This window comes from Hetaerina americana, unplaced genomic scaffold (genome assembly GCF_022747635.1).
Source record: "Hetaerina americana unplaced genomic scaffold, ioHetAmer1.1.p SCAF_12, whole genome shotgun sequence".
NCBI lineage: Eukaryota > Metazoa > Arthropoda > Insecta > Odonata > Calopterygidae > Hetaerina > Hetaerina americana.
The window spans coordinates 7,487,438-8,064,153 of record NW_027286292.1 but is presented as its reverse complement, the minus strand read 5'-3'; the positions used below and the strand labels follow the sequence as shown (position 1 = coordinate 8,064,153).

The 576,716-nt window shown below is 41.7% G+C and overlaps 1 protein-coding gene across 1 annotated transcript; it reads left to right on the top strand.

The window, feature by feature from the left end:
- The first annotated feature begins 177,935 nt into the window (after positions 1-177,935).
- On the top strand, positions 177,936-541,736 carry LOC139685671 (microtubule-associated serine/threonine-protein kinase 3-like). Its single transcript, XM_071582641.1, has 24 exons — positions 177,936-178,454; positions 255,780-255,859; positions 506,038-506,280; positions 507,339-507,441; positions 507,796-507,859; positions 509,313-509,391; positions 511,621-511,784; positions 520,590-520,619; positions 520,931-521,006; positions 521,103-521,333; positions 521,449-521,680; positions 527,237-527,346; positions 527,437-527,667; positions 527,889-528,061; positions 528,156-528,226; positions 528,628-528,733; positions 529,054-529,175; positions 529,263-529,490; positions 529,942-530,476; positions 530,852-531,027; positions 533,638-533,852; positions 534,402-534,743; positions 537,565-537,630; positions 539,898-541,736. The coding sequence occupies exons 1-24, from the start codon at positions 178,229-178,231 to the stop codon at positions 541,485-541,487; spliced, it is 5,493 nt and encodes a 1,830-aa protein (XP_071438742.1). The 5' UTR covers positions 177,936-178,228; the 3' UTR covers positions 541,488-541,736.
- The last annotated feature ends 34,980 nt before the right edge of the window (positions 541,737-576,716 follow it).

Genomic DNA, 576,716 nt, shown 5'->3' with positions numbered 1-576,716 from the left:
AAATCCGACGGCCCTTCCCTATCCACGCCGTTCGATTGCCGATTAGTTACGGCCGTTTATGTGAAGGGGTGTTCGTTGAGTGCGGCTAAAAATGGGATCCGCGGAATTGAGCTCTTTGAAGGATCAGCGTTGTTCTATGAAATTCTGTCTGGAACTCTGCAAATCCTTCACGAGAACTTTTGAATTGTTTACCAAGGCTTATGGTGAGAAATATACTATGAAACGTACTGCGCTTTATGAGGGCTGTTCAAAAAGGGGCGGCAATCAGTGGAAGACGACAAGCGTTCCGGAAGAACATCAACGTCGACCGACCCACATCGAGAAAGTGAACGATCTCATTCATGCAAATCGCCGTTTGACTGCAGGGGAACTTACAGAAGAATGCGGCTTCTCCATTGGTTTGTGATATGAAATTCTTGCACTTCCACAAAAATCCACCACCGTGGCGGCAATATAACGTCCTCGTCTGCCAATCCAGAGGTCGCCTGTTCGACTCCCGCCTAGGTGGATTTTCCTCGACCTAGGACTTGAGTGTATGCAATTGTCAAATTTTTATACCAATTTCAATGCCCGATGTAAAATTCGAGGTGCCGTTTTCGGACAAATGCAAAATAAATAAAATTATAAGTGAAAAATTGAGGATTCATCGAGTCGCCGCCAAATCCTGCCGTGCCTCGCCTGATGACAGCAGACCAGAAACATCATCGAATTCAAATCTGTCAGGAACTGTGTTTGATCGAGTCGAAGAGGAGGAGACCCTCTTATCCAGGATCAATACAGGTGATGAGTCATGGGTTAATGAATATGGCATCGAAACAAAAGTGCAATCTTCACAACGTATGGGTGAAAAACCCTTCCACCCCAAAAAAGCTGGACAAGTCGGCTCGCATGTCACGGCGATGTTGACTGTTTTTTTAATGCAAATGGGAATGTGGTTCACGAATGTCTACCTAAAAGCCAGACAGTCAACAAGAAGTTATGTTTTTTTGTAAGAGAAACTCTTTAAGAGTTTCTTAACCTGGGGTTTATTGAACGCCTAAGAGAGATAATTAGGCGAAAACGGCCCGAACTTCGTAGGAGCGGCCAATGATTTTTATCACCACGACAACGCGCCCACTCATTCGTCTCTCAGAACTCGTGAGATTTTAGTCAAAAACGAGACCGCCGTATTTCCCCACTCACCCTTCTCACCAGACCTGGCGCCATGTGACTTTTCCTGTCCCCCAAACTAAAAACCCCGTTCAAAGGAAAAAGCTTTGCCACCATTTCAGAGATGGAGAAAAATTCGACGTAAGAGCTTATGAGCATACCGAAAGAAGCGTACAGAACTGTTTCAAAAAGCGGTAACACCGTGGGATATGTGTATACGTTGAGGTTGAGGTTGCTTTGAAGGGAAATCTGACCAATAATTTGTTGGTGAAGTATTTTTTTTTGGAATAAAAAAATCGAGGATATTTCTGCACACAACTATTACGTTAACGCGTTACTTAAAGAGCTGTGCTAGTTCGTGTACTACTTTTAATAAGTTGTTACGACCCCTTTAGAGGAAATATCTTCATCACCTCGGGGTGTAATTACATTATTTCTATAATTCTTAGTTTCCTCGAAGAGTGAGAAATTTTGTTCACTCTGGCAATAGGAGAGTAACGATAGTAGAATCGAATATATCTGACGTATACCGATATTATGACTACGATTACGTCCAAGACTGCATAGTCAAAGAGAAACGTTCAGGACTACCAGCAAATACCAGGAGCATTGGAAAACCCAGCCAAAAATGGACACTTAGATATTTAAATAAATGTAATATAAAAACATATGTCCTTTATTGTTTATGTCAGCGTATTCATTGTGTCTCTAATATGCACACTGTGTACGTATGCAGGTGTATGCAGCAGTTTCCATGCTTAACATAAGGTTAAGAATTTCTTGAGGTAGTTGCGAGGTACTTTCTCCAAGCCGCAAGCAATAACCCAGGTTTTCTAAAAAGAGTCATAACTGGAGATGAGCCACAGATCTACGACTTTGACCCTGAATCAAAAGCCTTGGTCTCCCCAACGCTAGGTTGACGAAATGAAGAAGAATACGACGAGGCAGTTAATGACCATTCAGTAAAAAGGTTCCGGCGATATTTGAAAAGTGAAAGACGCTGGGATTAGTGTGCGAGGTCACAAGGGGAGTACTTCGAAGGGGGCTGAGGCCTCTAGAGTTCTGTCCTCCTTTGTCTTGAGAAAGGTGGTGTAGACCACCGAAAATTCGATACCGAGGAGTCTCTCTTTTTTGTGTGTTTCTGTGTTTTTGTCTTTGTCTACTATTGTTAATTCCATATACATAATTATTCACGCCCGTGAGACTTTCACAAAAGTGTGTATACAGGGTTCGTCCGGAAAATAAGTGTACTGATTTTTTCCCGCCGCTCCAGGCGCGCCCAGCACCGCTCTGACGGGCTGCGATTGGAGGGGGGTATGTTGGCAAGCGACGCTGAAAAAGGCAGTCGGCTCTGAGCTGTGGTGTAGTGAGGAGCTCTGTTAACGCGAACCTCCACGCTCGACCCACGTCACGGAACGCGATGCCGAAGCAGCGTTATTCCATCAAATTTGCGGTAAAGCTTGGGAAATCGTCTACCGAAACTGTCGGTATGATTAACCAGGCTTACGGGGAGTCAGCCATGTCCAGAAACATGATCTTTCGGTGGCACAAGATGTTCGTGGAGGGCAGAGAAGAGGTCGACGACGAACCACGGCCTGGACGCCCATCAACGACACTCACCGACGAAAATGTGCGAAAAGTTCGCGATGTACTGAACTCTGATCGTCGTCTTAGTGTTCGGATGATAGCAGAGCAGTGTAATGTGCCAAAAACAATAGTGCACGAGATTATTAGGGAGCAATTACAGATGCGAAAAATTTGTGCAAAGTTGGTGCCGAAAGTGCTCAGTGATGATCAAAGACTCAATCGTTTGGAAATCGCGACACAACTTGCGGATCACTGCAAAAATGATCCACATGTTTTACCGGACTTCTTTCTGTTCCCGAAGATAAAGAGGAGTTTGAAAGGAACGCGATACGGGACTTTGGACGCCGTCAAAGAGGCCGTGACGACGTGTCTTCGAGAGGTTCCCGATGATGCCTTCACGGGAGCGTTCCAGGAATGGGAACGCCGCTGGAACAAGTGTATCGACTCACAAGGGTCCTATTTTGAGGAATATTAGCTTAAGATATGTAAAAGTGTAATAAATTTTTTTTCCTGAGCTCAGTACACTTATTTTCCGGACGAACCCTGTATATGTATATATTATTTTGTAAATATATTATAAATATATATATATAATTATATATATATATATATATATATATATATATATATATATATATATATATAATATAATATATATATATATATTATTATATATATGTATGTATATGTGTGTGTGTGTATAGAGAATCGAGTATATGCTGAATCGGAAAAAGTTAATAGCAATGTCTTTTGCTAGGTTTCGTAGTTTCATATGAAACGGAAAGACTACCTGTACTCATATGTTTTAAGCGTCCTTTTTGCTTAACTTTTTTATGACAAACATCTGTTCGATCATAGTAAATGTTTTGCTTACAGCATGTACTAATTTATTTTATTCTCTATATGTAGAAGTGTTTTCATGCCAAAGTATTTGAAAGATGCAATTGGCGGTGGTGATACTCCTTTAAAAGTTCCCTTAATAGATAACCTATTCAAAATGATAACATGTGTGCCTTTAAACTAAATATAATTAGTTTTAGAATGCCGGGTGGAAGTGAGGGAGTGAATAGCGTTTGGAGTTTGACGGCATGCTAAGTAAACAGAGGGAAGAAAATCTTTTGCGCTAATAGTTGATTTGTTGATGCGTCCGCAAGCACTAAATCCCCGCCCGGCAAGCCAACTGGCAGACTGTCAGCGGCAATTTCATCGGGCTTGGGAGCCACATTTCGAAGTTGGCTTTAGAGCTAGACCATTCAAAATTATTTTCTTCTCTTTGATTTAGGCCCTCGCAGGGTCCAGCATGCGTTTACTACGTCCCGTAAATTCCCCGAGTAGAAAGGATACACCGTAAATTCCTATCAACATGGACCCCAAAATATCCATTCCTTAGGGGAGACGCCCGCCAAGAGTTTAATGAGGGGCCGAGTGAACCATTACTCGAAAGATATCCCCGCGACCATTTGGAGAAGGGGATATATGTCGAATAAAAGGCCATCCCTTCACAGTCATCGATTGATTTTTTGAAACATATATTGAAAGTATTTAGTAGCAGTTTTCAGGGTATATTTGCAGTACCCTTTGCTCGGCGGTCCTATGTCAGCCGTTAGCGATTAGTTCCAAATATCCACAATACCGCGTGATTCGGTAAATTGAGACCAAAAGGATGAAAGTTTGGGAGAGGTAAGGCAAAATTAGGGCGATCGGCTCAGGCTCTCAAAATCGATTGTTTTCCTCGGTATGAGAGGCAATACACACCTCGCCATATTCGTTCGTGTGATAACAGTTCCGCGAGTAGAGGCGAGAACGTCAGCTGGGGAATGCCATTTAATAGCCCGGTCTTCTATGTGTTACCAGAAAGGTTGTGGCAAGCGTTGTTACTGTAACTTGTGATTGGTGAAAGGGATCTCTAGTTTCACGACAGGTTATTTGCCTTCACTGCTCCCTTAGAAATTTATACTCCCCTCCGGCGTACCATTGAGTGGTATCATTTATACTTCAGGCCATCATCCAATGACTCTGATTTTTCCTAATCCTATTTCACTCATCGCCTTGATTCTGTACATGACATAAACCGGAGCGGGAATCGTGGTCGTCCCACAGAAATGTTATGAAACAATTGCGGTGTCGAGGGCGCTCTGAACTGCCGAAGCAAACCAACGGTTACGGGTCGCATCGGCGCGAGGCAATCGGGGAAATGTCGTAACGTAGAAAAATAGACTTCGGATCCCGGTGAGGAAAAGGGCGAGTTTACAACGACGCCCGCCACCGCTCGCGGAAAAAAAGGATCGGTTAAGGAAGCAGGCGAAAGAGAGGAGTGGGACCGTCGAATCTAGCGCGGCCCCGCGAGGCATCACCTTGGGAGAACGGGATGGCGGGGGGATGAGGGGAGGGGCACGGCGGCGAAGGTGCGGAGAGTAAAGTGAACGAGGATCAGCCAGGAGCGGTGGCAGGGTGAAGGGGACGGCGGTGATGAGTTGCCTTAATGGATGCCCTGACGAGGGGAGACATACGCACTGCCCGGAGAGAGAAAGAGATTCACCGGAACACCGGAGTGATGGAAGCGAGCACACGAGTGCCCCATGCCTTTATGGGAACGCCATCGAATTTTATTGCAGCCTAGAAAGCGTAAAAGTAAAAAGGTTGGGAGGTGTGGCTTGGAGTAATGCGGGGTCGGTGGCTTAAAAGGGATCCTGTGATGAGCAAGACGAGGCCGCACGGGGAGAGGATGACGGATGGGAGGGCATCAGCAGCGGCGGGGAACACGGTGAAGATCCCAATGACCGATGACGAGATCCTGAATAATGTATTCCCTAACCACTCCCCACAGGCCTAAGTAGGAAAGAATTTCAGGGGGAGGGGTCACAATCCACTCATCGATATGCTCCAAGGACCATCCACGTTCACCCCAGCAAACTCTTTCCCTCCGTAACATCCTAACTGCGAATCGTAATGTGGAGTCTTGACTGTGACGGTAATGAGAGAAACTGAGGATATTGTCCGGGAGAAATTTTCTGTACAATCCCTGGACCCCCCCACGCTTGGGTTTTCGTGTGGAGTGGTGTTTCGAATCGAATGTATGTGCTATACAATTCTTCTGGATCATTTTTGGAAACATATTCGCTTGTCGTGTTTGTCCGGTGGACGTAATCGTCAATCCCCCCCTGTCTATCGTGTTTTAGAGCCCCGCGTAGTAACAAGGCTGCTTCGTAGCCGGTTGGTGGCTCTTATCAGGCAGCGACTCCTTCACGCGAAGTCCACCCCGCTTCCCTTTATCCCCTCGGTGGTGACCCATCCCTCTTTCTCTCCTCTCTGCGCAAAAAGGGCGCCACACTGGCACTTCAGTTGTGCCGTGAGCTTTCATTGAACTCTTCATTTCGTTAAATCTTTCACCCATCCTCGTTCTGCCCGAAATTTCAAAATTATGTCTGATATCGAACGTTTTCTCGCCCTCTGAATAGAGTGAGAGCTTGAGAGTATGATGTGGTATGAATTGATGGCCTATCTCTTCGAGGGAACTAATAAGAGTCTCGTCAGTTCAAAGAGACTTGACCAAGTCTGCCGAGTCTCTACAGGGCCTCAAGTTTTTTAACTTTACGTACGATCGCTTGCTCCTGTTTTGAGTATTTTGTGCAAATTTCATTAGAACAAGCTTTTTTTTAAAATCGGAATTTACTCTTTTGTAACTTACGTTCGAGCGTTTAATTGATTTGTAGAAAACTTTCTTCGGCAACTAATTACGGCAATTTACGTTCGAAAATGGATTTCTTTCGAATTAATTTCAACTCATGTTTTATAAATAGATGGCTCAGAACGATAAATATGAATATTAAATGGCTAGATTTTTTATCATACATGATGTTTACTCTAAGCAGTGTGATAATTAGCTGTGAAATATAAATGTAAGGGTGTATGTGAATTTGATAGCCTAATAGTTATCATGGTGTTTGCCAATTATTAAATGCTTCTTGTATTTTATAAATGTACATACAAATGAGTTATTATTCTTGTCGTATCGTTTTGCCTGAGATAGGTTTTGAAGAGTTACCCGTTCAAGAAATTTTAAATTTAAAAAAATAGTATATCACATCATTTCTTCAGCCCACAATTTAAAAATATACCGTGGTAGAATTGAGGTTGTTCAATTAAGCTTTTCGATTTATGGTATAATTATTTATGGGAAACTACCTTATTCCTGCGTTATGTAAAAATACCTGGCTAATTCCCCAAAGAAACCTTAAAGAGTGATAACATGCTTACTCATCTTTCAGCGTGCTTATTTAAAATATTCTAATATAAATACAGGATTACTACGTAATTAATAAATGTCAATCTAGGTAAAGAAAAGATATTTTTAGATTTTAGGAGCATAACGATTCTTTTCCATGTCTGTATTCGTCCTTAATAAGAATAGCGTCGTCAAAGGTCAACTTTTGTGAGATAACATAATAGTTTTAACGGACTCCTGTCTGTTTTTGATAATATATTGCCAAACGAATTAATCAAAATTAACCCCTTGGTAAAATACTAAGTGATACCAAAAAATTCCCTGATAAAAATTTTTATTCATCCCGACACTGAAGGCTGGGATATGTGGGTAAGTTTGGATGGTAAATAGCAAAACGTAGCATGGAACATAAAAAAGCATACTAATATCCATTAGTTTTGTCTTTTAGTAGTCATCGTAGAGGAGTCATGCCATTGCGCACGCGCACAACTCCAAAAATCGGTAAATTTGCAGTCGGCTGCAGCTGTAGAAATTGGTTGCGGTTGAAGAGCATGTGCTCGATCGAGTGTGAACAGATCTCTAACGTCTGAACGTATACCGATTTACTGAAATCTAGACCCCATGATAGAAAGAGCGAGGAATTGAAAAACAGAATTGGAAGGAGTCGCAGATTTTTACGCTATCGTATATCAGTCGCAGAATAAATGAAAAAGGTAGACTCCATACCTGTTACTCGTGTATATCTGTCATTTCGTTCTTGTTTGTGTGACAGATAGCATACCATTGAATGTTTTATTCACTCATCGAACGCGATGCTAAGCGAGCAAGCTCTACGTTTGGCATCTACGTATCTGATGAGCCCATGCGCCGGGAGTCCCACCGACCTCTCTCTGTAAAACAATGGCGCCTGAGATTTGACAAAGTTACTTTTTTGTGGCTTGATTTGTTTCTCTTCCATTATGACATACAATCTATTGAAGCTAAAAACTGTAAAAGTTATAAGTGTAAACAAATCCCTTGATTCGATTTCACTTGTTCGTCTGGCGGAGTGGGAAGCAGGAGTTCAAGCAGCCATTCACTGTATAGATAGACCACACGGTTTGGGCATTCGCTGTTTCCTAGGCGAGGAGTGATTTCTGTCCTGGTTATTGGAGACGAGTTCGTAATATTATGACCGGAGAAATGGGAAAGAAACCACTTATTTGTCGTTGAACTAGGTAAGTTAGGCTGGTTATTTGCCGGGAACGTGGAAGGCTAGAGTAATAGTTCTAGGAACGACTCGGTCGGTTTGACGTTTCCCGCTCTTAAGATTGTTGATCCCCACGCCTTTCATTTTAAACCTCATTGCGTAGAAAATCTGCTAGTGGAGAGATGTCAGCCACATTCAAACAAGCGCAAAGATTAATATCGTTTCTTACCTTCGCTGGAATATTGCACAGTCAACAAGTCTTATGAACAGCAAGACAGAGGAAGTTATTGCGCCTGGCATCGAATTTGAGATGATCATTGGAGTCGTTGAGCATTGACCTCTTACTGTGCGACAAGAGTGACAATGAGGATAACTTCTGAGCCCATTAGTGAACGAAATACGAACTTTGACCATCTGGCGGGCCTTGAATTCCTCGGGCACAATTCTTTTCTGGAGGAATCATTGATATCAATGCTAAGTGTTGTGCGTAACCTCCACCCAGGAGTGACCCCTAAAAGAAAGACGGAAACAAAGGCCAAATGTAAGCTCATTCAAATAATTGAGAAGAAACTGTTCGAGTCGTTCGCAAGCAATGGCCTCTTTGATAGTTTTGAATAAATATCAGATGGTTTTTTTCCTCATTTGGTGGTTTCTTTTCATGTTTTCCCTTTCAGCTTTTTTCAAATCATTTTGCAAAAACTTGAAAAACGTTTTTGCTTGGATGCGCACAGTGCTTTCTTGTGATAGCTAAGAATTTGATTCGGTGGTGGAAGCATAAAATATTCAGGCCTTGAAGTCCTTAATTATTTCCATTCTTCCGTCAACGGTAACACTAGAGATCGATTTCACATATTCAGGTATTCTGATACCCATTTGCACTTAGTATGACTTTCTTTTTCATCTCGTGTCTCTTTCATAAAATTGCCAAGTGTCCTCACAGCGTACCAGAAATTACCATACTGCAAAGCAAATGTAATCGCTGAATTATTTAATTGTCATGCGTTTATTTTATGAAAATTATTACCAATTTATCAATAACTATTTGCAAATTAGTCCTTCGTATTTAAATTTATAGATATAAATGTAATACGTAAATTTCAATATACCTACACCCGGATTTTTGAAACCTCAATTCCAACTATGAAAGACCCTTTCCGTAAAATAAAGATGGATGGATAGCCGTGAAATGTTGCCGCCATGTGCACCGAAGTAGATGGAAAGCTTGTTAAGAGGGGTCTCTTAATTTTGTACCTCTTTTGATTCATTGTAAATTCACCGAAGGTCTCTCTCCGCGAATGGTGTTTATTTAAGAGGTCCATTTAAGAGGTAAGTGACGAAGGAAGATGACTCAAGGAGACGTGAGCCTAATATTTCCAGAGAAAACTCGACCGATATCCGCAGAATTCCCGGGCATTTAACATTATACATACATTTGTTATTGAGAGCAACAGATGGCAAATTAAAATACAGGCGTACTCATCCATTGTCGACCCAAGTGGCTTGCCCTAGGGCAAAGTGGCTATCTACCAGTGGCATTCTTTCATGGATGGTTGGACTAAACAGAACATATAGGATGCACAGGAGAGGGCTTGAGCTAAATTGAACCATTCTCGTAATAGCATGAGAGGGCCCTTAGAGCCTTGCGGAGTGCATATCGCTGGCACAACTTGTGGGTGCGTAACCGTTGAGTGTTGCATTCTTGGCGTCAGCTGGCATGCTGGATAGCGACCTACATACCCAGTGGAGCGGTGGTCCCAGTGAATAAAAGGTTTTTGGAGTGATATCGCACTAACCGAGGGCAGGCCACACTCGGTGACGAGTCGGCAGTTAACGTTTGACGGCATCATTAGTCTAAGAGTGTACTGCGGTAAAAAAATGTCAATGTTACTCTCTTAAGCGCTCTCACTTGGATTGAATCTGGGCAAACAGGTGCTCATATTAAAAGATTGGGATTTGTTACAAAATGAAATGTTAACAATTTTGTAAGTTAAAAACATATCTCCATGGTGAAATGAATGGCTTTTAAGATCGTTCTTCCTTTTAGGGCTGAATTTAAGCCTTGGCGTTAATGTAATGCAATACCCCTACTAAAATAACAGAGACGATAACTCTGCAATTTGTCACTTTATAAAGATCTATTTTCGACTACTTTCGATGTACTCCAACATTTAAAAGTTTCTTTTTTACGATTTGCTCAACAATTCACCAGTACTTTCTTGTGTCAATGGCACCATTTTCGAAAGGCAGCGGACTTATTTAATTGGGAATTGAGATATATTAATTTGGAATATTTCGTGGAGACATTTAAAACTGATAAACTTCTTCAAAAGTTAATTTTCTGTGTCATTCATGGGATTACCGTTTATTTAACGAAGTGCTCCCATTTGTGGCACTCTCATAAATGCCCTGTTGCTCTCTTCAACGATTAAATCTAAGAATATTTTTAGAAAATCATGTTAATTTAATCTTTTGTTTTTCCACTTCATAAATTAAGGCTAGCAGACGCGTGATCTATGGCTAAAACAAATCTTCCGGTCGTCTGCCTTGGTGTTGGTGGTATTATATGGTTGTATAGTTCGTCGTTTTCCGCGTTCAAATTTCCGAAGCCGAGGAAAGGCGAACCGCCTCTGCCGCAGCGTGTTGCGGCTTGAAAGGGATTCACTGTCGGTTTGCCGAGAGAGGACGGGCGACCGGGTATGTTCGCCTTTTGTCTCCCTCTCTTCTGTATCTCGTTCACGCGCAATCCGAACCGCGTCCCTAAAGCAAAAAAAAAGCGAACACATCGCCTCTCAAAACTCAACTCTGCCTCCGCCGCCACGCGTTGCTCTCCACGCTGCGGTGATTCTGTGGACAATAACTCGGTCGCATGCGTGTTTCCGTCGCGGCTCAGGGATTGATATTTCCTCCCGATTCCTACATCCCTCCCCTCAAAGTCCCCCATTTGGCGGCTTCCTTTTGTGGCGCCGGCGGGCGGGCGCCTCGTCTGGGCGGGACGGGGGACTGAGGGTGGGTGTGGGGTTCCCCATCCCATGACCGGGGAGTGGGTATCGAAGTAGAAACGAACGAGTAGGTGTAGATATCTCTCTCGTAGAGATATATCTCTCTCTCTCTTCCTCTCTCGTAGAGAGAGATATCTACACCTACACCGTACACCTGATCGTATATCTCTCTCTCTCTCTCTTCCTCTCTCTCTCTCTCTTCCTCTCTCTCTCTCTTCCTCTCTCTCTCTCTCTCTCTTCCTCTCTCTCTCTCTCTCTTCCTCTCTCTCTCTCTCTTCCTCTCTCTCTCTCTCTTCCTCTCTCTCTCTTCCTCTCTCTCTCTCTCTCTTCCTCTCTCTCTCTCTCTCTTCCTCTCTCTCTCTCTCTCTTCCTCTCTCTCTCTCTCTCTTCCTCTCTCTCTCTCTCTCTCTTCCTCTCTCTCTCTCTCTCTTCCTCTCTCTCTCTCTCTCTTCCTCTCTCTCTCTCTCTCTTCCTCTCTCTCTCTCTCTCTTCCTCTCTCTCTCTCTCTTCCTCTCTCTCTCTCTCTTCCTCTCTCTCTCTCTATCTCTCTATCTCTCTCCTAAGGGTTCGTCCCAGTTGTTTCGGGCTGAGGGACCCCTGCGCCTTTCGGTGGGATGGCTCGGTTTTTGAGGCCTGGAAAATTTCTCCACTGCTCAATTGGCTAGAGTAGGGAGGGATATTTTGCGCAAGAAGTTATGCATTTACGAGTATGATCATGTCTTCGATCTCATTATTAATTATATTGCCATATTTATATAAAATAAAAAACGCAGTTAGCGCTGCTCACTTAGGTATTCATACATTCTGCATCCATTTCAGCGCGCAGTCGATTAATGTTCAAACATATGCGTTGACAGTGCTAACCATAGAAGTATAACTATTATAATATACAATTCCCTTAGAACACGATTGAATTTTTAAATAACATTATTATGCCTTCCGTTATTCATTCAACACATGCTTACCAGTGACGCCTATTGGATTTCCGCTGCTTTTGATGAAATCAATTGTTTCTCGACGCTAATGCGGTGCGTTTATTAAATAGAGCTGCCCCATTTTTTTAGTAGTTCCTACGCAAAATTTATTCCGTCGGCATATGTTAGTGAACGATAGCTTTCCTGGATGGAGAGATAATGAGCAGCTGTTTTTTGACAGAATATTAATCATGAAAATCGATGTCATTCTAGTATTTCAAAGATGTTAAATCGCTGTGTGCTTCTCTTTTAATTACCTAAAATGGACTTCGCGAGTTTTCGGAGAAAGAAATGGTTATGTTTTAATGTTCAACCCATTCAATCCAGTCATCAATCCATTCAAGGTGTGTGTAGAAAAATATCGCAAAGCATTTCGCGCCATTAGTTCCATCATTATGGTGAAACTGAAATGGTCAATGTACTCGTATTATGCCATTTAAAAATTTTCACGCAAAAACTTTACTGAACAGCTTCCCAAAATATTTGTTCTATGCATCGTTATCTTGATATGAACTAGGTCATCGGTTTACCATTACATCCGAACTGTACTTAATCTGATTTAAATAAGGTCAAAGCAGTATGCATTACTGGAAGCATTACATTGGAAGCAGTCCCAGTTTTTTTCCATGATTCTATAATTTTAGACAAGTGTGTAATTCATTTTGCGTTGTGCACCGCCAACTAATATTCGCAGAAACCGAGCACTTCTTTGAGCCCACTCCCGCAAATATACTGTTCAAGGGTCTCCTTATAGGATTCCGTTTACGATTCCATCAGGATGCACGACTAAAATTGGATGGACCAATAGATGGTGGGTGCGTTAATGGCGATGCGCCTGTTATGAGACACATCCTAAACCCAGAACAATAAATTCATTTCGAGGCGGAATAATTAAGTCCTAAAAAATGAAAATAACATTTACGGAGAAATTAATCAATGATTTTAGACTAATCGACGCGATGATTTCGCTTTCCAATGAATACGTTACCGCAACTTCATCGCGACTGATTTCCTTGCGATTAGATCGATCGATATTATGCTTGCTGGTCTTGATGGAGGTGATATGTAGCGAAAATTTGGCCACGGAATATTAGATTCGTAGTGTGTTAAGAGACAGCCGGATGTAAAATGCCAAATTATCTCCCTCCCCATCGCGCGTTTGAGATACAACCCTTTCCTGGGTGTTCTGAAAATTGATTCAAATTATTCTGGGCGTTTGCATTGATCGCTTATTTGATGGTCTACCGATACCAGTCATGAATTTTTATGGCAGGCATTCCTCAACGCTCCGAATGAAAATGTAAATTTGAAATACCACTTTTTGTGGCCTGTACAGCGTCGAGTTTTATACCAAATAAATATTTCAGCATTAATCATTTTGAACTTCGATTCGTATTGAAAGGTAATGTAATTCGTGAACTATCGAATAACCTACGAATATTTTGCCAAATTGGATTTCGAGATTTCTTTATCTAGGATAAGTGTTTTCCCTGAAAACAGATGTGCCATACGCGCACAGTGAAGTATGTGATGAAGTATTGCAAGCAAGCAAAATTTGGTTGTGTAAATAAACAAATTTATAAACTCGTGCGTCAGAAGGTCACCACTTATGAGATCGTTATAAATGACGTATTTTCAATGGCTTTGTTTGGAGCAAGAGGTGCTTACGATTCCTATAATTTAAGAAATATTTATGATCAACTGGCAATTTTTATTGAGGCTTGTTTGTGAATATTTTCCTTTTGAGAAAAACTGCAAAAATACACCCAATAATTTTTTATTTTATGGCCTACCTGTGGTGTTGCATAAAAATTGAAGCAATACAGGAATACCTGTGTGTGTGGTAAAACTTCATTTTATACCCAGAACCATCGCGAAAACCATGTGATCATTGACCTTTCCAACTATATATATATTTCCAAATATTTTAATGTACTGAAAACACTTGATTATTTGCTAACAAATTGTTATAGGTGTTAGCGTAGTATTGTAAATCATTAAAGTATAAAATTAACTGTTTCTTTATCATTTCGCCACAATATCATAAATGCATATTCTATGCGGATTCGGTCGTTAATATTTCTTAATTTGAGTGGAATATTTATGATTCTCTGAAATTTGATATTTTATGTGAGAAGTAGTTCAAAATGCTTCAAATTCTGTATTTTGGTCTTCGATTAAATATTCCATTCCTTTGTAATGTCCTCGCGATATGGAGGTAAGTTATATTATGTTGATAGCATGCGTAATCTATCCGGTAGCGTTGTTCCTTCATGAATAACTCTAATTGCATTAGGATTACATGATTGTAACATTGACAATGGGTAATGTGGAAGAAAGGTGGAGAATTATTTACCTACACGTGTGTTTTAATATGCTTTTAGTGTCACGCTATCTTCGAAAAGTCCTTATCAAAGCAACCGTCGAGGAAAGAGTAGTCCCGCAGTAGGACCGCGACCATTGGCGCACAGCAGGTCCAGTGCGGAGGGAGAGGGCGGATGGGGATGGACCGCGATGGTCGACCGCAAATGTAACTTGAGGAAATCCATTATCCATTCCCCCACGACGTATTCGTAGTTACGTGTGTCCCAATCCACTTCTCTGTCAATCGCAGGGAAGGCCGCACTTATGTTATGTAACGTTATGAATATCCTTCCCATCCGGAGACCTTCCGTTACTTATTTGGGATCCGGCATCGCGTGTATGGGGATTCTCTGCGAATCACAAGACTCGCTCCGCGCTTCGAGGACTTCTGTGTCTTGTAGATAGACCGCAGCTCGTGGACGAAATTCCCGCCCGTGCCCGTAGTGATTTTGTCTGCATCAAACGTGGCGTCGTTTGAGTCGAATGCAACTTGCACCATCACCTCGGGGAATATGCGCCTGGCTTCAGTTACGTTGTCTCAACAGATATATGAGTGGTTTTTATCCGTAATGAGATTTTATTCAGACATGTGGGGCTTCTATTCGCTCCGGGAAACAGATCGTTTCCTTATTCATCAATTCCAGGGAAATTGGTAAGTTAAATTCACCGCCTCAGGGTCTTTTGACATACTTTGTACCCGGCTTTTGTAGGCTGTCCCGTGAATCTGTGGCCGCAAGTCACAAATTTCTGCTGCGAATGACCATCGAAAAGTTAATAGATAAATCATGCATTTGAGATTATCGAAGCTTTTTTCTCTTCACGGGGAAAGCAAGAGAGAATACTATATATTCGTAAAGCTGTTATCTCTTTAAGAGGTCTTGAGCGCATTTTTGTGTCACAAGATCATGAGAAGAATTATCAGGTTCAAATTAGATATATTTAAGGTCTGATCTTTCCGTGGTAGTTTCAATGTTAACCTACTTCTTTCATCCATAGCACAATTGAGCATATACATTTTATATATTACTATATATAAGTATGCGTTTATATATATATATATATATATATATATATATATATATATATATATGTACACATTTATGTATATGTATATATTATATGTGGGTCGCGGTAGTCCAGTGGGTAGAGCGTTGGACTGCTGATCGGAGGATCCCGGGTTCGATTCCAGGGCAAGGCACTCTGGGCACCTGCAGCTCCACCCAAGCTAAAGTGATATTTCGGGTACCAGGTCTTCCTGGGAAACCATAACCGGCACAGGGAATGGAACTGGCCCCCCTACCCTGATGTGTGAATTTCACACGCCGTATAGGGCTTAGTACTGGGTGAACTCTACCATCACCTACTAAACCGACCTTCGGGTTGATTACCGTGTTTATGGTTTTTTTATATATTATATATATTATATATATATATATATATATATATATATATATATATATATTATATATATATATATACATATATATGGTAAAGATGAAATACACTGAAAGGCAAAACAAATGAGGAAGTGATAGGATCGGTGGGAGAGAGTGGACACAAGAGAAATCCAAAGGAGACAGTAGGAAATGTGACTTCAGAGCGCTCCGAAATCGTATGGCATTGTCCAAAATATATGCAGAATCCCGCGCTCACAGACGACAGCGTGGCGAAGAAACGGTCAACGTGTATAAAAAGGCCAAAAATAGGAATGAAATCCAGTTACAGCTGCACGGATAACTTGGTCCGGGGAAGGGCATAGCTCCTTGTAATAAATATGTACAGGTATTAGTCTGAAAACAATTTTGTTTTTTTCTTTGTATGTTTGGGGACACATTACGTCAGGGCTGTACGGAGCAGGGACTTTTAACTTTTTGCATAAATAGGGCAAAAATCTAGGAAGTAAATTAGGCTAGGTCCGATTTGGATTTAATTTATGGAAATCGATGTAAAAAAAAAACAATTTTTCGAAAAAAAATTCTTTTCGCACAGAGATAGCGACTCATGTTTCACTCGTATGATTTTCGTCGCTTCACCAAGGAGAGTCAATCAAAATAACGCTTTCTTTATCTAGCTATTATACCTTTTACAAGATTATATTATGGTTTATGCGTGTAGTTGAACAGACGCGTCGTTCTTAATAAATAGCCGCAATCAAATTCTGTAGTTTCTAGAGTATTATTTTATAGTGCATCATTTTTTTCGGTGAACTGTCGAAGCAAAATCTCGATGGTCTCGAATTATTATCTTTAAAAGATAATTTTTTTTGCGCATCAGTTCCTTTTTTTAATCTAGTTTTCACTCTGCCTGCAAAGTCTATCTTTCTGTCTACCAGTTACCCACAAGCCGCCGCTGGGGTATGTGGCAGGAGATGATTACAAATCATGAAAGAAGCATCGAGAGTTGAGTCTTTTTAACTTTTAGTCACAATATAGTTTTTAAATAATTCAAGTTATTTATAGCATATTTACTAATGGCTAATGCGCTACAGAGTCTAAGTCAGAGCTTAGAGATCTACAGGTCATGAGGATGCACATGCACTTTCACCATGTAAACGTTTTAGTCCTTTCGGAGGGGTGTGCCACTTAAATTGTTTATTATATTTCATTCATCTACTCCTCGGTAAAATTTGATTAATTATTGACTACCTCAAGATATCTACTAGCGAAAAAGGCCTTACAGGTAAGATTTAAACCGGATTAATTAAAATAAAAAGGGGATTCATAAAAAAGATTGAATATTAGTATTAGGTGAATGATTCTACGAAATTCTGAAGCATTAATGCACAATTATGCTATTGCTGTAAAACATTTCTTAGATGAAGTTTTTCTTTCCATTTTTGTAGTTTAACGACTATCGAGATTCTGTTCTTATATTCCTTTGTTTTTTATTAGTATATTTACATCATTAGTCCATAGAGTTCAAATTTTTATTGTTGGTGGCAACGAGTCCACACCCTGGAGAGAAAATGGCTCGATAAAGTTTTCAGTGTTTTTAAGACTCGCAGGCAATGATTACTTTTGAAATAATTTCCAAATTCCGGGTGCTCTCACTACTCAGAGATACGCTCGATGCCGGCGAGCGCTCCAGACTTGTGCATCGTGCATGCGTGGATTAGCAAACATTATTATTAGCATTTTTGCGGGCGAAAGGAGAAATGCCACGTTACAACCATATTGCAACCACCACCGTCCTTCACCGCAACCAACCCTGGCTATGAAGACCTAGTTTCTGAATTAAACGATTAAGTTCCTCTAGAGGAATTTTTCTAAATTCTTGAAAAAATGTCACGGACGAACTGAAAGCGTCACAATATTGCCGTAAATGCTGGATTGGGAGACACTATAAACACTAAGATACCAAAGAAACTGCGGGAGATGCCGCAACAGTAACTTTTAACGGAGTCATCCGCTAATGTGCATTTTAATGCAACAATTTCAGAGCGTAAAAATCATTCGCCTTGACTGGGACTCGAACCCAGATCCCTCAATATCCGGTCGAGTGCTTTAGCCACTTAAGCTACCGAGGCGTCCTCTTAAAAATTTCAGAGTTTAAGAGGACGCCTCGGTAGCTTAAGTGGCTAAAGCACTCGACCGGATATTGAGGGATCTGGGTTCGAGTCCCAGTCAAGGCGAATGATTTTTACGCTCTGAAATTGTTGCATTACTAAGATACCACTTTGGGCACACAAATGGAAACATGCAAGTCGGGAAAGTTGAACACTGAGCTGGACATCTTGGCATGATTTATTTTTCGCATTTCAAAGTCAGTCGAGAACATGAGGAGCCGTTGAAGCAAACTGACAAACAAATCATTTTAGGAAATCCTCTCCCTCTCGCACAATTTGTGACCGAAATGGAATGGACCAGCAGGTACGACATTTTGTACCATAACGGAAATAAAGTAACAACGAATAGATGTATCGTTAATGAGTAAATGCACTTAGTGTCTGCTGGCCTTGAGCCCCATGCCACAACCACCCGGGGTGGCTGCAAGGGTACCAAAAAATATAAGTGTAATGACGCGGGCCGCCGCGATAGGCGTTGCCTCTCTGAAGTTGCGGGGCTCGAAAGGAGAACGCCGACGCACAGTGAGATGGGAGACACGAGCGACGCCGCTTCCTTTCCTCACAGGTGGATATAGGGTGATGCCGCCCCCCCCCTCCAACTTCCCTCGCTCTCCATTCCCCCCCCCGAACCCCCGCCCAACGCCTACCCCACCCTCGGGGGTCGGGCACACTGCACCGACTGGAGGATCCCGGACGTGAAAGTGGACTAGGGAGTCGCGCTCAGCTGAGCTCCCCGCCGTCGCCGCCAGGCATGTGACACAAAGATGGCCTTAATACGTGACGCGTGACGGGGACGGCGTGATGCGACTGCATTGGGCGTTGGGTCAATTCCACGACACCCCCCCGTCCATTCGGATGAGCCCGACATCGCCAAGCTAGATTCTCTCGTGTGTGCTGGGGGGAGGCAGGGCAGAGGAAGGAAGGACGCAGCGGCAGACTTCGATGGCATGCGCGACCCTCTTCGGTCGCTCCTTATAAGGAAGGAATGTAAGTGTCTATAGGACGTTGGCGCATCTTTCTTCTGATTTCCCTCCACCGGGTGAGGGGATACGTGGTAGGAATATCAAGGGAGCACTAGTGGAACAGCAATCATTATAATTATGTATTCGAATCCGATTGCCCATTATTCGTCTACATCAACATAACACTTCGCATGCCGTCGCAAGGGCGTGTGGCAGTGGGTGGTAGATCACCAGCCATTGTACATATAATCCCTCTAATTCCTCATGCACCTGGAACCCCGCGGTTTACCGAAAAACGCGTGGAAAGGGGGCCACCGAAACACCAATCATGCAACATGCCTACATATATTACGAGTATTACATGGTTAGCAGCTATTCCTGCACAAGAAAGTACATTAAAATGGGGCGGGCGCACATGCAATTCAGTCACTTATTACGTGTTAGTATTCTACAGATTTCGGACGGACAATTCACGAATCAAATAGACTTAATATACATTCGCCTACACCCCACCTAGCGCAAGGGTGCACGGTGGGGGGCGTTAGGACGCCAGACTTGGGGTGCGTTTTGTGGGAAGTTGATCGCGTATACACTTATTTTCCACAGCGGGTACCTATTGTTTTCTTAGGTGCTCCCCCTTTTATTTTTGTCTCGAATAGTGCGCTGGAAGAACCAAGACTTGAGTTCATCAGTTCGACAGTCTAACCCACTGATTTTGTGACAATTGTCGGGATTCGCAATATGAGGGACAATTGGTGCTAGGAATGGGGAGAGGTAGTGAGAAAAAAAGGAGAGAAAAGAGGCGCGTCAAAACGAATTACGAAGGAGGCGGTGGTCGTTGACTTAATATACGAGTCTCGTAATTACCAGTTCAGTATACCTAAATTCTCCATCACTGTGAAGACCAATAAATATAACAAAGTAAAGCAGCGCTCAATGATAAGTAATCTCTGTGCATTTTACAGGAAAGTATTTAATATCCATGCGTAGTTCATGTATTCAGTGATGGTGAATTTTCAACAAGTTGAGCCTGAGACTATTAAATTCAAATATAAGTCTAATAAATATGTACCTCATGTAAACCTGCATTGATTGATTGATGGTCACTGTTTCCACCTTCTCAAAGGAAAAATAATATTAAATAAGACTTTTCCATTTTTCCAATCTAAGTATTACAGTCACGTGCTCTGATAAGTTGTGACAAAAGAAACTTGTAATCGCCACAATGGTTGGAAACATATCAACAGCACCATAGTGATCAATATATCGTTTTTAGTTCAGGGAAAGATAGTGTTGTCGAAGCCCGTGAAATTCGTAAATTGAGGGCAAGGGTGAGGGGTACGAAGAGGACGATCTATATATATATATATATATATATATATATATATATATATATATATATATATACCCGGCCTGCATGAGTAACTTTATACCTGAGGATGGCACCGATGCGTTGAAACTAGTCGTACCCAATAAAATATTTATGGGAAAGATACATTGTTTTTTTAATTAAGTGATAATGGATTTTGACAAAGTTTAGCCTGAAAACATCGAACATTTCATGGAATAATAAAATCTTAATCACAAAGTTTCTTATGCGGCCCGCAAGCATGGAAAGTATATGTTATGTGACTCGCTGAATGGATAAAGGTTGTGGATTGTGGATCTTCATTTATTCCTATTTGAAGCTGGCTGGCTGCACTCCATCTGCATGTGCACTAGTTGGTGGCTTCAGTTTGTGTGAGTATATGAATGCCAAATTTTAGGAGTTTGTGACTGTTTAAAGTCCGTCCGCCAAGCCCTGAGATCGGTTTTACCCTTTCGTCGCCCCACATTTTCCACTCATTATTCCGATCGTATTGTAGGTGACAATTCCGGTTTTGAGAGTAAAAGCCACTATAACACCTGCGAGTCCTGATCCGAGGAAGTCATTCAAGTTGAATGGGGTGTACGAGGATTGGTTCAAGGATGTTGACGCGAAAAAACAGGCCTTCAGTGCCGTGTCTATGTATTTCACATTATTTTACTGAATCCAATCGGGCAAGAATGTTTTCAGTGTCTAATGTGGTTAAACAATGGGCGGAAGTGTCGTTAACCGTGTAATTTTTCATCACGACTTCATTCTTGAACGTAATAGACATATCATCAGAGAAAATATCGATAGATATTCTGTGCAAAAATTGATTAGAAGGAGTTCCGGTGAAAAGAAATCTCTGGATGATGGATGAATTTAATTTTTTTACTCGAAATTTTTATCATGCTTGACCAGGTACATCCTTGAGTACGTAACTCCATATTGTATCGCACACTTTTAAAAAAGGAATATAATATAGATAAATTTAGCAAAAAATATTGAGATAGAATATTTATTCTGAATATCCGCGTGTTATTATTCTTTCCTGCTTGGAATTATTAGTTGTCCGATGTCTCCCACATTTTCAGCAATTGATATTAATTGATTTGCTTTGAATTCATATTAGCCCAATCCCGGTACACTTAGTTAATTCAGTAAGCATGTTTAAATGAATTGAACTTTCCATGATGAAATAGTTACCAAAATCAAGAATTACTTAATTATAGGTGAAATATAGAATGTAATGTACATGTGATGGGTGATATTGTGTGGTAGAGGCGTCCAGTCGATGCATACGCTTCATTATGCATGCTTTACGATATTTATTTAGTTCGTGATATAAATGTTAAAATGTGCACGACTCCGTGTGAGCATGAATACAGGGATATTTACCTATGCCTATTATGCACGAACCTGACTGAACTGGAAGAATTCCGGCTAATCTATTGGTAAATGCTCCACCAGCGCTAGAAAAAGCGACGATGCATGCGTATGATCATATTTGGTCGCATTATATTCCACAGCATTTAGCCTCCATATTTTAACTGGTAGTCGGTATTCATTTTCAAAAATACGCTTCATGTAGGTTTAAAATTATCGGAATGTTACTGATGATATTTCATTTTATTTACTCCCAATATTTTTTTTGTTAAGTAAGCCCAATGTTTTATATGCATTAATATACGAGTCCTCTTCAGTCCGGGGATCGAGATGGTGCGGGGGCTAACGTACTGGCTTCCCACCATGAGGGCGCGGGTTCAAATCCCGGCGGTGTTGAATATTTTTCAGAGGTATCTCGATCCCTACTTGAGGTGCTTTGTGGAGGGCACTTTGAGGGAGTACGCCGTCCGTCGGATGGGACGTTAAACTGCGGACCCCTTGGCGCCTTTCGTAAAGAGTAGGCTAATGCCGACGCCGGGTTTCTCTCCACCCTTCATCCTTTCCTATCCATCCCCTATGGCGCAAATGACCTTAGCTGTCGGTCGCCTCCCCTCAAAACTACTACTACTCTTCAGTCCGTTTGAATTTGGGAAAAGGGTAACTTATCGAAGCGAAGAGAGGTCAGTGGGTGGATAACAAGTTGCGAAGGTTTTTCTGCCCAAGGCTCGATCGTAATCGGGTTAGAGGATCTCGAACATCGAGGCATCTCGAGTTTTCCGTTTGATATTTTATTCATAGCCTGCCATGTGACCATCGGCTAGGGCAGTCGTCGTAAACTCTCTCGGGCAAGGGTAAAGCCTGTGCGCTGTTGTTGAAAGGGCAGTTACATCAGGCGCTTTCCACGTATTTTCAAATATTTTGATGCTCTCTCTCATGTCTCGAGTACTCTTGGCCGAATGACGAAGTTTTTAGAGCAAAATTTAGTCCTAACATCTCTCGAGCTCACTGTAATTGGAAAGCCACGAAAATCCTCACCATCACTTCCAAGTGATATCTCGCCGAATATGAGAATTCATTTAGCAGGAATTCTTACAGCTAACCATCTAAATGATACTATTCTGGTTTTATAAACCTGCCCAGCACGTTTTTTCTTTCACTCCAGATGTGCTTTATCATTTCCTAAAGTCTGTAGGCAGTCACCTGTGAGCCCAAATTAGGGAAATCTGACCTTAGTCATGTTGGCATTGAATGGGTGGCAGACACTCCGATATCTCAGAGCGATGGAAAATTATCACAGTCATCTGCCAGCTATTGAATGACAATGATGCAAATGCTTTTACCTATCTCCAATACGTGGCGCGACGGTGACAGTCCACAGATTTTTGGATATTATAGAGCATTCCATGAGGGAACTATAACCTCCGCTAACTGCTGCGGCAATGGCCAGGCGCGCGACTTCCAAGATGATTTGTGCCATTTAGGATCGATAATCCCGGTTCAAGATAGGTAATCGTATGGAGGAGGAGGGACGGAAAGAAGGAAATATTGCTACGGAAGCCACGCCAGGTGCCTCGTAGCAGCTGTTGGCATAACCTTATAAAGAGCGTGTTGGATATCTCATCTACATCCACATAATACCCCGCCAGTCGCCGCTAGGGCGTGTGGCGGGGGGTGTTAGGTCACCACCCGTAAAAGAGAACAAAACCATTAGCAAAATCAACCTATTCATGCAAACCTAAACCCATGGTGGCGTATAAATCCATGCAAAAACCTTTTTAATCTACACGCATGCAAATATATTATCAACTAACATATACATGCATCTTAGAATGTAGTAAATGTATCCAATTTTGTTTAAGTCTTCCTATATTAAATGTCAGGGCAGCTATATCCCTTGTATCACTATTTCCTTTGACAATTGGATATATTAAGCTAAAGAAAGTAATCAATATGGCTAGACGGAAGTTTTGCGCTAACTCACTTCGAGGCGTATTAAATAACCTCTCGGTCTATGAATTATTGGCAGATGCTGCATTTGTCAAGGAAAGAACCGGGTTAATACACAGTTACACACCTGCACAATGTACCCCTAAGGCTATTATTGGATGTAATATTTCATCGATGCTTTCTCAGAGGTATGTTGTTAGATCTTCCGTTTAGGAATAAGTTGCTTTTCATAGGGGTCGAATTAGGTACTGTTGGAATCCACCGACGGGTTCAAATCCCGGCGGTGTTGAATATTTTTCAGAGGTATCTCGATCCCTACTTGAGGTGCTTTGTGGAGGGCACTTTGAGTGAGTACGCCGTCCGTCAGATGGGACGTTAAGCTGCGGACCCCTTGGCGCCTTACGTAAAGAGTAGGCTAATGCCGACGCCGGGTTTCTCTCCACCCTTCATCCTTTCATGTCCATCCCTAATGGCCCAAATGACCTCAGCTGTCGGTCGCCTACCCTAAATACTACTACTACTGGAATCCACCGAACTCGACCGCGGCGAAGTGTACGACTGAGGTCGGAAAAAACATTTCTCTGAATGGACGAATGTACAAGAATGAGCTCAGCTATTCATTAGGCCTCTTCATCCCCACGATTTTCAGCCCTGGGATGGCAACGACGAAAAATACCCACGGAGTGACAGGATGGCCTACCGGGGCTATCCCTTCGGAAGACCCGCCGCCGGTGGGGGAGTCAACGAGGTGTCGCCCATTTTCAGCCTCACTTCCATTCCGTGCTTGACTAGGATGTGAACACACAGTTATCGGGGGATGGGTTGTGAATGGCCTAGGGAATGGGTCCGATGATTGGTTTCCGTCGCCATGGTGGTAGGAGGGCCAATGAGGCTAATATGTGTAACTCGTGTCGGACGCCTTCGCGCTCCCTCTTTTGTCGAGAGAGCAGAGGCGGGAGGGACTAAAGATTCCCTGCTAGGTCTTCTCCCATTCAACCTGTGTTTCGAAGACTTCCTGGCAACGCCGCACACTTAATACGCATGTATGCCGATGTCACAGTCGTTGCAGCCCCTTTCTTCACTCACTCGAGACGAAAAAAGTTTGGAAAAATTAAACATATTCACTTCGAGCGGGCATGAAAAATGCCTGCTCACGTTTCTCAACAATTCCGCAAGCGGAATCCCGAAAAGTAATTCTCCTCAGTTTGTATCTACTATCGTCGACTAAAATTAAATTATGGTGAGCAATTAAGTAATAACATCGTTAATTACTAATGGCCTGAAATTTCTTTGGATACTGAACTTCCATGTTCTCTCCCATGCCAAACCGAGAGTGAGGCTCTTGAATGAGCGTGTATTATTTATTTTTCCCCCCGCGGTTGCACCGTGTTTTCGAAGAATAAGACAATAAGGAAGATTTTATGAACGTTGTATTTAGCCATCAGAAGTATCCTACATGTGAAACGCCTTATCTGAACGGCATACGCTTTAAAATCATATTCCATATAAATATATCTGAAAAATCACAAAATTCATTAGAATAAAATCCTCTCCCATTATGATCCGGGCAACAATTTAAAAAAATGCCCTTACTGTAAATATTTAGAATATGAGCCTACCTAAAACAATGAGGCCTTATTTAGGTCCCAAAGAGAGTACTTCGAAGGGGACTAAGGCGCCATTGTTCTAGGTAGGATATTTATCTCACATTATTTCTAGCCTGGAAACTTTCTAGGCAGACTTCGTTCCCTGCGTATGAATTATTCCTGTGTTACCATACTTTATTCTTCGTCAGCAAGTATAGTATAAGCCACGTCATGTATATTTTATTTAAATCTATTAACTTTTTCGTGCATCTATAAATATATGTATATATATATATATATATATATATATATATATATATGTATATACATATGTGTGTGTGTAAATATGTGTTTTTGTGTGTATAAATGTGTATGTATATGTATATATATATATATGCATATATATATATATTTATATGTATAATTCACGATATATATGTATATATTTTAACCACAGATTAGGGCAAAATGAAGCACAAAGAGTTAAACAATAAATTGAGGCGGGCAACAAATAAAGCAAAAGAAGCATGGTGGAAGACGCAGTCTGAGGGTATGGAATGTTTAAAGAGGAAGGGTGAAATTGGTGCGCAGTACGGAAAAGTGAAATCTTTATCGGGAAGTAAGATAGGGAAATCTATGCTAAAAGGGAAAGGGAAATCTATTCTAACAGTTAGAGATAAGGCGGGTAAGGTAATAGTTGACACAGGAAAGATCCAAGAGAGATGGAAGGAGTATATAGAAGAACTGTATAGTAAAGAATTTAGACCATCAAAGTTAGACATAGATAAGGAACATGACGTACAGGAAGATATCTTAGGTCCAGGAATACTCGACAATGAGATAGAAAGGGCATTAAGGGAGATGAATCTAAATAAGGCCGTGGGGGTGGATAACATTCCCGCGGAACTATTGAAATGTTTAGGAAAATGTGGGAGAAAGAGGCTATATGGGCTCATTCGTAGAATCTATGAGGAAGGAATCTGGCCGGAAGACTTTGTGAGATCAGTTTTAGTTCCTATTCCGAAAAAGGCAAAGGCTACATCATGTGAGGACTACAGGACAATAAGTCTGATATGCCACGCAGCTTGTTGTTCTCGCAAGTTGTTCTCGGGATCATAAAGAATAGGATAGAAAGTAGGGCAAATGATTACCTAGGGGATGATCAGTTTGGGTTTCGGAAGGGGAGAGGTACTCGTGATGCCATTGCAGTAATGAGATTATTAATCGAGATGAATATAGAATACAACCAGTTAGTATTTGTCTGTTTCGTAGATTTTGAAAAAGCGTTTGATAGAGTGAATTGGGAAACACTAATGAGTCTATGGAAGAAAATAGGAATAGATTGGAGGGGAAGGATGCTAATTCACAATCTCTACATGTCTCAGACTGCTCAGGTGCGAGTTGTGAACGGGGAGTCCGGATGGGCAGTGTTAGGAAGAGGTGTAAGGCAGGGTTGCCCATTATCAATGTAGCTGTTCAACCTGTATGCAGAGGAAATGATCAAAGAGGCATGGGAAGAACTGGAGGTAGGAATGAAAGTGGGCGGGGAATTCGTAAAATCAGGAAAGTTTGTTGATGACCAAGCTTTAGTTTGTCAGTCAGCCAAGGGGTTGCAAACATTGCTTAGTCAATTGGAAATTCATTGCGACAGGTATGGGATGAAAATCAATATTAATAAAACAAAGGTTATGCAATTTTCTAGAAAGAAAAAGGCTAAACCACACATTAAAATAGGAGGGCAAACATTAGAGCAAGTGGAACAGTTCATGTATCTCGGTAGTGTTTTGAACCAACACGGTCAAAGTGGTAGGGACGTAAGGAGAAGAATTGCGCTAGACAAAGAGGCTTTCACAAGGAGGGGGGAGTTGATCACAGAGACGTTGAGTAAGAATATTAAGAAAAAGACTCGTAAAAAGTTTGATATGGAGCGTAGCTATTTACGGCGCGGAAACGTGGTCATTGAAGCAGGCGGATGGACGTAGATTGGAGGCTTTTGAAATGTGGATGTGGAGGAGAAGGGAGAAGGTGAAATGGACAGAGAAGAAAAAAAATGAGGAAGTTCTTGGTATGGTGGGCGAAGAGAGGGGTTTGTTGGGAAAAATCCTATGGAGGCAGGAATAATGGATGAAGGGCGTATTGATCGGTAGTGGGATGTTGAAGACTGTAATTGAGGGGAGATAGTAGGCAAACAAGGAAAGGAACAGGATAGAGATTTTGGACGGGATGAAGTGAGGAAGAAAGTACTCAGAGATGAAGAGGGACTTGATGTAGAGTAGGATGCTGGATTTTTTATTTTGTTAGTAGTCACAAAATATTTATTTAGTAGCTGTGTCCATCCAAAAACCTACCTTAACCGGTAGATTACCTAATAAATAAAAATATATGTATATATATTAAATTATTTTTTACTTATTTTTTCATTACATCAAACGAAAAATATTTGCGAAAAATAATTGAACAAATTTATGCACCTGGTTTTAAAAATGTAATCAATCGGAAGAGTGCCAACAAATATTTTTATATAGTAAGTGCTAGTTTCAGGCTTAGAATTAAAATGTTTACAGCAAACCATGTTGCTCTTATATAAAACTCACAATGGTGAAGATATATTTACTATAGTTGAATTTAAGCTTCCTATGTTTCTTAAACATCAAAAGAACATGGTAAGTTTCACCCAAGTACCATATTTCTCCACTCAAACACCTGTATTTACACATATAAGAACAAATGCGCCTTCTTTTATAGGTATCAGTGCACGTTCACACGTTAATGCCCACTGGAGCTATGCACAATTATGTCCGCTCTACATACTTAATGCCATGTACTGACTGTATTTGACGCTGATAAGTGCACCCTGCACTCCCTGTCCCGGGAGTGGTGATCGGGATCGACGATGATGAGAAAACTAAGAAGCGCTCCAGTTTTATTTCCAATCCAGCAGAGGCAATGCCGATTACGAAGTCCTCCTTCAGTCCTGTTTTTCCCTTCTCATCCCGTCCCCCACCTCGCCCAGAGCACTCACGATCGGCGGAGTTCGAACGGCCAAACGTCGTCGGAGTTGGGCGGGTAAGGGCTCGGCGGATTGCGCCGCGAATCATTGATCAGCTACCACGCAAGGAGGGCAGAGGCCGACGTGCACGAATATCTAATGGAGCCAGTCGTTGAATCCCGATCGCCCAGGGATTGATTAGGAAGCCGTTTATTTTCCCTCGATCCGAGATTTTGAATGTCCCGGATGATTTTGAAACTCATTATGCGGGTTTACCCGATATCAATATGGTGGGCACTCTCTAGCACAGATTTTGTTCATTATGTTTTCAATCGTCATCATATTTATCAACATATTTATTTGGTGCGAAAATTCGTGCAACTCTGTTCCAATTGGTCTATCTTTTCATTCCCTACATTTTCCATGGCATATTTTCACTTTCTCGTTCTTTAATTCATCCCCTTTGCGTTGCCTACTGAATAAATAATGAGAACGGATATGTAAATAAGGTAAAAGTCACCAATTCTAATATTAATGGGACAAGAAATAATTCTCTTAATGTATACCAATAATAAACAACCATATACTAGGTTAAAGAGAATAATTGATTTCCGAAAATAAATACTTAGTTATTCCACATATCTTTATTAAACACGACCCGGGTTTCGACTTTCAAAGTCACCATCAGATCAGATTTACTTTGTAAGTCGAAACCCGGGTCATGTTTAATTAATATATGTGGAATAATTAAGTATTTATTTTCGGAAATGAATCGCTTCCACAAAGTGACGCCTGAAACCGTTCTATAGAGTAATTGATAACGGACTTCCAAGTAAAAGTTTTAGTCCCACTATTCTTTCAGTCGCCGTTGCTAAACTAAGATACTTGGGCTGTCCAGAAAGTAACCTCCGTTGTGCTATAAAAAATACATTGGTGTAGATACAGAAAATTTATCATTTTCATCCAAAACTACATATCCCTACTCTTTTTATCCATAGTCGCCAGACAGATTTATATATTCGCCATATCTCTGAACTAGTTTTCAACTTCCTTCAGCATAAAATTCTACCGCCTGAGATCGCAGCCAACCGATGACGGCATCTTGAAGTTCCTCGTCGAGACGACCACGAAACATGTAGCAGCCTAACTTTTCAGTCGTGCTTCTACGCAACAGTGTCATAGAAATCTGTGAACAACTTTCTAAAGATTTCAGATATCGTAAAACACCGGTTTTCTCGAACCTTTCGTCAAATTTCTGATTAAGTTCATTGTTCACCAAAGACGGGCGGACTATTCCGTCATCATCTTAGACATTTGTGCTCACTCTCAAACGAACGAGAACACTGACGCACAACTCTTGGCACTCACCATGTTTGGTTCGCACAGGGCACAAATTTCCCAATGAATGTCGGCAGCATTGAAGTTTTACGCCAGTGCAAACCTTATCACTAAACGGTTATTAGATGTGGCGGGATTTCCAATTGTATTGTTCATTTTGACTCGCTACTGTAAACAAACGACATTCGGCACGGACTTCCGAACACTGCATATCGAGTAGTACTGCCCTGATGTGCATGTCAATACAGCAAACATTCGGCTCCCCTCATTACTTCGCTAGCTACTTGCATACGGAGGTTACTTTCTGGGCACCCCTTAGAGATATTATTTCAGGTTACTAATATGGGTTTAATAAGATGTTTATTCATCAAAATAGGTGCCGTATCAATTTATTATCTGCTTGAGTGTAACAAGGGGATAACCAGCATTAGCTGTATTTCACTTGTTCCATTCAGTCAATGTTTTGCTATGTTACAACTAGGCCTGAATTAATAAGCAGATCTCAACTAAGGTATAGTTTATGAGGGTGTGTACAATCAACTACTTTCTTCAACTTGTAAATTTCCTCCATAGGCTTGCCTCTCCAAATACGCTTTGAGATACATCAGTTACTATTCTAGCAATCAATTTTATTTTCACCATACTCCTGCCATTCACCATACTCCTGCCATACTCCTATTTCCATTGCATATAGTTTTATTCCTTCGAATACTCCCATAATCCATGGTTAGCAGCCTTAGGAAAGAAAACTCTGCGTATTAGTTTTAATGAACCCACTTCATTTGAGCCATTGCGTAATTATTCACCCGAAAAAAATCCTCCTGACGTTAAGGACCGTCTGCGTACACCGTGTCTGCGTCCGTCTACTGTTTTACACTGTTGGTCGTAAATACCCAGTGATGAGAGAACTATATTAATGCTTCAAAAAATCAGTTGTAATTCCACGGTGATTTTCTTCTCGTGATTTGTACCATCTGAGAGATAATCAACAAATTGAGAATTCAGTTAAAATAAGAAAAAAAGATATTTCTCTACATTTTCTGCCGCCTCTTCAACTTAAGTCCCACCCTCGTTACTATTGTGATGATTGGCATAGGCAAATAATAGAAAATGCATAAATCATGTAGGGAATGCCCTAAGGGGAGCTTTAATTTGTTACTTTAAAATCGTTGGGCGAGAATCTGTTCCATTGTTGAAATGAATAGTGGGAACGTTTTTATTGCACCCACGATTTAAATTTTAGTCAATGCAATTTTCGTTACAATTACATCATGGGGATTAATAATGAAATCACACCACAAATATCGTAGATCCGTTTAGGAGAAGACGTGTGTTGATTAAATTATTCTTTCAATATTAATCATTCTCGGCTTAGTACACCGCTTGTTAAACCGAATGTGTTATCATTGATCCCTTCGTTCATGACTATAAAGTAAATTAAATTGCATAAAAAATGTTAATTTGTGGTAGCGCTCGGGTATTCTATTCTAATTCCGCTTATAGCAAAAGGTTCACAATGGTTTATGTTGAATTGTGCCACAGTCATGGTTACTACTTATCATTGCCTCTTGTCTCAATGGAATTGGATCATTATCGGGAATTGATTTTGAAATTTGTTTGACTTTCATGCAAGTCAAATTCGGTAGTCTATGAAACCAAATGCGGTATGAAACGGTGAGCCTCTGGCTTCACTTAGTGAAATTCCTTCATGATAATGGCAAGCAAACACTGCAATACGTAAAAAAGTATGTTTTCTGCATGCTCATTGTTTTTATGCTGCGCATCGTCATCAGGTTACATAATGGTGATGGTCAACATGGAAAAAATGTTCATTTAAAATAAATAAATTTTGTAGATAAATAGTTTTTTTCTATTTGTATCACAAGTTAGGCAAAATTAGTCAATTATGAAATAAGGACATTACTTAGAGCACTGTGGTTACACCGTGCTATACCAAACATTTATTATTTCCGTTTGCCTTTAACGCATTTTTTTAAATATTATCCGTCAATTGATTCCTAGTTATAAACTTATTTATTGATATGTTTCTTAAAATATATGCATGCTCCGATTTCCACAGTTAAGTAAAATGTTGGCTGAGTCAACTGTTTTGAGTGTATGCGTTATGTAGAAACAAAACCGATATATTCGACTAGGATATGTCATTGAATCAATTTATGGGTGATCAATTCATCTATTCTCTCGAATTCGAGCATTTCTAATGCCGATGTTTGATCGACGGTTACAAATTGAGTGACTTCTCCCACCTTAAACTGAAGGCCTCCAGTGCCCGAATGGATGAAAATGGGGTCGCCGTACCAGAAGGATGGTACCACGGATCAATCATTAGGTAGCCTCCCCTCCTCCCTTGGAAACAAAGAGTTTGCTGGAAAGAGCTGTCCTTTATTATTATGTATGTATTTATGAATTATTTATGTATGTATTAAGCCGAGTTCGTCGGCTGGAAAATTTAAGAATAATGCAGACTCTTCTTTCCTCATGACTTATTTCGAAGAGATTCGCCTGGAGAGATTTTCAGATATAAAGAGGCATGGACCGATGGTAATGAATGCTGGGATCATCGTCCAACGAGTGACGAGAGGGAGTGGGCTGGCTTTCCTTATTTTGACTCAATTTGTCGTCAATTTTAGAATCAGGTAATGGAGTGTATTCTTCTTAGGGACATGGGGGTACTTCAGATGTTCTTTTCTATAAATAGACATGATGGAGATGTCAGAAGTCATTGTTTAAAATAATAAAGGGGTCTAAATGAAACAAAATTTAAATAGCTTAAATGATATTTCAAAATTCGACATGTACATCAAAGAATGAGATTTTTTCGCTCATTGTAATCGCCCCTTGAAAGAATTTGCGAATAAACATTCGAAATGAGTAAGAACATTAAAACAATGTGTTACTCAGAGGATTTGGAACTTCATCCAGGGTTTAACTGTTTTTAATACGAAATGTTAATTAATCATCATAGATATTCCATTTAAAAAAGAGATTACATATTGCTTGTGTTTTTATAATGATTGAGGGGAACAAAAATTGCATGTCTATACAATCCATTTTCAAAACATTTCTTTTATATTACCGCACCTGTAGTGCTCTAAATAGGTTAAATACTCAAGTAGTGCTGACACTCTCGTGAATCCCTTTGCTCGTGAAGTATTTTGCTTGAAAAATCTTTTCATGGTGAAATAAAGAGTTCATATTTTGATAAATTATGTCTTTGAATCGCAATAATATCTACTGAAATATATTTACCACCTTTATCAAAATATTTTCAATTATTGTATTTGCTACCTAATGTGAAATTAATGTTTAACAGTATTTATTAAATGTAAGAAATTTGGAGATCCAGGGACTAAATTTTGCTCAATTGTATGCAACATTTAGCTTTTTAGTTATGCCCCATTTAACACAAAATTAAATCTGTAACATCCTAATTTTCGATAAGTCCTGTTTTAGTTTCATATTTGTATACTTTCTACCCCCATTCATTTCATCTATATTGCCTAATCTTTTCATCCTTCCATCAACTACCAAATATTCTTCCCGCAAACAGTTTTCAACATACCACCCATATCACCTGAATTTTCCTCAACCATCCCCTCCCTTATCCCATCTTGCTTATGACTTATTTGCTTACCTTTTTCTCCGTATTTTCTTTACGTCTACTCACCCATATCTCAACATTCTTCAATCCACGTCGCTCCTTTGGTATAAGCTCTCCGATCTTGATAACTATGCTTTGTATCAAAGTTTCCACAAATCTTGGCTTTATATCTTGTTATCATATTAAGTAAAATCTCTTATAATCCTCCTCTTGGTACAATCCTCCTTTACCTGACCAAATTCGTCTTTGACTGTCCCTAATTTTGGACGCGTATCAATCTATTGTCTGAAAGAATACCTAAACGCCATTGCCGACCCCGGTGGCGGCGGGGTTACGCCCCCCCCGCCAATCCAGAGTCCCACCTAGGTGGGTTTTCCTCTACCTAGGGCATGGATATTTGTGATTGTCCTAATTATAATGTACAAGGGTTTCATAAGGTTTGGGTGGAATAAGGGACTAAGAAGTCCCAATCTCGCCCCAATAAAGTCGTAAAATAAATAAATTAGTGAAATGATCCACCTGTTTCACTATAAGCATTCAAACTTCAAATGCTATTAAATCAAACTTATCCAGATGTAAAATGAATTCTCATTAGCATAACTCACTGAGGGCTGATTGCTTGAGTTGAAAAGGGGGTGGATACTTTAAACTTGCGAGTGGTGGCCAACTGGGGCGGGAAGTTCTCCAGTGGCTCAAAGGCCATTAAGACCTGAGCCCAGGTTCGTCATGGCGGTGGTGGTCAGCAACTGATTGATGAAAGCAGTATGGGTAATTCAAGGGGTTTTAAGCTCCACGAAGCCGCGTAGAGTGATGAATGAAATAACGACGAAGATAAGGGAGGGGTTAGGTGGGGGAGGGGGGAGCAAAGTGGGTCAGAGATCAAAAGGAGGTCGTTGTCATAATCAGACGAGCGAGTGGATTAACTCGGCGGCGTGCGATGGCCAACCTCGGGGGTGTCGGCGGCCGGAGCGGTGGAGAGATTTCGTGTGGTGGGCTTAAAGCGACAGGGATCGTCCTTGAGCGTGGACACCGCCGCCATTGAAGAAGCGAAAGAGAAATAACCTTTAATTGAGCATGAACCACTAACAGCATATTTGTAATCCTTGTGAAGTTTCATCTCTTGGTTACTATTTATGGTAACGCCTGTTGGCCGTGGGAGGCAGCTCATCGGCCATTTTTTTAGTATGTTTCACGAAATTAACCGGAGTCCTTACATTATTTACTTCTGCGACTATTACGGCCGTATTCCTACCTATATTTGTGAGCAACAAGTTTTGTGTCGATTACCTTTTGACTATCGGAGCATTCACATAGGGTAACCGATTTTAATTCCGAAGCAGCCGGATTATCTTTATTCAACGAAATCACTGTAATTTTGCGTCGAACGAGGTCTCGGCGGATAGCTCAGCATCCTCGGCTTTTGCGTGACTCTCATGTTTTTCTTACACTGGTTGTGCAAAAATCGCGGGGAATATAATTTAGATAGATTATTCGTTAAGATGAAGTTGATTTCTGCAACAATCCAATTCTCATTTTGGTAAATAGAATCTTTTGAGTAAACATTTTTAAATACTTCACCCGAATGTGCCGTAGATTTTAACCGTGGGGATCAAGATGGTGCGGTGGCTATCGTACTGACTTCCTACCCAGAGGGTCCAGGTTTAAATCTTGGCGATGTTTAATATTTTTCAGTGATATCTCGATCCCTGCTCGAGGTGCTTGGTGGAGGGCACTTTGAGTGAGTACGCCGTCCGTCAGATGGGACGTTAAGCTGCGGACCCCTTGGCGCCTTACGTAAAGAGTAGGCTAATACCGACGCCGGGTTTCTCTCCACCCTTCATCCTTTCATGTCCATCCCTAATGGCCCAAATGACCTCAGCTGTCGGTCGCCTCCCCTAAATACTACTACAATTTTAATCGTCGTTGATAGCAACCGGAGACGAAGGACCCCGGGCTCATACTTTTCCCGAATACGTGCGCCCTTTAGCCAAAACTGAACATCGGTGCTTAATGAGTGATCCAATACTACAAAAAGTAATTTCAACAGTCTCTCTTTCACTCTCCGTGAATCACTGCATGCATACAATAATAAATTTTATAATCAGGTAATTCGAAGTCACAACCCAAAGAGACTTAGCTTCTTCTTTGACATTAAACTTCTCTTTTTCAATAATATCAAAAGCATTTCTTATAAAGCTATGTTAATGTTGAGCTTAATTTATCGATACGGTGAAATATTTTACTTTCCAGCTCTCCGAACTTTTTCTTCGCCTGTTTCTCCTGTCCTCGAGTACTGTTTCCAAAGTTGGGCACCTGCTCCTCCACTTCTCCCAAACTACTCGGGTGCCCGGTGAATTTATTTCTCTCTATTATTTGCCACCGTCATTTACACTTCCGTAACTCGGCTCTCTGGGTGACATATCTTTTCTTGGCAATTCGTCTCTTACTGGTCGTCGTGCCATGAATGACATAAATGTTTTCATAAAAATCGTTAATGGTCAGTATACAGACCTGTAGGTCGTCTGAATTTCTTTCCCCCTTTCCCTGTTCGAGCGCCCTTGCGTACGTTACGGTCTAAGGACCTCTTTCATTGTGTCACCCCTCGTCTGTCAATCACAAACGCTCATTAATCTTTAGATATCCCTCAACTTCTAATGCAATGATAAAACGCCTTCCTGACTTCGACCCGTTCCAAACTCCTCTTGCCGTCCATTCCTGTCCTGCTCTTTCTCCATCCTAATTTTTTTCGGACCTCCTCCTTCTACTACGTATTCTGCCCCTTCATGTATGTGAGCCAAACTTTTTATGTGGTGCTGTTATTTGTTATCCGTTAAGTTTGTATTGTTATCATTGGTTTTTCATTGTTATTTTTTCTATGTTATTTGCATGATTCTGTTTTTGGACCAAGTAAATAAATGAATAAATATTAATTGCAGATTTTCTGAGACGTAAACAATATATTTCTTCCAAAGAAACTGCGGGAGATGCCGCAACAGTAACTTTTAACGGAGTCATCCGCTAATGTGCATTTCAATGCAACAATTTCAACAATGCAACAATTGTTGCATTGAAATGCACATTAGCGGATGACTCCGTCAAAAGTTACTGTTGCGGCATCTCCCGCAGTTTCTTTGGAATTTGTCAAGGTATAAACACCATAAGTGTTTAAAAGTTGGCTTTAACCTCGTGGACTGTGGCGCGTCGCGCACGAATACAAATGCCTGTGACATTGTATGTACGGCATTTCGTCAAAACATCTAGTTCCTTTAAAAGCCCCAAATTTTCAGAGTTTAAGAGGACGCCTAGGTAGCTTAAGTGGCTAAAGCACTCGACCGGATATTGAGGGATCTGGGTTCGGATCAGTCAAGGCGAATGATTTTTTTTAAACTCTGAAATTTTTGCATTGGAATATATTTCTTGGCGAATGATCCATATTTTGACACTGAAATGAGAAATACATGATTGATTATTGGTGTTAAATAATGAATTATGAGACGTACGTGAAATCTGTTTAACATTTACCGTGGGGATCGAGATGGTGCGGGGGCTAACGTACTGGCTTCCCACCCTGAGGGCGCGGGTTCAAATCCCGGCGGTGTTGAATATTTTTCAGAGGTATCTCGATCCCTACTTGAGGTGCTTTGTGGAGGGCACTTTGAGGGAGTACGCCGTCCGTCGGATGGGACGTTAAACTGCGGACCCCTTGGCGCCTTTCGTAAAGAGTAGGCTAATGCCGACGCCGGGTTTCTCTCCACCCTTCATCCTTTCCTGTCCATCCCCTATGGCGCAAATGACCTTAGCTGTCGGTCGCCTCCCCTCAAAACTACTACCCAACATTTACCGTGTTTGTTAGGAAAAACTAATGTTCTCAGAAGATATAGAGGTTAATAGTAGTTTAATACTCTCTGAGGTCTTGGCTTTAATTCTGCAGAATGAAAGGTTAAAAATTAAAACATACCTATGGTAGACTAAGAAATTAAGATATATCACAGCTTTTTGGACTTTAGTAGATATATAAAAAGTTTTCAGTCCAGGAATATTAATACTTATGGTACAATAATACATATACATCGGATGCATAACGCCGTAGGCACTCCTGTGCATCAGAGCACAGGTAATGCGTTATTCAAATTAAAAGCGACCTCAGAAGTTAGCCACTAAACTTCAAGTGACGTGCCGTGGAACAATGAATGCATACTCATTCAGCGGAGGATGTTGCTCGTCTCAGGTAACTTCTGCGTCGTGAGCATCAAAGATTAAATCCATCTGATAGCCTTCCCCAAACGAGGGATAGTATTCACAAATGACGGATTTGAAATGTTTCCATAAAAATAACCAAAGTTCTTATCCTTCTCCTGGGGGGCTGACGCATAATGCTTTAGCGCTACGCCTTTGCAGCCTGACGAAATAATGCACTCGGCGCAGAAATGGGCTTAACGGAGTTGCTTTATGACACCCTCGCTCAGTCTCGTAAATTGTACCAAGCCGTCAAGCGAAACGAGCATGTGGAATTTCGTGAATAGTTAATTATGAAATATTAGGAGAAGCCAACGGCTAAAGTCCTTAGTAAGATGCTTTCCGATGTGGCGGAGACACGGACTAAAATGCATGAGCGTGTACATATACACCTTCTCTCCATTAAGAATCCATCCGAGAAATTCACAAGTCCCCATTTCTCCCCTGTGGTTAATTTGTCTCGGTAACGATTTAGTGAAATATTCATTGGAAGTCAAGGAAGGTATGCGAGCGTTCGAAGACCACAAAGAAGTGCAACTTACGTGTTTAATATTCACCCGGAAATGATTCCTTGCTGCATCTTTTAAAGCTTTTATTGCTTCCGATTGAGTCGAGGCAACGTGGGAACGCGGTATGTGAGGTTTAAATTTTCACGGTAGTTTTGACCGAGCGTGTACGATGCAGCCCTCGAACAATATTCACGGCTCGTGAAAGGGTCGAGGAAAGGCTTTCGCCGTGTGGTGCCCATCCCACTGCATGTTATTTTAAAATTTTACGCCGAGGATATGAAATCGACGTAGCGACTGTTTCTACTATCAATACTTGCCACAAACATGTTCGTGCCCACGAGAGGAGGGGTAAACGTCTTAGTGTTAAGAGTAGGGCATTATCCTGAAAATTTTCAAATATTACAAATTATGCCCTGAAAACTTTAAGAAGAATCGGGATCGTACATCATTCTCTCACGGATGGAAAATATTTAAGCATTTATTTGCACGAAAAGTAGTCAAAAGCATTCTTTCTCCACTATTTACGTATCTGATAATACAAATATGCCTTGCTGTACCATTAAAGAGTTTCACTTGCATGGCTAAAGACTTCGGTTTATAGTCGATAGCCCAAGGACCCTGGACACATACCCAACACTCGGGTATCCCATATAAAAGCCCTAGCCATAAGAATTACCGGGAAGCACTTTTACCAGAACTTTCCGAGGGACTATGGGAGCAGCGAAAGAAGCTTATCCGCGCTTTCCTGGAATTGTGGGTTTCACTAAACGTTGGCGTTAGGATGATGCGATCCCATACAATCACTTATTTGATAAGTGATTGTATGGGATCCAGCAAATATTGTAGCAATCTTTCAGTTGAACTATGTTGTAATGTATCAGATTTTGGGTGATCGTAGTAAGGGCGAGGTCTTTTACATCGAGCCCGCGACACATCCAATGGGGGGTACCCAGCGCCCACTGCTGGCTAAGTTATGCCCAAACACTGGCCAGGTTTCTTCACAAACCCGGTGCAAATCAATGCCGCACCCCCCCCCCCAACGAGCATTATCAATTTATTGTGAACATGGATTAATATTATATCATAACATACACAAGCACGCTTATTTTCTCAGTCAAGTACCGCACAAGGTTTGTACTCAAAAATGGTTTTCTCAACCTCGCTATAGTAGACGTCACGCATTATTCATTGTTTTCGCTGTCACCACGATACGTATATGATATCCTTTGTTGTAAAGCTTCAAGTAGAGCACAAATTATTTGATTTTCAACTTTCCTTCTCACCTCTATATTGGTTGCTGAATCAGGTAGGGATTCTAGGATGCTGAGGGATAAACACTGGTCGAATGAAAGGTTGTGGGAATTGGCGTGTGAAGGGATAGGAAAAGAAGAGAGTGAGGCAGAATTGCAGGAGTACCGGTGATTATTCATTCGGATGGATAAGGGGGTAATGCGTTCGCCTATGTAAAAGGAAGTGCAATATTTGCATGATAAAAGATAAATAATATTTTTTGAGAGGCAATTAGCGTGGGAACGAGGTGAGGGGGCAATGAGGGGATGTAGGGAGAGGGGAGTAGGTATAATAAGAGGACATGTTTTACATCGGGGGCGGTTGCAAGTTGGGGAAATATTGGGAAATTTGTCACGGGGGGGCGCCAAAGGGTTGGTGGATCTCAGAAGGTTTTTAAGATTGGCGGGTCGTCTGTATGCGATAGATGGGCATTGGGGTAGTAAGGATGAGGTCGCGTCATTGTCATACCCCCACCCTTAACCGCCATATTTAATTTCCCTCCCAGGATTCCCCCCACACCTCCCCTCCCCGCCCATACCTTTTCCCCTCTCCACAGCAACAGCATATTTTCAGTCTCTCTTGAAGAAGGCCTCTGAGAGGGCCGAAAGCTCGAACAATTTACCGTGTGAGTGTCCTTTTAAATGTTGCTATTCTATTCTATTTGTGTTATATTGTGTCAACCCATTATTGTGCCGCTCGTGTGAGTTTTTTCCGTACAATCGTTATATATATATATATATATATATATATATATATATATATATATATATATATATATATATATATATATATCCCTCCCCGGACTACAACCATGACGTGGCGGAAGGGCTTGTGCGTTCCAATGACCCCTAAGAGCTGTGCTGGCGGGAGTAATAATAATTCCTCCTGGTAGGGTCACCCATGCCAGATAGGTCTAAGGTTAGGAGCCAGACGAAAGGTAGTCCACGCAGCATCTGTTCCTCAGTGAGGATGCTTCAATGGCGTCTGACCCCAGTGGGGCGGCCAGTAAGTGATGGTGTCACGTTAAAAACACTATTGAGGAAGGCAACGGGAAACAACCTCAATTATCATTCCCAAGATTTAAATGATGGACAATACCGAGATTTTGAGTCCTGGCAACTACGGGGCTCTGCCCAATCGGCCGGGTGTCGTGCCCGGAAGCGGGGGAAGCACGGCTTCCGCGGTCGTCATCCCACGAAACCCTTGCAAGGGAAAACCGGCAGCAGCAGGACAGAATACGCAGGAGAAGAAGACCAAATTAGTTAGAATACGAACGTGGAATGTTAGGACAATGATGAGGACAGGGAAACTGGAGAATGTTAAGCGAGAGATGGAAAGGGGAAATATAGATATTTTAGGTTTATGTGAGGTGAGATGGAAGGATAACGGGTATTACTGGAGTGATAATTATAGAATAATATACAGTGGTGGGGTCGAGAGCCAACGAGGGTTTGCCATAGTATTAAATGAAGAGGTAGGAAGAAGCGCAGTCAACATAGAGCAGGTAACGGATAGATTATTACTAATAGAGATAAAAGCAGAACCGACGAACTTGGATATTATTTAGGTATACATGCCACCGAGCAACCATAAGGAAGAAGAGGTCGATAGGATATACGATCAGTTAGAGGACAAAATCGCGTGTGTTCCGGCAGGGAAATATTTTATAGTGATGGGGGATTGGAATGCGACGGTAGGCGAAGAAAGATATGGTGATGAGGTGGGCGACTACGGTTTAAGCACGAGGAATGACCGCGGGGAGAAAGCAGTTGAGTTCTGCAGGAGACAGGGGCTAGTCATCACCAATACTTGGTTTAGACACCACAAAAGACGCAGGTATACATGTAAAATGCCAGGTGACTCAGAAAGGTATCAGCTAGATTATATGCTGGTTAGACACAGGCTTAGGAACAGCGTGATAAATTCGCACAGCTTCCCGGGAGCGGATGCGGACTCTGACCACAATTTAGTTGTCATGAAATGTAGCGTCCGTGTAAAAAGGATAAGGCGGGGGCGGCGGGTTAGAAAATGGAATGTAGAAGCATTAAATGGATTAAAAAGAAAGAAGTATCAACAGGTGGTAGAAGAAATCATTGACGATGGTAAGGAGCTAAGTACTATCGAAGAAAAATGGGAAAGTATCAAGAAAGGGTTATCTAAAGCCGCAAAAGGCACTATTGGAACCGTTAACGCGGAAAGGACTAAGAAACCATGGATCACGGATGAGATGATTATAAAGATGGATGAGAGGAGAAAACTGAAGAATGTAAAAACAGAGTTAGGCAAAATGGAGTACAGAGAGTTAAAGAATAAATTGAGGCGGGCAAGAAATAAAGCAAAAGAAGCATGGTGGAAGACGCAGTGCAAGGATATGGAAAGTTTGCAGACGGCTAACAAAGTTAAATCTTTATCGGGAAGTAAGAAAGGTAGATCTATGCTAACAGTTAGAGAAAAGGCGGGTAAGATAATAGTTGACCAAGGAAAGATCCTAGAGAGATGGAAGGAATATATAGAAGAACTGTATAGTAAAGAACTTAGACCAATGAAGTTAGACATAGATAAGGAACATGACGTAGAGGAATATAGCCTAGGTCCAAGCATACTAGACGATGAGATAGAAAGGGCATTAAGGGAAATGAATCTAAATAAGGCCGTGGGGGTGGATAACATTCCCGCGGAACTATTGAAATGCTTAGGAAAATGTGGAAGGAAGAGGCTATATACTACCTTGATCAAAAAGTTCCCGGAATAACCACCGTGTGGCGCTCCCATCGTTCCGATTTGAGTTCTGTTTTTTTTGTTAAATTGGTACATCTGTTGTTGATATTCCCTTTAAATCTTAGTGTCATAACTTGACATTTGCAAAAGTTACGTAGCCAAGAGTACATCTATCTCTGTGTGTGTTGGCGATTTTTTACAATTTCAGAAATGGATTTAAATTTGCAACAACGAACTTGTATTAAATTTTGCGTAAAAAACGGATTTAGTGGCGCACGGACGTTGGAAATGTTGGAAAAGTGTTTCGGCAACGATTCTCTAAAAAAAACGGTCGTTTACCAGTGGCACGAGCGGTTCAGAAGTGGTCGTGAGTCAATCGAAGATGATGAACGCAGTGGCAGACCATCGACATACATCGACCATAGTAGGCTCATTCGTAGTATCTTTGAGGAAGGAATCTGGTCGGAAGACTTGAGATTAGTTTTAGTTCCTATTCCGAAAAAGGTAAAGGCTACATCATGTGAGGACCACAGGACAATAAGTTTGATATCCCTCGCAGCTTAAGTTGTTCTTAGTATCATCAATAAAAGGATAGAGAGTAGGGCAAATGATTACTTAGGGGATGATCAGTTTGGGTTTAGGAAGGGGAGAGGTACTCGTGATGCCATTGCAGTAATGAGATTATTAATCAAGAGGGATATAGAATACAACCAGTTAGTATTTGCCTGTTTCGTAGATTTCGAAAAAGCGTTCGATAGAGTTAATTGGGAAACACTAATGAGTATATTGCAGAAAATAGGAATAGGTTGGAGGGAAAGGAGGCTAATCCGCAACCTGTACATGTCTCCGACTGCTCGGGTGCGAGTGGGGAACGGGGAGTCCGGATGGGCAGTGTTAGGAAGGGGTGTGAGGCAGGGTTGCCCATTATCACCGTTGCTGTTCAACCTGTATGCAGAGGAAATATTAAAGAGGCATGGGAAGAGCTGGAGGTAGGAATGGAAGTGGGCGGGGAATTCGTTAAATCAGTTGGGTTTGCTAATGACCAAGCTTTAGTTTATCAGTAAGCCAAGGGAATGCAAGCATTGCTGAGTGAATTGGAAATTCAGTGTGACGGATATGGGATGAGAATCAATATTAAGAAAACAAAGGTTATGCGATTTTTTAGAAAGAAAAAGGCTAAGCTAAACATTAAAATAGGAGGGCAAAACCTAGAGCAGGTAGAACAGTTAGCGTATCTCGGTAGTGTTTTGTTCCAACACGGTCAAAGTAGTAGGGACGTAAGGAGAAGAATTGCGCTAGGCAAAGAGACTTTCACAAGGAGGAGGGAGTTGATGATAGGGACGTTGAGTAAGGATGTTAAGAAAAGACTCGTAAAAACTTTTATATGGAGCGTAACTATGTACGGAGCGGAAACGTGGTCTTTGAAGCAGGAGGATAGACGTAGACTGGAGGCTTTTGAAATGTGGATGTGGAGAAGAATGGAGAAGGTGAAATGGGCAGAGAAGAAAGCAAATGAGGAAATACTTGGTATGTTGGGCGAGGAGAGGGGTAAGTTGGGAGAAATCCGGCGGAGGCTGAACAAATGGATGAAGTGGTCATTGATCGGCAGTGGGATGTTGAAGACTGTGATAGATGGGAGAATGCTAGGCAAACGTGGAAGGGTTAGGAACAGGATAGGGATGTTGGACGGGTCGAAGGGAGGAAGGAAGTACTGAGAGACGAAGAGGGGCTTGATGTACAGTAGGTTGCTGGATTGTGTTCCGTTAGGAGTCTCGAAATATTCATTTGGTAGTTGTGTCCATCCAAAATCTACCTTTCGCTGATGAAAAAGCGAAATAACTGTAACTGAATATCTATTTTTGTTATTTACTCCAATCATGAAGTCTTATATCGCGCCATACTTATCCCTCTAGTATTTATATGCATATCTGTAATTCTGATGGCTATTATAATTCTTGGAGAATGTTTTCGAGGTACAATTTCACTTTTCAAGTTACACAACAAGTACAAGTTCACTTCGAAGTCCAGGCTAAGTTTGCTCAAATCATTAGGTACTTGAACCACATACTTAGTATTAGTCAAATCTTCGTTAATCTCAAATAATTGCCTGCTGTGTTATTCCGACAAACATGGCTATTGTTTTCCTCCCCTATCACAGTCTTCAACATTCCATCACCAATCAATATCCTCCGATTAACGCTTGGAATACTCCATCTTTCTTCACCTACCATGCCTATGCCATTTATTATCGTATATCCACATCCAGTCCAGGTCTCCTATCTGTGTCAAGACATTTGTTATCTTCCCCGTCCATATTTGCCATTTTTTTCCACACTCCCATCTCAAAAGTCTGAAGAATAATGAACTACGATAAATTTTCAATTTTTCACCAGTCTTTTCTTTAAGTTTTCTGTCAGCAGCTCCCGCCACTATGTAAAAGCTTTTCACCTTAGGGGTATTTACTACTCCTACTACTCCTTCCCCCTCCCATCCCCCGATTTGCTGCCCAAATAGGTGTACTCCACCACCCGTTCTGGTTTATAGTGCCCTAAATTCAATTCTTTCATGGCCTATTTCATGAAAACATAATTACCCTCGTTTTAATCACTAACAATCATCCAAAAATTATCTCGCTGATTCTGTTAGTAATGATTGCAATGCTTTTGATAACTAACATAGTCCTGATTATCCGCATGTTTAACTGATGAGCTCGCCATTTACTTTCGTAAACCGACAGTACGAGTCTTACGATTGATATTAAACTTTCCGAAATTGGGTCCTAAAGTAAATATCGAGCTAGTTGATGCCTCTTAAACAATCTCCCTCATCCCTTTCCCTCTCCAAATGATGCTTGCTATCTATGCCAATCACTTTGATGGATGGCGGGCTGTTTATGTAAATGTAGATGTAGTTGTAGGCAAAGATAAAGTTTTCAAACTCCGCGGCGTCTAACACAACAGTTGTACTTAGATTTAGCTGTACCAAAAAGGCTACGGCTAATTTGACCCGTAAATATGTATTGACTCTTATATTTATTCCATTGCGCTTATTATATTAGTGATAGTATTCGTGGATTTTCAGGTGCGTTTTAATGAAAAGTTTACTCTTAAAATTATTAGAAATTCATTCCACTAATAATTTCTGCTTATTTTTCTAATTTTCGTTAGAATTAATGAGCAGTTTATGGTTACATTTCTGTGATCATGAGGAAAATGTGGGAAATTAAAATAAATACAATAATGAGAATTCACTTCGAGTTATTACGGCCAGCGACCAATTTTTATTGCCTATGAAAATAATTAATAAAGGTGTAGTTTTATTCAATTGTATAAAAAGAAAAATAATTTGACGTGTTTAACACTACTTTCTTTCTTGGGCCAAGAGTGGTGTTTGTATGTCGCTAGCGAAGACCAATTTTGTTTCAATTCATTGAAATTTGATCCAGATGTAGTTCAAATGCAAGTTCTAGAAATGGTTAACCCAGGCGTCACATCCCTATTCGGCTGAAGTCCAAAATGGATACATCTTCAGCAATTTTCGTCTCTGCTGGCGCAATCAGTATTACTGGATGAAAGTGGAATCGAGCCACTGATAACCCCATGAACGTCCGTCCAATCGCTCAAAATGAGCGTTGTAGTGATGTCCAGCGTCCTGGGTACCACGGAGCCAAGGGTTTTCCTCCCACACCCGGAGAGCAAATTAGCACACTGGTCGAAGGGCACCTTCCGGCAAAACCCAGGCTGAACTGTGCGATTCTCCCCGAGTCGGGGTATTAGTTCCTGGGGCAAATGGGGAGAGTGTGGGGGGAGGTAATACGTTTCAAATGGCACAAGTGAGTCATTGTGGGTCATCTTCTGTGCCTCAGGGTCGAGTTCTTGGTGAGCACCATCCTCCCACGGCGACATATTTAAAAACATAGGCTGCGCTTCGTTCGAAATAAGCACCTGAAACCACACTCCTTTTAAACAGTGGCAGATAGAAATTCTCACCGATTTCAACCCCGCCTCCTATCCCCATGGGTCACACTTGGCTCTCGGATGCCATTCAATTCTAGTTCCGCCCCAAGCTTCGAGTGCGAAGCTTCCCTGTTTCATTACGTCGGCGTGATGACGGACCAGGGTATTATTTCTGGATTTGACTCTCGGGGGAAATTTTTTTCCTCCCTCGCTCAGCGAAAGTGAATCGGCTTAGGCGAGAGGGAGGAAGCCAGTCTATAGATAGAAGGGTTAATTTGTCGTTCCACAGAACGCCCGGCAGGGAGCAAATGGGAGCGTTTCGCATCGCCAACGGCCGCACATTATTAGCATGACTTCATGTCATATGTTCACCCCCCTCTTCTCCCAGTTGTTTTCCTTTGGCCTGGGAGGTATTTCTGCTGCATTGGTGATATTCCCGGGAGGGAGGCCCTCAAACAGATTTCTCACATTCTGGCGTCGGGGCTATAAGTGGAAAAGGTCACACGGCGCCGACGTTTCCGACGTCACGAATGCTGGCGAGCAGGCATCAGAACAAGTTTTCATGAGGAATGGCTATGTTCATATGAGACTCCCAACTCAAACGCAAAAGGGCTCGAAAATGAAAAAAAAAATTTGGCGCCAGCCATAGTTACGCTGACGGAGGCGCGCTTCAAAAACAAGCGATGGAATTCAACGTGCTTGTGAATTGAGGATTGAGTGGTCACCTCATTTCTTTGGTGGATGAGGATAATGTATGTGAATGCTAGGCTTCCCCCGGGCAATAGGCCATTTAAAATGAACGCTGACCAACCCGTGTCATCACGTCTCATTCCGCGAATTTGTAAGCGCGGGCGTTTAAAGACACTTGCCCTTGGGTTTGGCGTTTTAAGGCCCCGATTAATGGCATTAGCTCTCCTTACAATTTTCTCCATGCGAGCAATGGCATTTCACCCTGGCTTATTCACATTGGCAGGTTTCGTACGCTGACCCTGTAAAGTCGGTTTGAAAACAGACCTAAAGGATTGGGCAACAGTGATGAAGCCAGGATATGTCACGTTCTCGTTTATTCTCCTAAATGGTGGCGAAATTTTTTTTTCAGAACAGGCATGTATACTTCGTAGTATACGAAAAAATGTAGGCATAGGTATACATATATGCACACATTTCCTGGTATTTTGCACGGAGATAATCAGGTGTCACAACTACCAACGACACTTGGCAGCGTAAACATTTTTCAGGAGACTCTGGATCGTGCCGTAACAGCCTCCACGGTTGTGACATTAGTCTCTAGTCTTTGAATTTATAGGCTCATACCGCCCTTTGCTCTGACCGAGTTGGCTCCTCTCCCCTGTTTGTGGAACTCGTAGGTTACGGTAGCACGCCCTTAAGCATGGCAATAAATTAATAAATAATTCTTAAAAAAGGAAGTAATATTTTCTTTGTAATATATGGTATTTCCTTTTAGTGTTCCTCACTTGCCCGAGATTAAGTGCTTTAAAGTCATTCATGTACCAGATTAACTTCTTCTAGAAGCTTTTTTGGATCACTTTCTTCAATCTTTATTCATATTGCTCTTTCTTTATTACTCTGATCTGAACGCCGATTATTTCCATATCTCTGTTTCTGTGATTTTTCGTGCAATTCACTGGGATAGCATGAAACGTCAGGCCGTCTGTTTTTTAGTTGCTATGTGACATTTTAATCACTTTTCTCTCTTCCTATTTAACTCTTATGTTCATTCAATAGTTTCAGGAGAGGTGCAGTGGAAGTTTGTTATTGTTAGAAAATGGTTTGTACTTTTCCACAAGTTTATTAGTAAAGCACTACGCGTATCGGTGCACAGTACCGTCATCAGGTACAAAATATGTCAAATAGGGAATAAATCGCATTTATACATGTTTGAAGGAGGGGCGAGGAATGGAAAGAGTAATAGGAGTAAGGTAGGCGGGGACATAGAAGGGAGAGATGGAAAAACCTAAAGGCAACGGAGAAACCAAAGGAAAATAAAGAAGCGAGGGGGACTAAATAAATGGAGCGGTAAAAAGAGGAGGGGGAATAGATGAACAAAAGTGTCATTTCATCTACATCTACGCAAGATAAGCCCGTGTGGTCATTATAGAGAGGACGGTGTTATGTAGCTGGTACCCTGGCAATAGGGAGAAGGGAAGCACACAGAGCGGGTTGGGCGAGAAGGGGGTATACGATAGAAGGGATAGATAGATAGTGGTCTTTATTTGGGCGAAATTGAGACCAAATGGTCCCTGAAGGGATCCATGAAGGGACGGAGTCAAGTTGAGGTATGAGGTATAAGTGATTCTAAGGACATTATCGGGGAAAGGTTGTTCAACATGTGTAGTGAACAGATAGGAAAAAACGAGTAAGTGAAATTCTTTGTGTGAAAGAAGAGTGGATTTTAAGAGAAATCTGAAAGAGACAAGAAAAATAGATGCAGAGCATTTTGATTGTTGATGGGATTCCAAGAAACTGCGGGAGATGCCGTGACTGTAACTTTCAACTTAGTCATCCGCTAAATGTGCATTGCAATGCAACAATTTCAGAGTATAAAAATCATTCACCTTGACCGGTATATCCCGGTCAAGGCGAATGATTGCTACATTCTGAAATTGTTGCGGTGTGGTGATGGGATGTCGAAGACACTGATAGAGATATTTTCTATTCCTTCCGGGGACAATAATGTCTTTTATGTGCGTCTTCTTAATTCCTCGATAGCAAGTGAGAAGGAGTTCATTGTTTTACGGTCATATATTTGTTGTAGACCTTCCTAAAGAATCTACTTGGGCTATTGGCTTATTTTATGCTGTCAGTAAATATTTCGCCATTTTTGCTTTTAGAGAATGTGCAGTTAGACTCTTCTCCTCTGCATGTATATCCCTGATGTACGACTAAAATTAATTTGGATTATTCTCCATGTATTCAATATACTTGCATTACAGTTTGAATTTACAGCTGGGTTCAATCAATGGTGAAATTAAGTGATTTAAATGACCTTGGCAAGAAAAAATGAGCTCAACGGCCTCTCAGTTACAATAGGAGGGGGGGAAGAAACTCCAATGGCCGTAATAATTAGTCGCAACTCTCGTCAGACCAATTGTTGAGTTGGTTTAACGGGAAACACGTCAGGGACCGAACACAACCTCTCGACCAGAATACCCTCTGTGGTGGTTTACGGGAAATTAATCCGCGTCAGTGACCACACACACACACACTATCTTAACTGGAATCCTTCACGAGGCTGTGAGACCCCGTTAAAGAATTTCAGGTGGAAATGGAATCCTTCAGGAGGCTGTAGAGAAGAACCCGTTAAAGATTCCAGCGAATCGTTTGCGCTCTATGCCTGTGTTCAGATTCTCCCAGAAGTTGAGCCTTTTTGAGCGTGTGAGTGTGTGTTTCTTGAGTGCATGTGTGTGTGATTGGTCTGTGCCAGTCACAAAGTGTGTGCTTGAGAGAATATCCTGGAATCTTTAACGGGGAGGTGCGGAATTCATTGGGGTAGTAGGTGAAGCTGTTCATTGTCTTGTTCACGTGTATCGGGATGGGACTAGGCGGCATTGCGATATATCGACACTTCCCTTTCCTTACACGAAGACATGGCAAAACGATAAAATTAAACGGGAAGGAGAAAGCAGTTGTGCAATTTTCGAAGAATAAATTTTGAACAGAATCGTTGTCATTTAAAATGGTTTAACGCTCAGTCACTGGCCGTAGGGTCCAGCGTTCGAATCCGGAGCGTTTCCATTAGTTAATCAAATGTGAAATCCAAGCGGGTGATCTTCAGGCTCCGTGAAACATGGTAGTGAAGCAAATGTTGGTGCAGGAAATGAAACATCCCCCTCGCCCTAAATGGGTAAATTTTACTATCCTCACGATAAACTATTGAACATGTATAATTTTTGTTCAAATTTGCCGAAATGTTTCAATGGATTTCCGATGTGCTCTCTTTTATCAGTTATCCTCCGGTTTATGGTAGGTTTTCGAAGGGCACAGGCACAACGACCTACTGAACTCATAATTCCCACCTAAAGTTAGACAAAATATCTTTAAAGTCAATTACGAGTATACCTATGACAGTAACTAGCTCCGCATAGTTTCTGTCTTCCTTATTTCCATTCGAAATTCCTATAGATGAAAATCCCGACATATATTGAGTAGTTTTGTTCGTTGTTACCAGGAAGACTAACTTTACCCAAAGTGCCGTTGTATTTTCAAAATTTACGACGGTTAAACGAGGTTGAAAAATGTTTTCATGGATGCCGAAGTTCAATTTCTAATTTCTACGTACCATAAATTATCAGGGGTGTGCTATTTGGCTTAAATTAGGCACTCGGCAAAATGTGGGTCTCACGTATCCTAGGTAGTAATTTGTAATTTAGTATAATGATAGGTAAGGTAGTAAACATATTTTTGACTCCCCCGAAAATTAATGTCAAAAGTTTGTCAGTATATCGGAAAGGAAATAGAAATTATGAAGAAGATGGCGAGCAGTTTTTTTAAAATTAATATGGTGAAGTCTAAGTCCTCGAGTTCTTGCGTCGCACGATGCTCGGGTGCTGTCTCTGGCCTGCCTCAACGTGACGCGGTCCCACACTCGCCCGAAATGGACAATTGGAAAGTGCGGACGACTGGCGGGGCGGCGGTCGCGCCCGCCACATTCGTTTTGGAGGACACGCTCGCCCTCTGACCAAATTTGTTTCCCTGTGTCCGATTCGCCCCCGAATTTTGTTTCCCACCAGGCCTCCCGTCAGTCGGTCACCGCAGTCCCCATGGGTGAATTACGACTGCAGGGTCCGTTCCCAGTGACTGGGCACTGTGAGCGAGGGGCGGTGGAGAGGGATTGATTAAGAATCCGTGAAACCCGCTTTCGGCGGGAGGCTCGGGTAGTCCGACCCTTGTGACATCCAGTCCGACGAAAGGCGCCCTCCATCCAAAAGCCCCCCCCCCCACGAGAGTTAAGGATTCGGCCGGCAAACGAAAAATATAGCCAGCCCCGAGCGACCCCACCCCTTAGATTAGCCGGAACCATCTCCAGTTTTTCGTTTATTTTATTTTCTCAGCCGAGGTTCTTTCCGCACCAACAAGGATTAATCCCACCGCACTCGCTATGAATAAATACGCTCTTGCAGAACCAATCGATGAGACGGAATCTCGGAGTGAATCAGACGGGATTCACTATTTCAGTGGAAGTAATCGATCTGCCGCAGCAAGAGCTATGGGGCACTAATTGGATTACGTCTACCAATTTTTCCTCCGCTCTGCATGCAATTACTCCTGTCATTCGAGCCTCCGCTCTGTCTGGCTTTAGGAGTAAGTGAAATTTGCCAGAGAGAAAAATTACTTCTCCAACATCACATCACATTACATTGTCAGCCTCACGGCATCATGGTTTTTAATTTATCTGTACATTAGATTGTGTCGGCTCTCCAAGCCTTCCTGTTCAATGACAATCACTTCAATTTTTCATTGCAACTGTCGTTGACGTCTGCCATTGTCTGTTTATCGTAATTTTTCTTTGTTTTTCCGCTAATATTCTTTCCCTTTCATTTTTCTCTCAGTCTTGAGCAAATTTTCTTTCCCCGGAATGTGTCCAAATAATTTCTTAATGAGCCCTTTGCCAGTACCTCTTAATGCATATGCCAGTACCTTTGGTAGTTGTTTCTTCTGATTGAAAGATATGGTATTAATATGAGTACTTTATCCCGCTCGTTTCTTCTATTACCGGTGATCGTGCTACTCAAATTGCAGAACTCTTTCACGTATTCCAGTTGGTTGAATGGCAAAAATTTTATTTTTCCATTCTTTGCAATACAAAGAAATACTACAGTTAAGCACGAAACAGTACCCTACTCGTACGTGGGAAAAGTATATTTGAGCCAACGCCGTACTATTCTTTAATTGGAAATTCTCATCACGAGTCCTACGAGATCTATAGGAACATTTATCCAAAACTTTATTGGCCACTACTTTACTCTTGATGTTGATTATCGACGAGGGATTTTGATCTGGTGTATGTATTTCGGTCATACCAATTGGAAGCATCCCGCTGTGGAAACTTATTAAAAAAATTAATATGTAGTTTACCCTTTGACTTTTCTAAAACCGTTAATCTTTCGTTCAAATTGGTGGAGATGCAGTTACCTCAAGAAAATTTGAACGTCCCTGGCGACCGTTCATTGAATCTAATGTGATGTAATTCTGGTGAGAGAGATTAGCCCACGCCGGAACCTGTCGCAAGTGTACGTGGCGACATAAAGAAGCCTTGAATCCTGACCAGCATAAGCATAGGATCCACCCTTAGGCAGAGAACTTATTTTGTAAGCTTAGCGTGTCTAAGCTTCTGTGCTATTTTTGGCGTTGTCTTGAAAAGTGTCCCGGTTTTCTTCTGTCCCTTCCATGTCACAGCAAAGCCTAACTTCAGCATTTTGGCATTTCACTTGCAGACGCGAAAGTGTCGGAATTGAATTGGTTCAAAATTTGGGCGAAGTGGGTGCTCCAGAAGTAAAGTGCCTTAGCAATTGGTTTTTCGCAGTGTCGGTCCGTCAGTGTCTCTGGCAAAACACCGAGTGTTTACCAAACATAGGGATTCATCGCCGTCATCTTTGAAAGCAACTGTCGGTAGTCTTTCGTTATCGATGCGTGCGATCTCGCCCAGACATTTCTTTGATCATTAATGGCCGCTGAAATCCTTTGCCCCCTTTGTGAGAAAATGTGCTCCGGGAAGTAAATTGCAACTTTATTATTACCATTTAATGTTTTAATCGTACGATCCGGGTTTTAATACAGTAACATCTTCAGTTACGTTTTCAAATTATTCCTTAAAAATGTACCCGAGGATGATGCAATATACAGCTATTAAAACTCGGGTAAAATACTATTAAAGCACTGGTACCGAACCTCCTAATGCCCTCAAATTAAGAATACGGTTGCAAAAGAATTGAAGTTATTCGCCTCTTGGAGTGTGCTCCTTTCACTCTGTTCCGGAGAATTATGCTTTTTTTATTGTATTTTATTTCTGATTGTTTTTATATCACTAGGGCAGAAGTGCGGTAAACGATCTTGGGTTTGATATCATTGGGAATAATTGAGAAAATGGTTGTAATGACAGCCTTTCTTATGCATATTGGCATAAAAATATTTATTTCGTTATTTTCCAACCCTCCACCAGCCAGCCAATCCACCGTCAGTATTTGATATGCATGACTCTCAACCCCTTGTTGAAACTCCTAAAATTGAAATTTGAGTACCAGTTTAGTAAAAAATACGTTTGCGTGATCAAAATCCTCTGGAAACCCTTAGGGAAAGGAGAACAAAAACCCCTTGCCGGGAGCATCCTCGCCTGTTTGGTGGAGAGTGCTAACCGATCGCACTCAAAAGAGAAAAACTCATTTAGTGTCCTTGAAGTGTTCGTAGTCCATTCAAGTTAAAACAGGAAACAATCCAAATATTGTTTTTTTGAAGGGAGCGCTAAGCCTCCTTACTTCCTCTTTAAATGCCGGCCGGTGGTGCTTGCCGGCCCCGGTGGCGGCGGGGTAACGTCCTCGTCTGCCATTCCAAGGGTCGCGGGTTCGATTCCCGCCTGGGTGAGTTTTTCTCCACCTAGGGCTTGGGTGTTTGTAAATGTGAAATTGTTATCGTTGTTAATAGTTCGATGTAAAGGCCAAAATGTGCTGTTTTCGGACTTATACTGAATAAATAAAATAAAATAAAAATGTTCACTAAACCTTCGCATATCCTCAGTATGGAGCACTGCTACGATATCGTTTTCCTCCGTCGCTACCCTTTGCCCGCTGATCTTTTGCCGTCGAACCGTCTGAAATTTGATTGCGTGCGTTATTCTACGCATATTGAGCCATCTTCCTAAGGTCTCTTCTTTCTCTTCCAGCTAATTTACGTAATGAGAATGCACCATGTTTTTTAAATGGTGTTAATTTTGTCCCCATCGCCAAGCTATGATTGCCAAGCTAAGCGTCAAAGCTTTCAAGGTTATATTTCAAAACACGTATCGCAAGACACATTTGCCGCGGCGGATGCAAATAGCGTCGTAATTTACTGCCATACCTTTTCCTAATATAGCATCATACTCTGTATGAGATGGAATTATTTACTCGGCTATATACGGAAGTGTTAGCAATAGTCGTAAAACAGCGGTCCAAAACTCGCTCCCTTGAGTGCGATGTGCGCTCGGTTCCTTCGGAGACGTGGTCTCGTTCCAAAGATAGAACCGTCGGCCTTATTTATCACCAAGATAACATTCTATTTTCAAGAAGGCTACGAAAAAGTGCGAAGAAGAAAGAAATGTCCCTGGTTCATCGAAATATTGGCTCGTTTTTTCGGTAACCCTGTTCGGATTCTGGAAGAGGTGTTCTCCGATACCCTTATATTTTTATACCCTATTCTGCTTTTGGTTTCTCCTCTTTGTAGTGAAGCGGAAGTCATTTCATCTTTATGAAAATATTTTGGCCTTGAGCAACAAAAGAAATATCGTCTCCTCTAAATGAGCTGAGCTCTATTTTCAGGACGTGAAATCTGCATATTTGCATCAATATTTTATCGTTCCACATTAACCTCCTGACGCAGGTGCGAATTATTTTCTCTTGAGAACACAGGTACATCTACGTGTATTTTTGTAATTTTTCATGCGATGCTGTGAAGTTAGGCACAGTGAACGCATGGAATGCAAAAGAATATTTTGCGTCATTTTGTCAGTGCATAATTTAAAGCCTTTGTTGCGACGAGTAGATAATGTATTCGAACACACACAAACCTCATACAAACTGCCGAAATCGTGCGTCAGAAACTTCCGCTTAGTATTTCCTCTCGATCCAGCCTCCCGGCGATAGTGTCAAAGGTCATGTCTCCATCTCCCATCTCCAAAACCTGTCGGCTACTAAACAAAGCATATCTTAGCGACACTTAAGGAATCAGCCTGGAAGGAATGAATCACTTATTCCCTGGATGATACTAGTTAATGCATTAGAACTCATCGAAGCAATAATTAATAAAATCTCACCTAGAGTGTGAACGGAAATTATGAACCTTTTCGGACGGATTGCATATTCAATTTGGTAAGAACTTATCGACTTTCCAATCAGCGGCCGCTTCGTTCATAGGAAAAACTAGAACCGACGACTATTGTTTATTAACTTTAAAAGCGTCATGAACCTAAAATATTCCGTCCGTTCCGAGTTTTCGACACTGCGACATGGTCACCGTCGTCTAAAAAACCGAAATCAAATCCATAGTTCCCGAATGAACTTGATCCATTCAGATAATTTTTATTGTATTTATGGAGAAAATGTTATCTGGACGGACCTTTTTATCCATTTTCTAATAGAATTTTTTATACTATCGAATATGTTGAAATTGTTGTTTTTAATCTCTGCAGACTCTTAATTTCCAGTCCCGTAGATGCAAAAGCGTATTATTGTATTAACTACTAGAATCAGCGAATTTATTTTCCGATTTTTTTCAATTTTGATTCGCGTATATTTTTCATGGCGTATCATTTCTCCTAGCTGTATTTGGAGAGTAAGTGAAACAAATGAAATGGTCATTATAGCAAGCAGTACTCTTCCGATCTAGTTAGATTATTCATGGACCTTGGCACTATAGCTGCTGTACTCCTAAGACCTAACTGACATGGCTTACATGAATTGTTCCCAGTAAGGATGAGTAGTAGTGTGGCTAGTGAGCTTAAGTTTTTGAAATATTGGAATGTTTTAACTTTATGTTATGCGTATCAGTTCGATTAAATGTAGCATAAAAATGTCATGCTATCAGTTATTATACCCTATTTCTTCTGGTTGTTTCTGCTTTCTGACATGTTTATGTAGAACTAATAATAACCGATTCTATTTAAATTGACAACAAGTTTATAGCTAATAACCATTTAAACATTATGAATAACAAGGGAAAGTATTAGAAAAAAAGCACAAAAATGTTCGGAATCTACTCGAATTCGAGATATATACTGTGAAAACAAGTTTGACATTTTTCACTTTACGATCCCTGCTTTGTTTCCAACTCATAATGTGAGATGAAAGGAAAGGCTTAAGCTTAAGGAAAAGTTTGCATGCTTGCCGAAGTATTATTTAACCCGTCAAACTGTATCTAAGTGCCTGACACAGTGTAGGTCAGGTATGTTTCCTGGTTGTTGATATGATGCTAGTTCCAAATCCCTTGACTACGCTACCGTCCCCCTCCGAGCGGAATCCATCCCCATTTCCTTCATTATAAACGCAATTCGGCGCGTGTTAGAAGATTGGCGCGAAACGCTCAGTAAGGTATTTTTACGCTCTATTTTCCAGCGATTCGAAATATTCGAATGCAGGGAACGGGGCAGCCGGGGGCTAATGTGATGTAGTAGTAGTCTTGGTTCCGTGGCTCGAAATGAGGTCACAAGACTGGGCGGACGCAGTCGTCGTCACTGATTCTTGCCGTACCCGCTCCTGCTCAAGCAGCCGTTTGGCTGCTTTTCCTCGCTGTTAACTGCCGGGCTTCAATTTCATCGCTTGTTCGCGCTTCTCGCCCGTCAGACGTATAAAGCCCGCGCGGGGCGAAGGATTCGGATGCCGCCGCGGGAAGGGCTTCCTTTCTTCTCGTTCTCGACCGGCCGGCGTTGTCCTCTGGATCCGCACGAGGTCATTTAGGGCATTCCGTTCGAATAGCTCGGGTTCCAGGGTCGTTCGGTTCATCAGCGAACTTTTATGATGCCCTTCGCAGTTATTAAGTGCTCGGGATAGCTTTAGCATGGGTATTATGCCGTTTTGCCGCTATGAGAGCGCTGAACCTCCCGGGAGGATTTCATTATTCTCTCCCCGTGAGACGTGTGAGTGGAAAAAAGAATTGACATACTTCTTGCTCCTACGGTTTCTGCCCATCACCGGGAGCAAATGCCATGGAAAACAGCAGTTTGAGACATCTCGATAAAAGTTCTGCTGAAATCTAGGATTCGCGTCCTCAGTTTTATTGAAAAAATATACCCGTGGAAGGGGCAGAAATATTTACAAAAAACCGTACTCTTAAAAGCTCCGGTGAGAAGAGTATTCTCATTATATGGCACACCACTGGCTCTCTTTTGTAATGGAAGCGGCATGGTCCTTATGAGAGAAATGTAGTCCAACAGCCATGCTGTTTTCTTTGGCGTGCATATCTTTGATCTGTGAAACAGATTGCCTACTTATATAGTTGATGGAACGCTGCTCCCTACCTCAAATATGGTCTTAAAATTTTATCACATCTTTATGTTTTCAATATATTTGTCCAATCTTGTTTGAAGTAAGTAATGAAATGGCCTTATCTTGCCAAAGGAATTGCTTTGGAATCGCAGTTATATATATGCCCTATGCCAATCACCATTCACTCTGGTCCCCAAAAAATCACACAGGTTTATTCAAATTATATCATCTTTCTGGGAGACTGCAGTATGCATAGGGAAAGGAACTCTGTATATACGAGTTTCACAATCCGGAGGGATAAGCACGAAGGGACCTCTACAGTCAAACATGAAATGAATTTTCGGGATAATCGGATTAGCGATTAATTTCCTTGGTTGAGCACCAGTAAAAATGTTTTGCTCTTTCGCTGAAATATTGTAGTAACTTGAAATTTTGGTATGTAGCGTGATGGACGAGGTCGTCATGTAAGGGAGAATGTTGGGTTCGCGGAGTGAATAAAGTAAGAGAGAAGGCTTTTGAGACAGCTTGAACAGAGGAAAATGTTACAAAGAAATCAGGAAGGAAATAATGTAGGATACATAAAAAGAAAGTTCTCGTTACAAGCAACAAGTAAGAGTTTTCACTAGCGGTCCAAACATGTCTAATAGTATAGGTAAAATATATTGAATGAACATGAGTCAGAAGCACGGTGTGGCCATGAGTCAACAATTGCTAAATACAATCGACAAGCTAAAATACAAGTATGAGATTGAATGACTTATTATTTCCCAAGGGTTATTTTTAAAAGTCCGTTCAAAGGAGTAATTTTCCACCATGAAGCACGCATCGACCATCCGTGATATTTTTCTTTCATCAAAACTCTAAGTGAATCGGTCGGTGTGTACACCCATACCTTTGTCATTCATAGCATTTTGTCGACGGTGTAGCAGTTCCCAGTTACATCCTTGTTAGACATATACAGGGTTCGTCCGGAAAATAAGTGTACTGATTTTTTCCCGCCGCTCCAGGCGCGCCCAGCACCGCTCTGACGGGCTGCGATTGGAGGGGGGTATGTTGGCAAGAGACGCTGAAAAAGGCAGTCGGCTCTGAGCTGTGGTGTAGTGAGGAGCTCTGTTAACGCGAACCTCCACGCTCGACCCACGTCACGGAACGGGATGCCGAAGTTTTTGGAGCAGCGTTATTCCATCAAATTTGCGGTAAAGCTTGGGAAATCGTCTACCGAAACTGTCGGTATGATTAACCAGGCTTACGGGGAGTCAGCCATGTCCAGAAACATGATCTTTCGGTGGCATAAGATGTTCGTGGAGGGCAGAGAAGAGGTCGACGACGAGTCTTCGAGAGGTTCCCGATGATGCCTTCGCGGGAGCGTTCCAGGAATGGGAACGCCGCTGGAACAAGTGTATCGACTCACAAGGGTCCTATTTTTAGGAATATTAGCTTAAGATATGTAAAAGTGTAATAAATTTTTTTTCCTGAGCTCAGTACACTTATTTTCCGGACGAACCCTGTACCTCTATCGCGAATGAGACTAAAATATTGTATTCAAGTCTGATAGGTTTTATGAGCGACCAACTGTTACCCTTGAAAGAGTACGTTTAGTGTGTTGATGCTCTACACTGTAGATGATCTACTAATTATGTAGATAGAAATGAGCTGATACTGACATGTTAAATTGTTGCATAAAATATTTCTGCACTGCAGCTAACACTGCTCAGTTTATCCCTCGTGTATAAGCAAAGGGAATTTTGGAGAAGTAAGTTGTTCAATTTATTAAAATACATTCCTCGGTAGAGAAAATAAAATAACTCATCATCGAATAGGACATTAATTTTTATTCTCCCCAGATATGTATCACCTGTAGCCCCATAATCGCAATATGCATCACCTTTCCCCGAAGGAATTAGTCGTCGGCAAAGTGCCGCTGTTTCCAAATGTGGGCCTCGTCAAATTTTTAGTCTGTAGTGGGGAAAAGCTTTCAATAATCAACAAAGCTGAAATCTAAAGTTAATTTCGTTTCATTAACTCCTCGGGAAACAATAATCAAACCTAACATAAAGCAAGGTAAAGATGAGAAAACCATTCAGCTCTCTTTAAATTGTGATTTTACGAGTTAATTTCTCAAGATTAAAATTTTTAAATGGTGGTATATTTAAGAATGTTTAAGCTCGAGCAGAACGTGCCTAATCTGTCAACTCTCTTCGTCTACAACTTATTCATCATGAAAACCCTGTTCTAGTATTGAGTTGTTTGTTGGAAAAATAGGACAGAACGCTTACACACACCACAAAATTTGTCTTGTGATTATATACAGAGTTTTTGACTTCTCTTCCCTGATAGCGTCAACTGCTTCTCCTCTAAGCTCAGTGGCCCTATATTACGAGCTGCCCCGTGTGGTATCAGATATCTACTAACATAGCATAGTCAAGATTTCCAAATTCATATTTGTACAAATCATCGAAAATATAATTTTCACCTCTGAAAAATAAAAATACGGAAAAGCCGAACCATTTCATGAAACAAGATCTGTGGCAATCCTACAAGAAAATATATTCGCGTGAATTTCATTTTATTAACGACCAATAAGTCTTTATTCCTATAGCGTTGTTCTGTAGAAGCCGCTGTAGTGTCTCTTAAATTTCCGCACTTTGTTCGGAGCTGTGTTGCGAATTTCATTGTTTTTTTTTTAATATTGACACTCAAAGGAAAATACTAAAACTCGATCCAGAGGCACTTGGGAAAGCGAATGATTTTCTAAGGCTTATTAGGTAGGCAGTGCGAATCCTTCATGGGAGATTATTACCGACATCATTTTAAACTTGAAAGACCATTGAGTAATCATGTAAATTCAAAGCACTCGTTTGGAGAGACTTTTCTTATTGGTACGGGGCCGTGCTTAAATTACGTATGTCCATGGGGTTCTATTCCCGGGGACGCCTTTGGGTGCTTTAAGCATGCCGTGTGATTTCTCTGGGTGATAGATATTCCTGGGAAATCAGAGGAAGGAATTGGCCCTCCCTACCCTGGCGAGTGAATTTCATACGTAGTTGGATTTCGTACTAGAACCTCATCTGTCAAACCAGCCATTGGGGGTATAACTGTTCTTGTATAATGGGGGCAGTTGGTTTGTGCCATTTCATTACGTTTCTACTACAGGAGGGATTCAGGGGGAATTTCATTTAAGCTTCATTACTGCATTGCTTTACTTGTTGTTACCGCTATTTATGATGAAAGCATTTAAGTATCCGCGTTCATCCAAAGAAAAAATTGTTAAAATGCTCATTTGAATGAACAGCCTGTTATCTTTATTTGAGCATTTATATGCTTTGAATTAGGATTATTTTTTTCGAATATTATAAAGGCATTATCAATGTAATTTCCCAACAAGTTCTTCGTGCATTAAGTTATTGTTTAGCTGTTTTATAATGAAAAAATCATTAGAATAAATACACCGTACCAAAATGTGTGCCAAGAATTGATTTTTTTAAATGCTACCCTGAGTTTCAGAACTGAGTGAGTGGTAGAAAATTTTCGAAAAGGTGAAAAAGAAATATTATTTTGCGTTACACTTTATTGATTTAATGTGATTCATTAGTCTTAGTTTTTGTCGCAACGGTGCCGTGAGATCTGATTAGCTGAATTTTAAAACTCTTGCACGTGTTTAGGAATGAGAGGTGGGGGTGCGACATGATTGAACGAACGGAGAAAGGATGAAAATCCTGTAAATTGCTGCAATTGGTTAAAGTGATAGGATCACGTGCTCATGTTAAGTTTATCAATGGAATCCGCTACCATCCGTGGGCTTGTCTACATGTATGAATGGTTATATAATTTTCTGGTTTGCTCCCTGCGGCCAACGAGTTGGCTCATTTCATTCTACTAACTCAATTCGATTGCCTTTTAGCCATGAAAGCCATGGAAATCCACTGGAGTAGGTTTTTATTCGAATTGTGGTATCTAGGAACTTAAGTTTTTTAAATGAGTTTACCTTTTGATTCTCTCCCGTTTTCATTTGTACTGAATCAGTCCATTGATTGGAGCACTAATTTCCTGTTTTAAACCCCACCTTCGCGGACCTCGCGAGGATTAGCAGAGGAGGCAAAACAATGTTTTCACTTGGATAGGGGAAGGTAATCCATCGGAACCATTTAAATTGGTGTTTTTCAAATCCGCTAAGTAATATATGCTCCCATTTTTGTAATCGTGGTAGTCTGAACATTTAATGGTGCTTGCAATTGGAAACCATGCTATGCTTACAGGAATTCACTCTTGCGTGCCGAACAGAAATTGAACCTCCATTGAAATATAAAGAATGCATCATATTCCGAAGAATATTTTTAAGGCACGGTTCGTTGGTATCAGAGTTTAAGGCAAGAGTGGTAATACTTTTCTTATACATATTTCTTGTGTAGTCTGTGGTATCAGATAGAGATACTTCTGCCTTATGAAGAGCAATGTGTGTTACATTGTACCCTGTCTTTATCAAACTCACTTAGGTTTAGACACTTCTAAGTCACTTTCATGCTTTTCCCCGAGACAATGAATTGAAAACTTTGAAACACGGATTGGCATGTTTCTTGCCGAGTAATGATTATAGAAAATATTTACTCTGCACCGAGTTTCATCGATGCTTCCGTGAGGATGGGTTCCGAAAGCCTGCAATCGTCCAATTTGTTTGGCTTTTTATTTACGAGGCTAGAAATTCATTTTTCATGATCGCACTTTCGTATAAAAAGAAATTGAAAAAACTCATCGGAAGCTGTACGCATACTCGGAGAGCTTTTCCAGCGTTAAATGACTCGGGATGCAAGCAACTTGAATGGGAAATGATTTCAGCTTGAGTCACTGGTACGTACTGATGGAGGAAATAATGAAGAACTGAATACATATTTTTTTCCGGAACACACTTCTCTATTTTTACATTCGCCGCCCTATCGACTGGCACAATTTGCGCCTCAGTCGCGGAATCACGTTCTATATTTTTTCATATGGGTTTTCATTTGAAGTGTTTCAAGTGATGGCTGTTTCCCTTTCCCCTAATGGTTCCTAACTCTTATCTCCAATCCTCACTGTTACGCATTTTATATTGCCAAAATGGTTTTCAGCTTATCGATCTCCTCCCTTGAATCTGATGGGAAGTAGCACAATACCAAAGTTCCCTAGCATTTCAATCAACTTCATGTGCAGCGGGTTTTTAATCAAACCCAGTTTCCTTACAAATACGTAAAATGTATGGAATGGGTTTAAGTTCAGGCAACAGAGTACGAGAGCTGTGAGGTAAAATATCACCGGCCATATCCTAAACCAGAACATTTTATCGCACATTCCACACCCAGAGATTTAAGTTATCACCCAACCCCGGTCCCGAATCACCGGAAAACCTGAGAGGCTGGACCGCACTCTCAGTCGTGAACAGGTTTGTATTAAAAAATATAACGAGCGGTTTACACATGGCAGACGCGATGAAGCGATGTGCTCTCCCGCGACTATTGAATTTCGATGTACCTGTAAAACGTCAACCATATCGCTCGGCCAACCGTAATCAGCACTCAGCGTTCTGATTTGTCAGTACAGATTATGGGGGCGATCCAGACGGCGGAGATTCCCCTACAATTTTAAATATCGATTCAGGGGGGGAGGGGGAGAATTAGTAGACGAACCAATTCGTCGTTTCCGCATTTCTTATTTTTTAACTGGGGCAGCATCATCCGGAGAATCAACACGTTTGCAAGCCCCAGCAGCTCAAAGCACCTCGATGCGTGCGACGCTGCTTCCATGCCGGTGAATACTTCGCTCTTCACCATTTGTCTCGTATCCAGCGAGGAAGGGGGGAGGGATATAATCCGCAGAGTTCTACGGGGTTAATCTCCCGCCATTCCTGGCGGCGGCGTGCGGCTGCACCTAGAGCATTGATTAAAATGCCCCACGACCGCCTCCGGCCGATGGAGCGCTCACTCCACACGGCCTTTGAACCGCAGTCATCGTTCTCATCCGCCCTCCTCCGACCCGGCAATCCCATTGGCAGTCCGCCGTCGCGCACCCCGCCCCTCCCCCATCGAATTCTCATCCACTCGAACCCTCGTGTGAAGTTTCGTTCACCCACGATTCGTTCGCCGATCGTAACTCTTTGATGGGTTTGCAGAGTTCACCCCGGACCGTGTGCTTAATCTCATCGGGGGAAAAAATATTATCGTCGCTTCGGTCATCCTGGACGCGACCGAATCCAAGATATATCCTCCTCATTTGACCGGGTAAGGGTTGATTTTCTAATCGTGTCCCACCCCGAGCCTTAGCGCGTGTGAAGCTCGCGCATTCATTGGAAAGGGGAGAGTGCGAGTGTGGTGGGCAGTTTCCTTCCCCTGCGCTAACGTTCCGGCACTCATTGAACAGAGTAACGTACGTGTATGTCGGTTTGGGTCCGATATATGGTATCGCCCTGGATTCGAACCCAGTGCCATATCATTTCAGTTGCCGGATGAGCTACTTACCTCGTAGGCTACTTGATTTGCGTATGTGTGCATACTCGTACACAAGGATGACGAAGAATAGCACCAATGCGGAGATATGAACGCAGGTCGGATAGCTTTCGGACACATATCTTATATGAGATGTGCATGTATGTATATGCATGCAAGGATTTTATGAAAAGTGTCGGTAACAATTTTTTCTTGTCATGTGAGTGAAGTTCTGAATTCAGATCGTAAGTTAAGTGTGCGCATGAACTCGGATATTAATGGCATTGATAAGGTGACAGTGCACACCATTATCACAGAAAATTTCGCGATGCGACGTATCTGCTCAAAGCTCATTCCGAAGGTCCTAAAGGAAGACCAAAAGCATAGTCGAGGGTCTGCTTGCGAAGACCTTCTGCAACGATATCGCGACGATTACCCAACCCCCACACAGTCCATACTTGGCACCAGCAGATGATTTCCAAAACCCAAAGCTGAAATCCTCCCCGAAGGACATCACCATGGTCAAAGCAGTTTGCACGTGTACCCTTAAGGACCTTCCTGAATACACCTACCAGGGAGGCTTCGAGTTGAGGGAAAGCCACTGGCAAAAGTGTGTCGACGCTCAAGGGATGTAGTTTGTAGAATTTTGAGGCTTTGTAGCAGCATCTGCAATGTATCTATTTTCCGAAACTTTTCCCGATACTTTTTTTACAAAACATGTATGGCGCATGTATTATTATTGGTATTCTACCGGTTAGAGCAGGTTTTGATTGGACAAAGCCTAAGCAATTGTATCAAATAACAAAAAGCGCAACGTAGAATCGGGCACTATAGTAAACCTCTCTTAAATTCCGCATACTTTTTTCCTCCTTTCATTCCACCCATTCCGTCTATCATATTACTTCCCCTTCCATGTTCTCCCCTCTCTGACCGACTTCAACATCCCCAATTGCCAACCATATGGTCCTGAGTCCTATTTTCCTGCATTTTTGACCACTCACAATAATATAATCTCTCCTCCCCCACCATGCCTAGCACTTCCTCGTTTGCTTTCCTTTCGGTCCTTATCATCTGTTCCATCCTTCTTCACAACCACATTTTAAAATCCTCCTATCTATACCTATCATTCTGCTTTAATTCCTATGCATTCGTGCCGTGCATAACTACGCCCAAAATCAAAATTATAGCGAGCATTTTTTTAACATCCTTACCCAAAACCTGCGTCGTCAATTTCCTCTTCCTTGTGAATACTTCTTTGCCTAATGCAATTTTTCACCTCAATTCCCCAACTTTTTGACCGTATTTGTCCGAAATACTTCCGAGAAACGTAAACTGTTCTAACTACTCTGGATTTTACCCTCCCATTTCCGCAAATCGTTTGTTTTATATATATTTTTTCTGGTACCACACCTATAGCACTGACCTTTCTATGTACTCAGCGGAGCTGACAACCCTTTGGCTGGCTTACTCACTAAAGCTTGATCATCCGCAAATCTGATTTTTATGAATGCCCCACCGATTTTTATTCCTGCCTTCAGTTATTCCCTTGTCTCTTTTTACCATTTTCTCTACATGTACGTTGAACAGCACAAGTTTATGTATAATTAACAAGTGTATATAAAATTTATGTATATACATGTACACACACATGCACACAAGGCAGGGATGTCCATTATTACCCTTGCTGTTTAACGCGTATATGGAGGGAATGGTGAAAGAGGCATAGAGGCATGGGAAGAATTGGATGTAGGAATGAAAATTGGTGGAGATTTGATAAAACCAGTTAGGTTTGCGAATGATCAAACTTTATTTTGACAGTAGTGTTAGCAAATGCTGTTTAGCGCATTGGAAAATCAGTGCGATTTGTATGAGATGAGAATGAATTTTAACAAAACGATGTTTATGCAGTTGTTGAGAAAAAATAAGGCTGGGGTATATATTATAAATGAGTCCATGGACCAGAGCAGGCGGAAAAGTTTAATTATGTTAGAAATGTTCTAGACAAAAATGGTCAAATTAATTGGGGCATATGGGGAAGAATTGTGATAGGCTAAGTATCTTTCACAAGGAAGTGAGAATAGATGACACCAGTATTGCAAAAGGATGTAAGGAAAAGACTCGTCAAAACCTTGGAAGGGAACATTGTTTGCTATAGCGTAGTAACATGGTAGAGGGACTTGCTGTAGTGCTCAAATTTGGTTGGCTAAGGGTAGGAAGGTATTATCGTGCAATTGTTTATTTACTATTGGGTGAACTCTACCATAACCTATCCAACCGCCTTTCCGGTTGAGTACTATGGTAATGGTATATGGTATATATATATATATATATATATATATACACATGTGTGTATATATATATATACACACATGTATATACATATATACATATACATACATGTATATACATATATACATATACATACATATAAACATATATATGTGTATATGTGTGTATATATATATATATATATATATATATATATATATATATATATATATATGTACATAAATATATACCATAACCACAGTAATCAACCGGAATATTATATATAATTATACATATATAATGTTCGTGTGTGTGTTTTGTATGTGTTATATTAAGTATTGTGGGACCATGTGTTGACGAGGCATATCTTTAAATACCTACCTACCTACATCCTCAGAGACATTAACTTGAATGGTATGGGCACTTAACACCCCTTTTATGGGATGGTGAATTATAAAGAAGTGTATGGCACTGCATGTAGACTTTAGAACGAAATTACGGCTTACAGGTGTTCTTCACGGATAAAAGTTAAGGCTTAAGGCATGGTTATATCTCATTCGACGCTCATGGTCCGATCTCACATGCATGTGTGGCTGAAAGTGATTAAGCTTCACATGTCGCTTCACACCACCCAATTAAAGAAAGAATGATTTCGATCTGTCATTGAATTGTATTTTTATTGATTCTGAAGCCATTTCTAAACCCGTTTTAGTTGATTTAGAACTTTTGATTTCTTTTAAGAATGTGGCTAGCTTTCCCTACAATCTACCCTTAACCTACTCTTCGTTATGGTCGTAAGCATTTTTATTGATAACGAACTACCCAGATAACTAAAGTCTCTACATTTTGTGCCTCTCCGTAGGAGTTCTGGCAACAGTCCAAATTAAAATCTCCACTTGCTATATTTTCCTTTAAATAAGGTATCACTAAACGTCATGCTGAATCTTACCGACACACGTAGTCCCGGCATCGACATAAATACCCCGCGATCCACCAAAAAGGTGTGTGGCATGGGGTGTATAATCAAAAAGTGGTAAAGGTAAGTGATAATGGAGGATATGGGAGAGGAAAGGGAAAAATATTTAGTAAAAATGTATCAAATAACATGAAAATTTGTATATATGCTGGAGGAAGACTTAATTCAAAACTAGAGTTAATTCATCTAATAAATTAATCATTTGTTGTACGAAAAAAGGGAATAGAATGAATCACAATCATTTATTCTCAGGCTTCCAACGCAACAAGAATTGTAAAGTCCCAGCGTCGTTTCAAGCTTCTATATTGATGTTTGTGTGTAACGTCCACGGTTTAAAATGTTTTCCGCCCGCATCTTGTGAATAATTGATTGGATATTACTTAAAGGCAGAAACGATTTTCGTCGTTTATGTTTTCTTAAGGCCTAAGGAACGTTTTATTACTTCTGTACAATGAATTTCAGGAGATTAAAATTATCTTTCCATGACTTCGAGGTCGAAGGAGATTAAATATGATATAATGTGAAGTGTATTTGCTGTCAAACGATGATACTCACATTTGAGGATACGTATTTTTATCTTTTCGAAACCTTTTTCGGCACGTTTAATTGAGAATTGGGCGAGAAAACGTAAATATACACTGTTTAAGGCGAAAATGATCTTCGGCTTTATTTATGTACCCCTTTAGAGAGATTGGTCAGCTTAAATATTCCATAAAATAGATTAAGACCCACTTAAAGGTTTTAAGATACACTTAAAATGTAAGTGGAACAGGTATATGTTGCCTTTAGAGGTGAGTTTTCATTTTTAATGTCGGGAGATGATTATTTTTGGCCCAGGCGTCGGTATTATTATTTTTTTAACCAATCATTTTAACATTTATGGGAGGTGATTTAGTGATGAGAGATCAGTTTACTACCTGACAGGTGGTATGAATGTGGATATTGCCATTAGTTCTTTTTTCTTTACAATGTCAACTTCTTTGAAAAGGTGAAGAAATATGACGGCGAAACCAAAGGTGTTTAAAAACCGATAATTCGTTCTATATGAATATCAATTTATCCATATTTGGTCTTACCCTCGTGCCCATGACGTCTCACTCAGTATCATAAGACACTGCGGTTGGTTGATAAACACCTACCTCTGATTCATGTTCAAGTTTTGCAGTGAGAGGCGTTGGCCTGGTTATGCAATCGTAAACGAGCCCGTCATGCTTCCGAGTTTGGACGCCGGCAGGTAAAAGTCATTTTTTTTTATTTTCGGTATTTATTCATGCTCGCGGTGGCGCATTTTGCTATAATCGCTCCGACGGCTGGGGTCAACTCGACCGCACTAATGACGCCGGATCGACAACGTAATGATCGTGCTGCGAACGGTTTTCTGATTCTCCGTCCGTCCTACGTCCTTCGGAGTGCACGGCAGATAGGTATATTCCGTTCGCCAGGCCTTGCCTAGCGACACATTGACTCTATATAACTTCCATCTCGACACTCCCCCATAACCTTTTGTGCCATCACGTTGCAATTTGCAACATGTCACGGGCTAAATGAAGTCCTCAAACTGAATTGATTTGGCGACGTGTGCGGATTTTCATTTGAATTGGACCAAACTGCGACTGACATTATAAATACCAAAACAAATGAGCGGATGAAGCTTACTAAATGGATGTGACAGGAGAAACAGCTTGGCTTGACACGTTTAATAAAGTAAGACCCAGGCGGATGGTTGTTGACGTTTGCCAGTTTGAACTTGAAATATGACCGACGCGGCTCAAACTTGTGAAATATACAGGACGGCTCATCTTAATGGAGTTGGAGTGGATTTATGGAAAAAATCTATTGGTGACGTTTGCTTAAAAACTATGATAAACTATGTGCTTCCAGGAGCAAGGAAAAAATAAGAGTTAATTTATATGATATCCTAAATTAAGCCATACGTAACGCTTCATGATTAAAGGAAGCAATACAAAATGGGTCAGTAAGCCCTTTATGCGTTCATTAAAATTTATTGCACATTCTTCGCGTATGCTTCAGGAAATCCCTTAATTGGTTTATTAGAATTTATGATGATCCTTTGTTGGAAAATAACAGTTACGGTGTATAACTGCTCATTTTGAATTCCTGATTTGGCCTGTTAACTCAAATCAATTAATATGAATTTTGATTAATTTACTTTTATAATTTAATTGCACCCGATATTTTAATTAAATCTTGAATATTAATGTCCGATACAACTTTCCCAAGATATTATTTATCTACAACGTTATTAATCATTCGCTAATGGTCTTGTTCTCATGTTTTCAAGATATGCAATACTTCTATGCGTGTTTTTTTCATTAGTTTTATTGAAGGCGATGGACAAATTTTAATGGTTTAGCCTAAATGATTTGCTTAGGAAAAACTACATATGGTTTCATAGTTTCCGTAGTACCATCTGACGGACGGCGCGCTCACTCAAATAGCTCTCCACAAAGCACTCAATTCAGGATCGGGATACCACTGAAAAATGTCATCTGCAGAATTCGAAGCCGGGCCATGGTGCGGTGTGAGTACGTTAGCTACCGCGCCATCCCGATCCCCCATAGTTCTCGTTCACGTTTCAGTACCCCCTTCCCGATTTGGTTTATTAAGAAACAATTACGTACATTCCTGAACTTGACCGTTCCGTGCGTTTCCTTCTAGCCAACATTTTAGCAATCATCGCATTCCTTATTTAATTTCACATAGAATGATGTATCCAGTTGTAAAAATTATCCATTCAATACCTTTCTAAATTATATTAAATGACAAACAATGTTACTTAATATTGTTGAATATTAATTGGCTGTAAACATATAGGGTCCGATAACTTAGACATTTACGAAATTACTTGGATTCACAAACTTAAGAGTAACCTTAATTTTAATTCGTATATATGAATAGGTAATTTAGTGCATTAATTTTCCATTCTTACTCTGTTGTTAAATCAATTATAATTTCTCAAGGGGGTTTTAAGCAGCGATGTTATCATAGTTTACCTAAACTCTTTTTCTTTGGAAATCTTAAGAAGTTTTTTAGGGAAGTCCTGAAATCGTTAGGTAGAATCTGGTGGATACATGTGGTCACCAAGTCACTAATTTGCCTATGCAGCGTTTGCAATTCTATGATTCCCTCCGTACATCTCAATCACTCCTATTCATTTCCTTCTCCGTTTTTCATTAAAGCATCAAAATGATCTTAGAGGTCGTTCGAAGCGAGACGCTATTTTCTTATCACTCATATATTTACAAGATTCTTGCACCGAAACCTGTGGCAAAGTAACAAAAATGTTGATAAATATTAATTTTAGCTTCAAATTAATGAAAATATTTCATGAAATGAAGCACGATTCCGTTGATAAATTCCGGAGGTTTGCGTTTACTTGGGGGAAAAATGAGGACGCCATGAGCGCATGAAGTAGCGCGCGTAAATAGCTCGGCAGGTGAACGGGATTTAACAAATTCTTGGGGCGCAGCGAGGGAATGTGGCGAATTTCATGAGTGTAATATCCATTTCACGAGCTAAGAATATCTATAATTTATGTATTGTGCAAGCCATTCATCCCCGGTGCGGCGTGAATTCTCGCGGGGGCAGTGATGCCCTACTTACGGGAAAAAGTTTACGTGGAGGTAATTTTTTTTATCTTAGTTATTTTGGTACTTCCTTATACAGGGTTCGTCCGGAAAATAAGTGTACTGAGCTCAGAAAAAAAAATTTATTACACTTTTACATATCTTAAGCTAATATTCCTCAAAATAGGACCCTTGTGAGTCGATACACTTGTTCCAGCGGCGTTCCCATTCCTGGAACGCTCCCGCGAAGGCATCATCGGGAACCTCTCGAAGACTCGTCGTCGACCTCTTCTCTGCCCTCCACGAACATCTTGTGCCACCGAAAGATCATGTTTCTGGACATGGCTGACTCCCCGTAAGCCTGGTTAATCATACCGACAGTTTCGGTAGACGATTTCCCAAGCTTTACCGCAAATTTGATGGAATAACGCTGCTCCCAAAACTTCGGCATCGCGTTCCGTGACGTGGGTCGAGCGTGGAGGTTCGCGTTAACAGAGCTCCTCACTACACCACAGCTCAGAGCCGACTGCCTTTTTCAGCGTCGCTTGCCAACATACCCCCGTCCAATTGCAGCCCGTCAGAGCGGTGCTGGGCGCGCCTGGAGCGGCGGGAAAAAATCAGTACACTTATTTTCCGGACGAACCCTGTATTTAGTTTTACTCCGCTTCTGCATTCCAGCATTCCCTAGATATGACCTTGGCCATCGGGCACCGGAATCCAGAGAGGCCGCTAATAATGGAGGTTACGTTGGGTGGAATGGGACCCATGCTAGCGGAGCCGAAAAGACGTCTCGAGGCTTATTTTTTCGTCCCCACACCTGGTCTAGTATCCCAGCTTTCTCCCCCTTCGCAGTATTCTCCTAAAATGAGGGGATTATGTAGGTGCAGTCGAATCCAAGCTTAACGTTTTAAGAATTTGTCTCCGTTCACGTCTTTCAGGACCTCCGTCCTCGGGGCAGATAGAGCATTTTCGCTACTTTCGTTCCGGCAACATGTCAATGTGCACCTCAAAGCCGGCGTCTACTTCATTAACCTGGCATATTTTGCGCGTTTTCGGGTGTCATTTTCTAATTACCGTTCCGTTTGGAGAAAATTTGGCGGATTAATTGGTGTCGAACCATTGAGTTCGTTCGTGGATGTCTTCAAGAGCGATGGAAATCCCGAAAATTTTAATTAATATTGAAAAGGCATTCTCCGCATTCTCCCCGAGCTTTAGGAGGTGCATGTACTCTTTAAGGTATTCGATTTCATTATCGGAGTGTCATTCCGCTGATGAATTCTAAGAAGATAAACCATGAATTATCGCTTGGTCATGCATGTGAATAAGCTTTCCAGATAAAGTCTCCAAAAAATTGCTCATTTCGCTAGCAACTGCAAAATTTCAGCGTTGCGTGTATCATTGATTTGAGCTTAAAATGGCACAGTTTCAAGCATAACATCATCATATTCATGATGAAAGAAGACACTTAGCTTTTCAACATATATTTTTTTTATTATGGCCTGGGTTTCGTTGCAGCATAACATCTTGAGGTGTAAGATCTACCTGAAGACGTACGCTATTACGGAACCTAGGTCGAGATAAAAAATATTCTATGCGGAAAAGCAAAGTGTCTTCTTCCAACATTGAGCTTACAAGTAATGATGTACTATGATCACTCGGAAAAAAGAGCTACAATCTCGGTTTTCGGATTAAGGGTTAGGTATTATGACGTAGGTAATATTTAATTGCGAGGAAAGTAGCTCCTATAGTATTTATTTCATCTTCAATGATGAATGACTGAAAGTAACTACTCAAAAAGGAAATAATGATACCAGTAAGTTCATTGTAAAATAGGATATAGCTAAATCCTGCGGTAGGTGGAGAACGATATTCTGAAGCTGATTTTTCATGACGAGAACTGTTGATAATAAATCAATAACACCTCAGGCGTACTATATAGACCTCCAGTTTAATAATTTATCACATTTATTTGATGGACGCAAGTGTTTAATTGCAGTTTCCACGAAGATCACTCTTAAAGTTCTCCAAAGACTTTTTTACTCCTCCGAGTTTCATAGAAATACATTATGAGAGCTGTTAATGCCCAACTTTAATGGAGTTGTTACTCCCTACGCCTTTAATGGATCTACCGCCCTGGGCATAATATTTTGTAATACCCTGAGTTCAAAATGATGCTCAGAGGGGGGCGCCAAAGCTTTACCATTGGCCATTAATGAGGTATGAAAGCCATCCGTTTCTTTGGAACGCTCCTGAGGAAATATTTGAACCATCACAATTTTTTCGTTAATCTCGCGCAATTTCTGGTGTTTTTTTATTTTGCATTGACCTTTGAATATTTCAAAGACCCCCATCTTTGTATGCTACTTTTTTAAGCCATTTAGAAGTCGCACATGCCTGCCTTCTGGCCACCATTATCCATGAAGAAAAAATATCCTTTTAACGGAATTACTTCAACTCCTGTGTCATGTAAGCAAACAGGACAGTTATGTCGGGAGCCCTGAGTACCAAAAGATACGCGTGCACAAACTTCATTAAATTCCATGAGAAAATTGCCGTAAAACAACGGAAAGCATATTTTTGCCGTCCTGGGCACTCTAAAAAACACAGGGGCGCTGGGTAGTCCGTAATCATAAGGAAGAACTATATTAAGCTAGGTCACGGGAGTGTAAAATATTTGCACATGATGTGCCAATATTTTTGAGTTAGCCATAGGTAGGTGGAACGAATCTCTAATAAGCAGTCAGTGGTGCCCTTGAGGTAAATTGAATATATTTTCATGTTTTTGCTTCCGTGTGATCAGAACTGAGAAAAATACTTCATTGTGGTGGTTTCATAGTATACACTTGTGCAGCGACACGTGTATACTATGAAAAAGTAAAACATTACTAGACGACTATTCGACAATCACTGTTGTCGAATAGTCGTTAAGTAATGTTTGACGTACAGATTCGGTGGGATGGTCATTCTTCTTTTCCTTAAGTGAATATGAGAATTTATGTATGATTTTTTTATATTTACGATACAGTGGCGTCAATACATTATTAATTAGAATAAAATTAGGATTTTTTTTCGATTCACCCTTTACTATTCTCTCTTTCCTGTATTACTCCCCTCATCCTCTCTCTTTTTCCATTTATCGCTTGCAGTCGTGTATTATTAATCACGTTAGTCTATTCAATTCTTAACCGTTACAATTTCTCTTTCCGACCCAACCTAGGAAATCGCCGATGTGTCACGGTGACAAACACCGTTTACAAGCATCAGTTAATCTCGTTCTCGCATACTACACCCATTCGAAGGACGTCACTGATGTGTATCAAACACACTCATATAAATGCTCAATAATGATTACGAATGAATTAGAATCTGTATTGGAGTATTAACCGTCCTCGTATCCATTAAGGCGAATTTGATTTCTTCGGCAAAATTGTCCAAATCGAACAAGAGTGCTGGCAACGCCTCTCCTTGCATGGAACTTCATAGTCACAGCCAAGACAAAGTATAAACTCTGCTTTTACAACTATTTTTCTATTTACACAATCCTTATAGTTAAGAATAGATACTTCGTGACTTTATGTGGTGGACGTAAATGTTCCACTCTTATATACTTGGAAAGGGTTGGGAGAAAATCCGCTTGATTTTTTATACATTGATGCGACAATAGTAAGCTTGACGGGTATGGTGGAGGAATTAGATTGGGAGCGTCTTGATTCACGAAGAGAGTAGGCAAGATTAATATTTATCCCCGAATTTCATTCGCAGATTCGACCATCGGTATATACGTAATATGAGAAATTATCGCCGTCACCAACAGTTTCAAGTACTCTTTCTTCCCTTGATCTCTTCGTGATCCACATTCATACAAATATTGAGCTCAACGACTTGGTTATATTTACTCAAAGGCTGAACTTGAATGATTTAGTCAAACACTTTATTGCATGATTTATGCAGGCATGTACATATATGTAGATAAATACGAGTGTCTCTGTACTTGTATTCAAGTTCTGGATGTACGCATCAAGTAATATTTGTGTATTAACGGGTTCCCCTCTACATGTGTTTCGCAAGATCTGCTCTTCCGTGCCGGCTGTGGCTTAGTATTTTCCTACTATCAAGGAATCTCATAATTTTACTGGCAATAATGTGTTCTAATATTTTACAAGAGATCGATGTTAAGGAAATTGGTCGGTAATTGGTTGGTTTATCCCTATCGCCGCCTTTATAGATGGGAGTTATATGTGCTAGTTCCCTTAATTCCCCCGTGCGACGATTTGCGGAATATCGTTATAATTTAATGTACACATCTCGAAAAACACGAGTCTTTAAAGTACGGTTCACTCCAATTCCTTTAATAATTTATCTTTGATTCGTGTTCACCATTATTGATGTGGCAATTGGGTAGGGATAGAAACTTTTTCCGACTGCTGTGAAGATAAATGACAATATCCAATCCATCACTTAGGTTCCGTGGCAGAGAAGGCAGCCGGAGCTTGTACCACCGCCGTGGGCCAAGTCCGCTGATTCACACGTGCATGTGCATATGATCCCCGAAGCGGTGCGCGTCGTGGCCATGTATAATTAAGGCCTTGCGCTTCTCGATCTCATGCATCGTCCACTCTAATTTAAATCCCCGCGTGAATCCACAGCCGTACAGAATGCCCCTTGCAAGGGTCGAGCGATCCACGAGGACTGCCTAAAAAAAGTTGCGTGCTCAACACGGTGGTTTTCATTAGATCATGATTTCAGGTGTTTCTGCTGCCTGTCGAGTATATTATTTTTGTGTTTCACGACAGTCTCTGTCCGTTTTTAACCACAACTGTAATGAACTCAAAGTTTGGCTCTAGTAGATTGACGGATAGATATTCCTCTTTATTTTTGGGCGAAGATTGAGACCATAGTGTCTCACCTACCACCTAACCCCTAAGGAGACCAGACCTAATTTTAGTCTAAACCCAAAGGCGTGTGAAATTTTCACATTCGAGTAAGGGGCGCAATTCCCTTTCCTGTGCCGATTTTGGTTTCCCCAGGAAGATCTGGTAACAGAAAAATCAAAAACCTTGGTTGGAGTTGGGGGGTGCCCAGAGGCATCAACAGGAATCGAGCCCGGTACCTATGGTCAGTCGCCCAGCAAAATACTCACTGGACTACTACGTCTCTGGATGGGTAGATTTAGCGCACCAAATAAGGCACTTTTATTCCACTTCAATATTGGCGCAGGAATGGGAACTTGCGTTAAAAAAGTACGATATTGTATACGTGCCGGACTACGGATAAACAATTTTTCGTCAAATCATTCGGAAAAGCCAGATTAAAAATGCAGGGAGAGGAATTAATTTTCATAATAAGATGTCAGAATGAGCACACCACGAGTATTACGGAATGCGCAGAGAAATGTTTAATTTTTTCATTGCATAAAAATACCGAATTATGGACCTGATTTACCAGCAGATAGCATCAGAAAATTGTTTTAGAGTCGGGAATGGGAGACGATCAAGTTGAAAAGATGAATGGTTTTATAACATACTTGGCGAACTAGAAGTCGTGCGAATACGAGTGACAGGTTTTTCACCGAGGGATTTATAAAAGCCAACAAATACATTTATCGATAAGCATAGTCATAATGGGAATTTGTAAATGGGGTTCGTCTTGCGGTACGCACCGAAATGTGGAGGTATTTTCCGTACATGATTCACTATAAAAGTTGCGCGAAACAGGAGGTATAAACCATTTGAAATCGGCAATATACTTCGCCACTCTAAACAAATAACCAAATATCATGATTAAATCACAATCTTTCCTTAATATCTGGTTTTCTAAGGCCTTCGTACACAGTTTTGTTGGCCTTCAGGTTTATGCGTGTGGAAGCAGAAACTAGAGGATAGCGGGCGGAGAGATTAAGAACCATTTGTTCCCAGTCGCTCACTCTGCAAACGTTAGGATATAAAATTCTTTATTTTGACATGATATTTTGCTTATTGACAACACGGAAACCGTCTCTCCAAACCCAGTTCCCTGACTCTAACACTATTAAGAGAGGAGGAGAGGCTCGGGGGGTGATCGCCCCGCCAGAATTCGCCCTCGTAACCACCCAAAATGAGCCCGGGATAAGCCTCAGCGTCGTGCGGACATATTTCATATGCGAACCCTTGTTTAACACCAAGCTTTGTGTTAAATCAATCTCTCAATTTTCCATTTGTTCCTCCACTTGAAAAAGAGTTTCACAGAGGGCTTTTCTAGTCCGGTCTCATTCATTGCATGTACCCTTAAAACTCACTACAACTTTTCACCCCTTAATCTTTCGTACGCCTTCGCGATTGCATCTCGAAATAGTGTTTGTCTACTTTGCCGTCTTGAGGGATGATATTGCATTATTGACCGTATGACGGCATGATAAGTTACCTGTGAAATTTAAGGCAAACTAACTCTACTAGGAGAGTCTCGAAACAAAACGCTTAGTTTGAATTTTTATCCCAAGCAATTCTACCGTCCCGTTATAACAAATACATATTCAAATACATATTCAAATACATAGCAAAAACCGAACTTTTTTAGACTTTTATGACCGATACCGACTCTTTTGACACATCCCCTAAAGTATCGGACTTGATCATAGAAATGATAACCCTAAAAATTTGAGCAGAAGCTTAATTGAATTATATTTGCAATTGCCTTCTTCCCTAGGTGGACCACAGCGTCGCCGGAGTGCTTTCCGTCCAGTCAACCACGCGGAGGGCGTTGGAACCGGAATTCGAGACCCAAGCTTCGGCGGTCTCCACTCAGCGGAAGTCGAGCGGCGGGGCCCACGGCCCAGGTCCGTCGTTTACGGCTCCCACCGCCGGAGTCCCTACGGGCGCCGCCGCCGCCCTCTTGGCCTTCGGACCTTCCGAGTCCGGCCTCGGCCCCACGCTTTGCCTCAAGACGGTCCGGTGTTTTGGTCGCCAGTGTTCGGACGAAGTGTCATCCCGGCGCCGCAGGGACAGCTTCCTGTCGGTGGCTGCCGCGGGATCGCACCCCGGTGAGTGCTCTCACCACGTGGCGCACCATCATCCGAGAAAACTGTCCCGAGGTAATGGATTCATCTTTTCCTTCCCCGGAAGTCATTGTGTCAGTAATAGAGGAACGAAACGCTTGAAGGCTGATTGTGGTATGCGTCGGATTTCCCCGGCAGCGTCCTGCACCCGTTTAGTGTCTCAGTTAAATTTTCATATGTCATCTTTTGATATTGTTGCATGGTCTCACACTGGATGTTTGCAGTTCACCAGATATTGGCTGCAGTTTCGTCGGGGTGTTTCGCATTTGAGGAAGTTTTGTTGGAACGATGCCTAAAATGCGATATTGCGAGTATGACAGAACTGATGTTTGCACGGCGGAAATTTTAGGCAAGCTATAACGCAATACGGCCAAAAATACTTCAGGTCAAGTTTCAAAATAGTTCAAGTTTAATTGAATAGGATTTAAAAGTTACTAATAGAATGTGGAGCAAGAGAAATGATTTAGCGTGAGAAGTGCTGCGTACATTCAAATGAAATATCACTGTGAATAACGTAGTGTTTTCTTTGTGTGAGGACACTAAATCATTCTGGGAATAACTACATAGAAATGAAAAAAAAATTACCTACGTATAAAACTTGATAAAAGGGGAGCGGTAAAAATATTACAGACCACCCAATGCCGGCCAGCCTTTGAAACCTATTACTTTAATGTAAGAAAGGAGTCTCTCAGGTTGAGTGTATTGAATGGAACTATTATAACCTGAATAAGCACTATAGCATCTAATAATACGATATTCTCGTATTTGCCCCTCATTGCCTTCGGAAGGAGGAGTAAATCAGCTACAAGGGTAGCAATTCAGCAATACGGACGTAATTTAACCTGTCGATCATTATATTTTACATTAGTGACCCAGGTTTGAATCACTCTGGAACGTAGAATTATATCGCGATTAGAAAAATCTTTGATAGAAGGAGTTTTTAGCGTCTTCGCCCATGAAATACAAACGATTCTATTGTACCAGATTGACAGGAAACTTTTAAAGAGTTGGTGCTGATTACGCAAAGATGAAGATAGATAATATTGAGTGAGTTTCATGGAGAATGAGCCTATCTGATATAATTTTGCACGTTAGTAGCTAAAATTATCCCTTGGTTTATTTATTTATTACTAATTCTAAAACTGCCCTTTTTCGCCTCTAAAAGGACTTTTTAACAATGATATAACATTAAAGACAATTACAAACACCTAAGACTTAGATGGAAGAACATCTACCTCTGCTGAAATCTGACCCGCGACATGAGATTAGGGACGTTACCCCGGCGCCACTCGGGCCGCCATTACAATTTCCTCTCCCGGCCGAGTAGCTAGAGAATGTGAATTAAGACATGATTCTTTCCCACGTTAAAATACTGCTATCACATGGACATCTAGCATAAAAAATTCCCAGTTTCGATGAGCTTTCCTTCACTTTTGGTTGCAAGTATGCCTTTTGTATGCATGCATTCCATACCTTGTTTCGAAAAATGATATTATCGAATAGAACCAAATGGCATGTGAAATGAATTAACAGCAATTAATTAAGGCAAAATTCGTTCATTCGGTTCCATGAATTCATTCTAGGATATGCAAGTGAGAATTTTCCCCCTCTGGCACGTTTATGAAATATTGCCCAGCCAGAAGTCACGTAGGCCGAGAGATTGTCCCTGTTAAATCAAGGTCAATTCAAAACGCAACTCTCACGGCCAATCAGAATGGAGCATTATTCTCAACCCATGAGTATTATAGCGTGGTCACAGAAATTAAGGCGCCTGGAATGTAGTTTTGTGGTCGGTTATTTTTGCTCTCGAGTGAACTGCCATTGCAAGTGGCGGTGCCTCAAAAACCAAGAGGAGTGGAAAATGAAGCATATTCTATTCCTTGTGCCAGAAGTCTTGGGGAGCGGCATTTCCTTTCTCCTCGACAAGTCCTTAGCTGAAGAATGCAATCGAGGTGGGAGTAATTTTATGATGCGTCATTATTAATACGGCCGCGTAAGGACTCGGCAAAAATTTACCTCGGAGCGGTGAGAAATTTTGTGTCACCGAATAGCATCAGCATGCCGAGGCGAGCAAAGAAATGCAAGACCTTGAGACGTACAAGAAAGTACTCCGTCAAATTCAGGCGTAATTATGAATAAATGAATCGTTCTTCAATGAATATAGCGGTATATTTCTTTCAGCAAGCTAACTTCTCCAGGTTTAAGAGGATTTGTTGACTTATTTTTTTTATTTGGTCAGTCTCAGTTTTTGGTTGGCATCATAGGCAATTGTAATAAAGAGTGAATAATTGAATTTCTCTCTTCAAGTGTACTTCCACGTGATTCCACGTATAGAATAATTATTACTCACCAGTGATTGACTTAAAAAATTATTTTCATACCTATTCGGCTACGTAAGTTAACACGTTGGTGGAGCGCTGATAGTTTACTGGAAACACTATATTCGTACACCACAATTGACCAATGCATCATTTCTCATTTTCTGGTGCTGATATGGCGGCAACGTTTGGATTCTTAGGAAACCAGTGGCGATTTGCAGGCTAATCCAATATTTCCATAATCGGACGTATTATAGTATAATGCAGGGTTTTGATATATGGGTGTGGATAAGAATGGAAAAAATAAATTAAGAATAAAAGGAAAACAGGCGAGGGAAGTTCAATGGATAGTATGGGACGATATACATGTACACGTAGACGACTATTGGGAGAAATTTCAAGAACAAGTCAGGACAAGTGAATGTAGGAGATACTGAAAGGCAAGAGAATGATAAAATCCTTAAAAGAGGAACGAATCCTGGGCAAGCGTGGTAGAGGGAGGAAAAGCACTTAGTGTGAAATTAAGAGGCGTAGAAATTTATGCTGGTCTAAAGAGCATGTTTATATAATTTTCACGTGCAGCGTGTGTATGGGGTTCAAGGATATTTCTGTCGGGTCAGTCCGGGCTTATTAGATTATTGTGATCATGAGTCCCTGGATCCATCATCCCACTCAAACCAGGTAGATTTGTGCTGATAGTAATATAGGCTAAAATAAATATCTAAGGGGTTAAGTTTATTTTATTTTCGAATAAAGGTGTGAATTTTAGAATTTAAGAAAAAGGTGACGTAGAGCCTATTTCTGTGGGTAAAAAGTACTTCACCTGAAGACGAAATAGTCGTTAGGTATATACTAAGGTAGAATAATTGCCACAGAATCGGTTGGCATTTACCGCTCTTATTGGAATTGTTTCTATGTGATTCCTTTGGAGTAGGCTCATGCAGAGCCCGGGCTTCATCTCCACCCGAGTTCCAGTACGATGACAGAGATTGGTCAAAGGGCTGCTGGGAGATAGTGTATCGCCTATCGCACAGGGACCAAGGCATGATTCTCCCTAACTCTAGAGGCACATTTCACTTATCCGACGTTTGTCTTTATTATTTTTTTAAGTATTACGCTCGTTAATCTTCCGTTGCTATCAAAAGCTGTGACCTGACGTGAACACCGAGGAAAGCATTCAAAAGTGCCGACATCGGAGAGATCGAGACAAGGCATAGGGAAAAAGGTGTGATTTACGATATTTCCGAGACGAGAGTTCGTGGATTGATGGAGCGAGTAAAGTTAGCGAAGAAAATCTGAATGAAGGAGTTTTTATTATGGCGCAAAAGGAAATGTGTCCGCATATTAAAAATGAAAAATGGTAGATTAAACAGATAAAAACCTGGATTCGCGCGTAGGAGGATGTATTCGGATGGATAGTTTACATTTGAAGGAGATCTGATGAAATGTATTTCACTCAGTTGGCTGAAGGCGTTCGGGAGTACAGGTGGGAGCACTCGAAGTGAAAGAATGCTACGATATACAGGTACCTGTGGATTGAATGCAACTCGTCATCTAATTCTAAATTATACGTATGTTCATGCCTCTTGAACTTTTCACGCCCTACCTATATTCTGAAATCATGCTATGCCTGATATTAAAATGCATTGCGAAAAAAATCAAATTTCGGGTCCATTTGACTCTAGATAAAGTTACATCGATTTGAATATTATTATTATTAATAACCATATGATGATACGCGCGTATGAATTTCTTTGATAAATTATGTGCTGCTACTTATAAACAAATACTCCAAACACAGGAACATAAAAAGCGTGGCGTTCAAAGAAGCTTGTTATGGAATTCGTTGGATGCACCACCCCCATTTTCAGATGAAAGAATAGAAAATGAAGGAAAGAGTAAAGAAAGGGTGGTGTGGGGCAGGAGTGGGGGAGAGGAATTGTGGGTAGTATGAAGGGGAAGGAATGTATGGGCACAAGAGTGCGCTAAGAGAGAGGGAATGTTGGAGGGGTAATTGGGTCGAGCAAATCGGTCGTGAATGAAGGCGCGGTGTGGGAATGTCTTTTTATTGATAGTTTTATACTGTTCAAGATTGGTTCAAGATGGGCACAGATAATAAAACGATGCATTTTCCCCCCTAACATATTACAGCCTACAATAAACCATTCTTCAATTCCGCCTACTTCCTTCATCCATTCATCCCGTCCTATTTACATATTCTATCCTTCCTATCTTGCCTAACAGTATCCCCCCTATCACAATCCTTAACATTCCATTCCCCGTTCAAAAATGCTCTGCAACCACCTTTCCTGTTTCCTTTGGCTTTCCCCCTCTCCTCCACCCACTCTGCCCAACACTTCCTCGTATATTTTCAGTTCTGTCCATTTCACCTTTTCCATCCATATCCACGCCCACATTTCAAAATCTTTTAATATAAGCCTTTCGTCACGCTTTAAATTTTTCCTCACTGTGCAAAACCATGGTCATTTTCAAGTTTTAGCGAGGCTTTACTTTTTATCCTTACTCAACCGTTCCTATCATCAGCTCCCTCCCATTTTGTGAAAGCTTCTTTGCCAAACGCGATTCTTCTTCTTATGTCCCTGTCACTATGACCATTTCATCAACATTTACATCAATGCCCTGCGAGCCACCAAAAAGGTGTGTGGCAGGGAGTGCAGCACCAGGAAAAAAGGGTAAGGGATGAAGGGGTTAGGGTTTTTCAAATGGATGGGGGAAGGTGGTGGGAACCTGCAAAAAAATATATACTTGTACATACAAGGGTGGTCTGAAAGGTTTCCGACCTTGTAGGTTACTACTTATTCTGTCGAACTGACTCCGGGGGGATTTCGATTACAAGCATTCTGGTCTCTTATTGCTCTGGGAAAAAATGACATTTTAAACCTGTCAGTCTTGCAGTCTATCTTTCTAATCTTATATTCGTAATCCCTTCGCCCGTAATACGTTGGGGTTCGTATTATGTTCTGGATGTCTTCGGAATAGGACCCATCTTCAAATATTTTGCATAATTTTAATCTATTTTGTAAACGCCGCTGTATAAGGGCGGTCCAGTACGCTTACGAAATAGTTAAACAGTTCCACCTGCTCTAGTTTAGGAAAATCTTCTGTAACATCTAACTTACCTTTGTTCCATCACGAAAATTGGGAAAAATTTGTTTTGCTTATATCAATGATCAACTTGTGTCCTTGGCACTGACATTCCAATGGGCTCAGCAACTATCACAACCCCTTGCCTAGCTGGCAAACTGAAGTTTGATCATCCGCAAATCTAACTGATTTGTTGAACTGTCCAACGGCTTTCATTCCTATCTCCAGCTCTTTCCTAGACGTAATAAGTTTTTCCTGCATACTTACGTTGAAAATCACTGGTGATAATCGACACCTCTCTCATAGAATTTTTCATTACCCGACCATTCAGACTCTCTATTGTCCACTCGCACCTGAGCAGTCTGAGATACAGGGTTCGTCCGGAAAATAAGTGTACTGACTCCTGGGCTGGGCGCGCCGATCCAGGCGCGCCCAGCACCGCTCTGACGGGCTGCGATTGGAGGGGGGTATGTTGGCAAGCGACGCTGAAAAAGGCAGTCGGCTCTGAGCTGTGGTGTAGTGAGGAGCTCTGTTAACGCGAACCTCCACGCTCGACCCACGTCACGGAACGCGATGCCGAAGTTTTTGGAGCAGCGTTATTCCATCAATTTTGCGGTAAAGCTTGGGAAATCGTCTACCGAAACTGTCGGTATGATTAACCAGGCTTACGGGGAGTCAGCCATGTCCAGAAACATGATCTTTCGGTGGCACAAGATGTTCGTGGAGGGCAGAGAAGAGGTCGACGACGAGTCTTCGAGAGGTTCCCGATGATGCCTTCGCGGGAGCGTTCCAGGAATGGTAACGCCGCTGGAACAAGTGTATCGACTCACAAGGGTCCTATTTTGAGGAATATTAGCTTAAGATATGTAAAAGTGTAATAAATTTTTTTCCTGAGCTCAGTACACTTATTTTCCGGACGAACCCTGTATGTGCAGGTTGCGGGTAAGCCTCCTATCCCTCCAATCTACTCATATTGTCTAAAATATGTTCATTAATTCTACCCAATTCACTCTGTGAAACTCCATTTCGAATTCTTTGAAACAGGCATATACCTTGGTCGTTCGATAATTCCCCAGAAAATTCAAGGGATGGTGCTCGGAGTATCGGACAAGATTAGCTTTTTGTAAGTCTCATCTCTCATTACGTCGACTACCGTTAATTTTTCAGCTATATTCATTGCGTAGTTTTATTTTCATAGTCTATTGGAGTAACAAGCTTCTGTTCGTCTGAAAAAAAGAAAAATTGTGTTTTGATCAGTGATTATACACTTCTAAATATTTAAAACCCCGAGAGAGATCAAATCTGATTTGGATGAAGTTCACGGCTCATCTGTTCATGGGTTTGCGACAGTTTATAATATGATAAATCAGTTTTAATTTATCGAGGTCGAACTTCCACAAATTTTGAGCATTGTTCGGGACGACCAGTGGCCGTGACTTTCTCCAAAATGATTGATAAAATCCACGATATGGTTTTGACTAGTTGAGGAATAAAAGTTCGCGAAATAGTTTATGCCACAGGCATATCATATTCTATTTTGCACGAAGTATTGGATGTGACAAAATGTCAGTAAGATGAGTGCTGCGTTTGCTCTCGGTGGCGAATAAATGCAATCGTGTGGTCGAATTTGAGGCTGGTTTGGCGCTTTTCCGTCGCAACTCCGACGTGTTTCTTCGTCGATGCGGTGCCAGCGTTAGTTCCTACCAGTGCTTTCGCCTTTCTTTACAGCGCATTTATGTCACCATTTCTTTGTAAACTTTCCATATCGTCACACTGCGTATTCGACTACGCTTATTTTCGCTCTTATTTTTACCGCCTCAGTAATTTTTACTAAACTAGTTATACTTCCTTCCTCCTAACTCTGCGTGTACTAACATTCATTTCCTTCTCTCGTCCATTTTTCGAATCATCTCGTCTGTAATACATGGTTTGCTTGCCCTTTTTCTATTTACTGTTTACTGCCTTTCGTTTGGCTACTAGCCTTCGATATGTCTGACATAAGGGTTGGTACCAGGATCAATTATCACTGCTCCCACGAGCACAGCTGTAGGAGTCATCAGAATGCTCAATTGCTTCCAACAATTCACGTTTGTAGTCCACTTGGAAGGTCCGCGTGTGCGAGCGCAGGTGCTTCAGTGCGTGGGTGCGTGCAAGTCCGTCCGCACGTGTGTGTGTGGTGTGGGGCGAGTGGGTGTAGGATGGAAATTTAATATTCATCTTTACTTTTGCTACTTTTTACTGTGGATTTCATCGCTACCAACATGCTTTGGTAATGATGTATTTAAGAATTACTGGATATGACAAGTCATAATTAATTTCATGAATGCGATTAGTACATTTTCATCCGTTAATATGATCCGTTTCATCTGTGTATGATTTCTTTATAACATTTTTGAAACTCAGGATTAGTATCTCTTTAGACACGAATTTCCGGTATGTGCACCCAACGAATGTAGCCAAATATTTCATATACTCCGAAATTGTCATGCTTGAAAATGAACTCACCAAGAATGCTTAAGGTAATTTTGTATCCTATGAAGGTAATATAAAGAAAGCGTTGAAAAATCTAAGTTGCTGAAAGAACAAGACAATATTTAGATTTGGATTCAAATTCTACTCTTCAGTGTCGTTTTTCTATCGCAATGGCCATCTGGTGCTTACGGATTTTGGGCTTAATAGACGTTCCTCAGTATTTTGACAAAAAGAATTTCATTCCTCAATACTTTTCAGCCACGGGGAGAACATGTATGGTACATATCACTATTTTTTCATTAAGAGTCGCATAAGCAATTTTTAGCAGACACTGTGACCTTTCGACGGACCCGTATTTATTATTCTGTGATATCTGGCGAGGTGATTTATGGCATTATTAATCCTCCGAGTCACGGCGAAGATAACAAATCGATTACAAAATGCGCGTGCCCTGGGCTTTTTGGATGCATTCCAGCAAAATGGATACAATTCAACTGTGCTCGAAACTTTTTTTGCAATGAAGTGATGTGCCATGTTGAGCCCTGCGAGTTCCGTTCTCCTCAATGCTCCGTGCCTTCATCATTTAAAACAATGCCAGAAAGATTCTACGTAGGTATTGATAATTTGTAACATTATTCGTTCGTTTGCGAAATTGCTCCCAGCTACCTGAGCATAGAAGCAGTACAGAATGGTCTGGCTGAGAACAAAATTTACAATATTGTATGATATTGTTCCTGCGCAAAGTGCAAATACTTGTAGAAGGAATATTTCGCGAGTCATTTTGACTTTGGTAACCTGCGATACCTGTCGGCGGTGGCTTTATAAGCTGATGGTTAGTCCACGGTTAGTTGCGACCAATCACGGGAGTAATTTTTTTGACAGCGTCGGGCACGCAGTTTTCTGAGAGTAATGCCGACTTAACTGTTGAAAAAAATTACTTATTCTCTTCTCCACAGTCTACCATTCTCTTTTACCAAAAAAATTTCACGATGCGCCGGGCAATGTACAGGGTGGCACCCAAAAGTGGTAGGACTGATTTTTTTACAAGAATTTTATTGACGATATACTTACATCGACTTAATAATCTTCAAAGTATGCTCCTTGAGCTGCTACACACTTAGTACAACGTTGCTCCCATTCCCCGTACGCCCGCTGGAAATTTTCTTTGGGGATGCCGTTGATGACCCTCGTCGAAGCCTCTTGAACGGCCTTTATCGAGTCAAAACGTCGTCCCTTGAGCTGTCTTTCCATCAGGGGGAAGAAGAAAAAGTCCGGTGGTGCCAGATCTGGAGAATAAGGCGGGTGCGGCAACGTGGCAACGCCGTATTTGGCCAGGAGCTGTCTGACGACGAGCGCGCCATGGCACGATTTTCGGCACCATCTTGGCGCACATCTTGCGCATGGCCAAATCCTATGAAATAATGCGTTGGACGTTGGATGCAGACAGACCCAACTGGTCTGCAATTTCTTCACTGGTTAAGCGTCGGTCTGTGTTCAGCAGTGTCCTCACTCTGTCCACATTCGTGTCGGTTCTTGCCGTCGACGGCCGTCCGGAGCGATGGTCGTCTTCAACGAGCTCCCTACCTTCTTTAAACAACTTGTGCCACTCAAATGGAACGGCTTAAGGCAGTGTCCCCATAAGCCTGCTTGATCATATCGAGGGTCTCAGTTGCCGTCTTTCCGAGTTTCGCACAAAACTTCACGGAATAACGTTGCTCTAAATTCAGATTCATTTTGTTTTTCGACGCGGACAAAAAACTTGCTTCACTAAAAACGGTGTCCTCACTCAACGACAGCCCGCAGGCGACTGAGGTTGGTGTTGGTCTGTTACTAAGAGCCCCCTCCACCTTACCCTGCCAGGCAGACCCCGCTCCACCGCTCCGTTCGCGCCAGAGAAAATCAGTCCTACCACTTTTGGGTGCGACCCTGAGGTACGAGAATTTTTGCGGAACTTGGGTGGGCTCTAGTAGAACCATTTTGGTGCTGAATTTTCTGGAACATTGTTTGCAGGCGGCTAATATCGAGTTGGATGTTCGTGATAAATCAGGACGCCTTTTTATTCACGTTGTCCTCTCACGTAATTCTCGCGTTAGTGTGTCCCATGGAATTTTGGTCGGAAATCGTTGACCTCGGTGCGATTGATTCATGAGGCATCAGCGATACGGCTGGCTCGATGAGTAGTGCACTCTCTCTTCAATACGGAGGTTAAGGGTTCGAACTTGTTTGCGGAATGAATGTCGACATTGTATTCTCTCATCCAAGTCTGCGATGCGGTTCCCAATTTCCTTGTGTCATAAATGTTCAAGTAAATTCCCCCCAGTGACAGCTTAAAAAGTCGAAATATATAATAATCATAATTGATCACATTAATATAAAATTAATAATATCCACGAAAGCATTTGCGCAAAATTTCGTAATAATTTAGCATTCTAAATTTAAAAATCTTTCATATGTTTCTAATCGATCATATTGGTGCAATTCCTATTATATTCGTGCTCGAGTCAGTGCCTGTGCAGATGAATTCATTTTATTTATTTTCACGGTTCTGCTCAATTCCTCATATCTTGTCAGAATTTGCTTTTTCTGGTTCAACTGCCCTTGATATGTAAAACATTTGATTTTAAGTTAAAATAAATTGCAGAATGCATCCACTTCTTTTACAATACGATGCAATGGAAGTTTTACGATGGAATATTTTGAATTATTAACTTTGAAAATTCCTTTATTCAGGACTTATTCAGAACTTATTTCTAATTATTGAATGGGTTTAAACCTGGAAAAGCAATTAATCCACCTTCATATATATATATATATATATATATATATATATATATATATATATATATATATATATATATATATAGTATGAGTATTATTTTTCAAAGGCTGGCGGTGAAATGCCAAGCACTTGAAATATTGAAGCTTTTCTTAGATTCCAGGAAATAAAATAGAATCCTGTTGAACAACATGAATAATGTTTTGATTTGAATCGCTGATGATGCTTGTTCGTTCACGAACTAGAATTTAAGAGAGATTTTTATATTGAAAAGGAAAATCTACACAAACATGAGCTATCAGTATGGAAATTATGTTGGAATCTGGAATAATTAATGTGCCTAGCTACCATCGCATTCCGTTTATCTTGCAAGTGTTTACATTTGCAGAACATCGATGTCTGTGTAGAAACTTCCAGCATCCGAGTACGCTATCAGCAATTAGCGGTGTGAAACACGGAAAACTGTGGGGTGCGTTTTGATCTTTTTGTGGGAATACTCCGGACGGCTTCGTCTCCGTAGCGATTGATTGATTTTGATGAACGGTATTGTTAGACGAACTCGCATTTCGCAGGCTGTGAGCTCTGCTGAGGAATCTTAGCCATGCTCTCACGTGTAACGGAACTTCATTGAAGTGAACAGTTGGTCTGCTCAGGTTGATTAAGCGGGGAGAAAGAGTATGATGATATTTGCCCAAAATATTCGAGTTTTAATTAGTAAAATAAAGGTATGACACTAAACGGAAGGCCCGGGTTCAAATCTTCGGGCACCAGATATTTCTGTAAAAAAGCAAGTGGCCCAGGGAAAGCAGTTGCCCCCTTATCCTGCTTTGTGAATTTCACATGGCGTATAGGAATCCGTATTAGGTCGCATAGGGCGCTGTATTAGGTGGACTCCTCTTCAACCTTCGGACTGGATAGCGAAAGAAAGAGAGCACTAGTATATTCCATAAATACTTGATTCCTCACCACCTAGGCTTCAACATGTATTCATCTGAAGATAGGGACATATTTATTGAGATTACCAGTGTTCTCTTTCTTCCAAAGTCAAACGGGGAAATTTTCTATAAAGCTAAGAATATCAATGAACGTTTGATAAAAAATCTTCGGTTTCATTACTGTGGTATTCAAACTAATATTCACAGTGCCCGTTGAATTGGTGCGAGTGTTCCTTGTCAATTCCTCTTGATCCGCCTTGAGACAAATATTTAGCATGAGAGCGGGTAAGATTCGAAGGGAGCGTATAAAGGGGGAGATAAACACTGTGCAATTGGCATTAGCCTACTCCCTGCGAGATTCACCCAAAGACGCTCCAACGAGCGGAAATCTTACTCCAATTTAAGAGTTCTTCACGTGGCACCCAAGTAGGGACCTCTGAAAAATTGTTCGAGTGCTGGGATACAAACCCGGGCACTAGGGGTTGTGATGCTAGTATACGGGTACACCCGAACCTCTACATTTTGGCCCAAGGCGGTTCCCGAGCAGGCAGCCACGCGACGGAACACGAGGTCGTCGGCGCTCGCCGGGCGTCTCCTCGGCGACAATGGATTTCTCCAGTCCGCCCCACCCCCGTACACCCCACTCCCTCCACCCGGCCCGGTGCCAACCGGGTGTGGGACCTGTAGGGTGCGGAGCGAGGCGACGACTTTTGCGCAATCGCAGCAAAGGGAGAAGAGGGGAAAAAAAGAACCATTCCCTTCGTCGTGAAAGCCGTGTTCCACTTAATCGAGGAGTTGAATGAGCCGATGGCCCGAGGAGAAATATATTTGGAAAACAATCGGAAGCATGGAATCCGCTCCGCGTCTCGGAGAAAAAAAATATCTAGGTAATTAGGTCCACGCTTTGGTCCTTGGCCAGCCTCCCTCCACCTCCGCCCCGTGCTTGCCCGTTCGGATCGTTATTGTTTACTTATTCCCGCTTTTTTCCCCTCCCTCTCTCACCCGCTTACACGAACTCTTAATCGATCGGAATGGAACTCACTGTAGACTCCGGAGAATTCCGTGACAAGGCTCATCGTCATCGCTTGGCGATAATAAAAACGGATGTGACGCGAGGTGTGCTCTCGTACCATGTATGCATCCATCCATCCGTACGCTTGCCCTGAGCTTCCTTCGGCCGACGGGAAATCACCTGTACATCCCGGTCCGCGATGCCCCGCGGGTCCACTGCTCTTCATTGTAAGTTTCATGGATATACCGAACTTCCGCTCCTTTGCGTCATATACGCGGAAACTCTTAATATCCAAATGAAACTCATGGCGCATTGCAATGACCGCTGTAGTATATTATTTTCAACTAGAAGCGCTATAGGAGTAGTGATTCTAGTTGATTTTTGTTGTCAATTCTAGTTGAATTGAAGTTGGATCTTCTAATTGCTCCATCATAAATGTTTAATCGATGTGGAAGGGCAGAAACGAAAGCATTATTTATATCTCCCGTGGACCGAACCGTGAGCCTGTTTCCGACAGTTGTCCCGCGCAGAGCTTTCAAGAAATCCTCCTCCTCGGCGACCTCCAACGGTGTGTTTTTCCATTTCAAAATTTAGCTTTCATCCATTTAGTTTTTAAGGTGAATGTGAAAGCCTGACTGTGTGCAGAAAATTGACCCCGCCCCGTAGTGCATTAAACGTTACCCTCATTCATAGATACACTGTTCGCGAAACCATGCCGTCATCTCCTGATTAAGATCCGTTTTCTTGTGATGGCATTCCTTCGACCAAATCGACGAGAGAGAAGTTGAACACGTTCTTTGTTTATAGGGGTTTTAAAATTTGATATGGAGCGTGGCTTTGTACGGTTCGGAACAAGGTAGTTCAAAAAAGATGACAGGCGTTAATCGAGATGACTTTTGAGATGCGGGGTTTGGTGATGGATGGAAAAGGTAAAATGGACGGAAATGAAAACGAAAGAAGTGTTTGTATGTATGCAGGGGAGGGGGGTAGACGTTTTATGAGAGAAATCCGAAGGTGGCAGGAAATGTGGATGAAGAGCGTTACAATTGTGGATAGAATGTTGAAGACTTTGATAGCGAAGAGAACGTTAAGCAGACCAGGGTGAGTGAGGAAAAGAATAAGCATATTGCATACTATGAAAGGAGGTAGAAAGTTTACAGAAATGAACAGTTTAATGCAGTGTGGGATATCAGGGTATGTCTTGTCAGGCGAGGCCAAGAAATGTTTAGGTGAGCAGTTTGGGTCTTTCCAAAACCTAGCTAAACGGTAGGCTACAAATAATAATTCAGGGGTTAGTTCACACGATTAAGAATATACCGAGATGGATTTTATGTCACTGGCATTTCAATTCAGTAATGTGGTCACTAGAATAAAAAAACTGCACGTTTATGTCCTCCATGCCCTATAATAATGAAATTCTTAAGTAAACTTGTCGTATTTGACTAACAAATGAATCGTCTCTGACAAGAAATCGCATATGCTATTCGGTTTGATGGGTTTACTGGGAAAGTAATCATATCTTTGGGCTTCCTCAACAATAGTTTATGTCATCCTTTAGATCAATTGACTTAAAACAATTGATCTTTTCACTTAAGAAAATATTTTTGCCTGTTGACCCACACTGTTGCATTATCATTTTCATCATCTACATATGCATAATACCCTCCAAGCCACCGGAAACGTGTGTGGCAGGGGGTGTATCCACACCAGGCATTCACAGCACAAGAACAGACAAATTTACCCAACTACAGGAAAAAATTTCTACATGCACCACTTATCGAACGTTACAGGAATATACAAGAACATGGCACTAGCCCCATTTCTAGGAAAATCATTCAAAAAGGATGATTGTTTTGCTGTTAAATATAGCCTCGACAAATTTAAATATATACGCATATATGTTTATACATACACATGTACACACACAGATTCATATATGCATATTCATACCCTGAAATTTGTACGCCCATACATACAAACATCTACCTGCATACCTACATAAATATATATACCTTCTGATGATTCTGTTTAATCACTACTTAGTGTGAGTAGCAGCTGTTCCTGTCCCTAATTATTTTTGGAAAAAACGACACCTTAAGCACATCCGTTCCACGGCCCATCTCTCCGAACTTGGAAAAATGATCATGTCTTCTATGTAATTTGGGATTTTATAAATGCCCCCTGCCACACACCTTTTTGGTGGCTCGCAGGGTATTGATGTAGATGTAGAAATGTGCTGAACGTCCTCAGGAAAAGAAGTGGTCAACAATTTGCTTAAGAGATTCAGTTCAAAAAGAATTAATCTTCGTTTTTCGAGGGGATCAAAATCTTTCCACAATTTCTTCACACTGCTGTATGTGTCATAAACTCATTCGACAAATCTCACTGCTCTACGCCGCTCGCTATCTAACTCTTTTGTTAAACCTTAATGCTTCATGAGGATCCCAGATACTGGCTGCTTTCATGCGTGCACTTACCGCGCTCTTGAATTACTATGCGTAAGACTCTCGTTGTATTCCATCATCCACGCCTGCCTGGTATTCTTCTTTCACTGGCAGCCGTCAGCATCCCTGGAGTAGTGAATTTCCCTTCCATTTGCTTATATTCGTCCGAAACTCCCATTCATATATGAAATCGTCTCTTAATTCTTCCAGTCTTTGCAGCTTTTTTCACTTTATTCTTAAAGTTCACTTTCTTGAAACCTCCAATCCATGCATATCCTCTATCCTCAAAATCTGATTGAACCTTAAGAATCTGTCTCACAAGTTGTAGGACCTCATGAACCCGTTCTTGAAACAGCGCTACGCCATCAAATTTTGTTTGAAGCTGGGCAAAGAAACTCATGGCATGCTCAAGGCAGCTTATGGGGATAACACCATGGGTAGGCCGGATCTTTTTGAGTGGCACAAGTTGTTTCGGGTGAGTAGAGAATACGCCGAACGTTCAGGACGCCCTTCGACATCAAAGTGACGAAAATCTTGCAAGAGTTTAAGCTTTGTTGAACTAGGATCGCAGAATAAGTGTTGGCATGGTTTCAGATGAACTTGGCATCCCTAAAAGTGAAATGAATCGACTTTTGCCCCAAACATGGGCATGAGAAAGGTTTGTGCGAAGTTGGTGCCGCGAGTGCTCTCGGACGAAGAAAAGGAAACTCACGCGCGGATCTGCAAAGATCTTCTCGACCATGCCTCAGTCACCCTACAGTCCTGACGTTGCCCCACCAGGCCTCTTCCTCTTCCCTGCCTCAAATCCGAGATGAAAAGACGTGACCGCCGCTCGGTGGGAGCGTAACAGGCTGTGACGAGGGAGTTCAGCAGCTTTCCGGGCGCCGCTTTCCAGAAGGCATACGAGGCGTGGAAAACCCGCTGTCAGTGGTGTGTGGACAAAGAAGGATGCTTCTTCCTGCTGACTTTTGAGTGAATATATCATAACTGGCAATATTTTTTTTATCGATTCAGTCCTACTACTTTTGGGAAAAGCCTTGTATATTCGCCGATTCTTTCTGCACTTTTTTATACCAGACGCTATCGTGTAGTTTCCTTTTATATACATTAATTGAATGAAAAATGTAATCTAAAAAATATGGTTTCAAATTCTAAATAGCAAAATACATAAATCTAATGCTTTAACCGTTTGAACATATTTGTATAGAAATGACGGGGACATTCTTGAAAATTTGGGATGATGTTTCTCTGCCTGATTCAGTGAATAGAAGAAAATTTATAATCCCCAAAAAAGTTAGAAAACACAACTCTATTTATTTTGACTGTGTACCAATGACTTTTTACGGTGTTTGTGCCAATGCAAGCGGTAATTTTACCATCAACGGCAATAGAAGCAATACTTTGACTCGTACACGAAAAGTTTTTCTTGAAACAAGAAACAAACTCGTACCGAACAATTTTTATCGTATATTTCACCAATCGAGAAAAATATGCGCTCAGAAAGCGAAGAAAATATCGAGGACTTGATTTGCTCAAATACACTTGAAATTGAGACATTTTTAGATTAATAGTGATTAAACTCTCTGGTCGCTCACCGTTGAGTGAAATGGGAGAAAATATTTCCGATTTTGGCCATCCAAATTATGTTTTCCACTAAAGTTTTATTTGCAAGAATTCCTTCGCCGCCACTTGTGGGTGAAAGTAGTAACGACACTCGTTTTGCAAGGGTGATTTTTCTTATCGGAACTAGGTTACCGAAGCCATCTCACCAAAAACTCCCAAGCGAAAATTTTCCGAGTACGCTCATTGATGATTGTGCGTATATACAACTAATGGTTACCGTTATTTACAAAGGATGAACCAATTGTGTGCTCATTACTTTTGTTTCAAACGTTCAAAAGAAATTAGGAGATGTCACTTTTCATCTGACTTAGACACCCTGAATTAATAAAATAAAATGTTCATGGTACTTCTTGATTATTAAAAAAAAATATTCTTTCCATTTCTCGTTAATGCACATGGTGGCAATATTTCTCTTGAACGTATCATTTTATCTTCCACGGTTATTTTGTCCATTTCTAAATGCTTGCTGTGGAGTAAAAAGTCCCATTAATCTCGGTGTCCGTATTTCTGTCGGAATCCCTAGGAACGGCGAAATGGAAGTTCAGCCTGTACACTTGGATAACATTTTTTGGGGAAGGTTACGGTAAAATTGAAGCATTTGGGTAAGATATTTGTCTCATAAGGTTTTTCATTCCTCAGTAACCCAGGTAATCACGTGGGCACGGAGTGAAGGTAATCAAGTATAACTTTAAAATAAGCAAACTCCCCTTTGCATTGTCAAATATTTTTTTTACTCCCTATTGTTGCATATTCAGATGCTAACACTATGCAGGTGAACTGAACTCTGGTGCTTAAACTATGGAAATAAGTGTTACGGAGTCGGATAAATTTTTGCTCGCATTCGGAGAATGTTGAAATTCCTCGCCTTCAATTGGCAGTGGCAGTAACGGTATCCATATCGGTGGTCAAGAATAAGGCACACCAACTTTCGCCAAAGAGAATAATTTAAACCCAGACTTAACACGTTTAACTCAAGGACAACTCTGGAGTGTTTGCCAACTCCATTTTATCCGTGTATTTATCTGAAGCAAACCTCCCAAAAGGCCAGAAAAACTGGAATCCATTCTGAAACCTATAATTCCCCCCAAGGAGAGAAATTATAATTTGAATAACCGTTTCCAGTACAGTAAATTGGATGCGGGAGTCCAACTTTTCGATCATCGAAAAGACTGGGGAGCAACGAATGGGCTGGGGACTCCATGCAGATTGCCACGGTGTTATTATTTTGTCTTATATTCTACAAGGAGGTTTTTATCTATCTATCCCAAAGGCAGCTTGTCTAATGGTTGCGTATTTTTTCTCATTTTGGGGCCGACCGATTTTTTGTTCACCTCTGATATAATATCTATGTATATCTATGTGTGTATACACACACACACATATATTATATATTTATGTATGTATGTATAATTTATATATATAAATATATATATATACATACACATAATAAAACAAAGGTTATGCGATTTTCTAGATAGAAAAAGGCTAAGCTAAACATTAAAATTGGAGGGCAAAACCTAGGGTAGGGAGAACGGCTTACGTATCTCGGAAGTGTTTTGGACCTACACGGTCAAAGTAGTAGGGACGTGAGGAGAAAAATTGCGCTAGGCAAAGAGGCTTCCACAAGGAGGAGGGAGTTGATGACAGGGACGTTGAGTAAGGATATTAAGAAAAGAATCGTAAAAACTTTGATATGGAGCGTAGCTTTGTACGGTGCGGAAACGTGGTCATTGAAGCAGGAGGATAGACGTAGATTGGAGGCTTTTGAAATGTGGGTGTGGAGAAGAATGGAGAAGGTGGAATGGACAGAGAAGAAAACAAATGAGGAAGTACTTGGTATGGTGGGCGAAGAGAAGGGTTTGTTGGGAGAAATCCTATGGAGGCAGGAAAAGTGAGTGAAGGGGGTATTGACCGGCAGTGGGATGCTGAAGACTGTAATTGAGGGGAGAATGTTAGACAAACGAGGAAAGTGAAGGAACAGGATAGGGATGTTGGACGGGATGAAGGGAGGAAGGAAGTACTCAGAGATGAAGAAGGACCTGATGTAGACTAGGTTGCTGGATTGTGTTTTGTTAGGATTCACAAAATATTTATTTAGTAGCTGTGTCCATCCAAAAACCTACCTTAACCGGTAGATTACCTAATAATAATATATACATATATATACACATATCGATGATATAGAAACTCAAAAGAGCAATATAACATTTGAACGGCACAACAGAATACAAATAAAATACATAACACTTAAGGGACCTTAAAAAGGTATTATATTATTTATATCTATATATATATATATATATATATATGGGTCGCGGTAGTCCAGTGGGTAGAGCATTGGACTGCTGATCGGAGGGTCCCGGGTTCGATTCCCGGGCAAGGCACTCTGGGCACCTGCAGCTCCACCCAAGCTAAAGTGATTTTTCGGGTACCAGGTCTTCCTGGGAAACCATAACCGGCACAGGGAAAGGAACTGGCCCCCCTACCCTGATGTGTGAATTTTCACACGCCGTATAGGGCTTAGTACTGGGTGATCTCTACCATCACCTACTAAACCGACCTTCGGGTCGATTACTGTGTTTATGGTTATGGTTTATATATATATATATATATATATATATATATATATATATATATATATATATATATATGGATTATACATGTGTGTATACATTCATATATAATATATAATAACCATTTAGGCAATCATCAATGGATGCACTTGGTAGGATATTGGAAATACGTTATTATGTAGTATAGTTGCAAATAAGATAAATTGATAGAGAATTGATATCAGCGCGGATCCTAAAAATGAAGGAATGTGTATTAAATTTATAAGCACATCACTTCAACAGTTAAAAGCAAGAAATTCGGTAAATACTACTTCCAAATAGATAAATTTCCAATATTTCGACGCAAGCTATCTGGCTGGATGTTTGTCATCGATTATAATTTTGCTAGATAGGAGTTGAAGAAGTATACGTAAGTCAGATCATAAGTAATACAATCAGAATTTACGCGGCGTCGTAATTACACTGCGAATGAAGTACATTTCAGCCATGCGTGTGGTTTATTGATGGAAAAAAATATGAGATCTGTTAGCGGGGATTGAAATAAAAAATGATGACGATATCTCGTTTACATAAAAATATTGCGAAGGAGGACCCTGATTCTTGATTGGGGTAAATACAAAACCCGGCCACACCTCCGAAAAGACTCCTACGAATGTATTAGGTGGCATTTACAGTATGTGTAAAGCGAGTTCTGGGAGAGCAGTATTTTGTTTTTTTATACGTTTAGCGATTTCGTTTACCTAATAAGGTAAAATCAGCGAATGTTTTCCCTTTGAAACACGCAGGTAATTCCTCTAGACTAAATTTTCCTTTCCTCTTCATGCGCTATGTCCTGCTATACGACGTTGCTGTTCTTAGAACAGTATTTTCCTTAGACTGGCAAATTTGTCAGTTAAATACTTGCTTCCCAGAAGCTAGTGTCTTGCAAGAAATTTAGTTGAAATATAAGGTAATTTGAAAATACGCGGTAGAAATTAAGAATGTTCAACGTTTTGCCGCGCGTGTCGCTGCAAGCTTTGGGCGGCGCTCTTGCGGAACCAATCTGAACCCTCTAGACTCAGGCGAAGTGGATGCTCATAAGTTTCTTTCTATTAAGTGGTTTGAGGTATCGTTGACATTTCAGACGCACTGATTAGAAGAGGGCTTGGGAAAATTATCTTTATATACATTTTTTTAAAATTTAATTTTATACATCCTTATTGAAATGACACTATAACCAGTTTATATGAGTTCATAACTAATATTGCTACTTGTTAGCAGTAGTTTTTCCTTAGAAGGTTGTATTTAGATCAATATGATCTACTTTCATTTCTTTTATAATTTTTTGATATTTTCATAGTAACGTGCCATATATTGCTGATTTATTGCACGTCATGTAAACGAATGCATAACGGGGTATATACGGCACGTAAACTCCTCATGAATGATTCGCAATTTTGGATGATGTATTTAGGGTTAAAATGCTGTTAATATGCTCTATGCATATGCTAAACGGGCAATAAAAATGTGAACTACCTACAGTACCTATTGCTTTTATAATTAGAAGTAAACAAATCTTTCCAGCACCTTCCCTTATTAAATTACAGGGAATTTACACTACTACAATCATATCGCTGTGCTCACAAATATTTTCATTTATTAATAACAATGGTCTTAACAGGAATCAAAATATTTGGTGTGGATGAAAATTTGTCGTTGTGGGTTTTAAAGGACACAGATAGCACCCATCTGCCAATACTAAGTTGAGAACAGCAAATGAAAATATTACCGTATGTTCTATGCCCATAGCAATCACCATTTCCTGAGGCTAGAAGAAAAGTATGAAAAGTATAAACGTAGAAGGAGCTGGCCGGCCATCGATAAAGCCGTTAGTTTGATTATTGGGAATAAATAATTTGCATGCTTGCGTAATCAACTCAAGTCTTTGCTTTGCACTAGTTAGTCAGAAGCATTTTCCTTACTGCCTTCTTTTTAGTACGCTACGTCCCTTTTTTATTATAATTAAACTATATAGCTTAGGTGCAGGCGTAGGCTCGAGGTAGTTTCCAGGAGAAGGGCATCAAGGGAATTTAAATCAAATAAGGCCTTGGATATAGATAATATTCACGCGAGTTTTATGGAATAATACGTGAAATTTATGTGGGAGGGATTGGCCGGATTACTTCGTCATATCAGTTGATATTAAAAAAAACAGAAATATATGAGGACTACAGAAAAATAAGATTGGATATTCTGGCAGCTAAAATGGTTCCCAAGATCATAATTAAAAGGAATATATAGCATTGTAAATGATTACTTAGGGGATGATCTATTTGGGTTCAGGAAAGGGAGAGGCACGCAGGGATGCCATAGCAGTAATGAAGTCACTAGTCGAAGACTGTGGAATAAAATCAAGATGTTTTTCTTTGTTTCGTAGATTTCGAAAAGGCGTTTGATAGGCTGAAATGCTAGAAATAATGAATGCATTGCAGGCTATTGGAGTAGATTGGTGGGTCAAGAGGCTTATCGGAAACCTGGTCATATCTCAGACTGATCAGATGCTATTGGCGGATCGGGAGTAGGGATAGTCAGGGCTAGAAAGAGGGGAAAGAACCGGCTGTCCATTACCACCATGGGTTTGGCGAGGAAGAGTAGAAACAGAGAATCATTTATCGCCCGTGATTTTCCACGTAAATATGGAGTTAAAGTTAAAAAGACAGGAATGAAAGTTGGCAGCGTATTCAAAAAATCAGATGAGAATTATCAGGCTTAGGTTTGTTGGTCAGTCGAAGGAATGCAAGCATTGCTGAGTGAATTAGAAAGACAGTGCGATAGGTATGGGATTATAATAAATGCAAGAAAATAAATTTATGCGGTTTTTGAAGAGAGAAATCCTTAGTTCAATATTAAAATAGGATTTCATAAATTAGAGCAGCAGGGAGAGTTGACTTGTCTCGGAAGGGTTCTTGATCAAAATGGTCAAAATAGTAGGGATATAAGACGAAGAATGCGTCAGGCAAAGAGGCTTTCACAAGGAAAGGGGAATTGATTGCCGGGAGAGTGAGGGTGTTAAGAATATAGAAGGAAATATAGTCAATGAAGCAGGATGATAAGAGTCGAGAGGACGCTTTCGAAAACTGTTTTTTTGGAGATGTCCTCTACCCACTGGACCAACATATTCAGTTGAGAACATAAGATTAGAAAAATGCCTAAGTTTTGTCAATTGAATGAAATTACTGAAAATGATTGGGATGAGAAAATGATTTGAAATATAGAAATATGTAAATGCAAGTCAAGCGTTTAGGAATAGAATGAATGATCTCAAGGAAGGGCCACATTTGGAATTAGCGCCAGAAAAAATATTTTTGTCTTAGGTCACAAAAAGTTTGGTGAGAGGGATCGATACTTCCACCAAGTCGGCAGAATGCGTCCAGTCACTTACGTTTGTAGTCGTGCACTCAATGCGTGAGAATATTCTGAATGAGTGGTTGAATTTTTTAGGCTGCACCGGTCACGGGAAATGTACGAGAAGTCTGGTTGGCGACGAACGCGATGATGCTGTATTACCTTCTGACAATTCAGTCTAGCCTGCGAGGCAACCAAAACCTCCACCCCTCCCTCTCACCTACGCAGTATATCCCCGACCTTCCCCAGAAATCATACTGAAGAATAGCTAACCTAAGTTCGCTCTCAAGGTTTTTGGACAAATCGACAGTCAATCGACACAAAGGAAGTTTCACCGCAATCCTTCTGGTTACTCATGAAACGTGTGCTCACACTAAGCGGGGGTTGACGAAAACTAAACTCGCTATCCCCGAGAAACTGAAAGCGACAAAATTGCCGCCTTTGTCTCGAAAGCGGGAGAAGCGACTGAAAAGCCAAAACTCATGAAACCAAACTAATTAACGTCGCTAAAGACGACTTATCCGCTAACGACGCGCAGGCGAACACAGAATCTTATGATTGCACTTTTTTTAATTTTTTTCCACCAGTGTTCGAGCATACCACTCGCGTTTACATTTACATCTGCAAACGTGAAAAATGTTGCATGGGTCACCACCATCTTACGCATAAATATGCACTCAAACATTAATTTAAATTTCAGTTTCCAGAAAGACGCTTACTGTTACGCGTTGGTATTTCTTTAAACATCATGAAATAATAGGGTTTTTATAGCCAAGTTTTACATTTTGCGGGGATCGGGATGGTGCGGTAGCTTACTACCGGCTTCTCACCCAGGGGGCCTAAATTCGAATCCTGGTGGCGGCAGATATTTTTTGGGGGTATCCCGACCCCTACTTGAGGTGCTTTGTGGAGGGCACTTAGAGTTAGTAAACCGTCCGTCGGTTGGGACGTTAAGCTTCGGACCCCTTGACGCCTTTCGTTAAGAGTAGGCTAATGCCGACGCCGGGGTTTCTCTCCACCTTTCATCCTTTCCTGTCCATCCCTAATGGCGCAAATGACCTCAGCAGTTGGACGCCTCTCCTAAATATTAATACTACTACTACTTTAAATTTTGCTAAAGGAATTTAGAAAGTGGTAGGACTGCGTCTGATATAGCTGTGGTCATATACTCGTATCTTACGACGGAAGAACAAGTGCTCAAACCTCTCAGGGCTGCTATTTGTCGCTCATATCCTAATATACTGTCTAGCAGTGTTTAGAAGGGTGAGTGTGTAAGGAAAGAATAAGACATCTACAACTAAAAACATCCCACTATTCGACGCAAAGGAGCGTGAATGGTAGGGTACCAAACATATATGTAGATTTTTAAGTCCATGCATGTGTATAAATATGTTTGCTCAGGTTCAAAAACACACGTACAAATACAATCACATATACACCATTTAGTATTTGGTCTGTTTTACTAAATCAGTACATGCATGTATTAATGTAATTATATCCAGGCGTTTGGGTTTGATTTTGTTATTATTGCATTTTGTGCGAGGGGTGAACGAGTAATTAAACCTGTCGGTGACGGTGTCTCTCTTTAAAGCCTAACTCTAAATGAAAAAAACGATCATAGTTTCAAAATAAAAATAAGGACGCAAAAAACAAATAAGAATAGAACTATTATTTTTTACTTTACTTTACTATACTTTACTTTTTTAAATAGAACTATAATTGATTGGAACCAGCTGTCTGGAGGTTTGTTTGAGCACTTTCCATCCAATTTTAGAAGTTTAAAGTATAAATATAAAGCAGCCACTGGGTAATAAACTTTATTGTAGTTATTTAAATATTGTTTGTATGTGATGTGGAGGTTTGTTTGTATGTGATGTGGAAGTGTCATTGTATGTAAGAATATTTTGTCTCTTATCTGTTTTTCTAGTGCGTGTATGTATGTAATTTTCGTTGTAAGAGTTATCTCTGACCAAACTTGACCGTTGCCACCAGGAAAATCATCTAATTGCAACGTAAATCTAAATAGTAATAATAATAAAATTTCAATAAACTGCATGAGATGCCGCGACAGTAAGTTTTTAACGGAGTCATCTCATGAATATGCATTACAATGCAATCATTTCTGAGTGTAAAAATCATTCGCCTTGACTAGAATTCGAACCCGGTTCAAATGGAACTTAGACTGCGATTCAAGGCAAATGATTTTTACACTCATAAATTGTTGCTGTCTCTCTCTTATGTTATCTCGGCGCTTGCATTAGCCAATATAATTCAGTTCTATAATAATTACCTCTGTGTAACAAGAAAACTCGTGTGTCCAGTACAGTTCTAAACATAGAAGTCTTGCCTTTTATCTTCGTGAATCAAGGTGCTCCCATCCCATTATCCCCTCCACACTCCTCTTGCCTACTCGTTTCTTTTAGCAGTTTTCCGCAATTGTATCAGATGTTCTCTTAACTTTTCAGTCCCTTAATTAACTTACGGACCCTTTCTCCCGCAAATCCTAACTGCTTGTCGAGGTCTAAATTACGATTGTGGCCTAGCTAAAGCGAAATAATACCTCTCTTTTTTATTGCTGTGTTTAACTCCAGCCAGCGATTCCCGCCACTCAACATCTGAGCTTCGCGCCCGTTAAAAACTCGCGCAGTCTGCCCTGCTCGGTGGGCGAATGTCACGTGACCCACCTTTTCGACCATAACAGCTTTCCACTGCCTGTTGTTGTTTTCTTCTTTGGCGTTGAGTGATGGGCGTCCCCGAATGGAACCCGATGCGCGCCTCACCTCTATGTGCCTTATAAGACGAGCAGTGCAGGAGGGCGTGTTGGGGCGAGCGCCAAGCCTGAGAGCGACAGAGAGGGAGCGCGGAGGGGCGAATGATCGCGCGGAGGAAGAAGCGCCCCAGGAGGACGCGGGGACGTTTCGTGGGCCCTCAGTCGCCGCGGCCGGGACACGGTCGTGTGTGCCCTGCGCTGCCGGTTTCCCATCCATATCGTCGGTGCGCCTCACCAGTGGCTGCCGCAAAGACGAACGAAGGAGCGGTTGAGTGGAAACTTGAAGTGAAAATAGCGACCTCGTCAAGCGCCTCAGCTGGGTCCGTGCGAGGGAATACAAATGAGGGAATGGTTATTAGGAGGGGCAACCGACAGCTGAGATCAATGGCGCCGTTAGGGATAGGTGAATAAGTTTGGCAGAGATAGGACTTTCAAGGAATGGGGGAAGAAGGGCGGAGAGAAAAATTAGCCTCCTGCTCAAGAAAGGCGGCAAGGGGTCATAATAGAACGTCATCCGACGGACGGTGTACTTCACTCAAAAGTGCTTTCCGCGTGGTATTCGAGATCGAGATACCCCTGAAAAAATTCCGCAACCGCCGGTAATCGAACCCTTGCCCTTGAGTGAGGGAGCCTGCTCACAAGGACCAACCACAGCCCCTCTCTCGTGGATTTTAACATACTGTATGCGGCAGCAACTAATGTGTAGTATTTTTCTCTTCTGCTACGTAGCTAGAATATAGCAAATGAAACGCGGTAACATGTAATGTGAATAGACTACCTCGGAAACCTATTCTATCGCGATAGTATCTTGATGCAATACACGCAAAAGACATTTAGGAGGACTGGAAATTTAATTTATGGTAATTCGAGGCGCACATGTTTCAAGTAAAAGGGTATTAAAAAATTTCAAATTCCGTTCTCCATAAGGTTCTCTTTCCACAAAAATCAGGTCAGTGCGTTGAAGATAAATCTCTTGCCTAAATTGGAAGCAGATGTCTTTGTCATCATGTTAAAAATGCAAATTACTAGTCCTGTAATACTGAAGTAGGGAAGATCATGGAAATAAGATTAAAGGGATAAACTGCCGTACTGACAGATTCAAAATTTACTATTCCCATCGAAAAATAAATTGTCCGAATAACTGTCGACTGCGACTAAGGCAACAATTTTATTTGTTTGGCAGTTTTATTTCGTCAATTTACCAAGCTAATATTTCATTGGTCCACTTATTAGCAACTTCTCTCATATGGTTAGAGTAGTAAGTACATTTTAAACTTGGAAATCGTAGAGGATGTAAGCTGTTGTCAAACTGATTTCGTCAATTGAAACTACGTATCTTCTCCATCGTTAATTAAGTTTTAAGAGACATTTAATTTGGACGGTGTATGCTTGTTGTAGAGTCACCCATGCCACACCCTCTTGTGGCGATTAGCAGGATGTGACGTTTGAATAGACAATACTGGTGGGACAATTTTTCCACGCATATGGTAGGAGAACTCCCATGGTGTCTTTCTTGGTGTTCTAACTCAGTTTTGGGCGTTCTTTTCCACCCTAATCGTCACAAGAGCGCTGTATTAACCCCTGATGTAAACTGTGAGAGATTTTGGTGAGTATGGCGTTCCCATCCCTTGTTGCTAGTTACTTTTTTTTCCTTTTAAATCAGCCGTGATGTACAAGCGAATCCTTCTCAAAACGGAAGCAAATGACTACGGTGAAGCACGATACAAAATTCATTACTGAGCACTCGAATGTTCATATGAGCCTCGCTTAATCCCTCGCTAAGTATTTTTCGGAAAATGTCCTCAATTTTATGGTAATAACTTGACGATCAGCGTTGTCGTGAATGCACAATTTTGAACGCTAGGTACACGCCGATTATAGGTTTTCTCAAACCAGACCGCCGCTGTTTATTCCTTTTATTCACCCTGGTGAAAGATACTATATGCCGTCGTGTTTACAGCAGACCTCCCTTCCGAGGTCTCGTAGGCCGTGGGCGAATTTCCTCATTGAATTATACACGTACCAACGGACGAATTTGAGGCGTCAAAATAACCCTGTTAAGCTCCCGGGGAAGTCTCTACGGTTGATGGGTTGCAGCTCGTCTCCTATCTCGAAGTAGGCCGCATGCAGCTTAAGGGTAGTAGTAGTCTTATCCTATCTCCCCGGCTGTTGCTTGGTAATCCGTTTCGCAGTTAATCTCACACTCCAGTCTAAACTGAGGATTTTCAGAGGCAACATTCAGCAACAGAGGCAATTCAACTCCGGATATCGTTGCGGGCACCCATTGAGCCACCTGCAAATATGCGGTCGATCCCTTTTCGCAAAATGTATCCGTATCGGACCTTAACCTGGTAATCCTCGAGCTATTCGCCGGGCCTCTCTTTGGTTGTTCTCCTCTCCTTAATTACTACCGAAGCCGCTGCTATTTAGGTGTCACAAACGTCAATTCAGCTTTGGAATAATATCGTATGTTTTTATTGTCATCCCATGTGTAGTTTTCCTAATTCGATCTGCTAAAGCCATTGGCAATGCCCATGGCATGTTCCTTGACAGGTGAAATTTAAATACTTTAGATTGTTTAAAATCAAGTAATGGGGAAACTAATATAAAATATACCTAAACCCGTAGGTCGATTTGATAGATGCCCGTGGAGCTCATCTAGTACCAAGTATTTTGGGCATCGTTTGAATTTCATCCATTCAGGGTACTAGTGGTTGCGGGCGGATTCCTTTCTCAATGCCCCCTTTAGTTGCCCTGGTAGACTTGGTGCCCAGAAATCACACGGCTATGGGTGAAGCTCGGGATGACTAGAGACGCTGCGAGGATTAAAACCCTGGCCTTCTCGACGAGAGCCGAATGCAGTGAAAACTCCCCAAATGGTCACTCCTATTAAGCCACCTCCCCGTCTTTCCAATACTGGTCAATAAACGGTATTTTATGGACCTGTTACGGTAAAAACTTATGGATGAGGTTGATGCGTAATGTTTGCGTGAAAGAGCAACTTGTATATATACTCGTAGGTGGAAATACTTACGTCGTGGAAAATACAATATAATCATTCACAGGTGAGGCAATGAATGATATCATTTATAGCTTAACGGCGACAGAAAGTGTTATGCAAAATTGTGTACATTTATCCTTCTTCATGAGCTCTTTTTTGTAGTAACGTATTTAAAATATATGCAAAAAGAAATATTATACATAAATGTAGTTTTTTTATATAGGAAAATATGCTATTGCTTATCCTTTTTTTCTTGTTTCCTTTTTATTTTTTTTTTAGGCTTGAAAAACGTTTTTCACTAGATCGTGAGTGACTAACTTATGCTTTCTATTTTTAGCGTTTCCAGGGAAATATGTTTTCTGCCATTTAAGTAAAATTTTTCACTATTTAAAATAGGAGAAATTAGGTTTTGGAATAGGAATTTAGTTGCTAGAATTAGTTTTTTTCCACAAAGAGACTTAATTATTGACTGGAAGTTATCGAATGAAATTGACGATACAGGAAAAACTCCTACACGAAAAATTTTTAAGAATTATAATTGTACTTGATTTCGACGCGTCATTTTTTTCTATACGTTAGCCAGTAGGGGATTTTTCGTAACTTACAGTCTTCATAGAAAAGGGTGAAACTGTTTTCCGAAAAAATAGATTATCGTCGGATACTTGTCCGCTTTTCTGATATGCGTAATTGTCGTTAGTCGGCTTTTTTGCAGCATACTTCACGAAATTAATGTGTGAACCTTGGAGTTGTTTTCCAAATAAACATGGCGAAAAAAATTCACGTTCAGCGGAAAAATAAAGAGGAGTGGATAATCACTTTCATCGAACAATTCTATTTTGCGAAATCAAATGTAACTTCCGCACGTACTTCAGTGTAATAAATCCTATAAGAATACTCCCTTTCAGTGTGTCGGAAACCATTCATTCTTCGTCTGGAATCTCCCTCTTGTCAAGGGAATGTAAGTGGTCGCAAGGGCACGCGAGTCTTTTCCATCTCTTTGGAATCAGTCTGTCTAGAGGGTCGTCACAGCGTCCTCATCATCTTGGGTATTGATCCGAGGATTGGTTGCAGCTGTCCTCCAAGCTGTTCTGTTCCCTGGCCTGATGTTAATTCCTACATTGCTCCTTGTCCCAATAATATACACGACCAGCTTCTTTTATTTTATCCTTGTCCTTCCCCTGTCATTCTTTCCCTCCTTGTTTGCTTTAATCATGATTTTAGTTTAACTATCCTGACTGAGGATTCATCGAATTAGTTTACCTTTTATTCTTGTCTCTTAATGGGCTTCTACCTTTATCCGCTTTTCGAAATATATCTTCATTTGTTACTCCATCTGTTCATTATAATTTCTGCGGCGGCGGGGTAACGTCCTCGCCTGCCAACCCAGAGGTCGCGGGTTCTATTCCCGCATAGGTGGGTTTTCCTCCACCTAGGGCTTGGTTGTATGTAATTGTTTCAGTTGTTATACCATTGTTCAAGGTCCGTTGTAAATGCCGAAATGCTGTTTTCGGACTATTGCACAAATAAGTAAATAAAAATCCCTCCGTAGCTCATTTCCATTGCTTATCACTGTTGTCTTTCCCTCGCTGCTACCTTCGACCATGTCTCAACCATCGAATAATGAAAGCTTCATTAAGGTTTTACGAACTGCGTCCTGATAGAAAGAGATACGAACTCCGCAAAGATGATATTAACATGTATGTTTTACGACTGAATTCTCTCAAAGACGCCTGCACACACCTAAGGTTCTTTCCACCGTCCCTCGGAGACAGGACAGCAGTCTTCCCTAGTTTCCCTTGGCACCAGGCCTGGGTAGGCTTGCCTCCTCCTGGCTGTGCTTTATGTCTTTTACTATTGCACTCGTTAGGAGCGAATTCTTTTCGTGAAGTGTGGTATGACATGCTTTCTTCCTATGTTTCACTTATTCGCATATACTTACCGGCTGTATAACTTTTGTGTTTTGCGTTATATTTCTCTGAATATTAATTACCCTTTTTGTTTTTGAATGATAACGGAAAATTGAAGTCGCGAACTCCGTGGTCTTTGATTCTTCAATATTTTTCTCTAGTCAATTGCAATTACAATTTTGGAGAACATATATCCTAAGGGCGGTCCCCATTCTCAAAGGACCAACTCGATTAATGACCAATATTGAGCGAACCGCCGGCGGTCGCTCAATATAACATATTTCACTGGATTTCACCCAAATGATTGTTGCAGAAATTTACAAGAAAAATTAATTGTTATAATGTAGTCCAGGGTAATTTCATTTGATATAATAATGGAACAATCCAATACAAGCTATGATTATTTTGGCCATCCCCCTGAAGTGTCAAAATTTATTGTTTTTTAGTCGGAAAATGTGACCGGGAAAATAGTGTACACACATGCTTTCGTGGCACAGGGCAAAATCACGTGCCTCGCAGCCACTCGGACTACACGGGTCACAAGTCCGTTTCGTCGAGATGGATTTTAACTCGCCAACGCCTCGAGCGTCTACTTAGCTCTGGCCTTAGTCCGTCACATTCAAAGCCCAAAGGTGGATGATTGACGCCGCAGCTCGCTCGACTACTGCTGGTTTTACATTACAGGTGATCGTTCATTGTGATTGTGAATCCTCGATGGAGCCAAAGCACGTGGTTCCACCGAGGCCGCTCACAGATTCTACCTCAAGAGTACTCAAGGTGTCTCCGATCTTCAAAAACACTAATTCTAAATATGTTTGACATTTCAATAAACTGGACTTCATTCATTGGGTACTTTCCATCGACTGGGATGACTTAAAAGAATAGGCTTCCCTCCGAGACCACTCTCTACTTGTTGGTATTCAAAAAACGTTCATTTGAATAGGTAAGAGTATTATAAATTTTAAGTTAAACTGACAAGTATGTAACTCAACCATTCCAGATAATTATACGCAGTTTTCGCTATGCTATTATACGCAGTTTTCGATTTGCGGGCATGCAATTTGAATAATTGAATTTTTAAACATTTCGCGGTCACACGATCAATTATGAAGATTATAAATGAATATCCATCTTCATCTACCATATCGGTTGTGGGGTGTCATTCCTACCGGTAAGTTACACCATATTCAGGGCATTATTCGGGGTGTAACTTGGGGGGTCTACGGTGCGTTTCATTCCGATGCTTAACGCGATCCACGGTCACAGAAATCCACGTTAGAAATTAGCCAGTTCCTTTCCGAATATAACAAGATAGTTTCTGCGATTATTCCCTCCCCTATCTATTAAACACTCAAGAAAATATAAGCTCAATTCGATTTTTAATGTTAATGAGTCAACCATCCCAAATCGACTTTGTCGCTGGATTTTTTAACCATCTTTCTGAAAGCTGTCATTCCGGCGGTCATCATTTCTCATTCCAATCCTGTCTAAAATGCTCACCATCAAATTACAGTATATCTATTTTAAGCTGATGCCACTGTAAAAGTTTTGTTGAGACAATTTGAAGGAATTTATTTTGATTTTTCTTCCCTTCTCTTTTATTTCCCGCGCGGAATTCTGCATTTAAACCTGAAGATGTTCCTACTCGATCAGATGAAAAATTTCTTATTTCAGTGGCATTCTTATATATGTTTTGGAATGATTTGTCTTTGATTTCAACCATTCTTTAATGCTAGAAGTGATATTTGATTTCGGTTCAGTAAGTCCCTGTTTAGATCTTCTCGGTCCGTCAGAATAAACCAAGGAATCTCATCCACCCATATCCAATCGGATACGATTTTCACTCACATCTCAATCCGAAAACGCTATTCAAGTCGTTTAATTTGCAATTCGTCCTTCGAGTAATATGTGTCGAGCAGGTCGATTCACGCTTCTTTACTGCAAAAGCATCCATAGAATCGTCTCTTTATGGCTTTTTCCCCGTATCTAGTTGTAAAAGCGGCGATGCCGGAAGGGGTCGCGGCGGCGGATGCAATTGTGCTTCGGAGTGAGGCTTTTCCTTCCCTCCTTCGGGGTGAAGCTCTACGGAGTCTTGATTTGTGCGTTCAAAGTCCACCTCGAACGCGGGAACCCATAGCAGAGCCAGCATTCACGGGGGCCGCGCGGAGTCGCAAATACGTCCCTGGAGTGAGGAGATGCAATCCATTTCCATTCATTTTTTTTCTGCGTCCGCGCCGTGACTATTCCTACGAAGTCATCGGAGAATTATCGCCGTGTTCATTTTCTCCCAACGGACCGTTAACCCCTCCTTCGCGTTCGCCGTGACTTGAAAATCCCATCCCACCGGCCATCGTTTCTTGCTTTGAGCGGTAATGAGAGATCCGAAGGAAAGAGGGACATAAAAGAGTGAATTTACTCCGCTTGCACGAGAAATTGGTCCCAATAGCAAGGCACGGAGGTAAGAAACTGTAGTAACCTCTGAAGCTGACTTTTTGTACTGCCCAAGGATTAAAAGGATTAAGAGTGAGATTCTGATTTATGTGACATGGCACAACGCGCCGACGGGGAGCTGACGTTTTTTCTTCGGGTCTTGCGGGCAAGAAGCAAGGCATTACGCGCTGAGTAAACGTATCGACGATGATTGCGACGGCTGCATCCTCACCCCAGATTGACCAAAGGGGAGTCTTCCGTCGATTATTTTGTAATCATGTAAAAGATAAGGGTTTTCCATTGTAAGTGAATTTTATTTCGGTTTTCCCGATTTTCCTGCCCATCAGTCGATAGAATTTTTTCTCCGCGTCCGCCTTAAGGAATTGGAACGGAGACTGAGAAATTCAGGTAAAAAGCTTCATGGAGTCGCAATAAAGATCAACTGGTCCATTCTCAGGCTTCGGCACGAGTTCACGTCTTAAAAAGTAAAAACTGTTACCGCGATGGGTACTGATGGCGATTATTCTCCTCGCATCCCCCACATCTACCCTAACAATTCCCATTAGGATGTGGTTTTTGTTTGACGAATATGCCAGCACAGGGGAGGAATATTCCTATTTGAAAGTTCTTTTGAATCGTGTAAAATTGTTTCCTGGGGCCTCAGCGGATTCAGAGGGGGAGTAATTAAATTGAGGGAAAAGTTCGAGCTTCATTTGGTACTGTACGAACCTTAGATGACTATTCCTCACTAACCTGTAGAGCATTTGTAAACTAGGAAAATAGAATAAAATCTTTTTTTTTAACAGATACTATGGCTACTAGTAGTCAACTGGGTTGTGGCGGATTTATGATGGGCCCATTCTCTATGGTGCAATCTGCACTTCTGTAGCTGCCTTTCTAAGCTCCATTGTCCTGAATAGCACGAAAAAAATGGTGATTTCCTTTCTGCCCATTTTATTTTTCCCTTTTCCACATCCGCACTCGTATCTCTTAAAAGATAAGGCCTATAAAATGCTAATGGAAAATGTTCCTAATTTTAAACTTTCGTTTAAATTATAACTTTCTCCTTAGATCAACTGTATGAAATATTTTTTTACGAAATGTGTGCGTAAAGGAAACCTTAACTGATGAAAGGCCAATTAAAATGGACCCTAATCAATGGATATTCATTAAAATACGGACCATAATTATCAAAAAGAGGAGTTCATTGAAATCGGATGAGTTGGAGGGACGTGTGGAGAGGGAGCCAGTGGGAATTCTGACTCGCACCTTGCCGACCGAAATCAACACTTCGTGGGTGGAGTACATGTTGGCGCTCTAACATGAAAGGGTACCTTATGCTGAATTGTGTTCTGAAGCAAAGAAATTGTAAGACAGTGCCAAAAAGTATGATCAATTCTGGCCACTTTCAAACTTCACTAATTCAGACGTTAAAGAGCTTATTAAAATTTTCACCACGGTCCCAGTGAATTTTTGAAAATTGACAAATGATGTTTACTTATTGTTTGTAATAAATGGAAAATGAAGATTTTCTTTCTTTGTTTTTTAATTTATTTCAAATAAAATTTCCGCCTTCGAAAGTAGTTCGTATGATTTGGAAAATTATTTGACTTTCCTAATGATTTTCGTGTTTTCGGATCTATGAATCGGCCTATTTTGTTTGTGTGGCACATATAATTTTGGAGTAAACTTGCATATTATTTGTAATTGTTTCCCCGGACGGTGTAATGGCTATCTGCTGACGGAATGTTATTATGGTAGTGATTGATTAAATTAAGTTATCATTTACTCCAACATTATCGAAGTCTTCTCTTTAACACTACTTCTTAAGCATTTCTCTTAAAAAGCATATTTCATTTCTCCTTTTTACCTTTTGTAAATTTGGGAATGAGAGAAATAAAGTCACCCTACATTTCGAAGTTTCCGGAATTCAGAGAAATTATTCAGGGGAGAATCATAATATGCTATCCAAACCTCTAAGTTCCTGTAGCAAATCTTAGATCTTATATTAACGGTCACCGATTAAGAGCTCAATTTCTACATTGGAAAACATATAATCATCCAAGTTGAAGTCATTGCCGTGCTCTCTTAAATTTAATCACCAACATAAATTTTACGAATGGCAATGCTCGGTATGTTGTGGGTGCACATAAAAATAATAACGGAAAATAATATAGAAAAATTTACTGATTAAAATAAAATTTACAGAGGGAAGCAATCCGTGCTGTTCAGTTCTGTAGAAGTCCTTCCCATCGGAACTCAGCAATAAAAGATATAATTTTTATATTTTGATTTTCACGTTTAATTACTATTTTTTTGGTTGATTTCTCTGCTTGAATCTTCCCTGTATAAATTAAATATTCGCAACGCGAAGCACTTACTAGTGCTTAACTAGGTTTATTCTTTCAATAGTGATTCTAGATTTATTGGAAATGCAATTAGCACACTTCAGATTACTCCACACACAGCAGTTGAATCGCTCAGCTGAGGATATGACATAGTTTTACTGACTCGAGAAATAATTATCCACCAATGAGCACTTTCTGCTTAGCCCAAATACTCTTCTTATTTTTCCTTTGCTTGCGGTATTTATGAATGATTTCATACTTTTTATTAATTTTGTCCCCCTCTCACAGTGCGAGTCAGTTTGCTCAAATTTAAGTGTAGGAGTTTCCTTTGAAGCTGTATGGTAAAATCCCTTTTAAATTACCGAGCTCTTAATAAAATATCCATTCAAATAAAGCCCTTCAAATAGAGTGAGTTTAGACTTAATGAGGTATGGCTGAATTACATGAAAAAATAGCATAAGTTTCTCTCAATTTAATGTTGACATTTTTACAGATACGATAAAAAGACGTAGCATTCTACCGCTGTGTTAAATTCAACCTCCATACCACTGGTTAAAACTTAGTAAGGCAATATCTCCTCTTTGGAGAATGTGTTCCCATGGATGCGTAGACGAGGAATGTGGTGTGCATCGTACGTTCTTAAAATGGGCAGAGAAGATTAATGAGATTTAGTTGAGGGAATCCGAAGGGCAGGTTTGCGAAAAGGTGTAACTGTGTCAGAGCATATGAGCCTTCATTTGAAATAAAAATTAGCATTCCCCTTCTCATTTCAGTGAATTTAAAACCTTGTCATATGTTATCTTGTAACAATGCAACCAAAATTATGTCGTATAATAAAGTGTCGAAGACTGTCATTGGACAGAATATTTGAATGTGGCTCGGATGGTTCCGAGTAAAGGGGTTCAAATCCGGGTGGCACATCTGGATACCCTGATATAAGCCCCGTGATAAGATTCCCTTCATCTAGGATCAGGGAGTGAGGTCGTCAGGTCGAACAGACTCGTCAGCCCCTGAGGGACTCTGCTCGTTCAGACAGGCCACCCGCGGGGAATGGTCTGTAAAACTGGAAATAGGAAGGCCTTTCCTAGTTGGAGCATCACCAAAAGTCCACCCGATTCTGTGAACACAATATCTCAAATGTTAATCCGTGATAACTGCTGGCGTCCAGTGCTATAAATAAATTGAGATCATAAGAAAAAATTCCAATGATTGAAGCCACGAGAGCAAGGACAAGTTGATGACCACGTTTCGAAAAATTGAGATTAACAGGTTATTTGCTGGTCCATGTTTAAGATTCAGGTGCACCCTTTCGAGAGCGAAAGCCAAGTTGAAATTGCCATTATTTCAAATTTCATCATTTCATATTTCAGATTTCATCATTAGATATTATCCGGTACTTGCTCTCGGGAAATCAATTTTGATCGTAAATAGAGCATATTTTTCAAGTTGTACATTTTTGTCTGGAGGTTCACCAATTTAGGAAATGTTTTAAGCAAAATAAGGGTGTCTGCGACATCGTACAAAGTTGGGCATGGAGGAGGAGACGGGGCATCGAAAAGTGACCTAAAACTTTGAAGACGTCTTTAAATGGACGTCCCCTCACTCACAGCCTGCGGTGTCGCAAAGTAGGCTGGCCGGTGGTGAGTGGAACACGGGTCACGAGACGGGCTCCATGTATGGAGAGTGCGATATTCCGTTTTCAATGTCGACCCTCGGAGCAGAAAAAACTGTCGACTCGGCGTGGTGGCACTATGAGTGTATGTCGTCCAACACCGGCGATGAGTTCGCGAAGATTTTCTGTCTAGAGCATCGTTTATAACCTTGCGTTGATGCATAATCGACATCGAGGGCGCTTGACTGGAGATCTGCAAGTACGTTCACCTTCAGAGGTTTTAATTGGGGCGCGAGTATGTTATTTTTTTTCAAACGGACGATCTAGAATGGGAGTGCGAATAAGGCGAAATATCTTCCATTTAGCGTGTTGCTCGTGTTTGCCCCCGCGATTTGTTCTCTCTCACATCTTTCGCTTTGATTAAATTGAGAACATAATCTTCCAAAGTCAGAAGACGGTTTCTCGTTCTTGCATTCCGGTTTTTTTCGAAATTTTGCCTCATTATTCCCATTATGACCTTCTCTTCTTCTACCTCTGTAAATGGCAACAAATTTGTCACGCCTTTGGCAATGGTTCATACTTCTCTTTCTTCTTTCCCTCACGGCATCAACTCAATGCGACTTTTTCCCATTCCAATCGTTTCTCTGCGGCCTCCTGCATTTTCCATTTCACCCTTCTGTTTATTGTCCAGCACTCGCCTCCAGCACCACGTTTGGTAAGTTTCTGTTCTTCTCTGTTCTGCCTCTCAAGTGTTACCTCTTCCGATTATTGAAGTGCCGCATTAAAAATTAATGTTTCAACGAAATAAGAATGTAATATCAGAAAATTTAAGCTGAAAATGGCAAAATTTATCGATAGAAAAATTTTCACGCACTACATGTTCAGAATCATCTCCCTTTATTTCGAATTACCTTGTTGCATCAACTAACAAATGTTTTCAATTCAATTTTAATTAGTTGCCGGGGTAAAAAGTACTGGATTATTCATCATTGTTGGTCGAAAGTTTAATATTTTTCGAGTTTTTTTTTACTTTGCCTTGCACCATAAATTAGCCGAGAGCGGGTCACCTCCCGTTTCAGTGTCTCGGCGTGGGAAATCATATACGAATTCGATCTCACTGAAAAACAACAATCCGTTCAGCCTATATATCACGATTTTTATGCGTTGTAAAGATAACATCTTACATCCACTGGTGTTGTGAATATGCTTCTTTTTTAATGTATTTGCTTTCATTTTCTCCAAGAAAGCTGTCTAAAACGAAGAGTGTTCGTAGGCAAGGTGGAAATTAAGGAATCCTTGGCATGCAACAGTGGAATATAATCCTCGATGGTGATCTAATCCTCGAATTGAGTCACTTTAAACTCAGTTTCAGTAGTGCGCTTGTAAGCGTTGAATATACTGTGGGAAAGCGTGGCCTATTGGAGCTAAAATGACGTTGATCGTAAAACCATAGTAATTACTGCGGAGTTAATTCACAAACAATATTCCGTCTTAAATATTTTAATTGAAATGAAAAGAATCAAAGAAGACCTACACACGTTAGTAGCCAAGTAGGCAGAAATATATCTATAGGCAATGAGTCATTCAATGTAGCGGAAAATAGGAATACATTCCATTGCAAAGGAAATGCATTGGCAGTTCATCGACTCCGAATGCGATTTACACTCCAGGAAAAATGTTAACCAATTTTTGATCGATTTTTCCAGCTCAGTCTTACTTAATTTCCCCTGCGAGTGATATCACTTCCCATTCCAGCAAGACCAAATTTCTCATGTGTCGAACGTTAACTCGTGTCGTGAGTCGTCTTGTTTGGCAGGGAAAATTATTGCCTAATTCTTACCGCGGAATTTTTGTTCCAAACATTTATTTTCATATGAGTGAAATAGCGTTGTGTTGTGCACCAGGAATGCACGACCATATTTTCAGTACATGACACTTTCCGAAGTTATAAATTTTATCTTAAAAGTTGCATTTAGTCGTTTCTATGAGAATTTACTAGTAGTAATAGTTAGTCATTAAATTTCAAAGGGAAAAAAATACTCTTTTTGCAATTTAATCACCAGAAAATGGCTAAGAAAGTGATTTCATTTATCGGAGTATATAACTACTGGCGTAGGTTTAAATACGACTTGTTTACAGCGAATGAGCCATACCTTGTTGCAGGTTAAGTTAATCGTTTGCTTTGTAGTCGGAAATAATAAATCGTCAACCACCTCATGCATATACTCATTTAGCCCCGAATGTACTATGCTTTACTGCAGACACTGAGAGCTTTCCGAATAACTTCAACCCTTCGTTGAAATATTCAATTATTTCCGTAAATTACGTGCTTTTTTGCAGGCACCTTATTTAATCGACTCGTACTTTTTTCATTATCTTCATAAAAATTGTAAAAAATTATCTTTTAAAAGTGTTTTTGATTAACGCGAGTCAATTCCACAAAGCTACAGCACCTACAGGTGACTTTGTAAAGTAGCTAGGTGAATCTGCGGGTTATGTTGGCAATAGATCCTCACTGCATCTTCAGGTGAGTTCTCCTACTGCGTAATGGTACTACAATAGTACTTGAAAGTATGGGCAAAAATATTGAATATAAATAAATAATAATTACTGGTTCATCTCCGTCAGCCGGATTCATTGAAATGATGGACTAGTTTGATGTGCTTCAGTGATTCCTCGAATATCGCGTGGCGAACGCTTTCCGTCGGGGTTGCCAAATACGTGAAAATTATCATCCCTCCCGTTGAGGGTGTTTATCGATAACAGATTTTCTTCACGCTCTCCCTTATACTTTGGAATTCCTCTCTTAAACAGCGCATTTATCCCGTGCACACCAACAGGGCACCTTATGAAGCTCCGTGAAGTGAAAATGGCCGTGTGAACATGGGTAACTCTCGAACAACCTGCTATTCGTTGAAAAAGGTTCAGGTGAAACCCATTAACAGACCGTAGCCTTTTGATCGGCTTAATCAGTTGACCAATAAGCGTACTGATGGGTTCACTGATTAAGTAGTAATTTGAATAACGTCCAATAGTCTTTGAGCATAACTTAGAGGATGCCATCCACCACAGCTTTGTTCCCTTGCGTGTAGCATTTAGATTTAGATTTGTTGAACTTAATTTCGGAATCTTGATTGCCAAAAAAACCTCTTTATCCACCCGAATAGGGAAACTTATTTTGATTTTATGGCAATAGAATAACATACCGCTTTTAAACCGAGGTATATATATAATATTTATTTTTTTCATTCAACATTTTTCATAGCTGTAAAATTGTCATCGCATGAAAGGTATTGGATCCTATGTCCTCTCAAAGAAGAAGTTTTCAATTACTAATCGGATAAAATGGTAACCCATCAATTATTGTATAAGTATGGTTAAATATTTTATCAGTGGTATACAAGTATGCAGTTAGTTGTTTCATCTAAAATCACCGTGCATTGGTTAACTGAAACTATACAGGCCTGTATTCACCAGGCATTTGGATGTTAAACGAGTATGTGGATTCCATTCATATTCAAAAGGTTAATAGGATGTTTCTGAAAAAATACGAGATCTAATTATTAGTCGCGCTTCTTCTCCGTAACAATATTGACACCAGTAATTAATGAGTGTCATATTAGCGTTAAAAATTAAATGTAATTCTCTATTATACTAAAAATCAAAATCCTCTTTGATTGACACTAAATAAACCAAGCTACATTTCGTCGTGGTAAAAAAATTTTTGTCTCACCTATGTATTAATAAAATTCTGTTTTTTTTTGTTTTAGTTCTCTGCTCCAGCATAGTTATCTCTATAAATTTGTATTTCATTCTCAGAAAGCTAAAAGTAGCCACAATAAACCCATAATTCGTGTATAATGGGGAAAATATTAATTACAACATGTAGAGCTCGTAGTCATACTGCATCAAGTTTATTATTATTTTAATTTGATGTAAGGAAGCAATGTGTAAAATAGGAAATTTCTGTAGCTACAATAATTTGATTAACTTATTTGACTTATTCTTTACCTTTGGTTACACTCTCTTTCATGGTCAACATTAAAATAACAGAATATGTCAAATCATAGGAAGAATTTACAAAATTTTCTCTTTTTAGAAACATGCAGATATTTCAGAATCATGGGTCATTTTTTGCAACATGCACGGCTATGAACTTATTACACTGTTCCAGCCGTTACTCGGCGAATACCCTTCATTGTACAGTTAGTAAAAACAAACCAATTCTACAATTGATATTTATTGACAACCATGGTTTCACCGCCGTGTAGTAGTATCAGAAACCCGGTGATGCCACCCAGTGAAGAAACCAAGCTCGTCCATAAATATTAATTGTGGAATAGCTGCGTTTCCGTATCTTTACAGTTTGTGAACTTGAGAGAACACATTAAGAACAGCAATTTTTCATGCAGAAAGCAGTTAAAATAGTTTGTTTTTAATTTTGTCGTAAAATTCATCCATAAGGTCAATCCTAACGAAATTAAATTTAAAATATTGCTTGGAAGCAAAATGCATTTCGCATCGCGTTCATATCGAATTATCAAATTGCAGAATATTAGACCTGATCGCTAATGAATTTTTAGCAAATTAAAATGGAAATAATTGAATGCAGCTTAACTATTATTGAAAATCGAGGAGCGCTCTCCACCTGATTTAATTAACGAACAACTCAACTCAACGGGGAGTCCTACCACATCCAAATAATGAACGGAAACCGGAATGAATGGAACGTTTTCCATCTGGTGAGCCCTTACTTTAATGCTTGTATTCTGTAACTAGTTTTAGTAACAAAACCAATTGCAGAATACATGAATTAAAGCAAGGGCCCACCAGATGGAAAACGTTACATTTATCTGTCCACATTTTAATGATTATATTACATTTATGCCCCATTGGATTGTGCTTCTCCAAGCGTTATTTCATATTGCCTTCTTTCATTAAATACTTTAATCAGCTCAGTTTCACTCGGTACAGATTCCCCCGTTAAATTAGTCGATTTCTAAATAAGTCGGGACGGAGAGGTCTTGCTTCGAGTGAAACTGGCAAGAAGGACCAGAATTCATTGTGCATACGTCAGTAAGGCCAAAGGAATCCTCCCTCCCCCCAATCGAAATCACTATGGTCGATTGCCAACACGCTCGAACTCGTCGACCAAAAACATTCGCAGCACGGTGTTCTCCTGTCGTGCGCGTGGGACATGATCGCCGTCCACCGCCCGGCCGGCGGTCAGTGCAGTGCCACATGGTTTCCAACGAGTCTACGATAAGGTTTATTGCAGTTGATGATTCCACATGCAGACATGCAGCAACACAATTTAATTTCGCTTCGATGAATGTCAGTTTCAAACAGGTATTTTAAATAATGATAAATATGGGAATATGTTTTACAGTAGCTTACTAGCACCGGGGTAAATAAAATAAAAATACTTCACTGTGCATACAGAAAGTCTTCCTGGTAAGGAGAAAATTAAATGAATGATCGGTTAAAACATTGCTGCTTTACATGGAAAGAATTTGTTCCAGAGGCGCCGTCATTGGAATTATTATGGACACTTATCGTTCGTGAGAAAAATGGCATGATGAAACTTTCGTATCTAAAGTCAAACTCTCCTACCATATTTGCATAATTCCGTCTACCATGCGCCTGGGGTATTAATACATTTTCACCATTATCGCAAGAAGAGGCATGGTTTCAATTCATGCAAGGGATTTAATCAGCCATTTAATCTTCTCAGGCGTTTGAGCGATCCGAGCCTAATCCTTCTAAAAATCCAGACACGATACTAAGTTTGTTACAACAACGTTCTGCGGATCCAAACTCCTCCTCGAATGACTCAAACTAATTCGGCGATCAAGCCCACATTGCGAGGATCCCCATATATCAAGACAGCTTAAACTCTGAGCGAGGTCTGGCTGGTGAAACCAGATACGTTAAATTCTAATTCCCGAAACCGAAAGGAAAACGGAAAGCCTTTCCTTAGCTAGGGCTCAGATAGTGTGCGCGCACATACACATTCACAAGTTTGGTAGAGGCGTTCTTCTCCAGTGGCCAAGAGGGAGGGAGGAAGAAAGAGAGAGTAGAAAAAATGCACTGGATTCGATGAGTAATCGGCTAAAAATTTCCGCGATTTTAGCCACAGCTCCACTCGGCTGTGGGAGCCACTCCCCACTCGGGCAGGTGACATAGCTTGGGGGAGGAGGGCGAGGGGGTAGATTCCCGGGAGGGGGTAGTCGATGAGGGGCAGAAGGGGGTTCGAGGGAGGGTATCTGCGGCGACGGCTGCTGACTCACTCACACCAGCTCTGCAGTGCGGGCGGAAAAGTGTTCCGCCGTCGAAATCTATTTAGACTTTACCGAATGGGAGTAGGGTTTTGAACAAAAAACTTGAAAGAAACATGAGACTTGAAAATATTTTCCCATAGTCATCTTCAAATTCCAACTCCTACGAGCTATCACCTGGATTGACTAATCACTGTGAAGCATTATCCACTCATCTTCTCTGTTGATTTTAATATATCTCTAAACCAGGGTCCCTCTTTTCTAAAATAAACAAAAGGAGTACTATTAGGTAGCTATGAAACCACAGAACATTAATTTTCTAGCAAATTATTTTCATGTGCGAGAGTAGATTTCAGCTAATACGAATACGGTGGGTGAAATCATATGTCAGGTGAACCAGTTCCTTACTACAGGTGTACTATATGCCGCCTGTGCTTTCCCATGAAGACCTGGCATTCAAAAAATTGCCCAGTTTGGGTGAAGCTGAAGGTACCCAGAGACATCACTCGGAATTGAACCCAGATCCAACGACCAGAAGCCCAGTGCCCAACCCACTAGACCACCCCGTCCCGTGAAGCTATGAAATTCGCTATTATAAAAAAAGGCACGTGGTTCAGGATGGAGGATTTATAATAGCGCTCTGTTCAAATGCGAAATAGAAAATGTTCACCCAAAATAGGAGCAAAAACACGTCCTACTCTATTGTGTCATCCATTTAAAATTTAATTAACCACGCGCCTGCTACTTGCCAACATTTTAATTAATAGTTGTAAAGGAATTTTAATAGAATTTCTCATTTCCGGATTCTTTCATTATTGCAATTTTTACTATAAAACGGCAGCGTGGAGAGTCGTTTGAAATCGTGTAATGGTTATGAGGAAGGTGATTGGGAATATATTGGCAAAGTTTTACCGTGTGGAATGTGCGGATTGATATTACGTACTTGCTCACGACTCCGGAAAGTCGCGGATTTCACGGATCCAGTGAAATTAATTACGAGTAGACGAGTCTCTCGAGCAACATTCAACCCCGGTCTGAGGCAGAATGTGTGGGGTTAGAATTGCTACAGGGAAACTGGCGAGGTAATTACATCGTCGGAGAAACGACACGGGTAAACAGTGGGCGGGATGGTCAGGGACGACACTAGGTCACTCCTATGAACGTTGTGTGCTTAGGGATTCGGCTATAACTTCAAGCTTATATCTGGGGACCGAATAGAGAAAATGTATTGATCCTTTAAAAAATGTTGGTCACAAATGAAATGGAAGAAGAAATACGTGTAAAAGCGATGATTGGCGTAGAGTTGGGGAACATGTAGCATACGCTACAACTAAGCACTTGAAGATAAAAGATTTAGACACAACGCAAAGGAGAGATTATTAGTCAAAGTTAGAGAAACCAGAGCGGAGACCTGTCCAATCTCAAAGATGTTACACAAACGCTTCTGCTTGGATTATTAATTGTATAATTGCAGTGTCTATTTTATATATAACGGAGAAATTCCACACAGTATCGAAAAAATCAGTGCCAGAGATTATTCTCGGTTATTACCTAATTGATCGACTGCTCCATCCAATTTTAAAATGGGAAACTCAGTGATAAGCATTTATTATAAATTACTTACATGGAGGATACTTTTATAAGCATTTTCCAGTTTTCTTTGACTACTTTAATGCAATTAAAATACAGAAATTTCATAGGTTAAAAAATCATTCACCTAGGCCGGGATTTCGGTCGTGGCGAATGATTTTTACGCCTTGAAATTGCAGCATTTTAATGCATATTAGCGGATTACTGAGTTAAAAGTTACTGTCGCGATATCTTCCGCACTTCTTAGAATTAGTATTATTAGGCACGAAGCTGACTTTTTTAATTTAACAATATCCACAAGTAGACGTAAGGGTTTTCTCTCACATTCGTCTTAATCTATTATCGATTAACATATGGAAACATCGAAATTTCATGCAGAGGGCTGGAAAATTAATGTTACCGTACCGCTAACATTTACGTTAATACGTATCATATGTCACTCTAAAATATCGCGGTAAGCATTTTAATTAATAAATCTCACATTGCCTATGGTGCATTTCTCTATAAACGTACCTCCAGATGCAGTCATAATTTACCCATGTTCATGAAGTTAGACCTCAGAATGAATTGCCTACATTCCCACTCTGCATTGTTCAATAATGATACAATTATGCATGTATGAAGTGACATTTAATTTCCATATGCACAATATCTGCGTTTAATTCAATTATTGTAGTGAATCAATACTATGCGTCAAAATTAAACCAAATGAAAAACGAAAGCGAGAAAAACGCTGAAAATTAAACAGTACATAACGCAATGAATGCATAACTACAAATTCCACTCTTAAATTATTCATTAAAATTTAGTTAAAAATGACTCGAGATATATAATTTAGCGAATAGAGTGCCTAGATCTTAGAGGTAATTGTGAACATGTAAGATCTAGTTTTGAGTTATTAAGGCATAGCCAAAAAACATGTTTTCTTCTATTCTGCTCATTTTATTTCCGCCATTCTTCTTCAGGCTCGGGTCTAAAAAGTCTCTGGCTCTCTCTTATCTTCTAGCCTCATTGGTCAATTTGGAGGATCATACAAAAATACGCTCTGTGTCAAAGTTTTAATAGCCTTTTTGTATATTTCCAATTAAGGATCTCGTCTTGAAATCTTCATCTCTGCAAAAGCTTCATGGCCTTAGGTAGTTATTTTTTAGCACCCTTATTAATTTGCTCATTATCGTCTAAATTACTTTTCTAATTAATGGAAAGTGCTGTACCCTATTCTGTACTTTCCCAATAATTTTAACGTAAAAATCTTTTGAACCTCATTAACTTTGACTAGCTTCAGGCGTGATGGGGTGGAAGTCAAGCATAATGAATAACTGATCGTAGCACTTTTCCACTTGATAGCATTCCGGTAGTTATCAAGTGTAAAAGTGCTACCATCAGTTATTCATTCATTTACTTTGATTCATGACTTAATCCATTGATTATCACATTTTTTCTCTAATGAGCTAATCCCATTTGCATTTATCACTACTCATCCTTTATCTCCACCCGGAAGTCGAACTAATACATTCTGAGAAATTTCCATGTTTTATACAAGTTGCCTTCCCTCTAGTTTATTTCTATCTTCTACTTCACGTACGTTGTATATTCCCAATTAATCTGTCGAGCCCCCTTTCGAAATCCGCGAAGTAAACAAATTTATCTTGGTTTTATGTTTCTTTCTATGTTCTCCTTGGTTATATATCCTTCTTAATTAAATGGAATAACTACACTAGTCTTCACATATTTTAGTAATAAATTGCCTTCTCTGACCCGTTTTCGATGATCCTTTCTACTGGTTTTAATACATGCAGAAACAAACTTAATTTCCGGAAGTCATCAAATACTGCTGCTTTTTCTTTTCAATAGGATGATGGGACAAAAAAATCGTCTAAATCCCTCTCTCATAACTGCTGGGGAAATAAATCCATAAAAATTCTCCCTTCCATGTTTACCTAAATTCGAAATTATTTGGCAGGTGTATTATCTAGTCATTACTATTCCTGTAATGAATACCTATCTCGTAATTAGGTTACTAGGCGTAATCTGATTCTTATTTTAATATTTCATGATCAATGACCATCTTGATATTCAAATCTTCTTGCCTTAAAACATTTCTGCACAAGATTTATTATTGTACCGGCTTAAGTCATCATTTTGTAAATTTTTAAACTCCCTGCAAATCGATATATATATATATATATATATTTTTTTTTTTAAGGTAATCTACCGGTTAAGGTAGGTTTTTCGATGGACACAACTACCAAACAAATATTTTCTTACTCCTAACAAAACACAAAATCCATCATCCTACTCTATATCAGGTCCCTCTTCATCTCTGAGTACTTTCTTCCTCCCTTCATCCCGTCCAACATCCCTATCCTGTTCCTTCCCTTTCCTCTTTTGCCCAACATTCTACCCTCTATCACAGTCTTCAACATCCCACTGCCTGTCAATACCCCTTCATCCACTTTTCCTGCCTCCACAGGATTTCTCCCAACAAACCCCTCTCTTCGCCCACCATACCAAGTACTTCCTCATTTGTTTTCTTCTCTGTCCATTTCACCTTCTCCATTCTTCTCCACACCCACATTTCAAAAGCCTCTAATCTACGTCTATCCTCCTGCTTCAATGACCACGTTTCCGCACCGTACATAGCTACGCTCCATATCAAAATTTTTACGAGTCTTTTCTTAACATCCTTACTCAAAGTCCCCGTCATCAACTCCCTCCTCCTTGTGAAAGCCTCTTTGCCTAGCGCAATTCTTCTCCTTACGTCCCTACTACTTTGACCGTGTTGGTCCAAAACACTACCGAGATACGTAAACTGCTCTACCTGCTCTAGTTTTTGCCCTCCTATTTTAATGTTAAGCTTGGCCTTTTTCTTTCTAGAAAATCGCATAACCTTTGTTTTCTTAATATTGATTCTCATCCCATAGCTGTCGCACTGAATTTCCAATTCACTCAGCAATGCTTGCAGCCCCTTGGCTGACTGACAAACTAAGGCTTGGTCATCAGCAAACCGAACTGATTTTACGAATTCCCCGCCCACTTTCATTCCTACCTCGAGTTCTTCCCATGCCTCTTTAATCATTTCCTCTGCATACAGGTTGAACAGCAACGGTGATAATGGGCAACCCTGCCTCACACCCCTTCCTAACACTGCCCATCCTGACTCCCCGTTTCCCACCCGCACCTGAGCAGTCTGAGACATGTACAGGTTGCGGATTAGCCTCCTTTCCCTCCAATCTATTCCTATTTTCTTCCATAGACTCATTAGTGTTTCCCAATTCACCCTATCAAACGCTTTTTCGAAATCTACGAAACAGGCAAATACCTCCTGGTTGTGTTCTATATTCCTCTCGATTAATAATCTCATTACTGCAATGGCATCACGCGTACCTCTCCCCTTCCTAAACCCAAACTGATCATCCCCTAAGTAATCATTTGCCCTACTCTCTATCCTTTTGTTTATGATCCTGAGAACAACTTTAGCTGCGTGGGATATCAAACTAATTGTCCTGTAGTCCTCACATGACGTGGCCTTTACCTTTTTCGGAATAGGAACTAAAACTGATCTCACAAAGTCTTACGGCCAGATTCCCTCCTCATAAATACTACGGATCAGCCCATATAGCCTCTTCCTCCCACATTTTCCTAAGCATTTTAAAAGATCCACGGGAATGTTATCTACCCCCACGGCCTTATTTAGTTTCATCTCCCTTAATGCCCTTTCTATCTCATTGTCTAGTATGCCTGGACCTAAGCTGTCTTCCTCTACGTCATTTTCTTTTTCAATGTCTAGCTTTGTTGGTCTGAGTTCTTTACCGTACAGTTCTTCTATATACTCCTTCCATCTCTCTTGGATCTTTCCTGCGTCAACTATTACCTTACCCGCCTTATCTCTAACTGTTAGCATAGCTCTTCCTTTCTTACTTCCCGATAACGATTTAACTTTGCTGTACAGCGCACCGATTTCACCCTTCCTCTGCAGACTTTCCATATCCTCGCACTGCGTCTTCCACCATGCTTCTTTTGCTTTATTTGTTGCCCGCCTCAATTTATTGTTCAATTCTTTGTACTTCATTTTGCCTAATTCTGTATTCATATTCTTCCATTTTCTCCGCTCATCCATCTTTGTAATCATCTCATCCGTGATCCATGGTTTCCTAGTCCTTTTAGCGTTAACGGTTCCAATAGACAACCCCTTCTTGATCATTTCCCATTTTTCTTCAATAGTACTAAGCCCTTTACCATCCTCCATGATTTTCTCTACCACCTGTTTGTATTCCTTCCTTTTCAACCCATTTAACGCTTCTACATTCCATTTTCTAACTCGCCGCCCCTGCCTTATCTTTTTGAAACGTACGCTACATTTCATAACACCTAAATTGTGGTCTGAGTCCGCACCCGCTCCCGGAAAGCTGTGGGAATTTATCACACTATTCCTAAACCTGTGTCTAACCAGGATATAATCTAGCTGATATCTTCCTGAGTCACCTGGCATTTTCCATGTATACCTGCGTCTTTTGTGGTGTCTAAACCAAGTGTTGGTGATGACTAACCCCTGTCTCCTGCAGAACTCAACTGCTTTCTCCCCGCGGTCATTCCTCGTACCTAAACCGTAGTCGCCCACCTCATCACCATCTCTTCCTTCGCCTACCGTCGCATTCCAATCCCCCATCACTATCAAATGTTTCCCTGCAGGAACACACGCGATCATGTCCTCTAACTGATCGTATATCTTATCGACCTCTTCTTCCTTATGGTTGCTCGGTGGCATGTATACCTGAATAATAACTAAGTTCGTCGGTTCTGCTTTTATCTCCACTAGTAGTATTCTATCCGTTACCTGCTCTATGTTGACTACGCTTCTTCCTACCTCTTCATTTAATACTATGGCAACCCCTCGTTGGCTCTCGTCCCCACCGCTGTATATTATTCTATACTTATCACTCCAGTAATCCCCGCTATCTTTCCATCTCACCTCGCATAGACCTAAAATATCTATATTTCCCCTTTCCATCTCTCGCTTAACACACACACATATATATATATATATATATATATATATATATATATATATATATATATATATATATATATATATATATTTACATACATACACACACATACATACAAACATATACATACACACTCACATATGTGTGTACATGTATATATCATTAATTTTTTACTCTCATTCACTTTCCTTAATATGGAGGGTATGGTTATGTATGGCCGTACAATGCACAGGCTTAAATTGAATGGCGTGTACGCGGAAAATAGAGAAAGAAAATTTTACATCTTTTATTGAATGCGTGGTAGATGAGGAAGGAAACAGATTTGGTAAAAAGGCGCTTAGCCTTTCCCCATACACGCATAATAATATCGAAAAGCTATAAATATGAGCATTTTTACTTAGGGACTCATCTCAACCTTACTCGATCGTTTAGACAGTTAATGTTAACATTTTTGTGCAGTCGAAACGCTAAGAGTGACTCTAGTGGGGATGGAAAGAATATTACGTACGCACCTAAACCTTACCCTAAATAGCACTACAGGGGTGTGCGGCAGGAGGTGTCATCAGCGATTACAGTCATTGGTGCGTTTTCGTATATTGTCATTTTCGTATTGCAGTAACTACAAATTGTGCGAGGGATTAGGTTTCTTCGTAAGCATGGGATTTTAAGCTATTAAATTTCCCTTAATCTCCAAGTAGTTTTTTCAAAAATAATGAATATTTTAAAATACTAAAGAAATAAGGATTTGTAAATCAACTAGTAGTTTTGGAAGAGGAGCCCCAGGTGCGCCGATGCACGAAGTCACCTACAAGAAGAGTGCTCTATTGGCCTTAGTTTCGATCCCCTTGGTCGTCTTTCCGCCCAGTCCCAACCGGCCACATCCACTGCAACTGAGTGTAGTAGCGCGAGTTTATATTCTTCCGCGAGGATTACAACGCTAATGAATGTCTAGTCGAATTTCAAGTGTTTTTGTTTGTACTGGTTGGGGAAAAGCTTCGACGCAACCGTCAATTTGGAGGGGCGTTTAGAAGCTTCGGAATGTATTTGGTCATCGAAATAAGTGTGAACTAATAAATTAGGTGGATTTCGGAGGAGATGGGGTAGACTTGTTAGAAACTGCTTGCGTGAACGGATAAATAGGGCGGGAGGCACTGCCATCATTAAATTTGCAAACCAGACACCACAATAGCGATAATATTTTAAGGGTGGGAGACGTACGAATTTGGTCATAACGTCAGGGGATGGTTACTAGTACTCGTCTCTGAACTTCACTAATAATTTTATCACTTTGGTGGTTTTTTGCGTGGCACCCCCTGCCGTTCACCTTCATGGCGACTTGTCGGTTTCAAAGTAAGAGCTGCATAACTATGTAGCACTGAATCTGCGGAATGTAGGTACCATCGCGATAAAATGAGGGAAATGTGCTACCTTCCCTCTCGCGTAGGCGACTTTTAAAAAGCAGGATTAAATACCAAGTTGATAATAATAAGTTGTTTGAAGTTTGTCGGAAAGGATTTCCTCTTTTTCCTAAACCGTCACGCATTCCCACCATTACATGATTAACGCCTGATATCCTGACACCCCCTATTCTTAGGGTATATAGAGGAACAAGGAAATAACGTGACATGGACCGCTTTTGTGATTAACTCCTTTAGGTCGATCAATGCCTACTCCGGTTTACCCTGAATCCTGTTCACACCGAATGAGATATTACCCTACCTTTACCATCCGCCTAATTGTTCTGTCACCTGAGGTCTTCTATAGTAGAAACTTTCGGAAAACGGATGGCGATATTTGAAAGTAAAGATGCACTTTCAAGAAAGAAACCTATATCTCAAGTGTTTTCTTATTACCCACTGAGATGTCTTTCCCTTCTCACGACTCCTCGGCTGCTGAATGGATCCATCGACTTCACCTCGTCTAGCCGCATCGATAAAAATGCTCTCGATGGGTCGATTCGCTCTTTCCGTTCCAATTCTTTCCCGAAAGAGAGCGGAAGCTGGAGTCATAAAAGTCGCATTCCCAGCGCCGAGCTCGAAATGAAATATCACGACGTAATATCTCATCTATTCCGTCCTTCATTTCGCAATCCTCCGGAAGTAATTTGAATTAGGTTTCCTTGCGATCAATGGACAAATCATTTCGTTTAATGAGTGAAATGAGTAACTTAACTCTCCATTTCCCTCGTTTATGTTTTTGTTCGTCACTGGAAAGGGTTTAATGAAGGTTACGTTTCTTCTTGAGCTTTAAAACGTACGGCTACCATTAGTTAAACTTGAGTGAAGATGAAAACGTTTCCCTCGTAAAATCGGCCAAGACTGTGAGAACACAGGGAAGCCCTGCCGTCCTAAATTGCTCATCAATTTGCGTTGAGGAAACGATGGAAATTAACTCGGTCAATTTGAAATATTTCTCAATTCAATTGTGTAGTGTGAAAAAACTAACTAATGCAAAGTAGTTTTAAGTGTACAGACTTGAGAAAAGCCCATTGGGAGCAATTTCACTTTTAAGTTTAACTGTAAAGGAAACAGCTTACACAATCTGATCCTTTTTATTTTGATTGCGTGTATAATTATCCTATCATTTTCGCAATAATGACGATTACTCAATCAGCTGACAATGGATTTTTTTAAAGTAAAGATCTATAACTAAATTTGAAGGTGAGGTAGTGACTTACGAATTTAACATTAATTCCAAAAGTTCTTTCTGGGATTTAATTTTGGCTTCGTTATGAACGCTTATTCAAAGTTTTTTCTCCTCAATGGCACAAAATTAGACATTCGTATGTCATAATCGGTGGGGCCTGAATTTCGACAGGTAATCTTGACTCACAGCAGTATTTCACCGAGAGTAACACCGATTTAACGCTTGATTTAATTTGCAGAATTGAGTCAGATACCACAGGAGCAGATTTTGTGTGATAATTTGTTTCAAGTATTATTATTGTGCATAAATTCTTTAATATCGTAATCATAATTTTTTAATATCGTTAGTTTTTCTCTACGAACCCCTATATGCCGTAGTTCTCTCGAATCCGACGCTTTCATGTACGAGGGTCATCCGGAAAGTAGTACCCGTTCGTGCCGCATGAAGTGCTGACGACGCGAGTAGCCGCTGGACGAGGTCAGATAGCTTCAGTGGCTTGTCTGCCTTCTCTGAGCCAAGTTGCGTGACGCTAGCATTGCCTGTGTTGTTTCTGTGATTGTTTACAATGTTTAAAAAAATTGAGAACGCCGCCAGTTGTGAAGTGAGGGCAGTGATTAAATTCCTCAATGCAAGAAACGTTCGCCCATGTGATATTCATCGCCAATTAAAGGAGGTGTATGGAGACAATGTAATGGACGAGTCGTCTGTTCGGCGGTGGTGTCGCAACTTCAACATGGGGAGGGGGAACACACACGACGATGAGCGTTCGGAGAGACCGTCTGTCATTACAGACCAACTGGTGAGCTCAGTTGACGAATTCGTGAGGAACGATCGGCGCGTCACAATTGATGACATCTGTGAGCATTTTCCCAATGTTTCTCGAACAATTGTTCATGAAATTGTTAAACACCATCTGCATTATGCAAAAATTTGTGCAAGATGGGTCCCTCGCGTATCTCAATGAGCTGGCGGCGAAGGACTATGCAGCAGGAATACAGAAACTTGTCACACGTTATGACAAATGCCTTAATTTGCTTGGAGATTATGTTGAGAAGTAGTTTAAAGTATCCTCTTTCAAATAAAATTTTTTATGTTTGTTAATATTTACTTTTGTGTCTTTATTTCACGAACGGGTACTACTTTCCGGATGACCCTCGTATTTAATGATGAAAACGCCGTTTACATAATTTCTGCAATTACCCTCCCGTACTTCTTTTAAATGTCACTATTTTCCCTTTGTGCGCATGCACCTTTCCGCCAATTTTTTCCTGTACTAAGATCTTTGTTTTAAAGGTGGTGCTACATCATAACAAGCTAAGAGTGGCAACACTTGGAATACTACAACTTTCTCACAAATGCAGAGAAATTGAAGGGTCACCAAGTCGCGTTTCCCTACATCTTTTGCTTCACATGCAAGTAGGGTATTCACCCACCTCGCGGTGATTTCATTCATTAATTCTTGTTCTGTTCTGCGCTCACTTTTGACGCCAGTGCCAAAGGCCATATGGCATTCCCACATCGCTCTCTTGGTGGGCCTACCCCGTACTGTCTACGCTTTCGATCGCCCGTGAATGTCGTTCAGTTTTTGGGCGTAATTATGGATGGTGTATGCAAGATAATAAGCATTTGAGCTACTCATTTCAGGGTTTTACTCCCTGCTAATCGTTACGATAGTCTACTTTTGAGGTTTGGCGCATTTTTTGCCCGTATGCTACTAGCGAAGGTAACACTTTTTATTTTTTAATTGTTTTCTTCAAATCTCTCTTCTTTCACAGTGCACGAATAATTCATCGGTAATGTCATTGCAAAAATTTGGTTTTATTTAGTGTAATCAATGAATTAATTGAATACGAGAGTAGTAGAGTAATCCCATGGTAAATTACGATTAAAGTGTTTTAAACGCAGTGAAAATCGGTTAATAATATCATTTATACAGTGGCATTTTCATCTCTGCTCAAGATGGTCAGTGGTGACCACGACAAAAAGACATTGACGTCTTATCAAATTTGTGTGAAAAAATATCCAGGGACAAGGATACATGACATTTATTTGCTTTCGTGACATCATCGAAAGATTATAGGAAAATTATGCCGAGTTCATTTTTTCGTCATTTTAGTTTTTATAGGCATAACTCTTTAAATATAAATTACGTTATATTAGAAGTAACGCGTTAGCGTTTTCTTTCGAATTTACTTTTCCACAGTCCTTTTATAAAAGGATTCACATTCCCCATTTACGACTTGTGAGTAATGAACGGTAGATGGAAATTGTGATTGCGGGTTCTCATGATGAGGAGAAGGCATTAACTCTTCTGGGTAGGATGGTCTGCACGTAATATCCCACACTTCACGTGTCTTTAAGCCTCCTACGCTCCCAAAATATCTTCAGCAGATATTTTGGTAGCGTGGGAGGCTTCAAGGCGCTTCAAATCAACGTGAGAAATCGTGGAAAACACATCAAATTTCGGAAATCAGATCTATGCTCCGATTGACGCATAAAATTTCTCTTTAATTTTTCTGCCGAACCATGAGCGCCGTCAAGGTTTCACATTTTTTGAATTTGTAACAAAATAAATTGTTTAAATAGGATGATGTATGGGGGCGTTAGTTCAACAATACGTGAATTGCAGAATTCGATAATTTATTGAACTGAAAAATGAATCGGCCGATTGGGTCCGAAATCTTAGAATCCCGGGGCCGAAGGACGGATGTATGAGAATCTGAATGGAAACTCGACAAATGGGAAAATTAATATCGAAGAATTTGAAGTGGAGCGAGTGAGTGTGGATTAATTAAATTATGAGCATATGCAAATAAACTCGGACTCGGGGCCGTCCAGAAATTTTGTATAAATATATTTCTAGATATTAGGTATACTTTTGTGCTCTGGGAAAGTTTCACCTCACTCTGGAATCGAACCCTGGGGTTGTTTATTTTAAGACACCCTAAGACGTGCGGTGGTTACAAATTTGCTCGGAATATTAAGTGTCCATGGTCCAAGTCAGCGGTACTTTTCCGAGGGCACTCGAATTTTCAGTTAGTGGCGTTCATCGCCCCTAGTGAGGATGATTTTTTCCCCATCGCGTGCATTCGTTGTGAAAATGGTCATATGTCTTGGCAGGAAACGTCGTTGTCCAGGACTGCTTCCCATTTCCTTCGTCCGATGATGATTCCTGCAGTTTTTATCCCGACCATCATTTCGTTCCAGTAATCGGAAAAGCCCTTCCGCTTGTTAAATGACGCGTTGAATGAAGTGAGAAAGCAAATACAAAGGAGATACAGCAAAATCTGCCAAAGGTGAAATCGCAAGGAAGCTAGGTTAACGTTATAGAATGTGTAGAGTTTATAGTAAAATGATATGGAGGTCCCTTCCAGGATTAAGTACATGAATGGCATTGCGAAATATATCTCACTTGAATAGTTCACACATTTCAACGACTTGCGGGAGATTCCGCGACACTAACTTTTAACGGAGTCATTCGCTAAATGTGCATTACAATGCAACAATTTAAGAGAGTAAAAATCATTCGCCTGGTCAAAAATGTAAAAAGTGTCGCCAAAAGTGTTGAAATCATTCATCCCGGTAGATGTAAATGATTTTTACATTTTGAAACTGTAGCATTGAATAATTTACCTTTAAAAACTTACCACTTCTTAAAAATCAATTTAAAATAAGAAAAGGTCTTAATGTTCGTAGTTGATTATAACCTATTTTAACGGTTGGTCCGTAGTTGGTTTAACTACTGTGCCCATCACCCAATGAAGGCATCCAAAAAATATTACACTTTGAAATATTGTTTCCGGCTTTATTGAATCCGAATGCAACTGTTTCATAGAATGAAAGCTACAATGAGTTCTTTCTAGCATAGATTTCGTCTTTTAGAGGGGTTATTAGAAATAGTGGGCCTTTATTGGAGGCGATAGCGAAGGGTATTATCGCCATTAGAAATAGTGAAGTAATTTGTTAGGGTAGGATTTTAAGGAAATGGGAAAAGAAATTGGCGTCGACATTAGCCTACCTTAAACGAAAGTCGTCAAGGGATCCACAGTTTTACCTCCTATCCGACGAATACCGTACACACTCCACTTGAAGTTCTCCCGATATGGTACACAACTAGAGGTTGGGGGACCCTGAAACATTTTTGCCCTACCCGTGCCTTTAATACACCCATTGAGTGCAACGATTCCTATATTTTCAGCATCAACGGGTTTTCGTCTAATGCACAGTCCGCCTTTCCCACCGTTTTCACTGTGAAAAGTGCTCACTACCTCAACGTTTTCATCCGCCATTATGAGCGTCCGTCCTAGCAACAGGTTGGGAGAGAGAGGCATTCGGACCCGTGGCCACGCTCGCTGTTATATAACTGCCTGGTTGAACTTTTGTGAGAAATCCGGAGGAGGATTTTTATGGCAGGGGGTTTATGCCGGGGGCATAGCCCATTCACGCAATAAACACAAGCGAAGACTTTTCCCCTCAAGAGTGGCTCTCTTCCTTCGACGTGGAATTTCTACAACATTTCTTTCATGGGTAACATTAATATCTTGGATATGCCCGTCTCCTAAGAAATATCTATTCACTTCGGTAATGGTATCCGATGTTATGCGTCTCGGAATGAGGAATGTCTCACACCCCGTCATTATTTAAGTCAATAAGAATTTCGTTTTGTGCATTTCAGAGTTGATCCCTGGATCGGTGGCTCTAGTATAAGGGCCTGTGAAATCGTAGAAGACAATGTAATATAAAAAATAAATCGTTTGCGGCACCTACATAGCTTTAGAGTGTTTAAGTTGTCCATTATGCTTTGCGAATCCCCAGCTATGTCCCCATCCTGCTTCTTTTGGTATGTAAAGTCAAATCATGGTATGGTCTTAACAATCAGACTCTAGGGCTGCGTTATTCCACTAAAATGTTCTTGCCAGTTTATTAGGAGCTGTTTTTGTCTCTTAAGATTGATAGAGGTAGATTAATTTTCCCTTCTATATCCTTTACCCAAGAAAGTGTGATATTGAACGAAAATCCGTCGTTATTTAAAGATAAGTCTTGTTATTTCATGATGTCTCCATTAATATACGAGATGTACCAATTTAACAAAAAAAACAGAACTCAAATCGGAACGATGGGAGCGCCACACGGTGGTTATTCCGGGAACTTTTTGATCAAGGTAGTATTCCTTATACGTTATGTAGCAATTTCGAATGTTTACGAATTTTTATCTTTTCCCATTCAATATCAGAAATTTCAATTTTTATTGACGTTTATCCCATCAAAATCTACATCTAATTTTTGGAAAATGTTTAAAATATGAGAAATAGTCTTATTCCTCAAATCAATGATACTTTTTTCATACATCTACATAATACCCCGCAAGCCGCTCCAAGGGCGTGTGGCGGGGGGTGTTAGGTCACCAACCGTAAATAGGAACAACACCACATGCAAAACAACAACGTGGAAAATTACACCCACAGCAGCGCACACTAATGCAAAAATCCCTTCATCCAACACTCATGCAAACACATATACCATAAACCGACAAACAACTACACCCCAGGATGCAGCATGAAAGCCATCCAACAACACGCAAGCCAGGACACAACAAGCAAGAATGCGAAACTCCACAACCACATGAACATGCAACACAAAACACTCTACCCCCGAGGAGACTGCGAAAGGCAAGGAATGCGACCCAACGTTGCAGGTAGCAGGAATTTCTCCCCGCGGAGAGGGACGAGGGATTGAAAGGGAGACTTAAAAACAGATGAATAGAACACTAATGAGGTAATTCGGAAAGAATGGGTTTTGATAACAAAACACGCGATGTTAGTGAAAGAGCATGCGTTTAAGTAGAACTAATTCTTCCCTAGACGCTGAGGGTGGCAAGTGGAATTTTTGCTATCTATAACCCTGCAATTGCTATCCCGCATTGTCCGTGGGAAGGAGGAGTCCTTGACTCTGCTAGTTCTGGCATCTAAAAAAACCCATAAATAAATAAATATATATATATATATATATATATATATATTACTGTGTTTATAGGTTATATATATATATATATATATATATATATATATATATATATATATATATATATATATATATATATATATATATATATTTAACCCACAAACACAGTATACAACCCGAAGGTCGGTTTGGCACGTGATGGTAGAGTTCACCCAGTACTAAGCTCGACGGCGTGTGAAATTCACACATCAGGTTAGGGGGGCCAGTTCCTTTTCCTGTGCCGGTTATGGTTTCCCAGGAAGATGTGGTACCCGATAAATCAAAAAGCTTGGGTGGAGATGCAGGTGCCCTGAGTGCCTTGCCCGGGACACGAACCCGCGACCCACCGGTCAGTAGTCCGTTTTACCACCTGGACCACCGCGACCCACTTCTGGCATCTCCTTCCCGAATTTTATAGGTATATGCATGATCCAAGCGACCAATATATCTAGAAGTGCGAATAATTTGGGAGGCCTCGGTGCTGAAACTTGCGGATCTGAATTGATGTAATAATTTTAAATCTTGCATTGAATCGTCTCTCTTCTAATGATTCCCACCCCAACTCCATAAGTATTTCGGTGACGCTTTGCGTTTTATCACAAGAATTTTTAACAAAACGGGCTGCCCGGCGTTGAATCTTATCAATTTCCCGAATGAGGCTTTTTTCACTCGGATCCCATACGCTACATGCGTATTCTAAATGAGGTCTTAAAAGAGCGTGGTAACAACGTTCCCTGACCTTCGAGTCACTTTTGCCGAAAATGCGTCAAATGAATCCCAATTTTTTATATGCTTGACCGCAGACTTTACGTCTGTGGGTCACCCAAGTTAAGTTTACTGAATGTAACACCTAGGTATTTTACCGTATCAAATGCTGCTAGGTCAGCTCCAGCTTATTTGTAAGCGAATCCCGTTGATCTTTTAAAGAAATTTACCACCGAACATTTATTATAATTTAATGACAATCCCCAGTTAGAACACCATTTAGTAATGCAATCTAAATCCTGCGCTAGAATAAAACGATTCTCATCCCCATCGTAGTGAATGGTTAGAAAACATCCTATACATTTTGAATTTACTGCTTTCGGTTTCTTCATATTTTCATTGAGTAAAATAGCATGTTGTGGTAATATTTCTAGGAATTCAGTCATGGATGTACTACATTAACATTTACGTCGAAATTTATGGTAATGTTTGCGATATCATTTTGGATTTTTTGCATGAGAAAAATTAATATATTGGTATGATGTTTTAAGTTTTAACTTTTTATCGTATCACTCACGAAAGAAATATTTATCCGTGGGTATTATTTTTGACCTATGTAGCTCAATGAAAGTTTACAAATTCCAATCGCTGCAATTGAAAAATTCAGACGATACATGATAAAGAATTTAACTTTCGTACGTTGTGGAGTTTTATTGCTGATAATAAGAAAGTTTTTGTCCAATTATCGATCCAATAAAATGCATTAAACTTACCTTAATTATGTGGTCAATTAGATTGATTATATAATTCGGTAGGATTAAAATAAAGTACAAGTTTTCGTAAAAATAAATGTCTACGTTATTTATTGACCAAGTATAACACAATGCAACATTTTCACGATGATATTGTCAAATTGTCATCGCGAAGTTCACATCTGGCCGCCAGCATATCTCAGTGGTCAAGGAGAGCTCGCACCATCCTGGTTGCTTTCTACCTGGTAGAAGTGGGGTCAGTGAGCGAGGCTATGCTGCTAGTCTACGAAGTAATCGCGCAATATTTACAGGTATTAAACTAGTTAAGGACTGAAAATGAAGAAAGTATCAATGGAAAAATATTGACCGCCCGTATGGGTCGTTAGTCGGCTATCCATAAACGGTTTCCAAATTCGTCCTTACTTCTACGAACCTATGAGTTATAAATTAGAAAATTTCCTCGCCTCATAAAGGAAACATTTTAGTGGCCTGCAACTAGCAAGCTGCCTGCACCTCCTTTTTTGGCTCGGCGCTGACCTGGATATCTCGGTGGTAAACGCGCTTGAGGTCTGACCCGAAGGTCGTGGGTTTGAATCCCTTATCGAGCATGGCTGCAATGCATTTGGCAGTAGTTTTTCTACTCGGTTGAATTTATGGTGCAATATGAACTCTGACCCCGGAGAGGTTTAAAAAGTAAATCCTCCTTTCTGGCCTCATCGTTATCCAACGACACCGGTGCCCGTTGGGTGCACCCATCACCGTCCGGCTAGGGTCAAGGGGTCATTCCCCTAAGAAGCGAAAGCTTCTGTGCTTATCAGAGCGCAAACGTAATTTCTTTTACAGATGACAAATTCCGTCACGTGCAAGTATCGCTTCATCAACCAGCAGAGATTCATATACGCGAAGCGCATTCGTGCTTGCTTTCTCCCAAACTCCCTCCCTCTCCCTTCATTCCCGTTGGTATATTGCGAAGACCTCTTTGGATTTTGTAATGGAGATAAGCTTCTTATCTCGTTAAGCTTCACTGATTAGTGTGACTTCAATGGCATTTCTACCTTCATGTCGTATATGCGATAATCCCTCAGCATGTTAGTAACGGGCAAGTAATAGCGGCTTACACGTTGGAATCGAATTCAGTTTAGGATCAGGCTCGCCGCAAACTTGCGCGAATTTTGCAATGAGATAAAATCGTATTCGTGTGGGTGCATGGTGCCGTAAACCTTTGATTGATTTGACAAGTATTTACTTAAACTTTTCAAGATTTTCAAGCCCACCATTTTTTTATTCCATTTTCTTGGAAATTCGCCCGTGCTCATGTTATCGTTTTTGATGGAGGAGAAAAATCATGATAGGTGTTGCTAAAATCCACAGTATTCTTTTGCCAAATTCAAAATTTCCTATTAGAGTAATGATCCTTTGGTAGTGAATTTCGGTATTAAACGTTTGAGGCTTTGTATGCATTCGCGGAAATAACTTTCTCGTTGGGGAGCTAACGTGTCTCAGGCGATAAATAGGAATGAAGTTACTTCTATTACAAAGATAATTCTGTAAAGCGTGATATGAAATTTCGTTCGGTGAAAACCTCATGGCAATCGCAGTGTCATCGCTATATTTGGGAGAGTCCTAGGAAGTGCTATGCGAAGAGTTTAAATTTTACTCCCAAAAATAATATTAGGTATATGTTAATATTATCTAAATCTACAAATTATTTCGTAGACATCTTCAACAACTTCATCCGTAGACTCATATTTACCGAGGGATTATAAATTTAAAAGTTAACAATGCTAGGGATGTAGAAGTTGTAAATTTGAAGTACCCCTCTGATGACACGATTCCCGGGATTGGCGAATGTTTGGCAATAGGAAGAGATAGGAATATCGGCAACCGTGAACGTAACTATGGAAACAATATAGTACACGAAAATGGTAAGAAAAAAATGCATTACGGACGAGATAATTATAAACATGCATAAGGGAAATAAATTGGAAAGTGTAAACAGAGAGATGGATAGAGATGTAGAAGTAAGTGTAAAGAGCTAAATAATAAACTGGGAAGGGAAAGTAAGAGAGCGAAAGTGGTGTGGGAGAAGAAGTTGTGCGCGGGTTTGGAATATTTACATAGGAATGGTGAAAAGGATGAATTGCACAGGGAAATGAGAGCATTGTTAGGAAATAAAAAGAAAACATCGTGTACAGTACAGTCATAGATGAGTCAGGGAAATATCATTTGAAGCAGGGATGATTCAAAAAGTTTAAAGGAATTTAGAAAGGAACTATTAATATATGATAAACACATAAGGATAGCAAGCTTAGATATAGAAAGAGAAAATTTATTTGTATGAGATTATCTTTCAGACCAACTTATGGCAGATAGAGAGGGCATTAAGGGATTTCAAGTGAAATAAGGTCTTGTGGTTACAAAAAATTCACGTACAACCAATAAGGAGTTAGGAAAACGGTCAAGAAAGACTTTTAATGAACGGATTCATAGCATTCATAATTTCGGAATTTGCGGAATGATGAGGAATTATTCAGATCAGGGTTAGTGTGTAGTATATGTGAGAACTATAGAAGACTGTTTGATTTTGCCTACAGCTAAATTGGTACTCAATATCAACAATAAGAGGAAAAAGAAATGATTAGGGTAAAAGAAATGATTACTTGGAAGATGATAAGGCAGAGGCATGCGTCATGCGGTTGTAGTGATGAGATTACTATTAGAGGGTAAATAGAATAAAATCAAGATGTATTTCTTCGTTTCACACAAGGAAGTCGTTGAATCAAGACGATAGGTGTAAATTGAAGCTTTAGAAATGTGTATGTAGAGATGGATGAAAAATGTGAAATGGACGCAAAGGGAAATGGACGAAGGCGAAGCGTTGTGTGGAGTAGAGTGGATTGTTGATAAAAATCTTGAGAAGGCAAGAAATTTTGATGCAGAGAATTTTGATTGGCACTGGACTGACTGTGATAGGTGGGAGAATGTAAGGCTGCCGAGAGAGGAGTGAAAGTAGCATACTCATGTTGAATGGAATGAATGGAGGAAGAACTTGGGTAATCGGGAAAGTTGCCGAAATAGCAAATAAACTAGAAATTGTTTCTTCAAATTTATTTTCATTTTTCAACACAGTCGCCTTTAACGTCGAGACACCTTTTCCAGGGATGCTAAACGTTTTTGAATCCTTCCAAATTGTAGTTGACGTCTTTCTCCGCAAAATAGGTGTTTACGTATGCGATGACCTCTTCGTCCGTTGAAAATCTCTATTCGCCGAGCAAAACTTTCAGGTAAGAAACGAGGAAAATGTCACTGAAGGGATCTTGAGAAAACGACGAGTGATCAACCAATGTGAAGTGCAATTAGTGAATTTATGCCGTAGCGACTGCCGAAGTGTGTAGCCGTTGTCGTAATGGAAAAGAACTTCCTTCTCTTCAATTGCGGTCGTTTATTTGCAACTAATGCCTTCATCATGTCAATTAATGATACATAACTCTCCCGTAATTGCTTTATCTTTTTGAAGGCAATACGTTAACACAACTCCGTGAGTGTCCCAAAAAACAGCCGCCACCACCTTCCTCAAAGATGGAACCGTCTTCGTCTTTGTCGGAGCAGGGTAACCCTTTGTGGTTCGTCGTTTTGATTGTCCTTTCATCTCAGGAATTCAGTCAATATATTACAAACGCGTTCTTTCGGTTGGCTCAAAGCCTCTACTACCTCTCTTACCTGAATTCGACTGTCGATCAGTACCGTTTGATGTATTATTTCGATTTGTCCGGTGGTTGTCGCAGTCTTTGGCCGTCCCGAACGCTCATCCTCAGGCAAGCTGGAATGGCCACGTTTAAATCAGCTGCTCAAAATTTCTAGGTCGTAATGGATCTGTAGTGCTCAAGAATAGTACATAGGCTCTGACTTGTAGCGTAGACGTATGGCCTCTCAAAAACAAATATTTCATAACAGCTCGGTACTCAATTTTTTTCCATTCGCACAAAAACCCTCGCTCCGACTCACTCAAACAATGGCAAAGTAACAACTGAGGTTTCATAATGGCTGAAATTTTGGGTAGTACCCTTCAACGAATACGCAAACCAATTTTCGAACTTTTGCTGAAGATTTCTTTCATCTTCGAATTGAGGTCGGAAACGTTTCAGGCAATCCTCGTGCAGGCGTCAGTGTTTTCATTGTATGCGTACCGTCTTGACCCCGCCCCCGCACCACATAGCTGTGTGGTGCGTGTTCAGTTTCAGGCTTGTTAATAGATGCTGCATTGACCTATCATTGGCATAATATACCATTAGTTATGTTTGAAGTTCAAAACGCCTTCAATCAACTCTCAGGCAGGAGTGGCAAAGTGGGATGCACGGTGAGAGATTCAAAAATCCTTCAGTGTCAATGGAAAATGATTGGTGATTCTTGCATATGCTTGAAAATAGTGTTATTTTCCACTGCAACCTCCTGTTGAGTGAACCATTTACGGAAAATATCAGTTACACGTATATCTTGAATTGCCTGCTAAAACGTATAAGTTGGCAAGTTATCCAAAAGTATAAGTGCCACTTTCATTTCTCATCATGGACATCACATCCTGTGCGCTGGTTCGTAGAAACGAAAATGAAGTATGTGGAGATTAGGTTAAGAATCGAATACATGATTTTTTTTAAATTTTATTCTGTGAGGATATTTTTCTGTGGTTTAAATGAGGAATTGCGGAAAAGTGCAGAGTAGGCATTTATATTATTCAAAGGGAATTTTAATGGGGTTTGGGAGGAATTAGACACGAGCATCAATAATTCAGGATGAAAATCGCCGTGCTGGAACAGAACAAAGGAGGTAAACATTTTTTTATAGATATTATGCGTGTTGAAATAGAAAACTTTTTATCAATACAAACTCAAATGAAATTGTTTCCACGAGCATGGTACCACAGAGAAGTCTTAGTGGCGTAAAGGAGGCAGAAAAGTTTACTCAACTTTAAGAAAATAGTTTATCACAATGTTTCCGGTAGTGTTTTCAGACCAGGCCTGCGAACGTTTTTCGATAACCCTTCCAGAATAATGGACAAACAAGCTTTAGGAAAGTATGATATAGCAGAGAATTCCAATTATAAAGAACAAAGGAACCTTTTTTCAAATTGCCTTTCTTCAATGAACACATGTTCTACCATCAATGGTTATTTATTTACCATATCTACATCTGCATAATACCCCGCAAGCCGCCGCAAGGGCGTGTGGCGGGGGGTGTTAGGTCACCAACCGTAAAAAGGAACAATACCACACGCAAAACAACAACGTGGAAAATTACACCCACAACAGCGCAAACACTTATGCAACAATCCCTTCATCCAACACTCATACAAACACATATACCGCAAACCAACAAAAACTGCACCTCAGGATGCAGCACGAAAGCCATCCTACAACACGCAAGCCACAACAAGCAAGAATGTGAAACACCACTACCACATGAACATGCACCACAAAACACTCTACCCCCCGAGAAGACTCTAAAAGGCAGGGAATGCGACCCAACGTTGCAGGTAGCAGGAATTTGCCCCCGCGGAGAGGGACTAGGGATTGAAAGGCAGTATATACATATCAGTGATGAGGTGACGAAGAAAATATATTTTCATCACCAGGAAAGATATTTAAATTGCCCGCCTCGGAGCGTTCTCCTCTACATAGGGCCACACGCCCTTAGGGTGAATCACTAGCGCAGATGGGTATTGGGGAAGAGGGAGGGATCCGCTATGGGCTGGAATTTTGTGCCGCTTCAGTGATCAGGAAACCGGGGTAAATCGTACTAAATGGGATAGCTAAGGGGTGATGAACTCTCAGGAAGAACACAAATACATTATTTTGTGTACATTTTCAGCGCAGACCGTGTTCAAATAATTTTTTTCATAGTCTAATTAACATTTTGTTAGGCGTCGCAAGAGCCATTCGCGAATCTATAGCCTACATCTTTATCAAGACGTCTTGCACGTATACTACACCAATACAATCGACCGTCTTGTGCGCTTCATAATTCCTTACATCTGCATCTACACAATACCCCGCAAGCCGCCGCAAGGGCGTGTGGCGGGGGGTGTTAGGGCACCACCCGTAATTTAGAAAAGAAAAAAACCGCATGCAAGAACCACCACTTCATACATCCATAAAAAAACATGGTATACATTCATGCAAGAACACTTACACGCCACACACATGCAAGCACTCAAACTACCAACTAACATACACATGCACCTGAAAGTATACCTAACATCTTTGCAATGTTTGATTTTGTTCCAACTTGTAAATTCAATGTTTTTAATATTTCTAAAGTGACTTCGGTTTCTTACTATTATGATTTCTGATTGTTCGGGGAAAGAATGAGTATTTGTATCTATCTGTCCTGGAATCTATCTCCCTTAGTTTATCTTTGTGGTCTGATCTACCTAAGTAGTGTGGGGCCATTATAATTCCTTCAGTGTCATAGTTAAACTCGTTTGTTCTGAACCTTTCTAAAAGTCTAAGCCTCGCTTGTTCTCTCCGCACTTCAAGTGGTCCCCAGCCTAAATCCCCTAAGAGACCTGTCACACTTGTGTTCTTATCATAACTAATTTTTAACAAATCTAGCGGATTTTCTCTAATTCTTATTGCCAAATTTTCTCCCAAGGATCCCAAATATTTGCGGTATATTCCAGATGAGGTCTAACTAGAGCAAAATAACACCTCTCTTTAACTTTTTCATTACATTTCCCCACCACCCGTTTTGTGAAGCTAAGTTTCTTTAAAGCAAAGTTTCTTACCTGTTTCCCTGAAATATTCGCCAATGAATTTCAGCATTTCAAAGAACGAAATTTTCGTCTAATTTCAACCGAAGGGGTGATTCGTTGTACAAATACTTTGAAAAGGGCAGCGAAAAATCCAGCTATTACAGAGGAGTTCATTGGCGGACAATGATGAGTCAGTGACTTCCGGTCTGGCAGTCGATATAATGATTAATCTTCCCTTCGCAAGATTGTAGACCTCAAGGTTAGGAAACCTTAAGTACGGAAATTTCATATTCCCAAATTCGTTGATCACCACCTTTGAATGTCGAGGCTGGTCACCTGTCACCGCTTCACACCCGACCTTTTTGACCATGAATGTAAAATGATGACGAAGATGTGTTAATACGATACTATATTTTTATATAATATAACTTATAACATAACTTAATAATAATAAGCATATGTATATATATATATATATATATATATATATATATATATACACACACACACACACACACACACACACACACACACGAGGGTCATCCGGAAAGTAGTACCCGTTCGTGAAATAAAGACACAAAAGTAAATATTAACAAACATAAAAAATTTTATTTGAAAGAGGATACTTTAAACTACTTCTCAACATAATCTCCAAGCAAATTAAGGCATTTGTCATAACGTGTGACAAGTTTCTGTATTCCTGCTGCATAGTCCTTCGCCGCCAGCTCATTGAGATACGCGAGGGACCCATCTTGCACAAATTTTTGCATAATGCAGATGGTGTTTAACAATTTCATGAACAATTGTTCGAGAAACATTGGGAAAATGCTCACAGATGTCATCAATTGTGACGCGCCGATCGTTCCTCACGAATTCGTCAACTGAGCTCACCAGTTGGTCTGTAATGACAGACGGTCTCCCCGAACGCTCATCGTCGTGTGTGTTCCCCCTCCCCATGTTGAAGTTGCGACACCACCGCCGAACAGACGACTCGTCCATTACATTGTCTCCATACACCTCCTTTAATTGGCGATGAATATCACATGGGCGAACGTTTCTTGCATTGAGGAATTTAATCACTGCCCTCACTTCACAACTGGCGGCGTTCTCAATTTTTTTAAACATTGTAAACAATCACAGAAACAACACAGGCAATGCTAGCGTCACGCAACTTGGCTCAGAGAAGGCAGACAAGCCACTGAAGCTATCTGACCTCGTCCAGCGGCTACTCGCGTCGTCAGCACTTCATGCGGCACGAACGGGTACTACTTTCCGGATGACCCTCGTATAAGGCCAGTGATTAAATACTTTATTCAACAACTGTCTTAAATATATTTAATAAGAGCGATATTGATATTGTTATTTTGTAAACGTTACATAAGCAGTTGGTACAGAAATTGGCAAAGATTAGTGAGCTATGTTTTTGCAGCTTGCACAACCCCAAACGCATCATTAATTATCGCCAGGACAGCGCGTGATGTAACGCAAATGGTGTCAACCTTTGAGAGAGTTCATTGCAGGTATCCGGGAGGCCATTTTCCTGGCCCCATTCAAAGCAAACGCCCGCCTTAAATATGAATTTTCGACATATTGTATTCGCATTAGTCATCTAATACATTTATATTTCCTGTACGAGACCGTTTCCTCTAAGCGAGTCATCGTTTGTTTTTTTCCGAAAAAATACCCATTTCCAACGGGAAACAGAATGAAGACAAATAACGTTGCACAAAATGGCAATCGTTTCACCTCTGCGGGTCGTGGTTTTAATTTCAATCATTACAATCACTCCGATCCTCTCTCTTCTTCCCCTCCCCCATATCGTTCCTATTGCAGTGCGTAATGCAACACCCAATGGGCCGCAAGCTCTTGGGAGAAATCCTTCCCTTCTCGCCCCCACATGGCTCGACTGAGATTTCCACCCTCAACTCAGCCCCCCCCCCTCAATTACTACACTCTCCTCTCACACCCCCGTCACCCCTCACCCCCGTCTCGCACACCCACATCACCCACGGGAACAAGAATAAGAACCCGATGGAAAGGCAAACCCACCCCTCCCAACTCTCCCCTGCCCTACTCCCTTTTGCCCCTTTCTCTCCTCTCCGATCCCCCCCGCCCCCCTCCCGTCGCCGCTCCTGTATACTCCCCCTCCTCCTCGCTCGCATGACTCACTTTCCAACCCTCTTGTGCGTTAACCCTCGTCCGTCGTCGCCGGATATGGTAGTGTCGCGGCTCGCGGGCTCCAGCCCCCGCCTCGCCACCTCCTCCCCGCCCGCTCTCCTTCCCCCCCGGTTTTTTCGTCGAGTAAGTCCCCTCCCTTATTGTAAATCTGCTGGCCGGTGCGAAAATTGGGTCCGAATGAGCACTCGTACGAAAGAAGTCGGAGGCGGAGCGGTCGGAGTGCAGGCCGACTGGAAAGGAGGGGGAGGTGGTAGAATGGCGTGTTAGCGCAAACGGTCGTGCAGCACGCGATGGAACACTGGGGATGGGTGCTTGTGTTTGCGTGTTGGTGTGGTTATGTGTGCGTGTGTGTGGAGGCATGGTGTGCCCGGTTCTTAAAATGTTTTCACGTGCACATTTTTCCAATGTGTGGACCCGATCTAATGTCGCGAGCAACAGCGGAAACTAAATTGTGGCAGTTGAAACCAATTGATTTCACACATGCTCAAATATGCACGTAGGTTTGTGTCCTAATTCATCTACATAATACCCGGCAAACCGCCGCAAGGGCGTCTGGCGGGGGTGTTAGAACACCAACCGTAAAAAGGAACAATACCACATGCAAAACAATAACATGGAAATTGACACCCACAGCAGCGTACACACTCATGCAAAAATCCCTTCATCCAACACTCATGCAAACACATACTACCTTGATCAAAAAGTTCCCGGAATAACCACCGTGTGGCGCTCCCATCGTTCCGATTTGAGTTCTGTTTTTTTTGTTAAGTTGGTACATCTGTTGTTGATATTCCCTTTAAATCTTAGTGTCATAACTTGACATTTGCAAAAGTTACGGTCGGTTTTCGGTATGTCGAACAGTGCTTCCTGCGATTTTTCCATTACTTCCTCTCGGCTGCTAAAACGCGTTCCCCGTAATGGTTTTTTAACTCGATTGAACAGAAAGAAGTCACAGGGAGCCAAATCAGGTGAATTCGGTGGCTGTTGGATGGTATTTGTTGCATTTATCGTCAAAAAATTACGAATAATGATAGCACTGTGCGACGGTGCGTTATCATGGTGCAAAATCCACGAGTTTTCTGCCCACATTTCTGGTCTCTTTCGGCGAATTGCTTCACGCAAACGTCTCATAACGCCCAAATAATACTCTTTGTTTACTGTCTGGCCTTCTGGCAAAAATTCATGATGCACTACACCGTTGTAATCCATGAAAACCGTCAGCATTGCCTTCTTTTTTGACTGAAAACGACGTGGTTTTTTTGGTCTCGGCTCATTTGGTGAACGCCATTCACTTGCCTGATGTCTGGATTGCGTGTCGTACTCATAAACCCACGTCTCGTCTCCAGTAATGATCCTTTTGATGAATGTGGGATCGGATTCAGCCTCGCAAATCATGTCTTTTGCGACGTCAACACGGTCTCTTTTTTGCATGAAATTGAGGTCTCTTGGCACCAACTTTGCTGCTACACGACGGAAACCCAAATCATTAACCACAATGTCTTGGGCGGATCCATAGGCAATGTTCAAGTCCTCCGCTATTTCTCTGATGGTTAATTTGCGGTTATTGACCAACATTTCTTTTACTTTATCAATTTTTTCACCGACTTTCGATGTCGATGGTCTGCCACTGCGTTCATCATCTTCGATTGACTCACGACCACTTCTGAACCGCTCGTGCCACTGGTAAACGACCGTTTTTTTTAGAGAATCGTTGCCGAAACACTTTTCCAACATTTCCAACGTCCGTGCGCCACTAAATCCGTTTTTTACGCAAAATTTAATACAAGTTCGTTGTTGCAAATTTAAATCCATTTCTGAAATTGTAAAAAATCGCCAACACACACAGAGATAGATGTACTCTTGGCTACGTAACTTTTGCAAATGTCAAGTTATGACACTAAGATTTAAAGGGAATATCAACAACAGATGTACCAATTTAACAAAAAAAACAGAACTCAAATCGGAACGATGGGAGCGCCACACGGTGGTTATTCCGGGAACTTTTTGATCAAGGTAGTATACCATAAACCAACAAATAACTGCACCCCAGGATGCAGCACGAAAGCCATCCAAAAACACGCGAGCCAGAACCCAACAAGCAAGAATGCGAAACTCCAGCACCACATGAACATGCAACACAAAACACTGTATCCCCCGAGGAGACTGTGAAAGGCAGGGAATGCGACCCAATGTTACAGGTAGCAGGAATTTCCCCCCGCGGAGAGGGACGAGGGATTGAAAGGGAGACTTAAAAACGGATGAACAGAACACTAATGAGGTCATTCGGAAAGAATGGGTTATTATAGCAAAATACATAAGGTTAGTGGAAGAGCATGCATTTAAATACAACTAATTATTTTTTAGACGCTGAGGGTGGCAAGTGGAATTTTTGCTATCTATAACCCTGCAGTTGCTATCCCGTATTGTCCGTGGGAAGAAGGATTCCTTGAGTCTGCTAGTTCTGGCATTTATTTCCCGGATTTTATATGCATGATCCAAGCTACCAATGTATGTAGGAATACGAATAATTTGGGAGACCTCGGTGCTAAACATGCGGATCTGAATTTATTTAGTAATTTCAATCTTGCATTGAATCGTCTCTCTTCCAATGATTCCCACCCCAAATACATAAGCATTTCGGTGACGCTTTGCGTTTTATCATAAGAATTGTTAACAAAACGGGCTACCCGGCGTTGAATCTTATCAATTTCCCGAATGAGGCTTTTTTCACTCGGATCCCATACGCTACATGCGTATTCTAAATGAGGGCTTACAAGAGCGTGGTAACAACGTTCCCTGACCTTCGAGTCACTTTTGCCGAAAATGCGTCAAATGAATCCCAATTTTTTATATGCTTGACCGCAGACTTTACGTCTGTGGGTCACCCAAGTTAAGTCTTTTGTGAATGTAACACCTAGGTATTTTACGGTATCAACTACTGCTAGGTTCACTCCAGCTAATTTGTGAGCAAATCCCGTTAATCTTTTAAAGAAACTTGCCACCGAACATTTATTATAATTTAATGACAATCCCCAGTTAGAACACCATTTAGTAATGCAATCTAAATCATGCGCTAGAATAAAACGATTCTCATCCCCAGATATCTCCCGATAGATCACCGTGTCATCCGCGAACATCCTAATTTTACTTTTCACTTCGCGGTTCATATTCGCGGTTCGCGACCCCGGTGGCGGCTGGGTAACGTCCTCGTCTGCCATTCCAAGGGTCGCGGGTTCGATTCCCGCCTGGGTGAGTTTCCCTCCATCTAGGGCTTGGGTGTTTGTAAATGTGGCCATTGTTATCGTTGTTAATAGTTCGATGTAAAGGCAAAAATGTGCTGTTTTCGGACAAATACTGGATAAATAAATAAATAAATCGTTAACAAAAATCAAGAAAAGAAACGGCCCGATTAAACTTCCCTGAGGTACCCCCGACGTGACTCGACAGTTGTCGGAACTAGCGCCATCAAGGACCACCCTCTGTTCCCGCTCTGAAAGAAAATCTTCAACCCAATTTATTGCGCCCTTTTTTATACCCGCGATCTTTAATTTATGATTGAATTTACCATGGGGAACCTTATCAAATGTATTTTGAAAATCTAACAAGATCGCATCCACTTGCCTACCCCTATTACCCGATAATAGGAAGTCATGCGTAAATAATCCTAATTGGGTTTCGCATGAGCGGGTTTTCCTGAATCCGTGTTGATTGTCACTTAAAAAGTTAATGTTATCAAGGCATCTCATTATTGAACTGACAATTATGTGCCTTAAGATTTTGCAACAGATAGAAATGAGAGATATAGGTCTATAATTACTGGGGTCCTCCCTGTCACCATTTTTAAAAATAGGCGTTATTTGAGCGGTTTTCCAATTCTTAGGGACTGGGCACTCTGTGAGGGATTTGTTAGATATGAATTCAAGGTACCGGGCAATGTTTGGAGCTAAATGTTTCATCACCCTAGGTGGTATATTTTCGGGACCCGGGGATTTGTTGGGTTTAATCTCGTTAAGCAATTTTAGAATTCCATGTTGGTCCGCGGTTATTTTTTCCTTGGGTTGAGTATGTATTGTTTCTTGGAGATATGCGGTGCCAACATCGTTCGTGAAAACGCTTTGGAAGAATAAATTTAGGATGTTAGATTTACCCTCACTGTCTGTATGAATTATATTGTTACAATCCCTTAAGCAAGCCACGGTTTGTTTACTCCCATTAACTTCCCTAACATATGACCAGAAAGCTTTAGGGTCAGTGTCCAAGTACTTGCAAAGTACTTTACGTTTAAAGTCTAGTAAGGCGCTACGTAATTGTGTTTTGTTTTCAATTTTAGAAGATCTATACTTGTCCCATAATTGTTTATTCCCAGGGGATGATGTGTTCACGCCTGCCCTCTTTACCCTAGAGTGTAGCATTCTCTGCTTTCGAAGGGCTTTTCTAACGTCTTTATTGTACCACCTGGGGTCGCGATTTACTTTAACATATTTTATAGGGATGAAATCTGTGATGCCTTTTTGCATAATATTGACAAAATCTGTCCAAGTTTCTTCCATGGTGGCATGACTTAAGCGGGCTGTGGCATGACTTAGCTTTGAACTCGCGTAGTGAAGACTTTAATTGATTGGCAAAAGTTTCAAAGTCTGCTTTATGGTAATTATAAATTTTTCCTTTTTGTTTAACAATCTTTTTTATTTCTAAGTCCAAGTTGATATTAACTGCCTTATAGTCACTCAAGCCCTCGTCAGTTGATACACTAATATAACGTTCAGGCGTGTTTGTAAGAAATAGGTCCAATATGTTCTTTCCACGGGTGAGCATGCGTACTGCTTGATGGAGGGAGTTTCTTTGAACAAATTTTATTAAGGAATGGCTAGATTCGCGATCGCGGGTCCCAGATTTAAAGCTATTGCTGTACCAATCGATACCAGGGAGGTTAAAGTCGCCACCAATTATGTTGATGCTGTTATTATTTTTACGTGTAAAATTTGTATTGAATATTGTTGCATTGAAACCTGGGTGTCTCCACGTGCTGGAAGGGGTTGAGGGAGAGGTGAGTGGGGAAAACCGAATCTCTTGAGGGTGGCAGAAAAAACGGGTAAAAGTGGGAGGTGGAGATAGAAAGCTTGTAGAGCAAGAGGAATAGACAAAGGAATACGAAGTGTCTAGTCTGTTGCGATGAGACTGTCTTTTCCTCTTATCTGGGTTCCTTATGGCGTCAGTCCATCGTCCCATCTCCCCACGGTGTGCGGGGAAAGAGGATGGTGTCCTGTGGTGTCGGCTATGGTCCGTTGACCGATCGGTCTCTTTCCTAGGGGATTATCCGGGTGCCAAGAGTCGATTCCCTTCGCGGTTGTAGGGAGTGGTCGGTTTGTGTCCTTCCGCGTCGGCTCGGGACTGAGCCACTGTGTGAGGGGCTCTTCTCAAGGAACGGTCTGTCCGTGGGGGGGCAGGAGAAAGGTCCATTCTCCGTCGGGGTAAACCCCGGTTGTTCTTCTATTGGTCTTCGAGATGACGCTGTTGTGAGGGATGGGGTGTGGCAGGAAGATGGAGGGTGTGGGCATGGGTTTCTTGTGGCGATAGGTGAGATAAAGGTTAATGGAATGTTATTGCAAGTAATGCGGAGTGAGGCTGAATTAAATTGTGATTTAATAACTGGTCGTTTTGGATCCTGTTTTGAATTATTTTTACTTGTTCTAGGGCGTCTAAATCCATCCCTTTCCCCGCGACGTAAAGTACTTTGCGGTTGAATTTGTATTTGTTCAATTTTGTTTTCCGCGACCATTGACGTTTCATTTCCGTTCTATAGACACCTTCGGTGATCATTTGCTCTGGTTTTGAAGTCTCTGCCTGTTTGACCCACGAATTTAGTGGGGCAGGAGTCACATGTCAGTTCATAGATACCGCTTTTCCGAATTCTGTCCGCGTCTTCTTTGGGATTGCTCAATAATTTGGAGAGGTTTAAATGGGCGTAAAAGGAAAATTTGTTTATCTATGGGGAGTCTATTTTCTATTTTATTTGACAGGTGGCAATGCAGGGATCCCTGCACCAACGTTGTGAGTTTCGGGTGGAGGGAGATGTTTCCGGAGTTAAAGAAGTTATGCTCTGTAATGCTTTGGTTTTCCTCTTCTTACATAATAAGGTATATATTAGGTGTATGCTGTATTCGTTGTTAATGGCTTTAGTTTTATAGTGTGTAGTTCTTTTTCGAAGTGGGATTTATTAAGACGTACGTTGAGGAGTCTTGAGTAGCATCAAGTGGAAGCTGGCTTGTTTGAGTGCGATAGGGTGTAGAGTCCTGTGGTATAATTTGGTCTGTGGATGTGGGCTTCCTATAAATTGGTGCTTTGAGCCTTCTCTTCTGATAGTTAGATCGAAAGTTGATTCAGTGATTCTATTTTGGCTGCATTGTAAATGTTGTTTTTGTGTGCCGAGTTTAAAAATCAAACAAAGGTGTCTGGTTGTCTATTCATTTCTTTCCAGCAGCAAAGAATGTGTACTTATCAGAGCCAATATATTACATTTTCGGTCAAGTTTTTAGCTGAGTTAAAGATTGTTTTTTCCAGATTATCCATAAATATTTTCGCTTATCGAGGTGAGAGGAGAGAATCCACGGCCAGGCCGTCCAGTTGTTTGCACATATTATTATCGAACGTGAGCTAATTTTGTTCGACACAGTTTCTTGAGTGAATAGATATGGCGGCATTTTCCTTTGGGAGCGCCTGTGCGTTGTAGGTCTTTCTCCAGTTTAGTTGCTTCAAAAGCGGGGATGGACGTGAATAAGTTTGAAACGTCAAAAGAGATTAGTTTACAATTGGTGGGGATGTGTACATTTTATTATTCCGACAAATAACCTATTTCAAAGCAAAACACGCGATAGATAATTCCATCATTCTAATCGGAAAACTCAAAATATAGATAGAATGGCAGGCATAATATAAGAATAAGCCTAGTCATTCATTTGATATATTAAAACTTTGATTGCAAATTAGAGCGGTCGTAATTAAATCCCCAAGATTAGTTAAAGTGAAATTATTGGAAAATTAATCAACTCCTTGGAAGTGTTTGCGAGAATTTAACTTGCATATTTTGTAATACCAAGCGAGGTGTTTATTATAAATTTTATATCAATAGCTATTCAGAGTTCAGCGGCTAAGAGTAAGTTTCTTCGGCATTTAACCATTTTAACTGTCAAATTGTTTATTTATGGTTTCATCCCATCAGTGTTTTCTGCCCATTGTACCTGTACATGTATTTGTAATTCTACCTACTACCTCGTGTCAAGCTTTACCTTCGTTTACGTTCCGGTCGTCGATGAGAGAGCTCTCAATAAATATGTTTTATAAATTTACAGATGTATCGGTTTTGATATGAGGAAAAAGGTATAGTTTTTCCGTTTTTGTATACTACCTTGATCAAAAAGTTCCCGGAATAACCACCGTGTGGCGCTCCCATCGTTCCGATTTGAGTTCTGTTTTTTTTGTTAAATTGGTACATCTGTTGTTGATATTCCCTTTAAATCTTAGTGTCATAACTTGACATTTGCAAAAGTTACGTAGCCAAGAGTACATCTATCTCTGTGTGTGTTGGCGATTTTTTACAATTTCAGAAATGGATTTAAATTTGCAACAACGAACTTGTATTAAATTTTGCGTAAAAAACGGATTTAGTGGCGCACGGACGTTGGAAATGTTGGAAAAGTGTTTCGGCAACGATTCTCTTAAAAAAACGGTCGTTTACCAGTGGCACGAGCGGTTCAGAAGTGGTCGTGAGTCAATCGAAGATGATGAACGCAGTGGCAGACCATCGACATCGAAAGTCGGTGAAAAAATTGATAAAGTAAAAGAAATGTTGGTCAATAACCGCAAATTAACCATCAGAGAAATAGCGGAGGACTTGAACATTGCCTATGGATCCGCCCAAGACATTGTGGTTAATGATTTGGGTTTCCGTCGTGTAGCAGCAAAGTTGGTGCCAAAAGACCTCAATTTCATGCAAAAAAGAGACCGTGTTGACGTCGCAAAAGACATGATTTGCGAGGCTGAATCCGATCCCACATTCATCAAAAGGATCATTACTGGAGACGAGACGTGGGTTTATGAGTACGACACGCAATCCAGACATCAGGCAAGTGAATGGCGTTCACCAAATGAGCCGAGACCAAAAAAACCACGTCGTTTTCAGCCAAAAAAGAAGGCAATGCTGACGGTTTTCATGGATTACAACGGTGTAGTGCATCATGAATTTTTGCCAGAAGGCCAGACAGTAAACAAAGAGTATTATTTGGGCGTTATGAGACGTTTGCGTGAAGCAATTCGCCGAAAGAGACCAGAAATGTGGGCAGAAAACTCGTGGATTTTGCACCATGATAACGCACCGTCGCACAGTGCTATCATTATTCGTAATTTTTTGACGAAAAATGCAACAAATACCATCCAACAGCCACCGAATTCACCTGATTTGGCTCCCTGTGACTTCTTTCTGTTCGATCGAGTTAAAAAACCATTACGGGGAACGCGTTTTAGCAGCCGAGAGAAAGTAATGGAAAAATCGCAGGAAGCACTGATGGACATACCGAAAACCGAATATAAAAAATGTTTCGAGGATTGGATCAAGCGCTGGTATAAGTGTGTTGCAGTCGATGGGGATTACTTTGAAGGGGACAATATAGATTTAGATGAATAAACTTGTATTTTTAATTTTCTGAATAAATTCCGGGAAATTTTTGATCAAGGTAGTATGTACGAGGGTCATCCGGAAAGTAGTACCCGTTCGTGCCGCATGAAGTGCTGACGACGCGAGTAGCCGCTGGACGAGGTCAGATAGCTTCAGTGGCTTGTCTGCCTTCTCTGAGCCAAGTTGCGTGACGCTAGCATTGCCTGTGTTGTTTCTGTGATTGTTTACAATGTTTAAAAAAATTGAGAACGCCGCCAGTTGTGAAGTGAGGGCAGTGATTAAATTCCTCAATGCAAGAAACGTTCGCCCATGTGATATTCATCGCCAATTAAAGGAGGTGTATGGAGACAATGTAATGGACGAGTCGTCTGTTCGGCGGTGGTGTCGCAACTTCAACATGGGGAGGGGGAACACACACGACGATGAGCGTTCGGGGAGACCGTCTGTCATTACAGACCAACTGGTGAGCTCAGTTGACGAATTCGTGAGGAACGATCGGCGCGTCACAATTGATGACATCTGTGAGCATTTTCCCAATGTTTCTCGAACAATTGTTCATGAAATTGTTAAACACCATCTGCATTATGCAAAAATTTGTGCAAGATGGGTCCCTCGCGTATCTCAATGAGCTGGCGGCGAAGGACTATGCAGCAGGAATACAGAAACTTGTCACACGTTATGACAAATGCCTTAATTTGCTTGGAGATTATGTTGAGAAGTAGTTTAAAGTATCCTCTTTCAAATAAAATTTTTTATGTTTGTTAATATTTACTTTTGTGTCTTTATTTCACGAACGGGTACTACTTTCCGGATGACCCTCGTATCCTAGATTCCGAGTTAAGTGCGAGTTAGCTATCGAAGCACTGAACCATCTCATCGCCTGTGGTCTGACCGGGGCTAATCACGTCATACTCCATCATGTCCTCGAGGCACAGCGTCGGACTCTCCGAGTCCGGACCTTGTCCAAACACAGTCCTCTCTCTCGGGAAGTAGGAGAATCTCCGATGACGTAACTCTCCGATAACGTAACTCTCCGATAGCTCATCACCTATCCGGCGGTAATTTTTTGGATTGTTTTTGTTTATCATTTGACGAGCAACTGATTTCACAAGAGAGAGTTTTCTCAATAGCCATTATTTGCTTGCATGTGCCGAATTCGTGAACGGAACTCCGATTTCGTCTCACAATGAACGATACCGTTGCATGGAATTAATTATTGAACATGTGGCGCCTCCCGTGAAAATACTTCATTATAGTCAGTGGGGGTGGCGTTGGTCCAATGAAGACGTGTAATATATTTATTTGATTTTGAATTAATTAATTAATATGTTTCTGGGAGTTATTTTACCTGCAGTATTCCAATGAAGTTAGTTGCGGAACGAAACTGCACACCATAGTCCTTAACGGGAGTCCTTCTTTAGTGGTTTATCATCAGGAGTTTAGGAGATGTCATTTATGATAATTAATGAGTAAATATACAACTTAATTTCAAGGACACTGCGCGTAAAACTTCGGCGGTAGCTCTAGTGGGGTAACCCGCTGTTTGTGTGTACAAATATGGAAATTTCCGCAATTTAGGTCTCATTTGCTTTGGCTGGCTTTCGATTCAGGATCACTCGCTCGCCAGCCGGGAGCCATGCAGCCAGAACAGGTACGCTAACGAGAGGCGTCACCTCCCACTTGCGTTCAAAGGAAAGGCACTCGTCAAGGGATACACATATTTACCGATAAGTCATATCTACATCTACATCTACATAATACCCCGCAAGCCGCCGCAAGGGCGTGTGGCGGGGGGTGTTAGGTCACCAACCGTAAAAAGGAACAATACCACACGCAAAACAACAACGTGGAAAATTACACCCACAACAGCGCACACACTCATGCAAAAATCCCTTCATCCAATACTCATGCAAACACATATACCGCAAAACAACTAAAAAACTGCACCCCATGATGCAGCACGAATGCCATCCTACAACACGGAAGCCAGGACACAACAAGCAAGAAATTGAAACACCACATGAAAATGCACCACGAAACACTCTGCCCCCAAAGAGTCTTTAAAAGGCAGGGAATGCGACCCAACGTTGCAGGTAGCAGGAATTTCCCCCCGCGGAGAGGGACGAGGGATTGAAAGGGAAACTTAAAAACAGATGAACAGAACACGAATGAGGTCATTCGGGAAGAATGTGTTATTATAACAAAACACATAAGGTTAGTGGAAGAGCATGCATTTAAATACAACTAATTATTTTTTAGACGCTGAGGGTGGCAAGTGGAATTTTTGCTATCTATAACCCTGCAGTTGCTAATAAGTAAGGCATAAACTGCGTCCAGTTCGTCCTCTCCCAAAAGGATATGGGTAGTTTACGCTTGCGAGTTTTTTTTCAGAAACATCCGCGACGCAATCGCGAGGCCCTCACCTCGCGTGGATAGAAGCCAAGTCGTAAAAATTTTTGCTGATCCAGGGCATTTATTTTTGTGAATAATCTCACGCGCGTGTCCTCACAAATTACACCACCTCCCCTTTCTCTCCTTCCCCCCCACCAAGGGCCACCATTTGGACCTCTCTTACAAACAGCAGCGTCCATCACCCCTAACTCCCCGCCCTCTCCCCAGGCAGTTCATCCGTCCGCCCCATACTTGTCTCTTTAACTTTTCTACGTGGACATTGCAGGGCGCGCTCTCCCTCACCGCTCGAATTGTTCACCCGTTGCAGTCATTTATTAGTCAACAGTTGCCCCGGAACATCTCCAACCGGGGATCGAGATGGTGCGGGGGCTAACGTACTGGCTTCCCACCCAGAGGGCGTGGGTTCAAATACCGGCGGTGTTGAATATTTTTCAGAGGTATCTCGATCCCTACTTGAGGTGCTTTGTGGAGGGTACTTTGAGTAAGTACGCCGTCCGTCGGATGGGACGTTAAACTGCGGACTCCTTGGCGCCTTTCGTAATGAGTAGGCTAATGCCGACGCCGGGTTTCTCTCCACCCTTCATCCTTTCCTGGCCATCCCCTATGGAGCAAATGACCTCAGCTGTCGGTCGCCTCCCCTCAAAACTGCTACTACATCTCCAACCATTGAGAACACCACCCCAAAACCTGAGTAATTCCTTTATTGTCCAAAGGCCTGCATCTTTACCCAAAAAACGCGCCCGAACTCACTGTGCTGAGGACAATACGGGATAGCAACTGGAGGGTTATAGATAGTAAAAATTTCACTTGCCACCCTCAGCGTCTAGGGAATAATTAGTTCTACTTAAATGCATGCTCTTTCACTAACCTCGTGTGCTTTATTATCGTAACCCATGCTTACCGAATGACCTCATTAGTGTTCTGTTCATCTGCTTTCAAGTCTCCCTTTCAATCCCTTGTCCCTCTCCGCGGGGGGAAATTCCTGCTACCTGCAACGTTGGGTCGCATTCCCTGCCTTTCACTCTCCTCGGGGGGTAGAGTGTTTTGTGTCGCTGTTCATGTGGTGGTGGAGTTTCACATTCTTGCTTGTTGGATCCTGGCTTGGGTGTTGTTGGATGTCTTTCGTGCTGCATCCTGGGGTGCAGTTGTATGTTGGTTTAAGGTATCTTTGTTTGCATGAGTGTTGGATGAAGATTTTTTTACATGAGTGCGTGCGCTGCTGTGGGTGTAATTTTCTATGTTGTGGTTTTGCATGTGGCATTATTCCTTTTTACGGTTGGAGACCTAACACCCCCGCCACACGCCCTTACGGCGGCTTGCGGGGTTTTATGTAGATGTACATGCGACACTAGACCCAGACCCAGGAATCGTTGCTTTGTGATGTTGACAGGTGAAGATGCGAAGAACATATTGGATCTATTTCTTACAAACACGCCTGAACGTATTATTAGTGTATCAACTGATGAGGGCTTGAGTGACCATAGAGCAATTAATGTCCACTTGGACATAGAAATAAAAATGATTGTTAAACCAAAAAGAAAAATATATAATTACCACAAAGCAGACTTTGAATCTTTTGCCAATCAATTAAACTCTTCACTACCCGAGTTCAAAACCCGCTTAAGTCATGTCAACGTGGAAGAAACTTGGACAGAATTTGTCAATATCATGCAAAAAGGAATCGTAGATTTCATACCTATAAAATACGTTAAAGCAAATAGCGACCCCAGGTGGTACAATAAAGACGTTAGAAAAGCCCTTCGAAAGCAGAGAATGCTACACTCTAGGGTAAAGAGGGCAGGCGTGAACACATCATCCCCTGAGAATAAACAATTATGGGACACATATAGATCCTCTAAAATTGAAACCAAAACAAAATTACGTAGCGCTTTACTGGACTTTAAACGCAAAGTACTTTGCGAGCACTTGGACACAGACCCCAAAGCGTTCTGGTCATATGTTAGGGAAGTAAATGGGAGTAAACAAACCGTGGCTTGCTTAAGGGATTGTAGCAATATAATTCATACAGACAGTGAGGGTAAAGCTAACATCCTAAATTCATTCTTCCAAAGCGTTTTCTCGAATGATGTTGCCACCGCATATCTCCAAGAAACAATGCATACTCCACCCATGGAAAAAATAACAGTGGACCAACAAGGAATTCTAAAATTGCTTAACGAGATTAAACCCAACAAATCCCCGGGTCCCGAAAATATACCAGCTAGGGTGATAAAACATTTAGCTCCAAACATTGCCCCGTACCTTGAATTTATATTTAACAAATCCCTAACAGAGTGCAAAGTACCCAAGATTTGGAAAACCGCGCAAATAACGCCTATTTTTAAAGGTGGTGACAGGGAGGATCCCAGTAATTACAGACCTATATCTCTCACTTCTATCTGTTGCAAAATCTTAGAGCACATAATTGTCAGTTCAATAATGAGACACCTTGACAATATTAACTTTTTAAGTGACAAATCAACACGGATTCAGGAAAACTCGCTCCTGCGAAACCCAATTAGGATTATTTACACATGATTTACTTTTATCGGGTGAGAGAGGTAGGCAAGTGGATGCCATCTTCTTAGATTTTCAAAAGGCATTTGATAAGGTCCCACATGGTAAACTCATTCATAAATTAAAGGTCGCGGGTATAAATAAGGGCGCCATAAGTTGGGTTAAAGATTTTCTTTCGGAGCGGGAACAGAGGGTAGTCCTTGATGGCGCTAGTTCCGACAGCGTTCGAGTCACGTCGGGGGTACCTCAGGGAAGTGTGATCGGGCCGTTGCTTTTCTTGATTTTTGGTAACGATTTGAACCGCGAAGTGAAAAGTAAAATTAGGATGTTCGCGGATGACACGGTGATCTATCGGGAGATATCTGGGGATGAGGATCGTTTTATTCTAGAGCAGGATTTAGATTGCATTACTAAATGGTGTTCTAACTGGGGATTGACTCTAAATTATAATAAATGTTCAGTGGTAAATTTCTTTAAAAGATCAACGGGATTTGCTTACAAATTAGCTGGAGGTGACCTAGCAGTAGTTGATACGGTGAAATACCTAGGTGTCACATTCACAAAAGACTTGGTGACTTGGTGAAAGGGTTGGTGACCTAACACCCCCCGCCACACGCCCTTGCGGCGGCTTGCGGGGTATTATGTAGATGTAGATGTAGATGTAGAAGACTTAACTTGGGGGACTCACATACGTAAAGTCTGCGGTCAAGCATATAAAAAATTGGGATTCATTAGACGCATTGTCGGCAAAAGTGACTCGAAAGTCAAGGAACGTTGTTACCACGCTCTTTAGAATACGCATGCAGCGTGTGGGATCCGAGTGAAAAAGGTCTCATTCGGGAAATTGAGAAGGTTCAACGCCGGGCAGCCCGTTTTGTAAAAAATTCCTACGATAAAACGCAAAGCGTCACCGAAATGCTCATGGATTTGGGGTGGGAATCATTGGCTGAGAGACGATTCAATGCAAGATTGAAATTATTAAATAAATTTAGATCCGCATGTTTCAGCACCGAGGTCTCGCAAATTATTCGTACTCCTACATACATTGGTCGCTTGGATCATGCATATAAAATTCGGGAAATAGATGCCAGAACTAGCCGACTCAAGGACTCCTTCTTCCCACGGACAATACGGGATAGCAACTGCAGGGTTATAGATAGCAAAAATTCCACTTGCCACCCTCAGCGTCTAAAAAATAATTAGTTGTATTTAAATGCATGCTCTTCCACTAACCTTATGTGTTTTGCTATAATAACCCATTCTTTCCGAATGACCTCATTCGTGTTCCGTTCATCTGTTTTTAAGTTTCCCTTTCAATCCCTCGTCCCTCTCCGCGGGGGCAAATTCCTGCTACCTGCAACGTTGGGTCGCATTCCCTGCCAATTAGAGACTCTTTGGGGGTAGAGTGTTTCGTGGTGAATTTTCATGTGGTAGTGATGTTTCAATTTCTTGCTTGTTGTGTCCTGGCTTCCGTGTTGTAGAATGTCTTTCGTGCTGCATCATGGGGTGCAGTTTTTTAGTTGTTTTGCGGTATATGTGTTTGCATGAGTATTGGATGAAGGGATTTTTGCATGAGTGTGTGCGCTGCTGTGGGTGTAATTTTCCGTGTTGTTTTTTTTGCATGTGGTATTTTTCTTTTTTACGGTTGGTGACCTAACACCCCCCGCCACACGCCCTTGCGGCGGCTTGCGGGGTATTATGTAGATGTAGATGTAGATAGATGTTGCACAGCCACAAACCTGGGTCGTGTATTAAAGATTTGACTGTGCCGTTAACAAGGTTTAGTACCCTTTTCTACATCTACATCTACTTAATACCCCGCAAGCCGCCGCAAGGGCGTGTGGCGGGGGGTGCTAGGACACCACCCATAATTTAGAAAAGAAAAAGAAAAAAAAAACCGCATGCAATAACGACAAAATCATATATATAAAAAAAAAACATGGCATACATTCATGCATGAACACTTACACCCCACACACATGCAAACACTCAAACTACCAACTAACATACACATGCACCTGAAAGTATACCTAACATCTTTGCAATGTTTGATTTTGTTCCAACTTGTAAATTCAATGTTTTTAATATTTCTAAAGTGACTTCGGTTTCTTACTATTATGATTTCTGATTGTTCGGGGAAAGAATGAGTATTTGTATCTATCTGTCCTGGAATCTATCTCCCTTAGTTTATCTTTGTGGTCTGATCTACCTAAGTAGTGTGGGGCCATTATAATTCCTTCAGTGTCATATTTAAACTCGTTTGTTCTGAACCTTTCTAAAAGTCTAAGCCTCGCTTGTTCTCTCCGCACTTCAAGTGGTTCCCAGCCTAAATCCCCTAAGAGACCTGTCACACTTGTGTTTTTATCATAACAATTTTTAACGAATCTAGCGGATTTTCTCTGGACTTTATCTAATTCTTTTTGCCAAATTTTCTCCCACGGATCCCAAATACTTGCGGCATATTCCAAATGAGGTCTAACTAGAGCAAAATAACACCTCTCTTTAACTTTTTCATTACATTTCCCCACCACCCGTTTTATGAAGCCAAGTTTCTTTAAAGCTGATCCGCATATTGTCCTGATATGTGCTCCCCATGAAAGGCGTGGTGTTAGAACAACCCCCAAATATTTAACTTGATTTGCCGTAGTCAATACTGAACCCTCTATTTTGTAGTTTATATCCTGATCCTCGCTTCCTTTATTCCAAAATTTCAAAACTGCACATTTATCTATATTAAGTGTTAATCCCCATTTATTGCACCATTCCGAGATATTGTCTAAGTCTCTAGAGAGTAGCTCGCGATCTAGTTGGCTCCTTATTTCCCTGTATATCACCGTGTCGTCAGCAAATAACCTTAGATTGCTACTAACGTGTGTGCTTAAGTCATTTATGTATATTAAGAACAGAAGAGGCCCTATTACACTTCCCTGGGGGACGCCCGAAGTAACATCTCTCTCCGTTGAGCACAACCCATCTATGACTACTATTTGTTTGCGGTTTGACAAGAAGTCTCTAATCCAATTAATTATTTTCTCATTGATCCCATAGTATTTAAGTTTATGTAACAATTTATTGTGTGGGACTTTGTCGAAGGCTTTTTTGAAATCCAGGAATACTGCATCGACTTGGGTGTTGTTTTCTCCCGATCTAAGTATATCGTGAATGAAGAGACCAAGTTGTGTTTCGCAAGATCTGCTTTTCCTAAATCCGTGCTGGTTGTGGATTAGTATTTTCCTACTATCAAGAAATTTCATAATGTTAGTGACAATAATGTGTTCCAATATTTTACAAGAGATCGACGTTAAAGAAATGGGTCGGTAATTGGTTGGTTTATCCCTATCGCCGCCTTTATAGATGGGAGTTATATGGGCTAGCTTCCAGTCACGAGGCACTGAGCCTTCTTCTATCGATTTTAGAAAAACAATATGTAAAAATGGGGCAATGTCGTCAGCTAATTCCTTTAATATTCTAGCAGGTATTTCTTCCGGACCAGGTGCCTTGTGTACTTTGATACTACGGAACAGATGTACTATTCCCTGCTTGGTCAGTGTAAGATCGCTCATGTGTTCCCCGGGTGGGTGTGGAGGATCGTTTGGTGCTTTTGTGTTTTTGTTGTAGACGCTCTGGAAAAAATGGTTTAAAATATTTGCCTTTTTCACGCTATCTGTAATGATTTCTCCATTTTCCGTCTTCAAAGAGTGAACAGTGGGACGTTTACCCTGTATTTCCCTAACATAGGACCAGAATGACTTTGGATTTTCCTCAAGATATTCGCTTAGCATTTTAGATTTAAAAGAGTGTAGTGCTGTGCGCATAATACTTTTCGTCTTACTACGACATTCTTTTAGTAGCTGTTTGGTTGTATTCACATAAATTATATCGTCACTTTTTAAACTCTTTTTGAATTTTGACTGTAGCTTTCTTTGCCTTCTTAATGCCGATCTGACTTCCCCGTTGTACCATCTAGGTTCCTTACTGTCGCATTTGAGTTTGGACGGGAGGTACGTCTTCATTCCTTCGCGTAAAATATTTAAGAAATAATTCCAAGTGTTCTCTGTATTTGTTGTCAGTGTTTTTGTCTTGTATTCTGGTAATTTTATCTTTAAATATTCTCTTAGTCCGTTAAAATTTGCCTTGTTGTATAGGTATATTTTACGCTTTTCTTTGTTTGATTGAATATGTTTGATGACTTTTAATTATTATGCATCGCTTGAACACCATCCAGCCCCTCCTCATGCTTGCCCTTCGTTTTGTTCTGCCACGATCTCTCATGCCCTCTAACATCCTTCCAAAAAAACCCCTGCGATCGACCCAAAGACTTGGTCGACTCGGCACCTTTCATGTCGCCCGAAAAACCTTTGAAGAAAATATATCATGCGCTAACGCTCACGCAAATGCATCATCAAAGTCTGCCATACCTGGAACTCAGTATGCTCAATATAAAGAAAAAAATGTTTAGGCCCGAGGACGGATGCGTTTTCAAGCGATTTAAATTGAGCCATGTGGAATGGCTTTTCTTGTACTTTAGATGCCAACGTCAGTGCCCGCTGAATGCACATGGAGGAATCTCCTGTAAATGGTCTTTGATACAGATTTGGCTGATTCGTGAATCTATTTATTTCATTCATTTGCCACGCATTCCACTTTATATTGTAAAAATATACACACACAAGTATAGTAAAATATCTACATTTATAGGGTATATATACGTTATATATAAATTTATATACATACATACACACACAGACACACACACACACACACACATATGTATATATATATATATATATATATATATATACACACACACACGTGTGTGTGTATTGTTCACGTGTGTGTATCAGTGGAAATCATAATGATTACACTTTTGTATATATTCAATCATTTTGCACCTCACATGTATTGATTTTATAGGTGATTTTCAGATATCGAGGCGTGTTTTGTGTATCAAATCACTCTGCCCTGCCACAGTGATGAACAGACGGGTACGAGAAGACTATAATTTGACAAATGGCGGAAGCTCATGAGTTGTTTGTGCTCATAAACATCTGGGATGAAGACCAACGAAACTAAATAGTTTTAAAAATGAAGTTGGCAGTTAAAAAAGTGCATCCATCAGCCACAAAGTGAAAGAATTGCCTGCATTTCATATTGCTAGGATTTGTATGGGTAGATGCGGCAATTAGATATATTTTTCAATTGGAGAAAATTGAATATTCAATGGGTGTTTTACAATTATGCATACCGCAGTATCTACGTGGTTCAAGCAAAGAGGAGAATTGATTGTTATAACCGAACCAGGATTGATGTCTTTGATGAAATTCGTTATTCGAATATAGAATATTAGTTGGGCTGCGCACAATGAATATAATTGAATATTTGACTCCATCCGTTCTGAAATGTTTGTAGTTTTATTGCGGGGATTCGCATCTGTAATTAATCTTCGACGCACGTCACCAAGTGATTCGCTTTAGGGGTTGTGTGATGGAAATATTCCATGTGATTGGATGAATGAAATCACTTGTTACGCTCTAATTAGGTAATTAAAACGCTATTACAACGCGTTTCATTGCACTTAGCATTTTTCACATACTTTTTTATTAGTGTGCCTGCCTATAGCTCTGGTAGCCGAAACTTATCGTATTCAAGTATTTGCATATAAATTGGCAAATTTCTGATTTCATTCACCATCCAAATATATTCGTAAGATAGAAACTCACTAATCGCATAAGACTTCATATGGGAGGATGAATGAAAAATATCTCCATACTTGTTCTATTATTAATTAAAAATAAAATTTGGATTCAGCTCACTGAGCCGTCATCAGATTATTGGGTCGCATCTCCCGTGTGCCACTCTGTCATCTCAGTTATGATAAAATTTTATACTATGGAAGTGAAAACTTCTGAATTTATTCGTCGTACAACGCATCGGTAAGAGTTGAAGTCACTCTCCCTCTCACCTCATTAGTGAGTTTTTTAGGGAGGTTACCTGCGCGCAAAACTTTTATGACCTTGGGAGTGAAATTCCTCGCCGTCGAATCTCGGGTACAGGACTCACAACTCATCTCAAGCGATGTAGGGTAGGAAAATGAAAGTTGGATAGCGTTTCTTTCACTTCTCCAAAGAATACGGTCCTCGAAGCTAAATATTAAATTGTGCTACCCGCAAATTTTTTCGATCAGGTTCAGTTTATCCTGCGAACCAGACCTAGGACGTCAAGTGCGGCGGAATTAATCCTGCCATATTTTTCGCCGAGCAGGGAGGCGTCCCCCTCCGCCCCGTACTTCCCGAGGCCAAACTGGTCGGGGAGTCCACTTGCCATGCGGCCATCTCCACAGTCCCCTTCCCATTTTCCCCTACTCAACTCATTGCATTTGAATTGTTCACTTATAGATTTACACGGGAGTAGAAGATGATTTATTAAATTTTCATGTTTAATTTGCGTTTATTTTTTGTTTTTTTTTATGATAAATAAAACATCAGAAAGCGGTTTGTTTCACAGAGGCAACTTTTAATACGTGCCCACCGAAAGATTTGATCGTGAAATCAGAACGCGGACAGTAAATATGAATCAGGTGTCCCTGAATCCTTCGAGTATTACGTAGTTTAGTCGAATCGGTAAGAGACGTAGAGTTTTTCATATTAAGTCCCGAAATAAATATTCCATTTTAGAATAACTCCCCCCCCCCCCGTAATTAAAAAGGATCACCATTTCATGCGACATGCGGCACGTGAAAAAGTAAACTTCCGCGATGACAGTTAGTAACGTTTACTGGGAATTAAAAACGTTTTCATAAAAATGTGCTGGAAATACGTCAGACGACATTTCCTAGCAAGACATTTTACAAATGGTACTATTTTTTTCGTTCAAATTTCCCCAGGAAAATTAATTGGATGGAATTCAATCTTGCATACTCCACACTAGGGATTGGCGATATGTACAGGGTTCGTCCGGAAAATAAGTGTACTGGGCTCAGGAAAAAAAATTTATTGCACTTTTACATATCTTAAGCTAATATTCCTCAAAATAGGACCCTTGTGAGTCGATACACTTGTTCCAGCGGCGTTCCCATTCCTGGAACGCTCCCGCGAAGGCATCATCGGGAACCTCTCGAAGACTCGTCGACCTCTTCTCTGCCCTCCACGAACATCTTGTGCCACCGAAAGATCATGTTTCTGGACATGGCTGACTCCCCGTAAGCCTGGTTAATCATACCGACAGTTTTGGTAGACGATTTCCCAAGCTTTACCGCAAATTTGATGGAATAACGCTGCTCCAAAAACTTCGGCATCGCGTTCCGTGACGTGGGTCGAGCGTGGAGGTTCGCGTTAACAGAGCTCCTCACTACACCACAGCTCAGAGCCGACCGCTTTTTTCAGCGTCGCTTGCCAACATACCCCCCTCCAATCGCAGCCCGTCAGAGCGGTGCTGGGCGCGCCTGGAGCGGCGCGCCCAGCCCAGGAGTCAGTACACTTATTTTCCGGACGAACCCTGTAGATCGTTATATTCCATATCGTTAATTTGCATTGGTAATCCTTTTTTAATTATTCTATCAAACGTTTTCTGACTATGAATGAAATTTATTTTGTTTCAATGTTTGATTTATTGCGTTTGATTAAAGATGCACAAAATTTGCACATCTAAGCTATGAAGTAGGCTGAGCGGGGAACACGTGTCAAAGTGGTTGTTCCTATGAATATTGAGTAAAGAATTCTGGCATTCAGTCACTCTAGAGAACGTACTTAATTAACTCGTCTCCATGTTAATTTTCATTAAAATTACCAAAACAAATTGGTAATTAAAAATATGAATCGATATGCCCTAATATATTTATTTTTTTAGGAGTAATCTACGACCTATTGGTAATATATTCTATGGATTTCACTAATACTCAATTCAATTGCGTGCATTTACTTCAGTTATATATGCATATATTTTATCAAACGAATCTGCTATTGGCACGTAATATCACGCCTATTGATATCTATTTTCTTGCCAAATGTAAATGCAACGGAAGATTCGGAAAAAATCGGCAATTTTAATATTGGTCTCTGATTCCATACTAGAGCATTTGATCCGACATCAAAATGTAGCAACAATATTGAACCAAGGCATTAATTTATTATTTAGAGAGGATTTTGAGACAATTTTGAAGTTGAATCGAGAATTAAAATCTGATGTCCATCCTTAATCTGTGGATACTTCCGATGTTGATCCCCGTGTGACTCTAAACGAGGGATTCATTCGCGATAAGGAACAATGGGTCGCTTGTAAAACGCAAGCCAGACGGCTGCGCTTCCAGCAACACATATATTCTTCCTAAATAAATACTTGGCCCAACGACGTTGTCACAGAGACTTAAGTAGTTGGGTTAAGGCTAGCCCCGAGGCTAAGCGATGGTGGTACTCGTTGCAATTTCCACCAATTTCTAGACACGTCCCGACCACTGTGAAGGCAATGATTCAAACCCGAAATAATAAAGCAAAAGATTCTCTGAAATGAAGTAAGCCGAATTCATCATTAGTATCCACTGTTTAACCATATCTAATTCACTTTACTCAGGTTTTTGAGTTTTACCGGAAACAAATAAAACACATTGCATATTCAAAGCGTAGGTCGCGGTAGTCCAGGGGTAGAGCGTTGGACTGGACCAGAGGGCCCGGGTTCGATTACCGGATTATCTGGCATTCACCCCAACTGTGTGATTTTTCGGGTAACAGATCTTCTTGGGAAACAGTTGTCGGCACAGAGAAAGGAACTGGCCCCCTGCCCTAATGTGTGGATTTGGCACGCCGTCAGCATTAGTACAATGTGACCTCTATCATCACCTACCAAACTGAAGACAGTGTGAACTCTACCGTCGCCCACCAAACCAACCTTCGGTTTGATTACTGTGCCGGTGTTTTTTTTATATTCAATGCCTGTCGTGTAGAGAAATGAAAACTGGGGGATATAAAATGGTATTCATTGAAAGTGTTACGATTTGCGGGAATAACTAAATGGATCTTAAGAGTAGCGCGGAAAAAGTTGAGATTAACTATTGATTTTATTTTTTAACTCGACTGCGATGTGGGCTATTCAGATTTGTTTTCATCCCGCTGTTTAAGATGACGAATTGAAAATACATAAATGTGATGGCAGGAAATCTTAACCTGGTTGAGAAGGATTTTGATACTCGATTTCTTCCAAGGGTGTGGCATCCCTCCGCTATGAGTCTGAGGGAAGACGGAATCAAAGACGGCTCTTGTGTAATCCTAGCATCGTGTCACGCGCTCAAATAATTTCTCACATAGCTTCAAACGTTCTCGCAGTTGAGCCTTGTTGGCCTTATACGCGTATCTCAGCTACCTCGTTAATGAGCACGTGAATTCAGCGTGCGAAAGACGTTTCAGATGAATTACTTTCTCCCAATATTGTCTCTGTTTTCTGCTCTCCTTTGCTGCGCTTCAAAAGTTCTCCTTCGTCAGAGGGGAAAAATATTAATCGTCGCGCTCTATATTTTACGCATCTCACACCTTTCACGAGGGTCGTCTGGAAATATTATGGGAAGAGTCAACCCCAGCCGTACTAATATGATAATAAAAGTACGGCTGGGGTTGACTCTTCCCATAATATTCATACGGCTGTAGTTACCGTTCGCTTAATGCATCGTCTGGAAATATTTCGTGTCACTCGGATCTTCAAGATAAGTGAAACCAATTTCTCTGTATGAAATCGTATGCGTGAATATCGTATGAATTCAATTGAATCAATGGTTGGATGTGTCCCAGAAATTTTTTCACTGTTGATATAAATGCATCCAGGCTTTGAGAAACCAATCTCACCCCAGAAACATGCCGTATTATGCATTGGTACGTACACAAGTTCCGGAAGGTTTTATAATCATGTTCGCTTAGTTTTCCGTAAAAATCTCATATGTTATCATATTTCTGAGCCCTTGAGCTGCGTAGGAACCAGTTAGGAATAATTCCGAACATGTTATCTTTAGAGAATTGAAAAATGGCCATTCATATGTTTATCCATCCGCGTGAGCCTGGGGCAAGTTTGGGCATTGTTTAGACCTGCACCCGAGCAGGCTCCCGGGAGCCAGATGCTTGCCGACTCGGGGGTTTTCTGTTTTAGCGGTTTGTCTGAAAGGGGAAGCGAGAAAATAATAGACGCATTAGAGCAGTAGATCGTTGTGTGAAATGTTGTGGAGGGAGGCATTTAGGCATTAGTTAGAGAGGCTAATGCGGAAGAAGGTTTGCACGAGGCGTGGTGATTATTGATACGGATGTTGAGGGGTGTGATGCACTGTCCGACGTAGACGGAGGGACATAGTATGCCATTAAGTTCAGCGATTATATTGCGGAATATGCGTGAGGGCGTACCAATGGATGGGAGAGAGATGGCACGTTGAGAGGGTAGGCAAGGGACGGAGATGAATGAACATGTTTCACAATTGGTCTATTGCAGGGTGCATTGGGGATTTGTGAATGGCAGAGAATTTTGATAAAGTTTCGTGGATTTCTTGGTGGCTGATCATTGACGAGGGGTTTAAAAGTAACAGATGGACATTTATGTAATGCCTGAGGAACTAAATTTCCTGGGAAGTATGTTTTGCGAATAGAGAGGGTGTGCGAGTTGGTTTCTTGGGTAGGTTTGGGCGGATGAAAGTGCCGAAGTATTTTCTAATTGAGAAGGGACACTGAGTAACCGCTGTGGAAGAGAGCGTTATGGAAGTTTTGTAGGAATGTGTCCAAGGAGTTCGGGTTATTGCAGATACGGTGGCCTACGGTGAAATCACTCACTACTTCCTCTCACTTCCTTACTCACTCTCCACCCGTGGTCAACATTTGGGATTATTAATGAATTTTATTTTTATCTGTATCATTTCTGTGACGTTTCTGGTAATCGGGGATTGAAAGAATGCAATAGAACCGAGGGGGTGGGAAATTGTTTTTTTAGTGTTAGTATGGTCGTGATTCAGCCAACCAACCCTATCGCCGTCGGTTCGGTTCACGTCTTAGGAGAGAGTTCTTGCTATTTCATGTGGGTCGACTTTTGGATATCTGTCGATAAATGGAAACGAGCTTCTCTTGCACTAAATGTGCTAGCTGGCCACCAGTGACATCTATCCAGGCGGTAAACATGTAAATAAACCTTTCTTATGAATATATTCTATTTCTCTGAATGAACGGCGCGTTAATTTCCAAGGGCATTCCTTTTCTTGGCAATTTTCGTAATCATACCGCACCAGTTGTTTACTTACAGTGATTATTTAAGGCAAGTGATAACAGCACTTTTTCATCCACCTTGATTCGGACGAGAGACCTTGCCACCTCCGAAAGTGTCCCCCTTCGATCAAGTCCTTATTATACTTACCGTCTTAATGGTTTTGAGATGAATTCTTGTTGTAATGCACACAGAAGTATGAACAAAGACACTAAACGCTTGAAAATTGGCTGGACAACTTTTCTCTTGGTTGGTTTGATTCGCTTCTGATTTCTACAGAACTGTTGCTCTTATACTGCATCAAAAATTAGAAGAAGGACTCGTGTTTCATGACTTGCTGCATGTTCGTCTTCTACATCTACATCTACTTAATACCCCGCAAGCCGCCGCAAGGGCGTGTGGCGGGGGGTGTTAGGGCACCACCGGTAATTACGAAAGAATTAAAAAAAACCGCATGCTAAAGCCACAAATTTATACCATCCACAAAAAAATACATGGCATTCATGCAAGAACACTTACACCCCACACACATGCAAACACTCAAACTACCAACTAACATACACATGCACCTGAAAGTATACCTAACAGCTTTGCAGTGTTTAACTTTGCTCCGACTTGTAAATTCAATGTTTTCAATATTTCTAAAGTTACTTCGGTTTCTTACTATTATGATTTCTGATTGTTCGGGGAAAGAATGAGTATTTGTATCTATCTGTCCTGGAATCTATCTCCCTTAGTTTATCTTTGTGGTCTGATCTACCTAAGTAGTGTGGGGCCATTATAATTCCTTCAGTGTCATAGTTAAACTCGTTTGTTCTGAACCTTTCTAAAAGTCTAAGCCTCGCTTGTTCTCTCCGCACTTCAAGTGGTTCCCAGCCTAAGTCCCCTAAGAGACCTGTCACACTTGTGTTCTTATCATAACAATTTTTAACAAATCTATCGGATTTTCTTTGGATTTTATTTAATTCTTTTTGCCAAATTTTCTCCCACGGATCCCAAATACTTGCGGCGTACTCCAAATGAAGTCTAACTAGAGCAAAATAACACCTCTCTTTAACTTTTTCATTACATTTCCCCACCACCTGTTTTATGAAGCCAAGTTTCTTTAAAGCTGATCCGCATATTGTCCTGATATGTGCTCCCCATGAAAGGCGTCTTCTTGTTGCTTGTCTCCTCTGTATTTATGAGCCAATGACAGCATATGAATTTCCAAATAAAATGAATGACGTTTCAAAAATATTAGATGCAATGGCATTATTCAAATAATAATTTAAAATGGTAAATAGTTATTGAATCAATGAGATTTACAATGGACAAGTAAAGTAGTGAAACATAGATTTAAGCAGTTCAGAATTGACTGACTATGGTATTTTCATTCTCATACTTGATAGACAAAACATATTTACAGGGACTGTTCCAAAAATAAGCAGAATGATTTTTTGCCACAATGCAGATGGTTGGATGGATTTGAGGCGGGAAAGGTAATGGGAGATCTTGGGAGAGCAACGCAACCCACGTCATTTAATTATGGGCATTTACATGGTGCGAATTGCTGCTAGACTGGACCCCTTTTCGAAGGTCACGTCACGAATTCACGATGACACATTCCATGGAGTAATGATATGCGATGAAATTCTCCATTAAGCTTGGAAAATTGGGTTCGAAGACCGTGACCATGGTTAAGGATGCTTATGGGGATGGAGAAATGTCCCAAGTGATTCAAGAAGTTCTCTCGGGTTTCCCACCGGGTCAGGTTGCAGTACACCGACGTTTCGAAGGCTGACTCTGCCATCGTCTTCAGGGTGAAGTCACTTCACCCTGAAGACGATGGCAGAGTCAGCCTTCGAAACGTCGGTGTACTGCAACCTGACCCGGTGGGAAACCCGAGAGAACTTCTTGAATACCATACGCCGGGAAAACCTGAGATCCTTCGTCCCAAGTGATGGTTATCCGTTGGCATAAGATGTCCCGGGAGGATAACGAGGAGGTCAACGATGAGGAATGCCCCTGAAATCCATCAAAAACACCCTGTGATGAAAATGTGTAATAGGTGAGACAAATGCTCAATTCTGATTGACCCCCAAGTGTTAGGACATTAGCATAAGAGTGCAATTTTCAGAAAACCACAGTGCATTGCATTCTTACGGAAGATTCAGCCATGAAAAAGGTGTGCCAAAATGATCCCCAAGGTGCTTCCGGAAGTCTGCTTGCGTGACAATTTTGCCTTGGACACCTTGGACCCCGGTGAAAGTGACCCGATTTTTTTAGAATAGGTGGTTATTGGCGATAAGACGTGGATCTTTGAGTCCGACCAAAGTATAACCCCTTGATTACCATTTTGGACCATTGGATTATGTCAAAGAGGCCATGACGAGGTACCTGAACGAGGGTCCTGTTGATGCCTTACAGGAAGCATATCACAAGTGGCGGAGGTCACTGGCATTGGTGTGTCATTACATGAGGGTGCTCTAATCAAGAATTTTAGCAATTTGTACTTTGATCTGCAGTGAATTTTTCCCCAGACTTATTCTACTTATTTTTCAGACACCTAGTATCAGGGGAGAATGAAATCCGATAGCATATTTAAGAATCGCCAAAACGTCGATATCCTGAAATATATTATCATTAATATCCCCCCCCCCCCAATGGACTACAACCTTAAGCTTGTGGAGGGGCTTGTGCTTCCTGATGACCCTGATCTCTGCTGACGAGATAAATGATAATTTTTCCTGGTAGGGACACTCATGCCTGATAGGTTGAAGGGAAGGATTCAGACGAAAGGTAGTCCACACAGCGTCTGTTCCTCAGTGAGGCGGCTGCTAAGGTGTCAGGCCCCATTTGGGTTACCACTAGTGTGATTGTGTCGCGTTAAAACACTATTGAGGAAAGCATCTGTAAATCTATTCAATCTAACATCCCATGCTACTACGATGAACATGTATCTGAGTTATAAACTGGCATCTACGGGATTCAGTCCTCTAAGTGTCGTGTCCGACAGTGTGAGAGGCATGACTTCTGCGGTCGTCATCTCACGAAATCATTGCTAAGCCTAACCGATAGTAGGGGCTCAAAAACACAGAAGAGAAGAAACAATATCAGTTAAAATAGGAACTTAGATGCTAGGACGATGTTGGGTATAGGAAAATTAGAAATGTAAAGCGAGAGAGAGAAAAAGGAGATGTAGTTATTCTAGGGCTGTGCGAGGTGAGATGGAAGGATAGCGGGGATTATTCAGGAGATAGTTGTAGAATAATACACAGTGCTGGTGAAGAGAGCTAGCAAGGGGTGGCAATAATATCGAATAAAAAGGTAGGAAGAAGCGCAGGTAGCAAAGGGTAAGCAACTGATATCGTATTATTAGTAAAAGTAAAAGCTGAACCGACTAACTTGATCATTTTTCAGGTGTACGAGTATCTCTGTCATTCTGTAGGCATATAGGTAATTTTTCAGGTATCGCACATGCCACCAAGCAATCGTACGGTGGAAGAAGTCAATAGATAATAAGATCAGTTACGGGGCATAATCTTGGGTTTTCCTGAAGGGATACATCTGATAGTGCTGGGGGATTGGGTAGCCACAGTAGACGAAGGAGGGCGGAAGTGGACTACGGTTTACAGGGATAGAGCTGTAGAATACCTGCAGGATATAACAAGGAGCGAACGCGGGGAGAAAGCAAGAGAGTTCTCGAGTATATAGATTTAAATCACGACGAAAATGTTGTTTAAATGCTTCAAAAGACTTTCCTTTTTATGGTAAATAAGAAATAGTATGTATACTTAGAAAATGCGCGAGGATTCAGAAAGATATTAGTTAGACAATGTAATACATAGGTACATATTTAGGAACAGTGTCATTAAATCTCACGCTTTCGCACGAGCGGATGCAAATTCAGAACATAATATAGCAATAATAAAGTCAAACTTGTGATTCAAAATGATAAAACAAGAAACATTTTTGACGAAATGGAATGTAGAATCATTAACCGGTGCGATTTTGAGGAATCGGCAGGCAACAGATAAAATGATGAGTGAGGAATGCAGATAAATACGATAGAAGAAATAGGGGGGTTTACCATAAAAGGGATACCAAAAGCCAGAAAAAAGCTATGAAAACAGTATATACGAAATAGGACAATTGGACAACGTTGCGGACGATATGATTACAAAAATACGCTGGGGCGTGTAGGATGTAGAGTAAGGTAAATAATTACTTAGAAGACGATCAGTTTGGGTTCAGAAATGCAGAGGCATGCGTGATTCCGTTGCAGTGATGAGGTCACTATTGAGAAGGAAAATAGAATAAAATCAGGATACATTTGTTTGTTTCGTAGATTTGTATACGTTTGTTCGAGAGATGAGGTGAGTAGGCTTATAAAATATAATGCAGAAATTAGAAGTAGATTGGAGGGATAGGAGACCCAATTAGCAAGCTGTGTGTGTCTCAGAATGCTGTGGGGCGAGTGGAGGAAGGAGAGTAGGGATTCGCAGTTTATGGAAGAGGGATAAGACTATCATTATCCGCTGTCATTCTTTTTTTATTCTAGCTCTGTAGAACTTACCTTTCGAAATAACCTCTTTCATATGATGAGGATGTGTTGGCAGAGGATTAGGAAGAACTAGAAATAGGAGTGAAAGACGGCGGACAATTAACAAAATCAGTCAAGTTTTCGGATGATCAAGATTTAGAAATAATCTCAAGGAAGAAGATCCTAAGGCCAATAAAAATAATTACGATTGTCAGTGTGATAGGTATAGGACGAGAATAAATGTCAGCAATACAAAGGTTATGCAGCATTCGAGAAATAGGAAAGTGAAATATTAAAACAGGAGTTCATAGGCTACCGGTACAATTTACCTATTCCGGGAGTGTTTCGAAAGAAAATGGTAGAAGATGTAGTGATATAAGCAGAAGAAGCAAAGAAACTTTCGCGATGAGGGTATAAATGACGGAAGTTGAGCAAGGATGTTAAAAGGAGGCCCGTCAAACTTTGAAATGGAGCCTGGCTTTGTACGGCTCAGAAGGAAGTCGTTGAATCAAGACGATAGGCGTCAATTGGAGATTTTGGAATGTGGGTGTGGAGAAGGATGGAAGACGTGTAACGGATGCCATAGAAAACGAGTGAAGAGGTGCTAGACATAGTGAGGGAGGAGAGGAAATTGTTGGGAGAAATCTCATTGAGGCGGAATAAGTTGATCCAGAGTATTTTGATTGACTCTAAAACATTGAAGACTGTGATAGAAGGGAGAATATAAGGCTACCGAGAAAGAAATGGAAAAAGCATTCGTGAATAAATGGAGGAAAGTATAAGAGCGAAATTGAAGAGAGGCCTATTGTCTTTTGGAATATCAGGTTTTGTTTTTATAGGAGATGCAAGGAAGTGAACTTTTTCCCCACTGTAAAGTGCGAGTCCACCCAAAATCTACTTTAAACAGTCGAATACAAATGGAGCCTGGTTTAGGTTGGTTTAATTTCAAGGAAGCCTTTGAAATGGTACCTAGAAAAAAAGCCGAGAAATTGGTATACAAACTAAGATATTTGGTTATTAATTATTGGTTAAACAACTGGTTAGGAACAAGAACAAGTTTGCCAGCGGCTACAAAGGAATAATTATGGCTTAAAATGATATGTTTACGTTCGATCACCGGTATAAAATAAGGTGAACAAATACAAGTACTCCTCCTTCCCTCAGACGAAAAAAACGTAAAAATATTGAAGCCGACTACCCTAATATTTTAATTTAAATGCTCAAATTTTAATGATTTGGTTAAATTCACCAATTATTACACGTAGTATACAGGCATGGATGTTCACTTGTTTCGAGTATATGATGCAAAATATATTTGCGTGTATGAACTCAAATTTGTGCAAGTTTGCCTACTGCCCTAACGTCCACGTCACACACAATTGCGGTAGCTTACCGGTTATTGTGTAGATGCGGATGTTCATATATGAAATGGATACGGTTTCTCGCATCGGTTTTTAAGATCTGGCCCTCGCCAATGAGTGCATATTCTGAGGACTTTACAGATAACGGCTGAATTTTCCCGAGACTTGGATGAAGACTCTTTTTTCACATCCAGCTGCCGCAGCGTCCTCATCCCCCTGACGTCATGCACCCAAGGCAGTTCCGAATCCTTCTACTTCGTGAACAGGGATGGAAATGGGAAGGAAGAAGTATGCGAGGAAATGAATGCAAAATGCGTGGCGCCTTTGGCGATATGAGGACATGAACGATCAAATGTCCTGCGATTCCATCCCTGGAAGGATCCTACGCCGAAGGCTGTTCCCCTTTCTCTCTCTCCCTTCCTCCCTCCCCCTCCCGCATCCTGCCACGGATTGCAAACATCCATCCACTCGGCGCGAAGCTTCCCCGAAAAAGAGAAGGGGAAGTCTCGGGCGGTCCTTTTAAAATTTTCCCATGATCTGTCTCGTCTTCACCCACCTGCCCTCCTCCCCGCCACCAACCCTCTCTCTCTCTCTTGCACTCGTTCGCTTCTCCCGGCATCGACGAACACTTTACGCCGGGATACCTTTACCATTGTTGGACCAGATGAGCGAGGAGGGACCACAACGGCCGGCCGGCCGGCATTACTGAAGGCAGGTCGAACCGGGCCCCGGTGTATGGGTGGATAGCCGCCGACGCCTCGGCTGCCTTTCATATCTCCCTTCCCTCTTCACTCCCGCCTTTCCTCTTTCCCCACTCTCTAGCAGTCGTTCCCACACCGTCGCTAACCTCCCCTCCTTCCCCATCCACCCCGCATTTCAACTTCCCCTCCTCCCTCCGCAATCTCCCTTCCCCTCCACCCCCCCCGCCGTCCCCCTTCCCCTCAACCGTTCGCCATCGCTCTCTCTCCGCTTCCTGCCCTCCCGTTCTCCGTCGTCAACGGAGTGGAAGCGGACGGAGGCTTCAACTCGGCACGCCGTCGGTTCGTTCGTTTTCCAACCACGGGAGAGAGTTGAGAGGGTGGAGGGGAGAAAGAACGGTCGGTCGTCAACGACGCAAGCAGGCCCAGTACTATTCCGAAGTGTGTGACGGGAGGCACTCTCTCGCGAGGCCGTCTCCATTTTTACAGTTGCGCGCTCGCCGTGGTGTGTCAGGGCAGAGTTGGTGAGAGTTCTCCGTGTTGGTGTCCCTCGACTCGAATCACCTCGTATCCCCCCCCGCTGTCATCACGTTCATTGTTTTCGGTGGAAGGCTGTCGGTGTTTAGACCAGTTGAAGCTTCCGTCAATAGTCGATGTGGGGGTGATAATGAACCTTTGGTCTTGAGAGTCAAGAGGAGGAAGGTGAAGTGTGGGTAAGCCTGGGGGAGGGCGTCGATTCCTTCTGGTGAGGAGGCATTTTCGTCTCGATGGAGGAGGGCAATTGCGATTCATGGGGTTGGGGTGGAGGGATGGGAGTCGACTGGGTCCTCGGCACGCCGAGATCGAGCAGGAACGGAGGGCACAACAGCACCCACTCGCTGCTTGAGGGACTCTACCTGCCCCGCCATTACCTCATATCCTCGCAGTGGGGGAGCAGACGTTTTTCGGACTCCGATAATGGACACCACGGTGGGAGATACCGTTTTCGATCAGGTAAACGAGTGAATTTCCCTGAGCACTTAAATAGTATGACAACAGTGGTGATCCACTTCGCAGTTGACTGCCGTGCTATCCATTATTGTTATCTCGTCGAAAGTCTTGTTTACTCCAGCATAGGTTTTGGGGCCATTTTTGTTAAGTTAGAAAGCCATACATCAATCTAATACATGTCGATTAAGAGGAAGGAAATAAACACTGAAGTCGCCCAATGTCTTTCATCAGTCTTGGTCCTAATAAGTGCTTCCTTCAGAGCGCACAGCTGTCTTTCTTTGGCTGGGCGGTAGCCTGGTGGCCCTTAAGAGCTGCCAAGCCAACTCCTACGTGCTCGGATGTTCTGGTATTGGATTCATGGCGTGTGTCTATTCAATTTCCATCGTGATAAAAATTTCGAGTTCTTTTCTGCAATGTTTTCAAACAGTGGATGATTTTTTTTGGCTACGTGCATTTGCCCATTATTGGAATAATTAATTTGATGAACCAGGAATCGTTCATGACTCGCGTAAAAATAGATATTCATGACCGAAAGTCACTGCTACGTGTTCACGCCTTAACAAGATCGAACTTACTCTTTTCTCTTTTTTCAAGGCTAAGATATTCTGATGAACTATTGAAGCCACATTTATGTTAACGTTGTGGATTTGCTAATGATTGATCCTGCTAATGATTTGAAACATCAACATTTTTGGTTGTGATGAAATTTTTATAGACATCTGAAGCATTTCAGATTTAAGATTTATGATTGTATGTTTTTTGAAGCTTCTAGGATGGCTTAGAGATCTCTCATGCGTTGCCCTCGAATATTCCATTCGCTGTAACATCATTCACACGTGCCGACTGCTATTGAGGGGCTCGTGGAATTATTATACAGGCAACGCGTAAAGTTTTATGGGATACAATTTTCTTAATGATTTTTAATCCCTCCGTTTATAATACTTTCGATACGGTTTCAGTTCCGGTACGATGTAGTTGTTTCAAAACAATGAGAGCACGTTTGTAGTTTTTCCACTAAAAATTAATTTTCATCGACCAATTTCGATATCTATCGTCAATGTCAGGTAAAACTGCCATTGTAAAACACCGTTTTTCATCATTAAACATTGTAATCGTGTTTTCTACAGTGCCAATGTTTTGCATTTCCTATAAGTGCTAAGTAGATGAGGAAGACGTGCACGGAAGTTCGAACCAAAACTAAGCTAAAGATTGGAACTGATTGCATTCGCTCTATCCCAAGGCCTGGTTTGTTATCATATTCCTGGTCAAGTTAGACACTCTTATCGAATCCACGCTGCAGTTGTCCCAGACAAAAGATAGTCTCAGAGTGTCATACGCGGAGTACTTTTAGGGATGTGTATGTCTTATGCCGCTGCGCTAGGAGGGTGGTAAGCATGCGGGTCGTCTGAGTTACTGCTCCTATAGTATGTGTGTGTGTGTGTCACACGCCGCCGGGCTTAGTACTGGGTGAACTCTGCCACACACACACATACACACACATTATATATATATATATATATATATATATATATATCTATATATATATATACACAGATGTAGATTTTTAGAATATAGAGACACAAAGAACGGACACTCACAATATGTTATTTGACGTTCCCCATTATATATATATATATATATATATATATATATATATATATAATGGGCTGACACAATATAACACAAATAGAATAGTATAGCAACATTTAAAAGGACACTCACACGGTAAATTGTTCGAGCTTTCGGCCCTCTCAGAGGCCTTCTTCAAGTGAGATTCTGAAGACGACCTTCGAAACGTCAAATAACATATTGTGAGTGTCCGTTCTTTGTGTCTCTATATTCTAAAAATCTACATCTGTGTTTTTATATACTTGTGCGTCGCCGAAGAGCGTTCCATTTCGAAGATATATATATATATATATATATATATATATATATATATATATATATATATATACACACACACACACACACACCACATATCTGCCACACATACACAAACACACACACATATATATATATATATATATATATATATATATATATATATATATATATATATATATAGCCCATAAACACAGTAATCAACCCGAAGGTCGGTTTGGTAGGTGATGGCAGAGTTCACCCAGTACTAAGCCCGACGGCGTGTGAAATTCACACATCAGGGTAGGGGGGCCAGTTCCTTCCCTGTGCCGGTTATGGTTTCCCAGGAAGACCTGGCACTCGAAAATCACATAGCCTGGGTGGAACTGCAGGTGCCCAGAGTGCCTTGCCCGGGAATTGAACCCGGGACCCTCCAGTCAGCAGTCCAACGCTCTACCCCCTGGACTACCGCGACCCCATATATATTTCTATATCTTTCTATATATATATATATATATATATATATATATATATATATATATATATATATATATATATATATGTGTATAAAAGGTGGGAAGGTGGAATCGAGCAGATCACAAGAAGCGTAAAAAAGTTTCCTTGAAGAGGATTCGAACCAAGGATTTTCGACCTATCAACCCCGATGCTCTACCAATTGAGCTATCGATGAATTTGAAATTACACTGAAAATTCATTTGTTCCTCTTTTATGTGTGCTTTTATCCCTTTTCCATATATATACACACATACATTCTGTCATTTTGCATGTACAGCCAATGGATATTTCGTGCTCTGTGTATGTGCGGAATGCATTTCTATGCGGTAGCGAGACATGGACTCTGGGAAAACTGAAGATAGATAAAATAAACATCAGCTGAAATATGGACGCAACTAACAAGAGCAAAATGGCAAGACAGGAAAATTAATGATCGAGTGATCGAAGAGAGGTGATTGAGGAAAGAGCATATCTAGAAGCGATTGGAAGAAGGATAGCAAAGCAGAACCTGCCAAATACGAGGGTCATCCGGAAAGTAGTACCCGTTCGTGCCGCATGAAGTGCTGACGACGCGAGTAGCCGCTGGACGAGGTCAGATAGCTTCAGTGGCTTGTCTGCCTTCTCTGAGCCAAGTTGCGTGACGCTAGCATTGCCTGTGTTGTTTCTGTGATTGTTTACAATGTTTAAAAAAATTGAGAACGCCGCCAGTTGTGAAGTGAGGGCAGTGATTAAATTCCTCAATGCAAGAAACGTTCGCCCATGTGATATTCATCGCCAATTAAAGGAGGTGTATGGAGACAATGTAATGGACGAGTCGTCTGTTCGGCGGTGGTGTCGCAACTCCAACATGGGGAGGGGGAACACACACGACGATGAGCGTTCGGGGAGACCGTCTGTCATTACAGACCAACTGGTGAGCTCAGTTGACGAATTCGTGAGGAACGATCGGCGCGTCACAATTGATGACATCTGTGAGCATTTTCCCAATGTTTCTCGAACAATTGTTCATGAAATTGTTAAACACCATCTGCATTATGCAAAAATTTGTGCAAGATGGGTCCCTCGCGTATCTCAATGAGCTGGCGGCGAAGGACTATGCAGCAGGAATACAGAAACTTGTCACACGTTATGACAAATGCCTTAATTTGCTTGGAGATTATGTTGAGAAGTAGTTTAAAGTATCCTCTTTCAAATAAAATTTTTTATGTTTGTTAATATTTACTTTTGTGTCTTTATTTCACGAACGGGTACTACTTTCCGGATGACCCTCGTATTATGTCTGGGGGTAAACTGTAGGGGAAGAAACCGAAAGGTGGGCTTAGAGCGTCTTACTTCCATTATGTGAACGGTAAATTTAATGTGAAGATCTATGCCGGCATGAGAAATGGCCGACAAGGAGAATGACCACTACGGCAAGGCCCATGCATAAGATAGTGATCACGATTATTTTTGAGCAGGTCCATTTTGGCTTCCATTGATTGATGTTAGAATTGGATTTTTGATATCTCTACACGTGTCATTTGGCAGTACACATTAACTTTAATGCTTTATTATAAAAATACTTTATTCTATCTTTTTGATTCAGTGAAGTTATTCCAAAGTTTCCTTTTTCATTGTGTAATACGTCTCGTTTTTAGTGTATACCTGTATAATATCATTACCGAAGGTAACATTCTCAAAAATAAATCTATCCGTTTGGGCCAGTTAAATTAAGTGATAGGATATCTAAATCTATCACAAATACTAAAAATTGTTCTTATATTGAGAATTCTATGTGGAATTTAAAGCATTAAATTTATGTGTAGTATTTCCAGTGTCCGTGAGCTTACTTAAAACGGTTACTATAGTTCATAAACATTTTTTCATTTCGCAGTAAAATTACTATTTTTTAGTTTTCGCTAGCGTTTTCCCAGTAAAAATCAGTTGGTGACATTTCGATTATTTACTCTGCCATGATCCCCCGAGCAGGCTCAAATGAAACCTTCGAAACGTCGGCAGCTTCTTATCTCCCAATAAGCCTTTTACTTCCCTCAAGCGATTATTGCGAGAGCCTCCTAGTCGGAAGGGTTGTTTCACTTGTATTAAAAACAACATGCTGGAGGATTTTTTTTGCTTTTTAATCCGTATACTTGCATAATAATATCGGTCGCTTATTTTTGAGGTGGCGAGGGAATACCTGTATTTAGTAATCTTTATTTGTAATTCATCTGCCCGCTAGAATTAGTTGCCAAAGATAGAAATGCGAAACTCCTGAGCTGATCGTTGGTCCCTAAAAAGTGGAGAAAAGTTAATGCTTCAGTGCCTCATTAAAATAATTCATTGATAGATAAATGTTCCTGTTGCATGTTTGCAGTTTGAAGATTTTATAAATTTAGAATATTCATAAGAATACTTGATGATGAATTTGATTTTGCCACGATTATCATGCACACTTCCCTCTCCTTAAAACATGTCTAGCGATGGGGCATTGGTGGAAGACATATTTAAGGACCAATTGTAACACTGGCTAATGGAATATCAGACGAATGTGTACGCAAATGGACTCTACAGCCAAATTACTGAGAATCCTCCCTCTTAATTTGTACCACATCAGTCAATCCAAGTATTTATTCCAGAAATATAGCCCTTCACTACTACGACGACCACTTCATAGGTCTTCAGCGTCGCTATGTGGAAATAATTAATTTGAGTTAATTAATCATTTCTAGAGCGCCGAAGGTGGTCAATGCCCCGGTTTCCAAGCGTCTTTTATTTGTACTTAAAGGCTCCTTTGGTAATGTTTGCGGCGAGCTCTCGGAGGTTAATATCACACAATCCATCACCGCAATAATCCCAATGTTAAGTTGGACACCACGTAAGCTATTTTTCATGTGGGAACTATTTTCTACGAAGTTATAATTCATGCTCAACTTTATTGGCCACGTCCCAGGTTTACAAATGGTTAATAAATTTGACTATCAAAGCATAAATAACCACGTCATATCAGCCAGGACTAGGACAAACGGTATACTCGTAGATATTCACCTGAGTTATTCAACATGGAGCCGAAGTTATTGAACTCTCGATAGAAAAGATATTTCTTTGCGATAACTTAAGTAATAAAATTAATAGAGGAGCATTGATAGAAATATCCATCAAATCGTTGACATAGATTGCCGACGCGTACATCTCCATATCATTATTGTGATTTCATATGGCCGCTATTATGGCATCAGAATTTTCTAAAATAGACCTTCCTGAGATACGTAGTATTAGAGGGTTGTTTCTATTGGTGAATTAAGAAAAGGAAATCCAATCCTCCGAATGGCTTAAATTCTTACTTTCGCAGTCATGTGAACGACGCACCATTACTGCGTACGTTGCGGTTAGAGTCGAGTTCTTAAGTTCAACTTTTACATTTAATGATAACCGGTCTTAACTTAACAGTAATCTAACTTAAGAGTGAAAAGTCAATGCATCTGTGTAAAATTTCAGTGCGTTCACCGAGCAGTGTGACCCTTGTTCCAACGCTGGAACATAATCTTCAAGAGTGCAGTGAGTTCAGAACGCTGTATGTATGTGTAAAAACGGTGGAGGTAAGGGTTGAATGGTGTGGGGGGGGGGAGAGGTTTTGGTGCCGAGGTAAGAGCAGAGTGGCTTGTGAAGAAAGGTTATAGAGTAATGTTTACTGGGGATGATACGAGGCAGACTGGAGGGAGCGTACTTTCTACTCCGTTCTTTCACCCCCAGATGCCCTAGGGTCACCTCTACATCCCTTCTCCACCCTTCAACCTCCAACACTTCGCCACCCCTCCTCCACAATTCTATTTTTGCATGCACGGGCAATGTTTCGAACGTAGAGGGCACTTGAATAGGACGTTCAAACGTTGTTGTATGCGTTGCGCTGCTCGATAAACTCTTAATATTTTACCCAGTCATATTATCCTTTCGCCCTTAATATTGAAGTTGGGTCGGGGGAGCACGAAGCAATCAGTGACGATGGCTTCTCCTGTGAAACTTCATTTGAAATCTCCTTTTGATGATAATCGTTTCAACGCAGTGGAGATGGTAAATGGTTATCAACCCTCTTAAAATAGATATTTCCTCGCTCCTGCGATGTTTCATGAAGTCGGAAAATAAAATTACATTTCAGATCTGCTCACCCCAACTTCTTCCGTAATTTTCACGAAGTCATTTTGCTAAACGTTTCAAAGGGTGTTTTAGGGCTTCCAATATTGGCATATCGGATGAATCTGAAATAATTATGAATTATTAGCGCAAGATATCACCTCGTTCAAAAGGTGGGTGATGTTAAAATCAAACGAACCTATTCGAGGTGCTTGTAAGGAACGTGTTTATCAAAGGAAACTGTGCTTTTTCCTTTCTTCGACAAATTGTAGTTGCTCAATCTGATTTGTTTCATCGTTTTGATTTAGTTGGCATCGTTCCTGCAGGTGTTTGTAGTTTTGGAGGTTTGAAGGATACGTTATTGCATTTTTTTCGCAACTATGGCGTAGTCTAGTTAAAGTCATCAACTCTGGTTAGGTCAAGTTTATGGTCCTCCAAGCCAGTGGGAAACATTCCACATAAACTTTTCGAATGCTCTTTCTCTTGAGCAGATTTCTCATTAAACTATGGCCGTGCAACTTTTCGATTTGTCTTTCTCCCAGATACCAATGCGTGTGATCAGTTTTAACTTTAGAAATCTGTTTGAAGGCACAGAACAGGTCAATTCTCCGACAATCTATTTATTTCTATCTTAGGTATTAATAAAACGGATTTACTTAATGCCTGTTTAATGAAAAGACAGCTTGAGTTTGAACACTCTACGCTGTAGTATTGCCATCTATGTATCTAAAAATGAGGAATCGACAAATGATGTGCGATTGTAAATCTTTTGACAATTGAGATAGCTTGTGCAAACATTCTGTAGGTAGTTGCGAAAACCATGTCATTGTTTTTGCGTAGTTCTGAGTTCATTTTGCAAGTAGTTTGGTAGTTTTTTATTAAAACTTTTCATTTCTATCTTTTGATACAGTAACTTGGACGATTTTGGGACTAGTTTCGTATTCATTTTCTTTTATCGGACTATATTTACTTTTTAAATGTCATCCGCTGATTTATATTTCTCTTTAATTTATTAGTCAGATAATATTTCATTTCAATTTTAGAATATTTATCTTATTACATAATATCCAGGGTAGTTTTTCGATTATTAATCCTTTTCAATATTTTTTTCTGAGAAAAGCGTTTTGTCGTATGTAATTTATTTATATTTAGGTGTACTTTTATAGCTATAGGTTTCATATTTTTTTATTTTAGCTTCGTATCAATCTATTAACTCCAAATCACACACTTAGTTTTTGTCGACACATTTTAATATTTGTTGGTCATAATGCTTTTTGAGTTTTGTCCATGTAGTGAAATATTTATTCCATTTCCCAAGGTTTGGAAAACGACCTATTACTATCCAGTTACTTGAATGTAGATATATTTTTACTAAGGGCATTGAACTAAATGCTTACTCTCCAAACACAGCATTGCCCTTGAAGGTTATTTTCCGCATTGTTAAATGTCAAAATAAGACTCAACAAGCTCACGAAAGAGGCATGGGTATAATCACAGTGGTATCCTGGGAAAATACTAGTGAAAAAGAGCTAACACATAATATAGAAAGACGTTCTTTTTAATGATATGAAACACCAAACGTAGACATATGTACTTACCTGTACATTACAAAATACTGCATACCTTGATTAAATAAAGTAATGACAATAATTAAAACTGCCTTACTGCGGAAGGCGTCAAATTTCTCTTACCCGAGAAAAGCTCCGCCTTTTCCAACCTCGCCTTAATAAAGCCCTCCATTTTTTCAGTGCTTTAATGAGTAATAATGTGTTCTTTCTCAAGGAAAAGGCCAATAATATTGTGACCTCCATGTATAATGTAACCCCGCTATGGTGATTATTCTTCTGCTGATTGCCACGCTTCCAGCACTTGGAATATTGGGGTTGCAGTGTGGCGTATTCAGCATACCCTTCTTGTATCCTAAATCCAGTGCCCGAAATCATTGCCTGAATTGGCGCCCTCTTGCTGCCTAACGAGTTTGGATACCCTTCAAGATGTCGTCCTCCCTTAATTTCAGCGGTTTTGGTACCTAACTGATGAGTTTGGACGCAGCTTTCGTATTTGGGGAGGCACATCAAAGCAAACATGTGGTTGGTCGCTGCATTTTTTACTGAGAGAAGGGGTTGCTTCGGCAGCAAAGCATTATTACTTGCCAGGCGGTTTTCAGTTCCTAAATACCCCGCTATTCATGCGGAACCAACATTACATGTTTACGGCACAGAGATTATTGGTTGTTGTACATCCAGGGCCACAGAGAAAAACGTCCGCGTCTGCGAGGTACCAGCCGAGGGACGTGAGGGAAGCGGCGGGGAAGAAGAATCGCTCCACCGGGTCGTAAAACTCGTGTGGGCGGTCGGGTGAACGAACGTCTTACGGCCCGGTAGAAATGCTTTCTCGCACGTTTTGCCCCTCGTCACCCCCGGCTCACCTTTCCCCTGGCGTGGCATATGCACGACTACATAGAACCATGCGATGTGCCCGTAAGGTCACTTGAGGGTCAATAATATTCGCGGGGGAGAAAGGGAATAATTACAGCCTGTTCGGTCTTCCTTCCGCCCCACCTCCCATTGCAACCTTCAAGCCAATACTTTTGCCGCAAATGGCAAAATATATCATGAGCCAGTTTTCGCACAGTCCATGACAGTTCTTCAATTCTGAATCACTTCTGGGTGAATATCGTGGAACGCTTGTTCAAGCTATTGTTCTAATAAATGATTTTACGGGATTGTGGCTGTAAAGGGTTGGGTTTATGTCCATATTCCGAGTGTATTATGTCGTACTATCTTTTAAAATGAAGGAAATGCGTAGTACTAGTAAAAATGTTCCATATTTAAAGAAAATCAATAGTATTTTTAAAGTTGAGTTATTTTGAAAAGCAATATAAACTTTGGGTTCTACAAAAATATTATGCTCCAAGAATCGGAAAAATGCTTGGTCAGATGTTATTTTGTGCGGCTTTCTCAATGCTGTCCATTAATGTACTTGATCTACTTACCTACATTATAAGTCCATGCTTTAGCAGAGTCATTGATCTTTGTTCTCCCTATGCTTTCTTTTATTTATACACTGTACATTTTCTTTGAATTTTACATGTTGTATTTTTAGGTACCCCGTAAACACAAATGTTTAGCTCTTCTACCTGGATCCTCACAATTTTGCGTCTCATAATCGTTTGAGAGCGCAGCTCTTTCGAGTTATCCGAACTTTCACATTGGGCTCCCTTCACCGCCCCCCGCCGGAGAATTTTCGGTCCCGATAGGCCCACGAACATCTCACAGCTGGGCTGGGGACGAGGACAGATGATTACGATCGCATTTTAAACCGCACGTTAGCAATTATGGAATGGAATATAGATCATAATTTAAGAATTGTATTCACGTAAGAAAACATTAGATGACCTCAGAGGCGAAAGGCCTTCTCTATTAAAATGCGCTGCCCTTGAAAACAATGTCATTTTGAGCAAAACTACCCCGTTCTTCTCGTTCCCGCGTTCATTGAGTTCCCTGAACGATAACCGGGTGATTAAATTAAAGGCTCACGCCCGAAAGTTATTCTCGTCCTGCTATAATTTTAACTCACGGTTTAATGTCGATAGAAATGAATTTTACCCTTAAAGAAGTCTCTTCAGCCTTGGCTCAGAATCGGTTACCATATGTTTCCTAACCTCATACACGGTACGGTTCGAACTCGCAAGCTTCTCCCGGGGTTCCTTAATTCTCCAACGTTATACCTGTGACCATTTTAGTTCGTTGTGAGGGCATTGCGCGTTTTCTTAAATCCTTTTCGTTCGCGCGAAACGAGTCCGCGGAGCGTACTCCCGTTTAAGTAGGCCAGGCTCGCAAAGTAAAAAATGTTATTCGGTCGGAGTGGCACGGTGCCCGGAGGGCCTCGTGGATGTGATGATTAACAATTAATCGATTCTAGTGTTTTCGACGAGCGCCAAGACTGCCTTCCGTCATCTCCCGCCACCCACACTCTCCACGGCGGGTCGTGATGCGATCGCCGATGTACCGGTGGGACTTTGTCTACGCTTCGCCGATTGACCGACGGAATCGTATTTGCCTCCAGGCTTCGCCTCTTACTCCCAATTAATTTTTTGGTGTGTGAGTCTAGTTCCATTCTCTTCCCACACCGATGTCTCTCTCCGTGTCCGTTGCCTCCACATGATGGCGCTGCGCGCCTGCTGCCACGTGCACCACCGGCGTATTCAATTAGCAGTTGTGCGCTAATCGCCGCCGCCTCTTCGTCTATTTCCCGGAGTGACAGTCATTATCTCTCCGGTCGTCAATCACATTCGGGGTTAAACGCTCGCCGTTCTTCCATCACCCGCTAACATTGTCTCTCATTAAAATTATCGGGAGTCGTCCGCAACGTAAAAGAAAGCAATTACAGTTTTTGTAATGCCCAGGAGTTTAGTTTAAGAGAGTTTTGTAATGCCCAAGAACTTCTTATTTATTCTTAGCTTTTTCTTTCTGCTACCTGTGTAAATGCATAAAATAATATGATTGGGCCAAAGGAAACTGTAAAAAAAGTCGAACTAAATTATTTAATTTACGCAATTTTGTTGCATCTGCGTAGTACCCTGAAAAGGTACCAATTATGCAAGTATTCAATTATCCAAGGTACGAAGTATGCAAGACGAGCTACTGGTAAGGACAGAAATAATGTAAGAATAAAGTGAAAGTGTGACCATATACTAGGTTATTTCCCATGGAAGGTCTGGCGGGCCGATTTGGGAGTGCGCGGGAGCGTGCGCTTAAACCTTTTTTAATTTTAATTTTATTATTGACCTTTTGCTCTGTTTGTGCATGAATATAGTTTTGTTGCATTTTCGAGAGCATTCTTGACAAAATGAGACTAATATAATGTTCTTGTCTGTTTTGCTAAGTCAGATTTTTTATTAATTCTTAGCTCTGTATACTCGGTTAAGTCGCGATTATTTCCTCTCCTTGAATGAATTTAAATCAATCTCTGCAGTTTTCTTTGACTTTTTCTTTTCTTCTTCTTTTGAATAAAATTTCTGCTTGAAGACCAAAGTTGAGGCTTTGCAAATTTTCATTTGCAAAAATACCTCAAAATACTGGTTGCTGTCGCCTCGTATAAACAAATTTACATCGATCTTTTCGGGTATCTAAATCACTTCAATTCATTGTTGTGCCCGTCTAACATCGAAAAAGAGAAAGCATATCTTCCGTCGTTTCGGTTTTTTACAGCATTTCGACCTTTCATAGTTTTAGTATTATTGAATAAGACATATGTATAAGAAGGTATTCCAAGCCATATATTGCCCCGCATCCAGTCTCGAGAGTGTATGAGAGGGGTTGTTGTGCCATCAGCCATTGGAATAGGAAATAGCATTTTAGGTATGCACTATGTACAATGAAAGAAATACGTTATATCTCCTCCTCCAATTAGTCCTTCATCGGGAGGGAAAATTAGTTTCCGGAATAATGTGACATTTTTTCTATATGTTCTGGAAGTTTTTAAGTTGATATACCCTTTTAAGAACAGGTCATACCGGCACTCACTATCATAATAATGATTTGTGGGTTTTCTCAGAAAGAGGAAATACCATTATTAACTTGTATACCCTTTTATTTTCATTTTATATAGATTATTATTTGTCCAATAAACTAGTTCAAATGAGACTATACATGCATGAATTCTCGATACGAGTAGATTCTTCTTCAGATTAAGTTAAATTAAATATTTAACGATTTTTACATGCAAAGGGATCAATGAGGAACGGACGATGTCAAGTATTTTACATCTTTTGCTCAGGTGATTGGACGGTCATCTTTCGTGAAAGGCATGCCGTACTAGAAAAATTAACTTCAACAGTGCTTCTTACAATGGCTTTTCCTTTGGTGCCTACTAAAGCTCATTAAATAAGCTAATGTTTTGATCAATTACATAAAACTCGAAGTTAAGTTCACGATAGAAAAATAAAAGCTAATTTCTTGCGAAGTATTGTCAATTTATGTTCCTTCACGTCGAGCTATATATTAATTTGGGCAATTCAGTTAGAAAAAGAAAATGTCTGGCAGATATCACTCGATATAATAGAAGTAATTTGCCGGATCTCTCATAAAATTAATAAACGGACATATATTAGGTCTATGTAATGAAGAGCAACTGTCCGTAACGTTTAGTATCTGATATTTTATCGAAATCAAGTAAATGTCACTCCATTCGTGCCAAGTTTTTTCAAATACTAAAAACTACGATATTTCATTTACGTTATACTTGTATTGTACGCCGGTGGCCAAACGAAATAAATGTGCATTTTAATAATCCTATAAAGCTTTTAGAAATCCATTGCTTTTTACTTGTAGTCAACATATATTTGTGTTTAAATTTCAACTCTTCTCCAACTAATAATTTAAAATCAGGTATCATTGGAAGGGTCGCACTTAGCCTTGGAGGCCATCTACATTCTGTTAAAGTGAATAGAAAATGGTAGCGAATTTAAGCAGCAGTTGCAGTCATTTAATTTTTGCATTAAAATCTCTAGATTTTGTAACGACTCATCTAGAACTGACAAGGAAAATAAAACTTGTAAAATTTCGCAAATGGTATTTAGGTTACATGCCGTGAAGAGGTTGCTTGGTTTAAGTCTCTCTTCATGCAATACTTGAAGCAACACTTGAAGGACTTAGTGCGCAGCGTTTAATCTTGTCCTAACTTGTAAATCCAATCTCATTACTATTTCTATAATGACTATGATTTATTACCATTGTAATGATTGCATTCCTGATTGTCGGAGGAAATAACGAGTATTTTTAATTATCTGTACTGGAGTATATCTCCCTTATCTAATTTTTGTGGTCTAACCTACCTAAATAGCGTGGGGCCGTAATAATTCCATGTGTGTCATTGAAAAACTCTTATGTTCTAAACTTTGCTAAAAGTTTGTCTCGCTTGTTCTCTACGCATCTCACCCGACTCCCCTCCTAATTCCTCTATTAGGCCTGACGAAAATAGAATGGTTGGGAACTTCGGATGAGTTAAAACGTATGTCGATCGGATTTGGACTCATTGATCGATCACGGAGTTGGTTCGGATTTTGTTGGAAAATATTAGAAACCCGTCCACGTTCTCCGCAAGCTTTTGAAAAAGTTTCGCTGTCGATTGCCGGTGGATTAAAAAATTTCACCGATACGCCTTGTCTGCCGATACACTACACTCTTGCCTCCGGGAGGCTTTTCGTGAAGGAAGGTAAGAGATCTCCGCCCCGTAAATTGAGTTTCTCTCACGAGTCGGTCTCCTCGCACCGAAGATCACGTCGAATCATTTCCTACGTCCGCCAGCTGCGCGTATTCCAACAGGTGGCAAGTCTCATTAGCGCTGCTCCTGCGCATCAGAAACCGCTGTCCCACTGACCCCGTCTTTGCTGGGAAGGGGCAAGTACATACGGCCCCTTGCCTTGCTCGGTACCGCTCGGTAGGTACTCCGTTCGAAGCCCGAACAGGGCCGCTCTCGCAGCATCGCCTCAAACAGCGCACACTCAAATCGCGTAGTCTGCGCCGAAGGAAAAGTTTTTCCTCCGTTAACATCCTCGGTGAATAGATCGTAGTGCCCTATGACATTCGGTGGTCATGAGCGTATGGATTTCGAAATAGAAATCCTAGATGGAACAAGCGTGATTAATAAGGTCACGATGTGTTCCAGAGTGCATCGCAACACTGTGGTGGTCTGAAGAACCCAATTATTCTGTGTGATGGGAATATTGTTCTATTACTTGGAGTCGTCGAAATGTTTTTCAGGGTGGATGCAAAAACTTATTCCTATTTATCCATGGCACTTTGATAACTTCACATTCATGTTATACCACGTTTGCGCGTCTTCGATTCCAGCGGAATCGAAATTGACCAAAATTTACAGAAAATATACATATAACGGAAATACTTAAATACTAATCCTCTGGGTGCATCGCAATAAACACCCAATGTATCGCGAGTGTTGTCGCGCGAGAAAACTTACGGAAATATTTGCTTAACAATGATATAAATCGACGGATAGCGCTAGATTTTAGTTCAATTATTCATGCACTATCAAAACCTTGCATTCATAAGCCCTCGATGTTATCTCTTTCAAGTGATAGTATTGCGATATTGAAATATTTTAGACCATACGCAATGCCATCTGATATCAATACGTATGTGACACATATTCGAGAATACACTGTCATGCTTGTTTTATCTATTTTCTCTCAAATTAAGGTGGTAAATGACAATATTCCAAGGCTGGAATAGAAAAAAGGACGACGGGAATATGGAGAAGTGTGCGTGGATTTTGGACGAAATGAAAGCTTCGCAGAAAATTTCAAGAATTAAAGATGGGAGTAGTTTAGACCATAGGTAATTCAGACTCACAGATCAAATGTTGCCTTGCTGGTTTATTATATTTTCGAATGCAATGATTATTAAAAACTGTCGATGTTATATGAAAATGGTAACGTTAATTTTGGTACCTGTATTTAAAAATATAATTATACTACCGATAGTTTTTGGTATCACGTCGAAAATATAACGGTTGGTCAGTTTAGTTTGGTAAACACTGCAACATGGCATCTTACCTTTCTTTTGTTGTTCGCTTCAGTTTGCGTTTCGTCAGATTTTAAACGCGTCAAAGCTCGCATCCCAATTTATTTTCAGGCGCAGTTATGTTGACAATTTTCTGTGCTCGTGTTCTGCAACAGTTTAGACTTTCAAAAGAGGTTTTTCCAGGAATGTTGCACGAAATGAATGGACGGAGATGGCGCTTAATATTTTCGGCCTTTTATTGAGTATAATAGAATACGGTACCTTCAGTTAAAATATCAGTTTGGCTGATTCCATTCATTCCTTCATAGCAAAATATTTTTTAAGTGCTTTCTTCCTGGTTGTGCTTAATTTTTTGCCCATTTTTCTGAACGCAATAGAAATAGCGTGGTTTTATATTACCTAGTGAAGCAGTAATACACAACATAGTTATCAGGATGAAGTGTATACATTTTCTAAATGAAGCTATCCAACCACAGTAATGCGAACAAAATTTTCGACAGTATGGACCGTACCGAAGTCAGCTTAAAAATTAAATCTCTTTAACAGAGGAAATCCGACGTGAACCCAACACAATTCAGGCAAACGTGAATTAGTCGATAACCTAGCCAAGTAACGAGCTGTAATTGTTCGTTGGTGAAAAATTCTACTTTCACAGAACCTGATTTTGACATCGAAGTGCTCATTAACTGTGTTGAACGAGAAATCTTAAGAAAATGCACTTCACATTGAGGTTCACGGTGTTCCCGTCGAAGGTGTAGGCTCTCGAATGCGAAATGGGCCAGGCCATCAGCTGGTTAATTGGCTGCTGACGGTGGCTTCAAACAGGAATTCTAATTTCCTTGAGCTCCTCATCATCTCCATCCCCTGCGCCTGCACTCTACTCTGGGCATCGCTCGTGCTCGCCGTGCAAAGAGTAAAATTTGTCTTTCTCCGCGGAACGCGCTAACCAACCCTACAGTTGACGTAAATGGGTCTCACCTGGAACCCCCATTTAGAGGCCACAAAAGGAAAAGGAATGTAAAATGCCTCACGGCGTGAGATGGCCGAATTGTTGTTCGGAAAATTGATGGTGGTGAAAGGGTTTACCTTAAGTGGTCATGAGGCTCTTCATGCTTTCACGTTGCATCAGGTTTCTAGCTCACTAGCTACTGCAAACAATAAACCGAGTGGAATATTTGAATGACAAAAATATAACGTGATTACATCACATTGCTTGTTATATTCTTCCCAATTCATATTGGTAATTTTCTCGAATTATTTTGGTGATTAATTCGACCTAGTATTCTTGCATTCAGTGCAAAATTTTGTCTACGTTGGCAGTTTTAAGCGTTCGACTCTCCGTTTTCTATTCTTAAGGAATCTCGCTCCACCCAATGCTGAAGACATGAACATATTCATGCTGATTTTTGTAAGTCAACATCCCCAAACTTTTTACGTTTCAAATACATCGGTCACGCAGAGTAGACTTCGTGTATAATTGTAAAAAATGAACTCCTTATGTTCCTCCCTACTTGAAAAGTTCTTTATCATCGGATACCTTAGTCATGATATGTGCAATGTCAGCAATAACTGTCGCAGACTCGTGAATCTCGCGTAATATCATAATATCTGGATTCTACCCAGTATCACTAGATACTGCATTTATAGCGAAAATGACACTCTTTGATCATTTAATAATTTGGGTGATTCGTTTTTAAAAAGCGGATTCAATATCTTTTCTTGCTCAACTTCATCCTCGTACACTATATTCTCGAAATCCTCACTCCACATATCCATAGTTGGCATATCCTGGCTTCATGACTGACCCTTAAAAATTACTGGTGAATGGTGAGGCCGGGAATTGAACTTTGGGTTAGAATAATTAGAATTATAATTAAAAGCAATTTTTGATAGCCTTCAAGCATGTAATAATGCATTGGTATTTATTCGGATTGGCCACTTCAAAGAAATGTATTATCCCCCCATTACAATTATATTTAGAGTAGACATATTGCGCTATAGTTAACTTTTAATGCATTTTAATACTACACCTCTGGTTCTAGCACTTTCAAGTGTAAATAAGAGCGAACAATGCCTTGAACCAAATCAACTGAATCAAATACCTTGGTCGATTAGATAAATATGCCAGAAGTTTTTTTCCTTTGATTAATGGCATTTGGGAGATTAGATAACCATGGTGCCAAAATCAGATCAAACTGTGATAGTATTTTCGGTAAAACCATTGCTGATGTTAATAAAATAGACATTTGATTTGTTGAGAATGCTTAAAAGTCTTTGTCGTGGAACTTATTTCAATTATTTTTGTCACAGGGCATAGTCTAGATATAGCCCTATAATTTCTTCATTCAGATCTGTACCACCTTTTAACTATTGGATAACGGCCTCCGTCTTTGTCTCTCTGGCCTCCTTGTTCAAACATGGAAAAACACCAGTTCTCACAGACGTACTTATTAGAAGTGCAATGATGAGATTAATGCATTTCTTCAATATGCTCTCTCTAACCCTTAAAAATATCCTTACTGTGATTGTTTATAAGGAAATGCGCTTACTTTCTATTTCATTGGTATTAGTTGTGATATGAAAATTAAGAATGGTTGGAGGTTATTATAATAACTGTTTTCATGGTGCCATGAGGGATACCCCTGGCTAGTTTTTGACCAAAATTTACTCAGTATGTGTTGAATATATTGTTAATTAATTATTTTCAAATCAATATTATGTTTACTTATGTCATATCTCTTTATCGATGAACCATTCCTTGAAGTTTCATTGACAACTTCCATTCATTTCTAATGCCATTCGATACATTTCTTTTTTTAAGTAAATGGTTAATTTTTAACTTTATTTCTAAGCAGGTAACGTAGTTTCAACAGTCAACACACACATATACTTATACATGTGTGTGTGTGTGTGTATATATATATATATATATATATATATATATATATATATATATATATATATATATATATATATGCCATGCTTTCAAAATAGTACTAAAAAGCGGTGGCATAGAATATTGAAGAAAACAGCGTTAAAATATTTCTCAAAAAGGACGCCCAAGTGTTGATGTCTCCACGGCCGTAGCTCGAGTAGGTAGGAGAGATTTAATCTATTAACACTGCAAGCATCGCGAAATTTAAAACACTTTACAAGATGAAATATGTGTATTTCCCCAATATCTAAGTGGGAAAAGCCACGTTTTGTTTTATTGGTTTTCAAAACCGAAAATCAGCTATGACCGAACTGTGATTATGTTATTCATCACAACATGTCGTAGTGAAATAATTAAGTATTCTCATCATCACATGAGACCTTGTTACCGTAATGCATACACCTAGCTCTATGAAGTGAATATGCATGTATTATTTTTAGATGAACATGGCATTCATTAAAGTGTTTTGAACTTTTTTTTATCATTTTCCGTTGTTGTCTACCACAGCTTTTACCACAGCTTTACATTTAATTGTAAATATATCGGTATCTTCCTTAAATTTTAAATCATACTTTGATCTAGCTAAAAAAAACTGTTCAGGGAATCTAAATTTCGTTTCTCTTTACTCCAAAATCCGACTCAATTGATGGCTTAATTCTCACGTGTTAATCATTGTCCTGCAGGTGCCATTTGCCTATGCGGCTTATTTCACGGATCTTTTTTTCAGCAGTGGACTCAAGTTTAATTTAACGTTCTTAACCTCGTGTGTTTTGGAACAAATTTAATTTTGCTTTACGAGTCGGTGGCGTTTCACAAGGAAAGTGAATTTCTTTTCTGCGTAATGGGCCGTAAGCCCTTAGTTTTTACCTCGCTCAAAAGAGTAAGGAGACTTGAGGATAATGGAAAAATCTTTCCCTTGGAAAACGAGGCGAAGAATTTTTTTTTTAATAAACTGGAAAATGACTCCAGCACTCATGGAAGGAAAACGCGACGGAAAAAACCCAAGGAAGTCGAAGTATTACGCCATGAAGACCCGAGTTCTCTTTCAACGCTGGACTTATTCTTTGCTGTACATACGGTGTTGCATCTGCTGCGTTGTGTGACATTTGTGCAGTAACGAGCCCCGAGACATGCGATACAATGCGATTTTTGAATGCAATTCATTGCAGTGTTGGTAAGAAAATTTACTACTTACACTCCATGCTTAATCACCGATTATTAAGGGTAATAAATATGAGGATTGGTTTGTAACAGCTCCCTTAGCTATCCGGTTACCTAAAAATCTCTTTCGCTACTTGGGCTGCCATCTTCTGCTTCACGTAACTCGCCCTTTTTTCTCCACCGTATTTCTTCCCTTCCATTATTCTCACAGTATTGTTGCACAGAATGTTTTCGTGTCTCCGAACGTGTCCAATTAGTTTTCATTTTTCTTCCTGCCGGCGTCCTCCATGAGGCTCTCTCTTCACCCAGTCTTTGAAGCACTTCTCTGTTTGTCACTTTGCAATCCATTTTCTCATAATTTTTCGATAGCAATTAAGTTCCATCGTCTAAAATATTTTCTCTGCCGCTCATTCCACGCCTCCCATATTCAGAGAAATATAATCCTTACGTAAGTTATACTGAATTGCTTCCAACTAATCTTGTTTTTACTTCCCGTTTGTTCTTATACTACTTGAAAGTGCTTCTTCTGATAGGAAGCCCTCTTCGCCATTTTATTCTGCTTACTGTCTTCCTCTTGCATATTCCATATTGCTGTCTGAGTAGCAAAGCTGCTCCACTTGTTCCAGTGAGAATTTCCCTTATTCTGAGATTATCTTCTTTGTTTCAATGGAAGAATATCGCCTTAGTTTTATCGTTGTTTGTCTTGAGGTTGTATTTTTCCATTATCTTTTTCAGGAGGAATAGTTTCCCCGTCTCTCTTTTCCTTCCCTATCAATATCACTCCAACATCCACATTAACGGAAAAACCATCATTAGTGGCGAATTAACACTCGGAGAAGCTTTCACCTCCCCTGCCCTCTTTGCATTTTCCGTTGTTATGTTGTTTCTTTTAGCTCTTCGTAATTGCTTCCCATTTTTGCGTCCCTAATCAAATTATAATGTCTTCTTCTTCATTTCCATCTCCTTCCTGAACGCGCCCTTCGGACATTTTTACCTGCCGCCAATCGTTCAGTAAAATGTACTCAATTCAATTCAATTTTCTTTTAGCTCTCGTAAAACTTCTTTCTTAAAACGTCTTTCACATTCTCTCCCGTAGCTCGTCATTTTTTGTTTTCCTGTCCATTCACTCGTCGATCTTTTTTTCCATTGCCAAAAGTAAAAGTTTTCTAGATTTCTCTCCATGTTCTTAATGATTGTCGGTTTTTCTGATATTTATGATGCTCCAAACAAAAATTTCAGCAAGACTCAATTCTACATTCAAGCTAGTGGATTGTAGTAGTTATTTTATGTGGAATGCATTGATAGGTCATGTATATGTCATTCTGATAAAAGTGTCTGAATCTTTAGTCTTAAGTACGCTCTACCAAATGCATCAGGATCCCTCCATGTTTGATTTTTATAGAAATTGGCATCCAATCTAAAATGTTATACATGCTCTTACGGCAGTGGAAAGCTACTCCCTGAGGAATTCTGGATCAATGGTGCAGATAACACGTTTCTCGCGAAAAATTGAATCGCGTGCGCCATTATTTAAGATATTTAATAGCGTTAATATATCAGAACATGCAATTTTTGTTTGAATTAATAAACTTGTGAAAAATAGCAAAAGATGTACAATTTCTAAAATTGACGCGCCAAAATTGGCCCAAAATATTTCAAAAATGAATAAGAACGCTAGAGTTTACACATGATTTCTGTCTATGAACTAAGAATAAATGTGTGTCATTACTCCTCATCACTCTGTATCAGCAATTGAACCTAGGTGATACATTTACTCGTGCATTCCCAATCCAACTTCCTTAATTTAGTATGTTCCCTTCTGAAATTCTTATTTGTCTCTCTTCTTGGCAAACTTCATTCCATATGATCGCAACTTCATGGTATTTTACTAAGGGTACTTGTTCCTGTCTCTCTATAATCATCTTAAGCTTGTCTTATGCCTTAGCCGCTATCATTACTTTTCTCTTCTACAAATCACTCACTAGTTCACCTGTCGTCTGCATCTTCCTAGTTACAAAGACAAGCATGGGTCTCTCTAGCCTTCCAAGGTTCTCTCTGATAAATATCTCAAATAATTATTTAGCTATCTGGTCTCTCCCATCATTGAAACCGATCAGGTTTTTTTTAAGTCTTCCTCTATTTTTATTTCACTCCACGAAACACTATCCTGCTCACAACCTTTGTATTTTGGGCGGTAAAATTAATTATTCTTAGAATATTACTCTTTTAGTATTATTTTTCTCTGCTACCGGCACCACATTACTTTTTGGTGGTCATGTTCTTGTTTCATATATCATTGACTTGCTCTGATACTCTTTGTATTGCATGCTCTCCCATGGTGTACGAGTAGAGTACCTCTCGTGCATTACCTCTGCTAAAATGCCATTACATCTCAGTACAATCTTTTTAATCTCTTTCCCTTTTTTAGTCTATTTTAATCATACCTATTTAGATCTTTCTTAGTGTCCTTAGTTAAGTCTTCATCCCATTCCTCCCTTTCCAATTCATTATTCCCTTTCTCCATTTGCATTTTGTGTTACATACTTGTAATTACTCTATAATGCCGTTTTCCTATTTTCAAGTCGCCTGTTCCTGAATTAATTTCTCCATGACCTTGCACTCCCCTCTCACCTTTTTGTCATGCTTGACTTCTGTTGGTAGTGCTGTGCATTTCTACAAGACTTCCCATCCTTTGTAGTATTCCTCCCTCCCCTTTTCGTTACATTCCCTTGCTATCCAATTTTGCCTTGCTTTTGCTGTTGTGAGTAAAATTTAGGTTTATTGCTTGGTTTTCGGAAACCCTCTGTCCCAATGTATGACTCAAAATACTTCAATTTATTTTTCATACATTTTTTGTACTACTACTTAATTCATTCCCACTTTTTTATTTTTTGAGTTAATCTCTTCTCTCTCTTGTTCCTCCGAGGCTTTTTCTAAATCTTAACCTGAATATCTTCCGTTCGTCACATCCGAGGAAATAATTGAATCTGTCTCTGGTGGGAAAGGACTGATAATGGTTGAAGATTGGAAAGCGGAAGTAAGTGAACATGGGATTAAGGTAGGGGAGTGTGGTTTAGGATAAAAAAATGACCACGGACAGAAAGCATTGGAATTTTGTAGTCGTAATAGTTGTCATAACTGACACACATTTTCAACTCCGTAAAAGGTGGAAGTGTTTTTTGCTGGGGAAATTTGAGGATTATCAGACTATAAGGTATTATGGTTATTTAAAAATTTAAGATTGGCGTAATCAACTTCCTAGGAGTGCATGTGGAGTGAGACCATAATTTAGTTCTAAGAAGACGAGGAAGAAAGATTGTGCGTAAAATTTTTCAATGGGAAGATAAGGAAGTTTCAGGAGGCAGGAAAAAATGTCCAAGAGGAGACAATGGGTTGGATACAGGACAAGAAAGGTGGGAATATCTCATATTCAGGATATACGAAGCTGCAAATGAAACGGTGCCTATGTAATTTCTCACTTTGCGCTGCCCCTTTGGTTTTCTGTCGAATTTCATTCGAGCTTAAATTTTTATCAAAGAACATCAGTAGGGTATCCAAATTAATCCGGAGTCGAATCCGAATCGTCCGTTTAGTGGCCATGTGCTCTATCAACTGGGCTAACACTTCCTTGGGAAAGTGTTCGAAATTCAAAATTATGTACCGCAAAACAGAACAGGTATTGGGACGTGTTATAATTTTCACACTGATCCAACATAGTGTAACGTCCTATGATCGTGGCAAATGGCAATCACTCCATGGTGATATTTATACGTACACAGCACGGTTCTCCCGGAATGCGGTAAGGTCTTTGAATAGGCATACATGCTTCTGACAGGGCATTGCAGAAGCTTTGCACAATAAGCGGTCGTGAGGGCGTGTGGTGGGCAATTTTAGGGCGCAGACCGTGAGAAACGGGGGAAGGGGTCCGTGCGGGTGAGATGCGTTCCAATATGTCAGTGATATTTTCCTTCATGATTGTCTTCACCTAGCGAGGGGCTCGCCCTATTTCCTCCATTTTACAATTGAAATAGAAACGCAATCAATCCTTTCATTACAGATTAATCCTGGCATTAGCCCTCCTTGGCGACAAAACTAAATGCGTCACTTGATCGCTTTAATAAGCATACATCTCCTCCTCGCTAAGGTTGTCGAGGGGCACTAACACGGGGTCCTTCGAGAACATTCGCCTTTTTGGCACTCTTGCTCCTTATATTTTTCTTCAAGGCTGGAGTGTTTAATTTCTCTCATTTAGTTGAACTCAGTCACAAGGATGTTTCTTCAATTTTTTAAGCCTTTCCTCACTGCATTGGTGATAGCAACTTTTACTTTTTTATCCATTGATGTCACATGCTTCATGAGTAAATTGGTCCCCTAAAATCACAACTTTCCATGACTAAATCGCGTCTTTGTACGTTAAATTAAATGTACTTCGTTTCGTCCGCGGCACACAGGGGCACACGACTTACGTTTTCCCCTGCATAATAGTTCCGCTGTGAATTGGGGGTAGGTAACATATGAAATGAATTTTTAGTCTAATATGCACTGAATCAAGTAGAGCATCGTATCAAAAAAGTTACAATTTTTAAATAATTCTCATTTGCAATGAACAAAAATACGATGTTCAACTATTTTCAGTTCTGTGTCAATTTTCCGATGCTTGCCAAATTAATTATTACTCGGTACTCACCATGCTTTTATCAATATTGTTGCAAGGAATACTCGTATTTGAGTGTGTCTATTAATGCTCACGTATTGACCACGAATAATCCTCTATTTTGGTGACATTTGCCTATTAATCTTTTCTCATTCACATAATTGTAGTCTATGTTGGGGTATAATTTAGATAGTAGAATTTACATATTTGTATTCGTGCATCGAATAAAATTGATGCAACTGCAATTATTTTTGGGTTTTGGATTAAAATGCCTAAAAAATTAAAAACGGGTTTAAGAGACGTACGCATTTAATTTTCATCTCAAGTTAGTACCATTATTGTTACCGCCGAAAATGTATATGCGCAACAAATTATTTTCCTTCGTGACGCATTCGAAATCCCTGTGCTTTTACCGCTTGCTGAACTTCATACAGTATTTCTAAGTGTTATCGCGTTACCATGGGAACAAGACCTTTATCATTTTAAGCGTGCAGCGTCGAGTGTTGGGTAAACTGATGATTTCGCTTCTAGTTATGTGGTATCCCCGCAGTTTAAGTCAATTATGGCAGAAGGTACTGTAAAAAGTCGCCCGGAAATATTAGCGTTGGCTCTGAAATTCTGCGTCATCTGTGATGAATGCATAAGGCGCCTACTTTAAGGTCGCAGCGTGTATTGGCTTATTCGAATGGGATCCCTATCAGAGGGATTATTTGACTGTATTTATCGACCAACAGGTACCATTTCCATATCTGAGAGGATGATTTCTTTCATGATTTGAAGTGTCTCAGTGGGGTGTTTTTATTTTCCATTGTTTCCGACAAATACTGCTATCCTCAGAGCGCTGAATACAAATTTTCTTTGAACGTAGCGACGTTAAAATCAATCGACGTAAGTACCTTCATACATTTAGAAGACAGTCTTGACTATTTAAAAGTTATTATTGCGCAATAGGCCTATTATGTTACATTAAATGTGCTACGGCATCTAAATATAACAAAGTAAATGATTTCGTACGTGAATATCTTCTAGGTATCTCTCGTTACGTTTGCCCACAGATTCCAGTGAATTACTTGTAAGCGCACGATTTCCAAAAGTAATTTTCCTGTAATCGTTTAATATTCCTATTCACGTAATTTTGAGAGGAATAAACTACTTCACAGAGTTCGCATGAATAAATAGTCGCAAAAGAGTATTTTATTTCCACCATGTTTTTATGAGTATTGATTCTTACATTTCTGCTATCGTTTTATAGTTTGCCAATTTTTTTCCAATCAACCTACTCTTTTCTGGTGGCGAAATAAAATATTTTTCCTCAATGTTTGAGTTGTAATAATGCACACATTTATACCTTATATTTATTTATTTACTTCTTCAATATATATCTCGCGATTGACCTGCATATTATCATTTTTTTCCGTAAATACGTGTAATGCCAACTCATCATAAGTTGCAGCAGATTTCTCTTCTTTGTTTTGAAACAACTGGCTATGCGGGAATTGTGAAAATTTTGGAGGAATGCATAGAGCTAAATTATTGTGTCTAAAATGTGTTCCACTCTCCCATAGAATGAGCGGACAAAATGCAGTGTGGTTATATGTATTTGTACTCCTCTTGAGCCTGCCTACAAACCTAAACCTATTCCGGCCTGTAGCGTTTCGATTTTTTTGGCCGGTGTTAACTAAACCATCCTTCGACAGAATAAATATGAATTTCGTCATTTTCTTTCACATCAGTCACATGTTGGTAAATGATCAACAATTAATTTTGGTGTTTGCAAAATTTGAATTTTCCTCGAAAGTTATGTTCAAAGCCCCAATGATTTGGATCAGTGACCTGGACAAACACGAAAATTTACCGGTAAAACCTGGAAGATTCGGGGGAAAAGAAAACTCAGATTTGCTGGACATCCTGAATTGTATAGAAAGTTCCTTTCCATGAGAATAGCAGGCCAATGAAGGGTTGGGAACATTAGTTAACGCAAATATCCCGCATATTGAACACAGAGAGAGAGAGTTAATTTAAAGATGAAACTAGGACCAACGGGTTGAAATATTTCCCGGAGGTGATAACTTCAAATTGCTAATTTCGTCCGCTGTGAATATGTCTGTGGAAAGAAGGGTTTTGGCTCCCTTCCCCGTGACCATTCCTCGTGACCAATTCTGATGCAAAATTTCTAGCTTATGATTCACTTCGGACGGCATGGTGTCATTCGCCCCGGAAATACGATTCCGTAGGAAACCTTTCTTTTTCGAGCCGTATGTTAAACATTACGGAATATATAGCGCTCATGACCCCCGTGGGATGATATGCCCGCCGTTTTGTTCTTTGCCAGCGATGCCGAGCGGTTGACACGGCTGTCACACGTCGAAACGCAGATTTATTCATCTTGCCACTCACTCAAGGAAGTGATAGCGATTGAGAGCCAAAAATTATGCCCCACGAATCGGCGCCACCATCACTCGGCGGATTGACAGTGAGTGCTCCCTTTAAAACGATTAGTATATTCAAATCAGTATCCCTTTCGTCCCCCCCCCTCCTCTTCAATAATGCATTTTATTGCTGGCTGAGAGGATTGATATGCATGATTCTAATTGCAATTTTCAATTCTCCTTACACGTTTTTATCGGTGTCTTCAGAGCCATTAATTCACACAGGCGATCGTAGTCTGACATTCGGCAAATCTTCAAGCCAATTAGCGGCGTACATTCAAAGTCGTAATATGAAAGTGTAATATTCACAAGGTACATGCTTCAAGATGCTCCACGAAGGTATTGAGAGTACGAAATATGATCCGGGAAACTTTACTAATTCTTCGATCTTTTTAGTATTTTCATCCGATAGCTAAACAACAACTAGGGGAAATATACTTTGCTCTGCCTTCCCAAGGTGATTGGGGAATTGCATTCTTTCATTACGAATTTGGATCTTTTAAGAAGTGGCTGCAGTACTTTTTATTTTCTTTTAGGACTGTATGAATTAATGTCTGCCCACGAATATTTTTCTCCTTCCAGTCAGCTTAATTTTGCTCATTCAATTTTCTTGTTTGCCGGCAGTATCGCCTCCTTTTTTGCGTCTCCGAGCACTGCATAAATCATCCCTATCTCATATATGCAATTCCAAGGATGTCCGCCGGAACCTTTTGAAGTTCCCCCGGGCCAGTTAATTTTTTCCATGTGTTATGTGGGAGGAAGCGGAAATTTCCCGTTTCATTTCCATCCTCGGAATATTATTCGACCTCACAGCGCTGCCGACGAAAGAAACGAACCGCTGTGTTTTCCCCGTCCAGGAGCCTTTTACGAGCACCCAGGAAAAAAAACGCAAGCATGATCCGATTTGAGATTTTCCCAGGTTAACACGGAAACTAGATCAAGATCCTCTTTACCCAGGGAAGCTTTGTGTTGTTTAGGTTTTCATTCCCACGCTTTTCCGCCATTGTTTGCCATCGTATAATATTACGTGGCTTGATATTTTTTCTGTTTCCTATTACGCGAGCATTGTGCGGAATTCAAAGTGTCAAAGGTTCTTTTGTCCTCCATAGTCTTTCTTAGTATGGAAACCACAACGTTAGCACTAAGGGGAACCTAGCCTCTCGGTACTGTGTTGCATCGAAACGGATTTTATTTTTAGGGGACATCCCAGTTTCGAAAACGGCTCCCATTCCGTCCACACGTAATATCATACAGCAAAATTCATTGGGGGAATTGAGGAGAATTGTGATGAAGGGAAAGAGAGCGTCGTTTTAATATTCGAAAGCCTGGGTGGAGAAATGCTGGAGTCACGTAGATCAAATGAGCGTCCGAAAAACACTAACCGTTTGAATTCAACACTGGCGCAGCAAACATGATTTCAGAGCCACATTGCATTGGTTAGCGAGACCAAAACTAGAATTTTTAAGTGAAATTGACTTGCGAAACGTTCGAGATAAAAGTAATATTTTTTCTCTCGCACAATATGTGGTCGCAACGGCAGGAAAGGTATTGTTAGGTAATTAGAACTTCCCGCGTGCCCGGAAACACTGGTTCCACTAATGGACACTGGCATAGCACAACCTGCCAAACATCCGTTGGCGGATTGTAAGGTGGGATGTAGAACTAATCCGCGAATCTGGAAAAAAATTAAAGGTTGTTCATCCATTCTGTCGTAATTATTGTGGTTGGCTTCTTTTCTTTTCGGTAAATTATAACTTAAGCTAACACTGTGATGGGGTTAGCTAAAATGACCGATTGTTTGAGTTCCGGGAAGTAAATTGATGTAAAAGCTGTTGCTACCCAGGAAACCTTTCTGTTTAAGTGCAGGAGAGAGATGAGTGCCAGCATTTCAATGGAGGCGACGAATGAAAGCTCACTTGAGCTCGGCTTGTGTGTGAAAGAGCGTCCGGTCCAATGCGGTATGCATTATTCGTCGAGCTCGAAGTGCTCTCCGGGCGCTTCAATGATTAACTTTATGAAAGGTCTCGTCAAACTGGGTGTCGCATTTTCAAGAATGCGAAGTGGTGCGCGCGGGTTGTGTGTCCGAGCTTTATTGATGGGAGTAGTCCGCGCGCGGGCCGTCTGCGTTTAATTAATGGTCCAAGAATGAATGGCAGTTGTGATGATGGACTCGATTTGCTGCACGTCATGAATAATTCCCAGTGGCAGAAGTCTCCTTCCTCGCCTTTCCGATCGCTCTCCACTCATGTCGTGGAGCGAGGCCGTAAGGTCACTCCCTCGAGCAGTCATACCCGGAGTGCATTTACCCTTCCCCTCCCCCTCGTCCTCACTCATACGCACCGCGATTTTTTATTTTTGTCGAGACTTCGTGACCAACATTCTGGGAATTTCTTCCAGAACTGGTTTTAATTTTTTTTCGTGCCATCGGTCGTGGGTAATCAATGGGGAGGGGGGTTTACTTCATTGCATCTTTCACCGTTCTCAAGGCTCGGTGAAACCTTTGCTTTTGCTTTGGATTTCCGATTATATGGATCTATCGTAAGGATTAAAGCATTACTTATTTGTCAATTTTTCGCCAGTATCAACTGCTAAGATTTTATGGGATTCCCGTCAATTAAGATGGATTCAATCTGATTCTTATTTTTTTCTGGTGTCCGATAAATGGCAAGTGGTGAAAAATTAATAGAACTACTTGTATAACGGCAGAAATGTGATTAATTTGCACGCGAACGTATGTGCTACTCTCATCGGTGCGAGTGTGGGCAATATTCAAATAATGTTACCCGGGTACCTCCGTCGTTATTCATAAGTCTACATAATTATTTCTGTACAGTGCTTGGATTTCACTATTTTGACATTTATTGTGGTGTTTTAACTCTTTAACTATGAAATAAACTTTCCTGGCGCGATACATCAGTCGTTTTCTTGTTTTAAGTCAACACAATTGTTGTTCATTGCTCGTGTAAAAACAGGCATTGGATATTATGCAGGCACTCGAGGAAATACTTCAGTGTTGTTAAAATTGCGAATTTTTAAGTGTCTAAAAATTTAATCTATCCGTGTCATTATGGCTAGTTTATCTTCAGAGAACCTCTCGCTCATTAATGTCCACTGACAAAACGTGAAAATCTCTTTGGAGCCATGTTCTAATTTCTGAGCCTCCTGACTGGGGAACCTGGAATCGAATCTCGGTGGCTGTGGACACACACCTCCAGCTTCGCTCTATCTGTGTGATTATTCGAGTAGCAGGACTTTATTTATTTATTGTCGATGTCAAAATGCCAATGTCATTTGACCTTTTATCTCTTTTGCTGAAGTAGCTTGTGACATAAACAAAATTTCAATCTTTTTTTTGGGAAAATTTTACGTGACTAAAAATCTACAGTTCTGTCAATGTCGCAGTTAGAGCTGCGCTAAGAAATGTCATCTCAAAATGTTCACAGAAAACTTTACGTATCTTAGTATATTGATTGGATGCAGCTGAAGGGGGAAGAGAATGAATGGGGAACGTAGGGGTAGTAATGTGAAATGGGGAAACTACAAAGCGATTAAAATTGACGAAATTAAGGAATATCTTAAGAAATGTGTTTAGAAAATGTCTGGAGTAATTAGCCTGAAAGAGAGAAGGCTGGGTGGCTGCAGAAACCAGGTTTCATTTTAAACGTGGATCGCATTTTCTTACAGGGCACACCTCAAGAGTATGTGTTCGCAATGCTTGCCTTGAATCAGATTTTTTATACACATACCTTACCGTGTGGCGAATACTATATTTTCGGCAGTAGTCACCTGTAGGCATTGAGGCGAAGAAAATATTGTGGTATTCATCATCACAGGCTACTAGTCATAGAATTGGTTTACCTTTCCTATGCCCTTCTCCTCGTCAATCATTTCACTGGTTATTGCTTTCTTGGTCGTCTCCCATCGCTTGCTTTTTGTCGCTCGCCCTCTAGCCATTGAACGCTTGCCATCCGTGTATCCTTCCAGCACTGTCTTCAGTGGATCACCGACCTTCTGGATGCACGAATTCATTTTTCTCTCTTCATCTCTTTATCCCATTGCCTTCATTGGATTTGACAAGGGTAAAGGAGACAGCAATTCGGCAAGATTATTTAATGAGACGCGACCGTGGTTTCGACGTCAATCGCCATCATCAGATGGCGTTGGATTCCAGCCATTCGTTCATTTTCAGGTGATCTCATTCATCAGGATCATGTTTTCGGTTGATTTCATTCTGGTCCTTCCGCTCGGCAGGTGGAGATGAATTTCATTCATTGGGTTCAGAACTGCATCCTCCCTACGAATAACCATTTCGATAGATGCCACTTATGGCTCGGATTCTATCATTCGTGGAGTACTGCATCATTTAATGTGTGTAATCAACGGCGTCTTCACCTGATGTCACCAACCGTTGGGATTTTTTCCTGGTGGCTTAATTCAAATGAAAACTTACGAAATGTGCACATGATAAATTCTCTAACGCCTTTGTCGAATTGAAATGCATTACTGTACATGCGTACAAGATTAGTGAGTGAGAATTCAATCGTTTATGTGCGTCGGTGTAGGTGTGTATAGTATATTGGTTGATAATGCATATGGGAACGCAAAGGAAGTTTAGTTCGATCTGGAGTTCCCGCGGGCTCCTGAGTCCACTCGTAGTCGTGCCCGGCTTGATTGGTCGAAGGTCGTTCGGAATTCACGGATGTGCGTTCCTTGAGCGCCTTGCCCTCACGGCCCCCCTTCCATGTCCCCCTCAGACAGGTCCAGAGCTCGGTTAGAGCCGTCGGCACTCCCACGCGGCAGTCCGCCCGCTTCCCACTCGTCACGTTGCTCCGGGCAAAGACGCCGGGGCAGGTTTTTCAGAGGCAGTAGTAACTTGAAATGCAGTGATTCACGAATAACGGACCCAATTTTCGTCCAATACTGGATCGCGTTTATAAAGAAACGAGACGAAGAAGGCATTAGCAAGGCATGTTTGAAGTTCGTTTCCAACGGAGGTGACGCCGCAAGAGATGCGGGTCAGCTGAGAGGATGAATCATGATTCGTTCGCGACTACCACGTGACGGCCCGGGTTAGAGTGCGATACTAAATTTGATGTCTGGAAACACACTCAATGTTTGTGAGGACCGTACACAACTCTCTATGTTTGTGAAATTAAAGGATTTCGCAAGACTTGTTTGCGATCGCGGATCCCAGCGGAGAGCTAATTCTGCTGTACAATTCTACACGTGCATGGTGCCCTGCAAGCCACATATAGGAGATGGGGAAATTCCTCTCTAGCAACATCAGAGATAATGTTTTCTAAATTTTTCTTAACGATAGATATGTGAAACGATGGAAAGAATTTTCGGAACGGCTGCCTGCCCTACGGTATCTAATAATCAAGTACAATTCTACGAATTAAAGACGAGCTCATAGTAACGACTATAAAATAATGGCTTTTCATTGTACTAATTGGTGTTGAAAAATTATTTCCTTATCGTAGTCGTTTTCGAGTAAAATTTCATTTAAAATCCCTCTTATAAGAATCATGATCATTTTGCAGCGCCCGAGCTATACTTCTCTTTGAGCCCTCGGCACAAATGTGGATTTCTTAAGAACCTGTTTGTATGTATCATTTGGCAAGCTCTTTTATGATCCCGCCTGTAGTCGTTGAAAATAGAAAAGCGGGGGATTTGCGAGAAAAGCGAAGGCTCAGCCTGACTCTCCTACGCCAGTGAATCTCTTAGGAAGGAGAAAATTGCGTTAGATTTTGAAAGAAATAGTTGTAATATTCAAATTATGCCATTGAGTATATTTTTATATCACATTTAATTTTAGTTTAAAAATTTTTATTACTTTTTGTTTTTTTCTGAGCGATGTGGTACACCGATTATCAAGTCTCCGGATCACAGTTGGATTTGCCATATAGGAAGGTAATCTTATTCGCTGTGATTCCGCCCACCAACAAGTGTCGCAAGGACAAGCCTCTTATGGTAACTCAGGGATGGAACCCATTGATGTCCCTTGTAAACATGAGACCCGTATCCCATTTAATCCTTAGCAAGCAAGCATCCTCTTGCACGGTTCGTGGCCAAGGCACGAACCGTGCAAGGGGATGTTTGCTTGCAAATCAATTAGGTAAATGGAATTGTGCCCGGCGCCAATTGTCAACAATTGACTTAGTGACTAATGAACGGACATCGCCGTCCATAAACTCTCGTGGTGATCTCACGGATGAGTTGTAAATGTACAATTGCTAAACAGTGGAGAGATTTAGCTTCAAAGTATGTAAATAGCACTAGTACTAGCACTGCATCTGAGCATGTATCATACTCGGAGGCCATTGTAAGGATGTATGGCGGGGGAGGGGGGGAACAACATTCACCATCTTTTAAATTCGGACGAATGTGACGTATTCGCAATAAGTATTTCAGATAGCAATTAGGTTTTTCGAGAATTGGTGTTAAGTAACCTATTTTTGGTTGCATTCGGAGTCGTGATGATAACTATTTTCCTGGTAAGATGACCTAATAATAATAATAAAATATTGGGAAACAATATCTGTTAACTTAAACTTCCCATAGGTCATTATTCATGAGTCAGCAATTGCTGCTGACCGAACATCACCTGCCACACGCCACCGTGGCATCTTAGAGGGTAAAATGTGGATGTGATTTTGTTCCCCCTAATGTTGAACATTCGAACTCAAGAGGTATGAGTCTTGCTTACTCTCTTCATGTTTTAGTGGCCCAAACTTAGTGGGATGTGTGCCTTTCAAGTAACTCCTTCGGGGATATTCTAAAAGTTACTCAAACATTTGGCGAATCTAGCTAATGTGTTGGGTCTTATCTCAAATGTCATTCTCCAATTATGACTTGCCCCTTTCGCGGACGAATCCCAAATTATGTATCGATTATTCAAGTTGCGGACTTAACGAATGCTGGTTGGAATCTTTGCTTTAGAGTTCCGGTACATTTTCACACTACTTCTAATTACGCTATAATTACCTAATGGAATATCTGCTCCTGCCACACGGCAGATCAAGAGTTAAGAGTAAGAACACCCATTCATTCGGCATATTCCCAGATTCATAATTTGATCCCGCCTGCTATGTAAGTGGATTCATTTCTTCAAAGTGTCTGCCTTAACATTCTCTCTGTACATTTTGAAAGTTACTAAGAGTGGACGGAAAAATTTCTCATATTCATTCCTTTCCATGAATACGCCTCGTAATATTCACTGATTCTGATTCCAATTTATTGCATCGATCCGAATGTCTGCCGAAATTCCAGAATTATTTCGTCCTACGACCGAAAATGATGATCAGTGATTGTGAACTACATCCGTCCTCGGTGTTAGAAATGGTGTTTCTATGTGTTAAAATGCCAGGATTGAAATTCTGGAAAAATTCCTTGGCGCCCTTAGCCCAGCAGACTCGGGAGGATTGGAAATGAGATTGGCGGACAAAGTAATGTTCTTGGGCATTACACTATCATCAGGTCCCCCATGAGGATAGCACGTCAGTAGAATATGCGAAGCGGCATGAAGAAACGAGGGTTCATTGGAGACGTCTGGTGGGAAAATATTCGAGCTAAGCGAAGATTAAGAGTCGCGTTATTTCGCTTTGGCCAGACCTCACCTTGAGTGCGCGTCAAGCTCAAGAGTCATTTCGGAATGAAAATAGGATGCGCAGAAAAGGTGGCCCACAGAAAGCATCACGACATCAATGGACTTCCTTGCGTTAGATACATTTGAAGCACGAAGACTACATGTGCGACTTGACCTTTTAAGAGTCGTAAACATCACTCGAGTTCAACGCTGACTCATAAGGATTAATTTCAGTGCCGCAATACATTGGTGCACGCAACACCAAAGTGAGAAGTTTAGGGGAATCGACGGCACAACCGATCGATATTAGGACCCTTTTTTTATTCCCTCGCGCAGTTTGAGCTCAAAACAAGAGGAAACAATGTATACTTTTCAAATTACATAAATTAACAATCAGCGACTGTGCTAATGGTTGACTGAGTAACGCGCCTTGTCACGCATCCTCGTCGCGTTATGGACAGAGGACGCAGACGTGGGTGTGCGTATCATGCTAAGTGGTCGCGATGCCGCTTGGATCTCTCATGAGGCTGGTGCAGCAGAAATAGTCTCCGCAAGGGGCGCGTGTATTCCCACAGGGCCCCGAGCTTCACCTCCCGACATAAGCGCTTGCCTCCCACGAGGCGTCCCCTCCCCACCCTCCCCCCTCGCTTCTCATTGTTCCCCGAAACATTCCAGCGTTGCCTTTTCTCCCCTCGTGTGTTGCTTGCTCAGGTTTCTATCCATTACCCAAATGCCCCTCCCTGCACGTTCCCGTTGCGTCCCACACCTCTCCCTCCCACACCACCCACCCCCCTTCAACTCAGAGATTTTTTTTAAAATCCCGTAAGATGATCTCTTCGCTGTGGGAGTCTTGCTCATTGCAAAAGGATGTGGATGAGATTTTTCACCCCGCAGACATTCATTGGGAAGGTGGTATTGGTCGTTTGTTGTCAGATTAATGTTTTTCTATCTGTTATAAATAATCGACGAAGGCGCTGCAGATTAACTTGGCGCTGGGTATTAACTTGGGAACTGTCTGAGGGCTGTAAATCTCAGGGGTCTTTAAAAGGATAGCCATCGGTGGGAGAATACAAATTGATCTCAAAATTCGGGCATTATTTTATACTTTGAGTAGTATTTGTACCTAATTTTTTCGTAATTTCGCAATGGCGAATTGCGCACGAGAAAAAGGAGACATTATATCATTTGGTGTCGCCAGGTCATTTACTTTGATGTTACAACCGACAAAAGAAAATTGAGAATATTTCTCGAGTTGTTTATTCATGCTAAGGAATGTGCCAAAAGTCAACATCAAGTTGTGAGCCAGTGAAAATTAATAATTATAAATAATTGCCTGGCATTATGAAATTTTAAAAACGAATGTTTTTACGAACAGGTTATGTAGTATCGGTCACCAGGCAGGAATGTTGAAGTGGTTCTTACACATACGAGTCTTTTCTACAAACGAACACTCCAGTGTATGGCTTGCATAAAGATTTAATGGTCCTTAAATGTTACCTAACAGTGAATATGTCAAATAGTTGATACAATCTCCGTTCGAGTGGATCCCATCGTAGGTCTTGCAAAAATTGCATGAAACATTTCGTTTGCTGATACCAATTTTTTACGGCTTATTTTTTAGTTTACTTCGAATCGCACATTTAATATTTTTTCTCTGGGGTACTAGAGGCCCGAGGCCATCTAAAATGATCTCTAACTAATGCGAAATAACGTTTCCCCGGGAATACTCGTCGGAAATTGGCGGAGATTCACCGTGAAATATCATTCGGCTCGATCGTGACTGTATCCCGGATCTTTTCGCATTGGCTGACAGCTGGGTCGAACCTTGCGAGGGAACAATCCCCCTCCCACTCTTCGGTCGTGCCACAGCTACCTGGGACATGGATGCACCCAACAGTTTTACAGCTGTTCAGGAGAGAGATCTTGTTCATCATTGAGTACATCCAAGCAAGGATATTTATGCATGTGTACAGGTATTTCTACGAGTATCGTACGTTCACGAATTTTGATACTGCCAACTTCTTTGCGAGAAGCTATCGACGATAACGCTTCCGGTGGTCAACAGCTTAAAATATAAGAAAACGCGATTATGGTCGATAATATTTCCGTTCAGTATCATAGCATTGTTCAGCGGTTTGAGTAAACTGTCGCCCTTGAAAAAATTCCAAATCCACCCCTTTTACGTGCACTGCCGGGTTCTGCTGCGACATTCCCCACTGCTTTAATGGAAGTGTAGGGTTATTTCAAACTTCCCACGGTTCGATTCACCGTTGATATTACCCTAGAAGTAAGAGCTAATTGTAAACAGAAGATTAAACGAATGGATTCATTACTTCTAATAGATTCCCTTACTTTATTAGGACATTGGTGGCATCGAAAAATTAGTTGTGATATGAAAAAATATTGCATGCAATCATTTTTCAATCATTTCAAGAAATAAATTATCTGCGGGAGGTTTGAAAGGGAAATTCTTCACAATTCTCGGCATCAAATAGTTGTAAAAATTCAGCGTATTCACAATCAACAGTCCGAATGTACACGCATCTAATTGGCGTGGTATGCAAGCCACCGGTAGTGTCAGGTGGTGGTTCTTTACTAGCCAATTACCAACCAAGGAAAAACATTTTGCAATGGAGTTACAGTCACTAGATTTTCCCAGTGGTTTGTTATTCTAAACCATTATCGTTTGTGGGAAATATGATATTTTTAGCCTGTCGATTCAACAGTTTATCTCGCCAAACATACTCTCACGATCTCTCCTGCCGGAGTGCGGTGAATCTAATAATGTATATTAACATCATCTTGAAATAGACCTGCTGCAGGTTTCTATAAGAGGTCTCATTTTTGTAAAATGAATTTAAACCTTTGGTCCGTGAGTTTTTTCCAAAGTATTTCCTCTTGTTATCTGTTAATGCTACTATGTTTATCACAAAAACCTTGTACGTGTCTAGCTCCTCTTCGCCGCACACCTTCAATTCGGTAGTCACAATTTGGCAATCAAGCAGGCTTGAGTTCCAATATATTAGCAGCATATTTTATATGTGGCCTAATTATGAAAAGATGGCATCACTCTTTGATCCTCGTCATATGTCTTCACTTCACTTTTTAAATTCAAATTTCTGCTACAAAGTCCGCATACTTCCTGCACATGTTTCCCCCATGAGGTAATGAGTAAAAGCATAACCTAATATTAGCAATAGTCCAATGGAATGGAGTAGAAATTCGATGGAACTGGAACTACGTATTGCCGTACTTCTAAGCCTTTTTATTAAGGCACGAAATACTCCTAAACCACATATATATTTAAAATGCAATTTTTTATATCCATATTTTCTACCCCTCGATTCCATTCAAAATGCTTATTATTTTCGTCTCTCTGTCTCATGACCCTACATTCCCCCTCTAATACACCTATTCCTTAGATACTAAGCTGTGAATGCGTTCGTCTTTCTAGGAACATTCTTTTATTATTCACCCTAAAGGTTTTCAATGCAAATCCAATAGGTCATATTTTTTGTGCTCAAATTGGCTCATCTTCTCTTTTGTATTCTCTCTCGGATGCTGAACACCTTTCGATATCGCATGCGAGGTAGTCCAAACGCGAATGTTATTAAATGAAATAAAGGCTTCCGAGAATAGCGTGTTTTAAAGGGAGTATATTCCTTACTCACATGATTTTGACAACCTTCTGATGATTTTTCTAACGCATGAGAGCCATCCTTTTCATATTTATTTCGTTGCAAATTTATTTATTTATTCAGTATTAGTTCGAAAACAGCACATTTTGGCCTTTACATCGAACTATTAACAGCGATAACAATGGTCACATTCACAAACAACCAAGCCCTAGATGGAGGGAAACTCACCCAGGCGGGAATCGAATCCGCGACCCTTGGAATGGCAGACGAGGACGTTACCCCGCCGCCACCGGGGTCGGCAACAAAATACGTTATTCACTGAAATTTATTAATGTTGCATTCTGTCTTACTTTGACTTACTTGCATTCTTTATTTCGTTTGAGGTTTATCTTTATTTATAACGTTAAACCCTGCCTGCAAACTTCAGATACTCGGTTATCGGTTTAGTTTGCACATGTGTTTGTGTGTGTCCGCTCTATTCCTCGAGGGAGGTGCATGATCGATGAAATGAATATCCTGCATGCGTACAATTGGAACGTGTGGATTCGTGTCGATAACGGTAGCATCAGCGTCTTGTTGCTTTCACACTCGGGAGCATCCATGCCTCTCTCCCCTCCGCCCCCGCACCAGTCGTACGTTCCTCGTCCCCCCCCTCCCTCCCGGTCTGCCTCGCTACATCCACCCCTGCCCCTCTCATGCCTCCTTCGTTCTGTTCCCTCCACACGTCGCCCCCCTCCCGCTCCAAGTCCGCCACCCCCCCACAACACCCGCCTCATGATTCACCGCCTCCAGCGGAATCCACAGCCGCCTCCTGCCCCACCTGCGCCACTACGTTTATTCTCCGCCCCCTACAGTCACCGCTTTTTTCTCTGGACCTGACATATTTTTTCCGTTCGATTGTGTTTCTCTTTCTCTCTCTTATCCTGCTCCTCCTCCCTCCCTATTGTCTTCCCGAAAATATTTGGGCCTGCAATTTCGTTTCTCACAACAACTTGGGTTTAAAATCTGGCTTCGCTCTAAGTCTTGGTATTTTATTCTTCGAGATTATGCATAGAAACTTGACTGGTGCAGTGCCGGCCGGAGGGGCTCGCCGACTGCGAACGAAACATGTTGATCCCCCGTTGAGTGGGGAAGTTCAACGTTCTATTTTGAGCGCCGCATTTCGACGGGAATTGAAAGGTATCTGGGCATTAGGTTCCCACGTCCAATTCCCTGAGACTATTTTAGAGACGTGAATCGCCACAGTTAGGATTCCAATCCTCCCCCCCCCACCTTCACTCATATATGAGCAAGCAGTAATTGTTTATGGGTGGGCTCTTTCCAGAAATACGCGTGTTGAAATTTCATATTCTCTTTTGCCACGTGGAACGGGGCAATAGCAACTGTGGAATTTTTCTAGTTATCGTATCTTCGTTTTCTTAGTGCAGCTTTTCTTTTTGCCAAAATATAACTTTGCCGCTAAAGAATAGATGGGTGGTGAATGATAGCATGGGTTTGTAAATCATAATGCAACACCATGTGCAGTATTTTCATCCTAACTTTAGTTGACGTCATACTTCTACTCTTCACTTTCGTTTTCATTCTTTTTCCCTAATAAGTGAATCGTTTAGCATCATATTTGACTTGGGAGTCAAGGAAAATGGCCTCCCTTAAATGTTATTGAAAATCTAATCCCTTATCCATCGTGGGAAAAATTAAATTTGTGCCTAGTTAGTTGTACAGTTTATCTCTCACTAACCTATTTTTCGTGACATCTTCTGCCTTAATGTAGTGGGGCTTAAAAACCATAGTTAACATCGTCCTTAAATAGACCTGCTTTCATTTTTTATGAGAAATTTCATCCGTATAATCTGTATTTCGTTCCGTGACTGATGCCCAACTTAGTTCCTCTTGTAGTCTGTCTACGCAACAATGTTTACCATAGCACTGTTTCTCACGTCTTGTCATCCTTCGCTGAACTCGATCTATTGCGGAAGTCAAACGAACTTTATAAGATGTAATACGTCGGCACCATATTCTGAAAGTGGCCCAGCTATGGAAGGGTCAGATCACTATTTTATCTTCCCTTCGTATGGTCCCAGTACCCTTGCATTAATCCGCAGATTTAAATTCAATTGTAGTCATTTTTAAAAATTTCAATAAATCCAAAAAATTGTACTCTCTCAATCCCAATCCATCTGGCTCTCGCTTCCGTCCATATCTTGCCGTATCGTCTTCCCCTATAATTATGTTTTCCCTCCTTATCCTTCTGCATTCTTCGTCACCACTTACAGTATTGGTCTTTATTTAGTCTTCAGTAGATGCCTCCAGCACCAAGTTACGATAACTTCTGTCGTCCTGAGGTCTACATTGCCGAGTCTCTCCCCTATAGTGTGATATCGTGATTATCAGAAGGTGATAAATTGCATCCGTGATCAAACACTTGCCTCATGTAGTGGGAAAGTTTGACTTTGAAGAGAAATGATAACGTTTAGGTTTGATGACGAATGTTATTTCTCGCCATTGGCTCGCTCACTGTGTGTGCATGCGATGCCTTAAGCTTGTGTCGGCATTAAAAATGTCATTGGATGAAATTACATTTCTTTTTCGGATTGCAACTTTGCATTCGCATCAATACCCAAAGTAGCATCGCGATGCCGCATTTATTTAGAAATCCACTACTTCGCATCGCATCAACGGCTCGACGGCGCGCTGAGAATCAGATGACTCCCATAGCACCCAATTTGTCGCAGCATCTTTAAACTCACCCATGAGGCTAGTTTTCTCTGCGGGCTTTTGTAGCAACTATTAATAGCCCCTTATCTTTCGTCAAAACAAGTGTACATCGGCCGTATATGGTTAATCTCCATCTTTCAAGTTGCTATATTTTATTCTCGACTTTCTGAGTTAATTTTATTCGCGCGAATTTTCTGCGTGTTTATGGAATTCTTTCTTCCAAGATTCACCTACGTCTTCACAGAACCTCGTAGGTCACCTGAGGGGTCACATGCATGGTCTATCCCAAAAGTGAGTGGAATGATATGATTCCCGCTGACGCTGATGAAGTGAAGCGATTTGTGGCGGGCATGGTGGTGTGAGGTCTTGGGAAAGTAACGAGCCCCGCGTCAGTTGTTTGCGGGCCGTTACATTGTGCGGATCGCTGCTAGACTGGGACCCTGTTCGAGGGTCGCGTCACGAATTTACGAAACCGCGTTCAATGGAGCAGTGATACGCGATACAATTTTGTTTTAAACTCAGAAATTCTGGTACTAAGGAATGCTTTCCCGCTGGCAGAACATGTTCCGGGAAGGTAGAGAGGAGGTTGATCACGAGGAATACCCTGGGCGTCCGTTAACGACACAATGCGGTGAAAATGTACAAAATGTGAGGGGCATGTTCAATTTCGATCGACGTCTGAGTGTCAGAAAGTTAGCTGAAGAGTGTAATATTCCGAAAACTGAAGTGTATTGGATTCTTAAAGGAGATTTTGCCATGGAATAGGTGTGTACCAAGATGGTCTTCAAGATCTTAAAATCTCGCGTGATCTCTTAGACCGCCCTTAAAGTTATCTACAGCCCCGATGTGGAACCACCCGACTTCTTTTTTGGTCCCAAGAATATAAAGGAGCTTAAAACCATTGTGGAACGCTGGGTAGCGTCTAAGAGGCCGTGACGAGGTGCCTGAACGAGGTTCTAGTCGACGCCTTCCAGAAAGCGCACAGCGACTGACAGATGCGCGCTGTTCTGTGTGCGTCGATGCACAAGGGTACAGCGTGTATTTTGAAGAATTTTAGTAATTTGTACTTTGATATAAAATGTTTCCCAGTTATAGTCTGCTTATTTGTGGACGGACCTGTATTATTTTCTGCATGCATTAGAACAATTATTAGGTAATCTGTAAAAAACACTCATGCATAATTGCATGTATAACACTTGTAGTAGTGGGTTTGACGAAGATATCCCAAAGAGAGGTGTCATGCCGGTTTATATGTTGTTATTTGGAGAGTTAAGAATCATAGAGCTGCGAACGAAATCAATCTCAACAGAACCTTAATCCTTACACAGCTCTAGTTACGGTGGGAATGCGCTATTCCTAGAAATTTTTCAAGATGAACAAAATTATAATAAATGACCCGATATTTAGGTTTAATTTTACCCGTAGAAATTATTTTATATATTATCATCACACATGATAGTTACATCACCCAATTTGTTATTCAGAACTCCTTACGATATTATACATATACGATCCCATTTTGTTTCATTTTTTACGGGCATAATCCTTGGACCTAAACCCTACGCTCTGGATTTTTATATGCAAGAATGAAATCTAAAATGTTAATCCTTATGGTTCAATTAGTTGCAAATTGAACCCTGAAATACCATTGTTGGCTTTCATTACGGTAGAGTTGAGTTTATTGCATATAGTTACGTGTAGAATGAATTTCAGAAATTTTTTTAAACGCTCCTTGAATTTCCCGGTTGGGCACTGCCGTAATGGAACCACCTCACTTTGTGTGAATCGAGTACTGTTACTCTCATGGCGACCGCCCAATGGTTGTCTGTATAATCATTTTGTCACTATGCCGTGCAGTTTGTGCGGAAGTGGTCTAATCACGAAGTTAGCTGATCTCAGTAGTTCAGTCTTGAAGGAGTCTTGCAAACTATGACATGATTACAAGTGGTGCTTTCTTCGCGGAAGTCATACATTTCGTTAGCATATAAAATACTTCTTATGAGGAGTAGTAAGTCCCGTAGTCATTTTTTCAGCTCAATGCCAAACGGGGAAACAACTTTCAAAAGAAGCATTGTCTTTCAAAATGTTGAATCGGCAGATTTAGTGCTGGCGCGACTTGGTATCATCATCTCGTCAATGTTATCCCGTCATTGATCACGCTTCAAGTTAAGGTCACCTCGGTGATCCTATTGTTAACCCGCCTCTGCTCTTGCGCATGCCTTTTCGCTCCTCATTTTATTCGCCCAACGCCGCCTGGAAAAACTCTTGAAAACATGAGGGAGCAAATTTGCGGGCCACGGGCATTGGGTAGCGTCGTGAGGAAAAGGATAGGAGGCAGATAAGTGGTGAGGAAGATAAACCGGGATGGGGTTTTGAGCGGCAATTGGGCTTTGATGGATTTTTCATCGAGCGCGAATATTCTCCAGTGTTGGGAGGATTGACGTCTACCACCGCCGACACTCCTCGCGACGGCTCGAGAACTGTGGTGGTTGGTGGTGCATAGAGAGGTTTCTTGTAAATGCCACCAGGCGTCAGCGATTCCACTAAATTGAATTTCTCAGGCCGCCGAGGAAAAATCACATAAACCTGAGGCCTAGAAATTGGAGTTGAAGTGTTACGTAAGTAAAAAAAAACCGCCGGGAGGATGCCCGCGAGGGATAAATTTAAGAATTAAATTTAAAGGTTTCACTCCCTAATGGGGATTTATTCCTTCTCCATTACGACCGATTGGTTTTGGAAATTTCAGGATCCTCGGCTTCGAAACTGTTCGCGTGCGTTCACGAAACCGTTTGAAAGGCTCTTAGCGGAAGTGACTGATATAATCTAGCTCTTTAGTCCGCGATTTATGCATATTGGTCCAAATTTTTAACGCTCAATTGCTGACAGAGGGTCGAACTTCGCGGAACAACCAAGAAAGGAGCGGCATGGGGAAGAGGTTTTCGGCAAAATTGGGATTCCTAGTCGTTAAAATACAGGTAGACAACGTCTTTCGCATCCTCCCCTCTCGCTTGCTTCACTCTTCAGTGAGTGCATTATTTACTACTGGGATCTTCTTTTCTGATTGTACGTATCAAACTTTCGCGATTTATGCGAGGTATTTGGCAATATGAATTTTCATTCCTGCCCTGTGCCTTTGTACTATAAATCCATGAGTGTTTGTAAAATGCAAAATAATAAAGATTTCCACACAACCTGAGAAGAATGCGAGCCGTGCGCGCCAAATGGTAGACTCGTTTATATATTAATGATCCATGTAACTTGGTTACAAAGTTTCCTCCGTGCCTTAGGCAACCTGAATAATTTCTTTCCTACCTCTCTGCGAAATTTTCAAATAAACTTCATTTTCTGAGCAGTTGTTTTCGTTCCATTTTATTGCCTCTCTCCCGTGAACATTCAGTTTTCCGTTTCTTAAATTGGAAGTGCCCAACGACGCAGAAAAACGTTGCGTCATTCACTGCTGTGAATGGGACCAAACCGTGCATTTCTCATTAAACTAATTACTTATCCAGCGTGATGGATTTAACAAACCGAGGAATTAAGAGACACTTTTCAAATAAACGGTTACTGAGGATCCAATCTCTAGTAGTAGGTTGTCCAAGCAATCCCACGCATAGTGCTTGGGGCTTTCATCCACGAGGATAGATAGATAATAGTCTTTATTTTAGGGCGAGATTGAGATTATGGAGTCTCTCCTACCACCCAACCCCTAAAGGATGGAATTAAGTCAGCGTTAAATCAAGAAAGAATCCAAGGGTGGTTCCACGAAAGTCATCCCTTGGGGAATACTCTTGGTTATAATTAAATGCAAAATAAGATTTACTATAACTCCCTAAACTAATCGTGAGTGCTGCCCGCTGATTATAATTTTTTACTTTCTGGTTCGTTGTGGTCTCTACAAATTAACACGATTAGTTATTAATCCAACAATTTTTAAAAATCTTTTGTTGGGAACACATATATTTATAGTTAATATTTGAAAATATCCCCGGTGTTTTCCTATCTACTGGCCGATTTGGATGATTCTATTTAATTACTAATCTGTAATGTGTTAGTAATTAATTCAGGATACTCAATCATGTCGTTTAACGGGGACAATGTATTCCATTGATGAGTTAAATTATATTTTTTCCACTGAAAATGAAAATGAGCGGAATTCTTTTTTCTGGTTGATACTTGAATCCAACAACTAATCACAGATGAGCAAACACGTTGCAAGAGTATCGATTGTGGTGCTGGAATCCACGTAATATTTGTACAAAGTTTCCCTGTTTTCATTAACTACCGATGGATGATCTCCTTATCAAAGCAGCAGTCAAAACCAGATTTATATTTAAAGTGTCTATTGAACAGCAACGATAAAAGAATTACATTTTAAATAACCTCAATTTGTTCCGGAAAAAGTGCTTGCCTATGGAATTGACCCTAAAAGAATATTATCCGTCAGGGTTAGGAAGCTAAGTACTAATATTTGCTCATCTTATCTACCCCATATCTAATCATGGCTACTTGGATATTAACCATTTTAACCTGAAGTGTAGAGTTAAATGAAAAATTACCACGCGTATTTACGAATTTGAGTTATGAACCATTTTGAGCCCGAAAAAAGTGGGAAGTATAAAAAAATCTCAGACGTTAAACAGCGGAAAATATCGCAACATAAAAGGCCATTAAGATATTTCTTCTCACCACACAATTTTCAAAATTTTCTTCGCAGCTCGCAAAGTTGAAGCTATTTAATGTGTGTTTTGCAAGGATTGAACATTTGGAGTCGATTGGCAGTATATTCATTCAGTGCGCTTTTCCCGCAGCCGAGGCGATGACTTTGTAATGCATAAAAATCGCCGCGTTTGTTTACTGTCCGTCCTAACGATCGCGAGACTACACCCCGAGGTAAACGGCCATTAGCATGAGAAGAACCCAACCAACCGAGTGTATTTTATCTCCATCGGCAATTCGGAAACGCAGTCCAAGCGTCGACGGGGCTCTCTCACTGTTCACGGGAGGAAAGGAACTTATAACTGCTCTCTCTCTCAGCGAAGTAATTTTCCTTCGGTTTATCGTACACCTCACGACCCACAACTCCTCCTCCCTCCTGCGCCGCAATCCCCTGCGGCGGTATTTCTCTCCTCGCGTTCGCTCGCGGGGCACTAGGTTCACGGGCAGTCTGGTCCGAGGTAATTACGACCCGCGCGGCATCCCACCACTCTCCACCTTCCACCACTCTCCACCTCCCAGAACCCCTCCACCTCCCCCGACTTTTTCGTTGCAAATTGTCTGCCGAACTGCTGGATCTTCGTTCTTGCCGTCTGAATTTTCCTCACCGCCTCCCATTTCCTGCCTCGTAAAAAAAGGAACAAACACTCGCGTCACTTCCCATGCACATAATGTAAGCTGGCACGAACTTCCCCCCCCCTCTCCATGCATCTCCCTTCCCCATCCTCTCGATACACCTCCCTTCCCCATCCTCCGCCTCCAGGCATTCGACGCTCCATCCCGCACCCCCTTCCTACATGTCTCATGTAACCGGGCCGAGGCGATGGCATTGTTCAAACGTGGTCGGCACGCTGTTTGACCGGGCTCAAGAAAAAAAAGGATGAAAAATCTTCCAAGACGGAGTTTTTCTGAGGTAGAAATCGGTCAAACCCTGAAAATGGAAATTGAAATTCATACAAGGAGTGCATAAAAATATCGGGAAAAGTTTCAGGAAAAAATAATTTATTTCAGATATCGCTACAATGCCTCAAAATCCTTCAAATTACATCCTTGGAGCGTCGACACACTCTTGCCGGCGGTTTTTCCACGACTCAAAGGCTACCTGGTTGGGCGAACTCTGGAAGGTCCTTAAGGGTACGTGGGCAAGCTTCATTGACGTGACATAGAATCCCATGGTGGTGTCCGTTGAGAAAGGATTTCACTTCTAGGAATAAGAAATACGTTTGCTGGCGCCAAGTCAGGACTTAAAAGGGATTGGCGAATCATCGCGATGGCGTTTTTAATTTCTGTGAAAAAATTTATATCAATTTTTTTACGTATAACATGGAAAAATCTCCTATTCCCGGGTTAGAGCACGCTTTCCCCCGTGATTCCGTCTCAGCAAAGTTTTACTGTGCCTTTTATCGCTGTCGGATCACGCATGCATACATTTGTAGCTTCGACGGTTCTACTGTAGCCGCTGGGTGATGGAGGCGCGGCGCCGACCCCTGCAGAACTAAGGCGCCCTAGGATTTCGTAACGCTGTTTGTTGCCCGCTGCTCTTCTGAGATCTCTTCCCTCCCACCCGCTCCCCAATCCTCGCCCCATTCGAGCGCCTACGTATTGCTCCCAATGGTATCCGATTTTATTTCTAGTATTAACTTCCCTCTTGGTTGGATCCTGGCTCTGGGACCTCAGTTTAGCCGCCCGCCTCTGCTTCATGTGGTATGTGCGATATGTCGACGTCGTGTTCAATGATGTGCTCATCAATGTGCTATCTTGAGGGACACAATCTGGCGAGGGTCAATATGTACCTATTCGTAGGTCGAAAGTTGCCGAGCGATTGCCTCCGGGAAGTGAGGAAGGGGTTGTTGAAACAGGGATGGGATTTGGGATGTTGGGATTTCGGATGACATTTCGGATATTTTAGCAGCGGTGTTGAGTTGCATAATCTGATTCCTGCTGTAGTCGTGAGTCGTGCAATGGGGAGTAAGTTTCGTACCGTTGTGTTTCTCTTATTACACGACTGGCCAGTATAGAGTGCTGTGCATACAGGGTTCATGTGAGGTTGGAGTGCTATGTGTACGGCGTATGTGAGCTTCTTCATTGCAGCCAAACGGTGGAACTGATATTAATGTACATACGAGTATATGTATGCATGTCTATTAGTTTGAAAGGGAGAGTTTTTGTTTTCCAGTTCTGTTTTTCGCACGGCTATGTCATTATATTGTTTAACTCTTATGTATATATATATATATATATATATATATATATATATATATATATATATATATATATATATATATATATATTGATATATTTATTTATATATATATATATTTATATTTATATATTAAGTATAAGGAAAATGCATAGGAACACACATAAAGGACGAACACAGGAGAGGTGGGGAAGGTGGATTCAAGCAGATCACGAATGTAAAAATATTTCCTAGACCGGGATTTGAACTCCAGATCTTTCCACATGCCGGGCGGAGGCTCTAAACCACTTCTCGCCATCTCTTGGCCAAAGATTCAGGGCACTTGGTTGCATAAAGCATCGCAGATCTCACTGTAAATTACATTTCCTGGTTAGCTCAAGTGGTTAAGAGCCTCCGCTCGGCAAGTGGAAAGATCCAGAGTCCAAATCCCGGTATAGGAAATATTTTTACATTCGTGATCTGCTTAATTCCGCCCTCCCCACCTCTGCTGTCTTCGTCCTTTATGTGTGTTCCTATCCCTTTTCCTTACATCTGTTTTTTATATAAATGAATATTTGTTCGCCGTTTGGCGGGATTTCGTGTTTGAATGTGTGTGTGTATATATATATTTATATATACTCACATCCACATAACCAAGCCTAGAAAAGCATAGCTAGTATGCGTGGCAGGGGGTGGTATCATTCTTGGCATGCAACATAAAAAGTAACTCGCTTAAATTTCATCTATCATTGCATTTGTTTCATAATTTAAATAATGGAAATAGTTTTGACAATAGCTACCTCCACCTAAGTGTAAAATACTTCCGGCATGCCTGCAAGTGAATTGCTAATTCTTGGAGTAAATAATGAAAACGTATGTACATGTCTACCTATAGGAAATTTCGCCCAGAACGCGGTGGTTTGCAGGTATTCGGATTTACTGTCATCCGCTAAAAAATGGTATCTTAAATCTGTCATCTCCCCATTGTTATCTTTAATATTCTTTGCATTATCTCTTCCAGCGATCGGGGAGGGGATAGTAATATTATTTCTGCATCATCACTGAGGAGAACTATTTTAACTTTAAGAAAACGATTTAAACTGTTATTTTACCTTCGCCTCGTAGATGATTTTCGGCTTAGATCCTTCCATAACCGAGATACCCTACTTCATTAGTCATAAGAACGTTTTACAAATCTTGCTCCTCGTTGCCGCGCAAGATCTAATTGTGCGACCAAACCGTCTTTCTGGGTTCTCAAATTCTCCAGCAGCAGATTCTAATTAAGACCTGACAAGCAAAAAGTGGCATCGCCCTTTTGCTCGCTCGTCACATTTCCCCAATACTCATCTAATAAATCGTAATTTTCCGCTATCTTGTCCGAATATTTCTCGTGTTTCTCTCATAAGAGTTAATGAAGAGGGTTTTTAATGGAGACTTATCTAGCGAAGCACAATTCTTTCCTACTCGTCAATCACCGGTGTATCAAAGTTACAGTCTTTCATCGGTCAATCATTGTCTCGGCTTCTCTCTCATTTTTTTGCCTCAAAACACTCCTTAAGCATCCCATATCCACCGTGCTTCATTGACATGAATTCTCATTTTGGCATATCCAAATTGCTTACTTTTACGAGCCTCCATGTTTTCTTACCTCGACCAGATTAATTTTTTCCATGCATTCACACATCGTGAATGTATTTCTAAGGCGTTTTCCTCCTGCCGATGTCCCTGCACGTAACCCGCGATCGGGAGAAGCCAAGTATTCGGACTTCCCGTACTAGCGAGTAATCAAACATTTCCAGCCGTGTAGAAAACAGCAATTGGCATTAATTCCTCGGCCGCTCTTTTACGCCTGCGTATGACATGAGAGTGCAAAATCCTCTCTGTTTTCATTTGACTTGACGGCCCAAGAAATATAGTGTACCACGCAATTTATAAAATATTTTATAAATTCTATACGCTAGACGGGCCACGCAAGCCGCACGTGGTTCGTGGTGCCCTCAAATTGCTCAATTGTCTCTGATGGAACTCGCGCTCAGACGCCGGGAACCATGTAAAGATGGGTGGGGTATCTTATGAGATCCTTGCCCGGGTTTTTGGAGTGCTTTGCGCGAAATTCAGTACAACTTCAAGTTTATATTCACCCTCTCAGCACTCATTGGACCCTCGAGAACATGAATATATGTATACTTGCCAAGCTTCGACTAATAGTAAGTGTGGGAAAAGGTCCAAAGTTTCTCAATTAATTGGTATCTTTGGTCATAAAAATGGCTGGACGCCGTGTCAGTTGGTCGGCAGAATGTGTAAAATTAAAAATATGAGATTCGCTGAATGTTACGGAGGTTGAGAGAATATCTTAAAGTGTTATAACACGAACTTGTACTTCCCAGATTCATTATATTTCTTTGGGAACACTTTCATAGTTATTTTGTTCATTTTGTTTCCGCGTCGTTTTCCGTGCATCAATGTAGATGATTAAGCGGAAGTAGCTTCCATTAAAACCGAAGCACGTCGCCAGTAACGGTTACGAGCTCGTATTTGCTCATTTCTTTCTTTGAGAACGTTTGAGTTTGACATTCGACGTAGTAGGACCCAGAATTCGTGCAAAGTAGGAATGAGAAATTGAGGAATGAGATTCTGTGGAGAGTAAAGATATCGAAACGTTCTAGGCAAGCGGTGTTGCAACTCAGTGTCTTTTAACTCTGACGACTTTTCAAGTCTCAAATATTTCGCGCAAAAACACTAGTGATAAATCCGCTCAATAACATTATGCGGATTATGTTTGCTTTGTCCCACGTATTCCTCACTCGTAACAGGGAGTTCGGGATTTAAGGGGTATTTATTTTTAGTATTAAAAGTTTTTTGGGAGGGTGAATCTCCTGTTGGTCCCCCTAGAATCCGCTGACCATGATTCGAAAATGACCACAGTGGAATTAGAAAGGCCCATGGTAAACGGTCTAGTAAAGTTAAGTTGGGGAAAATGGTTTGGCGAAACAGCTTTACCTCTCTTCCCCATTTAGGGTAATGGTATTTTTCTAAAAATTACGCGGCTTCTCCTCTTAACCAAGGGTGAAAGAGTCGAAAATTAAAACGGGAATAAAATGTTAACAGGATCGCATGATTATTTTATTCTAGATCAAGGGAATTTAATGAGCACTGATCACCCTTAATTTTTAGTGGGTCAAAGCAATTTATTTATAGCATAACGTTCTTTTATCTAATTGGCCTGATTTTTTGAGGAACTTCCATTATTTTCCGCACTGATTCCACCCTGGCGTTCATATCACTCTCACGACAGCGCCCCCACTGTTTCTGCCAGGCTTGTTATGGCGTCCTTGAGGAATGGCGAAATGCAAGCCGTTCGCCACGATGGTCACCAGTAATGGTGGACAATCCGTTCTTATAAATAGAATTTTGTTTCTAGAAGATTTGTGTTACCTTATCTGTATATTCTAGAGGGCCGAACTTCATTTTGAAACGATTGATTCGCATTACGTTTAACATGGCACAAACTCACTAGCTTTTACTTTAACTTAGGCCCATGCCTTTATACATTGCCTTCCGCTGGGTTATTGTTAGTAAACGGGCGCCACAGTTGTCGAGTCGGGTTCGTTCATTAGTGCCGCAGAGCGGGATAGTGAAGCCATTTGCTCGAATTTAAGTGCATCTCCGTAAATCTGCATCCATGAATAGACCTCGGTGGTGTGATTGACGGCATACGACCCCAAGAGTAGGAATTCTAATTATTAGCGGTAGAATATCGGGTTGAGGTAGGTTTTAGCTGGGCCCAAGCAATATGCGCAAGTGCTTAGTTACCTGTAGTCAGGCTTTCTAAGGCCTGACTAACGATGACGCAAAATATCCTCAAATTCCGCAATAGGTACATATACAAATATCTTATTATTTAGCCTTGCGTACTTTTTAACCTCCCTTAATCCCATCCAAATCGAATATGCTCTTCCCTCCTGTACCTCACTTTCCCAGCATTCTCCTCTTTCTTATCGTGATCAGCATTCTATTTCCCCTCAGTACTCCTGCATCCGCTGGTCCCACTGTCGCATTTCTCCCAACAACCTTCTCATTGCCCTTCGCCGTCTATGCCTATCACTTCTTCATTTGTTTTTCCTTCCGTACATTTTATTGTTCAGTATTCACGTTCAATGATTTTTGGTCCCGCGTGTCGAAATATTTGCTCCGAATCAAATGGCTACCGAAGAGGATAAACGCAGAGCGATCTGGAAACTCTTAAAATTTAACCGTCCTTCTTCCAGGAACATTTCCTATGTGGTACACTAGGCATACTCTTATCCCTTTTATAATGGATTACACAAATTTCCTGTCCTCCTGTTGAACTGCTTATGGATCATGTACGACAAGGTGATTTTTGTCTTTAACGTGATTTCAATTGACGACCCCGTTGACAATCCGGCTGAATTCTGAGAATAATTTATTGAAAACTTTTGAGGCAACGGGAGATGTCGGAATGGTTAGAAGTTCATCCAACCGCTTTTAACAATATATCCTTATGCTGAAAATCTGCGATGCTATTATCATCAATTACTAATAGTGGCTGATTAACTTGGCAACAAATTCACACAAATATTTTCTCAATTAAATGGCACAGTTTCAAGCGGAACATGGTGAAAATACTTCATGATGAAAGAAGACAATTTGATTTGAATTAGATAGTTCGTATGCCATTGATTGATAGAATTGAAATTAATGCCCCAAAATTCTAAATATATACGTGTATCAATTTTGTCCATTAAGTACTATATTCTAATTAAGAGAAAATTTTAGCTCTATTATGCCATTAGGGTAAATTTATAGCCACCTCGGGATATTTAATTCTCTAATTTATTAATCGAGGCAACGCATTAGCATCAAGCGCACAATGTATTGTTAGTACGCCCAAAATATCATAAATTTGATAGAATTTCGCCCCTTAAATTTTTCAGACACAATAGGCGCTGATATGAAAAAATGTTACATCTGGACGAGTTGAGAAAAAAAAATATCAGCCTTTGAGGAGTTAATCAAGTTCATGCATGGAGCGCGTTTTTAAATATCTGCTTCTCTTGCGTACTTTACGGTCTGTGGTTGCGAAGAAAAATCGAGAGAAAATAATACTTTTTGTTTTAATCCTCCTTGGGTGTTTTCTCCTGCTAGAATAGATCGTTTCACGCTGGGGGCCTAGAATTGATGGGAGAGAGCGAACTCGGGAGGTTCATACATATTTCATTCATCCATCGTCCCTCCATAGTTGTGCCCCCCAACTCGGAGCAATTGTGTTTCTCGTCTTCTTTTCTCAGCGAGTGATAAAGGTCATGGCTGAAATACTCCTCCGGGTCCCCCTCCTCCCTCCCGCCCACCCCATTCATTATTCAGGAAGGACGTGTGTGATAATGGGGCTCGCGGAGAACGGGAGTTTGATCCCGTTCCTAATTGGCAATTTTCACATGAAAAGAAAGACTTGGCGTGTGTTCGCTCCCTCCCTCACTCATTCCTTTTGAGTGATATCTACGCTTAAATTTCTGATGTGCCGTCACGGATGCCATGCACCGCGCGGAGCCGTCCTCACCACCCCACCCCACCCACACCGCACCGCCCGCACCCCCCCTCCTCCTCCCGTCCCTTCTTTCCGTGGGTCATTTGTTTTTCGAGCGGCTCCCGTGGCTGATTGAGCACTCCGGGGTCGAATTCCGCTCAACCCCTAACGCCTGTCACCTAATCCGTTACTTAATCGAGCCCATATCCCGTGTGAACTTCTCTTGTAAAGGTCGGGTGCCTCATGAACGCCATCCAATCGATATATTTTATCTTGCCTGCGGTAATTAAATATTATCATTGCAATTGATAGTACATGTCCGTCAAAGATGTGGGTCCACCCTATAACCTTGTGCTGGAGCCATGGCGCTAGTATATCATTCCATATGGAATGAAGTGCTCCTTCATAATCTGTGACTGTTCTGCTATATCTTGACGGCGAAGAATGCCAAATTACTGAGTATTTCTGGATTTTGAAAAGTTGAATTACTGACTTTTTGTAAATTTGCTACTTGCTTCTGACTTTTGCAGCTCTCGAAATGGACGATGGGGAATCAAAATATCTGCTTCTCCAGATATACTCAATGATCGTAAAATGGCATCAGATAACTTTTTTTTCAATAGAACATACTGCAAATCCTACTTCCGGCTACTTCCGTGAAACGGACGTAGTCAAGTTAGAATGCTTGGACTTATTGACTTCCTTCTTCATTTCTACGTAACTTCTGGCGGTATTAATTCTGTCGAAAAATTATGCTCTCCTCCTTCCTCTCTCGCGTTTACCCGACGTGCTCCCTTATCCATGATGGCTTTCAACTTGCCACTACGTGTCAGTAATTCTTCCACCCACTTTCTTTGCCTTTTTCGGATTTCCCCCAGCAGCTTGTTTCCTTCCCCCACCACCTTCCCATGTACGTTTTAAATTGCTTCCGTTTTGGAATTGCTCGCGTATAGTTTTATTAGAGCATTTATTATGAGCATACGAGCTCGTATTTGCTTTCCAGTGTTTGAATAGTCAGAATTTCCCATTTCTCCTCTTTGGGCAAATATATGCCAAAACAGCATGTTTAGACCGCATGGATATTTCAATTCTAATTGGGTATTAATTATATGAGCGTGAGTCTGTCATGCCAAGTGTATTATGATACTTTAGTCACAATCAGTGTTTTCATGCTTGTGGTACGGAGCGTCGTGGGAAAAATCACCGTGAGGTAGATGTCATGAGCATGGATGGATGGATGTATGGATGGTGTCGAAATTATAGTTTTTAGGTTTAAGACGTAAATGATTTACATAGTAGTAGTAGTATTTAGTGGAGGCGACCGACAGCTAAGGTCATAATTTGCGCCATTAGGGATGGACAGGAAAGGATGAGTGGAGAGAAATCCGGCGTCGGCCTACTCTCAACGAAAGGCGCCAGGGGTTCCCAGCTTAACGCAGTACGGTAGCCACCGCAACATTCCGATGCCAATGATTTACATCCGAGCATATTCCTCTTCATAAATCGGTTGAAAGGTCTCTGGATCGGAGCAGCAACAAAGACCGTGGTGGCAGTAAAGCGGGGGGCAACATGTAATCAGTTACGTTCTCCACTCGCTCCGTTATTTACTCACCTAAATTTAACGACAACTTTTTGCCGAGGCCGTCGTCTGCCAGATAGCTCCCGTGCCAATGTTTTGCGCTCGCCAAATCCTCTCATATCGGCCATAATATCAACAAGTCGTTGGCGTGGGTCGGTTGCCTTGCCTTTTCAGCCCCTCATGGTTCTCCCGCCACGACGGACATTTTAAAACCCCGAGTCACGCGGGCGGCGGTAGTGGCGTTGGGACAGGGAGGGGGACATGAGGTCCCCCCACGAGATTGGGGGTGGGGGGAGGTTGGAGGCTATTTTATTTTTAGGCGACGGACCGCTCTTTTCCCTCCTTTGGCGTGCACACTATGCTTTCGTGGAATGTGGACTTGAGGGCTGGTTGGCTGACTCGCGCATTCCGCGACTATTTCCGTCCAGTAGCCTTCCTAGAATTCGAGATCGCGCATGTGGTCCATGGGTTGTGGAATTAGACCGATGACTCGGGGATTTTGCGATGCGACGGGGATATGCGCGGTCCGTGTGTTCCGAGCGCTCTTCGCCTCCGAGAGCACCGACGACGCCAGGACGTCTTCCAACCTTCCCCGGGTGGGCGATCCCAGCTGACGCGTTTGCGTCATGGAGCAAACGCTCTCCCTCTCCACATCCGCGGAGGGAGCCAATGGTGCGATCCCTGGACGGGAGGAACTGGAGGCATGGGATTAAAGGCGACCTTTTATCGCCATATCCACTCCCACGCGGGCGATGTTGCCTTAACAACGGGGGTGGTGTTGACGGGATCTGCAGCAGTTCACGAAGGCGGATCGGGTCAACGAAGTCGTCAGGATGGTGCAAAGTCCCTTCTTGGCGACGCCGATCGTGGAATTTCGGGACTCCGAGAAATGTGGGGAATCCAGGGTATTTTTTTGTGGGTTAAAAGGGTTGGGTGTCCGAAAAGGTGATGCTTTTTTTGTTCGCATATTCACCGTGACTTTTCCTCAACGTATTACAATTGTCAGAATTCACAATTATGAAGACTATCCTTTGTATCATTATCCGAAAAAAGTTTTATTGGTACCTTTTGGGTAATCAACCTGAAGCTCTATCCATTTCGACGTCAGATACTGGTCAGGAGAAAACCATTGGGCATATTCACGTTGAAACACACCTTGAAAATACTTTTCAGGAGGAAATCATTGGTCATACTGACGTTGAAACACGCCTCAAAAATAATGATGTGGAAATGGTTGATTAATAATGGATTCCATGCGTATTATGTAAAGGGTATTACTCTGGTCGCCATGTTTAAGGATAATGGTTTCAAACGTAAACATATCGTGGAAAATAAAGTAAAGAATGAATGGACGGAAGAGAAATCAACCGAAGAATTCCTAGCCATGTTGGGGAGAAGAGGAGGGTTTTTGGGAGAAATCCAAAGGAGGAAGGAAAGATGAATGCGTAGTATCTGCTTCAAAGCATGGAATGCTAAAGACTATGCAAGAGGAGAGGACGTCAGCCATGTGAGTTATGGGGAGGAAAAGCATTCTACATCATGCATTGGCAGGTTAGACGAAATTAAGGGAGGTAGAATTTTTGCGGAATTGAAGAATGTATTTTTTTGTAATTTGAGGTGTCAGGCTGTCTTTTATGCGAAGATAAGTAATGTGGGCGTGTTCACTCTGTTTCCATTCAAAGCCTAGCTTTATTGGCAGGTAATAATGGTGAATATTTAAATACCTTATTTATGAAGTGCTACTTAAAGGAACCAAGGGCGTCATTTAATTTTTGGTTGAATCTTGAGAAAATGGCCATCCTATTTCGGAGCGGCTATCCGTTAAGTAATTCAAAGAGCGTAGAATCATTTCTTTTTGGGTGTCCATATCATTTCGACATTATTAGTAAAATATTTACGGCACTGGATAAGTTAGTTCAGAGTTAACCTTCCTGCGCACAATCAGAATTGGACCTTATGTTATTACTGTAGTGTTTCGGGCTTCATCCTGGTTTAAAGACGAGGATGGATTTCTGTCGTCTTTGAAAGCGAATTTTTGAAAAATATTCACCATTATTATTTTTAAAGTCACCAATACGAGGAGATTAATGGTGGACATGAGAGCGGCGGGCCTCTCTGTGCCACGGGGACATTTTCGAATACAAGCAAGTTATCGCAAAGTAGTGCGTTGTAGCAACCACTGAGAGGAAATGAGAAAACGGCTGCCAGTCTCTTTCTGTGCTCTTATTTGTGGACTCAGGCGTGCTTTTAGTCCGTCACTTTTATGTGGCTACAGTATTTTCAGTATGTTATTCACAGCGTGGAAATGTCAGGGTCGCCGCGGGTGACCCCCAGCGTCCGCATTTCAACCCGCCTGCGTATATGGGAGGATTAAATTGACGCCCTTGGTCACTCCGGGTAAACTTGCAATTTTTTTTGCGAGCTAGTGGAATAAATTGGGTTATTTGTGAAGGCATGCGAGCGTGTGTGGACGCGCATTAGACAGCAAACAGCGAAATGACTCGGAAGAAAATGGAAGGGTTCCCTCAAGTTGTCAGTTCTTGTCAATCGGAAAAGAGTGATAGCCCGTCTCTGCGTTTGTCTAGCTTCGAAGAAAAGAAATCGGTACTGTGATTCAAATTAGAGGAGTGTTCAAAAGCCGACCTTGTTTGCCTTTGTGACGGAATCGGTGCCTTTCAGCTTATTTCCAGTCGATCTCTCCGTCATATTTCCTGATTTAGCATTTAAAAATGTTTCCCTCCAAACTCAAAGTTTTCTCCGGTGATATGGCGATTCCTTTCACGTTTCAAAGAAATCCTGGGCTGAGTGCTGCGCGGAGAAGTTATTTATTCCCACCCGGGATATTTTTCTCAATTCCTCGATATCCCAGAAGCGGTTGAAACCCGCGGAATCGGGCTCTCGATGCACCCCTCCGCGCGGTTCGACGCGAAACTTTGACGATGGGGATGCACGAAACTTAAAAAGGAGAGAGAGAGGGAGAGACGGGTCTCAAGTCGAGAAATATCTCGGGGGATTCATCACGGCGGATTACTCGCCGTCGAGCGAAGGGACGTGGAGATTTGATCGTGACTGGGGCACGCTATCGAGGGTGGGACGCTTCGGAGGTGCGAAGGTGGGGGAGTGCGGCAATGGGGGGAGGTGGTTATTGGGGGCCGGGCAATCGTCTCGAAAACTTGCGATTCTTCTTTAGGCTCTGCCCCCACCGCCACCGCGCTGCCCCCGACGATGGTGCAAGCCCTTCTGATCCGGGATCTCGAAGCCATGCGTGCCCCAACCCGTGATGTGCCATAGACTGTATTTTACAGCCACGCGTGTGTAAGACTTTCAGTCCACAATGTCACCTATGTGGTGATTGCATACGCAACCCATTTTGACCACGTAAAATAACAAGGATTATTCATGAATTCACCTTTAAATGTTTTTCCCGAGTGTTTATAGTGTTAAGTGCCGTTTGTTATTCTTAAATGTCTCCTCAGAACACAATATGATTAAATTACCACAAATACCCATTACTTCATAGCGGTAGTAGTGTTTAGGGGAGGCGACCGACAGCTAAGGTCATTTGCGCCAACAAAGATCGACAGGAAAGGAAGGGTAGGGAGAAACCCGGCGTCGGCATTAGCGTACTCTTGTCGAAAGGCGCCAAGGGGTCCGCAGTTTAACGTCCTATCCGACGGACGGCGTACTCACTCAAAGTGCTCTCCACAAAGCACCTCAAGTAGGGATCGAGATACCACTGAAAGATATTCAACACCGCCGGGATTTGAACCCGGGCCTTCTGGGTGGGAAGCCAGTACCATAGCCACCGCACCATCCTTATCCCCCATTACTTCATAGAAAATATGCATCGGAAAATAGAATCCTTCTCGTTATTATGATTAACTATCATCAGAATGCCTCCATGATATTATACGTAAATTCTCTCTTCGAAGTTTATCACAAAGTGTTGGCGAATTCCTATTTTCTTCTATTACCATGCAACTTTTTAAGGACTGTTTATTGAATGTTTGATTTGTACTTCCGATCCAATGATAACATAGAAATTTAGATTTGGGACCTCAAAATATTTCAAATGCGCCAATTGTCAAACGGCCCTCAAGCACTGTGGATGGACATGGTAAAACGCATTTTCTAAATAGATCACGTATGTTACGTTGTCTACGTGTGTTAAAGTGTACAAAACTAGTTCACGCTTAGTAGATGCACACCACTGGCCCCCTCGTGCGTCTTCTTCATCATTACCCACTCTCAACACCTCACCCCGGGTGGATCATCGGCTAGCACACTCGGCGTCGTGCGTGCGTCACTGCCGACTTCACCACCCTCTCGTCCTTACGATAGGACTCCTTAGCTCATCATGTCCCCTCTTCAAATCATGATCCCATCAGGGGTCCAATTTTGCCTCCCTCTCAGCAGCCCATGGCCTCGCCGGCTGGTGTCTTCCACTTCTCCCCGATAATCTTTCTCTCAGTCGGTAATGGACGCGGGAAGGATGGCGGATGATGGGGGAGGATATAAGGGGGTTATCGTTGGTTCTCGTCTTCAAGCAACCGCACGGCTGAATCCTCATATTCACCCCCTCCAATCAATCCTCCCCCGAAGCATGTGGCTGGTGCGTTGGGACATGGACAGTGATGCTTGCACACGTGTCATCGACTGGGATCTGTATCCGAAGGTACATATACAGACCCTTGACGGATCCATGCAGATACATGTACCGACCCTTACGGTTCAGCAAACGATTATTCTCTTGGTTGTGATCGCTTCTCATTCAGGCTGTAGTAGTAATGATGGGGGGGAGGTTGAGCGAAGATGAGAAAATTTGCCCAATAAAGGATAGTTAGGTAATATGGTGGAGGTAGGATGTTTGGGACTGGGGAAAATATGGGTGAAGTGAGACCTGACCTCGGTATAAGTTTACACTATTGAAAGAAATGCGCGTAGGGGTCTACAGTGTAACGACCCATCTAACGGACGGCGTACTCCATTTGAAGTCCTCTCTGTATTGCACACCAGACACAGACCGGGAAAAATTTTGAAAAAAAGTTTTCGAAACATTTGGCACTGCAAGGGTTTCGAACCTGGACCCTCAGGGTGGGATGACAGTACGCTAGCCAATTTTGTTTTCCGAGCATTACGTAGAATATGATGGGAAAAGTAAAGTTCCGATCCCCTTCTCTCCTCGAACACACAGGGTGAAGTAGAATGGAATCCCTAGTTTTAAAAAAATCACTGAAGAGCGCGCAGGTAAATTAGCGAAGTAGGAGTAGTGGCGTCAGCTGGGGAAAATGCCGCCATTTTTAGTGTGGTGGCGACGTAGAGGGCACCGCGGTTTAGCGATGAAGCGCATTTTCACCTCTCCGGCTCAGTAAATAAACAAAATTTTAATGTATTTAATGTATAATATTGGCGATCTCCTTGCTGCCATTCAACGTGGCCGATTCATTTTTTGAGCGGGTGAAGTCTTTAATACAATATAAGTTATAGGGAATAAATGACTACCACCTGCAGTCCTCCGATAACCATGCGACGTTTTAATACTAATTTTTATGTGTGGGCGTATGTTTTACGTTTCTCAGCCAGCATATTGAATGTGTTCACACTAGGGTTCAAACTTAAAATGAATACGGTTTTATGCTGGAGCGAGATTAATCAGAACCCTCCCATCACCCTCCTCCCCCGGTCTCAACTTAATATTTTAAAAGTATTTCCAGTTCCCCGTTTGTTGAAGCCGGTTTCATTTAATACAACTCCATGGTTATCTCGAATGCATTTTCCCCATGGAAAAGTCGGCATAAATTCTCCCTACTTTTTTGGCTGCGAAGGTGACGGGTGAGGGGAAAAAAACATGCCGCTTGTGCCAAAGGAAATGAACCGACCTAGCGGAAAAAGTGTTCTTGTTAGAACAACTTACATGGCAGCTTTGGATTCTTTCCCGCCAAGTTACACTTCTAACGGGGTGCCCTCAAATGTGCTCTCCATCCCACGACGGCGTGAAATTGCCCATTCAATCCCGTCCACGTGTGGGTGAGCCAATGACTCGGCGGCCTATATGTCCAGGTTCGAGTTCCGCCTCGGGCACGGCAATGTCGCGTGAGCGCCTTTGAGTGAGTTGCCCTGAGCGGTATGATGTGATCCTAGTCGTTGGGACACAGAAGTTAAATGAAATGAATGCCTGTGCCGCGTTTATCTCACCATTGCGAGTCCTGAATGGTTGTTGAATTTCGCAGGGGTGGTGGTGCCTGGCGCTCTGCTTGTAGCATTGCTCACGCCTCGCGTTCCGCTTTTTCCTTTTTCAAGCACCATTGATGGGGTCTGCGCTGGGGATGATCCCAGGCCCACTTCACCTCCGCCCCCTCCCGAGGAGTTGTGAGTGGGCCAGAGCGGTCTTAGAGCTCAGCGCTGCCATAACAATGTCTCATTTAGAATGTGACCGGTGGATTCCTTTGGTTAACCCATCCAAGGAGCTGGCTCTCGGCCATCTGGCGCACTCTAGAGGGACCGCCCGTTGCACTCCGCGCATGGGCTTTTCATTGGACTATGGGATCGATGGGTGCCATCTTCATCCTCGCCTATTTCAGGTCGAACCCATTAGATTCGACCCGAACGATAAATTTAAAGCGATCCGTTTGTTATGGGCTGTCTTAATGAAGTCATTATTAGCTCTTCAATGATATTCTTTATCAGTTTGTTATATCTCAAGTTACAGGTATGTCTAACACATTCAGTTCTTCTTTGCCTTAAGGTGCTCCGTATAGTTTTCCCTCCTTTATTCTTCCGCATATATACTTAATGAAGTGTCCACCGCATAAAGGTGGTTCCACCGCTAAAGTATTCCAAAAATTTCACCTAAACATCTCCACAGAGATTTTCATCCCATGAATATCTCAATTATAGAGCTTTTTTGGTTAACACACAATCTTAGATACATCCAAATCACACACGGACGATACAAGCATATAATGATGATTGCCTTCTATAGAAAAATTTAAACATGAAATAAGACGACAGTTAAAAGAAAATAACCTTTAAAATATTAGTTCAGTATTGTTGGTTTTTCAAATGAGTGGATGACTTCCCCTGTTGTCTTGAAAGGTATTAGTAATTAAATTCTAAATACTTTCGAATTAATCGCTGTGGAGGAGAAAATAGCTCCTTGGCTCCAATTTGATGCTGTTCTCAGTTTGATGTTAAACCCATCTGCTATTTATTAGCTCCAAAAGAACTCAGTGAGATTTTTTAAATAAATAAGCCATTTGGTACATGTTTTCTAAAAATCTGCTTTGTACGTTAACCTTATTTCTTGTGAACATTTAAAACCTTATAGGAAAATGTGATTTATATTATAAATACTTAGCCAATGTGGTCGTATTCTATAAATAATAAATTGCAAGCCCAAGGCAGGTCTTTTATCACTATTATAATTGATGTATTGCACATGATAGTAGATATAATTAGACATGATAAATCGTTTTTAATTTGGTACAGGTAAATAGCCATTAAAATATATTTATATCCTTCAAGCCACTAAACAGCAGCACCGCGACCCTAGAAGGAGACCTCCTTACTGAGTCATTTTGGTTGTCATTTAAGGAATATATTGACGCGCATTTGTCTATGGAAATTATTCTTACTTGCGAGGTAGGTATTGCGCTGTAAGTATTCATAAAAGATAATGTTTCGCTAAAAATTGACGTGTCTCTAGGTCTTCAGTGTGTCCAATGAAACCTGAATACCGAAATAAAAAATACCTACCTAAAAATCGCGAAGTGCGAAAATTCCTTCTTTGCGGTTCGCAGACATTTTCTAAACGTAACCTAACTCCACCCCTTGTGGAGTGAAAACGTGAAATGGGAAAAACTTTAATTTCACCCGAAGATGCTAATATTTGAACTAAACGGCACTAAATGGAATTTATGTAATATCATTCCATGTCTTGAGTATTTAAAAAGATCTCTAGATTACCCAATGCCTTCCCATTTAATTGGCTCACTTCAGCATGATGAAATGAGCGTCTAATTTTAGCATCGCGTTTAGGGTCCGTCCAAAGTAAAGCCGGTGTCTCACCTTTACTACAGGCGGAATGCAACTGCGCTGTGCTCATCTGGCTTCATCCTTCGTTCTCGTGAGGAAATGTTGTCAGGAGATCCCTCTCCTCACCCCCATTTTCCCTTTCTTGGCTGAGCCAATGTTCATCAAAAAATGAAACCCTAGAGCTTCCTCGGTCGATGAAAATTCCCTCGAGGTTCATTGAATTTTCCACGCAGTTTTATATTTTTTTTTTGTTTTTGCTCATCTCACCCACGAACATAATCCCACGCATCTCATTTTCCGAGCCCTGTTTTATTTCTGAGGGCGAGTTACGCTCTCCCGAGGTGATGGCTAATTCGCCGGATCACAGGCCTTCATGTTACCGAAGGATCTCGCTCCCGGGTCCACGAAACCGCGTTTTTTTCCGCAGCTGCCCTCGGCCCCAGCGTCTCCCACACACCCCCATCCCCCGAGAGGAATGAGTTCTCACGCATACCCGTTGATCCGCCGAAACCAACAATAGAGAAAGGTTGCCCTGGAAGCTCGCCATCATGTCTGACGGCTCCCATGCACGGAGATGATTTGGAAAAATAGAGGAAGCATGAGTCTCGGGTATTTCATTCCGTGATAAAAAGAGTGGCCCCTCTCCCGTTCTCCTCTAATATGTCGTTCTTCGTCGGCATTTCTCACCTGATTAAACGATTCCTTTTCGTTTAATTACGTTTTATGATAACTCACGTACTCCTAAATGCAGTGCGTAAATTTGATGCTCCAAAGTTTGGATGGATGAAAATTTCAAATAATTATACAATGATGATGATGCTTCTTCACTTAGATTCCCACTTCGAGAACTTTAATGCGATTCGCATTTTTCTCCCTTAAGCGTAACTTGTTTTTACTAGTAGAGAAATGGTTATGTTTGGGGCATATTTATGCGAAAATCAATCCTTCTTACCTTATCCCCTGGCAGACTCTAACCGATCAATCATGGGTACCTTCCTCAGTGAAAAACTTCCGAGCTCACGGAAAGGAATGAACGGCGGTAACGCAACTGCTTGTAGAAGGCCCCATGCCCTACTTCTCTGAGGAGGATATCCACGCAAAAGATAAGCTATCTCTTGCAAATTTGCTGTCCGTGCGGTTCAGTTCTCCTTAATCACTTCCGTCAGGAGTGGCACAGCATTGTCGTAAATCTCCCCCTCCAAAGGAGGATTATCATATGGAACCTTAAGCGCAATTCTAAGATGCTCTCGATCCTACATTCCCTCAATAACAAGGCATCATTTGCATTTAAGGTCCGTACTTAAAGAACTCATTATCTTCTGTACTCCTTGATTTTGTGGATAGAGAAGTCCATGAGGTTTTATACCATTGATTCCAGGACTATTGCGAATATTCTCTCTCTCCTTTAATTAGGTCCACAAATATTATTTTTTCCCCTTTATTCCTTCTTCTGAAATTTCTCAGCTTCTCTCCTATTTACAAAGTAATTCATGGCAGTGTTTTGCTCTTTTAGCCCTAACCCATTTAAATTTCTCGTCAGGGCTTGAATTAGTGACCGAATTCAAGAAATAGTGATGAGCTCTAAACGAATGTGCATTCAAATTAATAATTTGCATTACTGTTTCCCTGCGGCTGCCTTGGGCGACATGCTTTGTTGGCCGTCCACTTTTCTAAATCACCATGTTTTAAAAGTGTACTAAGTACTAATTAAAAACGTTTTAGTAATGACATCCCGCTCAATATTTGATTTCATTCTCACATCATGGACAGTTTATATTTTTAAATACTCAAATTTTTCGTTTTAGGAATTATCAACCGTTCAGGTTCTTCAAACTGCTCGAATTTTTACATGCCACTCCATAAACACATTTTCATATTAGACCCATACATGTTTACCTTTATTGTTTCCTATGTTTGTTGTTATCGTCTATGCTTGCCCTAATTTTTAAAAAGGTCAATACGAGCGATTGGGACTCTTTTGGAGGTTTTGTAAGAGGAGTGTTTGTAAGAGTCTAATCAAGCACGGAGGTTAGGTCACGTTAAAAATAGCTCTGTGGAACTTTGTTTTTCCTATTTATCAAATTTCTTAGCGTGTAGAGGTCCTATCTTCCCTTTTTTGTAGTTGTTGCGGATTTGTTCATTGGTAGGACCCCCGAAAAGTTCCCTATATCCCCTTGCCTCCTATATACTATATATTTTACTTTCTTCTCTCCCTCACGAAGTGAGATGACGGCCTCACGGACAGTTGGTTTTGCCCACCTCCTGCCACGATCCCACCTGGTGGAATTCTCGAAAAACTCCGGATTCTCCTTCGGACTGGGGAGGCTTACGTGAAAGCTTCAAGAGTTTAAAGAATGGTCCCCAGGCTATGGAACTCTTATCAATTTCGAAATCAAGGCTAAGAAGTTGTGCGGTGTCCGAGTTCAAATGCAGTGTAGGTTCGAGTACATTAGGCTTCTTTCTGATTAATTTCATATTTATCGGTATACAATGTATGGTAACTCTTTTTGAAGTGATAAGGAATATTATTGCTAGTTAATAAAGAGGGAATAAATAGCACAGTACAGGCTTCATGGAGTTTCACTTTCTGTTTTCTCTTCTTCCCTGAAAATCTGCGGTAGTGACCTGTGAAAGCACCTATTAAGTATTTTCAAAGGCGCTGCTATTTCGTTATCTCTTTTATCCCTCCGGAGTTGATATGGTTTCAATTTACCATAAAGTTTTTTTTCCTTTGTTTCGTGATATCTTCTAATGGCAATGGTCCCTTCTCTTTTCATTTACTGCACATGACCTATTAGTCTTATCGTTATGTATATGATTTTTGTGGTTGCACCTCCTGCTAAACACCATGTTAGTGGCTTGTAGGGTATAATTTAGATTTGATGGATAACAATAGCCCACTATATAACTTTGAAGAGAATATCATGTTAATGTAACCATCCTTTTCGAGGATATTAATGCCAAGTTAGGAAACGATATGTGCAAACGAAGCCAAAAACTTTAGTTTAAATGGACTCTATACTCTGTCGCTGACAAATTTATTTAATATTTAGAAAAGGGTTCAAAATCTTCTCCAAATTTCATTCTTAACTTATTTTTGATTGAACACTTGTTTGCACGTGGCTGGCGATAGATCGCGCCTCTTCCCCTTGTACAATTCTGTACCCACCAGTTCCTTTTATATTTGCAATGCGCTGTCAGTGTCAGTTAAAATAATAGGCTTCATATCTAACTATTTCTGAAGCACTTTTCTGGCACTCATCCCCGAATTAAAACTGTCACGGGGAGTGGATATTAAATAAGCCTTGAATGCGTGCAAAACTTTTAAATTAGAAAATACCGCGAATACAGCTTACCATGCTAGATTAAAGTGAGCTCTTGAAATGGGCTCGCGACTTCATATTTTAAAACATAATATGAAGTAACCGGAACAAGTGCTTCTTAGTGGTAAACTCATTAGGACCACGAGTACAAAGTGGCGTTAACACTTAATAATAAATCACAATCCACGTATTCACTAGCTCAAGATGGGCTTGTCTCTGCAACATCGTCATATTGCCTTTGCTTTTCATCCGCCGCCCTAGGTTACTTGTTACTGTGTTACTTTACCGCGAAAAATAATATTCGTCTAATAAATTAATTTACTTTGATTGCTTTAAAACGATATGTTTTGTCTGCGCAGAGTCTGAGGTTTAAAACTTCACAAATTTCTCAGTTTTTGCTAATTCCTTTCCTGGTTCAGATGAAACTTGGACGTTTAGACAGGTGCGGTGTTTGACCAATGGTACGCCATCCCTCACACTGAGGTAGGTGTTCCCTAAATAGAGTTAAACATCATCAATATCGTAACTTTTCCTCATATGTAAGCGCCAAGTAGTTCATACACAGGTCTTCAGCTAAGGGAATACATTACAATATAACTAAGAGCAATGTATTCCTGCAGATGACTAATTTGAGTGGAAACGTTAGTCTTTTATGAAGATAAAATTTTATAATATAAATATTTTGTATTTATTTAGAAAAAATGCTATTAAATATCTTTTTACGCCGAATTTCTTTCACCGCATCAATTCGGCAAGAAGTGCCCTAAAAGCCATGATTTGCAGGATAAGTGCATTTTTGCAATTTGAAGACTGGTGCCTACCTAATTAAAAAAGTTGATAAATAAGGAGTAGCTGGTGGCGCAGTGGGTCCAACCATTAGCTCACTTGAACAAAAAGATATTACCTCATTCGGTCGTACTTATTACGTAATTGAATTAAGAATCCATTGGGAAATGACGACAGCCCGGACGGATGTAATACAATTTGCGTGGTAACGTGAAGTCCTTTGAGGAAGAGATTAGCCGCCGACGACACGTGGAATGTGTGACACCCCTTCAGGTTCCAATAGCCTGATAGGATTGCGAAAATTGTTCACAAAAAAAAAATTGCATCCATTATTTGTGATTGCTCTAAGTGAAACAATAAATAATCAGAGTAGCGTCGTCTCAAGAATTGGGCTATTCATTCGTTGCTTAAGAGTGGAAACTTGCTAGCGAATTGTTTTGTCTTAGTTTTTGTAATTACTAAGTATTGAAAATTGCACGAGTCCATTTCTCAGTGAAAATGATTGTATTAATATTTCTATATGTACTCTGAAGTCCAGACTACTACCAGAATGGATTTCGTCCAGGTATTAGACAAGGTGGGACCTGGAAGTAGAAAATGGGCAAGTACCCATGAATTCCTTCTGGAAGCCTTTGATTAAAGGTTTTCGCAGCAATTATTTTCTCTCCATTACCTAAATAAGACATCTCGCTGCGTATCGAGCATTTTCTATTGCTCAGCGTTTAGCTGTTCCTCCGAGAATGTCGTCGCTTCCTGATGACGTTCCTCGTTTAAAGAACGAACGTTGAGTCATAAAAAAGCTCAATACGCGCCGGGATATCCCGTTAAGATTATATACATATATAAGTATATAACTATGTGTACCCATATAAAACCATAAACACAGTAATCAACCCGAAGGTCGGTTTAGTAGGTGATGGTAGAGATCACCCAGTACTAAGCCCTATACGGCGTGTGAAAATTCACACATCAGGGTAGGGGGGGCCAGTTCCTTTCCCTGTGCCGGTTACGGTTTCCCAGGAAGACCTGGTACCCGAAAAATCACTTAAGCTTGGGTGGAGCTGCAGGTACCCAGAGTGCCTTGCCCGGGTATCGAACCCGGGACCCTCTGGTCAGCAGTCCAAAGCTCTACCCACTGGACTACCGCGACCCACGTATACCCATGTACCTGTATGTAGTATTTTTGGAAGTATTTCCAAAAAGAGTTTAGGGGCAAAGTAACAGGCTTAAATGAGTTGAAAATTACGTTGTTCGTATTTTGACATTTGGAACGAAATTTTCAATGCGTTTTTTGGGAAGCAGTTATGACTTAAGGAGATGGACAGCTGACGTGATTTTCGCCAGGCTAGGCAATTTTTGCAAGGGCTGGTTGGGTAATTTTGTGATATTAGGATTCTCAGAGAATGGAGGAAGATGGGTGGGGAAAATCTGCTCTTAACATAAGACACCAAAGGATCCAAAGTTTAACGTGCCATCAGACGGATGGCGTTCTCAACCTGAAGTGTTCTCCGCATGGCGCCGCTAATTGGGATCGGTGTACCTTAAAAATGCTGCAATCGACGAGATTCTAACCCGCGTCCTCGGGGCAGGGAGCCAGTCAACATTCCACCGCGCCAAACCTCCACCTTTTTTGTGCCTGAAAAATTTACTGTGAGGACCCAGCTTTAGCATATGATTGCAAATGGTGCAGAAATTCGGGCGAAATCACAAAACCAAATCTTATCCTGGGGATTGGCGCCCGGATATATGAGCGAGGCGTCATGCGAAAATTGGACATTTATGGCAGGGAGACGGATCCCGAGTGCCTGAGATTTCTCCAATTCATAGATGATAACGTGACAGGAGTTCAGGTCGGTTCACTTCGAAAGGAAAACCATAAAAAAGCATGTTTGAATCGATGTTGTATCCAATTCTCGCACCGATCAAAATGGCTGATAAGTTCAGTATTTTGGAAAAAGGTTCTCTTCTACCACACCGGATGATAAGAGTATATCGTGTATTAAAACCACAGGTATTGCAATTTTCCACTAGATATTTTATTTCAACACTACCGGTTTCGATGTTTTCACATCATCATCAGGTGGAGCACAAGTGCGTATCTTCTCCACATATATAGTTGCATACAAGGGGTGGGGGGTTTAAGGGGGGGAAAAAGGAGAGGAAAAAAGGGGACAGGGGAATTCCATGAGGGGAAGGGATGAAAGGAGGGGTCAAAGGGGCGGGGGGGAACAGTGGGAATTCCATGGGGTGGGGGGTTTTTTGGGGGCAATACTGAGAATTAACAATACGGCAGCCGTTGCAATACCTGTGGTTTTAATATGTTACGCTTCCACCATATCACGCCTGAGACCTCATCATTCGTATATCTTGTAGCTTGTTATTAGTTTGTAACCTACGGTGTATCTTTAAAGGCACACTCCTCTTAATCCTTCATATTCCCAAGATATAGAAAATACTATATTCGCTTGTTTATTCATCTCTATGTTACTGAGATGAAAGTGATGCTTAGAGCCCAAGAATCACGAATAGAGTAGGTGAAATATAGGCTTTTAAAAAGGGTACGGAACACTATGGTGTTTTCTTACGCCACCGAGGGAATTATTATGACCCTGCATTACATTAGGGTATGGGACCATCAGTATAAAACAACAGAACTAGGTACCAGGACTGACAGGTTCTCCCACGTACGATACATAATCATACATCTAACGTAACAACTCTAAAATTAGATTTTTTATTATCAATGTTAAAGTTTGACTCGAACTCGCTGGAACGCACCCATTAATGCATGATGTAGATAGGCTTGTATGTGTGTTGTCGTGCGTGTATCTACATGTTTTTGCATATATACATTTAAGTGTTGATGCATCTTTGTGCATGATTGATTGTTATGTGTACACCTCCCGCCAGACGCCCACGCCTTTATAGCGTGTTGCAGGATGCTGTGTTGATGTACCTCATTGTTTTTTGTGAGCTGGATTCAGTGCTCACGAAGCTAGTGTTATTTTCTATCCCTTGCAATGCTAGGGATGGAGCAAAAATTGCGCATAATAGGAGAATCTATGAATAGAACATTCTTGCTCGCAACCTGGAAACTTGAAGAATTTACTATTTAAAAGGTGAGTTTGGACTATCTCCCGCGTCAAGACAAATTTGTAATTGGTAAAGTACAACGCGAACGCTTCCGCGCCCATGACTGAATCCATATTGTGTATCTTAAGTTCTTACCATGGAGTGAAAATAATGAGAGGATTAACAAAGCAAAAATTTGATCCTCTGATCTTCAGCAAGGAAAGTGATACCAAGTATCCTGGTGGCGAGGCGCTGCTATTAGTGGTGGCTCCAATGTGACTTGTACCGGAGCATTCCGTCCACTTAACGCCCTATTATAAATTTAAGACATTTGAAAATATTTCCAAGCTTCTGCAGGCACTTGGCAACATGATGCTTCGTTAGTCCTAAGTAACATTTCTCTTAATTTTTTCCAATGAACCCATATGAAAATTCACATTTCTGCGGAAGCGTGAAATTTATTTTGAACGGTAGCTTTTATGATGTTATTGCACAAGAATAATTGATAGGTGAAACGAAGTAAAAGGGATGAAATAGGTTTACATGATCTCGGCATGCTTAAAGCAATAAAAATATCATTTCATTCCATTTATTTAATGAGGCAAAAAAATTGGAAGTGTTTTGGACCAAAATGGCCAATGCAATAGACTAAGACGAAGGATGCGGTAGGCAAAGAATCTTTCACCAGGAGTAATATATTAATGCCCGGGACCAGAAGTACCGGGTTCAGAAAGGGTGTTACGAAAAGGCTCTTTGATATGGGCATGGCTTGGTGCGGCGCGGAAATGTTATTTTTTGGTAAGATAGGGGCAGATTTAAGGATATAGAAATGTTAGTGCGGAGGTTGGAATGGGTGAAATGGACGGAGAGGATGACAAACTATTAAGTGCTGGGCGTTGTAGGGGAAGAGAGAGGATTTCTGGGAGAAATAAAAAAGAGGCTGGAAAGATGGATGCCGAGAATTTACAGGGTTCGTCCGGAAAATAAGTGTACTGAGCTCAGGAAAAAAAATTTATTACACTTTTACATATCTTAAGCTAATATTCCTTAAAATAGGACCCTTGTGAGTCGATACACTTGTTCCAGCGGCGTTCCCATTCCTGGAACGCTCCCGCGAAGGCATCATCGGGAACCTCTCGAAGACTCGTCGTCGACCTCTTCTCTGCCCTCCACGAACATCTTGTGCCACCGAAAGATCATGTTTCTGGACATGGCTGACTCCCCGTAAGCCTGGTTAATCATACCGACAGTTTTGGTAGACGATTTCCCAAGCTTTACCGCAAATTTGATGGAATAACGCTGCTTCGGCATCGCGTTCCGTGACGTGGGTCGAGCGTGGAGGTTCGCGTTAACAGAGCTCCTCACTACACCACAGCTCAGAGCCGACTGCCTTTTTCAGCGTCGCTTGCCAACATACCCCCCTCCAATCGCAGCCCGTCAGAGCGGTGCTGGGCGCGCCTGGAGCGGCGGGAAAAAATCAGTACACTTATTTTCCGGACGAACCCTGTATATTGGTAATGGGATTTTGAAGAATGTGATGGGCAGGAGAACGTTAGGCAAATAGGGAAGGGTTAGGAATAGAATGAGAATGTGGAAGAGAATGAAGGGAGGTAGGATGTATGCATAATTGTAAGGGGGCTTATTGTAGTTTTGGATGTCGGGTTGTGTGTTGTTAGGAGAGGCAAGGGAGTTATCGTTGTGTCGTTGTGTAGCTTGTGTACTCACAAAACCTGCTTTAATCGGTAGTTATTCAATGTATGCATAATTGTAAGGGGGCTTATTGTAGTTTTGGATGTCGGGTTGTGTGTTGTTGGGAGAGGCAAGGGAGTTATCGTTGTGTCGTTGTGTAGCTTGTGTACACACAAAACCTGCTTTAATCGGTAGTTATTCAATAATAAGAATACAAATGAGACTGACGAAGCGGGCCTCGGTTCTAAGTGAATACCACGACCCATTATAATTTTTCACCTAAAAATACATGTCAATGTAATATGCATAATGTTATAGCTTGCATTAATATATTTATAGACACAGAACACTTCATGTAAGGAAATGTTTGGAAAAGAAGGAAAAAGACCTGAAGCTGAGGCTCCCCTTGGATGCTTGAAAAAGTCTTTTATTTCTCGCCCCGATCTCCATATTTCTCCTCGTGATGCTCTTGTAGCCGCTTGTGAAGCCGGGAACATAACAGTTTCTAGTCATTTTTCACACTTGCACTAATATATTCTTCCCAACAAATAAGACAAGAAATGCTAAAATGCCACTCGGTACACTTTTTTCTCGGTGATCGAAATGTAAATACGTGGACCGGCTTCCTGGAACTGCCGCGTACCGCAGTGTCTTCCGTGGTAAAATGTGTACTTATATTTCCCATCACCACTTTATGATATTTCCGGAATCTGTGTTCCCCATTATGTTTTATGTCGATAACACTCCAATTCTCTCTGCTCTCTATGATTCTTGTATGGTCTCCGGAGGTGGGCTATACGCGCAGGCAGTGCGTTAACAGCCCCGATTCCATTTCCCGGCTCGACCGGCGGGCAGGAAGGAGTCTCTTCCCTTCCGGCCCGCGACATGCCTGCGGGATTTTCGTGTCCGCCTCACGTGAGCTTCGATGGCCCTCCCGCTTCAGCCCCTTCCATGCGCCGCCTGCATGGGTGCGGATGGAGCCAGGGGGTTCATTGATCCCCTCCGCCCATTCCCTCCCCCCTTGCCACTTCGTTCATCGCTAATAATTGCTCCTTCCTCGCCCGACACCCTTCTTCCCCTCGCCCCGTCTCCCCCTCCTTTCATGCACCTCTTCGATGAAAACGTGCCCTCTCCGCCCCGAGTATTTTAAGCACGGGGCGATATGCACGCGCCCGTTTGCTGAAGCAATAGAAGCAATGGGAGTTTGGACTGCTCGCGCTAGAAGTGGGTGATTTCTTCGCGTATACAGTCACCCGCCACTACAGGCGCCGCTTCCTCGCGCCCCTAACCTCCGTGGTGAACAATTTGCCACGCCCCGAAAACGGCAACCATCACACTGTCGGATTATGTTACCGCGCAACCTTACGTTATCTCTGCGTATCAATGGTTTGAATAAGAAACTTAGGCGGCATCATAAATTGCAATGAATAAGTGTGAACCTGTAAAGGATAAGTTAGTTCAGTGGATGGAGCACTCTTCTATTGCCTGGGGGACCGGTACGAATGTAGGTGGCGCCTATTGGAATCTTCAGCTCTAAGCAATCTTCGTCTCATTCTTCGGTAACAGATTATGCTGAGAAACCGCAGGCGACAAGGAAAAGTAACAATTCCCGCTTTTGTGAATTTTAAATTCCGTATAGAGTTAAGTATTAGGTAAGCTCATGTGGTGAGAAGGAGACATTTTATGGGGATGGGGAATGGAACTCAGCGTAATTTGGCGGGAGATTATGGTAGAGGCTGAGAACTACGGTTTAGGAATAGGGAATGACTGCAGGGGAAACCAATAAGTGTTCTGCATGAGACGGGGCTAAATCATAACGTACACTTTCTTAAACACCGTAATCTACATCTACATTACACCCTGCAAGCCACAGGGAAGTTGTATGGCAGGGGGTGTATCCAGGCATGAACAGCACAGGAATAGACAGTCACACCCCATGCATGAGCTTCACTAGAGAGAAAAATAACGTGCAATGAACTAGAAACAAGAAAAATGCACATTGTACCACTACCATTTCTGGTAAAGTTTTGCGATAAGAATGATTTTTTTTTGTAAATATAGCCTCAACTACTTCAGATGTGTACGTATATATGCGTATGCTTCGTCATTCACAGACAGAGATGCAAGCATGCATTAAAATTATACACTAAAATACGTATGCACAGATATGCACACACATACCTACCTACATACCTGGTTTGTCCCAAAATTAGTGGGACTGAATCAATAAAAATATTTTTGCCGGAATTTATACGTTCACTCAAATATTTTTGGAGTAGCACCCTCGTACGTCCACACACCGCTGCCAGCGGGTTTTCCGCGCCTCGTACATCTTCTGAAAGGCGGCGCCCGGAATGCTACTAAGCTCACTCGTCACGGCCTGCTGTAACGCTTCCAACGAGCCTTGGTGACGTCCTATCCGCACGGATTTTAGGCAAGGGAAAGAGGATGAAGTCTGGGGGGGCATTGTGTAAAAAATTTGGATCCTCACTCACCTGCTCGAGGAGCTACTCCTAAAGCTTCGTAACTTTTTAATCAGCATCTCATGGGGCACCTTGTTGAAAGCATTTTTAAAATCCAAAAATAACGCATCAACACGAGTGTTATTTTCAACAGGCATCAAAAACGTCGTGGATAAAAAGAGCTAGCTGTGTCTCTTAAGATGTACCCTTTCGAAACCCATGCTTATTTTTTATCAATAAACCCTAGCTGTTGATATGTCCCATAACAGGTGTGAAAATTATGTGCTGTAGAGCCTTATATAAAATTGATGCCAGAGAGATTGGTCTGTGATTAATGAATTCTTCCTCATCGCCACTCTTAAATATAGGCGGGATGTTAGCTAATTTCCATTTCATTGGTACATTGTGCCCCGACAATTACTTGTCAAAAAAAAATTCTAAGCATGGTGCTATTTCTGATGCCATTGTCTTGTAATCGCGGAATTTTGTCGGTACCAGGAGACTCGTTGGGTCTTAGTGTTTCCAACTGACGCCGTATTCCACGACACGTTTTATTAATTTCATTCACCGCATTCTGGTCATAATTATCCATTTTATAACGTTAGATTTTCCCGACAAGGTTGGAATACACTTTTGACGAAGGAATTCGGTAAATTAGCATTTTCTGGGCTGAGTATTATTTTTTGCCCTTTCCTATCTGTTAGTGAGCGTACCGACGGCATAGTTCCTTGAACTTCTCTCACGTGCAACCAAAAAAAAAAGGTTTCGGATTTGGTCCAATGAGTCTCCTAAAATTTTACTTCTGAAATCGACCGGCTTTTTCCGAAAGGTTATTTACGCCAAGGATTTAAATTTATAGTAATTTTCTAATACCATAGTATGTTCACTATTAGGAAAATCTCGACTGGCATTTGTAATTCTTGCGTGGCACGCTCTTTGGCGCCTTAACGATTTCCACACTTCTGCCATGTACCAACGCGGTTCTACGTCAACTCTTTTTAATTTTCTAGGCATTGACTTTTTTACTGCTGAAATGGTGACATCAAGGAGTATTCCACATTGCCTCAACATCACATACGTGGCTTAATTCTTTGACTTTCAGAAATCGGCCAGTCAGCTCACTTATCATGCTATCATAATCAGCCCTACTGAAAATATAAATTTTTCTTTTACGGATTAAATTGTGTTCCACACCGAAGGAGAATTTAGCATTTATAGCTTAATGATCACTCATCCCTTCTGCGTTAGCTACATTCAAAATCTCCTCAAGCACGTTTGTTGCTAAAAACATCATGAATATAGTTACCCCTGGTCGGCTATGTCACTAATTGACTCGGCGAGTTATTAGTAAATACGTTCAAAAGCGATTCGAATATTTTCTTGTCTTTTCCGTCGGTTTTGAAATTGTAAACACTCCAATCTATCGGGGAAAGATTTAAATCTTCACCACTTATCACGTTGCGATCACTACACACAGATATGATTCCCTTTGTGTGCTATTATAGCTCCAATAATCATGATGAGTCATGATTTGCATTCGGGGGCCTTTAATATTATTTTATTATTAGCTGATAGGTGTGGTTACACTGGGGGTGTGCCCGAAGATACAGGAAGAAATCAGCTAGACTATATTATGTTTAGGAACAGAATAATTAAATCTCTGTTTCCCGGGAGCGGATGCGTTACATTTAGTGCTAATGAAGTGTAGCGTCAAATTCGAGAGGATAAAACAGGAAAGATGGCTGAGGAAATGGGATGTAGAAGTATTTACCGGGACTATGAAAGAGGACCATTAGCAGACTATAGAGAAAATAATGAGCTAGGTATGGGGAACGAGTAAAACAGAATTAAAATGGGAACATATCAAAAAAGGGATATAGAAAGCCGCAAGCGAAACAATAGGAACAAGCGGTTGTGGCGAAGAAATGGTGAGATTGGAGTCGAGAATAGATGGGTCATGAGAGGATTTATGTTAGCTTGGATGTGGCATTAATTAATAACAGGATTCGTGGGAAATTGTGTCGTCTGGCAAATGAAATCATCTGACATCAGGGAAGAGTTAGTGGTATAATAGGAGGAAGGGGGAAACCGGGGACGTCGTGCGTAAATATGGGAGGACTATCCATACGAGGATTGTTGAAAGTCTCGAAAATAGGGATGCATGTATGAAACAATGTACGAGTGTGACAGAGGCAAAATAAGTGCTAAGGCCCGGGGTGGAATGGATGAAATGATTAGCAGAAGTTCCCCGATATACTAGCTCAACTGATGCTTAGACTCTGCCCACACCAAAAGTGAAGGGCGTGAGGAGTGTGGCTATATGAACCTATATGACAAATGGGATTATGCTGGTTGGTGCTTGGTCAAGTGCTCCCGGCCTGTCCAAATCTGGAATAGGTTTTCCTCGCAAAGTTTTTGTTGACACCCGCGGACTCTTTCCAGGGGTTTTCGTGCCAATCTCCCCTGTATGATGACCGGGAGTTGTCTTTTGGAGCCATGAAAAACTTTTTCCTTCCCTGTACCTCGGCACCAGCGGATATCTCCCTGTAAAAATAACCAGTGCAAAGATGCATTATGCATTGTATTTTTTTCTTCTATACAGATGCTATTACATGGGTATTTTCATGCAGTCTAATATATGTATCATAGTGATCTCAAATTCCAGTATTATAGTTGCATTATCATGATATTAAATCATATTATATGCTCCACTTAAATGCATGCATTATTGTGATGTCGTAGTTATTTTCACATCACAAGTACCCCAAATACCGGTTTAGAGTCATTTCATGCTTTATAGACGTGCCGGCAATACAACCCTGCCTGTCAAGGGCATGCGAAAGGCACTCCCTGGGTAGTGAAATCAGTCCAAACGGCCCGTAATTCACACATCTTGGTCGGTAGCCATGGTTGCCTGTTAGAGCCAGGTGTTGAAAATGAGATACAACACAGTCTTGAGGAATGCCTTGATGCCCTTCTTACAAATCCTCGCGTCAAGAAAAAAGTTTTCCCTACCTAGAAAAGTACGACTCAGAGGACATTTTCGCCGTCCTAAAAATTACAAGAGCCATTAAATCTAAATAGTCTTTGGGGTGAGATAATGCCTTGCCTATCATTTGATTGAAGTAGTCGTGTGTTTATTTTAATGGATGATCTAGGGCATTTGTTCTAAATTTTAGGGATTTCCCGTCCATGACCCGGAATATGGTGTTTCCGCAATGTAAAAACCTGTTGCGACCGTGGATAATGGCAGTAATTGTTCGGTGAAATTAGGGAAATCGAACTTTCGCGTCTCAGTAGTGAGTTAAAGGTCGAGAAAAAAACGCCGCCGCGCTTGTGAGTAATTTTGGTTTTTCTCAATTTGACGAAAGTTTATTGGAAACGATTTTTAAATAATACTTATTGTAGATGAAGGGGAATAATTACTCTCGGGGCGAGAGTAATTATTGCCCTTGCCCCCCCCTCCGTGACAACCTCGGATCAGAAATGCATAAAACCATCGTTGGTCGATCGATCAAACATTTGCAAACCAATTTAGACGTGTGCTGCGGATTACGAGCGTTCATGCCATTTACATTTCAAGCTGCTAAATTAAATTAGAGGTTTGTCAACGTATTTATGGCGGGCGTATGACTTTCAAGCTCGCTTTCAATTTTTTGCATCATTTTACAACATCGCACTCTTGTGTTTTAAGTTCCCATCTCAAGAATGAAATTGATGTGGATCTTTCTGTGTTGTAGCGAACCTGTGACTTTGTTTGTCACTTTGCCCTTAACATGTTCTTTCTCTTCCAGGCTCTGGTGAGACGTCCAACTTGGCTCGGATCCGCAACTCTGCTTTGGGGCATTCGGAGCCTTCGCTCTCAGCAAGAGTGGTGAGTATTAAGCGCGCACGTTTTTCTATGCATGCATTAAGTAGACTTTCTAGCGCGTTTGCCCTTAACCTGATCAAAGGTTGCTGCATATCTGGTTCACATGTAACTTAGTTTGTCATTTATGACCCCCTCTAGCAACTGTGAGCAGAAGGCCAAGCAAGATACGCCCTAGTAAGGATTGCGAATATAGAAATTCAAGCTCATTAGTGAGGCATGATGGGAGGGTAAGTGCACAGTCCCATTGACATGGAGTTTCACTTGGTTTGAAACACCCAATGCCTATCTTGGGTATGTGATGTAGGGATGTTGATTTAATTAAAATAATTCCTATTATGGTCGCAAGTATATATTCGTGTATGTAACTAGGATCGTTTTGTTTCCCGCCGTTAAAAGGCGATTCCATTTTTTTTTACTTAATTGCAATTAAAAATTTATGGACGCCTTCCCACATTCCCTGCGCTACCTCGATTAGTGAAGGCGGTGTCTGGATTTTGGCAAGTTTATTTCGATATAGCAAGAGATATTTGCTGCTCCAAATAATGTGGAAACAGCATCAGTGCCAGTTACTTTTGGCGAAAAATTCGTCCATTCACCCCTTCTCGTTTCATCAAAGCCGCGCTAAATATATTCCTTGGTGTGGATTTTCTTGTGCGATTAGTGCAACGTAATATTGATTATAATTGGGATACTATATGTGGGTGCCTTTGGCCCCGGGCATCTGCGTTCCAGATGAGAGATGTGTGTATTTGCTCCAAGAACTAAAGCACTTTGTTAATTTTATGCGAAAAACATTTTGATCTCTCAGAAACCTGTCAGAAAACAAAATTTTCTTAGAATTAATTTGCTAAATAATTCCTGGATGATATTTGGAGACCAGGTTGGTAAAATGGCGTTAGGGAAGAAATTATAAATCTTTTGTTTAGAAAGTGATATTTTTCATTTAATTTGTAAGGCGTGGATTCAAAGCGCGTTTGAAATTTTCTATCGCGGGACATTCCGAAGAGAACATTGTTTTTTTTACTCTGCTAGTTTTAAGAAATGCCTGGTTGGGGTTTTGTTTCCCCGCGGAAGGCTTTCCAGAGTAGTTTACCTGTCATTTGGCATTTTGTGATATTATTTTCCTACACATCTCTTGAATAGGCACAGGATTGATAGTTTTCAGTCATACTTTTTGGCATAATCACGATACACAAGGTATCTTTTGGGTAAAATGAGACATATCATAAATTTAATTTCCTGGCATCCGCCGATCGGGTGGCTGACATCATTGGACCCACACTACGGCAAGAAAGGAGAAGGGTACCTGCCAAATTCGGAGAAGTTTTATCGGAGATGTATTATCTAAATCAACTGTTGTAATATCGAATAATAATCGTAAGGCATTCGAGTCAGAAACAGTTGGTACCGAATGCACAATTTCCAACAGTGATTGCCTCCCTGACGGCGCAGTTTCCCGGCGAACTCATCGATTCTACTCGTACGTGTCAGTTAGAGCCAATCCGCCCTCGGAATGGTCTGCAGATCTCTGGCCTGAGTGGGCGAGTGGTTAAGGGTTCGCCGAATTGCGCGGAGGTCGTAAGTTCCACTTCCCTTAGGCGTGGTGTTCAGTGTTTTCATGCCACGGACATTTCGGAGTTCATGGTGGGGCATGACCTCAACTGAATTAGTTTCCTATATATGGCTTCATTATTACTAGAATCTTGATCGATATCAGGCTTTCCTTCTCCATGTGGGTAAAATTCATAAAAATAATCGTCTACTTTTTTCAGGAAATAAGATGCGACAACGTGGAATTTCATGAAAAAATATAGGGAACCAACATGTATTTTCCTAATTTACAAAAAAAGTTACTCCTATGAACCCTTGGCGTGCTCATGTTTGGAAACATGTCTTTTGTGGTTAATCATCTGGGTAACCAGTCCCGCGAGGAAGCGAAATTAATGCCATTCAAGACCCATTTTAGCGGGTTCCTGTATTGCGCCGTCCTCCTTATTATTTATTAATTACGGTGGACGACCAACAGCTGACTCAAATAGCCAAAAGGATGGAGGTGATTGATTTGGTGGCAGGTATGATTTGTTAAGAGAACGGATGACGGTTGGCGTTATGTCCCGCGTCGGCATCATCTTGCTCTGAGCGAGAAGCGCCAGGGTCCCCTCAGTTTGACGGACTGAGTCCCCGGGGATCCAGTCAGGGATCGAACGATTAAAAATATTCACCACCGCCGGGATACTATTCCAGGCCCACGGCGTGGGAAGCTCATTCAGCTTACTACAAAGTTTGCCACACCAAATATGCCACAAATCCGATCTAATTCAGTTTCTTCAATATCAAGAATTCGCATCTAATGTGAAGACCCTGAAAAAAAACTTCTCGTTAGTAATAAAATATTTTAGCACACCTTTAAGGTTTTCCTTATAGCTGCAATCATTATTCCCATGAAAATGTGTTCTATGCCCAGTAATAAATCGTTTTGGTTAACATTTATTTTTAATGTTCGAAATTAAAAAATGCTTAAAAATCTAATATACTTTGTGCAATGAAGTTTTTTTAACATATTCAACTGTGCATATTAAATACTAATACGTTTTCTATAATATCTACATCAGAAATCATTGCAATTTTAGCTATATCTTAGCTGCAAACCGGAGAACATTATTCTCATGTTGCAAAATCAGAGGCTTAGCCAATCTCATTCGTAGTTTAGCAAGAGTTAACCTCCTATAATACTTAAGTTGCCGTACTGTTATAAATATTCAACCAGGGTCTTACTGTAGATCTCATCTTAAGATTTGATTTACTATGAGCCGTAAGTTTTTTTAAATATTAGTGAAATATTCAATATGACAACACGCTGACTAGAATCATAGGAAGTGTCTTTAAAATCATTATTTTTTATATGCTTAGCTACTTTATCATGCTCCTCTAATGACTGTTTTTACTAATTACGGAAAATGCCCCCAGAGGTGGAAGTTCGCCTTTGAGGCATGCACTTGTTGCAGCAACCCTCTCCTTCGTTGAACCCCTTGCAATTCTCTGCCCTCTTGTGTGTGCCGGCCGGCTCGATTTATTTTGATGCTCCAGACGAAACTATGCGGAATACCACTCTGGGCAGGAAAAAAAAATTTCCCTAGCTTTCCACGCAGAAAATTTCCGCTACCCCCCTCCCTCGCCCGAGGCAAGGAAGGATCATCGTATTGCCCAGTGCCGCCTTTGAAGTGCGTTGCCGCCTCCCATCTCTCGCGTCCACATCGCGATGAGGCGCGCGAGATGTGCGTAGCGCGGCCCGCAATCGTCCCCTCTTCTCTGTTTGCCGTAACACCCATTCCCTTTCCTCCCATTCCCTTTCCTCTAATATCCTTCCTCCTCACCTCCTTCTTCTTTTAATCGTCTCATGTTTTTGAAGTTTTGGACTAGGTTCAGTCCTTTCATTCGTGTCGACGTTTTTTCTGTCCAAAAAATAACCCGCTGCGAATGGTCCAGCGTGGTAAGTCCATATTCCGTACCCTCATCTGTTCTAGTGGAGTTGGGTTTTGCTCCTCGTAATGGAGTTCACTCCCCGATGGTTAATAGTTGTCTTTCGTGATGAAAGCGGATACCCGATACCAAAAGGTTGTCCACGTCCACGCTATGTATGAATATTTGATTGAGATGCACATAATGCAATAACAGTTCATTGCTGTCCATACGATTTTATAATATCCCATCGAGTCGTAATCAGTGGCACTGCGCCGACTATAGGACTTGAATCTGAATGGTATGAAGGTCGTTATAGCAAGAAATAATTTTGTCCTAGAATTAGAGATTAGTCTTGTTAGATGCCAATCTTGTCTCGCTAAAATGTCGATATCGTGTATCAATTTACCACCATCCGCCAATCGATGTTGGTTCATTGTACTTGCAAACGCTCAATGTTGTCGACAATTTTTGGCGAATTAGATTTTGAATTCGAGTCCACGGTAATAATGGTGTTATCAGCCAAGAACGCTTAGTTGCAAATCATAAAATATGCGAGAGTGGGTTGGATCCCTTATGTAAAAGGTTTAACATTAAATATTATTCCCGTTGGGTTTTCGAGGTACTTTAAAACCAATTGGATAAAATTATATGAAAGTAGGAGAGTATAAAGCAACAGAAATCCAATATATTTATGGAAAACTCCAAGCAGCTTAAACCACTCTTGAAGATAAAATGCTGGGCACAAAGAACAAATTTTTTAAAAATCCATTTCTTAATAAAACAATTGTTGATTGGTACAGTTTACCGGCAAAACTCTTCAAGCCCTTTCCTATCAGGGTAAATACTTTGAAGAAAAGACGTAAACAATTTATGTAATAATTTGATTGATGTGTTGCGTAAAATTGTATGTAACAGCTTAGTTTTGATTTTTTTCTTGTTGATTGGGAAACTGATGTCAAGGAGATGGGGGTTTTCTTTTTGTGTTAAAGATTGGTGCTTGTATGTTTCCTTTAAGTGTATGGTTTTTTTCTGACTGATTTTATGTATTATCTTTTGTGATATTATTGGATTTGAGATGTCATGTTATGTTTCCAAGGCAAGCTTGTTGTAATCTATTATTTACTGAATGACAACTTACGAAGGATTCGACAAATGTCAAATGAGCGCGCAGTATGTCGTGAGGAATAAGCATCAAAATGGCAAGAAACCCAATGAGGGTCACTATTTCAATTCAGAGGGAAGCGTTTTGAAAGGTAACTAGATAAGCGAGAATTTAAGTTATTACCATCGCAGTACATGAGCGTGGAACCTTGAGGACGACTCCGCGTTTCCCTACTTTTACTTTTCGCCCGCCTGTCTACTTCTGCCACCTTGCGCGAACAGGTGCAACTTACTCTAAAGGTAGGCTTCAGAGATCTGGGAGTACATGGGGAGTAAGGACTACTCGCGGCAGTCAATTTGGTAACGTTATGACGCATCATAAAGGCAAAACTAGAAAGGAATCCTGCATTTCGAATAAAACGTATCTGATACGCATGGAAGGTAAAGGGTTAATTCATACTAGCGTCATCGGAAATCGAATCTCTTCCACCTCAAATTTACTTTCGGCAACGCATTGCCTTGCGACTCAATATCAAAATTTTATTTCTCAAGTTAATGTGCCAATGTTTTTATGTGTGTATACCTGTAAATATTTACATAAACACAGTAATCAACCCGAAGGTCGGTTTGGTACTTGATGGCAGAGTTCACCCAGTACTAAGCCCGACGGCGTGTGCAATTCACACATCAGGGTAGGGGGGCTAGTTCCTTTCACTGTGCCGGTTATGGTTTCCCGGGAAGATCTGGTCCCCGAAAAATCACATAGCTTGGGTGGAGCTGCAGGTGCCCAGAGTGCTTTGCAAATATCAGTATTCACTAATTAATCAAAATTCACATCACATTTGTTATATAGTTAGTATAATTGATCTGTAAATGCGTATGTATTAGTATATGTGTGCATATGGTGGGTGTACACAAACACAAACATGGGGATATGCATATTATATATGCGCACAAACACACACATATAACTACAGCTATTTACCCGAAGGTTGGTTTGATAAGTAAGGATGGAGTTCATCAAGTACTAAGCCTAACTGCGTGTGTAATTCACTTAACGGGGCAAGAAGGGCTCGTTTCTTTCTCTGTGCCACCTATGTTTGGAAGAATTGGGACCCGAAAGGTTACGAAGCTTGGGTGATGTGCCGAGAGGCGTTACCCGGAATGCGCTCTACCCACTTGACCACCACGTACCTACCTAAAATACTACTTCTTATATGAGAACACTCAGACACACACGCACACACATGCACACTTATATGTTTATATTTATTCATGAGGAAGAGGAATTTTAATGTCAGTGTCTAAAGACGATGTCACTATAGATACCTAGGGGACCGCGGAAATGGATTCGCTTGCACAGTGAAGCGGAGTATTCAACAAAGTTTTTGCACGAAAACCATGATGGAATGGAAAAGTTGGAAAATTTAGTGGAAATGAATATGACGAAGGTTCTCTATTCGTTAATATCCTTCGCGCCGTTGGAAAGTTTCATCCCCCTGTGGGTCCCAAGCCCTGGAAAAAAAATAATCCCGACCATAGGGAGGAGAATCTGCGTGATCATAACGGGCAAGAGAAAATTTTTCGAAAGCTCGGACATTTTGAGTGTGATAAATCGTTCCAGTTGCTCATTGGCCGTGGGGAAGTTGTGAGCGTGAAGCCTTCATCGTTGCGACAACGCTCCGAATGAGTCACGCACGACCCAAAGGGGAAAAAAATGGGAGAGCGCCGCCGCGTGTTTGTTGGCGGTCAGCTTTTGGTTTTCAAAGGTTGATTTCACTGCAGTATGGTGTGCCCCGCCGAAGAGCATAAGGGTGAAGGCGTGTCTCGTTCAATATCTGCACGCGGAGAACGGATGAATGAGGCCTTCTGTGGCCAATCAAGACTTTTCAAGTGCTGTGACTTAACACGCACATTCTTATCTCTTTCTCCCTCAATACTTCTGTTGCTCGCTAAGACAGTTGAGCGATTTTTTTTCAATTTCTTGTCTTCCTCAACGACTTACTGGCGAGCTACTTTATGCTCGAGAATTCGAATGACTAATGGTTTTCGGTCGCAATACCCCATTACAGAATGGTGTTTTCGGTGGGCGATATGCTTGACACGCGACGATTTTCTTTACCTTTGAGCTAACGATAGGTTCTCAACGCTCTAGAGGCTCGCGCTTCTGCTCGGGCTATCATGTTGTGTAATATATTTATAAGTTTAATGTTGTAAATATATGGCGAGGGGTTATAGGCGGTTGAAGAGATTCCATAGTCTCAATCTAGCCCGAAAATGAACACGGCTATGTATCTATCATAATGGTCCTTTTATATATATATATATATATATATATATATATATATATATATATATATATATATATATATATATATATATACACATTCAAACACGAAATCCCGCCAAACGGCGAATAAATACTCATATATACAGAAACAGATGTTTCTGTATATATATATATATATATATATATATATATATATATATATATATATATATATATATATATATAGTACAATACACAGTAACGCACAATATAGAAACACAAAAAAAGAGAACACTCACTCGTATTTTCTTGATATTTCCACGGAAACAATCCGTCTTCCTCTGAAGATATAGAAATATATGTATATATATATGTATATATATGTATATATATGTATATATATGCATATATATGTATATATATGTATATATATGTATATATATATATATATATATATATATACTCGAATATACTTCGTATACCCGTTTTGTTTTAGCTCTTACAAACTCGATGATATATATTTTTAAAAATCCCATATTTATGAAATTTTTGAAGTGCACCTCGGGTGCTGTAATGTGTCTCACATAAATTTTTTTTTCGCGGCAAATGGATACCATCAGTTTTTCAACTTTCCTTGGTGATTAGTGGACGGTAAATAATTTTTGAATTCACCGTGTTCTTCATAATTTATCTTATGACTTGTCTTACGATTTATGACTTATTTACAGAAAAAATCGAATTTTCTTTCAAGTGTCTGTCACTCTCCAGGTAATGGACACAATTAAATGTAATTACATCAAATTAAAATCGTAATTTCTGGAGTGCCAAAATGTTTTTGTGCTATCAAATATCGCTAAAACTCTGCTTTTCCTCTTGATGGCTTCTCATGCTCGCATTAAGCAGTTAATCCGTTTTCCTTTGGAAAGTAATAGCTCTTAGCCATTTCATAATGGCACTATTAATTTAACATCATGCGTTGTAGTTGATGGTATAAACATTTAACAATAATAACAGTAATTTAATTTTGGAGAACCTCTTTTGTTAAACTTTCGGCTCATTATTAGTTGTGTAAAAATTATTGATTATATTCACATTTTGACCAGAATTCTCGAGTTTCGGGAATCTTAAACAATATTTTTAGTTAATGTATTTAATATTGGAATTTGCTTCGGGAACGCCATTATTACCTTACTGAAAATTGAAATACATGTGTACAATCTAACTTAAATGGATCGCTGTCTCATGAAGCGACGGGGTTGGCCAACGCTTCACTGGAGTGCCGCGAAGGGCAAGCTTTTGGCTCGCGTATTGTGAATCGGCCGCGTAAAAATCTTTGTATCGACCTTGAATGAGCTAGTTTCTTTTAGCGATTGCGGCAAGATTCCGCGTAAGATAGAGTTTTCTGGCGGCGTTGCCATCCTTGGTGGAACCGTGTTTATTTTTAATGCCACCTTTGATGCGTACGTACCATCATATTCACATGTGCGCAGACAGTCGTCGGCGTGCGGAGATCTGTTGAAAGGAGAAATCGTTCATTACTTTGCACTCAAGAAGTGGCCAGGAATTCGGGCCACTTCAGGCGTCGTCTATCTATCGCAGCCCAAGTGCCCGGAAACATTCGATGACAACGTATTAATATTGCCCCGATTCTCCTTGCGCCGGCTTAGTGACTGCCTTCAGTCTATTGGGGTTTATCGTGCACGTACTAAGTTGACTGAGAAGACTCTTGCCTATGAAAACATTCTATTCCTTGGAATCAGTGCCTGGATTTTTGGCGCAGCTTTCACCGTGGAAGCCAGATGTTCCCCCGTAGCACGAGCAGTAAATTAGGACTGAGTGGTATCACCTTCGCATGATTCAAATTCCCAGGTGCTCCCCTTCGCCCCGGTCGAAATTGGGAAGGGTAGCTATTTGCTCCTGCCTAATTTCGGCAGGGGCAAAGGAGGGATATGCCAAGGATCCGATCTCAAGGACATGTATGGGTCGTTGCACCGCTTGAAAAAATACCGCATCTAAAAGGAAGCACCATTTTTAGGAGGAAAAATTCGCATTATTGAAGGAATCTGGTTCAAGGGCGTTGCATATCGGAGCGTCCTCTAGCGTTCGTCGTAGAGAAAATCCTAGAGTCCACAACTTTTGGAAATATTTCGTTTGATTTTTCGACCCTTTTTCTTTTCGAAGAACTCGTTTCGTTTTCTCTTCTTCATAGCCTTCGTTTTCGCTTTTTTTTGAGGTAGTTGAAATGAAAGAAGTAACTTTGTAATACCAGTGAACTTAATTAAAATACGGCCGAGGTTTCGACGTTGGACCTTATTAACAGGTATCATGCCCTGACGTTGGAAGTCATCACCTTCCTTGGTTGTGTTGTAATAAAGTTCTGTGACATCGCGAAGTAACACCTGTTATTTCAATATGTTATGTAAATTCCATGAATTTACGCCTGAGGCAACAAATGTTTTTGGAGAGCGTAGTTCTGGGCTTGATTCCCGAATTCGCGCCCTGTTGGGTTCACTTTTATAATTGACGGAAGGGACGATATCCGTCGAATATCTACTTTTGACCGCCAGATTTTTATAAATTATTTCCTTACCTAAACAGGACAAGAATTCTTGACTTAAATGTATGATACGCGTAGTTTGCGTGCGACTTGAATTCAAGTGATAGTATACATCAGGAGTCGTTTGTTGTATTCGATGTACTCGTATATGTACTCGATTTTTGACTGGGTGACTTGAATTCGATTGTTGAACATATCTAAAATTTTAAATTACAATTCACGAATCTTTGATTTCTCAAAATAATACCTATCCTTGTTAGATTTGACATCAATGTATGTGGTGATTATTTTTAACATTACAGGATACTCCAAAAATAATATGCTGGGTTGGATGGATATTTGGCGTGACAAATTGAATAGGCCTGAGCTATCGCGGATCTTATAGTAATTAAAAATATGAGAGAACTCGCAAAGTCGTTCGACTTACAAAAAAAATTCTTAAAGCCCAATAAATAAAGGAGCCGTAGTAGCCCGGAACCCTTCGTTTTAGTAGTTATTTGAAGTGAACCGTATGATGGTCTGCCCACTCCATAACCGATGGCAGCCGACCGTTTGAGGTGTGGAGTGTTTGTTTACTGTCTGGAGCTACAGTCCCTGAGCCGTCTGGGACTCGGCTCGACTGCCTGGGTCGAGCGCCCATGAGCTCACACGAAGAAACCCCACAGTGTTATTTTGAGGCGTCAATCTTATTTTTTTCATAATGCTGTAAATATCGTCCTTTTGGGATCAAAACATCCGCAAAGGAATAGCACCAACGGATATCCGACGTGCTCATTCGTGCACATCCTTTATTTCGAGCGTGTACGGAAATGCGAGGATTTTTCCGAGATTCAACGCGGTCAAATAGTGGTTAAGATTAGGGGATTCATAACTGTCGCCGCACTATCGTTGACTGATTCTCTGCCCACTATCGAAATTCGCAACAACCCCCGCACTCTTCCGCCATTTACGAGGTTGTATTGAAATGTGAGTAAATTACCAAAATATTTAGCCCTAAGTTTACTCAAATGACGATGAACGATAAAACGAGGTCTTAAAGTAATTATTTTCATAGAAATTGACGTCGAAAACCTAAGATATTGAACATAGTCTAATGGCATTGGAGGACTTTGAATTAATGTTGAAGAAATACATGTCGTTCTCACGAAAAATGATATCATGTGCGCAGTTACATTGTAAGAGTGGTGTCAGGGATAGCATAAAAGCCCTAAGCCGCCTTTCTTAAAAGAGGTGAATTCATTTGGGGTGAAAAAAATCCGAAATCGCATGATTTCAAAAATTGACACCTCAGAACTTGTCCAAAATAAGTTTTAGAGCACGTTTGAAAAAATAGGAAACTCGGACTTCTCTATGGTAACATAATATCTGTTTACGAAATGTGCATACGTAATTGGTGTTGCATTAATTTCATCACTCGACATTAATACTTGAACTTAGGTGACACATCGACTCGTGAAGTCACATTCAAAACCTTAATAAGGTGATGTTTCCTCTTCATGAGTTTGGCTACCGTAATTTTTGATTCCCTTCATTACAGGACGAATTCTTATAAATCAGGTTCGGCAAACGTTTTGTCAATTTCTTCGAACACCTCTTTGCCTTTCCCCATCTCACTAACCTTGTTTAATGGCATCGCTTTCCCTATGTCGAATCATCCACCATGCTTGTTCTTCTTCCCCTTCTCTTTTTTCCTTCAACCTTTTTTCCTTCAATGTTCGTCATTATTGATTATTTTTTTATTATATTTTCCGACGAAGGTCTTTCGATTAGTTAAGAGTCATATAAACATTGAGCCACTGACTTTGCTCTGTATAAGCCCACCTCCAGACACGGGTAACTCTTGTCTCCCTGGCTGCGGAGCTACTTGTTGCCCCAACGTTAATCTGATGAACGTCAGTAAATTAGGCAACGGTCGTGTTTAAGCAGCGCAGCTTAACCTCGTTAACAACGTACGAAGTCACTTGCACCGCCCTCGAATTCCACCCTGGTCGCCTCTCCAACGCTGTCGCAGTCCGAATGTCAGAGAGCTTCCTCCGTCCTCAACGCCCGCCTCGGACTGCATCAACATTTACGCGGTACACTTTGAAGCCATGAGCTAGGATACCTATCATGAGGGTATTTACATACGGGAACAGTGGTTCCCGCATCTATCGAATGCTAATATACTCGTTTGGAAGGCAACGCAGGATTTCATTTCGGATAGAAAAGCTGCCCAAGTAAACGAACAAAAATCGCGAAATTTTAATTGGATGACCTGGGTTGGGAACCAAGGGAATCTCGAAGATTATATGCTATACACAATCATTTGCGTAACTATGTATAGTTGTAGTTTTATGTTTACTTGAGAGAAAATAATCGTAAGGCACGCCTTACATCGGTGGGAGGGTTCACGTTGGGAAGATTAGGGAAATTGATTACTTAAGGGAGCGATATGAGGTATCTTTGTATTCTCCGCATAATTCAAGACCAAAACGGTGGGAAAAGTAATATTCGACACTTTGAACTGCCGAAATGTGTTCCCCAATAAATTTCCTCCAGGGGTGGACGACGCTTGTTCTCTCCTTTCTCAAAAGACCGTGCAATTTTGTAGATAGCCAGTTATTTTCATTTTGTTTGCATGGATCTTGACGGTTGGTGACTGTGTCTTTTTGCGATGAATTTGACACACAGAATTTGTATTGCCTTTATGATAGAAAGTTTTCGGAAATTTCAGCCTTTAAATACAGTGCTGCTCGCTACCACACCACCTCCGCCTCAAAAATTCGGGCAGTGTCCGTTCTTCTCCTTCCACACACACACACGCCTAACCGCCACGCCATTCTCCCCCTCGCCTCTTGCCCCTGAACACCCTGCCGCCGAAGCAGATCGTACCCTGGTCAACTCGGGGGATGAACCAGCCTCGCTGCGCGCACCATAAGGTCAGATCCCCCGCCCGATTGGTGGTGCGGAGGCCGTCTCGGGCGTCGCGTATTCGAGTGGGGAGGCTGACCTGAATCCTTCCGTCGCACCTTCGCCGCCCCTCGCCTTCCCCTCCCAACACGCGGGCGGCGGCTACCCCGATGTAGGTTGCGAGGGCGGTTGGACAACGGACAACAACGCACCCACATCTCTGGGTCCCCTCCTCAGAGACGGCCTGCCACCCCCCTCCCCTCCCGGCGAGCCGTTGAAAATGAAAGCATACGTGGCGGAGCGGAGAAAGAGTAGGGGCCGAGAAATAAACACTCTCCCGGCGCTCACTTGTCGTGTGTGAGGGCTACTCAAGCGGGGTATTTCTCCACGACGAAGGGGGAAGTGGCGTGGGGTGGACGGGCGTAGGAAAAGAGACACGTCGACACGGAAACTCGTGTGGACGTGAGGTCGACGAAAAAATCAGTTGGGGACGCGAAAGTTTAGCTCTTAGGCGGTCGAGTGTCTGGTCGTCATTTGGCCGAAGGTGATGGTGATTTTGTTTTTTAGGACGGGAATACTCGGTCAGTTATGGCAAGATTACGTTTCATGTGGGCGAACAATAGTAGCTGATCTACAGCAGCAAGCTGTCTCGCTCGGAAATGTGGGCAATGGCAGGCGTAACTAGGGGAAAGACGGAAAATTACGGGCCTGTTTCTTTGGGGAAGGAGTCCCATCTTTCCCCAGACGAAGGTGGTTTGGCCACCGATAATTCCGAATAGTTGTGAGTTTAATTTGTATGTTTCTCTGTGTTTTTGTTAGCTAGTCCTATCCCGCCTCTCCGTTTGAATTATTTATATAAGTATATATAATGCAGAAATTTCAAAGTGTAAGAAATCATTCACCTTGGCCGAATTTAACACCATTTCAGGTGTTTTATTTTAAATGTACATTAGCAGAGGACTCTGTTAAAGTTAATTTTGCGGCTTCTTCTGCTGTTACTCGTATATTATAAGTTAGACATGGTCATGGCGATGACATAGATAACAAAGAAATGGGAAAAGGGGGCACGTAACTTTTTTTTAATATTTCACTGGCACAGCCACCATTTTAAACGGAAGGTATATGATGTGTGTGTGTGTGTACTCTTTGGAAGATAACTTTGCGAAACTTGGTCGTGTAAATGTAGTGACATTTTTTCAAGGATGCTAGAAGTAAGAAAATGTTGCTCTTATACATATAGCTGCCATTTCTACGAGCATTTTTGGCGGAGAACCATCGTTTTCTTTGTCTTCCTATCAACATAATATGGCTGTTTGCAATCAGCCAGCCTTGCTTGATTTGTTTATTCTTGTAATGGCTTGTTTTTTCGTCAATGTACAAAGTCATTTCTCTGAGATATGTGGAGAAATTCCGCAATGAAGAAGAATCGTAAGTACTCTTTATAATGCATTCGGGTTTGAAACCCTCACATTACTTTCATATCGAGTCGCGTTCATTGTGTGTTCCACGTTTGAGGACGCTCACGGGGTACGTAGTGAGGGGTAGATAACATTAGTCAGCCTGGATTAACGTGGAATCCGGTGCTGAGCGCTGGCTGGCGGCGAGGTAGTTACCTGCTCTCTCTTAATAGGGAGACATTTTTGTTACAGACGGTGAAAGATTATTCAGCTCGGGCGCCATGGAGCGTACGTGCATTTCCGCACGTCGTTCTTAGCGAAACACATTCCATTGGCTACATCTGAATGCTTGCATATCAATGGAGCACTTGATTCAGATGGAAATGATAAAAAAAAGTATTCCTCCGTTTCTCACCAAAAGATTACACCAGGTGTAAATCGGCCATTCATTTAATATTGCAGTCCTTCGCTGTTTCATTTTTGTTTTTGCGCACGCCGCGCGAGTGGAAGTAAGTGCCTTTCGCATGATTTACACCCTGAGGTTCGCCATTGTCGACGTGGGTGTTAAGGCGCTTGTTAGTAATCACGCGTCATTGTTAAATAATGTTTTCGCAAAAGTAAATTTCATTCAAGTTGTTGGTTTGCTTAGCTCGCATTGTGCTCGGGGGAGTAAGAGAACTAAAATCTATCAAAGCGGGAGTTAAATTTCCACGTGTTTCACCTAAATTCACACAATACCCCGAAAGTCGCCGCAAGGACATGTAGCGAGGTGTGTTAGCCCAAAAAACTTAAAGCAGAATGCAACCACATGCAAAACAAACAAATTCATGCCAATTCACTCCCACAGAGACGTATAAATTCATGCAAACACCATTTTAACTTATACAAATGCAAATACGTATACTAGCAACTAACATACACATGCCTCCTTCGAATATGCATAATGTCGACGCAGCGTTTAATTTTGTCCTCACTCGAATGTCTTTACTATATCTGTAAAGACTTTGATTTCTTACTATTATAACTCCTGATCGTTTGGGGAATGAACGAATATTTGTATCAATCTGTACTGGAGTATATCTCCCATATCTTATTTTGTGGTCTGATTTACCTAAATAGTGTCGGGCCACCAAAATGCCTTTTGGCTCACTGTTAAACTCGTTTGTTTAGAACCTTGCTAAAAAGTTTGTCTCGCTTGTTCTCAGGGTGGTCTAATCTCCCTATCCGTTTAGCGTTCTTTCTTCTTTGTTGTCCGAAGTGGCCTCGACACTTCATACATAAAACCATAACTCTGGCTGTCTCCCTTAGTGGCTAATGTGTATTTTCTGCCAATCAGAATACTTTCGCAATTGCAGTGACTATTCTCTAGAAACTGACCGATTCTTCAATTAGCACTTCCACCGGATCGTTCTCTCAACCCAGCGATGGGTTTAAAATACGGATATTCCCTACAGTGAAGTGAAACCTCTCATTAATTTGGATATTTTCGTGCCATTCTTCCAAAGTTGCAATTTGAGGCGTAGTCTCACGTTCATCTAATACTCGTCGCCATTCGTGGTGTCGCGAAAGAGAGGTGAGTGTCGGAAAGTACACGACGTGTTTCAAACCAATGAATTTAATCCAATTTAATTCAAGAATAATGTCGCCTGTGCACGCATCGCTTGCGACAAAACGTCAGAATGCAGCATTTATTCAGACGTTCTTCCCAAATCTTCTTCAGTCTTCCCACCCGTCCGAATTTTTTTCCCAAAATCATTCAAAAATGATCCGTATCGTGTTGTAAATTGGATGTATATTGTGTATAGTGTGCGTGTTGCATCTACATCTACATAATACCCCGCAGGCCGCCGCAAGGGCGTGTGGCGGGGAATGCCAGATCACCAGGCGCATGCACACATTATGCACGTAAATTTGATCATATATTTGCACGCAAACTGGAACGCACTCAAACCTGCACACGTGTATCACCAATTACATCATGCAATAATGGGAGTGTACAAATGTATGTACCATCGGGAAATAGTATCGTTCCGTTCTGCTTGCTGCCTGAGGCACTCCCCGCGAAAGGTTGAGTTCATGAGCGGCTCCTGCCGGATGGTGAATTTATAGGTCGTGAGCGAGGTTGAGTTTCGGTGAAACTCCATGTGCGTGCAACTGCACATTTCCTCTGCTCACTGCGTGCCCCGTCTATTTGACGGCGCAGGAGGGGAACCGTGCGGGGCTGAATCATCTCTCGGCTCCGCGAACCGGTTTTTTAACCAGCCCGAGAGCGCCTTTCCTCCAGGGCCTCCCATTGTCTCTTAATGGAACCGTATTTCGAGGCCGGTGAGAGGAGTTCTATCTCAGTGGTGGACCGAGTGTTATAGTCTAGCTTGCTCTCGCTCCCTTAGGTCCGTGATCGGGAATACCTTACATGGAGAGCTTCGTATTTATCTCGTACCATATTTTATCATCCATCCGATGAAGCTAGGGTGGAGACCCAACAGCTCTTAACCCTTTTCGCCGTGCGCTTTGCCGATGGGAATGACTTTACTGGGCGTTTCTGATTGGAAAATTGAGCGGATTCGTAATAGTTTTGTAAATTGTGTTGCCAGGAGCCGTGATGAAGCGTTTAGTGTTAATAGCCTCAGAGATTGCGTTCCGTATAATAAATTCCGTTCGCAATTAGTATTCGGGGATCAGTTTCATCGACATCTGTTCACCACTCCGCAAGCCGTCGTTAGGACGTGTGACAGGGGTGTTTGGTCACCAGCCTTACTGTATCTAATGACTTAAAGGGCACGTGAAAGGGGACGACCGGGCATCATTCATGCGACATCCGTTACACACATTACAATTTTTATGCTGCTGGTAACTACTCCACTGACTGCACTAAAGTCGTTAATAAGGAATCTAATTAAAATGGCGGGATAATATGCAGCGTGGTCACCAACTATTAGGTAGCATTCCATTTATGCAGGACAAGCGATTCACAAATGAATTAGAACTAAAATTTTATATACACGAAACCCCACCACGTGGCCCAAGAATTCGTGGCCAGGGTCTTAAGAATGCCAGCCAGTTAACGAGTTTAGGAGGAATGTAACTTGTAAATTTTGCGTTGGAATCTGCATCTGCGTAATACCCCGCCAGGGCGTGTAGCGGGGGTGTTAGGTCACCACCCGTTAAAGACAATAACACCACATGCAAAGCCAACATGTTATGCACATCTACACTCACAGCGGCGTGTATGTTCGTGCAAAAACCTTTTTAACTGCCACGCATGCAAATACATAAAACTATCAACTAATATACACATGCACCTTAAAATGTAGTAAAAATGTATTGAAAACCGTACGAATTAGAATTGAAAAGTAATGAACGGCTTTGGGTACATTTAGTTATCGTGTCGCGTTAATTAGGGTCGTATTACGTGGAAGGTATTTTGAATGCAATATTGCGGCGAGCTGAAAGGAAAACGCGGATGGTAAACAGAAAAACTGAAAGGAATTTCATCGCTCGAAAGGAGCTTCGGTCCTTATTTTAAATTTGGGTTTTAACTGTCCCGTCAAGTTATTCCCGATTCCAGTGGACTTCATATGTGGTAGAAGTCACGGCGAAGGAGGATCGATTAATTTAGCCAAGATTGCCAATCACGAAATGTCTGGTATTCCACGAAGCAGCCATAAGCTAGCACGAATTTCCTTTTTAAGCTCCTGGAATGTTTAAGATCGAGGGTGGGTCGAGGCAGTGAGACTACTTCTGTCATTTGGCTGGTGCCCCATCTTTAGCTCGTCCGAATGGCCTGCGTTTTAACTGATGGGAAGGGAAATGAAAGGGCGAGAAGAGATGCCGATGAGTCAGCCTATGCCAAGAAATGACCTTCTTGAATGAGCCAATAGCAGCAGAGCTAAGTAGCCGGGGCTGGTACAGAATTAGAAAGTTTCCTTCTTCCAACGAGTTTCCATTTTTTTTACTTTCCTTTAAAAGTACCTCACAATAGAAACGGAAGTTCATTAATCATTGTCGGAATAAAGGTCTTAATTTATTCGTCTCTAGGTCTTGAATGTCAAAAATTTTGTTTTGAATAGTTTGAAAGAGAGAGACAGAAACACCTGTGTAAATTCTGCTTAGTAATTCATTATATTCCATTTATCATGTAATGTGCATTTATAATTATTTTAAACATCGATTATAGTATCATTTAATGTTCCCCAATTTATTCAAAATTCTCATCTTGTTTTATTTTCTACACACACACACACACACACACATATATATATATATATATATATATATATATATATATATATATATATATATATATATATACTATATATATATTATATATATATAATATGGGTCGCGGTAGTCCGGGGGTAGAGCGTTGGACTGCTGACCTGAGGGTTCCGGGTTCGATTCCCGGGTGAGGCCCTCTGGGCACCTGCTGCTCCACCCAAGCTAAAGTGATTTTTCGGGTACCAGATGTTCCTGGGAAACCATAGTTGGCACAGGGAAAGGAACTGGCTCCCCTACCCTGATGTGTGAATTTTCATACGCCGTATAGGGCTTAGTACTGGGTGATCTCTACCATCACCTACTAAACCGACCTTCGGGTTGATTACTGTGTTTTTTTATATAAAGAAATATGTGTATATCTGTATATGTTATATATGTGTGTATATATATATGCATATATATATATATATATATATATATATATATATATATATATATATATATATATATATATATGCATATATATATGTATATATGCATATATATACACATATATATATATACATATATGTATATATGCATATATATATATATATATATATATATATATATACATATATATATATGTATATATATATATGCATATATATGTATATATATACATATATATTATATATATATTATATATATATACATATATATATATATACATATATATATATATATACATATATATATATATTATATATATATTATATATATATTTATGAGGAAGAACAAGGTGTTTTTTTCCGATATGAATCGCTTCCACAAAGTGACGCCTCAAACCATGCAAATCCTTATTCCATGTCCTTCGATAAATTTGCTTGTAAGTGTTATAGAGACTATGATATATGCAAATGGGGTGAACTTTTGAAATTTTGGTGGGAAGAAGGATGGAAAAATAAATGGACGGAAAGGAAAACAAACGCATGGTGGGGGAGCTGAGAAATCCGAAGGAGATTGGAAACATTTCGATTTTAAAGGACAACATTTTGATTGGGGGTGGGATGTTGAAGACAGTGATAGAGGGGAGAACGTTAAGCAAGCGAGGAAGGGCTAGGATTAGGATAGGCATGTTGGACAGAAGGAAGGGAGGAAGGACGTATAGGTAATTGAAGGGAGGCTTATTGTAGTGCAGAATGTCTGGTTGTGTTTTGCCAAGAGAGGCAAGGAAATATGTCGTGGTTCCGTTGTATGGACTGGGTCCGTCCAAAACAAACCCCAATCCAGAGAGTACCACAATTGATAATACAAATGAGACTAACAATACTCTGTGTGTGTAATATATTATTCAAACGAAGGAGTGAGATGACGATGGCCAACAAAAATATAAGTACAAAAAATGGACACACGTATTCCGAAATTTTCGGTGGTTAGACCAGCTTCCTCTGCGGACAGAAGGAACTGTTCAATTCCTTCATTTTGCATGACGCACGAAAACACATGTTCAGGCACGAGAACAATCTCTATTTGCATTTTCACAATTTCAACTGCGGAAGGAGACGTATTCGGGATATCAGCAACTTAAAGTCTTCTCATCTGTGGAGCAGCGGTCTTATCATTATTGTTATGTTTTGTCATATGTACAAGATTCCGTGTTTTCTGGTTACGTTTCTCCGAAGCACTTGTGGAAACTGTTGTTACCTCGTGTTAAAAACTGTTGGTACCTCATGGTTGCACCAGTTTCCAAAACGCCATTACAGACTTTTTAAAAGTTGGAAGGATATTCCAGCTTTCTGTGACATCAGTCCATCCTGAAGACATCGTACTCTAATTGATAGTGACATCCTTTTCGCTTTAGGATGAAGTAATCGGTTGGAATCCCGTTGAATGCCTTGAGTTAATCAACCGTAATTCCAATGTTTGGAATTGTGTTAGGACTCGCGCAATATTTCATCCAAAATGACTGTTGATTCTAATTCTATGGGGTTTAAAGACACGCCTTGGGGTGGAAACGAATGTACTGGGGATAACGCAAGAGTTAAATTCACTCAATTTAATTTACTACCGTTTAGAACTTCAACAATTATTTCTGAACCTTTCAAACCGGCCTGCTTTCCTTCTATCTTAAATTGTTTTATTTTATAATGGAATGTAGTAAAGGTTTATTAAGTTCATTTATGCAATTTTCCTCCCATCGCTCAAAATGATTCTTGAATCGTAAGATTTGAAGGCACCACTACGGACCTATTTAGGCCACCTACTGGTCTACTCTTTGTGTGATGGCATGTATTTAATCCGTATTCATAATCCCAAATGCGAAATGAAGAAGATACGCTTGCAACTTATGACTTTTGAATTGGTACGTTTACGCGCCATTGGAACAGCAAGTGAAGATAATAGTTTTGTGATGTCCCGCATGGGAGCCACGTTACAGTCGTTAGCGATACCAGCTCCGCGATCGATTCGTTGGTGCGCCGCTCGTGGGGAAAAAGTAAACTATTATATCGTTAGGGCTTCTCTGAATTTGATGAGCGTTGTGCATTTTTCAAATTTAATAATAATGAAAATACGGGATACTAGTTTAATCTTTAGAATGGATCAGTCGAATAATGTTGGTTCTTATTATTAAAAAATAGTAAGCAGGTCTTCTAGCACGGAAATCCTGAGTTTAAAGCGTGGTACAATCTAAAAAGGGTAACTGTTGGGTTAAGTCAACAAACAATCTGGCAAACTCCTAAAGAATGCTTGATATTTTAACTTTGTAGCTTCATTTATAATGATATATTTTTAAAACTTTTAGTGGCTCCTATGTTCGCAGTAAACGTTTTACCGTAATTAAAAAAAAACTCCATCCATGGCTTCCATTTCCACGGCGACATTTCTAATAATGTTTCGATATTTCTGTTCGCATGGTATAGGTTTATTTTGTGACCCTTCACAGGCTAACCTGTTGTGAGCCATGCAAGCTCTCGCATTTGAGTCAACAGTTTAAAATATATTATCTTATTTTTTATTTCTGATTGCCCTATTATGTCTGTGTTCCCCTGCATCGGCCTTAATGTGCGGAAATTGGTACAACCAGATCCTAGTTTTGCATAGATGGCGTTATCTTTCATGGGTACGACAATCAGTTCCCTTTCTTTCCCAATTTCGATCGTTTTTCCACATGTTAACTCCTAACCGCTATCTTAACCTTACTCGCATATCCTTTGGTGTGAGTCAGCACACGAAAACATCAGCGGCGAAACAAGAAAGGTCTGATGATGAGAAAAACAAATTTCCACTTTTCTGTGGAAATATATCTCGCCTAGATCTGTTGAATGCATAGGAAAGGTCTCTCTCTTGGTAGTTACAATTACTAATGTATCTCCAGTGCCCGGTAAGGTGTGACGTAAAATTAGACGATAATCTGTTTTCCAAATTGAGTTAAGCACATTGACATCTTTTGGAATGCAGTCATAACTGATTAATAGTCAAAACATACTTATACGCACTATTACGCTATTTCTTTAGTAGAATTAAACCATAATTGCGAATGATTATATTAATTTTTATTCAGCATTGTGAGCATTTATTCACCAAAAAGTTACATAAAAGTCATTAATAGTATTGGGAAATTTTCATATTGGTAGCAGACTACCCCTTGGAAATATAATTGCCACTTTTGTATGGTCCAAGTATTGTTCTTTCTCTAATTTGTGCTTCTCTGTCGGGAATTGCCCGCTCTAGCGAGAAATAACAAGACTACATTTGCATATACAGGAGACTCATTTCTCACCCATGCTGTTACAGCTAGTGCAGATGACAAATCGCGGAGATAAGAAGGAACTCTGAAAATTACCCATTAATGCACATTAAAAAAGTTTGAGACACTATTAATTTCATTTTTGAACTCGATAACATTCGCCGAGTAAACCATCCCGAGCGTTCACCAAGTAAAATTATTTAAATGCACATGCGTGCTTATTTCCGCAAACAAAATAAGTTTTAACGTTCTGTTTCATTTCATGCGAAGACTTTTTTAAATTATCAATTTTTTGTCCAGATGCTCGAGCCGCTGCGGTTTTCTAATGCATTTGAGTACATCACCATCGCCTTCAAATTACAATATTTTGCCCCGCTGAGGTGCCAAATGATTCACACAAAAGCCTTTGATTTCTCCAACGAAACAAATATCTGTTAGAAATATGACCGATTTTTCGCTCTCTGAAGCCATTCTGAAGCAGAATCTTTGTTCGACTAAGTCAGCATGATCGCCGTCGAAGCGTACAAGTATATATGCATAGATAATGAATGACCTTACAACCCGTCAAAGGCAATATGATAATGATAACGGATTCGGGGGGAGGCAAAATATTTCAGATTTAATCGAAGTATATATTTATTAATAGTGAACGAAAATTTAATTTAAAAATACTTTCGCGAGAAAGTAAAAAATTAACGAGATTTAAGTACGAGGGTCATCCGGAAAGTAGTACCCGTTCGTGCCGCATGAAGTGCTGACGACGCGAGTAGCCGCTGGACGAGGTCAGATAGCTTCAGTGGCTTGTCTGCCTTCTCTGAGCCAAGTTGCGTGACGCTAGCATTGCCTGTGTTGTTTCTGTGATTGTTTACAATGTTTAAAAAAATTGAGAACGCCGCCAGTTGTGAAGTGAGGGCAGTGATTAAATTCCTCAATGCAAGAAACGTTCGCCCATGTGATATTCATCGCCAATTAAAGGAGGTGTATGGAGACAATGTAATGGACGAGTCGTCTGTTCGGCGGTGGTGTCGCAACTTCAACATGGGGAGGGGGAACACACACGACGATGAGCGTTTGGGGAGACCGTCTGTCATTACAGACCAACTGGTGAGCTCAGTTGACGAATTCGTGAGGAACGATCGGCGCGTCACAATTGATGACATCTGTGAGCATTTTCCCAATGTTTCTCGAACAATTGTTCATGAAATTGTTAAACACCATCTGCATTATGCAAAAATTTGTGCAAGATGGGTCCCTCGCGTATCTCAATGAGCTGGCGGCGAAGGACTATGCAGCAGGAATACAGAAACTTGTCACACGTTATGACAAATGCCTTAAATTGCTTGGAGACTATGTTGAGAAGTAGTTTAAAGTATCCTCTTTCAAATAAAATTTTTTATGTTTGTTAATATTTACTTTTGTCTTTTTATTTCACGAACGGGTACTACTTTCCGGATGACCCTCGTATCTTTTATCATTTTTTTTTACTATTCGAAGAGTGAAATCATGTTATTCGTTAAGTTTCTGATTTCACGCAAACCCCAGCACACGATCCATTAACTCAAGCTAATTATGAACGATTATCGAAGTTGGTTGGCTATAGGTTTCGGTCACCGTAGCAGAACACGGCATTGCCTACACGGTGAAAATGTCCTCCAAGACGTATTAGATGCAGTATCACACCGATGGCCGAATTTTTCCTGACCCTTTCGACACCTTCCCCACACAATATGTACGTGTTCCGTTTGGAAGAAATTGGTAGGTGGTAGCCATTATAGTCTCATGGCAGCGCCACAGGGAGTTAATCTCTCCGAAGGTTTGTTTTTTAGTCTACGTTTTCAGGAGGCACATCTCTAGGGGACTTCATTCGCCCCCAAAAACTCCTCGGCTCGCGAACACTAAGATTTAGTTATTTAAACGTCTTGATTGGGGGCGAGATTTACTATTGCTGGCGTTAGTAGTTATTCACAAATTGCACCGATGGACCCATTAAGACCCAAAACTTATGCATATGGGTTGGAACCCTCTCGCCTCCGTGAAATCACTTCGACGCGGTGACTGCATGTTCTCAAGAGATTTGGGAAAAGTCAGAATCCTAACAACCGATTGAATCAAATTATTGGGGAATGTTCGGGTAAAAATGACCCAATTTATTTTAAATTTTGGAAATATGGTACGCGGGTCGGAAATTTCCCATTGGGGCTGACGAATAGGTTGTGAGAGCGAGCGAGTTCGTGTTCGACGTGACCGCGGCGCTTGCGGGCCGCGATAAAAATTAAAACCTCGACGACTGTTCAATAAATAGTGACCATAAAACAATTATTCCCATATTTGTGTGCAAAAATTATTTTTATGTTACATTGTTAGTTTAGTATATAATGTATTTTTGATACAAGTTTCATTGATTTGACTCCATCGTTCTGTCGTCAGCAGCATCTCTCTGTTTTGAAGAGTCATCGAACATATGACCGATTGCAGTGATAGCAGTAGAACGCTCGGTAACGAAGGGGTTATCCGTACTCTGTGCCCAAATATGCTAACACAATACTCGGAAGAAAAATGGAGGAAAAGTGGTTACATTAATCGGGAAAATGTTGAGACTTTGAGTCGAAGGAATGAGTGGATGATCTGTATTCCTTACTCAATTAATTTTGGATCAAAAACCACTCCGTCTGTGATTCTTGTCAGTCCAATTGCCACCACTATTGATATGTGTGTGAATTCTACTGGGAGATTGTTCGGCATGAAGTAACTGTTCCAACCTTCATCAAAGAAATGGTTTTTTCTCCATTCTACGTAAAAGAGCATTATATTGTCTCACAAGCCGTAATGACTACCTAGAATACATTCTCTCGCTATACAGTCGATGTATTAAACATCGTCACTTCTGGAATGTTAATCATATTTTGCCACATCAATTTTTGCTCGTAAAAATTTGACTCACAGCGCCATCCTCATTCGGCGGCTCATAATTATGAGTTTTGCGAGATGCTCTGGGGAAAAAAATCATTTTTACGCGCCAAAGCTCATTCACCCTCGCGTGACTCAAGTTTCGTCGAAAGTGTTCCCAAATTGAATATCAATTCATAGCGACACCAAAACCGGTATTGAGTCCTGCGGGTGGAATTCCGTGGTCGAAACGACTCTCCCGGGGAATCCACCGGCATCTGCGCTCGGCAACCGATGAAACTCGCCGGCGACATGGGCGCGTCCCCGTGATATCACGCCCAATTTTAGTCTCGCGGAAATGATGGAAGCATGTTATATCCAATCGGTCGTGAAACATTAAGTAGGAATGATTCTGCAGAGGAAAGAGATGTCACGGAAATGATGGAAACCCGTAGGGAGCGTCCGATCGGCCGTGAATTACAAAGGATTCTGGCGAGGAAAGAGATACTTGAGCGTCCCGATATCTCGGTAATAATTTGTTGGGAACAAGTGGGGATCGTTTTCGTGCGCTAATTATTTCCGGTCCCCTTTCACTTCTCGCCTCCCAGTTGACTCGCTTTTCAGGCTCCGTGCCTCTTGTAGGCGCCCCTCTAAAAACCCCGCGCGAAGAGGAAAAATTTAGCGGCAACGGCAGAGCACGTAGTCCCGAGCCCCAAGCAAATTCTCCAAAGCACTAGAGCTATTCTACTGAGTCCCCGCCCTGCTCCCTATGCGATCGCATTTCCCGTTTCCGTCATTTTGTTGATTGAATTGGGTTATCGTTTTACTAGAGATTTACCTGCGAACACGAGGCCGCGAAAATGCGTGAGAAACTTTTACAGAGCATTCGTCTTTTTTTGATATTATCGCGATGAAATCAGCTTCAATATTAAGAATTCGCAAGGCTGATTTACCAAGGAACATTGGGAAAAAAGGCCGAATTATTTTTGCTTGACGTTACATGGACGGCAAAAACTAGATCAGGTATATGGATGGATTTGGACCAAAATTTTTCAAGTATCTGGGAATTTAGAAGAATAACTGGGCGAGGCAATGGGCTTTCAATAGGAGGGAATTGATGACAGGGAATTTGTGTAAGGATCTTAAAAAAATAATATTTAAAACTTTGAATTCAGCGTAGATTTGCACGGCGCGGAAACGGACGGAATTTGAAGCAGGATGAGAGGCATAGATGGAGGCTTTTGAAATGCATATCAGTGATGGAAAATATTGAATGGACCGAATGGAAGACAAAAGTACTAGGGTTAATGGGGATGAAGAGAGGAAGGTGGGGAGAAATCCTTAGGAGGCAAGAAAAGTGGATCAAAGTATTGTGATTGGTGATGGAATGTTCAAGTCTGTTATAGCGAGTAGAAGGTAAGGAATGTGAGGAAGGGATATCCTCTTCCCTTATGCTTAGAAAAGGACTAAGGGGAAAGAAAATATGCGGAGTAGTAAAAGCATGAGGTAAGGGCTTGTCTTATTAGGTAAGGCGAAGAAATGAAGCGGTGATCAGCTGTTTACGTATACCACTTCTGTTCACCCGTGGAAGGGGTTATAATTTGTTTCTATTTAAAAGTTGAAAGGAAATCAGTTCCATAATCGAAATATGTTATTCCGTTTAGTTTACCGAAACGGGAGTGGTTGAATACTTGCAATCTGCAAAGATGCATAGCATTCATTGCATGACGTGAAATCAAGAATTTCCATGAAATCTGGGAATGCTATTTTGTCGTTGAAATCTGTAATGTTGCTGCATGATTGAGTTGCTAAGTTCTCTGTTCTGTCCCCTATCCTCGCCGGCAATGTAGACAGCTCATTTCTTGAAGTGGGTTTTATTTTATTTTTGTTTTATCTCTTTCCGACTTAGAATAAATGACTTCTTCTTATTCCATTTCCTGTCGACTTCCAAAGCCGTGATCACAGAAGAACGTTAAAATTGGTTGATTCTTGTGAAAGATCGTAAATAAGAAAGCCTGAAAACGAAAGCAGGCAGGGAAATAATTGCGGATGAAACTTGTCCATTCATTCTTTCCTGCAGTGAAGAAAAAAATGACCGTGAGAAGAGTCGAGCGCTTCTTAGTAATCTCAGTTCACAGTTACTCAACTTACATATTTTGGTTTTCACTGTTTGACGAGTTCTCGCCATCCGAGACGCGGCGCGATGAGACGCCCTCTTATCTCCCCACTCCGCCGCCTCGCACACGGTCCCATTCGCCCACTCCGCCGCCTCGCACACGGTCCCATTCGCCCACTCCGCCTCGCAGCTCTCGCGTGTTTTTTCTTCGGGTCTCCCCCCTCGTCCTCACTCACGTCAGATGCCCGCCCTCCTCCCACTCTGGTAAACACTCTACTCCCTCGACTCGATCTCCGGCATCATCAGACGCGTCCATTCAAGAAACCTCCATTCGGGCGGAAAGCGGACCGCGGACCCCGCTGGCCTCGGGGAAATGAGGTGGTCGACGGTTCCGGGATTCCCAATCCACGCAATGGCATCCTATCACTTCTCCGTCTTTAATTTGGCGAATCATCGAAGTGCGACTAAGCTTGCTTCCTTTTCCTTCCCCTCCCATGTTTCCCCTCCAAACACGAGGTTAGGGGCCGTCCAATAATCATAGACGGTTGTTTTTGCCTTATTTTGTACCCTTCCTCTTTGTAAGGATCCTTAATATATAAGCCCTCTCTCCTCCAAATTTATATAGGTATCCGCGCTATCATCAATATCATTATTTATTTATTATCATTAGTATTCATATATATATTATCATTAATCATTGTTATTATTATTTGTTTTCGTCAATTATCATTTATAGAAAGATTTTTTCAAAGAAAAAGGCGCATTTAGGTTTGAGGATAGTAATTTCCTCTACATTTACCTTTTGACCTTTGGCTTCATTCATGTGTCTGTGACGAAAATAAGGACACAATCACGAAAGAAAACTTGTTGTATTTTTTCACATTGGTAACAGAAGAAAAAAATAGATTGAAATGGAACAGATATGTTTAGCCTTTTTCAAAATGTCAATAAATGCTTGCATAATTCTGGGACCACAGCTGCATTAGTGAGCAGAATATTTGCACAAATTGTCCTTTGGTGATCAAGGATAATCAAAATTGTCATTCATAAAGAAGACTGAAATAATGCAATCATGGACTTACTTCACTTATGATTACCCCGGGATACCTCTCCCGCTCACCGCCTCAACATCCCATCCTCTGGATGGATACCTAATGAAATGGCTCACTCCTCTTCCCGGTGTTACAATTTGAAGGCAGTGCCCTACTCCCAAGGGGTTCAGTAGAACCCCTGAGAGGAGGGCAGGACACCACCAACATCGAACACGAAACAGGCGGGAGCAAGTCAGTATGATCGAATTTTTGCGTGTTTATTCCTTTATGGTTGGGCGGAGGTAATTATTAGGTTTTTATAATTGTTTCAGTTTTATACATAACCTCGGTGTACGATCAAATTTAGAAGTATCCGAGGGCATCCGTGTTATTAATGCAGTATGTCGTACTTTGCATGCAACCGGAGTAAATGTGAATATGAATTTCTCTTTGCGCGAAAGATTCATGAAAGTGAGGAATTAAAGGCGCCTTCAGCTTGGATGCGCGGACCTAACTCTTTCAAGGAGGTATCGTAAAGCGGTATCAGCCATTTTGCTATTCATGTAGTTTTCATGCGAACTAATTCTCATTTAAATATATGCATAATTCATCTTTCAACAAATTTCAGAGTGTTCGAGTAAATATTTAAAAGAGATATATTTCAGCTAAAGAAAGTTCCTATAAGAAATATTCAGGTTTTTTCCTATCGCTTCGCAGTATATGGAAATCGTCTCATGGTCATGAGATATAGTCAAACATAAAAGGTTTAACCATTGATTACAATAATCGACCCGAAGGTTGGTATGGCGGATAGGGAGTTCGTATTTTGCTGAGCACTATATGGAGTGTAAAATTCGCATTCAGGGGATGGACGCCGGCTTCTTTCTCTGTGATGATCGCCGCAATCACACAGTGGGCAATAATAGGGAGTCTCATGTCAAAGGGAAACGAACCGGGTCCTCCGATTGATAATCTGAACGTTCCAGTCATTAGGCTACGATGCCCCGATTTCCAAATAATGCTCGTGTATTGATAACATGCTGTCAGAGTTATTAAATGACACTAACCTTTTCCACCCACTACTTTAAATTAAGCGCTTAGAATATTAATAAAATCCACATAACTTGAGCGGTTTAATTTTACGAAGGCGTTAGCTTCGTTTTTAGTTATGAAAACTTTCCCTGTCTACTAGCACTCTCCTCACGGTAATCGCTCACTTCATCGTTTTACGTAGCTTGTATACGGATGGAGCGAAGAAATTCATAATGCGGGAGGCGCTTTTTGGTCGAATTGGGACCCTCGTTTTTTTGTGTAGCATTGATTCGTGGGCTTCAACTTCCGAGTTTGGCTGTTTTATTTTTGAAGGATCAGGAGGAAACTCCCGGTGCTGCATGGAGCACCAGCAAGACTTGTAGGGATGAGGGATTTCCATCGCCAACACACGATCCGGCGTCTCCCAATAACCTCGCCGGGGCAAAATAAAAATGAAGTAATTCCATTTTGTGCTCCCATCCGAAGCCGCGGCGCAGTTACGAAGTCAGCGACCCAGCCAATGTTTAGCGGCGAAACTAAGTGGAACCTCGGAAACCCTTCGGTTCTCAAATTTTCTGACTAGGATAATGGGGACTCGTCGTTCGACCGTAGCAGCGCACACCCAAAGAAAATGTCATACCTTCTGTTGGAGAGACGTGGCTGCTTTAATGGTTTGTAGTGCAAGTTTTCAATGCACGTTCCCCGAGATGTACGACCTGTCGCCGAGAGGGAATTAAGTTGGAAATTGCTTTGGGTGGCGGATGATGACGGAAGGCGTAGGAAATCGAAAGTTAACTTGTGGCTGTTGCCGTCGATGCATTTCTCATCTCTTTCCATGGGTAAAGTTACTGCATTTCCTATGTTTCAGTTTTAACAAGATAAGTTCACCGACAGACGTTTCATAATCAGGAAAATATTGCCTTGCATCCTGTCTACGATCACCGACCCTGCACTCAGTCCCATCTAATATGGATAACACCGACTGTACGTTTTTGATTCCAGTATTGTTTTGCGTCATCGAATATTTTCGAAGTGGACCTACTCCAGATATTTCTGTTGATGTGGGGTGAGGCGGCAGGGTCTTTCTAAGTCTGATACTTTGGTGGACCTCGTGTGATTTGGCGATGACCTCCTGCGATCTCTTTGACGATCTTAAGGCAAATGCGTTCGTATCCGTAAACCAGAGAGACCTACCCAACGCCGCAACATGGAAAGGAGCTCATCCCTGGGAGATTTCACTGCACGTCACGCGTCAGCGTAGGGAGTTCTCCCCCGTATATTGAGTAATCCCCGAAAGCAGACGTATTCGCACGAGGCGATTGGCGAGCCGCTGACGTCCCAAGCCGTTCGGATTATTTCCCGGGAACGATGTTCGGCGTTTTCTCACCCGCAACGGTACAGGGATCATTGGTTGCAGAGACCTTGCTGTGATGCAGTCTGGCCTCGGCTCAAATCCATGCAAATCTGGCTCAGACCGCCCAGATCCGAGAAGAAATCTTTATCTCGTGAAGTTGCAACATGGAGGAAGGGAAAACCGTCGCCGAATTGGAATAAAAAACTCTTGATGTTGAGAGATAGTGGGAGGGTGAAGGACGCGATAGAATGGGGAGCAAGTGAATTGTGGAATGGGAAGAATGGTTACGAGAGACTAAATGAACTAGAAAAAAATCGTTACTCTAACGTTATCGATAGTTTTATTTGGATACAGAGTGCTTTTTATGCGATAATTTTCTTGTGATATTCTAATCGAAGGAATGCACATAACTTGGCATTGAAACCGATGTATTTATAATTTTTTTTGCCTCTTATTCGTGGATTTGCGGCTATGTTTGCTCGTTTGTATTTTGGTTTCGTAGTTTTTAATGGCAGTGAAACGTTTTATTGTTTTTAAATAACTATACAGAATAACTCGAGATAATTGCTTGCAAATATTTCTCGTGCCAAGTATCTTTGGCATGTGCAATGACACCAGAATCTACACCAACTCCTTTCACTACTAAGCAAATTAATGCAACGAGGTTAAAGGAGTGATTTATTTCTATATGAAATTGGAAGAAAACCGAAATCGTCATTCTAATTAATCTGCTAGTCAATAACAGTGAAAAACTAATTTATGTCATTGTTTTTTTTTCTTTCAGAAAAGTTCTCAATTAAAGAACTGTTTATTTAGCAGTGATTTATATTTAACGTGACAGTTACTTTTCATTAGTTTTTGGTTTGATACTTACATACAACGATACTTCCATTTCGATGTGGAAATTGTATCGGTATTTCTTCGGTTACTCGTGGTAAATTTTCGATACTTTTGTGCCAGTACCACATATTTAAGTGAAGAGGAAATGAGTAGGGATCTTTCGTCGTTACGGAGGGGACTTTTGCAAAAGGAGGGAACGGTAGCTACTCGTATTTCCACGATAGTAGTCATTAATGTTTTTAAATCATTGAGGTTATAGGGATTGGGATGGTGCGGTGGTCAATATACTGGCTTTTCAACCAGAGAGCCCAGGTTCGAGTTCTGGAGGCGGCAGATTTTTTTCAGTGCAATCCCGATCCTTATTAGGGACGCTATGTGGAGAGCACTTCTGGCGAGTACGGCTTCAAGGTATTGGCTACCTTGACGCCTTTTTTTAGGAGTAGTTTAAAGCCGACGCCGGGTTTCTTTCCAACCTTCCTCCATTCCCATCCAGCCGCAATGATGCAAATGATATCAGCTGTCGGTCGCCTCCCCTAAAGCTAGTGCTACTACGGAGGGAACGGTTTTAGGGTTTATTTTTTGGAAGTTATCCATCGTGAAGCAAATGAAAAATCATCGTTAGATCCATTCATTGAATTTATAAATACCGTCGCATTAAGTATGAATAAAAATCATTTGTTGGATTTAAGGAAGATTTTTCACTTTCTCCGTGTCGATAAATCAATATGGTATGTACCCATAAATCGGTATTATATGGTAAATAAGTTAAAGAAACGGAAGCGATTAAATGTCACTGGGAAGCAATATTATCTCAACTGTATTGTGAAATATGTCCCGTTACAATGAATAGTGAAAGATAAGAAGATACGGACGAGGCTTTAGAGCATTCGTGGATGTCCTGAATGTTATGCAGCCTTTTTTGTTATCTAGTCCTATATCGTCTATATTTTGCGTGATTTTGCCTTTTGTTTCTTTTTGAAAGGATTCAAGGTGGTGATTAAATTATTTCGTGCTTAGAGTGCATCATATGGCACGGTTCTCATCGAATTTGAAGTTTATAGCCTTCATCTACTTTTGTTCAACCGTTTTGTTTTCTTGCTGTGCTGTAGATCTGTTTATGAGTACAGTATCACATTTTTTATGCAACGCATTGCCAAGCTCGAGATTTTTTATTTCCACGTTGGTTTTTGTTCCTATTAGATCATAAATGTAATACTAATAGATTATATTAGTAATTTTTGAATGAGTTACCGATTGAAAATGAGCACTCTTTTAACCCGTCATCTAGTGCAATTATGTCTATGTGCGACCATAAATATCTAGGATTTAAATTTAAGTTTCATGTGATGCTAGAAAAATTGCCTATGCTACGCGATGCATATGTCGCTGCCAATTTTAATTACTTATGACAACTATAGTTGTAGTAGTTTAAACTCTCTTTTCATGAATGAGATAATTATATTTTTTAATGAATTAGATAATTGTACTTTCAATGTCCTGTTTCTGCAAGACAACGTAATTATAAAAACTGCGATAAAACGGACGGGTTTCAATGGAATCAGTTGATAATTTCAAGGTCGAAGTCGTCTCATATCAATACGCTGTTTTAATCTTAGAATCTGATAGCGAATTATTACTACCTTAACAGAATTCTCACGATTGAAAACAAGTTAGTAGTTGTCGGATTTTAAAACCTTTTTTCTGTAAATCATTAAATTTATACCCGTATAAGTTTACAACGATAAGGTATTTAATTTTAATGTATAATAACTAAGGCCTTACTATTATTCTTGAATAATAGTATGTGAAACTCCACCATCGAACAGAAAAATTGATGAAATTGTTGGGAACCATTTAAGTTATTTCACAACATCAGAGATTGAAAATAATAGTAGTCCACTTAGCCATTGAAAGTAATTAAACAACATAGATATAAACATTATTGCGTCGGTCGCTTAGCTCTAAAAATGAAGTAATCACGCGCTAGCGTTTTTGTCTACCAAACGACCATTGCAGATTTGACTTCTTACGTGTATTTTCTGAAAACAAACAAAAATATAATACCGATACTTTATATCTTCTGTTAGATTATTAGTAACTCTTTCAACGGCGAAAATGAATTTCGGAACTCACGAATGTGCTCGTTATCGCGCTTTCTTTTAATTGAGCTCTACGAAGTTAACACTAACCTCCAACTTAAATATAAAACTTACATCTTCATTGAATAGTTAAGAGCAAAAATTCAATTACGATAAAATCTCGTTTGTAAATAATGTTCTTGTAAAACAATTTGTGATGATCCCATGGCTCCACGGTAATTTTGTATCTCCCTAGTCTCTCGCATCCACTCCACCGATATCTTTCAAGTTCGCGAACACCGTTTTAAACGGTGTCTCTTTCAGGATTCGCAAATTTGTTCGAGCGTGGTGCAGATTCTGCTTATGCATGCATGTTTAATGTCATGAATGAAAAACGCCAATACATAAGTTCTATAAAATACACGTTCTTCGAGCATGCGTCCATTGAATGAGTACACGTGGTTAAAAAATCGGAGTGAAAGGCCGATTCCGTCAATTGGCGTTTGCCTGGGATGGCTTATTGATGCATAGTACTTGCAACCCCCCCTACCCCCCTTACCCCCTATATTGAGAGGTCGTTGCAGAGGTGGAAAATGTCGCCAAGGTAGAGTTTTATCGCCCACGGCTACCGTGGAGGGCGGGTCGATCACTTGGAGACATCGAGGTGAGAGGAGCGGGGGGGAATCGTCCCTGTGGGAATGACTTAGATACCTTACAGATTTCCCTGTATATTAATGGCATCCTCTTGACATTGATAATATTAGTTGTAATTATTTATTGAACTATTAATTTGAACCAAAACGGTATATTAAGGTAATAATTGCGGCTCCTCATAGAAGTTCCCACAATGTGGGGGGTATTTTCGTGCTACTGTTTTTGATAATTTTCCAATTTCCGTTTTCATAGGGAAGAGAATCTTCATTCTGAGCCTTAAGAGTTGTCGGACTGTCTTTACAGAAATTGATTCACCCATCTGCTTCCTTGCGAGTTCATCCGCCGGGCGCGAGCGAAAGAAACCTGCGCTGTAAATTAGTTTTGAGGGGCGTCGACGTAAGAATTTGACTAAGGATTCCTAAGGAATGTACGGTCACTTCCAAAAGTCTGTTTGCCGTCACCACCACGCCGATAATTGGTAAAGGCGAGGACTTTCGTCATGATTGTATTCGATGGAACTCTGGTTGCGATTATTTCAAGTCCCTTTGAGAGATCGCGCATCTATTGAATTCCAACATAACGAACGTTTTCACCTTTCCCTTAACTGTCAGCTCACCGGAGGTTGCCTACAGTTTTATTTTGGAAATAACTCCATGTATGTAATGAGCTACGTTTCAGATCATCCCTAGGACAACCATGATACCAACTGTGGCCCATGTTTCAGTTGACGACGGGCGGCCTAATAGGATGATCCCCGATTCACTCCGCCCGTCGTGTTATCACAAACTGATCGGAGGAGGAAATTTCGCGCGGACCACGGTGGGTTCCCCGGCGTTTGCCAACGGCGGCCCATTTCCTCTCTGCCTCCAATCCCGGCCCCTGCCCCCCCCCCACAGAATTCTCACTCCACTTTCACCCCCTTCTCTCCCTCCCAGCACTCCAACTTCCCCCTCTACACCTTCAACTCAGTGCCTGGGCATTTATTTTCGGCGGGGCGGGGTGTAGGAAAAAGGATCGGCGGTGAATCAGCGAAAGAATGGATAACTTCAAGGAGTCGAGAACTTCCTCAAGACCATGTTTGGAGCGGAACGGTTCGCCGAAGGCTCGCGGTGCGTGGGCCGGTGAGTAATTACCGAGCCCCCGGGAAGAGGTGGAGGAGCGGGGGAGGGACTTTGGCGAGCTCATCCCCGAGGTCGGGTGCAGGCGGGGGAGAGGTCGCGAGGTCGCGGGCGAAGAGGACCACGGTCGGCGGGAGACGCCGGAGAGAGAGTGCACTAAAGCCCGTCCCCCGGCACTCGAAGTCGGCGACGGATCACTTCCTGCTGGAAGGGCCGCCGCTAATGATGCTGTCTCTCCCGCTAAACCCGTCGTCAGCGTCCGAATGACCTGCCTCCGGATTTCGACAACTTATACCAGAGTTCGTGTGCATGTTTACATTCTATTTAAAACATCGTTTTATAGGTATTTCCATTGGCAAAACTGCCGCATGTTTTGATCTGTCGCGGATTAAAAAAATATCGATGCTGCAATGCAATAACTGTGTCCACCACAGCAAGCAACCCGAAGGTTGGTTTAATGTACGATGGTGGGTATCACCTCGCATCAAACCCTATACATTTTGCAAAATTCGCAAATTAAGAGGGTAGACCGTGACAGTTCAAGGTTCATAAGTTTGGTTTTATCAAATCCCCGGTATACGGTATGAGAGTCATCATTCGGGAAGCTAAGTGATTTGCAGCCGTGATCTTTTGCCAAAAGTCGCTTTTAGTTAAGGTTACTTCAAAGCGCAAATATCTGGGAACGGTGACTGGAATTTGGGGAGGCGTGGAGTAGAATGGGGGAGAATGCGAAAATTCGTCGACACGACTGGAAATTCTGAAATCTTTTTGTTGAATTCTACCATGTTCCCTGGACTTTGGATCTTTGGTGCACGGCTCGCGGTCAGCTTCTGCTTTCCTTGGAGCAAGCTATCGCCGCATTTGATTTTGTCTAGATTAACCAATATTTGACATCCCTCATTACTGTTTTATTTTCCGGTGGTTTAAATGGAGTAGTTTTTAACTTTATTTGAAAAGGTTTTCGTTAGTTCCTCAAAAACAAAACGTTCCTCAAGTTTCCAAAAATCTTTGTGTGGCAGGTTGGATAAGTTGAGGCACCACCGCTGTACCAGTAAGTGGTATTATGTCCCTCCTACCCATGAACCAACCAATCAGAGTAAATCAAGCATAATCACACTGAACGGCTAGAAAATTTAGCTAATGTAAACTACAGCTCATAGATAAATTACAAAAATGGGGCTTGTGTTAAATTAATCACTATGAACTTAAAAAATAAACGACACATTTAAAAAATATTAATTATAGTGTTAACTCGGACGAATTTCGTGAGAGGTGTAATAATAAATCTCATTTTATTATTTTCAGTTAACGCAATTTGGCGGTTAAGTTATAAAATTACGTCTGACGTACATCTACATTATTGTAATTTGCGCTCTATGCCCGCCCTGAAATTATTTGTGTGTACATTTTCCACTCTAGTCTAAGGGAACCATTATCACCCGAATAATAATAATAATTTTTTGGATAACGCCTAAAACTCGGTTGGATCTGCAGATGGAGGAATTAGAGATCACGGAGAGATTGACGCCTCTGAACTATTTGACCGTGAGCGTTCTATTAGTTGCAGCTGCAGTGAAGTTAATGGCTGCTGATATACTTTTAGTTCACAACCGAATTCAAATGGTATCTCCCAAGGTGTGTGTGGATAGGGTGTGTAGCATTGGTTGACTCTGTTAGAGAAACGTAAATGGTTTCCTTGGCTCACGCTCCGCAGCTCTTTCCACGCCGTCGCCATGTGCCGTGGACAATCCGCCGGATGACCATCACGGCATGACAGTCTGAAATCTAGCAGGAGCACGCTATGCTCTTCATGGTTACATGCCCGCCGTGAAAGCAGTTGACGGACCCTTTACCGTGTCATTGGGGCCATTCGGCATATACGAAGCGCGGAATGCCGAAACGCCGATGCCGAAATTTTAAAATGAAGCAAGTTGAGGATAGTGCTGACGTGTCAGTGGTTGCCATTGCCCAAGGCTGCTCAATATTGAAGTTGTGTCAGCAGAGAAAAAAAATAGAGCATGGACGCAAGGATGACGGATTTCGGAATGAAGCGATAGCAGCTAAGAGAAGTCTCATGCTCTGATTCCAACGGAATTGATGTGGGGGGGTAATACTCGCGGATTACTTATGTTTTTCCGGTCAGAGCACAAAATCCGCTTCCGTTTTCACATTCACGGAATTTCTACGTAGAACAAATGAAGTTTGTCCCATCACCTGTTTTATTTTCAGTACGCTCCTAAATAAGATTGCCTCAGGAAATGATAAAAGGAAAATTTGCATGTAAAATTTGATTATGTACCCACAGAGGACATCCGATTTTAGTACGCCTGGAATGAAATTTTCAAAGCATTTGAGTGCCTCAAGGAGATTTGACTTAATGAAATATTTTGGTTTTGTGCCATAGTTTCATGTTATGCCCTCGTTTGGTGGCAGATAGGCGCCGTCAAATTCAATCTAGGTTCCGTTTCAACTTGGCAGTTTAATGAAGACTTAGCACTAAATCACTCTTCCCCTTGAGAAATATGATATTTATCATATTTTCTGTATCTAATTTCCATGTTTTCTCTGTGGTTCGCATAATGATGGGTCGTGTCCTTCAGCCTGCATGCACGCTCTCCGCGGTGCCTCATTCACTCCTGCCGTGCTCCAAGTATGGGCCTCATGGTCAAGTGAGAGGTTGATTCGGAGCCATCGCCACTGTCCTTTCACCCTCGTGCCGTGTGTTGGATTTGGGTGATTCCTTCCCTAAGAGTGAAAACTCTCCAACGATTAAGCCTCCATCGCTGCTGCCCTTTGAAGACGGAATGGGAGAGTTTCCGCGTTGTACTCCGTAAGTGTAAGGATTATTTGCTAATCAATCGATGTAAAAGGAACAAGGACCGGAGTAAAGTTTGCAAAACGGTAAATAATTGCATTGCCTCACGCCAGACATTGGCGGTTCATTTTGAATTTTTAAAAATTGGAAAAATATCCAGCAGTTTATGCATTTTTTATTTGGATATATATTTTCTATGCAATTTTATGTGTGTTCGTTTCGAATTAGTATTTTATTGTCTCTTTCGGAGAAACTAATTTAAGAATTCATTTTCATGCGTAAATTTTTAAATAATCTAGTTTCTTTAGTCGTTGGAACCCACTTGAGCTTTATATTGCCGAAAACTTGGATATTCTCAACTAAGACTATGCATACCATAATCGCCTATGGATGCGGGCGTAAGAAAATATTTTGGCGATCCCGCCCGTTGAGAAACCCTTCGTTCTTTTGACATGCTTCACGGGTGATCCGCAAGCACGATGAAAAATTAAGGGTGGCATCTTTTGCAAGCATCTCAATTGTTTGGGAGGGCGGTAAAAACAAAAACTGCAAGTAACCTCGAGTAATACCGCGCTTTGTATAAAATTAAAATTTTTTGGAGTGGCATATCTAACCTACGAGTCACCAGGCTGGCGGTGAATACGATTTTTCGTCCGCCTACAGCGTGAAAATATGAACGCCTGCCGAAATATAGGTAGATGGCTAGAAAAAACGTCCTCGTACTCCATTCTTGTGTGAATTGTTTCAGGTTTTATGTTCGGATGTCGGACAGCTGCTGTTGACGATAAGACGTCGCCGGCACGATCATCATTTTCGGAGGGAAGACGAATCCCGCGGCGTGTGGTTCTAATGACCTCTGCTCCATTGCCATTGGGTATTTCCTCCTCCCACGATGCCAACTATTGTAACTGGGGTGGTTTAGTCCAAAACTAATTCGACATTCCTCACCAGTTAATGTAAATAGGTACATTTAAACTCCAAATTTAATAAACATAACAGTTTGAGGTTCAACTTTGCGGAATTCCATCATTATGAGGGTAAAAAGAAACTTGATGATGACGCGCAGCATCGAAACCATGGTCGTGAAATATTAAATCTTTATGGTGGAAATGTTAAGTTTCTTTTTACCCTCATAACATCCAAATTTATTGCTATTATTAATTAATTGAATGAATATACTTATTATAATAACATTAACTTTTACAATGAGAAGGGAGTGGATAACTGATGCCTTGAGAGAGAATGTTAAGAAAATATTAGTGAACGCTTTAATTGGGAGCGTAGTGCTATACGGTGTAGAAACTTGGTCATAGAAGCAAGTTGATAAGCGTAGATTGAAGTATTTCGAGATATGGGCGTGAAGAAGGATGGAATAAGGAAAATGGACGGAAAGAAAACCAACGAGGAAGCACGAGACATGGTGGGGCAAGAGAGAGGGTTGTTGGAAGAAATCCGAAGGAGGCAGAAAAGGTAGATAAAGGGCAATTTGTCTGGCGATCTAATGTTGAAGACTGTGATAGAGGAGAAAACGTTAGACAGACGAGGTAGGGCAGGGAAGAGAAAATGCATCTTGGACGGAAAGGAGACAGGAGGCATGCGAAGTGGAACAAGAGCGTGGTTGTCAATTGTTGCGTGGTGTATCAGGTTTTCTTGCTTAGCGAAATGTAGCGGTGCTTCGTTTGAGCGTCCAACCAAAACTTTCATTGAACGGTAAGGAAGCATCACCAGGTCTTATTTTAGTCCACCTAAATTAGTATGTTTTTGATAAACCCCCAAATCTTTCACGTAACATCATGGTTCTTCCAGGAGCAAAGCCCAACTTCACACACGCTAAATACCTCAACAGGCTGTTTATATAACGATGTATTCTTCGGCTCCTCATACTACCTTCATTCATGCCATCTAGAAAACACACTTATATTCTTCTCCTCACTCCTCTTGTCGCGCATGCTAAAGATTTTCCGGTCTTCAGCATTCCGACTCCTATATGGTATCTCCTGCCAGCTCTTTCTCCGTCCTCTTCGAGTTCCTCCCGACAACATCCTTCCTCTGCCGCGTTAGATTTTCCTCATTTGACGTCCTTTCCGGCTACGTCACTTCTCCCCAGCCTCATTTCAGAAGTATCCACCTGACCCTGTCCCCTGCCTTCAACAACCAAGTTTCGGATCCATTTCACAATGCTCTCCGTATCCAAGTTTTTAGTCACCTTTTCTCTGCGTCATCGTACAATCCTCATCTCATCAACTCCCTGCTCACCGAAGTGACTCTTTACCTAATTCAGTGCTCCTATTTAATGCCTGTAAGTTTCATTAATATGCCTCCCAAAAAGGTAAACTCAATAAAGTAAAAATAGTAATGTATCTTCCCAATAAATTTTTATTCGGTACCACTAGTAAACTAGTTTCGACGCATCGGCGTCTTCCTCAGGTCCAAAGTTACTTGTGTGTGTGGGTATATATATATATATATATATATATATATATATATATATATATATATATAAAATATATATATCGATTATACGGAAACACTCACACGAGCAGCACAATACTGGAACGGCACAATAGAACACAAATAAAATGGCAACATTTAAAAGGACACTCACACGGTAAATTGTTCGAGCTTTCGGCCGTCTCCGAGGCCTTCTTCAAGTAAGACTTCAAGTTGCTGTTCAACCTGTATGTAGAGGAAATGATTAAGGAAGCATGGGAAGAACTGGAGGTAGGAATGAAAGTGGGTGGGGAATTTGTAAAATCAGTTAGGTTCCCTGATGACCAAGCTTTAGTTTGTCAGTCAGCCAAGGGGTTGCAAGCATTGCTTAGTGCATTGGAAATTCAGTGCGACAGGTATGGGATGAGAATCAATATTAATAAAACAAAGGTTATGCGATTTGCTAGAAAGAAAAAGGCTAAGCTTAACATTTAAAATAGGAGGGCAAAAACTAGAGCAGGTAGAACAGTTTACGTATCTCGGTAGTGGTTTGGACCAACACGGTCAAAGTAGTAGGGACGTAAGGAGAAGAATTGCGCTAGGCAAAGAGGCTTTCACAAGGAGGAGGGAGTTGATGACGGGGACGTTGAGTAAGGATGTTAAGAAAAGACTCGTAAAAACTTTGATATGGAGCGTAGCTATGTACTGCGCGGAAACGTGGTCATTGAAGCAGGAGGATAGACGTAGACTGGAGGCTTTTGAAATGTGGGTGTGGAGAAGAATGGAGAAGGTGAAATGGTCAGAGAAGAAAACAAATGAGGAAGTATATGATATGGTGGGCGAAGAGAGGGGTTTGTTGGGAGAAATCCTATGGAGGCAAGAAAAGTGGGTGAAGGGGGTATTCACCGGCAGTGGGATGTTGAAGACTGTAATTGAGGGGAGGATGTTAGGCAAACGAGGAAAGGGAAGGAACAGGATAGGGATGTTAGACGGGATGAAGGGAGGAGGAAAGTACGCAGAGATGAAGAGGGACCTGTTATAAAGTAGGCTACTTGATTTTGTGTTTTTTAGGAGTCACAAAATCTTTTATTTAGTAGCTGTGTCCATCCAAAAACCTACTTTAACCGGTAGATTACCTTAAAAAAAAATATGTGTATATTTATATATAGAAATGTATATGTATGTGTATATATATTTCTATATAATGTATATGTATGTGTGTATATATATATATATATATATATATATATATTAGTATATATATGTATACACACACAGACATATATACATATATATACATATACGTTTTATCCGTCACGGCAAAGAAAACATCAGTCGTCATTCGATCAAGCGAAGAAATGTGTTCGCCCACTCTGATCACTCCCCAAATCCGGCTTCCCTTACTACCACCCCTCTGGGCTTTGGCAGCAGTGCGCCCCGCGGCCTGAGGCGGAATACACGGGGGAGGAGGGTGGGGCGGCTGCAATGTTTCGCGTTGATCGTTCCGGAAGTGCGGTGCTTCGAGGAAGTGGTTCTACAAATTGTCGACGGAGGACGACACGGTATTAGGAGGCCGTCCGTTTTTTTTCTTTTGCCCCACGGTCGCTTGATAATGACGCAAGACCGGTGGGCCGAAGTGCGGAGACAGAGAGAGAGGCTATGATAGAGGAGAAGGATGGGGCTATTTAGAGGGCTCTAGCGTCACACCTCGAGAGCGAGGGTGGGCTGGACGGATCTCCACCGCCGTGGTGAGAGAGTGGGTGTCTCTCTCCCTCTTTGCTTTCATCTCTCGAGTGTTGTCACCGCGGAGACTTCTGGGAGTCAGGGTGGTGGCGTGTGTGGGAGTGAGTGGAAGGAGGGTTGGTCGCGTGTGCGCGCTCTTGGAAGGTGCCACCTCGGGGATGACACACATTCCTGGCACGAGTCTCGCCGCCGCCCACCGTCCCCCTCCCCCGGGTGTGGCGAGGGTTCAAAATTCGGATCATTTTCTTCCGCGGGTGCATTCCAAATGTTTGGACCTTCAGGTTCGATCCGCGGTTCGGTCGATGAGCGAAGCGAAAGAGCACCTCTTAACGGGAAGGAGAACGGAATTCCGTCGCAAAATCCAAAATTCCGCGGGCATTGAGGGACAGGTGCTGCAAACTTAAAGGAAATAATTTTTTGAATTATTTATTTACGCTATAATGGTAATGCTAGTGTTACTATGAAGACGGGTTAATTAGCTGCTAAACATTGTTAAAACATAAGCACATGGATAAAATAAGGAAAGGGTTCAACTTTTTTTTTTAAGTCGGTAACCGTGGCAGCAAAAATTACACGCAATTCGTCTGGTGGTTATTTGTAAAGTTTTACTGTTATTTCGCATTTAGATTAACGTGATTTTTAGTAGGATATTTGGCATTTGGTGAATTGATAGACGAGAGACTGCAATGAAAAGTATAGGCAGGGTACGAGAATTGACAAGGACTCTTAAACATCCAAAGACGGCCGCATGCGCAGATCACCGAGGAAAAGCAGTTAAGTTGAGAATTTTTGGAGGATAAGGAAAGGAGAGAAGCAAAATTAAGAAATAGGATGGAATAACCAAGATACAACTTAGGAGATCTGCATGTAGTTGTTTCCACAAGGAAGCACCGGAGATCCATGAAATCCATCCATCTTCTCTCCGACATTATCTTGATACAAATGCCAATACTCGCTGTATATCCTGCGTATGAACGCCCGTCTCAAAGTTAGAGAAAGGTTGACCGAGAGATAATCATTTCAGAAATGATATCCATTATTGATGATGTTCATTTATCCAGGAATTTTAAGCACGAAAAATTAATTAGCCTAATGTGACAGCAGTTTTTTGGAACCACTTTATTTGTACATGGTACATGAGCGCATCCTTTAGCATACTGTGCATGCCGGGAAGCACGCCAGTGGCTTGCAGGGTATTTCGTAGATGAGCCCTAGAACATTCGGTGGCATCCGTTGCTCCAGGGACCAAATCTTCCTCGCTGCAGTGAATAAGGGCATCCGCGCTGCCATCAGTAATCATCCCAGCTAAAATCCTTCAGATGTTCCGCTCGTAACACTTTCCAACGTCGTCCTTGCGTTTCCCCAGTTTCCTATCATCCACCTCCTCCAAGTTCAGGGATGTTCCTCTTTGACATCTTGAAAAATGTATATCCACGAAGTAAAAGTCAAGAGTTTTAATTCCCTCAATCGGTATGGGCTTCGGAAGACATCCAAAGATTTTCTTTGGGGAACTTCCTAACTCCTAGATTCCTTGTTGGACGGCCAGGACGAAAGTCATCGTACTTTCCGACAAAATCATGACCTGATATAACCATGTTCTCATATGATGTGCAAAATCCAGAATGGTAAAATTAATACTCCAAAATTGACAATAGAGAAAAAGGAGTTCTTGCGAAATTAAAGAAATGGCGAAGGTATTTGTGTAGTTGTAGCTGGAGTTGAATAAATTGCAGCGTCGTCCGATTATCCTCCGAAAGTGTCAGACGAAACGGTGAAATGCCTGTCATCTCTGAAAAATTGATTGCCTCCGAACGAAGCGACCGCAGTCAGGGATAATGTGGCATTTTAATACTGTAACCAAAGCGGAGCAATTGAACTAACTATTGAACTTAGCTATCTGGGGAATGTAACGCATGGAGATGTGAAACTTAGGGTGAAATATATATCGGAAGTGCATGGAAATTGGGTCAAATGGCGGTTTGTACTTGTGGGTGAATCCTGTGGGGAGTTAAGCGAAAGGGGAGGAGAGGACGGGGGCGTCTCGGGGGTTGGAGGGAGGATTCGGGCGGATTCGCCTCCCTTGTGCCGCGGCGTCACAGTGCTCAGTGCCGGGTGTCGCTATCGTGAAGTGGAACCGCCTAGATCTCTCTAGTTCGAACGTCATCGATAAAAAGTTAAGTGTGCGCGCACCAATGTAATTAATTTTAAGGGACTAAATTTTTATTGAGAGATAGTTGAGGCCGATACTTGGTGGAAATCCCTTTGAGAAGCACGGAGGAAGCATCAATAAGCCTCTGCGTTTCCGCAGGAAATAATTTATTACTGTCGACCAGCTGGAAGTCCAGATGATGCTACAGTGTAGATAAGTTCTTTCCTGTGGAAACGGTTATCTTTTTGATTCTTCCTTCGTGCTTAAGGACTTAATTTCAATGAAGATTACGATAGATTACCCTGTTTATAGATATTTTTATTTTGAAAAATTGGTCACGAAAAATGTCCATTGAATTTCCTTTCATATCACGCCCCCGTGATCACTGTTGTATGTGGATGTTGAAAAATGCACGTGCATTTCATTAACTGGCGATAAATCACACAGTTATTTTTGATGACCCAAAAGATTTATTGAAAGAAGGGTGGATTTGATTAATTTTTTGTTCGTGTAAAAATACTATTTTCCTCCGCGAATGGCCAACTTAATACTTGCCGGGTACTCCATTAAGGACTTGCAGCCGGAGGTAATGTTATTTTTGCGTGGAGTAGAAAATGGTTTCGATAGACCATTTTCTTTGCACCGAGGATTTCCTTCAATTTCCGTCCTCCGATATAATTAATTACTCTCGTTGGTCCTTCTGGGTTTTAGGTAATTGCTGCCAAAACGCCAAATGAGACCGATCGGCGTGCCATCCTGCCTCAATCGTCCTAAGGCGGCGGCCCGATGGATCAGGCGTGACCCAAGTCGGTAGCACGCTCCGCCCTACAGAACTCGGAATCGGGATCCTTGCGGTAGAGGACGCGGTCTTCAAAAATAAATAATAAAACCGCGCTTATCCCTCCTCGTCGGTCTCTGTCTTCGCTTTCCGATTAGGCGTTTGCGGACCTCTAAGCGACTAACACTCACAGGCTTCTGCGGTAGACAGTTAAATGGGCGAGCGGAGGTGGCGGGGGCTCGGGTTGGAAAGGGGACGTGGTTGTATAACGAGAGGCACTTGCCTTGGACGGGTCTGGAATGAATTCGGACGGCCGTACTCCAGGGACGGTGTCCTACAGGGGGTAAAGGGTATAAGGTGAGGGCGTGGGTGATGAGTGGGGGCTTTTGTGTCCCCAATCTGGGGGAGGGACAGCGGAGAAGCAGCGGGTTTCCATGTAAGAGGGGAAGTGTCTTTCAGATATTTCCGGAGAGGGGAACGAGTTCGCCGCGGGAATTCGGGCAGATTAATGATTTTGTGTGACATACCTTACATTTCTGAGAGTTCCGTGGACGAGGCAATTTCGTTGAAGGAAGGATTTGTGAGCAGCCTTCCCACAGCAAAGTGGGACTCGGTTAGTTGATGCTGCGTTATTAATGATCTCCGAATGTCTGGAGCGTGTATTTTCGGGTGTAATGAAGTAATCTTCTTGTTCGGGTGGTACTCAAAGCAGAGAAAATGGTACGTACCGAGAAACGGGGGTAAATACGTATAAAAGGGATGCATACCTCAAAGGTCATATCCTATATAAAGTTCGTTGGATGTGAAGAAATATACCATAAGTGCGTTGAGTCAACTCTGATAGTATTTACGTAGGAGTATATGGAGTGATAAATGGCTTCACACAATGGAACTTCATGATTCGAAATGATGATGACATCAAGTCGTTGATACGGTGTATCGAAACAGTAAACACCATGTTAAATGTATTCTGTAGTACAGCAACGTTTACATGGTTTTATATATTTTACATTTCAAGAAATGTTCGTTCACCTTAGGAGTGGCGTATTAAATGAAGTATCCTTGAGGGCTAAGAATTGACTTTCGGGGAAGTGAATGCGTTTGAGCGAGACAGCGCAAGGCAAGGGCGGCCTTGGATTGTCCTTTTGGATGCAACGGACCAATTTGAAAGAGTTATTTTCCTCTTAATTCACGGGATTTAAAAACATAACTACGTGTGAGGTAGTTGTGTGGTGCACTTAAATGGGAATACGACTGACTTTATTTGTTTGAATAAGTCAATAGACGAATTTCAGCAGTTTCTTCCAGATCTTCCTATGTGATACCGCAATTGTCTACAGGCTTGCACCTGGTAAACAATAAGAGAAATACTCGGATGCGTATTTGTCGGGAAAATTTGAATTTCCTGTATGCGGTAGTACTGTAGCTTAATAACTTGATGTGAAGCACGCCTTCGGTATTTTGCGTGTTCCCTCATGCCGTTTCATGCTGTTAACCGTCTAAAGAATCAGCGGAGAATCGACGGAGGACAAAGGTTGTTCCAGTTGCCCCCCCCCTTAAATATCAATTAGTTATTGTATTTTATGGAACAGATGCGTTTCTTTTTCATTTGAGGAATTGATGAAACGTGGAATTTCATCATTTTTCAATTTTTCTTCTGCAAAGCTTGGTCTTTAATATTCGATTTCTAATCAAGGGACAGCGAAAAGAATAATCAAAAATAATCATCCCTTAGCTGGGGGAAAATTCGCTAGGGTGGGAGTCGAGCCTGTGACCTCCAGATTAGCAAGTAAGAATTGAACCCCTCCGCAGCCGCCTTATTCTTTTTAAAAGTCATACCGTCATCAAAACATTTCGATCCCTTTAAGAAGCCCTTGAACGTGTTTAGAACCAAGGCTTTTGAAGACGCTTTGATATATTTGTGCAAGACGGCGTGAGCATGATATTTAAACCTGAGGAATATATTCAGCCGACTTGATCCCCCGATTCTATCACGAGGTCTGTCACCCTATTCCGGCCACGTCATGACTTAAGGTGCTCCCTACCTTGGCTGTAAACGACGCTGCTGCAGAGCCTTACCTTTCTCCGTTGAAAGCCGCAGAGCGTTCCTCGTTTTACAGCCACGGAAACTCTTATTTGTTTTTCTTGTCAACCCGCGAATAAGTCCGTCGAGACTTATATATGAAAATTTCGGTAGTAGTAGGAAGAAGGGCACGTTTCAAGTTTCCCGTGAGCTCCGTCTGAAGGAAGGCGTAGCGGGCGATGCGCTTATCAAAGTTGCCACGCTTTGAAGTGATGTCGTGAGTGGCTAGAAATAGAACGTTAGGCCGGTCAAGGAAGCATAATGTATTTCACCTCTAATCCGACCGAAAAACACCACTTACTAGCTGTTTACCCAATTGCGCACTTAAAACTGATGCTGGTTGATTTAAAAAGAGTGCCTTTGAGCTCCTTCAGACGTCCACCAATGGCGATTAGGTTATTGGCCGCTCTTAGGCATTCAGTGTCGCCGAGTGCTTGAAATTAAATATGCTGCATTACATTTTGTATTTATTTTAAATAAACGTTTTACTTGCCGTCAGTAGAGAAATCTTCTCTTCATTTATTTTATTTATTTAACGTCATTATTGGGGCGAGATTAAGACTTCCTAGTCCTTTCTTCCACCTATGACTTATGCATTGCAATAAAGGCAATCACAAACAAGCATGCCATAGGTGGATGAAAACCCACCTGTGCGAGACTCGAACCTCCGACCTCTGGTTTGGCATGTGAGGTCTTTACACCGCCGCCACCAAGGCCGGCGAATCACCTAAATTTTGTGACAGAAAACCGCTTAATACGGGCTAGATATGGTGTTTGACTTTTTCCAGCCAGTGAACTTCAGCAATCTTTTATGTCCATATTGCTCAGAAGAGCACTGTTTAAATTTTCTTTCACTCCCTCAATTTCTTTTCTTTATTCACTCTCTCAGAAAACCCAAAGAGAACGGCTAATGTTTCAATAAGGATTTTGCTCTACGCTGACTGCCTTCTCCACAAAAGAAATTAAGAGACACGTTGAAAACTAACTGTAGCTGAAAGACACCCACTTTTTAAAATTCCTCTCACGTTACGACCTCGTATTGCTTAGACCGTCTGAAATCCATCGCAAGTGAGTCGTTTCTTTCCATTCTTCACTTTTCCTTCTGACCTGCGGACTATTTTACAAAATGCGATCGTTTTATCGAGTGAGTTATTTAGTAATTACCCGCTCGTAAATTATCCTAAGCGTGACTGCAATTGTCGTCAGGGAGTTTTATCACAAGAGGCCGCGACGGAGGGTGTCCACGAAGAAATCGCTTCCCATTTCCGCGGATGGATTAGATTTCGGGGAAATGTCCGAGTCGGGAAATCCACCGATCACTCCCTTTGATCGGGAGACACGACACGAGACCGTCATGCAAGGAAAGCCCCCCACCCCGCCTACAGGGCCTTCTTATACACGCACCGACCGTCAATTAAGGCGCACACTCGCACCCCCCCCCAAGTCGCCTTGTCCGCCCCCTGTTGCCCCAGGGGTGACATGACCCGGAATGAGTTCCTTTGAACTTCCGAGGCAAGCCTGCGGAGCCCCGTCTCTTACCTTTCTCTCTCTCTCTCATCCCCGTCCCCCTACTTCCTCGCTCATCCTTTCCCTGTCCGCGACTCGCCTCCAAACCACACCCCCTCCCCCGGTCCCCCGTGGACGCTTATCTCCCTTCTCCACGGTCAGCCACCCCCTTGAAATCCCCTCGCATCCCTCCCGGCTCGCCCCCCCCTCCTCGATCCGTTCGTCCTTCCCACCGCCTTCCACCGCAGGCCGATGCCACATGGAAAATGTGTCGTCGCATAACATCCCCCCCATCTTACCCCCGTCTCCGCTCTTTCCCTTCCGATGCAGACTACCTCGTGTATTGATGATATCCAGCACTCGAGTTCCTTATCACTCGGATTTGCCCCAAAGTCTAATCTTCACGCCAAATTCCTTTCCGAAGTGTTCCGAACAAAATCGTTAACTCTCAAGGTCTCCGATTTTTCTCAGTCCCCGTTTATTCCTTTCCTCCTCCACTGTTCCGTATTCTTCATACATATTTCATTTCATACACGTATCTGTATATCTTCTGCATCCCCCTCAAGCGCTAGGTTTCGAAAGTTTAAATTTGTCTCCGATTTTCCTTTCCAATCGCCTACGTCACAAATCACGCCCTTGAGTCATGTCATGGATCGTTTCAAACGATTCGCATAAGCAAAGTGCGATTTTTGTCCACTCCTAAAGACATTATTCTCACGAAAAACCATCCCAATAGTCGTTGAGTGTGGCGACTGAATATCGGATCAAGTTAATCAAATAATAATTTAAATAAAGTTGAATGTAAGTAGTCTCAAGGAATCGTAAAGGGGATGTCACGGAGGCTTTTAACGGAAATACTTTTTGAGAGGCTTTCTTCTCTATATATCTACGTTATAATTTAAGCCTATTACAGAGTGTCGACCATATATTTTCAGAGGACCTTGTCGGTCACCTGAAAAAATCGTCTGATAAATTAAAAAACCGTTTTGCGGAACTCATCGCTTTCTTGGATACATGTGCTCACGGCTTGAATTTTATCAGATTTTATAACGTCATTTGGCGTCGTATGTGTTATCATTTCTATTAAAGTGGGAATATGCGCCGCTTTATATATTTTCCAAAAATGTTTCGTTATTAGATCTCATACCAAAAAAAAATGAAACTGGCTCTTTCTTTATTGACATGATCAGTTGCTTTGTACTTTTCCTCCAGATAACAGTTCATTTTATTATGAATCGTTTCCATTTTTATTGCCGGAAAAGATATGTTAGCTATTTTTCCCTTGTAAAAAATAAGAAATCTCGACTTTTTCCTTTTCCTCATTTTTTCCATACAAAGATAGTACTATCGCAAAGATCGATCACAAGGCTATGATATGGTTTCAGCCTACTTCCTAATAACTGCGACTCGCGTTTTCCGTTCCCAGAAGCGTATCTTTTTATCTTTAAATATGTTCATATTAATCATTTTTATGTTATTGGCAAACGAAATCCAAGCTCATTCTGTCGAAAACTAAATTACCGCCCATAAAAATGATGGCTAATTCTAAATAACATATTGTAAATGCTGGTCGTTTTATGCATGCAAACTTGGTTACAAAGTCAGCGGGTGGGGGGGGGGGCTTTATTACACGAAGCGAACTCTGAGACCTCAGTGATTCAGGCAACTTAACTCTCTGTCCGTGCCTCCCTTCGCCTCGAGTTCCCCTGACCTCCCGTTTCCTCCCCTTGACCCTTCTAGGTTACAGCGACCTTTGGCTTCTCCACACTCAAGCTCGAACCCCTCTTTCCTTTCCAGCCACCACTTTAGCTAATCCATTTAGACTTTATTCTTCCTCTTTCCAACAATATGATTACAATCCCCGGCCCTGTCCCTTCGCCCGTTCCTCTGGCGTGCCCTCATATTCATTCCTTTGCGAGGAGGAAAATCAATATACCGGATGCTCGGAAACTAGAGTGGGTTCTCGCCGTAAATTCCGAAAATGCCGCATCTTATCTGAAATCATTTCCTTATTCATTTCAAACTAATCGTAGCGTGCTCAAAGGAGCATCCTTCAGACTTAAATTCATTTACGGTCACCGCTAGGTATTCAGCGTCTCCGATTCGGTGTAATTGCAAGTCATTTCGCATTGAATGCGGACACGGAAGGGAATGATCCTAGCACCGTATTACAATGGTTGGCTAGACCATAGCCTAAGTTAAGGGAAATGGACTGCAGAATCGATCACTATTTGGGGTCATTTTTGTCTCGTGCGATTCGAGACCGCGGCAGCTGAACACTACAGTCAGCCACTGTGCAAATTTGAGTGAACCAACATCATTTGCCACACGCTCGCATGATGACGGTAGAGATTAATGGGTCGTGCGTCTTGAACTTTGTGTGCTAGAGAAACGCGTATTAAAACATACAAAATATGTGTCTTGGAAAACACGACACAATTTTACGCAAATATTGTCCAGATATATGGGCCGTATTATTCAACGGATCGTGTAAAAAATATTTTTGATATAAAATAGAGATCCGAATTTAGTCGGTTCATTTGTAGTTTCGGCGTAATATGGCAGTAAAAATTATGAAAAGGGGTGACCCAATTTCATCTGACCCATGCATGCCTAATCCTCCAATTAGATTTATATTAATCGCGGATTGTTCGTGGTCTTCCTGGTCCATATTTACTATCAATTTCCTTGATAATTTTTTTCCACTCCGCCAGATCAAGATACAACGTCTATATGTCGTAGCATTTATTAGGGGAGGCAATTGGCAGCAGTAGTAGTCGTAACTTTACGGGAGGCGACCAATAGCTGAGGTCATTTGCGCCATTGGGGATGGATGGGAAAGGAGGAAGGGTGGAGAGAAACCCTGCGTCGGTATTAGCCTACTCTGAACGAATGGCACCAAGGGATCCGCGGTTTAACGTCCCATCCGACGGACGGCGTACTCACTTGACAGTGCTCTGCACAAAGCGCTTCAAGTAGGGATCGGGATACCACTGAAAAAGAACTGCCACCTCCATGATTCGCACCCGGGCTCTCTGGGTGGGAAGGTTATACGTTAGCCACCTCACCATCCCGATCCCCGCGGCTGACAGCGAAGATCATTTGCGCCACTAGGGACAAGTGAATCATTTGGCACAGGTAGGATTTTTAGGAATGCGGGGAAAATGGGTGGAGAGAAACCGGGCGTTCTATTAGCTTATTCTCAGTGAAAGGTGCCAACAGTTTAACGTCCCATCCGACGTACGTCGTAACCTACTCGTAAGTACTCTCCATATAGCATATCTATTAGGGGTCTGGGTATCAATAAAATAACCTGCCACTTTTGGGCCTTGAACCCGGAGCATCTTTTCACCACAGACGCAATTCGGGTGCCATGAAACCAAAAGAAGAAACGTTGTGCACTAAATCGTGTCCAGAGGTCGGGGTGCCTGCTCATGAATAACGCTGTTGCCGCCTTGGCTCCTTTGCGACCATTTCTCGGACTCCCTCCCCATGAACCCCCAGCTTACCTCCCGCTCGGGTCTTACCTTTCACTGCTCTTCCTCGTGGAATCAGTGCGTTTTCCCCTCGTGTGTTGTCGAGGAGAGGTTGAGGAAACGCGAGTTTCGATCTCACCTCAAACGTGTCTTCTGCCTCGGTCCTTCCCGCACCATTTCGTTCAGTTTCGGACCCCCATCCCCGCCCATCCCCACCCATCCAACCCCCTCCGCCCACCGACCTGATCTCTCCTCCCGCCCACCTGTCATTTCCCACGCGACCATCTTCCTTACGTCCCCCCCCCCCCGAGGGCCCGTATTGCAACCCTTCCTAGTGCCCCCACCGCCCTAACTCAGCCTCTCTAAACCCAGCCACCCTAACGGGCGAGTTAACGAAGTTTTACAATTCTCTGCCGTCAAGTTCCGAGACATTTGGGTGGTCAGATGGGACTGGTAAAGGGCATCATTGGGACGTCGGTGTCCATTTGTGGAATTGGTCTACTAACGCGCTCTCCCAGCGGCAATGCTCGATTCCTTGCGTAATGAAAATTTTAGCTTTCTTGCCGTACGGATTTTGATGAGCTTCCAAGCCCATGTCCGCGCGCTGTTTTTCCATAACTGTGGTGTGCAACCTGCTGTTTTTATCCGTTAATTCGAGTATGTTTGGGAATATAAAAAATAAATGTTTGTCGTCATTCGCTAGCTACATTTTTGCGCGTGAGATGTCAAAATTTTATGAATGGCTCAGAGGTATATATGAACTTAATGATGTTCGTTGATCGTGGTTATTATTGGGAATGTGTACAGGGAAGCTAACCTCATCATACCTACGTCAACGTATTCTCTGAGATAATTGCATAAGAGGACCAACTTATAAGGTGTTGATGAAGTGGTTTGTACTTGCGCTGACATAATTCTTTTTGTGTTATGTCATTCCCCAAATGCCTTTTTCGTGCAATATATTCCAATAAAGTAAGGCACACGAGAATAGTGGAAGGCTGTGGAGGTTTAATTCATTTTCTTCAATGTAAGTACTGTGGAGGAAGAATAATTCTATTAGAATCTTCACAGTGGATAAGCATGTAATTTATTGTTTTACCGTTTACTATTGGAGCTCAGCGTGACTTCCACGACGGCATAAAGAGGCTTCTGTACTTGTTTATCCGCCCCGCGAGTAATTGAAATTGTTTTCTCGCCCCCCCCCCCCCGCGAATATACGCTAGCTTCCATTTCCTCGCTCTATCTCCTGTGCTCTCTTTCACACACCTCGAACACATTGTTATCCCGCTTCTTTCCTCGACCTTATGCCCCGGGCGCCTCTCGTCCGCACAGACACGGACCAAGACACCCACTCGCGTTTGATGGGAAGGTGGGGAGGGGCTTGCTGAACGGAGAATTGGGGGTCGGAGAGGAGAGACGGGTGATGGGATAGATACCGACGACTAGCGTTTCTCGTGAATTGAATTACGTGGAAGCAAGCTTGCTCGCTTAGGCTTTTGGTGCGTACCGCCTGAACTTCCTCTAGCAAAATTGCGCCGAGAGCTTCAAGGAAAAATTGCGCCAGGAGGCCGGAAGGGGGATGTCTCTAAATCGGGTTGAAAGGAGGCGAATTGCCAAAGCTACGCGCAAGAGTCATGCAGTCGGAGTGCATTTAATTAAGCTCGTGCATTTGCTATCTGTCTTCCAACGTCTATTACTTTATCGGATCTCCACCGAGTCTTGTACAAAAAAAATGAGAATTTAGATAGCAATCAGCGTCGAATGAATCTTTGAAAATTATATTAATTAATATGTTAAATTTTTACTTTACGTTGAAAATGTTTAATTAATGATTTGCCTTATTTGGTATCGAACTCACTCACGGACAAATGTGTTTCATGTCAACGCTACCAGTTATCCCTATTCAATAGGTCTGCTTATTTTTAAAAGTTGATTTTTAAGGAATAAATCGATTCAAAGATATTAACCTTTTTAAAAATTAGAAGATCGCAGCGCTTCTGATTCTTTACGGATGAACTAATTTCAAAAACCTTCATACGATTCAATATTTATCGGTCTCTTCGTTTTAGTCCTTCATACTCCACATGACTCCCGGACGAATACTTACTCGATGGAATTTCATGTCGGAAAGAGGTTTAAGGTTTTTCTTACAAAAAAGGAAAACATGTGACTCACGCATTTCCGATCCTTATACTGGCGGACAATGCTTTCCTTTCATTGATTCGCGCAGTCACACTGCTTATGCTCGGAGTTACAGTGACTCGCAATTAGTTCCGTTCCTTTCGAACTCCGTCAGCACCAAATGCTACTTTTTAGGCCCGCACATCCCTTGAAGACGAGCGGCATGGTTGGCACATCGGGGATATCGCCAAATTTGGAATATTTCCGCCATCCCCATCATTCGTCCGCAGCCAAGCGAAAGAGAAAGGATGGACACTGCGGGAAATCCACCCTGGGTGAGTGACAGAGGACAGCCGGACAAGTTAGTTGCGATCGACGCACGAAGCCAAGAGGCGAGCGGAAGTTGGCGGAGGCGGGTGGGACGTCGATCGAACGGCCGCCACCGTGACCGCTAATGTTCACTCACTTACTGACTGATGGTTGATAATAGGCGCGGGCGAACTGCGCGAGGATATTTTTCACCCTTCCCCCATTCTTTTGTTGTTTGGGCCGCGTCTCCAATATCGCATTATTAATTCCCACCAATGAAACACGTTTCAGTGCGGCAGTCACTCGCACTCCGCGTCAAGCGGGACGACGGAGGGAGGTGCGGCTCTGCTCTCCCCCGCAACCCTTTCCCCGAACCCACTCCCTTTACGACCCGTCCGTCTTCACGTCCCACGTGAGCAGAAAATAGGATGAGCCGCGCTGTACCCCCTCCCCCCCCGTAACGGCCCCACATTTATCCCAGACCGCCCGCCGCATGGGGGGAAAAATAACCCATTAATCTAAGAGGGGGCGCTCTACGACCCCCCCCCGTTATAATGGGGGGTCCCGTTCGCTCCCGCCCAAGTCGCGATTCCAAAGGCCGAGGTCTGCACGCGTCGGTGGGGTAGAGTGCCCCCTCTGCCTGGATCCCGCCCCCCAACCCGTTGTGAAAAAGAATCAAGCAATCACCCCTGGCCCCATAGGGTCTCCCGGGCGATTGAATGGGACGCGGCCCGTCGCGTTGACCCTTCCCCACGGGCAGTGAGACGCAGGACCACGGAGGCGTCGACGAAGGACGGGTATCGAAATGGTTAAACGGTGAACAGACGACGATTGATCTTCAAATGAAGCTTCAATCAGACGTTTTTCTCATAGCTGTGAATATAATTCAAAATTTCCTCCAAATGCCATCCACCTCCTCCGTCATTTCGCTAATTTAGGGAGAAGCGGGATATTTATGATGGGATGAGGAAAGGGGACTGAGAGAGAAGAAATCCCGGCATTAGTATCGTCATATTTCCGGCCACGGTCGCTGGTATCAAAAAACTTAATGTAAGTTATTAACTAAGGTTTTCGAAGTTAACAAAGTTAACAGTTTCAGGCTTAAGGTTTTCGAACCACATTCTCGTGGTCCTATACGTGGTGTTAGTCTATCTGATTACTGGAAGTCAATGCCAGACCCTCGGCGTGGGAAGTCAACAGCTTAAGCCCGAATTTCTATTCCTGGTAAATATTTTTCTTCCAAAGTGCAATTTTTTTTACTAGCCTGAAGGCTTTCGTCACAAGTTTTAACTTCCCTTCCGCATTATTATAATAGTTTCAAGCCTACCTCCTGATCATCCTGTGAGCCCTTTTATAAGGTGGACTGTTTCCGGTTATTGTGGCCCTTGGGTCGGTACTTCAAATAATTAAATTTCAGTGGTTTTGTAGCAAAATATTTCTTTAAGGAGAGTTTATGATCCTCATTAACAACATTGTTTGCGAGAAACAAAATATTACTAGTTTTCTATCACTACAATTGGTGTGTGGAGAATTTCAAAATGATTTGTGTCTGTTACAAAGACACCGGAATATGTGTCAGGTGTGCCCAGTTTTTTTTTTGATCGGCCTCCTATGTCCTTGCTCTCCGAACGCACTGAGGTGGTGCTCTCCACGTATTACTACGAGTACGTAAATACACAAAAAAGCAAACATTTTACATAACACTTACGAGGCGACCAATTGCCTATGTATCCTTGACGATTGAAAAAAATGGGATTTAAAAAAACATAAAGTTGAGCTGTAAAACATGGAATTTTTTAGAGTTGATATTCACGCTACGAAACACCTGCGTACCTACCACTTCAATACAACTGAATAGCAATCGTTAGGTACCAACCTCTCTATGTGAGGATAGAACGATGGATAAATACTCCATGGCAAAAATGATTTTTTTACCATCAATACCTATTGATAGATATCAATAGGTACTGATATTTTTCTGCTCTTTCCATTAGTTGAAGAATAATTCCCGATTAATAAGAAGCTTTTCAACCTTATACATTCTGTTTCTAACATCCGATCGTTAAAGAAATATCATTCACGGTGACTTCCTTTTCAAAGCAGTATTGAGGTTGCATTGACACTCGTACATGCATTTGTATTCAGTGAATGCATTACCATTCATCTAGATGACCAAAAAGGAAAATAACTCACCCCAGGTAATCTCCCTAGGGAAAATGGGATTGTTGATAGGATGAGCCATCAAATTTTGAAAATTATCTTATTTATTTTTTTTTAATTTTACTAACCCGTGAATTTATACGCTAAAGGGATTAATGCTGGAATATTTCCGCATACAAATTTAGCAGCATCCGTAACACATTGGAGATACGAGGTAGTTTACTCCGGAATGGGGGCACAAAACTTTGCCAAACGAATTTTTATCTTCAAATACCTGGAATGAGAGCCCATATAATTGTTGATCCTCTAGAATTAGCTGCAGTCCACCATTTCATTTTGCGTCAAATTAATTTTTTTAGGGACCTGAATCTTTTCACCGATCTGTTCCTTACATGTAAACCAGGTAATTCTCCAATTCTGGATGCTACACAGAACTAACCGCGACAATTTCAATCAAACACGTAATTAACGCCAGATTCGAGCCATCCTGCATCCATAACCTAACCACTCGCGCGATTTTTTTCTCTGATTTTTTTGCCATTTAATAGCGTTGGGGTGACGGTTGCTTGCCTTGTGCCATGAGGGGTTTTTGCAGTATTTGACATAATTGAGGGCACGTTACGAGGTTCGACAAATTTTAATGATACTTGGAAACTACCCGTTTCTCTAAGCCTTAGAGCAATGGGCGATGGCGTTCTATATCCGCAAATGTTTGCGACTTTATGAAATGAAAGGTTTGCCCTTTCACGTAATGCATGATCATAAAAATAGCATATTCATGTAGCAGTTGAGTTTGACTATGTGTTTTTAATAAAATTCCATGCAGTAGTTGAAAACATTTTTGTTAACTTGATCTTATGATTTCAATCTGTTTGATACTGTCCTGAAAACCTCGCGGTATTTAGCGAATGTGTCACATAATTTTCCTGATCTAGCAGTATTTTTTCAGTCCAATGGGAAGTCGAGAAATCATTTTCGTTAAAAAACTTCGTCCTGCTTGTGCCACTGAAAGATTTGGAGTGGGGCTATGTGTTTTCATTGCTCTAAATGTTTCAAAGTGATAAACAGGCGTTGATGTAGAGCTATGAAAGAACTCCACCAATAGTAAGCTAAAGTGCTTATATGTTTATGCGTGACTTCATCCATTATTTTTTACGATGATATAACCAAACGATTTGAAATTATTCCAGCGTAGTTTATTTCTTCAAATAAATTATATCCCGCTACCTTTTCATGCTGTATTCCTGGTGATAAATTTAAGCTCTTCAAAATGATTTCTCCGTTGTATTAAAAATATATAGATGTGACAATCAATCCATGGATCACTGGGAGATATTGGTATTTATTAGTGTGTTTGAGTAAATTGATTGAATGATTACATTATGCATTGCCGTGAATGACATGCATTGCCTTGAATGGTAACCGGTACCCAAAGTATTTTTCTTCAGAAACGTTTACCCTACTCTAAGAGTAAATATGGTTCCGTAATCGCCGGAAGCTCTAAAATATTCTCCGGTACAAAAAGACAAACAGCGGTGTTTCAAATATTGCTACATCGTACGCAGCCTTCTTCCAGTCGTAAATTGCGGAAGATGATGGAAAGCGCGCTGAACATTTCCTTGATTGTTACTCCTCGACAATCAGACGAAATTCTATTCAAAGAAGATGCTACACTCATCGTAAACGTGGTTTACGGCCACCTGCAAATGCAATTTGGTTGAGGAAATTACCAAGCTGACTCTTCTCATCTATCCATTCCTCCCCTCTCTCTTTTGAGATGTCCCCAGCGAGCGCCCTGATGCACCCCATCCGACGCTGTGATGGGATTCAGAATTGCCATATTAATCGCCACCACTCGTCTCCCTGCCTTCACACCCGCCTTGCATAATACAATAAAGGAGATTCACGCCAAGGTGCACACTTCCCTTCCCGATTGCTACGCCATCAGTCAATAACCCAGCTCTCCGTCGGCGTAAAAACATAGTTTGAATATGTATTTCAATCCTTACGGTTCCCGACCTTTCTTGAACTCGTCCGTAGATTTGAGCTCTCAAGCAACGCAGATTAAAGACGCTCTTGACTTGTCCTCGTTTTCGATCCCCCGTTTCTATCCCTATTCAAATCTCTCTCATGTGACCCTTGCCACATTTTAGGGATGACGATACCCACCGCGTGATATTGCCTTGCAGTTGTGATGCAGAGTTTTTTCTGCCGATTTTAATGCCAATTTCGAGCTACTTGTTCCCCATTTTCCCCGTTCTCGAAGTATCGCGCAAAATACAAGTGAATTTACTTTGTGGGGGATAGCATTCAACTAAATAAACCCCGAGAGGGAGTTTAGTCAGTAGAAAGAAATCTCCAGCGCCGGAAATAATTTGGTCACCGAACGTGGGAAATAAAAAGGGATTTTTCGCAGTGATTTAAGGGGAACTAAGTCCAGCGCCAGGGTTCAACTAACGCATAAGCATGTGCACTTACACCCAGAGCGTATTTATGCGTTCGTTGGTTCCTGATGTGGGATTCCATCCCCGTAAATTACTACGCAAAATCCCTCTTCATTTTGTATGCTCGGTGCCAATGTTATTTTGGCCGCTGGAGTTTGATCTGTACTTATTAATTTAGTTGAGGCCGTGAGTGTGTTGAAGAAGGAATTTGGTTCCGTATCGGGTTTTCGCGCTTCGGGCGACTCGGAGGAGTCACCCGAAGCGCGAAGACCCCATGGTTAGTTTTGTAAATTTCTTTTTTTTTACAAAAATTTTACATTTTTTGGTGAATCTAGAAAATAAAAATAGTTAATTCAATGATGGAAATGTTAAATATTTTCACATGCTTCATGGGTATTGTGCCATTTGACTTGATGACTTGATTTCGCTAACCTATGGCTGTGGTTCCTTCCGGCACCCCTCCCCTGACCCTACATTCACTTTCTCCCCTTCTCCCTCTCATATCCATCTGAACCTTCCCCTCCCTTAAATTACGCACGACTTGGGGGAAGGGGGAGGATGCCATTTCCTTATGTTACCTTCTGTGTTGGGGGTCGCGTTTCAGGAGGATGCTTGGATATGAATTATTTGTACATTATTTCAGTCATTGTGCAAGATGGAAGATTATAAATTATCCTTGATCGCCTAAGGACAAATTGTACCAATTTCCGCCAATGAAACAGGTGCTTCATAATTACTAGAGCATTTAGCAAGATGCTGAAAGTGGATCGAAATGTTTGTTTGATTTTACTCTCCGTATTCTAACACCTCTAAAATAATAACAACAAATAATTTGTGTCCTCCACTTTTTGCCTTTTAAAAGAAGGAATTAAACCATTAGTAGCAGAGACGATTAATTGATGCGATTAGTTGAATATCGTAGCGGCAAGCCCTTTCCTCAGACCTAAACGCGTTACTTTCTTCTTTTTAGAAAACGGTTCCTGATTGATGTACTAATAATGGGGCCATTGAAAATGTAAGTTTAGAAAAGGATGGTTGTTAATGTCTTACGGACCCAGAGGTGGGAAGGGGTAAAAAAAAGCCGACAATTTCCGTGCGTAATTTAAGCACCGCCCCTCTCTTTATTCGTGTGCAAACTTTACCCTGTCTCCACACTCACGGTTACTCGATAAAAGAGAAGTGTTTGCATTTGATTTGATATCCTTCCCTTCTCCTTCATAATGTTGCACGGTGATAAAATCCACTCTGTTTTTTACAAATCTGTATATTTGGAACCCAATACGAGCCTATTTCGGTCTCATTGGAGCGTTAAAGTATTGACCGGCGGGCCTGGGTTCGATTCCTAGTGAGCCTAGACACCTCCATCTCCATACAAGCTGTGATTATTATCGGAAACCAAGTCTTCCTGGAAGACCGCAGGTGGTACAGGGAAAGTGAATGCCCCTCCCCATCCCTAGCGTGTTCGTGTGACTTTCACTACCTTCGGTGACTTAAAGTACGAGGTGACCTTTTTATTATCACCTCCCAACCAAGCCCTTGACTTTATTGAAACACACATTAAAAAACAATCGCGGAGCACTTAATGGACAACGGCTTCACTGCTTCATTACATTTGTACCTCTTCGCTCTTCATCAGTAATGTAAGAAGTACGAGTATATGAGATGTTTGGTTATTGATTTGTTCACGTCGATGAGAACGTGGATAAATCAATGAGGAATAAACTGCGATACGTCGGAGTGCAGATGATATTTTTGTATTTTTGTCACTTGTTAGGCAAGAGAGTGAATCGCATATTAGTAGAACTTGTGATAAATTGGGCTCCTGGTTATTTTTGATTCGCGGGGATTTGATTATCTCTTACGTATCCCGTGTTCTCTGATCCGAGTGGCATTTGAGGCATTAAACAATTTAAGCTGAATAGTCATATTTTTTCTAAAGTCACGGTTCTGAAATGCGGTATGTGTGTATCGAATGTTTCGTCATTAACGTCATCTGTTTGCTGAAAAGCGCGGTACGTGCACAAATTGTTTTCTCGCCTTAATTGATGGCATTGAGTTCGAGGGAGAAAGAATCCTTGAGTCTCTCAGAGACTCTCGCGTGTGCAATAAGTCGCGTCGTGCGTGTACTCATTAAACATTAGTTTTTGTTCCTTTCCCCCTCCACTGGCAAATTCGCGTCGACGTGCATTGCAGCCGTAGTGAGTGTGTGTCACCTTTCGTCATGAAAACGACCTTTGGTCGCGCGAGGAATGGAGTGGTAGGTTTAAAAATAGCAAAAGGTGAGCGTCGGCGGCAGTATCTACGCCGCATCCCGACTCTCCAGGCTACCAAAAGCTGGTCCTTCAGGGGCCGGGGATCTTGTAGCCCGTTCGATTCAGATGGCCAATAATCATACGAAAATGAAACGAAGTGATAGTTTTGAGCACGCTCAGAATATCTATCGACACTCTTCGAATGTCCGTTTAACTAAAAGTATTAAAATTCCGAGTGGTTCACCTGTTTCTCGCCCTCCAGGCCGTCCATAATGTGTGTGACAGGAGGTGCTAGATTGCTAGCCGTACGCATTTTGAAGTTGATGTCGTACAGGGAGTTCAAATTGTCGTGCGCTATGTGTGTTGTTCTTGTGGCGAATTGCCAATATGTATTGCAAAATGGCTGTTGTCGATTAGAGCTATAAATTTTGCATACTTTTTAAATTGAAATGAGGGCGTTCAGACTTGATTTTTTTGTGTTTGTGTGTCGGTCGATGGGAGAATGAGTAGCTGGATCTATCAGTGATGGTTTCTGTCGTATTTTTCCCTGTTGACTCTCTATACCAATGTTATTTTATTCCTTCATTATGGTCAAGAAATGAAACGAAAGATTATATGAGATGATATATAGTTTCATTTGATTTTTGGGAAAAAATACGTTCCATGCGACCTGGATGATATGACTAGTTTTCTTTCTCCTTTTGGTCTTGTTCGTGTTTTCCTGTAGGGCCAAGAGATTGAAGCGAATGGCTCAATAGCGGAACCAGTGTGTGTAAATTGGCAGGTCATATTAAGGAGTGAGAGCATAGATTGTCATCTTCCTTCACGAAGAATGAGTTACGGGAAATGTGATCAGAAGTACCGCTGCTGACGATAGGTGATGCCTGGCCAAAACCCGGCGCTTTAACTTAAATAAGTTTGGCCTTGTTAAAGGTATATATTTATGGTTCATACTCCAGGATCACAGTATTGTCAGGCATTTTAATGTATTTAGCATCAAAAGACGTAGGTGACACCGTCAATCAATGGATTTGTGAATTTTGACTTTTGGCTCCGTTTAATTTTAACGTCATTTCCAAGCGTACGTGGCATGTTACCGTAATGCCGACAACTGGAAATAGATGCGAAAGTTCCTTACGTTGGTATTCAAAATCTCGAATTACTCGGGACGACGTAAAACAGTGTTCTCTGGCCACTGATTGTCAGCATGACGAATATCTTCGTCTTTTCTCAAATCTCTGGTCGCTGGTGGTAGCTTTCAGACTTTTGTAAGAAACCGCAATACTTCCGCCATGCCGGGCTGCGTCTGGGTTTGTGGGAGCTGGTTGGAGGATTCGTTGTCGCGGGGCTTCAGCCGGCCCACGATGCCATGTGGTTTTTTGTTTTTAATCTTCCGTTGAGATAGGCCAAGTATGCTTGCTGGCGGCGGCCCCAATGCCCCGGCGGCTCGACGAGTTACTAAATTAAGAGCCGCCACAAATTCCGTGCGGCAACCCGTGGACGTCGGAGCCCCTTTCCCTCCGGCCGGTCATAATTTCGCCCCGAGGGGTCCCGTGGAACGAGAGCCCATTTGGGGAGTTCTTGCGTCCATCAAAAGTGCGAGAACTCGAAATGTGGTCACTGAAAGTTATGGGGAGTCCCCACGGAACGCTTTTCGGGATCACTGTGGGCCGTCGGAACACTCATGACGGTCGCCTGTCCCAGAGCTGTGTCTGGCGGGTTTATTCCGTGAGAGAGGTCAGTGAAGGATGTCCGTGCCAATCGCTCCGCCCGTGTCACGGTCTTGAGTTGTGTGAGGGGAAAAAGGTTGTAAGCTTGAGCGGAGTAGATTCGCAGCTCTCTAAATTAGAGATCACTCGAACAGCGTCTTTGAAACAAGTTTAATACTCGACTAGTCCTCTAGCTCCTCAGGGCCTCCCCAGCCTATCTTGGGAACTTCATAGTGCATTTTTATTCCCCAAGAGAATGGCTCACTTCAATGCTCCCATTCATTTCGTCCAGGTGGTGCATACCTTGAATCGATGGCATCTGAGGTGTCCAAAATATTCGCCGTATATTTCATTGCGCCGGAATCGTACAACGGAATATTCTCACGGGCGCATCCATGCCTTCGCCATTACAATGCATCCGGATTGATCTCCCTCAAGAAAGCATGCATATCGTTAGGGGGAAAGGCGTAGTCCCCAGCGATCGGATTCAAGGTAGGCGACGGTTACGTAGAAGCCGTCTCTTGCCTTGGCCCCGGCTCGGCCCCAGCTCATCAGAAGCAAGCTGCTTGGTTCCCAGGGGAAACGTCCCCCCCCCCCACGCGTACACGTTCCAGTCGACCGAACCTAGTGAAAAATTATGCCCTGAATAACAAAGTGCAACCGATTTGGTCGATGTCGATCCACGGTTTAATATTTTTGGTATCAATTAGACTGTGATTTAGTAAATTTTATCGTGATAATAATGGCAAAATGACGGATAACCACACTTAAGATCTATGGTGGAATGAACACGCGAACACCCTCAAGTTTGGGAAGTGATGGTTGGAGACGCGACTATTTCGGATGGATGCGCAGTTCTGCTGCGCTGCCTCTAGGAAAAATATTATGTCAATCACAAATCACCGCGGGTACATGGATAAACCAGCCACGACCGGGATGAGTGATGGTGGAGTGGATCTCCGCGCTCCCGGCGTAGGGATGTTACGGGATGGAATTCGATCGTAAATCTTCCGTCGGCATTAGTAAGCAATTCGTCACAAACCTTTCTCTGCTGGGAGTTGGGATGGTTGGCATCAAGCGGCTTTTGGTCCTTATCGCCCCATCACCGTCCATTTTCAATGTTTTGATTTCTTTTCGTGAGAGTTGAAAGTATTTCGATGTAATTTCATTTCTGACTACTTTGGGATAAAAATTTTAATTGAAACGAGAACACTTTCGTGCAACATTCTGCGTTTTCCGACCACCGACTCTCCTCCACTCCGAATTGCAATTTTTTGCATAATAAATTGTGTGCGTGCAGGTAATTAATTTTGTCGTGTCGTTAAAGTCCTCCATTAGGTCCAGCGTGTTGGAAATTAAAATCTGGCCTGTACAATAGTCTGTGATGAATAATTTTCGCGAGCGTTCGTAGGGCACTCATTATACGGCGAATATTCAGCCTAGCCGTCCTCCGAGAAAACCTGGCACTAATCCCGAGGTATGTTGGCACTCGATGTAGGTCATACCAGTTTTGAGCTCTCAGGTATTGCGTTTCGAGTGTTCGTGAAAATCTTGGAAGATAATCTGCATGCCCTAGGACATCCAAAGCTCTGGTGATATCTCAAAATGTTGCCTCATTTAATTACGGAAAATACCGAGTTTGACGAAAGCATGAACGAGTGAAAACTTCGTAGCCAAAAGGCATTAACGATTTCTTGGAAATAATCAGTAAAAGCAACTTCATGCGACAGTTTCCTCGTGAAAGGGAATCGTACTGAAATAAAACAGATTTCTGTCGCAAAATTCCTTCTGAACTGAACACGTGTCTAACTTTTTAAATGAGTTAACGTTTTCAGCTGAGTTTGAGAGGAAATGAAATGTTTTCCGTTTGAATTTGTAGTTGTGCTTGCTGTTAGCCACTCGAAGACGTTTATTTAAATGATTACCACTCTAATCAATACTGTTTCTTTCTCCTAAGTTGACGACATTTCCCTCCGCTCTTCCCAACTCTAGAGCAAGTCACTTCCAATGTCCCAGGATTCCGCACTTTCATTGTTACTGCTGGTGTAACTTGATTTTTCATTCTTTAACTTTTCCTTCATTCTGCCCCTCACCACTCCATCTCACCAGACTTCTCACCAATGAGCCATCTTCGTGTAAACAGGTGTAAGGGTAGCATTTTTGCATGAATGGGCCAAATTTGTACTGTAAAATTTAAAAAATTAATTTTTGGGCTCAAGAACATCTCAAAATAATTTACCACTAATGTTATTCAGCGAAATAATGTCGTGGAAACGTGTTAAGTATATTTTTTCAAAACCTTGTGAATGTTGAAAACTCCTATGCAGGATACGTATAGAAAATACTGAACATCATTTTCTTTATACTCGTATGGCATAGTAGACTGCTCGTTAGAAACATAAATACGTGCAATTTTTTGTGCTCCATATATTGGCGAGTGAAATATGTGTAGGCACATAATAAAAATAATGAATAAAATATAAAAAAGTAGTATATACGTGGGCGTTTCATCGATTGCGTTTAAGGCTTAACGTGGCTTACCCTTGTGTTTTAAACACGTTATCCGCCCTCAGTAGTTTAAGCTTCATGATCTAGTGATTTGTAAATCAGTATTTGATCTATCTGTTCCCTTAAAAACTTAAAACATGGGGTTGTTGTGTTCTCAACGGGGTTTTTATAATTGGTACATTTCATCATCATTATCCCCGTGTTTTTTATAGCATTGAATTGATTTGTCATTCGAATCCGTTTGTCTCTCGAAATAGCGGAAAAGTAATATATTTACTCATTACTACCGCAGAACTTACTGTAGCTCGAATTCCTTTGAGAATATTAGAATTTGATGTATCATATCCAATAGAGCAAAGTCACGTACATTTAATGGATATCATCTCATGGTGTTTATAACCTCTCGCTAATCATTGAAACCCGGTTGGAGAAGGCTCTACCTCCACCCCCACCGCGGTATATAAGTACTGCATTCGCGAAATGAATTCCACCCTGCCAGTTAGTGCCTGGCTATAATTAGGGAGCCGCATTCTCTCTTCCTGGCTCGGTAAACCCGTTTGATATCTTCCCTTCGCATTTTTTTAGAATACTTTACTTATTTTCCCATTCGCGGAGTCATATACGCGCACGAGCATAGTTCCTGATTTCGCCACATTTAATCCCCGTTCGTTGTTCTATGAGGCTTATGTCAGGGCTCTTACCTGCCGTAATCCTAAGGAGAATACGAGTGTGTGGAAAGAACAATCGCGTCATGAAATCTCTACGATGGTCGCGCAAGGAATGAGGTTCTTTTTTCCGCTGGCCGTGCTGCGTATCCATTTCGTTGCTCCATTGCGTCGGGGAGGAGAAATATTTCCAGGGCGGATAAGGCGTCGCATTGTACGTGCCATTCCCCGCACCCCCACGGCGATTTCCCAATAAAGGCGAGTAGTTTTCTTCTCTCCAGGACCGAAAATTCCATCGATTTTCATCCACCCTCGGAGACGCGCGCCGGGCGACAGTGAGTGAGTAACAAAAGGGTGCGAATTTTGAGATACACCCCACCTCCCGCTTCGTCGTCGGGCGTCCTCGGGAGCGGAGTCCGGACGCGGCGGGGTGGCATTAATGTAAAAAGGATCCCCTCGTCATTCCGGGTGCCGTGGCGCCGTCCTGGGTGCCATTCGCATGGTGGAGGGGGTTTCGGTGGTGAGGAGAAAGTGTGTTTGGGGCGGACGGGATGGGGGCGGGAAGGAGGGGGGTCGAGAGAGGATGGTGTCAGCCCTCCCTTCTGGAACAACGTTGAAATTAGGCTGTGGCGTGGCAAGGACAATATGGCGTCGCGCGCTTCGCCTCTGGAAGGGGACCCCGGCGCCCGGGAGTCTGGCTGAGTTCTCGCAGCCTACTCCCCAGCCTCGTACCCCCTCCTGCCTCTCTCCTCTCTCGCCGCCCCCCCCCCCCCCTTGGCCCCGTAAGCACTCTCGTTTCGCCCGTCAACGCCCAGCGACCGCGTGCATGCGTGCACCGATGTCGTAATGGATTCTCCTTTCACGTTGGAGGATGATGATGATGACTCACGTCGGATGTGTCTCTCCTTTGCATCCCTCGCCCCCTTCCCCGCCCCCAACTCTTCTCCGACAATCCTCCGTGCCCGCCCGAAACCGCTGTCTCGCTCCCCTGGTGGGACCGGAGCGATGACGTGATTGCAGTCACGAGACGGTGCGTGCGGTGGCTCTCGGCTCAAATGGAACAGAGTATCATCGGTCCGTTCCTCCTGGCAGGTTCAATCACGTGCACTGATTATCCATTGCCGATTTAAAAAAATTAAATACGTGTTTTAGGGAAGAGTCCACTGTTCCCGGACGTCCTCGGTGGCCACCGATTGCTAAACCGAGGTTCCGTTCGTTACAACATTGTGCAGTAAACATCACGGATGCTCGATTAGGATATGTCTTCGGCTAGAAAGCTAATTAAAACATTGTCAAACTTATGTTTTTAGAATCGGCATGGCGTCTATATGGATTTCCACGTAGTTAATTTTGAATTGATATGTCTGGCTGGATCCGTCTGATTAAAATGTCCTGCCAGAAATTAATATTTTTTCTACAATTTTTTCTTCTATTTTTACGATAAATTCGGCATTTTTTGACATTTCAGAGTACACACGATTAATCTAATGGCAAAGCGCAGAGACCACTGTATTTTCCGTCATGCTGGGTATTCATGCGGATTTTCTTTACATGGTACTGTGCAAACCACCGCTAGGGTGTTTGCGAAGTCTACGCATTTTAATTTCACTGCCTCTAGGCCTTCACATCTTAAATTTGGGTTTCATTCGTGCTTTTTCGATTGAGTGTAAATTGAATCAGTATAAATTCATGTTGGGACAAAAAAAATATTACACATGATTGTCCTCATGTATTCAGATGTTTATTTCCGTGAGTAACGGATCACCTTTCTTGATTTAAGAAATGTGATCCGTCCATGGTCATGTTCTCCTTGCAATTTATTTCTGCCTGAACAGTGCATAGCGAATTTTGCAGGTATTTTCGAATAGCGGGGTCGTTTCTTCTGGTTTAATATTTCTGGAGAAATGGGAGAAAATGGACGAGATGGTTCCATTCAGACTTCGCCTTCCAGTTCGTTGCGAATGCAAGTTCCCGATGATTGGCTATCGATTTCATGTACCACTGGCATAATAATTGATAGGGAGGCAATCTCTCGCTCGCGACTCGCCGATAAATACGTATTGACTGGAAATGCGACACAATTGGAACTGCCCTCTTCAGTGGCCCTTGTTCCCTTGCGTAGGGGAATTCATTATTTAGTCTCTTCCCAGCATGTATTTCATTCACAATTTAAAAAGTTCGTCAACAGAACGTTGGTTTTTTAATCTATTATATTATATTTCTGCATGAGCAGATGCTGGTCTGATTACTGATATATTATTCCTCCGTCGATTGATATGATGTAACTATGCCGATGGTTACAACGCACGCAATTCCATGGTAACTGTTAAAAAATGATTGGCATTTCATTTATGCCATCGTTCTAGTGCTGAGAGTGGAATTACTTCGCTACTTTCTCTTATCAAACTCACAGAAATAGATGCGGATAATACTGCCATAGTTTTTATTCCCGTTTCAGTGGCACGATGGTTAAAATGTATTAAAATGTATAATTTTTTTGGAAATGGAATATAACAATAATTCTAAACATGGGATGCAATTTATTTAGATTAGCGAAGCATACATTTTTTCTACGTGTACGATGTCTTGAGAAATCATAGCTGTGGCCAGTGGTTGATGCCTGATTTGGTAGCTACACATAAATACTTGAACATTTTGTTGGTCTTATAGGGCTTTCTGAGCACCATCTTCTCTAAGAATAATATTATGAAATGTTTAGCTTGCAGCGTTGACGAAAATAATTCCATTTCTTTTTCATCTGTACGGCGAGCGCGAGTTATTTGTATGCTCTTGCGTATTAGCGATTATAGATAAATCCTAAACCGATGAATAAATAGCTTCACATTCGCCATGAAAGAGGGTCCTTGCCGGCAGCACTCACCAAATTGATGGGAATACTCCCCAAGTTTGCGCGTTGGGTGATGAACGCATGCGGAATGGGAGCCCTGTATCGATTATTTGAGAGACAAACCGTAGGGGTGAGGGAATTGTGAGCCATAAAATGCTCTCAGTGAGCCTCGCATCTGCTCCTGAAATTATTCAGGATCCGAGCGTCTTTCCAAAAACTCCTGCGACCTTCAATGGCATGGCCCTCATTCCAGTGATGGGGCGAAGGCTCCTCTTTGAGCGAAAATGCTTCCAATTTCGTGATCGCATTGCGTTGTCCCTCACCCTCCTTGTCCCTCAAAAGGACGATTTATGCTCCCTCCCCTCCACCGGCGGTAAGACTGGTGTATTCGCTCTGATGAGGTCCTTACCACCAGTACCACTCGTGAGTGGATATTTTACTTTTAGAGCGTCTTGGATCGCGGGTGTGTGTAGTCTGCGTGACCCTTGTCATTTTCTTGCCACCCTCTACCTCACGACTGCTAACTCAGCAGGAAATATGTCTTTCCTGGATCAATACGTTATTAATTTTTTCCCATTCTGTAGTTCTTTATGTACAAAGGGCTGGTGCCCCGATACCTTCACCACATCCTTCTGTACGTTGCAGGGTAAATTGTTGCTAACTATAGTCGTAGGGCAAAACACCGATTGTGTTCGAAAATTGGACTTTGACCTCAAAGTGAGGGGTTTCTCCCTATGAGAATCACTAGCAGGATGAAGCAATAGGAACTTAACGTTTTTGTTCTACATCCAACCGTAGGACGTAATAGTCTAGATTGGAACGCGCCCATCTTCTGACCTGAGGACCAGGGTTTGGTTTCGGGTGGCGCCTCTGAGAATCCTTAGCTTTACCCAAGCTGTGTGATTTTTGGGGTGTTAGATTTTCTTGTGAAACCATACACATGGCAAGGAACTGACCCATTACGCTGATGTGTTCATTTCGCAAACACGGGTTTAGTGCATGTGTGTGGTGACCCTCCCCAATCAAACCAACCTTCAGCTTGATAGCTGTGGTGGTGGTGTTATTTCCACCTGTCATATGTTCATAGCCCTAGCCAGTTGACGACTGTACCCAATATTAGGTGCTATTTCGAATGAGAAGTACCAAACATTGGAGGACAAAAGCTCACCATATTTTGAGTCATTGGGTCCTACGTTGGAAATAAAGTTGATCTTATGATGATCTTAAGTATATCTTAAGAAGATCGTAATTTGATTAAGTTGCATTGATTTATTGCTCATTACATCCAATATTTTATTACTAGGCCGTTTTGATCAGCTTTATCCTTTGATTCCGTTTACCTCGTACTTAACGTTCCGCAATGGAAATCGAACTTAAGAAACTTTCGTTTACTTCGCCCAGTGGCTTTAAATTACAGAATCCCATTATTTAAAAACCGTCCAGATAATGTAGCATGCAAATCTTTGCCACATCATTTTTATTTCTCATTAGATACGTAGCTCTTGGACGTCCTAAGTGCGGCATCGGTCGGGCTCACTCTATGGCCGTTGAAAACGTTCTTAAAGTACGTTGCCACAGTTAATGTTAATCTCTTGTTCCTTGCCGGTGGTGCAGTGATCTGTTAAAGTCACTCGACAGTGAGTCTCAACCGTTGAGGCATTAGCGAGGGTGTGTTCACGGTCTCGTCTCTCTGCCCTGATCTTCCCCGTCCTCTCCTTGGCGCACAAATGATGGATATTGCTTCACGGGCTGCGTGGCAATCCCCACTCGCCGGGCCGGACCTCAATCCCCTGCGATTGCATTTTCACCTCCCACGTCCCTGGCGTCTTCCCCGACGCCATCGGGTGGAGACTTACCTCTGCGTGACATCTTCACCCGTTCCTCAGGCATTGTACTTGCTGTCGGGGAAGAAGCTGGTTTTCCAAGCGATCTGCACCACTGCCATTTAGCGGATCCGTACGCTCTGACCAGTATAGCTACGCCCTATCTCCTGTAATACCACCTCCTCCATATACCTGCACTGTCATCGTTATTATGCCTGCAAATTTAGGCATTGGTTGGGAACAGATAATACAATGGTACTACAATACACTTCCTTGAGTGAAATCCTCTCAAGCCTTCCACCGGGTTAGTGATCCCATTGCTGCCGACGTTTCGGAATCCTACTCAATCATCGTACTCGGAACTTCCGAAACGTCTGTAGCAATGGAGATACTAACCTGGTGGAAGACTTGAGAGGATTTCACCCAACAGATACGCTGAGGAAGCACAAGATCTTTCATTAATACATTTCCTTGGCTCTCTAACAAAACGCATCTTTACATCCGACGCTGCAATAACCCCATCCTCAATCCCATGATTCCGTTCTCTCTTCATTCCATCCAATACGCCTATCCTCTTCCCTTCCTCGCTTGCCTAACGTTCTCCATTTTGTCACTGTCCTTAACATCTCATTGCCAATCAAAACATCCGTTTTGCCTGCCTCCTTTCTCCCCAAAAGCCCCTCTTAACCCACCATGCGTAGCAATTCCTCGTTTGTTTTCCTTTCACTCCTTTTCACCTATTCCATCCATCTCCACACCAACATTTCAAAAGCCTCCGATATATAGTTTTCGTCTTGCTTCAACGACTATATTTCCGAGCTGTACAAAACCACGTTCTAAATCAAAGTTTTAAAGAGCCTTTTCTCACCATTTTTGCCCTGCGTCCCTGTCAAATACTCCCGCCTACTTTGAGGAAAATCCTCCTCAATCACAGGTTATAATGGACACTCATGTCTTACCCCATTAACTAGTTCTATTCACTATGATTCTCAAGTTGACACTGCCACCTAAGCAATTCTTGAGGCATGAACCAGATTCGAATAGTACTCCTATTATTCTTTTCTACTCCTTTTTTGCAAAAAGATATTCTACCCACTTATTTATTGAACGCCGTATCGAAATCTACGGTACTAAAAAATGCATCCCGATTTTATCCTATTTTCCTCTATATTAGTGAAATCATCATTGATATGGCATCATGCGTTCCTCTTCCATTTCTGAACCCAAACTGGTCAACCCCCAAGTAATCATTTGCTTCCCTCCATCCTCTTATTGATGATCCTGGGAACCACTTCAGCTGCGTGCAAAATCAAATTTATTTCTCTCTAATCCTTACATTTGGCAATCAATATGCCTAAACTATTATCGTTATTCTACCGGATAATTAGGTATTGGATGGAAACGGATAATGCAATAGTACTACAATACACTTCCGTGAGTGTATTCAAGGAAGAAAAAGTCGTCGGATCAGTGTCATAAAACTCACTTGTTAAGCTATTCATACTTTCGGGAAAGAAAATAGTTTGTTCTTCCAAATATATTTTATTATACTGAGGACACACTGTACTTTACCTGATGATGACTTTGTAAGTTGAAAACTAGGTCGGGTACAATAAAATATGTGTGGAAGAACCACGTATTTTCTTTTCCGATATTAATCGCTTCCACAAAGTTACGCCTCAGACCATTCTATTCATGCTATGTTTATTTTCTGCTATTCATTATTTTATGTACTTTCCACCGTGATGAAAAACCATTGGCATCCTTTTGTGTATTTTTATCATTTTCCCACGTTCGCCATGCATTCAACAAGGATAACGTGAGCTGCTAAAGACTTATTTCTCCAAACTGCATGTCGGTATGAAATTCCTTTGAAAGCTGAAATGTAATAAAACAACTTTTAAATTAGCACTTTGCGTGACGTATCCAAGTGGCGAGTGCTGAACTATTCATTGTCATCGGCAGACTTCGTCCGTTTAAAGTAAAAGGTAAGCTTTAGCCCTTCCAAGTGTTAGCGCATGGTGCCATCGAATTTTCCGTCCGTACTCCGTTTCCCATCCCGATGCCGCGGCGACGATGGTATGAGGACGTCGGGGACGATGACGGTGAAGAATCTGGCATTAAAATTATTTCCCTCGGATTTGCTCTAGTTCGGGGTCAAGAGACATCCTAAGATATCTTGGATGACCGTCGTCAGCGTGTCATCTCGTCGACCTCGCCCTACGACATTTCTTTCCACTTTTCATCCCTTACTCTCACTCTCTCTCTCTCTCTCTCTCTAACGCGCACAAACACACAAGCACACATAACCACAGGCTCCGAAAATCTACGGGTTGAATTCTTTCTTCACATTTGCACGAGTCGAATTCCGTCGCATCAGTCGCGGGAGATAGCTCACATTTCATCGAAGCACGCGGGTCGCATTCGGGAATGGAGGGAATTGGTCGAGGGTCACAGCAGAACTTCATAAGTACCCCCTGGCATGGGAGCACGCGAATTTTCTCCGTGTTTTCTAAAAATATCACTGAAAGAAATACTCTCCTGCGCTTTCCATATGAGCAGCACCATTCGAGGATTGCATTTAGTTCCTCGGTGCGTAGATAAATTAGAATATCTCACCTGCCCCTCCACCCAACATTAAGTAAGTGCAGGTATCTCTCATTAGTCGTGGTGAACTGCTATTTCCAGGGATACACGATGGATTTTATGGCTGTAGATTGACCTTCGACGTTTTCAATATGAATTTTTAGTTGGCAAAGTGTCCGTAATGGGGAATATTGACTGGGGGCCAAGAGTTTGCTCCGTGGGAAAAATTGCAAATGCAATAAAATAAAAGATAGTATTTTTTATCGTGGAGCTGAAGGACTCGCTATTCTGAGAAATGAAGTCACTGGTCGAAGAGATCTCTTATTCTCGAGTATATTTAATTTTTCTCGTGAAGCATCCTGGAATCGCTTGTAAGATAAATCAGATAAACCACTATTTACATATCCCATGCTCATGGTATTTGTAAATACGAAAGTCTTTCTTATTGTTTTTCAACTCTTAATTTTCAACTTTTAAATTACGTCACTAACTGGTGCTCATTTATGAACCTCAACGTTGACCCATCTGTCATTGCTTTGCAGTATTACCGACACTATCATTCCTTTCAACACTCACCTCCTTTCTCTCTACTTAAATGCTACCCGAGCCATATATGCGTAATTGTACACAGGGTTTCCGGTATCAAAAACAATATAATTGGGTACCGTCATGTCAACTGTGCTAATAGTTACCATGGACCCAACAGGTAATCGACCTTTAATATTTTGTTGTGGATTAATTTTTATTATGTACGGATTTGATCGTGTAATCCAATCCAGGGATTTGTGTCCCGGCAAGTGCGATAGAGTTTCACTCATTGATTAACTGTTAATCATTTCTAAACCTCAGCATATCAATGTTTCGCGCATTCGTTTCGGGCTCGGATTTATTAGCGTAGAATAGCCACAGCCGTCCAATCGCCACGGATTCTTCAGATTTATTTGCTAGAAATTTAAAGTTCGCCACATTAGGCTAATTATTGGACAAATCCCTCGCTTACCTTCACATCTGTTCTGCTCTTTTGGTGTGCGTGGGTGTGCGCGCACTAGCTATTCCATCTTTTCGAATGTGACAGAATTTCCGAATGTGCTTCACTGATCACGAAGCTGTTTTATCCTTACATTTATGCTTCTCCGCAACACTGTAGAGTTGGGCTGACCAGCATGTGAAATGCCGGGTGTTGACGAGTTCCTCAATTCGGGTTTCCTGCTGATTCAGTCGATGGTGTGTGCGGTCAATTGCCCTGGTTAATCATCACTGAATCAATAAACGAAGCTAAGGAATATAACGATGAGCATTCAGTGTCCATTCAAAAGTTACCTTAAACGGTAAAAAACGAATAATAATAATAAAATAATCGTTTGGCTCCCTTCTTAAAATGTGGCGAGAAAAATGATTTGCAATATTTCCAAGGTTCATTGAACGGTCGAAATGGAGTAAAAAAACAGTCATTAGAGTTTATATGTAAAATGGCTTGGGTCCAATGGCGTCAGAAAAATCACTCATTGGCGGAGGAGTGGGGACAGTTGATTTCCCTGTGTGCCGGATTTCCAGGGAGATTTTATACCACAAAGAACAATGAAGTTGGCTAATACGCCCGTTCAAAGTGAAATTTGCGCGGAAATTTTTCGTGAAATTCCCTGATGCCAAAAGTGATCGCGTTTGCGTACTCACTGCATAGTAATCTTTTGTTGCTGACTCAGCAACAAAAGTTTACCGTAAGATCATAGACGCCTCGGCAAATTATACAAATTCTATTCACAGTCCAAGTTGACCTCTCTTGCGCATCTATGTACATTTGATTCCGGGGCTTAGGCTTACTGCAGGGGGTGTTTTTGGTCATCAGACATTAGTGTAATCTGTGTGTAATGACATACTGTTTTATTTTGTTTGCCCGTTTTCAATTGGTGACGAATTGTGCGAGGGGAAATGGATCTCTTCAAATCTACGTTCGGCAGTCAATTTCCCTGAACCTCTTGTCTCAGCAGTCTTGCCAATTAGCGTAATGCCGGTCTTAATATATTCCCTCTTGTTTCAGCGTTTAATTCATGTGACTCGTATTTATTTAGTAGAGCGTATATGCCTTTCACCTAGTCTTCGTGTTTCCGCTGGCTCCAACGCAACATTTCCAATAAGAGCGTGACGCATGGCGTGTGCTAGTAACGATTTTCGTTCCCACGGAGCGGGCGGACAGCCCTAAATCTGTTCTCCCAGCCGAGTGTTTGATTGACTTTCTTCTCCCGCTCCGGCCCGCATTCTTATTTCTTCCGCGGGAAGGGAAGAAAAAAAATCGACCCGGGCCCCACCCCACCGGAAGACGTTGATGGCGAAGTAATATGAGGTCAGAGCACATATTCTCGTCGCCGGGCGAGTTCGTGAAGAGTGCTGGCGGGCAATATCCTCCTTCGGCCTATTTCCTTTTCTCTCTCTCTGCCTCTCAGCATTCCTCACCCGACCTCGGGAATTCGACGCAAATGGGAAAAAAATCTCTCGTTCCACAGAATTTACGGGTGATTACGGAGCGAGGCTTCGACGGGGTGGTGATGCTTTACTCGGAGAGTCCATCTTCCCGGGATGAAAATAGTTTAAATATTATCCTCCCACTCCCTTTCGATCCTCTCTCCTTCGAGGTAAAGTACGCTCTCCGTAGGAATTTCATCCTGCCCATACATGCCCGCCATCCCCCGATACAGTGCACAAACTGTGCGAGCATTGATTCGGGTGAAAGTGTACATGGGTCAACTTCAACTCGTTTCTTCTTCTTCGGTGCGTCTGTGGAGTGCAGAGTCGTCGGTTTTGGATTTAGTTGCTTCCGCTTTGTTTAAATCCGGAATGGTTTGCGGGAGAGAGACGATGGATGGAGAGTTATCTGCGCCAACTTAGGGCCAGGTGATGTACCCACCAATCCTATCTGAAATCTCTAAAATTATCCTGTATATGAAATTCATGGTAGCTGTTTGTGCTTTTAGAGAAATCTATAGATTCCCAAGCGAACGGCACCGTGTATCTCAGGATTTCCATGGAACGTTTGGTGTGAATTTCACGAGTAGTGCAGGTCGGTGCTTGTTATTTCTGTAACAGAAATCAGTATTGAATTATTTAATTTCTTTTGTTTTCTCGCGTGTGAAGGTTGGCGCATCAGGAAGGATGAATGCTTTTTTGCCTTTAGCCTATTTTCACCATTATTTCAAAATATTTGTAGGCGTTCGCTGGCGCGAAAATAAATTGGGAAAGATGAAAACGCTATGGTGTCATTCAATAGTTGGTGGGTGTGATAGCCTTTCAGATCGATGTAAAACAATAAATTTGTGTGTATATATACATATATATACACACATATATTAATACATATATATCTCGATGATATAGAAACACTCACACGAACAGTATAATATGTTAATATATGTATATGTGTGTGTGTGTGTGTGTGTGTGTGTGTGTGTGTGTGTGTGTGTGTGTGTGTATATATATATATATATATATATATATATATATATATATATATATATATATATATATATATAATGAGGAAGGCTGAAAGCTCAAACATTTTACCGTGTGAGTGTCCTTTTAAATGTTACTAATTTTATTTGTGTTCTATTATTAAACTGCTCGTGTGAGTGTTTCCGTATAATCGATATACATATATATATATATATATATATATATATATATATATATATATATATATATATATATATATTTATTTATTTATTTATTTATGTGTGTGTGGGTGTGTATATTTTTATGTATATGAGGCGCTGTAGTCTGAGTAAAGCGTTGGGCCACTGACTAGTGAGCCCGGGTTCGGTTCCCGGGCAAGCCTCTCTGAGTACCCTCAGCTTCACCCAAACTGTGTTTTCTGTTACCAGATCTTCCTGGGAAACCATAATCGGCGCAGGGAAAGGTACGGGCCCCCCTACCCTGATGTGCGAACTTCACACGCCGTCGTGCTTAGTACTGGGTGAATTCTAACATTACCTGCCAAACCGAATGCGGGTTGGTTACTGATTATCGTCTTTTTCGACTCAAAAGGCGTTATCCACAAGGAGTGTGCCTCAGGGGCTGACATTGAATAGTAATTTTACGTGTAAGTCCTCGAAGGATTGCGGAGAAAAGTGCAACGCGTCAGGAAGGAGATCATTGCCAACCGGAGGGTACTCCACGATGACTCGCCACCCCGCACCGCCTTCCTCGTGACTGGCCACCTGGCAAAATGCAAGGTGGCAATGCTGTCCCAGCCGCCCTACAACCCCGATGTGGCACCGCTGGCGTTCTATCTTTCCCAATAATAAAAAAGGGGATGAAAGCCAACCATTTTAGAAGCTTGGATAACGTAAACGAGGTTGCGATGAGGTGTTGGAACGAGTTCCCCGTCGACGCCTTCCAGGAAGCGCACCGCGAACGGCAAAGGCACTGGCGTCGGTGTGTCGATGCACAAGGGTACCATTTAGAAGAATTTTAGTAATTTCAACTGTGATCGGCAATAAATTATTCCCCTGGATTCATTCTACTTATTTTGAGGACAGATCCGGTACATTTTGGAATATCACGTCGGGACACGTAGAATTAAAATGTGACCGGTTTGTGAACCCCACCCTCGTGGTTCGAGGAGATTGGCGCTCAGTATCGACGGATCCTACCCTCAAAGCGCTCGCTCAATCCTCTGGCCTCTCCCACGGAGATTAACTTCAGCCGGGCAAAGTGAGTTTCTCAAGCGGCGGCCCGCTTACCCCATGAGGCCGATCAATTGGCGTGAATTGACGAGTGGTCGATGCGGTGGGCGGCGGGTGAAGGGTTCCTCGCTCGAGGGGCCTGAGTTCAACTTTCGCGCCGGACATGAATCGGTATTGGGGGGGGAGGGTTGTAAACTAGCGCGGCGGCGCTCGAAGTGCTTCTCGGTGCTAGGCCGCGAGCTCGTTCCAGTCGGGCGATGACCTCTGCGACCCTCGGTTACCACCCCCACGGCCAGGTGCGCCGTTTGCGCCGTTCCTCTTCATTCACCAATTTTCCCCGTTGAGTTTATCACTACTGCGTGGCAAACGGCGAAGGGTTTGCTAGGTCGTCTCTCGTTAGTTCTTGATGGCATCTAATCAGTGACAAAAGAAAAAACCCAAGCTCTAACTTCCGTGATCATTCATCATCCTGCCACCGCAGCCGTTCACTGTTCATTTAAAGCGGTGGTGCAGAAACTTTTCCTTATCAATGGGTCGCGCAATGGACATTTTCCAAACTTTTAGGCCGCAATAGGTAGATTGTGATAAATGCAGATATAACCAATGGCGTTTATTATACGTATTATTACTCAGTATGGGGAAACTAACAAGTAGGTATTTTAATTACATTAAACGTAAAATAATCGGAAAGTGAAATAATCGTGTAAAATTTCAACTGTGGTATAATTAAAATAAAATCAGCATCAGCAGTCGCGGGCCGCATCAAAATCAGTGACGATGGGTGGAGCATTGAAGCTTCTAGGGAAGTTCTATAATGAAACAGGGCAATGTGGTGCATATCCCTTTGCATCTGATTTAGTGCTGGATTTGTTTCTAGTTTTAGTCCTCGGGTGGAAGCCCTACTGCAAAGGAGAACTCGGGAGCCCTTTAAGGTGCGAGTTTAGAGTTTGCGTTTGCTGGGGGCGAACGCTGACGGGTGTCTCATGAGGAAAAGCGAGAGCTGGAGTCAGTGTGGTGTGAGATAATCTCGATGGTACAATCATTTGTTAAGAAATTATAGTAATTAAACCCAGTCTAGCGGTATTCAATCGTTTATTTGTGAATATGGGTTCATAGATTTTTAAATATAACCTGAAGAAATCGAACGAGTTTGAGCGTGTAATAATTTTTGGAAGATGGCAAGTTTTTGGGATATTGTCTATAGAAGATATAAATGTTTTGTTTTAAAATTATTGAGCAAAAACAGTATTTTGTTCTGCATTTCGAAAGGTTGCTTAGCTCTGCAAATGAATGCAATGCATGCATGTATTTTTTGGCAATGTAGTCATGTATTTCAAATGACGTTTGCCACATTACAGGTATTTCCTGAGTGGAAAACCAATCTTTCATATGCAATGGGAATTTTGTATCGTTTAGCATACTGATTTTGAAAGCAATCAAGAATGATGCAAAAGCGAGAAAAAAAGGTAACTGGCGCGCTGAAAATTACATGCAACTGAATACGCTCACCTTTCCTCTATTCTCGTCGAGTTGGTGGAAGCGGGCTGTCTTTTGGAAATCATTCTACGTTATGAGGTCGTCTGCAGAGTACCTTCACCTCCCAACTCGCCCAGTGTTTTCTAACCTTTCTCAAGCAATGGCATTCCCATTTTTTTCTTATACCCCTATTTGATTACTAATATAATTTTACGTATGCATATTTTGTGGCTTTGCGTAGCTATAAATGTTTTATATGTGACGCGTTTCAATTTATGCTATTAAATTTTTCAAAATTGTTTTTTAATTTTTGTACTTGTTAACACTTTCAAGAAGTTTATCGCCAATCGTCAAAGTGTTTCGTGGGACCCCTGACTTGTTATTACGTCACCCTGTTCGTCGCAGCACCCTGGACCAAACTACCAGGCTGAAATCCCTCCCGGTTTCGCAGGAGGCCGCGTATGGTTGTTTTCCTGGTACCCCCCCATTGGCACTTTTTTCTTTTTGGTGGAGAGCACGTATTGCTAGCAACGTGGACAAACACGATGAAAAACGAAATCACTTGATCAATGCCCACACTTTTGTGGCAAGGTTTCGACACCGAGTTTCATTAGCCAAGCAAGATATAGATGCATAAGTAATTTTAATGAGCTTTAAGCATGTCCACTAGGTGACACCTGATACAATTGCCCCCGTTCACAGAAAAAACAATTGAGCAGTATTCCTGTGTCATTTAGCCTAACACAAACACTTAAACCAGCACTCCAGTATTTTTTGTGCTAATTTGTCTATCCAAGTGCACTCGAGTGTCCTAGTGTACTCATGAAGGCTGTTGAGGGACGGCATCAGCCGTGGATGCCCCTTTCACGCATTCCCACTGGCCCCGGCCCAAAGGCGAACCGCTGGCGAGAGCCCTTTCCCGCCCGGCCACACCCCCCGGCATCGTCCACTTGAACCCTCCCCACCCACCCTCCTTCCCCTCCCTCCCGTCATCCTCTCACTTAAAGCCTCGAATTACACAGGCTGGCAGCCTGTGTAATTCGAGGCTTGTAATTCCATCTTTCCGCCAGTTCGTCGCCGTGACACTCCCTTTCCTCGGCCAAGAGGTGGGCAAGGTCCGGCTTCGAGCCCTCCCGAGGGCGTGGCAGGGTCCCCTTCCCCCGGTTCCCACCGCGCGTCGCGTTGGAAGGGAGGTGGAGAGAGAGGATCAGTTCAGGCAGTTCATTGATTCCCTCCCCGGTCATTCCTTCTCACCTCGCCCCTTGCCTCAGCGGTCGGGTAAACTAGTCCCCGAGAGGCGCGTGACTAATTCTCGTCCGACCGTCCCTTCCTCTCACACCTCCCCGCCCCCTCCGGTCAAACACTCCCCAGAGTGGCGTCGTCGTCTAAACCCTCAGCCCTGCAGTGACGAGAGCCTTTGGAATCTGCACCACAGGGGACGGTCGGGAAAAGGTCGCGGAGATCTATGTCTGGCGGAGGTCGCTGTGGGCGCGAGACGAAAAAAAGAGTTCACCCGGAGACCGAGGAGAGCAATTGGATAATCGCCCTCCTTCATTGCGTTCGTGCGAATGTTTTCGGGCGACGAATAATCGGTTGGGCTTTGATCTATCGATTAGTTTACCTAAGATGGACACGCGGCGTGTTTTCAAAAAGAATGATTTCTCCTATTTAACTCGGTTCGTTTTCAAAATTCAATGCGGGTCCATGTCGTGCCGTCCTTCGTCATTTGTATAAATCCAATTGAATACCCAAAGCGACACTTTCATCTCGACGGATAATAATTCAGTGGGAGCGTGGTAATTTTGGATTATTATTTTGTAGGCACGAAAAGAAAAACGAGAGTTGGAGGAAGGGGGAAGGGACGAATGTTGCAGCCTCAGTCGGTAAATACGATCCGGCGAGGGAATGTGCTGAATTGATTTGTTTGCTCGGTCCATGGAGAGACATGTCGAGCCGGATTGGATATATAATTTTATGACCAGCAATGAAAGTCGAGATTCAACCTGACATCGGATGATTTCTTTACTTTTTTTTAGTATCTGTCTCTCTTTTTCTCTCCCTCTCTCGGCGAAACGCTCAGCGCATTCTTGAATAGAGCGAATCTGATATTAAAAAAAGACGTAAACAACGTCGTGGTTTTCGAAATTTTGTACTGAGTCGGACTCGTCTCGCCTCTCGATTTGAGGGAAAGATTTTCATTCGGCGTTCCTCCATGATAACCAATCGTGCGTCTCACCTGTGTGAGTGTTTGTGCGTCCTATCGCCCCCCTACACGGTCCCCATCCCCCTTCCCCGCATTCACCGCCCCCCTATCCTCCCGTCTCCCCATCGTGACCCACGGCGCTTTTATTCCCACTTGCAGACTCGGGAATAGCACATGTGGTTCATTCTGGCGGGGTCAGAATTGAAAAAAAAGCGTGGAGAAGCGGAAAAGCTCTCATCCTTATATTTTTTATCCTTCAAAATAACGCTCGCGACTATTCCGTGAAAATTTATGGGGTGACGCCGGCGGTATTACGGAAGTTCTTTTAATATACTCATGGATTTGAATTAATGTGATTGGAAAATTCCGCGATTTACGTGTTTGAAAAATATACTTGTGCGTGTAACCCTTTTCACACCGGGTCCATTTGATTCAATTTCGGTCGTGTTAACCGTGAGTTAAGTTTTCCCACGGAAATGAATGGTGAATTATTAAATTCTCGAGCAAGCTCCTTTGGTTGCAATATGCAATTGCATCCCCGCTTCATTTTATACTCAACTTTAATCTATGCGAAAATGTCACTTCATTCCATACCTGCATACATACGCGGGATTGAAAATGGAATTTCCTCACCGAATTTAGTTACGGACAAATTCCAAAGAAACTGCGGGAGATGCCGCAACAGTAACTTTTAACGGAGTCATCCGCTAATGTGCTAAATTGTTGCATTAGTTACGGAGGTAAATTTTCTCGTATGTGTACCCTTATTCATTTCCGTTAGGGTATTTTCCTTTGAATGAATTTCCCTTTGTCAGGTTGACTGTAAGAATGTCCTGCACGCATGTCTAAATGCAGGCATGCAAACAAGATACTAGGCGTTGTTTCTTCATTGTGTGAATGCCTGCTCTGATTAATGATAGTAAATGCTGCTCACCTACTCGTTCGTTTCTAACCCTTGGGTGTAATGGAAGGCGTGGCGAGCACTAGGAAATAGGGTCGAGAACCTACGTCCCATCGCGTATGCGGAATTCGGCAAGAAGAAATTTTGTCTCAAAACAAGCATGTATTTACCCTCGGCCGCGCGTCTGTTGTCGAACGAAGCTCAGATTGCTTTAGTCCGTTCGTTTCGCGGAAGTCACGAGATCAAGCCCAGAGATTTTCGTATTGACTTTCGGGATATTGACTGGAGTCTTTCTCATAGCACAAATCCTAGTAGCTATGCGTGTTAGTTGTCTTTTTTTAAAGAACTTGCATGCGCGCATGCATTCATTTATATCATGCACAACCCTTTCCGCGCGAGGAAACTTGGACGACGAGTTTATTTATTATATTGAACCGAATATTTGCCCCTTCAATAACTACAGCTCGCACGTTTTTACTAAATCTTCGACCATTAGTGGATGCGTATTATCTTCCTCAAGTGACCAACGACGTATTTATTGGATGTATTTTCCCGTAATTGATGATCGTTAACCTTATACTTAAACTACTATCACCAAGTTTTGCCTATGCGTTGTAATATTTGATAATTTTTTACAACTACACCGTTTAAGGTAAGTAAGCCTTCCGTATCCATCACTGTAAAAAGTGTACAGAGTTGAAGAGCAAGTTATTGCAGCATGGAGTATGGAATTCATCGGTATTTGACGTTTTTTTCAGTGAGAATAGTGGATAGGGCCTCGGTCCATCGAAAATCCACTCTCAACCTCAAGGTCACTGCGAAAAATATAAATAATTATGTACTCAAATGAGAAATGCGTAATTTCTCTCTCTCTCTCTTTACTTGCGAAAATCAATCTTCACTCACAAGCTATTCGTGCCTGGAAAATGTCCCCCGAAGTTTTCGAGAATGGACACATATTATTCAGCAAGAATTTTCGCGCACTTGCGCGATATATCTCACGAATCGCGTTACGTGACTCTTCTGTTAATACTGGGTGAACCCCACGGTACCAGTGTAATATGTTATTTAGTCCAGGTAATTAATAAAATTCAATTTCCGTTCTATTATTTATTTCCTAGCGTCGATGTTTGTTAAATCGATGAATGCGGGTCTTGAACGGCATGGGATCCACAGAGCATCATGTTGTGTACCCCATATTTGAGACTATTGGCCCAGAAAGTCAAGTTTTCAGTAGAGTGCTTCATCATTACGGTTTTCACTCGGCTGGCCCATCAATGTTTTTAACCTTGACATCGTTCTGTGGATTTTCACGGAGTTAAAAAAAAGCCTTGGTAAAAATGGCGCCTGTGCATAAAACGCTCTTCCAAGTTAAAAAAAAAATCTAAGTGAGTGTTTGCTCGAATCAGGGTGATTAGGGAGCCAGGGCAGGCGAACTAAATTAAAGGGTAATTCGTGAACGAAATACGTAATTACATCTGACGGGAGGATGATTTGTTCCCCAGCGCGCCCGATTTCAAGCGCAGGTTCTCTTTCCGAGCCGGGGACGTTTGTCGAGTCCCTCTCGGAGGTCGTCTTATCTCTGGAGGAGTGGAAGGCGTCCGGTGTACGACGCGAGTCTGGTCTGGGGCGTCGAAAAAGTCTTCTCTTTCCCGCCCCACCGTCCTTCTCTCTCACGGATTGACGTTCTCGCAGTCGGATTCACGCCGTGGTTTTAGTATCGCATAGTTTTAGTGCTGCCGTAGTTTAGTGCCTCACACGTTACGTTGCTACGTTCCCATTCGCCGTCCCACGGGTGTCACTGATGTTGGCAGGTTAAAGTGGCCATTTGGAAGTCTATGAAACGTCATAGGTTTAAATTACGGTGGGTGGTGAGTAGGTACCTATCTCAAAGCAGGGGCACGATCCAGAGCTGACGGGTTCTGACATCATAGCAATGAGGCGAGTACTCGCAAGCAGACAAGCATGTGAAAAATTCTCAAGAACTGCACTGCAAGGACATACCTTTATGAATTTTTGATGTGTAATAAGAAAGGCACGGAACACCAAATGCGTGGAAAGCAACACAGTGTATAAATTACTGCGCCCGCTGATATGGGTGACGTAGTGTATAACTACATAGTAGTGACTATTTGGAAGTGATAAGCGAGGCTATCCCCTGATAGCCTCATTTATCATTTCGGAATCTTCGATTTTCTTCGTATTTCGCGTTAGTTTTTAAGACTCATATCAAGTTACGTGTGGTGGAGAAGAATGTCTTGGTTTTGGAGCTCCGAGCTTGCATGGAAGTACTCAAGAACACAACCATTTGATGGAAGCGGCCTTAATTTTGTGCAATAGTCCATCATTTAGAAACAAATAATGCTTATTAATTTTCCAAGCATTGTTTACCACAGTACTCTCAGTTTCGGCAGTCCACTGGCGGAACCAGTAGTATTGAAATGAGGCGGCATGGACAATTACTGAGAAGTATTCGTTTCTATCACGACAAACCTACTTAAAATTGCGTGGGAAAATTTTAAATAAATACTCTTTTTTAAAAAAAGGAAAACTTTTTATTCATCGTCTAAACTCCACGGTAAATAAGCCCGAGGTTAGTTGGGTAGGCTAGGGTGGAGTCCATCTCGTAATGTATACTGCGGCATGAGGAATTCACACATTCATAGTAAGGGACCAGTTAAGGTCCCTGTGTCGCCTGCGGATACCTAGGCCTCGATTCTCAAAACTGCGAGTAGTTAAATGATTTCTCAGAATGCACTCTTAGATTTAATATTAAATTTTCACACACGTCTATTGATTAATGAAGTCAAGTTACAAATGTCGCGCCATTTATTACTATCAGCGGACGACTTGTGAGCAAATTACGTGAGACTTGTAAACTGATGTCGCCTTGAGAAATTTGTGAATTAGAAGCTTGGATGAATCCAAAGGTGTCCAGGGGAACAGGAATACTAAGTCCCCCACCCCCCGGTCAAAAATCACACTCTCAACTACTGCGTTGTAAACCTCCTCTCATGTTTTCTACCAGAATTGGAGTCCAAAATCGAAAAAGTAGCTCGGACCATTGCCACGCAAACCGTTGTCCGTACCTGAAACGTGGGATAGAATGAGAGTTTAGGACTGAAGAAGACACCCGCGACTCGGGGTCCTTTTTCGCGTGCCGCTTCCCCTCCAAGTCTTTGCCGCCCCCCCTGGCGCGTCCCCCTCCCTCTCCCGAATCCCTCTCCCACACGTACATCCCTATCTCGCCCCTGCCTCTTCCTCCCACTCAACCCCCTCCCAACGGCGACCCCGTGCACCTCCCTCTCCACAGAACGGACCACAATCAGCTCATTCAACGGAAAGTCGTCGGGTTGGACGTATCGTCCGAGTGACTCGTTCATTTCCTCGTCAGCTATGTTTATCATATTCTTTTCCTATCTCTCCCTGCCCATCACCATGGGATCTCGTCCGCAAAAACGTGGGACGTTGGGGAGTGTGGAAGAAAGAACGTTCGTTGGTTTACGAGTACGTGTGGGCAGAGACTATAAGAAGCAAGACCCCAGTAGGAAAAATCAAATACGGGAGTTTAAAAACAGATCCCATGGTTGATCCCATTAGTATATAAAAATGAATATATTAACACAAAAATAAATAAATAAATGCATATATAATATATATATATATATATGCATATATATATACATATATATACATATATATATATATATATATATATACATATATATATATATATATATATATATATATACATATATATATATATATATATATATATATATATATATATATATATATATGTATATATATATATATGTATATATATATACATGTATAATATATATATAGTGTAAACGGAGAAGCGATATAGCGCTAGCCAACGAAAACACGGAGAAACGCAAATGAAACTTACACGTGAGTTTCATTTGTACGCGTCTCTCTGTTTCTCTGCGTGTCTTTTTGTTGGCTAGCGCTATCTCGCTTCTCCGTTCAAGTTTATTCACATTCGTGAGCCTTACATTCAAGATGTATGCGTATGTGCACAGAAGATGTGGTAGTCCGGGGGTTAAGCGTTGGACTACTGACTGGAGGGCCATGGTTCAATACTTTGGCCACTCTGGGTAACCTCATTTTCGCACGAGCTGTGTGTTTTTCCGGGTACCAGAACATCCTGGGAAACCATAGGTCGCCTTCGGAGCCTTTGCGAAAGATGCAGTTTTTTGTATGCAGGAAATTTGATGACTCGTTCGATTACGTCGCGGATTTGTGTATGTTATTGATCGATAAACATTACCCCGCTTCCGATTGCTCTGATCTGACCTGCGCTTTTCCAACCTCGAGGCGAGTCACGTCTTTAGGCGACATGGAAAAATATGGTTTCGTGACGTGAGGAGTATCGAAAATTTTACGCTTGATTACAACCTCACCCACGAGTGAGTAGATAGAATGTGTGCCTACGATCATTTAATCGTTGTGGGAACGATAGTCTCACAGAATGAGAACCTCACAGAATGAATCCGGGAGAGGAAATATATTAGTAGAAATATCATCAGAACGAAGAAATCAGTGAGTAATGCTGCCTTGCGCTACGTTTCGTGGCAGACTACAGTTCTCTCATCACAACGGGCGACCACTTGTGTGTAGAAACTCGTGGTTGGCCAAATCAGGAAACCCAACGCACACAGTCTCAACATCTGGAGAAATGGCTTTAACCTTAGTACACATAAAATTTTGCGCGTAAATAATAGTTATATTTTTATCTTTTATTATTCGCCAGGAATTATTTTTTATTTTTTTTATTTACCAGGAATCAAATCCGCTTTCCTCGACAAGCGAGGCTGTTACAACGGTAACTACACTAGTCTCACTCCAAGGAATGCAAGAAAAATTTTCAATTAGAAGTTTATGTTGGTTGAAAATAAATCGGCTCATCTACCAGAAGTTGAGAGCTCAGGAAAGCCATGAATCTCCCCCAACAAGCAATTTAAACACATAACTAAGTACGTTGCCGATGCTATACTGTATCTGTGGGCAAATATTTCCATCGTGGAAGCAACCATTTGTACGATTAAAACCAATATGCCTCTCGAGCACGTGAAAAGTAAGAATTGTAGACAATATCCATCGGATCAGTTGTCGATGCCATGGGTTTCTCAAATGATATTTAAAGTTTTCCACTAATTATATGCTATTCCTTTTTCCTTTATTTGCCTCGTTTTATTATATATACATGGGTGGTCTGAAAAGTTTTCGACTCAGAAAATTTCAGAAAAAATGTCTTGTATCTTTGTTAGGTCGGAAACTTTTTGACCACCACCACCCTCGTATATTGTCTAATCGTTATCGCAAATGAGTGTTATGATAAAGTATACATTACATCATAAAATATGTACTTATAAGATTTCATAAATATAATGGTGGTTATCAAGGAATTTTTTAGGGACCTTTATATATTTATCAGCTATTACTAAGGTTTGCATATTAAGTACGACCAAAGACAACTTTTCCAATGCCAAAGAAAGTGGCCCAGTAAACTAAGAATGTTGGACGTCACAACTTTAAGCGAAGGGATTACTGAAGAAGATTACACCAAAAACATTTCTTCTGCTGATGTCAAACCATTGTTGAGCTGAAAGAAAAAGTCGGGAAATCAGCATGTCATGCCAAGTAGCTGCTCATTTGTTTTTCAAAATTCCATTTAATTAAATTATAAGATTCGGAACGAAGGTTCATCTCTCAAGAGCGAATGCATCCAAGGAGCAGCGAAATTCTTTTCGACCCTCACGCAGGCGGCGTAAACAATTGGATCAGAACCATTTAGGGAGATAATTCATTTGTGAATGGCCTATGAATTCCACTCCTATGGGATGGATCGAAATCCATTTAGACCCGCACGAGGCACTTCTCTCAAATGGAATTCCGAGTGAAAAGAGAACAGAACGACGCCTGTATCAGGAAAATGGCCAGCGGTGGATATCAAGACATGAGAAGCGGAGGGTGGAAGGAAATACGGGAAACGATTGGTATTCCTACCAGACAGAACATTCTCAGTGAAACGTGGCTGTTGGATTTTATCTGGCGGGCGAGAGTGACGACTATCTGAAGAAGGGTTGATGAGAAAATAACTTGTGATTTTCCGCATTGGAGTTTATTGGACGATGCCAAGACTTCATCGTCTCATCAACAGGCGATGGCGAAGAGCAGAAACGTAGGTTGTGTCTAGCAAATTTTTGTAAGAAAAATCTAATTCAGTTACTCATTTCAAGGTATTTTAGTTTAATATTTTCAAAAATCACGAGCTACGAGAAATCTCTGGAGGTGAGGTGCTACTTCACGTATCTTCGGTAGAACGTACGTAGGATATCTGCGTGGGAAATTCCAGGGAACCATTAAGAAATTTTCCATTTAAATTAAGGGATAACTAATTTTTATAAAATACGTACTGTATCTGTGAGAAAATCATAACTACGGAGAAGATGTAGCCGACACAAAGGACAAAGAAAATGCAGCCAAACAACCACTTCATAAATCCACGCAATTTTTACTATTATACCAAGCTTAATAAAAACGATAATAGAACTTGGAATAAAGAGTATGTGTTAGACAAACGAATTTTGCAAGGTTTAAAGCAGGAAAATCGAAGTAAAACCTCCGAAATATTTGTCATTAAATGTGATGAAGTGCTAAAAATGTAATCCCATTTAAAAACACTTTGAAAACCGTCGGTGCCTTCCAATAATTCATTTACGATTATTTGTGTTGGACCTTCGAAGAATTTTAAAGGAAGGCATGCCAGGAATACTGGAAAGAATAGCGCTGGAGACCTTCATAGACAAGGAGAGTGTTCAAGTGAGTGTGCGATTTTTAGGGAGGCATAGGATATCCAGCTCATGCATGATTCCATGAATACGTTTTAAGGCCCACTCTACCTTATACAACCATGAACCAATCAGATAAAACAACGGGAATAAACGTAAATTGGGCATTTTAACGCTCTCTTTTTCTGCGCGATTAAAATAGATCCTAGCATCGTCAGCACCTACGGTACAAATGACTCACCGTGTTTCAACCAATCATTCCACGGCAAAGTTTTTATGAATACATTCATAAAATATTTCAGATTCCATACTCAAATTCATTTATCCGTAAAAACTCAATCTCATCATGTAAATAAGGTGAATTTTTAATGATTTTTAGAGGACTCGTAGTTATATGAATTTCCAATTTAACAAGGCAATTACTCCTCAAGGCGTATTTGTGCTTGGTAGTTCAACTATCCGTAAAATTAATTTTTTCAACATTCTTGAAATACTACCAGCCTATCACAAGGTCAGCTTTTAGTCATTTTTGTTAATAATAATAATCACAAATAAATGGCAGTTCCAACCTCCTGGGGGGAGCTTAGAAGTATTGAGGACCCAGCGGTGGGTCGGCAATCCCGGCGGCAGAATGTCCACCTGGCTTCGCCGGCCGATGGGCCCGCGACTGCGGGTACAGCGAAGGCGGCCGCCCAAAGGGAAGCGCGCTCCAAGAAGAGAGGCCTCAGCGCCATGGCGGCTCCACAATCCACCGTGCAATAACCCCGTTAAGGGAGACATTCAACACGAGTTTATCGATCACGGGGACGAGTCTCTGGGACAAGTCCCTTGCCCACCTGCCGAGGACGGAACAATCGATATTACAAACACACACACGCACACCCTTTGCAGGGTGTGGGTGAAGTGAAGGAGGGTTTTTGCTGGGAGTGCGAGGGGAGGGGACGGAGGGAGGAAGGACACGAAAGGGAAGGCGAGAAGAGCCGGCGGAAGAGACAAGACGAGGCAGGGGCCGCGGGACGAAGGGGTTGGAAGGGTCACGCAAAGGGCGGGCCAAGTGTGCGCAGGTGGGGGAAAAAGGGGGGTGGGATGTAGGCAGCAAAATGAGATCCGGAGTCGTGCGACGAGCAACGTCCCTTCCAACGAAACATCAACGCGCCGCCACGGCCTCCGTCATGCCACGCTATGCAAGTAGCAAATCGCTCCGACAGGGCGATTACGATATAAACATGATTAGATGGTAAGACATGAGAGTACTAGAAAATTGGTACGGCAGAGTAACTCCTTTTGCAACCAAAAATCAAGGCTTTTTTGAATTCCGTACCCCGATAGGAAAAGGTGTGAAGGATATCCAAGTGCAAACAACGCCATGTAAAAATAAATAGCATTAACTTCTCAGCCGTGCGGTTGTGAATAATAATAGAGATGTTGCAGTTTGCAGACTACAGGCTGACCTCTAAAATTTATTTATTTAAGATTCTTAGGCTTTTAAAATATTTCTGAATCCCTCCCCTCGGCTCCATCACCAATGAACTTAATATCAAATGTGATGGATATCGTCATATTTCTTTTAACTACCACTCTTCATCCTCTCAAACTTAATATATTTTTTCATATATGTATGCCTGTGGGTCGATATTTAAAACAGAATATTGTGCATCTCAAAATTATATCCTAGTATTCCACTTAAACATCAAATGGCACTGGATAATAGCATAAGGGATAGCTCAAGGGATAAGGGATTTTCTGGTTTGGGTAAAATCAGGAAAGGGCCCGCGCTTCGGGCTCTCAGGGACCGGAGGGCTTCTCTCCGCGGCGTTCCAACTGAGGTAGGCGGTTTGGGAACGGGTACAGATTGATTGCAAAGAGGGAAGCTTCATGACCTCCCGGCACTTTTCGAGTGAATAAAATAGCCTCGTCGCCAGCTCTCTCTCCTCAAATCAATTACATCATACGCGCACATGAATGAAAAACAATATCCGGTGTTTGATAACAAATATAGGCAAATAATCGTTCAATTCATTACGATTCGCAAGTTAAACTACACCAACAAAAACGAGTGGACTATTAGTCATGCTCAGGAAACGTAGCCAAGGGTAAGGGGATAATCGTGTCCAATCAAGGGTAAACAATTCACGGAGTAGTTTTGAACGGGTCTCCTGGCGCCCCAACTACGTTTCTGCTTAGCTATTGAGAAGCCTAAAGCTTAGATATTCTAAACTTAACACACTGGATTCGGCATCCATCATTTTCCCCATGGCGTTTCACCCAGTTCTCTTTATGTGTAATTAATAAATTATTCAATATAATTTAGTTTTTTGTTTTCGTATTTAATTGATGAAATATTCCAATTAAAAATTGTGGGTGTATGTACCTTTCGTGGAGAGTCTTGGAGAAAGAGAGATGGAAAGTCAGTGGGTCACCTACGTATCACCACCACCTTTCGTTCCTCGAGGCCATTCCCGCTAGGCTTCCACTCGTAATGGTGACGGTAAGTGACGGCGTTAGTCGCATGCATCCCATGGGACTCAACAGGGAAGATTTGGCTGGAATGCGTCGGGAAATATTTGTTTACTGCTTCCGTATTTAATGGTCCTGGGTATCTCTTTTCCTCTTGGACCCCTCCATTCCAGCATCGGCTTAATTCGCTCGATCCAATTTAAGACGTGTTGAAACGTAACCATGCGTGATTTCGTATGCACAGATGGAAATTGTAACATTCCGTCTCACGAGGCTTCGCGGCCATTTGTGCGCATGCTGTCGATCCCTTCAGTGCTATGAGTTTCTGTTAAAGAAAGAGCCATAAACACGAACGAAATACTATGTAGTGACTTAAACACTGTCCCTAAGTGGTGCACTAAATTTGTTTTGAAATTCCAAAATCCTCCTAAAAAAATATTCATTGGAGAGATGCTTGCGCAAAGGGAAGAATGGGGTTGGAATGATCGTTGGTCAGCATTAAAAATATGATGGCTTTACTAGGGCTTTGGACCTTGAGGAAAACCGGTGGTATGTGCACTGGCACCTTGGAGGAACTAGCAATTGTCAAACTGACAATCGGAAAATGTAGTGGTGGAGATATTACCCTTGTTTTTGTCTCGATTCCAATCCCGATCCGTTCGATCCCAAAGAGGTCTTTATACATATCTAGGGAATAGGTTGAACCACTAAACAAATTAATGAGAAATACCTCTCGATTAGTCTTATATGCTGCTGTTACATAGCGATGAACGTAACATAAGGCTGGACCATTAGGTATTTGTAGCCTTTAGAGGCACGACGGCGGAATGCTAAAGAAAAATTTCTGGAGAGGTGCGGCTACTCCTGAGGAGTTACGGGAAATATTCAAAACCCAAATGACACCGACGGGTTAAACGAGAGTGACCTAGTTGGAGATAGGTTACGGACTGACAAAGTCAGTGACACTTCTTCGAACATTTTGTGACCGAAGAAAATTAAGAAGAAAACTAAGTCTTGTAAATAGGTATGAATGTTACTGAACACCCTAATTTTAAAAGCTGGTGTACCATTACCCCCTGAAAGACACCCTACCTTCTGTACCTGCAATTCTGTTGGACCATGAGAACATCTTTCCATTGGTTTGGGATAAGGATTTGGGCTCTAAATATGGATTTTTTTTCATTCAAGGCAGTCATATACTATATGACATGGGAACTCAGATCGAGGGAACCACTCGTACTTAATGCTACCGCTTCATGCAAGTACTTACATATCACTTTGGTATCATAGGGTTAATTCGAGCATAATGGCATAGATTAACTCTAAATGTTGTACTGCCGACTTAACTTATTGCATGCATGTACAACGCCTTTCATCACCTAGGCGTAATCATTAGGTATAAAACTTGAGCCAATGCCTGGTGATGACACCTTGGCGTTGAAACGCTTTGTATGAAAAGAAATAATAGAGCTTGTGGTTTTTACCCTCATAAGATGTTCCTCCACATCTCGCCGATAGTAGTACAGTTGAACATGATGATGTCGGAAGAGGGTGGAATTAGGAACTGACGAAAAATCATGATCCGTTTGGGACCACTTAATGAACCTCCAATGCACGAGGGGGATTGGCCATCCGGAGTCACAAGGTCCGCTTCCCAACACTCACCCATAGCCCCTCCAGTCCTTGCCCGTGCGTGTGTATCATTGACCATTCTTTGACAATGGGCGTCCTTCGCCGCTCATTTTGGCCGTGACCTCACGTATATAGTTTGCCGTTTCTGGATCGGGTCTATGTTGGCAACGGCCGCGATCCCTGCGAGAGGCCTCTCCGATTCAACCGACTTAGAGGCCGTTCGAATTCCTTCTGGTGGCGTGTTATTTCATTAAGCCGCCTAACTTTGAGGATTGGATTTATTGAAACGGCGACGATGAAATGTTTATAGCAGGATCATTATGGGATTATTGCTCACTCGCCCGAGTGGAAGGACGCACCAGTTGGTGGGAAATGTGGGTCAAGGTTGGCAGCAACAAATAATGCTTGTACCATGGGGGATGGTAAACCTATCTACTGTGTTCGGGAAGGCTGGTATTCCAATCTCGGGATGTCAGCGTTTGAAATGGGTTGCACAATGGCGTTTCTTGTGGATGCATTTGCCTCGAAGGGCGTTGGATTCTATATTCTGATCGCGTTGTATCGGCTTTCTTGCGCGGTGGTTGCTATCCGAGGGACCACAGCTGCAGGACAGGGCGTGTTTCGCTCGGTGTGTCGGCCGTGCAAAGCGATTCGTTATCGGAAGGCATAGCAGAAACGCTTTCTCTTGGCGCTTCTTTTCTTGCCCCAGCACAAAGTTCGTTGCCATGTGCCGCAAAGACGTCGATCCCTGTCGGCGTTTCCGACGCACGGCTTCCGAGTTTCTAAATAATTAATAAATGAGGGAAGAAGTTCACTCATTTTTTTTATTGCAACTGATAGAAAAAACTTGTATTTAGATTCATTTCGAAGGGCTTCGTTGAAATGCCTCCAAACTCAGACTTCCTTCCCATCACAAGCGTCAAAGTGATCCCTTTGACCGACGCTTTCTGTGCTCTACCTTGAAATGCGATGCAAAAACATTGCGAAAGAAAGTGGTGTGAAGTGGGATTGAAAGTAGCGTCATAAGACCATTTCGTAAGAGGTTATGTGAGGAGACACCGACGTGATTAATTTGCAAATGGTAGGAACTCCCATCTTTTTTTGTCAACCTAAGTATTTAATGCCCAGCTAGTGAACATTTATTTCGAAAATAGTATTTTTTTCTGTCCCATTTAGTTCCGCACCCTTCAGGCACCGAGAAATTTATTTTCCGGGCGCGTTTTCTGGGTCCCTGGAGAAAAATGGTATGGACACGCTTATGGAATTCAATCCTGATGAGCCCGGTGCTTACCTAAGGAAGAAGTAGCCTTACAAGTGATGAAATTCTCTCTCGTCACCTCAAATTTCCCCTCCGGCATTGATTCATTTGCTGCAAGGGTAAATTCATCCTGTTTTCATTGCATCCCACGATGAAGATATGTAATATTTATCGAACGCAAGGTGCGATGGGGTTTCTCAGTAGTTTTGCTCGGGACATCATCCGATCGCAGGTGCACAAAATCCGAAAAGCCGTTTAACGCGAAACGACACGTTTGCAAACTCACTTTCCCTGAAGTCCAACCGTAGTTCGGGGAATCGATGAGACTGGTGAAACTTAAACGAAGCCGTTAAACACCCGTCCACAGCCGCCCCTAATTCTATGACCACGCATCAAGGAGACAAATCATCATTGGGGATTGTAAGTAACTCGTGATTTTCTTTTATTTTTGGCCAATTATTTCATGGATCCGAGTTACTGCTGCGGATTTTCGGTAATGCGCCGAGAGGAAAAGCGGAGCGCGCTGAGCGTTGGGTGGCTTTGTTGCACACGAAGGCAGCGCCGGAGGTAATATAACTTAGGGGAAGGGGGAGTTCGAGCCAAGTGGAAGCGACGGCGCACGTGTGGCTCCGCTCACAGAAAATGACCGGTGATGCATCGAAGAGAACAATTTGTCGATATCGGTCGGCTGTGACCAACCGTGAGAGAGGTCACCGTTGAAAGGTTGGCGGAGGCCGGAACACTGTGCGTCCACGGGTCACGTCAAGCGCTGGTCTTTTATGCCAGTAGCTGGCGCTCGCGACATGTTTACCTTCGTCCACATTTTCCGCCTCGTGATTGCGTCGAAGTCATCTCACGGCGCTCCTCGATTACCTACTTTCGATCGGCGTTCGAGCGGAGGCACGTACGGGATCATTCAGAGGTCGCGCCGGGGTAAATACTCTTTAAATGCATCACCTACTGCGTGTCACTTCGTTTTATTGACTTTTAGAGACGTGGAGAATCTTTGTTGCTCGTTTTCGTGTTGACAGCAAGTATAAAGGCTGTCTTCAACTGGAAGGGCTCTTCGATAGAGTTCACTCGGAAATCGGGCCTAAAACGTATGAAATGTTCACGTTTAATGAAGGGGCGGCAGCGTTTGTTCCTGTCCCTGTGGCACCCCTTGGGGCTCTGGGAAAATACATAGCATAAAATTGGATTTTTAGTCCGCGGAGCAAATTGTTAGATGAGGTTGAAAATGTATTCTGTTTATTTCAAGTTAGCCTAAGCTATAGCGATCATCTCGAGGTGAGATGTAACACACGTTTAATCTGGTGACTTTTCAGATGTCTCAATCTGCGAGATTGGTATTGAGCTGTAATATGACTGTCGATTTTGTTCTATTGAACAGGAATATATCAAATCGTTTATATTATTCTAATTTTAGGTTCCGGGAATTCATATTCATTAAATATACAGGTTTCGTCCGGAAAATAAGTGTACTGAGCTCAGGAAAAAATATTTATTACACTTTTACATATCTTAAGCTAATATTCCTCAAAATAGGACCCTTGTGAGTCGATACACTTGTTCCAGCGGCGTTCCCATTCCTGGAACGCTCCCGCGAAGGCATCATCGGGAACCTCTCGAAGACACGTCGTCACGGCCTCTTTGACGGCGTCCAAAGTCCCGTATCGCGTTCCTTTCAAACTCCTCTTTATCTTCGGGAACAGAAAGAAGTCCGGTGGTGCCAAGTCCGGGCTGTAGGGCGGGTGCGGCAGCGTTGCCACGCCGTGCTTGGCCAAGAAGTCCGACACGACAAGCGCGGTGTGAGACGGCGCATTGTCGTGATGCAGCCGCCAGATGTTTTTGATCGCTGGCCGGACGCGGGCGACTCGTTTTCGAAGCCTGTCGAGCACTTGGACGTAAAATGCAGCATTTACAGTTTGTCGTTCAGGTACAAATTCGTAGTGGACGACTCCCCTTTTGTCAAAAAAGACAATGAGCATCGCCTTGATCCGAGATTTGCTCATGCGAGCTTTCTTTTGACGGGGTGATGATGGGGTGTGCCACTCCGCACTTTGTCTCTTCGACTCCGGGTCGTACTCAAAGATCCACGTCTCGTCACCCGAAACAACGTTCTCTAAAAAATGTGGATCATTTTTGCAGTGATCCGCAAGTTGTGTCGCGATTTCCAAACGATTGAGTCTTTGATCATCACTGAGCACTTTCGGCACCAACTTAGCACAAATTTTTCGCATTTGTAATTGCTCCCTAATAATCTCGTGCACTATTGTTTTTGGCACATTACACTGCTCTGCTATCATCCGAACACTAAGACGACGATCAGAGTTCAGTACATCGCGAACTTTTCGCACATTTTCGTCGGTGAGTGTCGTTGATGGGCGTCCAGGCCGTGGTTCGTCGTCGACCTCTTCTCTGCCCTCCACGAACATCTTGTGCCACCGAAAGATCATGTTTCTGGACATGGCTGACTCCCCGTAAGCCTGGTTAATCATACCGACAGTTTCGGTAGACGATTTCCCAAGCTTTACCGCAAATTTGATGGAATAACGCTGCTTCGGCATCGCGTTCCGTGACGTGGGTCGAGCGTGGAGGTTCGCGTTAACAGAGCTCCTCACTACACCACAGCTCAGAGCCGACTGCCTTTTTCAGCGTCGCTTGCCAACATACCCCCCTCCAATCGCAGCCCGTCAGAGCGGTGCTGGGCGCGCCTGGAGCGGCGGGAAAAAATCAGTACACTTATTTTCCGGACGAACCCTGTATACTCGGCACATGGTAACTCGTCAAGTAGTAACAGCTCATATTAATTATATAAAATGTTGTCTTAACGCACCTTTTTGTCTTGGTGAAAGTAATTGATTTTGGGGAATAAACGTGATTGTTTTTACATAGTTTCCTGGATTGGTAACCCCTTGATGTAATTTTTGAAATATTTCTGCACGAAAAGTTTCACTGCTCTCCCCGTCGTAATACTTGTAAGGACTAGCCCAAGACCCGCGGTACTTCAGCATTTTTATCGAAGAATATACTTGGCGATTTGACAAGTAGGATTTCACATTATTCTCCCCGATTTTATTTTTTGGTTCTTTTTGTTAATTGCTTTTTGAGCTGAGAAATATTAAAATCGTCTAGTCATCTTGACTAATTCTATCTGACCAAAGATTTTCGGCGTTAGTTATTGAAGGAGGGTACTCTATGATGTGTCCACTTGCGGTACGAATGTATTTTCGAAGAGCTGCAACTGGATGATGAGTCAACTGTTTCAAGAACTTACTAATCACCTGCCATCTTTGAAGTAGGTATCTGAGTAAACGTTTATAAAGGGCACCCCGTGCACCATGCTTGACGTAATCGCTATCTTTAGAGAATAGTCAGGGATCATAAGTCTTTTTTTTTTAATTTAGGGCAATATTTTTCATCCATGCTAGATCATCATCATTTGGAGGTTTATGGATGTAAAATTGACGCAGATGGGTGTCTTAATTTAATTATTTTAGCTAATTATTTTGAGAAAAACGGTTACATTGTTTCTAAATGTATTTTTATATGTGTGTTTTATATGTTATCAAACTCTCTTTGATTTGGGGCCGATATCCTAAATCAAGAAGCCATAGATCCTTTTGAAATAAACAGAGATGTGAGTGAGTGGGTAGTGATGCCAGAAACCGGGATGTTAATTTCCCATGATGATTAACGTATGCACTGTCGTCGTATAACAAATATGTACTACGATTGTGTAATTTTAAATTTCCCATTACCAAAGTTTGGTTGACAGCAAATAATTCACTTACAAAAATGATACTCAAGGCAAAAAATTTTCCTCCCGTAATTCCATCTCAGCTCACCCACGTGCATGCCCCATGGGCGATAGTTAAATCTTTTACAAAATTCAGACTCCCTGGCTGAAGCATTTGATTCGGTGAAGATGCATGTTCCACGGCAGTGCTCACACATTTCTGCCCACATTCCGGGGTTTTAGGGCAATGGTAAATAATATTTCGTTTGTGAATTGGAAACATCCCGTGCTAATCCGGTGGCGTGACGGTTGCATAAATGCAGTTTTGGGTGTGGTTAGTTTTTGACGCTTCGGCGGTATCCCTGCGAATTGAATTTTGACCGAGTGAGTGAAAAGGATCAAGCATTCACTATTGAGCAAATATTTCCCCATCCTCTCTGTCAAGTATACGCGTGTATGCCGTATAATGGGATGACCGTGCTGGTCGAAGCGGAGTCTCCATGGTGGCCACTAAGTAGGCGGATAAACCGAGCGCAGGGTGAAAATCCTTGAAGGTGACAGAATGGTGGAATTACGATTCATGTTTCGTTGGCGTGTTGGGAACAAATCTCGAGCTGTGGGGAATTTATATCGCGTATCCTTAAAATCACCTTCCGTGAACACAGCCGTCTTTTTTATTCGCTTCCCTCTAATGGAGTCAGTGACCTTGGCGCAAGGTCTGTTTTTCTTTCGTTGATTGTGAGTCTACCGGCTCAACCGCGACGAAGTTAAAAATTAAAAGGTTGTCAGAACTTTTTCCATATTATGTATTATAAGATGATGAACAAATGTTGGTCGTACTCCGAGGAGGCAAGTGGGAAATGTAAGAATGCCGGGGCCCTACGAATGATCCCCACCTCATTGTAGAAGACGACGAAATATTTTGGTGAGGACGGCAAACCTCGAGGTCCTCCATTTGTAGAAATCTCAATAACTCTGCTTGGAATGGAAACAGAAATGCACTTGTTTTATTGATCTTGGAAATTACGGAATATTATTACATTCCTCTGCATAATCCAGTTGACAGTTCCCTGGAAGACTAAGTCGAAGGTTGTGTGGATCCCACCTAGAGCATGAATGTCGAATTTTTCATTGTAATTATTTTCTGCGTCATGTTTAGGTAACGGTATAAGATCAGCTTTGGAGCAGCTATAAGAAAGCTGCCACTGGCGGTGAAACGCCCCTAGAGAAGGGTGTAGGTAGGGCAAACTCCTGTCCGTCGTGAGGGCTTTTTGTCAAAGGAGGGACCGCATAACGGCGAGGTCGGTGCGGCAACATTAGAGGAGATGTCGCGTAGGCATATTTTTCATTCTGCGATCCGCTATTTTATTCCTGAGAGCATGAAGTAAAGAAATCCCGTTCGTAATATCACTATGTCTTGTAAGTCATGAAGGCCGTTTGATTTAGTTAGTGATGAGTGTTCACGATCGCGAAACTTTAAATAGAGGAAAGGTAATGAGAAATTTTAAGAACTGACCCTTGGGAATTAGGATTAAATATTTAATTGACAATATAAATGGAAGTCAAACGTGATTTATTGGCAGTAGGTCTTAGTTGTAAATAACCTGCTTGGCGAATTATTATTTGCTTTACAGTATTATCAATATATCGATATACGTGTATACTTATCTATATCATTGTCAATGCTAAAATTTGATATCGCGAATCTAGTGCGAAAGCACCCAATGCCACACATCGTAGCGGTGACTTTCAGGATGCCATGCAGATGTTAACCACACTGTGGTTCTCAAGGCATATCTCCAGGATTCGAACCCTTAAAAGACGTCTAACTCGCAGTGTCCCCCCTCCGCCTGCACGGAACTTTTCCGCTGTAAGACTGCATTAAAAAGTACAGGATATAATCACATTGTCAATCGTGTAACGCGAATGACCAAACCAGCGTATATATTTGTTTATTTAGCGGGGGATCTGTGCCCCCGAGTAGAGGATGCCCGCCTCCATGGCGGCGACTCCCGCGCCGTCCCCCAGCGGCATTGTGCTCCCTCACCCTCCCACCCTTTCCTGAGCCCTTCCGCTGGAGATGGCTTTAGGCCAGGCGGGCGTTGGTGTCCTTCCCCAACCACACTCCCCTTTTCCCTACGCCCGTCACCCTCCCGACTTCTCCCATTTCTTCTCATCCCCTCTCCCCATGGGGCTCCGATGTCTCCATCATTGCGTCGACCGAAAACGAGACCGGAAATGAAATTTCAACTTGACCCCGAATAAACGCTCAACTCTGGGGATCCTCGGCGTTTAGGATATTAACCCATTATCCCCCGCCCCCCTTCCACCTCCTTCCCCCGCAACCCAGTCCCGTCTCCCAGACAATTCCCGCCCACCCCGCCTCTGCCCTTGTGCCGGAGAAAGCCGCGATCCCCGCCTCCGCTCGCGAAAGAGGGGTCCGAATTCCGGGGAATGGGCTGAGAGGGTCTGCGGAATGCATTTAAGGAGATCGGCTTGCGGTGCCACTGAGGGAATAAATGAATGTAATGAAATATGACTCTAATCCGGGAAAAACATTGCCGCTGATTTTTATCAAAGGGCACAAGTAGTATCAGGTAAAAGTCATAACAGCATGGTATCAATGAAACAAATTTAAGGAACAATGCCTCAGTGTGTGCCTTGATGGCTTATTAACATTTTAAATGTGAAATATATAAATACATAAAATAAGATGCACTGCACGAAGAAGTATTCAATGCCCCATCAAAACATTTGCTTATTATGCAAAGAGGAAAGTAGAAAATTGACGAGTTACGATATTCCGTAAATGAGTCATTTTGTGCATAAATGGGGAGGGAGTTCTAAAATTATGACGCCGTTAAGGGTAAACAGTTTTTAGTCGTGAAATAAGAGTCGAGTGCTGTGGGTAGCATTTGCCGTAGATAAAATGATCCCTGGTAATAGTGAGTAAAGCAATGCTCCTAAAAGGTATTCACGAATTGAAGAAGAATTCAACCATCTCAACTTTATATTAGAGGAAGTCAAAATTATGTACACGTATTTCCTAATATGAAAAGATGAATTCAACCCAGGAATTGAGAAAACGTTGTATTTAATGGTTAAGTTCTCAGGTTACGTCATTTTATCTACACAATGCAGGAACACCCAAGTTTTGGAAATAGCCTAGCCTCTACGAGGAGTTTACGTGTGGGCAAAGGCAATAATATTTTCTTTACCTAAAGTTGACTCAGCGTGACATTCGTTTCGATTGAAATGTCAAACTGATCATATCCGTCAATGATCGTCGCTTGCAGCCAATGGAGGTGAGTGAGGGAAAGGTCACGCCTGAGGAAGATTGTCACCACCGATGACAATCTCTTTACTTTGACTTGTTAAGGGCTTTCTTTTGCTTTTCCTCATTTTGTTTTTTATTAGTCCATGCACGAATCGATTATCACTCCTGCTCACTTTCAGTATCCACTTATAATACTTGTATCCCATTTATTATCCCGGAGGAAGTGTGTCAAGAACGATATTAACTCGAGGGTAGGAAGTGAAACACCAAAGTGAGGGATAAGTGGAGTCCGTGCCCACGATTATCATATAGTAGCTTACTGCAATATCACGTCCGTTCCTTTCCACAAGCGAATAATTTCGTTTAAATTCAATGCGTTGTGATGCAACTTCGTGCAGGCATTCCGATATTGAAAATACCGAAGGCGCGTGCTTTTTATCTTTTGTTTGGAATTGCTTGTGAAATATTTATTAGGAATTAATATGACTCACCGCCGTCGCCCACCCTCGACTGTTTTGGCGTGAAGACGCTAACCGGCCGAATCGCAAATTTTTGGCCTCTAAATCGGTAGGAATAGCTCCAGTGTTGCCTTTTAATTGCTGCAGTTACCCATTAAGTGCACACTTTCATCCTTTCCCGTTTGCCCCTCGGACCTCTGTGAGAGTCGGAAACTGCAGTTTGAGCCCGTGAATAAATAGTCCAAAACAACTCAAGGTGGGTAGGCGATGTAGGAGATCTTCTCCTCCCTACTGCGGTTGTGGTCCAGGGGAACGTTTTCTCGTGCTCTGACGAATGCATTTTCATTTATCAGACAGGAAATTAAGAGTGACTCCGAGGGTGAGGCCTCACTGCCTCGTTCGAAAGGATTCGTATCGAGGATATCTGTCTGAGGTCGGCATCGAGAGAAGTACGCACGAATTTACTGTCTCACTGGAGGCTGGAATAATTTTCAGGGCGGTCGATCACGTGGCGTTGTGTTCTGGCGAAATTTTAGATCTCCAAGGACTTCATGATGCCATCCTGCCCCGATAGCTCATTAATCAAGATCTTTTCTGCCTCTACCTTAGTGTGAGGTCCAAGGAGTCGCTGGAAGCGTTTTCATCTCCAAAAACAGTAATTAAAGGCCTGGTAGGCCACTCGAATACCTCATTTTCCATTTTGTTTTGGTAGTTCTATTAAGGTTTGGGAATATTGGGTTTTGGTTGTATTTTCAGCTCGTTTTTCTAATCCACAACCGCTATCCTATGCCCCACGATAAATGGCGCAATCCTCGTTTCAGCGTTCAACTATTTGATCGCACTATAACAGGTCTAGTAAATCCATAAAGATTTAGTGGCTCATATCCTCTCACAAACTATGAATTAAGTGCAACTTTTTTCATTTCCTTCGTTCGATTGCTTACTAAGTTTAAAAATACCGGGTATTTTCTTTAAAAGGAGATCGGTAAAACCCCGTTTGAAGGACTTTGTTTACATACATGGACACCTTGAAAAATATATTGAAAAAAAGATTCTTTTATTGTGGTATAAGGATACCACAAAGTAATATATTGCTCCTAGGCTGTTAGCTTATTACTACTACGAAAGAACATTGAAATTATTTTTGCAAAAGTATTTGTCTATAAAATCAAATAATTCAATTAAAAATATTTATTTTAACCCACCACACATATAATGGAATTGGCGCATTGCAAAGACATTTTGCAATTTAAACCTTTTTTGGAAATTGTGTGCATGAAAAATGCGAACGGAAATCATTTGATATAAAAATATTATAATTGTATTTTATTCATGCTGAGTAGTAAATATTTAATTCGAACATTGCAACATTTACAAAGGAAAGAGTTTAACGGGAAAAACCTCAACCGCTTTTGTGTTTTTTCATATTACTGATTATTCTTGCGGACGTAGTGGCTCAGAAAATGAAACTTCTTGTGGCTACCCTGCCCATGAGTATTTGCTATTAAAATTCAATATTAGATGGGATTTTTGGCTTTGTGTTCGTTCTTGCTCATTGACCATGCGTGTTTTAGGCACATACATATATATTAGATTTTCGGTTAAATATTAATTTAAATGATAATGATTAAATATCGACAAGTGCAACAATTTGGCGCGCGTATGACGGATAATTGTGGAGACATTTCCTTTGGATGATACTTAAAACGGTAGTATTTCTCCGATAACTGTTGTTCCATAGCTTTCTCTCAGTATTTTTCCATTAAAATCCCGTCTATTCCATATACCCACGCGTCATAGGTACTTCGTTTCTCCTTATAACACTGTGTGTTCGTTTTTGACAACTTCCCCGTGATGAAATTCATAGCAACTTTCAAAACCCTTCCATGACGGCATCAGCATTGTCAAAGCCTCCTAGGCTTTCCAAATACTGTTACGCCCAAGTAATTTCTGCTCATGATGAATAAAACGTAGGATCTACATAACCTTGGTCTACTTACATTTTCATTCTCTGGCATGGGCCCTAAGTGAAAGAGAAATCCTTTTGTTTTAAATCGTGAGTTTGCATCTTAATTTCTCATGGTTAATGCTCTTGGCTGGCGATGTATTGGGCGTTCACGTTTCGTCCCGCTTACTGACGCCTGTCAATTGATCGCCCAAATGTAAAGGAATCCTCAAAGGAGATGTCAGCAAGTTTCGCAAGGCACTCTCATCTCGCTTTGCAAGGGATGATCTTTTTCCCATTAAAATGTAACGGTATGGACATATACTTCGGAATAAATAAATCGTCCCGTTTTATTTTAAAATATTTTCCCAGCATGGGAACTAAGGGCCAATCAAAGACAAATTAAATTTTCAGCGGCTCCATCATATCGCTGGGTTGACATTATATGTTTAGTATTTTGGAGGTCCCCGTTTATATTATTTTTTATGTTATCGAAATTTTTTAGGACTAAAAGGTAAATTTGTGCGAGAACTCTTTCTGAGGCTCACCACAACGAGTTCCCGGAGCAGTCTTTTGATAAAAAAGCAGCCAAGTGAGCTAATTAAATTTATCAGCGTGTGTCTGTGTAAAGGCCTAGAGTTTACAGATTCGTCTGCTGCGGCGGCTCAGTGTGGCCGCGATGACCTATTGTACACTCGTCCATACAATTATGCACGCATCATCTGTTTGTTTATAGTTGCCCGTTGAGGCTGTAATTTAAGCTTGTTAAATATTGAGTGCAAATATATGTCAATCCATATGCATGGCATTTTAATACATTTGGGAGTAGGAAAAGATATTTCTCAACGCACACCTCCGCGTAAGTCTGAAGCATTGTCATGATTCCCGGCAATTAACCCGTTCCCTCGCCTTTCTCTCTCGTCGTTCCCTTCCCCTTCTTTTCCTGTTCAACCACGCGCTCTCCCGTGCTGGAAGAACGATGGTGAGCGAGGAATGGAGTGCACGAGCCTCGCGGCCCGCCCGCACCACCGCCATCGATCCGCCCCCTCGTCAATAACCGTGGCCATCAGCGAAAGCGCGGGCCGCACCAATCAATCGACGCCCGAGAGTGCCTCGCCGTAATCCCGGCGAGCGCGCATGTGGTCCCGGGGCCCCCACGTGGTTTCGGAATTAAGCCGAAGAGACGAAACCTTCGGGAACCTCTTGGCGCTGCTGCGACGCCTGTCACAACACATCAAAGTCCCATTCTTAAAGAATAAGCCTCACACGCGGCACATTTTCCGTAATTTGCCTTTGACATCTCAAGAATTTTTTGCGTGTCACGCAGAAAGTGATGAATCCACCGGGTGCGCAGTAGGCGTATTCTTCAGGTTTTTAATAAGATTTTGAGGTGAATGGAATCTGCAAATGGAATGGAATTTGCTAGTGTGGTGCAACGTAGTGATTCCACCTCAGGAAGGATCATGTGCGCTCCTTATCGGAAGAGGCGTTCAATTTTAAAGCACTCTGACCTGTGTTTATATATTTTCCTAACGTTAACAATCCTCGGCTATGTTGATAATCTTTTAAAACCCTCCAGTCTTCTCATATCTCACTTATTAAATGACTTAAATGGAAGGAAGGCTCTGGAGGACGGATGGGCGAGACCACAGTGATAAATTCAGGGAAATTGCTTACGGAACTGATCGCGATAAAGAATCTTTTCTAGCACAGCACCACAATAAGGAGCATAATTTATGACACACAAATCAGTGGTTACTCTAATGATTGGTGATCTTACATTTAATGCCACATTGCAGGGCAAGATGTAGATTAAACGAAATGATCAAGGCGACTTTACAAATAAAATCACTCTAAATTTAAAGCGTGTATTTACTCGTGTTGTATAATATCCAAATTATGTAGACACCAATTGTAAGGAGTTGTTACCGTCACCTCTTGGAATTATTTTCAGAAGTAAATGACTCTTATCATTGTCATTTATGGTTTTTTCGCCGTTATAAGACATCAGCTGGCGGCTTTTCGGAGCGTGCGCCTACGGCGTCTCCCTATCCCTCTCATCCCGACATGTACATAAGGTTTTAAAAAGGTGGCGGGCGATGCCTCAATGTGGAAACCAGTCGTTGAGTCCTCAGTAAAAGTGCTAATGAAATATCAAGAAATGTATGCCTGTGGGCATAGAATAATACAGTTCAGAAGGGTTCAGGACGTTATCGATAGGCTTAGGAAACACCGAAGATTATTCGCCGAGGTCGACGTGTAGTGGAGTGAAATTCATGCCGTCATAATTTCAATCCGCGGTACTTGATTGATCTTCTCGTGATCACATGCCCGCGTTCATTTTCCATCTCTCAGTTCTTCATGCCTACCGCCCATTAGAAATTATCTTTTCTACTTCGATTTAGAGATCTCATTTTTCTCAGTAATCCGATGAATGAAACTTGTTCATTTATGACTGTTTTTGTCCGTGTTTATCAGCCATCATTATTCCATGTATGCTTTGTTAGAAAACGCATCTACTATTTTAGGAATCTTGGATATCCATCGATTATGCCTAACAAGTATTACATGTACATCTACACAATAGCCCTCAATCCGCCGTAAGAGTGTGTGGAGGAGAGTGTTAGATCAGCAGCCACGCATGCAAAATCCCAATCATGGCACCTCTACACAAATATTAGTTTGCACTGGACCAATATTAATCACACGAAAGAAGGTAATTGTGTGCAAAAATATTCAAGAACAGGAACTTATATTCAAATCATGCGGTAGAACTGTTAAAAAGGCAGGTCTATTAAACAGCACGCAGGATATCGAAAACTATATACAATGCCAATTATAATGATCTCCTACGCGATTGCTGACATATCAATTTTGATCTCGTTGGTTCAAGGAAAAAACGACGTTTTAAATCCCTCCGTCTTACAATGTATCTCTCTGACTTTACGTACGTGCTCTGAGCTACAATAGTAAGTCGAGGCCTGTAATACGGTCTTTTAGACCATCAGGGCGTCATATTTTGATTGGATTTTGTTGCGAATATTAAGACACTTGTTTAATTCTACGTAGCCCATCCAAATGTTACGTTATTTGCGCGCAAGTTGAGAAAAATAATAGCAATTTGAATAAAATAAAAATCTGTGTTCATTTGTTGTCAGTTTAAGGGTATCGGATTCTAATGGCCTTACAGGTCTTACATAATTGAACTAATGAACTTAAAGAGCAACACTCTTGCCCGCGACACGATGTCATTTATGCCGAAAACCTTGATAACGACGAATTAGAGGGAATAAAATCAGTTTTTTTCTCATTATTAATGAAGCACGGCCCGAGATATCCCTCGGTAACATGCAACCGGCGGAGTCTTTAATAGGTTGGTTGGCAATTTGAAAAAGAAATCACAACGGTCCAATTGGAGACTTGAAAAAATTCCGTCGCTTTGTGGAAATCAAGGTCTCGTTTAGGCTCTCGCTCTGCCTTGCTGCATCGCGAGAGTAGAGTACTTAGTGACTAAACTCGGTTTAATCGCGAAATCAGTTTTTAAGGTAATGCCTCAGGATCGGGATTTAACAATCCAACGTTGCATATTATTCAGTGTTCCCACTACCGCCAAAGGAAGCAAATGAGCGTGTTTTTTTGTAATAGGTTTAATGCTGCCCAGATGCTCGCTCAATAAGAGAATCTCACCACAGATCACACATCTGTTAATTAATGCAATGCTTTGATTGATTTGAGTGGAGCCTCCATACCCTCATGAGCGCGGGGTTGATTTTTTTAACGCCGCGCCATTTCCTAAACCGCGCGCAAATGCGGCGCGATATTATTACGCGAATATTCAAACAAATTAGTCACGCATGTGGTGATAATGTGGGGAGGAAGAATGAAAAATAGGATTCGTTATTTTTGAGCATCCGCGTAACCCGCATCGAATCCGGTATCTCTGAGTCGGAGGCCAGTCCAAACGCCACGGAGCCAACCCGATCCTATTATTGATTTTTCCGGAGTTCATGTGAAAGGAGGTACACAGTCGGGTGCGGAAGAAGGGAGGGGTGTAGTGGTGATTGTCTGGGTTCGCATCCCCTTGTCGGTGATTTTCTTCATGGTAGTCTCCCGGCGGCATCGTGTTATGTGCGGGCGTTATGTGGAGGAGATGCATATCGCCTTCGTGTTGGTTGCCCAAGGATTAGGTCGTTTCCTCCGCCACCGTTGATTCACAATCGGCAGGGCTTTTGCGTCATGTTTGCCCATCGCTTTTATTACCGGAAAAAAATCTTGTTTCTTGGTGTAGTGGGATACGAGTCGCAAGGTTTTTTTTTTGTGTTGAGCCTGCTGAGCGCTGAACTGGCGTGACCGCTTCCCCTCCGTCATAGGGACCGATATTTCTTTCCCCCCCTGTGTCATATTATATTTATTTATTTGCCTGGATTCACTTCCGAATGTTGATCCGTCCGTCGCGAAACCCTGTCGTTATTCCAGCATGCAACTCGTTTCCAGTAAATACATGTTGGCACCGAGCCAGATTACTCTATTGCTTTCCAATCTCAACGGCTGTAAAGCTGCTTGAGTAGAATTCAATGATTTGACTCCATTTTTAAGCATTTACGTTTCATTTTATTGCCAGAGTTTGATGGCAATTTTTCGATCACGCATTTGTTTTACTCTAGGTTACCTACTTCACTTCGATTGATCGGGTTCCATTTTCCAAGCTCACGTTTCCTCTTATAGCCAGAGTTTTTCGTTTATTTTTCGATCACACATTCATGTTTCTCCATGTTATCTGCTGCCTTTTTCGGATACGAGGTGATGATCGTTTCCTTCCGATCTCCTCAGTGGAATGATCAATTTGATTACTTAAAAATCGTTTGCAAAATGAAGAACGCCATAGGGGAAATTGTACTCATTTAATTCTGAAGAATTGAAGTTACATAATCGATGTTCGTTTTTTGACGTCGCTTTGAATCCGTTCTTTCGTTTTATTTTTGTCACTTTCATGTGGAAGCTCGATCCCAACACTTTGGGTGTATTTTATTCATCGTTCCATCACGAAAAATTCTCGCGACTAGGGTATTACCTGAAGCGGTTTCCTGCGCCCTTCCGGTCATCGCATCCCTCAAGGTGCTCGGAATAAACGTCGCTCCCTTCCCCATCCTGGGTGGCAATGGTTGCACCACCACGAGGAAGGAAAGGGGGGGGGGGGTTAGCCTACAGTTATTAACCCCAGGGAACATGGGCCTCCATCTCTGTGCCTAATGAAACGCCAACGTCATCGCCGTCATTCACTTTCCTTTCCTCGCGTCGCGAATTTTTCCTGTCTCGGATTTTCCCTCTCGCGGACGGCAACGTCGCTCCTGGGCGATCACTCTCAAATTCGCGACCTCCTCCCCCCATTCCCTCTGCTCCGCGCCGCCCTCCTCCTTCCCCGTTTCTCCGCAACACTCCCGACCCCCCTCTTTTCTTTCGAGGATGATTTCGAGCTCAGCCTGATTATGAATTTTTCATCGTCCCCTTTCTCCGCCATGGCGTGTCCGGTAATGGCCGGATCGGAAACTCATAAGGGAGCGAGCGCTAATTGCGCGCGTGGCGCGGCAACGCTTAATAATGCACTCGCGAAGACCCTTTTCGATTGACTACCCCATGGCGTCCATTCCTACTTCCCTCATTTCCTCCGCCCCCCCCACCCTTACCCTCTGAGCCATACATGCCACCGACACACAAACGCGAAGCGCAAATCCGCTACCTGCACTCCCGGGGGGAAAGCATTTGAGGGATGCGGTTGGAGAGGTGGTTGGTAACTAGATTTACACCCTGGGGGCCTGAGTTCGAATCCAAGTGGTGGAAGAATTTTTCAGAGGTTTCTTTACTTGGGTGCTAAATGGAGGGCACTTGATGTAGTGTACGACATCAGTCGAATGGAGCGTTAAAATTGGAACCGTTGGCGCCATTATTTTAGACTCGGCCATACGATGGGAATATTTCTATTTTTCTCGCCACCCTTTTCGCCAATTCCCCGACATTCCTAACCTTTTTACCTTGTCCACCCCTTCCAAATGGCGCAAATTATCCCGATTTTCGGATGTCTCGAGTAATAACTACTACCCTCCCGAGGGAAAACTTTTTTACGTCGAAGTGAGAATGAATGAGTAAGGCAAGTGAGAAGAAAGCGTCTGTTCCCGGATAGTCGGCGCCTTGTCTCGTTCAATCCATGCCGTTAGGTTTGGAGTGGGCGTCTCCGTTGCCATGGCTACATCTCCCTCACACGTCCACTTCACTCCCTATCCCACCCCCTCCTCGTACGCCTCTGTTCGCTTCTTCATCCTTCACGTGTGCCCCTTTCACGGCACCACTCCAATCCATCGTCCCTCAAAAAAGGCACATAACCAAGCAGTCTCTGATGTGGGGATGGAAGGGAGACAAAAGGATTCCATGCCAGGGTTCGGAAGAATGGGGGAAATTCCCGTTCGTGGAGTTATTCTCATCTTCCTCGCTAATCTTACCTCGGACCAAGGTGGCGTCGGAAGTGCGAGCTCATTAAAAAAGAATGCAGCCTTGCCAAAAACTCTCATGCAAGTAAGAGGGCTGCTCTGAGGGTTGATTAAAATTAAAACTTACGGAAAACTGGACTCGATCCTTGCAGTTTCAGAACAGAATGAGAGCTGCTGAAGTCAAGTGGGTCGAAAATAAAAATCGCTCTGATCGCGCGTTACAATTTTACCGCTCCGTTTCAATTCAGTGAATTTCTTTTCACGGTCGCGGGGGCATGGGAGGACGATGGAGGCATATGATTCCCCAAGATCGATATTGAATGCGTCCCACGGACTCGTTGTGCAACATTCCAATGGCCAATTAGCCCTACACGCGAGGAGTTCCCCATCCAAAAGGTTCTCGTCAAATGAAGTTATTCGTTTCCGCCTGCCATCTTGACGCGCAGCCCCATGACCTTTAAATTAACCCGCGCTTGAATTTTCATCGGTCCCATACGTACGTAATGAAGACACAAGGCCGCTTTACTTTTGTCTTGATCGCTACGAGCGTCCAATGTTCCGATGCATCCGCACGTCGCGTGCCCTTGTGTCTCGTGGGTTGGCGTGATGCGTTTTCTGATTTGTTCAACGTCGCGAATCGGGCCAGAACCGTGGTAAATATTTCAGCGGCTAAGTACCCACTTAGAGGAGAGGATTATCTCAGACCTGGGCACCTTTGTTAGATTTAATGGTTGGATATTGTTTTTCGAGCAATTTAGTGTAAGGGGCTCGATGAAGCGAGTACGTTCAGAGGAGGGATGGATGGTTGGGAGGTAAATAGGTCTCCTTTGTACTTCCATAAAACGGTTAGTGCACCAGAAGAAAGTTGAGTGTAATTGGGAGGCGCACGTGGTTGATTTTGCGAAAACGAGGAAGACCGCAAAGAGGTTAACAGCTACCGAAGCAGTAAACCATAACTTTCCCGTTCTTTCCCTTCTCACGTCCCGTACTGTTCAAATGACATACCCTCCTAACGGCACCTATTTTCAGCCCGACGCGGTTAATTCACCTGAAACACTTTTGTGATTCATCACGGGGCTATGGAATTGGATGATGCACTTCGAGGATACGTTCCGCTCTGGGTATTTCCAAATGCGACCCGTTCTTAACGTCCTCAGTCTGTTTGTTCCAGTTTAAGTTTCTTCCCACCGGTCGACAAGAATCGGGTTGACGGATGAAGATGAAAAGAAAATAGAACACCACCATTTGGAATAGCCCCCAATCACGTACCCCATTTAAATCGGTAAAATGAAGCAAATTTCCATTTGGAACTGCGACTAGGGTCTGGCGGGGAGTGTTTCAATACGAGTTTTCCGCATTGCCGACTCTTGCCAGCGTGGAGAATGCTGGAGAGTGTGCGTGTGAACCGTTCGGCGATTTAATTTCAGTGCCATTTCACGAGGCTTCTCGGAAGAAAATGTGTCAGGCGCATCTGCGGCGCTGGGTTCGATTTCACACCCTCCGCTCAAATTCCTCAAGCGTTAAATCTAGTGTTGTATTGGCAGGCCGCCAGAGGGGGGGGGGGTCGCACCCCCCCCCCCTCTGGCGGCCCCTCCCCCGTTAGAGTGAATCACTCTCCCATACCTGTAAATGAAAGAAACCTAGCGTCGCTTTATACATGCAGGGTAATTTCCGAAAGTAATGCAATTGAATTTCCCGCGCCGCTCCTGTTGGTCGGAGGTGGGGAGGGAGGGGGGGGGCGCTTTGTCTTAACTTAACTTAACCTTAGCTTAAGCTTTGTCGCGAAACCTGTCTCACTGGCAGGACGGCATCATTGTAAACCCCCGCGCGGCGACCGTGTCACGAAAAAAGTGGAATCGACGATTGTTCAACGTTACGGGATTTCTACGTTTTGCGCTAAACTGAAAAAATCTCTTGAGGAGACTAACAAAATGATTTGTGAGGCTTACGGGGACTCTGCTTTGTCCTAATCACAAGTTTCGAGGTGGTTAAAGGCCTTAAAGAAGGGCCGGGAAGAGGAGGTACACGACGAACAACGCTCTGGGCGTCCGCCAACCAGCAAAACCAACAACAATGTGGCTCGTATTCGACAATTGTTGGACTCCGACCGTCAATTGAGTGTCAAGATGGTTGCCAATGAACTGAACTTGTCGTCTGCTGTTGTTTTTCGCATTGTTACTGAAGATTAAGCGATGAGGGAAGTGTGAGCCAAGCTCGTGCCCAAGGTATTGTCAGACGACCAAAAGACCAACCGAGCGGAAATTTCAAGTGAACTTATGCGACGTATTGAAAATGAACCTGATTATTTGGACGACGTCATCACTGGTGATGAAACCTGGGTTTTTGAATACGACCAAGAAACAAAACGCCAAAGCTCTTGAGTGGCACACCGACCAGTCCCGCAAGCCCATAAAGGTAAGAATGAGCAAATCAAAAGTGAAAACAATGCTCATTGTCTCTTTGGACAGTAAAGGAGTGGTCCATAATGAGTTTGTTCCTCAAGGACAGACAGGATGCTGGAAAAATTCCGAAAAATGGTCATCAGGACGAAAAAAGACATCACCGGTACCTGGCAACTGCATCACGACAACGCGATACGAGTCCGTGAGTTCCCGGCCAAACACCAGGTGCCAACGCTGCCCCAATTGCCCTATAGTCCTGACGTCGCCCCAGCAGACTTCTTTTTGTTCACTCGGATCAAGGCAGCCCTGAAAGGAACCCGTTTTTCGTCCATAGAAGAGATCCAATCAGCCGTGACGAAGACCTTGCGAGAGGTCCCCGAAGACGCCTTCCAGGGCGCGTATTGGTCATGGCAGAGTCGCTGGAAAAAATGTGTGGAGGCCCAAGGACAGTACTTAGAAGAATTTTAAGTGTTTGTGCGAATCCGTGCAATAAATTACTTTTTAAAATAATTGCATTACTTTCGGAACGTCCCCTATGCATGTAATCCGGGTGAAATTTGGGGTTGTCGAAAAGGATGGTACAAGAATGGTACAAAAATTCACGTCAATCAGGAGAAACGGAACAAAGTGACAGTACGCGTTGATTTAGAGTGCTGAGGAAGTGGGGGAGTACGTTCCATGTGGGGGACAATCCGAATATTTTGGGGGCATCTAGAAATTGAAATCGCTTTTCACCACTTCATCACCGATAGTGTACAAACTTTTAAGATTAGATCCATTAAATAAATTGAAAAAAAGCGTTAAAAATTTGGAAAAACGGGAAAAAATCCTCAATGTTCCTTTTATTTTTGAAGTACTTTAAGTTGATTGGCTATTATGTTAAGAGTTGGCATAAAAATAATTTAGGCATTGCCCTGGGGCAGGCTTAAGAGATGTTTGGGAGAACCTGTTTTAAGTACACCTCGGCGTTAAAGGAAAAAGGTGTATAATGAAGGATTACCATTTCACCTTCACCTTTGAATTAGGGATATCACCATGGATCATTACACTGGGAAACTAAAGAAGAGAAAGTATGGAGTAATCGATAGAGAAATAACAATAATTAGGTGTTTTATGTCATAGAAATGCAATTGATCGTGCGTGTGTGTGAATATAGCACATTTATTCTTAAAGTAGTCTTAAAATCTCAATCCACTGAATCCGTTGCACATTGACAAATGTCCTTTCTGTGAAGTAAATCTCCGTTTATATGAGTATAATCAATAGCCCTAAATTTTTTCTACTTCGTAACCCCCTTAATATTTGCTGGAGCTGCATTTCGTAGTGGCGTGTTATTGGAAAATGGGAATTGACCGCGCTCTTCATCTCTGCATGGTTGAAAATTAATGGTCCCTTCGCCGGCGTTTCTTAATGGCTAGTTAGAAAAGACTTCCCTGGAAGTACGCATTACAACATTAATACGATTAGCATAGACGAAAACTAGTACACTAACCTCTAGAAACCAATCTTTTTTATGATTAATAAAGTTGAGGGCGTTAAAAACGTGCTTTCGGAAGAATCACGTTGCTCTACTAATGGGCAAATCATGTTCAAATGTAACCGAAAATCCATAATCCTGCCTCTATGGAAAATGTTTCAGCCGGAGAGTTCATTTTTATTGCTTTTTAAAAAATGAATGAGTTAATGTGATTCCAGTCGCATATTCAAATAAGGCGGAGGTCTGTCCTTAGTAATTGAGAATATATTGAAAATAATGCTTTGCGGTGTGCTCGGTAGATGTCGACTACTTTCATGCCTTGACTTCTCTGGGGTTTCTTCGCGTTGGGGATATAGTGTGAATGTCTTTCTCCTCGTGGAGGACCTGACAAGTTTACATTCATGAGATGGATACAAAGAACGTGGGAGCGTATTGTAAGTGAATACCCAATCGATAATTGATATTTTTCCGTCTGGGTCGGCGGCTTTCAAGGTAAATTCAATAAAAAAGCGGCGAGGTTGTAAATTATAATTTAGTTGTTTCAAGTAATGTGTTACGTAACTTTCACTCAAGTGTTAATGAATGGAAATCACAGTAAATTCACATGATTTCCCATTCCTCGTAGGGCATTGACATCGTCTTATCATGAGATGGTTTTTCTCTTCCAGTGAAGGATTATTTTGCGATATGCGGTCAAATATAACGAAACGGAATCGCTCCGTTGGGTACAAACCCCATTCATTCGGTCTGCTGCGTACTGTTTCTACCTTTAACCGTAGACAGTCTGAATTCAAGCTGCCCGCTCCATATTTTCTCACTCTAGAAGCGCGACCCCAAGGCGGTCGGGAAGGTTTTTAAATGGAGCAAGGCAAGTTGGGGGCTGACGAGGTGTGATGGTGCGCCCCCATCTCTCCAATGGCCCCTTTGACATTTGACAGGCCGTACGAATGGGTTCGGCGACCCGGCGGGGATGCTAATAATCCAGTACTTACGAGGATATTCGTATACAACTGCGAGTAACCAGATTCAATTAGCTGTTGCTCTAATGAATGTTGTTACTGTGGCGGAACCTTAAAATTAACAAAATAATAATATAGATGAAAATGTGAGGCCAGCATTAAAATAGCTTCAAAGGTGCGTTATCACCCTCTCCTTCCTTCTTTACCGTAATCTGTTTAGATCCGGACACGTCGAGCGAAATTAATTTAAGAGAACCCCATTTAGGCGGTAGACGTAGGCGTAATTGCGAAAGATTTGATTCATCGCGTTTCAAATGAACGACGAACATCGAATTCCTCATCTCCCGCAACACGGAAAGCATCTGGCAAATCCCATGATACTGTACGTATATTCGAGGATTGGGGGGGGGAGGGAGGAGGGAAACACTTATATTTCGCCCAGAGAACGCATCACCACGTTCGCGACGCACATAGCATTTACACGGCGAGGAGCCACGCGGCGTCTCTTAAGTCACGTGGTAATGTCACGCGGGTATGTCACACGGGTATGTCACGCGAGCGCATCGAGCGCGACATCGAACGCAAGAGTCGCAATCGATACATCACACGATGTCACGCGGTCCTAACCGAGTGGAGAACATCGCAAAGGTTGAAGCTAGCAAGCAAGCTATGAGTTGTGTCGTTGCCGGATTTCGGGGGGCGGGGGGGGGGGGTTTAGCTATAAATCGTGCCAGTACAAATCGCTCAGCGGTGGCGGCGGCTTGGATTCGTGTCAAATGAGGGCGAGGGCGGCGAGGGATGGTGGAGTGGGGTCGGGGTTGTTTTGTGTGACATGGAGAAAATGGATGACCCGAATGTGACGGGGAAGAAGGGTGCGACCCGCAGGGGGGGGGAAGCGGTCGGCCACGCCCCGATTCGGAGGGCAAAGCCGTGCACTCCATACCTCCGATTCCAGCGATTGGGAGGGCGCCAAGCGAACGTGTGTGTTCAAATGAAAAGAGACGTTACGTATTCCGTGGCGGTGCAATAAATTCAGGCGCTCTCCCCCCCCCCTCCCCCCCCCGCGGCTTGACGCCGTTCCCTCGTGCGGGGCCGCTGGGATCACAACATTTGGGTGTGTGCACCCCTCTGATACGTCTTCCTCATATGACCGGCTCCACCCTCAATCCCTATAGCGACGGACTCCCTGCACTTCATGCATTCACTCAAGGGCGTGTTTGCTTTTTGGATTTCCCGGGGACCCTGTTGTATTATAAAATGCGTCCCTCCCGATTTTCCCCCTTTGCCCGTGCGGTGTGATGTGTACCCTACATTTTCTTCAGTGACTTTCGCTCGATTGAGAGGAATCCTACTGATTGACGTCCGAACACACTGTCTCGAAAGATTGGTGAGTGGGAAATCAGTCCATCGAAGATTGATACTTGGCAGCGTGTATCACTAATGGTATTTTTAGATAGTTGAAAAAGATACTTTGGCGAGGATTTTTTGAATTGAAATGTGTGTGCCATGGGTTCATTCAATATTAAGTTTTGAAAACATATTAACTTAGTATCTAATCTCGTTCCTCAATATATTAGCGACACTATTTTAGAATGGTAATACGGTTATGTTTTCGAAGTTTACCGCTAAGTAACCCATCCTTCTGTATAACGTACCTTGGAATCAAAAAATGCTCTCATTTCATTGGAAATTTTTAAATTAAACGGCAAATATTATTTATTCTTTTAATTATTCCCGATTTTTAGAAAATTCCCGTTGTTCATTATTCTTTTAAAACTATTGTATTTGCGCGCGTCTTTTCCCCCTCATTAACTATCATATTATTTCTTCCCGTGAGTTTATCTTTTAACTGTAATTAGGGAATAAAATTAGTGCCAATTTAAAAGACCCCTCCTCATGAAAATTAGTCTTTAATCTCATATCCGCGGAATAGCTTCTAGTGTTTAGATGATCGCATTTTTCATTAATATATGATTATTCATGTTAGTTATTGAAAAAAGGGGTATTCGATGTCTGTCCGTAAATGATCCTGCCATGCAATATTTTGAGAAAAATAGCCTATATAGAACAAGGAGACCTATAGTGCCCTTGGGACACCTCACGCACTTACCCCAGCGTCTCTTCCACTTTTCAAAACAATCGGCAAGATTCTATTTCGGAATGGTCATCAGAAAACCGCAGGATAAAAATGAATGCGACGAGGCAGCTGATCGCCTTTCCGGAAGAGAAGTTTGCAGATAGCCCTGAAAAGTACTAGAGACGCTGTGGTAAGTGTGCGAGGCCTCAAGCGAAACACTTCAAAGAGGACTCGGGCATTGCTCTAGGTAGGCTATTTTTCTCAAAATATCCCATGGATGGATCCCTTTCGGACATACCTCGTAATCCTAATTATTTTTTATCGCTTTAGTTTTTACCGTGATCATTTGAGCTAATTTTTACGAAATACCTATTCGGTGAAAGACTAACACCCTTCCGCCATGTGCGCAGTTTAGTTTGCATAAAAATTGGGCATCTTCAATTTCAAATATCTTCAAAGATTGATAGGTCGCGTCAATTAATTTTCTGACGCACGGATCGGGAAGTGGAGAATCTGATATGTGAGGGAAAAAGCGGTTGTTAATCAGTATTAATTTTAAAAGAGGTATCCCCTTCATGGATTCATCTCATGAAGAGAACAGCAATTAGGGTTTCATTATTCCCCGCTCTACATTTTCCCTATTACCCGTAGTAGTAGTATTTAGGGGAGGCGACCGACTGCTGAGGTCATATGCGCCATAGGGGATGAGCATGAAAGGATGAAGGGTGGAGAGAAACTCGGCGTCGGCATTAGACTACTCTTTACGAAATGCGCCAAGGGGTCCGCAACGCTCAACGCCCAATCCGACGGACGGCGTACTTACTCAAAGTGCCCTCCACAAAGCACCTCAAGTAGGGATCGAGATACCTCCGAAAAATATTCAACACCGCCGGGATTTGAACCCGGGCCCTCTGGGTGGGAAGCTAGTACATTAGCCACCGCACCATCTCGAGCCCCCCCCCCCTAATTACCCTTGCTGAAATGAACCGTTATTCGTTCAGCATTTCCTTCGTAAGCCCAATGCTAGATACTCGGAGAGCGGCGCCCACCCCCGTCTCCACGCGATCGGATTACGCCATCAACTTTCCTCCCGCAACAAACAAACACTTTGAATTTGTTTATCCGTCTATCCATTTTAGTTTCTTCACCCTTGCCAGCTGACCCGAAGGTCGCGAGTGTGAAACCTTTTCTCGATGAAATCCTCGATTTCATTTTGTCACCTTCGCATTTTCTGTAGATGAGTTAACAGTATAACATGACATCATGCGTCAAATGGGCTTTCAAAAACCAAATAACTACAAATAATCAATTTTTCTTCCCATTTGTACTAATATCACTTAAATCTCCTTTTAAATGGAATGCAAACTGATTGAATTAAAGGACCTCAATGAGAAGCAGTTTCACAGTTCGTTTCAGTTTTCCATTTCCTCAAAATGTCATAATTTCCTCACGTCCGCATTTCAGCATCGTTATTGTTCCTTTACCCTTTGGCAGGATTTATGACGCCCTTCGTTCCCGTTAACGACCGCGTTGGATGAATCTCTTTGGGAAGTGACTAGGCGCTTTGCTGATACGAACGGAGGCGCCATTATGGGTCGCGATCGCATAAGGTGAGGGAGGGAGAAGGAGAGAGGATGCAATTCGAGTATCGTCGGAATTAATAAATGATCGGTTACGGCGTCGTCAAAATCCTTTACGAAACACGAAGGCGCGGCACGCAGCCTTCGTTCGAGGGAACGAGCGAAATGTGGATTCCCTTTCATAATCAAGCCGCTCGGCCCTTCCTCTCCCTCCATTCGGAAGAATGCTCCGGGCATTTTCCACGCAAGTGCGTTCATCCCCATCTTCCCGCGGCATACAAAGGAGTTTCTTTGTCAACGGTGTCGACACTCCCATCCATCCATCCTTTCTCCGACGCCCTCGGCCGGACAAGCTTCGAGGACTCCCGCGTCCGACGGCCGCCGTCACCTCGATCGGCTCGTGTGCAATCCGTGTGCATTCTCGGGAGTCGGGGCACAAGGGGATGAGAGAGAGAGGGGGTCAAGATCCTGAGTGAAATGGAGACGCTCCCCCACTCAACCCCCCCCCCCTTTGCCATCCTCCCCCGTCCAAAGGAGGATGCCGAGCCTCAGGAGGGCCGGAAACAGGTCAAACTCGGTGTTGTGTGTGTGTCTGGGGGGGGTATATCTTGTTTCTCTCGAGGGTCTACCTACCTCTCGCTATCCAGCGGTGGGCAAGTCCTCGGAGGGAGAGTTGCTCGTGGGGAGAGAGTCCCCCTTTAATCATGGAAGAAGCCCTCGGTCGTTCTCCCGCGACGGGATTCTCGTGGGCGCTCGAGGAGCGCGAGTGGTGTGCCCGTTTTACATGACCCTCCCATCGGTCGACCCACTCCCACCAACCGCGTCGCTTTTTTCGTCGCTGTAATCCGATGCTGGCCGCCCTGTTCCTAGTCCCGGTGAAGCGCCTGTGGGGCCGGAAAGAAACGTAGGATTGGCAATCAGGGGGGTATGACGCGGGAGCGTATTGTCGTCTTGTCATCATATACGTGTGAGCGTGGATCTATATCTTAATAGCTAAAGGTTACATATTTCCACACACTGTTAGTCACAATAGGAGTGCAAATCATTGGTCATTATATGGTCTGAGGAAGCTTAATCTAAGAACTATCCTTCGACTATTTCTTTCTATGATTACGGCTAAAGAATTTTTTTGCTAAGTTGATCAGGCATGCCTATTATAATTTTATTTCTTCTTGAAAATTTTTTGTTTTGCTTATTTCTACCACACACTTAGTCATCTCTCCGTCTTTTTGTTTACGTTTTCCAGAACTGTTAAATAAGTGGTTTCATCCTAAACGTTGCTAGGGTGTTATATTTTCCGCCTCTGCTTCCGATATTGAAATTGCCGTATTTCATTCAAATACATAATGTTTTATGTAGATTTTGCGACAACCACGTAAATACCCCGCGATAAGCCAAAAAGGTGGGTGGCTGGGGGAATATTTACGTTCCAATTGTGGTTCCTATAGGGTTTGCGATTGATGGTATCGGCTCATCATAATTTGGATTAATACGAGTCGCAGCTCACTTTTCAAAACGGCATACTCTGTAGGGAAAAGAGAAATTCTCAAGTTAAGAGCGGCGTGGCAACGTTGTACGTGAAATGCATTGGAATAGCCGTTGCAGTCAAGAAAGTGGGAACGTTCACCAACAATAAAGCTGAGGGTTAGTAGTGACTCGGAGTAAGAGTGAGAACTGGTCGCGAATCATTCAACAAACTCATTTCGCAGGTACATGAAGCATGAATTGTGATGGAAGTATTTGATAGCTTCGTTGAATGAAATGTATTGCTAAAGCACGTTTTATAGTCTTTCATCTACTAATGGGTTTGAGAATATGGCATTCCGGACACTCTGTTGCCAAGACGGTAAAATACTGGAACTTTTATTTATTTAAGTGTGCACTTAGAATGCCTTTGACGACAAATTAGTAAGGTGTGTTCTTAGCTCATATTTGGACAGAGAATGATGACCCTTAAAATTAATTATGGTGTTTTTATATTTCAAACGGAACTTCAGAAATGAGGTAATTATTACCGCAGGTAACTGATATGAGCCATAGCTCAACAATTAGGACGTCTGCTATTCGAACCCTATTCAAATCCGTAAAGTTCTTATGAAATGTGGGAAACAGTTAAATGAGCAATTGCTCTACATTATTAGTAAATTCCGAAGGTTCCCTTTTCGTAACTTGGCTCCAGGGTCACATCCCCTGAATCCGAATGCACGCAAACAAAGGTGAGACCTACTGCGCTCTTAAAGTATCTTTATATAAAATGTAAGAAGTTTCAGCTATCTCCTTCTCCGCCTTTAATTAAAGGAAACACATTGGCGAAGGACTACTTTTATCCTTCACGTGTGAGTGAGCTCGACTAGAACATCCAGCACTTTTCTCCTTTGCCTTTTCTATGGTTTGAGCACCATTTTCACCGGGAGGAAAGGGATCAAACGAAGAGTTTTTGAGACCAAGTGCGAAGCCACCTACTGTATTGCTCTTAAATTTACGTGGTAGCCCGCGAGTAGTCGAAAGGATGTGTGTCTGTGCGCGAAATCCTATACTACAATATAATATAAAAATATAAATTTAATATACAAATACGGCGTCAAAATAACATAGGAGTGACAAATATTGTATACTATTGGAGATGTTAAGGAATTAAAAAGATGGATATAGTTCTTAGAATCAACTAAATGCACTACGGTATCAAATTTTGAAATACCACTCCGGACGTATTCTACTAATTAGTCTTACAATAAAATAAAGGTGGGGTGCAACGAAAAGCTAGTCTGCTACAGGAACAGTTGTTTTCTTGGCGCCTTGGTATAGTCCTTGGTAGTTATTCTGATTGCACTAACAGTTAGAGGGAAAAAATGACATGCATTCATTGGTGCATGATGTACTGCAATTTTGATACAAGTATATACAAGCACGCATTTAATCTTTCTCTGTAATCTAAAATAATGCCGGACGAAGGGGGTGGAGGAAATTACTTCGACCCCCAACCGTCGGCTACAACCCAGCGCGGGACTCGCAGATAGTGTTTGTGTTGTCATGGAATCTTCCATGACCTGAAAAAGTCACGGTGGTTTGTTTGTCATCATTATACTTCGACTCCAAGGAAGGGATCGAATTGCTGTAAACAAAGTCGAATGTTTGAACGAGTTCCACGAGGCGCACGAGATCATTTTCCATCCATTACGTTTTGTTATCTTCCCTCGTCGGAGCTTTTCCTTCCCGGTGAACTCGGATCGATCCCTTCGGATGTGCCTCGTGCAACCCCTCAAAATGTCAAGTCGTCAGCAGTAATTGAATGCAAGCCCTCTCTCCGCACTTCGAAATATCCCTCCCTTCACATGGCTGTATCCACTGCACTATCGATCGGATAATTACATATGTCAAGAACGCCCCGAGGAAGTTACATGGTTCGAAGTCGTTAATTAAGGATTCCCAAAATCCCTGCGCTAGAAAACTCTGGGAAAGAATCAATTTCAAAAGCGCATGAACACACTGGGGGAATTTCAGTCTATGTAATTTTATTGAGCATGTTCTCGCTACATGTAACTCCCGACTTTCCACGGAATGCAGAGTGGTGGAATAGGGTGGTGCATTGGATTATAAATAATTTGACACACTCGCGATATCCAGAGAGATTATGAATCTAGAGATGAGTCAATATACTTCCAGAGTATCCCCTCGTAATAAGTGTTATCGAATGAGGTATTATAGGATTGCGATTAAAATTTATAAAACTTTTCATCTTCCGTTACGATAAATTGCATCAGGTCACCTTTAGAGGCACCAATTGGTTGTGCTGTGACTTAAAATTATCAAATCCTAAATAAATTGTTAATTGTAGTGTCATTTAGCATATAGTGAACATCCATGATGAACCTTATCTTATAAATTTTCCATCGAAGAAAAATATTTATCTCCCAATGAAAAGTGTGTGACCCCCCTCCGGTCCACAGAGGAAATTGTATCGGAAAAAATAATCACATTAGAGCAATCATCAAATGGATGTGAAACCTCTGACGACTTAGTAAGATCATTTCCACCCATGCTGCACTCATTCCGCTTAAATGTTGCAAGAAATACGATCGCAAACCTCTCTGTGAGCCCGATCCGTTATGTGCACATTTCGCCCGTACCAGGACCACTTGAGCGTGGAGGCAGGCTTCGCACCCCTCTTTTGAGCGACCTGCGATTCCTTGACTCCTGCCTTCCTCATTACCCCAGTGACGGAGGGGCTTGACGCGCAATCGAGATGAAGAGAAGTCGTCACGACTCGAGAGAGAGACCATTGTCAAATTTTATTCCCTCCCTTTTGTGCACCCGAGAGCCTTTATAATGGGTGAAATCAACATTTGTTCGGAAGTATGTTTTCCGCTAGCATGTATGGGGATCTGCACGTCTCTTCGGAGTTTTTAGTGATTGTTTTTTTTCCCTTTTCCTAACCCCATAAACACCCTCTCCAGTATCCCTCGTCTATCCTATTGCTCGCACCCCCTGCCACAGATCTTTTTTTGGATTGCGTGGTATTTATATAGTTGTAGATGAAAGGGGACGCGGCGTCGCTCGCTGGCCGGCCACGTTCCTATACTCTGGCGCCCCCTCACAATTTGATGATAAGGCAGTAGGCTTGTTCGTCGACTCCTAAGGCTGTATTGAAGTGCTTCGCATCCATCCCCGCCGCCTGCTGCGGCCCTCGTCGACCATCGTTTCCGCGCAAGTGAGGAATTCCGATCGTGGCTTGTTTTTCTTTCCTCGCCCTACGTCAGCCAATAGGTTGAATTGTCAGTCGGGAATAAGTCTTAAGACTGGCGTTTTACAGTTATTCATCCGCGATCCGGCTGGTATGCAATGATGAGATTATTTGAAAAGGGGCTGTGGTTACTCATAGTTTTTTCCGGGAAAGAAATCGGGCTATGGTTGGAATTTGTTCGACTACCAGGAAATTCCGATGCCGAGGGGAAATCAGAAAAAAATAAGTATTTTTCGGTGATTATCCCTGAGGGTCAATGTCTGGCGTCGTCTCCTAAAACAAGGCATCCAGCCGTGCCCCATTCATCGTTATGATATAGGGAGTTCTTCATTTTCCCTGGACATAAAAAAAATCACCACGCTCGAGTTGTAACGAGTAAAACGCTTGTGAAAAGAGATCATCTCGGAGTTTATTTTCCATTCTTCATAAATGCCCGATTTGTCCTCTGCAAAGGGCACTGCGCACCAAGTGGATAATCTATATTTGTCCACTTCTACGTGCAATGGATCCGGGTTTCATGAACAACTCGTACAAATGGAAAAATAAAGTGGAAGCGTGAGTCAAATATTCACTGTCTGGACTAATATGAGTGGTTGTTTTCGTGTGTCTTAATCTGATGTGGGAAGCGTAGATCGTCATTGGCAGATTAAAACCATTGATAAAAATAATCCATTTAGAAGAGATTAATCCATTAATAAAAATTCCAAATATTTTAGGCTAGTTAAGTTTCCACTAAACATGGTACTCTAGAGCAAGTCAAGATTTTGCCGTGCTTGAATATCTGACTTCTCTCTCTCTGCAAATTTTGACGTATTTGCTTTTATCCGATAACACCTCCCCCCGCTAAAGATGGTGCAATATGCAGATGCAACTCGTATAGTAGTAGCAGTATTGAGGGGAGGCGATCGACTGCTGAGGTCATATGCGCCATAGGGGATGGACAGGAAAGGATGAAGGGTGGAGAGAAACCCGGCGTCGGCATTAGCTTGCTCTTTACGAAAGGCGCCAAGGGGTCCGCAGTTTAACGTCCCATCCGACGCACGGCGTACTCACTCAAAGTGCCCTCCACAAAGCACCTCAAGTAGGGATCGAGATACCTCCGAAATGTATTCAACACCGCCGGGATTTGAACCCGGGCCCTCTGGGTGGGAAGCCAGTACATTAGCCACCGCACCATCGCGATCACCAACTCGTTTATCGATTACCTGACTATTTATCCTCAATTTTTCTGAATTATTGTATTTAGTTTTTCTTACGGAGCTCATAAAAGTGATATGAGTGCGTCAGTTCCCCACCAAAGAAATAAGAAATAAGTGGGTAGAAAATATTACGGAAGTTTTTGCTTTTCCTTTGAATCCAAGAACGTTCGGTGTTGATTATTGGTGGAAATATTGTACTGGTTTTCATTAAAAGGCGTGATGGATTAAGTCTCTAATGTGGTCCACTAACTTGTATGCAGTAAATAATCGATTTACCACCAAATTCTATTTTAGCGGATCCCTTATTTCTTTATCTTATATTTATTATTATCCTGTAGATCCATCTCATGAGAGGTTTTTTCATATCGTGATCATATATTTGAGAGGTTCTTCACAATTGTGCCACATAAATTCATTTGCCAAGTATATCCCCGTAGTTAGTTTCTTCATTATCCTAGAAAATGTGTATAAGAGCAAGCAGACTTCATTGTGTATCTCTTGATGGTGTATTCTTTTTCTAAATCAATTTTAAAGCTCGGAATAAAATTCATTTCACGGAAGTTGTCACCTCCTATGACAGTCACACCCCTTGGCTAAGTAGAACAAAAATATATTTACGAGTGCTCCGAGATACTACAATGATCCTTGAAAAAATAATGGTAATGCAAGTACCTAAATTTTTTGATATACCTGTAATGTCAAATGGTCTTAAGAATTTACACTCACTTAGAGGGGTAAATAAAGGGGTAAATAATAAAAAAATAGTTTTTAATGCCCCAAGGTATACAGCATATTTTTTTCAACTGTCTAACCAAGGTATTGTAAAATCCATAATTAAATTTCAATATTATTGATTAGTCTAGGGCTTCTGAGAACCCCCTGACGAGCCTAAAATGGTTCAGAGGGACTCTGAATTTGAGGGGTTATGATTAATATAATAATATTTTCTATCTTGAAATTTGAAATTTTGTAAGATTTATGATATGTATTTGTGTTCTCTATTTCGATAAAATTAATATTCAGCATGAAATATATTGCTAAATAAATGCACATATTTCATCATCAATAAAAAACTCTGTTATTCTTTAGTGTAATATTGTGAAGCGTCGGAGTTGATTTTAATCATTTCAATTTTTACCCGTTTTAACATCTAAGTAGTGCATACGCTTGGATATTTCTCATTCCTTGAAATGTAGTAGCTATTTACATAGATGATTGCATAATAACCGAGGAATTGTAATTTCTTCTTGTTGGATTTCGAACTTTTTATTGTAGGCATAAAATCACTCCGACCTTTTTCTATAGCTTACGTAAGCGAAATGTGTGTCTAAATATTCTATGGACGGAGGAGATACGTGCAATGGCGTTGCTCAAGCCGAACAACGGGTATGATTCTTCTTTTATGGAGAGGAACTAGCACTGGGAGGGTAGGGCGAAGGCAATCAAATAAAAATGAGTGTCTGTTTCCGGTTTTAGTTTCTCGCTCCATATATTTTTGCTTAGGTTGATGCATCAGATGTATTTAAGGCATTCGTCTGCCTTTCCCTGTTTAATATTCAAGTATATAGTCCCATTATAAAGATGGCAATAATTAAAATAAAGGTAACCCTATTTTCCATTACCATGAGGGGGGTTAATGGGCGAAAAATTCTTCTTGCATAAATACTATACTTTTTTGCATAGATACTAAAAATGAGATAAATCCACGTTTATAGCCATGATTTTAAAGTTAGGTGGAAAATGGGCAATCCGCTAATTTTACGCTTTCCTTTCGTTCAATACGAGCACTCCAGAGATCTTTAGGGCAACTGAATGGTGTCATCGAGGTAAGTTTTTGTGGATATTTTTTTATTTAGCCCACCGGTTGATGTAACAAAGGGCCACTATTGTTTCCGCAAAAATATATTTCCCCATCTGGGAAAAGGTGAACGGAGAAGTTTTAGGGCTACCGAGGTGCGATTGGAGAGTGGATTGGAGAAAGTGAGTTGGGAAAATAAACAGATGAGTGTGTGTTAAGGGGAGAGGAAAGGGGATCGGTGAGTGAGATACAACGGAAAGTGTTGGATGAGCAAATAAAGAGACCTGTAGCGTGTTGCATGGTTATCAGCGGGAGGGTGAATAGGAATTTGAATGTGGGCAACACTCTGTAACGTGGTGTTAGAAGATTTTTCGAGTGTCGGCTGATGCTTTAGATTTTGCTCTTAAGAGTGCCCTGAGGTCATCAAGTAACACAAGAAGTTCCAGAAGTAACACCAGCCGTTCGCATATATGGATATGAACACTTTTTCGAGTGTTTAATCTTTCCCCGACAATCACTCTAATTGTCATGTATGTAATAGCTTTAATTTCAGTCCTGTTTACATTTCAGTAGCTTTTGCCTTAGCGGCAGAAAATTCGAGTAAAACAAGATGGCCAATTGAGGCAGTCTTTCGGTCCGGAAGATATCGAAAGAGGAGGAAATGTTCGCACCTGGTATTTGTTCCTGCTTAAGACCGCTAGGAAACATCTGTCGCTAGCCTTGAACTGAGGTAATTTTAAACTATCACTAATAGGAAACGAAATTATGGTAGTGGAAATGGTAACTGTTTAGGGCTAGAATTATGTTGCAATATTAAAAAGTTCCTTCTGGAATATCATCAATCTCTGATTCTTATACGATATATTTTTACAGGAAACTAGATGTGTTGGTGTATGACACGAATGTTGGCGATGGATTTTTTTCGAAAATTTGGGAAGTTATTGTTTTGTGCAAATTAAGTTTTATTAAAAATATGCACTGTAGTTAAAACCCCAACCTGCAACCATTATTTCGGTTTACCCAAATACCAGTGAAGTTTTTGCTTAAAAATGGTGTGCACCATTACAATTTACTATTAAATAATATATTGCCCACAAGAGTCCTTCAGCGGATTCCAGATCAAGAATTTCTTCCATCCTTCCCTATTTACGCACTATCGCCCCTACAATTTACCGATACCGAATGAATTATAACTGCAGTCAGTACTAGTGCCTATATGTTTGGGAAATAAATTAGAAAAAATCACTCGGCTAGTGGTAACTAGTACCTTTACCATGGGTAATTCTACTGAGTCATGGGTATTATAATTTTCGTGTCCCTGGTAACAACCGCTGGGTTGATCTTTTACACTTCCATTGTGCCTTAGATGGCTACTGCTTTATTAGTGGAGAGCTTATTCGCGTGATCATAATTGAATTCACTTGCAGTCCAAGCATGATGAAGTTAATCCTCGCAAAATGGATGAATGGTTATGCCCCGCGCGTCAACTCTCCGTCCCTGAGGTCGACTCAGTCGCACCCCGTGGATATCGCCGCACAAACCCTTTGAACAACGCATACGATCCACCGACCTGCCGTCGCACGCTTCCGCGCCCTTCCATCGTAAACCGCGGCGCGATGTCGTGTGCAGACCTGCGCGGAGCAGACACCTTCGCCCGATCCACACACCCCAAAAAACCCCTCTCGAAGCCGCCTGCCCTTCCCCTTCCGTAATTCGCGTTCCTGAAGGCATGCGCCGGCGTGCCCCCTTTGCCTGCGCGCGAGGGTCGGGGCGGCAAAAATCAATAAGGCAAAAGAGGGGGGGACACGACGTATAGGGAGACTCCGGCCACGGAGACTCACTAGTCGTTCGCTAGAGAGCGAGGGATATCAGAGAGAGGACAACGGGGGCGGGGAAGGTACCCTTCCCGCGAGAGAGGAAGAGCGAGAGAGGGTGGTTTTGGAGCGAGGAGTGGTGTGGACCCTCCCCCACTCCGGCCCCCTCCTCGCTGCCCCGTTCACCAGGACACCCCGCCCACCACGGACGCCGCCCCCTGAGCCAGGAGCGCGGGAGAGCGACACCACGGCGTCAACGGTGACGCATCGGCGGCAGCACTGCGGCGCGGTCGCCAGTTAAGGTGAGCCGGGCGGGGTCCCTTTCGGACTAACGCGCTCTATTTGACTGGAAATGTGGTGACCAGTTCGACCCCAGTGGCCCACCTCCACGTGGGCCTCAAGGTCCGTCCCCTCCGAAGAACGGGGTTGTTCCGAGAGCCCCCGCTTTGATGGTGGTGCTCTTTCTCTCAAGTCTCCGCGCTGCTCCGGCGAGAGAGCACGTGTGGTCTCTGGGGTCGCGTGGGGCAGTCGATACTATCGTAGCCCCCTTCTCTCCCGCACCCCGCCAGCTTTCACTTCCCCTCGGCCAACAGCCAATCCACTCCCCAAGCCTCCCCCCGCTAAAATACGACATCCCTGTGTAATTCATTGGAGCAGTGTCGTAATGTATTCGAGTCCGGGGAATCGCATTGGTGTGGTCTGCGAGGTTTGGTGCGCCAGCTTTCCACACCGAGGGTACGCGTTTGAATCCCGGCCAGTTTGTGGATTTTTCTGTGACGTTCCGGTCCCTTCCTGGGTGCCCTGTGTAGAGGTATTCTTCGAACACAATTGGCACTACTTCCCTCGGGTATGAAGTAAAACGGTGGCATTTTGTTGCATTTTATTAAGTCGATCCAGAATTCGAGTTCCTTTCAATCAATCCTAATATTTCCTAAAAATCTGACCCATTCTAAAATGGCTTCCTTGGTGTGAATACCCAAAGCTATCATTTTTGTATGCTTTCGAGAGATCACTTCGATCTCGGTACTTCCGTCTGTCGGGTGGGACTTTAAACTGTGTTACCCCTTGATTATTGGTTTACCCTGGCTTCTGCGTGCACCGATGTTGCTCTTGCGACCGTTGCTGGTCGCATCGAGGACAATTGATGGCACTCGTATTCAAATGCTAGCAATATTATAGTGGTATTGACTTATATTTTTTTAATAAAAAGTTTTAACTGCAAGTGGAACCATGATACTTGTGAGGCGTTGTGATTAACTCGTACCAAAATAATCGAATTCCAAGATGCGACCTGAAAGGGTTACGAAAGTTGGAAACAGAGGCATCGATGAATATGACAAAATTATCTCTTTCGCGAGAAAAAAAATCCGAAAATTTTGTGATCCCTCCCCCACTGCCCTACGTTCAGGGTTGATGGATTCCTTTCCTATTCCAGATCCGTAAAAATTTTCCGTGCACCTGAGCCACAGCCCATATCTGCGCAATCCTTCCGGCATACTCCGTCGTCCCATGCCCTCTCATTATTCGATTCGGTGGGGACGCGGCGAATGTCGCGGGGCGCGTCGGGCGGCTCCTGCGGACGGCTCGTAGTGGGGCCGGACCCCCGCGTCCCTGGTGTTACGTGCCCGCGGGCACGGCCGACGCCTCCCCCTTGGTGCGGCCCGCAGTATCCTTCCCTCTTCCGCACCGACGACTGCGGGCGTCCACTTATTGATTTGAGCGCCCCTGCCCTCATTAACATGCGTCCGCGTGTACCACGGTACCTACGTACGTAACGTCTGAGGGAGTTGTTCGTATCTCCGGGCCCTCGGTACGCATTGATGGGGACCCCCACCTCGAATCTTCCACACGAAGATTCGAGGTGGGGGCCATCTTTCCCCCTGTCGCGTTCCCCGATCGCTCCGCTCACGTCTTTTGTCCTCGCTCCGCAAATTCTCCCGGTCAAATTAGAATTCCATTTCATTTCCCAATTTTTTTCCGCCCACAAAAAATATTCTCTATCCGGTGCCGTGCTCTCCAGTGCCCATTGCTTATTTCCGCCCGGTCCTTTATTGTGAGAAGGAATTTTCTTCTGTTGTGTGAGCATGCCTTCAAGTTTTGTGTGAAACTCTCACACTCTGTTCATGATTTCGTCCCTTTACGGGATATGAATATCCTCTCTTCCTTTTGTGTTAGGCACTGATCCCTCTACCCTGTGAGTAATGTATCTGGACAGTAGCCCTGGTTTTCTTTCCCCAAGTTTCTCTTAAGGTGCAATGAATTTTAACGATTAACATACAAAACTGTGTATTTTAAATGGCATGTTGTTTCACATATAGTATATAGTAATAATGATTTCCATTTAATTATTTTTTAATAACTGAAATTCAGATTTACCATTGCACTCAACGCCTCATGGGTTTTGTTATTTTGGCTCGGATTATGATATCATTAGACTGAGCAAATACCCATTCTCCAATCCCTCTTATTCATCATTTAACCTTGGATATATAATAAAGCTGTTTTTCTGTTTTTTTCCAAAGATTTGCTCAAAGTCATAATATGCATGTTTACAGATTACACATTTATTTTACAAATTACGAATTTATTTTACAAATTACAGATTTGTTTACAGATTACAAGATTTATCCTAGCTTGGTTCATTGTGGCTGTTTACGCTACGTGATTCCTATGGAAAAATTAGTGCCTGTAATTAAAATTCGGGAAAATGGGGTATATCTTCAATACGCATTTGTTTTAGTGCATTTTTCATTTTCTGACTAAGGCTTGGAATTTCATAAAGTATTTCCTGCCCAAATATATTTTCATTCTGTGGGAAATAAAACTCGATTGAATTTCCTTTTCTATCATTGCTCTTCGATGATATCTGTAGCTATACAGATTGTAAAATGTATAATTCGTGCCCATCAGGTAATCGTTAATCGTTTGTAGAGTGAGAGATGAGAGTCGAAAAATGTCTTTTTTGTAGTGTACTAATTTCCATTAAAAGCTAATTATTTAAATAGATTTACTAATTAATTATTCAAATGGATTTACATTGTAGCTGAAAGTCGATAGTGAATTAAAGGAAATACTTCTTTAACCGAAAGAATTGTGAGTGCAAGTTGTCATCATGGAAGAATAATTAATGACTTGGTTCGATTTTGACTCATTGTTTGCTGCGGAGGTAAAATTAAAGGAACTCGGTAGAGATGCGCGTGGTATTGGGGAAACATTCGATGCAAAGTCAATTTCCCTGTGCACGTGGCGCTCATTCCACTTTTGTCACGGCAAGTGTTATGCTCAGCTTTGATTTAATTTTCAAGATGTTGCAGATTGAAAAAAAATCACTTAATTCCTCAATTGTAGGTTCCTCATGCGCTATTCGTTTATGTTGTCGAGTTTTATAAATACATGTCTACTCGGGGAGGTAGTATGTTGTTTTTCAAAAGTGATGTCATAACTCGAGGTTATTTCTCATTTGCATTCTCTCGTGGCTCACTGTTTTTGTTCATGCCTTCCCCGATCTTTTTCAATCTCGCACCGTGAGGTGTCCATGGTGACCTCGAATGCCAATGTCGCCCCAAAGATCTCTTTTTAAATAAAATCTACTACGCAGATCCTGGATTAACGCAAGGGTTTCCCTCGTTGGAGAGTTGTTTTGGTTTATGTCTCATGAAAGCACGAGTCCTGGATTTTTATTTTAGAAACTGGGGAAGGAATTTCTCCTTTCGTACTACTATGGTTTTGTCTTCTCCCTTCCAGCGATTGCCAAATGTCCCGCCTATCCTAATTGGGGCTCAAAAGTGACTACAGAAGTCGCTTGCCTTCCCTTTAATCAACCCCGAAAACGAGCCTGCAATTTTCCAAAGGGATTGATCTTGCGATCACCATCGCGCGGCGATGGGGAGGTAGAGTACAGGAGACCCTCGTCACAGGAGAGGCGTTTAATGGATCCCATTCCAGGCTAGTGTCGCGCTGTGAGGCCCAGGGATGAGACCGTCGATTGAGTGCGTCAAAAGGAGTTGCATGGCGGCGAACGCTGTTCCTCCGTTAACTTGTCGGGTTCAGCAATGAGGCGGCAATTGGTGCGTAGCATCACAGGAACGACATCTATTTCCCATCTTGTAACCAAAATGTAACGCTTTTTAAATACAGTGGAATAAAATTTGTGATAAATTAAAACGAAGAACTCGGGACGTAAGCAGAGAATGATACCACAAATGAAGGATAAATGCGCTCAGGATACGAACATTTACGAATTGACAATCGAAGATCATTTTGCCGAGTTCCTCGTCCTTTGTGAAATGCCTGCAGTAAGTGAGCCTACTCGTATGCGTCGTGAAAATGGGATCGTTAATCGAAAACCGGCTATTGAAAAATCGGGCTCAATTTTCTGATGATAACAGCAGGTGTATGGAAAGTCAGTTTTCGGAGAATGTGCTCACCATTTCGTGGCACATCGAAGTATTTAAAATTCATTCCAACGTAAATGACTTCCTCAGGGCATCGGCTGTTCGGAATTTCCATTCCATCGTACGCGTGTTCACACTCACTCCCCTATTTGCGTGAATGGATCCTAATCGCTTCGTTCCTACGTTCCCAACGGTCAACGGTGTCACCATTCAAAGGAGTCGCCGTCGGAACGATCGCTGGCGGCAGTGGATGTAGCTGGCCGCGATATCCACCACGGAATACATTCCGACCTCCCACCCACCCCTCACCTCCCGCTCCCTATTCTAATGTAAATATTCCCTCTTCCTTCGTCCCCTACAACGATAAGCCGCGTATTCCCCCCTCTCCGGCTCCACGTCCACCCTGCCACACCCCCTCTCTCCTCCCACATCACCTTCCCGAGAAATCCGATCCTATCCGCGAAAATTCCTGTCGGAATACTGGAACAGGAAATGTCCCTCACCCTACATCTACCTTCCTTCAAAAACCTTAGTCATGTGTTTGTCCGAAGTGTCGAGGGGCCGTGGGGGACGAGGAACGGTCTTCCGTCTCCAAATCAGGTCCATAAATTATGTCGATGTCAACGAACTGTACGATGACAGTTCTTTCAAGATATATAAGACACTTTCAATCACACGTGTATACAACAAGCACAGTAGTGAACCCGAAGTTTGGTTTGATAAGTGAGAGTAGAGCTCAGGCAATATTAAGCCCTTCGTGGCGTGTGGAAATCGCGCATTACGGAAGCGTAGTTCGTGCCTTTCATTGTGTGCCACGTGTGGTCCCAGGAATAAGTGGTACCCGAGAAATCACGCAGCTTGGGGAAGCCAAGGGCGTCCAGAGGAGTCACCCGGAATAGAAACTCTATCCACTGTACTACCAGGGTCCTCGAAAATGTATACATGTAAAAAAATTGCTTGTATTTCGGTCACCCGATGACCATCTACATAGGGGAATTTTTGTTCGGATTAAAGATTTCGAGATATTATTTATCTCCAATAAGGGGTCACGCTAGGATCGGAGTTAAACTGGGTTAACGCAGTGTATCACTCCATTTCTACCCCCTAATTTTCAGACTCCGCTTTCGAAAAGTTCCTACTGTGCCGAATCTCTCCCCCACATGCTTTTATGCTTTTCTCAGTAGTTTGACCGAAGTCGTGGCGTCGGAATCGGGGTGATGGCATTCGGGAGGCTTTCTCGTGCTCTAGTCCACACCTTGTCCGCCGTGGTGTCCCGGAGCTCCAGGAATTTTCATCTGCAGGAGAAGGCACTAGACGACGCATTTCTCTCGGGAGTTCAAACGCTTGAATTTTGGACTGACTGGCGATTTAAGTGATATTATCTATCTCTATAAGCATGCCGTTTCCCCAAACGACCGATCTCGACTGAAATGAAATCCGTGAACGAATGGGAGCATTTTTTTCTCAAAGGGTTAAGCTTCAAGCGCCACCTCTCTGTATATCCTTTTTGACCCTTCAGGCTAGTTTTAAAGTTTGGCCTAGTTTCCAGTGATATGCATTGCGGGTGTCTGTGGCTCAGCCTCCATAAATTCACAATTACATACATAATTGTAATTCCGATGGGCGGACTCAGCCGGCAATCACCAAAGAAGATCCGATTTGTCTGGTAAAACCACGCCGCTACCTTCCGTTCTGAGTCAATTCACGACTCTCCATTAGCGCGTAATTAATTGAAACCTTAATATTGAAAATGGCTCGGCCTATTTTTCTCCGGTGTACTGCCGTATCTGTAAAAATAAATCTTATTCTCGAGTGGAAGCCGATGTAATTCCTCACGAAGACGGTATAAAATATTTACTCGGTTTTGTCGCTCTAGCCATTCATGGTAAGCGCATCCTTCTATCCAATAAATGAGAATTTGATAGCAGGAAAATATAGGTGACTTCGCAAAGGTAAAGAAATATTCCGTTACTGATAACTCACTCACACTAGGTTAATATTAATAATTTAAACTCTCTTTATCATTTCCATCCAAGGAAATCACTGAAGTCGTCAAAATCTTTGCCAGGCTTAGCAATACCTTTGCTTCTTCTTTTGCGAATGATCCATCTATACCAATGTACATTTATACCAGTTAGGGGTAGTTAATGAATGGTTACCAAAAATATTGCACATCGTCGTGGGGTTATGCAACACTTTTTAATGACAAAAAAGCCTTCCCTTGGAACGGAAGGAGATCGTGACACTAAAAGCTCTCCTCCTTCCGCCCCGCTGTATCTGTTCATCTCGCCTTCGTGTCGTCCAGAACGCGTTCTCTTTTGCCCCCTTGCTCCTTCGCTCGCCCACATTCTCCCTTCCATCGCAGCGATAAACATGGCACCATCCCACCCGACCACTTCCCTGACCTCTTCGATTCTCTTAATCTAGCAGTCTCCCCTCCCCCAGCCATACCCATAGCTTCTTCATCCTTACTCCCCCCGTCTAGAGTACATTTTTCCCCGTCAATTTCACCCCCTTTAAACTCCAAGTTTCCAAACCGTGCAGCGTTTTGCTTCTTATATGCATTCACGATTTTTTTCATTCCTTAACCCAGAGTAGCCGTCATCAATTTCCTCCCGTTTGCAAACGCTACATTTCATAGACCTAAATTTTCTCGCCATCATATTTAAGAGGAAAATGACGATAGTAATTTTCGTCTTAAATCTAAACCAAAACGCAAATTATTCCCCCTGGCCTTATTCTTATTAAAACTTATTCCCTCCCGATTTTTCCTCGTATACTACTTGTTTATTTACTGTTTAATTTATCTAATTCTATTATTATTTATCCCTTACTTATTCAAAGTTGTCACTTTGAAATATGCTCAATAGTGGTTGCGATTACTCCTGTGACAGTGCAAGTATATCCGTCTCATCCACAAATCGAACTCACTTGATCAGCCTGCAGCCCACTACCGTTTCTGTCTCTCATCTCACGCCCATCTTAACCATTTCCTTCGTGTATTTAATAGGTACGAGGAAAAAGGCTTAGAAATAACGGACAACCCTGGCTCTCTATCTGCTGCCCACGCTCGTGCAGTTAGATTAGTGTGTTCGGTGCCAGTTTCGAATAAGAATACCATTTTCCAATTCAGCCACCGATATCCAGTCCACATAAAATTTGCGCCACGCCAGTCCCCGTGAAATTTGTTTGAACGCGTTCTCGTTGGTTTCGCAGCCTTTCGTCACCACGTCGTGTGCACCGCGGTGTCACGCGTCGACTCATCCACGGCGACAGTAATCCTTTTCATGCGGTTATGTTATCTCACCACTAAGCATGTAACGAGTGGCGCACAGATTGCGTTCTGCAATAGTCTCTCTCTCCGCCGAAGGTTTTCAGATTCACAATGACTACACAGAGTCAAGGGGGGGATGCCACCTTAGCCCATTCGCTGTTTCTTCCTTTGGAATTTCTCCGAAATAAATGTTGAGTGGGTGGGGCACATCTTTGTGATGGATGTAGACCGCTGCCGTGAAGCGCTTTTTGCGGTCATTGAATCGCTTTTACCCAGTGAAAATCGTCTCTCATTTCTCATAATTTTCATTATAATTATCTCGTGGATTTCTATCTTTCGCCTTTTATGCGTCCCTTTCGCCATTCTCGCCAATTCTACCATTCAAGGTCGTTTTTTCCATCATTGTAAGTTATCGCCCTCTTTGAGAATAAAATCTAGTTTTGTTTCTGTTCAAAAGAAATTTCTCAGTCGGAATGGCGGAAATAGCACGCATAGCGATTGAGATAAATCGCTCAAGTTTATTAAATATCTTACCCGTCGTACGAGTAGAAATAGTTGTGCTTTGTAGCTCTGCTTATATGTATGTATATACTGTATGCATGTATATACTCGTGTGTATGTGTATATATATATATATATATATATATATATATATATATATATATATATATATAACATTTGGACGGCACAAGAGAACACAAATAAAAGTCTTACTTGAAGAAAGCCGTAAGCTCAAACAATCTACAATGTGAGTGCTATCTATTTTATTTGTGTGCTATTATATATATATAGCTATATATATATAACACTTTTTGAAAGACTCACGGACGTAAATAATAATGTATAACACTTAGCACTAGTGGACACAGACAAAAACACAGAAACACACAAAAAAAGAGACTCACTATTTTTCGAATTTTCGGTGGTCGTTGCCACCTTTATCAAGGAGGAGAGGGACAGAACTCTATATATATATATATATATATATATATATATATATATATATATATATATATATATATATATATATATATATATATATATATATATATATATATATATATATCCATGCCTTAGTCGTACGCATATATCATGATACAGCGAATAATATATGTAATGTGTATGTGTTTATGCAATTGTGAATCGTTTATAGTAGTAGCAGTTATAAAGGGAGGCGACCGACAACAGAGGTCTTGTGCGTCGGAAGAGATACAGATGGGTAATTCGGTGGGGGTAGGATACTTAGGGAGGAGGGAGGGTGGAGAGAAACCCGACGTCGGCATTAGCTAGTAAACTAACCAAGGGGGGCACATCTTAACGTCCCATCCGGTGGACAGCGTAATAACTTAAAGTAGGGATCGGGGTACCACTGAAAAATCCGCGTATATTTTGATCGAACGAATCGAACCACTAGGATTCGAACCCGGGCCAACAACCGTAGCCAATGCATCATGCCGATCGACGATTCGCTTAGATGTATATGCAGTTCCGATCAAGGGCGAAAGTGTGAGCAATAGTAGCTTAAGTAATGGCAATGCATGCATGCAAAATATTTATAAATACCACCCTATTATATTGAGGGTTTCCTTACGCAGAATCGATCCAATTATATTTTTTTAATTTAACTTTTTCTTCGCGCTTGTTCTTATCTGTGGTGGAAGGGAATCCTCTTCATTTTCCCCTTCCCGGGGAATTTCACGCCATCCCTCCACATCTGTGCGAGGCTCGATGGATTTTCTGTCAGTTCGTTAAGAAGGCGGAGATTTTTTTTCACCACCCACCCCCCCTTTTCCACCTTCGTTCCCCGTTCTCTCCTCCTCGCATCACCGGGGACACGTTTCCCGTCCGCCTCCGCACCCCCAGCGAGCACTTCAATTTTCCTTCCCGGGGTGAGTTAAGTTTCTCGCCCGGCACCCCGGCCGCACCCCACTCTTCCGCTCCCCTGCGCGAACGTCAGTACGCGTCCAACTCCTATCGGCGAAGGCGACGGGGATCGCGGTTCCAATAATGGGGGTGGATCGGATATTTAGGGAGGGGGAATATACGTAGACGAGCGGGTGGAATGTCTCCCGAGAGGTTCCCTGTCGGCCCCGCTTCCCGGTGTGGAATGCATGCGGTGTCGCCCGTCATTATATTCGGATCTCCCGGCGGGGGAGTACGCGGCAAGCGTGTGATTGTGTGTGCTTGGAGGTGGGGTGGCCGTGGGAGAGAGGTTTCAGCGAGTTGAATGGCGCCCTGCGAAGGGCGGTGCCGCGTGCCTGGGATCCCCCTCTCCCCCTCGTTTTTTCAACGACGTGCTGACCTTAAAAATGAAATTTAAAAAATGAATCTAGGGAAACCGAAGGGGTGCTTGCATCGTCACACCCGACGAGGGCGTTGCGAGCCTAGCGCCGACCGCGTGCGCAAAGTATTGCGTTCGCCGGCTGTGTTTTAGCTCTTTATTTTCCGAGTGTCTCACTGGGAAGGGGGCGGGGGAAGTGTTTCGCCAAGGTCGTGAAGTAAGGAAAGAATTTTTTCATCCTGACTCGAGCTCTAGTATTCAATTGAGAATTATGATCTTAAAAGGAAAGACTACCCGATGATAAATAACTAGAGTTTCGCTGGCCGCCGTCAAACGCACGACGTACGTATGTTGGTGCCTTTGACATTCGTGTTGACTAGCTGTTAGTAATGCGTCGTTGCGGTAGTTGAAAATTAAATTTGGCCCATGTACTGCATGTACGTTGGATGAATTTACTTAAAAAATGGTAAAAAATTGCCATGCCCGTGTAAGCGTTTTTCCATCGGTATGCGGTTGCATTTTTAAGGAAAGCAAATGCGGAGTGGGTGTCAGCAACTTGTAACCAAATCCCGCTCCTGCTTCCTAACATTCCCATATCTACAACTCGTAATTTAATAATATCAATGCTCTAATATCTTATCCATCATTAACATTACGGTCCAACATCGTTTTTCCCGGAGTGTATGGCTCAGGCGGTATTTTATAAAGTCGTTTACATTTATGCCATCGTTTGCTAGTTAACCACAAATTCATTTGCCACTAATGAAAATTCATTGGAAACTTTTTTGGTCAAATAAATATTTCTTCGTGTGAAATCACAGTGTGAATTGAAAATGTACATTCATCATTTCCGTATTGTCAACGTCGTGACAAGTCAACTCATTCAACCAGCCTCCCAAGAATAGTTTACATAATGATCTTCGACTCATTATTTTATAAATTATCCTCCCTGATTGGTATCGTCATTCCCAGCTTTTAAAGATGTAGTTGAATATGAAACAAGTTTTAAAAATGAATTTCACCCGTAGATGTGGACTCTTTGGGAGGCCATTTCTTCGCTGCCGATTTCCCGGGGAGGGCTCAAAATTCTGCAGGCTGCATAAATATTGCTCTCGGCTTGCAATATTAACTCGTACGCTATGCACTTGCTCAAAGGTCTCCCCCCCCCCTCGACACACCAGCTCACGAGGCCGCAGAGCTCGGTGCATTACCTTCGTCCTCATGGTGCACCTGGAACCGAGTTCGTTCCGTCTAATCCTACGAAATGCCCCAGTGCCCCACTCGGACCCCTCGCATGAAATCACCCGTCCGCCGCGCGAGGGATGAAAGCAAAGTTAAGCCTCCTCGGGTGGTCAGATTCATTATTTGCTCGACTCAGGCCCATCGACCCTGGAGTCGGTGTGCTTGCAGCGAACGTGCTTTGCATTACCGAGTCCGCGCTCCGTCGAGAGGTAAAAGCAAAATGTGTCTCGCGTTGATTCAGGGGCAGGGATTGTGTATTATGTGCAGGCGCGCGTGTGAGAGAGGAAACAATGGCTTAAGGGAAGCTCGATGTCTGAGATGTTGACCATGGGAAATGCAGTTGTTATTGACGAGCCGCTGAGAGCGGTGGTACATCCAGCGCTACGATTGAAGTCCTATTAATTGCTCCCATTTCGAATAAACACGTGGCATAAACGGGAAAAAAAGCCGACTGTTGCGACCAGTTTTTCCATGAAGCCAAACAATTGCGGAAGGCTTTTCTTTCCATCATCTCTCTTCTCTCCTTCTCGACTCTCGTGTAAGATTTCGCATCCGCGTGGAAACGTGACATGACCAGATTTCATCTAGACCTTTTCAATTTTTATACCTCGATCCGGAGCGGGGGTCTCTTGTTGCGTGGCGCGCGTCGTTGAAGGCCTCGCGGGGGTCGGCTGAGAGGGCAGGGGCGACGTCGATCGCACGTGACACTCACTCGCTCATTTACCTCACGGAATGGGCGCTAACGGCAGTAGAAGTTGTCATATGCTCCGATCCGGTGCACGAGTTTCGCCTTTTTCTCTAATTTCAACTGTTAAATGTTCTTGGGGGTTAGGGATTATATTTTGGGAGAAGGTGTGTGCCATATCATGTTTTATTTTGGAGCATACTCTACGTTTTCCAATCGCTAAATGTAAATTCCAACGATTAGCATTTCATTGCTCCGACTGCGCCGTATAGATGCAGGCAAGTAATTCATATCGTCATTTCTAATGAAAGAGATTGAAGTAATTAACTTGGCGGAATCACCAATGTTTCATGACTTTTTTTTGGAGTGCCGTGACGATGCATAAGAAAGTGTAAGTCCTTAAATTTGGACCCGAAACGGTGACGAACTACAAATGCCTATTTTCGCAGTTTTGAGTCCAAATTGCGAATTTGAATGGGGAATTTGAATAGAATATTCAGCAGAACAATTGGCATGCATAATTCTATAGATGTTTATCGTGAATTTTCCGAATCAAAAGTTCGCACTTTAAGCCATCCCAGCAAAATTCGAATCTGAAAAGCTTACATCTCAGTATCAAGCTTAATGAAGAGCTGTTTTACAAGTGCCTACTTCCGGCGGTCAGAATGGTGCAGTAGCTAATTCAATGGCTTCTCACCCGGGTCCTTGCACCCAGGTTTGAATCCAGGTGGTGGCCTGATTTTTCAGTGCTATTGCGATCTCTACTTGGGATGCTATGTGGAGAGCACTTCGTGTATGCCGTTCGTCGGATGGGACGTTAAATGGTGGACCTCCTGGCGGCTACCGTTGTTTCTCTCCACCCTTCATCGAATCTCTCAATATCCTATCTCTATCGAATTATACACCTATTCCTAATGACCCAAATTAAATCAGCTGGTAGCCATTCTCCTGCTACTACTACTAAGTTCCTACCTATAGATTTTTTTAAAAATTCAGTCTTGGTGAATTATATCCGAGTATTTTGGGTTGGTAAAAAAATCCGAATCCATCAGCCTAAATTCGAAATTTCTTATATTGTTTTCCCGTTTCGAAAACTTAGGGAATGCGAGTCTCTGGGTGAACGGTGTGGTAGCTGGGTGGGATCGATGCGCGAGACATCGTGCTCGGTAAATATATATCAACACAAAAATTGCCAGTTTTGGTCTTTACATTGAACTGTAAACAATGGAGACGATCGCAGTTGCCCCAAGTCTTAATTGAAGTAGAAAAATGTGACTGGGCGGGGATCGAATCTGCAGGCGAGGACATTAACCCCGCCGCCACCGTGGCCGGCGCAATGTCCACAGGATAAATCTAAAACGGATGCGGGGTGTGCGACGGCTCGCATTTTTGTTCGAAGACGAGCCCTGAGTATGACGCAATCGCTTCATTAGATTTCGAGTCCGCGCGGTGATGAATCTTACGGTCGCCCAATGGATCCTGTAACTCCTCTTTGGTCCGAATGTGTCACAAACGCAGGGATGTCGATGAGCGATCCGACTTTAAGTCGTCCTGGAATCGGTTTTTGTAATCAAGACGATGGCTGACTAAACAGAACAGATTTTTATTTCCATTTAGTTTCCCCAAGCGCCTGGAGACAAGCCCGAATCCATACATTTTATTCGAAGAACTGTTTGATCGATTTACGAGTTCAGCTTATTGCCAGAGAGAAATTGAAGGAATTGGGAGAGCAGTGAACCGCATTATAGTGGAATGGAAAACTAGGTTTTGTTATGAATTCTTTCTTCGGTATGCAAGTCGTTCATAATGCAGCCTGTGGTTATGGCACATTTCAGTTTTGATTTTTAATGGTAGACGTGCGCTCCGAATTCCAGCATTCAATGGTGAATATACCGAAGGTTAAATTTCCAATGAAAAATCTAATCGTTTTGGATTTCATGTCTCTCTTTTTTTATCTTCGTTAGGGGCGGTGCTGGGGGTAGTGATGGCTCTCACCCTCGACGTGTGAGGGGAAACTCGCGATTGCGTCAACCCCATTCATTGCCTTCGAGTATCTGAAATTTGATGGAGCACACAGCAATCGTTTACAAGTTTGAAACGCTGGCAGCTACACGCCGAGGGAGTATAATCGGCCGTCTCGCTGCTAAAGATCTCCGAGGGCTATAATCGGAAAGGATAAATGTATATTTTTTTCTGACTGAAATGTACGCCCGCGGGAGGGATGTCACTTTCATGGTTTATTGCGTGCGTCCATGTGGGCATATTTGCTTTTTTTTCACCATCGCTGGTTGTCAATCTCAGGGATGTTTGGTAGCAGCCTTCCAGACTATCGTATAACTTAGCAATCTCTCCATTTTTTTCCATAGTTCCATTCACTCCAATTATTTCCTTATGGGAGCTGCTTCCATCAACTCATTCGGGTTAGTATTTTGCCTATTACTACATAGCCTTTGTTTCTTTATCTTCTCATGATATGTGTCACCCTTTCAATGAATATCAATGGGTATTCGCACATTAGTCAAATATCGGTAGGTTTCGCAGGTTTTTCGCATCCCCCTTCCCGTGTGGGTGATTCCCCTGCAGTGGGTTTTTTTGTCAAGAATATCAGTTCACAATCCTTGCACTTTTCCCACAAATGTATATACTTTTCACACACTACCCAATTTTTTACCTCAATGTGGTGTTTATTTTATTTATTATTGCTATTATTTTTTTGGTTTATTTTATTTCCTTTTTTCCTATTATCACTCTTTTCTCAAACATTTTCTACACCCTTCGTTGTCATGATTGTTGACGTATTTATGCATGAAAACGATGAGGGGTTAAGCGAAAGAGGAAAATGTGAAGTCTCAATCTCGCCCCAATGAAGACGTAATATTATTATTGTTATTGTTAGCGGCCAATTACTAACTAGCTTCCCCGTCTTCCGTAGGCTTCACTAGGCCGCCCACTTCTCTGTAACGCCAGCTAGGCAATGAATCTTTTATGGTCCCATGAGCAAAAAAAACAGGAAAAACAGTTGAGTGGTTGAACCCATCCGTGGCAGAGAAAGTCATCAATTTTTACTCCCTAGGTTTTAGCTCAATAATTGGAAGTTGATGTTTTTTTATGGTGTCTCGCTAATCAGCTCCCCCGGGACGCAATTAAGCGGACGCTCTGTTCATAATAATCTCATCGATTTTGATCAAATTTTCACGACCACAGGAGTGTTATCGCTTTCGCATCCGACGCTGGTAATTCTCCTGGCCTTCATGAATCTGTTTTCCCATTCGCGGAGCGTAGCGTCACACCAATTTATGGACATGGCAGCATCACCGCAAATCATTTTCGCGGCATTAATCGCTTCATCGTTCCTTCCCGCATTGTTCCCTGTTGCTCTCCGCACCACCTCTCGTGCCGCGCGAGGGCTTCCCAGAGAACTTGGGAACGCTTAATAAATCGACAGCGACGCTACGGGCCGCCCGCCAGACAAGCAGCGCCGCGTCGCCGACGGAAAGTAAGAGGATTTTGAACCAATTGGATCCTTGGCCTACTTGCAGCCCTGTGGCGTGACGTCACGCCCACCCAACCTCTTCCCCCACACAGGATTCTTCTCTTTTTCACGCAGATAGTTTTCTTTACTTTTCGAGCCCAAAGGGGGTGTCCTGCGTCTCTTCTTTCAGCTAGCATGTAACCCACCCACCCCCTCTCCATTTGGGGGATTGAAACGTTGGCGAAATCCTGGGGCGCAAGGCATTTCCTCTAATGATTGTTTTTTTGAGGGGTCTAAATGAGAGAGCTTCGGTGGTTAGTCTGATTTGGAGCGCAGTCGTCTTCATCTTATTTAAATCTGGTTTTTCATCTCATTCGGCGTGGGAATAAGAGGTTCGCTTTTTTTATTTTTGAAATAATTGGAGCGATAGAGACGAAACGAATGATTTTCGAGGGAGAAAACTTTTATTGAGACCGGGGGGGGGGGGGGGTAATTCGTAGGAAGCGACGGTTTTTGCCAGTCGTAAAATATGTGTATTCAAATATTAGAGTTTTAAGCTTGCCGAGCACAAAGGCTCCGAACGATGTGACCACCCTACAAAAGCCTTTGAAACAAGCTCATGACGTCAGCGTATGCGAAATCTCGTGTAAGTCAAACGATGCGATAAACTTCTCTTCTCTGTTTCAAATCTGTTTTCACGGTGAATTGAAATGAGTTAGATCCCCACCAATGTTTTAATTCACGGCAGGATGATCAAATAAATTGAATCGGTCGTTCCCCAGAGCTTATTCTTTATGCTTCTCTCATAGGCTTTTAGTGCGGGTTTGAAATGTTTCAAACAAATTCATTCAGTGGAAAATCAGCTATTCAATCTTTTTTTAGAAAATCTACTGTCGAAAGTAAATCTATGTAGCGCAACCCGTGCAGGAATCGAGCATCGTGATGTATTATATTTTTCCCGTCGAAAACGAGTGTATGAATTATGTTCTTAAGCGAAGGGTTAAAAATTAATGAAATAGGTAGCAGTTACTTGGAAAAATGTGCATCAAAATTTCCATATTTTGGCATTAGCCTTTCCTCGCAGTATGCCGTTGAACAAATCCAGCGAAAATCCCTGCGATTAGAAGGGCTAAAAAAAAAATACCTATTATTTGTTGCCAATACAAACAATACAATAGTTGGCAATACAAACAAGAAAAAATGGACCATTGCACCTTTAAAACCTCGTCATGAATTGGCCGGAAATAGCTTCCATTAGAATGTGTCAGTAAAGTGGAATTCACTATTTACAGTCTGAGCTAAGAGACGTCGATTTCATTATTTTTGTGCGTTATTAAGTAATACTATTGTCGATTTCGAGTCATGAAACGTTCAGATGTGGAAGGAATATGTTGTTTCTCCACCATATGTTTCTCAATAAATAAATTACCAATGAGCAAAGCATGATCCAAGTTCAGAGAGATCTCTCTCGACGCAGGCCGCTTTGTTTAGTCAAGCTCTGTCCGACGATCGTTCGCAATCTCACTCCGTGAAAAATTACGTCATATTAATTATTCCCTTGCAAGCGTAACTGTAATGGCATTTTTTGCACACTGAGGCTAAAAGTCATTTCTCACCGTAATCAATCCGTAATCCCCCTCATGAAACCACACCCTCGCCGGAGATGAGGTTCACATCCTCCACCCATGGGTTCCTCCGGTGCTGGTCATAAAAGTGGACACTTTAATCCTCCCATCACGAGCTTAATAATGCGCGCCGTTAGTTTAACAGATTTTCTGATTATATTTCTTTTCAGCATTCTTGACTTTGAGATGGATGGCTTTGTTTCGAAAATACTGCCCTCTCATGTCCCCGGCTATCTTTAGTCAATGGAGGCAGTAGTCTGTTGACTCGAGTATGTTGCTCGTTGAGTTCTAGATGGAAAATTTCTGTTCATGATACCGTATATCGTGTTTAACTATAATCTCATGGGAAAAGGGGGGAAGGTAAAACCAAATCAATAAAGCTTTCTTCAAGTGGAAGAGCTCTAATGAAACTAGCAAGACGTAAACGAAGAAAAACTAATTGTTGCGAGAAATAGTGATGTGGTCGTCAGTTTTGAATTTTCAATTGATTTCTTCACATCTTTACAAAAAGAGCTCACTTGTACATTCATGGCTTATATTAAAAGTATCGGGAAGCGTTTCTAAAAAAAATGTATATTTATTTCAGACATTGCTACAATTGCTCAAAATTCTTCAAATAACATCCGTTGAGTGTCGGCTCATTTTTTCCCCAGTGGCTTTCCACGTCTCGGAGGCTCCCTGGTTCGCGGGTTCCAGAAAGTCCTTAAGGTTCTTTAACGGCACTTAGGGTCCCATGGTGGTGTCCATTGAGCGAGGATTACATTTTTGGGATTGGGTCTGCTGGTGTTTATTCGGGATATACAAAAGTCGGAGACTTCTTCAAAGCGTTGCAGGTCATCGCAAGCAGACACTCGACTCTGCTCCCAGTCGTCCGTCAAGACCTTTGGGACGAGTTTGGCGCAGATCTTTCGCATCGCCACATTTTCAGTGATAATTATGTGCACTTTCATCTTATCAATTCCAATAAGATCTGCGATCATGCACACACTTAACCGACTAATAAATTCAGCACTTCACGCACACGCTAGGAAAATTGTTTACCCATACCTTTTATACAAACCTTATATTTCTCATCCCTCAGCGACAAAAAAAGCTGTATAATATTTATAAAAACTCATATCAATCTTGTTTGGTTTGAAAACTTTGGTGTCGTTTCATGCTTGTAGGCTTAGAGGTTGCTATGTTGTGAATCCCTAGGTGTTTGCTCAAAGGGACCATGTGCAATAATAATCAAGTCGTTCACCATGTTCCAATGAATGAATCAAAATTCGACTAGTGGTAAAAATTATCGCCCGTCTTCAACAAGGTGAGTGAAAAGAGGATACAGGGTCGGGATAATATTTATCCGCCGTACCTTATCAAAGTAGGTTTACATATTTCTGTTCTGTATTTGTCGGGATTTCTTAAGTGCCCTTAATAGTTTCGACGATCTTATTGTATTTTGTATTGTTCTCCCCCTCACCGCTATGAGTTGTCAATCCGAAATTTATTTGTAGTAGCTCTTCAAGTGGTTCTTTCCCCTGGCAATCTCTTCATTCCCTCACAGCTACGTGCAGCGACATATCCCATCACTTCGTTCATGATTGTTTGTTTTCCCATGAAAGGAAGAGTTTGTCACTGATTACCCACCCACTTTAGGATATGAAACGACGAGTGTGAAAACCTAATCGTATCCTCGAGGGCATGGTTGAATGGGCTACATTGGGCTGCGATACCTTCTGAATTCAGAAAGGCTGACTGAAATTTTAGACACTCATGGAGAAGAAAACGGGGGTCCCCCGGGGAACTGTTCCCGTGTGTGAAACTGTTAAGAGTTTAAAATCTGTGAATTATTGCCGGCGAGAGCTCATCGATCCAAATTGATTTCATTTTATTTAAGAAAGTCCCACTTTGATCGACAACCGCTATTTCCTACCTGGAGGGGGGTGGGAATTAAGCCTCGCTTCTATGGCGTTCGTTGTCAGTAGTTCGTCATTAATTCCTCCCCTCGCTTTGAATTCGTGAAAATTTTCTCCGCGAGACGGCGGATTTCGTGTTGTCCGGAGTGATTTCGTTAATTTCGGTACTCAGATACTCCACCGTTTTTTCCCCGACGGACGTTTAATTTGCGAGCCGCGCACTTTAATCGGCCAGTTAGCTCCCGCGTCGATATTAGGATCGCTGGCATGTCTTGCCTTATTTCCCATTCTTCTACCGATTTGCCGGTTTTAAGCCGACCATGATATCCTTTAGGTTTTTATTCTGAAGACATTTTTCGCGTGAATTCAGGAAAATAGGTTTCCTTTCCCCGCTGCTCGCGGCGTGGCCTGCGGTCAATATTCTGTAAATTCGAGTTTTAATCCACAGAGACAAGAAAACGTCTATGCTGCCAGCCAAAGCCTCAAAACTTGAAGGTCTCAGGAAGTGCTCAAGCCTTCCCTGCGTCCCTCTCGCCACTGACCCATGATCGGCGATAGCGTCATGATGACTGGTTTTTTCTACGATCTCAGTGCTCCTGTGTATACAATTTTATTCCCTTCTTTCCAATCGCCGCATTTAGAGCTGACGCTCATGATGCCTTTTGATGGTGTGAAATATACCCCGACATATCAAACTGGTTAAAAACCCCCAGAATTATTGTGAGAGGGAATTCCTCCCCAGCAATTTACGAGGAAACAGACCCTATAAAAATTCTGGGCTTTAATATTTCTTCCCTTTTGTGGGTAAGCTTTTCTGGTATTCGATCGTAAATTCCGTCTCTGTGTGCCCTCATCATATCGCCAGTTCAATTGCCGCATATCCGAAGACCTGATGCCTCGGCTGCAACAAATCTGTTCAATAAGCTATTTAATTTCAATTATGAATCGGTTTGCAAATCATTGACCGACGTGCAAATGAGAATGGAACCGCGGTCATTTGTATGTACTTCCGAGTTCACAACATTCATGAAGACATTTCATGCAGAAATCCCTTGGGCCAAAGGGGCTGAGGTTGTGGTCCATTCAAATTTGCAATAACGTGTAAAATTCATGAATTGCGCTGGTGTGGAAAAATTTCGCTGCGATTCATTTTACAGTGTTCACTGGGGTGTCGACTATTTTGGAATTGGAATATTAAAAAAGGATCAAATTGAGATATTCTTTAATTTGTGGCTTTACTTGCGATTACCATCTTAAAAATGCAGGTAAATTTATCCTAAGGAAAGCAGAAAACTGTATTGTGGTAAATGTATAACCTTTTATGTATATTTAGAGTGAACACGTTGGCTTAAAAATAACGTCTCGGAAAAGTTCATTACAAATGTTCCTCCTACATTTTGCCGAGATTTTTTCTTAAAAATTTCGTCATAGTAACTTTTAAAAGGATCTGAGGGAAAAAATAATTAGCTCTTAGCTTGTGCGTATGAACATATTATTCTGCATATAAATATTACGTATTCTGCATATAAATATTGCGTGCCTCTGTCTCTGCTGCGTAAAAAAAACTTGATATGTATAATTTGTAGACTTAGAAACCTACTCTGGTTATTATGTGTATCGGCTGGTATTGTACACCTTTATATTTTAATCCAACTTGGTGAAATGTTTGTAAACATGTTGACTGCAACGATATCACTTAATTTCCGAAGTTCTTGTAGATGCTGTTATATTACGTTCAACACAAGTAAAATATGGCTTGCGCACGTGTTTGTAAATAGTATGTGTAGGTTTGTGTGAGTGTATATGAATTTCACAAAGTAACACCGGAAAATGTCAATTTTTACAACCTTCAAAAATGCGCGTTGAACATGATATGCTGACGCTCCTCTCTGCATTTCGGTTTTCGTCACAGCTCATGTTAGCTGATGCCTCGGAATCATGTTATTTTCCTATCGACCGCAATGTTTTGTTTTCAATACGGTCTCAGCATAGCCGACTGCGGTCGCATTGACATTCCGCGAAAGGGCAGTGGGAAAAAAAGAAAAATATTTTGCGTTTCTTAAGTTCTCTCCCATCTCCAAAGAATTGCGTCCTTGAGAGAGTGAGAGAACTTTGAGTAGGGCTGTGGGATATTGCTATGCATCGGCTGCCTTGTGGCGTTCCCTCATGCGATGTCTAATGGCTGTCGAGGTGCTAAGAAAGTGCAACACATCCTATTTTAACGTAAAATTGAAGTTATTGTGCATAATTTGTGATTGCGTTTCGACTTATCGATATTCCAAAATTATGGAGGGAGATGATGAGAAAAGGGTAATTGCGGTAAATATAGATCGAATTACCAGATATTTGACATTGAGGAAATTGTTTCCTTTTTTTTGTGAATACAAGTTGTCCCAGAATGATTGTATAAATATCTAATCGCTGCAATCACATCGACATTGTAAGGCAAGACGATTTTGTACGCTTTCAAATATGAAGGCAAGATGGATAATCTATTCAGAAAGCGATTTGTTTAATAATTACTGGGGTAATACTGCTGAAAAAATGTCCCTGTTTTTCAAATTCCCAGATTAATCGTGGTAAGAAACACAGAGCATAGCACTTTATTCTAAAATCGAAATTCCGATCTTTTCTGAGCGTTTGCACCACTCAGGTCCCCCTCCCTCCGACGGGCTCCTCTTCCTCATTTCAAAGGTAGGAATGCGGCCATACAAATAGGCGGAAGCTGCCCGAGCGAATCCTGAAGGAGGCAACGTTAGCAAGCGCCTCTTCACCCGCCCTCTCCCCTCCCGTGGCATGCTTTCATGAGAGACCTAATGCGCCAATTTGTCCCCTATGTGCAACAAATCCAAATTGGGTCGCTTGAAGAAAAAACGGCAGATGTTTGCGCTCTGAAATTTCGCGAAGAACCCCGTGTCTGGATCGGAAATTTGACGGAAATGTTGGGCCATCCAGTGCAAAAATCGAAACTTTTTATCGGATTTGCATTGTAATCGCGGCAGTGTGAACGAGATTTTCGACGTAGAAGGTCCCAATCGCATCAAGACTTCTTTGAGTTGCAGTGGCGAGTCGGCGTTTCATGGAAGTCACACCGCGGTATTGGGATCCGGCGCGGGGAGCGTGAAGCTGGGGATGACGGAAGTCCGGCGCCTCCCGCGGTCACGGGCCCTTCGGTTTTCCCCGTCTGCGCATGGCTGCCGAGAGGGGCTCGGCTTCCTCTCATTCCCCAGTGTTACTTCCCCACTGCCGCAGGTATATGCTACAGTCTCTAATTTCTCGAATCCCAAACAAATTGGAACGGGTCAGGATCGAATATCACAGTCTCAACGCCTTAGCAACAGCTCCCAGAAGTTTATCAGCGGCACATGAATTTATGATTGTTAAGCCTGACCATGGATTTTTTCCGACATGAGGTAAAAAGTCTCCTGACGCTTGGAAGTGCCAGAACCTCGAGTTATGCGACTGCGGCCTCGTAACGCCAAGGCGTATGAATGTCGTTCCTGGCAACCAAAATTATGGTTTACGCACATCATGTTGGTCAAACCGCTAGAAATATCAACAAAAGGAAACGGGTCGATTATGCATTTGTAACATTTCGGCAAACTAATAGTGTGTTAATTTACATTTTACCGATATATGCCATTTTACATATTTGGTTCTCGGCATGGATAAACCTTTTCAACTTTAAGAATTATTTTATGTCAACTTCCACTGGAGTTTTAAAGATGCAGTGAAGCTTGTCTTGCACGAAACTCGAACAATAATTTTAGGGTTTCAATGATCTTAACTAAAACCATTCGATTAAATTACTTTTTTCATCATTCAATACTGTTTCCGTCGGGATTGGAGTCGTGTGAGTGTTGGTGAACTGGATTCGTATCATATAGATCCGAATTTAACTATACCCTAAATGAGCGCTAAAGCTCCAGAGCATTAAGAGGCCCCGGGGCCTGGAGGACCCCGGGGCATGTCCTTTGGGCGGACAGATGGGAAGTTAGTTACATTCGGAGCTTTCGCCATCTTTCAGCTGATGAAGATGCCAACAGATTTCTTCCTCTCACATCCTTCCTCGTTTCCCCGAGTCTCGAACTGCCGTCATTAACTCGCGAACGTTAATTGACGTTGTGACCCTTGCCTGAGCGCGACTTTCCCGACCAATTTTAATTGGGGAGAAACTTCCAATGGGTGTTGTACTACAAAAACTCCTGCTCGTGTGGAAAATCTTTGGAGCCGTTCCGCTGTCCCGAGCCACCGGCGAATTTTGACCTATAAACGATCCCCGCCAAATCCTTTGTCCGTCGAGAAAAGGATTTAAAGAGGAAGTGGGTGGGAATACAAGGTCGTAGCGGCCGAATGATTGACTGGAGCGACAATAGTCGCTCGGGATCGAGGGTCCCCTCCCCCCATTGTGAATCTGCGGGCCGAACCCCGTGACGCACTCGTCTCTCCTGTCGAGCAGCGTGATTGGACGCGCTCTTGTTAAGCCCCGTTGCCTAACGCGCCGTGACCGGCTCCCCGGCTGGATGAGGGTGAGGGAGGAGGGTCTTCTGTAGCCCGTGTTAAAGGTACCTGCACGTGCGTGTCGGCCCGTCGTTATTTTACGTCATCCGCCGCCTCAGTTACTCTCATTAACTGTTTCGGGGGGGAGGCGGGTAGGAATTTGATTATACATATAATCCGATTAGGAATTCTTATTTGACGAACAAGGATCGCTATGATGGGCCTGTTCCACGGCCTTAAGTGATAGATAACTTTGGGTCAATTTATTTTTGACGTAGGTCCGCTATTGATGTCTTCATGTTTGAGCTTGCGGTGACATAGTAATGACTGGGTATGACGGGGCAGCTGCTATGGTCCATGCTAGGTGGTAAAAAATCTACCCTTGGAGGATTAGAACTTGTGACCCACTGTTTGGATTTACAATCAGACCCCAAGAGAGACTAGTTCCTTATTTCACCCTCCCGAGGGTGATGGGGGAAGGCTCGGTGAAGCTCGGTATCAGAAAATATTCCCAATTACATCCATGTAAAAACTACAGGTTTCCGAGATAACATAGCAGAGCTATTAAGGTAACTTTTCACTTGACATGGTGTCGCATCGAAAGGGAATTGATGTTTGCCTATGTTTACTCTCGTGATGTCATTTAAACATTTCCCCAGCAAAAGGTGGGAAATACTGATCAAAAGATATTTCACAAATATTTTCACTGTGTTTGACTTCCGTATTGTACGTATTTATCAATAATACTTCACAGTAAAAAGAGAAAAGATTAACCCGTAGTACTGAGAAACTACGCGACTCCCTTCTGCACTGCTGCCTAAGGTAAATATTTTTGTCCCTCTAATTGTAATGTGGAACTCTCTGCCTGAATATATATATATATATATATATATATATATATATATATATATATATATATATATAAACACAGATGTAGATTTTTAGAATATAGAGACACAAAGAAAGGACACTCACAATTTGTTATTTGACGTTTCGACAGCTCGGCTGTCGTCTTCAGAATCCGAAGACGACATTGATCTCAATTGATTCTGAAGACGACAGCCGAGCTGTCGATACGTCAAATAACAAATTGTGACTGTCCTTTCCTTGTGTCTCTATATTCTAAAAATCTACATCTGTGTTTTTATATATTTGTGCGTCGCCGAAGAGCGTTCCATTTCGAAGATATATATATATATATATATATATATATATATATATATATAATTATGCAAAAATACTAAATCTCTTCAAATTAAGCGTGAGGATCAACTCTCCATTGAACAATGTTTTAATTATAAAGTTAATATTCCGATAATGTAATGTTATCTATGTCCATCCAAATTTACACAATATCCTGCAAGCCGTCGCAAGGGCGTGTGGCGGGGGGGTGTAAGGTATTATTTTTCAAATTTTCATTTCATAAAAAATGTCTTTTCTCCGGAGGAGACCGACTGGGAAAATTTTTCCCCGCCGTGCATGCACAATCGCAATCATGACACCTCTACACAAACATTAGTTAGATCATGCGCCGGAACAAAGTTAATTACACGAAATAAGATACATACCTGTACATGCAATAGTATTCTATAACGGCTACTTTAATTCAAATCATGCGCATGAACTGTTGAAAAGATGGGTCTGTAAAATAATAAACAAGCAGGATACCGACACACTTCCATTACTAATTATCTTCTACGATATTGTTGTCATGTCTATTTTGATCTATAATGATACGAGGAGAAACATTTTTGTGCGACTGTGTATTTATGAACCTGCTGTCGGGATTGACATTGTATTTACTACTAACTATTAAATTGGTTTAAATTTTTATATTTATAACTTTTTTCGTGGACTAATCATTAAGACGTTTGAAAACATTTTCGCTTAAGATTCACTTGTAAAAATATTGTAATAATGAAATGTTATCTGGGTGCAATGGGTCCAATAATTCTACGAACAGTGATTATTTATACTTAATGCTCACTGGTCCGGCCATTAAAATTTCCTACGCGACAACTTCGACCCGGTGATGGTTTGTCATCCTAATCTTACGTCATCAAAAGCATTTCGGTGGTCAATGACCAATCCATAATGGCATTAATTGTATGTATATTATCTGGTGGCGACAGCGGAACTGACCTTGTTGTTTTGCGGAATATTTATTTATTATTTTCCTTTCTCGTACACTTTACTGCCGCCACTTCTTAAATTTGTCCCAATGCTTAGGGTTTGTTCCTCCCGAAAATGAATAGACATTTCCGAGGAAGGCCTTCGTTGTGTTCACTGCTGATAAAACGTAAATCCCGCCTCGGGGTTGCGCTTAAGTGATCTTTTATTGCCCTATCCTCTCACAGAAAGCCTCCATCTATGCGTGAAATGAGTCGTGCTTATCCCTCTTCATATTTAATTTTTTCGTTTCACGGTTGAATGCAAAGAAAAACCTCTTTCTTTAGACGACTGCCTCTAGCAGAATCAACGCATCGGCACTCAAGTGCGTGTTTAGAGTCCATTTTGTTGCTAAAAGCCTTCGTTTTTCAAAGTATTGCCCCGCCAGAGGCGTTGCGGAATTTATAATAGTTTTCTGCTGGTAACCGCGTGTGCTATCAAAGTGAGGATAAGGAGCGATAAATGGGGTATCAGGGAGAGCTTTTGACTATCTACTGGGTGGTATGCGCCACAAAGGGTGGGGAGGGCAATTACGTAAGAGAGGAAACTGGGTGGTGACGCGCGTTGTGTACACCTCTCGTGTGAAAAGGCGCCAAAGGATCAACAGTTTAACCCCCAGTAAAACTTCCCATCCTGCAGATGTAGTGCGCAACCTTAAATGCTTTCTAAATAGGGAGGGAAGTATAGCCTTTGAAAGGGTTCGAATCCGAGGCCTGGAGTTTTTTTACCCCTTTTGAGAGTGCACATATCCTGAATAGTCACCAGAAAGACACTTTGGAATCAACCAAGTAATTTCTAAAATGTGACCTGATGAACGAAAAAGGTGTACGATGATACGTAGATGTCAAGACACTCATGACGGATCAAAAGCATTGGTTATGAAGTATCATGTCGTTTATTAGGATTTTAATCACGCCATCATACCTTAGTAGATGCTGGACAGCTAATGGCTCATAAATCATTTCTAAATTACTTCTTAGTTTTTAAAATTTTAGAAAGTTGCGAGGGACTTGAGTTTACGGCTGTCACTAAGTGAATTACAAAGTCTCCCTATTGAATAGGTAGAAGTTTTGAAATTTTATAGCGGTAAAAGGCACTAGAGTTTATCCGTGCCACCGAGGGAATTACTTTATCTCCTTATTGCATGTGTATATTGGATCGTGGGAGTGAAAAAAAATGGGAAATACTGCGCGAGAACAACTGATCCCACACACGACTCGCGATCAAAACAAAGATGAGGTTACCACCTCGCAAAGGAAGCCTATTTCTAGCACATCTCATGAAACAGAATCTACATAATTAATGTTGGTCTCCAAACTGTCTCCCTCACGTCACCCTGGTGGGTCGCTGGGTAGGTGTAACGCAGAAAGCATCACATACAACTCTTCGAAAATAAATTGTAATCAGTGATCCTGCGTGATGAAGTCACTAAATACTTTGATGTGTGGCTTTCTTGAAGTCTACTCTTGGCTTCCTGTGAAAATGAGTGGAAAGCCTTTTTGGTTTTTACGCAAATCCATAGAGATTCGTGTAAAATGGAATGGGTTGCCATGAATTTCCACGGGAAGCCTAGATCAGATTTCCGGTACGATGGTCATCTCACACCTCAGCCCCCTCTCACTCGTGTCTGACGGGGCGACCGTAGGACGCGATCGTCGAAATTGCGTAGATTATAAAGTTTCGGATCTGCTTCAAGATGGCGCCGCGGCGTCGGGAAGTGCGACTCGGAGATCGTGTCGGGGAGGTGCTGCGCCCAAGCACGAGTTCCATCCGCCCCGTTCCCGGCCGTCGCGACTCGAGAAATCCCAACGCCGCCTCGAGGCGGCGGCGGGCGATCTTGGGCAGGAGTCGAAGTGCTGCCGTCCGGGAGAGGCTCTCCCCCATCCCTTCCTCTCTCCCTCTATCCCCGAAACCCCTTCCACGAGGACCGGGCGGCGTCGGTCCAGCTGTGAGTTTTGCCCGGGAAGGGAGCGAGATGGTCCCTCTTTGCGCAATGGAGGGAGCAGGTAGAGCTGCCGCCGATTGGAAAAGCAGCCCCCGCAGGATTCTATGCTCACCTTCGATCACGATCTCTGTCTCCCTCCATTTTTGGGATTGGGAACCGTTTTGTGTCTCGGCGGCTGTCGGCGATTCCTTCCAATTTCCCTCCCTTTCACTTCCCTCGGGCACGAGAGCGTAGCCTAAATGAGTGTTTTTGTAGCCTCCCGGCCGGCGGAGGGGGTCTTCGTTTGAAGGGGTGGCAGTGAGGAAAAAAGGAGCGAGCCTGGAGAAACGAGCTACTTCGCGATCGATAAGATTTCCAACTTTTTTCGGTGGGCGCATTCGACGGGGAACGAAAAGTGTGGCGGTTAGTCCGGCGCGAATGCATTGCTTACGTCATGCATAATTTGGTGGTTTCGGATTGCGGTCTCTGGAGGCGATTTGTAAGCCACCTCAGCATTGTCAGTGATTTAAAATAGATTCAAATCGTTCTCGCCATCGATGGAACGCGATGGCTAATAATTCGATTCCTTTTTTGTGACATTTCTTGCTATTTACACGATTTAATTGCTAGAATGGGCTGCACGTTGCTGAGTAAACAATTATCATAACATCAATACTGCTTCATTTTGCGTGCATATAAAAACTGATGTGACTCCAGCAAATAGCTGAATAATTGTAGTGCATTATCTAAAAGCGGCATGGAGCTGTGGCACTGACTTTTGTTGGAAGTTGTTCAGTCAAGTTTTTAAGCAACTCAGGCAGGGAACCTACCATTGCTTAAATTTAATGCTAGGCTATATTCAAGTTGGTCATTTTAATTAGGTGAGTGGCTGCAATCACAAGGAACCAGCTAATGACGGAGTTTGCGATGTTACTTAAATAACTGTCTTTCACTCGATGCGAGATCCTTTAGTCATACCTACTCGGTGCCTGTGTTAATCAATTGATTCTGATGATTTATACAGTCATTAGAGATGAAAATAGTTATATAACTGATTCAAGTTTTTCCAGTTCATTCTTCTGGCGGTGGTGAGACTATAATACTTCGTGTGAGTTATAAATTATTCACCATCCGTTGAACTCGGGTTACTTTCGAAGAAAAAATAGCATTCATGTCGACTTCCATGACTGGTCAGCGCCTCAACGAGTGATCTTCCACGGGTGACATTGCACGTGGTTTAGAAATGTTGGTCACTCCGCATATTGTAGAGGAACTCGCCAAAAACGGAATGTCACATTATTTACTAACACTTTTAGTAATAATTTTTAGTAATGCTTCCATTGATTGAGCGTTCCAATCAGCGAAATACTGATTTGTAGACTGACGCAGCCGGTGCTTTCATAAAATCGATCCTATCACATTACGAAGTTAGATTTTTCCCATCAGTTTTGTTTCCAGGTGAGAAAAATGTACAATATTGGACCAACGGCGGAATCCTACGGTGACGCTATTCAATGACTTTCTCATCCCCATTCCGTATGAGTTAGTTCAGGAAAGGTTAAGTGTTTGACGTTATTTCATTTGCGCAAGGAAATGGGTGACTTGAATGAATTTATCTCTTGGAAATAAATGAATGAAGGCCTTGAGAAGACGGATAAAAACATTGCAGTTGTGTAGTGATCTTTAAATTTGGTCGTGGTAAGGCCATTAGAAAAAAATAAGGGTTAACGAGATTTGGCGAGCCGAATGTTATGAGTATATTTTTCCATGCTCTTTTCTGAGTGAAGACCCAATGACCGCCTGTAGAATAAGATCATCCTCGTGAGAGGTCGTGTTAGTTTTTTTTTAATTTTGATTCAGGAGTCTCACATACTTGGCCGCCTCTTCCCCCGACAAGACAGACTGGTTTAACCCAACCATTTTTTTCCAGCGGCCTCCCCCTCCGAAATCGCACTTCTCCCCTGGAGCGTGATCTGTTTACAAATCTTCAAGATTAAATATAGCTGACTGCCCAATAAAATGGAAAGTCAGTAAAGAATGGACTACATTTTCCCAGTTCACTCGTCGATGGGAGGCATGCGCCCTTAAAGACACATTTCCCAACATGTACTAACATGAAATGCGTGAAGAAAGTAATGCCAAAATTTAAAACATCTAAACGGGTTGTATTAAATATCACACTTTATCATATATCCAGTAAAAATAAATGTATAGTCGTTGTACATCTAGTATCTAAGATGACACCATAGCGTCGAAAAATGTCTCGCACCTGCCGAAATGTGCTGCGATTGGTGATGTAATGGACCTTTTTAACTTGAGCCCATAGTACAGCAATGAAACAAATGGAGATCCATCAATGGCCGTTGGGCCTATTGCACCGTGTTGTGCTATAATTTAAGAATTTAAGACTAGCTGACGATTTCGATCAACGCAGGTACATAAAGCCAACTACACGGCTATATAATTCTATCAGAAGCTAACTACAGGTGCAGTTACCCCTGTATTTCAGGAATAGCAGTCTTTAAGAACTTAAACCTACGGCCAACTTGTGGCTCCCATCCTTATTCTTCCAATAGTGCGGTGACACTGCCATATTTTTCATACTTGCTTTTCACAAACTTAGCTGTTCTACGTTGCACTCGACCTAGTTCCAAAACTAAGCCTAACTCTTGAGGATCACATACACCCGCAGCAAACTGTAGGTGGGGCCTAACTAACGTAAAAAAACAAAGCTCCTTAACCCCCTCATTACATTTCCCAGGTATCCTCTTTATGAATCCTAACTTTTTATTTGCTCTTCCGCTAACTTCCCGAATATCCTATCCCCAGGATTTCATTGCTTAATTCATTTCCTTGGGAAACTATCCATGTGGGAAGGCACTACTCCGAGCGCCGCTCATCCTTCCCGAATACGTCATAGATGCCCCCCAAGTTTTCCGCTCTTTCCTCGCCGATCATTTCTCCGTCGGCCGCCGTGAAGTTACAGCAATAGTTCAGTGGGAGCACGTCGGCCTCCAAGGGAATCTCCATCATGAGGGTGGGTGTAGGACTACGGGCGGAGGTGGCTAAAAACTTCCCTGGCGACCTCTCCTCCCTCACCAACGGTTCCTTCGACGCCACGAATTTTCCACCTTCCTTCAAAACGTAGCTACCCATCACGCAATCCCAACTGTCGCTCGTTCATCACAAGCTGTCACGCGATGGAGCGGCCATCTTAAGGGAACCTGCGTGCCGTTTCTGGAAAACTCCAAGAGTCGATGAAGTGTGCAGAAAAGTTCCTGGAAGCCTTCCGTCCCAGTGTCTGAAATAATCGCGCCGTTTGTGCGTTACCCACGGAGTGTTTACCCCGGTGTTTTTTTGCTTCGGCAAATTAGGTAATTTTCGTATGAATCACGCTGCCGGCATTCCAAATCACTTTTCCCTCGTTCGGTTCCTCTCGAGGTGTGGCTCGTGAGTGGGCGGTTCCTGATTCCGAAGTAAATTAAGACCACAAAAGTATTGGATTGAGAACGGGCTCGTGTTTGAGCTCGCTATGGAAAGACTCGCTGTCAATGGTTTTTTTCAGTTTAGAATTCGCTCGAGTCGATTTTCCCTCGCCTGATTACGAATGCCTTCGAAACGCTAAAGGTCAAGCTTCACTGTAAAAGAATTTATGGAAATCATGTTTCCCATTAAAAAAACTCAAAATTTAGTCACTGCTGAGATTATTAGTCGTTACTTACGTTTTAATAAATAAACTGGTGAAGCTTTTCTTCATTGCTGAAATTCCTATTAACGGCATTTGTAAAAAAATCACGTTGGGTACTGACTGGTCGCTTTTTAATTGGGTCTCCTTGCATCAGTAATTGCGAGGAAAGAGGAAACTGGCATTAGTATCGGGAGTTGGGAGACGATAAAATATTTTTTTTCGCTGTGTTCTTAATCTACACAATGCCCCGCAAGCTGCCGCTAGGGTGTGCGGCCGGGGGTGTTAGGTCACTGTCCATGCATGCACAATCCTTATCAGAATACCTCTACATATATATCAGTTGGATCATGCACTGGGAAAATGTTAATCACACTAAAGAAAACTCGTATGCATCAATATTCAATAACAGAATACGGATAATCATACCATGCGTGAGGAGTTCTAAAAAAACGGGTATATAAAACATATCATGCAGAACATCGGCAAAGTATGCCTATGCTAATTATCTCCTTCGCGACTGCGGTCATATCAATTTTGATCTCTAATAGTACATGGTAAAAAAGGACTTCTGAATCTGTCTGTTCTGCTATCTATTTCCATGATTTTACGTATGTGATCTGATATACCTTACCTACGTTAAGTCGTAGCCTGAAGTATGTCTACGCATAGCATCCTCGAATAGGTAATCTGCCTCAAATTTATGCAGTAAATTTAACCTCTATTTCAATCTATGGTCGACTTGTGGCTCATATCCTAATTCTTCCAAGTGTGTCGTGACACTGCTACCTTGTTCATAACAACTTTTACAAAACCTATCTGTTTGCTGCTAGGAATAGGAGAGAAATGTTTTGATGAATCTCGTTAACGGCTACAACTGTCGTTTCCCATTCTCAATTTTCATTATTTCCGAAGTTATTTTATATTTTAACGGTCTGCGTATTCATCCGTGGATTGATATTCTAATTTGAAATTTTCCCCAAGTTATCTTGGGTAAAGGACATCTTCACTTAAGGCCGCCACATCTACACCTACAAATATAGCCCGCGATCCATCAAAACGGTGTGTGGGAGAGGGTGTATTAGCAAGGTGGGATGGGTAAAGGATGATAAGAGAGAGGAAGGGAAAAGAAAAAATTCACTAAAAATTATCACCTAAAACCGTGCAAATGTATACACATGCCGGCAGATCTCTTAGTTTACAATAAGTGGCAATTTCACCCTGTAAAGGAGTTCTTTGTTAATCGAAAAAGAAGCGAATAATAATAAACGAAAACCATTTCTACGGCAGACCTCTACCATACCAAGACAGGTTATATAAACCTGGAGAGTGAGAAGGGACTTCTTCACGGTCCTCTCCTCTGTTAATTCATGGGCATGCAACTCATGGTCCCCGCCCCTTAAGGCACAAGTAGATAATGTGAGACTCCGCTTTTAGCAGCTGACGGCGTGAGACATCACCCCCGCAGAGAGGGACAAAGGATGGGAGCTCAAAAAAGGCTAGGGAATTTGTAACGAGTACTATATTAATTATATGGTAGTCTCATGCGGGAAGGGATCTACCAACTTGCCCATTAACCAAGGTATTTGCTCTTATGTGTTGCAGTGCTCGCAATGTTGTGATGCGTCAGCCATCTAAGTGGGCTTTTCGAAATAAATTCAAGACAAGCGTAAACTGATTACACTAGTTGGATAACCCAAGGGTGTGCATTATAATCTCGTGCGAAGAACTTTGTTATCACGTGGATGTTACAACTCGCGTAACAAGTACACCAGTAATTATGTAAAAATACTATTCAGGAACGACGCCACAAAGTGGTCGTGCTGAAGACGAAAAGATATTTCCGCTGGGTCCCTTCCCGTGTTTATTTTTTTGGCAAATGAAAGAGAAAAAACCTTGTAAAAAGTGAGTACTATAGCAATGAATATACAGGTAATTTACGTGAAACCTTCCCAAACGATATCCTGCGGTGCGTGAAACTGTGGTAAACCGTTCACTACCATGGCTCCCATTTCTGCGAAGGATGCTTCATTTCTACATCTACACAATATCTCGCAAGCCACCGCAAAGGCGTGTGGCGGGGGTGTTAGATCTCCACCCGTCAAAGAGAATGACAACACATGAAAAACAAACTGGTGCATGCCAATTCACACCCACGGAGACGTATATATTCATTCCTTTAGAGATGCATAATGTTCCTGCCGCGATAGGGGAGAAGGTGGAGTAGAGCGCGCAAAAAGGCGGTCGTTAATGGAGCACTGTTGTCATTCGGCGCGCCGCTCAGGATTTCCGTTCGCCTTAGGATTCGTACGCGTGCTTCAGGACTTCCATCTGGCGGGTGATTCGTGCCCATGCCGTCGAGACATGGATGGGTTTCCCAGGACACTGCTCTCGCGGGGCGCGCGAGATGTCGTCATCCCAGTTCGTGTTTCCCTTCAATTATTTCTTTTTCCTTTTGCCCTCCGCCCGCTTCCATCCTCCACGCTGTCCGGAACAGATTCGTTATCCGTTCCAAGCCGTCTCGACGTACGTTGTCCCTTGGCAACAGTTCTCGTCTGCATCCCCTGGAAAAAACATGTCTCAGACGCATCCCCCGGAAAACACATGCTCCCGCCGTCATCTTCCACGCCCACCGTCGACAGCTCATTCCCACCCTGCGCTTCTTCCGACTCCCGGGTATATTCGGACGCATTACACGTACTCTTCGTTTCCCAAAATCTATACAGTCATCGTCGGGCCGACAATCGGAGAAAGGTGAAAGCTTTTACTTTTTTGGCATTGGATGACCGGAAAGGAACTGGTTAAGCCTCTCCGTGCGACGTAAAACTATCGCAGCACAGGTGTCTGCTTTTCAGGCATACTCATGCCATTATTGACGAAAGATTTTATCTTTCCCCGGTTTCCGCCGCGATGAATGCTTAAAGACTTTACGAAACGATGGTACGTACGTGCGGTATGGTGATTGGAGCGCGAGAAGCTCTCGTTTTCCCGGGATGAATGGTTCAGCAGCTCGATGAAAAAAACGAAAATTAAGAGGGGATAATTGTGAAGATAGGAGGCAGAGGAGGGAGGAGCATGGTGCACGCGCGGAGTTGAGTGCTGCTGCTCTCCCTCCATTGAGCATTCCATTCAAATTGCAATCAGCATCTGCTTTTCCCGAGCGTGTGCGCAGTCGTCGTGCGTACCTGCTGTTTTTTTTTCTTCGAGAATTCAGTGGCGCGTTCGCTCTCCGTCCCTCGGGCCATTTCTCCATCCCGTGGCGGTCTCGTCGTGTCCTTGTACGTAGTCCCTGGGTGGGGTTCTCACACGTTGCACGTTCTGTTTGCCCCGATGCGTGTTCCGCAGTCGTTGGCCGCGCCGCGCCCGCTAGTCCCAGTCGATCGGCCTCCTCTTGGTGCCTGCTCGACCGCAATCGCCGCTCCCGATCGCTGATTCACATCTCGTGCGGAGCTCAGGGAAATGTTTCCTTCTCGGCGGCCCCCTTTGGCTGGTTTCATCCGCCCGCGTTGGACGAGTCCTCCTCGTCACGGCCTCACTCCTAGGCGGGTATCACGACGCACGAGGGAGGCTATAAAGGGGGGTGTGGAATTGGGGAAGCCAGATACGATGACGCTTTCGAAGCGAGGTTTCGGCATGAGGAGGAAGAGGGAAATTTGCATCGCGCTCGTCAGACAAAAATCTATAACGTTTAATACCCTAAATCTAATAACAGAGACGAAGACTATTACAATTTTCCATTCAATAAAGATTTATTCCCGAAAAATAATTGTAATAACATTCGTCTCTGTTATAATGGAACAGTTCCATCACATCACACCTGAATCTGTAATTTATACGATAAGTCTACATCGGGACCATTTTTCAGGGTCAGTGCACAAATACGTATTACTTGATAACAATAGGGAGTGACTGTGGGACCGGGAAATGCAAATATGAAGATGGCTAGGCAAGAATTAGATGTATTTAGAGATCAAAGATATTGAGTAAGCTGGGGCAGACGGATGAAGAAGGAAATTAAGGGGACGGGAAAATGGGATCTCGCCCTGAATTTGGGGACAAGAGTCAAGAATTGTACCCATTCCTTACTTATTTTGAGTTACTACAGTTCCACGTCACTTAGTTTTTCATTATGTTTCGAGTATTGCGATATATTCCGTTATAATAGGCGGGGGTGGTATATAGGCTTACATAACGACACGTTATGTAGGACGAAACGTAATAAATTAATCCTATTCTCTCCAATCTTCTCTAGTGTCACCGGTATTTTAATAGTTTGTGAAGAAATGGTAACAATCGTCTCTGTAATGGCGATAGAGGAGTTTATTAAAGGTCTTTATGTTTTGCAAATTTTGTCACGCGAGAATGCATATTTCGTGCAGGTTTCACACGTCTCCTACGAGTAGGTGACTCAAAGATGTCGCCGGCAAACAGCAAGAAGTGAATGGGGATGAAAGAGTTTTTCGCAAAATTATCAAAAGAGAGAGCCTCATGTGAGAAACATGAGTTCAATTTTGGCAGACTGGTTCCACTCTTATGTAAAGGAATGTGGAAATTGTGGTGAGGAAAGGTTGAAAATGGCAAAAAAACATCGTTACGTTATTTATGAACTACTCAAGACCGTGAAAGGTCGGCACTTACTTACGGGAACATGAAGTAATTAACTTTGATCTGTTTTCATTTTTTTGTGCCCTCAATTTTTTTTAGTTTTCTCGACGAAATCGCCATTTTGCGTCTCTAGACGTGCACGCTTGTTTTGATTTGCGTTGACACTGCAATGACTGTCAGCTCTTCTGGGAGGATTTAGAGAATCCAATAGCGCCAAGTTCCAAGAGTTTCGTCATCATCGGAAGGCCTTTCACACACCTCCGAGGTAAGAACGAGAAGATGCGAGTCAACGTAAGCAAAAGCACGTGGGTGTTGTTTGCCCTCAGTTCATGAACGATTCGCTAACGAGTACGATCCTGACCGCGCCAAGCTAGATGATTGCGCGGTTATTGAGATTACAGTAGCGTTCCCAGGTAGTGAAAGTTTTATTTTCATGTGAAGTAATGTTAACATTTGTACGCATTTTTTTAAGCCTTTGAAAAAACGTAAGCAAAGGATTTAACTCTTTTGCCATCTTCCAGTCCCTTGCTTGCCTGGCCGAACGAAGCGATTTCTTTGGAGGACTCGCACTCGGTGATGTGTTCAGCTTCCAGAGGTGAGACTCGATCATTGATGCGATGCTGAAATTAGTGTTCTATTTTTTCCACACTGAAGAATTTCGTCGCGTCGTCAAGCATTCGAAGTTGCCCTCGGAGGGACGCCGTACTTCATCCCTGTCAGGGATTACACGTCTCTTGCACGGAGGTCGAAATTCGCACTTTGGCATTTTCTTTAGGGAGCCCAGGTTCGGTCGATGCGTTTGATGGTTTATTTGCGATTTTGTTCATTAAAATTCAACGGTCAGTGATGGAGCACTATTGATATTCAATCTCGGGGCGACCCTAATTCAGTTAGGCATGGCTGCGTCTTTATTTGGAAGCCACACGAAGCGATCAAGGCCAGTGGGGTGCTCAGGCAAAGGAAGGGGTTTATGTGTTTTTTTATGATCAGGCGCGTGTGGAAAAAATTCGGCACATCCAGCTAGCAAGAATGGGGTTTTCATTCGCGCCGCCAGGTAATCGTTTACAGCTTGTCGTAGGCGAGCGTTCACCCGGCGAATGATTCGGTGGAGGGGACGGGTTACGGGGTACCAAAAAATATCGCTGGCTATTGTTCCCCTTGGAAAGTTCGAGTTCCCTCCACCACTACCCCTCCCGCCCCCGCTTTATTCCTTCGACGGGAGGGATCGCGACTTGGTACTTTATTTTAAATTTATTACGGGTGCGAAATAATCCGGGGGTTAGGGCTGAAAAAATGGGTCTTCCCTTTTTTGGTGACCCGCCGTCCGATTCCGGCGTACCTAAAGGCGGGAAGGGTACGGGAGGGCGTGTGGAAGGGTTGCGCTGACACCAAATGTTTCGAAGAGCGGGGTGAAGAGGATGGTGGAGGGAGGACAACGTCGAAAGACTCCTTTTGGAGTGCGCCGAAGACTATACCACCGAGTGGTGTGCCTGTGTGTGTAAGAAACAGCCTCCACGGAAGAACCCTATGGGTCGGGGTGCCGGCCAACGAAGCAAGAGTCCGTCGCCTTTGCCGCACCCAAAAACGCCCTGCGATCGATTCTCTCCCCATCGCCGCGCCCGTCGCATTTGACTCCAGTGGAGTGCACTTGAAGGGGACGGGGGAGGGGGCGTCGTTCCCCGACGCCGGCCCGTTGCGTCGCGTCGTTGACGATATGCGTTCGAGAGTACGTGCCGTCAAAGAGGAATCGGGAGGACGGGGTGCGGCGGAGAGCCTTGGCGGGTGGGAAGGGCTGCTCGTCCGGGCGAGAGGGAGTGCACGACTCGGGCGTTGTAGGCGGTCCCTTGGCGGCAACGCTTTCCGTATCTCCCCCTCAGCCCCCCCACCCCAATCGCGCACCATGCCACCCTTCGCAACCCATCCACTCCACGAGACCTTCCCTCGCACGTGAAATAATCGGTCCCCGTGCACAAAGCTCAAATCTTACGAGATTATGTTATATTTTTAGACGGCGGTTTCGGGGCCGAACTCACCCCCGTATGTTGTTATTCTTTCGATTTTTTATTCTTCGCAGCCCGCCCTCGATCGCCCTCCGCGGTCGAGTTCCCTTTGTTCGAGGCATCAAAGGGACCGACTATGGCGGGCGGCCCTGGCCAACCCGCCGCTCCCCGAACGCCCGTAATCACCTCTCCACACCAGCCCCCCTTCATCCTACCCTACTCCCTCCTCCCCTCACTACCGAAAGCGGATCACATGCCAACGGGTAAACAGCGTTGCTGCGAAGTTTCGTTGGCGTTTTTGGAGTGGCGAGTGAAATGTTGCGAGATGAACCGGTGTAAGGCCTCAAACGCGTGAGTCCAACCCCCGAAGTTTCCTCGTCCCTGGTCTCGCTCAGATCGGCTGGCTCCACGGGCTGCTCTCCCCACCCCTCGCTCGCTGGTGTTGTATTTTTTCTAAGTTTTTCCGATCCCTAATTGGAAAAATTGACCCGTCTTCTCTCGGGATAAAGTGCAAGCTTCAGAAAAACGTCGGAGAAACGGATCGGCATGGAGAGATTCCTCGGGCAATTTCTTCGGTTCCCTTGTCCTTTAAAGGCGGTGTAAAACTCTTGCTTTCCACAGAGCTCTTCTCTGAGTAAACTGGGCTTTATCTTAGCCAAAACCCTCTTAAATGCCGGGCGAACTCAAACGGCAAGCCACTCTTCTTCAGCTGAAAAGGTCGACCTCTTTGCACATACCTCTCTCCCTTTTATTTGCACGAGCACTTGACACTGGGTCTAGCCCTGCTATAGATCCACAAATCCCTCCGGAGGCCCGTCGTGTAACACTAAGCCATAAAGTGCATAAAATACCCTCGCCCACCGCACATTCCATCTGTGCTGGGGAAGCCCTGATCTCGTGGTGATCAGCCTAATAGTTTCTTTATCCACGTTGATCCGTGCGCCTGGCTTCCCAGCATTTGTGAGGTCGATGCCTTATTGGCCAATCGGGATTTGTCTGTGCTACTACCCACGTCGCCGGTTTGTGGCCATTTGAAGGAACTGGAATGTACGGAAAGGTCTCGTTTCAACGCCTGGTCTAGTTTCTAATCGAGTTTTGCTGGCTGCGGTCTAATATCTAACGTGCAGATTTCGTTTTCTCCCTAGTAGCCAGTATGATCCAAAAGATGGCAGCGGGGCCTTGATCAATGTTACTAGGTTCATTGGAGTAAAAAATAATCGTACAATATGTATTCAAATCATTTTTAAAGACTTGTGCTCTCTCAAAGGTATTCAGTTGCAAATCTGTTAGATAATTACTTCCCCATTAGTCATAATCTCAATTGTCATCTCGCCGGACTATCACCCTGCAGTGATGATGTCAATTGGCGACGTAGTTCTTACTGTGTCGTTTTCTATTGCCATTTTAATATACTTATTGTATGGAACATGGCCATTCAGCAATTAAAATCAAAGGGCTCAACGATTTCGCGAGAAATTTAAAAATAAACTATCAATTCATAAATTTTATATTTTGGGTAAAATAATTAATGTTGCTCGTAAGATGCTTTGGATAACACCGAAGTAGGTGATTGTATTTGATTGCATGCATTTTCGGATTTGTGAAACAACCTTCTTCTTAGTTCATTGGAGAACATGACATAGTATGGCTATTAACGACGACGTCTTAATTTCCTTTCCGTTTTATTAAGAAGACTAATAATGTTATTCGCTTCTGGTGTTGCATACAGAAGGCACACGAGGATATAAAGTCAATTCTCATGGCAACTCAAATTTGTTTGATGATCGAATTCTCCCCCTCCTCAAATGTACTGGACACTTGCAGGGGCATAAATGACTGCGGGATAATTCATTATATCAGATGAAGGACTTCTGTTATATTAAATTTAAATTCACGAGAAAAAATTGCCATTTCTGAAGCAACATTCTTGCAAAATTATATGTAGTATTAAGAATGCATTACCATTGACAGATAATCAGGGGGTTTCAGCTTTCATAAGCATGCTTGGTTTTGGAACGGTGACCATCTACGTAATACCCTGCTAGCCAACGGGAAGGTGTTTGTCAGAGAGTGTGTCCGCACCAGGCATACATCGCACACGAAAAGACGAAGTCACGCATCACGCATGAGCTTCACTACAGAAATAAAATTAACATGCAACGAGCTAATAAACACTTGTCAGACTGAAGAAAAATGCAGTTTGTACCACCACCATTTCTAGTAAATTCATGCAACAAAAATATGGTATTTCTTGTTAAATATAGACTCGACATACTTAAAAAATATATGCACACATGTATGCATATACAGCGTCATACAGGCACATGGAGGCAGAAATGTGTATTCATACAGTAAAATACTTATGCACCGTACATACACACACATACCTACATGTGTTAATATACGCAATGATGATTCTATTTAATCCCTAGTTGATGGGGTAGCAGCTGTTACCGTGTCTAATATTTTTCGGAAAAAACGACATCTTACACCTAAAAATGTGCAGGTGTACTTAACTATAACTTTTATTCTTGGGTGTTGAGCGGAAGTTTTGCAGCAGTGAAAACTGTTAAGCCTTTCGTTTACTTGTGTTGGCTAATATTCCCGATTAGCAGTCATATTTCACGAAGCGATGAGAAGGATGTGCACAAACAACACTGTGACATTCTCCAAGCTCTTTCTAAACATTATTTACTCGAGAGTTACTTCAGTAAGTGTCACCTACTGAAGTCATACCTTCGTATGAGCTCCAGAGGTTATCTAAAACGGCTAAGACTCGCAGTAGGCGTGGCGTGCCCACCATCCAGGTAGTCCCTACTTTCTGACCGACTGTAAAGCTGAGCTTACGTTCCGTGGCGGAGGTTGGGGAGAGGCGTAAGCTTTCAAAAGGAATTCATTAATATGTTTGTGGAGAGTGGGTTAAGTGAAATCCATTATAACGGCGACATTTCCGCGTGAGAAGATTTTGGTTAACGTGCCCTTCCAGATTCATGTATAATTGGGCAATTCTATTACCACCTTACGAAGTTTCCCCATTCCCACGTTAACTCCGGTAAAATACGTATCTCAACCCATGTCTTTTTTTCGTAAAGGCTATCAGTGAATGCGGAGAAATGCGACAACACTGGACGTTCTTCTTCTTTCACCAACATGCGTCCACTGAGAGATTCCAACACGGCGACCTCGTTATAAAATTTGTTTCAAATGCGACTTACGACAGAGGTTTTTTAATGAGAGAGCATTTTCTGTCACTGGTTCACCTACACTTCTATTTTTCTTTGTCCAAACCATGCTTCTTCGTCTTGCGTTAATTGATGAATCCGCGGCATCAATGCACGCGAATATAATGGGGTGATCTCGTTTCTGCTACGTATTTTGGTGTAGAAATACATATAGGGTAGATAAATGTACATTTCACTCAACACTAACGGATTTTCTCGCGTGGGGTATTTGCTTTTTCCTCAAATTTCGAGGGAAACGTTGGGAGAAGGTAAATTTGTGATATATATCTACTATTTTAAAAAACACCTTTGAAGAAAATAAACTATTGTATGCTGATGTTATTATCTAAGGCGGATGTAGCTTACTGTTTCTAGTTAGGTACAGTGTCTGTATGAATTGTTTCAATAAAATCATTATTATATTTTTATGTGACTCCCATTATTATGTTTGTCACAAATTATTCCTTTTCTTCTCATCCCGGAACCCCGGACAGTAGCCAAGTTCTTCACAAAACACAAAACGGCTCTGTTGGTAAACAAACAGCATGTTAAGAAATTTCGCCAAGATTTCACTTTGTTTCCTGCGATGTTTGCTCGTGGGAACAATGTGGGCGTTGGAAATGAAAGTGGGAAAGATTTTTCAGCAGTCTCCTGGTTTCCCCACCGTGTGGGATTGGGGAAGCGACGTAGGGGAATGTGGGAATTGTGTGCAAGAACGAGTAAAATTCAAAATTATTTCCCTTGATACGTAAAGATGTATGCATGTGTTGGGAGGAGTTATATTGTTGGAATACTTAACGGAAACCCTTCGTACGATTCGAAGAACGGAGAGAGTCGTGCAAATGACCCCCGCCGTCGAGGGAAAGAACAAAAAAAACCTATGTTCACCTATACACTACCTCGCAATCCGTCGCAAGGACGCGTGGCAAGGACGAGCAGCCATGCTGTATATAATCCGTCACAAACAGATGGCACCCCAGCATCCATCTAAAGGGCCAATGGAGTGAGGCGACCGGACATCAGTCATGTAACATCACTTGCACACATTTCAACTGATATAATGTTAGTAACCGTTACACTGATTACACTAGGAACACAAATAAGGAATTCCATTGAAAAGGGCGGGTTTATATGCAAAGCATTCACAAACTATCATATCCACACGTGCAGGACGGATAATTCAAAAATGAATGAGATCTAAAAATTTATTTATTTTCGCGATACCCATCGCCTGGCCCAAAGGCTCGTGACGGGGGGCGTTTCGGTGGGTGCGGGGATCTGCGACGTATGACGAAGTACGGGAAGGGGGGAGCCGTGACCGTTGGGCGAGTAAAACTTCTATGTTTTACTTTGATCCATATATTTACATAATCTCTGTAGTTTTATTTTATATGCGAGGTTGTGGAATGGAAAATGTGAGCGAGATTAGATCCAAAGAGCGTTGTTACAAGCAATGCTATTTTATGGTTACTGAGGGACCAAATGTTCTTTAAGCCTTCAAGTGCGAGGACTTTTGAATAAAATGCAGTCCTAAGGCTGGAGGAGATCAATAGAAAATCGTTCTTGTGGGCGCATGAGCACGTCTAAAAATTTCTGCTTCTGCATGTATTCAATACCGAGAAAACCACCGCAAGACCGTGTGGCGGAGAGTCCTGGGGCACCAATCATGTACGTATGCAGTACAACTTGCGTGTGGAATAACTGGAGATAGGATTGAAATTCGGCGGGGATTTCATAAAATCAGTTTGGTTTGCTGTTGACCAAGCTTTAGTTTGTCAGTTAGCCAAGGGGTGGCAAGCATTTCTGAGTGAGTTGGAAAATCAGTGCGATAGATATAACAGGAGAATAAATTTAAATTAAACAAAGGTTATGCGGAGAGGCTAAGTTAAACATTAAAATACGAGGTGGAAAAACTAGACCAGGTGGAGCAGTTCACGTATCTCGGAAGTGTTTTGGACTAATCAAATATTACATCTTCTCCCGATATCCTCAGGAGGGACATAGGGAGAAGAATTGCGACAGGCAAGGACACTTTCACAAGGAAGAGAGTCTTGATGACAGGGACGTTCAGTAGGGTTATTAAGAAAAGGCTCGTTAAAACTTTGATATGGAACGTAATTCTGTGCATGGTCATTGAAGCAGGACGATAGGCGTAGATTAGAGGCTCCTGAAATGTAGAGAAGGATGGAGAAGGTTAAGTGGACAGAAAGGTTAACAAGTGAGAGCAGGTGTAGGGTTTGGTGGGGAAGTGAGGGGATTTCTGGGGATTGGCAATGGGATGTTGAAGATTGTGATAGAGGGGAGAATATCAGGAAAACGAGGAAGTGGCAGGAATAGGATAGGGATATTGGACGGAATTAAAGTAGCACGGAAGTACGTGTAGATGAAGAGGGTCTTGTTGTAGAGTAGAATATTGGGTTGTATTTTGTTTGGAGAGACCTGATAATTATTTGGTAGTTTTGTCCATCCAAAAACCTACTTTAACCCGTAGGTTACACATAATAATAATAATATATCATGTTGCTCCGTGAAGGGTCGAGTGTCGATTTATTTAGTCTCCAAGGTCATCTCGGGATGTAAGGTCCTCCAAGACTATTCAGCCCATGGTTAAGAACAACTAATTCAGGGTCATGGACTTTTGTGTTTATCCGTTTCTGGTTGAAATTTGCTGGTTTCAATCAATACCGTTCCGGAATGGCGTGATGGCTTTGGCCTTGGGTGGCACACTGGAGCGCTATCTCAAAAAGGTATGGGAAATATTAACCTTGGCGCTATATTTATGTGCAGTTTAATATGCTGTCGTAGATGGTAAGATTTTGATTACTGGCCTTATTCTTCTCTGAGCTTGAGTCCCATCGTGGTCAACGTCCAACGCAGTACCTGAATGGGTTGTTAGGTGTTTACATGTCGTGGAAATGGTATCCAGTCTCATGAATTCAAGTCCGTCTTCCATGAAAGCGACCATCCACGTAATAACGGGCGGAGGTCTGGTGCGGGTCTTTTTTAGTGAACCACCGAAACTAATAAGCAAGTAGGTACGTGTATTTGTACGAATTAAAAGGTCCTACCATAAAGGTCATTTATCTACACCACGTCTTTGACTTGCCATTAAATTCAGTAGTCAACAACGCACTAGGAAACATTCAATTTATTACCCTCAAGCTCCTGGTCGAGTTATACTCATTTACGGGCGTTCTCTCTCTTGTATTTAAATAGTAATTTATAAATGGCATTATTTGCTAATTTTTTCGCACATTTAGTGGTAGAATTTAATTTGAATGTTCTCTTTTCTTTCTACTTTGGTAGATAATTTCGTTTCTGATTCTATCGTTCTTTGAGTTTGATTTCAAGCTTCTAAATGTGCAACAATACAGGACATCGCACGACATCGCAAAGCCACTGCTATTATTCAAATATGCAATCGAATATATATTAACTCAAATACGCAAACCATAGTATTCATAAACGCATACATGCCTGTGTAAGTCATGTAATAATTGACTAAATCGTGAAATGTTTGCCTTTGAGTAAAATATAATCAGGTGTTTTGGTTAAATGTTCCTATTACTTCGAGGGAAAAAGGAGTATCAGAAACTGTCAGTGACAGTGTAGGTGTATGGACAGTATGTCTCTCTTATTTTATTTCGGTGGTAGAATCTACCGATATAAATAGGTGCCGTAATAATTCCCACTGTGTCGCAAGAGAACTCGAGATGTCTTTGACCGTTTTAAAGGTCTTGCACTGAAATGCTGAACTCGATCCCATCAAATTGATAATTTACTTTTGGATTTTACGTTTTTTCACTCCTAAACATCAATGCCGTACTTTTTTCAAAACTTAATTCTAACACTCATTACTTACACCACCCCGATATCTAGTCTACATTGCTGGAGAATAGCCGGATATCTCCTTTTGTTCCTGAGGTCGTTAATGTACATCAAGAATATTAGGGACTCTAAAACACTTCCGTGTAGCACTCCCGACGTAACGTCGGCCTCCAATGGCCTAACGCCATTGACAAGTATTATTTATTTATGGTTGGATAAATGGTCGGATATCTACCTCGTCTTTTCCTGATTAGTACTGTAATATCTTGTTTGTTTAAAATTTCTCGTGAGGGACCTTGTTTAAGGCTTTCTTGAAATCCAAAAATGCTGCATCGACTTGTGTTTCCCTTCCCCGATTACTAAATGGCATGAATAAAAATATCCAAATTTGTCGCATGAGCTACTTTTGCTGTCAGCTCAAAGCTCAGCTTCAGCACCCCTTAGTACAGCAATAACAGTAATGAAGGCTATGTTCGAGTGAAGCTTCTAAATACCTTTTTTAATGAAACTTGCCTGAGTTGTCACATTTGTTTTTGTTACTAATACGGCAGTCATATTAGGCCCGAAAAATGTCCCCTGGTACGCGAATTGTAGGTGCATGTTTATACAGCATCTCACTTCTTTGTTTCAAGAAGGACCCCTTTATGCTGGCATTATAATTTATTATCATTTAGCAACAGGCATGAAAGATACCAACTCATATCAGATGATTCAATGTAGGCTAAAATCTTTTTTAATCAAGAATTTTTTTAACACCAAACTGAATATTTTTCGTGAAAATATGGCAAGTGGTAATTTTACTATAACCATGTCTCAAAATAAATGCACACAGTTTTTTTGCATGACATTATCTTATATTTCACCATTGTGAAATAACGGGATGAAATAGTGATAAATAAATGACTTCAGAAACAGGCTGCGGATGAAGAAATACATGCTAATATTGGTGATGTCAATCAATGCCTCTTGAGACATTGGTCGTGAGGAATGATATTTTGTAGAGAGGATTTCACCCCTGGTTTTCATCAGGGTTACAAGTATTATCCATGGAAATTCCTGGATGTTGAGCCAGTCACTCTTTCGCGTGCATATTGAAAAATAAAATGTGTGTGCGAGAGCTCCCAGTTTCACGGAGTGATTTCAGAGAAGGAAAATGAAATTTGAAACAAGCCTTGCACCATTCGATTCCGACTTTGCACGCAGTAGTTAGTCGTCGGATTCTGCCCCCTCTTACCCGGGAGGGGCATTGGGGTGTCCGATAGTCACTAAAGTCGGCGCACGAACAAGTAGCCCGGACGGAACGGGCTGAATTGGCGTCGGTGGAAACTATCAATTGTTCCATTGGAAGTCGGGCGCCCCACTACATAATTGGAGATATTGAATTCGGAAGGTGGGAGGAGTGTTTTGCCTTTCGCTTGTTGAAACTCTCGCACTACTTCGGGGATGTATGCATTCGATGCCCCTCGCTCTCCTCCGAACCGCTTCATCCCTTCTCTCCCTGCCGCCGCTCCTTCCAACCCATCCACCGTCCGTAAATAAAGCAGACCCAACCCCCGCCCCTCTCCGCGCTTGTAACGTCCAACTAGTTTCGCTCTCCGTGTGTTCCCGCGGCCGTCTCACACATTTGCCATTTATGAAATTTTGATTGAAATACCAATTTCATGAATTTTCATCATGTGCTTTCCGAAATAGGGTATCATTTTGGAGGACTTCTGCGTCGACTCCCAATTGCTGTGTCTTAATTCAATAACGATCTCGAGGGATGGTTTGGATGATCGGACAAGGGTCTTGGTTTTGTCTTAAAGTTTACCAAAGCTTAATATATCTGGGGTCCGGGCTACTATAAGCAGTATTTCGTTCTTCAGGACCTGTTTGGTCGGAACGCCAGGAACGTGAATTAATAAATGTTCCCTTGAGATTGATTAAGCTGGGGTAACGTCCAGAGATCGTGATTCGAGTTGCTGTTTATTTCCAAACCTTACGTGGACATCTGCCGTTTTTTAATAAACATTTAAAGTTAACTATGCTGGACGCATCATTAAAGTTGAAGGATTGGCGATGGGTGAGAGCAATGAAATTATAGGATATGGTATAATTTTAAGTGCTTCCTACATTTCTTTACCAGAATGAGGCTATTGTCTACCTAGGCTTGGGCGCATTATTAAATGAAAGCATGAGTGATTTTATTTCACGAGCGAGGCTATTAATATGAGCCTCTATAAAGTGCGCCCACAAGCATCCTTATCCATGAGTTGAAAAATACTGTGCACACGAATAAAACGGCAGTCTCACTCACAAGAGTATATTCGTGGTATGCGATCATTTCACTCTCCTTCGCTGCTCCTCCCCCCACCCCTCTCTTTCCCTCCCTCCCTCATACGCACAATGGACACGTACCCCTCGTAAATCTGTTTCCCCATCCCACCCTCGAAACCTAATGACACCTCGATCGCACGTGTTCGCGCCCACGCGAATCACCCTTTTGTTCTTCGGCGGTGCGGGTCACGTCCCGAGCGGAGAGTGTGGATCCCATGGGGAGGAGGAGCCCTAGGGTCCCCGAAAGCGAGCAGTTCCCAGGCCGTGCCGACTGGACACTCTCCGTCCGGTTCCATCCGCGGTGTAGGCGCGCGGGATACTCGGCGCTGGGACGCGGGAAAGGGCGGGTGTGTGCCTCGCCTCCCTCCCCACCTACCTCCCGTGACATCCCTTGCTTCGAACGGCCTCGGGTACGAGGGAATGCGTGCTCTTCGTCCATCACGACGGCCTCGGCGATGTTTTTGTCCCCCCACCCGTGATTTTTGCGTATATTCTTTGTTCTCAGTCGTGCTTCAACGACCCCGTTCGGAGAGATTGCAGGAAGTGAAGTGCGATCGAGGGGTCCGTCGCCCCTTCCGCCACGGTGAGTGTCCGCGATGTTTCTGCGAGCGTCGTCGGTCGATGAACACGTTCCAGAAGTGGACTTTTATCAAAATCCCACAGTTAGGATGGTTCAACACTAGGCATGCGACTTCAAATATTATGTTTGGCTTAATCATTAGTTACCAATAAATATGTAATACATTTTAAATAATGGAGATAATGTGAACTACGTGTTGACTCACTACGATACCAAAGGGTAGAATACTTCGGTACTCTTGTGAGACCAGCTGCTAATGACAGAAAGAACAACAAAGTAAAAGTCAAATTAAAGAATAACCACATACTAGGTTTCTTGAAATAAAAAATATTTTTCCTTTAGCAGAATCTACTGCAGTTCTCACCCAAGACAGGAAAAAAATACATCTAAAATCTATCGATGAACAATTGATCTCCCTAATCTTATTCTCTCTAGCACTCCTTCCGTAGTAATATGTGGATATAATACATTACGAACACCATCATTTAGTAGACCTATTGCCAATGTATGCGAAATTTTTAATTTGCAATTTACCTTTATCCCCTCGAATATTTCCCAATCTATTTCCTCTAATAATCTAGGTATGCTACTAATTTCACTATAATCTAGGTCATTATCCAGTGTACACGATCTATCTCGCCAACCAAATTGGTTTCATGAGATTACCATGTACTCGCAACATTTTTATTTCCACTAGCGTGAAGGTTCTCACGGCGCGAACAGTTACTTGTGTTTAATAGCTTAAATGCGTTCTCTACTATGGATTCATATTGGTTCAAATTTTGTTTCCTTCAATTGATTTTTTAATCCTTTAGGTTAGTTTTAGGCTCCGGCAGTTTTCAAACTCACGCCGGAAAAGAATACCCCGCGAACCACCAAAAAGGCATTTGGCAGGGGGTGCCAACTCCAGGTGGAAAAGGCAAGGGGTGAGAGAGAGAGGGTGTTTAAGAGGTGAAAGAAAAGGAAAAATATATCTTTTTTAAGTCTCTGAAAGGGCGTGCACGATGGTGTACCCGTACATGTCAGCGGAAACGTTAGTTTTAAACAAGTGTTTATTTTACCCACTACAGAAATTTAAAGTTATCTTAAATAAAAGGGGATATAAATGAACATCAACGAATTAGATAAGAGGCCACCAGCTAACTAGTAGAAGTGATGCAGAACTCTAAAGCAAGAAGGGGAAAACTTTATTAGACTACTGCCATGCAACTTGAGTTCCCTGACCCCACAAGTAGAAAATGTGGTATCCTACAGTTAGCATTGAGCCACGTGAGGCATCACATCCGCGGAGAGAGACAAGGTGTGAAAGGAGAAAGCCTGAAAGTATAACGAAGACGGTTAGAATGTGTTTTAACTTATCATACACTACGCTTGAAATGCTATCGGGATCCTTTGCGAGTATTCGTCCTTCCCTCGGATCCTTTTACCCTGATATCTCCTAGTAAATCACCGTGTAATCCGCGAACAACTCAATCTTACTATTCACTTTGTGGCTGAAAACAAAATACAAAAATCAAGAAAAGCTGGAGCCCGATTGCACTTCCCTGAAGTGAACGAGAGGTCACTCGTACATTATCGGAACTAGCGCCGTCAAGGACTACCCTCTGTTCCCTTTCAGTAAGAAAGCGCTCTCATTTATGCCGGTGAGCTTTAATTTATAAATTAATTTACCATAGGAAACCTTTCCGAAAGCCTTGAAAAGATCGCAGCCATTTGCCTACTGCTCTTTCCCGATAAAATTCAGTCATTTGCGAATAAACCTGATTGAGTTTCGCACGTGAGCTTTTCTAAATCCGTGCTGATCGTTACTTTAATAGCTTTGTTATAGTTCATGCACCCTAGATAACCCATTATCTAACTGTCAATAATTTGTTCCAAATTTTTGCAACAAACCGACGATAGGGAAATGGATCTCTATTTATTGGAATCCTCCTTGTCACCACTTTTTAAAATAGGCGTTATGTGTGCAGTTTTTCAATTCCTCGGACTTGGCATTCTGGGAAGAATTAATAAAGTATTAATTCAAGATGCGGCGCGAAATTAGGAGCCGTTGGACTAATCTTTGGTGATAATGTCAGGTCTTAAATTTTTATGGAAAGCAAATGATTGCCGTCGATTATTTTTTCTTCTGCGCCGCTGGTGATTAATCACCTAAGGGAACACGGGAAAAATAGCAAAAGGAAAAAATGAACGGAATTCGCCACCCTTCTGAAACATATTTTCATGCTGCAGCAAATGTAATGGTTTATCTGTCGTCATGGCAGAACATTCTTTTATTTGAGGGAAACATTTTGAATTCGGAAAAGGTTACGTAGAATAATCATGCTCACTTGGAAGACCATCGTTGATAAATTGAATTTATCTCATGTGCTTCCTTCTATCCGCTAAGAACTTTCCATATTTTCAAGTCACAATATCAGCATTACGTTTTGAGCCTCGATACTTAATAATACTTCATTATGTGAACATTAAATTATCCTCTGGAGACACAAAGTGGTAATCAGTATTTGTGATATGCCAGGCAAGTTATCTCTTTTTAAGATTGGGTGAGTGATCCAGCGAGGAAAATTTCTTGTTTAAATAATTGCATTGCATATGGCGATGTCATATATTCCTGTTACCGTGGTACTTGTCAAATGTGCAAAAATAGTCTTCTGCAGAGTGACTAAATCCAATGCATTACACTGCAAGCCGTCGCCGGGGCACGTGGTGTTTTGGCACCAGCCATTATTCGTGAATGCGCGCTCTAAGATGTTGTTCAAATAAAGCCTTCTTTTCCGGTTCCAGGAGGTATTAATTAGTTGAGCACACTTCCCTCATGAGGCGTAGGATTACTATACAGATCGCGGAGTACTAATCCTCCATGACGAGGATCAAAGGCAAGAGCAATCGCCTTCCCGTCTTGATCCAAGCTTCCGGTTCTCTCATTTGGTTCCCTCGGGTCGGCACTTGCTGTCGGCGCACCCCTTGAGGTCGATAAGACACGCAGTAGCACAGTGCTCCATTTTAAGCGACGGGTAAATGCCTTCTCACTCTGCCCACTCCTCTCGCTCCTTGTCCCACGCACCGAGCAAGCCATTAGCCACATCCCATGCACTCGCCTTCACCTCCGCGCTTTGGTTTCCCTCAGCAGTGACCGGTTCTTCGCCATTCCTTACATATTCGCGCGGTCGGTTCGCGCCCGCGGCAGCTGAAGCATCCCCCAACCCTCTGGCATTTCCGTCACATCATGCCAGTCGGTGTTTGTCGAAGGGAGGAGAGGCGGTGAGCAAGGTGACATAAGATTTTCAGGTGTTTGTGGATGGGATCAAACTGAACATTGTCCGTCTGGGTAGTAATGGGCAGGATGTTTTTTAATTTTCATTTTTGCCATCAACCCGACGTTTCTCCCACTCCTCCCCCAAACCAAACGTTCCATTTGGAAATGGTCGATTACGAGATCGAAGGGTGCTAATTGCGTTTGCCTCTTGCAAAAGTTTCCCCGTCGCGCATCATGTATTGGGCCATTAAGTGAGCAGAGACTATTCGAATTAAGGTAAAGCAGATTAGCTCGCGGGATCGTAGAGGGATGGGCAGGTTTGTTGAGTAACGTGATCTCAGAGAGGTGTTCAGGTAAACGTGAAAGTGGGAGAGAGCGGGCGTTTTAGACTAAGTGAAGGAGGGTTATGTTGGATATTGGGTGTGTTACTGAGTGCGGTTAAGAAGCTGAGTGATAATGGTAGAATAGGAAGTGGCTGGTGCGCACGAAGAGTTTTATGCATTTTGATCTCTTTCGTCAAATTTGTGGCTTCTTCAGGCACAATATAAAGTCCAAATATGTCGAATAATTTGTTCAGTAACGTACAGTTATTGTGGTTTATAGGGTTAAGTAAAATATATTACGGCACACATTAAGACGAAGAAAAAGCAAAAAGAGAGACCTGGTAACCAAGACTTTTCACTGGTTATAATGTTGAAAGGTGCCAGTTTCAGATTCATGGGGGTTATTATTTTTTCGTGAAAATGTTTGTTTTCGTTTGTTTTATTAGTGAATAAGGTAGGGAGCTACAAACTCGGCGTGGCGCATTGGAAAATCAGTGTCATAGGTATAGGATGAGAATCATTGTGAACAAAACAAAGATTGAGGGATCTGGGTTCGAATCCCAGTCAAGGCGATTGATTTTTACACTCTGAAATTGTTGCATTATAATAGGTGTTAAAAAATAATGCTGGCGTTAGAGTTTACCTGTCTTGGGAGTGTTTAGGACCAAAGTGATCAAAAAGGCAACGGCATCAAAAGAGGAAGTTTGCTACGCAGATAAGCTTGCACAAGGAAGAGAATAGAAGAAAGGCACGTTGAGGAAGTGTGTTAAGAAAAGGGTCGTTAATTCGTAGATTAGGAGCGTGGTTTTTTACGATGCTGAAACATGGTCGTTAAAGCAAGATAATAAGGGAAGATGAGCGGCTTTTGAAATGTAGAGACAAATGAAAAAGGTGAAAATCACAGAAATGGAAACAAAGGCGGAAATGCGGAAGGCTAAGTTATTGCTTTGAGAAAAGAAGAAAAGAAAGAAAGGAAAGGCTAAGTTATTGCTTTGAGAAATCCGAAGACTTGGCCAATATGGCTTATTCCCTTCTTATAGGCTATGTGTCACTTTAAATGCACTAAACCACTCTTTACGACAAGGTTTGGCTTTCTTTGTTGTCCTTCCCTCTTGAGTGATCGTGCATTTCTCTGGAAGTGAGTGTAATAACTCCCGAGCACCGTCTTGTCCAAAATAGTCTTCCGGGCGTCTCATCTCCCGGCGGATCTCAGTGGTTTCTTCTATAGTTTTATTGGTAGAGCCCATCAGCCGGGCTAGTCGAAGTTTCGTGGTTAAAGAATCGCTCAAGTAAACTTTTTCCTGCATGTGATCCACACTCTTCTAAATTCCCCTTCTGCCTTGTCTCTTATATGTGATACACAGGCATATAATATATTGGGATGAAATATTCACACGAATGTTTCATTCCATCACTTGGATGGTGTTTCGCAAAGTTGAGCCCGAAACAACTGATTTGTTACCGAATGGCGTTTGCGTATCCTAGAGTAAATCCCCCGGTCAGGGACTATTTAAAAAGAAGCCATAAATCGGGGTATTCCGACAGACTCGGCTCTTCGCCTTGCGGTTCCAGAACCCAAAAGTGTGCTGACCGGTTTCTTTGCCTTAGGCGACTGAGGATTCGGCCTGGAGAGGACTTGGCGCATGGCAGAAAAAGAATTGGTGCGCAGGGCTAAAGACCCGACGACACGCCGCAAAACAAGCAGGTGCGTGTGTGTGCCCGCGTCCTTTCCGTGTTGGCCGCGCAGCCACTGCGTCCCTCACCCAGAGCTAGGCCTCCCTGCACCCGGCGGTGGGCCTCCTACCGCTCCCCCACCAACACCTCGCTATCGGCCCGCATTCCCATTCCGACCACCGGTGGAACCACCACCACCTTCCACGCCCCTCTCATTGATATCCTCGGCGGTTAATGAGTTTGTTCTTCCACGCTTAATTACTCCGTTGATAAATACCTGTTGCGGTTCGCTTACACTGCTGGTCGCAAGGAGCAAACAAAAGTAATTAATAACGCGGCTCAGCATGCCGGGGCAAGTGGGCTCTGGCGCGGCGGGCCACCGCCGCGTAATTGCCAGTTATTTGCATACCGTTTCCCTTTGAAAGGCATGCGGGAGTGAAATCAGTCGTTTCATTATGTCATGGGCGGCAATGATGACTGCTGTTGTGGGGATGCGCCGATGTTTTGCGTGGCATACGTACAATAGGTGGGCAATCAGATGAGAGGAAGGATTAGGGATAGCGGGGTTTCGGAGAGCGAGTGGGAAGTGGCTGGTAACAAAGAGCGACGCTGTTTACATCCCTCTCTGGCAGACATTTTACTGTACTTGACGTTTTCTTCCAGCAGTACGGAAAATCCATTCATGCATTCATATGTGTCCTGAATGAACTTGTTTGTGACCAGCCGCCACTGAATAGGGGCTATAAATGGGTTCGAGGGATTGGAATGCTTCGAATTATTCCAGTTAACGCACCATTATTTTTGTGATCTCACGTCTTCGTGATAGTTCTGTGGTTTGGTTAAGTAGCTAATTTTGTAGCCTTTTACGATTTGAGCATAATCTCTATCATTTGCATTGCGAATTATCTATGAAGGTTAAGACTCCCATGTTGGCATTGTTTTATCGGAAGGGGGTGTGCTCATCGATGCAAAATTTGCGTTGGTTCCGAGTTTAGAAAGCACTTCTTCGAATGTATACCCACTCAAACCCTTGTGGGTTGGAATACGATGCGGAGATTATTTATTATTATTCTCAACGCACTACGATTCTCCGTGTTCCATCTAAGCGGAATGGTAAAAAAAAATCGCGTACACATTTTGCGCCGAATGCCATTTTGCGCGCCAATACTTTCGTTAGCAAAAGTATTGATGATTCTAGTATCCCATGCATGCGGTTGAAAACTTGCGAGTGAAAAAAAAATCCTTCGAGAGGTTTGAAACGACTCCGTCGACGTTTTAGCGAAAGAGGATGGCTAGCTAGCCCGCTTCTGCGGTTTGCTCTCTCTCCCACTCCGTCTCCACAGCGTTGCATTGGTTGTTTCACCACATGGAGCACTCGGGTCCAACGAGAAATCACATCAACCAACCCCCATCTCGTGATTCCTCTTTAGGATCACGTCCTCCGCGTTTCCTTATTTCTTCTGGACTTTTTTCTTCCCCGGATTGGTCCGCGAAGGTGATGTTCAGAGAAACAGTCAAGGGCGTGACTTTAATATCTGGCCTCGCGCCTCGCTGCAGCATTGGAAGGAACAAATTACCCGCCATCCTGTCTCAATCAATCCACTCCGTCTTATTCCCATGGATAGGGGCACATTCAAAATCGTGAGGCCTTAAAGAGTGGAGAGCTCATTTCCATCCGTTTGTATGGGTAGACAAATCAGGTTCGACTCATTCCTCGCCTCGCCGAGGGGCATACTATGTGAAGCGCATCGAGGGACGGGTAGTCAAGTTAAATATCAATCTCCAGTTTATTCGCATCCCACGCGGGGTGGTCACATATCCATGCAAATGATGCCTTGTCCTCTCACCCCTTAAGCAGTGAGTGGAAAGTTAGAGGATCAAGATCCGCGTGTTATCGGGGTGGATTTTTGAACTCGCCTTTCCGCGTGTGCGTCAGAAACACTTAGGATTGCGGACTGAAATAAATCTGGGAGCATGAGGGCATTCAGGCGACCAATCGAGAGCTCTCTAGCTTCCCATTTGAGTCGGTGCACTCTTTTTTCATTTGTCCAGGAATTGATTCCACTTTCACGGCGTATTGTTTAACGATTACATTTCACACACGAATGGTATCGTTTATATAGATGATAAAATAAATCAGGGGTACAGTTCCTTGCGCGAAATCTTGAATTGGTCTTTCTGGGACGGAGGCATATTTACGTGACGTTTATGCACGGAATACTCCTAATTTAGACTGGGAATGAAACGTGATATTTGATTGTGAGGCGTTCGCAAGGCGACAGACAGAATTCGTTGGAACAACTCTATTTTGTTTTCATCCCGCGAGCTTGGTTAATACGCTTCCCTTCAGATAAGAATTTCACATCAAACCATTGTTCGTGCTCTCTTATGCGACGCGAAGAATGTCCTCTGTGATTGTTGCCCCAAAGCATTCCTTTTCAAGAGTGAAAAATAATAACTTTGTATGTTCCACTGATTTTTATTTTCAAAACGACCGGTTTCTGTTTTTGAAAATAAAAATCTGTGGAACTTACAAAGTTATTATTATATACTTTTCGGCACGAAGTTCCATAAAATTCAGCCGAAAAGCATAGAATTCATTCCTTTTCAGTTTCACGTCTAGACATTTTTTCCCCGTGTCCGTCAAGTTATTTGCAACCATAAACACCTCCTTCATATTTAGACCCTCTGGTGCGTAGCTGGCTCGCATTCATCGACTGATGAATGCCATGCCTTGATTGATCGCGGCGAATTAATTAATCGCCGCCCGTAATTCTGCGTTTGATTAATCCTCGCATTTTTTTACTTGCCCATAGAGCCACGTTGCGCCGCGTGGGCATTGTTTTTTGGAAAGAGGGATCATTTTTTTATGCGCTTTAAGCGTTCCGCACTATGAGTGAATTTTTAAGTTCCATATTTTTTATTCTGGTGGTCATTGCACTCGCGCGATTTCCACCGTTGCCTACCAGCCTCGTTCAATTTCGCCCACGTCCACGTGTACATCGGCGACGTACGTCCATCGCCGCAACACATTCATTTGGCGAATTACTCTCAGAAGCCTGTGATTTACAGAAATTTTAATGTCAGGGTTCATCAATGCATATAAATACTCTACGTATGAAAAGGTGCGTTTTGTATCCATCTCAGTATGAGCATAAAAGGTGTCCGCGGTGATAACCATAGATCAGTAAAATACTATTGCTGTTCTCGAGGATTGAGGAATTACTCATTTTACTTGTTGTAAGTTATCGATTGTGGAATGCCAATTAACTGTATCAAGCTCGACTGAGGAATTTATTCATGCATAGCTAAAACGAAAAAAACTACCTGGGTGCCACGCAATTAATGTTTTTTTCAACTACCATTTCCACAACTTGGTGTGAAAATGGCGTATAGGTATCAAGCTTGACTTCTGGAAAAAAATAATTTGCTTAATTAGGCATAAAACTTTAAAACACAGGGTGCGACGGCATAAGTTCCTTATTTCAAAAGCAAAACCCCTTTAAAAAAGGAAGTTAGTCATGTTCCCGCACCCTGTATAGCAACTTGGAAATAGATATTTGTTAATAAAGGCCGCAAAAATAAAGTTCGTTAATGGAACGTCACAACTTAATTTCCTAAGGATTCTCCAACCGCAATAAAACATTTCTGCGCCGAACTTCCTCCTTCGCTCCCCGAATGCGACGGCGAGGAATCAAGGGGGACTAAATACGGGATGTTTGTGCTCTCTTCAGAAATACTTGTCCGCAGGATGTCCTCTCCATAATTGATGGGCCTGGGGGAATCATGTGTCCGGGTGTGTGTTTGTATGTGGACTGGCTATATTTGTTTTGTTTTAAGATCTGGCAGGAAGCGGCAGTTTGAATGTTTGTCATATACCGCTATCGCTACATCCGTAGACTCTGGGAATTCGGAATTCCAATCAGTCATGCGCTCCGTTTGTTAATCTCAATTCCCGTGAGAGAAACGGGTTTCACCCCCTCCCGAGCGCCTCGCGATTTTTCCCGGGGTCCTCCTCTCTCTCTTTCTTCCCTATCCTACCCCCTCTCCCCGCGCACCACCCCCTCCACCCCAGTGGTGACCCCCAGGCCCGTCGGGCGTCGCGACGTCCGTTCTCCCCATCTTCGCTGCTCGCTGCGATCACATTCTCCCCCCCTTCACACCTCCCTCCACGCACCTTTATGCGGCTCGGACCTTCCTTTTTATTTTTGCGTTGATCCACCTTGCGCGAGGTCATTTGAAAGTAGTGTGATCAGTCCCTTATGGGAAGGTTTTTCAGTCAGATTGTCTGTCCGTTTTTTAATTCCAATTGTGTGTCCATCCGTCCCGGCGGTGATCATCGGTAATGAGTCAGGCAAGAGGTGAGGGTCCCAAATCCGACGGGTTGAATTCGATCGCTCGCCCCTTTTCACTCTCTCTCTCTGCACCTCGCTCCTCTTCCTCCTTTGCGGTTCTTCTTCGGATCGGTGCGAGATTTCGGCGTCCGAGGAGAAGTCCCTCGCGGGTCCGGATCCCAAGAAAATCGGCCCGACCCAGTCCTTCGCCCAAAACGGGCCGAATCACCCGATTCCCAGCCTGTTGCAGAGCGGGCCGACGGCGAGATCACCTTGTCACCCGGTGCAAAATGGACCATGAACGCTCGACTGCGTTATAAATTCATAAAAGGAAACGAGTCTTTCATTAGTACTCGGCGGATCGTTAATTATTTTATTAATTTGACGCACAAAAGGTGTTTTGCAATTGGGGGCTTAAGTGCGCGCAATCTTGAGACACCTGTTCAGTGTGGCCGAGGAACCAGGAGGGGGTAAGATCCGCGGCCCCTCTTTACAAGCCCCGGTTGAATGAGAAAACCTGGATTCACAAGTACGGGTGACTTTTTTCGTATGGAAAAAACCGTGCCCCATTCATAAATCTTTGCCGTCAATATGTTTTTGATTATAAAAATGGCTTGGATCCAAAATTTTCAGGGAAAATGTTTTGCACACTTAAGCGTTTATCATCATGGACATCGAGAAGCCATAGCATGTGACTAAAAACGTTGGTGTAACAGAGGGAAACTAGTGAAAGCTTCGTTATGATTTTCAAGGAGATGTATATTAGTTTAAAGATAATTTTTTAAGGCAGAAAAAATAAAGTTTTTGGCGCTAGGGAAAAGTGGATGCATTAATTGTAATTAATTTTTTGAATGAGCTCCAAAACAACAAAAATATGTGTAGGGTGTAACAGTTTCCGTCACGTCAGTTTGCCACGACACCTAAAATGAAAATAGTGCACGTGATGAAACTATTACAGATTTAGTCTTTGGAAATAAGATGCAAATGTGTTGTCTTATTTTGCAATGGCAACGCTCTATGTATTTCCTGCATGATTTAAAGTAATCCTGACCAGCAAATGTTCATGCAATGTATTGGTTTATCGGAATTTTGTTGTCCGAAGTTGGTGTGGAAGGAACGTAACCTTAGTGTGTACGTGAGCGATATTTGGATTGTTTAGGACCCAGGAGATCTAAAACTCCCCAGTGAACAAAACTTTTCTTATTGCAACGCTTTTTCCTTGAGCAATTACTTTGACTGGGTGATCTTTTAGCTTTCGCGTACAAAAATGTTGGCTGGATGTGGTAGGTATGAGTTACTTCGATGTGTTTGTAAACAGGAGTTTTAAGAGATTGCAAAATAAGTGGGTTATAATAGACTATGGAATGGAATGTGCTGGTAACAGAATCGCGTGAAAGAGTTGTGCTACTCTGGTTTGGTCTCGTTAAGTGAATGGGCGTCGAATCACCAACATAATGCATGAGAGAAGAGATCCATAGAGAGGATGTCAGGCTAAGTATGCCATTGGTGACTGTGGTTGACAACGAGGAATGGGTGAAGTCTGAATAACAGAAAGGCCTGTATGAAACAATGTGAATACGGCGGATGCGAAAAAAGCATGCAGAGATAGGTATTACGGAAGAGATGAGTCGGAGGGAGTAGTTTTTCTGCGTTAATACAAAATCCGCCCCATTTTGACCACCTACCGCGAAGTGAATTGGTATGAAAACGTAGTCTTGTATACCAATGTGTTTATTAATGACGGAAATAGGCGTTCTATTACCTGGGAAAAATATTAATGAAAAACCCCAACAGTTAATGTTTGTTATTTTGAAGACGATGATTGCAGGTTTGTACTTAAGCCCACGCTTAAGCCATTAGCGCCCGTTTGGCTCCGAAACCGATATTTCGGTCACATAGCTGACCGGTTATTGGTCGGCTGTCTTCCAAAATACCGAAAAGTGGCTGTTTTTTATTGCCCGTAGAGAGAAAAGATATGCATTGCCAATCACTCCTCGAAACGTCGCGAGTGCAAATTTTGTTCAAACTATCCTCCCCCCTCGATCAGTAATGTTTGCAGTTGAGGAAGGGGATACCGGAAGCGTTGTTTTCCCCGTTATCTCTGAGCCCTGAGGGCCACACCGCTCGTGTGCCCAAGGAGGCTCAATTCCGCCCAATTAATCAATCCCCACGTCGCTGTATTAGGGCAGGACGTCAGGGAGGAGGGGATTGGGAGACGGTCGGACAGTGGTGGAGGGGACCGCTTCGCGAAAATTCGCCGCGGAGCGTCAAAACGATTTCCCGCTATCGCTTCGCATTAGTTAATGTCCCATTCTTCGGCGCGATTCCGTCCTCTACCTTGGGTGAGTACGGCCCAGTGGGACATGTGCTTACATGCCTCTGCATTCGCCCCAAATCTGGGTGGTCGGATCAGATTGCTCATTTGTTCCCAGCCGTCAGCCAATTGCTCGGAGATTCATTTGCCAGCATTGACTCTGTCTCACGAAGGCCCCTTGTACGTGGATATATTTTCATGGCCACATCCCCTCGTAGCCCTTCCTCCACCTCCTCACCGTCTTCTTGTCGGAGAAACGTTTTGAAGGCCTTGTTTCCTTTTCGGTCCACAGCCATAATTCCATCCCCCCTCCTACATACATAACTATGGTATACGGCTGACAGCAATTCGTGGCGATAATAAAGCGAATAGTTTATCTTAGAGTTGGATGAAACGTCAGATGCATTGTCGGTCTTGCTGACCTCAAGGTGCATGTGAGTTGGAGGATGGGAATGGCGTTCTTTCCTAAATGCAAATGCCAGCCGTCCAGCTTGCCTCACCCTATCTCCGCCACTCCCCCACCCAAAGGCTCTAGAAGACGCTCGCGAGGGAAATGCTTCTAGCGCCTGGTGCAACGGTGATATTTCATTAGGAGAAGGAACCGATTATGTCAGGGTGTGATAGGAAGTGCGTGGAACAGTTTATGCGACCAGTTCTCCCACGAGCAGAATGTGTGATATTCCTATCGAATCATCGGCGCCTCCGTAAAAGGCGTTGGTCATTCGAACTACACAATGAGGTACCTATTACTCAAGTCTCATTCTGGAGCGTGGGAGGATGTTTACTGAAGGAACCCGTGGAATATTGGACGATCAATCTATATATTGTTCGTATGCTTCTCTGCGGAAATACAGATTGCAGATCTTTCCGTTAGTTTCGACGTTTAAGCGGTGCATATGAAAAGTAAGCAAGGTATCGTTCATGTTCTATTAGCTGAGTCCGATGGCCGGCATAAATGGTTAGATAGTCATAGGATAGATATGAAATTCGTTCTTGCCATGTTACTATATTATGAAAAATCATCCCCTTATCTTTTTCACATGTGCTGACAGTTATTTTAAAATAATTGGCGTTTTTTCCTATAATGGTGAATTTATTTCAGTGCTTCAGTTACTTGATGCATATTCATTCTTGTCATAAACTTCATTTGAAACAATTCTTCGTTTACTTGATGTATTTTGCATGCTCCTCTAATTTCGTACCCATAGAATATATTTTTATTGACTTTCTTGAGACATGTTTTCAAAGCGAGAGAGAGGACTACAAAAGCAAATGGATACCAATTTTTCGCGTTTACTCATCATTTCTTTCTGCAATTAAAAATTTCTTGTCATTTAAAAAAAAATAGGAGCACTCATGTGGGTAAGTTGAGATATATTTGATTTTTGATATAAATAATTGGTTTCCACTGGCATATTTATTTAAAATAAGGCTAAGTGAAAGGTTTTAGAGTTTCCTACATTTATTTTCCTGAGTAAAATTTTGTTTTTTTTTGTTATGGGAAATCGACAATACCAACAAGAACCTATACCAATACCTATACCAAGAAATGATCTCGAAGAGTTAGTTAGTTAGAAGAGTGAGTTCGACTTAGAAGAACTCCGGAGATTCCGTAACAATGACTTTCATCGGAGTCATATACTAATATGCATTAAAATACAACAATTTCAAAGTGTAATAATAATAATTGTTGCATTTCGAGTTAAACGAGATTCGTTTTAATCCTCAGCGTCAACATAACGGCGTTTACTTCCGTAACCATTCGTCATCTGCATATTGGAATGCTAGGCGATCTCAATCTATCCGACCCAGCCAGCCATGTATTCTTCCAAACGATATTAGCATGGTTGGAAATGCTAGCCGCATTTGACAACGGAAAACTTGAGTCAGAAGAACTCCCTTCGGCCAAAGTCGCCGGGCAGAAAATGAGAATGAGACCTCATGGAAATATTCAATATTTTCAGAGATATCTCTGTATATTTCTATTCCCTCTGAAATTACGCAACTTACATCATTCGGGGAGAGATAACATCGTGGGTTTATTCGGGTGGAATATTTACCGTCGTTTCTGACCAGGCATGCCATTCCGACAATAGTTCGGGAAACACCACGGGGAACTCTTCTACTAAACGTACGTTTTGCACGTTTGCCGATACGATCGAAGCAAGCGTTTTATTTCACGTGCGGGGAGAAATTAATCCAGTTTAACGCTCATCAGATGGCTCTCTGCACTGCCTCACACGCAAACTTCGAACACTTAGAATGGTGGGTTGGGAATATAGGAAGGGGGTTTCCAGAGAATGTACGCGGCGTACGAACGAGCCTACACAGGTGCAACGTGCCCTCGGGATCTATCTCGCTCGATCCTTTATTCTGTAAAATCCGCCACCCCTCCGCTCCCCCCCGCCCTCACCCTCCCTTCACTCGCTCTCGATCAACCGCTTTAACTACCTCTCGTCTCCCCCAGTCGAAATTTACCGCCTCTCGGTATTCGCGTTGCGGAACACCGCTACCCTCGTAGCGGAACTCGCCCGCTCGGCGTCCAACTATTGGACGTCGGCTATTGATCGGTCATAGCGGGGAAGAGTATACCCTATGGAATCCCAACAGTTACAGACGCATTATTATTGTATTAGGCCTAATGGGCGATATGTATTCCATTTATATGATGAGCTTATCGCCGCAGTTATGTAAAATGTAGCATTTGAGCGGAAATGGTCGTGCCACGCCTGTGATTATTTTTTTTAGGGTTCATTTTTGTCTGTTAGCGCGAATGACTGACGGATTTGACCCTCATCGCTGTTTGTATTCCAGGCATTCCCGATTCCCTTGATCTCGAATTGCTTATGTATGCATGAATCGTTGAAAGCGCAGCTTGCTTCCGCATCGCACGCAAGTGATACCGTGGGTGAATGCTGTATTTACGATGGATTGAATGAGAAGATAGGCTCTTGTATAAGTATCCTACCTTCATTTTCTCGTCTAAAATGGATATAAAGATATGGGCCGAACGGGTATCTATCCACCCGGAGCGGAATCTCATGCGTGGGAGACTGTAGAAAGTGCAAGCCTAAGGGGAGCGTGGTCGGTTTTGACAACTTAATTGTGGTGTTTTCCGCGTGATTAATATTCGCCCGTGCCAGTTCAAGAGAAACGGAAACTGATCGAAGTTGGTTGCGGGTTTAAATCATCCGTACGCGACCATTTATTTGGAGCTCAGAGCCCCGTTGGTTGTGAGTCCCAAGTGAAATGAGGTAGTCCGGCAGTATTTCGTTATGAACGGCCACGTTATTTCCACCTGCCCCGGTGAATCTCGAGGACATGCACAAAGTCACGAATAAGGAATACGTTTAACGGGGATGTGCATTTTAGCAGGCCTCCTTTCGGTGTGCGGGGCGAGCGGGAGCCAGATGGATACCAGATGCCCTGGCGGGTGGGGGATAGCCCGCATATCGGATACCCGAAAGAGATTTCCCATTATGTTGGTGTAAAACCCATGTTTTATTTTTCTTCTCTAGGATCTATAAGTGTACTGACCAGGAAAGGGTTTGCTCTGTTCACCAATTAAATAGTACATTTACCCGTATTTAATTGGGTTTTTCTCTTTTGTTTGCGTAAGAATTATGGAATGCTGGATGTTTCACATGTGTTCACATTAAAGCCAGAGAACCACTCCGAATTTTATGCTGTGAAATTCTCAGTTTTGAGACAATAGCTGAAAACTACGCACGCGTGTCTTTGGTAGGATTGGAGATCATTAATAATTACTAAACAATTCTATAAAAGGCGATCGTGTCATTTCCGGATGCATTCATCCGGATTTTTGTGTTGCTTTTTCTTAATTTTCTGAACCTATTCTTCTGAATGACAGCTAATAGTAATAGTTACGATTAATTTGGTTACCGCAGCGGTGGTTTCTTATTTTCATTGATTCGTAGATTTAATTTAGCAGAAACCGCGAGATCTGATCACTGCGTTTGTGTGCACTCTGAGCAAAACATGATTAATATATTTTTTACTTTGAATAGTTACTACACTTGCTTAAATCACTGATGAAATATCGGTAATGGGTGTTGTAAATTAGGTTTGGGCATTCGAAGAGGGTTAAAAAACGAAATAGGTTTCAGTTAGAAATAAAATATTTTTAATACATGTGTTACTACTATTCTCTTTAGTAAATAGTAATGAAAATTTTAATACCATTAAATGCAATTCAATCAGTTGATTATCACTACCTAAATTCCTTAAAAATCCTAAGTATGCAGTCCCTACGTCTAAGGATTTGAACACTTCTTGGTTGGCCACGCTTGAAATAGCGGTGCCACAAGGCCACGCAAATGCTTATCGTGTTCATCGAGTATATCTTATATTCTCGCCACACATCACCTTATCAAGAGATAGATAATCACATTAATAATATTGGGTGTTATTAATTGTATTTAATTGCCAGAACTAGAAAAATATAAACTTTCAATTGAATTTCCAGAATATCAAGGTCAATTGAACACACATCTTGCGGTAATGATTCCGAGTCTCCCAGATTTTCAGCGATATCACGTTCGAGGACAAGTAGAGAAACAATTTTTGCAATTACATCAGAGCAACGATCACACTCTCTTCGTAATAATAAATCCTTATGATAACAGGCGCTGTAGCCACCAAGTTTTGGCACCGAACCCTTTTGAGAAAATATCCGAACTGCAGGTCGCTGTCGAATGATATTTTTAATAGCGGCTTCAATTAACTGAAATTTCCACAAGTCTAGTCACTCACTTGAGAGAAGGATGAAAACGTTTGCTTCATTTGGCACCCAAATGGGTATTTGGATATTCAATGGCCGGCAGGTATTTGGACTGTGATAATCTCACGCCACTGTATAGAGGCCGGAATGCCTGCCAGTGTATGTTGCCAACATAACTATCGTTTTTCACTTTTCCCCAAGCCGTGGCGTGCCTATGAGGGCCTATACAGTTTTGAGTATCTGCATCCCAAGATTTTACCTGGTCTGATGTCTTATAAATGTTTATTTTTCCTTATTTCAGCCTTAAATTATTTTTGAAATTTCAGTTCAGATATATTCGCATATGTTTCTCTAGTGAAATAATGCCTTTCAAATTTGTCGGTCGTGTTTATTATGCCTTACTTTTTCACGGGTGCATCCTCATTGATTGTGAAGAGACAATCTTTGAGCGTACAGGTTTATTTAGATAAATATCGAATACACTTAAGATTGAATTACCATCTAAAATTAAATGGTAGAAAGGTGAGCTTTGGAACGTTTATTGCAACCCGATATTTTCTTATTTTAGTGTCAATGCGCCTTTTCTTTGATTATTTTCAAATGATTTAGTCTCATTAGTCCCGTCACGTACATACGAATAAATATTTCCGGGAGACGGGAACATCGGTGGCGGATATAGTGTCATTTTAAGATTGATATCTCCCGGAGTCAATTTCAATTTCTACGACTAAATGATACGTCGTAAGCCTTTGGGTCCGTTAATGGGTCGCTTTGCCGACCCAGTATAGGCGCAATAATTATGGAACCCCCTCCCACCGCCCGCTAGCCCCTCCGCACTAATATGATCCCCGAAAATAAAATTATCGGAATCTCCGCCATGCATATGAAACAATTTGCCCTTCAGCGTCATTGAGATCCGATCCTCCGCCAAACCTCGTCCCTTCGCCCCTGACCGCTGTAACTTCCCTTCTGAGTGAATCGCTCCCTCCGCATAATTAAGTTGAATCGGCAAACCTTCGTCTTGCGCCCCCCGCACACCGCTCGTGTTCAGACCCATCTCCGTCATTCCATTCCCTCCCCCAAACAAACAAATCCCCTGCGCTCTTTTTCTCCTATCCTCATTTTTTCCCCGCCACTCCACGTGCTGCCCCGCCTTCCCTTAGCGCCCCCATCCGCCCCGTGGAACGGGCGCAGTGTGTCGAAAGGAAGTGGTTTTCCCGCTCTTGTCTGAACGGAGTGAATAATCTGCCACACGGCGTTCCTCCACTCGTCCTCTTCCCCAAGTCCTTTGTCACATCCCCTTAAGGCTCTGGGCGTGCTTTTTTCTAGTTTTCTACTCCCATTCTCTAAGTTTGCCCGCTCCTCGTGCGTGCGTCCCTCTCAATTTCGTCGCCCTGATCCAGGCGAGACGAACGCTGAAGGCGGCTTATTTTCCGGGCTGGACGCTGGTGATTTTGAGTTTTTTTTCCTGCCTCGTTCCAAATTCAGATACTCCTGACCGGGAGCACGGCATCCGTCGACAAGAGGTGTAACGCCCTATCGAAAAATAATCTGCGGATTCTAGGCGAACTCCGGAGCATATTTCGCGTTGCGATCTCATGAATGGATGAATAACTATCTATCTTTATTAATGCTCGGGGGTAACTCATTAGGGCCAAGAAAAAATAATACCTTTTATATACTTATTCTGCTAAAAGAGCATTCAGTGTCGAAATATACTAAACAGTAAATCTCACAGGGAACAAGAAATCAAACAAGAACAACTCTACGCGTAGAAATGAGTAAACTAAACCGCAGATATTTAGTGAAACATTAGGAATAATTAGCAGGGAAAAGTGTGACAATCAAGGCAGCCGACACTTCTGCAGAATATTGCAGTAAATATAATGTTATGCATATGTCATTCATATACACAGGTAAATTTGAAATAATAAATATTCCACGATAAACACAGTAATTAAGTAGGTAACTAACCAACAGTTTGATGGGTGATGGTAGAGCTCACCCAATGCTAAGCCCGACGTTGTGCGAAATTCATACTTAAAGGGTAGGGGAGGCCAAGGATAAATAGTGTAATTTACGAGTTCATCAAACTCCTGGGTAGATTTTGCATATGGTAGGGAAGGGGTTCCAAGACTTGGCGATAGTGATTAGAAAAGAATGAAGGTATTGGTCTCAGAGGTACGTGTAAAGCTAGATCAGAACGAGTTATCCCATTGGAAACATGATCTGAGGGTAAAAATATGATCAATATCAACGTGATGGATTCCATTTGAGGGAAAGAGAAAGGAAGAGATGGTAGAAAATATCTCCTTTGCGCATTATAGTCGGCCAGTATATGTCAACTAAGGTCTGATTAGTGCGGGTGTATTTGACACGAGATGATACGGGAATTCCGGTTGAAGGTTAGGGAGGAAGAGCGAGATCTTGCAGGAGAATTTCTTTATCATGGGTTTCAAGTCCCGCCTGACCCGTGGACGTTGTGTCGGCATTTAATTTTACCTGAGGCTTCTTCTATGATATTACCGATGGCTTAGTGTGGGCGTAGGAGCCGAAATACTTTTTACAGTCTCGCGCTCCGGGCGCCTTGGAAGAACATACAAGCCACCCACTTCCACTCATTGAATTATTTATGAGTTAGACACTCCCTGCTATCTCGAGATCGCCTCATTTTTTTGAGCTAATACCCTTTGGGGGAGATGGGGAACCGCCTGCCGGAAGGGGCCCATTCGAGGGGAGGGAGAGGTGGGGCTGCTCGCCGGAGAAGTGCGTCATCCGTGTTCCCCAAGACCGTGCACTGTGACTCGACTGAATCATCTCTAAGACCTTGGGAACCGGCAACGCAGCCCAACGTGTTTCCCCCCTGCCCGAACGTGTCCACGGCGCATGTTAGTACCTCAACCATTCCAGCTCATCTTATTAGCCTGTGAACAGCGCTCATCCGGATGTTTTGCAGAATCTTTTGTCGAAGCGAAAACGCGGACAACGCCAATGTGGATGTCATATTTCCTATATTTCACATCGTCCCTTTCGTATCCTTTAGATCCACGCAGTTGTCATCGGTCACAAAGGATTGTCACTCAGGCTCTCCAATTTCATAGGGTTGGAAGCGGAATCCCGGCCTCCGCACTGGTAGGCATGGGTCGTAGACAATGGTTCATTTTCGTAAGTTCCACCGTTTGTTCGCTGTGCCCCTTCACAATGTTTTCCGCACGAATCCCGTTCCATTATGAGTGGAGCCTTTTTAATTCATTCGGCTCCCGTGTGTGCTCGGAAATTCTAAAAAAAATGGAACGGTGAAATTTTCTCGGGAGCATTTCAAGCGATTTTTTTTCATTCTCTTTTGACGATCAGGAAGGTTCACATGAGACGATCTTCCTGCAACTCAGCGTCAACGGAGCTCATTTCGCTCGCTCAACAAGCTCCAACAATCCCCCCTCCTCCCCACCCCGCCATCCTATCATCCTAACCAATCAACGATTATCTCATTCCTTCCCCGTAGATTTTTACAATTTCCGTTTATATTCCGCGCGCCAACATCCGTCTCGGGGGTGTATGCCGTTGGCCTTCGTTTCATTTCCTGCTGTTTGATTTCCCCCGATGGCTCCACTCCGGACCCCATCCCCCCACCCCCTGAGCATTTTGACTGTTTTTTTCCATTTCACCTCGACGTCCACGTTGGTTACGTGCTACTTCGCCGGGTTAATAACTAATGTAGGAGAGTGGTGCGCGGGGAAGTTTGGGCTCTGTTGATCAAATCTCCCTCTAATGAACTCATTCGTCCGCTGTCTATCCCCCGTCCAAGTGACCATAGCAACCCCCGCCTTCCTCCGCACCGGAGCCCGTAACAATTCTCCCGCCCTCCTCCCCCAATCCCTTACGCGTCCTCCCATGGACCCTTCCCACCCGCCCATCGCTCGCCAATCCTCCGCCGGGTAGCCTTAAATGGAGATGCTCCTCTTAAAGCATTCCCTGCTTATTCCCCTACTGAGCGCGGTTTATTTCAATCCAGGCGACTCCATTGGTTTTTTTTTGCCTTCCCTTTCCCGGTCCAAGGTAACGAAATCCGTCTGCTCGGAGAGCTCTCTCGTGCCTCGTTCTTGCCTTTTTGCTCGCTTTTTCTCGTGTATTTTTTATCCGTGGGGATGGAGGGAACGTTTGAAGGAGAGGGAATGCATCGGTGCCATGCTTATTTGCGGTTGACCGGGAGCCTAGTTGGATCCACGTTACTCGAGAGGGCTGGTTGCAGTAATTGAATTTAGATTTATTTTACTGCGGGGACTAATGGCACGGCTCGGTGCATTTCTCCATTAACTGAGAAAAATGAAAACGTGAATAGTCATTTGTACAATCCGTTGCGTCTTCAGTGATAGGCGACACCATGAAGTTGCTTCGTTGAGTCTAATTGTGAGAAGGGTCATGATACCTGTATATGCGTCTGTGATATGATTAGGAATGGATTCGTTGCAAGAAAAACCACTCTGCGATCACTTGACCTCCAAAATTGGATATACGTTATCAAAAGGACCATCGCCGAGTTGGGCGATAAACCCCATAGCATCAGATGTCTAGTATGAGGAAATCAATATATGGGAAGATTTTAAAACTCGTCATTGCCAGCTCCAAGATAACTATCAGAATAAATTACGGTCGTGATATATAATTGGATGACACTCAGCTACCGTGAATCATATTCGTCAGTATTTCAATCCTAGGATTGCTTTACTGCAATCCTCCATTCTTCCCTAATCAATGATCATTTCCGAACACCCTGATTACATTTTTTTCCCAACTCGAATGCGAATCACGAAATCATGAGGTCTCTTCGTTGTAAAGGGGTGGTGCCTTTTTTAATTTTGCTGTTAGGTTAGAATCAGTTGCCCCGGGACAATCCTGTGCGTTGGACTCACGGGAAAAGAGAACCGATTGGGCGCCTCCCGGAACCTTGCCCCTTCCCGACCTAGCGTATTCACTCCGTTTCGTGGAAGGCTTAGGGATTGAGGGAAGGGTATGTGTCGGAATTGAGGATTCCTCGCTCTGGGAAGCAAACGGGACAACTGAAGATTGAAGGGACGGGCTGGGTGGTGGGAAATGGAAGGCTAAAATTTTCCGCTCAAATAACGTGCGGGCGGGCTTCTAAACCCTCGACTTAACATTCATCGAATGTTTCTTTTTTTTTGGAGAGGCGGAAATAAGAGGTCGAAACATTTCCGTGGACATCGTCGATGAAGGGACGTGACCACGACCGAGTGAATTTTAGAGCCCGTGGGAGGAAGGCGCTCGCCTACCGCGATTGATATTGGGGCTTCCCGCTGGAGGCGAGGCGGTTCTAGGAAATCCAAGGGTTGTTGATGAGAAGCTTTGATCTACGAGCGTGGGGATATTTTTAATAAGCGGCACGAAATATCTCGCAAAAATGATTTAAATGAGTATAATGTGAGGTGAGTGATGGGTTCGTGGTGAAGGAGCTCTCATTAGGGCGAGAGTAGAAAAATGCACAGTGACGATCTCATAATGCTTTGTGAAACTGTCTTTTTTGCCGTCAATGCCACATTGAAGAGACGAATTGAATGGGCCACAGCTGGCTTGTTTCGAATTTCAATAAGTACCTATATGTACCATCGATTCGTTCTCTGAACACTGAAAGACTCGAAAATCTTTGGGAAATAATTATATTTTTTGTTTACCGGAACGGGGTGACATATAGATTACGTGTGGAGCAAAATGATCTCGAGGCTGACGCAACCAAACACACACGCTATTTGGTCTACTTTTTATATTAAACAGTCTAAATTCGTTTGTATCGTCAAAAAAAGGTTCACTGATATTTTTAAAACATTTCATATTTTTTTCGAATTGGATAACGAAATGTGGGTGAATTATGGCGACGGCGAATATAACGCATTGCCGATCGACCCTCCTCCACCAGTGGCCCCTTTCCCCCCATAGGGTTCCCCGGGCAAGCTCCCGCGGGTCAGCAGGCCCCGTAAACTTATTTGTTTTTATTTCGGCTGAGGTCGTCCAGGGCCTACCCAGCGCCGCAAGCACGCCTCGTCCCACCCGAAAACTTTTCGCGTGACTGCGTAGTCGAGGGTCAGGAGGCAGTGGGGAAGCCCGAGCCCGCTGTTTCCATGTCCCTCCCCCCATGGGTTTCGTTCCTCCCCGCCACTCCACGTACTCCCCCTCAAATCCCATCCCTTATTCCACTGCTTCGGGAGCGAGTTTTCTCTCCCTCTGCTCTGTCCTCCCCCTCTTCTCTCACTCCCAACAAGCGCCCGCCAATACTCTGCTGCTGTCATTCGTACGCTTGCCGCCTAACGACACATCATGCAGAATTACAGTCGTTAGCTCGCCCCCCGGTTAGGGATGAAGCTGAAGGGGGTGTGCCAACGGCCCCCAATCACGCAGGCTTTGCGACAGCTAAGGGGTCCGACGCTCTTTTCGTGCTCCCCAACTGCGACACCTTAACAAGGTTTTTTTCGCCCCACCTGCATCATTACTTGTTTATTTCCATCGAATTGCTCCTCGCTGTGTGTTCTTTTCCGAATGACTTACTTATTTTTCCCTTATTTCTTTTAAGGGCACTTACCCTCTTACGTAATGTAATGTCATTGGTGATGTACGTACGTCCGTAGAGTGAAATTTGAAGAGATGGAGGCACTTCTTAATTATATATTATATTATCATTATTGCTTTGCCATAATTGTCATTATAGTTCATTTTGAGCACTGTCGTTGTTATTGGGAACATGGGTAGACCGTTGGACTATTGACCGCGTTCGATACCCGCCGTTGCCTCTGAGCACTCTAAACCTCATCCCAGCTGTGTGATTTTTCTGGAACCAGATTTTCCTGGGAACCCGCAGGCGGCATAAAGTAAAACTGGCCCACCTACCCTGATGTGTGGAATTTACTCGCCGTTGGGCTTACTACTAGGTGAGCTCTACTTTCACCTATCAAACCGACCTTCAGTTTTCAAATTGTGGTTGGCTGGTTATTGCTACTATTATTAATGAAATAATATAACTCATAATTCGTCTGCTTTAGGTTTAACTTATTGGCTGCAAATTTTCATATTAATAGGTGTCAATAAATATTTTCAAAAGAATCAGTAGTTGGTATAGTTCGATGGTACGCGATATTATGGTGAAACAAGTTTTACCATTCGTATGTAATTCTTTGGAGGAGCATTGTTTGTAATGTTATAAATATTACCAAAATGTGACATCTCGGCCACTTTTTTGTGAATCTTGTTGACGATGCACAATGGAGAAAATAAGAAGTGAGCATATTTAGCATGACTAACGTATGTTAACAAAGAAAAAAACTACTAGTGAATGATTGCGGAAAGTTGAACGGAAAATCGTACTGATACGTCCCCGTCCTGCACACTTCCCTTCGTTCCGGACCTGCGGCGTAATTTAAAGTCAAACATTCGGGCGCAAGAAGTAGCGAAACGGTTGAAACACCATGGGTATCATCACCCCGAAAGAGATTAGGCTACTGAGACCAGCGTAGGTTAAAAGACATTGACGAAGACCTCTGAAAACGTTACGTCGAACTAGGAGCAAAAAAATTTTTCTTTGGGTTCTCGGGACGTTTACTAACTTAGACCTAAGCCGTGCACCACCGTTACGGATTAATTATTGGCAAAAATGCCGTCCGATTAACCAGTTGGGGCGCCCAAATTGCTGGCCTCGGGAACGGCGAGGGAGCCCCCTCCCCCGGTGGTGGAGTATTACACATTCATTTATATGTTACCGTGGCGTTCACTCCCAGTAACCACGTCGGCCCCTATCCACCCATTCCCCCCCTTCTAAAGACTCCACTCCACTGCCGCTTTACTTTTGTTCATTCGCCATCCCTCTTCCACTGCTACTTCCCAGTCTCTGTGATCCGGGGCGTTCTCAGGGTCGTCGCCCTGGCTTCCCCCACCGCCTCGACAGCTCTCGCTCATTGCTGTGTCCGCTCGCACGCAAGAACTCCCGCTCGCGGTCCCCCCTAAAACCCCTCTATCTCCCACCGTCCCACCCTAAGACTTCAACCGATCTCCGCCAATGAGGCGGAGAGCGTGGTGGGACCGTGCGGGCGGTCCCCATCCCTCTCCGCACCCCAAATCTCTTGTTCCCCCCTCTTCCCCGCATAGCACACGCTCCTTCCCACACTCTACGACTCCCCCACGCACTATGCGCCACTCACCCACTGCCGCCTACCTACCTCCATTCCACCCCCGCCAACCCCTCCGATCACTTGGGATCTCCGACTGGATTGGAGAGCATGTCGTCGAGGGAGTAGTAATTTTTCTCGCGGAGATTCGGTAAAAGTAGAGGCATTTCGAATTGGGAGGGTTCTTTGAGCTCGTAGTCAACCACTCGCCCGGATGTGTGTTCCTTGGTCCGATAATTCCGAGGCGGCGACTCGTTCGACTCCGTCTCTGAACTTACATTATGTACTGAGATAGACGGCGGGCTGATTAAATGCATCCGATTCGTTTCTGTGAGTTTGCCATTCCTTTACTGTAAACTCCTCATCGATCGGCTCAGAGTAAACATGTGCGTAACATGCGCTTGTTGTTAGCGGGTTGGCGATCGCCCACACGTTTCGAAAGCAGTGACGGAATTTGCATGCAGGAGGGATTCATCTCATTATTGCGGGTTCAGGTTCACATCGCATCATTGAAAACGGACGACGGCAAATTCTGTAGATGGGTTGATTAGTTATGAATATAAATATTCAGATATCACAGTGTGAGAGGGTTACTTACAGCGAGAGAGAGAAACTTTCGAGAACTTTTCAACTGTTCCGATTTCCTCGAAGGATGTCGCCAATTCCATGTGCGTGTCAGCGAACGGTTTTCTTGAAATATGAAAGTAGGTAAGTTACAAAAATGGAGAAATGCACTTATATCGAATACGTCACTTGTGGTGATGTTTATTTCAGAAATATGGGTATTTTTTGCCGGATTCACGTTAAAAATAAACCTTACGTCTTTGGAGAACTTTGTATCAATACATACTTGGAGGTTCCGCAGGAATTCAACGGAGTGATTGTTATTTTTTCGACGCCATTCGAATTGTGTTCAAATTTACAAACTATCTACCTTATCGTAATGGCATGAACGTTGCGATGCCCAGAAAAACGATGTTTATTTTACATGCTATTAGTATCAGCGAAAAATTCAACTAGAGTCCGCAATACCGCTTTATCGCACTGCACCGTCGTGGTATCAATAGTTTTTGCCTTTATTTTAGGTTGTACATATACGTTATTTTTTCCATGACACTCAGGTGTTTTAGGAAAATAATGCCATCGGCCAAGGAACGCGTAAAACTATCAACCTTGGTATTGAGTATGTTTCTTTTTTCATACTGCTACTTAAGGGGGAATCAAACAAAGTGGAAGATAACTCATTTGGCCGTTGGGTTAAGCTTTTGTTCTAACATTCGTCAATTAAATCGGTGAAACCCGCGTTTCTATTTGCTAGGCATTTATTTCCCGCCAGGTGTCAAAGCACGTGGGGCTAGCCCAATACTTCTTTAAGGAAAATTACTGCCTCGGATGTTACAGCCATAAGATTAAAAAAACACTTAATAACTGTTTAAAAGGAGGATTTACACAAGGTAGCATCGAAAATGCGGTTTGCGCACGTTTCCCCGGCTTCAAAATGTAGTAAAACGTAATATTGGTGCATTTTTAGACCCGAGTATTAGAGAAAGACATGACTAAACATAAAGCCCTCCTCGGAATGGCTGGGCATGCTCCCGGCGGCTCTATTTTGTCCGATCGCCTGCGAATTCCCCCACGAAGAGGGAGGTGGCTCGAAGAAGAAAGAATCTTTCGTAGTCATCGGACCGTTGTGCATGCTATCTTGTCGATTTGAATACTCAGGCGTATACTTCTTGTGGCGCATTGCATCTAGTGACGTGTTCACGACGACGAATTTTATTTTACTCTCAATATAAAGGATTCTTTAATGTGAAACTAATTATATGGTGCCAGTTCAAGTAATATTTCATAGAATCTTAAGGAGTGGGTCAATGTTCTAGCAATAAGCGCTTAAATTTCCTCTTTATCTTGAAGAGCTTCTCTTTGCCTTTTAGTATGGAATCTGTTGTCTCAGAATTCATACCAGGATTCAGTCGTAACATGTGGATTTTCAAGTTTTAAACTGGATATCTGGCGACCCAAGTCCGTGTTAATGGTTTGTAACCAACCCAAGCCATGGGTTGGTTGTTACTTCCAGGTCGGTTTGCCCGATTGAGTTATTTTTATGTAGATAATAAATGTTTCAAAACTTCGCAGAGCCCTTGATTTAATAAGCTGAGGAAATTGCGGAAATTTCCTCATTAATCTTTTCCATCGTTCGAAACTCGCCTGAGGTGAGCCTAGTTTATCTTCAAGATCGCGTCCACGAGATCGACGTTAAGGAGCTATTGCACGAACGATCCCATGAACAATGAACAAGTGGGGCGTTGGAAGGCTTGAAGTGTCGAGGAGGGAGCGATGGTACACACGAGCGGCGCATGAGCGAGAGAAGGGAAACAAAGAGACGTGGATTTCATTTCAGTTTTCGAGCTGAAGGAAGAAATTAACTTTAAATTTCACTTCCCTCTTGCCAAGCTCTCATTTGAGGGTTTGCAATGAATAATGAAAATTTTGGCTTTTAATCTTAGCTTGCTATTTAAATGATCTTTACTAATGATGAGCCGCAACAAAGGCGCAACTGCTTCCATTCAATTACTTTTTAGTCAGTAAAAAGGCGTGTGCACAAGGGCATTTAGACGCCGCACGGATTTTTTGATTTTGAATTTATTTGGGTGCGTCGACTACTAAGGTCAATTAGCTGGCATTCCTCTACAGAAAAAAAGGAAAATCAATGCAGGACGTAATTAATGAAACAATGTATCACGTTTTTATGTTTTGTGCATGTGTAATTTATTCTTGCGTTTGAAAATCTTTGCGGTATTTGTTGCCCTTATTCAGGTTATAAGTTCGTCACGTAAAATTTTCAATCTAACTTATGACGTTTTCCAGAATTGAAGAGATGATGAATGTTTGCTAACGCGAGCAAAATTCCGGGAAGCCTTCGGGGGGGGGGGGGGAACTCGACTCGTCCCACTCCACCGTGCACGAGTTACTAAGAATATTGTGCATTGCAAACAGTCAAACGAAATGGATATTCGTATGACCCATGTATTTTCAGGAGTAACACGGCGCTGTCAATATGGTTGCATTTCAAAGGTCAATGTTCATTTTTTTAAACTGTTGACTTTTCCGATGAATTGGGTTGTAATTCAAGTATAAAGAGGACTCGATGGAAACGAACGGCCTGAAATAATAGGTCTACAACAGAGGCCTTGGCAAAAGGGGAATGCTGCCAAAGAGATGTACGTAATATTAATTTGAAAAGTAAATAAATGGGAATTCCCGAAATTCATTTTATTTTCGTTTCGCAGAATGGATACCTCTGTTGAACTTCTAGATTAAGTAAACATTTTATGTCCACCAGAGAGGTTGAGGGAAATTGGGAACGGAACGCAGTGAATTTACTTTTCTTCTCTCCCCACGGTATTTCTCTTCGTCATGTGCGTCACGGCAGCGTTTGATGCCAATTCAATTCCTGCGCGTTTGGCCGACAAGGTCCTCTTTCCGAAATTTCATTAAATCGAAATACTAGCTCCAGCCGGATAACATTTACATAGGCCATGGCAGAAAACGTGTTTCTCTGAAGAAATAACGATTTATTTTGACTTTCCCTTCCATTTTGGGATCTGAATGCATATTTCGCGGGGGTGCTTCGCATATTTTTCCCAGAATCTCATGCCTGATTGCTGCATTTATAACTATTTATTATTTTCATTATATTACTCTGATCGTCTCCGAAAGGTCAATGGGATGTAAGTTTTGCGTTCTCGGAAGCTAGCAGCTGCATTGCAACGCCACTGTACATACTTGATATTATTCGTCATTTCTCTTCGTGGATGGCGTCAACGCAACACTTGCGTTAATTATCCCCTTCGAGGTCTTCAAACGGCACGCCGCATGAGACTTTCGGAACCCATAATTCACCCCATTAAATTAACCAGTTTGTAATTTCCTCAGTGCCCTCTTTGAACTTCGTAACCGGGGTTGGAACAACTTTGAAGCTGCTGCTCTATGGCGAAACTCGACGAAGGACCGATGAATTTAGAATTAATTGGAAATGTTTGGCGCGAAGAAGAAGGAAATATATTCATCGTATTCAGCTGATTCCGGTACATCATGTCCTGAAATGCATCAAACCGCAATCTTCATAAAAGTTACTGATTCAATCAACGGATGATTATTCATGCTAGAATTGTCCGCAGAATCCTATTTTTTTCGTCTCTCATCCTTTTCCCACGGGTTACGGGAGGAATCCTGCCTGCAATTTCATAGTAGAATTAGATGGATTGGGCTGCTGGTGGGAGAGATGTTGGAACTAACCTAGGTCTAATAGTAATAAGGGACGAACTGAGAAGCGCAACTTTCCGGTAGATGGTTGGTTTACTGCAAACTTTCTCTTGGGGCTGCTCGGTTTTCTCTTACGCAACTTTTTTCAATTAATTATGACAGTGCGGTGTATTTAAACTTGTTGCGGACTTAATTTTAAATGCAAAATGCATCGTCGGTTTCTTTTTGGACTGAAAATAAAAGACTCTCAGACCGCGTGAATTTTGACATTATTCCCTGGGGCGGCGAAACGAGCACCCAGGGGCGAGCGGCGAGGGAGCAGCGGAGTGGGGACGGGCAGCCGTGAGCGCAGCCCCTGTGACGCCGTCCCTGCTTGTGCGTGTCTGCTGCTTCCCTGATTTTCGAGCGTTCTTCAATCGAAACTTACCAAGCACGTTCCGAAATGCGACGTCGAAAATGCGATTTCTTCCCACCTCCGCCGTGGCAGTTGCGAAACAAACCGCGCGACGGAAATTAGGAAACGATTCGTGCGACATGTTCCCCCCCCCCTCTGGGCGTCGGGGAAGACCAGATGCGCTCGACCACACCCCGCTTACCCGCCCCGAGGGAGTGTAAGGGGTACCCCAGACCCGCCGCTCATCCCGCATCCTCCGGGACTGACCGATCGCTCCCCGCTCTCAAATCCCCTCACACCCCGAGGCCTCCCGCGGACTGTGAGGTCAGTGGCGTAAGGGGCATCGAGTTGCCCTCCGCATTGTTCACCCGTCGGCCTTTTAGGAAGCCTGCTGGGTATTTGACCCGTCACATTTCTCTCGGGCAAAGCAAACGGCTGTGGACACACGGCGCGACTCGGAAGTGGTCGAGGGTGTAGCCGCGGGAGGATTCGAGCGATGCTGGTAGTAGTGTAGCACGCGGAGCGAGGGAGGGTTAGTGATGGAGGACACGGGCGGGGGGGAGAGCGATGGGGAGTGGAAAATTAATCGGAAGAAGGGGGGGGGGGTGTTTGGGGGCGGAGTGTAAGGGTTTTCGGAACGGCGGCTGGTGAAGTGAATGACGGAGGGGCTGGCGGGATTATATTTTTTTTCTTCAGGGCCTCTTAGAACAACGACCAGCCCGCCCTAAAGATGTTGACGGAATGATCGCGGGGCAGCGCCAATGACGCCTCATTTGCTCCAGATATCTAAGGAGAGCTTCTGAACCATTGCCCGCCCATCAGCCCAGTCCTCCAAGGATCACTTCCTCCTTCCAATTCACACAATTTACCAATTCTGTATTTAATTATTTGTTTGCGAGATTAAAATCACGTGGTTACATTTTCTTGTGGTGACAAGGGGCCGAGCTTGGTTTCGGCACGGCGTGTCTGTCTTTTTAGTGCTGGCTGACTTGCCTTAGAACAGTGCTTTGCGGTGCGCAAACCATGTTGGATGGATATTTATTGTATCAGCATGAAAATTTAACTGAGTGATTTTTTCGTGCAATTATGTCCGGAATGTTAATTCTCTTAGCGTTACGCCTTCTCACATAAATATTAACTCAATTTTTGGAGAGACATTTTTACTCGCTAGTGTAAGGTAGTTCGTTCCACGAAAGTAGCAAGAAATAGAAAATCGATTATGAAGAATCTTGATAGTGTACCCAAATTTATCGGTGGTTGAAAATTGTGGGATTCGGATTTCCAGTAATGGAAAATAATAGGTTTTTAAGGTTTTTATCCCTCGTAATATGTTCCTTAGGTAAGTAAAATGCTTCCCGATAGCTTCCAGTTCCATTAACTCGTTAAATAAGTTAAGAGCCGCGTAATTGAATAGTAGGAACCTCTCCACCTGCCAAGAAAGTATCAGGACCCCCTTCACTACATGTTCCTGCTTGCCTGAGTGGTGTGTGGTATTGAAAATTTCGAGTATTGGAATTTGTTGGGCACTTAAGTAGAAAGCTTTTATAGAAAAAAAGGATGTTCTCATGAGTTAATTGTCTAGATCTCCACTTTTTGAGCGAAATGGATTTGAGATAGACGTACCTTCTGCGTCTACGTCATACCCGGCGAGCCGCCACTAGCGGCATGCGGCAGGGAGTGCTCGTTTATGGACCATTAACTCTGAAACTATGAGAAATAATGATGCGTTCGAAAACTGAATGATAGATGAAAACGCATAGCTATCGAAACAATGACATGTGTGGCAATGATTTCGCCAAGGTCACTGGCAAAGCGAAGGAAGGACGAATATATGAATTTATCAGAGGCGGATTCTCAGTTCTCTCATTTTATCTAACCTGTCGATAAAACGCGCGGCGTTTACGAATCCTACTGTATCCCAAGTAATTTGAGTGCACTGCACTCTCCCAAAAACCTTTGCCCCACTCACTCGCGTACCTCAGATAGGCTTCCGCCCCAGTTCCCGACTTCGGACTGATTTTATTTTCTAAAAATAATTCTCAAAAATCTATCGCATCTTCTTTTGACTAAATCTGATTCGTTCGAGAGCGTTTTTCCCGACTGTCCCAAATGCTCTCCGCGCAGTCGAAATGAACCCGAAACAATCGAAATATCTGCAGCGGCCACGCGTGGTAGCTGCTGAACGAGACGAAGCGGTTTCGACTGGCGCCGCTCAAAGGAGACTAAGTTACAGATATCAAATTCCCTCTCCTCTACCGGCTTGTCTCATGATATGAGACTCACTGTCGGAATTTATCTCCCGGGATAGGGATCGCCTGCAGAGAGAGGGGATTCGATGAAGAGCTTCCCCGGGTAATGTCCAATAAAACCTTCCCCGGCAATTGTATCGTTCTCCCTCTGCCGTGCATCATGCCTGTACACGGAGTTCGGAGCACACCCGTGATTGTTTATCTCAAGTATACTTCCCGATGTTAATCCCACGTCTATCCACGTCATCCCGCAAGTGATGGGGGTCATGCTCTCGTGTATCAGCGTTTTTGCGTTTCTCTCTCGGGATGTGTTCTTTGATTGAAATCACGAGACAAATTATTTATCACCCTTTACCTGGAGGTCTCAGCTTACGCCTCAGTGCCCAGGCCAGCTCCACCGATCATATTTTTTTCCTTTGACTCGATGCTGACGGAGGAGAAATTGAAATGGCAGCCAGCCAAGAGAGCCGATAAATAAATTGGCACGCATAAAGGTAATGTTCATTAAGGATAGGTCGTATTCCGACGGTCGATCTCCTATTCCGAGGTTTAATCGCGCGGTGATTATGATCAATGTCTAGTTCGATGCTCGTTCAATAGTCGGATGCGGGGGAGAGAGATCGTTTTCTAAATTCCTTGGGCACATCTAGGCTTATCGACATTGTGGATAATGAAATATTTCAATTGAAAATGATTAATTCAATTATGAAGTGCTGAATTGAAGTTGTTAATAATGGCATGTCACATTGATTCGTGAAACGGATGGAATACGTAAAATATTCAGAATCAAAACCATACTAAGGTTTATGACATGCATCTTAGATTAACACGTCTAGCCTCCTACGAATGTATATTTTCAACGGCCGCTTACGGCACTAATTATTTATATTGAAATTTCCTCACTGATTAAAGTTGATTTAAATGGACGTAGTGCGAAAATTTTATTTCCCGGAAGCTGGCCGGGATCCGATGAGGTACAGGATTCCTAGAACCTCGCGACCACCATATTTAGTTTATCTCTGTGAATTCCGGCTTAGTAAAAAAATGAAATCCCACGCAACGTCATCTCAGGCATAAGCTCGTTTTTCAGTGCATTAGCGATACTGGGAATCCTTTTGGGACAGCTCAGGTCAATACCGCATTTTGACAATGGGAAAGATGAGCTTTTGATTCGGTTAAGTTAGAATGAGCAGATTTTGAAACTTAGAACTCATTGGCTGCAGCCTTTAATTCGACAGCGACCCCATTCTCTTTTTCCATGATATGTTAACAAGAAAGTTCAGACATGACTTTTATTATTACGCACTGGGTGATCTTTACCTTGTTTCAAAAAGGAGCCCTTGTAGAAGTACGTTTTTTCACTCCTCCTCGCTGGCTGACTTCCACGAATTATGGATATTATATGCGGTCGCATAAAACTCCGTAAAATATAGATTTAAACCCGTGACAATGAGATGATATTTAAGAGAAACGCTGGAAAAGTGAGTATGGGAGTACAATGATCTGATATTATAATCAACCAGTTCAACATTCGCCGCTAAATTCGGAAAACTCGTAATCACAAAAGTGCTCTAAAGGTGATGCTCGAGCATGTTAATTTTTTTTATCATGAAGACCTTTAAAGTTTTGGCGCTAGTTAGAGCGAAAGGTGTGAGTTGATTTTCCCGTCTATTTTTGGACAGAAGCCGCCCCTCAGTCGTTTACATTCATTGCGGCCCCTATCATGAGCGTTGAGATAATTACTCGCGGGGGGGGGGGGCGGCGTCAGACGAGAGGACCTTGTTCCATCCACCCTGAGGCTTGCCGGCACACCGAGGCCGAGCATGGAGCAGAAGCGCTCGAGTCGAAGACCGCGTGGGCGCTGGGTTTTTGTATGGATCGCTAAGTTGCATCGGCATGATTCCCCACCTCTCTCCTATCTGACACAGTGGCCGGGGGAGAGGAAAAGAGAAGAAAAACGGTATTGTGGGGGATCTCTCTACACCGGTTCGCCGCCCGTGCTTCTCCCCTCCCTCCGTTAGCACCGTCCCCGGGGAAGAGATCCACAACCGACGCCGGATCGCTGTGGAGGTCCCTAGGCAGTCGAAATCTCGTGTCTTCCCCCATCGCGAATTAGGTATCTCCCAAAATGCTTAAATTTTTTTTGTAAATCATCCCGCGTCATAAACTATTTCATCTCACAAAAGAAACCTAATAATTTTTAATTACATTAAAAGTTAATGCGTAGGGATATGAACAAAAATTTTTAAATATTACTAGACATTCTTACGGAATATCATTAAAGTATTTTATTTGTGTGCTGGAAGCAATTTAAGATTGATAGTGATCATCTTTCATGATCATATCAGTTCGATCAGTTGATCGCTGTCAATTCCACTGTACCAGGTGATCCTATAAGTCTTGAGGCCTGTAGGTCGGTGCACAAGTCTGCCCATGGGTGAATCCATCTCTTTGGGGAACGGATTGTCTCGTTTTTTTTCGCCGGCTTGTGTGTGGGGGTAGAGGTACCTTTCTCCCCGCACGTGAAGGCATCGTAAACAATTTCGTACGGACAGTACCATTTGGTGTGGGGGGAATTTTGGTCCCTCAGGTGGCGGAGTGGGTGGGTGGGTGTGGGAAGCAGTGAATACGCGTGTGCGGGTGACTCTCGAGGGCTTCCCCGCACATCCCGCCTCCTCCCGCGGACATAACGCCAACAACGCGCCGCGCGCGGAGGTGAATATTTTGAGAGAGTTGTGCAAGGTTCAGCTGCGGAATGTCGTCCGAAATAAAGAGCGCTTATATGGGGAATGGTGCGGCGACGGAGGAATCAATGGGCGGGGTGGTAGAGGCGGGGGAGGGCCTTGCGGGCAGGGCCGGCCCGAAATAGATATCCTTGTCTGTGGCTCGGTGGTGGGGAGTCGTCGTGTGGGGCGATCCAACCCATTGAGCGACTTCCCCTCCGTTCCTCACCCCACCTCCATTCGTCCAGTCCCGGAATGGGGTGGCCCTGACTTTGCAACCTCGAGATGAAAGTAGAATGAAGGAAATGTTGAAGGAATGTTCGTTTGTTGTTTGTTTGCCATATGATTGAGCGTTTAGGCACCGTAAACGCCAGTCAATATGAGACTGATGAATTAAAAAAACAATTCCCATCCCCAGTGCCATGGTTAGAACTTGAGATATGAGGGTCGGGTTAACGAACGTCACTGACGTGGAGGTCCGGTCTATATCGGTCGGCTTACCTCGTTATTTTCGAGGATGTTCTTGGAGCGTTACGTTGACCTAGGTTTCACCTTCTTTAGCGCACCCGGTTGGACCAAAATGTATATGCAATATATTGAGAATCACGTATGAATTCTAAGATAATTTCATATCTTTTCCGTTCTCCGTGCATTTCGGCACGAAAAACAAGTAGTGGGTGGCGTACAAAAAGCATTTAATCCCATGAGAGCTAAAGAAGAATGCCGGCGATAAAAGAAAGCGACAATTTTGGGCGCATAATCGAAGAGGCTTGAACCAGCCGAATTTATTTTCTCGTAGAATATAAATTATATTTTCCGCCGTAAAATGTGACCTTCAAGAGTATTCGTTTTCCCTTCCCATTCCGAGTTTGGTAATAGCGATGTTGACTTATGATTGCGGACGGCCTCCCTCCTTAATCCTCGGCAGATCGAAGCGTTTTATTAAATCGCTTCGGAGCACAAAAGGGGAGGTTGGAAAAAAATTATATCTCAGTTTGATGCGGAAAGAATGAGAAAGCACGGCCGCAAATACGGAATTCATTTCGGGAGCAGCGGCTTATGGAGAATGCCTTGGGCGTGAGAATTGGAAATTTTCAGTCAGAGCCTGTCGAGTGCAAATGACGTATGGCCCCGTGTATATGAAAGCAGTGGAGGTCGTCCCCACCGGCCAAACGTTTCCCCCCCGCTCTCCGAAAACAGAGCTCACAGAGGTAATCCAATTCCCAATAAAAGAAATATCGGATTTGGAATGAGCAAATGACGGCTTTTATGGGAAGACTTCTTGTGATGTCTCGAGCCCTGGTATGCACAGGTCCCAGGAATTCCGTGACCGAAATGTCGAAGGGTGCCCGTTTACCGCGAGTAAGAGGAATGAACGCCAAATAAGATGCTGCTGTAGCAAAGAATTCCTTCATACTCAACTCTGTGAAATGCATTTTTTGTAATTATACATGTAATTTTATGGCACATTTTTGTGTTTTCTGCTCGATTTCAACGTCGCAGTGCCTTTGCCAACGTAAAACTACAATGATTTCTTGAAAATGGTTCTCTTTGTCAATCCTTTTGGAAGGAAGGAGCGGAGGGGGGGAATTGTGGGGGGGGGGTGTTTGGGGAAGGAATAGGGGTTCAGAGCGAGCCGGTGTGGACCGACTCAGCTGGTGCAGTTGAGTCGAAGCTGGGGAAGGTAGCGTCGAATATGCAGGTCGGATAGAAGGCCTTAGTAGCACGGCAGATATTCTGGTGTAGGAGAGAGTTGAGAGGAATGGGATTATCCTATATAAAACCTATGATACTAGTGGTGAACATTTAAACACGGATATTCCCTTAAAATCAGCGTTTGTAATTTTATCCTGGCAATGACCATGGATGACTAATCGATAGAGTGAAAAAGAATTATGGAGAATTGTTAAATGTGTAATTACTGACAGTGAAAATGCTGCTGAAACAGGGATAAAATTTGATAGGATGACAACGGCGATTGTAGTATTCAAAAGAAATAGGCGGGAGCAATAAAGTTTTGAGATTTTTATGCTGAATTATGACGACTGATGTCACATCTTCATAAATGGTCACCGTCGCCACTGATCCTCGATCCCAGGATTGTTCGGAATTAGCTCTCCTCTCGATTTTGTTATAAGCTGCAATGCCTTAAGGTGTGCTTCTAACGAGCTCTTCAGTCTTTTCAGTGCAGTCCATGGTATTCATTTTTCTCCCATCCTCTCCAGAAATTCTTCTTCGGCCCTTACATCCATTCACTTGAAGCGTCACGTCTATATTTTCCGATCTATAGTATCTCTATGTATATGCCCCGTATCCATACAGAGATGTGCCTATTACCCCGAGTTCACACCACACATCAAACTCGCCTCCATGAGTAAACAACACCCTTCACCGCGTGGTTCACGCCCGTCGCGAGATTCGAACCCACGACCCTTGGATCACCGCGTTATCCACCGTGCAATCGGAGCCTGGGTGGGCGTGTGGTCTCTCTTCTCATCGGGAAATTTCTCCGATCCCAGGGTCCATCGAGGGCGTTGCCCTCCGTGGACCCTGGGATCGGCGGACCGTTTACATGACGATATTTGGCCACCCTCGTGAATATTTACTCTTTGATTCGAGAAATAATTTCTCATAATGAGTAATGTAGGTTTTTTACGAGTGTGATTCACTTAAAGCATATGCTTCAGGTCGTATGCCTGCATGCATGTCTTTAACGTATTTTAAAATAGTTGTCTGAAAATGATTAAAAGTCTGATTTTCCGTTTTACCTGGAAACTCGCACTTATTTACCGATATCTCCCATACTAGCTTATCCTTCCACACTTCTTTGGCCTCTGCTACATTCATGGCTACTTGTTATATGTATTTTCCTCCCTTTCTGGGGCTTCGGAGATTTCTTTTCGTAAGGGTTTTGACCATATCCTCACGGCATTCTATGCCTAGTGCCATTTACTTTCTTCTCAAAAAATTCAGTCTGTTGTTACATGTATGTTTTGGCAATTCCAGTCTCATCCTTCTTCTCACCGCTATGCTGGAATGCCAAATAGCGGCGGTTGCATCATTTGAGCCGGTTCTCACATCTAACATGTCACTCACTGTGCAAGTCCTCTGTGAACAATCTTAACAGTAATAGACAACTTTGAAATCCGCAGACGTTAAATGTAGGGAAGTGACAAGCTGTAAATATATCACTATTGCACGTGCAAATTGCAGGGACTTACTCACCGGTTGTTAGGTTTCAGAAATGGCCCCCTGGTGGTGGGGTGCTGGAAACAGCGTGCCTGCTGTGAAGGCAGCCCTGTTAAAAGGGATGCCGGCTTGCCAATGGTAGTGAAAGCGGGGCCGAGGCGTCTCTCGGATTTCCTTCCCTCCCATAGAAATGAAACAAGTAATAAATTCTCTTCGATGAGAGGGATTCGCTCGAATTCCCACCCCCAATCCCCCATCCGTCTTCCCAGTGCCCCCGTCGCCGGGTCGGACAGGGTCACCTCTGCCTCACCGGCGGACCACAAATCCACCGTCCCGCCCATCGCCGGGGCGAAGCAGAGTCTCGGGCGGAGGCGCGCCGCAGAGAGCGGAAGGCCGCATTGCGGGGACCCACTGGCTGCACGCGACCCATATATGTATGTGCATCGCGCGCGACTCATTTAGCGAGGTCCCAGCGATTTCTACGGGGTTGTTCGGCCTCCCAGAGGCGGCAACCAGATACACTCCCCCAATCTCCACAGCCAATACTCTCCCCCCGGTTCTGGAGCTGGTGACCTAGTGCACTACTTGTAAGTATCCTCCCTCCTCCTTCCTATGTCATGCTCTAGTCGTGTCGTGTGGGTTTGTGTGTGTGTGTGGGTCGGGGGCTCTAGTGGAATTAAAACGGCGTCCACCAGTGGATGCAAGCTTCGCGCCCACCCCCTCCGTCTCCCCAACCTCCACCATCTCTTCCTCCGGTTGTGAAAATCATACTAGCGGATGTTCGGAGTTCGCTGCACTGGGTGCGGTCATGGGACGAGTTACCATTGAAGGATCCGAGCCCGGGACATCCCGGATCCGCAGAATCATCGACGTCGAAAAGCTCGGCGGAGACCAAATGTGATCGGAAGTCTTTGTTGCTCCACTTCTCGAAGCTTCGCTCCCTTCCGCTTTGAATTAGCGTCTCCCTGTGGCATCAGAGTTTTTTGACAATTCGCCTGGTAATTCACTCTTAAAGCGTAATTTGGAAAACTCCCGAGGTGGTCTCTCAATTCGTACAAGGGGACCTATAGGAAGGAGGTCCTTGCTAGAGTGAAGCTAGATTTACTCTATTGTTTCAGGCTTCACTTCGTGGAAGTAATTGATATCCATTATTGAAATAGAAAGAAAGACTCGTACTTTTCCACAGATTTTATTATACGGCACGACGCGTTTCACCGACTTGCGGCATCATCAGGTACAAATTTGTACCTGATGATGCCGCAAGTCGGTGAAACGCGTCGTGCCGTATAATAAAACCTGTGGAAAAGTACGAGTCTTTCTTTCTATTTCAATAATGGATACTAGATTTACTCGTCCTTATGGTCTGCCTTTAAGCATTTTCTCATTGAGAACTCTCCCTGCTGTCTGTCTTGACAGAGACCAGAAGCACTTACACCACACCATTCAATATCAAGTCTGTTTAGTGCAATATTTTTTCACGTATTATAAATTGCTGATTTTTTTTCTGGAGATGACCAAAACAAGAATCGCCATTGATATATTGTTTCACTTTGCGGCGTTTTCACATTGATCATGCACAAATTCATTCAAATTGATTCCATAAATTAGCCTTAATTGGAGGAAGTGGCCCTTGTTAAATGGGAGAGAGCTAACATGCACTCCCAAACAACTAGGAGTTCGGGTGAAACATCCGCGAAGTCTCCTCCTAAGCTGCGAAGGAGAAGACTTCGTGGTAGCCATTCACCAGAGAGGCTTTCATTTTCGAAGCCATGATGCCCTTCCCCTCTGTGTTCATTAACCTTGAAGGTCACCCTTCCACGCCAGCGTTGACTCCAAATGACGCATTCGAGTCGGCGGACGTAAAAAGGGAACCATTGTGGAAATGGAAACGCGCAACATTAAACATTAGGGCAGGAGGCAAATGGAATGTTCCTTTCCTCGCAGCATCACCTTTATCGGTGAATTGCTCCTGGTCTCCATCTCTGATTCGGCGTCATCGATCAAGCAAGATTATAGTTATGCAGTGAAGGTAATGAGCAGGTTGCGGAGAATACGCGGAACGATTTCACTCTTCCGTTCCTGGTTGCAGCCACGTAGGGGCCCGCCTTGAGATCGGAAACTTTAATTTCATGTTTGTTTAATGTACGTAAAAAAACTTTCTGCACTAAAATGTATTTGTGTATTTCCGTGTATGTTTTTTATATATAAATTATAAAAATGAAAACATTAGTTTTCTTAAATTTCACTCGTGGAAAGTAAATTTCGTAAATTTCAACAGATGGAAAGAGTGAACCAGTCACTGCTTAAACCAACTTTCGAAGGCTCAACGTAAGATTTAAACTACGACAAAGTTATCAAATTAGGCTAAATGAATCAATCTAAGGCTCTAAGGAACTAACCTAAGGATCGCAAAACATCGGTCAAGTCCAGAAAGTAGTGAGAAAAGATTAGAAAGATGACTGACGAACAAGAACAAGTCAAGGATCAGCATTACCTTCCCGCACAATTTCACGACCATAACACAAAAGACCACGAGTGGGCGGCCGCCCGTCGATATTTCGCTCCGGCGGACGTACCTACCGATTCAGAGGGCGGATCCGAGAGTAAAGTAAGGGCACCCTCCCCCCGCTTGCCGGTTAAAGAGTCGCGTCCCACTCGCGTTGCACAAGCGACCCGGGCGGCCTCTTTGTGACGCGGTGGGCCGGAAGTGAAAAATGTCGTGTCTCAGGCCGCGGGCGAGAAGCCGTCTGAAATCGCTTTCCTCCGCGCCCCTTATCACCCTTATCGCGCCCTCGGCATTGCATTTCCCTTGGCCGTGGCCTGCGCTCGAGTCCAGTCCTTTCCTAAGTGTGCTTATCTTCTTGAGCGGGCTGGGATATAACTCACTCGTGGCCGACGGCCGCCCATCGATCTCCTCGGCGTTCTCGGCCAGTCCCAGCCGCGGTCGTCGCGGCCGCGGGTGCGAGTCCCTTATTGTTGGAGCGAGTCCCCCGCCCCCTCCTCCTCCCCGCCTGGTATTCAATTTGGCCCCCTCATCGTCATTACCCAATCTCCAAGTCTCTCCCTTCCCCCGCCCCCTCTCACCATCGACCATTAACACGCATATTCTTGTCCGGCTAATGTTGCAGCTCTTTTGGTCGACCCCCCGCGTGCCCATGTTTTAATTATATTAAACGGGCACAATTATTAGATATATCAATTAAATAATGAATAAGATATGTTATCAGGTGTTACTCTGTCGACATGTTCAATTTTTGTTGCGACGATGAATAAAAGACGGTCGGTCTATTGCCACGTTTCTTCCAAACTGATTATTCCATCATGTGGAATGATGATAGCACCTACTAATGGCATCGAGCTAAGGTTTACCTTGATGATGGTTCGGTAAACTTGGTCGATTTCACGAAAAAATACAAAAATTGATACAGCGTTTGTAATTGATCGTAAAGAATATAAAAAAGAAATTTTCTTACGCGAATTAGCGCAAACCACGGTTTTCTATGTCAATGCCTCGTCATCAGGGGCAGCGGTACAGGCTCAGTTCAACGTTCATGTATATTTATACACGAGAATAATGTATCGGTAATGAAAGTCGCTGTATGTTTGCGATAAATCGCTTCCTGCATGGTCGGTGTTTTCTGCGAATCGGCTGCGGCGGCAACTGGATTTCGGTACGTGGGGAATTGGTTTCTAGTTGTACTTCTATCCGGGTACTCACTGCTTCGCAGAAACCAAGCTTCCCGTTGGGACTGATTTTTCTTAGTTCGTCCGTTTCCACGTAGGTTATTTTTTAAACTTCAATTTCCGTCAATACCTTCGGAGCGCGACGCACCTTGCGTGAATGTCTACCCGAGGATTGATGCGTCTGGGACGGGCGCGTGACTGTACAAGCATTACGTATTATTGGGGGGTGGTGGTCGTTCGTGTGGTCCATCTCACGTCCGTAGACCATATCGGACCACAATTCACCATTCCTTCTGGCAATTGGTTTCCCATTTTCCCACGCGCCCACTCGGCGGCACTTGCAGATTAGCAGCACGTGGATGTTTTGTGTCGGACCGCTCCCTTTTGTTTTACTCCAACCATAATGATTTTTCGAAATTTCGCCTTTGTTGACGTCCTTGACTAATAACCCGTAGGTTGCGGGTTCGATTTCCGCCTAGATGCATTTCCCACTACCAAGGGCTTGGGCGTATGAGTTTGTTATCGTAGTTGATAACCCAACTTAAAAGGTCAATTGGCTCTTTTCAGGTACTTGACAGTTTTTGGTCAATTGATAAATGAAATTAAAGAAGAGTAGCGTATTCCAGGCGTCAGTTCTGTTTCTCGTGAAAAATTCGATTGCCGTTGGACGTCGCATTTCCTGTCTCGCCTCGGGCGCTAGTGGACCCCCCGCGTTCCGTGACAGGCGCGCATTCGCTACCACGCCTCTGCAGGCCCCTTCGCCATTCTCCACGTGGCGTGTTAATAAATGGACGCGCACGAATTCCAATCATTGAAAATTTCTTCGACAGTACGTTTTGAAATCATTCCGAAGGCACGCGATAGCCGTTCCACCTCCAAATTCCCCCCCCCCATATCGTTCGTCAAGATTCCCCTGCTAGTCACCTCGTCCGAAAAGGCGCGTGAGGTAATTGGATTTCTCCACTTGCATGGTTTCCGAACAGAACCACACGCATTCTGAGGGTACACGTTCTCGATCCGCAAGCGCTTTCCATCCTCATCTACACAACATCCCACCCCTGAAGGAACGTGGAAGTGGTTAAGAGGACAGAAGCCTTGTATGCATGAACATGCGGGTGTAAAATAAATATGTTTGCAAAGGTAGTATATATATATATATAAATAAATATATATATATATCTATATGTATATATATATATATCGGGTACCAGATCTTCCTGGGAAACCATAACCGGCACGGAAAGGAACTGGCCCCCCTACCCTGATGTGTGAATTTCACACGCCGTCGGGCTTAGTACTGGGTGAACTCTACCAAGCTCACGCGTGACCGGCCCATTTTCCGTTATACCTATGTACATCCTCCAAGGTGACACATTCGGCGTGATGCTCGAGTTTCAGACCCCTTGTCCAAAGTTGGCGTGGCGTCACCTCGCGCCACCAACGGGTGAGGCAGGCGGGCCAAATGAAAGTCGAAGGCCCCCAGGCCATTTCCCGTCCGTCCTTCTCTCTGTTGGTCTTTGCTTTAACTACGAAATAGAGTGGAGATCCCAAGGGTAGTAAGGGCTCCTTTTTGAAACTCCCGGGGTGGGTAGTCAGTCACCAACTGTTTGTTACTAGAAGGTTAGGAGGAGTTGGAACGAAACTTGGAACGTGTATTTACCTCGCACGCCCCCCCCCCTTTCCCCTCCCGCTCTCCCAAGTCCAAATACGCTCAAGAGCGAGCACACAAAAGACGCACTCAAAAACCTCCTTCCCACTCGAGCATCGCGCATGAATTATTTAAGCCGCTTCGGTTTGCTTTCTCGGGTCTTCCCTCTTTCCCATCGCCTCCACCACCCAACTTTCCATTCCGTGTTCCCCCCTCTCTCCCGAGAAGTAATCCTGAATATGGGGCGGTCAAACTTACGCTAAGTTCTCCCTCGACGGCTGTTCTCTCTCCGGGCAGAGAATTTTATTTTTTCGAAGATAAGAGGTAACTAAGGATTCGTCGGAATATCAATAAGGCTGATAGATTCAATTACTCTCCGAAAGGAAGTCTTTAGGGTTGCATTAGTTGCTTAGCGCATTACAGAATCAGTGCGATAGGCAGAGGATGAGAAGTATTCATTGGAATATCAAGGTATTGAGAGTCTCACGAAATAGGAAGGCTAAGAATGACATTACATTTGAGAGATATAATTTAAAACTGGTGGTTCAGCTATTTGTGAAGTATTGAAGGAGGTGGGCCAAGTAATTAGGACGTTTAAAGGAGAATTTCTTTAGGTCATGATGCATTTAAAAAGAGGTACTTTTTAATGTCAGTCACCTTAAGTAAATGTATAACCAAAATATTAGTGATATCTTCAGTATAGAGCGTACTTTTTATTCCTCGGAGACTCGGGCGTTGATGCGAGAGTATAAGCGTGGAGTGGAGACTTTTTTGTATGTGCGTGTGGAGAGAAATGGAGAAAACGAAATGGATGGAAAGGCTAACAAACGGTCAATTCGTAGGCATGGATGGGTAGGATAGGCAGGGACAAATTTGGAGGAGGAGCTGTGGATGCAGGTGATACTGAATAGGAATAGGATGATTTACACGGTAATTAAGGGGAAGAATCCTGGGGAAATACGGTAGGGGGAGGAAAATAATAGGCATTCCGGTGAAGAGGGAATATGCAGAGCTGAATAAATGAGCTATACTAATATGCAAGTGGAGTTTTAAGGATAATTTTTATAATGCCATTGAGGGCATTGGAAACACAATAGTGTGTATGTCAGAGTTCATCAGAATATTACCCCAACCTGCTGGACTACTGCGAAAAAAGTAAGTCCGGAAAAAACTATATAGTACTTTTTCATATCCAGAGCAAACTATCAAGGCAGTAAAATATATGTACATTAGATGCTACTTCTCGGCTTGAATATTATTTTGAATTGCGAAGAAGTTTCGTTGATATTTCGTATTCACTTTGGTGGATGTCATAAGCTTTCGCTGGAAATAAAATATAAGGTCCTGATATCATTTGCACGATGAAGTTAGTGAAAGGGGTAAGGTGTTCTGCGAATCCATGGGTAAATTCAAGAAAGAGAGGCTATATATACTGGAGTTCGCGGGAGCTGCAAAAGTTGTAGTTACTTCTTCCGGGAATAACCCACGGAAGGGCAGCTATTATCAGCAGCTCGACGCGGTCTCCGTTCTTAACACGTGAACGCTTTTCGATGTAAAAAAAAGATGTTCTACCCCCTGTGTCGTCAAAGATAACCTTCCTCACAAGTGCCCGATGCTACCGATGTGATTATTTTGATCGACTCCTGGGAATTGGTTCTTATCGCAATCGATGAAGACTCGGGAGACAAAGACCAATTATCCGACTAGTCAAAGATTGTCAGCGAAAGAGATTCATTGTTTAAGACTTAACGTAGTTTTGAATGTAAAATGACATTATGACTAATTTGATAAATTTTTTTTGCCTTCGTTAGCAAAACTATAATTGGTTTTACAGATAGCTCCTCTCCAATGACGCGTGATATATGCGTGATATTTCTTGGTTGGCCACAATTTTGAATGTATTTATTTAATTTGGTTCATTATAGTGGGAATATTTACGTGAATGGGAAAATGTCATCCGGAGAAGATATCGCACCGTTAAACAGATCTTGATCCCTTGATTGTCGTTCAGAGGTCGATTAATTTGGATAGAACATAAGTTGAAGGATAACCGCGAATATACCCGTCTAGACATTCTCATGAGGTTGGTAATGTCCGACGCATTATGGCAATGTTAAAGCAGTGCGTGAGGGTTCAAGGGCTAACATAATTGAAATATTTAGAATGGAGACAACTCAGTACTGAGTTCCGATATTTAGGTACATTAAGTTGTGTAAGGGAGTGATTATCCACCCGTTTGCTGCGAATTAATTGTAGAACCTTGATTCATGAATGTGTGATGCATGAAGTTCTTCAAAATCGACCCCCACTTCCAGAGGGCCTCAAAAGTCTGATTGCCACCGCTTAACGATGAAAAAACTTTGCGCCCGTTCGCTAAGTCACGATGGACGTGGGCGCGACATGAAAATTTGGCCATCTTCGTTGATGTTTACAGTTGAGTTACAAGTTAATGCTATTTTTTATGCTCAATTTCTTTCCATATATTTGCCAATGCCTATTGAAATTGTAAGTTTTACGCGCGTCCGATTATGTTTTCTCTTGTGAACATTTTTTTGGCGAGTTTGGGAAATTTGAGCTACATAATAGAACTAACTACCTCTTGTGACTTTCTCACTTGTCAATCAATTAGAATGGAGCTTGATAAAAATACACAGCCCAAAATTCACATAATATATGATTGCATAGTTTTTTTCGTTCCGGTCGCTTCATTCGGATGGCTTGAGGATAAGGCTGCTCTCACAGTGGCTACCAATTTCATCTCAACGCCAGTGTGGATATTACGTGCGTGGTGAACTTGCTTGTTATTCATTTGTGTTCGTGTAATGAAAGAGTATCAGGGCACTGAAATGGAAATGCTTCTATTAGTCGATTACTTTTAACTAACGGAGGGCATAGGACCAACATTTTCACATTTGGTTTTCCATAATCATCTTCAATGAGAAGTAGAACACACCAAACAAAGGAATTATAGCAAGGCTACTTGCTTCCATTTTATATTAAGTGGAATGAATTTATTGCTGAGATGGATGAAACCCTCAAGTACGTCCCTCACCTTTTAAAAGCGTTACTTTGAGTTGGAGAAGAAGGCATTGAAAACAAATATTTACCGCTTACAATGACCCACTTCGAACACGATACATATTGCCTGGAAATTCTTTCAAGTCCAAATGAATTGGGGTAACAAAGAACCGCAGTATTCCCACTGGGAACCCGTAGAAAACATTCAGCTTGGTTCGCTGCGGGCACTAAGCCTCGCGCGCCGTCGCGACAACTTTCAAAAATTCTAAAATTATTTATTAAAATCAGGTGCGAGGGTAGTTGTTTTATTGGAAAACTTCATGGATTTCTCTTTCATGTTCCTCCCCACCACGCGGATGAGGATTCGGGGTGCACGAATTAATATTCCGGTTGTACCCCCGCGTGGGCGGATGAGAGAAGGGAATTCAATCAATCGGCCAATCATTTCCCGCGGCTCCTGCGTCCCTTTCCGAATCTCCCTTTCGTCATCCACCCTTCCTCCGCTTTCCTCCCACGCCCTCTCCTCCTCCTCCCCTGCCTTTTCACAAATCTCCCGCACCCCAATCCACCTTCCCGGGCAACGTTTTCTCCTCCACCAGAACTTCCTTCAAAGTCCCCTTCCTCCTCGGCACCCCCCCACCCAAACCCCCTCGACAACTGTTTCGATCCCCTCTTGCACCCCTTCCTTCTTTCCGGGCCGGGAGCCCGAAATTCTCCTTTCCGAGCCCCAAAGCCGCCGTCTCGCGCGTCAGCTTTCACCTGGAGGGGCGAGCGCAGGGAACGGGCGTCGTGGACGGGCGCTCTCCTCCTCTCAGGCAGGCCTCCCGTCCCACCGCTGGTTGACTTTTTTCTTCCTCCCTCCCCCGTTCCCAATCGGGCAACGGCGACCTCGGCCTCCCATCGCGATGCCCGTCTGTTTCAATCGGTGGAGGCAGCGGTTCGCCGATGACTGTATCGCGGGCCTCAGTCCTGCCTCGCCCACCTCCTCCGCTCTCCTTCTCTCTCACACCCCTCGCTGTAAAAAAATCCTCCCGTCGAAGCCTTCCCGTCCCACCCCTCTCACTCTCTCACGTGCGCGCTCCCTTTCGCTCAATCGGTTGAGGCTGCGTTTCAAGGGTTCTCGAGCTCGAGGAGGAAGAGAGAGAGAGCATAAACTTTCCGCATCTCGAGCACCTCTTGCTCGTAAATGCCCAAGCTCCCTCAACCTCGTGATTTTCCTTCCTCTCGATTTCTCTGAAGGGTTAAAACCTTGCTGTCTGTCCGTCGTTCGTCTCGGGATCCGAGGCGCTCATGGCTTGCGTGCGTGGGTGCCATTTTGAGATCAATCGGTGCAACGTCCAATCATTCGTGACTGGGAGGATATTTTTACTATTTGTGTTTGATACATTTTGGACTTGAGCTTAAAAGTTTGCCGTCATTTGCCTTTGGGATGCGACGTTGGGAACTTCTCTGGTTCACCTTGTGTTGTGAGGATATATTTTCCCTTAACGGGAATGGAAACTCTCGTACTAATCCCTGAAATGATTTGCGGAAATGTTTTTTCTAATGATGGAAACGCCATTGTTGTGGCTTGTTTGGGTCCCTTAAGCTATCAGAAAAATATTCGTATTCGTAGTTGACTCTGATCTTCTTTTATTCTCAGTAAAATCAATGAAGTCGGCGGTCTTCGAAGCCTTGATGGTATATTCCCCATCGGTCGGTCCCGTATTGTTGTGAAAACAAAGATGGATTTAACTATTGAGTTGAAAAGAATTAGATTTTTTCGTTCCGGCGGGCGGATATATAGGTATTACGAATTTTTAGAGGTTTTCTTAGTTTATATTTGAGTGCTCACGTATTATATTTGTGACCCTTGACATGGAAACCATCTTTTACTCCTAGCTTGCTCACAGCTTGTCAGCAGCTGAAGCGGTGAGATACGCAGCTGACCCTTGGAATTGGTGCTTCTCGCGGGGTTCCCCCGGAGGAGCAATTCATAAGCGTCGTGGAAGGATTCTAACCTCTACACAGTTAACTACTGATGGCGTCTTAGCCGCCATTATCACGCTCATAAATGGAAAGTTCTTGTTTTCGCGTATGAGTGATGGATTGTGTTAGCTCTAAAATTATTGAGAGGAGAGGTAATTGAGTTTCCCGTGGAAAAACAAAGAATCCTGTCACACTGGAAAACGTTGATTTATTCGTATACCATCGGAATTCCATTCCAAATGCGAATATTTAGGTTTTATTAAACCAATCCGAGCGTAAAGAATTCGTGGATAGTATTTCGCCGCGTATGGTTTGCTGATTTTTATAAATAATGTGGCATTCAAGCAGTAGGTATAAAGAGTTTCCATAGGATTCTCCTGCTTTGAATGCATGGGACTACAGTTACGTGTTAGAATACACAAGAACACATATGTATCTACCGTGTTAGAATATACAAGAATATTCATGTGTCTACCAGTAACGGTTGGAGAGTAAAGCTTTTGAAAAGGGATTCTCAAGTTTTGAAAGTGAATATTTTGCGTAATTAAATTTGGCCAGTTCCTTAGGAACTGGAACCCATGAAACTACAAATTTGTCCACAAAAATGGAGTTTAAAAGATGATTAACAAAACCTGTGAGTTAATGCGTGTTGAACATTTGCCCCGGTTATCGCGGAGCTCATTCATCATTTAGGTGAAAAGTTATATCCCGATGTTGTTCTGAAAATAGGAATACCTACCTATACCGTTGGTATTTAGTCCTCCAATGAACCATTCACGTATTCGCTATGAACTCATGATAAAATATGACCAGTTATGAATATAATATACTATAGTTTTAAGTTTAAACGCTATAACAGAGAGTATGGTATACGTCGATATCTCGATGAAAAATGGTGGCGGCGCAATGTCTTCGGCACGTTTATCTGTAGCCTTTCCGCACAAGAAGTATCAACATGATCGGAAAGTGATTGGTGGGTACGTTTCACCCGTAAATCCGTCTCTAAAATATTATCATCGAGTTGCATCTTCTGTTTAAGCTGAATCACAAGGCAGCAACCCTTTTTCGCGTGGCTTGCGTCAAAATACGCTTCGTTGTCGCTTTTCTGTGTCGAATGTGCTGTCTCACCGTGGGAAGAGTTACGGAAGTTCGCTGAATTTTGTCAGTGCATAAGCTCGACTACACTTTCACTGCGATGAGCAGCTGAGAACGGAGTCTCTGTGTCTTAACTATTTCTGTTATGAATTTGATATCTTACTATTATGCTTCCTGCAAATTGTCCGAGGAAAGGACGTATATTTGTATCCATCTCTACTGGAGTCTCTCTCCCATATCTTATCTCTATGGTCTAACCTACCCAAATAGTGGGAGTCCATAATAATTCCGTTTGCGTCATAGTAAATTCGTGTGCTCTGAACCTTGCTAGAAATCTAAGTCTCGCTGGTGTGCATGAATGGGTCTTGGGACACTAGTCATAAATGAAGGAGTGAGAGGAAGAAGAAGAATTAAGAGGACTTAACATAAGCCGGCGGCGTAACTGACTCATTACTTCGTTCTGGGCACATATTCAATTTCCTTTTCCCGCTGTCAAACGCATGCATTTTGCCTTTAACTATTTTCACCTTTGGATACTGAAATATAATCATGTATTACATGCGTTAGCAAAAATCTTTAGCAAACATGACGTTCAGTATGAATTTCACATACTGTCCCCCGTTATCTAGAATGTTTATATTTACTCTTATCTGACAAGTCTTGTCAAGAATCATTCATTGAAACAATTAACAGAGAACAGATACCATTTGGAAGCCTTTTTGCATGATGAAAATTAAATTATTAATTTTCTAATATTTCATACAAAAATGCCATCATGTGCATGCCATCTCATATACGTGATGTGTTGTTAAAAAGTTAATTTTCACCATGGATATTTAAAACTCGTTGCTTTCGGTATTACCGTTCATCAGAATCAACAGATACTTCTACTCTCGTTGTTGCCGCGGACTGCTCGATTGGAAAATGATTCCCCAGAATTTAATATTAGAAAAAAGGATTTTCAGTTTTCCTTCTGGTGTTTGACTCATACACGAGTAGGCAGCATTATGGCGATATTTAGAAGAATGAATAGAAGGAGATGCCATAAACCGGAATCAGACCAAGCACTTATCAACGTGTTTACCGTGTGAGACAGAGTATTAGCTATGGGGGCGGGGGGAAGCTTACGTCAGAAAAGGGGAAGTAGGCCGCGTGGTCGAAGGTGATTGTGAAAGGGCAACGGCAATGAATTTGAAGGGTAGCTAATCCAACCGGGGATTTGAATCATAACTTGAATTAGCAGTTGGCGTTATCCCTGCCTTTCGGCCGGATGAACATACATCCTGTTTGTGTGCGGCTAATATTATGCTGTGGGGAAATATTTCGCTTTGTACCTCGAGTTCACTAGCCATTTTCGAAATTCACGTGACTGCCAGTTCGTGATAGCATCCGATAATGTCTTTCAAGAGATATCACAAGGCTCCTACGAGCAAGTGGCATCTTCATGGCCTCGAGCACAGCTCAGGAGGAGGATGTATTTATCTGCAGAAGCACTAGTCCCCTCAATCTCGCCACGGCCTTCAGTCACTTCTGGGATTTGCGAGGAGAAGCGATCCCGCGGTCAGACTCGGGAACGCTTGTCGCACATACTCGGGTTTGTCGACGTGTAGTTCCTAAACGTCTCTTGTGGGTGAAATGAAAATCCGGCCGAGTTGAATGCGGCCATTTTTTCAGCGGTGGGCGATCAGGAAAAGAGACCAAAAGATTACTGGTAATACCCTGGAGGTCTGCATGAAACACCCAGGAAATTTCTTGGAAAAGAAGAAACAATGCATTTTTGCCAACCGAAGATCTTCTGAGAAGAGCCGCGGTTCTTTTTGTGCATTGTGGCAGTCATGGAGTGGGTGGTGAATTATTGCTTATTCTCGAAATTCGTCCGCTAAATCTCGTACATTTTTTATCGGGTTTAATTGTGGGTATCAGGCTATTCTTTTTATGAAGTGACTAATTCACTGATGCTCTGTGAGGATTCTGCACCACAAGTTGCTTCTAGTGGTTTTCAAATATTCGAGGAAATTACGATTCATTCGTACGAATCTTAAGAAAGGTTAACTTTTTCTCGTCAAGTCCAGTAATTATAGACGTTAACATATCCAATGATATAAATTTATTGAGCTTCAAGGATATTTATCTTAAAGTGTCAAATGTATTCTATTGCGCTGACTGTGACTGGCAAGGTTTCCCAGGATTGGAATGCCGAATACTAGGCAGAGCTTGTAAGATGATTTTTGTTAAAGTTCTCTGTCAAATACCAAATGATTAAAATAAAATATAATTTAAATTAATCAAATTAGGAAGCAACCTTCTTCAGGCAGTTGAGTGATGGTGGCATCAAAAAATGTGGCATAATGCTTCCGTTTAATGATGTCCAAAAAAATGCACTTAATATTTTTCCTTGATTTTTTTCCCGTGAGTAGATATTGAATTAATCGAACGGGGACGTCATTCCGTGTTCTCAGGTGAGATGGAGAACTGATATCGTGCAGGTGGATATTTCGGCACAATGGATAGTGCTATTGCACGAGTTTCTTAAACGCATTTCACGTGGTTGCCAAATATGGAGAGCTTCGTAAAGTCTCTTCCGTTGCATCCGCCGATAATTGCTCTCTGTAGGGGGGGGGGGGCTCAGTATTTTTCTTTTTACCGAAGTACACGAGTTATTTTAGCTGTTGAAGCAAATCTCGCCGTCTCCGAACGCCCACATCTTATTGCCATGGTTGCCAACTTCATAATTCCTAGTGCGCACTTTCGGTAAGTAGAACGGAATTCAGCTTTTCTCGACCCACGTGTGAATAAGGTGAAATATTGTAAATGAAGAAGTTATCATTATCGAAATGTTGGCCCGGAAGGAGCAGCTGGTGATCAAATATTGAATTTGTCTCTGCAATGGCTTTTTCTTAATTATGCTTTTACCACGCACACTCCGCATCAAAGACCGTGGTCCGAGCCAAGTGTCCTGAATCCATTTTACCAGCGCAAAAGTAATTATTTATTTCTCTTTCTGTGGCATCGTTTCGGGAGAGCAAAGCTGTCGATTTATCCGGCGACTGTTACTAAGGCCTATGTTATATTATCCTACTGAATGTGCGTATATGAAAACCATGCTTCTGCTTGGAGAAGTTGCTCTCTGGTTTTTGCTCATTTCCACTCCGTGGGAGGAGAATCGGATCATCTACAATTCTTCTGCCAAATACTGCATACCATTTTATATAGATTGGCAGATGACAGCCACCGCTTAGGAACGAACTCATGTTACACATTTTCCACAAACTTAAAATGTGTGACACGTCAGTTCACTCTAAATATGAATGGAAATGAATATTTGCAAATATTCTCGGATTTTTCTTGGCATAAATGCGTATACCTCCCATGAGTAATCAGAACTATTTTTGCCGTTTGCGTTTGTTTTTATTTATAAAATTGCCGCTCTTGTGGGTAGAGTGCATAGCAATTTCTATGCTCCTAGAACCGGAGATGCTCTATCCCGCGGGACTCGTGCAAAACTCGGTACATTTGGGAGATAATGAAAGAACTCGCAGGCGACTTTGGGCAGAAATGGGGGATGCAGGATTATATCAGTTTCGGAGGATCGCTCCGATTCTCGGAATTCGTCTCGAGGCGAATCCTCGGGTTCTTGTGGTGGGGGAGGTCCTCTGAAATGTCAGGCGAACGTGACACGTGCCCCTCCTTCTACTCCAGACCTGGGCTCCCCCTTGCAGGATACACCTGAGGGAGTGGGGATCGGGTGAGTCACGGATCGCGACGCCTCACCACGCTTGGCCTCTCAGAGCCAGGCCGGAGAGATCTCGTCGCCGTTCCTCGAGAGCTCCCCCCTTCCTTTCCTTCCGGGGTGTGGGAACCGAGTCACGCGGGAGGGTTTGCGGAGGATGGGATTGGCTGGAGCAGAGTAGGAAGGGGCGCTGCGGAGGATGGGTTCGCGGAGGGAGTGGGCTTGGAGAGGGGAGGATCGGAGTCGAGGGGAAAGTGGCCGTGAGGGATGGCGAGCGGAGGGAGAGTGGGGAGGAGTGGATGGGGGATTCTACCGATATAGAAGCGTGCAGCTCTCCGAACGCACTTCCTTGAGTCCGTCCGGAGGGGTCGTACGCTCCGTCGTCTTCCCGCCATTGAGCCCGCAAGGGGCGAGAAGGGTAGCCATACGCGCTTGTCCCACCACTGCAGCGTCTCCGCTCCCACGATAGCTCCCGTGGTTTCTTCCGAGGGGAGATGTCTCCGCTGGCGCTTGCAGTACGGCGGGTCGAGCGTGGTTCTTCGGATCCAAGCGGTCATCGGGAGTGCGACGCTTCGCCCTGACGTCGGCGGTCAGGCCGCTTCTCTGACTGCTTCCATGGCGTTCGACAGGAGCTTCTCGCAGCCGGATGGCTCCGTGCTCGTGGTCGAGGAGGGGGATTTGAGTTACGCGCTCCGGGGGCATCGACTCATGGTGAGCATCAGGCGGGCCCCAACTCGACGAGTGGTTTTTGCTCGCCATTTCGCTGGTTCCATTCGTTTTATTACTCGCGTCCTCCACCAAGTTTTAGAGGGGAAAGAGGCCGCCGAAACGGAATGTTTTTTTATGCGCTGTCGTCTGTGCGAGTGTGTGATTAATGTGTCGTTCCCGGCGAGAGGATGCCTACAGACATCTGGGTAGGTGTGTTGGAAGTCGTCAGGAATTTCTCACTCTGGAGTAAATGCTACGGTTTGTTTACAGACGGCTGCTCGCTGCCCGTTATTGTGTTCATGCCATGTGGTCGTATTACCGTTGTGTTTGAAGTTCCAATGGTATACATCACCGCAGTGGAAGGTTCTCTTGGGATCGAGCAATTTTAATTACGATAGGTAATATCCACGGAACAAACCGCTGTCCAAAGTTTCGAGTATGCGATGAGTTTCCTTCCCAATGTGTCCAACAGTCGTCATCTTGAGGTTCACAGGATAATTCTTCCTTGATTTCAGCAAAGCTTGTTTGGTGTCATTGGCGAGTGTCTTGATGGAGTAACAGCTGAATTGAAGCTCATTTGCTACGAATGCCATTATTGTGTTTATAGCTAGCTTGTCACTGTGTCCGAATTCAGGTGTCTCCGGAAAACCTCAACACGCATTATTTTTACGGTGTCCGGAAGGAATTAATGAGTGTTGCTTTGTGTCCTGTGATGACTAGTTTTGGATCACTAGATGGTAGTGAGTGACCTCTATTGAGATTCGCGTACGTAATATTGAGACGTAAGTAATATGAATTTTTTCTGATCCACTGAATCCGCACTTAGTGCAACGCTTCCGCGAAGGTAATTGTGTGTAAGCACAAAACATACGAAATGTCTCCGAGTGAAGCATGCAGAATGCCTCGGTGACAAGCTGTAGGAATAGGTGTATTTCTCCAACTTGCTACGGGAGGAACTTTTATAATATGTGTACCTTAGTCACTTCCTAAGCCACATTATATTCCTTGACGTTATCGCTTTCTAAATGTTCGCTCGTGGTATCGATAGGAAATGACTGTTTTGAAATTGGAGCTGTGAAGGGAATTCATTTGACGGGGAAAAATTTAATGAGGGCCGACGAATTTCTGAGAAAAACTTAATATGGTGAAACGCTTAGTTTGAATGTCTTCTCATGCTCGGAGCTATGTGCATAACGTAGAACGACTTTCGCCAAGGGTTTTTCGGTTTCGGAAAAGTGAAGATTACTCATGAGCCCTTGAAATTGCAACTCATTTGTTTTACCAAATCGTATATAAGATTCAAAGCTGAAATCTCGATCTGGTGGTATGGATATGACTTTATTGACATCGCTTGAGAAACATAAAAACCTCTTGTGATATAAGCCAGTAAACCATCTTTTAGAGGTTTCCCTATGTTGGACTCACATAAATTGGTTCAATTTAGGACTTGACTTCAGTCATTTGAAAGCTCTTGAAAATTTGAAGTTCGTTGAATTACTTGACCCATTTCAATGATTAACTCATGCTACTGGGTATACGACAAATATGAAATGAATCACGCGTGTGCTGATTTTTTTAATTGTATCTCCCAGTCTCTGTGCCTTCTTCAAGTCCGCGACGGCTTTCTGAGTGTGGTCCTTCGCCATTAAATGGTTTAATGAGCGTCGTGTTTTATAAATCGATAAGCTACCGATAATTTTGTCGATGGCACATTGTTTTCACATTAGTTTTGCCATGCAGCTTCATTCCTGAAGCAAGAGGCGATGTTGCAATAATTATTTATTGCCTTAGTTACTTGCTGTCAATGACTAGCCAAAATATTGATTTCTGCAAAGCCGTTATCGCGATTTTGGGACGGTCAGAATGATTTTGTCTGGTTAGACTTGTGGGTGTTGGTAAAAATAATAATAAGAGAGTTGTTAAACGTAAACTAACTGTTTACCCCGGTGGAACCTCGCCCAGTTGAAAGAGGATGTCTGAAAGTTTTCATCAGCTTTCACTGGCCCTAGTATGCCAGCAAATATTGTATTAAAAGTAGCTTAGGCAACTATTTCGGCGCTCTTCGGTAATCGAAGAAGTTCGTGGTGTTGAGTAAACGAGTTTTATGAGTTAATTCAATACTGAACAAGAGCAAAGCCCTTTGAATTGGACAAGTTTCTCATACTCCCTTTCGTATCTCCCCGCAGGGCCTTTTTCTTTAACTGGGTGGTTATGTAATCGTGAATAAGCCCTCGATCGGGGCATAGGCCATTATAATTAATGATGAAAGACGTAATACGTCCTTGGCAATTAATTTGAGCCGACTCGGTCGAATCGTTTATTTAATATTTTCCCCCAAGCGCCTGAGTTGATTTGTGGATTAGAAATACGATCTCCGTTCTGCCGATTTCAACCGATTTGAGTTGAACTACAACGTTGAAGAATTGCCGTGAATATTATTTCTATTCTATACTTGTGCTAATTTAACATTGATGTTGCATATTCTCATATGCTCGTAGTTCTATATAATTAGGGACCCGAAACAATACGATTGGGAAATACGCCTTGTTTGTTATGACATACAATCCATGAATACTCATGCATATTCACATGTTCTAATTGCCTGATTCAGTTGTCCGACGAATTTTTTATACGCGTAACGCGTCAATTACGTAAATGGTAAAAAGGGCGGGGGATAATTTGAAAATTCGTGCCCGCCTTCCCGCACGTGGTTATCCTCTCGATCACAGAATGAACCACGTTCAAACCGGGTTGATACGAACTGGTTAAACTTAAAATACCTCGGCACGCCGACCAAGACTGACCGATATTTGATTTAAGATCTGGAAAGAACCAGTTGGAAGAGAGATGCAGTGAATATCACCTTAGCGAGAGTATATAACAGTGGTAACAGTTATTCATGCAAGTGAACGAGTGCAGGAGTTATCATTTTCTCTGGACTACCGGGAAAAAAAGAGATTGACGGCCATCGTCGTTTGATTCCAGGTCTCGTGCATAATAGCCAAATCATTAACGTTCATTTTAAGCTCGATTCAATCGCAAAAACGCTCCAGAAACAAAAATAAAGATTTCGTATTTCTTCGACTCTTATTTCGGTAGATTATGCCCCAAGGCAGGGAAACCGAGGTCGAATTTTCGAAGGGGAGAACGCCGAAAAATTCATTTCTTCGCCCATCACTTGTGGCCGCGTGCTTTCGAGGGCTCCCTGTCCATAGTTTCAGCGGCTCGGTCGAGGTTTTTCTCGTGTCAAAGAACCGAAAACTCCCGCGTCGGAGGCAAGAACCCTTCCTTCGGATGGATCCGTAAATGAAGTCATTCGAGAGACCACTTCACCTTCCTTACCCGCCCTTATTCCCTGATTCCGTAGAAGCCGTCGGGCGATCGAGTGCTTCTCAGGCCGCTGCAAGCCCGTGGCGTGGGATGTGTACGGTTTGCGGGGCATATATATTTTAGTATGACTCATTAAATAGGTACTTAATTGTTAACTCCAAAATCAAATTACTGCGGAGCTAAGGACGCAGCCGGCTGCAGTGGCGGCGGGATAGCATCCTCTCCTACGGAGTAGGTCGCCACCTCTTCCACCTCTCTTCTCTCGAACTCAATAGCAGGATAATAGTTTTTCTTTCCGTACACACAAACAACATACTTCTACACTTCAACACACTTTTTCCCAAACAAATATTATTTTCTCGTTTGTTAGAGAGACCAGCATTGGCGGGTGACGCAAGTAGAAACGGTCGCTGAGAATGTAGTTGTATTCCCGGCATCATCTCGGGGTGAATAGATGCAAATATAATTATTTCTACGGTGGCATTGTAACCCGCCAGACATCGCAAGAGGGGGTCATTCTACCGCTAGATTTCACCGTGCTTAATGTATGTTCTAAGAGTTTTAGGGGTTGGTGTGGAAAGTTAGTAAATCAAGAATTTTAATTGCATTATCTTTCAGTTAAATTACTATATTTGCGTTGAAATGAAAACGGAATAAAAGTATTTCTACGTTCAAATTTTGCAAATCCTTTGAGCATTGTCATCAACGAACATTAAATCCAGGTCATTAAAAAACACTTGGCCTCCTTATTATTTTAAATTGATCCGTCAGAGGAATGACAATGTTAGAAAGATCTTTATTGGATAATAACACGGGGTTCTGTAATTAATAGGATGTTAGCCGTTGGATTATAGCCTGGGGTCTGATAGGTATCCCCGATTCGTTAGTTCCTCTTGTGACAACGTGTCGCACCTAAGGCTGCTATGCAACTATTGATTACAAGGAGTTAATAGTCCACAGATTCCCGAATCCGATTGCTTGTCATTTCAGATGTGTGTGTGGGACCGGAACTTCCATCGCGGTCCACCTCGTAACCCAGTGTAAATTTACATCATGAGAGCGGATTTTTCCGATTTCTAGCGCCACATATGCGTTGCACTTTTGCGGCAATCTCTTTGATTTCCTCAAGGTAAACTATAATTTGTTCTCTGGGAATTAAGAGAGCGTTCCCCGGTCTTGGCCCATGTAAAAATTACCAGGTTCGATACAGTTGCACTCCTCACTCTGTCCGCATTGTTGTATGTATGTCCTAGTCCATTATATCCGTCGAATAAATGAGAATTACGCATATCTGTTTTTATGTAGTTGAAAAATATTAATGATTATGTGTATGATGAAAAAATTTAACTGACCAAAATTTGATATTTTTATAGTTTCTGTGTCTCAATTATTTGAAAAATATTAATTCTTATTACTTCATTACTTTTATTTTCTCATATTGACGTCCGATGTTCCCACAGTAACCATGTTTCATGGTTAAGGTAGTTGCGGTCGGAAAGCTAGGAAGCCCCTGGGTTAAGGGATCACTGAACCAGGATAACGGGAATCACTCTTCTTTTTTCGTATCTCTCTCTGCCACCTGTCCGTTTTTTTTAATACTCGTTGAATCCAACTGTTAGTGTTTATGGTGTAGTTTGTGGTGGTTACCAATGGGGATGGATGTCTATTTTTAATGACTAGTACGAAGCACTGATGGTGCTCTTCGACGCGCGACCGATAGCTTGGAGGAACGGATTGTGATTGATTGATTGATTGACGATGGTAATACTACTATTTTTCTTCGGCCTGCGGTTAGGTCAGCGAGAAGTCTGGCCATCACGAAAATCGGACCCGGTTTGTCAAAGATACTAGCAAATGTTAAGTCCTGGTAGCCTGATCATACGGAGTCTTATTGCAATAAATAGGGCGGCACTTGTTCTTTTCTACGTTGCACGCCATGAGAATTTTATAGTTTTATTTGGACTTTTTTGTGGACGTGGTAGTCTAGTGGACGCTGGGCTATTAATCGGGGGACCCGGTTTTTATTCCCGGTGACGCCACTGAGCACCCTCAGCTTCGCCCAAGCTGAGTAATTTCTGGAGTACCAGGTCTTCCTGGGAAACCACAGGGGGCACAGGAAAAGGAAACCTCCTTCACCCTGATTTATGAATTTTACATGCCGTTTGGCTGAGTGAGCTTTACCAGCACCTATAAAACCAACCTTTCGGTTGAATATTTTCGTCTAATATAAAATTTAAAGACTATTTACAGGAGACTTGAAAGAGGAATATTGAAGACTACAGAGAGGGGGAAATGTTAGGCAGGTGAGCTAAGAAGGAGAAAACTATTTGGCATATTGGACAAGCAGAATGGAAGCCGAAATTACGTGGAATTTGGGAGGGGTTTATTTTGTTGCGAGTGTCACGTTGGTCCACGTTAGGTGTGGAGTCTTAGATATGTAGCAGTGGTTAGTCAATTGGTCCATCCTAAACCTAGCTAAAAATACGTATAGATAATCATTAATATTAATACACGCACCCATGCACACATTCAAAGGTACATGCATACACTGGATATATTATACGCACAAAAAAGGAAGCTAAAAGGTATAGAATATATCACGTCTCGGCGGTGAGGGGGCCTTCTTCGAACGAAGAAAAATTGTTTTTCATTCGAAGGCGGCTGGACCGCCAAAGCGTTAATCGTTTGTGCTTATGTTTTGAAAGTGTCTATATTTAATATGTAACTCGTGTTTTCGCTGCTCGACATTTCTGCCAAGAGTGAGGATACAAGATACGTAGATAGATGCACAGGTCTCACACGCAAGGAGGGCGGGGTTCAGGTGTGTGTTGACCAGGGGGCCGACAACATTCCACGCTGGGACCGAACGATTCCCCGCGGTCGCCCAGTAAGCCGTAGCAGTTACGTAAATGCTGGCCGAAAATGTCCTGCCAAGATTGGCGTTTTGCCTCATGTTTGTTGTAGTAGCACCGGAGCAGGTAGGTTTCTTCCTCTGCTTCTGGTTTTTCTTTTGGCCATTCCCGCTGGGCGCAACGTCACCCCCACCCCAGCCAAACTCCCTAACCCCTCTCTCCCCTCCTCCCACTAAGAACCCCACCCAGGCCACCTTCCCCCCTCCCGCCATCAGCGTCTCTCTGGCCGGGCGAGATAAATGGCCTCGCGTTTTTCATTCGGTGTTTACAGTAATGCCTACACCCAAACAGTGAATAAAGTGTCGGTGGTATCCTCTCCTGTGCGCGCACTATGTATATTCCTCGCTCCCCTTCTTCACCTCCTACAGAAACCTTAGAGGATAAACCCATGCCCGTGTTTAAACTCCTGTTACGTGTCGTTTCGCAATGGTGACGCTGATTTGCTGGGGCAACTATTCTCATACGCGGCCACCGTTGAATATAAGTGTAACCCACAAATAACCTCCCTCTCAAAGGTTTTGCGTTTCACTCCGGGGAGAGTTTCTCGTCCGCGCTGATTGTTTGATGATTAATCGCAGTGTGAACTTGTTCATTATTAATATCTGGTTGCTAACTTTTTTTTTGATGCGCTAAGCATCGACGATATTGCTTGTGCCAATTTCATGTGCATGATAAAATATGTGCCAAAATGTGTCACGGGAAACAAATGTTTATAAGAAAATATAAGCATTTCGGTGTGATTGACGGAATAAAGATAGATATATAGATAGATAGAGGTCTTTATTTGGGCAAATTTGAGATCTAATGGTCCCTTCTTCCATTTAATCCATTCCAAAAGCGCCTATAAGGAAGTTAATGAACGAATAGGTTGTGGCTTACTTGTTCATCTTCAGCACCATGGTTTCCTCTTTCATAAAGTAGTCTCTCAATCTCTGTGGATTGGAATTCTACAAATCTTATTGAAGTGCTGACAGTTTACCATTTCTCTATTTGATTATATTTACGCCTCTAATTTTTTTAAAGCGTATTTTATTTGAATATTTCCATATTTTTCTCTCTTTAAGCGTTTTGAGAGAGAGATTTCACGGAAATTTTTACCATGCAAAATACGAGGGTCATCCGGAAAGTAGTACCCGTTCGTGCCGCATGAAGTGCTGACGACGCGAGTAGCCGCTGGACGAGGTCAGATAGCTTCAGTGGCTTGTCTGCCTTCTCTGAGCCAAGTTGCGTGACGCTAGCATTGCCTGTGTTGTTTCTGTGATTGTTTACAATGTTTAAAAAAATTGAGAACGCCGCCAGTTGTGAAGTGAGGGCAGTGATTAAATTCCTCAATGCAAGAAACGTTCGCCCATGTGATATTCATCGCCAATTAAAGGAGGTGTATGGAGACAATGTAATGGACGAGTCGTCTGTTCGGCGGTGGTGTCGCAACTTCAACATGGGGAGGGGGAACACACACGACGATGAGCGTTCGGAGAGACCGTCTGTCATTACAGACCAACTGGTGAGCTCAGTTGACGAATTCGTGAGGAACGATCGGCGCGTCACAATTGATGACATCTGTGAGCATTTTCCCAATGTTTCTCGAACAATTGTTCATGAAATTGTTAAACACCATCTGCATTATGCAAAAATTTGTGCAAGATGGGTCCCTCGCGTATCTCAATGAGCTGGCGGCGAAGGACTATGCAGCAGGAATACAGAAACTTGTCACACGTTATGACAAATGCCTTAATTTGCTTGGAGATTATGTTGAGAAGTAGTTTAAAGTATCCTCTTTCAAATAAAATTTTTTATGTTTGTTAATATTTACTTTTGTGTCTTTATTTCACGAACGGGTGCTACTTTCCGGATGACCCTCGTATAAGTATAGCATAGGCATAGGATGGCTGCCGCCCGACTGTGCATGATTTTGTTTTTCCGTCAGCGTCATTATTTAATATTTGTATCATATTTACACTGTCCTGTTCAAGTACCACGATTCGTCATTTCTTCTCAATCTTCTCAAATTTATCTTTTTCAATTACTTGTTTACACAATTCGAGACGATCTCACCTCTCATTCATGTAGCTACCTCCATGACGGCTCGCTTGCATTGTGCATTGAAAGTGTCCGCATACATGCGGAGCCGTTTTGCCTTTGGAGGATACTATGATTGCTTCTTTTATTCCTTCACATGCCTGCGTAAATTTGTCAATATTTTTAATAACGTAAATGTCTTCGTCGGAAAGGTCTCTGGCAGTATTGATCGATCTTTAGTCTACGTCTTAATATGAAAAATGGAAAATATTGGAGTAAGAATATTTTGCGATTTTTTTTGTACTTCACCTGCATCTTTTTAAGTGACAGACTAGTCTCTATGGTTCTTGCATTATGAGAGGAAATCGGATGCCGCTGATACAGAGGATACTACACTCGCAGAATATGCCGGAGTGGCACTAAATCCTTGCCGCAGTATTATTTTGCATAAGCGTACACCCACAATCGCCGTCTCTGGCGCCCCTGTCAGATCGAGAAACACATGGTAGGAGTAATCGAGAGTGGAGAGGAAAAAGGAATATTCTCCCCTGTTCGGTTGTCTTAGGCGTTGCGATTAGCTTCCTGATTAATTTTAACAAAAAAATAAAGGGTTAGTGACAAAATATGGTCGGTGAAATAATCCAGCACACTGCGTCCTTCTAGCCAAGGCTTTGCGTACATGGTATCAGGTTTCCGGTTCCCGAGCCTTTTTCTTTTTTTTTTAAGTACGATGTCAGTGGACCCGAGGCGCGAAGCGTTTAGGAAGGGTGGCGAGACGTGGGAGTGTTGGGTCGGGGGAGGGCGAGGCGAAGGAGTAGGTCGAGGTGGGGAGGAGGATGGCTGGCGCATATTCCTCATTCTTCAACGAGGTGCTCTTTGGATCACAAAGGGAATTTTCCGGGTGTTTGCGCTGGTTCCCGCCCGAGAGATTTTTCCCTCCCGGATTAAATTAATCTCCCTTCACGGAATCTTGATTGGGGGAATGGGTGGGCGCTCATTCACCAGTCGACAGCACGGACGACCACGGCCTGCCGGGGACTCCGGGAGGTTTTTCTGGGTTTCTTTTGGAATTACGATGACTGCAATCACGGTCAACTCAAAAGTTCTTGCTCCCGTATGATACGTTGAAGCTACCCACAAAATATGCCCGTGCTCACAAAAACTTAGCACATTCGCATTCACCCAATGATATGATATTTTTAATCCCGTTAATACATTGATTGAAGAAAAATGATCGACTGAAACAGAAGAAATTAGTGTTCCGAAGATATAACCATATACCCTTGGGTCGTAAGTCGGACTCGTTTTCACTACTCCACTCATTATATTTTGCGTTTAATTGAATTCATTAAGAAAATAGAGCATTCCACGTTCTCAGTCTATGTTATGGAAAAAGAACTTATAAAAAATGAAACAAGGGTTAGGGAAAAAATTGCCAATGCTAATAATTGAATAATGATCATTCATGTCTGTTTTTATCCTATTACCAAAGTGGGAATTGGTCATTTTTCTTCTACGAGAAACTTTTAAGCACAAAGCAAATTCCAATTGTTCATTGCCGCGTGCATCAAGCTTTCTAGTCATTAACAACAGATTAACAATTGAAATTTACTATGCGAATTTGGGAACAAGTTATTGGAGCATAACATTTTGGAAATAATCTGTTTTTCCATCAGGCCGTTGCATTCCCCGTTGTATCGGAAATGAAACGAGCGGGATGGCCTTAATTGATCTCTCTTCACATCGCAGCGTGCCTACCATGGAACTTCGAATTGCCGAACGCGTTCTCGGCCTCTCTCTGCGGATGGTACAATGAATTTCAACTGTCGAATCTCTCTGTCCTTCAAACGCAAAACACTCGAACTCTTTGACGTGCGTCACAGTTGAGATGCCAACTTGTTTCGTTATAGACGGAAGATAAAACCTGACGTTTCCTCGTAAATTTTATCTTTCTTTTCGTAATGGAATATTGAAAAACACGGAAATATGAGGACGTAAAATTTTTAGTCAGGTTTTCTGGCACGGGCCACTTTAAGCCGAAACACTTGTGGCGATTGAAGTAATGACTGAAGTCAGGAGCTGATGCGTGATCTGCTGTCTATTAAGTGAATATTCCACTTAATCCAAGTGTTTCCTTGTAGGAAGTCATCAAATGAAGCTGCTTTCTTCCAGCTTCGCCTCTCCCGCGGGTTAATTTCCATCCAAAAGTATAGCTAGAACATTGTATCACCGAGAGGCGAAAATTGTTGTGTGGCTGGCGTTATGAATCATCCTTTGAAGTGTTTTTAAAACTTTTGTAATTGTAGAACAAAAAACTGACGAAGAATCTACGAAGCAAAAACCTGCAGGAGTACCTTCGCCTTTTCCAGTCCCTCGGTGGACTATTTTAGAATATGCCGAGCTCCATCGCTAGTTTTTGTTTAGGTACTGGAAGAGTACTTACAGTTGTTTGTATGCGGGAAATATTTTCACTCGCACTGCTTGGTTTTACCTAGGTTCTGCTATCTTTTTGCCGCATTATTATTTTTTTTAATTGTACTTGAAGGTATAACAACTAATTTAGTAGGATGTAATATGCGTCTATGTCTGCGTCTGCGTTTCTATGCAAAGGACATTCAAATATCATGGTACGAGATTTCCTTTGCCGGAATGGTAAAGGAAAGCAACTCCTCTGGAACATTGTTATCTCTCTGTTAAAGTCTTTCATCATTTTTGCGGATCGGTTGTTTGGTAAAATAATGCATTTTGGCAGCGTAAATGTGTTTCTCCAAATTTTTTAGACTAGCTATGTCCATTCAACGGTTTCTCCGGCGACCCCACAAGTGCGGCCCCAATGGCCTCTAATCCACCACTAATTTTGTCTCGGGAAGAGAGCGAGTGCCATTGTGGTGTGAAGGCCAAGAGGCAGTAAGTTTGCCTGCATCCTTCGCGAGGCTTGGCCGGGTTTACGGATGCAGCGGCCGGCGTGGTTCACGAGCGAAGTGCTTCACGCTCGACAGATGTGCAAGCTCCCCTAGGCGGCCTCCGTGGAAACAAAAGGAGAGGGGTAGTTTGCTCATAGTTGTTGTTTCATGTCCGACATGCATTCACGTCTCCGCCGAGTCCCTGTGGACAATTACGCCAGCCTTGGTCAATTCGAGTGAAAAACTCACGATGACTCTCCTATGTGGACTAAGGTTGACAACGATGGCTCATGTTTAGAAGTTACTGCCAATCAAGGTCACCTGCTTGCCAAGTAAGGTCTGGATGTCATACCGCTCTTTGACGACACTTCTCTGCGTCGAGGGGCATTCTATCCCCTCCCAAAACCCTCCGAATGGCTGGTTCGAGTCATGTCATGATGATCACCATTGGTTTGCAAAGTGACTAAACATTAATCAATAGTTTTGGTTGATTTGCTCACTCTGAAATTTTATCGTTACTGACGCTGGTTGGTAAGCAACAAAGAAATAAAGGGTTCCTTTCTGTGACGGTTTGGGTGAAACATTTCTTGGCGTAAAATAGTTAAGTCCGAATGGATATTTTTTTAACATTTGAGAGAATGCGAACAACTGTCTTAAACAAATACTGCAAATATTTCCCCTCCCCTTTTTGCCTGCCAAATTGTACCAGATTTAAGCGATAATGTCCCTAGCCTTAAGGCACATTACCAGTGTGAGAATGGCATATGGTAAATGCGCCCCTTGGCTCAACCTTTCACCACGGAGGCTTCATTACCAGGATCTCATTGAAACATCTTCCATTCCCCCCGTCCAATACCTCTCCGCCGTGAATGTGTTTCCCACTATCCGCGTTCGTGGGCGTCATTATCAATGCTGGTGGTTGGCCCGCTATAACTTGGTCACCAAGTTGATCCTGTTTTGTATAGAAACCTTAATACCGTGAGAACTGACATTTCGGAAGATATCGCGTCCCCGGCCTGCCACGTGGTAATTAAACCTCGCCCTCGTTAATGAAAAAACGCTTTGCTCCTGCTGCTCAAGACTTGGAATGTTATTGCATATTCTTAGCGATACTCTATTTAACACCCACGCAGAAATATATGCTTACAACTCATGCTGATAAAAATCCAATGAAAATGGACTGATTTAGGACGTGAACGGCATATCTCTTTGGGCGTTCTTCATGTCAAATGATGCGTTAATCAACTAATTTAAGGCATTTATTTAAATCTGATTGAGAATACGGATTTAGGGCTCATAACTCATATAAAAAATATACTAGGTTTAATTTACTAAATACGGAGAAGAGAAGGAAATCCGTCGGTGAACTGAGTGCTGTTGAAAGCGTACTTTCCATTATCCGAGCCGGGTTCTCTGCCGGTGAAACAGCCAAATGTCATGAACGGGTCGCAGCCGTGGGATTGTGAACGAGTAGAACGGCGAACTGTGGTCATAGTAAATAATTAACTGTCACAGGAATTTTTTTTCAAATATTGTGCAAGTTTTCATAGATTCAATGCAAGGAATCCGCCTTTATATCAGTACTCTTGGGCCAGGTTTTCTGCGATGCTGAGTGGTTTCGGGCTTTATAAAACCGAAAAGTTCGTCCTTCGGTGGGGTTGGTTGTACGAATTAATGACCCTGATCGAGTGGTAAGTTTTCTTTCTCGAAAGTCCTCGAACTCCAAGGTATAGGACATTTTAAGAGTGATGAGTGCTTCTTTTTACTAATTTTATTTTAGCCAGTAGCCTGTTTTTGGTGAGACCTAATCCGTCAACATACTTGTTTTGCAGTTTGCAGAAGTTCTCTTACTTCGCACTTCAAAATCTCACTTTTAACTCTGTTATCGAAAATAGCTAACGCTCCTAGATTTCCAGCTATTTAAACAGGAGTCAAGTATCAGGTGGTGATATTTATTGGGTGTTAAAGAGAGGCTTGTCATCAATGGAAGGGAATAGTTTTCTTCCCATGTACGTACGGATGAGATATATTTGGGAGTGATGCGCGCCGGTAAGTTCGCATTAGTGGTGTCTCATTAAGTAGTCTTACCGGTTTAGCCAGCCCTCTGAGGGTGAGATAACGCGAGGACTGAAGATGATTCTATCGGGTGATAATTGGACCGAATGTTGTCGGGTAATTAGCCGTGGATGTCTTTGCCGTGTGGAGCAGCGGAGCTTTTTAAAACAGTCTTCCCCAGCTCCAAAAATGCTCCGGCGCATTATTAAATTCAAGAATACCTTTGATCCATGATGTGATAGTTACAACCTCCACATTCCTCCGTGCTTGTGCATAACATACCAGATTGGAATTTCGAAAATTCTACGTTGGAGTCTCCAATTATGCCGAAGTTTGATTAAAGTAATGAACGGTAATTGTGTGTGTGTGTGTGATATAAGTGCTTTGGCGCAAATGGTCAAATTATTTGCGTTCTCACAACTGGCCAAAATTAAGATACGAGACAAATATTGAAGTGAAGCGTGAATAAATACGAGAAACTTCTTTATTTAATTCGCCACCACCCCGCCATAACCATTGTGCCGCTCAGATTAATGAACGGAACTTGCTTCAACGAGATATGATTTTCTTGATTGATTATTTTAATTGTTGAGCCATGCACTGTACACGACGGCATGACAATTTATCTAGTCGAAATCTTTCAGGCCGGTTAAAATTTTATCCGGGTTGAGTTAATTTTGCATCTCGTTTAAACTGATTTGAGTCGTTCATTCGGGTACAGATTGGTATCACAATCTCTAGATTTTGTGCTTTAATGAGCAATAAGAAAAAATACTCGATAAAATGCGTTTATGACCTGCATGGGTTCCCATCTAATCGCCTGGTGCCTGAGAGTTTGATGGTCGCTGTTCCAAAGCAAACTACCGATTATTTGAAACCTTTGCATAGGTTTCATTGGTAAGTTATATTCTTAAAAGGATAGTATCTACGTCTGGGTTCCATGCATTGTTTCATGAAGCATGTGCTCTCAAGTTTTCCGATTGGACCTCCAAATAGTCGTTTGAGCTTTAAGAGGATACGTTTTACTCCATCTGCACTTCTCATTTTCTTGATATACTTTTCCAACTCCTGGCGAGCACCGACGAGCTCAGTCGTTCTAAAGTTAAACCAAAGATAAACTTATGAGGAAGTTTGAGTGATGGTAGGAAGGTGGTGGTGTAAACGGGAAGCCGTTTCTTTTTGTTTTATTTTCGAGTAACATGTTCTGTTATCGTGAATAGGCTGATGAGTGCCCGGAGCCTTTCGTCCGCAGGTGCTTTGCGAAACAATCCCACAGTCCATGAATTTTTTACTCAATGGAAAGTGTATGTGATTTCCGAGCCGAAGTTTCTTGAGTTTAGCGTTCAAAATTTTCCCACTTAAGGACTTAATTGTGCGCCCTGTCGTGGAAAGACTTTCCTTAATTCAGAAATTTAATTCCAAATGAACGTTAGAAGTATAACAAAAATCCGCTTTATACTCGAGGCTTTGGGATTTGCAAATTTAAGTTTAATACTTAAGTCGTACCATTTCGAATTTCAAATTATGGTGCTACATGGTGCAACTTGTTTTGAAGAGTATAGATTGTAGAACAATGTAGATAATATAATTTGTGAATTTAAATTATAAGTCATATTTTGGGATTTAACCTGCAAACATGTGTTCTCCGATTACGACGACTCCTGTATCTATGTATATATTCCCTCTTAAGGATTGCTCTTATTAGAAAGTGTCTAGTAAAAACCTAAATATTTTAACAACATGAATTCTTCGTATTCTCTTTTCATAATATGACAGTGTTGACGGGTTTTATATCACTAGAGGAGGTTCGTCCATTATCACAAATGCATGTATGTTTCCACCAATTTTGCAAAAGTTAGTTGAAACTGTTGTCTCTTGCTAGGAATTTTGAAAAATATACCTTCAATTTCTCTGTTTTTAAATGTTTGTGTTTGAGCATAACAATTTTGTTTAGATTCTTGCGGAGATCTCGAATAATAGATGCTTAATAGATAGTTCATCTAATAATAATATCATGCCTGCCACGCATACGGAGAAATTGGTGATATATATTAGGATCAAAAATATGTAAGACTTGATGAATTCCCAAAGAAAAGTCACTGGAATTAAGCAAGTTTATAAAGATTACTGTAATCAAAAGATTACTTTGCGCTCAGCAGTTACCTTCTATGTTTAATATGTTGTTCAAACCACATTCTCGCTAATCTCGGGTGTGTCCATTCCTCCATTCGCTAAAACTCAGGATATTTACTGTAGTAACCCAGGTAGCTTACCACTCGTATCATACAAATTAACTATTGAACCGTGAATACTTGCCGGAGTTGCCGTCTTCTGAAGTGCGCCATTGGCCGTATGTCACTTGACACTGATCCTCTTCGACATCAGTGTTTTTGCTGCTCCGCTGACGTCAAGCGCGATTTACCTTTTATCAATGGTTCAAACGAGAGAAAAACTGAAATTTATGTTAGATAAAAACTAATTTTTTGCGGAATATTAACCATTCCTACGTTTCAGAACAAATTGATGCATGTTCTTTTTTGTTTTACTTAAGTATCGATATCTTCAATCAGCTCAATTTTTAAATTATTCCTGTTTTCAAATGTTAACTAAATGTAGCGATCCATTTGGCAGCGCGGGTAAGTGCACTCAACCTTAAATATAGTAAGTCGAGGCTTGACGTAATATTTTTGGGGCAAGCAAGAAACGTCTCGTGATATTGGGCAATACGTCCCAGGGACATACCATGGTTCACTCGTTCTGTTCATTTGAATGCAAAGATGTGTTCTTGAAAGGAAGAGCAATATCATTTCACAGGTTAGTTATGCCATCGTCTAGGCAGATCAATATTAATTACCCAAATGCCTTTGCTAACTTAAATTTTAATAAGCCTATGGTAATGAAAATCTATTCAATAAACCTTCGCGTGCGGCGAAGATTTATTTCTGAAATTATTCACCTCTCTACGAATATTGAAGATGGTGCGGTTGCTGACGTCCTGGCTTCCCACCCTGAGCAGCTGGGTTCGAACCCCGGTGGCGACAGATATTTTTCAGTCGTGTCCCGATCCCTAAATGAGGTGCTTTGTGGGAGAGGACTTTGAGTTAGCACGCCGTCCGTCGGATGGGACGTTAAACCGCCCCTTGGACGTTAAATTGGCCCCTTTGGCGCCTGTCGTTAAGAGTAGGCTAATGCAGACGCCGGGGTTTTTCTCCTCCATTCATCCTTACCTCTCCCTCCCTAATGGCGCAAATGAACTCAGCTGTCGGGCGCCTCCCCTAACACTACTACTACAGGGTGCGGCAGCATGACTTCCTTTTTTAAAGTGGTTTTGCTTCATAAAAAAGGAAGTTTTGTGTCCGCGTCCTGTATATACTACTGTGATAGAGGGGAGAACGTTAGGTAAGCGAGGTAGGAATAGGATTGGGATGTTAGACGAAGTGAAGGAATTGGTAGAAGAGACAAGTGAAAGTATCAGTGTACCGTTATGTAGACTGTGCCCATCCAAAACCCTACATTTTACCGGTTGATTATGAATCATAATAACGATCACAACACTATACCTATCCGAACAGTTTGAGGCATACCTGAGATTTCACCGGTCCTCAACTTTGAACTCATAAATGCGCCAACGTGATAAAGTAATTCCATGGCATATGCCAATTTGCTAATGTATCCCTAAAATACACAATCATAAGATTATGATTTGACAAACCTTAACTAAACAGAATAAGTTTGTAAGATTCGACGTAATATGGTTCCATAACGTAATCACGGTATTTTTTTGTGGAATGAATTTTGAATTCATTATTGTTTGATAAATTTAACAAAATAGTATTTTTCGCAAAAACTACATTTGTTCACCTTAAAATATATGGCTGAAGATAGCTCTCATCGAGGTGTTTGATTGCGTCATCTTTTCAAATCGCAATTATAATATTTTGACTGCCCACTGACCGTAAATATCATGTGGGTATATGAGTCGTCAAACACACAGAAAATTGCAAATGCTGATACATTTCAATATCATGAACATGCTTGTTAAAGAACATATACATTTAAGTATGTAATAGAAACACATCACTACAACTGCTTGTCATTTGGAAATTTATTCAGTGGTTAATAACAATTCATTAGGAGGTACTTGAGTTTCTATTTGAAATAAAATTACAAAGCTTTAAATGTCTTAATTTGCTTTTACCTCTTGATGAAATTCCGTATTGAAATCTAATTTGTTTAATGTCTTGTGATATAAGTGATGTTTGCCGAGGCAGATGGATATACACGGACAATGATAATACTTTTAATAAATAGTAGCAAAGACTGCTTGTTTCATTGTTTCCATATCAGACCTTATTACCTACTACGAGTTGCTTATGATATAAAAATGTTGATCATAAAATAAGAGGTATGAGATATACGACTTAAAAAAGTGAATCCTTGAATATAGAGAGAATACTTTGTAGATACTCAGTGAGCACAAATAATCCGTACCCGCTGTTTTGCAATTGCTTGAAAATAATTTCAACCAATGGCATTGATTCAAGGCAAACGTTTTTCTTTTGTCAACCTTCCACCAACTAGGAGCGTCATGCATTAGGCATTAACTTCAACCCTATTTCTTCTGTAGCATTAGAGATGGCGTTGGGTCGTTACTGATGACGTTTGCTGTTGCCGGGCACTTTTACGGCATAACCACTGATGCCATTTTGGTTTTCGTCCGAATAATAGCATCGGGCGACTTACCAGTAAAAAGAGAAAATCACCCCCTCCCGCCCTGATTGTGGCAGCATTTCCTGTTACTAGGGTAGATTAAGTTTCATTTATAAGCGTTTGTCTCAGCAGCTTTTATTATTTAGTTGACTTCCTATGTGAAGTACCTACTTATTTATTGATATAAAGTGATGTCATAGATTGTAAATATTTTCTAGCCTTATTAATGCGTGATTATGCCACCAGTGAAGGACGTATTTGACATGACATTAATAAATAAGAACCCTTCGTGAACGGGAAATATTTTTGTTATAATTTGTAGGGTTTTTTTTTAAACTTCCACTGCTAAGGCACTTCACACACTCTTCTGCCCTATGCCAACGCAAATTTTTCAGCCGTCAAGATTGAAATTTCTTTGTTTCCGAGCATCCATGAGTGAAAGGTAGGAGCGAATTGTTATTAGTCCAGTTGTTGATATTTATGAATCCGAGAAATTAGTTTCTCGTCTTGCACGAAAAAATTGAAATCGCATAAATGAAAACTAGCGAATGAGATCTCTCGTTACATTTTGTTCTATCCAATTAACATATAATAGTTGATTTTCTTTAAATATTCGATGTCATCCTTGCATGAATGAAAACTAATAAGTAACTGAGAGCAGTCAGTAACAATTGGTAATATTTTGCCCTGGCTATAGAAACCGTTTTTCAGCACGAGGAGCTCTCATTTTTTACTTTGACTAAACGATTTGTTTGATAGCGTGAAGTGAACTAATGTTAATACGTTGTTGATAATAATTAGTACTTCAGAAATTAATTTAATCGAGCGTTAAAGCGTCCGACTAATTTTTTCGAAGAGGATAATCAATGGAAACATTTTGCTTGGTAGACTTACAGCGATGTTTACCTACGAATGAATGTTTTCTCGCAAGAACTGCCAAAGTGAGTTTCCTGTGAGCACAAGCAGGTTGTCATTGTGATTTAACGGGAAGCACAAATAAAGTTAACAGAGTCACTGAAATTACTTCTAAGATGACATGTAATCAATGAAAATAACACTAAAACGTTTTTCAGTCGAATAATGCTTCACAATTCAAGTAATAAAATATAGTTTCTTTTCTGTAGCTCCCTAGATTGTTTAAATGTGTTTATGCCTCATTAGGTGAGGTGTTAGTTTGACACCTAAACATTCCGGTTAACCCACCATGCATGTGTGAATCACTTGTATAGCCGTCGATCGGGTGATGGATTAGTTTTATCTCCGCCTTGAAGTGCATAGATAGGCATTCTTCAGGCTTGATTTAACCCTGACACCCTTCGTGGACAGGTAACTGTATTCCAGAGAGAGCTTCTTAGTAATGCTATTAGTTAACGTGTCAATGGCTGTTTAGCCGGCTCCCGTGGTGGCGGGGTAATGAACTCCCCTGCCTACTCGAGAGGTCGCGAGTTCGATTCCCGCTTGAGTCTTTGTAATTGTTTCTGTTGTTATATATAATTGTTACAAGTCCGATAAAAAGGCCAAAGTGCTGTTTTCGGATTAATACGATATAACTTGAGTATTATTTTAAAGTGCCAAGCCCCATGTAGTATGCAATTTCTGCTCTCAGAAGAAGGGAATAAGTTACTTTCCATTTCCCACTGTTGATTACCTTGGGAATGTAGGTATCCTGAAAATGGCAAATATTTGTTTAGCTGTGGGTGCCTAAAAGCATCATCTCCTTAGCTCCTCAGGATACCACTCACACAATCTTCCATTGATAATACCACTCCACCATAACCTACTGGTAAAATGTATTTCATGAATCTGTCTTTTAAAAATCGTGAACATTTTTGGGTATGAATTCTGACAATAAAGACTGGTGATTTGAGTAGGTAGAGTGACTGAAGAGTGTAATGTAAAGTAAGAAGAGTTTTCAGGGCATATAAGTGTTGGCACTTTCACGCCGGTTATTGTCTATTATTTTATCAGTATTTTTTTCAATAAGGTATTTTAAATAAAAAAACTGATTTAAGTTGAACCAAGGCTGGAAAAATGAATTTAATACCGTCAAAATTGGGAGAAATTGTATTGTATTGCAATCCATTGTGTCAATTGGAATCATCTAGGATGAGTGAAAAGTATTGAACCAAAAATATACTATAACTTAAAAATACATGATGCTTGTAAAGTTGAGTATTAATGCTTTTTAATTTTGTGGCATGTTATTTTACCACCAGCCTATACATGCAATTAGTTGTTCAGGCAGTAGTGCTGACACCATCTATGGAATATTTTCATTCATTTAAATTAAAATTTTTATATTCATTCTGCTGATTCCCTCCCAACCTCATGAGTTGTTGAAATAAATTCAAAGTATTCTGCAATTGTGTAATCATTAAAAAAACTATGTGAAGATATTTTGCAATCATGCGATACATTAGGTTGTTTTTGAGAAAATGCACAAGCATACTAAATCGGGCACCAAAGGTATCTTTAAAAAGAAAAAAGATATATTGCAATAGATGTTGCTCTTATTCAAAATGTCATGAAAAAAGTGAGGAAAGCATGGGGATTTCTTCTGTGCAGTACCATGGCCATGTAGCGAGGGTCCTCGGGATGTCTGGAAGTGAAGAGAGCCTGGGTGGGAGCAAGCTACAGGATGAGAGTTGTGGAGAGGGGAAAGGGAATGGGGCTGGTGGCCCTGATTCTGCTGAAGCCGTCCTCTTGCGGAGGGGGATGTCACGTAGCATCAGTGACTCAACCCTCCGGCAGGCACGTCCTAATCTCACACTGCCCCTTCCCTCAGTCACCTCCTTGATGCAGTTCAAGGTGAGATGGTTGGACACCATTTATACCTCAACCTGTAGGTTTTGTCTCATGAATGTGTTTCCTGTGAACCAGATTGCAGTGTTACCGTCATCACCTGTGTTTTGCCCGTATTTCACTGTTCCTTTGTTTTGTGCCTTATATGCATGCTCTTTGTGTTTTTCATGTTCTTATTTGTGTACTTGGCCTCCATGTTTATTTATGTGTGAACCATATATCTTAATCGTTGAGCATGGAATGATGAGAAATTTTTACAGTTTGGTGTAATTATGACCATGAAGTTGATAAAATTTCAATTTTATATCATTCTCTAGTTTGGGAATTTTAATGATGTGGTACTAATGCTCAATTGTTGGTAAACAGTTTTTGTTAACAAAGTTTTCCAAGTCTTTCCCTGAAATTCTATCGATCAAGATATGTGGGATGTATTTTAGTGTTGTCTTGAATATTTTATTTGTGCTTTGGAATGTTTGCCAGATATCACTGTGTGGAATTTAGTTTATTTTATTCTTAATTCAAATAATAGGTGTAGAGTAATGCTATTCCATGAGTCATCGTTTTGCCTTAAATGTGTCCATTATTTTTTAACATTATTTTAAATGGTAATTTATATTAGCTATTTGACATAATTTGGTTCACTTGCCATTTCAGCTTATGAACACCAAGGTTGTACTATCACATTTCCTTATGATATGAGGAGAAACTATGATTTTAAAGGCCTTTTCAAATATATAAATTCAAAACTCTGCTTTAAAAGTTCTCACCTCAGTATTAACCATTTAAAGATTTAGTCATATCTCAATCTACTTTATCAATTTGTCCATCAACAGAAACGAGGTATTTGATTATAATTCTGATTTAAAAATTATAATAATCTTTAAGCCATGAATGCAGAGTTATATGCACTGACACAGCACAAAGCCTCTGCATCACTCTGTCATAGAAATATTCTGAGTTCTCCTGCATTTCACTACATTTTGCACAAAAAAGGCTGTTTTTGTATTTAATGTGTACATTATATTTAATTGTTCCTGACTAAATGACTGTATTTTGTTTTGCAGAAGGAATTAAGTCTCTCTAGAAGGAGCAGCCGTGTGGCTCAAAGGAAGAGTTTAATCTCAACAACATCTCCCACTCTTCCAAGATGTCACTCGCCAATATCTGGTAGGTTTAAATAGAAGGGATTATCATTGTTAATTACCTTAATCTGCTATTATTGGAACACCAATATAAATTATGCAATCCATATATTAATATTTCAGCTCAGTCCTGGGGTTGAATGAAAAGCATATTTACTTACACCCATAAAAGTTATGATCCTAAACATTGAGTTGCAGAAAAAATAATTTATTAAAAAAATATGAACAAAAATTTTAAAGTTAAAGTATTTAATTGAGATTTACAACACATGCAAGTTGTTTTTCATTCAAAATAAGATTGTTATGAGAATTTATTATTCATGGTGATCAATCCATCCAATCAATTAATTATAAGAACATGTCATATTTTGTCTTACAGGCAGCCCCCTTGAGAGCCCTAGGATGTCTCCTAGTCAGCATTTTGCCTTCGCACCAGTGAGAAGGTATCACACATTTTGTCTTTTGCCAGTATATGTGTTCAAATTTTTGTGCCAAAGGATATTTTTCTAAATTTCTTGCGTACTTAATGCCAAAATAACTGAAATCTCTATTCACACTCTAAAAACAGTTATTCCCATAGAGTTTAATTTTTGAGATTGGAAATTTTTAATATTTCATTCCCTTTGAAATTTTTTGCTATTCTATGTCATAATGCACCATTTTTCAGTCCTGTGTACTCGACTGACAGAAAATATGTATAGTGAGTGTACGGTGGCTGTATAATGGTTCACATTGTTTTATTGGTGGGGCACAATAATCCTGCCCTGGTTATGATATGCATTGCCTCAGTGAGTAGAATTCTGAGTGAAATGTAAGAGATAATTTTGCACATTTCCTAAGAACAAATGTCATCTTGAGGCATTATATCTTACCTTTATTTTTGCATAATTTTCGCCTGTACTATAGGTATACCAGCCATAATATTTCCTTGAAATAAAGTTTAGTCGTCTAATCTTATGAAGGAAATCACCTGCTCTGGTCCCCAAAACATTTGCATGGTGGTTAACCAAGGTAATGCTAATAATCAAACATTGAACTATATGATATTATTAATCCGTTGTAGTTGATTTTATATTGTTGCGGCTAAAATTTCAACATAAAAATCTAATTATTAAAAAATGACAAGTTTAATAAACTATAATTTTTAATTAAGTCTTAGAGAAATGATATGGTTATCAATGGTTTTGCAAGTTCTAACAATCCCAAATGTCGCATTGCAAAATATACTGTTAATGATGCAAGCCAGTTAAATTTAGCAAATAATAGAAATTAAATGCATGTTTTATTGGTAGTTAAAGTATTTCATCAAATATTTTCTATGAATACATTGGTGGTGGATAATTCTAAGTACCAGTGAAAGTGTAATAAAAGATTTGGTCATTATATAGTCCATTTGTTTTCATATTTTACATAAATTGGTAAATACATATCATTAGAGAAATTAACTGACCTTAATTTAGAGCAACTTTCCACTCCACTTTGTTCTGGATTTTTATAACATTTGGTAAAATGTCAATTTTAAATTTGTTCCTACCTATAATTTTGGTGTGATTGAATGGTTCCATTAGACATTTTTTTAGGAATTTGTGGAGTACTGCATTTACTAACTTTGCTTTCCCCATTCTTAATTTCTTCCACTTACCACTTATTTTCCATCTCAATATTTTTTTCACAATTCTTGGGAAATAGGGAAAATTATAATATTAAATTGCATGCTTAAGGCTGCCACTGCACATTACCAAAAATGAATAGTTAGAATTTTTGTAAAACTGCAATTGTCCCTTCTGTGTGAATAGCGAACATTATCATTTTCTCATTAGAAAGGTATGCTTTTACTATTTTCTTGCTTGTAAAACTATTTTTCATGATAACTGAAGGAGATTTTTCTCCCTACAGAGGTGATGGCAGAAGATGGTCTGTTGCATCCTTGCCATCATCTGGATATGGTACTACACCTGGGAGTTCAAATGTATCTGTAAGTATTAATAATCAATGTAAACTTGTAAGGTTAGAATTGAAAATTCTGAATTTATTGAGTGATGGGAACATTGTTTTGCATGGCTCTTTAATTATTTCTTGTACTTCTTCAAATCAAGGGATCGAGATGGTGCGGGGGCTAACGTACTGGCTTCCCACCCTGAGGGCGCGGGTTCAAATCCCGGCGGTGTTGAATATTTTTCAGAGGTATCTCGATCCCTACTTGAGGTGCTTTGTGGAGGGCACTTTGAGTGAGTACGCCGTCCGTCGGATGGGACGTTAAACTGCGGACCCTTTGGCGCCTTTCGTAAAGAGCAGGCTAATGCCGACGCCGGGTTTCTCTCCACCCTTCATCCTTTCCTGTCCATCCCCTATGGCGCAAATGACCTTAGCTGTCGGTCGCCTCCCCTTAAAACTACTACTACTACTTCTTCAAATCAAACTGGGTTAAAAATCTAATAATTATTTGAAGATTTCTTAGAGTTTTTTCCCTATAGGCCCATTTTCTTACTCTAAAAAATGGACCTACCAGGGGGGAAAATGTGGAAGATTTGCTTCTAAAAGGGCTACACTCGATGGAAGCCTTCGAAGAGAACTTATGATTTCTTCTTGAAGATTCCTGTTTTGGTCAGCCAAAATTCATAATTTACATCCCTGGATATTTTTTTACTTTTGATCATTAAAATAAGACCATGAGCCTTGTAAAATCCTGACATTTAAGTAACAGTCCTTTTTGATGCTCCAAATAAATTATTTGAAAATAAAGTTTATTTCTGAAACCTATTGCAATATTACTGTGGATAGAAGTCCACACAATGTGATGCCCATATTTTTTTTCCTTATCATTCTTTTAACCCTTGCAATAAAGTGAATGATTTTCATCTTTCAATGTAGTGTGTACTAGTCCTCTAGTGCTTAGAGGTTACTCCTGACTCACTTAACTAGATTTGAGGGCAGTAACAACTGCAGTCCAAGCTTAGTACAGGAGAGTTGGTTTTCCATATGCATTTCAGTGGAAGAGAGAGGAATGAGAAGCTGGCGAGAATTCTTGTAACCCACTTTCTGCCTTCAAAAACCAGTCTCTCTAATCTGTATCTGCCCAAATTCTGTTTACTGGACCCATCGGAAACTCCATGGCTCTAGTTTTTTTTAATGCATTCCTTGCAAAATTTTGGTTTAATTGGCCATTTTAAGAGTAATTTTTATGAAGCACACCATCATCGCACTCCCCCTATTCTGAAGCAAATTCTAGAATGAGGCGTAAGATATATTTGAAATGGGGCTACCCCAAATGCGAAGGGGTGAATTTTCATTAATATTCCTCCTCCCCAGGTATTCTTTTTGGATTAGTAGCAAACACACGGAATACTGTTGCATAGCCTTAAACCATTTTTAAATGGAATGCGTAAAGAAACGCTAATAACCATTGGAAAGACCAATTGGCCAAGAAGATCACTTTGTTATTTTCATGTGCAGATTTATGTAATTTTGATTTTATATTATGTGAAATTATTTAACCTTCATTACATACTGCAGATGATGTAGATGTTGCCCTTATCTGTATATTTGTAATTCATTCAATGCTACTTTAGTGAAAAAATATAATTAAAACACTTGATATTTGGAAAATATGATGGTAAATTGTGGTTACTCATCATGCCTTAGCGAATAAGGTGAGGCAGTTTTCTTGGGTTAGGCATCTCATTGATGTATTGGCAATACATTTGAGTTACATAAAAGATAACTTTAATCAAAGAAGAAGAAAAAATTAAGGGAAACCCAACTCCTCATAAAACATACTAACTTTAAGCAATCCCATTATTGTATACAAGTCAGGACTCTTGTTTAAAGAGAGTGCAGATCACTCATTCAGTTTAATTTTCATATCAGGGAATAAAACTTTATAGATAGTTAGTAAATGAAGAAAAATAGAGTTTATTACTGATGAAGAAAGGCAATGATTATGACACATTAAGAAGGAAACACTGTCAAACTATTTATTTAATTCGCTTTTACAAGTATCTTTTTTGTTTTATGATTTATATTAGTTCATAAGTATAAATTGTGTATTTTGATTGATAATATTTCTAATGTAAATTATTTTTATGAAAATGCAGTATGCAAATGAACAATTTACGTACATATATGTATTGGTTGAGGTGTTTTTGACTACCACTAATGCGATTATAGCAATTTAATTTGGAATAAAAACCTATTGGCTTTGCAGTCACAGTGCTCTAGCCAGGAGCGATTACATCAGCTGCCGAACATTCCAACATCTGATGAATTGCGGATGCTGACTCGCCATTTTTCCTCAAATGATAGCAATCCTAGCTTAGAAGAGGAGGGCCGTAGGTCACCTCTCCAGCGACCAAGATCTCGAAGTTTAAGGTATTATTGCTAAGTGGCTTGGTTTTTGCAAAATATTGCATAATATCAAATAGTGATTTCATTGTGATTGCCTTTATAAGTCAGAAAATGTAATTGATATGAAATTATTTGACATTTTTTTGACCTTTTACATCATGCTTGAAATCATATTTTAAATGTGTGTCAAGGTAATAACAATAAAGTACTTAACATAAAAAACACTGCTTTATAAAATTTGTTTGGAATAACAGTACTCTTATTGGCATAATTTTCTTCCACAAATGTACATTCATTAATTTGTTTTGTTTTAATCCGTAGCTCTTCTAACTCTTGAAAGCATTGTTTCTACCTACATATGCTTGCATGAGATACGCAGGCTCAAGCTGAAGCTTTTTGCTGACAGCTTGCCTATCACAGTGCAATTTTGTCATTTATTTCTATAATAGTGGCTTATGAACAGCATATTCGATGCCAATTCACCAAAATTATGCAATTACCTACATTATATCCCTGTACATGAGATGCACCTTTGTTGCAAGAAAACCCTAAATTGTGTAACATCTACCATCTAAAATTTTTTCATGTAATAATTTAGGTTTCATTTCATTGCTCCCTAATGTTTTGTGTCATATGCAATTTCCCTTTCATATAGTACAACACTTATTTATTTATGCTTAGTCTTTTTATGAACATTATTGTTGATATTTGTGTGCAATATTTCTTCTTCTTTTCACACCTGGCAAAATTTAAGGAATGAAACAATTTGATATTAAAGTAAAACCACAATTTTGCTTGCAAATACTCAAAAATTGAATTTGAACGTTCTTGCAGTTAATGAAAAAATTGCAGTGAATTTAGAATACGAGAGCTCTAATAAATATTACCTGCCAGTGAAACCTTATGCAGTTGTATTTCACCACTACAACTTAATATATTTACACAGATTCTGATATCACCTTCTCCAATTAGCATTAATATATTTCTGTTATTGTTGATTTGTCATTGGCCTCATCTTACAGAGAAACAAAATAGCTTTCATTATCCCTTATTCAGTGTTCAGATAATTGATACTAGAATAGTAATTTAAGATCTGGAATGGATATTTTTATGACCTAATGGGCAAGAATGAAATGAAAATCTACTTTTAAGCTTAACAAGCTTTCATTGCTATCTAGCATATTCAGATATGTCCATCTAGATACCATGAAAACATTCATTCCAGATAGCATTTGGTGTGGTTGTCTAAAATGTGGTTAAGGAATGAATATTTCTGTCACAGAACAGCTCAGCAAGAGATCAGGGTGTGATAATAGAATAGTTAATTCTTCATTAATATGCAATCCTTGGAAATCTGTGGAATAGCTTATAAACTTAATAAGCCTATTGCTGTTTGTTGTTCATGCAATATTCAAGATGATAGACATGCTTCGGAGATGTTTTCCCCATCTGTAGATAACATATATTAATAAATAATCATGCAACAATTCCAAAATTGGGTCATTTAACTCAAAACAATAAAGTATTTGAACTACTCTGGTAATATGTAGCAATAAACATGACAAGCCTCTTTTTGGGCGAAATGCAATATGTGAAGTAATGCGCAAGTCTTAATTAACCAACAAAATCAGGAAATAGCACGTGAGTAAATGCAACGAATTTTGCTGAGATATAAAATGTTGTTGATATTCTTTCCCATTGTTACATTTATATAAAATCTAGAGACACCTCCATAAATTTTGTAAAAATATATGTGTGTACAGGTATATGTTTACGTATGTATGTGTGTATATATATATATATATATATATATATGTGTGTGTGTATATATATGTGTGTATATATATATGTGTGTATATATATGTGTGTATATGTATATATATATATATATATATATATATATATATATATATATATATATATATATATATATATATATATATATATATATATATATATATATATACACACACACACACACACATGCATATAATTATAATCTTTATGTTCATAAGCGATCATATAGTATTTGTTATTTTTTCGTTGCTAGCTGAAAGGCTCTTTATACTTATAGGGTAATACTTATGCAGCTTGCACATGTTCTGTTGCAAATTTAGGTTCTATTTTTTATTTTGGATAGTAAATACATGCAGAATCCACTATAAAAGTAATGCACATTCTCTGGGAAAAATGGAGATATTGACCGTACTTGTACAGGTGCTTAAGATTCTTCAAATTACTCTCCCCCTGCATCAATACACTTGTGGAGATGTTACTGCCATGCCTGGAATTCCTTCTGAAACTCCTCGATGGGAATGCCTATCAGGAATGTTGTAACATGCTTTTGTATGTTTTCCATGGTCTTCCAATGCTTTCCTTTCAGCTCTCCCTTCAGTCAGGGAATTAAAAAAAGTCACACAGAGCCAATTCAGGACTGTAAGGGGGCTGGGGGACCACCAGGGTGGCGCTCTGGGCCTGGAAGTTGGTAGCGATGAAGGACATGTGGCTGGGGGCATGTGGCGTGTGCCTGGGCGCTCCATTGTACAATATTACAAAGTCCAAAAATACGCTTCACATGAAGGCACATCTTTCCGCTCAGACTGCTCCGACCAAACTGGTGACCAACTGCGTTGAAAGGGCAGACCCCCCACCACATTTCCCAACCAGTTTTACCGCACTGCCATGGATAGTCGTGTTACAATTAAATAATGCGCATTACTTTCTTAATTGTCCATGTATTATATTTAGCCATACGTGATGTTTTTAAGGTCATTTGCATGGTTTGCATAAAATCAAGTAATTTAATTTAGCTAATTAATTAGAGAATGGTAACAAAAATCATATTGCAAGAGTTAAAAAAAATCAGTGACTGAAAGAAATACCTGAAGCAAATATTAACTTATTAACTTGATATTCAGTGCAGAATTATTTGCCAGTAATCCATGCTATGGCCTATTTTTCAACTACTCAAAAAATATATTAAACTATAACAATATATTTTACTTACAATCTAATGGCTCTGCCTGCCATTCCTTCATATGCTACTCTTTTCTTGGGCAAACTCCAGCCCAACTTCCTCCGACACCAAACCCCCAATCCACTCTTCTGGGACAACTACATTAATGACACCTTTCTCCATTGGTCCTACGGACATGAAACTTTATTATTTTTCACTTCATCTCTCATATTCTCCTCCAATGAATCTTTCACTTAATCTATTTCTGACTCAAACTTTACTTTACTTGATGTCAACATTCCCCTCCACAATAAAAAATTTAGCAGCTCAGTTCACAGCCAACCAACAGCCAATATAATACCATCACTTTTACAGCTGTCACCCATAACATACAAAACGCTCTATCCCTTTTATGTTGCAATTCCATAGTCTCCTACTCTGCACTCTCATTATCCTGCCCCCTCACCGGCACCTCAGCATAAATACATGGACTACCTGAACTATTCTATTCTGAAATGTGGGTACCGGAAAAATTTACTAAGCAACAAAATCTTCAAAACTTCTGCCCAATGCACTCCTCATCCCAAAATAAACTGCCCAAAATACCCTAGTCTAATATCCACATTCTTCCCCAGATCCCACAAAATCAGACACTTAATATTCAAAGTCTACCCCTTGATTCAAATAATCAGTCCAATTTTGTCTCACTGGGTTCAAAAGTGCATTTTAAATAAATCTACCAATTCCAAGTCTCTGATACCACTTTGTATCAGAGTCTTGAAACCTATAGTAGGTGGCTTTCCAAGACTTTGATGTAATTTTTTTTCAAAGTATCAATTGATATTGTTTAATTTACTATTTAGGCATGAGTCCTATTATATTGCCTATTACTTTATTTGCCAATTGAGATTATTAATAGGCTCTTATTTTTAAAAGTGGCGATACTTGTCTGTTGTTTGTTAATTGGGTACTGATTACTTTTTCTGTAATGATTGACCTAATTCTTTGCATACATGCCTTTCAAAAACATATGGTATCTGATCCTATAATTATAATATTTGCTTGGAAGACTGAGGATATTGCTTTAAACATATTTATGCACAAAGTTTGTACATATGCATTGTTTAAGTTGTTAAAATTGTGTAAGTATGTGACAAATACCTGTATACTTTGTCTGCCCAAAAAACATGGGAACTGGTATAATCTGGTGGCCATGATGCAGACTATAGTACTATCTATAACTGTCTATATCTAATACCTATGTGGTAGATATAGACTAGCACCCGCTAGTGGCGCTAGTTGTCTGAGACCCAATGAGCCATCCTTGCTTGGCGGATTTTCAAGCTGTACGTATAGTACCAGTTATATTAGTTTCTGTTGTCCTTGTTTTTACTGTTTGTCGAAAATGGAAATTGGCAAAATCACGGAGCAAGGAATCAGCATCAAGTTTTTTGGTGAAGTGATGTAAAAGTTATGAAGAAATTACTGAAATATTGACAGCTGTTTACAATGATAATGCTCTGAAGAAAACATCCATTTTCAAGTGAATTACGCAGTATAAAGATGGCCGATAAGACGCCAAGGATGACGCAAGGCCGGGACGATATTCAATCACCTGTCTAGACAACAACATTGATTGTGTGCAGTCCCTTTTCCTTGCCAATCATTGATAAACTGTCCAAATGATAGCTGATAAGCTGAATTTAGGAAAGTCAACAGTGCACACTATTTTAGCTAAACATGATGGATGGATCCTTCACCATGACAATGCACCTGCACATTCAGCATTGATTGTTTGCCATTTTCTAGCAAAGAATTCAATCACCATCCTTCATCATCCTCTTTATTCACCAGATCTTGTCCCCTGTGACTTTTTCCTTTTCCCAAAATGTAAAACTGTGATGAGGGGACATCACTGGGAAGATGTGGACACAATAAAGTAATAAACAACGAGAAAACTAAAAAATCTAACTGCTGAGGACTTCCAAGGGTGCTTTAAACAGTGGAAAAGAAGATGGAATAAGTGTATAGCAACAAATGGAGAGTAATTTGAAGGGGACAAAATCAATGTAGACTAAATTTTGCAAAATTAAGTTTATGGCCTCAGTTTGCGTATTTATTGGGCTGGGTAGTATGCACAGTTTTAACTGATTAATACAGTACATAATATTTTTAAGTATATCTTATTGTATCTACGTACAGTTAGGGCTACCTATTTTAAGTTATCTTTGATTTTCATTTATTTGATAAAATCTTAATGAAGCAATGGCTGAAATTACTGATTTGTGGCTGTACTTTATATTTTTTTTGCTCATTTATCTTTATTGTTGCCTTGTGCACTAATTCACCTTTTAATTATTTTTGTCCTTTATCTGGGTTGCTTTTGGGTAATGTGTTTATTTTTCTGTTGGCATTCACTTGTCTTACTTCTCAATTAATGCTTCAGATTAGTTGAAATTATTTGAGCTAATTATGATAAAAACATATTGCCATGAGTTTATTGTAGGCTCACAAGTGCTTGGTCGCTGCAGTGATTTGTGATGCCTAATGTACAATGATTGACCAATGGCTTAGGGTGCTAACTTCACTGTCACCGTGATGGTAGTTACTTTTTAGTGACTATGTAGGCTTAACAGTTTCAGGTTTAACTTTGTGGAATTTCTTTGCCTCCCTATGCAGGCTCTTTCTTGACTGGAAGGCTCTGGTACGTGGAAGTAGGTTGAAAAATATTGAAGTTGAGGAAGGATGGAGAGGGATTATTACTTTAGCCTTTCTGTATTGGTGGTCTGAAAAGGGGAAAGATTGGATTTGGTGATGTCGAGTGGTTGAGTGAGAAGTAGAGTAGTAGTAGTATTTAGGGGAGGCGACCGACAGCTCAGGTCATTTGCGCCATAGGGGAGGAGAAGGACATATGGACAGGAGAGGATGAAGGGTGGAGAGAAACCCGGCATCGGCATTAGCCTACTCTTTACGAAAGGCGCCAAGGGGTCCGCAGCTTAACGTCCCATCCGACGGACAGCGCACTCACTCAAAGTGCCCTCCACAAAGCACCTCAAGTAGGGATCGAGATACCTATGGAAAATATTCAACACCGCCGGGATTTGAACCCGGGCCCTCTGGGTGGGGTGAGAAGTAGAGTAAAGAGTACTGGTAAAAGTTTTTGTTATCAGAGTGGGGTGTTTGAAATTTTGTGTTCGCTTATTTCAAGTTATTCAATGGCATCTAGCTTCTTTATTTTCTGTTGGGAGGGTATTGAATATTTAAGTAGATAGTCTGTTATTTTTCTTATAAGGCACTTGGCACTCTCAAAGTGTTATCCCCTTTTTGAAGGCAGTGCAGTTTCTAGTTTACAGATTTGGGCATGCTTGGCCCAGTTACTTGGGTATTCAGGTGTCAAATCATGCCTTGAATAAATTTAGGCTTTAGGTTAGATGTTAAAAAGTGTAGAAATCGTATCATCACCTAGTGAATTTTTCAATGACAATATACAGAATTAACAAGCAACATGTTATATTTGTTGAAGCAAAAGATAATGGTTTATTTTAGTTTTGGAAGTGTACTAGCTATTTTAAATATAAAATTGACCTGGGAAGGGTATTCTGCATTAAAATTCTCTCGGTTTGGTTACATGGAGATATTCTTGGAGTTACTGAATTTGAATAAAAGAAAAGTGTAAAATGGCAAACATGTTTTCATCACTGTGGCAAATTCTCGCTACATCAGGCTTAATAACATATCTTTGACCAGTAGTAGTTGTTTATGCATGATTTGAAGTGAGCATATTGTGTACTAAACACAGTAGTGTGGAATTGTATACAGTTGTGGTGCATGTATGTGTATTGATCTCTTATTATTTATGGTTTTAATTCAATTGCATTTGATTTGTTTGCTTTCCTTCTGCCTTCTAATATATATTCTTATTTATACTGAATGTTACGAATGAGGTAGCTTGGGAAAATGATGCACACACAAAATAAATTGGTTCATCAAATTGGTATATATCTTAATCTTTGAATGAATAAATATTTCTTCACATTATGTACTGTCTGCAGATAATGTGTTGTGTTAAACTTTCTCTTAATTGATGCAGTCTCTTGATCATACTATTGAGTCAATTTAGGACTAAGACGAGATTTTAAAAAGTGTAACAAATTTGTAACATCTCCTTCTAGTGAATTCTCTAATGTCAATGTACAGAATGAACAAGTAAACATTTGATGAATGCTATATTTTTAGTAAATATGAAAGTATAATATGTAATCAATAGTGAATTTGAATATTTACATTTTTATTAAAAATTAAGGTATATGCATCCATGTATAATAATGCATGTTTATTCTTTTGTAAATGGAAGATATTAATCAAAATATACTTAAGTTGTACAGACAATGTATTGACATGGGTATAAGACTGCTCTTCTCAAAATCTACATTTTTTTGGAAAAGTATTAAAATTAGTTGCACAGGTGAACAATTGATTCCTCTAAATTAGAAAATTGCTAGTTGGCATATTTTTGCTAGCAGTTGATTGATCTTATACATGACACTAGTTTTAATTTTGTTGAATGAAACAGAGAATATATTGTGGGATAAAAAAAGATTATTTGCAATGTGGTATGATATTTCAATTAGATTTTTGAGAAAAATCTTTTTATTTCTTTTATACTTTTAAAATATTAGTTGCTACAGAAACTATTTGGCATCTGGGTAACATGTGAATGGTTTATCTCCAAGAAATTTTGTTTTGGGTCCATTATTGGCTAATGAATAAATAATTAAAAGCAAAGCCCATGGTTCACTTTGATTTTAACCAGACGCACAATCTTTGACAATGTAGGATATACAGTGAATACAAGAGATTTGCGAGAATGGTGGTTTTGGGGAATTTTAATTAATAATTATGAAACGTTATGGATGTCCCATTGACTACCTGTCTAAATTTATAGTGATGCTGCTATTTGATTTCCATTGCAAATAGAGTATCATTTAATTTGTTTCTTATGGAGATATTTTATTTAAAATTAACTCGATATTCTGGGTTCATGATTTTTTTCACATTTGCAATAACTATGTTTTACAGGCCTTGAATAAGTCCAATGTAGATGTTTTCATAATGCCAACTACTTTTCATTTTTTAATTTCAAATTGGAATGACTTGGTATCAAAGTTGGAGCATGCAAATTATATAATAAATATATTTACTGAGAGTTCCATTTTTATACCATACTTTGACAAATCATTAACTAGCTCTGTGTATTTAATTGTTCTCATAATTTATATTTTTCATTGAGTATAATGATGCATCCAGTTTTTTATTTTAATGGATTTTGTTGTTAGAAAGACCATGCTAAACTGTCAAGCTCTAGCTGACACTTCATCAACTTTCACTCTCTCCAGGGCAACTTCATTGGTTATAATCACATCAATTAATAGGGACTGGTGATATTTTATGCCCTGAATTTTCTTGAAATGGGAGAAAGCCTTTGGAAGAAGAAAAGTCTTATATGCAGGTCATTACAAGTAATTAATACCAAATATGGAAATTTGGAACTTCTGTGGTAGAACCTGGTTCCATCATCTGCATTAATGCACCAATGTGAACAAATATGTTGCAAATGTTCACTTTAGTTGTTGATTTTTTATGATATCAAGAGCTATGGTAGCAATTAAAGTTTCTATTAATTAAAATTTCACTACTTCTCTATCTGCTTCTTGTTTTGCTTAGATTGCAAAGAACAAATGAAGTTTGCATATGCTCTACACGCTGCAGCTAAAGTGGTTCAATTTGGCCACATTAACTGTCTCTCATCTTTGTTATTAACATTGTCTCTCTCTCACTTTATTTGGCTGCGTGGGTTACCACCTCGCTCTCAGCTTGGCCTGGCTCTGTATCGCCACATTAGAGTAAGAGTGCCTTCATTTTTATTTCTCACTTATGTCACTTGAATAATTGGTTCTTTGGGTTCAAATGAAGTCCTTTGTTGCATGATTGTCACAGCACTTGTGACAGAAATACTCATGAGTGGTTTTAACATAGTTTACATAAGTGTCTATACCATAATCTGTGGAACATTTCTTAAAGGAGAAATACTGTTAGTCCTTGAAGTGCTATGCTTAGAAATTGTAATGGAAGTTAAAATGGTTGATCAGCATTAAATGCTTGTATTGCAGATACTTTTCCACTGAATAATGTTTATCTTTTTTTAACTTTGCAGTAGCCCAATTCGCTCACCGGTAATTGATAATGAAATTGTTATGATGAACACACTTTATAAAGAACGATTTCCCAAGGTAAATTGTTTATAATAAGCATTAAAATGATATATGTGTAGATATCAAAATCTCATAACATATACATATGTATAATATCACCTCTGATTTATGTAGGCCACCCAACAGATGGAAGAAAGGTTGGCCAGCCTTGTCAGTGAGAATAAGACTCTTGAAGGAATTGAACATTTGGAGTGTCTGACACCTGATTGTATACCAATCATAAGATTTGTCCATCACCAGGTACTGGAAATGGCACGAGATTGCCTTCAGAAGTCGGAAGAAAAGCTAATAACGAGCAGATATTTCTATGAAATGTCAGAGAACTTGGAAAGGCTGTTGACAGAAGTATGGTTTATTTTGAATTTTTCTGCCCAATTTTTTATCCTGTCTTTCTCTTTACTGTGTATGTTGAATAATTCAGCATGCATTGAACTAATGAGCTTGTTTTTGCATTTTTTAGACAAAAGAGAAATCACCTGAAGCAGCTGCAAGGCTTACAGGTTTAATAAAAAAGCTTTTGCTAGTTGTTTCACGGCCAGCAAGGCTTTTGGAATGTTTAGAATTTGATCCTGAAGAGTTTTATCACTTATTGGAGCAAGCTGAGGGTCAAGCAAAAACTTCTCAAGGCATTAAGGCCGACATTCCACAATACATAATTAACAAGCTTGGGCTGAATAAAGATCCTGTAGCTGGTAAGTGAGAAAATATTTTAAATATATACCTGGTATTTAAAATTTATTTCATATCATGTGGGTATGGTGACAAAGGCACAGGAAAAGTTGATTAAAAAGAAATATCTCAGATTTTTAGCTCAATAAGCCTTGTGGAATTTTTCAGGGTAATTTGAATTGGAATTGAAAGGGATTGCTTGGAAATTTTCTACACCCACTGCTAAAATGTGTATGCTCATGATACTTTCACCACTAGTATTTGAGTGTAGTGTTGAGAATTTGTCAATTCCTGATTGATGCATTAACACTAAACACAAACAATAGCAGTGACAGCTTCATGAGCATATGACAGAAAATTTGTCAAATGGTACATTATAATATGTATCTAAGAAGTGTGAAAAGGTTAAAAAAAGATATGCTTTTACATAATCATGGATTTTTAATGTGTAAGCTTAAAATTCCCAAAATAATACAAAGGGACTCAAGCATGACTGAATTGAGACTTAGGTTAACAGAATCTGGGAGCTGCATTAGGTTCAGCCCAAATCAACTAGATTCATTAGCATTTTACTAGCAGAGCTCCAGAATGTAACATTTGGTATGAAAACATTTAGGAAAACAATAGGTATAATTAGTTAGTAAGCTAAATTATTAAAATCTTAAGTGGGGAACTTTTCTTCGACTGCATATCAATCCCAATCATTCATGAAATAGAATGGTTTATTGTAATATTCAAGTCACCTCCATTATCTATTCCTAGATATTTATGATGGACTATGTTGAGAAAATGAGTCCTGAGATGTACAGGACTCAGCCCAATCATGCATGTGTCATGCCCCGTAGTGAGGAGGCAAGGCCTCTGCAGTCGTCATCTCACCAAAGCCTTGGAAAGCAAAACCAACAGCAGCAGTGCAGAAAAAGCAGAAAAGTACTGCACTAGGAACCTGGAATGTTAGGGCAATGTTGAGGACAGGAAAATTAGAGAATATAAAGCAAGAGATGAAATGAGGAAATATAGATGTTTTAGGGCTGTGTGAGTGGAGGTGAGAGGATAGCAGGGATTACTGGTGTGATAGTTATAGAGTAACATACATTGAAGGGGAAGGGGGGTCAATAATATTGAATAAAAATGTAGGAAGATACATAGTTAACAAGAGCAAGAAACGAATAGAATATTATTTGGAGAAGTGCAAGCAGAACCTATGAACTTGGTCATTTTTTAGGTATACATGCTACCCAGCAATCATAGGAAGAGTCTAGGGTATATGATCTGTTAGAATATACGATTTTAAATGTTCCTGAAGGAAAATATTTGATAGCAATAGGGATTTGGAACACAACAGTAGGCAAAGAAAGCATTTGAGTTCTGCTGGAGACAGGGTTTAATCATCACCAGCACTTGACTTAAACACCACATAAGGTGTAGGTATACATGGATAATGCCAGATGGCTCAGAAGGGTATTGGTTAGACTATATTATGTGGTTAAGCACAGATTCAGGAAAAGCATGATCAATTTGCAGTTTCCTTGGTGGCAGATGTGGACTCAGATCGCTATTTAGTAATCATGAAGTGTATCATCCGATTGATAAAGATAAAGCAGGGAAGGCAGTTTGGGAAATGGAACATTGAAGCAATAAGTGGATTGATAATGAAAGAGAATTAGAGGGCTGTACCAAAAATTGTGTGTGAGGAAACGGGGCTTGATACTATCAAGGAAAAGTGGTAATATAAAAAAAGGATGTTGAATGTCACAAAAGAAATTATAGTAACTGTTAATAGGAAAAGGACAAAGAAACCTTGGATTATGCAGATAGATGAGAGAAGAAATAAATGACAATAAATGCAGAGTTAGGTAGAAGGTTAGTAAAGAGTTGAATAATAAATTGAGATGGTAACAAATACTACAAAAGAAGTGTGGCAGAAAGCACAGTGTGAGGATATGGAAAGTCTACAGAGAAAGATTAAAATGGGTGCGCTATACAGGAAGGTTGAAACATTATCAGGAAGTAAGAAGGAAAAATCTATATTAACCATCAGAGATAAGATATGAAAAATATTAATTGAACCAGATAAAATCCAAGAATGGTGGAATGAATGAACTGTATGGTAAAGAAATTAGACCAGCGAGATTAGAAATTGAGAGAAAATATGACATAAATGAGGATGGATTAGGTCCAGGCTTAATTGATGGTGAGATAGAAATGGTATGGAGGGAATCAAAATCAATAAGGCCATAAGGGTAGACAACATTCCCATGGAACTACTTAAACATTAAGGAAAATGAGGGAGGAAGAGTTTTTATGAACTATTTTCCATTTATGAGGGAGGTATTTGGCTGGAAGACTTGTGTCGTTCTTATTCCGTGAGTGTTAGTTCTTATTCCAAAAAAAGGTAAGGCGGTAATGTATGAGAAATACAGGACGATAATTCTGATTTTGCATGCAGTCAAAGAAGTACCCGACCCAACAAAGAAAACACAAAAATTTTGGAAAAAATGTATATATTTTTCAACATAATCTTCTTTCAGCTCTATACACTTTTCCCAGCAATGTTCAATAAGTTCGATACCCTTTTTATAATAAGAACTTTCTTGCTCCTCAAAATAGTTATTAACTGCCGAAATCACTTCTTCATGGTTGAAAAATCTTTGACCACCAAGCCATTTGTTCAAGCTTGCAAACAGAAAATAATCCGAGGGGGCTAAAATTTGGCAAATAGGGTGCATGAGGTAGCAATTCAAACTTTAAATCATGAATTTAGGCCATTGCAATAACGGATTTTTATGAGCTGGTGCATTGTCTTGATGAAGCAACACTTTCTTCTTAGCCAAATGTGGCCACTTTAGCTTGATTTCTTCGCTCAAACGTTGCAATAAGTTTGCATAATACTCACCATTGATAGTTTTTCCTTTTTGAAGATAGTCAATGAAAATTATCCCACACACATCCCAAAAAACTGATGCCATGACCTCGCCTGCAGATATAATGGTTTTCGCCTTCTTTGGAGGTGGTTCTCCCTTGAATCCATTGTTTTGATTGTTCTTTTGTCTCAAGTGTGAAGTAATGGGTCCATGTTTCATTCATGGTAATGAACAGTGCAAAAATTCTACTTTGTTGCTGTGAAACTTTGCTAAACACTCGATAGAAACATCTTCACAGCACTGGTTTTGCTCGAGTGTGAGCCAACTCATCTTGCACACAGCTTTCTCATGTCCAAATTTTCAGTTAATATGCAATGTACTGCACTTCTTGAAATGCCTACTATGACTATGCACTTTCAACTGATGATCATCCTGTATCACTTTGTGAATTTTTTTCACAGTTTCTGGAGTCGTCACCTCATTTGGTCGACCAATGCCATGCTTGTCTTGACAGCTCGCACAGCCTCATTTAAACTCTGATAACCAATATTTTACTGTTGTAAACAAAGGAGCAGACTCACCCAGAGTAGAATCCAGTTCAGCTTTTATATTGGTTGGGCTGTGGCCTTTCAAATTAAAGTATTGTATCTCGTAACGATGACCAATTTTCTCCATTTTCACAAATCCACTAAAAACGTTCACTATTCATGGCTGCCAAACAAATGCAATGTAGCATCTTCACGCTTGAAGCATATGCTTTATAGATTGCATACTTTCTAATACAGTGATATTTTTCAAACAAATACTGCCATCTCTAGGTCAGGCTGGGCCTTCCCATGTTAGACAGGAGTGTCTGTTCAATGTATGTATGGGAGAGATGATAAAGAGGCATGGGAAAAACTGGAGCTAGGAATGAAAGTCAGCACTGGATGCATAGAATCAGTTAGGTTTACAGATGATCAAGCTTTAGTTTGTCTGTCAGCCGAGGGATTTTTAACTCTGCTGAGTTCATTGAAAGGTCAATGTGATAAGTGTATTTAAGCCAATTTATTTGAGGTCACATTCCAATCTTTGAAATACTTCTGGTAATGTTCATATATCAGCTTCACTATGTTTGATCTTGTATATTGTATGACTGAACTATGTATTGGTGTTGGTATGAAGTATCTCAATGCAGAGGAACTTTTTTTATTGAGCATTTTATGTAGGGAGTAAATCACATAGCAAAATAAAATATTGGTCCTGAAAATGACTCGCTTAAAGAGTGATTTTAACATAACGAGTGACGAGGAGAGGAGAATTCCAGAATGATTGCATGCCTGCTACTTCAGTTTGTGTTTACCACTTGTTCCACTTGTATCTTGGTGCTACTAGTGATGACACATTTTTATAAACTTATGTTCAGACTTTTAATTGTGATTTTATTGGGCAAAGTTTGATAATAATTGGGCATAGTTTTAAAAATGTCTTGAAGAAATTCTGCACAAAGACTAAGAGAATAAGAGAATAAAAAGACAAGAGAATAAGAGAATAAAAATAAGTTAGAAATGAAAAGTAAACTTATTAAAAATTAGGAAATATGTGCTTGAAAGAGAGTGACAAGCATATCTGTACTTCTATTATGTATTCACTGCGATGGTGAAAGGGACTTCTTATATTGTAAAACGAGAAGCAATTGTAATGTGACACTAATAATGAGAATATCATTTTTGAGAGGGCGAAAGTGATTTTTGCTGACCTTGTTACTAAGATGTCGGGATCATCAAAACCTAAAGGAGCATAAAGGGGAGCTATGACTGGACCGAGAAGTTTACCTGATGATTCGACATCCCCTGCATTGTGAAGAAGCTAGCTTTAACTTAAAAGGCTGCAGAAAATTTCATCAATGACTTAGAGAAGCTCTTCGATTCTGAGGGTTGTCTGCCCCAACAGATTTTTATTTGTGATGGGACGGGTCTCTTCTGGATGAAGATGCTTAAGCGAATTTATATTTGTATGTGTAACAGTAGAGAAGAATGCATTGCCCAGCCACAAGCCAATGGAAGGCCATCTCATACTGCTATTGCAAGCGTGCTGATGCAAGTGGGGATTTGAAAATTAAACCCTTTACCATTCAGAATCTCCACAAGTCTTCAAGAAATGTTAAGTCCGAAACATGAGACTAAATATGATGTGGAAGTCATGGGAATATTTTGCATTTTACAATGTGTATGAGGCATCACCTTAACCCCGTGGCCGTGGCTATGCACGCCAGATTTTATAATTCAGAGTTGAAAGTTTACTTAATTTTAAAGCATTGGCAAAAACAAATTACTCTAGACAGCTTTCTAGTAAAAAGGAATGAAATACATTAGGTATATAGATAATTAACTATTTATTTTGATTCTTTTTTGTTTTTATATGTCAAGTTCGCATTCCTTGATAGAGGAGATGAACATTATCAATGATCCTAAATAACGTGCATATTATTTTCTTTGAATAAACCTTGTACTAAATATTTTTTTTGGCATTGAATGCTTGATTTTATTTTACATTTATTCACATGCAAAAATTTGTTTCCCTAAACGAGTGTTTCACTTTTCGAGAAAGGTTGCGAAACAAGTTATGCTTGTTGTACGAGGTACCACTGTATCTCGCTTGGAGATGTCTAAATGAGATGATTTAATGACGTAAAATTTTTCGTTAATTTAATTTTATAATATTTTTGTCAAATAGAACTCCAAGAGGATATAGACCAGCTTGAAAGTACGTGTAGCTCTCCTGAAAGGAAAAATCAGGCAATGTTACAGACATCGACACCAAAAGAGGAAGGAAAGGCACCAAGGGTAAATAATACTTAATGCTATAGATCATGTAATCTGTAACATTTGTCAACTTCTTGTTTATATTAATATCAATTTCATGAAATATTTCAGGTTCCAAATGAAGGTGACTTTGAAATAGTGAAGTTAATATCTAATGGAGCATATGGGGCTGTGTATCTGGTCAGAGATAAAGAAACTCGCCACAGGTTTGCTATGAAGAAAATTAATAAAAGTAATTTGATTCTGAGGAATCAAGTGGACCAAGTGTTCAATGAAAGAGACATTATGAGTTTCACTGATAATCCATTTGTTGTCAGCATGCATTGCAGTTTTGAGACTAAGGTGAGTGACTCATGCATTAATTAAAAATTCTTTTTAGTTGGATACTGAAGTTACCAAATATGCAATTGCATCTCAAAGTAATGATGTCTTGTGGTTTCATTGTTTTTTTAATATCATTGGCAATTTTTAGAAAAATTAAGAGAAGTGTTTACTGATTTTACTTAACTGAAATTAAACACTGTTTCATTTACAATTTTTCTTGGAATCCTTGTTTTTTACAGAAACATTTATGTCTTGTGATGGAATATGTTGAGGGAGGAGATTGTGCATCTTTAGTTAAGACAATTGGACCCCTGCCTGCTGACATGGCTCGATTCTATTTTGCTGAAACTGTGCTAGCTGTTGAGTATCTCCATAGTTACGGAATAGTGCACAGAGACTTAAAGCCTGACAAGTGAGTACCTGCCCATTTTTAATTTTGATATGTAATTAGTGATTGTTAATTAATGGGCAAGATAAAAATGGACTCATATCTTTTCTGTTACCAGCCTCTTGATCACTGTTCTTGGGCACATCAAGCTGACTGATTTTGGACTGAGCAAGATGGGATTAATGTCATGTAAGTCTTTGCCTTATGGAATTACACGTACAGTCATACAATTTTTTTAGTTTATCGTAATTGACTCTACTCTTTAATTATATTGGGGAAAATAAGGTAGCTAATTTAAGATTGTTTAATGGAAGTCATATATGAGGGCTATGCTTAAACATACTAAGAATGCAGTTTCTTAAGTTTGGGCTGCCCAAGGGTATTCAATGATATTGTCTGAGTTCTGGTAAAAGCAATGGGCATTGGCGTTATACACCTCTTATACATGCTATCTTGGGTTTATGTCTGACTACCACATTATTATTGTGGTTGGTGCAGCTTCTTCTATTGTGATCTCTCTAAATGTATGCCATTACATATTCTGGCTGAAAAATTTATTTTGTTTTAACTCATGCTTGTGGAAATTTCAGTGGCTACCAATTTATATGAAGGATATATTGACAGAGAAACTAGGCAGTTCTCTGACAAGCAGGTTTTTGGTACACCAGAATACATTGCACCAGAAGTGATATTAAGGTAAGTAATTTTCAAGACAAGGCTATGAATACTGAAATGCATCATCTCTGACACTAAATCTTATCACTAACATGAAGTTGAATTGAGTAAAAAAAATTTCTTAAAACCAAATGAAAGTTTATCACTTTATATATCCATGTCAGAGTGTGGTGTTTCAATACCATGACTTACATACATCAATTTCCAACGCGAACAATGATTTGGCATATTGTGTGCTCAAGTAAATGACAATTGTCCCTCTCAAATTTTTATTTTACTCAATATTTACTTTTGAAATATTTATTTTAAACTAATGTCTCTGGTAATACTTCAATTTGTAGGCAAGGATATGGAAAGCCTGTGGATTGGTGGTCAATGGGAATAATTCTTTACGAATTTCTAATTGGCTGTGTCCCATTTTTTGGAGAAACTCCAGAGGAGTTATTTGCCCATACAGTAAATGGCAAGTATTGTTTTACAGTATAGCTTGCTAGTAGCCTTGTTTTTTCCTGTATGGAATTCGCTACTAACAATATTGTTTTTATTTTAGATGACATTGAGTGGCCTGATGAAGATGATTGGCCTCTTCAACCTGAGGCCAAAGATGTTATAAATGCTTTGTTACAGCAAAATCCTAGAGATAGATTGGGAACTGGGGGGTCACATGAAGTAAAGGAGCATCCTTATTTTATTGGGGTGGACTGGAATTCACTCCTTCGACAAAAGGCTGAGTTTGTTCCTCAGTTGGATGATGAAGAGGATACTAGCTACTTTGACAGTAAATACATTTTATTATTTTATGTAACAAATTTTGCTAGATATGGAAAAATTACAAAGCAGTGAAATCAAATTCAAGGAACATGTACATGCTGCTATTCTTATTTTTTTCAAGTTTGTGATTTACTTAAGCCAAGATGGCTTTTGCGGTTTTACTGTTTTGATGCTAGTTTCAAAATATACTCTCTGGACATTTCTGTCATGCATTAGTGAGAATTTTTAGGAGTAAAGATGCTCTTCAGGCACTCCAACACTGTGAACTATACTATGAATGTTACATTGTGAATTGATTGCAGTATTATTCATATGCAGTAAATGGGTTATATTGACAGTTTACTCTTTGAATTTAAAGTAAAGGGTATTTTATTCTGGTGGAATGCTTCATTGTTAGATTTATGCTTCTTCCACGACCTGGCTGTAATTTAGTGTATACTTTCACTTTTTCCTAACAGCACGCATTGACCGGTATAACCATGACATCAGTGAGGATACAGACGACACAGAAGACTCACCTCACTTTGCAGCATTTTCATCATGTTTGCCCCGCTATCGAAAGGTGCAAACAAAAACGGGGCCATCAGAAGAGTCGACATCAGAAGGAGATATGAGTGTTCAGAAGCAGTCATCATCAGTTTCAAGGGGTGATTCAGGGCAGTCAGATCATTCTGAGTCTCCTCCTTCCAATGCATGCAGTAACATGGAGACTCCAGATGTGGAAAGGAAGGGAGAGGTGAAAGAGAGTGGGGAGCATTTGCGAAAGAAAACCATAGGATTTTCTCCTGCTTCAACCTCAGGAGCATCTGATACGTCAGTATCAGGAGACAAGAAAGATAGTTCATCAGGTACTGCTCACGTTCAAAGCACTCCAGATTCATCACAGACTGAAAGCGAGGATATTTCACCACAGGTTCAGAGACGGCGGCGTCTTCACAGTCGTGAGGCTTTACCTCGCTTCTCAATCTCAGTTGATGAAGATCGAGGAAACAGGTTGGTTTTAGAGTATTCTTGATTCAAGTTTCCTGGCCATAGGGTGAAAGTTTAATACAATAGGTTTATCTTATCAATCCTAATTTTGATGTCTTTTACCCTGTAAATGTGCCGCTCAATAATTGTATATAAATTAATTTTTACTTCCGCAGTATATTATCGGTATTTTTCTAAAAGAGATAATTTCTCTCTAGGTGTACTTTCTTTGCCTTTTTGAATAACATTTATTATTTAGACTTAATTTACCAAATCTATTGTAAATTTTTGAGTGCATGATGTGATAATTATGATTGGAAATAAATTTCATGCTGCTGAAAAAATTCTTAGTTTATTCTCTCATTTTGAATAATAATTTTTATTTTTTCTCTATCCTAGCTTATCAAGTGATGTATTAAGAGAACTATCTCCTGTGGATGAAAGTGGGAAAGCATCCTCGGACGTGTCCTGGAGAGCCAATCCTGCCCCACCTGTCTCACCCTGTGTAAAGAGCCGATCCAGAGCTGTAATCAAAAGTGCTTCAGCGTCAGGATTATCCCTAATGATACCAGCTGGTAACTATATGTTCTCTATTCCTTCACAGAGTCATAGTCACTCTTGAGCTATTGTTTGATATTACCCAGAGCTAGGGGTGGCTGAATTTTGAAGGAAAGTAATGTGCAGTGCTTCATGTAGGTTGTGTTCAGAAATACCACCGGAGGTTAAAAGATGCCTCCACTCTTGAGTGTAAAGCATTCATCAATGGAGGCTGTCACCAAAAGTGCATACACATTGCATGCAGTCCAAGAGATTTAATACCTGCAGGATATACAAATGTATTCTTGTATTCACTTCTGAAGAATTCCAGTGGTATTATCTGATTTATCATTGCTCCAATTTTTATTGAATGGCTATAGCATCATTTGGTAATAGAGGCAATGTGCTTTTGTGAAATGTTATCCACGTATGATACAATGCCATTTTGAGTCAAGTACCAAAAATTCTCATCATTTATCCTGTCCTATATTACAACTGAAAGCAGTCACTACATATCACTGCCCATAATACTAAGTCAGTGGTGAATTCATGAAATCAGTCAGGTTTGCGAATGATCAAGCATTAATTTCCCAGTCAGCCAAGGGGTTACAGTCATTGCTAAATGCATAGAAAATCAGCACAATAGGTATGGTACTAGAATAAATGTTAGGAAAGGTTATGAGGTTTTCAGGAAAGAGGAAAGGGGGTGCAAAAACTAGAGCTGGTGAAACAGTTTACATATATCGGAAGTGTCTTGTACCAAGATGGCCACAGTAGGAATGAGAGAATAATTGTTTTAAGAAAAGAAGCTTCCTCAAGAAGGATGGAATTGGTGTCAGGGATTTAAAGTGTGGAGGTTAGTAAAAGATTTGTGCAAACTTTGTTTTAGAGTGTGGTGTTGATTGGCTTGGTCTATGAATCGAGGTGATAGAAATGTTAATTGGATAATTTTGAGATGTGGGTAGAGAGGATGATGGAAACAGTTAAATGGTCAGAAAAAAATCTAACAGAAAGTAGAACCTCAGGGGAAGTGAAGTGTGGGAGGAGAGAGTGAGGTTGGAAGAAATTGAAAGACTGCAAGAAAGATGTTTGCAGAGCATTTTGATAGGTGATGAAATGCTGAAGACTATGATAGAAGGGAGAATGTTAAATAAAGAAGGAAGGAATGGGAATAGCAGAGATACATTAGATAGAATGAAGGGAGGAATTATGTGGAATTAAAGAATGGTTTATGAAGGTGCTGAATGTCAAGAGTCAAGTGCTGCGCATCGAAACCATGGTTGTGTGAAGTAATAAATCTTTATGTGGAAGTGTGAAGTTTCTTTCTCTAGCCTTAAAATGTGATATTGTTTTTCAGTAGGTGTCCATTCAAGCCATACCTTAAATGGAAGAATACCATATGTTATATTGTGGTATGAAGGATGCAGGGTCCTGACACAGGGATGACCGTACGTGCAGTTGTCCAAAAGCCATTTTAGCCATTTTAATAGCTAAATGGAAGGGACTGTAGCACAGATTCAGTCTTTGACTCCAGGTTTATATACAATGTTGCGGGTCCATAAGGCATATTTTTGCGCCTGAAAAAGTCTATGGCACAAGGCACAACTACAACTGCAGTCATCACCCCGTATCCTCAATACCGAAATATGTTGAGTTATCTAGGAAGGCATCCTCTATTGAATTCGGGTAATACCTAATGGCAGTGGATATTTGAACCTTCATACTAATAATTCTGTATTTTGAATGGATATCAGTGCAGCATCATTAAACAGCTCTGAATGGTTGATATTGTGATAGGATATTCATACCTGGTCAGGTTTGGATCAGTTTATTTTGTAATAATTTCTTGTTTTCAATACATCTCTATTTGAGAAAGGCCAGCCCCAAAACAGAATCACATCACCATGTTGAATCAGCTGGGCAGAAAAATAATCTGCCCTTTGTAGGGAGCTTCCATTTCCTCTGCCACCCCCAACCGCCACCTGCCTCTTGATCCCTTGAGGTGCAGAATTTACTTCCCTCTGGTTAGTTTCTGATCACCCTTGGCAGCAGGTTTGAAAATTAATTGTAATATGAGAAACCTATATTGAAACAGTGCCTCAGTCTATGAATTCTGTTCGGTTCTCAGTCAGGTCAAGCTCTCCATTTTTGCTGACATTTTGATGGTCACTCACCATTCTCTGGGATGTGACCGAAAATCTGAGCCATAGGGTGCGTTTCTGGGAGAGAAACTATTGATAACAAAGAAACTATTGCTATCCAGCACCGGGAGAAAACTATGAATCAGCATTTCAGTTGCTCATGGAAACCCATCCTGAGGAGGATCCAAGGCAAGAGATAAATGTGGGAAAAAGCAAACCAATCACCTAAACTCAGCTCAGCTGAATCCAGCTCAACTGCATATAATCTAGCCAAATTCCATTGTCATGACATGCAGCCCAGAAGGCAATGGACATCCATGCAGAAATGTAGAGCTTAATCCAGCTAGGAACCCAAATAGTCCATCGACAATAGCTCATGGGCAGCATATACTGGAAAATCACCAGATCTTTCTTCAGTGCCTCAGCCATTTTTATGTGTTAAACAATATAGCTCACTCTTACCAGTGTTTTGAGTGAAATTTCATTTACTTTGTTTTCAAATTCCAGATGAGTCACCTCCACAGCCAATTCAGTCTCCTGGTGGCTCTAGTACTGCCAGTTCAAGAGATACTTCTCCATGCCGTGAGCTGTCACCATTAGTTATAAGTCTCAAACCTCCTATTATAATCAGAAGGGGACCAAGAGGGTTTGGGTTCACAGTGCACACCATCAGGGTTTATTTTGGGGACACTGACTTTTATACCATGCACCATTTAGTAATGGTAAGTTAACTGGAAATAAGTTGTCATAATTAAGTTAGATTTTAGTGTTTTAGTGTTAATTTCTGATAGTGATAATTTATAAATTTAGCATTCGGTTGGACCAATAATTTCCTCCTTAATCTTGAGATTCAGTACTATGGTGTTTAAATTGAAAGAGGGTCTGCAAGGTTAAGGTTATGGATAGTCAATGGAAAATTTTAAGCTTACATGAAAGGTGGTCAGTTATTGAAATTGTGGAACCCCACATTTCACTTTTATCCCTTGAGTTATTAAAGATTAACTTCTATGCTTGGAGTATGTAATGTAACACTGAAAAAAGTCAGCAGACTGTATACTGTGTAAGAATGCAAAAAAATATCTTTTTCTGTCTTGAACTTAAGCATGCATTTGATACCATGTATGTTTCAATCCATTCTTTCCATTATTATCTAATTGTACTTAATTTTACTATTGATGTTCTCACAAATGCCATTGGTGTTTTACATTAATTCAAACATTATTTTTGGAAATATTTTGTTCTGTCTGTGAAAAATCTTTCTTTTCATTCAGGCTGTAGATGATGGAAGTCCAGCTTTTGAGGCTGGATTACGACCAGGTGATTTAATTACCCATATTAATGGGGAAGCAGTGCAGGGACTATTCCATACACAAGTTCTACAGCTACTACTCTCGGGAGGGGATCATGTGACCTTGAGGTCAACTCCTCTGGAGAATACAACCATTAAAACAGGAGGTAGAAAGCGTGAGCCATGGCAGAGTAAAATGGCCAGGAGGAGCTTAACTCATCGACCCAGGCACAGACCCAAAAGAGACCATGCAGATAAGCGTCGTAAAACATCATCATTGTTTCGTCGCATCAGTAGCAAACGTGCTAGTGTGGAAATGCAACAGGTAAGTTACTTTTCCTGGGAAACCTAATCTAGCATTTAATAGAGATCAACCCATATGTTTTGGACCATAATTTTTAATTGAGGTGGTTTTGTTGCTCATCAAATTGGTTATTAGGTGCTAAGCAGTGATATTTATGAATTCATTTTTATCTGTCACAGATTTTACAGGGGTAAAAATTTATTCTATGGACCAATATTTTCTTTCCATTTAACTTACTGCATAAAATTGCTCTCAAAAAATGGAATTTTTATTGTGAAAGACTCGATCACTATGATTGCAGGGGTGGAGCAGCATGGACTCCCTAATTTGATTGGTGAATTGTAAAAGAGCCAACCAAGATAATTAAAAAAGGTTTTTATTTCTGAAAATAGCATCTAATGCCCTTTTTTTCATTAGGTTTTGAAAATTATTTCATCTGGATGACGACCATGGTGAGCGATGCAGATGTTGAGTCGTTCAATAAAGTTCTCAAACTCTTCTCAGCACATCTTGCATTATTCCAACAATGGCATCTGCAATTGCCTCCTTAAGAGCTTTTAAAGTCCATGGTCAAACTTTGTAAACCTCAGCTCTGAGATATCCCCAAAGAGAAAAATCATAAGGGCTCAAATCCGGGGAGCAAAAGGGCCATGGAACATCCCCTTATGAGGATATTAGGCGGCCGGGAAATTGTTCTTGCAGGATTTGGTGTGATCAATAGCTGGTATGAGCCATTGCACCATTCTGTTGAAACCAAAAGGCTTCTGTGTCACCATACTTTTCCATTTTGGGGATTAAAAAGTTCTCCAGCATTTCACAATAGCACACAGGGTTCACAGTAATAGTTGAACCTCGAGATTCAAAAAATAAAGGCGGAATAATGCCTATGGAGGATACATTGCACCAAACGGTCACTTTGGGGCTATGAAGAGGTCTTGGGTGATGTTCACGAGGGTTGTCAGTTAACCAGTAATGAAAATTTTGCTTATTTACTGAGCTGGAGAGGTGAAAATGCACTTCATCGCTAGAACACGTGGCCTCTGTGTTGCCACCACACTATTGTTGTTCTTAAAGAACATTTCTGCAATAAAACCTCGATGCTCACCAGACCACTGCATGGTAAATACTAAAACTGGCGTTATTATCCTCAGCTAATGCTACTGCTCCCATCCCGCTAATTTACCTTAGCGCTCTTCAATGATTATTTGAAACTAGGCAGTCCATTTTGCCCCACCCTGTATGGCATTACCTTCATGTTTCTTCTCTTTAGTATCGTTTTATACCTTCAAAATATAATTTTCTCCTTGAGTAATTCTATGCTTTCCAGTGATTACTTCAAATAGTTGAACTAAATCCTAGCCACTCTCAGTTCTAAAATGATGACTTAATTGCATAACTAATACCTGTGTTAGCCAGAACCCAAGAGATTCCATTTGTAAAGTAAGAAGTAATTTTTTGCCTTTACAAAAATGTTGCCCACCCAGTTATAGGAAAACCTGTGTCTGACCTCCATGAGTACTTTCCTGTCCACTATCATTTACATCTAATATAATAGCCTTTTAAGCTATTATGAAAGCCACAATGTTGGAAGTCCTTCCGTTTGAAGACTGGCTGATGACCTATGAAAACTGGAATTTATTCCTTTTATTACTGGAATTCAAAGAGTTTCCTTCTCTTCTTTTCTCTTGTTTGTATGAAAAGTTTCAGATGAGTTATTAAAAATTTCATTGGACATGACCTTCAAAATCCTGGTATTTTGCTGTATCTTTATGAGCTAAATTGCTGCACTGCTCTCAAAACTAGGCCCTTTTGGGGCAATATTGTTTTTTTAATTTTTTTAGGTAGAAGTTCTTGGAGTGAGCTATCATGATTTCAAAAATATATATTCCTCCATTCATATGATGAAGTGTCAAACAAGTATGTGGAACATGATATTTTTTATCATTATAGAGCAAAGGCTTTCAAATAATACTTTGAAAATGTAAATTAAATTCACAAATGATCAATTGACTTTTGCCATACCCTACCCACCTGCCACTGCACACCTCAGCTCTATCAAGTTCTGTTTGCTTGTCATTATTCTAAATAAATGGTATACTGCTTCAGTAATGTAATTAAAGATAACTCATATTTGCTTTATTTTAATAACACTTGATAAACCAAATTATAACATTGCCACAACTACTTTTTGGCATACCACTCCACACCATTTCTTTTACAAATATAATTTTCATGGTGCAGCAGAACCGATTTAAAAATCCTTCTCTGCTCTTAAGTATTCCCTATTCATCTTCAAAATCTTTCAAAATTGGGATTGGTACAGCACATATGGTCATCTTGCAGAATTTTAGCTGAAACAAGATTTTGTAATTTTAGGTCAGAAGGATCACACAATCAATGTTGCTTTTGAGTCATATATTTTTCATTCATTCATGTCTTTTATTATGGGATGTGTATAGGGACAGCATTTTTCTATATTTGACAGAAAATCACTGTAATTTCTTAATTCATATCGCCTCTTATTTTAAATAATAAGAAAGGAAGTCTCTGAGCATTATTTGTGGAAAAATTATTCAACTGTTCTGCTATCCATCTTTTTCTGCTTCATATGATGTAGTGTAGTTCATTATTTCATGTGATGTAGTGTAGTTCATGATCATAAACTTCCATTTTTATGTTTGTATTTCCAGATTACTTTCAAATTATCAAATCTGCTCATTCATGCTTGTTGTGTACTTTATTATTTTTTTCTGAACCCAAATTAATCATTTCTTAAGTTATTTTTTATTTATGTATATTGCTTTTTTGTTAATATTTTTATTTTTTTATTTTCTCTTTACAGCCCCTAAAATTATCATGCCCCTTATCTGCACCGGTCCAATCAACTGACTCTAAGCCTCAATTTCTGGTATGAATATTATGTGTTTATATGTTGGATTTTGCGAACAATCTTGTGCATCTAAGATATAATTCGGAATACATTTCAAATATTAAATACGATCCTGAAAGAATTTTAATGCCTGTTGGTTGACAGTTTTGATGAGATATTTAGGGACATACGTAAATTAAGTATGCTGTAAATGCTGTATGCTTTTTGAGATGCTAGTATTGTCTCTGGTGATTTTTTTTCAGGGCGTTGATAGAAGTATAAATATTTTTATCTGGTCTAGATAACTACATATAACTACATAGAAAGATCAGATAGGGGTAATACATTTTATTATGAAAGTGCAAAGCTGATGGAGCTTATTTTGCTACAGGAATTACTATAATTGTATTTAAACTGAGAATTCTGGCAATGCAGAGGTAGCAGCTAGCTTAGATGATTGGACATTGTAAATGCGCAAAGAATGACGAATGACCAAAATTGCTTGAAGGTCTAAGAATGCAAAATTATCCTGGAACTCACATTCATTCGTTTTCAATAGTTCTAATCCATGTATATAAGCATCAGAATCTAAATTTTTAATAGGCTATGGGAAATTAAGACAGTTTAATAGCCGAGTGTGAGAAATTATTTGGATCATTTATATGGACGCATATTCAGTGCCTTATTTTTGGAGACAAATAGATTTAACTGAGAATTTAATAAAGCTTTAATTCAGTCAATGATATTCAATTTGTCATAATTGTGCACATGAAAAATGTTCATAATTATACTACTGTTATAGTGAGAGCGTGACTTTTATGGTGTGACTGTAACTGCATCTTAAACTAAGACTAAGGGTGCGTGAAATTCACACATTCACACTGGACAGTAGGAGAGTTCCTTCCCCTGTGCAACTAGGTTTCCTAGGAAGATCTTGTACCCAAAAATTCTCACAGCTTGTGTGTAGTTGGGGAGGCATGCTTAGGAATCAAACCCAGGCCCTCCAGTCTATAGTCTAACACAGTTCCCAATGAATTAATTTTGTGAGCCTGCTTGGGAAAATTTGTCTTTAAATGAGAGTTGCACTGCTTCACATTAATTTCTAAAAAATGCTGTGCTCTAATTAATCCAATTGCAAAAGTTGCTTGGGTGATTAAATTTATTCATTACTTAAGGAGCAAATGTATCTGCAGTCAGAACATTTGTGCATCTATTTGGGTATGTGGGTCTGAAACAGTCTACGATGGGCAACTGTGAGGATCCCTTTCTTCCTGCCCTCTCCCCTTTTCTCTTAAGAGTGAATGTGCAGTCAAATCATACCTAAAAACCTTACCTGAGGAAAGTGTAATGTGTTTCGGGGAGCTCCACGGAATATTAAAATTTTGGAAACAAGACCATTCAATTGGTACCCAAGAAGACGATGAATATATTGGCTTCAGCAAATTTTTTTTAATACTATATAGTAATTTTATTATGAATATGCATAAGTAATTTGCCTAAATGCTTTTGTCGATAAATACTTATCGTGGATCAGAGAATTTATATTGCTGTAATCATATTAAATTAACCATACATTGATTACAACAGATTTGAATACAGGTATGTCGATTACTGAAATAAATTTGGTAATGGAGGAATATTATGGACTGAGAATATGATATCCATGAGCTTAGGTGCAGGTATGCTTAATTAAAGGATAGAAACTGAATTGAAGGAAATAAAATTGAACACTAAAGTCTAGATAAGTAATGATTTGGTCTAAATACGTTCAAATATCTCTAGATTAAGGAGAAAATATTTAGTGAATGATAATAGTACTGTTTCATCAAGTGCACATATTCCAAGTATGGATTGAAACGAGGGGCAAACTTTATCACCTTATCAATAAAGCTGCCATTAAAGGTACGTAATAAATGTCATGAAAATTACAAAATAAGATTATTGTTTCCCTTTTTTTTCACATTTGGATCATATTTGGCCCTTGTGCATTGCCAGAAAAAAGAATATTTCAGAGGACTTAAAAGCAAAATTCAATTACCTCAAAATGGGGAGGGGAGTGAAGCTGTTTATTTTCATAGTACACTGTGTGTTAGGCATCGGCATTTGGATATGGAAAGAAATATGCAGGTGTGCATTTAAGAATTGCGTTCTTGTTACACCAAGGGGTTCAAAATACTAACGAATGAGACTCTTGGTGACACCAGCATTATTTTCATTCGTAGCAACTCATAAAGCTTATTATATTTGTGATTGGTGGAAGGCTTAAATTTAACTAATTTAATTCCTTATTTTTGTGAACATCATAGATTGCAGCTGGAGTCCCATCACCATCGATGGTCACGCCAAGTCGCAGCTTTCAGGCTTTTCCAAGGAACTTCCCTTCCCAAGATAGTCTGCCTGGATCTCCTACAAGAACCAAGTCACCCCGTTCCCCACCAACTGGAAGGCTTTTCTCACCATCAGAGTCCCCCCATTCCACTGGGAATTCATCTCAGTCCAGCTCTCCAAGCTCATCCATCCCAAACAGTCCTGCTGGTGCAGTGATATCCATGTCTTCTGGCTCAGTTGGAAGCACCTCCGTAGTCTCCAGCACTGCTGGTCCTCATTACCAGAGGCCCTCCACTCTCCATGGATTGAAGCACAAGCTCCACACTGCGGCAAAGAGCATACATTCCCCCAGTCGAAGGAAATCTGTTGGCCACATCCCACTATCCCCATTGGCTCGTACACCTTCCCCTTCACCTCTCCCCTCCTCACCCACCAGGTCGCCAAGTCCTCTTGCCTTCCCAGCTGGTCACCAGCCTGGGAGTTCCAACACCACTCAGTCATACAGCCCTGGCACATCTCTCACACCTGCTGGGGGTAAGAAATCATTTGGGAGACCAAAAAGTGCTGAGCCAGGCTCACCATTACTCAGAAGGGCTCTTTCACCTGACCGTCTTCACCCAAGGAGTGCAGAATGCAAGGGAAAGTCAACTTCAGCTTCCATATCACCTCTTTGCAACCCAGCCCCAAAAGTTGTGGTATCTAGTGCACCCAAAGTTACAGTCACCTCACAGTCCCAACCATTAACAACAATGACAAAGATAACCATGGAGATGTCTGCAATTGAAGGATCTGATCGTGCAGTGACCACCAAGCCTCCTGAGCACCCAACTTCCTTCAGGACTAATCCAAGGGATTGGCCCTCAGATAAAACAAGGTGCTGTGGTAATTCAAAGGAATCTTTGGATGATACTCGGGAGGAAGCGCGTGCATCAGTAGATCATTTTTCCCGTGTATGTCACATTAAGTCGAGTGATATATCAAATGGAAGTGGCAACTCATCTGGTCAGGAGAGGCCTTTGCACTCTCCACAACTGGAGTATGTGAAAGGAGAGTTTAGACCATCTCTTCCACATGCATCTGTCAATGTAGGATTGATGGTTTCCTCAGACCGTTCTTCTCAGCCACTGCCTCGAATTGCTGAAGAGAAAGATTCTCCTACTGGCCTTAAGGAGGATTCATCGCCTGTAAGAGACTCCCACCAAAGGGAATTGAGATACTATGAAGAGGAAAACAAGAAAAGTATGCAAGCCAAGCATTCTGATTCAACAAAGAAGAAATCAAGGGGTGAGGGCAAATCCTCCTCAGAGAAAAGTAAAAGTGATGATAAAGTGGTCTGTGAGAACAAGTTTAGTTTGGCTACTAAACCAGAACTCAAGGCACGCAGGAGGAATAGAAGTGAGAGTCCAAAAGGAGTCAAGGTGAACAATGATGCCAAAGGAAACAGACAGAGAGGAAGTGAAAGTGAGAAAGAAATGGTGGAGAGTAAAGACCTAAGGAAGGATAATAATACGAAATGGACAGCACAAGAAAAGAGAGATCTTTATAGAACGGTGTCGAGTAAGGATTAGATTTTGAAATAGTAATGAAAGTGTTAATTGTGCTGCATTTCCCATTTCAAAGTTGTCATGTATTCCAGCCAGTTGCTGGTATTTCTCATAAGTGTAAGGTAAATTTTTGTTGTCATACATTGACTACACATTGTTGTACAAATGTACATATGTCTTCACTGTACTAGAGATCTTTTGTCATTCCCTAAAAGTAAGATTTTGTCGTGATACTGAATAAAAATTGCTGTAATAGCAAATTCATAAAATTTATCTTGCCTCTCATTTATTCCTTCAATAATATCTTACAATTACAAGAATACTATTTAAAATAAATATCCAATGTCATAATATGCATAGCAACGTGATAGCCTATTGGGTGGATCATTCACAATTATTTTCCCCTTCAAAAATTTTGCAAGGACTTCATGTTTATACATAGAGTGAAAAAAGAAAGCAAGTCGAAACAATTTTATAATATGGACCACATCTGAATGTATAATTTTTTTGTCATTATAAAATACTAGGAACATTATTCTTAGAAGACATTTCTGTTGAACACTTCCTTTGAAGCCTTTTAAAATGCAATTAGGATGTGAAGGATGCATTTAAGAATTTAGTTATGATCTTTCATTGCCGTGAAACTTCCATTGCCATAGAGTCACACATTCAAGTACATTTTGCATTTCTGTCATGTACCTTTTTGTGTTCTCTATCTGAACGTTCCTTAATTGGCCCATAAGCCACCACCACCTCTGGAATGAATGAGATGGGGATGCCTGTCAGAGGGATGGGTGACAAGCCAATTTGAAGTCATGTGTTGATGTTACTTGGTTCATACAACATTTGACCCAGTAATGGGCAGTGTGCATACATTGAGAGGCAGTGTGCATACAAAATTGGCATATTGTGGTATCCTCTGGATCTCAATGTTGCCCAGCTCTTTTTCTTTCAAACTTTGGTGAGAATTAAAACACCTCAGAATTTAAATAAATGTAGAAAATTATTGTAAATCGTTGATACATTAATTATTCGGCTATTAAGTTACATATGTAACCATATACTTGACCAATAAATGCCTTTATATTTGGACCATTGCTCGCAATTCAATAGGTTTCCTGGTAACACGGATGATTTTAGAATGGGTATCGTTTTATTTCTGATTCGTAGTATCTATGAGGAAGGAATATGGCCGGAATTAGTTCCTATTCCGAAAAAGGTAAAGGCTACATCATGCGACGACTATAGGACAATAAGTTTGTTATCCCACGCAGCTAAAGTTGTTCTAAGGATCATAAACAAAAGGATAGAGAGTAGGGCAAATGATTACTTAGGGGATGATCAGTTTGGATTTAAGAAGGGGAGAGGTACGTACGCGTGATGCCATCGCAGTAATGAGATCGCTAATCGAGAGGAATATAGAATACAACCAGGAGGTATTTGCCTGTTTCGTAGATTTCGAAAAAGCGTTTGATAGAGTGAATTGGGAAAAACAAATTAGTGTATTGCAGAAAATAGGAATAGATTGGAGGGAAAGGAGGCTAATCCGCAACCTGTACATGTCTCAGACTGCTCAGGTGCGAGTTGGGAATGGAGAGTCCGGATGGGCAGTGTTAGGAAGAGGTGTAAGGCAGGGTTGCCCATTATCACCGTTGCTGTTCAACCTGTATGTAGAGGAAATGATTAAAGAGGCATGGGAATAACTGGAGGTAGGAATGAAAGTGGGCGGGGAATTCGTAAAATCAGTTAGGTTTGCTGATGACCAAGCTTTAGTTTGTCGGTCAGCCAAGGGGTCGCAAGCATTGCTAAATGAATTAGAAATTCAGTGCGACAGGTATGGGATGAGAATTAATATTAATAAAACAAAGGTTATGCGATTTTCTAGGAAGAAAAAGGCTAAGCTAAACATTAAAATAGGAGGGTAAAAACTAGAGCAGGTAGAACAGTTTACGTATCTCGGTAGTGTTTTGGACCAACACGGTCAAAGTAGTAGGGACGTAAGGAGAAGAATTGCGCTAGGCAGAGAGGCTTTCACAAGGAGGAGGGAGTTGATGAGAGGGACGTTGAGTAAGGATATTAAGAAAAGACTCGTAAAAACTTTGATAGGGAGCATAGTTCTGTACGGTGCGGAAACGTGGTGTGGAGAAGAATGGAGAAGGTGAAATAGACCGAGAGTAAAACAAATGAGGAAGTTCTTGGTATGGTGGGCGAAGAGAGGGGTTTGTTGGGAGAAATCCAATGGAGGCAGGAAAAGTGGATGAAGGGGGTATTGACCGGCAGTGGGATGTTGAAGACTGTGATAGAGGGGATGATGTTAGGCAAACAAGGAAAGGGAAGGAACAGGATAGGGATGTTGGACGGGATGAAGGGAGGAAGAAAGTACTCGGAGATGAAGAGGGACCTGATGTAGAGTAGGATGCTGGATTTTTTGTTTTATTATGAGTCACAAAATATTTATTTAGTAGCTGTGTCCATCCAAAAACCTACCTTAACCGGTAGATTACCTAATAATAATAATCGTTTCATTTGTGGACATGATCAAACAGCTCAAATCCTGGCATCTCTGGTAAAATACAGTCGGTTTTCCTTCACTTCCAAAGTCCTTTGCTCAAATCTCTTCGGCGTAATCGTGGCCATTTCCTACTGTTATTTATTATAATTACAAGAAAGCCGTAATCTCTAATACGTTGAAGAACTAATGACCGGAATACGGGTTCAAATAAAGTGGCTTTGTGGAGTTGTGTGAATTTCCACCATTTTATTTAGTCACAGTGTATTACTTAACCTTACTTATTCCGTTTCAATAAAAAACAAGATTCGGAATCTTTTACCAATGCCACAAATAAAGTTTTCTGGGCTCGCGCATCATTTGCTTTCCCAATTCAGTGACCCCACAACGGAGCGTTCAACTTACGGAGTCACCTGCTTTTCTTTTACCACGATAGAATCGGGCAATTAAAATCGGCGTGGATTAGCGCAGTTGTAGAGTGATTTTTGAGAGGATTGTAGATGGGGTGTAGTGTGAGTAGGGATGGTATCTGCCGTTTGGTGAGGATTTTTGGTGTTGTAGGCACGGAATGTTAGCGCCAAACGAGTAAAATGATGAAAAAATTCTTCTTCGTTTTATTCTTCCGCTTGTAATCAAGTCTGCGACCTTTTGATTCATAATGTAGTGTTATGGACAAAACATTTGTTAAATGTGAGGAATCCATTACACGCCTTACTAAATGTAATAAGAATGCATCCGTTCCCACTCCTCGTCGTGTTCTATGATTTTGATATTTTTATCAGAGCATGGGGCAGTGAGTCAAGCATGTGGCAGTGAGGCTCCTCAAATGGTTTTCATCGTAGTTTTTGTAGAAGAGCCTATCAATGAGGGAGTTACTCCTATCATTTCACGTAGAATTCTCTTTTTTTATGTTCTCTCTTGTAGACACTTTCAGGGAGACGGATCATTGTTCGTGTATTTAGTCAGTAGTGAAAGGCCATTGAATTCTCAGATAAGACACGTATTCAATTCTCTGAAATACTTTTGACTGTGATCATTAGATTCCAAATTTTTTGTAGGTTTACCCCTTTGCTCTTTGGCAATGCTGAACTGATTGTTTTTATGTTGTTATTTCGGAATTGAAGGAGATTTTTTAATCGGTGATAGCCACCAGTTGACAGCGTAAAATAGCTTAAGCATATATAATCCAAAAAAATACATTTTTCATTAAACAGTATCGGAGTTAAAAATATTTTCGCCTAAGTCGTTAAGATTTTTCCTGGTGAAAGATAGAGAGGTTCCCATTCCTAGTTCTCCCATCAGCTGAAAAAATATTTCTTGCGTGAAATATATTTACATCTCGTACAAACTTTCAACGAGGATATTATTTCCACCAAAAGCACTGGATTAAGAGCGGATTCTTATAAAATATCTTCATTTATTTTTTAAATTGTTCTACCTGAAAAACTTAGCAACATAGAATGAAGTTCGTTTAGCTTCATTGGGGGAGAGAAGGTAATAAGGGAGCTAAAACATTTCTTTTGCTAATACTGTAGTTTGTAAGTGAGCGTACTATGCTTACGTAAAATAGCATTCATTTTGAACTTCCACGTTCCCATCTTCCCATTTTCCTCCCCCTGTTCCGCTCCCTGCACCCACCCTACTTCCCTTCTGAATCTCGCCTTTCCCTTCTGACCTCTGCCGATATCTCCCTCACCTTCGGCCACTATTTTCCAACCCTCCCTCTCTTTTTCCTCGCCTCCCCATGCCCTTCACACACCCTCCTATCCGCAAACCATTTGAGTCTTTACCGGAAGTTGATTAAAGAAACGGAGAAATTATCAAAGCACTCGGAGCCAATGTAAAGGATACCCTTTTTGAAATAATGAAAGGTATCTACGATAGTGGAAGACTACCTGAGGACTTCGAGAAGAGAATAATGATTGTAATACCGAAGAAACCTAGAGCAGATAAATGCGAGGAACACTGACCATGAACCTGACTTCTCACGCATCGAAAATACTTACTCGGAGCCGACGAAGAGAAGAAAAGGTAGAAGAAAGACTCTCGTAAAACCAGTTCGGATTCTGGAAAAACCGAGGAGCAGGAAAGGCAATACTCAGCTTGAGGGTACTGGCCGAAAAATTGATTCATGTAAACAAGCCATTATATGTGGCGTTCGTGGACTTGGAGAATGCCTTCGACAATGTCGAATGGAACAAAATGTTCAAGATACTAGAAGCGCTTGGAATGGACTACAACCACAGAAGAATAATCCATCACCTTGAAAAGAATCAGGTAACAACCATGCAGATGAAAAACGGAAAGAAAATAGAAGCCAAAATAAACAAAGGAGTTCGACAAGGATGCAACCTCTCGCCAGCACTATTCAACGTATATCTAGAAGAGACAATTAAGGAAACAAGAATTGGGCATCAAAGGAGTCAAGGTGAATTAACATGCTGCGGTTTTCAGACGAATTCACAGTGGTAGTAGAGATGCGGGAGGACCTGCAAGCAAACCTGAATACTATGGACCAAGTACTGGGGGAATATAATATGAGCATCTACAAGAAGAAAACGAAACTCCTTGTGTGTGGAAGAGAGAAGCTGAATACAGGTATCACAATTCGAGGAGTGAAACTAGAGCAAGTGGGATCCTTTTGGCTTGGAGAGTTTCCAGCAAGAGGTGTCAGAAAAGCTCTTGGGCAGCAGTAACTTGGGAAGGAAGAAGCTCGACCGTCATCAAGCGAAGAATAGCCCAAGCAAAGAAGGGAAGGCAACTACTATGTTCAAAGAACATGAGATTGCAAACAAGGAAGCAGTTAGTAAAAACGTTCCTGTAGAGCATGGCACTCTACGGATCGGAGACATGGAATATTGGAAAAGAGGACCAACGAAGAATAGAAGCATTTGAAACATGGTGCTGGAGGAGGATGCTGAAGATTAAATGGACAGCCTAAGTGATGAACGATGAAGCACAGGAGAAGTAGTTGGTAGAAGAGCAGGATAGGAAAGAACCATATGGAGAGCTCTATGGCAGAGAAGAACTAGATGGATTGGATATACCTTGAGGCACAATGGATTAGTTAGGAAACATAATAGAAGGAAAAAATGAAGGAAAGATCCCGCGAGAAAGGCCAAGAGATAAGTACAAGAAGGACTTAAAACAGGGAACCTATCAGAAGGCGAGGAAATTAACATTAAATAGGGAAGAATGGAGGGCTGCAGTAAACCAATCTTAGGATTGAAATACTGATGATGACCCCATTTCTCCCTCCATATGCCCCTACTTCCACATCCTCTCCCTCCCATACCCCTCATACCGCTCTCTCCCACCTCCCATATATATCCTCCCTCCCTCGCCTCCCCCACTGGAAAAAGGTTTTGAAAGCGGTGCATCATCCGTATGGACACATATGTATACCTGGACCTCCAACACTCTCTCCCAACCTCTCCCAACCTCTCCCATCTCCCTTCCCTTCTTTTACCTCCTCTTATCCCATACCCCTCCCCCCTTTTTCCGTCGTCTTTCTTCGCCGCCTCCGACTCCTTCCGTCTTATCTTTCCCTCTCCGCTTACGAAGAAAGAGTGGAAGAGTAGGGGGAAAGAGAAGGGGCAAAGAGAAGGGGGAAAGAGAGGGGGAATGGAGGGCGTGATTCAAACGAGGATAAGAAGAAAGTGCGAACACTGTATGGGGGGAGGGAAGACGGGGGAGTGGGGTTAAAGGGCGAATTGAAATCTGGGAATAGGAGGGCGAGGGGCCATGGCGAAGAACGAGTTTCTGCAGAGGGGAGCAGTGAGAATTGGTTTTGGGCAATTAAGGTGGTAGAGAAATGGGAAGGAACAATATATGGAGGCGGGGATGGAGACAGCATGGAATAAATTGGGCAAGGCGACAGAGCGGGAGCGATGGCTTGTGAGATAGGGTTTTTGAGATGGTAAGAGGTGATGAGGGAGGGAGTGACAGAAAAGAAGAGGGACAGAGTCCCAAAGGGAAAGAGGGATAGGTTGGGAAGAAGGGAAGCTATCAGAGGAAAGTGGGAGGGCAGGGCCGAGGTAAGGTTGAAAGTTAAGGGAGAAATGTATTCGCCGCTCACCCTCGTTTTCGCTCTTCCTGTACCTCTCCCACTTTTTCCTTCATGCCCCTCTCCCAAGTTCCCTCTCAATATCTGAAACATTTATTCCCTATCCTTTATTCCCACCTCTTATTCCCTATCTCTCTTCATCTCCTTGAAACTACTCCCCACCTCCCCATTCTCTTTTAATCCTTTTCTCAATTCCTAACCCTCCCTTGTGAGGACATTGGGGAGAGAGGGGAATGATGAATTTTGCTTTCTGTCCACACAAATGTATAGGTAACCATTTGACCCCTTATTCTGCTGATCAAGATTAATGATATGCAAAAATTACGAACACCTGTTTCTTTATCGTAATCGTTATTAGCTTTCTATTATCGAAAGGCGCCAGCGGATCCGCAGCTTAACGTTAAACGCATCCGACAACGTACTAACTCCAAGTGCCATCCACAAAGCACCTCATGTAGGGGTCGTGATACCATTGAAAAATTCTACCGTCTTCAGAATTCGAACCCTGGCCCTCTAGGTGGGTAGCCAGTACGCTAGCCATCGCACCAGCCGTATCCCCGGTGGGTGTTAACTTGTATACTTACTGGGAATGAGTCTTCCGAGTGCTGAGCGAAATGTCAAGGAAAGTATTTCCACGTGTCATCAGCATTACACCTATCCTCAGTTCTTAAAAAATGACAGGTACAAAGCTCCTCCTCAGCATCAAAATATCCATGAATTTGATTTTGAACGGGGAAAAAATATGAAATATACGCTACATTCGGAACGACTTTATATTATATAAGAGGAAGATTTTCGGAATTTTTTCTCGATTTCGTGGGAGTCACGAGATTTTCATCAAATAACAACCACGAAGTCGGTAAACTTTATCATGCTCTTAACGAAGAAAGCCAAGACTTTTAGAAACAGATGTCTTAACCTCATTTACCATACAGATACTTTTCCCCTAATATGGCTCCGGAAGAAGAAGATGAAAGCCGTAATCGAGATCAACTTCCTCCCATTTATCTTGCTGCCCTTCTCAAGTACCCGGTGTTGATAGGTCGAGTCCCCCGACACAAGGGCCGCCCGGGATCTTTAATCAGTGGAGCGCGCATGTTTGCTTGTGCGCCGTTCAAGGTCATCAGGCTGGTTAGTATTCATCTCTCTCTCTCTCTCTCCAGCCCTCCCACCGGCACCCTATATTTTTTGAACGTATTTCACAGTGTCTCCATAGACAATTTGTGGAATTCGCTTCACGATTATTGTCGTTCATTTCCTAAAACAAATGTCTGCAAAATATATCGAGATTTTACGGGATGAGAACAATAAAATAAATCAGAGTCACAGAGTAAATATAAAATCAGGGATGTATCAGAATCTTGCGTTCGTAATTGGCCAAGGGATATGGCTGTCTTAATTAAGGACAAAGGAGATTTGGGAAACCAATAAACCTAATCAGGAAGCCCCTCTATCATCTAACCCGGGAATTCTAATCTACGTATTATAGATAATGTCTATCCATTGTTTTTGTCGGCAGAACGAAAAGTTTGATCCGAAATTTCACAAGCGAAAAAAAAATCTGGCCAACGTACGAATGGCAACTACGCGCATTTATCGGAAGGGATTCACATACTCGCTCTACTCTCAGGGAGGGGGGTTGAGCTGTGGGGGGGACCCTTTCCCATCTTCTGCTCATGGCTTCTGTCTCACTCCTGGAGGATTGCTATAATGATAACACTTGACTGCCCAGCTGAGGTTCAGCGTCAAATTTCCCCTCTTCCCCTGCCGCCACAACGTCCCATGCCCTTGCAGGCCATTAAGGCTCCGGAGGGGGCGCTCAAGAAGACTCATTTCTCCTGCTCAAACGGACAATTTGCGACGTGATTTCATCTCAATTATTACCAAATGAAAATCGGTGTCGACCTGAAAGTTTTTGGAAAAAATGTGTGGTCTTCATGTATTCCTGGGTTTTCTTAAAAATTTTTAGTATTCGTCTGTCACAAATTATAATCCGGTAAAATCATTGAAATGGGTAAATTGATTTTTCGAGCCCCTCAAATGTTTCTGAAAAAAGGCGAATATGTGTGTTAAAAGTGTATCATGTTTAAGTTTTGACACATATGTCGCAAAGTCAGTTTTTTCTTAACATAATGTACATGTATTTGCGTGATTTCCGCCGATGGAATGATGGAATGGGGAAGCAAATAGTTTGGCCTTCTTACTCATTCATTCGCTGAAATACTCATTGCTCCATACTTCGTCATGAGGACAGGCCAACGCTATTTTATCAACTTGGATAGATCAGGTCATTTGGAATTCCACTGAAACCTGCCTGAGGACTACTAGAGCCATGAGAAAGGGACCGAGGAGGTCAGTAAGGCATGAGGAGGTGGGAGGAAAGTGTCTGCGATGGAAGCGCACGTTCGTGCCTTATTTCCTTATGCAGGAAGCCAAAGAAAATTGACCCGTCACCGTTACAAAAAAACAATTTATTGCCTTCGTAGTGAATGCACGTTTTAGTGAGACGATGAGAAATCCGTTGGAAGAGTTGGGCAGAGTAGATCGAGGACAATTTGAAGAACCCTAAGGCAAAGAAGAACGAAATGGACTGGACACGCCTTAAAGTACGAGAGATTAGTTAATGATGATGTTCCTGAATAGAAAAGAAAATTGAAGCAAGCATACCGCAAGAAAGACCGAGTATGAATTATCTGCGACGAACAAAGAATGACGTAGAACAAAAGTGCAGCCAGGGGTTGAGTTGAGTTAACACTTTTATTACCATTGTCATGGTAATAAAAGTACCAACTGTACAACTCCCTCGCGGTAGCAATCAAATTAAGTAACGCAGCCTAATGCGTCATTTTCCATTCAAATAATTTGAAGGAAATAATTACGTTCGTCCATGGCAAAACACAAAAGATCTGATAATCCCTTTTACTATGTGCAATTGTGTTTTGTAGAGTTAAAATTTTTCAACAAATCCTAAATGTAACCTGGGAAACTTCTTTTAACCGCGGGATATTACGAGTAAGGTAATTTCTCTGTACCACGCTGAAAGATATTTTAAAGTCATTAATTACCTTAAATTCATATTTTAATAAGATGGGTAGATGAATTTTTGCGTCCTTCTAACTCGACTTTAGCTGGAGAAAACTGTTCGATTTGTTCGTTTAAATCTTATTGCAAATAATGGAAGCCTCGTGTGAGGACTATAGGGGTGCAGATTTAGCGGTGCAGGAATTAGAGGTGCAGTTTTAGCGGTGCATAGAGTCATCAGGAAGATAATAGGAGAGATGGCAAATGATTACCGATTGGGTAATCAATTCTATTTTAGAGACATACGCGTGATGTCACACAAGGAATAATGTCACTGAGAGATAAAAATAAAAAAAGCTACTCTGTTGCCCACCTCTCCCAGATGATTTTTAAAAGTCGTTTGAAATATAAAATCGGGTTCATGGTAACAATTAATTACGGATTGTACGCGTACACTTGATGGTTGTGGTATTTACGGGAATCTGCCTAAATATGGTAAATACTGCACCGGAGCGAATTTAAATCACAATCTAAACGAAAAGAACTTTTTAGGTGTTATACAAATTATATGAATGAATAAATAAAGCGGGGATCGAGATGGTGCGGGGGCTAACGTACTGGCTTGCCACCCAGAGGGCCCGGGTTCAAATCCCGGCGGTGTTGAATATTTTCCATAGGTATCTCGATCCCTACTTGAGGTGCTTTGTGGAGGGCACTTTGAGTGAGTGCGCTGTCCGTCGGATGGGACGTTAAGCTGCGGACCCCTTGGCGCCTTTCGTAAAGAGTAGGCTAATGCCGACGCCGGGTTTCTCTCCACCCTTCATCCTCTCCTGTCCATATGTCCTTCTCCTCCCCTATGGCGCAAATGACCTGAGCTGTCGGTCGCCTCCCCTAAATACTACTACTACATGAACAAAGCAATGATTTTAATATTTTCTCCTGAGCGTACCCCTTAAATGTGATTGTTTCATCATTGTAGTCTTAAATGGCACAGATTCCAACCAACATTTACAATTAAATATAGAAATTTTTATTATATTTTAGTTCCCTACAAGCCACCGCTAGAGTGTGCGGCAGGGAGTAAATACACACTAGACTAATTTTGACCCTACCAAGATCTTTTCCGCTCTTAATCTCTCTCATTTTATTGGCATAATATACCGTGCTAGCCACCTCAAATACCTTTTTAATATCACTGCTCAAAAGACATCTTTCCAATTTATGTTGGAGATTTAATCTGTAATTAAGCCTTCGCTCCGTCAGTGATTCCCAGCCTAGCTCCACTAATATTTTGGATACGCTACTACGTTTATCCCCTCCCTTGGACTACAACCTTGACGTGGTTGAAGGGTTTATGCGTTCCCCTAGACCTTTGCTGGCGGGAGCAATGCTAATTACTCTTGTCAGGGTTGCCCTTACCAATAGTTTTAAGGTTAGGAACCAAACGAAAGGTAGACCACGCAGCGTGGCGGCTGCTGCTGCGTTTGACTCCAATTGGCCATTGCTTTATAGTGTCACGTCAAAAACATTCTTGAGGAAATCAACGGGGAAACAACTCAATTATTTCTCATCGCTACATTTTCCAGCTATACGATAGACGAATTCCAGTAGTTAAGCGTTTTTTAGAGGATCCAATTTGCTCGCAAAATGCTTAATGTGGGGTCTAATAGAAGAAAAATTGCGCGTCTCCTTCACATTTCTATCGTTACATTTTCTAGCTATGCGATTGACGAATTACAGTTTCTTTAGGGCTTCTCCGTAAATAATTAGTATTTGCTTTCCCCATGTAAGATCAGATGCAACGGTGACAACCAAGTATTTTACGTTGTCTACAACTTTCATCCGAAGACCTCCAAGGTTATGAGTCAGTAAAGCCTGCTCATGTTTCTTATTTTTTTAAGCATTGCATAACCGTATATTTTTTAAATTAAATCCAATACCCACACTACAAACCATTTTAAATTTTAGTTCAGCAAATGTTCTCTCAGATCCGTCTCCAAAAACGCTTAGCTACTGAAAAAGAACAAGATAGAAAAGGGTTGCGATCTGTTTAAAATTTGTACAAAGGCACACAAAGCGTCCCGCATTTACTACAAGTTCTGGAATGGTAACCTTTCGATATGGGAAGAGTTAGATAATCAATAGTAATACCGATATTAAAGAACAGATGCAAGCATTCGTTTTTCCCGCGTGCTATTCACGTCCACAACACAAGGGGGAAACCGTAAGAAAGAAATTGGTAAGCACTAGCAAAAATAGTACGGGCGATTTTGCGGTAGGTTTCACGTTAACCCCTGCGCATTCTCTCGTCGCATGTGCAATTTTTCTGTTGCCTATATGTGAGTGCACTCTTTAAGTTTTCAAAGCTCTTCTCACATAACTGCTGAATCACTTTAAATATATACTTCCGTTAAAGCGGTGACTGTATCCCAGTGGCACCAAAATCTGTAAGGGATGTTCCTCCCTATTTTAAAATGTATAATTACCTTCTAGCTTGTATACAGGGAATATCATACGCTCGAAAATCTTCTGGTATCCCTATTGGACTGGCCTATTGTTTTATTCGGGCGAAAGGAAAATTTATAAGCAACAACAAGTGATAAGTCCATTTCTGGCGTAGGAGAAATGAGAATGCTTAAAATTTCAACGACTGCCGCTGCTATTATACCGAAGTTTAAATGTATGCAATTTTACAACATATGATTTACACATAGAACTAACAGCATTCAGCATAATCAAGTATTCATACCATAGATAATACGAATCAAATGTATATCATTACTCATAATTGAAAATCTTTCCCATTTGCTTTACTAACCTTATCAAATCGTAAGATATCTAGGGCGAATAGAAGAAAGGAATTCTGCAAAGTGTTAAGCGAATTCAAAAGGAAAAGATTCGCGGTAAATGTGAAAGACAAGACGAAAGCATTAGTCGTCGTCCGGGTCGGTCGTCATAGAGGTTCAGGGAAATAAGTCAATAGATTCCCTCAAAAATGATGAAAGGATCGCGCGCAGCTTAGAGGAGCTAGAGTTGTATGACGATGTTATGGTAAACTTGTAGAGAATCCAAAATATTAGAGGAGGTAGGCAAGGAATCTCTAGCGAAGGTAAAATATGCAATTAACAGATTTAATCTCTTGCATTAATTGAAAGGACGTCTCTTTAGCAGTGATGTTAAAATGTCTTATTACCCCCATCGTACTACGGTTGGAGAGATCATGGCAAAAAAATTAAAGAGAGCAAGGGAAGAACATATAGATTTAAGATGTCACATTTTCCATGAACGATAAGAGATCAGAGTAACATTGTCCGACCGCGGGAAGGGTCTTGGTCAAAATTAGTCTGGTGTGTATTCACCCCCTGCCACACACCCTAGCGGTGGCTTCCAGAAAATCTATTTTGAATTAAATATGTTTGTTCAGTGCAGATTGAAAGGCTACAATGAAACAATCAAATTTTGAGAGAACGCTCAGGAAAAAAAATCAAATGTTTCCTTTCTCTATGCATTTATATAATTTCCATTACTTTTAAAAAGTTCTTTTCGTTTTAATTGTGCTTTGAATTCGCTCCTGAGAACAAGAGGGGCACTCAAAAATTTATTAATACGGCAATGTTTCAATGATAACGACAATTTTTGAAGGTCTCCTTGTTTCAAAATCGATTCACCCGGTCAAACCACCGACTATTCATTCGCTAAGCGTATTGGTGCAGTATTAATTCATATTTAAACAGATATCTCCTAAATAGCACAACCATGGAATGTACGGGTCTAATTCGTAATAGAATCCTAGAGTAAATTCAAATTTATAAATCCGATTTTCTATTTCAAACTACTTTTCAAAATCGTCTGGGTAATGTGGACACCATGATAGCTTTTTTATTTTTATTTCTGTGACATTATTATTATTAATGTGACATCACGCGCATAGTTGGAATAAAACGCGATTACCCAATCAGTAATCAATTGCCATCTTATCTATTATCCTCCTGATAGCCCTTAGTACCGCGTAGACTAAACATGAAATCATTCTCATTATCCCGAAAGTCCTCAACAGAAGGCTTCCATTATTTGCATTAAGATTTAAGCGAACGAATCGAAGAGTTTTCTCAAGCTTACTTCGATTTGGAAGGACGAAAATTCATCTATCCATCTGATTAAATCATAAATTCCTGAATATTAATTAGTCTAAAAGAATATATTCTATTGTTTCAGGCTTCACTTCGTGGAAGTAATTGATATCCATTATTGAAATAGAAAGAAAGACTCGTAGCCAATGGAAAAGACACCCAGGATAGCCTTCTCAAATCAGGCATTTATAAACTGAAATGCGAGGATTGCAACAGCGTTTATGTCGGTCAGACCGGCAGGAATATCAAGTTACGAGTCAAGGAACACGCTAGGTGTCACAAAAATCAGAATAACAACTCTCTCTTCGCCAAGCATTTACTAGAATTCAACCACAGCAGTGACTTTGTCCCAGAGATATTACACACACTCCCAAAAGGATTAAAAATGGACGCTCTCGAGCAATTAGAGATTAGAAGGCACTTGGTGAACCCCAACACGACACTTTGTAATGAGCAATTATTCCCATACCCCTCCCCACTCCTCTCCGAGAAATTAGCCTGGAAATGGTCAAAACAATCCATCAACGCACCTGCGAGCCCCCACCCCCCTGAAATCCTTCCAACCCTCCCCGCCCCCACTCTGTCCTGAGGGTATATATGCTTGCTCTGTCTGTTTTGCAAATTTGTACCTGATGATGCCGCAAGTCGGTGAAACGCGTCGTGCCGTATAATAAAATCTGTGGAAAAGTACGAGTCTTTCTTTCTATTTCAATAATGGATAGTCTAAAAGAGCTTTTAGCATGGTACACAGACGTGACATCATTTCTAAAATCCCTTGGTTAAAAGATGTATCCCCGATTGCATTTAGGATTTATTGCACAATTTTAACTTTAAAAAACTTAATTGCACATAGTAAACGGGTAGGGTTTATCGCATCATTTGTGTTTTGTTATGGTATAAAGTAATTATGGCCTTCAATTATTCGAATAGAAAAAGACGCATCAGACTCCGTTACTTAATTTGATTGCTACTGCAAGGAAGTTGATAAGATATTGAGGTAATTACCATAGCATGAAATAACTTTGGGAATTTTTTGTTATTAATATATTGAAAATGGTTTTATATTTACACATGATTTAAAATCGATTGAATCAATTACCAACATCTTGTCTAAAGAGAAATGATTTTGTGAAAACTTTTTTGCAAATTTCGATTTTTTGACGCAGTGCGACGATCAACATCCATAAGGCCACCAATTTTTAAGAGGAAGACCGTTTAATTGGGGTGGAATGGTTACTAAATAAATCCACCCAGTTAGTTGGGAAAAAGGGCCCCAATTTTTTTCGTTACCTCTTAGGCTGTGCATTTTCCACGCTCATCTGGAACATTTGATGCAACTCGACACCAATTCTCGAGTGAAGGGTGTGTATTCGTTGGGGAACCTAAAACCGTCCTTGATAATACTCAGGGGTTTGTATTTCCAAAAGAACTTAAAATTGTACAGAATTGAGGGATTGCTGACCTTCTTCATGTGACACTCCGAAGGAAATTTCCTCTAGGCTTTAAGCACTTGAACGACTCTACAGACAATTACACAGATCGCCAGCGACTAGAACTTGACGGTATATTTGCGTATATCCTTCTAAGTGAGTAGTCGCCAGATAATTGTCATTACCACTATTTTAATAGAAGCCCTCCTATAAACTATATTCAGCGTTAATTCCAGAAGTGCTGTCAGGAGTGGCAGCACCCTGGAAGCACATCTTCTTTACGCACTTCGTACTTTGCCGCATACATTTATTACTTGGACTTTCTTGCGGAATTTTACTGCAATTTCTCCTTATATTGTGGGGTAAACTTTTAAGTGATCAAGTATTTAAGTATTTCAAGGTGTTTCTAGTCCATCTCCTTCTTCTTTGCCTTAGGGTTATGTTGTCCTTTAACTATTCTGCTCAGCTATTCTTTTATATCAACGGATTTCTCATCGACTAACTAAAAGGTTATGAACTACGAAGGCAATTTTTGTTTTTTTTACAGCGACAAGTAAATTCCCTTAAGTTTCGAGTTTCAGGCGATAGGTCGCGAGCGTGCGCGCTCATTGGGGAGACTCTCCTCCCTCTACAATTGTTTTCCTGGCCACCTCGAGCCCTGGTTCACCCCGGTTCCAGTATTCTTGAGCCAAGTTTCAGTGGAATTCCATTGTTTCTTATTTATCCAAGCCAAGGAAAGCTGTTGGCCTGCTATAAGAACGAAGGTATGAATAGTGAGTAGGTATGAGAATTCCTCCGAAGGAATGAGAAAAATGGCGAAACTATTTGCTTCACCATGCCCCCTTTTTTTAGAAACGTTGGAGGGGTTCAAAAAATTAATATGACCGTTACAATGATTTTGCCGGATTATAATTGTTGACCGGCGAATACTAAAAATATTTAAGAAAAACCTAGGAATACATGAGGACCAAATCTTTTTTTCAAAAACTGGCTGACACCGATTTTCAATTCGTAATAATGGTGATGAAATCACGTCGTACAGGTATATTGTCCGTTTGAGCAGGAGAGATGAGTACTCTTGAGCTCCACATTCGGTATGTTGCTACCTAGCAAGGGCATTGGACGTAATGGCGGTGGGGTTAGGGGCATTTGTCAGCCAGGCAGTCAGGAGTTATCAGTATAGCAATTCTCCAGGTGTGAGAGAGAAGCCATGTGTTGGAGAAGGGGAAAGATTCCCCTCCGCTGCTTAATCTCCGACCCCGAGAGTAGATCGAATTCATCATGAATTCCTTCTGATAACAGGCGTGGTTGCCATTCGTAAGTGGATTGGTTTTTCTTTTTTTCGCTTGTAAAATTTCGGATTAAACATTTCGTTCTGTCGACAACCATAATTAGTAGACACACGCTAAATTTCAGGGACTCGGAAGAGTTTTGGGAGTGGAATAAGAAAGAGGCCTGCTGGATTTGAGAGCATTAGAAAGATTTGTCGGACGTTTAATTGTTACAGTTGAGCATTAGGATAGCTGGTTGTAGTTGACTTAATTTTCGGAAAGGATACCTGTAGAAGAAAGATATCTAAAACAGTTTTAAAGGACTGGTCATCGGGGAAGTAAGTTGTGCAGACTGTCGAATTTCTATTCGTGGGATAATTTGGGAGTGTATGAGTGGTGATGAATTTTCAAAGAAATATGAGGATTTTGTGGGTCGCGGTAGTGCAGTGGGTAGATTGTTGGGCTGCTGACCAGAGGGTCCCGGGTTCGATTCCCGCGCAAGGCACTCTGGGCACCTGCAGCTAAAGTGATTTTTCGGGTACCAGGTCTTCCTGGGAAACCGTAACCGGCACAGGGAAAGGAATTGGCCCCCCTACCCTGATGTGTGACTTTTCACACGCCGTATAGGGCTTAGTACTGGGTGATCTCTACCATCACCTACTAAACCGACCTTCGGCTTGATTACTGTGTTTATGGTTTTATGGTTATGAGGATTTTAAAGAAATTCCAGTCCAGGAATTCTGCCGTACTATGGCAGTACTATGACGTATGGTATACTGACGGGAGTAGATAAGGTTCGATTCCCGAGCACTTCTCTCTGGGCACCCTCTGCTCCAACCGTTGCCATATTTTGGCGGCAGATTTTTCTGGGAAACAAAAGCCGTCTCAGGGAAAGGAACTGGCGCCACTGCCCTGTTGTGTGAATCACCAGCTTTATATAAAACGTTGTGGGGCCAATATGGTCATGGCTACTATAGCAGGGGGCTCTGCCACTGCATTCCTCTCAGATTTCCCAGTTTATTTACAATGTTGCTGGTCCAAGAGGCACATTTTTCTGGCTAAAAGGCTCTAGCTTAGGGCACACCTGTAAGTACGGCGATCCTATTGTCATCACCCCACATCCCCCAAACCAAAATATGTTGAGACATCTAGGGAGGCATCCTCAATGGAAAGAAATCGGGCATTTTCTTTTGCTAGTGGATATTTCCGCCTTCAGACTAATAACTCTGTATTTTGAATGGTTATTAGTGCAGCATCATTAAACATTTCTGAATGGTTGGCACTGTGGTAAGGAAATCGTGCCTGGTCAGGTTTGGATCATTTTATTTTTAGATAATATCTAATTTTCAGGAAATCCATGTTGAGAGGGGCCAGCCCCAGAATAGAATCACTTCATCAAGTTGAACCAGCAGGGAAAATTAATCTTCTCTAGGTAGGGTGATCCCATTCCTTCTGCCATCCCCACCTGGTTCTTCACGCCTCGGGGTGCAGAATTCACCTTGTCCGAGTTTGCTTTTTGTTAACATTTTTTTAAAACATTATCATGCCTCTTATCTGCACCAGTACAATGACCTGACTCTAAGCCTCAATTTCTGGCATGAATATGATGTATTTATACGCTGGATTTTGCAAAAAATCTTGTGCATCCAAGATATAATTCAGAATATATTTTAAACACTAGGAATGCTCCTGATAGAATTTTAATGCCTGTTGGTTGACAGTTTTGATGAGATATTTGGGGACATACGTAAATTAAACATGCTATAGTTTTTCTTAAGATATTAGTATTACCACTGGAAAATTTTTTTCAGGGCGTTGATAAAAGTGTAAATATTTCTATCTATATTTCTAAATATCTGGTCGACCACATAGAAAGATATACCATCAGATATAGGTAATACATTTTATTATGAAAGTAAAAAAGCTGATGTAGCTTATGTCGCTACAGGAAATTGCCATCATTGTACTGAGATATAGAATTCTGGCAATTCGGAGGTAGCGGCTGGCTTAGTTGATTGGACATATGTAAATGCACAAAGAATGACAAATGACCAAAACTGCCTAAAGGTCTATGAATGCAAAATTTTCCTTGAATTCACATTCATTTATTTTCAATAGTTCTAATCTGTGCACATAACCATCAGAATCTAAATGTTCAATTCATATAGGCTATGGGAAATTAAGACAGTTTGATAGCTGAGCGTGAGAAATTATTTGCATCATATGGACACATATTCGGTGCCATATTATTGAAGACAAATACATTTAACTGAGGATTTAATAACGCTTTAATTCAGTCAATGATATTCAATTTGTCATAATTCTGCATAAGAAAAATGTTCATAATTATACTATATTATACATATATAGTAAGAGCACGGCTTTTACCTTGTGACTGCAACTCCATCTTTTTCCTAAAGCAATAATGATTCCAAACCACAGCTATTAACCCAAAGGTCGGTTTGATAGGTGAGGATAGGGCTCACGTTAAACTAAGACCAAGGGTTTGTGAAATTCACACATTCACACTGGGCAGGAGGAGAGTTCCTTCCCTTGTGCAACTGGGTTTCCTAGGAAAATATTGTACCCAAAAATTCTCACAGCTTGTGTGTAGTTGAGGAGGCATGCTTAGGAATCAAACCCAGGCCCTCCAGTCTGTAGTCTAACACAGTTCCCAATGAATTAATTTTGTGAGCCTGCTTAGGAAAATTTGTCTTTAAATGAGAGTTGCACTGCTTCATATTAATTTCTAAAACATGCTGTGCTCTAATTAATGCAATTGCAAAAGTTGCTTGGGTGATTAAATTTATTCATTACTTAAGGAGCAAACGTATCTGAAGTCAGAACATTTGTGCATCTATTTGGGTATGTGGGTCTGAAACAGTCTACTACGGGCAACTGTGAGGATCCCTTTCTTCCTGCCCTCTCCCCTTTTCTCTTAAGAGTGAATGTGCAGTCAAATCATACCAAAAAACCTTACCTGGGGAAAGTGTAATGTGTTTTGGGGAGCTCCACGGAATATTAAAATTTTGGAAACAAGACCATTCAATTGGTACCCAAGAAGAAGATGAATATATTGGCTTCAGCAAATTTTTTAAAATACTATATAGTAATTTTATTATGAATATGCATAAGTAATTTGCCTAAATGCTTTTGTCAATAAATGCTTATCATGGATCAGAGAATTTATATTGCTGTAATCATATTAAATTAACTACATAAATCAAATCTTTTGTAATCATTGATTACAAAAGATTTGATTACATGTATGTTGATTACAGAAATAAAGTTATTAATGAAAGAACGATTGACAGAGGAATGATGAAGGAATGATGGACTGAGAATATGATGTCCATGAGGGTAGTTTATGTGCAGGTATGCTTGAATGCAGGATGGAAACGGCATTGAAGGAAATAAAATTGAACATGAAAGTCTAAATAAGCAATGACGAGACATTCAAATACCTGTTGATTAAGGAGATGTAAAGTGAAAATGTTAATAATATGATAATGGTATTATTTTATCAGTTGGGAGGATTGAAACTGTTTATCTTCACTATGAACAGTGTTAACAGTTACCAATATCCCATATTTTGCTAGAAAGGAAGACCAAACTTTTACTCCACCTTGTCCATAAAGCAGTTACCATAGTTAAGTAAATGGTATGAAAAGTAAAAAATGGGATCATTGTTTCTCTTTTTGCTTCATATTTACTTCTCATTTGGATCATATTTCGGCCTTTGACATTTTCGGAAAACAGAATTTTTTAGAGGACCGTTCAGCAAAAATGAATTGATCTTAAAATGGGGAGGGGACTGAAGTTGTCTATCTTCATAATGCACTGTGTCAGATATGGGAATTTGGTATCGCCTATAAGAGACCCCAATCAAAGGGAATTAAATTCTATACTATGAAGGGGTAAACAGGAATAGGATGCAAGCCAAGTATTCAGATTCAACAAAGTGGAAATCAAGGGATGAGGGAAAAGTGGTCTGTGAGAACAAGTTTAGTTTGGCTATAAAGTAGAACTCAAGGCATGCCGGAGGAATAAAAGTGAGAGTCCAAAAGGAGTGAAGGTGAACAATGATGCCAAAAGAACAGACAGAGAGGATGTGAAAGAGAAAAAGTATTGGCGGAGAATAAAGGCCTAAGGAAGGATAATAATATGGAATGGTCAGCACAAGAAAAGAGAGATCTTTATAGATTGGTGTAGAGTAAATATTAAATTTTTAAACAGTAATAAAATTGTAATTGTGCTGCATTTACCAATTCAAATTTGTCATCTACTGCGGCCACTTGCTTGTATTTCTCATAAGTGTAAAGTAAATATTTGGTGTCATACATTTATTACACATTGTTGTACAAATGTACATATATCTCCACTATACTAGAGATTTTTGTCATTCTCTAAAGGTAAGTTTTTTCATGATATGTGATTTATCTTGCCTCATATTTATTCCTTCAAGAATATCCTACTAGAATAGAAAATTACTATTTTAATCCAATATTCAATGCATAAAATTCATTGCAACATGATAGCCTATGGGGTGAAGCATTCAGCTGCTGCTCCAAAAGGTTGTAGTGTTCATTGCCGGGGAAATGGGATACCACTGCTTGAGTCTTATGAAACACTGTTTTAACTAATTACTTTCCCCTTAAAAAATTTCATGAGGACTTTTATTTTATGCAAGGAGTGGATAAAGAAACCAAGTTCAAACAATTTTAGTGCATTGACCATATCTGAATTTATTATTTTGTCATTATTATTAGAATATTAAGAAAATTTTCATTAGTAGACTCTTTTGTTGAAAATTTCCTTCAAAGCCTTTGAAAATATAAGTATGATGAGAAGCACGTATGCTAGAATTAAGTAATGATCTTTCATTGCTGTAAAACTTCCAGAGGCATGGGGTTACATATTTAAGTACCTCAATACCTTTTTGAGTTCTAATTGAAAGTCCCTTGATAGGTCCATGAGCCACCATCACCTCTAGAATTGGATGGCGAGGTCTGTTGGTTGGATGGGCGACAAGCATATTCAAAGTGAGGGAATGTGTTGATACTACTTGGCTCATACAACATTTGACCAAGTGTACATGCATTGAGAGGACCCAAAAATTGACATCTTGTGGCCTCCTCTGGATCTCAATGTTATCCAGCTCCTTTTCTTTCACACTTCGGTGGGAATCAACACCTCAGTACATAAATTCATGTGGAAAATGATAGTAAATAAATAAAAATTCCACTATTAAGTTAGATTTGTAACCATATACTTGGCCAATAAATATGCCTTTATATTTGGATAATTGCTCACAATTCAATAGGGTTTGTGGTAACTCAAACGATTTTAGTATAAGGATCATTTTATGTGTGGAGATAATCAAACAGCTCAAATGCTGACAGCTCTGGGTCAAATAATGTCAGTTTTACTTCACTTCCTAAATGGGTCCTTTGCCCTAACAGGTTGGGCCTCCTGATCTCTTTCCCTCGAAATTTATTGATTCTACATAATAGTGTGGCTACAGGGCAAGAAGCCCTGCGAAGGTCTCTCTCCTTTCTTTTTGATAACTCCCTGATAGAAGCCATTTTTCTCTGGTTGCCCTATTGGGCTGAGAGGGAACTTTTTTCACTTACCTTGGAAATATTTCGCTCAAATTTTATCAAATTACATAGCTCAAGGTTTTAAAAGACATAAAATTATGCAAATATATGTTATACCCAGAAGCATCAAATTAGAAACAACAGCGGAGGTCTCAACAATTCACCTTTCTGTTTCATGAATATCACGTTCTGAAACTCTACTCTTATACTCTCTGTTATTTCCAAGAGAAGGATATGCTGAGAGTCTTAACACTAAGGCAAACTTTATCAGGATAAATCAATGCATTAAAATTACTAGAAAGCTATGAAACTCATTGGCGAAATCATACGCTGATATACTAATGCCCGAAGACGGGTGCCAATGAACAGGCTGCATGGAATTGTGTGCATATCTACCATTTTATTTATTCAAAATTTCAATTAATTAATGCTGTGGAATATAAAAAAAGAATATACTTTTACTTATGCCACAAGTGAATTTTCTTGAGCTTGCATGCTTTTATAGGCTCTGCCACGTCAGTGACACCTCAACGGAGTGTTAAGTCAAAGGAGTTGGGCGCTTTTCCAGGACCACGCTTGAATCGGACAATGAAATTTGTTTTCCTGCGTCTTAGGGGTTACCATTGGATAACGCTACTGCGGCGGAACACAATATTAACACCATCTTTTCAGTTCGTGCTGAAAAGTCCATTGCGTTTTGTATGGGTCTATGCCGCGTGATTTGGAAAAACTCCAATGCATAAGGTAGGCTATGAAAAAATTGAAGACGTGCGCGAAATTTTTGTTAAAGTGAAGTGGGGTGATAAGTAGAGCCTTGAGAAATTTCTCACAGCCGCCGTCAGAGCCTTCAATGCGATGCCTTTTATATAATGAACACACGCGTACACGATTGCATTGCGGTAACGAAAAGATAACCAACCGTACAGCATTTTGTTTCCCGTGACACGAGGGTTAAAGGAGTAGGGAAACTCCCTTTCAGAGAATTTCGGCGAATGGTTCATTTTAACAGCGTAACTTCACATGACTCGTACACTTTTCACTCACTGCTAAATAGAAACAAAAAATTTAATTTCCCTGGTTATTATTCTTTGCTCATTGATATTCTGTGTATCTAAAGTTAGAGAGACTAGTCAATCAGAATAGTATTTCTAACTCCACGCGACATACCTTTTGATTCCAACAGACTTCAGTTGTTGAAGAAGAGGAAATTGTAATTAACTACTATTTCTGCTGCCTAGTAAAATTGTCGAATATAACTCACGAAATTGGCTAGTCAATGCTCACTAACAGTAAAACTGGCCGATTACTCTCCGAAATCACCTTACCCCTAATGACAGTAACCATGATCTTCGTCCAATTACGAGCGCTAAATTCCAATGCATTCAAACTTCGCCCACTGCCCGAGAGGAGGGCGATTTTCTTTATTTTTTCCGATTGCTGCGTGTAGTTGCCATCCGTAAATTGGACAGGTATTTTTTCCCGAGGAAAATTGCGGCATTGATAAAAATTCGTTTTGTTGACTATAACGGATAGGCCTTAGATTTCATAGATTAAATCTTCCAAGGTCACATGAAAAATGACCCCCACTGGGTCAGTTTTAGTTTCCCCAAAATCTCATTTGTACTTAATAAGGGCAGCCATATCCTTATTCCAATGACTAGGGCAGGATTCCGATACATCCCTGCAGTGTAACATCTTGTTTCTTCTGTGAAACTGAGTTATTTTTTCCCTTCCATCCATTATATGCATTTCAATGCAACAATTTTAGAGTGAAAAAAATATTCACCTTGTTCGGGATTCAAACCCGGATCCCTCAATTTCAGAGTTTAAGAGGACTCCTCGGTAGCTTAAACTGGATAAATCACTCGACCGGACATTGAGGGATCCGGTCAAGGCGAATAAGGGTCGCGGTGGCGTGCGCAGAAGGGTCTGGGCTCGAGCCTGCCTCGAGCCGCCGTCGGTGCAGGTCTTGGTGGTAGTTGAAAATTGACGATGGGCAAGGCCCATCTGGGCCTTGGGCTGGGTCAGTTTTATGTTCCCCGAATTCTCATTTGTGCTTAAAAAGGGCAGCCATATCTTTCTTCCAATGACTTGGGCAGGATTCCGGTACATCCCTGCAGTGTGACATCTTGTTTCTTCTGTGAAACTGAATTATTTTTTCCCTTCCCGTATAATTCCAATGTATTTGGCAGCAAGTAGCTTTAGGAAATAGCGACAATTATCGTTGAGCAAATTCCAAATAAAATATCTAGCCAGTCAGAAATGTGTGCGCGTTAAGAAAATAAAGGGTCCTGGTGGGAGGGCTTTAGAGAGAGATGAACACTAACCAGCCTGATGTTCCAAACCAGCCGCGAACGGCGCACAAGCAGGCATAATATACTTCACTAATTGAGGTTCCCGGGTGGCCCGGGTGGCGGGGAACTCGACCCATCAACACCGCGCACTTGAAAAGGGCAGCAAGATAAAAGGGTGAGCGTCGATCTAGAGTACTTCTATCACCTCCCTCTCCCGGAACCATATTCGAGGAAAAGCGTCTGTGCGGTGCACGGGCATATTCAGTCTGTTTCTCATAGTCTCCGATTTTCTCGTCGAGGTCATGATAAATATTCTGGACTTCTTGGGACTTCGTGGTTGTTACATACTAAAAATCCCGTGATATCAACGAAATCGAGAAAAATTTCCGAGAATCATTCACGCATAGAATTCAGCATCGTCCTGAACGTTGCGTATTTTTTCATCATTTTTTATCCGTTAAAAAGAAGATTGTGAATAATTCGATGCTGCGGATGCACGTGTCATTATTTAGGAACTAAGTACATATATTTTAAATACCGATGACATGTGGAATCACTCTCTTTGACATTGCGCTCAGCACTCAGAACTCGAATTAATGAGTGTTCTCTTGGGACCAGATTGAGATGGTTTCGATGGCTAGCGTATGGGTGCCCACCAAAAGGGTCCTGGTTTGAATCCTGGAGATGACAGACATTTTTCAGTGGCATTATGATCCCTAGTGGAGGTGCTTTTTAGAGGGGACTTAAATTCCGTACGCCGTCGTATAAATCATCCTTCGGATGGGACGGAGCACTGCAGAACGGCTTTGACTATTCGCTAAGAGATAGCTAATGCCGATGGTGATAAAGAATAGGAGGTTCATCGTATTTGCCTATCGTTTATCTTGAACAGAAGAAGAAGAGGCCAATTTGTTATCTAAAAATTTCTGTGAACTTTAAGAAAAATTCATCATCCTCTTGAGGGTGGGTTAGAAATTGGGAAAATATGAAAGGAGAATTGGGAGTCGGGGAGCAGAATCAGGTAGACTGAGAGAGATTGGGAATAAAAGGGGGGAGTTTTAGAGAAGGGGAGGGAACTTGGGAGAGGGGTGTGGAAGAAGAAATTGGGAGAGGAACAGGACTATCGGAAATGAGGACGAACGCCGTTTACATTCCTCCCTTACTATTCAACCTCACCTGACCTCTTACCTCGCACTTTCTTCTGAAAAATACTTTAGAATCATCCTGATCAATTCTTTATATCCGTTCTCTCCGTGTACTCCTGTAGTGGAACCTAGTATTTATAGCGTTAATACGCATACACCAATTAGGCGAGTACCAAATGAAAGGCTTTATTAATCAAAATAACAGAGCATTTAAAATAGTAGGAAATGAATAATTCGATCTCTTTATTTTACAATTCGTCCTTTAGCTGGCCATTTATATCCTAGAGAAAGCTAAGATTAAGAAATCAGGGATCCCTCTCACCTTTGCGAATGAGTTGATCAGTTGGCTGGCGTGACATTGCCTTTGGCTCCATAACTACGTATGTTGTGAATTCATTGTTTTACCACGTGGGCCCGTATTCACTATTTTTAATTTAATAGGAATGAGTTTTTCAAGTGCTGAGCGCAAACTCAAGGAGAGTGATTCCAGATATCACCAGTATTCCACTTATCATCAGTTCATCAAATATGACTCGTGCATCCATAGCATCAAAATATTTATAATTTTTTATTGAACGGAGGAAGAATCTATTAAAACATACACAACATCCCGGAAAACGTTAAATTACGTGGGGGAATGTTTTTCGGAAATGTTTCTCGATTTCATGGTTGTCACGAAATATTCCGCAAATAGCAACCAATAAATCCCATGACGTCGAGAATATTTATCATGCCCTTAATAAACCATTTAATAAACCTGAGTACACCACAGACGCTTTTCCCCTAACATCGCTCCCGAAAAAAATGATGAAAGCCTCGGTCTAGATCAAATCCATCCCTTTTATCTTCCTGCCCTTCTCAAGTGCTCGGTGTTGATGGGTCGAGTCTTCCGCCACCCGGACCTCCCGGGAACTTTAATGACTGGAGTGTTTGGTCGCTTGTACCGCCGTTCAAGATTATCAGACTGGTTGGTGTTCATCTCTCTCTAAACCCCACCCACCAATACGCTATATTTTCTTAATGCGCACATGTTTCTCAGTGGCTATGTGTACGATTTGGAATTCGCTTTAATGTCTTTTATTTCTAAAAAGTGCTCTCGCAAAATAATTTGGGATTTTACGGGAAGAGAAAATAAAATAAATCAGAGACACAGAATAAATAGAAAATCACGCTGCAGTGATGTATTGTAATCTTGCTTTAGTAATTGGACGAAGGAGAGGGCTGCCCTTTTTAAGGACAACATTTGGAAAACAAAACAATAAGCACATACCTGTAACATACCAAATACAAATATTGTGTTCGGCAGAACAAAAAATTTTTTTCCAAAATTTTTCAAGGGAAATAAGAAAATGTGATCAACGTAAGAATGACAACTACGCGCATTTTTTGGAAGGAATTCACATACTCGCTTTACTCTCGGGGAGGGGGGTTGAGCTGTGGGGGGGACCTTTTCCCATCTTCTACTCATGGCTTCTGCCTCACACCTGGGGAATTGCTATTATAATGACACTTGACTGCCCAGCTGAGGTTCAGTGTCAAATTTCCCCTCTTCCCTTGCCGCCACAACGACCCATGCCCTTGCAGGTCATTAAGGCTCCGGAAAGGGCGCTCAAGAAGACTCATTTCTCCTGCTCAAACGGACAATTTGCGACGTGATTTCATCTCAATTATTACCAAATGAAAATCGGTGTCGACCTGAAAGTTTTGGAAAAAATATTTGGTCTTCATGTATTCCTGGGTTTTCTTAAATATTTTTATTATTCGTCTGTCACAAATTATAATCCGGTAAAATCATTGAAATGGGTAAATTGATTTTTCGAGCCCCTCAAATGTTTCTGAAAAAAGGCGAATATGTGTGTTAAAAGTGTATCATGTTTAAGTTTTGACACATATGTCGCAAAGTCAGTTTTTTCTTAACATAATGTACATGTATTTGCGTGATTTCCGCCGATGGAATGATGGAATGGGGAAGCAAATTGTTGAGCCTTCTTACTCATTCATTCGCTGAGATATTCATTGCTCCATACTTCGTCATGAGGACAGACCAACGCTATTTTATCAACTTGGATGGATGAGGTACATTGGAATTCCACTGAAACCTGCCTGAGGACTACTAGAACCATGAGAAAGGGACCGGGGAGGTCAGTAAGGCATGAGGAGGTGGGAGGAAAGTGTCTGCGATGGAAGTGTACGTTCGTGCCTTATTTCCTTATGCAGGAAGCCAAAGAAAATTGACCCGTCACCGTCACAAAAAACAATTCGTTGCCTTCGTAGCGAATGAAAGTTTTAGTGAGTCGATGTTCCCGGTTTTTTTTTTGTCTGTCAAAAATTATATATTGCCAACATCATTGAAACGGACAAATTGATTCCTAGAACACCACCAACGTTTTTAAAAAAAGGCGACCATGTATTTTAAAAGTGTATCATGTTTAAGTTCTGACTCATATGCAATCTGTAAAAAGTCAGTATCTGCATTTGTTTCTTAACATAATATAATTGCGAAGTTTTCTCCGTTAAAATGGAGGTGCTAATTGTTTATCCTTTTTACTCATTCCTTCAGTGAGATACTCATAGTTCATACCCACGCCATGAGAATAGGGCAACGCTTTCCCATCGGCTTGGATAAAAAGAGACAATGTAATACCACTGAAATTTGCCTTAGGAATAGTACCATCGTTAGTACGGGACCAAAATGGTCAGCAAAACAGATGGAAAGGAGGAGGAGTTGGGAGGAGGGGGGCACCCCTGCCCCCAGGCCTCCCGAGAACTCGAATGACTGGAATTACTCCCACCCACGCGCTATATTTTCTTAACGCGCGCATATTTATCAGTGGCTACATTGGCCATTTGGAATATCCTTTATGATAAATGTCGTTTATTTTTAAAAGAATTCCTGCAAATATATTGGGATTTTACGGACAGAGAAAAAAAATAAATCAGAGTGACACAAGAAACAGGAATTCGCACTGCACGGATCTATCGGAATTTTGCGTTAGCAATTCAGCGGAGGATATTGCTGCTCTTATTAAGGACAAAAGAGATTTGGCGGAATTGAAAACCAAATCAACGAGTGCCGTAGACCAACAATAATGTCAACCGGGAATCCTGATTTATAATGCATATTGCCAATCAAATATTGTCCTCGCCAGAACGAAAATTTTGATCAGAAATTTTACAAGTGAAAAAGAAACCCTTATTACTTAGGAATGGCAAGTAAAGGTTTGGAGCATAATATCAGCGCAAATGTGATTGGTAGAGTTAAAATTGTTCAATAAATTCGTAATTTAATCGTTGAAACATCTATTAACCAAGGAATATTTCGAGTGATGTCACGTTTTAACACCTTTGTTAAAGCTCTTTAAAAGGCATCAATTGTCTGGATTTTACGACTTAATCTGACAGATGGATTTTTGAAATCCTTCGCAATGGAATTTAAACGGAAAAATTTATTCGATTCGTACGATTAAATCTTATTACGAATGAGTGTATGACGATGAATGAGAATGATTGTACGTGCAGTTTCTGCCGTACTTAGGGTCATCAGGAAGATAATAGAGGAGGTAGCAAATGATTAGTTATTGGGTATTACTAATCATTTGCCTGCCTGAAATGTCTCGATCCGATTATAGAATCATATGCGTTATATCACAGAAGTAATAATGTCACTGAAAGATAGTAAGAACACAAGTACCATGTTGACCACATACCCCAGATGACATTTAAAAAGTCGTTAGAAGCAGAAAATTGGGTTCATCATAAGTATTGAATTTAGAATTGAATTGAATTAGACGCGTACACTTCAGGGTTGTGCTATTTGTCGACAAATATGACTGAAGACTGCACCGGCACGCTTAGCGAAAGAATAGTCGAAATGGACAGGCTAGGCCATGGTGATTTGAACGTGAGAATTGATTTTGAAACAAGGAGACCTTTGAAAATTATCGCTGCCTTTAAAGCGTTGCCGTTTTTTACACATTTTTGAATATCTTTCTTTTTCCTAGGTGCGAAATTAAATAACAATCAAAGCGAAAATAACGATATTAGGTGAAAAGCATCTGTGTGGTACACGGGTACATAATTTCTATTCCTCAAAGGCTTGAATTTTCTTGTGAAGGGCATGGCAAAGATTACCGATGCCATGGGACTTATTGGTTTTATTGTCTAAAAATTACTGTGCAACAATAAAATCAAGAAACATTTCCAAAAACCATTCTGGTGTTGATCTCGGGTAGGTCATTCATCATCTTCTTCCGGAGAGATATAAGGGAAAAAGCGTGTGCGCGATAGAGTTATGAAAAATTTTGCTTCATATTTTGGATTTTCTCGCGTATATAAAAGTTAACACAATACTGGGAGTCACGATGATGCGATGATGCTATTGTAAAGGGTGCCCGCTGCGTCGGTTCGAATCCTGAAGATAGCAGACCTTTTTCATTGGCAATACGTTCCCCACTCGAGGTGATTTGTGGAGGCGACGTTGGGTGCAGACGCTGTCGCAAGAGTCATCCTTCGGATGGTAGTCAAGCTGCAGACCCCTGGGGGGCGGTAAGAGAAAGGTAATGGCGATGATGAGAAGGAATAGGATTCATCGTATTTACCTATCGTTAATCTTGAAGAAGAAGGGGTCGAATGGTCATCCATAAATTTGTGTGAACTGCAAGCAAAATTCATTATCCCCACTCTCCACATTTTCCTCATAAGTGAGGGTTAGAAATTGGGAAAATATTAAAAAGAGAATACGGAGGTGGGGAGAAGAATTAGGGAGACTGAGGGAGATTGGGAATAATTAGTGGGCTGTTATAGAGATAGAGAGGGAACTTGGGAGAGGAGCATAGTGTAAGAAAGTGGGAGAGGAACAGGACGATAGAAAACGAAGGCGAAAGTCGATTACATTTCTCCCTTATCATTCCATCTACCCTCACCTCTGAACTCGAACATTCTTCTGAAGGCTTCTGTTCTTTTCATCCGTTCCATCCTTCCTTTCTTACTCTCTTTCCCTTATTTTCCGTTCCTCGTTCCGTCGCCGCCTCTTACACTCTCAACAACCCCTCTCGCAAAGCATCGCTCCCACCTCCCTGGCCCTTACTCTCTTTCTCCCCGATGACGACTCGCCCTCAGACCACAGTGCCCCGTCTCCCATCCCATCATTAGAAGTTCGCACATTCTTCTTCTCCCCATCTGAACAACGCCCTCCATTCCCCCTCTCTTTCCCTTCTCTTTGCCCTTTCTCTTCCACTCTTTCTTCGTAAGCGCGGAGGGATAGAAAGGACTGAAGGAGTCAAGGGCAGCTGAGATAGACGCTCGGAAACCGGGGAGGAGTATTGAATTAGAGGGAGGTAAAATGAAGAAAGGAGAGAGAGAAGAGGGCGGGAGAGAGCGATGGAGGGCGAAATATATATGTGGATAAGGATTACACACCGCATTTTATTACTTTTGGCGGTGGAGTGGCGACGGAGGGAGGATGTATGTGGGAGGGGGGAGAGAGGGAGGTTGAGGGGAAGGGGGGAGAGGATGTTGATGTAGAGGCGGACGGAAGGAGAGTTTTGGAGAAAAGTGAGGGTGGTGACTCATAAGGTTTTGAGGATAGAAGGGGTGTGAGGGGAAACGCGGCACGTGGATAGAAAGTGGGTGGATAACATAAAAAATAGGGGGATATTGCCAGATGTCGGAAGGGGAAGGCGAGATGGGGGAAGTTAGGAGGCTGCAGAGAGGGGGAAGAGTTGGAGGGAATGGGGAAGGATCAAAATAGTTATATATTTTTGTTGAACAAAAGAAGAATTGATGAAAAAATACACAGTAACCTGGACGATGCTAAATTACGTACAAGGGTGGTTTTCAGAAATGTTTCTCGATTTCAAGGTTGGCACGAGATTTTCAGACAATAACAACCATTAAGTCCCATGGCGTCGGTAATCTTTGTCATGTCCTTCCCAAGGAAATTCAAGACTTCAGGGAAAAGGGAGGATTTTATAACCCCGAGTACCAAAAGAACGCGCTCCCACAAATATCGTCCCGGAAAAAGATGATGAAAGCCTTACTCTAGATCAACTCCCTCCCTTTTATCTCGCAGGCCTTCTCCAGTGCGCGGTTTTGATGGATCGAGTCCCACGCCACCCGGGCCTCCCGGGAACTTGCTTAATATTCCTGCTATTAAGGCAAAGAGAGGTAAATCATTCTTACCACTTACTGTCGCTGATATAATTTTTACTTGTATAAAAATATTACTTCTCGTACACACTTTCAGCGAGGATATGATTTCGATTAAATGATTAACAGCGGATTTTTGAAAAATATCTTCAGTAACTTTTAAAATGAGTTTTACTTTATCAAGTTTACAGTATCAATTGAATTTTGCTTAGCTCCATTGGTGAAGAGTAGATATTGATTACTACCGCAAGGTAGCTTAAGTATAGATAGGTCTTAAGACTTAGGTAAATAGTGTTATTACCTTAATAAGGAATAATGTTGTGACTTTATCTATTATTTAATGCATACAATTTCGTTTTATATGTTCACATCTTTTAGCAATCAATTAACAGAATTATCAACAAAGATACCAAAGAGAAATTACATTTGTGAAAATTTCGCTTTTTTGACGACGAATGCACAATTTTGATCGACGATCGACGAATGCGACAATGGTGTAACGCCACTAATTTTTAAGAAGAATATGTTAGAATGGTTTCTAATTAAATCCACCCAACCAGTTGGAGAAGGCGCAACACATTTTTCGTTACCTCTAAGGTTGTACCTTTTCCATTCTCATCTAGGACATCTAGTGTACGTGTAATTTGGCACCGACTCTGGAGTGGCGTGAGTGTATTCATTGGAGAATCAAAATCGTCAGCCTTAACAGTCGGGGGTTTTTATTATCAGAAGAACCTGAAATTTTACAGAATTAAGACACATAAAACATTCTTCATATGGCACCCGGGAGCAAATACCTCCCCTCCGCATAATGTGAGTTCCTATAATTCCCAACGGTCTCCAAACTCTCAGAACTCGAACTTATCTGCAGACAATTATACAGATCGCCGGCGACTAGAACTTGACGGTATATTTCGAATGTTCTTCCAAGTGAGTAGTCACAGATCATCTTCATTACCAGAATTTGAATACTAAGATCGGTTTACTGCAGTCGCAGTGGAGAAAGGGTTAACTAATTTCAGCGTTACTTCCGTCAAACCCTGAGCGAACTTAATTATTTTAAGTACTACTTAATTTGCCGCATGTAATTGGTATTCCGTCCTCCATGGCAGAATTTTACTTCAATTTTCCCTTCTATTGTGGGATAACTTCGAAGTAATCGATCGTGCTTCAAGGTGCGTCGAGTACATCTCATTCTTCTTTCCCTTTATATTGTACTTTAACTACGGTTCCCAAACATTCATATATGAATAGATTTCTCAGCGACTCAATCAAAGCTTCATCCACCAGAAGGCGATAATTTTTTTTCACCGTGACGCGGAAATTCCCTTTGGTTTCCTGTATCAGGCGTTATCGCCTGAAACGTCCGCGCACATCGGAGACAGTCTCCTTCAATCTCCCCCTTTCCATCTGTTTCACTGGCCACCTCGGTCCCTTTCTCACCGTTATAGTATTCCTGAGTCACGATTCAGTGGAGTCCAAGAAGATAAAAAAGCGTTGGCATGCCATTCCCTAGGAAGGTATGATTAATGAGTACTGCACAGATGTAATCAGTAAAAAGCCTTAACTATTTGCTTCGGCATGCCATAATCCCATCGGCAAATATCTTGCATTTACTTCATGTTAAGAAACAACTACAGACATCGACTTTGCAGCAGATAACTCACATCTGAGACATGGTACACTTTTAATACTCATATTCGCCTTTCGTCTGTAGCGTTGATGGTATTCTAAGAAATAATTTGCCCATTTCAATAATTTTTCACAGTCAATTAATAAATATATTTAAAAAACGGGAATGCGATAAACCTCTTCCAATCTTTCCAGAAACTTTCAGGTTGACACCAATTTTCTATACGTAATATTGGTGATGATGAAATGACGTCGTAAATCTTTAGCTCGAGAAGGAGAGATGAGTTCTCTGGAGCGCCCCCTCCGGAGCCTTCATGCCAACAAGGGCATTGGACGTAGAAGCGGCAAGGGGAGACCGGAAGGGAAAGCCCCATTTGACACTGATCTCAAGCCAAGCAGCCAGGGGTTGTCGGTGCAGCATTCTCCAGGTGTGAGACAGAAGCCACAAGTTGGAGATGGGAAAGGGTCCCCTCCGCAGCTCAAATTCAAACCCAACTCAATTTTCCCTTCTATTGTGGGATAACGTCGTAGTAATCCATCGTACTTTAAGGTGTGTCGAGTACATCTCATTCCTCTTTACCTTAGAGTTCTTCATATTGTACTTTAACTACTGTTTCCAACCATTCATATATATGAATAGATTTCTCAGCGAATCACTCAAAGCTTCATTCTCTAGAAGACGACAATTTTTTTTCATCGTGACGGGTATTCCCTTTAAGCCTTATCGCCTGTATCATGCGATAAGGCTTAAACGTTCACGCACATTGGAGACACTCTCCTCTCTTCCATGTCTTATGTTGGCCCCCACGGTCCCTTTCTCACGGTTATAGTATTTCTGAGGCAAGATTCAGTGGAGTAACATTATTCCTTATATAACCAAGCTGAAAGAATAGCGTTGGCTTGTCCTCATTACGAAGGTATGAGCAATGAGTATTTCATTGATGTAATGAGTAAAAAGCCTTAGCTATATGCTTCACCATGCCAGAATTCCGTCGGCGAAAATTTTTCACTTTATGTTAAGAAGCAAATACAGGGATTGGCTTTGCAGCATATAATCAGATCTGAAACACGATACACTTATAATACATATCATATATTCGCCTTTTTTCAGAATCGTGGAAGGGGTTGAAAAATTAATTTGCCCGTTACAATGATTTTTATGGATTATAATTTTTCACAGTCAAATAATAATATATTAGAAAACTAGGAATACTTTAAACCAAATGAGGTTGACACCGATTTTCTGTAGGTAATACTGGTGATGAAATGATTTCGTAAATCGTTACCTCGAGAAGGAGAGATGAGTTCTCGGGAGCCTTACTGCCTCGCAAGGGCATTAGACGTAGTAGCGGCAAGGGAAGACGGGGCATTTGACGCTGATCTCAAGTCAGGCAGTCAGGTGTTATCGGTATAGCATTCTTATGGTATGAGACAGAATCCATGAGTTGGAGATGGGAAAGGGGCAACTCAGCCGGCTTGTCAATCAATCCCTTCCGATAACTGCGCGTAGTTGCTATTCGTATGTTAATCAGGGTATCTTATTTCACGTGTATTATATCGAATTAAAATTTCGTTCCGCCACTGTCTTGATACAATATTTGAGAGACATTACGTATAATAGATTAGGATTTCCGGGTTACATTATTGAAGGTCTACGCCACTCACTGATTGAGTTTTTTATTCTGCAAAATCACTTTTGTCCTTCATGAGTGCAGGAATATCCTTCGTCAATTTACTAACGTAAGATTCCGATACATTCCTGCAGTGTGATTTCCTATTTCTTGTGTGTCTCTGATTTATGTTATTTTTCTCTTCCCGTAAAAATCCCGATACATACTACAGGAATTCTTTTTAAAAAAACGACAATTGTCGATATGAAAATTTTAAATCGTCAATATAGCCATTGTGAAATATACACGCGTGAAGAAAATACAGCCTACTGGTGAATCGGCTTAGAGAGAGATGAACGCTGATGGTCTTGAACGGGGAACAAGCAAACAAAAACTCG

Coding starts and splice junctions, on each gene's coding strand:
- LOC139685671 (XM_071582641.1), top strand. CDS start 178,229: ATGGAGGAGGGCAATTGCGATTCATGGGGTTGGGGTGGAGGGATGGGA. Junction 255,860..506,037: donor CTTCGCTCTCAGCAAGAGTG/GTGAGTATTAAG, acceptor TCTTCTGTGCAG/TACCATGGCCATGTAGCGAG. Junction 528,227..528,627: donor CAAGATGGGATTAATGTCAT/GTAAGTCTTTGC, acceptor TGGAAATTTCAG/TGGCTACCAATTTATATGAA.